The sequence below is a fragment of the Ovis canadensis genome, chromosome 6 (genome assembly GCF_042477335.2).
Source record: "Ovis canadensis isolate MfBH-ARS-UI-01 breed Bighorn chromosome 6, ARS-UI_OviCan_v2, whole genome shotgun sequence".
NCBI lineage: Eukaryota > Metazoa > Chordata > Mammalia > Artiodactyla > Bovidae > Ovis > Ovis canadensis.
In genome coordinates, this window is record NC_091250.1 from 39,383,556 (window position 1) to 39,960,271 (window position 576,716).

At 38.7% G+C, this 576,716-nt stretch overlaps 1 protein-coding gene and 2 long non-coding RNA genes across 6 annotated transcripts; 2 read left to right on the plus strand and 1 right to left on the minus strand.

Annotated features, from left to right (window-relative positions):
* The first annotated feature begins 62,974 nt into the window (after positions 1-62,974).
* PPP3CA (protein phosphatase 3 catalytic subunit alpha) lies at positions 62,975-385,898 on the plus strand. Of its 4 annotated transcripts, XM_069593620.1 has the most exons (15): positions 62,975-63,068; positions 63,526-63,827; positions 232,786-232,986; positions 310,499-310,623; positions 318,748-318,859; positions 321,316-321,461; positions 324,522-324,661; positions 334,107-334,184; positions 336,750-336,844; positions 353,812-353,937; positions 356,815-356,889; positions 375,184-375,268; positions 376,929-377,026; positions 380,088-380,117; positions 383,266-385,898. In XM_069593620.1, the coding sequence occupies exons 2-15, from the start codon at positions 63,770-63,772 to the stop codon at positions 383,460-383,462; spliced, it is 1,566 nt and encodes a 521-aa protein (XP_069449721.1). In that variant the 5' UTR covers positions 62,975-63,068; positions 63,526-63,769; the 3' UTR covers positions 383,463-385,898. The 4 variants fall into 4 exon arrangements, with proteins under 4 accessions (XP_069449721.1, XP_069449722.1, XP_069449723.1 ...); XM_069593621.1 differs by lacking the exon at positions 380,088-380,117; XM_069593622.1 differs by lacking the exon at positions 63,526-63,827.
* On the plus strand, positions 89,755-96,108 carry LOC138442369 (uncharacterized). The gene is made up of 2 exons (XR_011257668.1): positions 89,755-92,603; positions 95,944-96,108. It is a non-coding gene; the product is annotated as an uncharacterized lncRNA (long non-coding RNA).
* A 52,489-nt stretch (positions 385,899-438,387) lies between the features above and the next one.
* LOC138442886 (uncharacterized) lies at positions 438,388-444,607 on the minus strand. Its single transcript, XR_011257923.1, has 4 exons — positions 444,481-444,607; positions 439,909-440,168; positions 439,438-439,607; positions 438,388-438,698 (listed from the first exon to the last, which is right to left on the minus strand). It is a non-coding gene; the product is annotated as an uncharacterized lncRNA (long non-coding RNA).
* Between the last annotated feature and the right edge of the window lie 132,109 nt (positions 444,608-576,716).

The window sequence follows — 576,716 nt, forward strand, 5'->3', positions numbered from 1 at the left end:
GTATCTGAAAACTCAATGAGGAAAGACAAGCATCTAACAGGAAAATAAGAAAAGAATAGGAACCAGAACTCATAAAAAAGAAACTCTAAATTGCTGAAAAATGCAAATATGCTCAATTTCCTTGGAAATAGAAAAATGCAAATTAAAACTACATAGTAACATTTCAATTTCAAAGTAGCACACATAAATGTATAATATTTATCTGAATTTTCAGAATATGTGTGTACATATTACACACTTTATTATTATTATTATACCCATTACAGTTCTCAGAGCAGCAAAAATTATCCAATCATGCAATATATATGCTTTAAGAAACTCACCAATTATTTGTACAATTGTTGCTTGGACCCCTTTAGATATAAGGAACTCTAAGGAAATCCACTCAATCTTTGAATAACTTAGAAAGATGTTTCTTTTCCTCGTTTTGTTGTGATTTATTTGCTTCACTTTGACTTAATATTTATCTCCCCATTGTTTTCCTCACTTATATTTTGTTCTAGACTTAGTCAAATCATTTTTACCTGACACAAAAGACTATAAACTAAAAGAATCCAGTAATAACAAAGGTTAACTTAGGTAGTCAGCTCCTACTAGATGTCACAAGCAGAGGATGGATCATCACTTTTTATGGTATGGTGAAAAGTCATATGTGTTAAGTGACTTCCCAAGACACTCCAATGATTTTGTTTCACATAAGTCAAGCAACAGCCAAAGTTCCTTACACCATTTCTTTGGGAAAACATATCCCTTGAACACATCCTTCCTTCTGTTTGCCTCCTGTAACTACGCTGGCAGCTACAGTGGGATGTTGCCAAAACGGCAGTAGTAGCTTGTTGGGCAGGAACAAGGGGAGCTCTGATGCCCAAAGACCATGATACTTTTTCTAATCAAGGACTTGCCCGATCTTTATACATATGAAAGAGCAGTTACTCTAAGCTTTAGAGCTGTGCTGTCCAATATGGAGCCACTAGCCACATATGGCTATTAAGCAATTGAATTGTGGCCAGTAAAAAGTGAAATATGCTGTATGCATAAAATACATGCTAAACCTCAGACTAAACACACAAAAAAGAGTGCAAAATAGCTCATTAATAATTTTTATAATGATTACACATGAAAAATGGCAATAGTGTGGATAACTGGGCTAAATAAAATATAAAAATTAATTGTATGGTTTTTTTTATTTTTTAATAGAGCCAGTGGAAAATTTTCAATCACACATGTAAACTCAAATTCTATTGGACAGCACAGCCTTAGAGACTAAGGTAAGGCTCAAACCTGATACTTTATAAGATAAATTCTGTTCACAGAAGTGTTTTGTTTGTCCCTTATGATATTATTAAAATTTACACTTCATTGCTACCTTTGAAAAGTCATGTCCATGCTCATAAAACTGAGATTAAAAAAAAAAAAATTAATCTTACTTTTCTTGAAAATCTAGGAGATCCGACATTTTGGAGGCTAGTTTATTACACAGCAACAATTTTTAGGAGTTGGAGAGCTGCTGACCCCTCTTTAGACCAGACTTGCCACTTCACCATAGTCATCCACATTTGCTTCATTCCTTTCAACAACGTTTAGTTATATTACCCGCCTGAGCACTAGATTCTTTTGAGTTTGCAAGCCCTTTCAACGTCAATATCTTAGTATTCAACCTAAAAGTGGGGATGGGATTGTTGCCACGTTTGGAGGATAGAAGAAGTGGCTTTTACTGGTACATTATTCTACTGGCCCAGTTTCTGAATCAAGTGTTGAAAACTAGAAATCTGTATTTGCATGTGTTGAAATCACCTGTGGGAATAACTGTTGCAATGAAATCAGTGGAATGAATGAAGTAGATGAGGGTTCTTATCCACTTGTTGAAATGGAGGATTTTGTTCAAAAGGTGTATGGGGAATCCCACATCCTGAGATCAATAGGGACTAGTGATGCATGCGTAAGCTAGAAAAGAACTCAGTGTTAAGTGGTTTGTTGATTCTTCTTGAAGAGAAACCAAATGGCAGTCACCCAAGCCTTCGAAACAAAACTCAAAGGAAGCTACAAAATCAGAACAAACAAGGAAACCCTAGGGAGGTTGTGCCTGAAATGAGAGAAGCCCTTGTTCCTGTAAGATAATCAGTTTATAATACAGCCACCAGCAGAGACCTAAGACTTCCAAAGATATTGGTATTTACAATTACCTTGTAGCAAGATGGTCTGATAATAGTTCATTACATACTCTGTCCTTCCCAACGTGTCAGTGTGTCTCCCTAATTACCAGTTGGCCTTTTGGAGAGCTGGTTTTCAAAAAAGACACAACTGTACATTGTTTTCTAGCTCAACACTCCTCCTGACAGAATTATTGAGGAAGCATTATGCAAATCTATTGTTTACCAAAGCCATAAAACCATCTGGTCCTAGGGGTTCATTTTTCGTAGCTGACTTCTGGAAAGCAGCATGGGTTTAACTTCCTCTGTTCTTCCTATTCTAGCTGCCAAGCCACTGTTGACAAAACACAGGTGTTTGGAGTTTCTCATTTTTGACTGCGCCTCCCATCCTGATCCTTGCTGTATTTATCTTTGTTCTATTTTCTGTACACGCACCTTATCTTCAGCATTTACACGTCGCGTCAGTTTCCACACAACACGGAGGTTTCTTTTGAAAACCTTCTGAGTATTTCCAAACTTAGTCAAACATTTATATCTCAGAGACACAAAGCACATTTGTAGGAAGTTACGAAAATGACCTTGGAAATCAAACATGAGGGCAGAGACATAACATTCAGATGGCAATGTCTACATGCACAAAGCATGAACCATCATCTGAGGAATTTAGGTTTTCAAAATCAGTCTCTGATCCTACTCATAAGTTTATGCATTTTGAATAACAGGAAATCTAAGACCATTGCCATTAAGCAGGCTTAATAACGGTATTTAACACTCAAGTTCACTATATAAAAGTATAGTCTTTCTTTCCGATTTTCTATGAGACTTTGAGATATTTCTTTTAGAATTTCACTGTTGTTTAACACCACTGTTCGTTCAAATCATAACAGTTCCTGCACCTAGCTAAGGATTCAAACTATATTTCTATCCACAGAATTCCTCCAACATAAAACTATGGAGGCTGAGGCAGATCGTCACATAAAAGCTGCATGATACCTCTTCTTAGTCCCTACATACCCTACATTCAGGCAGCTGTTAATCTGGAGCAGTTGGGGCTGTCCCCTAATCTTGCTGTGTTAACATGAGCAGGAAGCAAAAAAAAAAAAAAAAGTTATCTTGTTCCAGTGATTAGGACAAGTAAGGAGATACTTGCTACAATATTTATTTTCTATGACAGTTAAAATGTTTCCAACACTTAAGAACTTTTAAGACCATTATAAACAATGTTAGATCCACTACATTGTCCAAGCCTAGCAGAACAGGTTGAACCTTCTGTGTGCTCAAAGAGCTGTAAATTGAAGTCAACTAGAGAAGAAATTCCAATGGTATTTTGAGATAACAAGGGATAGATAACTTTTAACATAGGAAGATAAATTACTTGATTATCACTTCTGCTTGGGATCCCCCTGCTAGAACATTCTGGCCAAATGAGCTTAGTTGTTTGAGATTTCCCATGCCTAATATTTCCATAATTTCTATGCCCTGTGCTCCGTACTAAGATTACCGTAAGAACTGCTAGTGAAAGAAGAGGGTATGACAGTGATGCAAAGACAACATGAGCTTTTGGTAAACGTCAGAATCCTGGGAGTTGCCATCAGCTAAAAAAAGAACGAGTGGGAGGAGGATGTGGCTGTTGCTCAAAGACCTATAGTTCTGCTCTTGCAGCCACATCCTGCCTGTGGCTAGGTCAACCCAAGTACCACATCTTACTGCTTTCCTGACTGATAAAACACCACCTGCTACTGAAGAAGGGGTCTCTCTTTGCAATAAACCAATGCCCTTATGAAAGATGAGTAAACATTTAGGGTTACGGGAAACTCGGCCTCTTGAGTATTTACATATACATGTGAAAATGTCTGTGGCCAAGATCTTTTAGTGATAGTAAAAAATAACATGTGATCATAGAAGAGAATTTGGAAAAGTACATAAAGATGCAAAGCAGAAGTAATTCAAAGTCACCTCCTCTGATATACTGAGAATAGCATTTTGATCTGCCAGTATGCATGTTTATGTGAATATACATATATGTGAATGATTTTACTTTTAAGTATATGATATATATTAATATTTACAAAATAGAAATCATGTTATACATAATTCCTATGATCATACTAAATGTGAACAAATTTTATTCTCCTTTTGGTCATTTAATGTTAGGTTTTACAAATTTTTCCATGCTAAATGTTCTTTGAAAACATTTTGAGGGTCTGTTAATGTTCCAGTACATTGGTGATTCTCAAGCCTTTGTATGCATCCAAATTATTCTGAAGGCTTTGTGAAGGCTTGGTCTACCCTAGTTTCCAAGTTAATAGGTGTCAAATAGAGCCAAGAATGTACATTTCTAAGAATTTGCCTGGTGATGCTGGTGGTGCTTGTTTGGCGGTTACACAGTGGTTGATTAGATTATGTAAACATTTCTTATAATTGCATATTTGGACTGTTTGCCATGAATAGTATTAGAATAACAATATGCATACACGACAGTTTCACTGGATAGGTTCCTGTAATGGGAATAACTGGAAAACTTACGAACTTTTGGGGTATCTTCAATATGTATGGCAATTTACACTGTGTGTGAATGTTCTTATTCTACAAATCCTGGTTACTTAGTATATCTATGTTTCCCAAGTATTTAGTGAAAATAACATCTTATTTCAGTTTAGATTTCTTTGCTTACCAGTGAAGTGAAATATTTCATCTTATTTGTAATATCTATTTGAAAGAACTATGAACAAAACTCTATGGCTATTTTTTTCAAGCTGTTGGGGTCTTTTTTCTTATGCATTCTAGCAATCCTTTATATGTTTAGGCTGTGAATCCCTAGTTTGTTCTATTTGACATAGATATTTTCTCACTTGGCTATTTGCTTCTTTCTTGACTGACAGTTTCTGACAGTGATTCATTCTTTCAGTTTTTCTGTAGTGAAGTCATTTTTTTGTGATTTAGGTTGTTACTTAGAAAACAGGAGTCCCAAAGTAAACATTTTCCCCTCTTTCTTATGGCTTCATGCTTAACACTTGCTTCCCTAACCATTCTGGAATTTCTCACCTTTCTCTTCCTTCCTCTCTTCTCTCCTTCCTTCCTCCTTCCCTACCTCGCCCTCCCTCCCTTCCTGTCTCCCTTCTTCCTTTTCACCTTCCTCCTTTCTTCTCTCCTTCCTTCCTTCCCTTCTTTCTTTCTCTATCTCTCGTCCTTCTCTTCCCCTCTCTTCCCTTTCTTTCCCTTCCCCACAACATGAAGTGTAGCCCAAGTAGTTAATTAATTACCCAGCACCATTTATTAAATAACCATTCCTTCTCCTATTACAATGTGATGCACAATCACATTTAAAAGTTAATTTGCAAGCTGGGAGATTAGTTCTCGGTTGGTATTTGTAGGAAATGTGATCTGGTATAAGATATTCTTTTTAGTAAGCACAACAGGAAACACATGTATGACATCAAATGAGAAAACCAGAAATCAAGCCATGGTAAGGCACTGGTAGTTCTAATTTCAACATGTGTCTTGGCTTCAGCTTAGATTCCCAATCAGGCATTTAGAGGGTTTCCTTGTTTTGCTCACTGCCTTAAATGTGATGCTTTCAAAGGGACAAAAAAACATTCCAATGCCTTCAGGAAATACTGAGAGTTCAGTGTGTTTTCCAGTTTGAGGCAAATGGGAACTTTTATTTTAAAATCCCATTGAATCATTGCACAAAACATTTTTGTTGTCTGGGCTTACTTTTTCTTTCATTTAGTCTGCCAAACACTAAGTCTTCTCTCAGTCTATTACTTTTCCCATTCACCCAGAATATATCAGAAATGCATTATATTGTGTAACACAGGTTAAAATACTCTTAGGATTTGCTTTGATAACGGTAATTTTTGTTTACAAATGTGAAAGTCCCTCGTGTGGGCAGCTGTGAACAATTCTTCAATATTACTCTAGCTCTCTCCATCAAAAGTATCTGAATGTAGTGCTAGTTAAAAAAAAAAAAAAGTTGCTACAAAATCCAATCTCTGAAGCAGTGACAATTATTAATCACTTTTCCAGTTACAGTAAAAGTAATTGTCTTTAGAACCACTGAGTCTCAGTTACTACAAGGATAAAACTGAGGGTTCTGTCTGAACTTCACACTGTTTACCAAAGTAATGACCAATTTCCAGATCCTGATGAATGAATGGCAAAGTAATATATTATTTCTCCAACTTGATTTTTCTAGGAACTCCCATCTTACGGATTTTGAAATGGGGAACATTGCTATTAACAAAGACAAAAAAATGCATGTCTAATTCAAAGTCAAATATATTTTTAAAATTCATTTAGCAGTTATAAGTATTCATGAATTTTATTTTTAAATTTTCAATAATTCTGTATATTATTGTAATTCAATAGTTCACTATAAAGGTTTGTGAAGGCTCAGTTTGGGTTTTGTGCAAATTATATCCAGATACTATATGCCATTCCTCTTGTTCAGTTTTTTCCCTTTTTCCCACCTTCATGCTGATACTAACAACACCATGACTGATATATTTTATTTTTCCTTCACCTAGCCACTGTTACTGATATGAATCAAAGGTGGTAAATATACTAACCACGTGCTGCAACTTCCCAATTCTGATCTGATGATAGATATCACTAGTCAACTGCAACATCTTTCTCTTTATATTTGCTATATAGAGTCTTTCACCACTTTTCTAAAAGCAGTGACATAACTAAGCAGTTCAAAGGTCATCCCTGACACTGGCTGTGCAAAGTGACCTTATGACCAACTCCAAGTAGACAAAAGGAAGTAACAATGTCCACAAGGAAGTAACAAAGTCAACAAGGAAAGCAAAATTGATGAGAACAGAAATAAACCTTTCTGCTGTAGCTTACCTGCTGGTGGTCACTGAAATAATAAGGACTGCAGGACCCCTGGTTTCTAGTGTTACAGGAAGAAGCTGTGTGCACAGTTCTCCTGGACTAAGTGACTCGCAAAACAGAGTTCTCCGTTAAGAAAGGCTGTACTGCCACAGATAACTAAACCCTAAAAGGGACCCTTTCTCTATTTATAGGCACAACTTTATCCATATCATTCTATGAATATATCTAAGAAAGGACTGCTGTCGTATCTACTTAGGTATGTATTTATCAGACCCAGCTTCCAAACTGATTTCTCCGAAAACAATGCAATATATCTGATCATCAAAACTGAGTAATAAAATATGAAAAATTAGCACACAAATTCAAAACTATCAAATACATTTGAAACTATAAAATATTTTCTCCCGAAACATTTGAAATAATAAGAAATATTTGATCCATTGCTGAAATGCATAAGGCCACATATTCTCCTGCCACAAAAATAAGTTTGCAACAGAAAGAACATGAGCACGTGGCCTCTGCTCTCACACGGGGTTCCCGGTACTCCTGGCACAGGCATTCCCATGGAACTGGGATGGTGCAGGAACTCAGGATCTTGGAGATTTGAAAGTGTTTTGGCTCACCTCCTTTATTTGGCTGTCTGTATTTTGGTCATCACTAGCATTTTCCCAAGAGCTATATTCAGGTTTATGATATAGCTGAGAGGGTTACATAGAGCTGGATAAAATATTTAGTATGTTCCCAGACACTTTTTAATCAAAATGTAACTGATATTCTCTACATTCCTTTTTTTTCCCCCTCCTCACCCACCTACCAACTGTTACCATCTAGATCACAGTTGGCTGATATTTGGCAAGAGGATTCTACTCCTTCCATCTGGCCTCATCTCAGCCATCACTAACGGATCACGGAATACTTTCCCATCAGCCTCAGAGCCCTTTCAACACAGGACTCTCTGAACAGCCTTTTCAAATAAGCCCCAGTAAGAGATGAAACCAAATGAACTCCCTGAACCAGTCTGAGGTCATGGGGTATAAAGATGTTCTGAACTTGGCAATGTAAACGGAATCAACTGGACACAAAAGAAGAATATCTGAATCTAAGCTAAACCTGTCAAGTTAAGATCTTCAAGAGCGAGAGTTCTAGAATTTACATTTTAAACAATTCACCAGGATGATTATTGTACAGCCAGCACTGTACCCATTCACAGATTAGCATCTGGGTGAGACGGGTAGAGAGGGAAAAAATTAATGGGAAAAATTAATAAAAAATTAATTTATTTAAGATCGCTGAACTTCAGTTTGGTCATCTACAAGAACAGTATCACCATACTTTCTTCAGTGGGCTCTTTGTAAGACAAAATGAAATCATGTGCTTGGATGCACTCAGTGCTCAACATGGGATTGGTGCTCCACACCCGTCCGTTCCCTCTGTTAGCCGACTCACTAGCAATCTGACTTCAAGGGATATTGTCCCGGTGCAATTAACTCCTTAAGCTGCTGTCAAGAAAACAAAAAAACACATATCCCCTTCTCTCAAAGACCTCTGATCTGAGTAGCTCCTGATACTTTTGAAATTACCACTTTTCTTATAGGCAGGAAACCAGGGTTCCATCCCTGTGTTGGGAAGATCCTCTGGAGGAGGAAATGGAAACCTAATCCAATATTCTTGCCTGGAAAATTCCATGGACAGAGGAGCCTGGTGGGCTACAGTCCATGGGGTCACAGTCAGACATGACTGAGCAGCTAACAAACTTTGTAGGTATTTGACACCAGTATGTTTTTTTCCAATAGTTTACATATATACATATTAAAGTAAGTCTTAAAATCTTATTACCTTTTGTCACCTTGACACAGAAATGAAGAAATGACACATATGTCCAATACTGGCTGAACAAGGCCATGAAATCTGAATTGCCTCTAAGACAAGTGGATGAGTACAAATTAACCACACCTCTGAAATAATATTTTAGCAGTTTTCTTCCAGCCAACATCTTCACAAAAAGGCACAACTCACCTGGAAAGAAACAAAGGCATGACTGAATGGGAGATGCACATGTATATTCACTGAGATATGTTTATGATATTCCTAAAATTATGCCAAATTTAATATTTTGCATTTATCACTTGCTCACAAAGCCAACTTTTTCCCTCAAAGATCTTGAAGACTTTGAAGGAGCTGTATACACTGAAATGAAGGAGAGATGGTGTTAGGACAATATGATTTTTAAAAAGATGTGCATTCTACAGTACAATTGGCCATGTCAGAGTTATGTGCTCTCTGTTCATCACTGTAATCTGGGGAGTGGAGGCTGTAGGTGGATGAGGAGCAGGCATGATTGTAAGCAGCATCAAGTTGACATGAACTGATGGAGGGCTGGTTTCCCCAAGAAACAGCAGCCCCAAACAGCACACAATAGATACTCTCAAAACCTAAACCTTCCCTATGAGATCCAGATTTTTTTCTGATCACTTGTTATCAATATTTGCCTGGCTAAAATGCATATTAGTGACAACGAGATACAAGCTTAAGCATCTATTGTTCATTCCTCATATCACATGTTTTGTGAAGAAGAGCTCAATCTAGAAGTCTAATCAAAACCAATAAGAAAAGGATCTCTCAAAAGTATCTAAATGCAAGCTGGCTGGCAAAATTAAATGGGAGATAATCCAATCATTGGAGAAGGCAATGGCACCCCACTCCAGTACTCTTGCCTGGAAAATCCCATGGACGGATGAGCTTGGTGGGCTGCAGTCCATGGTGTCGCAGAGTCGGACACGACGGAGCAACTTCACTTTCACTTTTCACTTTCATGCATTAGAGAAGGAAATGGCAACCCACTCCAGTGTTCTTGCCTGGAGAATCCCAGGGACGGCGGAGCCTGGTGGGCTGCCATCTATGGGGTCGCACAGAGTCAGACACGACTGAAGTGACTTAGCAGCAGCAATCCAATCATTGAAAGACTCCATTTGCTTATCATCAAACAATGCAATTCAGCTCAATATAAAATCTTGTAAGTGCTCCTTAAAATTATATGTACCATGTTGAATATCATTAGTGACTAAGACAATGCAAATCAAAACTACAGCCACACACCCCACACCTACTAAGATGGCTAAAATGTTAAAAGGCAAACAATAAAAAGTGTTGGTGACTTCTGGTTTCCAATCCAGCGATTTAGGAGATTAGAAGTCACCTCTCTCCCCTAACAACAGGTTAAAAACAATGATCAAATGGAAAAATCAGAAGCTCTTCTTACACTCATCAGAGAAGTGAGGACACAGGGCAGAGCCCAAATTGAAGAGACAGACAGGTAGGTACGAGAATCACAATAGTTTGGTAACTCGTCAGTAGAACCCTCCAAAGGGAACCTATGGCAGGTGGGAAAACCTGAACTGTAGTTGATGAACTGCTGAAGGCTCGCTAGACAAGTCTAAGGGTTAAAAAATGCAAGGGACACATAGTGAACCAAGAGTGAACACTAGTGTAAACTACAGACTTTGGGTGAGAACCATACCTCAGTGTAGATGCATCAATTGTAAAAAATGTATCATGCCAGTGGGTAATATTGCCGATAAGGGAAGCCGAGCATTTGTGGGGACAGGGGGCATATAACACCCTCTCCATTTTGCTACAAATCTAAAATGCTCTAAAAAATCTTGCCCAAAAAATTGCTTTCATCTCCGGGAGAACCCAGTCATAGTAGCCGCCTCCACCCCACTTTTTGTGCATTTTATCTCCACAAACCTTACCAGGTCCTCACAGTGAAAATTCCCTGTTGATTCTTCTAGTGGGAAGGGGAAAGTATCATTTTGACACATGCCAGAGCATTCTGTTCTTCCTAACAAGGTCTGCCCTCAGACAGAACTATTCTGCCACAGTCTAATCTGCTGTTAGATCCTAACCTACCTGGGGAAGGGATACCCAAATCTCGCTGGATCTATGTGAGGGGAGAGAAACCTCAACTACAGCTCCCTTGGTCCTTCCATAAGGGAACCAAGTACTCAACTCTAGGCCTCTGTCCCACCATATATGGGTAGGCTGGGGCAAAACTGAGAAGTAATTGTGAAGTTCACAGTCCAGGAACTGAGATAATTATAGGACTACAGAAATGCCCCTCCTCTAACACCTTCAGTTCAGTCGCTCAGTCGTGTCCGATTCTTTGCAACCCCATGAATCACAGCACACCAGGCCTCCCTGTTCATCATCATCTCCCGGAGTTCACTCGGACTCACGTCCATCGAGTCCGTGATGCCATCCAGCCATCTCATCCTCTGTCATCCCCTTCTCCTCCTGCCCCCAATCCCTCCCAGCATCAGAGTCTTTTCCAATGAGTCAACTCTTCGCATGAGGTGGCCAAAGTACTGGAATGTCAGATTTAGCATCATTCCTTCCAAAGAAATCCCAGGGTTGATCTCCTTCAGAATGGACTGGTTGGATCTCCTTGCAGTCCAAGGAACTCTCAAGAGTCTTCTCCAACACCACAGTTCAAAAGCATCAATTCTTTGGCGCTCAGCCTTCTTCACAGTCCAACTCTCACATCCATACATGACTACTGGAAAAACCATAGACTTGACTAGACAGACCTTAGTCAGCAAAGTAATGTCTCTGCTTTTCAATATGCTATCTAGGTTGGTCATAACTTTTCTTCCAAGGAGTAAGCATCTTTTAATTTCATGGCTGCAGTCACCATCTGCAGTGATTTTGGAGCCCCCAAAAATAAAGTCTGACACTGTGTCCACTGTTTCCCCATCTATTTCCCATGAAGTGACGGGACCGGATGCCATGATCTTCATTTTCTGAATGTTGAGCTTTAAGCCAACTTTTTCGCTCTCCACTTTCACTTTCATCAAGAGGCTTTTTAGTTCCTCTTCACTTTCTGCCATAAGGGTGGTGTCATCTGCATATCTGAGGTTATTGATATTTCTCCCGGCAATCTTGATTCCAGCTTGTGTTTCTTCCAGTCCAGCGCTTCTCATGATGTACTCTGCATAGAAGTTAAATAAGCAGGGTGACAATATACAGCCTTGACGTACCCCTTTTCCTATTTGGAACCAGTCTGTTGTTCCATCTCCAGTTCTAACTGTTGCTTCCTGACCTGCATACAGATTTCTCAAGAGGCAAGTTAGGTGGTCTGGTATTCCCATCTTTTTCAGAATTTTCCACAGTTTATTGTGATCCACACAGTCAAAGGCTTTGGCATAGTCAATAAAGTAGAAATAAATATTTTTCTGGAACTCTCTTGCTTTCTCCATGATCCAGCGGATGTTGGCAATTTGATCTCTGGTTCCTTTGCCTTTTCTAAAACCAGCTTGAACATCAGGGAGTTCACAGTTCACTTATTGCTGAAGAATTTTGAGCATTACTTTACTAGCATGTGAGATGAGTGCAATTGTGCAGTAGTTTGAGCATCTTTGGCATTGCCTTTCTTTGGGATTGGAATGAAAACTGACCTTTTCCAGTCCTGTGGCCACTACTGAGTTTTCCAACTTTGCTGGCATATTGAGTGCAGCACTTTCACAGCATCACATTTCAGGATTTGAAATAGCTCAACTGGAATTCCATCACCTCCACTAGCTTTGTTCGTAGTGATGCTTTCTAAGGCCCACTTGACTTCACTTTCCAAGATGTCTGGCTCTAGGTGAGTGATCACATCATCATGATTATCTGGGTCGTGAAGATCTTTTTTGTACAGTTCTTCTATATATTCTTGCCACCTCATCTTAATATCTTCTGCTTCTGTTACACCTACTATCACATTACTAAAGGTGTACTTATCACAGTTCCTTTTACCCAGCATGTCATGTCCATGATAAGCCATCCTCAGTTGCTCACTTGTGTCTGACTGTTTGTGATCCCATGGATTGCACCCAGCAGGTTCCCCTGTCCATGGGGTTTTCCAGGCAAGAACACTGCAGTGGGTTGCCATTTCCTCCTCCAGGGGACCTTCCCCACCCAGGAATCAAATCTCCATCTCTTGAATCACCTGTATTCGGATTCTTTATCTCTGAGCCACCTGAGAAGACCCCTGCTGCTGCTGCTGCTAAATCACTTCAGTCGTGTCCGACTCTATGCGACCCCATAGTCGGCAGCCCACCAGGCTCCCCCATCCCTAGGATTCTCCAGGCAAGAACACTGGAGTGGGTTGCCATTTCCTTCTCCAATGCATGAAAGTGAAGTCGCTCCATCGTGTCTGACTCTTTGTGACCCCATAGACTGCAGCCTACCAGGCTCCTCCGTCCATGAGATTTTCCAGGCAAAAGTACTGGAGTGGGGTGCCATTGCCTTCTCCGGGGAAGATCCCTAGCTATCAGTAAATCTCTACACGGTGTAACAAAATGTCAATAAATACAGTTTGCAAAGACAAAACCAAGAGAGTCATATATGCAAGAATGTTGGGATTATCAAACAAGGAATTTAAAATAACTGATTAGCATGCTAACAGCTCTAACACGAAAAGTAGATAATAAGCAAGAACAAAGGAATACTGTAACCAAGAAATTCTAAGAATCAAAATGAAATTCTAGAAAAAAAATGTTAGAAAAACACCATAGAAGGAATGAAGAGTGCCTTTGAAGGGCTCATTAGTAGATCTGACATAGCTGAGGAAGGAATCTGTAAGCTTGAGAATATGTCAATAGAAACTTCCAAGACTGAAAAGCAAAGAGAAAAAACTACTTTAAAAATGGAACAGAATATTCAACGACTGAGGAACAACTATAAGAAATGTAAAATATGTGTAATGGGAATACCAGAAAGGGAGGGAGGGAAAAGAGAGAGGAAGCAAGGAAGGAAAGCAATATTTGAAGCAACAAGATGAAGAATTTCCTCCAAATTAACTCAAAATCCAAACTGCAGATTCAGGAATCTCAAAAAACACCAAACAGGACAATTGCCAAAAACACAAAATAAAACAAAACTACCTCTAAGTATATCATTGTTAAATTTTGGAAAATCAAAGATAAAAAAGTAATTTTGAAAGAACTAAAGGGGGAAAAAATCTTATTTATAGAAGAGCAAAGTTAATGGTTATATCTTGACTTCTTAGAAATCATGCAAGTAGAAAAAAAATGTATTAAATATTTAAAGTGATGAGAGGAAAAAAACCCACTAACCTAGAATTCTATACCTTGTGAACAGACGTGAAGGAGAAATGAAGACTGACTTTCTCCCATAAACAAAAGATGAGAATACGATGCCAGTATGCCTGCCCTTTAAAAAATTTTAAAAAGTGTTTTTTCAGAGAGAAAGGCAATAATATAAGCAAGAAACTCAGATCTCTATAAAGAATCATAGATCTGCATTCATCAGAGGATAAGTGAAGGTAAAATAAAAACTTTAATTTTCTTATTCTTAATTACAAACAAGTTTGCTCAAAATAATTGCCACAATGTATCTGATTATGCAAAGATCCTTGTGTGAGAATGTATATATGTGTGTGTGTAATTATATATAAGTGAAATGAATGATAGCAGTGATACAAGAAATGGAAGGAAGGATTTAGGAATATGTTGTTATTATAGGGTATTTGCACTAGCTATGAAGAGGTACAGCATTACTTGAAACTAGACTTGGACTAGTTGTAAATGTTTGCTGCAAACTCTAGAGCAATAAAATGGGGGAAAAAAGCATAACTGATACACTAGAAAAGGACAGAAACTGGAATTATAAAGACAGCAATGGAAGACAAAAATAGGAACAAAAGAACAAGGGCTACAAACAGAAAACTGTAACAAAGTATTAATAGATACTAATTCAAATATATCAATAATTACTTTAAAGGTACATAGTCAAATAAACCAAATAAAAGACAGAGATCCTAGAATGGATCAAAAAACAAGACCCAAATATAGGTAGTCTACAGAATCCACTTTAAAATAAAGGTATTATGCCCACAAATTTCATAAACCAGAAGAAATGAACCAATCCTTGAAAGATACAATCTGCCAAAACTCATACAATAAGAAATAAACAATTTGAACTGACCTATGTCAACTAAAGACATTAAATCAATAATTAGTTACCTTCTAAAATATAAAGCATTAGGTCCAGATAGATTCTCTGGTGAATTCTACGAACTTTGAAGGAAAGAAATCATTCCAATTTTATATCAATACTTTCTCCAGTATTAGAAGTATTGGAAAATACTTCCTAACTCATTCTCCCAACAGGAAGTCAACTTTAAATGTAAAGATACATATAGATTAAAAGAAAGAGATGAATAAAGATATGCCCTGCTATTGCTAAACAAAAGAAATTAAAATAACTGTATTAATTTCAGGCAAAGCAGACTTCAGAGTAATGAGAATGTTCAAGAATAGAGAGTGTGTTCAGTTCAGTTCAGTTCAGTCCAACTCTTTGCGTCCCTATGAATTGCAGCACATCAGGCCTCCCTGTCCATCACCAACTCCCGGAATTCACCCAAACTCATGTGCATCAAGTCAGTGATGCCAGCCAGCCATCTCATCCTATGTTGTCCCCTTCTCCTTCTGTCCCCAATCCCTCATCAGGATCTTTTCCAATGAGTCAACTCTTCGCATGAGGTGGCCAAAGTATTGGAAGAAGCACAAGCTGGAATAAGACTGCCGGGACAAATATCAATAACCTCAGATATGCAAATGACACCACCCTTATGGCAGAAAGTGAAGAGGAACTAAAAAGCCTCTTGAAAGTGAAAGAGGAGACTGAAAAAGTTGGCTTAAAGCTCAACATTCCGAGAGGGTGTTACATGATTATAAAGGGGCCAATACTCCAAGAAGACAATAATAATCAGTGTGTATAGACCTTAAAACAAAATGTCAAGATACTTGAAGCAAAAACTGATAGAACTGCAAGGAGCCATTATTATAGTTGGAGATGTCAATTCTATTAGAAATGGATGGATCTGTTTGCAGATGACATGACCCTCTACATAGAAAACCCTAAAGACTCCACCAGAAAATTACTAGAGCTAATCAATGAATATAGTAAAGTTGCAGGATATAAATCAACACACAGAAATCCCTTGCATTTCTATACACTAATAATGAGAAAGTAGAAAAAGAAATTAAGGAAACAATTCCATTCACCATTGCAACGAAGAATAAAATACTTAGGAATATATCTACCTAAAAAAACTAAAGACCTATATATAGAAAACTATAAAACACTGATGAAAGAAATCAAAGAGGACACTAATAGATGGAGAAATATACCATGTTCATGGATCAGAAGAATTAATATAGTGAAAATGAGTATACTACCCAAAGCAATTTACAAATTCAATGCAATCCCTATCAAGCTACCAGCCACATTTTTCACAGAACTAGAACAAATAATTTCAAGATTTGTATGGAAATACAAAAAACCTCAAATAGCCAAAGCAATCTTGAGAAAGAAGAATGGAACTGGAGGAATCAACTTGCCTGACTTCAGGCTCTACTACAAAGCCACAGTCATCAAAACAGTATGGTACTGGCACAAAGACAGACATATAGATCAATGGAACAAAATAGAGAGCCCAGACATATGGACACCTTATCTTTGACAAAGGAGGCAAGAATATACAATGGAGTAAAGACAATCTCTTTAACAAATGGTGCTGGGAAAACTGGTCAACCACTTGTGAAAGAATGAAACTAGATCACTTTCTAACACCGCACACAAAAATAAACTCAAAATGGATTAAAGATCTAAACGTAAGACCAGAAACTATAAAACTCCTAGAGGAGAACATAGGCAAAACACTCTCCGACATAAATCACAGCAGGATCCTCTATGATCCACCTCCCAGAATTCTGGAAATAAAAGCAAAAATAAGCAAATGGGATCTAAATAAAATTAAAAGCTTCTGCACAACAAAGGAAAATATAAGTAAGGTGAAAAGACAGCCTTCTGAATGGGAGAAAATAATAGCAAATGAAGCAACTGACAAACAACTAATCTCAAAAATATACAAGCAACTTCTGCAGCTCAATTCCAGAAAAATAAACGACCCAATCAAAAAATGGGCCAAAGAACTAAATAGACATTTCTCCAAAGAAGACATACGGATGGCTAACAAACACATGAAAAGATGCTCAACATCACTCATTATTAGAGAAATGCAAATCAAAACCACAACGAGGTACCACTTCACACCAGTCAGAATGTCTGCGATCCAAAAATCTGCAAGCAATAAATGCTGGAGAGGGTGTGGAGAAAAGGGAACCCTCCTACACTGTTGGTGGGAATGCAAACTAGTACAGCCGCTATGGAGAACAGTGTGGAGATTCCTTAAAAAATTGCAAATAGAACTACCTTATGACCCAGCAATCCCACAGCTGGGCATACACACCGAGGAAACCAGAATCGAAAGAGACACATGTACCCCAATGTTCATCACGGCACTGTTTATAATAGCCAGGACATGGAAACAACCTAGATGTCCATCAGCAGATGAATGGATAAGAAAGCTGTGGTACATATACACAATGGAGTATTACTCAGCCATTAAAAAGAATACATTTGAATCAGTTCTGATGAGATGGATGAAACTGGAGCCGATTATACAGAGTGAAGCAAGCCAGAAAGAAAAACACCAATACAGTATACTAACACATATATATGGAATTTAGAAAGATGGCAATGATGACCCTGTATGCAAGACAGCAAAAAAGACACAGATGTGTATAGCGGACTTTTGGACTCAGAGGGAGAGGGGGAGGGTGGGATGATTTGGGAGAATGGCATTGAAACATGTATACTATCATGTAAGAATTGAATCACCAGTCTACGTCTGATGCAGGATACAGGATGCTTGGGGCTGGTGCACAGGGATGACCCAGAGAGATGTTGTGGGGAGGGAGGTGGGAGGAGGGGTTCATGTTTGGGAATGCATGTACACCCGTGGTGGATTCATGTCAATGTATGGCAAAACCAATACAGTATTGTAAAGTAAAATAAAGTAAAAATTAAAAATTTTTTTTAAAAAAAGAATGAACAGGGAGGGAGGAGGGCTTGAGGAGGGGGGTTCAGGAAGGGGAACATGTGTATACCTGTGGCAGATTCATGTTGATGTATGGCAAAACCAACACAATATTGTAAAGTAATTAACCTCCAATTAAAATAAATAAATTTATATTTTTTAAAAAAAGAAAAAAAGCAGCAATCAAAAACTGAGAACCTAAACTTTTACTCTAGGATGCTGGAAAAAGAGCAAATTAAATCCAAAGTAAGCAGAAGTAAAGATATAATAAAAATGAAAGCAGAAATCAATCAAATTTAAAGCAGGAAATCAATAGATATAGCCAACAGAACCAAAAACTAATTTTTAACAATATCAATAAAATTGATAAGACTTTAGGCAAGTTAATTAAGAAAAAGAGAAGGAAGACACAAATTACTAGTGTCAGAAATGTAGCTGGGGAACTTAGATCTTCAGCTGAGGAAACTTTTGCATCTTTAGTATCAGATATAAAAGTAGGGAAATCACTACAAGCTTAGTAGACAGAAAGGGATAATAAAAAGTTATTATGAACCACTCTATGCTCTCAAATTCAATAACCTAGAAGAAATAAACCAATCTTTGAAAGATACAGATTAAATCTTTCATACGAGAAAAAGCTCAAACAAGAAAAAATATACAATGTGAATGTCCTATGTCTATTATAGAAATGTCATCAATAATTAATAACTTTCCAAAACAAAGAGCACCAGGCATAGATGGTTTCATGTGTGAATTATCCAAACATTTAAAGATGAAATTATGTCAACTTTCTACAATCTCTTTCAGAGGATAGAAGCAGAGAAAATCCTTCCTAACTTGTGCTATGAGGCCAGGATTGCCTTAGTTCCTTAATAACAAGACAAAGAATACAACCAGTACAATATCTTTCATGAACACAGATGCAAGAATTCTCATCAAAACATCAGCAACTTGAAACTTACTTACATAAAAACTATACACCATAACCAAATGGGGTTTATTCCAAATAAGCAAAGCTGGTTCAACATTCAATTAATGTAGTCCATCCATCTATAGGTTAATGAGGGAAAAAAAAAAAAACAACCACAATCATACCAATAGGTGAAGAAAAGCATTTGGCAAAATCTACTGAAAGAAGCTTACTCCTTGGAAAAAAAGTTATGACCAACCTAGAGAGCATGTTGAAAAGCAGAGACATTACTTTGCCAACAAAGGTCCATCTAATCAAGGCTATGTTTTTCCAGTGGTCATGTATGGATGTGAGAGTTGGACTGCGAAGAAAGCTGAGCACTGAAAAATTGATGGTTTTGAACCGTGGTGTTGGAGAAGACTCTTGAGAGTCCCTTGGACTGCAAGGAGATCCAACCAGTCCATTCTGAAGGAGATCAGCCCTGGGATTTCTTTGGAAGGAATGATGCTAAAGCTGAAACTCCAGTACTTTGGCCACCTCATACAAAGAGTTGACTCATTGGAAAAGACTCTGATGCTGGGAGGGATTGGGGGCAGGAGGAGAAGGGGACGACCAAGGATGAGATTACTGGATGGCATCACGGACTCGATGGATGTGAGTCCGAGTGAACTCCGGAAGTTGGTGACAGACAGGGAGGCCTGGCATGCTGTGACTCATGGGGTCGCAAAGAGTCGGACACGACTGAGCGACTGAACTGAACTGAACATCTATTCATCTCAACATTCAAAAAACTAAGATCATGGCATCCAGTCCCACCACTTCATGGCAGATAGATGCAGAAAAATTGGCAATAGTGACAGATTTTATTTTCTTGGGCTCCAAAATCACTGCAGAGGATGACTGCAGCCATGAAATTAAAAGACACTTGCTCCTTTGAAGAAAAGCTATGAGAAACCTAGACAACATATTAAAAAGCAGAGACATTACTTTGCCAACAATGGTCTGTCTAGTCAAAGTTATGGTTTTTCCAGTGGTCATGTATGGATGTGAGAGATGGAACCATAAAGAAAGCTGAGTGCTGAAGAATTGATGCTTTTGAACTGTGGTGTTGGAGAAGACTCTTGAGAGTCCCTTGGACAGCAAGGAGACCAAACCAGTCAATCCTAAAGGAAATCAGTCCTGAATACTGATTGGAAGACCTGATGCTGAAGCTGAAGCTCTAGTACTTTGGCCACCTGATGCAAAGAACTGACTCACTGGAAAAGACCCTGATGCTGGGAAAGATTGAGGGCAGGAGGAGGGGATGACAGAGGATGAGATGATTGGATGGCATCACTGACTCAACGGACATAAGTCTGAGCATGCTTCGGAAACTGGTGATGGACAGGGAAGCCTGGTGTACTGCAATCCATGGGATCTCAAAGAGTCGGACACAATTGAGTGACTGAACTGAATGTCTCTTCAAGATCAAAATACTCAGCAAACTACAAATAGAGGGGAACTTCATCAATAGCATCTACAAAAACCCACAGTTAATACCAAAGAGGATAAATTACTATGAGTTTTGGGCACTCAACATTGTTTGCTTTTATAATTAATTTGGGAGAAATATTTGATGTTGGGGTTTTTAGAATGGAAAACCTATTAGAAACTGTCACAAAGGAACTAATAAACAACTAAATGAGCTATCTTCTAGCTTAAAGGTAGATCATCAAATTGGGCATCAGTAGAGAGGAACTTTATTGAAGCACTTAAAGTACTCTGAATGCCTTCTCAATCCAACTAGAGAAAGGATTAAAAAAAAAAAAAAAAGCAAAAGAAAGGGCAGGGGCAGGGGAGAAGGCCTCAAACTACCACAGTGAGTATAGTGAATGTACTCTTATCTGATAAGAGTAGGAGTAGTAGTAGCTGGTCAGGTAATCAAAAAAAAAAAAAAAGAAGGTTAAAACAAATAATCATATAAAGTGTATTTAAGTGCTTTTAAGAACTGTGAAGGCTCTCAGATCTTCCAGTCTCCTTACAAGCTAATATGTTTGCCTGCCACAGCTTTATCTATCCACAAAACACCCCAAAATTATGGACAAAACATATGGAAAAAAAATTTAGTGCATTTCTGAGGCTGATGGAAAGGAAAAATATGAATCCATCATTGAGACCAGTGACAGTCTAAAGACATTTTCCAACTCCTGGTGGCATTTGTCCTGTGTAGCTGGTAGGTGAGGTGCCATGCAATTATGTGACTCAGGAACCAATCAAAAGCCCCATTTTCTGAACTAGAGTGGGACATTAGTAGGTTATCATGGGGAGGAGGAGGAGTCATCACCATTGAGTCAAGACTGGGAAACTGAAGCTGAGCCTCAGCCTATGGGTAGGTATTAGGGTTGAAGACTTGGAACCAACCTGAATCTGGGGATTTAATAACCATACACTTTAATTCTATTTTCAGTAAATTCCTATAAACATGGGTCATTTAATCCCACCTTAAGTTTATAAAATTGGTTGAGTTCTTGATATCCTAGAATGTTGTTGTTACTCTAATTAGCACCTTATTTATTTGTAAATTGAAAGTCATCTATACCAGGTTTGAACAAAACAATATATAACTCAAAGATCAGTTCTAGGAATAAGGCATACTTGTTTTTTCCCCTATATACTGAGAAGTTCAAACCTTATTTATTAATTACCAAAGGAAAAGAGAAGCTTTACTTGATACCTTCTCTCAGAAAGGGAGAAAGTTTTTCTATTTATCTCTATGAGCGAACTGAAAAAACATTTTTTTAAGTGACATGCAAAAAGGTCAACAGTATAGGAAGGGTTTTGTGTGTGTGTGTCTTTGGTTTTTCTCTGTTTTGTTTTGCTATCATTGGGTTACACTGTCATTGTGCACTTGGAGAATCTCCTGAATACTTTCACTCTCATCAAGAATGATTATTTTGGATAATTGATAATGGGCAGAATTGAGGCTGTAAATTGGTAGATAAACTAATGATAACTAATCCTGTAAACTGAGGGTAAGGGTATTGAAGGGTCTCATTCTTCTGATGTTTGCTCTTATTATTACCATTATATTTTTATTATCATTAAATTATTACCATTATTAAATGGAGAGGGAAATGGCAACCCACTCCAGTATTCTTCCCTGGAGAGTCCCAGGGACAGAGGAGCCTGGTAGGCTGAAGTCCATGGGGTCGCAAGGAGTCGGACACAATTGAGCAACTAACACAACAATAGTTTCTTGGTTTTGAGCTTTGTGAGAGCTCTTCTGCTTACACTGCAACATGACTGACAAGGTAGAATCCAGCCTGCTTCACATAGCCAGGTTGCCAAGAGTGTCAGAAAAATTCTCTGCCAAATTTGTGGGAACTTTGCACATCGGCTGGATAAATGTGGATCTAACGGAGCAGTCATTCATCACTGCCTTCACATAACTTCTGAAGTACAAAATAATTAATTCACTTAGGATGATCCACTGCATTTGCTGCTGTTGGCTACGTTAGACATTAATTGATCATAAAATGCTTTCAGGATATTACTTACATATCGTTAATTTATTGGTACAGACTATATTACTGGGATTTGAGGAAAGTCTGGGTGTTCATTGGAAGGACTGATGTTAAAGCTGAAACTGCAATACTTTGGCCACCTCACACGAAGAGTTGACTCACTGGAAAAGACTCTGATTCTGGGAGGGATTGGGGGCAGGAGGAGAAGGGAACGACAGAGGATGAGATGGCTGGATGGCATCACCGACTTGATGGACACGAGTCTGAGTGAACTCCGGGAGTTGGTGATGGACAGGGAGGCCTGGCGTGCTGCGATTCATGGGGTTGCAAAGTGTCGGACACGACTGAGCGACTGAACTAAACTGAACTGAAGAATGTCTAGGACTCAGTAAGGAGAGTGCTTACTTTGTTCCTAAAAGGATATAATACGTCGTGGTCAGGCAGGCTACAATCTACTAAAGAGGAATATTTATATAATGCAGGATATAACTTTCGAGAGGGACATCTGTTTGTTTTATTGCTACGTGAACCATACAAGTTAAATATAGCTGGCTGTTTGAACCAGCCAAAAGACAAAAGGTAAGACAAAAGTTCTGCTTGGGTAAGAGATTTATGTATATTGTTCTCTCACACTGCTTTCATTGAAGGCTGTGAGGAAATTCGGCTTAATAATGCATCAAACAGGTACTTTTCTTAAAAACATAAGAATATCAATAGATATTGATTTTAAAGACCTATTTTGGGGAAAACTTAGTAAAAAGCCTTAAAAATTCCAACTAATTCATTTTTTTCAAGGATTTTAAAATTTTTTTATTGAGGCTTTGAATGTGTATCATGTTGAAGACACAAAATTTTATGCAAATAAAAATTAATGCTAAGAATCATCAGCAATATATTGTATGTGTGTGCATGTTTGTGTGTGTGACACAGAGAGCAAGACAGAGACACTAGAGCCATGTGTATGTGTGTTGAGGTATTTTAAATTAGCTTGTCATTTTTAGACCATAAGTGTTTCTGAATAGAAGAAGTAAGTTGGGATCAATTAAACAAAAAACAAAAAAAAAATCCTATTTTATTTTGTGTTAATAAATCTATGTTTTCAGAAATTAAATCAATCTAATACTAAATATATGATCATGAGGACATGCTAAAAGATCAGTATAAAATTTCAGGTAAAACTCTCCTTCTCTGCCTCTTACCTCAGAACTCTTTGGAAGAAAAGCTATGACAAATCTAGACAGCATCTTAAAAAGCAGAAACATCACTTTGCCAGCAAAGGTCCATCTAGTCAAAGCTATGGTTTTTCCAGAGTCATGTACAGATGTGAGAGCTGGACCATAATGAAGGCTGAGCACCCAAGAATTGATGCTTTCGAACTGTGGTGTTGGAGACCCTTCAGACAGCAAGGAGGCCAAACCAGTCCATCCTAAAGGAAATCAACCCTAAATATTCATTGGAAGGACTGATGCTGAAGCTGAAGCTCCAATACTTTGGCCGCAGGATGCAAAGAACTGACTCACTAGAAAAGACCCTGATGCTGGGAACGACTGAAGGCAGGAGGAGAAGGGGGCAACAGAGGATGAGATGGTTGGATGGCATCACCCGACTCAATGGACATGAGTTTGGACAAACTCAGGGAGATAGTTAAGGACAAGGAAGCCTGGCGTGCTGCAGTCCATGGGGTCGCAAAGAGTCAGACACAACTTAGCAACTATTCTCATATTTTCAGCGATTATTGCAGAAATTATTTTACCAATTCTTTCCTACAGAAGACTGATAAAATGATAACTTTGCTTGAAAGAATGACAAGAAGAAAGAAAATCCAGCAACAAGCTCCCCTAAGGAACTCTTCATTTACTGCAGTAGCTCGCCATGTCAAAGATGAATCGGACAGGAAGTCTGACCTCTGACTGACCTCAGAAAAGCCAAAAGAAAGTGAACTAACGCTAACTTGCTATTTCTCTCAAATATCATTAAAACATTACTACCTTTATTTTTCTGAAGGTAAATCTAATAATGATAACTTTGCATTCAGTATATATCCTTTGGGGCTAGTCATAAAGATATTTTCCATTTCTTTTTATAAAAATATTTGACAAAAGGATTTCTTATTTTGGTTAATGTTCCCCTTTCTCAAAGAGCCCTTTCTCAATCACCATAATTTTTTCTCCACCACCTAACTTTTTATTACCCTGAGTGTGGCAGATGTAGTAACATGATGAAAAGTTTAAAGTGAAGACAAAAATAAAGAAAATGAAGAAGAAACAGTTTACTGTTTTATTTTGTGCCAGTCACTCTTTTGAGAGCCTTGAACATCTTTACTCATTAAACTTCATAAAAATTTTGTAATATAGATTCTATTTTTAATCACATTTTAGATATAAGAACACTGAGGACATTGTCCAAGGTCACACAGCATTCCCAAACTGTGGGCTTTCTAAGCTCAGTTCCACCAACATGACTTGCCCCTGCTTCCTGTATTTTGTAAGTATACTTTTCTCTACTCTGTCCACTAGTAGGGCTTCTGGAAAGTTCAGATGTATACCTCTTCCTTCCAAAACTTACTAGAAGAGACTGGACTTTCCAGCTGGCTCAGGGGTAAGGAATCTACCTGCCAATGCAGGAGACGTGGGTTCTATCCCTGGGTGTGGAAGATCCCCTGGATGAGGAAATGGCAACCCACTCCAGTATTCTTGCCTGGAAAATCCCATGGACAGAGGACCCTGGCAGGCTGCAGTCCATGGGGTTGCAAAGAGTGACACAACTGAGCATCTAAGCATGCACTTTATGCAGTGTCAGACTATACAACCTAATCTGGCGTAAGTCTAAAACTTCATATTCTTTTCTCTTTCCTCCTTATTCACTGACCTTTCATGCCAGATCACCTTTCTTAGAATCCTGGATTCAGGATAAGGCCCTCCTTTGTGTCGACTATCAAGATCCCTAATAAAGCCAAGTCTAGTCAGTCTCCCTCAGTGTTGGGCCAAACTCATCAAGGTCACTCCATTTAGCCTGTTTTTCTTGGCATCTCCTAACAAGATCTCACCCTAGATTTCATCAGTGGGTCTTGCAATCAAATGTAGTCTACAGAACAGCAGCAGCAACATTACCTTAGAGCTTCTTAGAAATGTAGATTCTTTAGTCTCACCAGAGACTTATGATTAATTCCCATCCACGCCATGTGCCTTTTGATAAATAGACCCATGTCTCTAATGCAGAGGTTTTTAAACCCCAATGAGCATTAGAATCACTTGAAGATTAAAACACAGATTTCTGGATTCCCACTTGTAGAATGTCTAATTCAGTAGATCTGGGAAAGGGGAATCAAAAATTTATTTTTCAACTAATTCCCAGCTGCTACTGCTGCTGTCTGGTGGACCAGACTTTGAAAACCACTGCTTTAACTCTTCCTGGATTTTCTCCTTTTCTGTATTTAAAACTTTTCTAGAAAATTGTGAGTTCTCCCTACATGGTGTTAGGAAGAACATGGCCCCTGGGTGATTCAGACATAAGAGCTATCGTCTGAGAAGAAGTTGTGGACTAAGGAGAGCCAACATGTATAGGGTGGGAAAGTGGGGGTGGATGTCTGCAATCCTGGCCCTGACCCTGATGTCTAAACCATTGTTTCTTCCATCACAGTAATTTCATAGGATAATTTTACTTCCATATTTAACTGAGTGGTCACAATTACAAACAAGATGAGACAAAATAAAGAGCCTGTTATAGGAGTTTCTAAATGAATAATCATGTAATAAAGGGGACATTTCATTAAGAAATCCAACAACTGGAGGATCATGGTATATAAGCAGAATTAGGGATTGAAAAAGATAAAACAGTGAAGAATAATAAACTGCTTGGGTCTTTACTGGACAAATGTCTAGTGAGCTTCTCACTCCCAAATTATTTTAGAAATTGGTATTTTGAACTTTCTCCATTGTATAAACCTATAGGTTCAGTTCAGTTCAGTCGCTCAGTCCTGTCCAACTCTTTGCGACCCCATGAATCGCAGCATGCCAGGCCTCCCTGTCCATCACCAACTCCCGGAGTTCACTCAGACTCACGTCCATCGAGTCTGTGATGCCATCCAGCCATCTCATCCTCTGTCGTCCCCTTCTCCTCCTGCCCCAAGTCCCTCCCAGCATCAGGATCTTTTCCAATGAGTCAACTCTTTGCGTGAAGTGGCCAAAGTATCGGAGTTTCAGCTATAGCATCAGTCCTTCCAATAGTTGTTCTATACCAAATCACTAAGAAAACATAAAAATAAATATGTGTCAGTTTATCACTGACATATAAAATAGAAAACATTTAAGGTGTGCAACTGTGGAATATTTCCCAGAATGTTCAAGCTTTATACAAGACAGCCTGTAAAAGGAAATGGCAACCCACTCCAGTATTCCTGCCTGGAGAATCCCATAGACAGAGGAGCCTGGCAGGCTACAGTCTATGGGGTCGCAGGAGTCAGACATGACTTAGCGACTAAACCACCATCATCACCATACAAGACAGCTGGCAATTTTCCAACATGATAATCATTTATAACAGGGTTTCAGGGGGAATAACGAAAATGGCCAATTACTAACTCTTTCTTGCATTTCATGTAGCTTGTTAGAATTTAAAATAAAGGATTGGAACATTGAAAACATACAGATATGTGTATATCCAAAAGCTAACATGGCTTCTTCAAGACTGTTAGAACTTGTTTGGAATAACAAGAAAAAGTGGCTTTAAAATCTATTTAGATTTTCAGATATTTTTCTATATCAAACACTATTCAAATGCATTGAGTCACCAACCAATAAGTGCAGATTTTACAATGGACTTGGACAGGAATTACAGGATAAGGATAACTAACTCATCTCTGTAGTCTCCTTTTATACCTTATAGATAATTAAGAGAAAGCAGTCTACCATCAAATCTCCAAGTCTATAAATATAAAGTGTAAGGTCTTTATTGGAGTGAAATTCTAAGCTAAAGGAGATAAACAGTGGAAATCTCTTTTGGTATGAGAGGGCATAATAATGGCAAATGAGTTTCCAGGTGAGAAAACCCAGAAAGAAAGTGGCTTATGGAAGGTTAATCCAGACTTTACTAATTGAATGGTAAAATGGTAAGCTCAAAGCCAGCAACAATCCAGATAAAGGACTAGGAAATTATTATATACCCTTTTCTAGAGACTTCAGTTCACTATGCCATCTCAGGGGGAAGCAAATCAAAAGCTGGTTTCTTAAAAGAAAATAAAATAATAAAATAATTGCCTGGATATTGCACAAAGTCATAAGGACACAACAGAAATGAAACCCAACAACCGGAATCTGAGACCATAAAGTGGGTGGTTTAATGAGATAGGGATGCATGGATAAAATTTTTTAACCTGCAAAAATGATGCACTTGGCATGAGATGGAAATCTTTAAAATGTGAAAAAAGAAAACATATAAAATGAAAGAAAGAGTTATTTTACATAAGAGAGAAATAAATTACTATTGTTTCCTGAGACATAGAACAAGCTAAGAGAAAGTGAAAATATTCTGAAAGCTTTCTGATGACACTGTGGGTAGAGGTTACAATGATGTTCTCACTAAGGAAAGATGGGGAGGGACAGATTTTTACTGACAGGTCCTTAATCTCTGGAGTGAGAAAGGTCATGGATGACCACTACAGGCTCCTGGAGCCTCATGTATGAACAAAAGTCTGTGAAGACCTACAAGACCTTCTAGAACTAAAATTTAAAATAAAAAAGATGTCTTCTTCATCATAGGGGACTGGAATGCAAAAGCAGGAAGCCAAGAGATACCTGGAGTAACAGACAAGTTTGGCTTTGAAGTATAAAATGAAGCAGGGCGAAGGCTAACAAGAGTTTTGCCAAGAGAACGCACTAGTCATAACACACTCTTCCAATCTCACAACAGAAGATTCTACACGTGGACATCACCAGATGGTCAATACTGAAATCAGACTGATTATATTCTTTGCAACCAAAGATGGAGAAGCTCTATACAGTCAGCAAAAACAAGACGGGGAGCTGACTGTGGCTCAGGTGATGAACTCCTTATTGCAAAATTCAGACTTAAATTGAAGAAAGTAGGGAAAAACCACTAGACCACTCAGGTATGATCTAAATCAAATCCCTCACAATTATACAGTGGAAGTACAAATACATTCAAGGGATTAGCACTGATAGATAAAGTATCTGAAGAACTATGGACAGAGGTTTGTAACATTGTACAAGAGGTGGTGATCAAAACCATCCCAAAGAGAAAGAAATGCAAAAAGGCCAAATGTTTGTCTGAGGAGGCATTCCAAATAGCTGAGAAAAGAAATGAAGTGGAGGCATAGGAGAAAAGCAAAGATATATCCATCTGAATGCAGAATTCCAAAGAAAAGCAAAGAAAGATAAGAAAATCTTCCTAAGTGATCAATGTAAAGAAAGAGAGGAAAACAAGAGAATGGGAATGGCTAGAGATGTCTTCAAGAAAATTAAAGATATCAAGGGAACATGTCATGCAGAGATGGGCTCGATAAAGGACAGAAATGGTATGGACCTAACAGAAGCAGAAGATATTAAGAAGAGGTGGCAAGAATACACAGAAGAGCTGTACAAAAGAGATCTTCATGATCAAGACAATCACAATGGTGTGATCACTCACCTATAGCCAGGCCTCCTGGAATGTGAAGTTAAGTGGGCCTTAGAAAGCATCACTACAAACAAAGCTAGTGGAAGTTATGGAATTCCAGTTGAGCTCTTTCAAATTCTGAAAGATGATGCTGTGAAAGTGCTGCACTCAATATGCCAGCAAATTTGGAAAACTCAGCAGTGGCCACAGGACTGGAAAAGGTCAGTATTCATTTCAATCCCAAAGAAAGGCAATGCCAAAGAATGTTCAAACTACTGCACAATTGTACTCATCTCATATGCTAGCAAAGTGATGCTCAAAATTCTCCAAGCTAGGCTTCAACAGTATATGAACCGAGAATTCCAGATGTTCAAGCTGGATTTAGACAAGATAGAGGAACCAGAGATCAAATTGCCAATATCCGCTGAATCAAAGAAAAAGCAAGATAATTTCAGAAAAACATCTACTTCTACTTCATTGACTATGCTAAAGCCTTTGATTGTGTGGATCACAACAAACTATCAAAAATTTTTAGAGATGGGAATATCAGACCACATGACCTGCTTCCTGAGAAATGGTATGCAGGTCAAGAAGCAATAGTTGGAACTGGACATGGAACAATGGACTCAATCCAAATTGGAAAAGGAGTACATCAAGGCTATATGATGTCATTGTGCTTATTTAATTATATGCAGAATACATCATGCAAAATGCCAGATTGGATGAAGCACAAGCTGGAATCAAGACTGCAGGAGAAATATCAATAAACTCAGATATGCAGATGACACCACTCTTATGGGGGAAAGCAAGGAAGAACTAAAGAGCCTCTTGATGAAAGTGAAAGAGGCGAGTGAAAAAGCTGGCTTAAAACTCAACATTCAGAAAACTAAGATCATGGCATCTGGTCCCATCACTTCATGGCAAACAGATGGGGAAACAATGGAAACAATGACAGACTTTTCTTGGGCTCCAAAATCACTGCAGATGGTGACTGCAGCCATGAAATTAAAAGATGTTTGCTCCTTTTAAGAAAGCTATGACAAAGCTAAACAACAGATTAAAAAGCAGAGACATTACTTTGCCAACAAAGGTCCATCTAGTCAAAGGTATGGTTTTTCCAGTGGTTATGTATGGATGTGATAGTTGGACCATAAAGAAAGCTGAGTGCCGAAGAACATATGCTTCTGAACTGTGATGTTGAAGAAGACTCTTCAGAGTCCCTTGGACTGCAAGGAGATCCAACTAGTCAATCCTAAGGGAAATCAGTCTTGACTATTCATTGGAAGGATTGATGCTGAAGCTGAAACTCCAATATTTGGCCACCTGATGCAAATAACTGATTCATTAGAAAAGACCCTGTTGCTGGGAAAGATTGAAGGCACAGGAGAAGGGGACAATGGAGGGTGAGATGGTTGGATGGCATCAACGACTCTATGGACATGAGTTTGAACAAGCTTAAGGAACTGGGGATGGACAGGGAAGCCTGGCGTGCTGCAGTCCATGGGCTTGCAAAGAGTCAGACACGACTGAGTGACAGAACTGCATGATGTACCATGCTAAATATTTTCTTTTTTTGTTGGTCTTATTGTTCTGAAAAGTAGCTCTCTCTCTGGCCTCAGTCCTCCCCTGTCCTTGGGGTGTTTGTGCCTGTGTCCCATCCTGTGTCTCTGCTTCCTGCTCCATGCCTTCCTTCTCTGTTGTCTTCCCACTATGCTTTATTTTCTGTTCTACAGTCTTGCATTCTGGTCCTCTTTCTGTCACTCTATCATTTCTCCTATCCATAGTTTCTTCCGTTACCAGTGTTCTAAACTCTCTTCTCTAGTTTTCTTTAACTCTTGCCCTTGATGTTTTGGAAATTCTCAGGGGGAGAAAAGTTGGGGAAGGCAGACAAGAAGAAGTTTAAAGGTGAGGGCAGAGCTTTGGAAATATATGTGATACCTGTTGAGTCTATAGCCAAAGAACTGTAGGAACACACAGAAAAATGTATTCTATCTCTATTTTCCTCATTCCACACTGTTTCAACTATGCAGCCAATAGTTGGCCATGTCCTTTTGAATTTAACAAGCTAGACAGATACTGAATCAAAGAAGAATACCTACAATGATCTAAAGAAGTTACTAAAACTCTCCTCCCTTTCTGAACTCCATGTCTCTGGGAAACTGGATTTTCTTCATATATTTCAACCAAATATTGCAACACATTGAATGCAGAAACATATGAGAATCCAGCACTTTCACATTAAGCCAGACCTTAAGGAGATATGCAAAAATATAAAACAATGCCTCTGTTCTCATTATTTTTCTGGAAAATATAATTTTCATGAAAATATCTCATGTTAAAATATAATGGATTTATTGCAACTATTCTAACATAAATTAATAAGCAAAAGTTTTAAGTTCTTCATTTTGATCAATAACATAGCATATAATGATAGCCATTACCCAGAAAAATTAAATGTCTGAGGTCCTCAATAATTTTGAACAGTGTAATTTCTTCATAAATTGTATTTTGTTATTTTTAAATAACAAAGCAATAGTTTGTTTAGTATAGTTTGATATACTAAGCCATTTTATTAACTGGGCAATACTTTATATTTTTCAGGTGTGATCATCAACTGGAGAAAAACCTAGACTATGGTTCTGCGCTGAAGAGTTTTGAGGTTAACTTTTCTTTTCAAAAATTTTGTGAATTGATGGCAATAAAAAATAAAAGCCCCCTTGAGGAAAATCCATTAAAGTCCTGGATAAACTTCTTTAACATAAATGTTTGAGTTCGGAAGTAACTAAAGGAAATCTCTACTGTCTTCTAAAGTAGGAGAAATTGAAACCCAGTGTGATAGTCAGGCATTGGCAATTTGGCAGCCCTGGAGGTTTTGCTAGGCTGAGTAATCAAGAGGCTTGGCCTTTAAAGGCCACATGAAGCCCTGGGCACCTGTGAGTTGATAAGTTGGAATGAAGATGACTCATGCAACCACGATCCTTGAAGGACATCATCTACTATGAAAGTGTGAACTTCATTAAAATCTCTCCACTTGAAAATGGACATGACAAAGGCATTTTATGTCATCCTCGGCTCTGGGGAAAAACCAAACCAAAACAGCTCCCCTGAAACACTGTTTGCATAGGCTTGCTTTAATAATTTTAAGGATTTAAAGTCACACAGTTTTCATAGTTTGGAAAATTAATGTAAAAGTATTTCCCCAATTAGCAGATGCAAATTACAATATGTAGAATGGATAAGCAATAGCTCTTATTATATATCACAGGGAACTATATTTGATATTTTATAATAAAGCACAGTGGAAAAGAATACATGCATAACTGAATCACTTTGCTGGACACCAGAAACTAACACAATATTGTAAATCAACTATACTTCAACAAAAAAATTTTTTCCAAAGTGTTTCCTAAAGAGGTAATGGCTAAGACTGGAAGATGTATACCAAAAAATCTACTCTCTAAAGAGAAAATATCAAACCATCCACCCAGGATTCCAATAGATAAGGTCAACTGAACAGGATTTCCCAATTCAAAGTTACAAAATATGAGGAAAAAAAATCCATAAGGAGCCAAAGTCAAAAAAAAAACAAACAAATGGTAGAAATACAGTCTTAAAACCTTCAAGTGAAAGATGTATCAGATATGTCATAAAATCTTGTTTAAAATTAGAGAAGAGATAGAGGAAACTAAACACATGGGAAACAAATAAGATATTACCAGAAAGACCAAGCAGTTTGGAATAATATATGAAGAGAAATGTGAGAAATGAAAAAATGTAATGGGTGATTTAAAAAAAAAAACAACATTAGAGGCAAGAATTAGGTTTAAAAAAAAAAAAAGATTGGAAAGAACCTAATGAAGTTGAGTATACACTGGAGAAATTATTCAGAATATAACACATGAGGAAAAAGAAACAGGGAATGGGAACGAGAAAAAGTTGCCATGAAGCATAAAATGAAAAGAACAGCATAAATCTACATGCATTACAGAAGGAGAAAAAAAAAAGAATGGGGAAAGCCATTGTTCACAGAAAGATAAAGAAGAAAAGAGAGAGAAAAGGCACAAATGAAAAAATACTAAACATTTAAAAGAGACAGAACTACGCATACAGTAGGTTTAATAATCATATATTTTTATGCTGGTATATTGCAAATTCACACAGAATGGACAAATTGCTAGAAAAAAATGTGTGTCGCTAGGGTTGTCTCAAGAAAACATAGACTAGCAGGAAAACAGACCTATTAATATGAAAGCAATTGAAAGAATAGCTAAAAATCTACAAATTAAACACTAGTCACATGATTTTACAGCGGGATTCTCTCAATAATTACATAACAGGAAATCTTTATTCTATGCACTACCCACTTGTATAAGACAAGTCTGGATCTATCCTTAGAATACAAGGTTGCTGGTAAGATTAGATAATCTATACATTTACTCATATGATAACTCTCTGTGATAATAATTGCAGGAAGAAAAATTATATTATCACAACAGATGAAGATCACATATTTTATAAAATTAAATATTTTATATATGACAATAAACAGAAGACTAGGAATAGAAGGAAATTTGCATAACTCAGTAAATAGTATCTATCAAATTTTGCAGCATACAGAATATTTAATGGTGAAAACTGAGAATTTTTTTCAAGATCAAGAGTAAGACAAGAACATCCACTTTTAGTGATGAGTTTTACATTTTTTTCCAGAGATTCTTGTCAATATAATATAAAAATGAAATTCAAAACTAAGTCATACAAACAGATTGAAGTGGAGAAACTAATATTTGCTTCTCGGACATTATGCGTTGGACATTTTAAATGTTAAATGCATATTAAAAAGTCACTAAGATAACAAGAAAGCTTAGCAAAGTTATTTGATAAAAATCAAGACAAAAATGTAATTGCAAGTTTCTGATAATGATGTAATTGCTTGCATTGGACTAACCCTTTTGCTGAAAACAATTATACATTCTGGGAGAAAAGATTTAAACTATCTTTTGAACAGAGATGAAAAACAAAAATTTGGAGTGATCTAAAATTTTGAAGGAAGGAATCTTGCCTGGGACAAGTTAGCATTTAGATGGCTTTTTGCCTGTGGGAACCTCCTAATGGTCTCTAAGGAGCTGCTGTCATGCTGGGTTCAGTTGCTCCGGTCCTGTCAGACTCTCTGCCACTGCAGGACAGTTGTCCACCAGGCTCTTCTGTCCGTGGGATTTCCCAGGCAAGAATACTGGAGCATCTAGAACTAAATCAGAAAAGCAGTAGTCTCATTGATCTACTGTCTCTCCTCGAAGGATCTGTTTTTTCTCAGGTCTCAGGCTACTTGGCTGTCCTAAAACCTCAGCTCCTACCATCAGTTCCGTTCAGTTCAGTTCAGTTGCTCAGTCATGTCCGACTCTTTGTGACCCCATGAATCGCAGCACGCCAGGCCTCTCTGTCCATCACCATCTCCCGGAGTCCACCCAAACCCATGTCCATCGAGTCAGTGATGTCATCCAACCATCTCATCCTCTGTCATCCGCTTCTCCTCCTGGCATCAATCTTTCCCAGCATCAGGGTCTTTTCAAATGAGTCAGCTCTTCGCATCAGGTGGCCAAAGTATTGGAGTTTCAGCTTCAACATCAGTCCCTCCAATGAATACCTAGGACTGATCTTTAAAATGGACTGGTTGGATCTCCTTGCAGTCCAAGGGACTCTCAAGAGTCTTCTCAAACACCAACTGATGCTCAAAAGCATCAGTTCTTTGGTGCTCAGCTTTCTTCATAATCCAACTCTCACATCCATACATGACCACTGGAAAAACTATAGCCTTGACTAGACAGACCTTTGTTGGCAAAGTAATGCCTCTGCTTTTGAATATGCTGTCTAGGTTGGTCATAACTTTCCTTCCAAGGAGTAAGCGTCTTTTAATTTCATGGCTGCAATCACCATCTGCAGTGATTTTGGAGCCCACAAAAATAAAGCCAGTCACTGTTTCCATTGTTTCCCCATCTATTTCCCATGAAGTGATGGGACCGGATGCCATGATCTTAGTTTTCTGAATGTTGAGCTTTAAGCCAACTTTTCACTTTCCTCTTTCACTTCATCAAGAGGCTCTTTAGTTCTTCTTCACTTTCTGCCATAAGGATGGTGTCATCCGCATATCTGAGGTTATTGATATTTCTTCTGTCAATCTTGATTCCAGCTTGTGCTTCATCCAGCTCAGTGTTTCTCATGATGTACTCTGCATAGAAGTTAAATAAGCAGGGTGACAATATACAGCCTTGATGTACTCCTTTTCCTATCTGGAACAAGTCTGTTGTTCCATGTCCAGTTCTAACTGTTGCTTCCTGACCTGCATACAGATTTCTCAGGAGGCAGATCAGGTGGTCTGGTATTCCCATCTCTTGAAGAATTTTCCACAGTTTATTGTGATCCACACAGTCAAAGGCTTTGGCATTAGTCAATAAAGCAGAAATAGATGTTTTTCTGGAACTCTCTTGCTTTTTCCATGATCCAGTGGATGTTGGCAATTTGATCTCTGGTTCCTCTGCCTTTTCTAAAACCAGCTTGAACATCTGGAAGTTCACGGTTCACGTATTGCTGAAGCCTGGCTTGGAGAATTTTGAGCATTACCTTACTAGCGTGTGAGATATGATTTCATTGTACATGCTTACTGTCACTTCAGTCGTGTTTGACTCTTTGGGACCCTATGGACTGAGACCCACCAGTGTTCCACTGAACCACTGCGGATGGTTCCATTAGGGTATTATCATGTTGCTAGGGCAAAAGCACCATTCTTTCCCACTTTCTACACCCTTAGAGCGAAGAAGAACTTCGCCACCCCCAACCCATTCTTTAGCAAAGCCCTGCTCACCTTCCAGCAGTGTCAGCTCCCTCTTAAGGCTAGATTTCAGGTGCTGGCAGACAGATTGCCCACAAATCTATACTTCTAAAATTTAACATCACATCTCTTACATTGTCCTCAGTTACGACATCAAAATGAAGCTTCCTCAGCGCTGCCCTCCGAGCCATGGAGCAGAAGTGGCAGCGCTTGTGTCTGGCCACGTTGGGTCACGGAAACTGCAAGAAGACCTTAGGAAATTTGGGCATGCAGGTCCCCACTTCTGCTCCTTAGGAGCCTCGCCCTCAGCCACGTTAGAGGAGCCTTGTTTAGATGCTGTTAGTTTCAGGGTGTATTTGAATGGTGTTGGCACATTATGTTGCCTAGCCGAGGGGGACTATGAGGGCTTGTTGTTTCCTCTCCTCCCCAACCTGCTCTGCATGGTGCAGCCATCCTGAGCAGAAGCCCATAGTTTCTTTTTAACTTATTTAGGCAGGGTTCATTCAGTTCATTGGTGCATATCAAATTTTACCCATTCTGGATAAAGAAGATGTGAGAGAGAGAGCAATACTCTTTGGCTCAGACAGTATGGTCTGAGTCTGAGCCTTGGCTCCGCCTGCAATGTGGGAGACCTGGGTTGGATCCCTGGGTTGAGAAGATCCCCTGGAGGAGTGCATGGCAACCCACTCCAGTATTCTGGCCTGGAGAATTCCATGAACAGAGGAGCCTGATGGGCTACAGTCCGTGAGGTTGCAAAGAGGAAACAACTGAGCTGCCAAGCACAGCACACACGCAGAAAAATTACATAATGCCATTTGTAGCAAATAGATGGACCTAGAGATCATCGCTTCTAGTAAAGCAAGCCAGACAGCAAAATATAAATACAGTATGATATCATTTTTATGTGGAATCTAAAATATGACACAGATGAACAAAAAACAAAAAACATAAAACAAAAAACAAAAAACAAAAAACAGACTTGTAAATACAGTATGATATCATTTTTATGTGGAATCTAAAATATGACACAGATGAACAAAAAACAAGAAACAGACAAAACAAAAAACAAAAAACAGACAAAACAAAAAACAAAAAACAGACAAAACAAAAAACAGACTTGTAGTTGCCAAGGGAAGGGGGATGAGGGAGGAATAGATGGGGAGTTTGGGATTAACAGATGCAAACTATTATATATAGAACAGATAAATAACAAGCTCCTCCTGTATAGCACTGGGCGATTGTATTCAATAACCTGTGGTAAAGCATACTGGAAAAGAATATAAAAAATACTTATATGTAAAACTGAATCACTTTGCTGTGCAGCAGAAATTAACAACATTAAACTTGATTCTACTTCAGTAAAATAAATTTTTAAAAAATTCTTGTCCATTTTGTGTTTAATAGACATTTGGATTGCTTTATTGACTAATTCAAAATAAAATAGTTAAGAATATCTTTGAAAAAGCCTTCTACTGAGTAAGAACCTACATGTGAAACTGCTGGTCTTCAGGAATATGTAGCTCATAGTGAAGAGATAATGCTAAATTATTTTCCAAATTCCTTATACAAATCCTTTTCCAACTATGTATAATAAATCCAGTTAATTCACAACTTGTGATGACAAGGTTTTATGATACTTTATAAATCTGAATATTCTGGTGAGTATAGAAAAATCTCATAATTACAATTTGAATTTCCCTGATAATTAGTGCAATGAATATTTTCATAAGTGCAATGGCTACTCAATTATTCTAAATTTGTTAAGTGCCAGTTAATGTTTCATCCAGTTTTCATTTGTTCATTTGTCTTTATTTTTCTTACCAGTCGTATATGTTAGCAAATATCTTCACTTTTTTGTGTCACTCTCTTAAAGTTATCTATATATGAACAGCATTTTGATGCAATGCTACTTTTCAACATTTTTTTGTATCTTGTTTTCAAAATGTTTTTCTACATTCAAAATCCTCAAGGGATTTTTCCCCTTCAAGAATGTCTTAGATATTTTTAGTCCTTTGCATTTCTGTGTAAATTTTAGACGCAACTTGTTAAATTATATTTTAAAATATCTTTTGGCATTAGCTGATTTTGAGAATTTTCTTCCCTTTAATTTTCAGGAAGTTTTACTATAATGTTTCCACATGTGATATTCTTTATATTTATCGTGCTCTGCATCTGCTGTGATTCTTAAATATGTGGCTATAGTTGTCTCACCAATTTTGCAAAAGTTTCAGTATTTGTCTATTTAAATATTGATTCTTTCTCAATTTTCTCTCTTCTCCTTAGGAAGCATCAATTGCATCTATGTTATAACTTTTCACTATGTTTCCATATGTCTCTTTTCTGTGTTTTTCCATCTTTTCCCTCATGCTTCAGTTTACTAATCCTCCTTTCATCTGTGCTAATCAGTTTTAAACTCATTTACTGAGGCTTCCCTGATGCCTCAGTATGTAAAGAATCCGCCTGCAATGCAGGAGCCGCAGGAGACACAGGTTCCATCCCTGGGTCAGAAAGATCCTCTGGAGGAGAAAATGGCAACCTACTCCAGTATTCTTGCCTGAAAAATCTCATGTACAGAGAAGCCTGGTGGTCTACGGCCCATAGGGTCACAAAGAGTCAGACATGAGTGAGTATGCAGTATGCATTGAGTCCTCAGATTTGATTATTGTATACTTTACTCCTAAATTTTTCTTAGGTTTCTTTTTGTGAATTTTAACTTTCTATTAAAATTCATCTTGTCTTATATTTTCCTAAATATTTCAATCACAGTTATTTTAAACACCTGTATTTCCCATGTGTTTGTTTCTATTATTGTTATTTTTTATTTTTATTTTTTTTAATTTTTATTTTTACTTTATTTTACTTTACAATACTGTATTGGTTTTGCCATACATTGACATGAATCCACCACGGGTATACATGTGATCCCAAACATGAACCCCCCTCCCACCTCCCTTCCCACAACATCCCTCTGGGTCATCCCCGTGCACCAGCCCCAAGCATGCTGTATCCTGCATCAGACATAGACTGGTGATTAGATTCTTACATGATAGTATATATGTTTCAATGCCATTCTCCCAAATCATCCCACCCTCTCCCTCTCCCTCTGAGTCCAAAAATCCGCTATACACATCTGTGTCTTTTTTGCTGTCTTGTATACAGGGTCATCATTGCCATCTTTCTAAATTCCATATATATGTGTTAGTATACTGTATTGGTGTTTTTCTTTCTGGCTTACTTCACTCTGTATAATCGGCTCCAGTTTCATCCATCTCATCAGAACTGATTCAAATGTATTCTTTTTAACGGCTGAGTAATACTCCATTGTGTATAGGTACCACAGCTTTCTTATCCATTCATCTGCTGATGGACATCTAGGTTGTTTCCATGTCCTGGCTATTATAAACAGTGCTGTGATGAACATTGGGGTACATGATTTTTTTTAATCTGTTGTTTCAGCTCATGGTATAAATTTTATTTTCATACAGTATTTAAGTTGAATATATCATGCTTCTATTTAATGCAGGAAATTTTGTATGAAAATTTCTAGAAATAACAAGCAAAATGATAATATCTTTATAAAGAATTTAATTTGCTTCTATCAGTTAACAAATGAGGGACAGGTTACCTTTATACAGTCTAGGTTTCAAATTGAAGCTGGCCCTCAGTTTTGTAAATTCTGTTCTACTATTATTAGCTATCACTTATAAAGTGTACCCATTCAGTCATCCAGTCAAAAGCCAAAGTTTCTACCAAAGATTCTTCTCCTTGGAGACCTTCACACTCTAATTTTTTTCTTTTTTCCTCTCTCTCCACTTGGTCACTGTGAGACTCCCTAAAGCTTTGCTTAGTTTCTTGACCTTTTGGTCACCTTTCACCCAGTTTACCTGCTTCTGTTATATTCATCTTCCTGGAATCTAGATAGATGTTTAATACTTGGCAAAACAAGTCATGCCAGATGTTGGGCTAATTTCAGTTTCTATCTTCTCTCTTAGATCTGTTAGCCTGTTAGAATTTCATGACTTTCTGATTGCTCCCAGTTTTTAAAGTTTTGTTTTGCCTGACAAACTTATTATACTAATAAGAACCTACACAGCTGTAGGAGAAACTGGGAAACAAAGTTCCAAAGAAAGAAACTGCAGAATCCGAGACAAGTCCCTAACTTGCACCCCTGAAGCCAGCTGCTCCGACCGGCTGAGGAGAGAACAGAAAGGGATGTTAGTGGAGAGGGCTCCGAAAGGGCCAGTCCTTCTGGACCTGGTGTGGAGCTTAGGATCACAACTGGTCATCATGAAGAGCATCTAAGTGTAGTGGAGAAAAGGAAGGACAAGGGGGAAACATGGACAGCCCTGCAAGATGTCAGATCCTTCACTTCTACCTCCCAAATCTCATATAAATTTTGATTTGGCCAACTCTAAGCTGGAACCATCCAGAGAAAGGAATTCTGGGAAACATGGATCTAACATAGGCAAGTTGACATGGTACAAAACTGGCAAAGATACGAAAAAGAAAAAAGTACCCACAGAGAGACCAAATAGCCAGTATACACACTGAAATAACTAAACTTCACATTTACTCAGAAAAATGCCACTTGAAAACACAATGAGATACAGTATCACAAGCATGTCATTGGATAAAATTAAAAGTGTTAAAGAAGATCATATAATCCTGGCAGAGTGTAAATTGGTTCAACCGCATTAAGCTGTTTGGAATATGAAATAAAATTAAAGATCAGCATCCACTGTAACCCATTGATTTTACTACTAGACATATACTAATCACACAAGTACACAGACAGAAGCTTACCAAAATGTTCACAGCAGTATTGGTTTTAACAGAAAAAAAGGAAAATTAAATGTCCCTTAGTGGGATTCTAATAGATAAACATCTATTTGTTCATGTGCCAAAATGACTATCGAGTAGTCAAATTGAAAGAATTAAAACTAAATATATGAACATGAGTGAATCTTAAGAAGTGTTGAAAAAGCAAGCTGCTGAACAATATACAGAATGTAATAGCATTTCTATGTGTTTTTAAATATGCAAAATAATACTAGTACATATATTTATGGAATTCGTACATATATTTATGGATTTCATACATATGCAGTAGAAATATAAAACATTCCAAAGAGCGAGATGGAATTCAGAGGAATGCAATAAAGGAGAGTTCATGAGAGACTTCAATTGTATTTGTAATGATTTATTTCTTGTCCTTGGTGCTGGCTGCATGGATGCTTATTTTATTCCCCCAATGCTTATTTTCTCTCCAAATTTATTTCTTAATCATTGAAAACAGAAACTTGATCTTGCCAAGTATGTTTCATCCCACCTGCCTTTGAAAATTGTCAGTTTTTCTTACCTACTCACTTCACTAGCCAGAGCATCTTCCAAACCTAATTTTCTTGTTTTTTTAAAGTTTTTTCTCTCTCTTTACGTAAAAGTAACTGTAGTGGTTATATATTTTTAAGGCATGGTTAAGGCTGAGCTCTGAGTTTTTAAAATTTGATATTTTAAATCTGTGAGTTTTACTTTATTAAATAAATGTAGATATGTTTGATATATTTTTCTCTCTATAGGTAGTATCTTCTTTTGCAATTGATTTAAAATGGGATGGGGCATTTACTGAAGAGTATTTAGAGAATTTATACTTTTTGTTAAAAAATTGAGAATTCCTTTAACTTTTTATTTTGTAATGTAGTATAGCTGATTAACAATGTTTTGATAGTTTCAGGGGGACAGCATAGGGACTCAGCCATACATATACGTGTATTCATTCTCTTCCAAACTCCCCATATCATGCCAGATAACATTGAACAAAGTATCATGTGCTATACAGTAGGTCCTTGTTTGTTACTGGTTTTAAATATAGCAGTACGTACATGTCAACTCCAAACTCCCTACGAAAAAATTGAGAATATTTGCTCACCAGACTTCTAGGCGGTGAAGGAAGCGCAATCTGGTAGGGCTGCTCCATTGGCTCCATTGGAGAGAGGAGTCTATGACACAGGAGAAACCAACAGGGGCATCCAGGCTTTGGAAGCTAATAGAATAGAAGGGAAGAAACTAAAAGAAGAGGCAATATGGGAGAATGTCACAGACTGTGTGAAACTGTCCTCCATCACAGCCTATCAAACAGTCAACATGTTCATGACATCACAAAATGCTAACTGAGACTGAGATTTTGAGGGAAGAATGAAAGCTCGAATGTTCGCATCCAGGTGGGACACAGCAGAGAACTAGAATAGCACACGTGCATGGCAGCTCGTGTGTGTGTGCTAGTCACTCAGTCGTGTCTGACCCTTTGCGACCCTGTGGATGGTAGCTTGCCAGGCTCCTCTGTCCATGGGATTCTCCAGGCAAGAATACTGGAGTGGTTGCCAGTTCCTTCTCCAGGGGATCTTTCCGACCCAGGGATCAAACCTGGGTCTCACACATTGCAGGCAGATTCTTTACCATCTGCCACCAGAGAAGCCTGTATAGGAGCTTAGAAGCAGAGAACTTTAGAGAAAACACAGCAAATAAACACAAAATTTCAAGAGAGCTTTGAGCAAGTAGACAAGTAGAAAGCAGGCCATGTTTATTCAGTTTTCCAAAGGATAGATGCATCACTATTGATCTCCCTATTACATGAAAAGATATTTAAAACAGACTGGACAGTTCCCATCCCCCTTAATACAGCTGATAAATAAAATTGAGGTATACTGCTTGTTTTCAGAAGAGTTACTTCAGAGCAAACAAATTCAAATAATACATTTAATTGTATATGTTCTGCTTAGGCCTTAGCTGAAGGAAAACTGTAATGTTTTCCCAGAGAAAAATGTGAGTTAAAGACAAAGTCACATGCTAATTTCATTTTTACATCTAAATATGTAATGAGAGTGGCTTATTGCTTTTTGGCAAATAGACATAAGCTTTTGCCTCTCTCTTCAGGAAATGTAGATGTTAATACTGCATAATTCCTAATCAAGGCAAAACTGTGAATAAAATATGCGATACTTGAGAAGATTTTTTAAATTAAACATTTTGTACTTATCACAATTATAATATTTCAACAATATTAAGCATGCATGTCAATAATTTTCATTGAAACTATTTTTTTCTTATTATATTTCTTATGAACTATTTAATCAGTAAATTATCCTACTTTATTTTAAATTTTAAAAGTGCTTATATTATATGTTAGAAAAAGAACTATCCTAGAGAAATAAGATAAGTAAAATTTCTTTGATTAAAAATAGTGAGACCTGTACTATACTAAAATTTTCTTTTACTACTAAGTGACTAAATTTTAGTGATTTTTGGTTTTACATATAATATTTGTTTCTTTTAATTCCTTGCTGATATGAGAACTGTCTCAAATTATATTATGTCTTGATGGTTTTCAATGAGAGGAGAAAGCTGAACCAGAAATTTCTTGGTTTTGAAGATTCTTTTGCTAAGAAATAGAAAAGCTTATCTTCTATCAGAAGTTTCAGGGATGGTAAAAGTTAGAACAAATCTCCTTAGTATTAGAGTGCAAAGCTCTAGAGTCAAAATTGTGATTCAAAATAACTACATGGGTAAAGACAAGCAACCAGGATAGGCAGCACAGCACAGGAGCTTATAATCATTATCTTTTAATAACCAATAATGAAATATAATCTGCAAAAATACTGAGTCGCTGTACTGTATACCTGAAACTAACATAACGCTGTAGCTCAACTACACTCCAACAAAAATTAGAAAACAAAACAGTAAAATACCACTTGGGTGAACTGCTCAACTGCTTTGTGTCTCAATTTCTTCATCTCTAAAAAGAAAATACAACCGTATGTCTCTCCTAGGTCTGTTGGATGGCTGGATGAGATCAAGTGTGTAGAATTCCCAACGTAATGTTGGACATTAACTAAGATTTGCTAATTGCTAGTTCTGCATCATTTAAGATGATACAGGCTAAAAACGGCCATCACAGATGACAAAGTTATAAATATAAATATATATGCATGTAAATATGTAGATACACACAAACATATATATATATATGTGTGTGTATATATATATATCCCTGTTTGTATAAAGATGCAATCTGACCGAATAGAATCAGCAGGGCACAAGGCCCAGGCTGGCCTGCTGACCAGCTACTTTGTGACTTGGTGAATTCAATTTCCACACATCCCACTTTCCCTGTTTATAATTTGGGAGTTTAGACCAGAAAATTTTTATGACTCTTATTCAGTCCTAATAGTTACTGATTCTTTCTTTTTTAATAAGCCAATAGTATCAAACAGGAATATGTGAAGTCCGAGTTTAGAGAAGAGTGACTCTCTAAAGAGAAAAACAAAAAGCTAGAGATTTTCCTGTCAAATTTGCTGAGCAGCAGAAGCTCAACAATAAATTCATATATCGTTTTTATAAAGAACTGTTATGAATGGAATGTTTGTGCTCTCCAAAATCTGATCATTGAAATTCTAAGCCCCAGTATGATGACATTAGAAGGCGGGGCCTTTGGGGGTAATTAGGTCAGGATGGTGGAGCCCTCATGAATGAGATTAGTGCCTTTACAAGATGATTCAGTAGAGCTTTCACCCTCTCTTTGCTCTCTATCACGTGAGGATACAATAAGACAACCACTTACAAACCAGAAAGCAGGCCCTCCCCAGACACTGGATCTGCTAGCACCTTAAACTTGGACTTCCAACCTCCAAAACCGTGAGAAATAAATTGTGGTTTAAGCCAACCAGTCTATAGTTTTCTGTTGGAGCAGCCTGAACTATCACAAAAGTGAATTCTTCTCAAGAGTGGACCTATTTATTCTCTCAGTCATCATCGGGCCTCTAGGTGAGGTGATGAGGAAAGAGGCCCTCATCTGAAGATGGGGAAACTTATTTTCAAGTTGTATATCTTTTATTTATATATTGTCTACTTCTCAGTTGCCCTCTTTTACAAAGAGGAGAATTTTAATATCTTCTTTATAGAATATTACAAAAGTTTAAAGAGTTTAATTATTAACTAAACTGAATTCAATTGATAGAAAATCTAATCAATTTGTCAATTTTTCCTTTTAGTGATGTGTATTAATATTTATTTGTATATTACTCAATATACTATTTATGTGTTATCCAATACATTTTGTGTATCAGTGTGTATCTGCATAGGTAACAGAGAAAAGGAAAGGAAATGGATATTCTAGAGCATATTCACTATCTAAGGCACAATGACAGATGATGAATAAATATTTCAAAAAAATCATCTGAATACCATGGTGATTAGTACTGTTCACATTTTTCAGATTAAGAAGTTGAAACTCATAAATGTTAAGTAGCCTTCCTAAGGTCATATATCTGAAGCTCTATATCCAAAGACATAGCTAGTAAATGTTAGAGTCTGACTTCATATCAGATTGGTCAGCTGCATAGATTGTTTACCCTGGACATGAAACCGTGTGACATGGGAAAGAGCTGAACTTCACTATCTGGCTGTACTGTCTAAAGCCTAAACTTATGCCCTAACTCCATCCCTTGCTACCTGTAGAACTCTGGAGCAAGATACTTAACCATTCTGAGCCTGGATTTCCTTATTTCTAAAATAGAAATCTGGAGATGTTGTTGGTGCTCCCCCCAGATCTGTTTGATCATCCAATCCAGAGCACCCATTCCCCTTCTGCTATCAGTATTGATTCATAATAACCCCCTTCTCCGGAGCTTCCCTGGTGTCTCAGAGGTTAAAGTGTCTGCCCACAATGCAGGAGACCAGGGTTCGATCCCTGGATAGGGAAGATCCCCTGGAGAAGGAAATGGCAACCCACTCCAGTACTCTTGCCTGGAGAATCCCATGGACGGAGGAGCCTGGTAAGCTACACTCTATGGGGTCGCAAAGAGTTGGACACGACTGAGAAAATTCACTTCACTTCACTTCCAGAGAATTGAACCAGAGTAATGGTCAAACAGGAACTTCTGCATGCCCCCAGAGATCTTGACCAATGCCTGATGGATAAAAGGTCAACTTCTGGCAACAATGGGGTACAGATTGTGCTCAGTTTTTCAGTGGGAATAGACTGAGTCTCATGACCTGATGCTCAGTTGAAATGTTCCTTTTGCTTAGTTTTTATTTCCCATCCTGTCCTGCTTCCTTCATGCCCCTTTCTCCTGTGGGCAGTTTTTCAACTTTTAGATGACCTCAGACAAAAATATATACTAAAATAATATAAGAACAAGATGAAATAAATATATAGGAATGATTTTAACTGTCCAGTTCAGTTCAGTCGCTCAGTCGTGTCTGATTCTCTGCAACAACATGAATTGCAGCACGCCAGGCCTCCCTGTCCATCACCAGCTTCCGGAGTCCACCCAAACCCATGTCCATCGAGTCGGTGATGCCACCCAGCCATCTCATCCTCTGTCGTCCCCTTCTCCTCCTGCCCCCAATCCCTCCCAGCATCAGAGTCTTTTCCAATGAGTCAACTCTTCGTGTGAGGTGGCAAAAGTACTGGAGTTTCAGCTTCAGCATCAGTTCAGTTCAGTTGCTCAGTCGTGTCCGACTCTGCAACCCCATGAATCGCAGCATGCCAGGCCTCCCTGTCCATCACATCTCTCGGAGTTCACTCAGACTCACGTCCATCGAGTCCGTGATGCCATCCAGCCATCTCATCCTCGGTCATCCCCTTCTCCTCCTGCCCCCAATCCCTCCCAGCATCAAAGTATTTTCCAATGAGTCAACTCTTCGCATGAGGTGGCCAAAGTACTGGAGCTTCAGCTTTAGCATCATTCCTTCCAAAGAAATCCCAGGGCTGATCTCCTTTAGGATGGACTGGTTGGATCTCCTTGTAGTCCAAGGGACTCTCAAGAGTCTTCTCCAACACCACAGTTCAAAAGCATCAATTTTTTGGTGCTCAGCTTTCTTCACAGTCCAACTCTCACATCCATACATGACCACTGGAAAACCCATAGCCTTGACTAGACGGACCTTTGTTGGCAAAGTAATGTCTCTGCTTTTGAATATGCTATCTAGGTTGGTCATAACTTTCCTTCCAAGGAGTAAGTGTCTTTTAATTTCATGGCTGCAATCACCATCTGCAGTGATTTTGGAGCCCACAAAAATAAAGTCTGACACTGTTTTCTCTGTTTCCCCATCTATTTGCCATGAAGTGATGGGACCGGATGCCATGATCTTCGTTTTCTGAATGGTGAGCTTTAAGCCAACTTTTTCACTCTTCTATTTCACTTTCATCAAGAGGCTTTTTAGTTCCTCTTCACTTTCTGCCATAAGGGTGGTGTCATCTGTATATCTGAGGTGATTGATATTTCTCACGGCAATCTTGATTCCAGCTTGTGCTTCTTCCAGCTCAGTGTTTCTCATGATGTACTCTGCATAGAAGTTAAATAAGCAGGGTGGCAATATACAGCCTTGACGTACTCCTTTTCCTATTTGGAACCAGTCTGTTGTTCCATGTCCAGTTCTAACTGTTGCTTCCTGACCTGCATATAGGTTTCTCAAGAGGCAGGTCAGGTGGTCTGGTACTCCCATGTCTTTCAGAGTTTTCCACAGTTTATTATGAGCCACACACAGTCAAAGGCTTTGGCATAGTCAATAAAGCAGAAGTAGTTGTTTTTCTGGAACTCTTTTGCTTTTTCCATGATCCAGCAGATATTGGCAATTTGATCTCTGGTTCCTCTGCCTTTTCTAAAACTTTAACTGTAGAACACTATAAAAGTTTGATATGAATATTATGCATAATTATAAAACAAGTCAAATACTTTTTATATCTTTCCCTGGAGTATTAAAAACTATCACCATTCAGACCTAGCATGCCTGCATTCTCTCTTCTCTTACACATATCAATACAAAAAATTAGTTTATGCTTTAATTCTTTAGTCTTTTGGGTAATTATTCAAACTGCTGCAATCTTAAGGTCAGGAGGCATTCAAGAATATGAAAAGAAAAGATGGATTTGATCAGTCCCTCTTGGTCATACTGGTTTAGTCCAGGTGAATATATTTTGCTAATCTGGAGGCATTCAGTGCTTTTGTTCAAGTACTGAAATATTTTTTTAATTGTATTTTTAGCTGTTAGCTAAAGTTTTATTTTTAAGGCTTAATACTTAAACATAAGTTCCAACAAATTTTGTATTACATTTTTTGTGTTAAATATTTTTCATCAAGACATTAGGGCAACAAATTAAACATATTTAATTTAGAAGAAAAATAGCTGCCAAAGAATTAATTGGCAAAGCCAGTTCTTAACTGTGAAACCAATAATCTAAATGAGACTTTTCTATTGGGAGAAAAAAACTTGATTTTTTTCAATCACAGTAAACATATAAATATGCATTCCCACTATCATTTAACTTCTGAATTCTAAGACACAGAAGTAATACATGGCTTGGGGGGGATAGAGTACGTTACAGGAGCCTAGCCATCAGTCTTTCCCCTATATAAGGAAGGGCACTTTCCTCTATAATATTTTTCCTGATGCCTTTCTAGCTTTACCATCTTGCAATCTTCCCCATGTCACTTCTCAGATTGTTTCTTTGTTTGGTGTCCCGGAAGCGCCTCGGAATAACACACTGTACTGATTTCAGATGAGTGAGGGGAAGACAGAGGGTCTGTGAAGAGAGATATGGGAAAGAACTGGCTCGTTCCAGGAAATGCTCTAACAGATCAGTTTTAAGAAAGACTTAAGTATGAAAATCGGAGAAGGCAATGGCACCCCACTCCAGTACTCTTGCCTGGAAAATCCCATGGATGGAGGAGCCTAGTAGGCTGCAGTCCATGGAGTGGCGAAGAGTCTGACATGACTGAGCAAATTTACTTTCACTTTTCCCTTTCGTGCATTGGAGAAGGAAATGGCAACCCACTCCAGTGTTCTTGCCTGGAGAATCCCAGGGACGGGGGAGCCTGGTGGGCCGCCGCCTGTGGGGTCGCACAGGGTCAGACATGACTGAAGTGACTTAGCAGCTTAGCAGCAGCAAGTATGAGAATCGACCTCTGAAAATATTCCTACCTGGGTAACCTCTGGAAATCCTCCTTGTATCTCCAGGACTATGCATGTCACCACCCCTGCCTCTTGGTCACCCCACACTTAGCCAGATGACTAGAGACAAGGAAGGCCTGCTGGATTCCTCCAAGGGGGAGTCCATAGCTAAAAAATGTGTTACTCTTTGTTTCCCTTTGTTATTTATTATTCTGTGGTTACAACCCAGCTTCCTACAAATGGGCATGAATTATAGAACACACTGGGGTCTCACGGAGCCCAAGACCCATCGTGAAGGACTTCGGAACGCAGTGGAATCAGGAAATGGAACACTAGACTCTCTTTTCCTTCTTTCATCTCTGCTCTTCTCTGTATGTTTGATTCACATCTCTCTCTCTATCTCTGCTTTTCTGATCTATAAGGTAGAGTAACACGGCTACTGAAAATGCTTTAGTATAATTTTGACCTGTCTTCCAGAGAAAGACTGAATCTGCTTCTCCAAAGAAAGGAAACTTATGGGGGAAGATGGCATCATATACTCAGTCTTGATCAGTCTTGATGGAACTATGCCCCCTTGATTCATGTAAAATCACAGAGTTGAATCAGGTTTGAAATAAGGCTTCTGAATAGATAAAACATTCAGCATACACCCAGTGCCTTCCAAGGTTGGACAGAAGATCTAGCCACGAGCATTTAGGACAATTCCCAGCTCTGAGTTGAGCCAATATAATTCCTGTCTTAGGAATATTTTCATATTAGTCTGCCCATAAAGGGATAAAATGCTATATTCTGAGACTTAAGAACGTTATACAATAGAAGAGACATTATTTGAGGATTGCAAATGGAACAAGAATGAGACCATCTGCCCATGAAATCGTATCATACTTACTCCTAAGAGGGTAAGTCCGTTGGAGGTGGGAGAGAAGACTAATTTGAAGTGATATGAGAAAAGAGGTAATTTTAAAACCTGCTTATCCTCAATGAGATATGTGGCTGTTTGCCTTGCTCTACTCCTCTATCCTAGTGGTTTTCAATCCTGAGTAGCAGACATTTTCAGTGCTTACTCATATTCTTTCCAAACCTTTTCCGTTTTTATACAAAACAGCTGCCTGTGTGTTTTTACCTGCATCTCTGCAAGTCAGAGTGATATCCTCAGACTTCCTTAACCTTTGCCTCAGTGTAGAGAAAGCAGAAAGGGCCTAAGAATTTATATCTCCACCACTGACTACTAAGTAAAATATTCAGCTCTCTGGTCCCTGATGGGGACAGTTTAGAGGTGTGACTTATAAGTGCAGAAGTCACCTGAAGGATTGAGCCGAAGTTGCCATGTGGGTGTTTGCTTAACCTCAGACTGTTGACTCGCTTCCTTCCCTTTCCTGTCACATGCCATACTTCTCTGTGGTTTTAACAACTCACTTTTATTTGAATCTTCATCTACAGGTCTACGTCTGGGGACCCCAATCTTAGATACAGACTGTCCATTAGAATTACCTAGGAAGCTGGCATATTTGGGAGAATAAAATTCTTCATCCAGGCCATGAGTAAGAGAAACAAAGTGAATTTTTACCCTAGAGAATTAAATAAAATATGTTCAGTTCAGTTCAGTCGCTCAGTGGTGTCAAACTCTTTGCGATCCCATGGACTACAGCACGCCAGGCCTCCCTGTCCATCACCAACTCCTGGAGCTTGCTCAAACTCATGTCCATCAAGCCAATATGCCATCCAACCATCTCATCCTCCATCATCCCCTTCTCCTCCTTCCTTCAATCTTCCCCAGCATCAGGGTCTTTTCAAATGAGTCAGTTCTTTGCATCAGGTGGCCAAAGTACTGGAGCATGAGTCCTTCCAATGAGTATTCAGGACTGATTTCCTTTAGGATTTACTTGTTTGATCCCTTTGCAGTCCAAGGGGCTCTCAAGAGTCTTCTCCAACACCACAATTCAGAAGCATCAATTCTTTGGCGCTCAGCTTTCCTTATGGTCCAACTCTCACATCCATACATGACTATTGGAAAAACCATAGCTTTAACTAGATGACCCTTTGTCAGCAAAGTAATGTTTCTGCTTTTTAAGATGCTATCTAGGTTTGTCATAGCTTTTCTTCTAAGGAACAAGTGTCTTTTAATTTCATGGCTGCAATCACCATCTGCAGTGATTCTGGAACCCAAGAAAATAAAGTCTGTCACTGTTTCCACTGTTTCTCCATCTATTTGCTTTTCTACCTTTTAATAAATATATAATGTGTTCCTATGAAACATGTTTATTTGTGTGCATGCACATGTATGAGAAAGAGACATCATCAGAGAGACTGAGAGATACAGATGGATAAAGAGACATTCTTTCTTGTTATTTAAAATAACTTCTGGATTTGAATTAGGAAAAAAAAGTATGTATTGTAGGTATCAGTCAGGATTTGAAGAGAACCATTAGGAGATACATATATATGTATCTTTATCAGTTCAGCTCAGTCACTCAGTTGTGTCCGACTCTTTGCAACCCCATGGACTGCAGCATGCCAGGCCTCCCTGTCCATCACCAACTCCCGGAGTTTATATGTATCTTTACATGTGTGTATATATAAAGAGGTTTGTTTATAAAGGATTGGCTTACACAGTTGTGAGCTGACAACTTTGAAATCTGTAGGGAAAACTGGCTGGTTTGAAACAGGCAGAAGCTGAGCACTGTAGTCATGAAGTAGAATTCTTTCTTCTCCAGGAAACCTGAGCTTTTGCTCGTAAGGCCTTCAACTATCAATAATTGGATGAGGCCCATCCATATTATCAATGGTAATTCCCTTACTTCAAGTCAATCAGTTGTAGATGTTACCATATCCATAAAATACATTCACAGTACAACCTGGCCTGGTGTTTGGTTAACTGGGTATTGTAGCCTAGTTGTGTGGGTGCTAAGTTGCCTCAGTCTTGTCAGACTCTTTGTGACTGTGTAGACCACTCAGTACATGGGATTCTCCAGGCAAGGATAGTGGAGTGGGTTGCCATGCCCTTCTCCAGGGAATCTTTCTGACCAGGGATTGAACCCTGGGTCTCTTTCATCTTCTAGCATTTGCAGGCAGGTTCTTCACCACTAGTGTCACGGAGGAAACCCATGGCCTAGTTAGACTGACACAAAAGAGTACTCATCATACTACAGGACTAATAAAATAAGGAAGAAAAAAAATAGTTTTTTTGTGTGTCAAATTAGCACACAAACATGGCATTCCCAGAAACTGCTTCGCATTTATGCAATAATAAGTTCACATATTATTAAACTGATCATATTCACTTCATACAAAAGGCAGTGACTCAAAAAATAAACTCTATATATGCTCTATATCTATATGTAGATATATTCATATTTCTAAATAAAAATTGGAAAAGCAGTTAATGCCTTTTGTTGCAGCTAAGACACATTCAGAGGACATTTGTTTGTAGTCCGTTCTGTATAATATTAACAACTCTCAGGAATTGCCCAACAGCACCCATCTATAAAACACTAGAGTGTTGATAGTGTTCGCACTACAGTGTTGAGAGCGAGGGAGAAAGGAAGCCTTGGCCTCAGGTATCTAACAAGTTTGCAAGAGCCGTAGTGACAGCAGGATTGCTGAGGAACCGCAGGCCCTAGAGAAGGTGCAGTGAGATCAAAATCAGGCCAAGCGGAGTAAAACCGATCCAGTCAAGGAGAGGCCATGCAGTAGACTAGCAAAGGCTCCAAGGAGAAGCAGATCAGGCCTGCAGCCAGCCACAGGCATGCAGGAGGATCCTGGCATGTAAAGCACAACTAAGATGCACGTTCCAGTTACTGCCTCTCACACGCTAGCAAGGAAACCCCACATGGGTTAGACCAGTTTTTTAGAACTCCTGACTGGTGTTACTGTCCTTCACAAGCATTTGGTCTCCTTTTAATTTTGGACATGTGGCAGGATCACATACCTGTGCCCACCTGGAAATTATGTGTGGCCACATGAGGAGTTCAAGTCACTGAACTGTGAGGGTAGTCATTCGTGAGTGTCACTTCCAGACAGAAGCACTTGTTTACTGGAGCTCAGCTCTCCAGGGCTCTCCTCTCCTGCTGGGTGACTGTGAAATGCTGATATGGGTGCTTCTGCTTGCCTGATTGAAGCTGGCTGGAATGCTGAGCCAGCACACGGGGGAATGACTGCCCTGGAGGGTGGCCTAAGCCTGCAGAGGACTTCAAATTGTGTTAAGTGACTGAGATGGTTCCGTTTACTGCAGCATAGCTTATAACCTGCCTGAATGTGATGTGGAAACAGGCATAGCGCATATTCAATTAAATAGTTACAGACTTACTAGGACTCTCAAGCAGTTACTCTCTGTCTCTCTTATAAACTGTGTTGCTCTTTTGATTTGGGGCACTGAGTATGCTATAGAAACAATGAGGACAGGCAAGGAGGGAATGTATTATAGTCATTTTTTTCAATGAAGAAAAGGAGTGGTCACAATTAGAAGGTGTTACCTTTTGAAAACCCATGGAGGGCATGAAGTAAAAATCTTAGCAGCTCTTTCTGTCGTCTATATGATTCAGTGAGGAGTTTCTGAGTTTGTAAAAATATAAATCTCAAACTAGCTCTAGAAAACAGGATTTGTGGTCAAGATATTGAGGGGTCTCATAAATCCAGAAAAAGTTGTAAACAACCAGGCCTTTGAAAGGACGAAAAGAAAAACAGATTAGGAATCTCTCTGTCTCTGTCTTTGCCTCCTCCCTTCACCCCTGTTGACTCTGACCTATGGTCCTCCGATCTGAATAGTTTTATCTGTTTACCTTCCTTACACATGAATCATTTGCTAGTGGCCAAATCAGTTCCGGCCTGCAAGCCCTTTCATTCAAACAACCACACCCAACTTTCCTCTGAATTTTTAAGTCATATTCTTCCAAGTACCTGTTTAGCCTAGCTTACTTTGTAAATTAGGTTTGGGAAGTTAAGGCCACTGGTCGTTAGATGATCTCTAGTTAGACATTCACTTATCCTAGTTCAATCCTCTGCAATGTCAGCAGTTGAACCTGTGAACTGATGGTCACTTAGCAGGTGCTATGGCTGGGGCATTTTATCCAAAATGGGAGTGGGCAGGGTGGGCACCTGAAAGCACAGCTAGAACAACTTCCCTGAACGTCTATACTTTCGTGGGCTGGACATCAAGGACACCCTGAAAGAGAGAAGGAAACTCTTTTGAGGGACTGCTTCTAAACAACCACCACCCAAATTCTGCCCACTTCCTCTTTGAAAATTGCTAATGTCTGGCCTAACTTATCACCAGGGAATAATTTAGATGTTGCAAACAATGGAACCCTTTGTGTATTTGGAGAAAGAGAAACTGTGAGTAACACAGAGCCCTCCCCTGGATTTACATGAGTAATTATGCTTACAGTGGCGACATGTGAGAGACACATCTCATATGAAAAAGGATCTCCTGAATTCCCATCCCGTTTCCAGCATGAGTCAATTTTTTTACCCTATGAAAGTTGATTTTGTAATTAAAAAAAAAGTCTAAACATGAATTTTAATTTTTTTTTTACAAATGCATTGAAATGCTTCTTTTTCTTTCTTAATTCTATTGAGATATAATTGACATATAACATTGTATAGGTTTAAGGTATACAACATGATTTGATACATGTATATATGGCAAAATGATTACCATTTTAAGATTAGCTAACGACCCAGATAATCATGATGGTGTGATCACTCATCTAGAGCCAGACATCCTGGAATGTGAAGTCAAGTGGGCCTTAGAAAGCATCACTATGAACAAAGCTAGTGGAGGTGATGGAATTCCAGTGGAGCTATTTCAAATCCTGAAAGATGATGCTGTGAAAGTGCTACACACAATATGCCAGCAAATTTGGAAAACTCAGCAGTGGCCACAGGACTGGAAAAGGTCAGTTTTCATTCCAAACCCAAAGAAAGGCAGTGCCAAAGAATGCTCAAACTACCGCACAACTGCACTCATCTCACGTGCTAGAAAAGTAATGCTCAAAATTCTCCAAGCCAGGCTTCATCAATACGTGAACCATGAACTTCCTGATGTTCAAGCTGGTTTTAGAAAAGGCAGAGGAACCAGAGATCAAATTGTCAACCTCCGCTGGATCATGGAAAAAGCAAGAGAGTTCCAGAAAAACATCTATTTCTGCTTTTCTGACTTTGCCAAAGCCTTTGACTGTGTGGATCACAATAAACTGTGGAAAATTCTGAGAGAGATGGGAATACCAGACCACCTAACCTGCCTCTTGAGAAATCTGTATGCAGGCCAGGAAGCAACAGTTAGAACTGGACATGGAACAACAGACTGGTTCCAAATAGGAAAAGGAGTATGTCAAGGCTATATATTGTCACCCTGCTTATTGAACTTCTATGCAGAGTACATCATGAGAAAGGCTGGACTGGAAGAAAAACAAGCTGGAATCAAGATTGCCGGGAGAAATATCAATAACCTCAGATATGCGGATGACACCACCCTTATGGCAGAAAGTGAAGAGGAACTAAAAAGCCTCTCGATGAAAGTGAGAGAGGAGAGTGAAAAAGTTGGCTTAAAGCTCAACATTCAGAAAACAAAGATCATGGCATCTGGTCCCATCACTTCATGGGAAATAGATGGGGAAACAGTGGAAACAGTGGCAGACTTTATTTTTGTGGGCTCCAAAATCACTGCAGATAGTGACTGCAGCCATGAAATTAAAAGATGTTTACTCCTTGGGAGAAAAGTTATGACCAACCTAGATAGCATATTCAAAAGCAGAGACATTACTTTGCCAACTAAGGTCCGTCTAGTCAAGGCTATGGTTTTTCCTGTGGTCATATATGGATGTGAGAGTTGGACTGTGAAGAAGGCTGAGCACCGAAAAATTGATGCTTTTGAACTGTGGTGTTTGAGAAGACTCTTGAGAGTCCCTTGGACTGCAAGGAGATCCAACCAGTCCATTCTGAAGGAGATCAGCCCTGGGATTTCCTTGGAAGGAATGATGCTAAAGCTGAAGCTCCAGTACTTTGGCCACCTCATGCGAAGAGCTGACTCATTGGAAAAGACTCTGATGCTGGGAGGGATTGGGGGCAGGAGGAGAAGGGGACGACAGAGAATGAGATGGCTGGATGGCATCACTGACTCAATGGACATGAGTCTGAGTGAACTTCGGGAGTTGGTGATGGACAGGGAGGCCTGGCGTGCTGTGATTCGTGGGGTCGCAAAGAGTTGGACATGACTGAGTGACTGAACTGAACTGAATACCTCACACAGACACAAATTTTTCCTTTGTGATTAAAACTTTCAAGGACTACTGTTTAAGCAACTTTCGAATCTGTGATATAGTGTTACCAACTATAGTGACTATATTTTACACTACATCCCTAGGGGTTATTTATTTTATAAATAAATGTCTGTACCTTTTTTTTTTTAAAATTAAGTGTCTGTACCTTTTGACTACCTCACTAAATTCTCCCTCCCCAACCTCCTTAAAATACTTATTTCAACTATTTAAAAAATAAGAAAAACTAACTTGGGCTAGCATTGTAAGCCATTCTTTTTACAAACAGCTTTTAAGCACCAGAGATTCAAATGCGAACAAGACATATTTCCTCCTCCTCTCAAAGGTCATAGCATATAGTTGCAGGAAGATAGACAAACACATCATATGCATTACAGATATACACATGTACTGTCAACTAATTATAAACATGAAAAAGGGTCTACGTCTGTATAAAGAGGCAGAGACTGATGAGATGCTCTTTTGGATAGGTATAAAGACTGAATTGTGAAGATCACCAGTGAACTCCCCTTTTGTCAAAACTGACAGTCAGTTCTCAGTTGTCATTTTACTCAAATTTTCAGCATTGTTAACACTTCATGTGCTTGACCTCAGAGACACCACATTTCTCCCCCAGAAGCTACTCCTTTTTGTCAGATTTACAGGTCCCTCCACTTCTGCCAACTAAAATAAAGGACTACTAAGATGACATGTGCGGTAGTTTGAGCATTCTTTGGCATTGCCTTTCTTTGGGATTGGAATGAAAATTGACCTTTTCCAATCCTGTGGCCACTTTTGAGTTTTCCAAATTTGCTGGCATATTGAGTGCAGCACTTTCACAGCATCATCTTTCAGGATTTGAAATAGCTCGTGAGTCTGAGTGAACTCCGGGAGTTGGTGATGGACAGGGAGGCCTGGTGTGCTGCGATTCATGGGGTCACAAAGAGTCAGACACGACTGAGCGACTGAACTGAACTGAACTGAAGATGTCATGACTACCAATTTTATACATCAACAGCCTGACCCTTGCCTCTCAAGTCCAGAGTCATATACGCATTACCTACATGCCATCTCCACATCCATGTCAAATGTTCATCTCAAAGTTAACATATCTAGAACTAGTCTTAGATCTTCTTCATAATATATGCTCTCCATTTCCGATGATTCCTTTCTCAGTAAATGGTAGCTCCATTTTTCCTTTGTTGAGACACCACCCCAAGCTTTGGCGTTCTTTACTCCAAGGAGTCCTTTTGATTTTCCCATACACTCTAGCCAATCCATCAACAAACCTTTTAGCTTTACCTTTAAAATATATTTGGAATTGGATACATTTCACTTCTTCCTTCTCACTAATCCAAACTATCTTATTTCTAGCTTGGATTATGACAATAATTGCATCCAGAGTCAGTTCTTACAAGAGACTGATTGTTTTCTCTAAGCTTGAATCATATCATATCACTTTCCTAATAAAACACTGCTTATTTCACCAGAATAATGTTTAGAATCTTTTCTATGGTCTATGTGGAGAAGGCAATGGCACACCACTCCGGTACTCCTGCCTGGAAAATCCCATGGACAGAGGAGCCTGGTGGGCTACAGTCCACGGGGTCACTAAGAGTCGGACACGACTGAGCGACTTCACTTTCACTTTTCACTTTCATGCATTGGAGACGGAAATGGCAACCCACTCCAGTGTTCTTGCCTGGAGAATCCCAGGGACGGGGGAGCCTGGTGGGCTGCCATCTATGGGGTCGCACAGAGTTGGACATGACTGAAGTGACTTAGCAGCAGCAGCAGCAGCAGTTATGGTCTATGAGGCCTTGTATAATCTGACTCTATAGCACCTCTGTGACCTAATCTTGGACCACTCTCTCTGGTTCATCGTGCTTCAACTACACTGGCCTCCTCTGACAATTCTTTACAAAGGTCAAACAGGCTGTTACATTAGGGCCTTTGCACATGCCATTTCTTTAACACAGAACACTCTTTTTCCAGATAGCTGCATAGATAGCTGTACTTCATTGACTCTCTGTTGAAATATTATCTTCTCAGAGAAGTCTTCCCTAAACGATCTGTCTACAACAGTGAGTACCTCTACTTTGCCAATCACTCCGTTCAGTGCTGTTACCAGTATACATGATTTTTACCACTTAGCTCATCCAACATATTCTGTATGTGTAATTGCTCCTTTTTGTTGTGTGTCTCTCCTCACTGGACTGTAAAGTATATGAACGGTGAGACTTGGTATTTTCATGTCATATTCCCAGTGTCTGATATGTGCAGGTGTTCAATAAATGCCTATTATCTATAGGCTTTCCAATAACCATGAATACTAGCAAAATAAAATACCATTAATCAGAAGTAAATAGAAAGATGGCTGGTCTGACTGAAAGATTCTTTTTTAATAAAATATTTACTTGCAAATTCATGAATTTTCCATCAATAATGGGCAAAACTAACTTTGAGTAAGGTTAAATTTCTGCTGGCTTTGAACAGTAAAATCCATTTCTAATTACTATATTGATTTGGTATATGCAAATGTGCTTTTAGAGGGCTTGACAAAGTTTGTCCTAAATTGATTTACCCGGTCTTCCACAACGTGTTATCTTTAGTTTGATTACTAAGCTGTTTGCAGTAGTTCTTGAAGATGTTCTCAAAGCACTTCAAGTGTAAACTCCAGCTCATTTCAGGTCAAATATTCTGAAATTCTGAGTTTAGAAAAGCCAGAATACATACAGTTCTACAGCATGAATAGTTCTTGGATGTTCAGTATAATAGCGTGCATATAGCTGTTTTAAATGTAAACATGTATGACACGACACCCTTAATCTATTCATAATTTTAAAATTAATAATGAAGCTAAAATTAAAACTAGGAGAAAGGGCTATAAGATTTCTCTCCAATGTGTGTGTATAAATAAATAAATATACATATACATACATTAACAATATATTAACATATATTTCTTATATTAGGAATATTGAAATATTCCTGAGTATGCACTATGGTATTTAACCTGTCATATATTGGATGCCAATATACTTTTTAAGTTCATTCAGCAAAATTTGTTGAGCACTTACTCTGTGACCAGAGTCGGGATATGAAATGATGATACAAATATAAAAATATTTATTAAATGCAAATTAATGATTGCCCATAGTCTTGCCAAATTTTACATAAAACATATCCTCTCTTTATGAACTTAGCACACAATTCCATAAGTTACAGTTTGGTCCCTGACTGAAAAAAAATCCAAAACAAACAAGCATATTTACTCTTGAACATATTAGTTATAACAACTTTCCCAAATGAGTAAAACTAACTTCTGGAAAAAACATGGTTCAATAAAATTTCAAGGGCAATCCAAAAGATACACAATAAGAAGGCTTTTTACTATAAATCTCAAATAAAATCTATTTTGAATATATTTTTGGTAGAGTTTCTATAGTGAATAGGGTAGAACATGTTAAAAGTGAGTGTCAGAGGAATTAGCTTTAAGATAATAAATCTAATTCTCATACAGATTCATGGCTCCATCAGGATTGGCTATATACTCTGCAGGTTCTTCAGCATTTAGCTCCATCAACTCAGGTGAAAATAGGACTGCTGCCGTCAGCTACTCAGAATGAAGTGCGTGCCTCAGATGAATCAAAACCAGAAGCTACTATTCAACTCTTAATGTCAAAATGATAGTACTTTATCAAGAACCAACAGGAAAGTAAAAAATTTCAAAGACGGATATTTTCAAAACAGGATATAAAATGAAATATCTTTACTTTTTTTTTTTCCTTTAAAAAGTTTCTAGATGTAGTAGAACAGTTAATAGCAAGTTAACATTATCCATTTACTATAATTTGTACCAATGGAGGTAAACTGTGACGGAGCATTTGAATGCATAGCTGACTCCAAATTCTCAATATTTTCTTTTCTTCCATATATATTTATATTCATAATTACTTTTGATGAAGTAGCACCGTATACCTAAATGTTTGCATAGAGTATATGTGCAACTCACATATAACAAGACTTTGAGATATTTATAAAAGCCAAAGTTTTATGTTCATGTATCAAAAAGTAAATATATTTTTAGTCTCCTGGTAATTTTGTTATATAACAGATACACAATAATTCTGGGCTTTACTTTTGAACTAACACAGTAACTTTTGTGTGCTAAAGTGATATTTCTAATAAGTGGGTAGCATTGTTCTATGTGGTAGTTTAGGCACTCAGCTCTTTCCATGTGAGGTTACACCCTCTCTAGGACTCTAGAAGTCTCTGAATTCAGCTATAGATGGGAGCCCATAGGCTGGAGAATGCATATCTGCTGCTTAACTGCCTAGTCAAAAAGTGATGAAACACTTCAGCCTACATATTGACCAGAACTAGTCACATGGACCTGCTCAGATGCAAGCAGGTGCAGGTGGGAAAAGGAATCCTTATCTAGTTAGACACTTTGCAGAGAGTATACTAAAAAAGGGGAAATACAATTTTTGGTAGATGGTGAGGTTTTTTTGCCAAGTTTTTCAAATTTTTTCTTCATAGAGGATATTGTTGAATTCAGCATCCAGGCATTGCGGTAACTTCTTGAAAATGTAAATTCCATGTCTAAGGTGAGCTGATGCAAATGGTAATATAATCAAAGACAGACTGGGCAGTCTAACAGGATAAAAAGAAGCATGACAGTAGGAGATAGTACGACATCTAAAAAAATACCTTAGATTTGGCTCTATCGGTAGGCCTGCTATGTGGACATAATTGGTCTCTAGTTAATAAGCTTCTGTCTAGTTTTCCTTGGTGTAGGGTCCAATTTTCACTAGGAAGATGTGTCTGTGTTGCAACAGTATGGAACCAGACACATGCATTAAAGACATCTGATGATAATCAGATGTGTTGTAAAGTGATTATGATTCAGAACATTTTTTCCCACACATATTTCAGCTAGGAGGTGTTCTAGACTTGTAGCGGACTGAAGGGTGTGCCTGAAAGGTGTGCCTTTATTTCCTATCTGCATCATAAAACTATTCTATGGTGCTGACAGTTTAAGCCCCTGAGCTTGGTACTAAGTTTTTTTTTTCCAGGATCTGAAAAGTGAGTCCAAATATCGGTGGGAATTGTATCTCTGCTTGCAGTATGCGGGAAAGAACATTGAGGAGTTAGAAGCAAGCATCCCTGGACATGGTTTCCTGATCTTTCCTCAAGCAGGCCCTCTTCTTCACCTACAGGTCTTGGCATCCTTGCCTTGCTCTGTGCCATCTGGCTAGGGGCCAACTTCCCAAATCTGCCTTAGCAACTAGCTCTGCCTGTGCTCAAGAGGCTGTTTTCAACAACTCCTTCTTGAGGCAATACCCTGTTCTCTCAGAACTCATATTTTCATGGCAGTTCTAGGCTTCATTACCTGCAAGGGCCCTTTTCATTACCTATCACAGTGTCTGGCATATAAAAAGAGCAGGATTCATATTGATTGAATGTATTGTTTGCTTAAATACCGCATAACAATCTTAGAGTTGTGAATTGGGCAGAAGAATTTGGACTTAGTGGCAGTCTCCCTGAGCCAGGGACAAATCCTTTGGCTAAAAAGGCCTCCAGGAGGCTCACCTAACCTCCAACTGTGAGTTTCTATTCCTTGCAGACCATACTGCTGAAGCCACACTCATGTCATCAGCCAATTTTTTAAAACTTCTTTTCGAGTTTGAACGTTAATCCTTGTCCCCGACCTTTGCCGGTCCTCGGTCCTTGGGGCTGAGGTTGGTTGGGGAGATGGGCTGTGGCGAGGTGACCTTCTTGCTGAGGGAAATCTGCTCCTCATTAGCAGTCCAGAAGGGAACATTTGGGTCACAGTCACTCTTTAGCTTCCCATTCTCTCCTTCACACTCCTTCCAACCCGAGGATACCAGAATGGGGACCCGCCTTGGGCTGCAGTGCCCTGCAGGTATTAGGAGCACCAAGTGGGTATCGGATGATGGACTGGAGCTGGGGAGGCGGATGTTGTGTCACCAGTCCCGACCAGTCACTGGGTGTGCAGTGTCAACAGTGAAAAAGGCGACCCTCTCCGTTGTTCTCTTCCCTCCCTTTCCCCGCCTAGGGCTAACCTAGGTAACTCAAGAGTTGGCCGGGGTCGCGTGTCCTCCCGTCCCCATCCTCAGTGGGCAGCCCGCTCCCGTGCCCCGCACTCTCCGCCACGTCCCTGGCCCGAGACGCTCGAAGCGGCCCCTCCACCAAAGCTGTGGATGCAGGAGTGGGAAACATTAATAATCACGACACCCCTTCCCAGCCCCCCACAAAAGCCCCGGTAGCAAAACAGGCAGTACACCCATCACAGCGGAGCCCGTCTCTCCAAGGTAAGTTGTTGGTTCGTCGCCGTTTCGGCGATTCTCTCCGGACAGCTGCGGCAGCGACAGCAGCTGTGAGGCGGCCCCGGAGCTCCTCGCGCTCTTCCTTCCTCCGCCCTTCCTCGGCCGCCTCTCACCCCAACCCCCTTCCCTGCTCTCTTCGCCTCCTCCCTTCTTGCCCTCTCGCGGGCCACGCACGCACACACCCGGAGACACCCTCCGCACTTGGCTACTCACACTGCGGCTTAACCCAAGCCGGCAAGGCACGGTTGCCAAAGCGGCGTGGGGTGTGTGTGCGGGGTCCAGGGAAGAAGGCCAAATGGGGCTGGGAGGGTGCCATGGCAGGGCCTCTCTCCTCCCAGCCGCGACCCCCCGCCCATTCTCCTTCCCTAATCCCGGGCTGCCAGCAACAGTGACACCTGAGCGGGGGACTGGGCGGTGGAGGCAGCAGGCCCGCCGATCTGGCAGCCCAGAGAAAACAGAGCGAGGGGCGGGGACGACGAGGAGGAGCGGGAGGCGGGGCCAGAGAGGAGGGCGCCGCTAGCAGTGAGTGACGCTCACGCTATCCAATGAGCTCCCATAGCTTCAACGTCAGGGGCAGCAGGGGGAGGGCTCCGCGGGGAGGAGGAGGCCGCTCGGGCGCTAGAGGAGGGGGCCGGGAGGAGGAAGGGGAGGAGGCGGAGGCGGGAGCGGTGGCGGCAGCGGCGGCGGCGGCGGCGGCGGCGGCCGAGGCGGTGGTGCCGGCGGAGGGTAGGTTGCGCCGGGGACTGAGTCTGCCGAGCTCCGTGGCTGTGCCTGTATGAGTGAAGGAGCGGCGCGGGGAGGCAGAGGCAGGCGCGGGCGAGCGAGGCGGCGGGACGTCTCCGGCGGCCGCTGATCAGCAGCGGCGCTCGGTGTGGGGAAGCAGCGGCGGCAGCAGCAGCAGCATCGGCGGCCGCCTCTCCGCCGCCGGGGACGCCGAGGCGCGGCTAGTGGCACTGACATCGGCGGCCCTGCCTCTCCTTCCTCGCCCCCGGCCCTCCCCATGTGATCGGTCTTAATCCCAGCAGTGTGCGCGCTTGGGGCTCCATTCCGCGGTGCCCGATCTCCGTGCCAGGGTGGGTGCTCGTGTGTGCGCTTCCCCACCCCATCCCCCTTCCCCCAAGAATAAAAGAAGAACCGAGAGGCGTGCTTAGAAAATAAATAAATAACCACCACACACGCGCAGCCCGGAGCAGAGTCGGCAGGGCTGGCGGCGGCGGAGGAGGAGTGAAGGCGGCGGCGGCGGCGGCGGAGGAGGAGGGACGCGCGGAGAAGGCAGTAACTTTAAAGCCAGCTCAGAGCCCAGAACCTCCAGCCAAGCGGTTTGCAGCGCGGCGGCAGCGGCGGCGTTGAGTGTCTGGCCCGCCGGTCCGGTCGGGGTGTGCAGTAGGACGGACGAGCAGCGCGTCGCTGTCCCCCGGCGGCTGGAGATGTCCGAGCCCAAGGCAATTGATCCCAAGTTGTCGACGACCGACAGGGTGGTGAAAGGTAAGCGGCGCGCTGCGATCGCCTGGGTGCACCGTGTGCCGCAGGCACCCGGGAGGCTCGCCTCCCCTCCCCCCGCCTGGGGTTCTCTCCTCGCTCCAGCCACGGACCTTCTAGGATATTGTGCAAGCCTCAAATCCCCCCTCTCTGGCGCGCCCTTCCCCCACGCTTCCCACCCAGCCCCACTTGGGGCATTTTTATTTACGGGGGCGTCAGTTGGCAAATGGCTGAGCCGAGGGGAGGCGGTGGCGGGGGTGGCGTTGGCGGGAGGGGGCGCCCGGGGGGGTTGGTTGCTGGCAGGGTGTAGCTGCTGTGACAGAAATAGGAAGTGGGTGGCTGCTCGCGGGCTTGCATGGGATCGGGTTTATGGTTTTCGTTTGCAGAGGGAGGGGTGATTTATGGCTTTTAAAAAATTAATATGGCATTTTTATGTGGCCGTGGCTTTCCACCGCCTGCCTCGCCCGGGCAGGGTTCTCTCGGCGCTCTATTGCAGCAATTCCCTCTGCGCCCCCTCCCCCTTCCCCTCCCCCCGAAAAGGGCCTGCACAGGACTCGCGAGAGAGCGGGAGAGCGTGGGGGGAGCCCGGCGCTTCCTTCCGCGCTGGGCGGGAGCGGCCGCACTGAGGGGGCGGCGGAGGGCACGCGCCTGGGGTGCGGGGGGCGTGGGAGGCGGGGGACGACCCGCGAGCCCGGCTGCCGCCGCAGCCGCGGGATTCCCCGCCAGGCCCTGAGAGAGACAGGAAAAGCTGTTCCCCAGCCTCCCTCGCCGCCCCCAGCCTTCCCCCGCCGACCTGTCATTGCTCTCGAATAGCTGCCCTGCCGAAGCACACCTCCCCGGTGCTGGTAACTTCACCCGGCTCGCCCCTTCCGTGCCCCTGGCACCCGCTCCTGAACGGGCTATTTGGTTCCTATCATTGGCTCTTCTCCCCCGCCCCGGGATCACAGACTCCAGGCAGCAATGGCTCTGGGGTTTTTGGAGGAGAGAAGCCGGGATGCCTGGGGTGTGGAAGGGGACAAGTAGTGGTCTCCTCTCTCGCACCCGGGAATCCATCGTCTCCGTTGTACTCGTGGAGTGGGGAAGGGACCATGCTATACATTCTGGAAGGATGAAGCAACAGAGCAGATACACCAGCTTTAAGTAGTATCCCTACTTAATGTAAGCGTCCCTACACTCCTGGGGTCAGGACTGAGCAGAGCAGGGATGGGCATGGGCTACACGCTGAGCGGGCCTCTGAAATTGGAAACAGCTCGGGCTGATATATAGAGAGAGTGTGTGTATGCTTGTGTGTTGTGTGTAGGACAGAGATTGTATCTAATGTGGCTTGAGCAAGCAACTGGAGTGCAAGGCAGTGAAGTCATGTGCACCATGAACACTTAGGTGAAGTAACCCAGCAGTCGAAAAACCATGCATAATGAATGCCTAAGTCCTTCAGAGACTTCAGAAATGTTTATGGCTCCACTCAGGTTTGCTCAGTTTTTTTGTTTTTGTTTTTAAAGTGATGTGTGTGTGTGTGTGTGTTGTCTTGTTTTGGTTCTATTAGAATCATTCCTGCTTCGGTGCAGTATTCATAGACCCATCAAAATAAGTAAGTAGTATCTCTGCCAAAATGACTTGAAATAGGTCTACAGATGCACAACTGTTCTTTCTGCAGGCATGGATTCTCATGTAAACAGTCAATTCAGATTCATTCAGAATTATGTTTTGTGTTAAGGGCCTGTGTTGACATTTAAAAAAAATTAAGACCTTTTGCTGAAATAGCAGAAAATAACAACTATCTCCCTTAAGGTGTGAAGTTTAGGTTTAACTCCAGTCTGTATGTTGAGATTACCTTTTTTCAACACTTGATATAAAGCTTACAATTTATATGGCAGCAGTAAAATGTGTCAGCAATGAGGAAACACTCATATGTGCACACAGAAGATCAGTTCTCTGTTTTAAGTCACCAAATGTGGCTTCTTAATGTAATTGTAAAATTGTCATCAAGTGAAGATTGTGAAAATAATTGTTCATACATTCTGGCTCAGTGTCTTTAATGGTTTATGTGAAAGTGTATTCAACCATTCCATGGTTATTCTGTCTTGCTTTTTTACAGTAATGGATACATATGATCATAAATGGCTTTTCATTATACATACACAGGACCACCCATAATTCAGAAAATTTAGTTTACAGGTTTTTGCAGAACTGAAATGTGGATGAGTATAATAGACTCAAAATAGGAAAAGTTAATTTTGCATATTTTTTTATAGGAATCTTGATGTGAAATTTTGTGAAAATTTTGTTTATTGAAAATGTTTTATTGATGAATCCTGATTTTAAGGTGGAAATACTACTGCTATTCCTCTTATGCTTTCTTATAGACTTTTTACTGTTGGCTTAAGAGGCGTTATTGAAAGTTGGCTTTAACATTTTGTCATACCTATGAGTTTTACAATTAATTGAGATGATAATCTGTTTTGATTATCAGTCTTCTATGACGTGGCATTTCCACATGAATATATATGTATATACTTAGCAAGTAGAAAGTACGTATTTTCAGAATGGAAAGCGGATTACCAAAAGATTTTTCGCAGTTACAAAAATTTGATAAGATACAATTCATGAAGCCATGAAGCCATGACTTTTAATTTTGTTAGACTTTATCTTCGTGATCTGAGATTGACTCATTTTTTTAATGTAGGCAAGGGAAATTTTTGTGTTCCATAAGCATTTTTTCATTTTAAGCAGTATGGATAATATTTACTCTCACATGGGAATAAACTTGGATCATTATTATTGTGGCAGGCCATGGCATTTGTTTACAGTTATCTTCATTACTGTGATCTGGCTTTTATTGTATATTATACTGCTATTTATGAATAAAGCTGTGCTTGTGGTTTTGTTTGTAGTAATGCGATGATGTGACAGCTTTCTTGATTTGTGTTTCCAAAACACAACTTTAGAAAGATAGGTAGGCTGAGTTTTAGTCTCAGTTGTGCAATTTTTCAGATATTCAGCATCTTCTTGAAGGTGTTCACACATACTGGTCAGTTCGTAAACCTAAAGAATGGAAGGGAATGGCAGCATTGGAGAGGGAAAGCATTCATTTAGATAACATCAGAAAGTTACTTCATCTAGCTAAACTGGAGCGGTTTTATTTAGACTGTTCTTGGAATAAAAACAGTGCAAAGTATAAAAATTCAGAGAAAACATCGTGGTAGTGCCATTTGTTGGAAATCAGAATAACTTGATCCATTTACTGTTTGATATTTTAAAAAAGAAAACACTGTATAATTATAAGGCAAAAGACAAAGGGCAATAAGTAGAAGAATAACTGTGTCCCTGTCCCAGTGGTGCTCCATGGGCCTCGTTCCAAATTCTGGCTTCCCTTCATGCCTCTCTGCCTGGTCCTGCCTTTAAATCTTGTTCTGTGGCCCTAACATTCCCTATGGTCTGTGGGACTCTGTCAAACAGGCGGAGGAAATTGACCTGCATGTGTTGAGTCTGCTGTTTTGTTCCATCTCCTGCCCTTTCCTCTCTTCCCATCTTCAGGTATTTTGTAATGGGCCTTTTCTCTTAATCCAAATTACTTGAATGGTAGACATTCCAGATACTGTGGCAAGTTGTTGAGGGGTCAATTCCTGGAAAGCATTTTTGGGGAATTTCTCAAAACCCTTAGATTGGAGACTCTTGTGCTTTCTGCCAGATTGCCTCTGACTCTTGGGAATGCAAACAAACAAACAAACAAAAAAACCCCAAAACTAGAGCTGTCTTTCTGTGTTTTGTCAATTTATATAGTATTTGTGCAGACAAAGTACAGGTAGAGAAGTTCTGGAAAGATATCTAATATCTTATAAGCAAGATGATTGTTGCTAAGTAGAATATTAAGTAAATAGGGATTCATGCCACTAGTGTTTCTAGCTGAGAGAGGCTGCTGTATCAGTGATAACTGTCATGTTTGGTTCTTGGAATATTAAATAATGCCATTTTTTTGCTGTGTGTCAGGAAGAGCTCATTGTGAATTTATTTTACTGATGTTTGTTAAAATCGGTTGAGGTTTTCCATGTATTTGGTTTTCTGTTTGAATTTAGTAAAACTGCATTAATTCAGTGTCACTAATTGAAACTTTGACTAAATTTCCTTGTTTGGTGGCTGGAGTTTACATCAGCACTGGATGTGAAAAAGGGGGCCTGCTGATCTAATTACTACTATAAGCGACATGATTTGGTCATAGATAATAGAGAACAAATTCTTATCAGGACTTAGTGAACAGCATGCAAATTAATGCTGTTAATTACAAATTAGATTGATCTATTCTTTAATCCTTTCAGGATTTCTACTATAAAGTAAATATAACACAAGTGCATTATTTTCAAAACGTTTTGTTGGCTTAAGGCAACAGTTGCAGCCAGGATTCTGGGAAACTCCAGTGACTCTAAAGTACCATCAGTTAGAAGAATTAACATTTAAAAAATAATAGTTTTTTGGAAACTGTCGGAAGAGCCTCAGCTTTAAAGAACAATCTATATTAAGACATCCAGTTAAAATGTGAAAAAAAGCAAACACTTTAGAATTTAGTTTCAGGTTTACTCTAACATTTGTTTATATTAGTTTAGAAATATGTCTTATAAAATCTATTTATTTATGATGTGTGTTTATTTGTCATTTTAGAGATATGAAATATGACTTTGATATAGTGTGCATTTGTAACTTTTATAATTGGCCTCTTATGCTTTTCCTTATCTTTTTTGTGGCAGCCATGTGTAAAGTTGAAACTGATTATGAAACCAAATAAAGAATCCATTTAGAGTGACCTCCTTGGAAAACAGCATTTTTCCAGACCTACTTTCCTTTCAGCAAATCCAGTTAAATTACCATTTTGAAACTTTTAGACACTTGTAGAAATGTAAAAAAAAATGATTCATGATATTGAACTTAGATAAAAACTAGCAAATCATTTTGTTAATTTTTTCAGCAATTTTCTAGAGTCGCATTCTGTTGATGTTTAAGAGGAATTCAGTGAGATTTTTGAGTTCTAGCTTCCTATAATCCCACTGTTATGTGTTATAACGTCACAGGATAGTCCTATATGTAAACAGGCAGCAATTGTACTCATCAGTCACTGGTGAGAACAGAGGATCATGAAATGGGAATACAGAGCTGGGAAGGTTACCCTTGATCCACTCACCTGGGAACTGCAGTTCAGACACTGCTGACACAGAATTACAAATGACAGTGTGTTAATAATGTATTTTCAGGGTCACTCAAGAATAGTCAGAACCATTAATACTGAAATCCATGAATGCCTTGGCTCTGCAGTGGTAGCTCATGTCACATTTTATAGTTGAAGAAATGGAGACAGAAAAGATAGAATGGTTGGTCACAGGTGGGACTAGAATGGAGGTAAGTGTAAACAAATTCTTCCCTTTAGCAAAGAGTCTCTTCTCTCTTGAGCATCTGTTTGGAACTGTCACTTCTTTTAGCAATATCTAGGATGTCACATTTTGTTTCAAAGTTTTCTTTACTGAATTACTGACTGTATATAATAGTTTTATTAGAAGAAGCTTTTGATCTCTATGTTTAGCAGAAATTTAAATTTTGATGATAAATGTTATAATCTGGTTTGATCTTGGCATGAGGTTAACTAAGGAAAACTGTCAAACATTGTTTCCTATTCATGTAAATATGTACTCGGAAACAGAAATAGCATACTTTCCTGTTAAGGAATTTTTTATACTTTTATTTTGTAAAGTGTTATTGTAAGACTCTTTGTCTGAACTACAGATAACAACCCATGTTGTTATTCTGGTTTGAGGATTTAGTTAATTTCTAGAGAGAGCTCAAGTGAAAATAGGAGCCATTGCTTCTTAGGTGTTTTACTACTTTTTAAAAATACAATCAACTGGAAATGATGTATACTGAGACAGAGTTTCGGTTTGTAAACTGTCTTTAATAGTCTTTGCATTTTCAGCATTTTAAACCCATTTTATTTTATATTTCCATCTCCTGTATTCATACAGGCTGTATTTATCGATAAGCTATCAATTATATTTTATGTAAGAAATCAAATAAAAAATTTGATATTCCTCCATGGTGAGGGATTCTGAGTAATCGCTTAAAACAGAGGACTATAAACTTGAGGACTTAGACCTATTAGTTTAGTTCAGTCATTCAGTCCTGTCCGACTTTTTGCAACCCCATGGACTGCAACATGCCAGGCCTCCCTGTCCATCACCAACTCCTGGAGTTTACTCAAACTCATTTCCATTGAGTCAGTGATGCCATCCAACCATCTCATCCTCTGTCGTCCCTTTCTCCTCTGCCTTCAGTCTTTCCCAGCATCAGGGTTTTTTTTCAAATGAGTCAGTTCTTCGCATCAGATGGCCAGAATTTTGGAGCTTCAGCTTCAGCATCAATGAACACCCAGGATTGATCTCCTTTATAATGGACTGGTTGGATCTTCTTGCAGTCCAAGGGACTCTCAGGAGTCTAATCCAACACTGCAGTTCAAGAGCATCAGTTCTTTGGTGCTCAGCTTTGTTTATAGTCCAGCTCTCACATCCATACATGACTACTGGAAAACCACAGCCTTGACTAGACGGACCTTTGTTGGCAAAGTAATGTCTCTGCTTTTGAATATGCTGTCTAGGTTGGTCATAACTTTTCTTCCAAGGAGTAAGCGTCTTTTAATTTCATGGCTGTGGTCACCATCTGCAGTGATTTTGGAGCCCCCCCAAAATAAAGTCTATCACTGTTTCCATTGTTTCCCCACTTATTTGCCATGAAGTGATGGGACCAGATGCCATGATCTTAGTTTTCTGAATGTTGAGCTTTTAGCCCACTTTTTCACTCTCCTCTTTCACTTTCATCAAGAGGCTCTTTAGTTCTTCACTTTCTGCCATAAGGGTGGTGTCATCGGCATATCTGAGGTTATTGGTATTTCTCCTGTCAATCTTGATTCCAGCTTGTGCTTCATCCAGCCCAGTGTTTCTCATAATGTACTCTGTGTAAAAGTTAAATAAGCAGGGTGACAATATACGGCCTTGACGTACTCCTTTCCCTATTTGGAACCAGTCTGTTGTTCTGTGTCCAGTTCTAACTGTTGCTTCCTGACCTGCATACAGATTTCTCAAGAGGCAGACCTATTGCCGAATTTCAAATCCATTTCACAGATGCATTTTCAGGTATTTGAAAAATAGGTATATAAGCTCTGAGGAAGGAGTTATCAGTTGTTTAAATGCTATTTATGGAATTGGATGGATTCCTTTTGAGACCGTTATAGGGAAGATTGGAACCTTGTGTTTTTCTTTTTATTTCTCTAGTCTGTTCTTTTGCCTGACAGCAAAATATAGTCAACTCTGTTTTAAAAGATGGTCTATCTGACTTTCTATGAACATTTATCCCTTGCAGCTGGAAATTCTGCATGTCTCTGCAAAAGAGAAAAATGAGTAGAAATCGAGATTTATGTTAACAGCTGCCTGGAGATTATGACATACTACCTTTCAGCGTTTGTCAATTTCAGATACTTGCTACAGTTGTGAAACCAGAAGAATGATGGTTGATATTCAGAGAGAATGTTTTATTCATATGCAGTTAAATTAAAAACAATTTCTGTCAGTTCCAGGATTCTAAGAGTTAAAGACTTTGGTGACCGTATAGCTCCCAGTTTTCTTTTTGGGAGGAGCAACTGCTTCTGATTTAAATTTTCAGTTGTCTACATGTAGTATTAGGATGTTTTGGAAATTATAGTATGTCAGTGTCTAAACTGTGTCTCCCAAGTTGTTGCATTTACTTGGAAGTTACATAAAATGATTTGTTAAAATATATATTCAAGGTTTTAGTTTGAAAAATATGGTCATTGAACCAATAGTGCCAAGCTCAATGCCTTGCTCTTTATGCATTGAATAAATTCTTGTTGAATGACTTGGGCAATGCAGAATTATCAGGTGCCTCCAGAAGCCGTAAATGGAGACACATTATGTGTTTATATTGAGTTTATTATATCACTTCTGATTCTCTATAAATGGTTCTGCCTGGTTGATTGGAATGCTTCCTTCTCCAGCCACATCAGGGAATGGACTAGGAGAAGGCATTACTAAGGTGACACGGTTAGATTGAGGGCAGTTTTGTTGTTTGGTCATTTGGACTGGCTTTATGCCAGCTGAGTTTAAAAGGCTAAATCCTTTTCAACTTAGCATATTAACTTGAAAGCTTTCTTTCAGTTTCTGCTGTATTTCTCCTTAGCCTGACCGATTTCTGACAAGTGAGAAAAGATACGTTAATCATTCAGTGTTTGATTTATTGGGTGATTTATATGTTTTAATTATTGTCCAGGCATGGTCATGAAGAGAAAAATGACCTGGCAAATTTCATGACAACAAAAACAAAGCAAAGCAAGACATAAAAAATCCAAACCAAAACAAAGCAAAATCCTCTTCCTTTGTTTGCATCTCAATTTATCATTTTCTGTAAAGCTTTTGTAATCCAGTAATGCAGCCCTCTTCAGTATAATTTCCTGCCCTGCTATGGCCCCTGTAGTGTCACTTGCTGCTATCTAGTGGGAAGATATATGGGCTGTGAGATGGTAAAAGGTGGCTAATTCTTCTGACTTCTTATATTCTCCTAAGTGGACTTTATGCCATCCTTTGACGTTTGTATTTAAACATCTTGTGAGCTATACCATTTTATCAAATTAAATTAAAAGCACAGTCTCTTAAAATAATAGAACCTGAGTCAGGGCTTCACGTTTGTGTTACAATTTTTTTTTTTTTTTTGCAAAGGAATTACCTTTCTTTTTATTATTAAACCAGGCATTGTTGGTCTGCTATGTATACTTAAAGCTAATAAAGTACATGCATACCTTCTCTGTGTGGGTCTGACTATTGGCATGATAACAGTTCTCATTATTTAATTCTCATGATTATAGCTTTAGTTCAAATGTTACTTCCTGGGGGACCCACATCTCCTGATACCTTCAGCTGGAGTAGTGAAGGGACTCAGTCCCTTCATGTTCACAGTGGACACCTTGACTAGAGCCTGTTGCTGTGATGGTTAGTTTGTCTGTCTGGCTCTCCTCCCAAGGAAGTGGAGAACCCGGAAGACTGGGGCTTGGTTCCATTTACTTTTGTATCGTTAGCCTACCCTAGATTGTTAAATAAATGAAATGATAGATCAAGGATAAGAGGGATTTAAAATTTTGAATTATAGGGTTCTTTTCTATTTTGAAATTTTTTTTGTGGATCTTAAATCATGGGTGGCTCATAAACGTGAGGAGTTTCTTAATTTGTAAGTGCCAGTCCTGTAGAAGGGTTTTTTTTTCACATGAGTTTTGAAATGCTCTGTTTCATAGTGGGGGTCCTATGATTTCTATGCAGTAACCAGCTTGCAGAAGCTGCAGGCAGTGGTGGCTTACCCAGGGAGTGCTTGGTTTTCAGTGAATCAGTGTCAGTCAAAGGGTGTATAGGTTAGTTTACTCAAAGGCAGGGGAAGATTTTTCATGGGGAAGATTGGGGATGATGCTAGGTTGAGGGATGAACTATTGTGACCGGCATTGGGGAGGCCCAGGGTTCACTTACAGTTGTATTGGTTACTTTAAGAATCATGTAAATCCAGATGAATAAAAGTTAATACATTTTGGAGTCAAAATAGAGATGTGAAATGCGCTGCAGGCCCAGATATGAGATGTCTGTGTAATAATAAGGAAGACTCTTGCAGGCCCGGAGTGCAGGCTCCTTGTGAGTCAGCTCTCCTGACGGCACCTCTGCATGGTGAAGCCTTTGAGAAAAGTGTGGCTTTGGGGTCCATGTCAACAGGGTGGCAGTGTGAGCAGGTGCCTGCTCTCCAAGGGCTCTTGTGGAGGACCACAGATGGATCTGCACTATCCCAGACTTGGTCATATGGCTCCACATTAAGGTGGGCCAGCCAGGGCTTTCCAGGCTTTGGTTTGTGAGCCAGGACTTAATGTGTGATAGAAATACGTTTCCATCAAGGAAACTATAGAGAAACTATAGTTTCCTACATAACAGTCTCATCATCGTCAACCTTTGCCCGTTTGCATTTAGCAGCCAGGAGGGAACCACTCTTGTCTTCACCTCCACATTCTACACGGGTGCTGTCTCACTGCACAGACACTTCTAGAAACAGATGTGAAAAATTTGGAATATGTTAGGGGGGAAAAAAAAAGAGAGATCCCCTCCCAGTGATTAAAGGATTTTAAGTTACGACAGCACCTGGGATTCTTCAGTCTTGAAAAGGCTGAGTGGTGATTTAACTATAGATTTCACATATTAAAAAGTCTCTTTCTACAGTTTCTGCATATAACATCACACTCAGATGTTATCTACCACCACTTTCAAGTGGATTAGAGAAAATGCTCTTCAGAAGCATTGGGGATTCAGGTGATGTTTGTTTTTTTAACCAGTTAAGGACATTTAACACTGGCATGGATTGTGGGGATCTTCTGAATGGAGAGACCACATGATCCTCATTTATTTGAGCGTAAATGAGATCTAAGTCTAAAATTATGGATGTTTGGAGTTAGAAGAAACCTTGGAAATCTAACTCCTTTTTGGCCTGAGCCAGTCCTCTGATTGTGAATGGGGGAGGGGACGGGAGACCTTTTATCTCTCATACTTGCTCAAGTCTGAACCTAACAAAAATGAACAAATCAGACTCAGAATTGGAAGGTGCCCCAGAAATCTGGCTCAGGCCTTCTCCAGTATGGAACCCCTGTCCAGACTCCCTGCGGGATTGTATCCCACTGCCTTGTGAACACATCTAGTGAGAAAGAGCTCCCAGCTTCCCAAGAGTTCCTGCTCTAACTTGGCCCTTTCTGCTCACCAGAGTGTTTCCTGATGTTTGACGTCGGTGTTGGTCGTTCCTAGCTTTGCCCTAGAGAGTTCGATAAAATGAACCTTTTCTGTCTTTTACAGAAGAGTTTATTTGATATTAAAAACAGCTTTCATGTTCTTAAGTCTTCTAGCTTCTTCCCGCATGGCATGGTTTCTGGGCTTTTCCCTATTCCAGTAACTTCTTATGAAACCACGTCAAGTTGTCAGGGCCTCTTGAAACTGGAGAAGTGAGCAAAGATTCATCTTGGCTTACTTCCTCCTGTGGAACCTCCAGCGCCATGGGCTGGGTTGCTTCACTCTTCTTGTCCTCTGTGCCCCCGTGCTAACCTTTGAACTTCTTGGAGCTCAAGTCCTTCACTGAGGGGCCCCAGTCTAGCATCCATCCCACGATGGCCCGTGTCTGGGTGAGGACCACCATGGTCTGAGGGCTCTTACGTCTCTTGCCCTTTCCTACTGAAATTTCCTTCACTCATATCTTTTCTCAGTCCCGCAGTACCCCCAGCGTTAAGCTGTTAAATACTAAATCTGCTCTGAAGTAGGACCTTTCCAGAAAACCTGGCTAGCAGATGCATTTTAACAGTGATTTTCTGGAGGCGTTGCTTGTATTTTGCTTGCTTTTATTTGGGATACAGGCGGGTACTGAAGTCAGCATGATAGCCTGACACCATGGTGGTTTAGTGGGGTAATTGAGGACAGGCCAAGTTCCTTGTTTACTTTTCATATCACACCAGGAAGGCTGCTCAGCACCCCACTTGACCAGAGCCGGAACGTGCGTCTTCTGCCTGCCCTGACTCCTGGCACTCAGTCTTTCAAAGTTGTTGATAAACAGCTCCTAAGGCCATTGAATTTGGCTAACCCAGAGAGTCTGATTGTAATTTGATAACTAGTTTAAGTTTCACTGAGGCCTAAAAGAGGCCAGTGCCTTCCAACTGTGGTGTCACAACACAGGTCTGTGTTACACTCAGCTGTGAGGTATTAGCAGCTACTGATAACCTACAGAAGTTTGCAAATGACATGCTTTGAAACATCTATATATAAACCAGGGTGGATTCAAGTTCAACCTGAAAATGTTACTTTCACTTGCATTCTGATGTGTTTCCTCATGCGGGAGAAGAAGGGATGGAGCTGCAGCTGTCACGGTGGGTATTTGCATAGCTTGCAGTCCTCTTGATCCTGCCGATATGGCTTTAATCACAGTGGAGATCAGACATCCTTGTAAGCTGGGGCAATGTTTGCCTTTGTTTCCATGAACATTTTCGAGCATAGCTTATTGGAACCTGGGTTCACTCATGCTAGTGTTTTGTGCAAGTGAGTGTCATGTCATATGACTCGGTAGGAAAAAAGTCTGAGACTTGAGGTTCAGAGAACAGACCTCTGCTAGACAGATCTGTAGACCGAATAGATCTTGAAACATAGAGGTAGACACTTTTGGAGTGATTTCAAAGTGCCCTATGAAGCTTTCTCTCTTTGAACACCTCCCATGGGCCACACCTGAAATTCCATGATTAATTATTTATTTAGGATAAGATTGGCCTTCTTTGATAGAGGTATCAAAAGCAACTGATCTTTAAAAAATAATTTAGTGAATTGATTTTTTTTTTTTTTTGCCTTTGGGTGACACTGAATCCAGGAAAACTTCTGTATTTCAGGAGGCTTTCTGAAAGTGAACATTCGTTTCTCTTTTTAAATCCATATCTCATGCCGCTCATATCACTCAATTTTCCATACTGCTTCCTTCAAGTATGACTCATTTTAAATCTCCCAGTTGGTAAATAGATTAAATAATGCATTATTGAGTGTAAATTGGCTGTTTTAAAAATATTATTTCCTTCACTTACCAAACAATTCATCTCCTCATCCATCCTTCCATTCTTTCCTTTCAAACATCAGAGTTTTAGTGCCTCCTGGCCCTGTGTTGTGTTCTCAGGGCTTAAAATAAAGTAGACAATCTTGGAAGGTTACTGTCCAGCAATGGGTGTGAAAGCAAGTCGCAATGTAAGTTATAGTCACTTTAATAGCAGAAGATGTGGCATGCTGTGGAGTGCAGAAAAGGGAGTGATTAACTGTCTTCATAGACCGTACTTTCAGTTTTTGGCAAAAATAAATGAAATTAATATTAATTTTCTCTGTGTAGTATAATGGGAACATTGCTAAGATATGGGTTTATTTTAAAATAAAGATAGCATAAAAAGTGCTGAGCATTTAGATCTGGAATTCTGTAGCTATTATAGCTATTATACCTGTGAGCAAAGTATGTGAGAGAATCATGGGCTGTTGAAGGTGGACGTGTCTTTAAAAGTCAACTACTTCAACCATCTTCCAAAAAATAAAAGGACCTTCCTGTTAAATGGTTAACACATCCCCTCCCTCCATTTCCAGTGATGGGGAAGCATAATCAAAATGTGGAAAGAGGTTTATGGTTTGACAGAACCTTCATTTCAATTCTCCTTTCTCCATGTGCCAGCTGTGTGTTCATGGGGAATTTTTGCAATCATCCTGAACCCATTTTTTTCTTACTGAAAAAGTGGAAACAGTAATACTGATTTTGAAGGTGGTAGTGACTGTGAGAGGAATTGTGTTTGAAATGCCTTCCCCACTGCCTGCTTAGAAAGAGCCCTCAGGAGATGTTCGGTATTGTTATTTTATTGTTGGACAGCTCCCTGGAAAGCGCAGTGGTGTTCTTCTAGAAGTAGCCTGTATTAAAGCAAAGACTTCTCGTCTCCTAACCACCGTCAAGTCCATTGTAGGTTGGGGGCCTCTGCCATTCCTCTGAAGCACTTGATGGAGGTCACCGGTGACTGTCCAGTTGCTGGTCTCTGTGATACTTGGCACAATGGGTCAACCTCTTTCTTCCTCAAACATTGTCCTCATTGTCTGTCATGGATTTCCTCCTCTGACTTCTTCATCAGCTCGTCTTTATTGAGTCCTAAGTGTTGATGATCTTTTATCCCTTTAAAAGTTCTTCCAGGCCGTCTTACCCCCTTATACACATAGGATTTACTCTGGCTTCTAGGCTGATGACTAACACATCTGTATTTGCAACCTAGTCTTTTTTCTGGATCTTTCTCTCAAACCTTATATGCAGCAGTTGCTGTGGATGGGTAAGGATGAAAATAAAGTGGGTTATTTGTTCTCCTGTGTTTTTAACCCTGGGTGGTTTGACCACCATCTCTCCAGTTAATTAAATCTATTATTCAGTTCAGATCTTTTAAATACTCTGCCCAGTGCTACTGTATCCTCCCAACATTAGTCTCTTTGCTTTCAAACTTGTCCTCTCTCTGATACTATCACTAGAGTGATCAATTAAAAATGAATATCTGATTCTGCTCTGCATATTTGATTGGTGACCTTTTCTTGACTGAATTGTAAGAACTCTGTATTATGGAATTTGACCCTTATCGCCTGCATATTGAAAATATTTGTAATATAGCATATGCCATATTGTACTGAACTTAAGTCTCTGCAGTTTATTACAGTGTTAATTCTTGGGAACAGGGAGAATATTTTGTATTTATACGTGTATTCTGTGTGTGTGTGTGTCAGTTTTGGTCGGTATAAAGTTGATGGAACTAAACTGAATGACTTAAAACTCCCAGTAAAACCTTCCACGGCTTTCTGTTTGTTCTACTTCGGCACTGACCCCTGTTGCTTATTATCCTGTCCTTCTTTTGTGTAAAGCTATTTTTCGGATTCCCTCAGGCATAGCTGTCTATGTTTCCTCTTGTACTTTGTGCTGAAAGGGTGTCACAAACACTTGCAACACAACTTTCTCTTTAATTGTGAAATCTTCACAGGCAAGAATTTATTCACTTCGTCTCCCTAGGCTTAGCATGATGCCTGGAACATAATTAATCTTTTTTTTTGTTTTTTTTCCTCTCCAGCAAACAAATTGACTGGAAAAGCTATACCTGATCATCACTAAAATGTAACGATGTTAGTGACTTCTTTTTTTTTTTTGCCCCTAATCTCATACTTTTAATTAATGTAGACCAAATTGGGTTACTTTTTCAGGTAGCCTTGACTTATGGAGACCCTGACTTCCTTATCCCTCTTCTCAGGCATTTTCTTGTAAACAGATAAGCCAGGTCTCCTTTACTCTAGATTTTTGTGATTATTTTATACAATTCTAAGCACAAAATTTAAAGTAACACCATAATTTGGTTTAATATTGCTCATCTTGTCTCTGGTTCTAACCTTTTCGATCTTTCATTTAAACACATGAATTATTTTACCTCTTCTTTTTAGTTATTTGCCCAAGTTATGTCCTTAGTAAATTTGCCTGGGCCTCTATCTAATAAGCCTGGCAACCAAATGAATTTTTGGAGCCAGTCAGTTTGGATGATTGAGTTCACAAATTTATTTTAGGTTCTGCATATATAACATGGGAAAAAATCCCACCTGTGTTAATAAGGAAGTTGTGGCTTGTATTAAAAAGAAAAAACAAAAGGGAGATTCTTGTGTAATTGTTGTCCTTGACCTTTTTGTTACCTAATTGATGTATTTTTCTATAACTGTACTTTAGAATGATAAAAACATTTATTTTTCCAATGCCTTTGCCTACTCTGAGACTTATTTTAATTCTTTGTCATTTGAAGGAGGAGTGAATTTCCCTGGGATAATGATTGGAGAGTTGGTGTGTTTATTAATGGCATATGTCTTGTAATATATTATTTCACGTGATTATATTGGAAGAGAACACCTTGTTAACCTGTTAGCTGCTTTGTTTCCCTGTAGAATCTTGCTCAAAGTAGATAAATAATAAAATGAATTTATATACTTTTGAGCTTCCTATTCTGAAGATGTTAGGAATAATATTGTATATGCCCCACATGTGCATTAGCTAGCTCTAGCCTTGTAATCATTCTGAGGCCAGGGGAGCTTCAGTTCTCTTCCAGGGTCATGTAGTGAGTCACAGTGGTTAGAGCAGAGTTTTGGACTCCAGATCCTGGGCTTTTTCCAGGACACTAAGTTGACATGCACTCAAGGACAAATCCATTAGGTGGTATCAATGAATTGATGAAAAGCGAGGCTTTGTTTTTATATAAAATATTGTTTACTGCTGAAAGTCACTTTAGTGGAATATCATTGGCCTTTCCTGTGGGAGAAAAATGTAGCTGTCTTATGGGGCAAAGATACCTGCTTCCTTTTTAGAAATACGCAGCTGATGTTCACAAACAATGGGGATTATTAACCAGGCTTTACTTGGCTATTACTGACCTTATCATGGTGCTGTAAAACAAACTAATCTGAAACATAAAAGAAAAAGTGCTAACTGTGAATTACATAAAGAAGGTATGTTTATTAGACCTTGAGTTTTTTTCTCTAGATTAAAACTATGAAAAAAAAAAGTTTGGTGCTGGTTATTGTATCTACTTGATGGCCCTTGTTGTAGAGTCTTTGCTTCTTTATATTCGTTTTCATATTTTTGTCACTAAAGCAAATAAAGGAAGCCACACATAGCTAAAGTGAAAGCCACTTCAAGGAGACGTCACATGAAACATTTTGAGGAGGGAGTCATGTGGTTTCAGCGTAGCATTTTAGATGCAAATGCGAATTGTTTTGAGATCAGAATTTTTCATTTACTGCTCATTGCCATTCTGTACCATGACGAATGCTCGGGACTAGCCTAGTTACACTTTTAAACTGATCTAATTACTTAAAAGGGTGATGATTCACATTCAGAATTTTAATGCATCTTTGAGACAAGTGATTAGAGACATTTATTTCTTTGTTCATATGATTGCGGAACACATTTCTGATCTAGCCGAATCTGGCTGGACCAGATTCAGCTGTGATAAGTCCTGCAGGTGAAATAGTTCAGGTCATAGGCTCAGCTGGAACCAAAGATGAAGCAGGCTACCTGATGGTCTAAGTGTAAATTCAGGGAGCTCTAATTTCATACTGGGGCCTCTCAGTTTCCCTTGCTTCATGGCTAAGGCCATTGTGTGTGGGAAAGTTTCTTCCCTGCTGGAATCAACTTGGTTTCATATTTTCTTTCCTCTCTTTTTTTCTCCTTGTGACATTTTTATGAACCTTGGACTTCAAATATGACTTTTTTGGGAGTGGTTTTAAGGTGTGAACACATAGAAGAAAAAAATTAAATAACCTTAATTCTTAGAGAGGAGTACAACAAGGATGTTTCATTGACAGTTCTTGTTATATATATGTGTGTGTATATGTGTATAATATACATGTATATATGCACATATATGTGTGTGTGTATATATATATATTTATTTATTTCATGTCCTGAAAAACAATATACATTACCGTTTTCCTGCTGTGTGTGTATATTTTAATCCTTGAGCCAGACTGTGCCTGAAATAAGTTTTACCTTTTAAGGAAATGATACTAAGATATGATTATGCCTACTGTTTATTATTGTACATATAGATAATTTGAATGTTATTAGTATAAGAAAAATATCAGGTAAGTCTCTATCTAGATAGGAATATCTATGTAAAATAACCAGTGAGTGAGTAAGCATTCCATTCATTCCGTATGTGAACAATGTGAAAAATATGGAAGAAATGTGCTTGGTTACTTTAAAAAAAAATGTGGCTTTAACTTGTGTCTTAAGAGTGAAATTGTAAAGTAGAAGATTAATATAGAGTGCTTCTTTTGAGAATTCTCCTGGAAAGTACAGCTTCTGAACTCACTTTACTGTTTTGTTCTTTCTTGAACTGAGGAAGGAGGCCAGCATATTTGCAGTATATTCCAGGCTTTAGAATTTTTTCTTATGGAAGAGAGGCATGATCCTTGGAGTCTCATTTAGTGACAACATTTGATTAGAATTCAGTTGGAATGGACATGAATGAGACTTGGCATAGTATTATTTCTACGTATTCTTTTGAAAATGAAAATGTGCATAAATTGCTTACTATATCTTTATTATTTTAAATAAATTTTCCCTTTCACTCTTATGCTAAACTGTGTATTGTGAAGTTACACACACTTCTTTATAAGTTTTCTAACTATGAGGTTTTGTGAATGATTTGATTTTTTTCTGGAATGATACAATTGTCTCCAGTAATGTATATTTTTACATGTTTCTGTAATTATGTTGCAGTTATGTTAGAGATAATAAAAGTACCACCATCTGTTCCTATTAGAACTTCTGTCCTGTGAAGAGATAGAACGAGGAGTGATATTTTGCTTTTGATTATTTGGCATGTGCTCAAGGTACCCCTTTCCTCCTGAACTGCTGTCCCCAGCTGCTGTCCAGAGATAATTTCTTAAGTGAAGGTAGTGAGTGGGAGAAAAAGCCATGGGACTTCTAGTCAGAGCAGTAGTGAGCAGTTAGATGTGCTACTTGTCTCTAGGTCATCCTTAGTTCATTTATGTCATCTGTAAGAAACCTTTTTATGCGTTTATTTCAGGATACGGCATTCTAGAGAATTCATATGTTCCTCGTTGCTCTTTATGATGGAACTTGGTCCGTAATGTTAAGAAAGAGGTGATATAAAGGATGGTGTCACTTAAGTGGTGGCACTCCATCTTCAGTTGCCATAGACCCCCCTGTTTCTGTTTTAGACACACTTTGCCATTCATTTTGCTCCTCTTTACACTTGGCCCATTTGGATTAAAATTACATTTGTCTCCATGCTGTTTCCTTTAATCCCTGTGGCAAAGCTTAACAGGTGGTTAATGTGGAAAGCTGTTCTGCTGAAGAGTAGTTTTGGGATCAGAGAAGTTAAATAATTTGTTCATGATCACAGAGCTAATGGTGAAGATGAGATTCAAAAGTAGAACACTTAAAAGTTATTTTGAAAAATTTCAAGTATATGTAGAAGTTGAGAGAGGAGGGCATTTAACCCTCAGGTACTTAACTCAGTTAATCGTGGAGATATTCTGACTTCGCTACATTTGCTTTATATACAAATTCTTTTTTTCTTGACTTTTTCTTTGTTGAAGTGTTACAAAGACATCATTTTATCAAATGTCTAATTTTGACTCTGGGGCAAATGTTTTATCTCTATACCAAATGGTCTAAGTATAGGAGAGACTGTCCTAATGTAAACACTGTGAACAAATGAAAGACATGGGTAATCACCATTGCTACTCCTTTGTTAATAAAATGGAGATGAAATGGCTAATACTTATTGAGTACTGCTCCTGGACTAGGAACTGTTCCTTGTACTTTATGCATGTTAACTGGTTTAGTTCACAGTAACCCCATGTTCTAAAATCATTTCATGTGGGTTCAAATTACTTTCTAAAAATGTTTATCTTTATAAAAGTGAAATATTCGACACCACCTTCAACTGTAATATCTTTTCCACTTCTTCTCATTTTTAATACTGATTATAATAATGTATATTGATGGAGGGAAAGAAGGTTGCTGCCCCAAAGTGTTAAGTCCATAGAGCAGCAGGATCAGCATTACCTAGAAGCACTGTAGAAATACAGACCCTCAGGCCATGCCTCAGAACTTTTGAACCAGTCTGCATTGTGAACAGATCCTCAAGTGATCTAAATGCATATTAAACTTGGAGAAGCCCCAGATAGCATGTAAACAGTGCCTCCTGAGCATGGATGTACATATAATCTCCTGGAAAATGTTTAAAGATACCAAAGCCTAGTCTTCCTGCTGACCAGTTAAATTAGATTCTCTAGGTGAGGCCCCAGCCTCAGTTTGGTTTTGCTTCTGTTTTTAAGTCTCCTGGTGATTCTTCACTTTGGCCAGGCTTCAGAATGCCCTGGTTTAATAGGGCTGCAGTATCTTTCCATTCTGTTTCAGCCACTGAACTCTAAAACATTTCATCTCGTAAATCATATATAGAAAATGATGCTATCAATATAAATGAGAATTGAAAATGAAAGGTATTTTTGGTTTATACTCGATCTTTTTCGTGATGGTAATTCATTGATAATTGTATAGAAAATAAGTCCCTTTTATGCAACTGAACTGCCTCACTGTTCTTATCCGTCTTTGGCGCTAGGGAATGAATATATTGCCAAAATTTATTGTTTTTTTTCTCTTTTTTTTTCCCCCATCCTTTCCTTCAGGTGAAGAATTAGACAGAGGGAAGCAGGGATTGTGGAATACCAAATGAATAAAAACTGGGCTAAGAGTCATTAAATAAATTTATGATATTACACTGGATAGGAGTCTGTGTATTTTAATTTGCTCCTGAGTTTGCTGCCTGTACGTGTATATGGATATGTGTTTTTCTTTAATTCAGTGACTTCAATTCCAGACGTGTATTCTGTTCGTTCAACTGCAGTTACTGAGTGCTTAGTAAATGCAGCCAAATGAACAAAGTAGTTGAAGGAAATGTAACAATGCAGAGAACTGCAGCGTTTAGGCACTCCTTACCCTGAAATGCAGATGGAGTGGTTTAGAGTCTGGTTGTTGTTATTGTTTAGTCACCCAGTCGTGTCCAACTCTTCGCACCCCCGTGGACTACAGCATGCCAGGCCTCCCCGTCCCTCACCATCTCCTGGCATTTGCCCAAGTTCATGTCCATTCCGTAGGTGATGCCTCTGATGCCCTCTTCTTCTGCCCTCAATCTTTCTCAGCACCAGGGACTTACCCAATGAGCTGCCTGTTCACATCAGATGACCAAAATACTGGAGCATCTGGAGCCAAACTACCCTCATGAAATCCTAGCTCTGTTGCTTGTTTGCTATGTGACCAGGGGCAAGTTAATTATGCGCCTCAGGTTTTGTTTTTTAAATCTGTAGAACAGGATAATGCTAGCACCTACCTATAGAATTGTTGTGGTGAGTAGATGAATTAATATATGTATAAAACACTTTGAAGTGCTTTGTATTTGCCAATAATATTATGATTATTACATTTTCCATACTCAGAGAAAAGGTGGTTTATATATTATAGTATAGATCCTTCCAGGATATGGTGAAGGATGGGGAGCCTGGCGTGCTACAGTTCATGAGGTCTCAAAGAATCAGACTCGACTTAGCAACTGAATAGCAACGACAGACCCTTACCCTCATGATTTTAGCATTTGAGAGATTCTTCAGACTAAAATGAGATTTTTGTTTGGGGAAATTGAGTCCCTGATTAGATCAGGGACATTGTGTTCAGAAATATATGTATTCTGACTCCATTTATTCCTGGTTATGTTGGGTGAGTGGATTAATCAGTCTAACCTTGACTGAAGGGGGGTGGGGTGGTTAGTAACACTTGTCACATAGATACAATTAACCTTAGTTTGTTGAAGTACTTTATATTCCTTGAATATGAAGTGAGTGAAATTTGCTCAGTCATGTCTGACTCTTTGCAACCCCATGGACTGTACAGTTCATGCAATTCTCTAGGCTAGAAGACTGGAGTGGGTTAGCCTTTCCCTTCTCCAGGGGATCTTCCCAACCCAGGGGTCAAACCCAGGTTTCCTGCATTGCAGATGGATTCTTTACCAGCTGAGCTGTCAGGGAAGCCCTAAGCAGAGGATGAGATTTTTGGATGGCGTCACTGGCTCAATGGACATGAATCACAGCAGATTCTGGGAGACAGTGAAGGTCAGAGGAGCCTGGCAGGCTGCAGCTCATGGGTAGCAAAGAGTCGGATACCACTTAGTGACTGAACAGTACTACCATGGGACCTGAAGGTCATGGTTTAGCCCAGGGCCTTTGTTTTACAGATGACAAAATTGTGGCTGAAATGTGAAGGTTTTAATGCTCTAATTAGAAATGTATATTTTATTTTTACTTATTTTGGATACTTTTCTCATTAATTAAATGTATTTTATATACATAAACACATATATATGTCGTGTGGCAAAAATAATAGGAACACTGAGTATAGATCACTTCTTTATCACAGTGATTGCATGCATTTGGAATAAATATGGCTTCTATTTTCTATGGGCAAGTTTAGGCATGATTTTGTTGGCACAGAAAAAAATCACGACGTGAAGAGAGTGACTATTATTTATTTAACATTTCACCTGAAAGTCAAAATGTGTTCAAAAGAGTTCATTTGACAAGATTCTAGGTCAGAGTATTAAAGGACGAATGAAACAAGAATTCCTTATTCTTAATCAGGCTTGGGGGAAAGTGCCAACCTTCTGCAGGGGAAATGACTATAAATGGTCTTTGCAGTTAAGACACTGTCTGTTGCAACAGCTGCCTTTCTCGTTGGCCTGTTTTTTCCCCCTTTCTTCACAGTACTGCTACTAAAAACACCTTTCTGTTGGCACTTGAACTCTGCCATTTGACTCTTCAACATTCTCATTTCCTGAATGCAGTTAAATTTTCTTGCTCTTATCTTTGCAGTTTTGTGCAGCGTTGGTACCAAGCTTCTCTGCTTTGTTTTCGTGTTGTTCCCATCTTGCGGGTGGGTGGGGGGGTGTTCACTGGTACTCAGTATCCTTGGAAGGGTTCCCTCATTTCATGCCAGATGAAAACAACAAATGAATCCTGCTCCTTCCTTCTTTTATAGTTAGCTTTTTGCAGAACCAAGTTTAGAGTTAGAAAATTGAAAAAAAAATTATACTCTTAACACTGAAGATAGAATGACAGTTATTCTCATTGACGGGACTCTTTGGTCCTTGTTGTTGAAATTTTTAAGTCTTCAGGATGAGGATTGCTTTTCCTTTAGTGATGTAAGTAACCTGTGTGTGCACGTGCTAAGTTACTTCAGTCATGCCAGCTCTTTGGGACCACGTGGACTGAAGCCCTCCAGGCTCCTCTGTCCATGGGATTCTCCAGGCGAGAATGCTAGAGTGGTCTGCCATTCCCTTCTCCAGGGGATCTTCCCAACCCAGGGATCAAACCCGTGTTTCTTACGTCTCCTGCATTGGCAGGCAGGTTTTTAACCACTAGTGTGACCTGGGAAGCCATAGTGATGTAATAGGGCATGCCAAGTCACACCCAAAACTATGCATTTACCTATGAAATGCTGTTGTGTTTGTTTTTTCAAATAAATGTGTATGGTTTCTGAACTATGTCTACTTTTTAAAAAAGTTGTGACTCTAAATCATTTGTCCTGAAGGACTTGTGTGTTTGCTTTTTATTTTAGTTAGGATGTATAAAATATAAATGTGTCTGGACATGCTTACTTCCAGAGCTGCTGTCCTGGAGTTGTTTATAAGCATTATCACTGGTAACATATAAGTGAGAAAATGGAATCACAGTTTGGATCACATAGCTCACTGGAACATGGAGGCACAAGTTATGTCTGTGGTATTGGATAAGAGTCATTTGATAGCAAATAACATTAAAAAGCATCAAAAATAGCTTGTCTTACAACTAGAAGTCCAAGGATAGATTTGGCTTTAAACACACCTGTAAAGAGGTGTAAAGAGGCGTGGGTTTCCTCTTTATGCCTCTGGGATGCTTTCCTCTTAGTTGCTTTAGAATCATGCAGGCTTTTTCCATGTTGGAGCAGGGGTACCTACCAGGAAATCCAGACTTACTTGGTCCTTTCACTAGAGTTCTTAGAGTAGGTCTGACCCAGCATCCGTCAGAACCCATATGATCTCTCTCAAAAGATTCTTCTTGGATCATATGCCCACTTTCGGATCAGTCACTGTGGAGGTCTTATAGGCCAAGCAGTTATTTATAAATTAATTATAGCGTGATTACCAATCAGAAAACTGCCTGTTGAACTCTAAAAGGAGGGGATCGCTGTGATTGTGTTCTGTTTTGGTAAAACTCTTGTAGCTGAAACACTTGTTTTTTTTCTGTCAGAAGTGTATTTGTTTCAAGGAACACATTGAAATATTACCTTTAAAAAATATCCCATTGGCTGTGCTGATCTGTTTCTTAAATATTTTTTTAAGCACCTGTATTATTTTAATATCCATATGTCAGTGAATAATTTAGTTTCAATTGATTACATTTTAGGGTAGCTTGTAGGGAATGCCTCCCTAATGCTAATGTCTGATTTCAAATGTAAACTATTTTAATCACAATTTGGGATGGATTACTTCTAGATTATATATATATATGTATACACACACACACATATACTGGAAGAGTTGTGTGTATAAACTCTTAGTAGTTTTTATAAGATAAAATATTATTTCCTGGTGTTGTTCCTAGATTTAATGATTCTTCATAATTTTTTGGCCTGCTGTTCCTCTATTCACTGACTCCTGTAGAAAATGGGAATTGAGTGGAGGAAATGTGAGATACACACAGAATCTTATATATTCTTCACCATTATTCTAGGGAAGTAGATTTCTCCTTTTGAGAAGAGAAAATTGATATAAAGGGGCTATATTGCACCCAACTCAGTATATTTAATAAATATAATACGATAAAGACTAGTGTACTTAAAAGTTTGGGCTTCCCTTGTGGCTCAGCTGGTAAAGAATCTGACCCCTGGGTTGGGAAGATCTCCTGGAGAAGGGAAAGGCTACCCACTCCAGTATTCTGGCCTGGAGAATTCCATGAACTGTATACTCCATGGGGGTTGCAAACAGTCAGACATGACTGAGCAACTTTCACTTCACTTAGAAGTTTTTACTGGATCTACTTTGCCACAGTTAGTAGGCTATTAATTTTGTATTAACATAAGTTTATTATCTCCTGGATGTTTAAACATATTCAGTAGTTGATACCTTTATAGTTTCATTCTGAACCCTCCTCTTAATATCCCCGAATTAATTCCTAACTCATATGTTTTTCAACTAATTTGAGAGAATTTTTTTCTTTTTTAACCCCATCCTAGTGTTCTTGCCTGGAGAATCCCAGGGACGGGGGAGCCTGGCGGGCTGCCGTCTATGGGGTCCAACAGAGTCGGACACGACTGAAGCGACTTAGCAGCAGCTGAAAGAAACAAAGTGCTATTCCTGTCAATTTTGTATTATCATCTAATCTACTACCACCCATTCAAAATTGATGATTTAATGTTTGAAGGAGTATATTTATTTTGAAGGAACCTGGCTTGTCACGTGAAATTTTCATGTACTCTGGAGTAAGATTCATACAACTTCTAGCTGCTCTAGAAATTTATTGAAACTTAATGAACACTAAACAGATGTTTATGGGTGTGAGTGAACCTTAAATGAGGCATCTCCACTAATTTGTAGCCTTTCCTTGGAGGTATGCCAAACAGCTGAAAATCAGTAGTCAGCTATAATCTTAATCATTTCAAAAATAGCATATCACTAGCTTTTAAAAGTGATCATGCAGTTTGTTCCTCATTCTTTTGTGGGGCCACATATTACTGAAGGAATTTCAGATAACTTTCTCATCTGTTCTTCCTTTTGTAAGCCAGGCAGCTTTTTTCAATCTGAAAAATCTCTTTGAGAGCGAATGCTTTTAAAACCTCAGTAGCTCATAAGAGTGAGTGCCTGCTTTTAAAATAAAAATTTCCCCTTCATTATCATTCTCATTTGCTGCTAAGTTTATTTTTTTGTTTGTTTGTTTAGAAGTTGCTTGTCCAGAAGAAATGAACCTAGCCTACTTTAAGATGCTTGGAAACCTGTGTAGAACAATGTAGGCATATAGAAGATTTGGAAAAAGAATCTCCAAAGTAGTTAGCATTATGCATTTCTTAGAATTTAGGTCGTGCAAGTGGTAGTATGTAGTGGACAGAACTTTGTAGCATCAGAATTCTCTTAAATTTATAGTGCATTTTATGTTCATTTGAAAATAGAGAATGCTGGCTCTATTACATTAGACCCAAGCATAAGGTTTTAGATCCCAACGTTAAGAAACCTCTTCTATCCTTAACTACAACAGAATACTTTAATGGTCTGTTGATAGACACCATCTATCATAGTCTGCTCTTAATATCTCCTGTATATCTTTATGTTACTACTATGTACAGGTCTAGAACAACTATTGCAGTCCTAAAGATATAATTTTAATCAGCCTAATAATTGTAATAAGGCTCCTAGATTAATAGTTTAAGATTGTTTAGGTAAGGGTATGCCTACATCTTATCAATCTGCCCTAAATCTAAACACATTACTAATGAAGCCTACTTACCTACCACTTCCATGATTTCTTTCAAAACTATTTTATTATTCAAGGAAGAATATATAATTCTGTTTCCTTTCATGGTAAAATAATTTTTACTTAAAAAAATACAGTTGAAGTTACCGTTCTAAAGTATGCTGTAAATTTACTTAAAAGGAATAATTTCATAAACAAATGTTAGGATATTTCAGTAGTGAATTTTTTCATACCATTTGTTTAAATATTTCAGAATCCATTACAAAGTAAAAATCCAATATTTATTCTAAAGCATGTGTGTATGCTATATTTTTAGTGAGTAATTTATATCCCAGAATGCTTTGATGTGTTATTTACTACACTGCAGCTATGTTTTAGAAAGTGAGAAATAATAATAGGCAACACTTGTTGAGTGGTTACATGTATCCATGACTGTTTCCGCCTATTTTTCATGTGGCAATTTCCCTAATATTCAGAACAACTTCAAGAGGTAGGTACTCTGATCATCATCATTTTACAGATGAGGAAATTGAGTCACCGAATGAATAACTTACCCAAGATCACACAGTTTGTAAGTGATGTTGGAATCTCAACCCAGTGACTATGATTCCAGAGCCCATTTTTGCTTTTATGCAATATGCCTCCCAAAAGATTATAAGATTGCTGAGACTGTTATCAAGTAGATCATCAGGTTGATCCAAATCTACACATACCCAGTTTCTTAAATAGTCTTCTCTGATTAGAAGAAATGACAAATAATATTGTTTAATTCAGATATTAGACATGACAAGCCATGCCATTATGGCACATATATTTTAATATGACATTATGTTTAATTTTGAGCCTTGTTTTAATCATGATCCTTGGAAATTATCTAAATCTAGAGAATAATGAAATGTACTGAAACAGCAAAATAGAACTATAAAAAGAGTTTGAAGTGGCAGGGGATGCTGAACCTAGCATTTAAGACTGCAGGGCAGTAAAGAAATTCATTTGTGTGTGAACTTTTCACAAATACATGAAATTGAAGGAAAATTTCTACTATCTTGATTGTGGATTGAATTAGTGGAAATTGCATCCTGTTATCAGGGGACAAATTGAAGAGGTTCATCTTTTTGTGTGTGCACGTGGGTATGCATGTACGTGTTGGGAGTGCTGAGATACAAGAGCCCCAGGGTTGTGTTAAGAAATATCACGTGACTTGGTTTTATTTTTCTGAGGGCTGTTTGTCTAGCTTTGTCTAGCTGAATGCAGTCAGATGGGTTATGGAAAATGATTGTGGGGAATTGAGCAGGTGTTTAATAGAGATGAGATGAGAGTGGAGAGTAGGAGTAATGAAACATTGGGGGAAAGTATTTAAAGAGATTTTCAAGGACATTTGCTTTGTTGTGTGTGAAATGACTACCTTCTCTATCCTCCAAGAAAACTTGAAAAAATCAAGTTTTTTGGTTATTGTTTTTGAGATGATGTTTGTGTTTTTCTCAAATGCTTCATCTTATCATGTAAGCGACATCACGGAACAAGAAAATCTACTTACATTCAAGTTACAGGTTTTTAAATACTAATTAACTATGACATATAAGGAAATACTTGGGCCTAGGTTAATTACTGATGCACCTTTCAGATTTGGTTCCTTATCCCCATCTGCATTTTCTCCTGTTATTTGTTCATGACCTTGGGATATTAGAAGTTTTAGAAGATCAGTTCAGTTCAGTTCAGTCGCTCAGTCGTGTCTGCTTCTTTGCGACCCCATGAATCGCAGCATGCCAGGCCTCCCTGTCCGTCACCATCTCCCGGAGTTCACTCAGACTCACGTCCATCGAATCCGTGATGCCATCCAGCCATCTCATCCTGGGTCGTCCCCTTCTCCTCCTGCCCCCAATCCCTCCCAGCATCAGAGTCTTTTCCAGTGAGTCAACTCTTCGCATGAGGTGGCCAAAGTACTGGAGCTTCAGCTTTAGCATCATTCCTTCCAAAGAAATCCCAGGGTTGATCTCCTTCAGAATGGACTGGTTGGATCTCCTTGCAGTGACCACTTAAAGTCTGTGGCACTCCCATTGGTAAAACTTGTCATCTAATCCAGTGCCCTGTATTCTAACCCTGGAAAAAGATCACCATTTATAAAACAAATCTCACTTGATTTTTTTCTCGTTGACTTAGTGGTTCTTTATAATGCAAATGTTGAAAATAAGTTGCAGAAATGTAAAATCACATTTATTCAGTGGATTGCCTATGATGAGATGAATCCAGTGGGGTAATGTATTTTACCTAAGAAATGACATTGGGTCTGTCATTCTCAATTATCTCTGATCTGCTTAAAGATGTTGATAATGTTACCAGTATATCAGAGATTATATGTAACTTTTTATGAGAGTTTCATCTAGTTGCCTTCAAATATCCATTTTAACCTTCCATTTCAGTAATAATAAAACTCTGCTTTTTTATCTCAGCACCTTGCTATCCTATCCAGTCAGAAAAACTACATTTCTTAACTTTCTTTGCAGCCAAGTGTGTGCATGTGACTAGTTCTATTTATTGGGAAAAAGTTGAAGTACTGAGTGTTACTTTGAGACACATCCTTAAAAAGGAAGACTAACACATTTCTTTTCCTGTTCCTTCATTCTGCTTCCTGGAATACAGATGTGATAGCTGTAGCTCTGACAGCCATTTTGGATCATGAGGATAAAAATCACACTCTAAGAGAGTATGGAGTAGTCAGCTAAAAGGAGTATGAGTCTTTGATGATTTTGTGGAATTGTCATACTAAATCTGGATTGCCTACCTTGATTTATTTTCCATGAGATAGAATTAAACTCCTATCTTATTTAAGTCAGTGTTAATTTTGGGTTTGTTGTATGTAGCTGAAGCTAATTCTAGCAGATATAATTCCCTTCAAGTGCAAAAAGACTAGTGAATAGAATCTTTCTTGGATGCTTAATTGACTTTATTCTCATGGACTTATTTCTTCATCCTGAATGAGAAACTGATTCCCATGTGTAAATGTCAGTGAATAATGGGAAGCAGCAAAGAAGAAGAAGAAAAATGTGAACTTGACTTCAGATCCTACTGATTATATGTAAGTTATTTAACCCCATTGAATCTCAGTTTTCTTTTCTGTAAAACTAGGATTGTATTGTCCAAGGTTCTTGTTGAATAAAATATAAATGCTTGACTGAAAGTGTAGCACACAATGGACTCAGAATTTACATTTGTGTCTTCATGTTTTTCCTCTATATTATGGGATCCGAGTCGGGTCAAATGGCATTTCACTCTAATGGTGGAGAGGAAATAAAGCCAGAAAATGGAAAATGTTAAAGCTATTGGCAGAAAAAAAAAATCATGAAACTTCTGCCAGATAGGAGATAGGAGGACCTTTATCAAAGGGCAGTCATAGAAGGGTACAGGCAAAAAGTGATTATAAGAATTCTGTGCAATCTAAAATGAAAATGGGAATTTCAGGACCTAATATTTATGTTTTAAGGCTAGTTTCAGGGCTTTGTACACAGAGAACAGACATTTAGTGATGTAAGTTAAACTTTCTATAAGTAGGACTGTGACGCTTAAATGAGAAATCAAGCACTATTTCTTTCTAATTATTTTTTGAAAAAATATGATTCATTATGCTACTGCAGAACATCTTTTATCAAAGAGGAGAGTAAGTAATGTTTCTTGTAATGAAAGAAGATGGCCATTCAGATAACTCAAAGAACCAGATTGGAGGAATTTTTGATTTTTACTTTAGTCTCCTCTCTCTAGTTCAAATAAAAAATGTAGAAAGTAGGGATTACTTTTATTCTCTTAAAATATATATCATTAGATATTTTTCATTAAATTATTTAAGATGATAAATGGCAAGATAATGCCATTATTTGTAGCTTTCACAACAAGCACCTTAAGGGTTACTATTTTGAAAATTAACTCTTTTGTTAACTTGGTAGGTTACATCTCCTTAATTAAAATATGATGTTAGAAGGCTAACTCCAGAACTTATTCTTTAAAATCAACATATGTTGAAATACCTATAGTAATGTTGCCGGTACAAGTGTTGGATAGTGTGGTGCAAACATATTTTTGCAAATATCTGATTTCCTTCAGTTTCTGGATTGTCTCCCAGTTTTAAATGTAGGGTAGGTGATGAAATCACTGGGCATTAAATGCACTTAAACGTTGCAGATGCATTCGATTTTCTGTTACAATTACTTGCGAGCCTCTGCCTACTCTTTCCTGTTGTACAGTAAGGACTTCATTCTCCTAGAGTTTGTCCCTTAAGGGAAACGCTCCTCAGAATAAAGAGCTTTGGGGACCATTTCCCCCATTGTTCATGTGTTTGTTAATCAGCTGGGATTCACATTTGATTATGCCAACACTCATTTTCACAGACATTTAGAAGTTAAATTTTAAATAATCCAAACAAGGTGTATGTTAAATTTTCTTTTTAAATTTAAAATTCTGTCAATTTATAATATACCAAAAACCCAGGGTAGCCATTTGCGTATAATAAATCATGCCTTCTTCTAGGAATTTTTTAAGTATGTTTAATGAGACTCCTGAGTAGACAGCTGTGCTGTCTAAATTGCCTTATACTCTGAAAGCATTTTAGGTGGAAGTTGCTACCAGCATGGAGTGCTGATCTCTGTACAGACTGCTAAAGAGGGTGGTTCAGCAAGGTAAAGCTGGAATGTTTTCTTGCAACTCAGAGCATTAACTATACAAATTAAGAGAAAACTGTAAAAAAATCTTCATGTCTACCACGTTGGGAGATATCAGCTAGACAAATAAGAACACTAATTTGAACCTTCAAGAAAATGACCCTTCATTTTAGAATAATACATCTTAGAAAAGAAGGTCACTCTTTTCTAAGATGTCAGAACCTCAATGGTATGGCCTAGAGATTAATTTCACATATAGGATTCTGTTAGGACTCAGAATATCCTGGTATATTTGTCTTATATTTTGGTTTACATTTCTAAAGCACTTTTTTATGCTCACTTGTGTTTTGATTGTCTTATAAATTCTGTTTGCAATTTGCCCCTATATCACTAATCTATACACTTTTTTTTTCAAATTATGATTATTTGAAATTTCATCAGAAAATGATCGTATATTTTTTTCAAAGAACCTTTTACTAAAGGAGGAGCTATTTTAACTATTTTGTTTTACACATGATCTTTGAACATTAATAAAGTGAATGGCCAGTCATCCAATCCAACAGCTAAAAATCATTCATGAATGTTCTGTAAGAATGTAAAAATAAGATTCTAAATATTTTATTTCATACATTTGTATTTTCTTAGATAAATTTTTTTCTCCAAGGTTCTTTTAACTATTCACAAAATATTATTTGATAAATTCTGCCTTCTTTGGTATGTCTCTTCACATAGTTAAAACTATGGTTAATGCACTTAGAATAAAAATGAAGTTGAATTTGTTGTAAAGATCCATGTTATATAATTGCAGTATTTTGCTTCACAAAGTAAGTATGCTGCATATATGTATCTTCTTTATCAAGTTTTTAGTTCAAGAGAATATAGTTTAAATCAAAAGTATGTGTAATCGTTACATATTTTTCTCATTCACTTATGATCGTCTTTTTCAACTGCTTATAGATTAGATGAGGTATTGGTGTGAGCCACCCAGAACAGCATTTGACAAAGAGTAATCCATGGACGGAGGAGCCTGGTAGGCTGCAGTCCATGGGGTTGCTAAGAGTTGGACACGACTGAGCGACTTCACTTTCACTTTTTACTTTCATGCATTGGAGAAGGAAATGGTAACCCACTCCAGTGTTCCGGCCTGGAGAATCCCAGGGATGGGGGAGCCTGGTGGGCTGCCGTGTATGGGGTCGCACAGAGTCGGACATGACTGAAGCGACTTAGCTGCAACAGCAGCAGGCATTCATTAAATGTCAACTGTTATTATAATTTTGTTATTTAAATGTATATTATGATATATAGCAGTAGGATGGTAGAGGATTGAGTCTGGAAAACTTATGAATGGATTTTCTGCATTATCTCCATACCTACCTTGAGTGGAAAGAGAGAAATTTAAGAAGAAACAATACATTCACTGGCTAACACAGGGTGTGAATGCACATATTTGTTTAGAACATGAGCCTTGCTAACAGAAAAATGGCAGCATTATTCTGAGAAATGGTACACCAGGATTTAGTGCTGTTTTATGGTATAGTAATGGAGCAAGAGTTGGGGACCAGAACACCTAAGAAATAGCTGCATGGCTTCAGGTAACATAGTCAGTTTTTTAATATTTTCAAATTCCTCATTATATAAATAGGAGTAATACCACTAAACTGATAGAACTGGTTGTAAAGAGCAAATGAAATAACGTGTGTAAAGAATAAGGCACAATACCTTGTCACATACTAGGCTTTTAACAGATTTTAATTCTCTTTCTACTAGGACAGAGAAGAGAAGAATGGCAGGAAGATGCCAGAAGTAGAAAGACAAAATTGAACACGGGGCACTGTGTTTGCATGATTTTTTTAAAAATGTACACTTAATTCCTAGAATTTTAGCTATACTTGAGTTCACTGGCTAATAAATCCTAAAATGATGGATTATCTATTTCACTGCTATGATTTATTTAATGTAAATGAGAATTGACTCTAATTCTTGATCTTTAAATTAGTCTCTTTTTATTAAGCTTAATTTTTGTGTGATTTTATTCTTTGCTTAAATGAAAAGATTTTGATATTTTTCACTGTTCCATTTAGTATTAACTGAATTTTCTGCCCATGCCTTAGGATGATGAATTTCTAGTAATCTGCTATTTCATCTCAAATATATTAATATAAATGTATCTTGCCAAGTAAATCTGTTATTTCTATTTAATATGAAGCAGACCCTTGACTGAGGATCTTATGCATACATACGTTCTATAGAATTTTGTCATGGATTTCATGTATTATTCCATCATATATATTTTTTCTGAATTGAAGTAAATAATATTAATTTATAAAATCAAACAAATTCCTTCTTTCTTTGGAAATGAAGTTTCTGTAATTTACCTGCATTATTATTCTTGCAGGACAAGTATCACTCTCTTTGAAATAATTTGAGAGCTTGTGTGATTACGTTATTCCTGTGAGCCAAGTTAAAATAGAGCTTAATAATCATTATTGTTGGCTACTGAGAATTCATTTTTTTAAATTAAGCCTTATTTTGTAGTATTATGTTAATTGTGAGAAACTTAAAAAACCTTGGCAGTGAAAAACAAAGTAACAAAGTCATGGAAAGCTTTTCTTTGTGAAAGTTTGCTCGACCGTGTCCGACTCTTCGGCACCCCTTGGACTTTATGGTCCATGCAATTCTCCAGGGCAGAATACTGGAGTGTGTCTCCTTTCCCTTCTCCAGGGAATCTTCCCAACCCAGGGATTGAACCCAGGTCTCCCACATTGCAGGCAGATTCTTTACCAGCTGAGCCACAACACTTACACAAATACAATTATTAGTAATACTTCAATTGAAAGAAAATATAATTGATATATTTTAGTTAAACATTAGTAGATATTAGGTAATTTCAAAATTTGTTAAGTTTTTGTAATTGTACTTATTTAAACAAATCTTTACATGTTAATCTTCTCATATTGAACGTGGGATATAGAATTAGAGTGTTTGGGTTTGTTGAATTATTAGGATAAGTTGACAAATACGTTTTCTTTTAAAATAGAGTAGTATGTACCACTTAAAAAGTGGTTTTTCCTTTTAGACTGGTGAGAATATTCTGTAGCGATACTCAGTTGTATTAGGTAGTTGAGATGGGCTCTCGTTTGATTGATTCTGACCACCGCTCATTCTTGTGTAGACTGTAAAGAGAATCAATCAACAGAATAATGTCTTTTCCTATGCGGTATGCCTAGATTTCTATTCAAAAGATACACAACTGGAATTTCCTCATGGCCCAACCTGAGAGATACTGTGTTTTTTCTTTCAACTGCTTTATTTTGTTTTGGCAGGGCCCTGTTTCTTTCTCTGTAATTAGTGTTTCAGACAGTTTTTTCTGAGCCCTAGAGCAGGGTGAAGCTTAAGGGACTGTCAAGTGTATCTGCCCTCACCCCATGCATGTGTAGACACACCAACACACACACACATTTTGCCTTTGGGTTTCAAGTGTTTATATGACACCCACATCACAACAGAACTACTTCAGAGCCTGGCTCTCCCCGCTTCAGAAGGACTGTGTTTCTTCTGTTCTATTATTTATGGATTATTGTCAAGTAGAAAGCTTTGTCATTTGATAATATCCCCAGGAGCAAAGCCCCGTACAATGGGAAGACACAGGAAGTACCAAGGTAACACCTGATGCACAGTATCCTTTTTTTTCCCTTTCTGTTCCCTTCCGTTTATAAATCATAGATGACAAAGGCCTTGCTCTCAAAGTACAGAAAGGGAATGGCAGAGGAAGATGGGGCGGAGAGAGCTCTTTATATACAACCCTGGATTCCCTTTTCTGGGAGTAACTTTTTTTCACTAATATAAATCTCTTCATCTCATTTGTGTATGTATTTATAGTTTCACATCATGGAAAGTATACTTTAAGGATAATCAAGTGTTTTGTAAATATTAAAATAAATTAATTTTTGACTTAAATTTTGTATAAAAAGTCATTGTGAAAAATGTATATGCCAGGTATGGTAATAACAAAAATATGAATATACTGCATATATTGTGCAGTGGTAAAAACACAATTAGGCTTTTGTAGAGTAGTTTCTTGTTTCCAGCCTTAAAGTCTAGGATTACTTTGTCTCTGATATAGTCATCTTGGAAGAAGGTAATTTTAAAATTTCCACTTGCATAGCATGAAGAATTTCAAATGTGAAAAATATATGAAAATCTTGATAAATTGTTTTTAATTTCACATTCTAGGTGAGCTTTTCTATGTGTGATTCTTTAAGAGCTCAAAGAGGACTGCTTGTTACATGTAGACATGAGTCATTACAAGATGTGTTGTTGTTTGGGATACACCCAATAGTTGAAAAGGCTAAAATATGTGTAAGGTGTAATTAGGAAATTCTCTCTTGATTACTCAGTTGCCATTGTGCTTTCTTTATCATTAATTATTTGGGGATAGACAGATTCCGTAGATTCATGGTAAGAATTCGTATTGTGAAATGGCAGTGTGTGTCTTTTGCTGAAAACGGACTTAGCATAGAATGGGAGTCCACATAAAGTTGTTAACAAAAAGTATATCCTTTAAAAAGGCAGTGAATACTTTAGCTATAGCCTCACTGGTTACTTTGGTTTGTGAAAAACCACTGAACATAGTATTTTCTCTGAAGGAAGGCTCCACATACCAAGCACCTAGTGCCCAGCTGTCCACCACAAGATACAACTGGCAGGTTTAGAAATGTGAGAGAAAAGAGAAAATCCCAAGCAAAAAAATGTCACGTAGTTGACCATGTTTTAACCTTTTAAAAACTAGACCAGTTGTAACTACATTTTATCATCAAGAGAGTAACCATTTCTCACATAACTGAGATAAGTCATTTGTTAGGAGAGAACTTTTTTAGGGAGTAAGTTTCTCCATCTGCAGACTTAAGAATTCAGCAAAGGAAGGTTCATTTTGAGCTGAGAAGTCAGCTAACTGTGGTCACCTATCTGGTTTCCTAGGTTTGTGCTGCCAAACTACATTCTCAGAATTGTTTTGCAGTGTTAAAAGCTCCCAAACACTAAAAATATGGCAGTTATTCATCCTCATCTCAGTCTCCTCTCTGTTCAGGTTCTTTGGACCAGGAGAAGTGACGCTGTAACGACAGCGTTGACTGGGGCAAAAGTGTACAGGGTGGAGTTCCAGCCTCAGACATTCTTGTTTTCCATGGCATGTGGGGTCCTTTGTGTAAGGACACGGTCCGAGTCAAGTCTGGTGTTCTTTGATTTCAAATGAAAGGGAAGTGATGTCTTTTAATTCAACTTCAGATTCCTTGAGTGTACACCATGATTTAAGATTAGTGTGTTTTGTTGGGAAACATGATTTGCATTTCAGTAGAGCTGTTATACCTACAGTGCCGCCCTCCAGCGAAAGTACTTCAGAGGAGGAGAGAAGAGGCACTGCATCCACGGAGACCATCAACAGGTGCTTCCTGGAAGAGAAAGCTCTGTCCTTGACTCATATACCTGGTCCAGCTTGGAAACCTTGCAACTCACTGTTTTTGTCTATCTGTGCCATAATTCTCACATAGGCTTCAGCAGTACCTGAACCATGAACTTCCTGATGTTCAAGCTGGATTTAGAAAAGGCAGAGGAACCAGAGATCAAATTGCCAACATCCGCTGGATCATCAAAAAAGCAAGAGAGTTCCAGAAAAACATCTATTTCTGCTTTATTGACTATGCCAAAGCCTTTGACTGTGTGGATCACAATAAACTGTGGAAAATTCTGAAAGAGATGGGAATACCAGACCACCTGACCTGCCTCTTGAGAAATCTGTATGCAGGTCAGGAAGCAACAGTTAGAACTGGAGATGGAACAACAGACTGGTTCCAAATAGGAAAAGGAGTACGTCAAGGCTGTATATTGTCACCCTGCTTATTTAACTTCTATGCAGAGTACATCATCAGAAATGCTGGGCTGGAAGAAGCACAAGCTGGAATCAAGATTGCCAGGAGAAATATCAATAACCTCAGATATGCAGATGACACCACCCTTATGGCAGAAAGTGAAGAGGAACTAAAAAGCCTCTCGATGAAAGTGAAAAAGGAGAGTGCAAAAGTTCTCTTAAAGCTCACCATTCAGAAAACGAAGATCGTGGCATCTGGTCCCATTACTTCATGAGAAATAGATGGGGAAACAGTATCAGACTTTATTTAGGGGGGCTCCAAAATCACTGCAGATGGTGATTGCAGCCATGAAATTAAAAGACGCTTACTCCTTGGAAAGAAAGTTGTGACCAACCTAGATAGCATATTGAAAAGCAGAGACATTACTTTGCCAACAAAGGTCCATCTAGTCAAGGCTATGGGTTTTCCAATAGTCATGTATGGACGTGACAGTTGGACTGTGAAGAAGGCTGAGTGCCAAAGAATTGATGCTTTTGAACTGTGGTGGTGGAGAAGAATCTTGAGAGTCCCTTGGACTGACTGCAAGGAGATCCAACCAGTCCATCCTAAAGGAGATCAGTCCTGGGTGTTCTTTGGAAGGACAGATGTTGAAGCTGAAACTCCAGTACTTTGGCCACCTCATGCGAAGAGTTGACTCATTGGAAAAGACTCTGATGCTGGGAGGGATTGGGGGCAGGAGGAGAAGGGGACGACAGAGGATGAGATGGCTGGATGGCATCACCGACTTGATGGACATGAGTTTGGGTGGACTCCGGGAGTTGGTGATGGACAGGGAGGCCTGGCATGCTGTAATTCATGGGGTCACAAAGAGTCGGACACGACTGAGCGACTGAACTGAACTGAAACCAAATGAAACAGAAGAGAAATGAGAGGACATTTTCACAAAACAAGCAATCTGTATGAAATAAGGAAGTTGGATATGGCCCTTAAGTCAATAATTCTGTAATGCTTGATGTGTCAACTTCAGAATTAGTGTAGGAAAAAAGTGAATGAAATCTGTAGCTTTGCTACTATGAGTATTTTTTACTTTTGGGTCAGAGTTTTTGTCTTCATTTTTTTTTCTGAGAAGTGAGTATGGTAGTGGGTGGTGGTTGTTCAGTTGCTAAGTTGTGTCTGACTCTTTTCGATCCTGTGATCGCATGTCAGCCTTCCCTGTATACAGCCCATATTCCTTTACTTTTTGTGTAGCTCACACATCAGTTATTACTGTTGGTTTCTTACTGGAAATTTTCTTTCACCCTCACTTTGGCTTTACCTCCAAATGCCTTCTTCTGTTGGCTGAAATCTAGCACTGTAATTTGTGGCTTTCCGGAGAGGGAACCTCCATGGTCAGGTGGAGAAAGCAGGCTGCATTCCAAACTGGGAGTGAGTGGTAGATGTTGCAAACAGAGCTCTGATTCTGGAGTGAGTTGAGGCTTGGAGGACCGGGGGGGAGTTGGCTACTAATTCAAGCTTCACCTGAGGCAGTATTTTTGAAACAGAAAAGTACCCTCTCTAATTAGCTCCTACACTATGCAATTAGATTAATGATAGCCAACCAATATAGAAACCTCTTCCACAATAAGCTAACCAAAGGAAAGATCTTCCAAGGACATGACAAAGCACTAATTTTCCTGCGTGAAAGAATTTGTAGCTTTACTCCTTATATTAGTTGTGGCCTGCCTCATCCCCTTATGATGCTAAAGTGCATTCTTCTTTTTGGGAGGCAGAGTTAAAATGTCTTTCTCCTCAATATGTCTCTTTATGGGGGAAAAAAAGTCTTACTTAAGCATACCATCCAAGTAAATCCTGCTCTCAAAACACTGTGTGAAGCTTTGAAATGAACTAGTGTAATTGGTAATAGAGTTCTCAGGTACTGGAAATGGATGTATTTCCATCATTTCAGATACACTGAATACGTGATCATTTTTGTGAATCAGGAAATATTCTTAGAAAACTATTTAGTTGTCAGGCTAGATATATTTCAGTGATAACGTAGTGTATGTTCTTAAAATATTTTTTATACTCTTAGATGCTAGAAGATGATATGTGTAGAAGTTAAAAGCTTTATCATCGATTGTTTCCTAAACTCTTTCCTCAACTCCAAAAAAGCCTTTGACAACTGTTTACTGCTTTTAAAGTAGGAAGACTGTGATGAATGATTTCATTCTGAAATTGCACTCAAATAGAAAGTTTTGATATTACTAATCTTATTTTATCCTATTCAGAGAATATGGTTACCTTTTACTTTTTATATAAAAAAGGGATGATCGTTATTGTTTTCCCTTCGCTCTTGTACTCTGAAAGAAGTGTCGTCTAGGCTTTCTCATCAGTTAGCTTAGCCCTAAATTAAATTGTGGAAACAGGTCATTATGATTCACATTTTAAATATTTGTCAGTTTTCTAGAAAACTTCAATTATGATTAAAAATGACCGTTTAATTTCATTTTAACATCTTTTTCGGAAATATGAAACACATTTCTGTAAATGGGTTTCCATAAACCATGAGTCAAGGGTTCAGACTGTTGTACTTCCCAAGTTATGCAGAAAGTATTCTTTATTTCCTTTGATCACCTCTTAAAAATGTGACTAAAAAGTGGTAGAGGATGACAGTAAGAGTAACACCTTTCATGGTCTCAAATAGTTCCGTTTCAAAGATTTACAGTTCACATGAGCAGAAAAGTTACTAACAAAGCAGTTAAGGTGTTCGAAAACCAAGCAGCTTTTCTCTCCTGGATGTAGTGAAACCTTTTCCAGCCGTTCCAAACCACTGGGATCATTTGCTCTGATTTCAGATAAGCAAAATAAAATAAACAGACTCTTACCCATGTGGGAACTGGTTCTGCAGACTCTTGTTCTGACTCTTCAAAGCCTGAATATCTCCCCAGTATCTTTGAATGAGTCTTATTGTTTATTTATTGTGCTTTTCACAAGTGCTTGTAACTTCATCCTTGTTTTACTAATAGCTTTCTTCTAAAGTGGATTGACATTTCAGTTAGTTTTCAAAGGCCTCAGTGTTTTTCCTTAAATTGGGCCTTACTTGCTGGTGGGCCTGTTTAGACTGTCTCATATAAATTGTAGCATATCAAAATAAGGAGCATTTATTAGAGGTTTGTGAATTTGTTTTGTTATTATTAAAAATGTAGGGTCAAAAATTTTTTTTTCGTTCCAACTCTTTAATTACTCGTGTAGGTAAATTGAATAAATGGATATCAAGTTTAGAACCTATAGAAGTTGTGGATTTTATTTTAAAACCTAGTGGATACAGCAGAAATTAACATAACATTGTAAATCTACCGTATTTCAATAAAAAATAAATGTATTGGATATGTAAAGATAAGTTTTCATTCATTTTTTAAATACAAAACTGTCTAAAATCTTAACATGAAGAATTTAGAAGATTGATCAGTGACTTCCTTATCTGGATGAGCAAGCTTTAAACTCCACACGACATTCTGTGTTTGACTCTTGTTACAATAATTTTAAAAAACAAAAATTAAAACTTTTTCACCTATAGAAAGGAAACCACAGTAGAATGTTGCCTTATCCTAAGAATGAAAATGTACAAATGACAGGGCGGTGCTAGCACAGAAAGGAGCAGCATCAGGCAAAATTCAGAGACGAGTTCTAGTTCACCATGAAAGTTACTAAACGATAAAAATTCAAATAAGTAGAAAGAGCATGGATTATTCAAAAAATCAGATAGCTTAAGGGCTTGTTCAATATCGTACACAAAAATAGATTCTAAATATATTAACAACATAAGATTAAAAGCAATCTAAATAAAAATGTTAAGAGAAAACATAGGAGAATATTAGTAAAGTATCCTGATGAAAGGGGTCTTTGGAAGCTTGCTATAAAACTTTGATGTATAAAGCAAATACTGAAAGATTTGGTTATATAAAAAGTAAAAATTCTCACTTGCAAAAGATACCAGAACAAAGGCAGAAAAAAGTTTGCAGAAAATGTGGTAGAAAATTTATATAATTATGTAAAGGGTTTTAGTTTGTCTCAGTGGTCCTGTCCTTCTAGGAATCCATTGTACAGAAAATACCAATACATATAATACATAAGGATAGAATACAAGGTTTCTGTTGTCAATAACCTATGTGTTGTTAATATGAGTTAATTATATATGTTAATTTATATTGTATATATGATATAAGTTAATTAAAATGTATTTTTATTAATTAAAAAAGCGGTGAAAACTTTTTGAGCCAAATGTAGTACATTCAGGCTATGGAATATTGTGCAGCTTTAAAAATAGATTTGTAGATATCTATACCCTTGGCAAAATGTACATGGTAGTTTTTAAGAGAACAAAATAAATTTCAGATACTTGTGTACATAGATATATGAGTTTGTGTTTTATATCATTTTTATTAATAAACAATTATCCACACAATGCATACATTTTTATAGTTTTATGTGTGGGCATGCGTGCTAAGTTGTTTTAGTTGTGTCTGACTTTGCAACTTGATAGACTGTAGCCTGCCAGACTCCTCTGTCCACGGGCTTCTCCAGGCAAGAGTACTGGAGTGGGTTGCCATCCCCTCCTCCAGGAGATCTTCCCAACCCAGGATCAAACTTGCACCTTTTACATGTCCTGCATTGGCAGGTGGGTTCTTTACCACTAGAGGCACCTGGGAAGCCCCTATTGTTGTGTACGTATAATGAAAATATGGAAATTTCCCTTGGGGTGAGTTAATGTGAGATTGTTGGCAAGCTGGAGGTAAAAGAAATGTGATTACCCATTACATTTGTAATTTTCAAAGTACTGGTAAAGATTTTTTAAATAGAAAATTTGACCATTTAACTTTGAGGAGACGTTAATTTTTAGCACGTCAGAATGAAACATTTCATGAACAAATTATTACTGAATTCAGATGCTAGTAGACTGTACATTCTGCATTGTACTTCTTATTTTGACATAGTCGTGGGGGAGAGTGAAGCCCCTCTTGATTATGAAACATCTCTCTGGTTATTTCTTAATAAAGAGATGAATTTTGAAGTGGGATACAGCTTTGAATGACACAGGCTTTATTTAATGGCCACTCCCAATCGTTAAGTGAGACATAAATTTGTCCCTAAACTTTGCACTTAGTTTATAACTCTGCCTTGGAGCGATTCAGGAGGCACTTACTCCATACTCCTAAAAGACAGGGGCTGAGAGCCAGGGACTTTGGATTTGTCGTGCTAGTCTCTGTCTTGCTGATATTTGGCCAAATTACTCTTCTGACTCTAAGACTCAATTTCTCCTTTTGTCAAAGGGGAATGATAATGTTGAGAATTAACTAGTGAGGACTTTTAGATTATTTGGAGCTCTGTACAAAAGTGTATGATAAGGACTGATTTAGACATGACTTGTGTTAATTATCTTTTTATTGGTGGATGCTATAACGAATTGTCATTACAGATCAAGTGTCATTTATTGCTTTGTGGTAGTATACTGATTTAGAAAAGTTTTGTCCTTACCCCTGGGATTATATAATTCTATTGGAAGACCTTGATGCTGGGGAAAATTGAAGACAGGAGGAGAGGTGGATAACAGAGGATGAGATGGTTGGATGGCATCACTGACTCAATGGACATGAGTTTGAGCAAATTCTGGGAGATAGTACAGGGAAGCCCGGTGTGCTGCAGTCCACGAAGTCACAAAGAGTCACAAAGAGTTGGACATGACCTAGCAACTGAACAGCAAAGATCCTTATAACAATGTAATATTTTAGCAGATCTTCTCATAGTGTTAGAGCCAGAAGGGACCTTGAAGATGAGGCTGCAGATACATTTCAAAGAGCAAACTGAAGTGAATTCCCCGTCCATGGTTACAGAGCTGGGATTTCATTCCAGCAACGTGCTGAGAAGTATTTCTGCCATAAGTGAATTAATAAATCATCTCTTTACTCAATATAGAGCTCTTTCTACAGCGTTTATACATTTTACTTAATATTTCCCTATTTTCATAAATGGAATAAGTATTATTCAGAAATCCAGGGAATCTCTACCAGTGAGATTAATTACTGTTTCAAAGAAAAGGTGTACCGTTGTAGAAGCTGGTAGTTTTGGTTTCATTTTTACTTTTTTTTCTTTCAAATTGAAATTTCTTTAGGATATCCTACAAATTGTATTCAGTGAACCAGTTGCTGCAAAAGACAGATATGAGTAATATTTGCTTGCATGTTTTATTTTAATTAGGAGTTTCTTTTGAGCACAAGTGATTTAAAATACTTACATACATATTATATATATATATATGTATATATATATATATATATATACATTTAAAAAATCATATCTTGTTATTTGGAGTAAGCCCTGTCATTAAGTATGTAAAATAAGTACAAGATAATTTTTAAAATAGGTAAAACACCCTTTAAAAACCTAAGCAAGACTATTTTTCTTAGGAGCATTATTGTTACATTTCTTGGGTGAAGAATGACAAGAGCATTGGGTGATTCATACACTAATTTCACTGGGAATATTTGAGTAGGGAGGGCCTAGTATGTAATAAGCAGTGATGTATATCAATATGATTTTGATAGTAAGTGAATTGAACTTTGTAGTCTCAATAAGTTTTGGACATTCGAAGGCATGGTTGCTTGCTTTATATGTCATCAGTGTGTGTGTGTGTATAGTTATGTAAAGTAAACATTTTATATGAAAATGTGTATATATGTGCATTTGTAGATATAGATGTATATAAGTATGATTACTGTGTTGGTATCTGAGATGGTTCTATTTTTGATGAATAATGGTGACTTCTGTTAAGGACTTTTGAAATTATTTCCTAAATTTGAGTACTTTCAGTGTAATACTATCAAGCCCCCTTTTTTTCTTCTTCTAATTATCTGTGATATTATTGATATGGAGAGAACTCAGCATTGTTCAGAAATACATGATTTTGGGGGGGTGGATTTCCAATGCAGTCTGGAATAACATCTAAGACCTTATACAAAATGTTGTATTATGTGGCATAAAATGATTTAAAATATTAGCTTAGAAGTAATGACAAAAATTGTAACTCAGTTATGCTAAAAAAAAATGGCAATGACTATGTTTTATCACTATGGTAACACAAATGCCTTTTCCCTAGTAGATTGTCATCACAGTTTATGTTTTGATGTGATCTTTGTCCTTTATGTGTCAGGAAAACCTAAGCCAAGATATGTGACTTGGCCAGTCTTAGATCCAAACAGGTTTTCTGACTAAACATGTTTTATAATATTTCTATGATTCATATCTTCTGGATACAAAGTATTTACATGGGTAGTTTGACTTGAAAGCTTGGAATGTGTAATACGTATGTGTACGAACCTTTTTACTTTGTCTCTGTTATATAAAGTTGGTGATATTTTAGCTTATTTGTTCTTGTGATTTAAGTTATTTGTCTCTCTGAAATAGCAGTCAACATGTTAGTCTTATTTGCCTTTTTACTTTCGTTTTCCTCACTCTTCCTTAGTAGACTGTGTTCCTGAAGGGCAAAGACCATTAACTTTATAGGCCAAGTTATAACCATCACAGAGCTGGGATACATATAGATATTGAATAAAAGTTTGTTGAGGAAAGCCTTTTAAAGTAGCTATAGGGATGTGCAGGATACCAGTCTTTGATGATAAAGGGGGGACAGTAGTACAAATGTATCTTTACCTACTAATGCTTCTGATCTGATGAAATCAAGTTGGATACTTTGTAACAGAAATTATAACTCATTTACTCAGTATCATTTATCCATGCTCAGTGTGTGTTTGTTACAAACTTTCTACCCTCCAGCATTTTAGAGACATAGAGGATGAAAACTATAAAATTATTATATGTAACATCTATTAAAAAAAAAAAAAAGATTCCTGCTAGGTGTAGGTATTGACTGCCAGTTATTAGGTGACCTTGAATAAACATTCTTTGCCTAAGTCCAGTTTTAAAGGGAGTGTGAAACTCCGGTGCTGAATGACTTTGAGGTGTACCTTAGGGACACTTGAATCTGACGGGGAACACCTTCCTGTGATGCTGGTGTCGAAGAAGCTATGTGACCTACTGGCTTGTGCTGATTCCAAGACCTCCAAGGATCTTTGGACCTGAGAGGAACCTCTGGAATCATTCTTTGCAATTGGCCTGTCACTGCTGAGAAAACCTGCTGGGGATTTGCACAATTCAGTCTGAGCAGAGCCTGTTCCCTTAAGAGCTGGTCCTCTCATTTCTGATCCTGTTGCTTTGTATCAGCAGTGTGCTCTGGCTCCTGAAGTGGTGGCGATAAAAGTAAAAACAGCTGAACTATTCAAACAAAAGGCACTATAATCAAAACATCACGATAAGGCATGAAAAACCAGTCCCCCCAAAATTACCTTCATGTTTTACTTAAAAATGACTAAAATAGTATGTGTCAGACTTTCAGTACCTGAGATTTAGGAGGGCAGGGGAATCCTCATTGCTCAGACCAGATTTTTGCACAGAACAACAGAGGAAAATGCTTGTGGAAGCTTCTGTTACTACGGATTATGTTCAGAATTTTCTGCTAATAGCTGGCTATGTAGGGGGTGGGGGTGGGGGTGCAGAGTTTGGGGCTACATGTTTGACCCTATCCCAGGGCTGGTCACCCAGTAGATTCTCCTTCCTGGCAACCCAGGTGATTGGTCAGGATACCCTCTCTACAGTCAAGTTACAGGCTTCCTAAAAGACCTTGCGTCAGCTTCAGTCACCTCATATAGATCTGCTGATGTTATCCTGGTGAAGCAGTGACCTGTATTATGAAATTAATTCATGGTATCCATACAGGAATCACTTAGGTCATGGTAAATAAGTGTGATGATATTTTTTCTCCATGCCTTGGGTTCTTTATTGTTGAAATGGAAGTTACTCTTTAACTTGCCATATTGTGGCCACTTTGCTAAAATAGGTAGCATGTATCATTCAGACTAAATCCCATTGCAGCCCTAAAAGACATAGAGAAGAGGAGGGAGGCTCAGGAAACTTTCACTTGCTAGTATCACTGACAGAAGGCAACCACACTTTATTAAAAAGAAAAGATCACAAGAGAAAATGAAGAAAGCAGCAGTATATAAATATTTCCTGCTTTGTCCTTGGCGGCTCACATGGCAAAGAATCTGCCTGCCAGTGCAGAAGACGCAAGAGATGCAGATTTGACCCCTGGGTTGGGAAGGTCCCCCAGAGGAGGGCATGGCAACCCACTGCAGTGTTCTTGCCTAGAGAATCCCAAGGACAGAGGAGCCTGGCGGGCTATAGTCCATCAGGTCCCAAAGAGTCAGACATGACCGAGTGACTAAGCACACGCACAGCCGTGTTTCATTTGCTACTACCTCTAAACCAGAGAGATTTTGATAGGAACTTTATATGTTTCTGGAATGACATTGTGTCCAATTGTGCAGATATTAAAATTTTTCTAAGGAAGTCCTCAGCATTTAAATATATTGTTGTTTCACATGTTTTTATTTAACTTCAAAACCTTTCTACAGCAGCTTGACTGCAGACTGCAGACTTTAGAAGGGATTGTTGAGAAGGACACATTCCATGTCTTAGCAGTGTTTAGCTACAAGTCATTGACTAATTCAGACATGGTTTTAAGTCTCCTAACTTTGGGTATATGACTGTTTATCAGTGGTACATACCTTTGCATAAATGTAAATGTTTGCTCTGTGATAGTAAATAAACTTCAGAAAAGATACCCTTTATTTTTAAAAAAGTTATTGGGAAATAGAAACATAGTAATCTAATTGAAACTCTCAGGAAAATTAAGCCCATGAGTAAAATGCTTAAATAAAATGATATAATCACCAGAATCCATAAGAATAACACTGAGGTTTCATCTTTAACGAGAAAATGTACATATTCTCCTAATTACTTCATGATTATTTTTGAGGAGGTTAACCTAACACGCACACACACATACACAAAAGATAAACTGGTTTATCAGAACCTGGAGTGTAATGAAACTAGCTCATCCATCCTTTTTATTCCTCCTTAGCTTTCTCATAGAGCTATTAAGGAATAGTGAAATAGATGAAGAATAGGCGCTGGGAGACATATGGACCATGTTAGACTCTAGATGAATGATCGACTTTAAAATTTGCATGGGTATGTAATGCCTATGTGTAATCGTAGAAACAAACATACTAGCCAATATGTAATGGTTAACTCCTATCTTCCGCAGAGAATGAGACACAAATAGAATTTAAAGTAACCTAAAGATCACTTTGACATTAATTAAATTTTATCTTAGAAAATTACTTTGACAAGCTTGGTAATTCTTAACAAAGTTTGGAAATTTCTCTCAGGCTACCATGTAAAAACATCTTTAAATTGCATACTTTTATTTTTTTAGGGTTAAATGGTTAGTGTGTCTCTGATCTTGACACATTTTGCTTGAAAAACATAATATTCCTTAAGAAATTTTAAAAAAAAAATCACAGCTTTGCCTGTTTTCGAATCAGTTACAAAGTAAAACTGAGTGAGAAGGAACAATTCTTGAGGCCTTGCAACTGTGGAGAAGTTTGTGTGAAGCTCATGAGATGCTGGGTCTGGTTTATCTGAGTGAACAGATCCCAGTCTCTAGTGTTTGACTTGAATTTGAGTGATTTTCTTTTTACACTTTCCTCTGGGATTTAGAACCAGTTAAGAGGTCTCATGGAAAAAGATGGAAACATCTTTAAATCATTGTGGTTGCTAATGTCTACATAGCAAAAGTTATTTGTAGACTTGCTAATTATCTGGTTAAATTTATTAGTGTTGACAGCAAAAAGCTATAATTTAGACCCCAAAGAGAAAAGTTTGAAGCAGACTAATCATATCAAAAGAATTGCCAAATTTCCTTTTTGTTTTATTCTGTCTAGACATGGTCTTAAATCATGGGATCCACAATGAGGTTTTGAATGAGGGTGTCCAGTTTTTCAAAAGGAAATTTCCAGAAATGTTTAGGAAATGTTATTTAGGCTTCTTTAAGTCTTAGACTATGGGTGTGGGTATGCTCATGTTTGAGGTTTTCCACCTGTGTATGCTTTATGGACAAATTAAAAAATTGATGCTTGTTTTGATAAAACTCATTTGTCTTATTATTCACAGAAGGATTTAAGGAACTAGCAAATGAGTGAATATCCTTTCAGATAAGTACTTCTTTCCCTTAAGTAATTGCCTATTAGTACTAGATGGTACAATGATAAAGAATCTGCCTGCCAGCGCAGGAGACACAAGAGACATGGGTTCGATCCCTGGGTCAGGAAGATCCCCTGGAGTGGGAAATGGCAACCTGCTCCAGTATTCTTGCCTGAAACATTCCATGGACAGCAGAGCCCGGAGAGCTATGTCCATGGGTTGCAAAGAATCAGATGTGACTGAGTGATGAGAACACACACACACACACCATAATTAGATAATTAAATAATTTTAATGTTATTCCCCTACTGGTTCCCAGTGTGGTCAGAATGGGGGTTGTTGGTAATATGTGGAGACATTTTTTGTTGTCATAACTAGGGGTAGGGATCAGGTACTGGTGCTAATGAATCAAGGCCGTGGATGCTGCTAAACATTCTTCAATGGACAGGACAGCCCCCCACAGCAAGGACTTGTCCACCCGCAAATTTCAATCATGCCAAGACTAAGAAAACTTATCCTAGATGGGAAACTCTCTCTCTCTCCTTTGCCATATATAGTTTTTGCATCAGTTTTAATTTTTTCATCATTAACATTCACAAAATATAATTTTAAAATGTAGTGGTATTAGAAACTTAAAATTTAGGCCTTAGTGAAATAAACCATTAAATTAGCTATGTATTGAACATAAAGTTTTCACCTCTAGTTGACATGTACTTAGTATTTAGAAGTACTAAAGTACTCCTGGAAAAAATAATAAACAGATTTTATAAAATTTAGGATGTGTTCTAGGATTAAAGCTGGAAGGGCCTTAATGATCATCTAATTTGGTGATTCCTCATGGAGGTGATATGTTGGTAGGCATCAGTGCTTCAGAATTACTTAATGAAATGAATGCCTTCCTCAAAAAAAGAATACTTAGAATCCCACTCTCATGTGAAGTGAAGTGAAGTTGCTCAGTTGTGTCCAACTCTTTGCGACCCCATGGACTGTAGCCTACCAGGCTCCTCTGTCCATGGGATTTTCCAGGCAAGAGTACTGGAGTGGATTGCCATGTCGAGGACTATAATCCCATTTCCATTCTATTTTCTCTTTGAGAACCGCTGCTCTCTTCTACCCTATTTGACATAAAGGGTCAAAAATGATGGCATCCTCTAGGTAACAGAGTCTTAGTTCAGTGACTGGTGAACTGAAAAAGCAGATTATTCTTCTTTCCCTATTGCTTTAATAGGCTTGCTTTAAAGATGTTGAAATACTATGTATGTTCATTCTCCATAAACATATAGAATGTCTCCTAGACACCTGCCAGGCCCAGTGCTAGCCCCTGAGAACTTGGACATTATCCCCACCCTCACTGAGCAGGAGAGAGACAGAAGAAACAAATAAGCCAAAAGTAGTAAAAGCAAAGCTGTAGGAATATTTAATATTTGGGAACAAAAATATTGAACTGCAAGCAGTCTAGCCATCATTTGGATCATCTGAGACCCAAGGAGTTGAAGTGATTTGCCCAAAGGCACCTGTTTATGTGTCCAGATGGAGGTGAAAGAAGGGCGTGGACCACCCACTCCATGCTAGCGGGCATGCAGGTTGGCAGAGGGCATCGTCTAGGGAATGTCCTGGAGTAGGAGGAGGTGCTGCAAAGAGAAAGGGAGCAGCCACTTCTTCCTTTCTTAAGGGGACACAGCCGTGGCTGTGCAGGTTGGGCTGTCTTGGAGATCTAAAGGATGAAGAAAGAAAGAGTTCCTGAGCTTGCTCATCCCTTGGAGTGGGCTCTGGGCCGTCAGTCACTCTCCAAATTGTCATATGGAAAAGAGGAAGTGTGGGAAGGTGAAAAAATGGGAATTATAATATTGCCTGGAGGGGAGCCAGGAAGTAAGCAAGGAGAAAACTAAAGGCTAGTGGGATTAGAGTGGAGCAAAGACAAGACCAGTTTCTCTGCTGCTTGCACTTTCCTGCCCCAAGCTTCAGAATGCCCTTGCCCACACGCCACATCCCAAGTGTGAGGTTTGTCTCTAGGCTAGCTTCCTGTAGCCTAATGTACCATAGTACCAAACGTTTAGTATTTTGAAATAGTGGATGAGATTTGGGCAGTATGGTTAGGAAATTGATTACTCAAACTTACAAATGATAGCCTATGAATGACCACATAGTTTGGGAAAGGTTTTTAAAAAAAATATTCAAATTTTATAATCTGATACATGAGATCATCATATGGAAAAAAGCTTCAATACAAACACGATTCACTGTTCACCATATGAGGAAAACATTTTGTTTTTCCCCCTTTTGAAACATATCAGCTCTTAAGAATTCATGAAATTTTGTTCAGGAATATGTGTGGCCCACCCCTGCTCTTTGTTCTTTGATTAATTGTTGTTTGCTTTATCATAAGAACTAAAAGCTGTAGTTAGTTCCACTTAGTTCATCATTCTAAAAATCTTTATTTAAATTGAAAACAGCCTGATGAAGGAGTATTGTGGCCGTTGTTGTTGTTGAGTTGCTAAGTCGTGTCTGACTCTTGTGTGACTCCACGGACTCTAGCTCCCTGGGCGCCTCTGTCCATGGGATTCTCCAGGCAAGAATCCTGGAGTGGGTTGCCATGCCTTCCTCCAGGGGATCTTCCTGACCCAGGGGTCAAGCCTGTGTCTCCTGCACCTTGTGCCCTGCAGGCAGAGTCTTTCCCACTGAACCACTGTGGAAGCCCACTGTGGCAGTAGACACTTTCAGATTCATTGCCACAGCGTCGTGATCCCTGTATCTGGTGCTCAGAAGTGAAATTCTCTCAAGTAATTATCTCTGGCTTCTGAGAGTACTCCAGTTATTCCTGTTAGTGAAAGCAAAGCAGGAAGTTACTTTGACCCACAAAGAAGAGGCTGATTTATAGGCCATGTGGAGATGCCATGGGAAGAGGAGCCTCTACTGATATCATTTAGGATGAGCAGCTCTGATAAGCTTTCAGCTGTCAAAACAGATAAGGGAAAATTAGTACTCTGTTTAAAAAAACAATGAAATTTAACTAGGGCTAGAAATAGCATCTATGGTCCTTTTCAAAAGTTTTAGAACAAAACAAACAAATTTAAAGTTAATAAACATTTATGGGAGACATTCTGTGTTATATGGTAGAAAGAAGAATAATGGTTTTATAAAATAATCTTTTTATAAGAAAAATTGGACCCAATTCCTGCCCTCAAGGACCTTAGGACCTTTTAGGGGAGAAAAGATTCTAAGGTCATTGAGGGCAGGAATTGTGTCCATATTTCTTATAAAAAAAGGGATGTTGGGGGCTGTATAGTAGGGGAGTAAATGAGTACCATCAGTGGGCATAGAGGAAGTGAGCGAAGTTGTGGACCATCTGAAACATGCGTTAATTGCCCCAGCCTTCACTCTGTCATTGTCTTCTGAGAATCATTCTGTTCAAGCAGCCACTGGCCTGCATTTGCTTTTACAGCTATTATTGGAGTATTCCCCTTCCTTTTTGAAATGTCCTTAAGAACAAGGACTGGGCTTATTTGTTTTCTTCTTCTCAGTGCCTGCTAAACATTTATTTAACAGCTGAATGAATAATGAGTGGATTAATAGTGAAGCTTTGTGGAACAGGCAAGAAAGTAGCATGTGAATATTCTATGTAGGACTGTTAGAGATTTGAGGCTGGTAGTGGAATGCAGAGGAAATATTTCAAACTCAAACAGGGTCGTACTAGTGAGTGTGATATGTGCTGGGAAGACAATTTGTGTTATACGGTAAATTGGGATGCATGTCAGTATAGAATCATTAGATTGCAAGTAATAGGAAACTCAGCTTAGACTGGATGAAACAACATCATACCAGTGACTCTAACTTTTCCAAATGAGGAGGTGGCCCCTAAGAGTACTCCTTTTAGTGAAAGCGAAGCAAGGAGTTATTTTGCTGTACATAGAAGAGCTGATACAGTCGATTTAGAGGCTCTGATTGCCTGAAGCAACTCCATAGCTCAGTCGAGGGGCACATCTTTGGATGTCAGTTGAACCAGACAATCATGATGTAACCAGGGCGTTCTCTTGCTCTGTTTGGCTCTGCCTTTCTGCCTATGATGGATTATTCTCATGATTGCCAGGTGGCTACAATAGCTTCACATGGAACATGTTCACAGCACCAAATACAGTGGAGCTTGCTTGCTCCAATCTTGTGCATCCGAATGACTCTGATCTTGTTATCTGCACATCTCAAAACCAATCAATCACTATTTCCAGGGAGTCTCCCTGGAATATGGGATATGCTATTTGATTTTTGCCCATCTGGCCCGTTCCATGAGCCAGTATTTATTGAGGGTCTGCATGTTTCCTTTTAGGTGCTGGAGATGGTGTTTAAATCACATCTACAGACCTCCAATACCTTGGGCATTCTGTGTATTCCTTCCTTCTAGTTTTCTTCACAGACACACTACATTCTAATACACTATAGATTTTACAGTCGTCGTGGATTGTCTTTCTCTTCTTGTTGGAATGTGAGCTTCACCAGGGAACAATTTTTACCTGTTTTCACTAGTCTTCCTCCTTTGTACAGCATATATAGGTGCTCAATAAATATTCATTGGCATGAAGGAAAAAGAAACATGCCCTTAGTTTCATGTGGGAGAAGACATATATTAAATAAGTAAATAAAAAAACACCAGTTATAAGTATTGTTAAAAATTAAACATCATGATGGGACAACAAACGCGGGAGGGGTGTTTCACTGGGGTGACCATTCCACCTTGAATGATTGTTAACAGCAGAGGCATGGATCACCAAAAAAATTCTCCCGACTGTACAGAAAGAGGCAGATTGACAGAGAGATGACAAAAGTGATGTTCCTTACAGTGGGGGTCTTATGGCTTTATCAAATCAGTAATACAGCTTATACCCTTTAGAGAAACCACAGTTTCCAAGATTTAGCTGGTTACTTCCTGGCAAGTCTCATAAAGTTTCTTTGACTTTTAACTCTTTGTCACCCATCTCTCTTAAACTGTAGTTTACTCTTTTGTCTTTCTGGCTACAGTGTTGGTGTTATACAGTCTTGGTTATCCACATGTGGGGCACACGTTTCTGATGTCAGGCTTACTCCCTTCCTAAACACTTCCTTGTACTGCATTAGCGACATGATCTTAAGGCATGCAAGGCCATTTTATTGCAGGTCTTAAGCATAGTTAGGAAGGTAATTCTTGTACACACACACTCATCCCAGTGTTTAAAGTTTGGGGATTATCTCCTGTTTTAGGTTATGCAGGAGTGGCTCCCTGAGTATTGATATAATTCTTAGTGATGTTGCTATACTGAGTGTATAACTGGAATTGAGTGATATTTGAATGAGACAGAGTCATATTACAGAAGGCATAGACAGCCTATTATGGGCTCATATTTGAAGATAGGAGGAGATTTAGTATTGTAAAATGAAAAAATTAATCCTACATATATATACACATACTTATATGTACAAGAAGAAATACACTCCAGATTGTTAACAATGAGACTGGAGTTTAGGAATTGAGAGAACATTGATTTTACTTTCGACTTTGGCAAATACATGTTTGGAATTTATCTATGTACATGTATTATTTATTTAATTCTGAAAAGTGAAAAAAGCTAAGAGCATTTAAAAAATTGACTCCCAACTGTCTCAATATTGAAGTAATTATTGGATATTTGTTTCAATTTATCACTCTTGGTATTATAAATGGGGACATTTTGGAAAAGCAATGAGGCATTATAGTTACTAAAAAATTGTTTATAACTTTTGATTCATTAGGAAGAAATTATTCAGCTGAGGAAGGGAGCTATATTACATGAAGTTACTCATTGCAGGTTTAGCTCCAAATGGGAGAAAAAACAATTGGAAACACTCTTAAGTGTCTAAATAGAATCATAGAAATCATGATCATGCCCCCAAATGATGACTCCACGTCAGGCCCATTCTGTAAGAGGGCATTGTAGAAATAAGTAAGCAAGGGAATAAATAGCTTATTAAATTTGTGGAATATTTGGAATTCTTAATGAAATTATAACTGCAAATATGTGGGGCATATGGAAAGTATTATAATTTAATGTTAAATGAGAGTGCAGAATATAAAACTGTAGGGGAACCATGGCTACATCTATGTGACCGGTATGTATTTTGATATATAAAGATGAAGGAAATAGGGAAGTAAACATGTGTATTCTAGATTTGAGCTGGTTTTTGTTGCAGTTGTACTTTATAATTTTTTTTTCTACTGTAGATATATCTTTTTAATAAAGTTAGATTAGCATTAAATGTATAATGGTAGTTTGTAAAACATAGCATTCTCACGTCCTTTTTTTAAAATTAAAACCAGCAAGTTCGAACTTCATGTTTTTTAGTCTTACTGTGCAGACTGTTGTACTGCCCAAGTTATGCAGAAAGTATTCTTTATTTCCTTTGATCACCTCTTAAAAGTGTGACTAAAAAGTACTAGAGGATGATAGAAAGAGTAACACCTTTCGTGGTCTCAAATATTTCCGTTTTCAAAGATTTACAGTTCACATGAGCAGAAAAGTTACGAACAAAGCAGTTAAGCTTTTTGAAAACCAAGGTATTTGTCGTTGACCCTGGCTTTCAGGATTTCCTTCTTGCAGTCAAGTTAGGAGGAAATGCCTCAAATCAAAAAGGGGAAGGAGGGAGGGACACAGGCACTTCATTGTGTGTGGTTGTGATTGTGTGTGTGTTCTAATGGGTTAAAACATCGCCTCTCAGCTCGGATTATTTCTATCCTCAGAACAGCATATGAACATTTTTTTGGGGGGAAAAAAAGCTAAAATGTTTAGACAGCTGCTTCCTTTAGTTTTTTAAACATACAAATATTTTTACTACCTCAGAGACATCATCATGCCTTTGTCACTAACCTGCTTTTGACTCCTGTAAACCCCTTAACTTTATTTCTGCTTTTGGTGGCACTATTTAAATATCAATCTCCTTCTCCTTTCTAAAAAAAGTATTAGCCATGAATTTATTTGACCTAGGGTGTCTAAAAATGAAGTGACATAATGATTAATACCATATTTAGTATCATGTATTGATGTTGAATTGCATTAATTTCACACTTATTTACTTTGTATGGACACCTTTGCAATCTTTTTCTTTTTTTTGGATGAGAGTAACCATTATTTTACCTCAGTCAAGTAAATGGCCTTTGTGTATGAACAGAGACATGTGAAAAAAGTAGACTAATGTCCTTCACCTGTAGCTCTGCAACATTATATAATATACTCATTGGTTTTTCAGTCTGCCACTTGGCCATTTTAGTGCTTTATTCATTTACCTCATTAATGTGGGTAGGAGACGCGAATTCTTGAGCTCCTTCAGATATCGCCTTAAGCTTCTGTTACCTCTTTTGCGTTTTTGGCCATCTGAACTGGCCGCGCAGTGTCCTTTGCTTTCCCTGGATTCCTTCGGCTCCTATTTTTATATCAGATTCTACTTTGGTTGCTGGCATGACTTTCACCTGGCAGGGCAAAGGGCTTTCTCGAAGGTGACTGTCTCCTCAACCTGTCTGACTTCAGTAGTCTAGGCAAGGAGGGGGAAAATAAAGGCACAAGGAGACAGAACAGGGCTGTTGGAACTCTTGTTTTCACTTGCATTTTTTTTTGAGATTGCACAGAACTTAAATTACCACCCATTGATTAGCAAGACAACTTTGAAGTGTGTCTTTGGAAAAATTTACCAAGACATATTTAGGCATTTTCCCCACATTAATTAAAAGAAGTTAGGAGACCTAACTAGCTCTGTTATGTATGCATTTTTTTAATATGCCACGTGATCCATATATCTTGGAAAAGCAAAAAAAGTAATAATTCTGTCCCAGTTTCAATTGAAGCTGGGAACTGTTTGCTTGACTTGGATGTAGAATGTTGGGTCCTTTAAGCAGAGGACCCTGTACACTTGAATAGGAGTGAGTAGAAGATGGATTCTCCAGAGCATCTGAACTTCATCCTCCCACATGGAGGGCTGGACCACATATCCAAGAAAATTAAATTGCTTTTCCACTGTTTTGATCAGAACCTTGTGTTTTCATGATGAGTATTTTCAAAACAAGATCCCTGTCAAATAGAAAAAGTCATCAGTTCTTTCTAAAGACTCCTTTCTATTGCTTTTTGGTGCTTCAGCACTAAATATATACATTAAAAGGAGAGTAGAAAAATGAATGTGACTCTTCAGTTGTGTTTCTCATAGTTAAGCACATATATTTCAATATCTTTAAAAGAATCAAAGCCATAAAGCAGATGACTATTCCAAAAATGTTAAACTTTGCTAGAGAAAGATAAATTAGCTTGGGTATTTCTGCTCGTTGTTATTTGCCTCCTCCCGACTCCCCCTGAAGTAGTTGGGCTTGAGAAATGAAATATAGATTGGAGAATGATCTTTTATTTAATCTTTACACATTAAATGTTTGGTAAATGTAATCTTGAAGTGCTTTTTCCCCTTATTTTATGAGAAAAGATGTATCACTCTTATATACACATGCACCTTTTTCCTCCTATGTACAGCCTAACATTGCTGGAGAAAATATATATGTCTTCCACTAGAAAAAATGTTACCAATGACTTTTTAACAACCTAAACGTTCAAGTCCCAGCTGTTGAAAACTGACCCTGGGCTGCTGCAGCTAAGGCATTCTCTTTCGAGAGGCCAAACCCTGTCACAGGTGACAGCTGACCCACTTACTCAAACCTTGTTAAAGGACCAGGTTCCTTTTGTAGGTCTCCAGACCCTCTCTTGATGGCTTGTCATAACCAGCTGGGGCTGCTGAAGCTGAATGGCTTATACTGAATTTTTATAGCTTTAGTGTAACTAATCAGTATTGGAGGGAGGGTTAAAATAAACCTTGGGCAAAATTCTACAGATAGAGTAGCCTGTAATAGTCTTCAGAGTTCCATTTGAAATGAAGAGAGGGCCTGCCATGCTGTGAGTTTGGTTCAAGAGCCCCTTCAATTGTGTAAGAAAGTTTCTGTTTTTTAATCAGTGGTTTGATTTTTATTAAAATAATCAACTCCGTAATTCCCATTCATAAGACACCATGATTTGTCCTCCTTTTTGGTAACTTATTAATGTAGTAAGTATTTCCAGGTGCAAAACTTTATGACCTGGCTAATTTGTGACCCCACCCCCCCCTCCATGGTGTATGCAGTGTTTCAAAGGAGTCAGGTGTTTGAGTGAAGGCCAAGATAATGGTTGGTATTGGCGATCATTTTCTTTAGGATATACTTATTGGTTTTTGTACGTTTTTCTCTACGGAGCATATGCACTAGCCTTGCAGTTGAGGTGTTGAAGTTCATGCTGTTTTGCTTTTTGGTTTTTCTTGTCCAAGTTACCTGCTAAAACCTTTGCTGAAAGACTGCAAGTTCTTGGCCTGTGCTCCCTCGACTCTTTTTCGATGATTTACACCACCTTTGATTAACGCATGATTCATAGCAGCAGTCACTAAGTGCACGACTTCCCCTTGTTGACTTTGTGGGTCATGTTCTGTGATCTTGGGAGAACGCTTTTCCTGAGATAGAAATGGCCAACGCCCTACACGTTAGAAAACTGTTTGAAACAAGTGTGTGTGTGTACATACATATATATATGTATATATTTTATATACAAGTATTTATGTATGTACACATATATTGCTTGTGTTTGAAAGGGAAGAGAAAATGTAGTAGCATTGGCTAATTTGTTGAAATGTATATCATTGCCTCAGAAAATTTGGAACTTTGGTTTATGTGATGTGATATGATCGGGGGAAACATTTGCTTGTTTATTCTTAAGAAGGAAAAATCATACAGAAAATGAATCTGCAGTGATTTGATACATGCAGGGGTTGTATTTTACTCCATTTCTTTATCAACTGGTCATATAAGATACAAATCAGTATATGGGAAAACATGTAAGCCATTTATCTTTAATGGAAAGGGTGATTGGGAGGTCATACACAATAATTGTTTAAAAACAATCCTTTCTGGAAAAATTAACATTGCATGATTATTGAATTCTGTATTTACCTTAAAGTAACCTGTAAATTCTCTCTGCTGGGTGGATGATAACAGAGTTCACCCACAGTTAGGTGTGAGAAGTGAGCCTGATGGAATGTCAGAATCCTCATCTACTGCCAGTATTCAGATGTGTGATTTGAAGTGTTTTTTGTTGTTGTTGTTGTTATTGTTGTTATAAAGAACACATATGCTTTGTGGAGATGCCAAGAGAACTTGCTTTAGCAAGTTTAAATCTAGTGATGTGTAGGTATGGCATTTTAACACACATATTTTAAATAATGTTCAGTTACTATTTGTTTCAAAGCAACTGAGTAAAAACATCTCCAGCTATCCAGATTTCAGTCTGTACAGATAGCTAATTATGTGGCCAATTTGAACATAAAGTTTCCAGTGCAAAATGAAAATTACAATAAAAATGTATTTGTCTGCTCTCTGATTTGAAAGTACAGAATGTATTCTGGGCCTTTTAGATATTATGACATTGAAAACTATGGTAACCATTGTGAATGTACCTTACAAAATAAATGAAAAAAAAAAAAAGTGAGAGGTGGGGGTGGGGAGCAGGAAGGAACTGGTGTAGTAATACCTTGGTGAGTAAATAAATATTTAAACTTCATGCCTGGTTACTTGTTTAATCATGAGATTTGCAGTTATGTTGTGTATTACTGTTTAGTTGGTTTCTTATTAATCTTGTCTTAACCTATTAAACTAAATTTAAGTGCTTTCAGAAACAAAAGCAAATTACAAGCTTTCTGGGTCTTCGTTTCTTCATGTATGAAAAACAGGAAATCAAATTAGATTTTTGCTAAAGTTTTCCCAAGTTCTTAAATTCCATGAGTCCATGACTCAGGAGAAGTCCAGGAATGATGTGAGTAAACTTAAAAGTTTTGAAGTGACATGAACTCCAAGACGTAGGACCTCTGAGAGTACCCAGAAGTCCTTTAAAAAATTTCCATAAAGTTACCAGTTTGCCGCCTATTCTGCTTTTATGAGTGCACATATAAAATACATAGACACAAAACAAAACAAATTCTGATCCTTAGTGGCTTGAGATAAAAGAAAGTTAATCAGAAGGGTCTGGGGCAGTGTTTTTTAATAGGACTTGCTTTGATGATGAAAACACTCTCTAAATCTGGCCTGTCCAGTATGGTAGCCGGTAGCTATATGTAATCAGTGAGCACTTCAAATGTGGCCAGTTCAGCTAAAGACCTGGATTTAAAATTTTACTTAGTTTTAAGTCATTTAAATTAAAAGTGTTCAGTACTTAAAGGAATCCTGGGAATAACAGCCATCAGTATTAATGAGGGTAGAAAAGAGCCAAGGATGGCCCTAAGGACTCAGTATTGCTTTGGGGTCTTTAGAAGCAGAAGTGATGGACTCTATATAGTTGCTGTTATCATGACTTAGATGCTTCCAGGCTGTGTTTATCAGATCAAAATGACAGCTTTCAGAGAGGGACATTCTGATTGTTTTAGCCTCAGTCTTGTGTGTCTACCCTTGAATCAGTCAGCGTGGGTGAAAAGTCAGGTTGGGTTAAAGAATTACAGTGCAGGTATAGGTCTGCGGATGGCAGTAGCTCGGGGGAAAGGACGTGGCAGCGATCTTGAGAATTGTCTGCCACATTACTTAGATCTTGTTCTCTGCATGCATTGATTTTCTAAATTCAAAATTTTATTAACTCATACTGCACTTGGCTACTTACATTTTTTTAAATTACAAATTATTTCAGTATCTGTTGATAACATTTCCTCAGCTGGGAGACTAATAATTTATAATATTATGTAGAAGGAAGTCATTGAACATTTTCCAGCTAAAGGCCACATTGTGAGTGTATTTGTGCTCTTTTTACAGGTGAGGAGAGGAAGGCTGAGGTCTTATGTTACCTCAAGGCACAAAATGAGATGCTCTGTTAGGGGCCATATACTTTCTTTTATCTGAACCTATGTTGTTGATCAATTCAGTGGTAACACTGGGTATTTGAAAACCATCCCTTTGAAATTCAGGTCTTTTCTGAAAATTTGTTTTTTGGTAAAATCATAATGCTAAAAATGTGTGTGAAATCTGAGTAGTGCAGGTTTTAATCTTCAAGCTTTTTAAAAAATTATTGAAAGCATGAAGAAAAGAGTTGATGGCGATTGTGATATTTGTATCACATAAAATTATAAAAATCACTTCTTACATAATACATTTCAATTGAATAATACTTAGCCTAGGTAAGTCAAAAACAAGTAGAAAGTAAAGACACCTATGATGATAACTGATTGTGTGAACATCAGAATTTGAGTAGCTATTTAAAAGCCCACAATCCGTGTGTTGAGGACTTCCCCGGGAACAGGTTTGTCCTCTCTGTGGACCAGACGTGTTTTTGTTTCGGTTGTGAGCCATGCAGTATCTTAGTTCCCCAACCGTGGATTGAACACGAGTCCCTGGCAGTGGACATTCGGGCGCTTAACTGCTGGACCACTAGGGAAGTGCTAGTGAGGAGAGTGGGAGCCGTGGCTTACTCCCTGCACCTCAGCAGGTTCAGGAAGGGAAACTTGCTGAGGTGCTAAGTCCTTACAGCCCATATGTTAAATCACCCTGGTGGCAATCTGTGGACATCCCTTGGCAAGAAAATTATTTGGGGTTACAAAGTCAACGTGATGCCCATCAGGGTAGAAAAAACCCTGATGCTGGGAAAGACTGAAGGCAGGAGGAGAAGGGGACGACAGAGGCTGGACATGAGTTTGAGCAAGCTTTGGGAGTTGGTGATGGACAGGGAAGCCTGGTATGCTGCAGTCCATGGGGTTACAAAGAGTTGGACACGACCGAGCGACTGAACTAAACTGAACTGATAAAGTCCACAATCAGGTCAGAGAGGAAATCAGAGTCAGTGAGAAGCACCCAGAGCAAGTGTGAGTCAGACACTTACTCCTCATGGGAGGACCATGAGGAGCCCAGAAGTCAATCAGATAGCAGAGGACGTGCTGCATACCCCTCCTCTGGAATAGGTCCCCAGAGGTTTGTCCCGACTTGAAGTAGTCATCTGGGAAGCGCTCTAGACACATAGGTCAGACTTGAGTCCTCCACTGCATTCCAGGGAGGTCAGTCCATCATATCCCTCTCGTCCGAGTCTTTACCATCTTCTGATTTTCACAGATAGGAGAGAAAAACTGTTGTTTTTCTGTCACCACTTAGCTCTGGCTTTGCTGCCACCAGATAGATATGAAGTGGTTACTAGGGCTCGGAAGCACCCCATTTCAAAATAAGTTTTAGCAGTGAAGCCATATTTCAATGATTTTCGTAGTGGGGTTACCTGGACTCACAGAGAATAATTCCAAGGCACTTTTAACTCGTCACTGATGGGAAGATGATGAAAAGTTCTTGTTATCTGGACTAGATCTTCCCAAGAAAAGGTATGTGGTAGAGAACTATCAAAGTTAAATTCAATTTTTGTAGATATGGAAAGACCATGAAGCTGTACTTCTGGGTTAAGATCTTAGTGTGTGTTGAATGCAAATTCTGTTCCTCCTGTTTCCCTTCTTGTGCTTTGTCATTTAGGAACCCAGTGCAGGAAGAAACACCCATGATAACTGGCAAGCTGCCTTTGTTAAGTGTTTTCGCTGATTGAGTAGAAGGTTATTATTTTGTCATATAAAATTGAAACAAAATTTTGGAAGGATGGGAAAAGGAAAAGAAATTTAAATACCAACAGGAGTTTGTTTTCCTGAGTTGGATGTTGTATGTTCTACTCCATTCTCATTATTACATTTGATTCATTTAAACCCAGGTATGCATAGCCCAAATAACTGAAGAATTTCAGAAAGTGTGGCAAGTTTTTCTGACCCACTGCCATTCCTGGCCAAGACAATTTTATTAAAAAACATAAACAAACGGAATCACCCTGTAGCCAGTACACATCAGTTTCACTGTGACAGAAACATGGGGGAAGGGCAGACCCCCATCTTCACTAGATCTCACCCCCTTTTAACTACCTGGGGGAGGCATTGCCCTGGCAAGTTCCTCTCTCTTCTGCAGCATCATTTTCCCTCCTTATGGGATCTTTCCCATTAGCAGAAAAACATGCTATAATTTTTCTGTCTTGAGATAACAAACTCTTTCCTGAGCCAACGTTCTTATCCAGCCACTAGCAGAACCCTTGCCTGTCTAAATGAAATTAATTTGTTCCAATGCCTGCTTCCCTTTGCTCCTTCTGACCAGCAACACTGGCCGTCGTGAGGTTCCTTCACCACAGAAAACACGCTCCCAGCTCAAGGCCTTGGCATTCACTGTTACCTCTGCCGACCCTGTTCTTCTATCAGATACCCAAATGGCTCATCTCCCTAAATCTTTGCTCAAATATCACCACTCTCCACTGAACCACTTTCTCATCTTAATTTTCTCTGCAACGCTTTTTTTTTTTGACATGCTTTATCATTGTCTGTTTTTTAACTTTCATTCCAGTGACTTTTGTCCATTTTATTCACAAATGTATTCCCAGTTCCTACAACAGTGCATGATGAATGTAGGTGCTCAGTTAGTACATGTTGAGTGGCCGACTTCCTGAATGCGCCTCCCGTAATGATGCTACAGTTTAATGCAGTGGCAAGAACGGAAGACTTGAAAGAGCTTCCATCAGTTTCTCCTTGGAGGCTTTGCTGTAGATTTACTTCTCTGGTAGAGACAGCAGCCCCAGTCCTTAAAGGAAAATTTCCATTGTGTTCTTTCTTCTCTGCAGCTGTCTCTGAGTTGATTGCTCACCCTTGCTGCTTCTTGGAATGAGTCTCTCCTCCTCTGAACTTGGCCTTGGCTCTTCCCTCTTGCAGCTTGGCTTCTGTGCACCGAGCTTAGTTCTGCTTCCTGACCTCACAGAGCTTGCCCTTTCTATAGTGAAAAGTCTGTGGTGATGTCATCGGCTCAGCTGGTTTCAATCAAGTTTCAGACCAAGCCCATTTGAGCTGGTAAATGACTCTGCAAGTTAATCTTTTGATGGGCCAGGCTAATTCTGACACAAGACAAGTTATATACAGCACTCACCCTTTAGCAGTTATCACACGAAAGTCACAGGAATGAATGCATTTCTTCACTGCTCCCTAATGGAAATTCTGAATGATTGTCAGCTGTCCACAGAGATGAAGCATGATCAGGTGCCTGATACTGCCGGTCATCTGCTCCCTGCCTCTCTCTGCTCCTACCCCTTCAGTACCTCCTGAAGCATCTTTGTTGCCTTAGTTCATTCTGCTCTCTAAATCCTCAGACCCTTAAATAAACTACTGAAAACTCATTTCCCACTGTATTCTTACTCATCCCTCTGTTGTTCCTGGATCACTTTTTTTTTTTTTTTGATCTTGCTGTCTGTAAAATGAATTGGATGTTTTGTGGCCATGATTTCTTCTTTTTAAAAACTGACTTGAATTCCAGGTGCTCATCTTTACTATGAATCTTGAATTCCCTACAGTAGCTCCTACTGTGACTTTATAACATGTAACAAACTTTTCTTAGTAAGAAGGTGATTGGCTTGAGATTCTTTTATTCAAGAAGGATGTTACACTCCTAATTCTGATGCAAGACATTTTTATGGCACTTTTTAGTTGAGAAAATGCTTTAAGGGGAAACCACTCAGTTTTCAGAAAAAAAAATTTGTAGAAATTTAAAGTCACTCGTTCATAGAATATAGTGTAAGTGAAAACTAGTGGTTGTGAAACTCCTGTAGTTGGAGTTCCGTAAGTTTGACAGCCGGTGGCGTGAAGGGGCTGGGTATTGGCATGGGTGGCTATTTAAAGGGACAGTAGGGAATATGGAAAGTGAATGAGTGTGACTGGGTGCTTTTGACCATGGGGACCACATAATTTATTGTCTAAATCAAAAAAACTTTGAAGGTGAAAGTGCCATGGGCAGATATTAGGACTGCCTTACACAAACCCTACTTCTGACATTGCTAGCACAGGTCAGAGGTAGGGGTAGAAGGTTGACCTTCCATTCTCAGGTCACAGGGAAGCTATGTGGTTTCAGGATTTGCTTTGTAGCAGAGAGACTCCGGAAGCACACAGTTCAGGAGCCCTGAGGTCTGTATGGAGGGGTCTGTTTCTGAGCAGGTGTTATTTCTAAACCACAGCAGACGGGAGATGGAGGGGCTGCCGAGGAGGGCATCACTTTTCTCTCTGGATGTTTCAGTTCAGTTCAGTCGCTCAGTCGTGTCCGACTCTTTGTGACCCCATGAATCGCAGCATGCCAGGCCTCCCTGTCCGTCACCAACTCCCAGAGTTCACCCAAACTCACATCCATCGAGTCGGTGATGCCATCCAGCCATCTCATCCTCTGTCGTTCCCTTCTCCTCCTGCCCCCAATCCCTCCCAGCATCAGAGTCTTTTCCAATGAGTCAGCTCTTCGAATGAGGTGGCCAAAGTACTGGAGTTTCAGCTTCAGCATCATTCCTTCCAAAGAACACCCAGGACTGATCTCCTTTATTTTTATTTTTTATTTTTAAAAATTTTTATTTTTACTTTATTTTACTTTATAATACTGTATTGGTTTTGCCATACATTGACATGAATCCACCACGGGTGTACATGCGTTCCCAAACATGAACCCTCCTCCCACCTCCCTTCGCATGATCTCCTTTAGAATGGACTGGTTGGATCTCCTTACAGTCCAAGGGACTCTCAGGAGTCTTCTCCAACACCACAGTTCAAAAGAATCAATTCTTCGGCGCTCAGCTTTCTTCACAGTCCAACTCTCACATCCATACATGACCACTGGGAAAACCATAACCTTGACTACATGGACCTTTGTTGGCAAAGTAATGTCTCTGCTTTTGAATATGCTATCTAGGTTGGTCATAACTTTCCTTCCAAGGAGTAAGCGTCTTTTAATTGCATGGCTGCAATCACCATCTGCAGTCATTTTGGAGCCCCCCAAAATAAAGTCTGACACTGTTTCCACTGTTTCCCCATCTATTTCAGTGGACCTAATTCTGAAAGCTAGTGAGAGGCAGATTTGGAATAGTGAAGTTATAGTGCAGGGCTGATAAATGACAGGGAGATTAATAAGAAGATAGTTTTTAAATAAAATACATTGAAAGATACTGTCCTTATATGATATATAGTTATAACGTAACTCTAAGTTATAAGCTTATAGTTCTTTTAAAAGTGTATGGACATATATACTATATAAAATAGATAACCGACAAGTAAGTCCTTGTCGGTTATCTATTTTATATAGTCCAACTATATAACCATACAGTTACAGTTATGGCATACAGTTATGACTGTATGGCAGAGGGAACTATACTCAATATTTTGTAATGACCTATAAAAGAAAAGAATCTGAAAAAGAACATACATATTCATCTAAAAACCTGAATCACTGTGCTGTAGCCCTGAAACTAACACAGCGTTATAAATCAACTATACTTCAGTGAAAAACAGTTGTATAGAATGAATAAAGTGAACACAGTGTTAAATTTATACCAAAACACTGAACTTTAAAGTCACAGTTAAAAAAAACTGTACTTAATTTTTTAGCTTTTATTCCTTTCTGTTTGCTGCCATGTAAGAATTGAGACGTGGGTCTGTATTATAAATACGCATTTTTATATATTAGGCAGGCTCAACATTGTGACTAGGGAAAAATATCTGATTTATTTAGGCTTTAAGTTAAGTCAAAGTGGATCTCAGGAGATAGAAGAGGACTTATAAAACTAAAATATGGTCACTATCTTAGAGTTATGACTGATTGCTTCAGTTTTTGTGGAAATTTCTGTTTAAGGAGAACATTGTATATCATTGATATAGAGAGAACTCTCGCCACTCAAACCACTAATCAACAGAAAGTAGAGACCCTGTTTGCAGCCAACTCCTGACTTATAGTAAATACTTAATAAATATCATTGATTGACTTTGACTAAGGATTGTCAGTGGAAAAAGATGAAGCCTGTATACATGTATGATTTAATTTTTGGTGAGCATTTTGCAAGGCTGTGTACATCTCTGTAGAAGTGGTGGCTGACTGTTCTGCCTAATGGGGATTGTGTGCATGTTTAAATTGAATGTGCACCCCACTTGATCCTGCATGTGAAAGAATCTCTGGAGAGACAAGAACCATTAGAAACTCTTACGTACTTAGTTATATAAATATAGGTAACTAATTGCAAATGAAAGAGTTGGCAGGAATTAGGAAATTAGAAAAAAAAAATAACAAAGCAGGCATTAGTTTTCTTAGGGAAAAAACAAACACAGCAACTATGCTTTTCCATTTTTACAAAAATACCAACTCAACTAGAACAAGTTGGAAACTTATGTCCATGTAAAACCCTGCACATGAATGTTTATGGCAGCTTTATTCAAAATTGACAAAACCCGGAAATAAACAAGATGTCCTTCAATAAGTGAAAGTGTAAACAAACTGGGGCAGAGATAAAAAAGAAATGAGCTATAAAACCATGACAGGGAAAAACCTCAAGTCTTTATTGCTGAGTGAAATAAGTGAAATCTGAAAAGGTTACACGCTTTATGATTCCAACTATGTGATTTTCTGGAAAAGGTAGAACTATAGAGCAAGTAAAAGCATCAGTGATACCCAAAGGCTCAGGAAGCGCAGGAGAGCAAGAGTCAACAATAGGTGAGACACAGAGGGTTTTTAGGGCATTTAAACTATTCTTTATAGTTTATAGTGGTGGATACATGACCCGCATTTGTCACAACTCACACAACTGTACAACATGAAAAGTACACTAATTTTAACTGTGGATTTAGGTAATAATAATGTATCAATATTGGACTTCCCTTGTGGCTCTGCTGATAAAGAATCTGCGTGCAATGCAGGAGACCTGGGTTCAATCTCTGGTTTGGGAAGATTCCCCTGGAGAAGGGAAAGGCTACCCATTCCAGTATTCTGGCCTGGAGAATTCCAGGGACTGTACAGTCCATGGGATCACAAAGAGTCGGACACGACTGAGTGACTTTCACTGTTAACTTTCACTTTTCAATATTGGCTCAGTTGTAACAGATGTATCATGCTCACGCAAGATGTTAATAGAAGGGAATACTGTGAGAGGTGGGCTGGAGGGAGGTCTGTAACTTTCCATTCTGTTTCCCTTTAAATCTAAAATTGTTCTAAAAAAACAAAGTCTTTTCATGTGTTCTTAAAAATGGAGAATCCCATTTTCCATTAGGCACAGTGGATATCTAATTAATATGTAGTACATGAAGGTAAGATGGGATGGTGAATTTAATGGATGAGAAAGTACCATACATTTTTTCACAAATTGGTGGTGGGGGGACTTAAAAAAATAGGACTAATGATGAAAAATTAAAATATGTAACTGTGAAAAAATTCAATGAAAAAGATTGAGCTGGCATAAGAGGAATTTAAATTTTGACTGAAGCAATTTTAAAAAGATTGATCTTCAGGGAAAAACAAAATCAGTATTGTTTCCTTTCTGTCAAAGTCAACAACTACGCTTCCAGATGTATGAATTAGGTAGAGAATCAGCCTGCAATGCAGGAGACCCCGGTTTGACTCCTGGGTCAGGAAGATCCGCTGGAGAAGGGATAGGCTACCCTCTCCAGTATTCTTGGGCTTCCCTGGTGGCTCAGCTGGTAAAGAATCTGCGTGTAATATGGGAGATCTGAGTTTGATCCCTGGGTTGGGAAGATCCCCTGTAGAAGGGAACAGCTACTAACTCCAGTATTCTGGCCTGAAGAACTCCAGGGACTATTCCATGGGGTTGCAAAGAGTTGGCCGCCACTGAGAGACTTTCACTTTCATTTTGATGAATCAAATTACTGCTTGAGTAGTTCCTTGTGTTCTAGAGGTTTAAGTTACAAATTTCAGATTGTGGGGGTCCTTCTTTGAAGGTTCTTTTTATTTCCTTTGTTGTTTAATGTGGTAGGTTTCCATAACATTGATACAAAACCTTGGTTAAATGTAAATGCAACCTCTTTACATAAAAAGCTTCCAGCAAAGAAGGTTGAAAGGCAATTAAATAGATAGGGGGACGTGACACACGCGGCTCAGTTGCTTCAGTCATGTCTGACTCTTTGTGACCCTATGGACTGTAGCTCACCAGGCTCCTCTGTACATGGGATTCTGCAAGCAACAATACTGGAGAGGGTTGCCATGCCCTCCTCCAGCGGATCTTCCCTACCCAAGGACTGAAGTTGCCTCTCCTGTGTCTTATGCACTGCAGGTGGACTCTTTACACTGAGACATTGGGGAAGGCCCAGGTGGACTATTACATGCATAATATTTAATAGTTTGGGGTGTTTGGTCTGAAGAAAACATACCAGTTCTTTCGTTAAATTCTGGAAGAATTTTGGAATGAGTTTGGTTTTCAAGTTTTACTTTCAGTAGTTGTTCAGTCACTAAATTGTGGACTACAGCATGCCAGGCTCCTGTGTCTTCCACTACCTCCCAGAGTTTGCTCAAGTTCATGTCATTGAGTTGGTGATGCTATCTAACCATCTCATCCTCTGCCACCCCCTTCTCCTCCTGCCCTCAATCTTTCCCAGCACAGGGTCTTTTCCAGTGAATTGGCCCTTTGCATCAGGTGGCTAAAGTATTGGAGCTTCAGCTTCAGGATAAGTCCTTCCAATGAATATTCAGGATTGGTTTCCTTTCGGATTGACCTGTTTGATCTCCATGCAGTCCAAGGGAATCTCAAGAGTTTTCTCCAGCACCACGACTCAAAAGCATCACTTCTTCAGTGCTCAGCCTTCTTTATCATCCAACTCTCACATCCATATGTGACTATTGGAAAGAACATAGCTTTGACTCTACAGACATGTGTCAGCAGAGTGATGTCTCTGCTTTTTAATATGCTGTCTAGGTTTGTCATCACTTTCCTTCCAAGGAGCAGGCAACAATACTGGAGAGGGGTGCCAGAAGAGTCACTGTCTACAGTGATTTTGGAGCCTAGGAAAGTAAAATCTGTTACTGTTTCCACTTTTTCCCCTTCTATTTGCCATCAAGTGATAGGCTTGGATTCTATGATCTTAATTTTTTTAATGTTGATTTTCAAGCCAGCTTTTTCACTCTCCTCTTTAACCCTCATCAAGGGGCCCTTTAGTTCCTTTTCACTTCCTGCCTAGAGTGGTATCATCTGCATATCTGAGGTTATTGATATTTCTACTGGTAATCTGGATTCTAGCTGGTGATTTATCTAGTCCAGCATATCATATGATGTACTCTCCATAGAAGTTAAATAAGCAAGGTGACAATACACAGCCTTGTTGTACTCCTTTCCCAATTTTAAACCAATCATTTGTTCTGTGTCCGTTTCTAACTGTTGTTTCTTGACCCACATACAAGTTTTTTAGGGGACAGGCAAGGTGATCTGATATTCTCAACTCTTTAAGAACTTTCTATAATTTGTTGTGATCCACGCAGTTAAAGGCTTTAGCATAGCCAGTGAAGCAGAAGTAGATGTTTTTCTGGAACTTCCTTGCTTTTGAAGAGGCAGAGGAACCAGAGATCAAATTGCCAGCATTCCTTGGCTCATGGAGAAAACTTTCAATAATATTAAGTACAAATATCTGGGAAGATGTAGTGCTCTTTTTCTCATGTAAGACTTTTGTTGTAATTGAAAATAATGGTGGAGAATAGCTTTGCAGTAATTCCTCTTTGGGAGAACTTTGTGTTTTCCAGTATTATATCTTCTTGACAGTGGTCTATAGGGATGTGAGTGGTGAAAGGTTGTCATGTATTGACAGCCATCGTTCTTAGGATTTGTCGTGAAAGAAGGTATACCTTCTGTAGGCTGTTATGGAGAGCAAGATGCTGTAGGAGCACAGGGGGCTGCCTACCCTCAGCCCTGAGGAGTCAGGGAAGGTGTCCTACTGGGAAGTGACAGCAAGACCAGAGGGACAGGTGGCATTTAGCTACACGCGGAGGTGCCAAGAGAGGAGTGTGCAAGTGAAGACAGAGTCTGTGCAGAAGTTTAGAGTCAAGCCTGAAGAGAGTTTGAAGAACAGGGAGGTGTTCTTTGTGGCTGGAATATATACCGTTAAGTGAGAGGGTGATGAGGAAATAATGAGGCTAATGAAGAAACAGGATTAGATGAAAGACCTGCAAGCCATGTTATGTAACTAACCTTTGAGGCCATTCATTTTTATTTTTGAAGTTTTGAGCATTTTGTGATTAAGAAATAAAAATGAGATATTGATGATTGATTTTTTTAAAGGCTTTAAATGGTTTTTTCACACATCTTGTTTGCTATAAATTGTCTCATTGCTTAAAATGGCTTGAAATACAATAAATTACCTGTTAGATTTGTAGTAATCTAAATGGAACTTCACTTTAGCTTGATTAAAATGTTTTGTGAAGTGAAACATTGAGTTATATAGACAGGATTTGTGGGAAGGAAAACTTTCTTTAAGGCAAAAAAAAAAAAATCTGAAGGATTTTACTAATATGGAAAATACATCAAGTATCCTTTTTATGTCATCCATGACTTTCATGCCAGAATATAGTAGATAGAAGGAAGGATTAAAAGAAAAAAGAAGAAAGGCATATTTAAACTCTAGAAGAATGTCATTTCTAAAGAAAAAATTGGGAAATCAGAAAGTAATGTTGGTTGAGTATTGCTGCAGAATCAATTATGCCCTAAATTATTGAATAATTCAACAGACCTTTGATCCGATTAGTTGAAATAAAATAATTAAAGATTTTGGAAGTTGTAGAAAAATAGCTGGGATATCCTTCAATACTAATTGAATAAGGACTCCAAAACAGATTGAAACGAGCACATTTTCTCATGTATGGTTCTCCTTTTACTGTTCTATTGAAAGAGTTATTCTGCAGTCTCATTATAGGAAGCTTACCCCCCCACCCCCTTTCAGGTGCTGATTTACTCAAATAAATTTAAATAGCTTTAAGTTATAATAGCCAACTTCCTATTGTTTCTTGGTCCAAGTTGTTTTAAGTTTTCATTACTTTCTTCCCCCCTTTTAGTCTACAGTGTTGATTGGTGCTATCGTTCCTGTGGAGGTGGTAGCATTGTTAGCCATTTTAAAAAAGAATTCTTTCATTCTGCTCCTCATTCATTCTCATCCTAGAGATTTGAAGCTTGTTTCTGAAAAGAGGGGAAATAAAGCTACTTATATGTCTTATAATCTCCTATACTCGAGACTCCATTTCATAAATGTGAGTTGTCTTAGTAAAAAGAGTATTTTTAATTATTTTCTGTATTAAAAATAGAATCTTTGAGTGAAGAAGTTAGGTTTATTAATTCTTTAAGAGTAATAGAAACCCTTGTGCAGATGTTGGGGAGTTACAAAATATAATCTTGATTTAGAAAGTAACACACGCCAGTTTGTATTTTCAGAAGATTAATAATACATACCATGCTAAATCAGTTAAGGACTTATGTTAAAGCTGATGTTGAAGGACTGATGTTGAAGCTGGAACTCCAATACTTTGGCCACCTGATACAAAGAACTGACTTATTTGAAAAGACCTGGATACTGGGAAAGATTGAGGGCAGGAGCGGAAGGGGACGACAGAGGATGAGATGGCTGGATGGCATCACCAACTTAATGGACATGAGTTTGGGTGAACTCTGGGAGTTGGTGATGGACAGGGAGGCCTGGCGTGCTGCAGTCCATGGGGTCGCAAAGAGTCGGACACGAGAGCTACTGAACTGAACTGAAATCAATTAAATCATCAGTTGGAGGATCATAATCATTATTTACAAAATCTACTTAACTGAAGTAAGTATGATCTCAACATCTCCTATTTTAAATGATCTAAAATCAACTTGAAAAATGCTGTTTTGGAGAAGGTCTGAAACCATTTTAGTTTCTTTTTTGCTTCCTTCTCACAGCTGTTAGGTCTTCATTCGTACCTGGGAACAGTTTGCTCATTGTCCACCCTTTCACCTAGCTCCTTTGCCCTAAGGGCATGCTTAAAAGTATTTGGGTTACAAGGTGTTTCTCTATAAATAAAGAACATGTTGTGCTGTCAACAGAGTTGGCCATTAAGCAGATTTGATACAGTCTCCCCATGAGAGTGTTTTTGCTTAACAAATACCTGGCCCTTCATACTCTGCCAGGTAGCATTTCAAGCAGACGGTGTTAACTTACTTTTATGAAGTAGAGGGTGTTATTATCCACACTGTGCAGATAAGGAAACTAAGACACAGAGAATTAAGTGGGGCAATTGGGACTGGAACCCAGATTGTTGAAATGTATAATCTTTGTGTTTTGCCTAAGGCAAGGATCAGTACCAAAGAGAGGTATGCTAATGGTCTGTAGTGTTGAAAACATTTTTCATGAATAAGCTTGTGTTGAATAGGTAAATAAATCTTGACATGATTACCTTATTACCCTATGCTTCTTGTATATTATAGGATGAGGCCATCTCTGTGAAGTACTCAGGCTTTGATGCTTAATAGAACTGGGTTTAAGTCCTCAATATCACTTATTTATAATTCTTAAAATTACTTATGATTCTAGGTAAATGTCTTCAAAGATAAAATGGAGCTAATGATACTTCACAAGTTAGTTATAGTATTAAATGCGGTAATGATGTGACATGCCATGTTTATTAAAGGCATTCACTAATCCTGTGTAGTCTTATTAAATGCTTCATTAGAATGATAGAACTAGTAGCTCGGCAGTGGAGGAGATCAATCTAAAAATAGAACTACAATATTGTCATAGTATTGACTAAGGACAGAGAGTGAAATATCGTCAGGCACGTATCAAGATATCTAACCTAACTTGCAGGTACGAGGAGTATGATGTCAGGGAAGCCTTTTTGAAGCAAATTAGGCTTAACTACTAATAAAGAAAATGTCATTCCTAACTATTGAGTTGATAATTATTATATCATTATTAAGAATGACTAAGATAATAGCAGTATGTTGTGTTAACTTTTTGTTTTTAGAAAGGTAGATTATGTGAATGAGCAACGTTGACATTTGTTTGGCAGAAGCGTTTTTGTTGTGTTTTTTATTGTTGTCATGTGTTTAATTTTTGCCACCACATTTGGGTGCATCTTCTACCCATGTTTGTGCTGTGGCTATGGTGTGTCATTCCGTGGGGAGAAGACTTTTCCACTTTATAAACAGCAGGAAGCTGTCCATTTCCAGTGGTGCTGACTCATGCAGTAACAGGAAGACAAATAATGCCTGAAGATGGGAGGGGAAGGGATAAGAACCCCTTTCCCTCAAAGCAGGGCAAGTTGAAGCCAGAACTAAAAAGCAGTGTATACAATAGATAAGTAACCACAGGTCAGAAGTTTTTGTCCTTATTTATGGCATTTTTTATCTGTGTTTCATTCTTGTTCCATTGGCTTGCCCATGAAAAAACAATTGCCAGTGCTTACTACCTTTTAAATTTATAGTGGCTTTGTCCAATTAAAAGGTGAACAGAGAATATCATCTATACACATAAAATGTTAACTTCAACATCTAGGTGGTGTATGTGGGAAAATAGATAACTGCAACTTACCTGTGGTCATTGGCACCAAGAAATTCTTATTGGTTGAATGAAACAGAATTGTTGAACGGATTTTATGTATACCAGAGAGAACTGTCTAGTTAAATGTATGAATTGTTATGTTTGTCGTGAGTTTATGTTGACTAAATGCTGCTTTTTAATTTTTGAGGTTTAGAAAACACATGGGGTTTTATAAAGAGAAATCAAGAGGACTTGACAAAATGGGTGGGGAGTGCTGATATCTGAAGAAGAACATTTGTGAGAAGTTAGTTCTCTGAGGGCCCTGGAGGAACACATGTATGAAGGGGCAGGTAGATTTGCCAGTGGCTAAAACCAGCTGCCATCACTAATCCTGACAGAATCATCTCTATTTGTGTACCTGTGAAGTCCAGAATTCCTTCTGTTTTTCTTGTCTGGTTTTTAAAATTGAATGCATATTGTGTTTTATAAATTTAACCACAAGACAGTTTTTACAGGGAAGTGTGGCTTCGTTACATGTAAAATGAGTACATTTTATAGTAAATTTGATAGGACCGCAGGTCTTTCCTGTTTTGGAAGCCAGTTTTATAATGTAGGGTTCTAACAAAAAATTATTAAAATAGTTTTTACATGTAGTTTTTGGAACTATTCTTAAAAGTTCATAGAATTGCTACACTTATCTATATAGGAGAAAAAACTTACAAAAAAGGGCTTTTAAACCATGATTTATTTGAATGCAAATGACATTGCTACGGCTAATGAAAAATGGATCTTATCCAGTAGTTAAAGTTGTGATAGGGAATCAGAGACTGGACCAACTAACTTCTAAGTTAAGAAATAAACACTAAATTAAACAAGTGAATAAATTAAAGAAGTTGGACAGGTCCTTTTTGCCAGGATGCTGATGTGCTGTTTCTAAGAGATAAACTTTAGTATGTTCATTTAACTAGATTAAGGTTTACTTGAGAACAGCTTTTGAAACCTCTTTTAACATACTGCATCTCGTATGATTGGCAAGCAATTGCTTTGCATCAGTGAACATGCTTTTAGAAACTTACAGCATTATTCAGTGAGCCTTTCGTTTTATTTCAGAGTTTGAAGGAAACTCAGTTTAAACATTGGAGAAGGCAATGGCACCCCACTCCAGTACTCTTGCCTGGAAAATCCCATGGATGGAAGAGCCTGGTAGGCTACAGTCCATAGGGTCACTCAGAGTCGGACACGACTGAAGCAACTTAGCAGCAGCAGCAGTTTAAACATCCTTACTTAGCATCTGATAGTGGACACCTCTCTATGCCTTGTGATAGAGAAATAAACAGAGATGCACATTTGTCACAACTAACAAACTTTTTACTATTAAAATGCACATTTTTGTATAGGTGCATGTGCACCTGTATGAATGATCTGAGCCCTTCACAGGTCTTAAAACGCTTCTTATTCCGCAGTATCTATTAGGCACTTAGAAAGTTACAGAGTTAAATAATAAAAGTGCTCCTTGTCTTCATAAAATTCAGCTCCTTGTCTTTTCATTTTGACCTTGTATTTTGAAAATTGCTGTCTTTGCACAGTATTCTTTAGAGAATTTGATTGCAAAGTCTAGTGTTCCCTGAAGCACATGAAGTATATTTTCCTTCCTGTCTCACGTATTATGTGCCCTTAACTCCATTTGTCGGACATTTAATGAAATCTTCAGCAGCTAACTCTGCTATGGAGATTACCATGGTAAAATTAAAAAAAAAAATTAGGAAATTTTTTAACAGGTTCTTGGAGAAACCTATGGCCAAGTTACTATAGAGGCTGGCTAAGTAAAGGCCCACCTTCTACTGACATCACATTCCTGGAGTGCTGCCATATTTAGACACTTATCTTACGGATACTTGTATGTTATCGCCCACGATGTTCACGTTTAAGTGCTTCATTATGACAGTGGTGTACTTTCTGTGTTTCCCAGCTGTAAAGCAAAGTGGATTAGCACCGCAGCATGCCTGCCTTCCCAACAATCCAACCTAATGAGTGCTTGTTAATACCAGGAGGTTTGCTGGGTTCTGGAAAGATAGCAGATAAAAAAAGAAAAACGAAAGCTTTAAAAAAAAAAAGACAGTAAAAATGAATATATACAACATTCCCTGTTTGCATGGAACTTGAACTTTTTTCTTTTGATTAGGTTATTTATTCTGTGGGCTGTCCATTGAATGATTATTGAACAGGCTTTCTGTTTACTGCCACTTTTGTGTTTGTTAGGAGAAGGAAAAAGTGAATTTTTATCCCTATCTTCATGGATGCGAATAACAATTTAATACTGTTTATTTGGATTATTGAGTATAACTTAGAAATAGATTTAAAAAGATAGTTTGGTGCCATACTGTGCAAAAGCCTTGAGTAACAAACTAAGAAGACTACTTCATTTACTGGAGAATGTGGAGCTAGTGAAGATTGAAAGCAGAGAGTGACATGATTGCTGCAGGGCTTCTGGAAGATTTTTCTGCCATCAGGGTATAGGGTAAATTGTAAGTAGGGACTGGTCAAGTTTATGTCTGGAAAGATTTATTATAGCATGTTGCAGGCAGTGGATTGATTAAGGTGGATGGGCTAGTTAGAAGGGTTTCACCATATTTTAGGTGCAAGTTAAAAGTGCCCAAAGCAAGGCACTGGCGCTGAGAGGGATATTTGAGACCAATAGAAATATCAACTAAATATTAGACTTTAGCAACTGACTACAGGCATAAGGTGACAGACCTGAATGGTCTTGGATGACCCTAAGTTTCTGACTGGTCAGCAGATAGAGCAGTGGGCATGTGGAAAAACAGGAATGTGAGGTGTAGGAGAACATTTTAAGCAAAGTAGAAATGCCATAACCAGAATACCCAGGTGTGAGGTGGGGGTGGGAAGTGAGGAACTAGCAGGCTGAGGCAGTCTTTATTTTTAAGGCATTCACAGAGGGAAGAGGAGGTATTGTGTTGAGAAGGAACAGGATTAGAGGAAAGGTTCTTTCTTTCCTCCCCTTCCTCCTCCTATGGGGAGACTTGAGAATTTTTGTAGCAAGCAAAAAGGAGTCAATTCATCAGGAGACTGAAAATGTTTAAAGAACTATTCTGCTTAATTGATTAAAAAAAAAATTAGAGTGAGCAGTGAGGCACTTTCAAGAAAATGAGTGGAAGAGTCACCTTGACAAAGAGGAAATATGCTCAAAACTCAGAAAAAGGAGGGGAGAGCGAATTGAGGAAGCAGAGGGATTTGAGGGGGAGTGGATTGTGGCTAATGGTGGCTCTGGAGTGTTACAGCATATAGGCTCCATCTTCTAGGCAGAGGCTTTGAAGGCAGGCTATAGCATTGTGACAAGGTAACACTAAAAATGAAAAATGCTGATTTGCTGGTAGTAAACATAATAAACGAATTTGGTGGCTGCCCTTCGATAATTTTTCTAACAGTTTGCTCCTGAACAAATAATGTTTATGAACTTTGGGAAGCTACTGTTTAGCAGGAAGTCCCATAAGCTGACTCAGTTAAAAGAAACAAGTGCCAAGATTGGGTTCATGAGCATGACATAGAAATCAAATCATGATACTGCCCTTGGCTTTTGTCCCATAGCTGTTTCAGGGAGATGTCTTAAACACACACACACACACACACACCTTGGACTTTTGGTTCATAGATATGTTACCGGTATGTGTGATGTTACACATTAGTATAAATGATAATCTATTAGGATACTGTGGGATTTGAATCTTCCTTCGGTTTTTCCAGGAATGGAGGGGAGATAAGGTTGCAGTTTTATTATTTTTAGCTCATGAACAGCCCGGTGACTGCAGTGTTACTCTGTGTTTTGCTGAGTCTATCTCGCAGCACTCCATAGTGTTGCTGGCATATCTAGGGCACTGCTGTAGATGAAGACAGTTTAATGTGTTTGAGTGGATGGCAGCCTTGTGGTCCCACAGCACTGTGGAGTCAGAGTAAGAATGAGAGGGCAGCGCTCTCCCCTCACAGCTGCTGAAGGCTCACTCGTCAGTATGTACCACCTGAAGGATACAGTCACTAAAATGTGACAGTCTTGCCTTATTTTCTAAGATTTCTTTCATTGATAATTCACTGTGCAGATCTTTTTGCAGACAAGAGACAATGTCTCTTTCTCATTTGCTTTAGTTAAATCTAGACTAACTGATGAGAATTTGTATATATATTTTTCCTCCTCTATATTGATTTAATCCAAAACATTTAGTGTAGCCCTGAAAAGAGGAAATTATTAATTTAAACTGAAAGTGTTAAAAAAAAAAAACTCAGATATTTTTGTGTGGCTTGGGTTTCTCCTACACTGCTGCTGCTAAGTCACTTCAGTCGTGTCTGACTCTGTGCGACCCCATAGACGGCAGCCCACCAGGCTCCTCCATCCCTGGGATTCTCCAGGCAAGAATGCTGGAGTGGGTTGCCATTTCCATCTCCTACACTCACTGTGTTTTTTTCATGCATCTTGTGTGAGATGTATTCAGTTTACAGTGCTTTAGTTCTTCTCCACTAGCTTCTAAATGAAATTAAAGGCATTTTATCTCCCATTCCATCTTATCACTCTTTGTGTTAAAAAATAATTTTTCTTTCTGAGACCGAATCATTCTGCTGTTAGGAGGAGCCACAGTTCCTTGCTTTCCCAGAGCATGCCTCGGTTTTTCCGGTATCCCTGCTTCTGTGCCCTTGTTCATCTCGACTGTCTGTGACTGTCTAAGATATCTATGAACCAAAAGTCCAAGATGTATGTGTGTATTTAAGACATCTCACTGTCCACTCCCACTCCAATTCTCAAGTAGCTTTTTTGAAGAAAAAAAAAATTTGTTGGTTCAATTAATTGCTTAAATAAAAATGGGAGTAAGACTCTAATGATTAACTGGAATTTGATTTTAGATGTCATGTGGATTTAGTTAACTGAAGCCCTAGTATTCAAGGACTTCCCTGGTGGCTCAGACGGTCAAGATTCTGCCTTCAATGTGGGAGACCTGGCTTTAGTCCCTGGGTGGGGAGATCCCCTGGAGAAGGGACTGGCTACCCACTCCAGTATTCTTGAGGCAGTTCAGTATTATTCCTTTGCTTAAAGTCTTTTCATGGTTTCCCTTTACTTAAAGGATAAAGTCCAAGCTCTTTCTGTTTCTGCGTTCCTATTTGCTTATCCCTCCGAACACTGTTGCTTCAGAGTCTTTGAATGTGGGCTTTCATCTGCCTGGAGCACACTTCCCTCCACTTCTTTGCCAGATTGCTAGATTAGATGTCACCTCCTTTAGAAACCAAATCCCCTTAGACCTTCGTCCTCCAGTCTCAGCGTAGCATGGGCTTCAAGTACTTCCATTATTAAGCCTTGTACTTAGGACCCTCAAAGCAGGCGCCACAGCATAGTTTCTGCACTGTGCTTGTTTGATTACTTGTCTTTCCCACTAGATTACGAGCACCTGAAGTACAGGGATGTTGTAATCCCAGGTATGTAACACAAGTCCTAGCAATTCCTAGGTCCTGAATACATATGGATTGAATATTCGAATTTATGAGTAATTCCTACATATTATATATTACATTGACTTAAGAAAACCTTTTCATTTAACAGAGGTGGAATTTTATTCAGCTGTTCAGTGTGCCATTAATTTTATTCTTTATCTAATGTATCTGCTGTGCAGTACATGAATTATCTGGCTTCCCTGATGGCTCAGTGGTAAAAAAAATCCTCCTGCCAACGCAGGAGTCTTGGGTTCAACCCCTCGCTTGGGAAGATCCCCTGGAGACGGAAATGGCACCTCTCTCCAGTGTCCTTGCCTGGGATATCCCATGGACAGAGGAGCCTGGCAGGCTGCAGTATGGAGTCACAGAGTTGGGCATGACTTAGGACTAAACATGAACACCGGCAACACGAATTATCCACTAATGTTTCTTTTTCTATAAGGCATCTGAGCTGTATTTCCTAGAACCCTGTACTCAGTATCTGGGCGTGGAAATCTACATGCATACATATTATTTCATTCCTAGGTAACCAGTGAAGCCCCAGGGCAGAAGCAGATTGGTAAGAAGGTGTTTATCTGACTTCACGTGGTAGTCTGATCAGTAGCCTGGAAAGGCAGCCAGGGGTGGTGATGTGGTACATGGTGTCTCCTGTTCTTATAGCATTTGACTTATCTGAAGGGAAGGGTTAGTTGGTCAGATTCTATAGATGAAAAAAAGACATCAGTAACCAACAGTTATTGAATATTTGCTATGTCTTGTTTGCTTTCAGAATATCTGTTCTCTTACTTTTCTTCTTTGAATGTGTTTGTGTTTGATACAAATTACCCCTAATTTTATTCTTTCATTTGGTTGAACTCAAGTTCAGTTGAAAGACTTCGTTGTGGACCTACTTATTTCTCATCATATTATCTCTGAGTTTGTTGTTGTAAAGCCATTTTCTTTGTTTTATTGCCAACCTTGACTTTTTGTTGTTATTAGGTATTTCTTAGTTATAAGTTTTTAATTTTGTCCTTAAGCTGTGGTTTGCCTTGACTGAGTTAATAACACATGATTTTTAAAGAGAGACATGAGGTAGTGACTCAATTTATAATAGTGAAGCTAATTTTTAACATATATTAGTTAACTATCACATAGCCAGGGCTATATCTGAATTTAATAGCTTTATTGAAAAAGTATATTTACCTTATAATTATATTTGCTTTAAAAGTACATTTGCTATTGCATGTAAACCATAAAAGTGTAGGGATGTATGTATGTAACTATTATTATCATTTTCTTCCTTTTAGTTACTAATGACTATGCATTTTGTCAGTTTAAGGAAAGAAATAAGAGTTTGAGGATTTATGAAAGAAAATACAAGATTTTGCTGCAAAGTACAGTAAATGAAGGGAGGGAATAAGCTTTAAAAACAGTGTGGAATTGTCAGTTTCTATCTCAGGCACTTGGTAAGAAAAGTAGACTTGTTGAAGTATAAAATTATTCTACTTTCACTTCGTATATATGAAGGTAATCCATTCACAGGCAGAGCTGACATGTAAATTCCGCGTTTCCTCCTGTATGCTGTCACAAACACATTTGTAAAAATATAGGTGTTTTTTTTTCTCCTAGGTAGAGCATGCAAATTGTGTCACCATAGGGATACTTATCTATGTCACGTCCCTTGATTTATTCACCTGTATTACAAAATTACGTCTGTCTCTATCTTACAAGCAGTTGACCGATGAAGTTTGTCAGATAGTTGAGTTGTATTCTTTCGGAATCTTGTTAAATAGGTTATGCTTGGTTGGAGGCAGTGTTTGTGTAACTGTTGTTAATCTGCTGTGATTGTAGCCTCTTCTTACTTTTCATTCAGCTTCTCCCTCAAAATGTTGATAAAAACAGAGAGCATGAGTGAGCAAAATCTCACTGTTTATATTTATTCATGTTTCCAAGTGATTCATGTTCGGTTATCCATTCTCTGAATCACTACCATTCATTAAAAAAAAAGGGGGGGAAGAACAACAAGGTCCTACTGTATAGTACAGGGAACTATTGATATATTCAACATCCTGTAATAAGCCATAATGGAAAAGAATATAAAAATAATGTGTGTCTGTATCTATATGTGTGTGTGTAAATAACTGAATTACTTTGCTGTGTAGCAGAAATTAACACATAAGTCAACTGCACTTCAATAAAATAAAAGAGAAAGGTTCAGTCTTCTTTTTGCTTGAGTTCTGTGTTTGCTTGAGAACATTTTCAGGGGTTCTGACCAAATTAGAACAACTCAAGATGAAATCTTGAAGAAAGCAGACACTAAAGCATTACTGCATAGGAGTTGACAGGTGCAGACTACAGAAAAGCAAAGTTCAGGGGAAGGCTTGTGGAAAACAGAAGTAATGTGAATTTTTTTATTCTTCCCTTGAATTATCTTCCTTTTTATCCTCTGGATCAGCAGTGAAGGCTGCCTCCTAGTTCAGAGAGAAGTAAGTAGCCTATGAAGAAATAGAAGTAGTTTGCATTAGTTTCTGACATATAGGATTAATAAGTTTCATATAAAATCTGACTTTTTATAGCTACCTTTTTTTAGTAAGGGCATTATTGCCAGAACCCCACCTTGCCTCCTTCATCTCTTCTTCCCTCCATGTACACATTCAGTTACTTTGTCCACCTGCTTCCTGTAGGTATTTGAGTTGGTTATTCTTTCTTGGGTGATTAAATGGGGTATTTGTTTAATGATTATTTGAATGTGACAAAACCATTGTGAGAAATTGAGAGTTATTGGCCTGCTAGCCTGTGGAGCTGGGCATTTAGAACCTAGATTAACTCTGAGACTGAGTCACAAAGGTTAGCACAATGATTGGATTTTATGTGCATTTGTACACTGTGCATTTTTCTATGTTTTAAATAGTAATTGCTTACTGATTTTGAAAAAGTTATTCATGAATAAAGTTCAAAAGGAAACTTTTTCTTCCTTTCATAGTCCTCAGAAGTCATTTCAGTTTTTGTTTTAAATATTAAAGAAAAAGTCCATTACCATTGACATTAAAAATGCCAAAATTCAAATAGTGAATTGTAATAGCTTCTTATTTATTAGTCAAGTATTGGATCATTTATAAAAAAGAGAGATAAATAGAAATAGTACTTCCCTTACAGGAACTTCTTATGGACAAAAAGAAATGAAAAGAGATTTATGCTCTATTTGATTTATTTAATGTAAATGAAATACTTTAAATGAAAATATATAACATTTCTGCCTATTTGCCTGTTTTGAAGCCTGCACTTATGGGCAGAATTGCTAATTAGTAAGAGAGTCGGTTCTAAATAGGAAAGGAGTACATCAAGGCTGTATATTGTCACCCTGATTGTTTAACTTATATGCAGAGTACGTCATGGGAAACGCTGGGCTGGATGAAGCACAAGCTGGAATCAAGATTGCCAGGAGAAATATCAATAACCTCAGATGATACCACCCTTATGGCAGAAAGTGAAGAACTAAAGAGCCTCTGAAAAAGGAGAGTGAAAAGTTGGTTTAAAGCTCAACATTCAAAAAACTAAGATCATGGCATCCAGTCCCATCACTTCATGGCAAATAGATGGGGAAACAGTGGAAACAGTGGCTGACTTTACTCTTTTGGGCTCCAAAATCACTGCAGGTGGTGACTGCAGCCATGAAATTAAAAGACGCTTACTCCTTGGAAGGAAAGTTATGGCCAACCTAGACAGCATATTAAAAAGCAGAGACATTACTTTGCCGACTAAGGTCCGTCTGGTCAAGGTTATGGTTTTTCCAGTAGTCATGTATGGATGTGAGAGTTGGACTGTGAAGAAGGCTGAGCGCCAAAGACTTGATACTTTTGAACTGTGGTGTTGGCAAAGACTCTCGAGAGTCCCTTGGACTGCAAGGAGATCCAACCAGTCCATTCTAAAGGAGATCAGTCCTGGGTGTTCATTGGAAGGACTGATGTTGAAGCTGAAACTCCAATACTTTGGCCACCTGATGCGAAGAGCTGACTCATTGGAAAAGACCCTGATGCTGGGAAAGATTGAAGGCAGGAGGAGAAGGGGACGACAGAGGATGAGATGGTTAGATGGCATCACCATCTCAATGGACATGAGTTTGGGTAAACTGGAGTTGGTGATGGACAGGGAGGCCTGGCATGCTGCGGTCCATGGGGTCGCAAAGAGTCAGATACAACTGAGTGACTGAATTGAACTCAACTGAAGAGAATCAGTACATTAAGATAATTGTGTGGAAAGATAGCATTGGATGGGGACTCTACCCAGCAATTCTGTTGTGCCATATCAGTTAAAGTCCTCTTTTCTTTATTTTCTGTGTCAGCCCAACTGACCTCACTTAATAATTGGGTCAAGTGAGAAGAGTGATCAAAGATAGTTTGCATAGCATATCTAAATTTCTGCTCCACTTTTTAAAAACCCTTGAATGGTACCTTAATGGACATGCTAAATAGTAAAGCTAATGTGGGTTAGACGATGATGTGGTTAAATGGATTTTTCCCTGTTTGAACAAAGGAATTGATATTTTAATTAATCGATCAGTGTCAGTCTAGAGAAGTACTTCTTGTGGTGAGCAAGGGACTCTGACCTTTGTGTATGTATGTATGTGGGGGTGGGGTCAGGGGGTGTTGGCATGTTGTAATTAATTGTGGGAAAAACAAACAACAATAACACCAGCAAAAACCAAAGTAGAAATGTAAAGTTTCTACAGTGGAAAATACGAAACCATTATTTTAGAAAGCTCCCCTCCTTGACGGTACGAAACACATTAATGTGTGTGTGTGTGTGTGTGTGTGTGTGTGTGTGTGTATGTATGTATACTTGATGCCTATCATACCTATATAAAGGAGATATTAAAAAAGCATGTATTTTTGATTTAATCATTAAATGAGAATTAACATGTATTTTGGAAATACAAGGACAAGAATGGCACTGATGCCTAGACCTTGCTCTTAAAATTCTGATATAATTGATCCGGGATGGAGTCCAGGTATTAGCATTTTGTATAAGCTCCTCAGATAATTTGAATGTACAGTCAGGGCGAAGGGCCACTAATTAAGTCATTTATAAGTCCAAGAGTTTTTAAGATGGACCAAAGATTGCTTATTCCCACATGTTTTGCAATAGCTATTGCTTAGTGATATATACTTGTTCCTGGATTTTTCTTGATAAGATATCAGAGCTGAATAAAATGAAAATATTCCTAAGAATATCCAATGTAAGTCTCCAGCTGAAAATGTATTTTCATAGGTACGAACATACACCCCAGTGCCTGTGTGGTCCTTTGTAAGTACATCGACTGCGTGTGTGCTGTGATTATAGTGGTGTGTTCTCAGCCTGAGTTTCTCCGGTTTCTTGTTTTCCAGCACCACCTCCTCCCCTCAGGGTCCTCTGAGCCCACAGTGCCTAAGGGAGCATACCAGGGCCACTGGGTCAGCCCTGAACGTAAAGGTCAATGCAAATTTTCTTCTCATCTGGCCCACTAGCTATGGGAATAAGGTGGTCATGTGGATAGTTATAGCTAACATCAGCCTGATTTGCATTTTCAAATTACTCCTAGAAGGCATTATGTATAGTTGAAAGTTATGGAGCATGCTATGGTCTTGGAAAATTAAAACCATGAGAGTCAGGAGACCTGCATCATAGTCTCAAAGGCTTTGGACCCCCTAAACATTGTGACTTTTAGCAACTTATTTACCTGCCTTTGCTCCCTTTCTGTAAGAAGAGCAGCTTCAATAAGGCAGTCACTAAAGTTCCTTCTAGCCTTTAAAATGCAGCATGCTACTTTTATTATTAGCTTAAGAAAACATAGGCATTCATGTGTAGCTAAGCACTGTTTTCTCATCATTCAAAAAATAGAAAAAGATCCAGCTAAAATGTTCCCCTCTGGTGAATGATGTTGGTAATGGGGCAGGTTATGCGTGTCTGTGTGGGCCATGGTAATGGGAAACCTCTGTCCCGTCTCAATTTTCCTGTGAACCTAAAACTGCTCTAAAAAAAGAAAATCTTAAAACCAAAAACAAAAATTAATGACTTCAACAATTTATACAGTATCATGGGTGCATGCATGCCAAGTTGCTTCAATCATGTCTGACTCTTTGTGACCCTATGGACTGTAACCCGTCAGGCTCCTCTGTCCAGGGAATTCTCCAGGCAAGAATATTGGAGTGGGTCGCCATGCCCTCCTCCAGGGAATTGTCTCAAACCAGGGATTAAAATTGTGTCTCTTAGATCTCCTGCATTGGCAGGCAGTTTCTTTACCAATGGCACCACCTAGAAAGCCCATATATATACCCTTAATATGATATTAAGGAAATCTTAATATGATATGGAAATGGCAACCCACTCCAATATTCTTGCCTGGAGAATCCAATGGACAGAGGAGCCTGGCAGACTACAGTCCATGGGGTTGCTAGAGTTGGACATGACTTAGGGACTAAACCACCACCACCATAGCCTTAATATGGGGATATTTTGATTGGAATGTGTCTTAGTCTTATGAATTAAGACTACATCAGTCTAATAGCACAGAGAACTCTACTTAATGCACTGTGATGACCTGAATGGGAAGGAAGCCCCAAAGGGAAGGGTATATAAATATATATATGTACAATTGTTTCATTTTGCTGTACAGTAGAAATTAATAGAACATTGTACAGCTAGTAGATCCCGATAAAAGATAATTTAAAAATTAACAAGCCAACAAAACTACACCAGTCTAGAAATTTTTATGATCTGTGAGAGTGAAGGCCATGGGTATACTCTTATTATTATCTTCACTTAAAGTACTTCTATAAAATATAGATAATATTGCCTTTGATTGCCTATTTGTAAAGTGAGTATTAGTTAAATGGGGGATGATCAGTATATTCTTCTTTTTTTGACTAAAGGACAAAGATAATTTAATATAAAAATTGTTATGTTAAAAAATAGCTTTATATTTTACTCTGGCTCATAGTCAATATTCAATTCACTTAATAATTGTTAGAAAAATCTTTCAAAATCATTTTTTTTTGTTGCTGCTATGTGGCAAGGTTAATAATCTCCCTGAATATTTTGTTTAATCCTGTAGAAATATACAAGTAGTTAGAGTGCATTAAATAATTCTGGGGAGAATAAACATTAATACTTGATTCTTTCTTTTGATAGCTTTTTTGGAGGGGTCAGCAACACATATAAAGCTTAAGTGTTTTTAAAATATGATCTTTAGAAGAATGTATGAGAAAATCTGTGATGATTCTATAATTAATTTGGGAATTTGCAGATCTCTTAGTTAACTGACTATTTCTGAACCAATATGTAAATCCCTGGCCAGTACTTTGCAATGAGATCATTGACACTTTTGTAGCAAATGAAATTCTGATTTTTTAGTTAGAATTTGTAAAAGGATAAAGCATGCTTTTTTTCAGAATGTGGTACTGAGAGTAATTACCTTATGAAGTTTGCAAATGCTTTGGAAGAAATGCAGTTGCTTGAGACATGCCTTTAAAAAGTCTGAAACAGTTATAAAAATTGTGCAGTGATAATGTTATATTAAGATACAGTAGCTTGATAAATATTTTTGCCTCTTTTTATGGAATTCCTTATCAATATCCTATCAATATTCTAAGTCAATATCCTTTCAATATGACTGAAAACTGACTTTAAGATTCTTAGTCATTCTTGAAGGAGTTTTTCCCAATATGCTGTAAGGAAACCCTGACTCTGACACTTGCACCTGTTCTGATCTTGGTGAAATAACAAGGCTGCCAGACCTCAAGCTTCCTTACTTCTAAATTGGAGATATTAAGGGTACCTAACTCACAGAATTTCATGAAAATTAATTAAAACAGTATGTATAAACTGTTTAGCTAGACACTGCACTATAGTAAATAGTCACTAAAAGTTGGTGATGATGTTGTTCTCTTGTCTGTTTGCTAAAATCATTTGATGGTTTCTTTTTGAAAGTGATACCTTCAACTTTTTTTTTTTCTTTCTTTTAAGATCTCTTGTATCCTTAGGACAGTGAAAATAATTAAGTGCTTTACTTTAATGGGTCTTCCTTTATAGCTCATTCTAGATAGGAATAATCAGAAAGTAGGTGACAATGTTAATTAGAAACAGAAATTAACATCTTTTATGAGGATAATTTACCTAATGACAGTAATTGAGAAGTGATTCTAAGATTGTCAGAGGGCAATTTATAGAATGATTACTTTAGATGAACAGAGGTAGATAGTTTGGACTTACATTAGGGAAACGTGGAAAGCTACAGTATGTGGCTGGCATTCATGCTTTAGTTAATAATTTGGCTGATCAGAGGCATAGCTAATGGTTGGTGCAGAGCTTGCTTCTATTGATGAAAGACCATGTGAAAGTTTTAATATAAGAGATTATTTAGATGACATATCTATCATTCTAGAAAGATTTTGGGTAGTCTCAAATAGGCCAGGAAAATCTTTACTAGGAAAGTAAAAGATTTCCAGGAAAATGGAATATGCTGTTTTGAGGAATGAGGTTTATTAGGTCATTTACTTTCTTCTCTAGTGGCTCAGTTAGTAAAGAATCTGCCTGCAATGCAGGAGACCCAGGTTCGATTCCTGGGTCTGGAAGATCCCCTGGAGAAGCAACCCACTCCAGTACTCTTGCCTGGAAAATTTCGTGGACAGAGGAGCTGGGTAGCCTGTAGCCCATAGGATCTCAAAGAGTTGGACATGACTGTGCAACTAACTTTTACTTTCTGTATTAGACTTTGAATTCTCTCTCTCTCTGTCTTTCCCTCCTCCTTTGCATTATGAAATACTCTTTTAAGACCAGAAGGGATACCAGCATATTAAGAAAGTTTTAAGCTATAGTATTTCTAATACTGTATATACACACCACAATTTCTTTGTTGTCTCAGAATTATCCAAGGGAAGGTTTAAATTAGAGACAGCATGAAATCCCACGGTACTGAGATCTTTATTAGAATAGCAGCTTTGCATCTTTCTCTTTGCTCTGTCTTCAGGAACCTGTGCAGCTGAAGATGAGTCATTAAGAGAAAGTAGCATCAGTAAACTTGCATTTTTACAGTAATGCTTTCTGAACTGGTCATCTAGCTAAAATTGACTGAGGCTGAAAACAGCTGTTTCTACCTTGAAAGGAAAGAGTAACTAGTATTAAAATTGGTCAGGAAATTTCTTATGCATTGGGCCTTGACAGCTCTTAGTATTTTATTAGCGTATACTTTGAAAACGGGTTGTATAGATTACATAGTAGATCATAAGGACTCCATGATCGGACAGTAGCACATAAACAGCGTTTTCTAATCTCAGAGAAGGGAGCATAGGACTGAGGATGCACATACTTCAATTTGCCAGTGATCTACTGCCCTAGTAAAAAGTCAGCATGTTTTAGGATGGGGTGGCTGTTTTTTCATCCAAGGACTCTAAAATACCTTTCAGAATTTATAAGTTGTTATGAACCTGATTTCAGTGTAGCACTGCGAATAAATCTGGCAATATAATGAAGTGCTTTATAACCCTAAACAGGTTATTTTTATATCACGTTGGATACACTCAGATGAGTTCATTTGTTAAGCTAGTACTCAGATGCTTCATTTTTAGCTCTCATGAAAGAAAATCCTTAGCTAGTATAATGATCCCTCAGCTCGAAGGGCATGGTCTGCACTGTGGGGACTGGCCTATGGGAATGAGGAGGAGGGTTAAAATTACTGGGATTTGTTGATCTTCCTGCTGATTCTGGTCAGAACAGCGTCCATGCTCATTGTGATTGTGTATCTATCAACTGGGAGAGGAGGGAGAAAACCATTAAATGAAGAAGAAAGTGTTCAGCAGTAAGGTTCCTAACAGCTGGGTTCATGGCCCATGTTCTGAGTAGTTTCCAAGATTTAATTTATTGCAAGAACACATGAGAGGAAATGGTTGGCATGTCGGGTGGCGGAGAGGATGATACAGAGAAGAAATGTACTGGTAGTGTTATGTTCTCCAGAGTCAAGAGAAGGAAGTGTTCAGAGTAATAAAAATATTTAAATATAAACTGAAGAAAACCTCGGGTTCCTGTTTTCGGTAGAGGGGGAAACCCAGAGCAGAGATTAAGAGGTATAATCTGCTCTGGAGTCAGCTGACGGCTCAGAAAGCAGGTCTTCTGACTCTGCTGGGTTCTCCCTTTAGCACTGTGAAGTCCTGGGTGAAAATCTCAATTCAGAGTGGTTTATTGGGTTTCCAGAATGAACAGTATGCTTATCTAGTTTGTTCTCAAAGAGGCTTAATTTCCCAGAGATATAATTTCTTTCAAGAAAGGAAACTGAAGAATTCACTGCTAAGCTCAAGAGAAGAGCTGGGCTTTCTGCTTTCTGAGTTTTATCAAAGGAAGGCTCACAGTGACTCTTTGGGGAGAGGAAGGGATAAGAGCACACATGGAAATGAGTGGTGACAGAAATGGTTGAGCCCAACAGTAGGTGAATAACAGAGCAGCGTTCAAAACAATGAACAGCTCCTCAGGGAGAGAGATTATGGTTTTGTGTCAAAATCACACCTTTCTCATCAAAGCAAAGAAGTTTAGATGGTGTGTGCTGTTTCCACCTGGGAAGTTAGTGTCTAAAACACCGACAGATTTGGGGAAACATACAGATTACTTTCTTGTCCGAGAGGAAGATGTCTCTGTGGATGATGCAGCCGCCTCTGACACGTGTTTCTGTTTCTTTTGCTAGGGGCTCATTGGTTCTTCACAAAATTTGGGCAAATTGACTGTAGAGGTATGGATGATAGTTCTTTCACTTCAGTGATAATTCATTTGCATGATTCCTTAAGTATCCTCTACAATAGCCACTTTCTTTGGTGGAGTTTTGTGAAATTGTCTTTTAGCTACTATATTCTGCAGTTTTTTCCCATCACTATAAGAATTTAGTATATGTGCTTCTTGATTACAGTTGGGGTTTTGCTTTTCTAGTTGATTTTGTGTTGTTTTGAATGTTTCACTACTGATGGGATCATGCCTTCTTTTTAAAGAATTATTCATTTATATATCTATCCATTCTTATTATAAATATTTATACCAGTTATACCAAAATATTGAATACCAGTTGCCTGCAAGCAATTACTTATATTTTTCTGACTTTTGATAAGTAGGACATGATATTAATAAATTTGTTTTAAATGCTGTTTTGTTTGTATACATAGTTTTAAAAAGAATTATTTCTGGTTGCTATTGAGAAACAATGATAATACATTCTGGGTTTTCTAGATGGAAGATAGAGGAGAAAAGTTGAAAATGTTTCTGAATACATGCTACATATGAATAATTCATGCTCAGCAATTAAAGTTCTTGGTCTTCCTGGGTGGCTTAGCAGTGGAGGATCTGCCTGCAGTGCAGGGGATGCAGGAAACTCAGGTTCCATCTTGGATCGGGAACATCCCCTGGAGAAGGGAATGGCACCCCACTTCAGTATTCTTGCCTGGAGAATCCCATGGACTCCATGGAGGAGCCTAGAGGAGCCTAGTGACCTGCAGTCCACAGGGTTGCAGAGTCAGACACAACTGAAGCTGCAGAGCACACACACATGCAATTAAAGTTCTTAGACCAAAAGTAAGGAGAAGGCAATGGCAACCCACTCCAGTACTCTTGCCTGGGAGCCTGGTAGGATGCAGCCTATGGGGTCAGACATGACTGAGCGACTTCCCTTTCACTTTTCAGTTTCATTCACTGGAGAAGGAAATGACAACCCACTCCAGCGTTCTTGCCTAGAGAATCCCAGGGACGGGGGAGCCTGGTGGGCCACCGTCTGTGGGGTCGCATAGAGTCAGACACGACTCAACTGACTTAGCAGTAGCAGCAGCAGCAGCGTTAGCAGACCAAAAGTAAATAAGAGGTATGCTTGTGGGTTAAGCATGAATCCTTTTACACAGTCATTAATATTGTCTTTTAGGGTTTATGTAGTATTTTATAGTTTTTGTGGATGAACATAAGGAAAATAAGTAGTACTTCATAGATCCTGCTGTATGCCAGACCCTGTTCCAAGTATTTTACATATATTGACTTATTTAATTATCAGAATGAGCCCATGTAATAAATACTGCTTCTATATCAATCCAGTAGTCCCTGATTTGCACCCTGTAGATGAGGGAGTATAGCCCACAAGCAGTAAATGAAGCAATAAATGTGATTCACAGCAAACTGTTAGCAGATTCTAAATGTCAAATAAAATGGCTGATGGTTTTCTTATTAATCAGCGGACCTAGAGCACTGACTGAATGTCTCCTATGTTCGCCTTCTCTCCAACTTGGGGTGCAGGCAGCTAACCAACCCATTTCTTTAATGTTTTTCCCTTTGGAGCCTTAATATATCTAATTTCTATTAAGCAGCCCTGCACCATGCATTTATACAGGGATAAGAAAGAAGACAGCAAAATTAAAAGAATCAGAAATAAATAATAACATGGAAGTATCTTTGGAACTTGTTAAGATGTGGAAATTGAGTCTCAGAAAAAATAAAGTAATCAGTGGAAGGGCACACAGTGGGGCTCAGATGTGTTCTGAAATCACACGTGTTTAGACTCAAATCCCACCCCTTCCCACTTGAGTGGCCCTGGAAAAATTAATCCTTCATAGCTTCTGTTTTTTCATGTGTTTTTCATAGCAAGGATAAAACTTAGTTTTAATAATACTAAGCAAATTAACATAGTACTTAAAAATATCTAGTTCAGTGCTTTATTTCTTAGTGGTAGTGGTGGGTGGTTTATTGGCTAAGTTGTGTTGAACTCTTGCTCCCTCATGGACTGTAGCCCACCAGGCTCCTCTGTCCATGGGATTTTCTAGGCAAGAATACTGGAGTGGATTGCCATTTTCTTCTTCAGGGGATCTTTCTAACCCAGGAATTGAACCCGGATCTCCTGCATTACAGGCAGATTTTTACCAGATAATGCCTGTTTTCCTTGCTCCACACTATCTCACTCTCCATGGCTTAATCTGCTATCCTAGGACACCCCTAAGACTACCATGCAACTTATGGGGCCAGACAATCCCATTGGCAAGCTTTGCCAGCACACACAGCTGTTTCATAACAGGTCTATTGACTTCTTCCATCATTAAAATTCTGCAGTCATCATATCTCAGTTTAACTTCATCAGACTTCTTAACAACCATTTAAATGGAAATTGCTGTTGTGGATATGGTTTATTTGATATCAATGAATACTAACACTAGTGAACAGGCAGCCTTTACTAGCCAAATATTTGCCTTTGGAGTCAGCCAGCGATTGTGATTAGTCTTCTTTTATAGCACATATGGTTTCACTTCCAGCAGGTGGACATTTGAAATTTCTAGCAATGTTTATGTATCATTATATAATTACCAACCTGTTGTAAATCAGCCAGCCAGTGGTGATTTGCCAGAATGAACAATAGCTGAGATTGTGCATTGCTGACTTTTGCATTGTAACCTGAAAGATAGCATCCTTTTTCCTGGTTGGTATGAAATTCTTCTGACATAAGATAATTTTTAGAAAGTTAACTTGATTAATTCTGACTCTGGTTTGATAGCAAAATAGTCTAGTGTCCATATTGGACTAGAAACAAATCTCCATTAAGAATCCATATGTGTACTTTTGTTAAAATTCTTAATACATGCTTTCAGTAAAAATCTTGACATAACAAGAGTGATGAATAGATCAGAGCCAGGTCCAAGGGCAGAAAGGAATATAAATTGTTAGACATATTAGTAAATCATCAATTATTTTAACCATTCAATGGCCATTGTTTAGACAGAAGAGAGAATAAAATGATTTTATGATTTATTATCCTACTTTTAAAAAAGAAAGAAAAAGGTAAGTAAGAGTAGATTTGAAGGTTATTTTATGATTTTCTTATGAAAAAGTAAGATTAACATAATACCAACAGTGAGTGCAGTAACAAGACAAAGGGCAAGCTAACATACTTATTTGGTATTTGTGCAGTTTTGGACAAAGTATCTAAATACATGTGGCACCATACAGAAGTGTAAGAAATAAAAAGGAGGGCAGGAATAAACAAACCTTTAATTTAAATTTAAAAAATTTTGTTTTTACTTTAGGACGATTAGCATTTAAAGAATAGACTGCTTTTATATTGCCAGATCTCAGTCACTTTTAGTTGATAATAAGACTTACTTTTCTTATTAATTTTCAAATAAAATTGATATTATAAATCTGATACATTTGATAACATATTGAAGAAGTGAGTTTGTCTTAATTTGTTTTCTGTTTCCATTGTTGCCTTTCTCATGTAGGCCTTAGCATTGCATCAGTGCTAGGTTATAGTGAAAAATGTAATAACTGAAAAATGAAAAATATAGTTTTTACTTCAAGCAGCCAGAATAACATGGGAACATTATATTTTTACCTTTAAAAAAATAACAATGATAATAGAGAACTTTATTCTCGTGAAGTAGGAATCAACACAGTTCACTGAGTTGGGGAGGGCAGAGGAAGAGAAAGAAGGACAGGTATCAAATTAGAAATTAAGTGGAAGTGCTGATTCTGATTTCTGTGCCAGAGTGCCGTCTCTTTAAATTGTTGGCATGCCTCTCCCCTCCCTTTTTTGAAAAACAGAGCAAGATGTTCTGCCTCCACGACTTATAGAAATTAGTACAAATACCTGGGATTATTGGTTATTAAATATTGTATAAATGGAAGTTTGAATCAAAGATATAAAGGAAGATGAGGGGGCCCTAATCTTAGGGAGATTAAGTGTTGGAGAAGACTCTTGAGAGTCCCTTGGACTGCAAGGAGATGCAACCAGTCCATACTAGAGGAGATCAGTCCTGGGATTTCTCTGGAAGGAATGATGCTAAAGCTGAAACTCCAGTACTTTGGCTACCTTATGCGAAGAGTTGACTCATTGGAAAAGACTCTGATGCTGGGAGGGATTGGGGGCAGGAGGAGAAGGGAACGACAGAGGATGAGATGGCTGGATGGCATCACCAACTCGATGGACGTGAGTCTGAGTGAACTCCGGTGATGGACAGGGAGGCCTGGCGTGCTGTGAATCATGGGGTCGCAAAGAGTCGGACACGACTGAGCAACCGAACTGAACTGAATCTTAGGGAATGGTCCTCTGAGGGTGGATTTGCGGTGGATTAGAGCAGAGTCAGTGGGGAATAGGGAGAAACAGAATTAGAAGTCATGAGGGATAGACTTTTCCATTCAGCGATTTCAAATTTGTAAAATTTGAGGGTTTCTGGTTCCTCAAAGAAAAAAATCAAAGAAACATATTCCTATATAGCTTTACATGTTGATCCTGGGACTCATGTTTTTTTTTTTTAATTTCCTCCTGCTTTTTATGTTTATGGTATCATGGAGGGAGAATTTCCTCATTCTCAAATGGCTCACTTCCTGCAGTTACGGATAAGGCTCTGTAATCTGCATGATGGAAGATTGAACCTGAGTCTCCTGCATTGGCAGGCAGATTCTTTACCACTGAGCCACCAGGGAAGCCCATGATGGAAGATACAAAGGTGAGCTGGACACAGAATTTGTCTTTAAGCATGGTGTAGTTAGAGACAGAAGCAAGGTAAGGTCATTAAATGTTGAGTGACTAAATGAAAAAGTTTTTGACAGTAACAGTGGCTGTAGGAATGCAATTTGTGAAGGGCAAGACTCAATATTTAACATTCATGCTGCTGGCCATTGGGGTTGTTTCCACATCCTGGTTAATATAAACAGAGCTACAATGAACATTGGGGTGCATGTGTCTTTTTAAATTACGATTTTCTCTGGGTATATGCCCAGTAGCCTGATTGCTGGGTCACGTGGTCAATTATACTTCAAAAACAAATAAAAATAGCAAAAGAGAAAAAAAATTAACACTTAGCCTAACTGAAGGAATGGTTAACTAGTACTTACTGATCTATTAAATTTATTAAATGGGCTTCTGTGGTAGCTTAGAGGATAAAGAATCGGCCTGCAATGAAGGAGACCTGGGTTCGATCCCTGGATTGGAAAGATCCCCTGGAAGAGGACATAGCAACCCACTCCAGTATTTTTGCCTGGAGAACCCCCATAGACAGAGGAGCCTGGTGTGGTGGGCTGCAGTCCATGGGGACACAAAGAGTTGGACATGACTGAGCGACTAAGCACAAATGAAGTTGGTCTTCAAAGTCCATTTAGACAGTGTTCTCTCTGATCATTTCTGTGTGAATCATTGAATATTGTTCCAGTTTTTTAGTGGTGTGAGGGCATGCTTTTTCTTTTAAATACATATTATATTATTTAATCTTTATTTGTAGAGACCTTGCCAAGAGCCATCAACATTAACTATTATAATAATTAATGTTTAGGAGTTGAAGGAAGTTATAGAGCAATCACTAAATGAATGACTCCTGCATTTTAAGAGTTTGAATGCAAGGGAGTTTCAGTGATTCAGGAAGATATGTAAACTAGTATCTCTAGTTCAGTTCAGTTCAGTCGCTCAGTCGTGTCCGACTCTTTGTGACCCCATCAGTCGCAGCACACCAGGCCTCCCTGTCCATCACCAACTCCCGGAGCTCACTCAGACTCATGTCCATCGAGTCCGTGATGCCATCCAGCCATCTCATCCTCTCGTCCCCTTCTCCTCCTGCCCCCAATCCCTCCCAGCATCAGAGTCTTTTCTAATGAGTCAACTCTTTGCATAAGGTGGCCAAAGTACTGGAGTTTCAGCTTTAGCATCATTCCTTCCAAAGAACACCCAGGGTTGATCTCCTTGCAGTCCAAGGGACTCTCAAGAGTCTTCTCCAACACCACAGTTTAAAAGCACCAATTCTTCGGTGCTCAGCCTTCTTCACAGTCCAACTCTCACATCCATACTGGACTCCAACATGACTACTGGAGAAACCATAGCCTTGACCAGGCGGACCTTTGTTGACAAAGTAATGTCTCTGCTTTTGAATATGCTATCTAGGTTGGTTATAACTTTTCTTCCAAGGAGTAAGCGTCTTTTAATTTCATGGCTGTAGTCACTATCTGCAGTGATTTTGGAGCCCCCCCAAATAAAGTCTGACACTGTTTCTACTGTTTCCCGATCTATTTGCCATGAAGTGATGGGACCAGATGCCATGATCTTCGTTTTCTGAATGTTGAACTTTAAACCAACATTTTCACTTTCCTCTTTCACTTTCATCAAGAGGCTTTTTAGTTCCTCTTCGCTTTCTGCCATAAGGGTGGTGTCATCTGCATATCTGAGGTTATTGATATTTCTCCTGGCAATCTTGATTCCAGCTTGTGCTTCTTCTCCAGTCCAGCGTTTCTCATGATATACTCTGCATAGGAGTAAAATAAGCAGGGTGACAATATACAGCCTTGATGTACTCCTTTTCCTATTTGGAACCAGTCTGTTGTTCCATGTCCAGTTGTAACTATTGCTTCCTGACCTGCATACAGATTTCTCAAGAGGCAGGTCAGGTGGTCTGATATCCCCATCTCTTGAAGAATTTTCCAGTTTATTGTGATCCACACAGTCAAAGGCTTTGGCATAGTCAATAAAGCAGAAATAGGTGTTTTTCTGGAACTCTCTTGCTTTTTCCATGATGCAGCAGATGTAGTACAAGTGGCTAAATTGTAAGTCGAAAAACAAACCTTCCTGGGAGTTGGAGGTGATTTAGGTCACACTGAGTATATCAGTTTGGATACATATCTTGACAGGTAGAATTATTTCTTTTTCTAATTTTATCTTACATGAGTATGATTCAACTCTATAACTGAGTTCTGTAGAAATTAAGTGGAATGGTTACAGATTAGAGGGGGATGGAAAAAATGACAACAGCAATAAGATGCCTGTCTATACTTTATCATTTTCTAGAGTATGTTATTTGCGTTTATTCTCACCAAGAAAACTGGAATTGATTTCTTGTTTTCTAAGGTGGATCCAAAGAGAGGGGTGGTATCTTTTCCTTTCTTCTTCTTTTTTTTTTTTTCACATTTACATAGTGATATGATACAAGATGGATTCATTCATTGGAAATAGTCTGAGTATGGGGTGGTGTTAGGTTCTAGAGCTCTTATTTCAATCAGAATGCTATAATAATCTATGAATATATTAATCAGATAATCTGCAAACTTGTAATTTAAAGTCTATGGAGCAAATCAGATTTATTCAATACATATTCATTGAACAAATAAATGAACAGATTGGGACATCGGTGGTTTTTTATTGGTATAAATGATGGTGAAATTAAGAGAAAGCTCTTTTATAATTATACCAGACATTCGGTTTCCTAGAAGATGATGGCCAAGGAGGAATGATGTGCAGAAAAGAGGTGTGAGAGTGCCAGAGAGGCTCCGTATGGTTGCTGGGGTTCAAATAATGATGGTTGTTCATGTGTTTCTGAAAATCTTGGAGTCAGGCTTAAAATGCTGTTTTGGGACACAGATACTCATTTAAATATGACATCATATCTTTGAAATACAGGTATCAGTATATATTTGTATGTGATTTTATAAGCAAGTACTTGTATATGTGCCTTCTAGATTTGGATAGAGAAAATAATTGTTTAGAAATAATAGATTAAATGAATTATTAGAGGCTAAAAACATATTTCTTTAAATTTCCTTTTAGTATAGTGTGTAGAACATGGACCCTACAGGCAGGATGGTGTGTAAGTCCTGTCTGAGTTTGAATCCTGACTCTGCCTCTTTATTCAGCTGATTGGGGGAATTTAATGATCTCTCTGTCTCAGTTTCCTCATCTGTAAAATGGAGATGAATAGTCTTTCTTTTTGTGGTCAGGGGCAGCTTTACAGGTACTCAGCCAGTGCTCAGCTCATGCTCTGGCACTCAGAATTTGGCCCTGTGCTTGTTGAATGCTCCGTGGTCAACATCTTGACATTTTTAGCAGGTTTTCCTTTGGATTTATGTATGTAATGATGTCAGATGGGACAGTGTCTCTTGCACTGGGTGCTTGCAGCCTTGCCTTATGTGTGGTTCTGCCTACTCCTGTCTCCCCACTTCTCTGGAGGTGTTCTGAGATGCCCGTTCTCATGCCCCCTCTGCCTCCCCAGGCCTCCAGTGGGGCCTGGGCCTGGGCTCTGGGGATGTGAGGTCAGCTAATGGTGCACCTGCTGAGTGTCAGGGACAGGAGATGGTCCAAGCACCTGTGAAGATCTCCCTTCACCCTGCAAGCATCTCCTGATAGGTTGAGAAAGACCATGGAAGAAAGGAAAAAAAAAGCTTTTATCCTTCAATTTTAACAAGGGACCCTGTATTTTTATTTTGCATTGAACCCTGCAAATTGTGTAACTGACCTTGAATAGGGTGTTTTTAGGACTGATGTTAAAGCAACTGGAATGATGCCGGTAATACAGTAGACACTACAGAAAGCATTGCTGTTGTTACCTGACATATTCACATATTTGTAAGTGATACTTATATGTGTTATAATGTGTTTATATAACACGATAACTTTATAAAATAGATGATTAATATTATTTCCTAGTACATGTTGTCATGAACAGTCTTTATTGCATCTATATGGAAATAGATCATTTAACTAATATTATTTCCTTGTACATGTTGTCATGAATAATATTTATTGCAACTTGATGGAAATAGATCCTTAAAAAATAATAGATGGCTTCCAATTGGTTTTTAATATATGAAGTCTAGTTAAGTATTGTAGAATTCATTTTTGCATTTTTCAGTACAACTGTAAAAATATCTGTAAGATCAAAGTTATATGCCGATGCAAAGCATATCTTTTGTACTGCATTTAGATGTGAAACCAACATGTTGCAGATTTTCCTTCATTAACATACTTTATACTATCTAGTAGCAGATGAGAAACAAACTCAGCCCTGATATTTATGCTTTGCTGTTTATCTTGTTGTATATCCTCTTGTGGTGTATACAGTCTATTTTCTGTATCCCTGATTTAGCTATTTGGAAATGTGTTACTCTTTTTCTTTCTTGTCCAGAAAATATCTGTGGAATACTACAGAAATGAATGCTTTTGTTTAGGTTTTATTCAATAGAGTGAGATTAAAACAGATTTTATATATCATAGATGAATACTTGCTGTATATATTGCAAATGTTGAGAGCTTAAGGAAGAAGGCTGCTCTTGGCTTCAACAATAGTGTTGTCTTTCTTTAATCTTTAAGTAACATTCTGAACTTGACTAGCTATACAAAGAGCAGATGGTGAAATGGTGCCAAGTTGACATTCACCATCTGCTTCTTACATATATAATTTTGTATGCTAAAAAATGATATAGCAGGGATCTGCTATTTACTGGTTGTTGGTTAGAGAAACTGTACCATTTGGGACAGTCATATTTCAGCTTGAATACCTTCATTACATAATCATAAGCAAAGAAACTTGTCATGATAGAGCTCCATATGTGGTTTTGTCTATTATTTGCATGTATGAAATTTCATTGTTGTTTATGATAAAAACTTGAGATAGGACCAGAAATCATAGAAGGATATATTTGGTGCTTGGTTGAGTTTGACAAATGCCTAGACAGAGTAAACAGTGTCTTTGCCCTAAACTGGTAATAAGCATTCCCTGCCTTCTGGTTTAATTTAAACTGGGATGGAAGGAAAGAAGGCTTTTAGCCAAACAATACTCAGTTCTTACACATAATATACGAAAGGACAATCTGGATTTCCGAGCTAAGCTATCTCAGAGTTGATCAGGAATAAAGCCAGGCCATCCATCCTATTATAGAAAAAGTGTGGATGGATGAAGAGAGCTTAGATTAACCCTTGCGTCCCACTTGCTCAGTCAGGATGGGTTTCCCATCCTTTGGAGGGGGCCCCTTCTCTGTTAGATATCCCAGAGTCCTTTTCTTTCGCTATAAGCCACATGTCTTAGCCAGAGGCAAACTCCAAAGTCAGCTGCAGATAAGAGCCTCATCCCTCCACTGCTTCTCCTCACCTCAATCTTAAGTGTGCGCTTGATGGCAGAGTGAGACTGATGGGAGAGCAATTCTCTGCTAAATTAGAGAGATACATCATTGAGAAGTGCCTCAGAGGAAGAGGAAAGAGACATAAGGAGTTAGGCTTGTGAGCCAGGCTGCTAATGTATAAAGAACAAATTAATAATGACTGTAATTTGCCATGTATTTTCTAGTATCCGTAAAGCAGAATTATACTATACACGGACCTAATATGGAGCCAATATGTAATCTTCAGAGGATCTGAGAATTCCAAACTTCCATGCAGCATTTTCTTTTTTTGTTTAGATGGACGCAGTTAAAAATCATCACCGTGGAGTTATTGATATGAGTAGAGCATTTTTTCACCAGTACCACAGTGGTGTGTCTTAGTTTTCATTGTTATCACTAGCCAGGGAGAAAAAATAATCACATATAAATCAGAAAAAGATGGTGAGAAATAACTATGTTTTGAGTGGATGTTTAAAAGCAGAGACATTACTTTGCCAACAAAGGTCCGTTTAGTCAAGGCTATGGTTTTTCCAGTGGTCATGTATGGATGTGAGAGTTGGACTGTGAAGAAAGCTGAGCGCCTAAGAATTGATGCTTTTGAACTGTGGTGTTGGAGAAGACTCTTGAGAGTCCCTTGAAAAGGAGATCCAACCAGTCCATCCTAAAGGAGATCAGTCCTGAGTGTTCATTGGAAGGACTGATGCTGAAACTGAAACTCCAATACTTTGGCCACCTGATGTGAAGAGCTGCCTCATTGGAAAAGACCCTGATGCTGGGAAAGATTTGAGGGCAGAAGGAGAAGGGGATGACAAAGGATGAGATGGTTGGATGGCATCACCGACTCAATGGACATGAGTTTGAGTAAATTCCTGGAGTTGGTGATGGACAGGGAGGCCTGGTATGCTGCAGTTCATGGGATCGCAGAGTCGGACACAACTGAGCAACTGAACTGAACTGAAGTGAGACCCTATGTTGGTTTTTGCTTTGGGGAATGTTAAATGCCTCTTACAGCTGGCTAAAATTGATGTGTACTGAATCTTTGAACCTCTTGGCAAAGGAAGATGGTATTAGAATTTATTGCAGTGGTAATTTTTATTGTACACCTTTAGTTCATCTGGGACTTGAACATTGCTTTCAATCTTTACGACATTTTTGTTTTATATTATTCAGGAAGAACATTAGACAATTCCTGTGGTTGGCAATTATGGGTCATTTAATAAATGGTCTTTGATTCTAGAGGATAAAATATCAGTGTGAGTGCACGCTTCGTCACCCAGTCATGTCCAACTCTTTGCGACCTCATGGTCTGTAGCCCACCAGGCTCCTCTGTTCCTGGGATTCTCCAGACAGCAATACTGGAGTGTGTTGCCGTCCCCTTCTCCGGGGATCTTCCTGACTCAGTGATCAAACCCAGGTCTGCTGCATCGGCAGGGAGATTCTTTACCATCTGCTCTACTTGGGAAACCCAAAATGTCAGTGTACTGTATTCCAAAGGAATGATCATTGTTGAATCCAGCTAATTTTTGTCCTATGTACCTTATGCAGATGTTTCCTTTTATTAATAGTTTGAGCAACTGGGGACAACATGTCCATTTTCACATAGTAGAAAAATCTCTGGAATTGAGTTTTGTGGTTAGCAAAAATAAAAATGTGTAAGGCCCTTCATTTGTAGCTACTATGGTACTATATTGAAAAATAAATGTGTATGTGTATTTTATTATAATATTGTTATGTATTTTTTTTTTCTGGTGAAAAACCTACTTAAGACTTTTATCCACTCACCCCTTTAATTTTCTTCTTACTACTCCATATTTTTCTCCATATATACATCATTTTATGATACTTTGAGAACTACAAAAATCATTGCTAGTTCTTTTTTGAAAGTTGATGTTAATGCATAAAATGATAAGTAATATGAGAATTTTCTCTTGATTAAGTGGAAATGTAGTTTCTCTTATAAAATTGAAAGTGTTCTCTTATAGACTGTAGTTAAAGATTATTTGAAAGAAAGAACCTTTTTTTTATTAAAACCATTGTATTAAACTAATTGTTCAAGATAAAGGCCACTTGGTAATTACAATTGAGACATTTTGCTGGACTTAAAAATGTTTTATTTCCATTGAGTGTTAAGGTCAGCAGTCCATTGTATTTACAAAGAGCATTACACTCACTCTTAAACCATATTAAAAATTTTACAGTTGGAAAAAATTAACCTAACTCAGGGAAAAAGAGCCAAGGCTAATGAATAGAAAGGAAAAACATTTGTTAAAGTTACTTCAGATTAACAATTATGCTGATTTATTATGTAGATGTCAAATGTACAGTTTCAAATGAGTTTAAACCTATATGGAAAAATATGTATGTTGAGTTTTAAGTAAGTAGCAAGTTAGGCAAAATATCTTGGTGACTTACAGACTTACAAAAAAGTAAGCAATTTAGATTGTATGTAGGTCTTTCTTTAATAAGCCTTGAACTTCACATTTGTTTACCATCTTTTATGTACTGTGGTGATACTCTCTTCAATTTATGTTGTCACTACAACATAAATGCTTATGATTATGTCCTTTTTACAGATGCAGAAACTAAGGCCATGGATGACACAATAATAAGTGTAACATAGCACAGAAAGGGGTGGGCTTGGTTAGTATCCAGGTCTGTTTGACTCTAAATTGTAGGCCTTCTCACTATACCACACTAACTGTGTGACCCTGACCGAGGACTTTATTTATTCAGGGAACAGTTTCTTAATCTATAAAGAGAAGATTTAGAAATTTATATCAGAAATCTCATTGCTCTCAAATTCTGATAACTTAGTTTCATTCCTTGTTTTAATATTTAGACCATAAAGTGTTTACAGAGGTTACATATTATACAATATAGTCAATAAAATATTACCTTGATACCTTACACAGCACTTCAGAATGACAATCTATGTTCATCTGAAGTTGAATTTTAAAAGGTTATTCAGTTTACCTTAGCACTGAGAAAAATTAGAGAAACAGTGAATTGCTATATAATTTATGGAAAATTTTACTAGAAAATTAGTTGGATTTTATTTTGTATTATGTTGTAAACGTATGGAGAAGACACTGAAATGTGAAAAAACTTATTTTACTTTATGATAATTTAGCTCTGTCATATTTAAGCTATGTTTGCTAATATATAAGTAAACAGGGAAAGTTGATAATTTGTCATCTTTGTCCTATTTTAAAAATAAAGCTTAATAAATAAATAATAAACAAACTTTTTAAAAGCCTATCTGTATAAAATGAAGTAAAAGCTAATGTCTACCACAAGTTCTTTGTCATGTTCTTAAAACTACAGTAGTTCTGATAACTTTCAATGAATTTATCTAGATATTGCAAAGTTAACATGTTGTCCTCACAAAATAATAGCTCAACTTCTACATTTACTCTTTTTTTCTGTTTTTCTTTGGTGTTTAATGAGGAATAAATGCAGTAAACAAACAAACAAACAAAATGGAACACTCTCTTTCCTCTTGAAGTGGATGAAAAATTTCTAGCAATCCTATTTCAAAAGGTTTTGTCATACTTTTAAATGAATGATTTAATATAAGGATAAATGATGACATGGACATTATTTTCTATGACATAAAGTAGAATTTTAAAGCTCAAATTTATTTGTCTTATTTTTGCTTACAGTGTATTTAAAGTTATATCAAAGGTAGATACAGGTCTATAAAACAGGAAATTGAAAGCATCTAATTTTATAGTAATGTCTGCATTTTTTAAAAATATATTAACACTCCCTTCCACAAAGCAAGGGCTTCCCCATTGGCTCAGCTGGTAAAGAATTGCCTGCAATGTGGGAGACCTGGGTTTCATCGCTGGGTTGGAAAGATCCTCTGGAAAAGGTAAAGGCTATCTACAGCAATATCCTGGCCTAGAGAATTCCATGGACTATATGGTCCATGGGGTCACAAAGCTGGACACAACTGAGTGACTTTCACTTTCATCACAAAGCAATGATTTGTTTTTTCCTGTTGAGTGTTGCTTAACACCTAAGGGTCACTGACTGATATCTTCAGGATATTTTAATTCACATTGAATTACAGAGTACCTGCTAATGAGGGACAGGCAGAAGAAAATAAGCAGAATTTCACTAATTAGAAGTTTGACAGTTTTGTTAGTATGTAACCGTTGGACAGCCAGATCATCATTAGTGCCTTTGGAAAGAAGAACAGAGATACTTTGAAATGCAAAAAGATAACCCAACACAAATCTTTGTTAAATCAAAAATATTGATTGAATTGATCTTATATGCCAATCAGTCAGCGTTAATGGTTGACAAAACCCTTTCCCCAGAGCAGTTTGATGTGTAGTGGAATTTGATAGGATGTTTACTATTTACTAAAAGTAAATATGATAAATATGTACTTTTAAGCAGTTGAGAGATGAGAATCCATCTTATATGGTGTGACATATGAGACTCTCTCTGAAGAACAGTGTCTCATTGTAAGTCAATAATTGTAATTTCTGCAGCATGTTTTGCATGCTGTAAATGCATCATCTCTAATTATAACCAGAATAATTCAAGGAAGAAATTCTAATGTAGTAACTGAATGCACACTTTCTTCTATCTGGCTGTAAACTCAATTTCTTTTCTCATTGTATTGCCTTCCTGTGACTTCTGCAGTCTGAATTATAAAGTAACAGGATGGGAGAGATAGAAGGAGCCTTCAGTTCGGTTCAGTTCAGTCCCTCAGTTGTGTCTGACTCTTTGCGACCCTATGAACTGCAGCATGCCAGGCCTCCCTGTCCATCACCAACTCCCTGAGCCTACCCAAACTCACGTCCATTAAGTCAGTGATGCCGGGCAACCATCTCATCCTCTGTCGTCCCCTTCTCCTCCTGCCCTCAGTCCTTCCCAGCAGCAGGGTCTTTTCAAATGAGTCAGCTCTTCGCATCAGGTGGACAAAGTATTGGAGCTTTAGCTTCAACATCAGTCCTTCCAATGAACACCCAGGACTGATCTCCCCTAGGATGGACTGGCTGGATCCTTGGCAGCCCAAGGGACTCTCAAGAGTCTTTTCCAGTACCACAGGAGGCTTAAGGGCCATCTATTCAGATCTTCAGTTTTACACCTTTGGAAGGACCAAAGAGGTTCATGAACTTGCCAGTGACGAACAGAGGCTAAAACTTCAGTCTTCTAGTTCCTAGTACTTGTTCTTCCAAAGCCCTTTTCTAATGCCATTCAGGGGCAACTAATCGTATACTCTCTTGGCATGTAGCCTGTATTACTCAACTCTTTTTGATGTTTGTATGTACATGTGTATGTGTGTGTGCTTTCTAAGTGGCTTCAGTCATGTCTGACTCTTTGTGACCCCCATGAACTATACAGTCCGTGGAATTCTCCAGGCCGGAATACTGGCGTGGGTAGCCATTCCCTTCTCCAGAGGATCTTTCCAACCCAGGGATTAAACCCAGGTCTCCCGCATTGCAGGTGATTTCTTTACCAGCTGAGCCACCAGGGAAGCCCAAGAACACTGGAGTGGGTAGCCTATCCCTTCTCCAGGGGATCTGTCCCATCCAGGGATCAAACCAGGTTCTCCTGCATTGCAGGCAGATTCTTTACCAGCTGATCTACCAGGGAAGCCCTAGTTGGTCACAGGTGCTTTTTAATTTAATTTAAAAAAATTTTTTCTTTTGGCAAAATAGGCTTTGGGAAATATAATAGAATGCAGATGTAACCAGTACAGGTTTTAGGATATACTGAATAGTGTTTTAGGAAGTAAGTCTTCTAGAGATAAACTGGGTAAATTTATCCTGATCCAAGGAGGCAGCAGTGACTTTGGAGGAAAAAGGTAAACTCAAGACCTTTTCAAACAAACAAATAAACAAAAACCCCACAGCATGTGGTAGCAAATTAAATAAAGTGATGGTGAAGATTTATAGATACCGAATGTAACTCTTGTCCCTATTAATGAGAAAAGGTGAAAAATCAGAAGCCAGTCCTTAGTGTTCTCTTCGAGGGGATGGCAGTTATCGTGACACCATTACTGAGACTGAGCTTGCAGTGTCCTGGGGCTGGAACCATATGGGAGAAGATGGTGAATTAAACACAAGGGAAGCAAGTGCGGTTGAATGCTGAGACTGGGGCATTGTGGAGCTCAGGGTTGTAAGTAGTCTTGGTCCATCTGTGAGCCTTCTCTTCTGTATAATTAGAATTGCATCTCTTAAAGAGATAGACTCTTTAAAAGCCTTGATGGGAATCCATTTTTAAAAATCCATTCAAACAAGTATAGAGACAGGATTCCCAATCTCATTTTTACTAGATTTCTTTGAAATATATGCAGGCTGATGAGTTGTGATTGTCCAACTTCATGTGTTAGTTGCTCAGTCATGTCCAACTCTTTGCAACCCCATGGTCTGTGGCCCGCCAGGCTCCTCTGTCTGTGGAGTTTTCCAGGCAAGGATACTGGAATGGGTAGCCATTCCCTTTTTCAGGGGATCTTCCTAACCCAAGCTGGGTCTCTTGCATTGCAGGCAAATTCTTGACCGTCTGAGTCACCAGGAAAGCCACAGGTAGAGTCAGTTTCTCTCCCTTTTTTATTTTGTCAGTGTCCTGTGTAAAACTGTGGCCTAGCTTGGAAGTGATTTCAGATAGTTTCCTTTAAAGCTGTTTCTCACAGACGTATTAGGCATGTCTAAACATTTTACCAACAGGTATAGGGTACAGAGTAGACAGTTTTGACTTGGTGTCAGTTTGACTTGAAAGTCCATAGTAACAGCTACTGAAATATTTTAAACTCTTAAAATATAGAAAGTATGTGTCACATAAAATAGCAGGCTCTATTCTCTTGTTTTCCTGTGTGACCTTGGTGTGTCCCTGTAGGTGTGCTGTTGGGTCTCCTCCGTTTGCCTGGGGACAGTGTCCACTTTGCTTGTGCTCATTAACACTGTAGGGAGAAAGTGACTTCTTACTTCCTGTTATTCCATGGACTTGATGAAAGCCAACAGGTTATGTATTCTCAGTAACACCTGACTCTTTTGTATGCTGTTTCTGGATTGTTCAACTTGCAGATGGAAGGTTAATTATATAGCCTCCCTGTTTCACTCATTAACATTTCAAAAATGATTAAGCAAGAAAAATAGGAGATCCTATAGATGTATATAGATTCTAACTTAGTTCCGTGTGGTGTAGAGTAGACTTTGTCTGGTGGAGAATAAAGAAATGCATATTGTTGGAAGTTTACCCTGGTGTGACTTTTTTCCAAAAGATATTTTAAGAAATAAGCTTGTGTACAGGAAGCATGTTTTAAAATAACACTTTGGAACTAAAAATCAGATAGTTTAAAGTCAAAGTGACTAATGTATTCCTCTAATGTTTGCAATGTTACCATTATTTGGAAAGTGTTGTAATCTTGCTGTAGGTGTTGAGAAGCAAACATATTTCTCAGTAAGAGACTGTGATCCAACCATCATGAGACAGAACATTTTTGATCCTATACAAAAGAACAGAAAAGCCTTATCCTGCAAATCAAAATTATTGTCTTCCTTTAAATTCATTTTTTTCCTTTCAAGAATTAAGGGGTTTGAGTGGAAAGTGAATCAGTTATTTATTAATCCAAGATTCAGTGCATGAGAAAAGTGAGGGTCAGAAAGATGAAATAATCAACCAAGACCACACAGGCATGAAGGGAGGGACTGGGATTTGATTCAGGATGTCCAGCTCCTGGCCAAGAATTATTAACCATGCACTTTATTCCCACAGCTGTCTTCTGTGACTGACTGTGCTGTTTCTCAGCCTAGAGTTTCTATGAGTGTTTCAGAGTCGATGGTCTTTTCTATAGTCTTTGAGTAAGAGCATGTGCTGTGTCTCTGCAGATGTGTGTGCTTAGGTGTGTGCACACAGGTGTGTGTGTGTGTATGGTGTAAGGGCATCAGGCTGAGAGTGCCTGAAGCAGCCGGGCAGTGGTGGGACTTGGGCAGTTTTAGAAAAAGGAGCAGAAGGAAAAATCAGAAGATTCTTCTAGTCTGTAGGTTGTGAAGCCTGGGATATAAGAGGAAATGATTGTTTTACGTGTTTTCCAAATTTTTGAACCAGTCTTCATTTAGAACCGCCGTCAACCTTTCTGCTCACTTCAACCCTGTAATATTCCATTGCATGAACTGCTTCTGTTTAGTGGATCATGCAATACTGATTCAATGGCAGAAGGAGTTCTTGTTCAAGGGATCAGAAACAGGTTTCTTTTTTTTTTAATTAATTCATTTTTAATTGAAGGATAATTGCTTTACAATGTTGTGTTGGTTTCTGCCATATATCACCATGAATCAGCCATATGTATACATACGGCTCCTCCCTCTGGAACCTCCCTCCCACCTCCCACCCCTCCAGGTTTTGACAGAGTCCCAGTTTTGAGTTCCCTGAGTCATACAGCAAATTCCCAATGGCTGTCTATTTTACACATGGTAATGTATGTTTCCTCTTGATGAAAGTGCAAGAGGAGAGTGAAAAAGTTGGCTTAAAGCTCAACATTCAGAAAACGAAGATCATGGCATCTGGTCCCATCACTTCATGGGAAATAGATGGGGAAACAGTAGAAACAGTGTCAGACTTTATTTTTTTGGGCTTCAAAATCACTGCAGATGGTGACTGCAGCCATGAAATTAAAAGACGCTTACTCCTTGAAAGAAAAGTTATGACCAACCTAGATAGTATATTCAAAAGCAGAGACATTACTTTGCCAACTAAGGTCCATCTAGTCAAGGCTATGGTTTTTCCTGTGCTCATGTATGGATGTGAGAGTTGGACTGTGAAGAAGGCTGAGCGCCGAAGAATTGATGCTTTTGAACTGTGGTGTTGGAGAAGACTCTTGAGAGTCCCTTGGACTGCAAGGAGATCCAACCAGTCCATTCTGAAGGAGATCAGCCCGGGGATTTCTTTGGAAGGAATAATGCTAAAGCTGAAACTCCAGTACATTGGCCACCTTATACGAAGAGTTGACTCATTGGAAAAGACTCTGATGCTGGGAGGGATTGGGGGCAGGAGGAGAAGGGGACGACAGAGGATGAGATGGTTGGATGGCATCACGGACTCGATGGACTTGAATCTGATTGAACTCCGGGAGTTGGTGATGGACAGGGAGGCCTGGCATGCTGCGATTCATGGGGTCGCAAAGAGTCGGACACGACTGAGTGACTGAACTGAATGTATGTTTCCAAGAACAGATTTCTTAATTTAATTCTGATAATGCCACATATAGGTAGTCTAGAAGTCATGTCAATCCATGATGTGAGAAATGGGTGGAGAATTCAGCTTTACTATTTCTTTTAACTAAACTTACATTTTTCTTACTGAACAGTTTCAAGCACATGGAGTAGTTAAACTTCACTTCTGTTCTGTGACCCTTGTATCTGCCAAATTTCACCATTTTTGTTTCCCTTTAGAAGTTCAGCTTTTTAAATTCAACTAGTAACATACCTGTTTTCAATAGTTTCTTTTTTTTTTTTTTAACAAATGGTAGTTTTCAGGCTCTCTCACATAAGTATGTTTTGTGACTTAATTCAGTTTTTAAAATAATCTGGATTATGTCTTTTAAGTGCTAGTGTGTCCCCATTCAGTGGCTAATGTGATGCTATTTGCAGTCAGTAGTAAATAAATTGTTAGTGAATGAAAGTCTATCTGTAGACATTCGTGTAATTTAGGTGTTTCTACTATGATTCTTTAAGAATGCCTCATACTGAAGAATTTTCGCATCTAAACAAACCTATTTAATATATGCCATTATAGATACGTCTGGGAATTGGGGAAGGAGATATTTTGAAGCAGAGAGGAGTGAAACAAGGAGACCCGTATAATTGACACGATGCCCGTTTGAGTTAGCTCCCGAATAGGAAGGGATTTTGACTATACAATCCAGTTAACAATGATCCTGAACTGAATTTATCTGAAACTACTATCTTGGTCCTATACTGTAATGTTTGTACAGATAATGCTTACCAATTTGCCATTGAGTATCTGTGTTAATAAATTCATTTTAGTTTAAAAGCGTGGTTGGTAGAGCCAGTTTCTTAGATTTGATTTCTTCCATTTGTAGACTCTATGATCTTTGATGAATTATTTAGCCCTGTGTTATCAGGTCATTTTCTTTGTCTGTGAATAGAGGCTTATAGATGAAGTAGATTCTAATAGTAGATTCTACCTCATGGAGCTGTTGTCAAGTTAATATTTCTAAAGTCCTTTGAACAGGGCTCAGCAAATGGTATACACTGAATTCTTATTGGCAATAAACTGTAGAGAACTAGGACATCCCAGAATCTAATGTTAAATATAATGTTGCCTATTGAAGTCATTTGGTGATTTGGTCTTGGGTTTTAGAAATTATTTAAAAATTTTTGTTCTTTCATTTATCAGTTACTTGTTGAGCATTTGCTTTGTACTGTAGATAGTAGCACTGATACTCCTCTGATATCAGTGCTACCTTCTATCTGTTTCATGTTCTTACCTTTATAAAGCCTTTCCAAATGTTAGCTTATATGGCTTTCCTGTGAAAACTATGAGATAGCAACCTAAATGCCAATTGATAGAGGAATAGATAAAGAGCATGTGGTACCTATATATACAATGGAATATTACACAGCCATTAAACAGAATGAAATAATGCCGTTTGCAGCTACGTGGATGGATCTAAAGATTGTTATAATGGGTGAGGTAAGTCAGACAGATAAAGAGAAATATGATATTCCTTATATGTGGAATATAAAAAAAGATGATGCAAATGAACTTATTTACAAAGTGGAAACAGATTTGCAGACTTAGAGAATGAACTTACGGTTCCTGAGGGGAAGGGTAGGGAGAGATGGGGGTAGTTAGGGAGTTTAGGATGGATATGTGCACACTGCTGTATTTAAAATGAATAACCAACAAGGACCTACTGTATAGCAGAAAGGACTCTACTCAATATTATGTAACAACCTAAATGGGAAAAGAATTTGAAAAAGAATAGATGCATTTATATGTATAACTGAATCACCTGAGACTGTCACAAGATTGTTAATCAACTATACGCCAATATAAAATAAAAGTTAAAAAAAAACCCAAACTGTGAGCTAAGAAAAATTATATTGCTAGTTTCTGGATGAAGTAACTTTTCATTGGGATTTAAAGATATCCTTCATTACAGGAAGTACAATTTAGGTAATTTCTTTTCCTTCAACACACCTTTCTCATGTAGGAAAAGCCTTGCTTACTTACATTCCCTTGGAGCCTGCTGTTTGTTGCCTCTGCAGGTTTACAGGTGGATCACTTGGACCTGAAACAACCATCCATGTTGATTTGGGTTCTTCTAAGGCTGGACCATAGTAATTCTATCCTTAGGTTTTTTTTGTTTTTTAACTTGTGGAAAAAAATTTCTGAATATTACCAATATTGCATTTTTAAAACAATAAATTGAACATATTTGATTTATTCACAAAACATTTTAATATTTCTGATGTTTCTGTTTATCCTGTTGTGTCTTTGGCTTAACCAAATCCTGGTTTCCTTTTTAACCTTTTATCATTTTGCATATCTAACTTTCCACCTTTCCACATTTAAATTCAAAGTCCGGGCTGCTTATTTTTCCTTCAACATAGACAGAAATCTGAATAGGATGGGCAAAGTAAAACTGCCCATCAGATATGTAATGGGCCTCTCTAATAGATCTGATTGAGTTGATTACCCGGTGGAATAAAAACCATAAGGCACTTATCACTTAGTCATAAATTTATTCATTGCAAATAACCACATCCCATTAATTTTATGTAATTTGGTAATTCCCAGTAGCTGCTGCCGAAGTATGTATTCCCCCTTGGTTTTGTGTAGTGACATTCTCTGGAGGGAAGAGAACTCTATTATGTATGTAAACTTTAAAGGGCTAAAAGATTTTCAGAGCATTCCCAATTTTAACTATTGCTTTGATCGTACTTCTATTCTCATTCTTAAAAATGCTTTCCTCCACTGTATTTCTAAACCCAAGTACTTGTAGAACTGTAGAGTAACATGACATTTAAACCAGTTGTTCTTGTGTTCCAGGAGCTACCTGAAGAAGTAGTTGCTATGGCCTCCTGTTACCCTAAACCTCTTTGGTCAACTGCCCTAGGTTATAGTCACTTAAGATCTAGCTGATCAGTGTACAGGAAAATCTGCTAGAGCCCACCACCACAGGGGAGCTATATTTTAACTGTTATTATGCTTGAAGAGTGAAGTGTTGGTGTGGCTTGCCGTGCAGAGAGAATCCCCATTGTAACTGATTTCCTAAGGGAAGTGAAATTCGCTCCGCCGTATCTGAATCTCCACATACAGTCCATGGAATTCTCCAGGCCAGAATACTGGAATGGGTAGCCATTCTGTTCTCCAGACAATCTTCCCAACCCAGGGATTGAACCCAGGTCTCCCACATTGCAGGCAGATTCTTAGCCAGCTGAGGCACCAGGAGAGCCCCAGTTGATTCCCTAAAGGAGTGATAATTTTAACAAGTTAGTTTTAGCCTGTGTTGGAATGTCAACTTTTTGTAGTGAGTGTCTATTCCAACAATTTATCTTAATATACAGTCAACAAAAACAAGACAAGGGAGCTGACTGTGGCTCAGATCATGAACTCCTTATTACCAAATTCAGACTCAAATTGAAGAAAGTAGGGAAAACCGCTAGACCATTCAGGTATGACCTAAATCAAATCCCTTATGATTATACAGTGGAAGTGAGAAATAGATTTAAGGGCCTAGATCTGATAGATAGAGTGCCTGATGAACTATGGAATGAGGTTCGTGACACTGCACAGGAGACAGGAATCAAGACCATCCCCATGGAAAAGAAATGCAAAAAAGCAAAATGGCTGTCTGGGGAGGCCTTACAAATAGCTGTGAAAAGAAGAGAGGCGAAAAGCAAAGGAGAAAAGGAAAGATACAAGCATCTGAATGCAGAGTTCCAGAGAATAGCAAGAAGAGATAAGAAAGCCTTCTTCAGCGATCAATGCAAAGAAATACAGGAAAAGAACAGAATGGGAAAGACTAGAGATCTCTTCAAGAAAATTAGAGATACCAAGGGAACATTTCATGCAAAGATGGGCTCCATAAAGGACAGAAATGGTATGGACCTAACAGAAGCAGAAGTTATTAAGAAGAGGTGGCAAGAATACATGGAAGAACTGTACAAAAAAGATCTTCATGACCCAGATAATCATGATGATGTGATCACTAATCTAGAGCCAGACATCTTGGAATGTGAAGTCAAGTGGGCCTTAGAAAGCTTCACTACGAACAAAGCTAGGGGAGATGATGGAATTCCAGTGGAGCTATTTCAAATCCTGAAAGATGATGCTGTGAAAGTACTGCACTCAATATGCCACCACGTTTGGAAAACTCAGCAGTGGCCACAGGACTGGAAAAGGTCAGTTTTCATAACAATTCCAAAGAAAGGCAATGCCAAAGAATGCTCAAACTACCACACAATTGCACTCATCTCACATGCTAGTAAAGTAATGCTCAAAATTCTCCAAGCCAGGCTTCAGCAATATGTGGACCATGAACTTCCAGATGTTCAAGCTGGTTTTAGAAAAGGCAGAGGAACCAGAGGTCAAATTGCCAACATCTGCTGGATCATGGAAAAGCAAGAGAGAGTTCCAGAAAAACATCTATTTCTGCTTTATTGACTATGCCAAAGCCTTTGACCGTGTGGATCACAATAAACTGGAAAATTCTGAAAGAGATGGGAATACCAGACCACCTAACCTGCCTCTTGATAAATCTGTATGCAGGTCAGGAAGCAACAGTTAAAACTGGACATGGAACAACAGATTGGTTCCAAATAGGAAAAGGAGTACGTCAAGGCTATATATTGTCACCCAGCTTATTTAACTTCTATGCAGAGTACATCATGAGAAGCGCTGGACTGGAATAAACACAAGCTGGAATCAAGATTGCCTGGAGAAATATCAATAACCTCAGATATGCAGATGATACCACCCTTATGGCAGAAAGTGAAGAGGAACTAAACAGCCTCTTGATGAAAGTGAAAGAGGAGAGTGAAAAAGTTGGCTTAAAGCTCAACGTTAAGAAAACGAAGATCATGGCATCCGGCCCCATCACTTCATGGAAAATAGATCAGGAAACAGTAGAAACAGTGTCAGAGTTTATTTTGGGGGGCTCCAAACTCACTGCAGATGGTGACTGCAGCCATGAAATTAAAAGATGCTTACTCCTTGGAAGAAAATTTATTACTTTGCCGACTAAGGTCCGTCTAGTCAAGGCTATCGTTTTTCCTGTGGTCATGTATGGATGTGAGAGTTGGACTGTGAAGAAAGCTGAGCACTGAAGAATTGATGCTTTTGAACTGTGATGTTGGAGAAGACTCTTGAGAGTCCCTTGGTCTGCAAGGAGATCCAATCAGTCCATTCTGAAGGAGATTAGCCCTGGGATTTCTTTGGAAGGAATGATGCTCAAGCTGAAGCTCCAGTACTTTGGCCACATTATGCGAAGTGTTTACTCATTGGAAAAGACTCTGATGCTGGGAGGGATTGGGGGCAGGAGGAGAAGGGGACGACAGAGGATGAGATGGCTGGATGGCATCAGTGACTTGATGGACGTGAGTCTGAGTGAACTCTGAGAGTTGGTGATGGACAGGGAGGCCTGGCATGCTGTGAATCATGGGGTTGCAAAGAGTTGGACACGACTGAGCGACTGAACTGAACTGAACTGATCTTAATATATGATTGGAGAAAAATTGGGAAAGCAAAGATGAATCATTAAATGATCATCATTTTCCTCTCTACTCATCAGTTTGTATTTAGCTATTACCCTCGTGATTACTATCTACTTGCTTTTCTCCATTGCTGCTTCTTATTTCCAAACATGATAATTAAATATCCTAACTTTCTCTAGATCCTCTCCTATATCTGGATAGAATTATATTCTCCTGGAATTGCTTTTCTTCTTTCTGTAAAGACAGAATTTTAAATTCTTTTTTTTTCTTCATGGATGTTTGTTTGCTTTAAGTTGGGCTATTGAGATTTTGACATTACTGAGAAAGAGAAAGGGAGTAATCAACAGTGACATTAAAGTCCTTTAATGCTTTCAGGAATGATAGTAAACAAAATGTTTAAATTTTTTTGGAAAGTAGAATTCGGTGAGCCTGTGAATTTTTTAAGAAAATGATCTATTTGCTTCCGACAAGAATGAGATGCTTGTATTTGCATATAGTAAGGCCCAATGGCGGACCGAAGAACTTCCGTTACATCTGTAACCCCTCACCGTTATTGGCAGAAATAATCTTTTGTTTAAAGTTCTGCTTATGAGATTCAATAACTCCTCATAATCTGTTTCCTGACTTTTAGTAAACTTTCTTCGAATAATAGTATTTGTAGGTAGAGGAAGTTAATTTAATTGTTGGTGATAGATGGGTATGTTTCAGTTTTACTAGGGAGTACTAGCAAACGGGAGGATGGTTACGTTAGAGATTTAATCCTAAAAATAATTATGAGTCATCAAAGTGCCAGTAAAGTAATAATTGTGTAAGACATTCAAAACATCTTAGGTCAGAGGAGAATTAAGTCTCAGAAGGCCAGTCGAGGGATAGATGATAGGATTTGAGAATGTAATTCTAGTTTCCGGTGAATAGAGTAGATTCTCTTTTTACATCCATTAAAATTGAAGGGCTTCCCACCAAAAGAAGATTCTAGCCTGTAGTCTGAGATAAATATTTATTTTTGAAGTAGATAAAACTCTAATTTTTGAATCCTAAGTCTTTAAGCTATGTACTTTAAGAGTATAAATAGCCCCAGGAGAGTTAAGTATTTTATATGGAGGAAAGTAAGCTTGAGTAATATTCCCTGACCTCCATATTTAGTATATTTTGCTTATTTTTTTTTATTTGGATACAGTTGATTTTCAGTGTTGTGTTAATTTCTTCCATATAGCAGAGAGAATCAGCCCTACATACACATATATCCACTCTTTTTTAGACTCCATTCCCATATAGGTCATTTCAGAGCACTGACTAGAGTTGGTTGTGCTATAGAGTAGGTTTTTTATTAGTTATCTATTTTATGTTAAGTAGTGTGCATGTACCAATTCAAATCTCCCAATTATTTTTGGTTTTTAAGACTTTTTTTGTTATATATTTAATTTTTGCCATTATATATATGAAATTAGTTATACTAAGCATTTATAAGCTGCTGTTTTAACTTAAAAATATGATTTTAACTTTGTCTTAGCAGAACTGAATTCTTTATTGCTTGAATTAAATCATTTTTGTCTGTAACTAAACATTAGGTCTATTCCTAAGAAGAAAGTAGTTGCGTGTGAAGGTCTTAAAGAAATGAACCGGTCCAAGATGTCTATTTTAACCATACATTATTTTGTCTATAGAAATAAGAATAATTTTCTTAAAATAACCATAGAACTAATGTCATCAGCCTTTTAAAGGATTGGGGACTTGGAGTGAAGGACAAGATATTAAACCAGCTTAGGTAGTAATTTTTTTGTTTGACAACTTAACATGAAGTAAAACAGTGCAATGGAAAGATGACTATGTTTTTAAAGCTTGTTCACATACTTTCTCATCAATTTAACTGTTGGCTTATGCTTTAAAGATGTGTTCTTCTTTCGAAAGAAGGGTAAGTATGGCTCTAGTAGCAAAATCATTCATTTATTCCACAGTATTTGTTGGGCGTTGTTCATATGGCAGGTTGCTGGGGAACAGAGCTTGAAATTTTTGTGCAGGAGGTCTGTTGATGGATCTACACCTGTGGAGGAGTGAGGCGAGTAAGGATGTGAAATAAGGAGAAGCTGAGTCATGATGCAGTTTCGATAGAGGTGTGCGATGAGCCTGTCGAGAGCTGTGGAGCTAGATGGTCCTGCAGAGTTGTCCCATGTGGAGGCGAGGGGGTGGGCGTTTGCAGTCCTGCCTCAACCAGAGAAGTGCAGCCTTGAGTGGTGCAGTTGTAAGCAGTCAACAGCTAGTGCTCTTGGAAGCTGAGGGGGCCGCGGAGAAGAGTAAATCGAGTCTAGAAGGGAGTCCTTGATTGGGAGATCTGGGCGTCTACTACCATTGCTCACCAAGAAGCTCACTTTGATCTGGTCGCTGGGGACACCATGTTGAGCAGAAGCAGAATGATCACTCTTTCCAGAAGTTGAGGTCTATTAAAAAAACTATACAAACAAAAGCAAACTTGTGGTTGTTGACAAACCTAATACATCTTATTATGAAGGACTGTATTAAGAAGCTAAGAATCTGTTATGATGCTATTGATAAAATTTTTATGTATATTGATGGTAGTCAACCTAATCTTTAGGCACACTCATTACTGGTTTGCCTTCTCTCATGTGAGCTTGCTGCTGCTGCTAAGTCACTTCAGTCGTGCCCGACTCTGTGTGACCCCATAAACGGCAGCCCTCTTTTCACTTTCATGCATTGGAGAAGGAAATGGCAACCTACTCCAGTGTTCTTGCCAGGAGAATCCCAGAGATGGGGGAGCAAGCAAGAACACTGGAATGGGTTGCCATTTCCTTCTCCAATGCATGAAAGTGAAAAGTGAAAGTGAAGTCGCTCAGTCATGTCCAACTCTTAGCAACCCCATGGACTGCAGCCCACCAGGCTCCCCCGTCCATGGGATTTTCCAGGCAAGAGTACTAGAATGGGTTGCCATTGCCTTCTCTGCATGTGAGCTTCTCTTGTATTATATTTTTCATGGTATTTTGTGTGGATATTGTTTGACTTCTTAATAACTCAGTCTCCATATTAATACTCAAACCCTCCACTCCCCAGAATGCTGGGTAAATCTAAATCAGATGATTCAGCTGACACATGATAATGCTATATTCATCTACTCACAGGAAAGTGTTATTATATGCATGTTAGATTTTTAATTGGAAAGCCACAGTTGCAGTTGTGATATTTTCTGCTGGGCTTGAAGTTTCCAGGAGGACTTGTATTTTCAAACCAATAGAAGAAGCGTAGCCAATGAAGGATAACTTCTGCTTTTAATAATAGTTATGACTAAAATAATAGCAACTGTGACTTCTAATTATAATGATCTAGTTGCCAAGTGCTTTGTATGGATTATCTTATTTAATTCTTATTAGTCTACTGTTCTAAGAAGTTCACATAGATTATGTGATATAATCATCATAATATCTCTAGGGAATAAGTTCTATTCTTATCCCAACTTTACAGGTGAGAACAGTATAACTATGGTAACTAGAGTCTTTACACAACTAGTAAGCATAACAGTGAAGATTTTTAGTTCTTTTTTAAAAAATTTATTTATATCAATTGGAGGCTAATTATAGTATTGCAGTGGTTTTGCCATACATTGACATGAATCCGCCACAGGTGTACATGTCTTCCCCATCCTGACCCCCCTTCCACCTCCCTCCCCATCCCATCCCTCAGGGTCATCCCAGTGCACCAGCCCTGAGCACCCTGTCTCATGCATCAAACCTGGACTGACGATCTGTTTCACATATGATAATATACATGTTTCAGTGCTATTCTCTCAAATCATCCCACCCTCGCCTTCTCCCACAGAGTCCAAAAGACTGTTCTGTACATCTGCGTCTCTTTTGCTGTCTCGCATATAGGGTCATCATTACCATCTTTCTAAATTCCATATATATGCATTAGTATACTGTATTGGTGTTTTTCTTTCTGACTTCTGGAAGGGTGAAGATTTTTAAAATGGACATCCTGGGTCCAGAGCTTTCTTTAGGGACATATTGATGATGGTTATTTGAAATAATGTGTTGGTAGCAGAAATATCAGGGATGGATGACACAAGAAATGTTCAGCAATTTAGAAGAAAAGAAACAACTTTAAAAAGTGCTTCCTTCTTACAAATATAGAAAACAAGCTAGTGGTTACTAGTGGGAAATGTGAAGAAGTGGAGGCCAAGAGAGGAGCAGGGATTAAGAGATACAAACTACCATGTATCAAATGGGCTTCCCAGGTGGTTCCTGTAGTAAAGAACCCACCTGCCAGTGCAGGAGATGAAAGAGAGGAGGGTTTGACCCCTGGGTCAGCAAGATCCCCTGGAGTAGGAAATGGCAACCCACTCCAGTATCCTTGCCTAGAGAATCCCATGGACAGAGGAGCCTGGCAGGCTACAGTCCACAGGGTCACACCGAGTCGAACATAACTGAAGTGACTTAGCACATGTATAAAATACATAAGCAACAATGATATATTGTCCAAGAACAGGGACATAGAACCATTATCTTATAATAACTTTTAATGGAATATTATCTGTAAAAATACTGAATGACTGTTTCATACACCTGAAACTAATATAGTATTGTAAAGAAACTATAGTTCAGTTGAAAGGCAAGGGTTTGGTCACCATCAGTTTCCATACCTGCTCCCCACTCTTGTTCTCCACATAATGAGAGACACCTTCTGTTGGATCTTAGTAGTCCTCTGCTGAAACCCTTTAATGACTTCCTATCGCACTTGAGTATATGTTCTTTGCTGCTTACTTGTTTAGCCATAAATGGTATCCCCACCTCAACCTCCTTAAACTTTGCTCAAGTCAACAAGGTTTCTTTTGGTGCTTCTAAGTGCTCAGCTCTTTCCCACCTCAGGCTTTTGCTCTTGCTGTTTTCTGTGTCTAGAATGTGTTTCTTTCTGCTTTTCACATGACTGAGTTTTTCTCATCCTTCAGATCTTGACTGACATGTCATTTCCTCCGCAGAGCCTGCCCAGACCATGCTACTGAAAGTCGATTCCCTTTTACTCTCTTTGTATCCCACTTCATTCATTGTTCTTGCTGCCATTTGTGATTATCTGTTCCTTTGGTTGGTTGTTATTCAGGTACTCTACAATACAGATGCTGGGTGCAGGGCTGGTGTCTGTCTTATTCCCTTTGTCTCTTCAGTGCCTGGTAGAGTCTGAGGCAGGAGATAGATGGGTCCCAGGCTGAGCAGCTGGAGTCTGTCCCCTGTGGACAGTTGCTCTATGACAAAGATAATAGCAAGAGCAGAGAGGAGCTGAGCCTGGCCCAGATAAGAGATTAGGAGACCACATATTTCTCATTCTCGAGGTCAAGGCGAACTTCCCCACTACACATGTGCTCCTGGGGGTCAGAAAGGGAGGGGTGCCATCCCCACAGGAGGTGATGTCAACCTACTCATAGGCCTCTCTGCTAGAATCCATCTTGGATAAGAGATGTGTGTGCACACAGGGGAGACCCTGAGATGAGCCATATATGGACTCAGAGCCAAGCAAAGCAAAATGGTTGGCCAGAGGAAACCCAGAAGAAATGCCTTCTATAAGTGATTCAAACTGCCATAGGGCAAGACTCTTTCCCTGAATCCTTCCATGTGTGTCTGTTCACATGTACTCTTCATAAACACTTGTTTTGCTTCTGTCTGTCTCTTTGTGGGATTCATTACTACAAAGCTGGTGGGCTGGGGCCTTGTCCCTGGCCACTGTCCCTGGTGGTCTAGTAACTAGGATCCATCACTGTCACTACAGTGAGCTGACTATATCTATATCTGACTATATGTGTATCTATATACAGTGAGCTTCTATATCTGGCTGGAGAACTGAAATCCTGCTTCAAGCCACTGCAGGCTGAGCCACCCTAGGTCAAGTCCATTTTCTTTCTGTATTGTTTCAATGAATCATCAGCTGTGGCTGTATAGTGGTTTTTAGAGTCAAGCCATGGTGAATTTTTACTTATTGTCCTTTTTGTAGTTCTTTCAAAGTAGAACAAAGATTTAAATTTAAATACAGAAAAATTACCAATTTTATTACAAAACTGTATATCCTACAGAGTGCAAAGGGTACATTGATGTTAAAAGAGTTAATGTTCATTTTAGTTGAGTCTATTACCTTCAGTAACATCAGCGGGGAGGTACCTTTCTACATGTAAAGTTAAACCAATTTTAGACAAGTTAATTGTCAAAAAACAGTTGCAATGCAGGAGACCTGGGTTCCATCCCTGGGATGGGACGATCCCCTGGAGAAGGGACTGGCAACCCACTCTAGTATTCTTGCCTGGAGAATTCCATTGACAGAGGAGCTTGGCTGGCTACAGTCCACGGAGTTGCAAAGAATCAGACATGACTGAGCAATTAATACTTTCTTACTTATTTGGGGGTAAATGTTAATTATATGGGGCTTCCCTTGTGGCTCAGCTGGTAAAGAATCCTCCTGCACGTGGGAGATCCCTGGGTTGGGAAGATCCCCTGGAGAAGGGAAAGGCTACCCACTGCAGTATTCTGGCCTGGAGCATTCCATGAATTGTATAGTCCATGGGGTTGCAAAGAGTTGGACACGACCGAGTGATTTTCACTATGAGAAACTGTTAGCAAAAAAATCTGATTACTTCAACTAGTTGTTAGATAAATTGATTGTTCCAAAAGCAGGATTTCAAAGACCATAATATACTGTGTTAATTAAGCATGTTTACTGAGCAGGCACCATGTGCCCAGGCCCCTTTATAGGTTTCAGAGATTTGGCAGAGAAATAAAAGCAACCCCTATCTTCATGAAGCTTATAGTCTAATGAGGGGATAATGTTTTAATTAACAGTCATCTTCCAATGCACTTGATTTTACATTCATGTCCTTGCCAACTCCAAATAGTCACAAGTGGTGTTAGTGATAAAGAACCCACTTGCCAATGCAGGAGATGTAAGAAACTCATGTTCGATCCCTGAGTTGAAACAATCCCCTGGAGAAGGAAATGACAATCCATTCTAGTATTCTTGCCTGGAGACCCCTATGGACAGAGGAGCCTGGTGTGCTACAGTCCATAGGGTTACAAAGAGTTGGATACAACTTGAAGTTACTTAGCATGCACCAGTATTCTTGCCTGAAAATTCCATGGGCAGAGGAGCTTGGCAGGCCACAGTCCATGGGGTTGCAAAGAGTCAGACATTTCTGAGTACACATGCATGCCTATGCAATCCGTTGAAAATTCTGAAGTGACGTAGATTGAAGCTGACTGATAACGGGGAATGGTTAACCTCAGTACTGTTCTTTGAGCCCCAAATGAGATGTGATAAAAAGCTATTTTAATTTAAATTTTCTTTTAAGGCAATTCAGCCGCCTACACCAAATGAGTTAGATAACTTGTAAAAGGGTTTAGTTTTTAAAATTGCATAAATTATGTAGAACTTGGGTAGTTTAAATTCAGGTATATACTTTAAAAAGTTTTATTATTTTGATTACAACTCACACAATATCTTTCATGCATTAATACTTTATATGTTAAAAAGTTAACTATTCCTGTGATTCATTCACTAGTAATATATGTGTGATTGAAAAGTTTGCTGTAAAGAAAACCTCCTTGCAGTAATTATTTGTAAATAACTCCGTTGAAAGCTTCATGTCTTTTAAGCAGATTAATTCTTTGCTTCTTTCGTAATTTTGGAATAATACTTAGGCTCTGTGAGTTCATGATTAGAAACAAACCAGAGGAGAATTTGGTTTTTAGGCAAAAAGCTATGACTAAATGAAAGATACTTGTTATATTTATCTTTGTATATTTTTTACTTTGTGTCAATTTCTTGCTGCCTTAACTATTAATTACCTTCATACATGTTAAAGTAGATAGACTTTCTATTACTTTTAATATCTTGCCAAGCAATTTAGTACCACTTCATGGTACAAAAGTAAAAATTGATTAATGGGAACTTAACCCAAAGTGTTTAATTAAAAAAAAAAAAAAAACCAAACCTGAAGTTTTCTAGATTAAGATTTCCCAAAGTTTTTATCTGAATTAAATAGCTCATAATTTAGTTCATTTATTTTACTTGACCTTTAAACTCAGACATAAAGTCCAGCTAACTTGGTAGTATAAAGTAAAAAAGTAAACATTAAGACTAAATTCCTTAACTTACAGAATGGATTTTCAAAAGCTTTTTTAGGGCTTGTTTATTTATGTTTTCCTTAAAATCTACAAACAAAACAAGTATTATTCTAAAACATTATAGAAGATAAAAATAATAAAAGCATGCATTTTCTCTCTAAAATGTTTATGATTTACTTTTAGTTCACTGCTATAATAAGAGAAACTGAAGTTCCCAGTTTTCTATGTCAAGTAGGGAGACTTTTCTGGTTTTAGCATCTTAGAAAGACTTGCATTAGGGGAAATATTCTCCTCAATTCCAGGCAAGCCAGGATGGTTGGCTGCTATTGCTGCTAAGTCGCTTTAGTCGTGTCTGACTCTGTGCGACCCCATAGACGGCAGCCCACCAGGCTCTCCCGTCCCTGGGATTCTCCGGGCAAGAACACTGGAGTGGGTTGCCATTTCCTTCCCCAGTGCCTGAAAGTGAAAAGTGAAAGTTTAGTCGCTCAGTTGTGTCCTACTCTTAACGACCCCATGGACTGCAGCCTACCAGGCTCCTCCGTCCATGGGATTTTCCAGGCAAGAGTGCTGGAGTGGGGTGCCATTGCGTTGGCTCCTCTAATGTAAAATCCTTCTTGTTTACTGTTCCATTCATGATTTCCTGATAGCCATTGTTTGTCTGTATATTTAAAAATTCTTTCCAAGTTTTTAAAGATTCATTTATATTCTAGATATAGAGTCTTTAATTATTAAGCATGGCCTTTCCTTTGAAAGTAAGTATATATTAAAAAAAAAAAACGCCTCATTTTTGTAGTTCATGTTGAGTTTGTTTTGGGAGAGGGCAACATGATGTGTGAAAATGACAAATAAATGAATAAATAATAAATTAAGAGATAATGAGTTGGTAAGTAGTGAATTGATTAATGTCATTGTAATGTTTCACATTGATATTGTTGCCTGGAAGTGGAGTATCAGTTTGCATTGAAATCCCTTAAATAAATATGAAGAGAAGAGCCTGATTTTATGTCACTGTTCAGTTTAATGACTTGCACTGTATTTTAGTACACATTAGTAAATGTGTATAGTGTTCTTTATATATTACTGAGGATTTCTTTTCTTCTGTTGAAATGCTAGACTATATCCTATTAAAAATAGAATAACATTGTGAATCAACTCTTAAGTGTGTGTGTGTGTTAGTTGCTCAGTCATATCCAACTCTTTTGCGGCCCTATAGACTGTACGGCAGACTCCTCTGTCCCTGGAATTCTCCAAGCAAGAATACTGGAGTGGGTAGCCATATCCTTCTCCAGAGGATCTTCCTGACCCAGGGATCGAGCCTAGGTCTCCTGCATTGCAGGCAGATTACTTTACCATCTGAGCCACCAGGAAAGCCCAAATCAACTATACTTCAGTTGAAAAAATAGAGTAACATCAATTTTGAAAACTGACATTTTCAGAATAAATGAACCAAAAAAAATAGTATTTTTTTATTTAAGTTCGTGAAATTAATTTAAACTCAAGAGTGTTAGAAAGGAGGATTTATGTAGAAATTGGAAAGCAGTGGGTATTTCTTTCTCTATATAGCTGGTCTATAGTAGGGCCAGAAAGCAGTTGAAAGGAACGCATGTAAGATTCAGCTTGTAAATATTTGGTTTACATGTGGTCAGTCATAAGATAGTGAGACCAGAACTGACTCATATATGAAGGAATTGGAGATGATCAGAAGGTCAAAAGTCTCCCAACAAGAGATTAAACATTTATGGCTACAGCATATGCTCTTGGTTATTTCATTTTGCTTTTAGCATTGTCACTTTGAGTGAAATAGCTGCATTTTTTTTAAAAGAAAAAAAAATGCCCCCTCCCCACTCAGTGGCAAAAATTATAGCTTAAATCCTGGCAGGCTATATATATAAAAAAAAATGTGTGCCATTGGTCCCAGGAGGAACCAAATGGCTCAGTCAGCACAATTCATCATTACTACTGGAAAAAATAACTCAGCATGCCTGCTCTGCTCATGGTGAGTCAGTGGCATCATATTCATATACTGACAGCACTTTTTTCTTTTTAGGAATTACCCTGTCTATCCTGGGCCAAAGCACATGGCAAGAAGATTAAGTTAGGTATCAGAGTTCCAAAGAGCAAAGGCCAGTATCTTTATTTAAAATTAGTAATTCACTCAAAAGTGTTGAAGAAAGTTGACCTTAGGTGCTGAGGTGATGACAGAGGTCAGTCTGATAGGGATCCTAACCTTGAGAAGCTTTTGATCTTATAGAAAATATGAAATATACTAATTTTTTTCATGATGAACAAAATATATAAAGATTTTATTTTATTTTTTCCTTTTGAACTTTTTACTTTCTCTTGGGATATAGTTGATTAATAATCTTGTGATAGTTTCAGGTGAAGAGTGAAGGAACTCAGCCATATATATACATGTATCCACTCCAGTGTTCTTGCCTGGAGAATCCCAGGGACCGGGGAGCCTGGTGGGCTGCCATCTATGCGGTCGCACAGAGTCGGACACAGCTGAAGTGACTTAGCAGCAGCAGCATTCTCCCCCAAACCCTCCTCCCATCCGGGCTGGCACATAATGTTTAGCAGAGTTCCATGTGCTGTACAATAGGTCCTTTTTGGTTATCCATTTTAAATATAGCCGTGTGTACATGACCTTCCTAAACTCCCTAACCGTCCCTTCCCCCTGGCAACCATAATTTCGTTCTCTAAGTCTGTGAGTCCCTTTCTGTTTTGTAAGTTCATATGTATCATTTATTTTTATAATCCACATATAAGGGATGTCGTATGATATTTCTCCTTCTCTGACTGATGAAGTAATTTTTGTAGCATAGTAGGCAGAGTGAGTTACAAGTAATATGAAATGGTAATCTAGGAGGGAATGAGTAGTTCTAGTTGGGAGGTCTTTTATTTTTTCAACAATATGATTACTATTGTGTTTTAGGAGGAATTTTTAACAAGGATATTTAATTGTAGCTCTGCTTGATCTAATAATCCATCAAAAATTGATTGAACACCTAGAATAAATGAGATATTTAAGAGAATAAGAGATAGCTACACACAGTTGAAGTTTTTTTAAGTAAGTTATGGCCCAATGGAGTGAAATACATATATAACTAGTATTGATATTTAAAGCAAGATATGGTAAATCTTATAATCCATGGGTAAAGGATGTCATTTCTTGCTTACAGTGTGTTATTTATATGTGCTTTAAATATCTGTATATATTTTTTGGTCAAAGCCTCTAATACTGGATTTAGTTCAAATTGGAAGATCCTCATCATATTATCTAATAAATAAAGCTAGTCTTCATTTGTCAACCTCATAAGCCAAATCAGACTTAATTTTTGGTAAGAAAAAGGACAACTTCATTTTCAATTTAAGTAAACTGTATGTCCTTCTGAAAGCATCTCATTTCTGTTTGCTAATTCTAAGTTAGATGAATCGATAGGCAAACAGTTCTACCCTGCAGTAGATAAAGGCATGGAGTCCGACTATGAGTTAGTGGACAGTGAACTAAGAGTCTGTCTTTCTCATTTCTTACTTAATTCTTCCAGGACTCTTTCTCCAGACTAGAGCTCTTGAGTTGTTTCCAGTTGCTTGGTGATTTGGATGTTTTAAGCCCTGAGCAATGTATTCTTGTGAGATTTGTAAAGTGGAGAAGAATAATTGTGAAAGAAAGGGGTGGCAGGTGGGGAGCTGGTGGAAAAGAAGAACCAGAGTGTTTTCAAGAAGGTGATTTTAAGAAAGAGGAGATTTGAGAATTGAAGATCTGGAAATTGATTCTTATAAAATTACGCATAGTAGTGTGCACTTTGGGATGACTTTGTATTTTGAAAATGCTTCATAAATGACTCCGTTAAGAAGTGTGAGTAGAATTTTCCTAGATGAGGAAGGTGGAGAGGAGAGTCAGTTTGTGGAAAGGGAGCATTCATATCATACATAGAAAGTCTTGAGAGGAACCTGCTATTTATGAAAAGTAGAGATCCTCATTGTGACTTTAGGATGGAGTTATATTGTGAGAGTGACAGGAAGTAACACTAAAGAGCTGATTTGGTTCAGTTTGTGAAAAACGTTGCATGCTATTAATATCTAATTTAGATTTCACTTATGCAGACAGAAAGGAGACACAATGACTTTTCATCTGAAAAACTCTAGTACGTACAGATAATTCATATGGCAGAGTGAAGGATGGACAGGAAGTTGGGACAAGAGATTGGGGGCAGACAGCCAGCTGAGAGATTTTACCCATCATAAAATGAACACTTTCTCCCTCCACATTCTGTAACTGAGATGCATCTTACCACTGATAGAAGTTTTAAACTAACTGGCAGTATTTTTTTTATTTTTTTGGAGATACGTAAAATAATGATAGAATATTTTAAAGTCAGTGAAAACTATAATTCAGGTCGAGGTCCTAAACGTAGGACCTGAAATTGAGGGTTAAATAGAATTCAAGATCCATTTCCAGAGAAGAAAAATTTGACTGATAGAGTAAATTTGTTCTTTGACTTATGATACGAAGTTTCTTTCTTTCTTTTTTCTTTAAAAGAAGTTTCTAAGGATTGTTAAAATTTAAAGTTTAAGACTTGTCAAGATGAAGGTGAGGGTGAAGTTGCTCAGTCGTGTCCGACTCTTTGCGACCCCGTGGACTGTAACCTACTAGGCTTCTCCGTCCATGGGATTTTCCAGGCAAGAATACTGGAGTGGATTGCCACTTCCTTCTCCAGGGGATCTTCCTGACCCAGGGGTCGAACCCAGGTCTTCCGCATTGGAGGCAGACGCTTTAACCTCTGAGCCACCAGGGATTGTTGAATAAAGTCTTTTATAAAAAACTCAGTATGATTTTTATGGGAGCTGGATTATTTTTTGTGACTGAGAAAAGGTTTAATAGAGATAAAATATATATGTGTATGTATATATGTATACATATATACATATGTGTGTATTCATGCATATATATATGTATATACACACACGTGTATATTAATATAAGACTAGCAACAAATGGTTTCAAATATAAACCCTCTCTACTTTTGAACATCTTTCTTTTTCTCATTCCTTGGGCTTTTTCTTCCATCATTTCCCAGGTCTCCATTTATTTTCTTCTTAATTTCCTTTCTTGTCCTATTTACCTGAAAAAAAAAAACAACTACTGTCACTCCAAAAGCACTGTTTACTTATCTTTCAATTCTGTCCTTTTTTTTCCCCTCCCTTTTCCTGCTGCCCTTTTACCCCTGTTTTGTGGACAGTACTGGGAATAATATATAATACTAAAGGGAGCAATTAGCTGAGCATTTGGCCCAGGGATAAGGTAGAGACTAAGTAGCTTGTGACTAAGTCTTAAGGGCTCAATTTATATTAATGCTGCCTTAAGATTCGCTTTCTTCACCTGACTGCACAGGACCAAACTCCCTAGTTGTTTATTCAAGTCAAGATTTACTTTTGCAGTGAATGAACCGATCCAAATAGGAAACAAAGTTCTTGAAAAGTGCCTGTTAGAAGAGGCGATCACAAGATCACATAGTTTTGCTAGAATGCTTATCACGATATATGATAATACTTGTTAACTGAATCCTGAAGAACAGTCAGTTTCTTAGCACTGAGAAATCTTCAGCTCAAAACCCTTAAAAAGAGGGTTGGCTTCCAAAACTAGTGTAGAAATTCAGGTACTCTTCTTTGGGACTGGATATTGGCCATTCTGTTCAAAGCTGTAAGGCATTGTCTCTCATATGTATTCTTATTGTTTATGTTTAAATAATGTATGTATAATAGTGAGTATAAATTTTAATTGTGAAAATTGTGTTCAGTTCAGTCTGAGGAGGCCTTACCAATATCTGTGAAAAGAAGGGAAGCAAAAAGCAAAGGAGAAAAGGAAAGATATACCCATTTGAATGCAGAGTTCCCAAGAATAGCAAGGAGAGATAAGAAAGCCTTCCTTAGCAATCAATGCAAAGAAATAGAGGAAAACAACAGAATGGGAAAGACTAGAGATCTCTTCAAGAAAATTAGAGACACCAAGGGAACATTTCATGCAAAGATGGGCTCGATAAAGGACAGAAATGGTATGGACCTAACAGAAGCAGAAGATATTAAGAAGAGGTGGCAAGAATACACAGAAGAGCTGTACAAAAGAGATCTTCACGACCTAGATAGCACAGTGGTGTGATCACTAACCTAGAGCCAGACATCCTGGAATGTGAAGTCAAGTGGGCCTTAGGAAGCATCACTACGAACAAAGCTAGTGGAGGTGATGGAATTCCAGTTGAGCGATTTCAAATCCTAAAAATTATGTTACCCTTTTGGTATTATAAGGTGTTGCTTTTCTGTTAATTTCTTAGGTTTTTCTTGAATTATTTTTTGTTTGGCCCCTAAAAAAAGAATTCTGTTTTATACCATTCTGCAGCACATATTTGGAGAGATAGAATTATTTACTGGATTTAGCATGTAATCTGTTTTATACTTCAGCCATTTGCATGCCAGTAAAGTATTATTATAAAAATGGCTTATTATTTCAGTGCTATTAAGTGGAGTAGTAGGAGTTACATGCTGGATATCCCATCAAAAAAAAATTTCCCAGAGAGTCACTCACACCTTAATTGGAAAATCAAAACCAGTATCTTATGGGATAGCACCAACTGCACTTTTGGGCAAGATTATCTTTGTAGTGTTTGTATCTATTTCCAGGTCTTTTCTGATTAAATGGATCTCTTTCATAGTAGTTTATTTGCCATTGCCTATTGTTTCCTGGCAATTAATAAATGAGACTATTATACTATGGATAGATTTCACTTCTGTTAGGATTGCTTGGCCCTGTCCTGATTCTAAAGTTTACATCTTTAATAATTGGCCCTTTGTGAATTTCAGTAAGCACTTCTAATTCACAGAGTGTCTTTTGAAAGAGAGCCCTTTGGCATGAAGAATTCTTGTTTTTAGATATGCATGGAGAAATTTTGTTTTGATATCTCTTGAACCAAGAAGGAGTCGTAAATTCAAACGATTTGAAGAGATACAATTTAAAACAACTTGTTGTGTAGTGTCTTTAATCCAGGGTCTTTAATGTTAAGTGTTACGTTTTTAAGTTCCTGTATCTAAGACTGAAATGCTTTTTATTTAAATTAAATTCTTTTACTTTGTAAAGATTTCTGCTGACATTGTGGATGCTGTCCATTCATAATTTTGAATTCTGATTTAATTCCTGTAAGACTTTCCAAATACTAGCGTTTCACCAATTTTTACTCATTTTGAGATTTTTATCGTTGTGTAGCAGGATCTCTGGAGGTACTGTCTGGGAAGAGTGATCTCATGGTGATTTCAAAGAGAATTTCCTATTTAGGTGATGAGAGAGTTTACATTATGAGAAAGAAACTATGTGTTCTGGCTCCCTTGAAACACAAGTTATTTTAGATATTTATTCTTTGTTTTCTTTATATATGTTTCAGGTTTATAACCTTATAGTTCAACATCTGTAGATACTACGAAATGGTCATTTCAAGTCTAGTTGCCATCCGTCACCACACAGTTAACACCCTTCTCCCTTCCCCTCTGGTAGCAACTAATTTGTTTGCTATATCTGTGAACTTGCTTTTTATTATATATATTTTTTCTGTTTATATTTCACATTTCAGTGAAATCGTGTGGTTTTTATCTTTCTCTATCTGACTTAGCATAATACCATCAAGATCCCTTCATGTTGCCGCAAATGGCAGGGTTTCATTCTTTTTTATGGCTGAATAATATTTCATTGTGTGTATGTACCACATCTTATTTATATATTCATCTAACCATGGTCACTTAGGTTGTTTCCATGTCTTAGCTATTGTAAGTAGTGCTTTAGTGAACATTGCGGTCCATGTATCTTTTTGAATTAGTACATATATTTTTGTTGTTCTTTGGATGAATACCCAGAAGTGGAATAGCTGGGGCATATGGAATTCTATTATTAGTTTTTTCAGTGATCTCTATATTGTTTCCCATAGTGTGTACACCAATGTACAGTCCTGCCAACAGTTCCCCTTTCTACACATCCTCTCCAATATTTATGTCTTGTCTTTTTGGTAATAGTCATTCTAACAGGTGTGAGGCAATATCTCACCATGGTTTTAAATTGTTTTTCCCTGAAAATTAATTACATTGAACATCTTATGTCTGTGGACCATCTGTATGTCTTTGGGGAAAAGAATGTCTATTTGGATCATCTGTCCATTTTTAAATCAGGTTGGTTTTTATTGTTGTTGTTATTGAGTTATATGAGTTCTTTTATATTTTGGATATTAACCCCTTATAGGTTATGTGTTTTGCAAATATCTTGTGTTAAGTTGGTTTCTCTTTCATTTTGATGGTGGTTTCCTTTGCTGTGCAGAAGCTTTTTAGTTGATTGTATTCTCACTTATTTACTTTTGCTTTTCTTTCCACAAAGACATTGCTAACACCAATGTCAGTGAGGTTACCACTGATGTTTTCTTCTAGGGGTTTTATGATTTCAGATCTTACATTCAAGTCTGTAATCCATTTTGTGTATGGTACAAGATAGTGGTCTAGTCTCATTATTTTGCATGTAGCTGTCTTGTTTTCCTAGTGCGGTTTATTGAAGAGTCTGTGCTTTCTGAATTGTATGTTCTTTGCTCCGTTGTTATAGGTTAATTGTCCTTATATGTGTGGATTTAGTTCTGGGTTCTCAATTCTGTTCCACTGATGTGTTTCATATATCTGTCTTTGTGCCAGTACCATACTGTTTTGATTACTATTGCTTTGTAGTATAGTTTTAAATCAGGGATCATGATACCTTCAGGGATCATGATACCTTCAGCTTTGTTCCTCCTTATTAAGATTGTTTTAGATATTTTGTGTGTGTGTGTGGGGGGGTGGTTCTACACAAATTTTGAATTTGTTCTATTTCTGTGAAATGCACCTTTGGCATTTTGAAAAGAATTGCATTGAATCTGTAGATTTCTTCATTTAATGAGGACATTTTAGCAGTATTAATTCTCCCAATCCATGAGCATAGAGTATCTTCCCATTTTCTATTTTCTTCAGTTTCCCTCATCAGTGTTTTATAGTTTTCAATGTAGAGGTATTTCACCTCCTTGGTTAAATTTATTCCTAGTATTTCCTTATTTTTGATTAAATTCTAAATAGGATTGTTTTCTGAATTTTCTTTTCAGAAAAATTTTTATTAGTATATAAAAACACAACAGATTTCTGTATATTGACTTTATAATTGATGACTTTACTGAATTCACTTATTGGTTCTAAGAATTTTTTGGTGGAGTCTTTTTGGGGCTTTCCTGGTGACTCAGATGGTATAGAATCTGCCTGCAGTACAGGAGACCCAGGCTCAATCCCTGGGAAGGGAAGATCCACTGGAGAAGGGAATGGCTACCCACTCTAGTATTCTTGCCTGGAGAATTCAATGGACAGAAGAGCCTGGCAGGCTATGGTCCATGGGGTTGCAAAGACCGGGACACGACTGAATGACTAACACTTTCACTTTTTTAGTTTTTTTTTAATATATATAATATGTCATCTGCAAATAATAACTAGATATGTATAATATATAAAATAGTTTTAATTGTTCCTTTCTAATTTAGATGTCTTTTATTTATTTTTCTTGCTTAATTGCTGTGGTTAGGACTTTCAGTCTTATATTGGCATAAAAGTATGAGAGTGGGTAGTCTTGTCTTAATGAATGGATTACATTAATTGATTATTGAATGTTGAACCATTCTTACATCCCTAGACTAAATCTCACGTGATTGTTGTATATGATCTTTTTAGTGTGTTGTTGAATTTGGTATGCTAATATTTTGTTGAGGATTTTACACTGAATTATGTTCAGCAAAGACATTAACCTGTCATTTTCTCTTTTTTCTGTGGTGTCTTTGTCTGGTTTTGTTATAAGGATAACCATGACTTAAAATATGTTTTAAAGATTTCTCTCTTCTTCAGTGTTGTGCAAGAGTTTTGAGAAGAATAGATATTAAATATTCTTTCAGTATTTTGTGCAATTTATCAGTAAAGCTGTCTGGTCCTGGCCTTCTGTTTGTTGGAATGAGATATTTGTTTTTAAGTCAGGAAAAGGAGCTTCCATTTATTTAAAATTGTTTAGCATATTGAGTTTTATCTGCCATACTTTACCTTATTTGCTTAATAACTGAATAGAGAATCATTTCGGAAAGGCCTGTTAGATGGTGATAGGAATTCTGTTCATTATCTTTGAAGGACCACTACTGAGATTAAAACATGAAGAAAAGTTAGAAGTAAATATTTATTCATTCATTCATTCATTCGCTTAGGTAATTCACGAGATACTTTTGAGTAGCTTTCTATCTGCTAGAGGTACTAAGTATTAAGTGATCTGTAAAGTATTTCTAACAATTATAATGTAGAATGTGAGTCTTAGAATTTGTGTGAAAAAAAATCTTGCTAACATTTTTTCTTCCTCTAAATATGTGTGTTTATTTCAATACAAAAAAAGTTCTAGGTTATAATTACTATTTCCTAATAACTCCCGGTGGCTCAGAGGGTAAAGCGCCTGCATGCAATGCGGGAGACCTGGGTTCGATCCCTGGGTCGGGAAGTTCCCCTGGAGAAGGAAATGGCAACCCACTCCAGTATCCTTGCCTGGAGAATCCCATGGATGGAAGAGCCTGGTGGGCTACAGCCCATGGGTTCACAAAGAGTCAGACACGACTGAGTGAGCTCATTTCACTCACTTCTAGTGCAAGAAGCATGACTGTGCATTTGGAACTTTAGTGATATTCTAAACTGGCAGGTTTATGGAGTTAGAGCCATTTTGATTTTGACAGTTGTTGAAAGGATCTTTACAGATGTTCATTTAGCAAAACTTTTCCCAATATTAGTAGTCTGCCATCTCTGACTTTGGTCATTCTGCTACAGATGTACACTATTTATCTCAAGGAAACCTTTGCAATTAACATGCATGATTATTTCCTACCTATCGTATCAGGATGTCAGGAGTTCTTAAGTTTTTAATTTTGTCACTTCTTTTGGGAAATTCTGCTTAGGTGCTGGATGTCATAACAATTAGAACAGAGAGAGGAAGGAGACCGTGTGTACATGTGTCACTCCAAGGAGCCTGGATTCTCAGAAAGTTCTCAAAAATCTGTTCATTGCTTATATTAAAAACCGTCAGAGCTCAGTTTCCATATCTATATGTGTGTTTTTTTTTTACATGTAGAAAAAATATTGTTATTTTAATGTTAGAATTTCAGTTTCAGGTATTTCAACATCAATATCATGACAGTATTGTATACAGCATACTTTATATCTATAAATATTTTTTATTCAAAGCAGATACATAGTTTGTACTTGTACATCACCATATCTTCTTATTCCCTACACTCACATACAATGTACCTCTTGATGGAGAAAACTGAAAACTTGACTGTCAATGTTTCTGATGTTGTAATTTGCATTTTTATGTAATTTAACACAAAGTACTCACTGTTAAGTCTACATCCATCTGAGATGTTTTAGAGACCAAAAGTCTTTGTTTTCATATTAGTGTTTTATGTATAATTTCCTGTGAGCATTTTGTATATAAAATGCATAAAGGAATACTTATTTTTTTATTTTAAATTCCTCTTAACTGATATAAAATGCATATGTTTAATATTGTTTTAAAAATACACTTAAACACATAATAAAAGTCTTATTTGCTATGCCTTTTACTGATAAAAAACAGTCTGGAACAAATAAATTCTTTGAAATCCAAAGAATTTTGTATTTCAGAGACATCTAAAAGGACATTTGCAAAATTGCCAACATTTTACTTGTAAATTTAAAATTGTCTTTAGGCAACCTAGGCATGTAGAAGGATTTGTAACTAGCTTGCCAGATTTCCAGGCATTTTCATGAGCTTAGTCCGTTTAAGCTCACAAGTAAGAGCTACTATTAAGAATTTATTTATTCAACAAATTATTATTGAGCATTTTTAAAAGCAACAGTCCTTTTTCTAGGCACTGGAGTTATAGTAGTGAGCATATTCAACAATATCATCTTTGTCTTTATGGAGCTTGCATTCTGCTGGGAACATAACAGAAAAGTAAGATACATGATATATCAAATAGTGATTTTATAGAGAAAAGATAAAGTTAGACAGGAAGATGGGGAGTGCTGGGGCTATTCAATTGAAAATAGGGTGGTCAGGAAAGGTCTCGTAGAAATGACCATTTAGGGAAGACCAAAGGAGATCGGGGAGTGACTAAGTGCTTACAGGGGAAATGTGTTCCAACCAGAGCTTATTCTCAATCCCTGAGGCAGTGGCTCGGCTGGAGGTCTGGAAGGCTTGGAGAGTTGGGTTGACTGGTACTCAGTGAATGGAGTTGACTGATACTGAGTGAAGGAAATGGAGAAGGCAATGGCACCCCACTCCAGTACTCTTGCCTGGAAAATCCCATTTATGGAGGAGCCTGGTAGGCTGCAGTCCATGGGATGGGAGAGGAGGAGAGGAAGAGGTCCAAAGAGGTATTGTGTGCAGGAAATGGGGAAATCATATAATACTTTGTGAGGAGTTTGGCCTTACTCCAAAGAAGATGGAAAACCATTTGAAAGCTCTAAGCGTGAAGAGTTAGTGAAAACGTCTTCAGAAACCCTGACTATGCGTTGTGTGGTGAAACCTCTCATTTATAATAACTAGTTCTCCTACGCTTCCCTTTCACATTTCTTCCTTTGTTCTGAACGTTGAATTTAGGAAGACTTCACATTTTGAATATACATACCTCAAATAAGCTGCGGTAGGCTTTTCAGAGTCCAGGTTCAGGTGATGCCTAACACAGAGCAGTGTATCGGTTCAGGCAGAAACCAGACTGCAGCTTTCTCTTCAGGGCTCTGGCCTTGACATTTTGAAATGGAAACACAGAGGCCATAAAACGGAGACTGTAGAAGTCATAGCTTTTAAAGGAGATTTTTAGACTACTATACTTTTCTTGCCCTAGTTAATAGAATAGGACACGCAGAGAGAAGAAGGAGTTAAGTGGCTTGACTAATATTTTCCTGGATTGTAAAAGAGAAGTAGGGGTAGGAGGGAATGAAGGGGGAAAAAAAAAATCTGACCTAAAAAAAAAAAAACAATTTGAGATGCTTGGGAATCCTTGAAAAAATCCAGATGGTGAAGACATAAAATTAGAGTGATCATATGTCCTGTTTATTTCCCAGGAAATCCCAGTTTATGCCTCTTGTTCAGTCTAATTATTAATAGCCCCCCCTTTCATTCCCAGGGGTTGTCCTGATTTCGATAATGAGCTAATGTGGTTATCCAACATAGAGTCCATTACTGTTATGCTTCATTTATATTAATATCATTTATATTATTTGAAATCATTTTAATTTTTGGTGTGTTCATAATTTTAGCTTGATTTGGGCTATTATTAATGTTCATTATTTTAATATTTTGTCTTGTCTTTAACATTTTTTCTCCTGTGGGAATAGCTTTATAGATTTGTGTTTAAAGAGACTGGAGATTTTTCCCTTTCTAAGTAATTCAGAAAAATATGCATTTTTTATTTTAGAAGATGCTTATATTTATTTTACTTAACATTTTTTTTCTATTGAATGAAAGACTATTTTAGAGTCAAAGTTTCGGTAGTGTTGCTGTTAGAGTAATGTTAAATAAATTTATTAAAATTGCAATGTTATATTTATGTATAACATAAATTTATATCTTATATAAACATCACAGTGCAGTGATGTTTCCAATTGAGATACTATATTAGCAAAGTGAATGTGGGCACAGATCTAAAAGCGTTCATTCCAGAAAATTCCCTTAAAAATGGAACCTTTATTTTTGTCTTCAGACTCCTTGCATAAACCAAAGCTCTTCAAAGCTTTTAAATAATACATAAATAGTGGTGGTGGTTTAATTGCTAAATTGTGTCCGACTCTGCAGTCTCATGGACTGTAGCCTGCCGGGCTCCTCTGTCCATGGGATTTTCCAGGCAGGTATACTGGGGTGGTTTGCCATTTTCTTCTCCAGGGGATCTTCCAGACCCAGGGAATGTTTATTATAATGTTGTATATACATAAATATAACATTCCCTGGTAGCTCAGTTGGTAAAGACTCTGCCTGCAGTGTAAGAGACCCGGGTTCGATCCCTGGGTCTGGAAGATCCCCTGGAGAAGGAAATGGCAACCCAATCCAGTATTCTTGCCTTGAAGATTTCATGGACAGAGAAGCCCGGCAGGCTACAGTCCATGAGACTGCGAGAGTCAGACACAACTTAGCAGCTAAACCACCACCATTTTATGTATTATTTAAAAGCATTGAAGAGTTTTGGTATGTGGAAGGAGTCTTAAGATAAAAATAAAGGTTTCATTTTCAATGGAATTTTCTGGAATGAATGCTTTTATATCTGTGCCCACATTCACTTTGCTAATATAGTATCTCAATTGGAAACATCACCACACTGTAAATATTCTTGTAATGTTCTTATAGACATGGCATTGTAGTATCAGAGCAAGAAAACTTAATGGAGAGTCTGGAAACTTGAATTCTAATTTTGTTTTATCTAGTAAGTGGCTTTCTGACTTTGCCAGTATCATCTATCCAGTCTGTGCTTAAGGCTGTCTCTCTGGCCTAAACCAAGTCATAGGCTATTGTGTGGAGCCATGGACCTAATATATTTGAAAGAATTTTATAAATTATCATTTCTATCTGAATCTGAGATTGCATTAGATCTGTAGAAAAAAAGAAAACTCTTTTAAGTGAGATGGTTAAATTTCGTTCCTAAGGAAGTTCTGAACCAGTAAGTTAATTACCTCTTTCCCCTAGGGAATGAATCAGCTAATTATAAAGAGAGAGCCAAGGTCAAATTTAAGCCAATCTTTCCATTAGTCTAGGAGCTACTTAGTTCATCCATTGCATAGTGGGAATTCTGGAGCTAATGTGAACAGTTTGACAGACTTGGGAGTCTAGGCAAACAGACTTTTCATAATGACTTCATTATTTTATTGAAAATAATGTGTATTAATAGACTGTCAGAGATACCCAAATGTCTGTCTTTCACATACAAATACTTTATGGATTATGTGCACCAATGACCTGCACGATTGGCATAGATAATTAAATTTTAACTCTCTGTTTGCAACTAATCCAGCTTAATATCTGTGTTTCAGTGTAGGACGTAGCTTTCACCGGAGATATTGGAGCGAGAATGATTATGTTTAAATAGGCTTAAGCATATTCCTTTTTAATAATGTTCATTCACAGTTTTATTGTTTGATTGAGGAGGTCCAGATTCTGTCCTCCTATAGTTGGCCTATCTTTGACATAAGTGGTATTTTTATGAACTACATTTTCATTAGTACAATGAATCATCCGTTTCTGGATATCTGCCAATAGATCAGTCGTGACCTTGGGATAAAATAACAATTGGGAAAAATAATCAGATTTCCATATGTGATGCCAGGCAATGTAAAGAGTATAAGGTGTGCCCTTTCCCTAGCACACACTTATTCAAACACACAGAAATGAAGGAAAAATGAAGTTAGCCTTTTGTCTGAAATTATTTTTAAGGACTGGAAAAACAATGACTAATGAGAGCAGCTATGGTGTACCATTGTTATTGAAAGTGCTTTTAATGTGTGTTTGGGGTGGGATTGGGGTGGAAAGGTTTAGAAGCTGGGATATCTGATTTAGTGTAGGAATGAGTTCTGGTCATTTACATTTTAATGTTTTTCTCGTTGTTGTTGTTCAATTGCTAAGTCGTGTCTAACTCTTTGTGACCCCATGGACTATAGCACGCCAGGCTCCTTCGCTCTCCTCTATCACCTGGAGTTTGCTCAAATCCTCATATATATTTTTAAAAGTTAAATGGCTCTTTCTCCTACAGTAAAAGAAGAAAATGAAAGAAAAGGAAGAAGGAGAAAAGAGAACAGAAGGAAAACAAGTGAACAGAAGCTTCTGAATAAGCCCTAGGGTTGGTTCTTGACTTATTAATAGCTTAGGTTTGTTTTTTGTTTTACTGGTTCTGGTGGTGGTGATAGTGATGATTGTGAGGAACATGGGTTTACCTTTACCTTTAAATATGAAGTATCGGAATAAATAAATATAGGTTTTAACAGTGAACATTTCAATAGGTTAAGATTCTTTAATTCTTAACAATTCATCCTTAATATATCATTGAACCAAGCAGACACGGCGTCACATAAATGATTGCATGAAAGCACTGACTGAAATTATACTGAACTGAGGAAACCGCAGTAAAAAATGTTAGATATTTTACATATTTTAAAATATAGAACTTTTAATAATTTGCAGTATTATTCTCTCAACTCATGTTCATTTTTACAGAAAGTATTCCAAGGATGTTTCTTTTTTTACCCAGTGTTATCCAGAAAATGCTCCTCTAAACCTAGACCTCTGTTAGATGTAGAGATGGATTTCAGGTACCTGTGCTGAGAATTAAAACTGTCATGAGAATGTAGCCGGATAATGCATAGTTGAAGTACCAGCATTGTTCCTAACTGGTGAGCCCCGTAGTATCAGATGTGCCTTTCATTTTTGTTAATGAAAATACCTAGTAGAATTCCTAGGGTTATGTAACTGTGTGCTTGCTCTAAGGACCAGTGTTACTTCAAATGACTTCTGATATTATATGTATTAACAGGACAATGATTACCAAATAGTCTAAACATTTATCAAACTTGTTATTTTCAGAATTCCCATGTAATATGGGCTCCATAACTTAAATATAGGTTATTTTATGTCTACGAGGGAGAATGAAAAAAATTCAGTAGGGTAAAGAAAGAAAAGAAGAAATTAAGAAAATTTCTCTAAAGAAAACAAGAAGGAATTAAGGATTCATAGGATACCTCCACCTGGTGGGATATCTTTTATTTTTAAATGAGTTTTGATAGTGTTAAGAACACAATCTGAAAGAGAGAGCCTGTGTGAACTTCATATCATCTTGGCTATTGCATAGTGATTAGTACATGTATTTGCTTTCAGAATGAAGTGTGTTTTGTTCCTTAAAGCATTTCGAAAGTTACTAGCTGATAATGTTATATATTATTTTTATACAATAAGTATGTTTGGAGTTGTAAATGTTACTGTACACCACAATGTGTCTATTCTTATGGAATGCAGTCATCCCTAAAGGTTGATACTTAGGAATCCTGAGTATGCCTTACATTTTTTCTTTTCTTTTTCTTTCTATAAACTCATTTTATTTTTTAAATGCATTTTTATTTGGGGGAAAATTGCTTTATAGTGTTGTGTTGGTTTCTGCCGTACAACAGTGCAAATCAGCCATAATTATATGTACATCACCTCCCTCTGGAGCCTCCATCCCCTCATCCCATCCCACCCCTTTTAGTCATCACAGAGCACCAGGCTGAGCTCCCTGTGTTAAATAGCAACTTCAGCCTTACATCTCTCCATGTGCCTGTTGAGGATGTTGGATTTGATTTTTGTATGTGGTTTTTAAAAAAGTAGCCTGCTTTCAATAACTTTTTAAACATTCATGCTTTTTAGCAAAAGAAAAAAAAGCATAGAACTTAGAATTTCAGCTTGCAATTGTTGTGGGTTTTTTAGTTTTGTTTTGTTTTGGTACCTGTGTAGGGATGCTGACTAGAATCTGTTTTAATTCTCAAAATACGATTTTTCCTTGAAATGAACTTTTAAGTGGTATGATCTGGAATATATCAGATCTGATAAAATGAGAAATCTTTCACATTGATGTAAAAAGTTTTACTAAACCTGTTTCTATGAACAAACATTTAGTTCTGTTATACATAGCAACTACAGAGGAAGCTGTGTATTTCATATAATTCCATGTGAGTCCTTTATAAAAGACACTATAGTGTGATTTTTTTTAATGACTTTTGGATAATCCAGTATAGTACCTCACATTTTTTACAATGTACAGTTGGAATCAGTGCTTTCTACCACTTAGCAACTAATGAAAAATATATATGAAACCGTGAATCTATACAAGAAAGTCATTTTGTAGGAGGATTTGGAAGGTTTTTCTCTTATCAAATTGTAATATGGATGATTTTAGCTTAGAATTGTTGAATTCTACTTGATATCATTTTTTATAATAAAATTTCCCTCTTCGCTGAAATTTCTGGTACAAGAGTTGTTTGGAGTGATTTGGAATAGAATACTTGGACTTTCTTATGGTGTAATTTAAACAAGACAATCTGAATAAAACTACAGGAGGAATTTAAGACAAAGATGTCCTTTGGGTTTAGCTAACATTTTGCAGTGCAGTCCTTAAGGTAAAACACTGAGTATATCAAGCTTATTGAAGTGACTAGCATACAGGCCACTATTTAATATGAATGGCTAGTTTAACCTTTGAATGAGTGAGTGTATATGTGAGTTATTGACAGGTAATGCGTAAGGGGCCATTAGATAACAGACATCATGCTCATGTGAATTGGGAAACTGAAGAGGGAAAATTACCAGTGTTTAATTTCATTTGCATGTTGTAAGGGAAGAAAACTGCTTCCATAGTGCCGATTGCAAACAAGTATATTTTTCCTTGAGTATCAGAAAAGCTAGATCTTTTTATTCAAAGCTGTTCATCTTCCAGCTGAAAAAGAACTGTCAGTATTGTCTACTTAAAGATTATATTTTAGACTAATAAAAAAGGGGACTAAAATAGAAGTGTAAATGTTTCTGGTGAAAAAGGGATACGTTAATTTTCTCTCATTGGACTATTATTTTAGCAACAAAAGAAAGAGAAAAAAAGGAAAATAAAAACCGAACTTGCTGTCAAGTAATTGTGAAAAACAAAGCATTGGGTATACACAGTATTATTCAAGTGTATTAGGCTGTTATAAAAATTAGGATACTAAATGATCTGAGTTCCTTTATGATGAAAATATGCATGTGTATTTGCAATCTTCGTGTACAAGTGGCAGTAATACATGTTATCTCCCTAAGTATGTTCATCTGTTTTATATTTAATTGGGAGAAAATTTCTTTCAGTTTTCTGATTATAATGATAACATGGCATGCAAGAAACCAGAGCATGTTAATCAAACCTCATGATTCTAAGTATTTAAGTTCATGGAAAATGATCATTACAGATGTTCAATAACAATCATTTGGCCACATTTTATGTAAAGTTAGTTCCATCCTTAACACTATGAAGTTATGCATTTGTGTATCTCGCTAATGAAGGGAATTTGTAAATCTTCTGATTTCGAGTTTGAATCTCTCATTTCATTTTGCAGCTTAGAAATTACTTTTAGAAAATCATTATGCATCATTATATGAAATATAATTTGTTAACTGGCTTCTTCCAAGATTGTAATGTGTATTGTTATTCATTTTATTCCAGGTGTTGAGTACTTTTAAGTACTAATTTATTTAAAGAAAATAAACCTTCTAAAAATAAAAGTTTTATTCTATGCCATGGATGATTCAGAATAACATCAGTTACTTTCTCATTTGAAGTAACTTATAAATGACATTTCTTTATAGACTCCTATACTGAAATTTCACTAGATGAAAGAGAAATATGTGTTTAACTTAATGATGAGATTTTATTATTACAATTATTTTTTAAGAAGAGATAAATTCTCTTGTCTGTTTTTACCTTCATGTTAGTTTTAAATTTTATTCTTAAGGTTTATTCAGAAGCTAAATATAAATATTATAGCTTTACTTTTAATTATATTTCCACTTATCTGCAATGTTCATTTTGTTATAGACCACTTTTTAAGGAATGAAAATATTTTATTAACATTTCATGCATATATTGTTCATTGCTGGATAGTTTCTTCTATAAGTAGAAAAATATGGATATAAAATATTGATTTCATTAGAGCATATGAGTTGGAGATGTCACAGGTATAACTAATGATCATCATTGAGATAAAATATTAGGTTTTTTTAAAAGGAATTAATGTCAACAAAATCCTGTGTATTTTAACCGCTAATTTTACCTTTAGATTTTCTTTAAGTATCTTATTATGGTTTTAGGTATTTCTGTGCCTTTCTAAATATTAAAGCTGGGCTGTGTACATAAATACTTGTCATTAAGTCACATACATTTGAAATATTTCTTACTGTGGCATTTTTCTCAATTTATTTTCTCTTTTATATTCCATGACTCCACACTATTAATGGATCTTGAAATTATTGCTTAAATGTTATACTTTCCAGATGCAGTGATGAAATATTTCAAAATATGAAAAATATGAGCAGATGATAAAATGTAGCATCTCAGGCTTTAGCAGTGAATCTGAGAACCCCAATCTCACCTTTCCATCTTTCCCCTATTCTTAATCCCTACAGTAAGAATTTAACAATTGATTTGGTAACACCTAGCTCAGTGTCTGATACATAATAGACATGAACAAAAGCTTTTTAAATGCATGAAGAAACTCAGATCTTCAACAGAGTTTCTCAAAGGGACCATATGTTTATTTGTGACATGAATAAGTGTCTGGATATCCAGTAAAAACAGTGGAAGATAAATAGTGGTAGAGAACATTCTTCATTTGGTGTTGATTGCTTATGCCTCATCTGAGACTTTTTAAAAAAGTATGTTTCTGTTCATTTCAGCCCTCAAAACTGGTTACTTTTCCACATCTGGTTAATTCATTAGTTCTCTGTTTCATCTAGGGAGTAGTTGGTTTTGCAGTTTATCCCCACTGCTGAAATATTCTTATTTGTGTCCTTATCTGGATGATGGAAGAACTGTGTTTTCCATTGTTATGTGTGATTTTTTCCTTTGTTTTCTCTAAATGACTTGTTTCTAGAAAGGAATTTAAACTAGGGTAATTATTATTTAATCTTCCTAGTGTTTGTGAAAACAAAATTGACCTTATACAGTGAAGGGCTATGGGAAAACTTGGGTGTAGCAAATATTTTTTTAAAAGTAAAGGGGAAAACAATTCAGCAGTGAAGGCAGGAGAGTATGCTTCAGTTTTCCACATTTTATCTCCAAAAAAAAAGGTCACTCAAAAAAAAAATGCAGTTTTTAAGGGATTTTCCTTAGAGTACTTCCATTATCTGAATAATATTTGATGGCAAAGATCAAACAACTTTGATTCAACTCAGGATATGCTGAGGGTGAAATCTTTTTCTTTTGTGGAAGGCTTCATTCTCCCATGAACACTGAGAAGGAAAACTTGGATACATTCTACGTAACTCCATTTAATAAATTTTCCTTTTCCTCCTCCCTTTTCCCCCCCTCTTTCCTCTTTTATGTAACACCTGTCACTTTCTCCTCTTTTTTCCCCTTTTCCTTCCATTAGTGTTTATTAAGAGTTTATTTCTTGCTGGGCTCTTCTTCAGAACACATAGTTCATCTTCAGACTCCAGAAAGAGATAAGAAGTAGTAGAATGGTGCCTTTTCTTGTCCCACCTCAACAAACAAATCCTTTCTGGAGATATAGACCCTTTCGGCATCACTCATGACCTCTGACCCACTGCCGGGATTAGAAAAAGCAGAGGGTTTTGCTGCTTTGGGTTGGAACAGGATTTCGGTCCTCAGTTTCTGATTCCTCTGAACCCTTTTGTGCAATACACATGCTGCAGTGGAATGCAGCAGCCCCGCCTTATGCTGATTTCTGTTTTTAAATGTGTTCCTTCGAAAAATGTAGCCCTGGGGAATGCCCCTGGGATTTATGATTTTACATTATAGGTGAATACTTGAAACCCCTGTGTGGCTTATTTTTCAAAATGTAAGCCTACTGGTATTGTTCCCTCATTTAATAAACAAGGCAGTTGAGTGATTGAAAAGTGAAGTTATGTAGCCGTTTAGTGGCAGAGACCTGCCTGAATCGGTCTGCAAATCCAGAGACCCTTGCAGCTCAGTTACCATTATACCCTGCTTTTTCCCTCACTCAGCATATAGACAGAATTAGATTTGATCGTCTAAAAATGGAGTATGTTTCTGAAAGTTACTTGGAAAACCTATTTTATTTTATAAATTAGGTAGTTTAGCATGATCTAGTATAGAGAATCGTTACCAGATGTATCTGGGTGTGCATCCAAACTGTACCACTTAATATTAGAATGAACTTGGACCCTGTATTTAACCTCTTTTTCTTAATCTGTCAAATGGGGACAATAAACACTCATATTATGTGGTAATGGTGAAACCAGGTCTCAAATCCAAGGATTCAAAGCTCCTGACACCAGAATAAAGTGCCCCAGGGGAAAATGAAATCCATGTAGAATGTCCGGCCTCAATTTACCCACTAGTGTAGCTCATTTCTTTAACAGATTTTAGCAGCATTTCTCAGAGCTAGCACGATTTAATTATTTATACTCCAAATAGCATCCTTTACTTATATAATTTTGGAGCATTTTCTTTTCACTGATTGTTGAAGGTATCTTATTTATATTTGGGCAACACTTCAGGGAAGTGGTTTTTCAGTAGTTTCACTTTCAAAATGTTTTGTGATGTAGTTTATCATAGATGTATGTGGCGATTTTATTTAATTCTATGAGGTAGGCTCTTACAATAAACAGGACTCTTTGTAGCAAGTGAATAATTCTAGAAAGTTCTGAAGGACTCACTGGTTTTTGGAATGCAGGGCCTCCAATCTGGAGATCGGCTGGTGAAGTACAATATACAGCATTGTGACTGGAAACAGCTAAGAAAATTCAGGATTCAAGAGAGTATAATTTCTCTCATTTGTTGTCACGAATTGTTCCTTAGTATTGGACAGTGCCATTTACTCTGCAGATGGGAGGAAAATAGTTCATAAAATTGAAGTGTATTTGAGGACTGTATTACTGTAGTTTTTCCTTACATGGTACAATGGCTAAATAATGTTCCCAATTGAGAAATCATATATAATGTTAGGCATTTTATTGATGGTGAATATCTTTCCTTTGCATTGCTATGTAGGTCAGCCAAAAACTCACCTCAAAGATCATCTCCATTCTTAGATTTTTCAATGTATTCATTGTTGGCACAAAGGTTCAAGACATAGGGAATTTTCTCTTTTAATTAAGCCAGATAGTTGTTTAATAAAAGAGCCTCTAAATTTGGTGATGCTGTAAGCTGTCATCTACTAAATATGTCATACTTCACTATTTAGGTGCTGCTCTTATTGAGCTTTGGTTAGAAAACTTATATCTTAAACTGATCATGTTATTTTTGTAAATGAATAGATTAGCAGTGCTTTAGAGTGAATCCAGTATATCAGCACTGTGAGGATTTTTTCTGGAGTGAATTGCATTAGCAGTATTAAATTAAGACTTGTAAACATGCTTAAATGAAAACAACTGAGGTTAGTTTTATTTAGCTAAAAGGGACATTAGAGTTAGCATGGTGAACAAGTCCTTGTTTCTGAAACACATAAATGAACTTTCTTTCCCTTTGACTTTTGTTTTTTATTTTACCAAAGGGATGAAAATGCTTGTGCTGTAACAAAGTAAGAAATTATATTTTGCTTACAAGCAACTGAATGGTTAATAGATAATTAAATATAGGAAAAAATATCTGTAGAAAACTTTTGATTCCTTTTCTAATATTAGAAATGAGGAATTCAAAAGAAATTAATACAATGTGTATAAATTAAAGCATTTTGTATTTTGGTAATACCTTTGTTCAGTTACATACAAGTATTCCTTAGAAAGAGAAGTCTATTTTTAGTCTCATATTTTGCTTATTATCTCTGAATAGCTGAAAATTTTTTTCCTTTAACTTCATAGTAATTTACATTTATTCTTAAATTTTCAAAATAATTTTCTCTTTTTGGCTTAAAGGCACATATTGCACATAAATGCAATGTTTGTACATATTATTTATTTGTAAATTATAAATATTATTATTGTAAAGATTACAAATGTAAGTTTTTCTCTGGGCCAAATGACATTTATTCAATGCAAACTTTCTTGAGTGTTTCCAAGAAAAAAAGCTCATGAAAGGACATGAGAGTAAAAAGGTACATAGTTATACTATTACACCAGAGGGATGGAAACACTTGGTTATTGCTATGAGGGTATAGATTGTGTTCTTCCGCTCACATTCTTCTCTTGCATTTTAGCTAAGGAATTATATTAATGTGAACAAAAATGAAGGAAACATCTAGGAGGAAATTTGCCCTTGCTGATTATAGGTATGCACTTAATCATGTGCCAATGAATTGGATTTCTATGTAGTCAGGGATTATCAAAATGAAACTTTCACAGCACAGCTTGTCTCTTTGCATTTGACCCCTGGTTATTTCAGTGCGCTTTCTCAGGTGGTCTTGCTGCCTGGTTGCATCAGTCTCTCTTCTCTAAAGCATGAGCATGTGTGCTGAGTCGCTTCAGTCCTGTCCGACTCTTTATGACCCCGTGGACTGTAGCCCACTAGGCTCCTCTGTCCATGGGATTCTCCAGGCAAGAGAACTGGAATGGGTCGCCATGCCCTCCTCCAGAGAATCTTCCTGACCCAGGGATCGAACCCACAGTTTCTTTTATCTCCTTCATTGGCAAACGGGTTCTTTACCACTAGTGCCACCTGGAAAGTACAGTTACGTCCGTATCTTTTCTGAGTGGCATTATCTGTTGTTTCAATGTTTGATACTTTTCTAAAGTTGAAAATCATAAATAAATAGTTCTTTGTTCCAAATGATCACATTAAGAACAGTCTAATTAAGACAGCTAGGGCTTCCTGGCTGGTTCAATGGTAGAGTCTACCTGCCAGTGCAGGAGATACCAGTTAGATCCCTGATCCTGGAAGACACCACGTGCTGCAGAGCAGCTAAGCCAGAGCACCACAGCTTTTGAGTCTGTGCTCTAGCTAGAGCTGGGTGAAGCTCTTGTGGGCTACAGCTGGTGCTCTGCAACAAGAGATTCTCACACAGTGTAGCTAGAGACAGCCCGAGCAGCAGCAAAGACCCAGCACAGCCACAAATACATGAATGAATAAAATTATAAAAAGATTGGTTTTGAACTGAAAGTATTAGGGATTTGTTTATTCTTGATTTAAGATACCTTATAACATTTAGTATCTTCATCTTATACTGGACTTAAATCATTACTATATGACGGTCATCATTACCATTAAGTAAACACTGTGCATTGTAAGGTAAAGGATATTGACTTTTATTTCATGGTCATACTGTTCACTACGGTGCATATATCCGTAAGCAGACATCAGAAATAAGCAGATTTTATACTTTTTTTTTTAAATTGTTAGATAAATACAGTATATCTTAAAGTTTAAGCTAACATGTTTATGATTTTGATTAAAATTTCTGGCCAGTTTTACTGATATTCTCTATTACTGAATATTCATGTTTGTGTGAACCGACTCACTTTGTCAAAATGGTTAAACTGGTTATTTGGTTATAGTAGGTTTTGACAAAGCATATGTATCAAGAAGATACTTTTATAGAGTTGCAGCATTTCTGATCTCCCTGCTAGATAGTTACCAGACACAATAGTGTGTCCAAATCTGTAAGGAAACCTGTCCTGAATAAACCCTTTTAACCATGTTAAACAGATATTCCAGAGTGTTTTTCTTCTCCAAAAATCCTTTCTTTTACAAAACAGCTATTATCCAAGAACTGTCTTTGGGAAATGATGCTGTTTACTAAAAATCTGATGTTCTTGGAAGGCCCAATAGTTCTTGAACCCCATTTCATATAAGGGATTCTTATGTGACTTGCTCCTCTGAACCTTCCACTAAAGTCTCATTAAACTCATAGTAAGAATTTCATATATGCCCAGTGATGACTTCAGTTCTTGATTAAACGCCCTCTTGGGACCAAACTTGCCAAGATAAGTTTCTTCCTATTAGACCACATATATGATAGAAACCGGAGAAGGCAATGGCAACCCACTCCAGTCCTCTTGCCTGGAGAATCCCATGGGCGGAGGAGCCTGGTACACTGCAGTCCATGGGGTCGCAAAGAGTCGGGCATGACTGAGCGACTTCACTTTCGTTTTTTACTTTCATGCATTGAGAAGAAAATGGCAACCCACTCCAGTATTTTTGCTTGGAGAATTCCAGGGATGCGGGAGCCTGGTGAGCTGCCATCTATAGGGTCAACACAGAGTCGGACACGACTGAAGTGACTTAGCAGCAGTAGCAGCAGCATGATTGAAACACATTATTTTTTTTTTTGAGTTATAAATAAATAAGCCAAGTGTACATTAGAGTTTTCAGGTGACACAACCAAATGCTGATGTATGAAGTAAAGAAAATTCTGTGGGAATTCACTGAAGCACATAATTTTTAAAAAATATTTAAATTTGAGTTTATACTTAACACTAAGTGTGCTACGAAGCACTTTCTCAAATATAGTCTCCTTTAATCCTTTCAACAGGCTCCTGAGTTATATAAATATCTCCATGTTATTATATGTAAGGAAACTGGTTTGACGAGGATGTCTTAAGGATGCATAGCCGTTAAAGCCAGAATGTGAAGATAGGTAATTAGGAACACTTTACGGCATTTAGAGCTTGAATTCTACTCCATATGAATGAAAATTGTCAACGCCAACTGTACTAACTAGTCTCTTTAAGGAGTAAAGATTGGGGAGGCACACCTTTAGCGAAATCAGAAGCTGGACTGAGAGGCAGCCAACAGTCATTCATGGAAAACTTGGATAGAACCCAAGATCAGTGCTATGTGGAAACACAGGAGGCACCTCTTGCCTCGTGAACAACCCATCAAGAACCAAATTACAGCTGAGACCTTGTACCTTTCACAATCTAAATACTTAAGCAATTGTTCCTTGCAGTATTTGGATCTCTGTCAAGTTGGGAACAAATAGATAAGAAGACCAGTTCAGTTCAGTTCAGTCGCTCAGTCGTGTCCAACTCTTTGCGACCCCATGAATCACAGCACGCGAGGCCTCCCTGTCCATCACCATCTCCCGGAGTTCACTCAAACTCACGTACATCGAGTCGGTGATGCCATCCAACCCTCTCATCATCTATCGTCCCCTTTACCTCCTGCCCCCAACCCCTCCCAGCATCAGTCTTCTCCAATGAGTCAACTCTTTGCATGAGGTGGCCAAAGTACTGGAGTTTCAGCTTTAGCATCCTTCCTTCCAAAGAACACCCAGGGCTGATCTCCTTTAGAATGGACTGGTTGGATCTCCTTGCAGTCCAAGAGACTCTCAAGAGCCTTCTCCAACATCACAGTTCAAAACCATCAGTTTTCCAGCGCTCAGCTTTCTTCACACTCCAACTCTCACATTCATACATGACCATTGGAAAAACCATAGCCTTGACTAAATGGACCTTTGTTGGCAAAGTAATGTCTCTGCTTTTGAATATGCTATCTAAATTGGTCATAACTTTCCTTCCAAGGAGTAAACGTCTTTTAATTTCATGGCTGCAGTCACCATCTGCAATGATTTTGGAGCCCCAAAAGATAAAGTCTGACACTGTTTCCACTGTTTCCCCATCTATTATTTCCCATGAAATGATGGGGCCAGATGCCATGATCTTCATTTTCTGAATGCTGAGCTTTAAGCCAACTTTTTCACTCTCCTCCTTCACTTTCATCAAGAGGCTTTTTAGTTCCTCTTCACTTTCTGCCATAAGAGTGGTATCATCTGCATATTCGAGGTTATTGACATTTCTCCCAGCAATCTTGATTCCAGCTTGTGCTTCTTCCAGTCCAGTGTTTCTCATGATGTACTCTGCATATAAGTTAAATAAACAGGGTGACAATATACAGCCTTGACTTACTCCTTTTCCTATCTGGAACCAGTCTGTTGTTCCATGTCCAGTTCTAACTGTTGCTTCCTGACCTGCATACAGGCTTATCAAGAGGCAGGTCAGGTGGTCTGGTATTCCCATCTCTTTCAGAATTTTCCACAGTTTATTGTGATCCACATAGTCAAAGGCTATGGCATAGTCAATAAAGCAGAAATAGATGTCTTTCTGGAACTCTCTTGCTTTTTCCATGATCCAGCGGATGTTGGCATCTTGATCTCTGGTTCCTCTGCCTTTTCTAAAACCAGCTTGAACATCAGGGAGTTCACAGTTCACATATTGCTGAAGCCTGGCTTGGAAAATTTTGAGCATTACTTTACTAGCATGTGAGATGAGTGCAATTGGGTGCGGTAGTTTGAGCATTCTTTGGCATTGCCTATCCTTGGGATTGGAATGAAAACGGACCTTTTCCAGTCCTGTGGCCACTGCTGAGTTTTCCAAATTTGCTGGCATATTGAGTGCAGCACTTTCACAGCATCATCTTTCAGGATTTGAAATAGCTCCACTGGAATTCCATCACCTCCACTAGCTTTGTTCATAGTGATGCTTTCTAAGGACCACTTGACTTCACATTCCAGGATGTCTAGCTCTAGGTGAGTGATCACACCATCGTGATTATATTTGTCTGATATTAAGATGTTCAAGGAGATTACTGCACATTCAGGATGAATGGTATTGGGATTTAGAGAATTATGTTATGAGATGTGAATTGTATATCGGCATATCATTGGACAGTTTTTTTTTTTTTAATGCATATACGTTTTGGATAGGGAATAATGAACTCAAAAGGAAAGAGCATGTTTTGGGGAATCTAGAGAACTAGCAATGACTTCAGGCTTTGCCTTTAATTGTCTTTCGATTATAGTCATGTCTGACTCATTATGACCCCATGGGCTGTTGCCTGACAGGCTCCTCTGTCTATGGAATTTTCCAGGCAAGAATACTGGAATGGGTTGTCATTTCCAACTCTAGGGATCTTCCCGACCCAGTGGTAGAACCCGCTTCTCTTGCACCTCCTCCGTTGGCAAGTGAACTCTTTACCACTAGCACCATCTGGAAAGCTCTGGATTATTGGATGACTCCCATCTTACCTACTGTGCACTGTAGCAAGGGTTAAAAGCACAGCTCTAGAGTTAGGGGTCCTGGTGTGAGCTCTAGTGTCTCTAGTCTATTAACTTTGTGAACTTGTAAAGTCATTTAATTTCTTTGTGCCTTGAGTTCTTGCATATGAAAACTAGATTAATAGTATCCACATCATAGGATTTTTATGAACTTAAGGACATGTAGTGTAAAGTGTTTAGAATGGTGTCTAGGATATAGGAGGTACCATGCATTAGTGATTATTTTATTATTGTTTTAATTGTTATTCTCACTACTACTCTTATTCTCTTTAAGCCTCAGTTTTTTCAACCAGAAAATTAGGGGGTGAAATTCATATACTTAAGATGATACTTTCAGATTTGTGCACATTTACTGAATTTAGCATAAAGCTCTTCTAATGATTTTGTGAGGTACTTTAGAATTATAAAAGTATGAAAATTAATATAAGCTGCAAGTGCTTTCTGTTTTTAGGGCAAAAATAAACACAAAGCAAATGCAAAGTTAAAAAAAAACAACAAAACCCTGTGATTGGCAATTGAAGAACATCTTATTAAGCGTTCATTTCTCAAGGGTACGGAGGTTTTGGTAGATAGTAGGCTTTGCATCTTTTCAAAATTATGACATTTGAATAGGAGTGGTTAGGAAGTTGAATGCTTAAGAAGGTGAGCAAGGCATTTGTTAAGCATCAGGAATACTTAGGAAGTATTTGCTATGCCAGTAATGTTCCAAGCACTTTATAAGTGTTAGTCTATTTAATCCTCAAGAAGCTAAATAACTCACCCGAGATCATACAGTGGTTGGAACTGTGTGTAAACTGAGTTCTTTGGCTTCTGAGTGTGTGCTTTTATTATGTTTTTTGACTGTGCTTTGTGCCATGTGAGATCTTAGTTCCCCGACTAGGAGTCAAACTTGTGTCCCCTGCTTTGGAAACATAGGTCTTAACCACTGGACTCGAAGGGAAGTCTGAGTTTGTGCTTTCAGCTCCTTTGCCTCAGTCTCTGAAAGGCTTCAAGGAAAGTATGAGATTACATGGGATACTTAGAATATATTTTGTATAATTAAATATGGCCAGATCATAGGGTTTGAGGATAAGATGTATTAAGGGGAGATAACTGGTGAGTTAAACAAATTGGCTGATCATTATCTTAATAATCTAGGTAAGAACGTCTTTGGAATTTGATTAGAATGGTTACCATAGTAATGTTGAGGAAGCTATTGTGTTGGAGGAGATCTTAGCCTCTTTGGGTCAGGGGTCCTTTTGAGAATCTATTAAACACTGGATTTTCCTTCCAGAAATGTGTGCAACATTCAACATTGCCATAAAATTTCAAGTTTCACAAACGCTTTAATTTATTTGTTGCTTTACACAGCTTGGTTTTCCTCCCTTATAATTACTGAATATTTTCATAGACATCTACAGTGTATCTTTACATTTGTTTTGTGTTTTTGTGTTCTCTTTCAGTAATCATATTTTTAATATTTCACTTTCTTTAGATACCTGCTCTTTGCATACTAATTTTTACAAAATTCTAATTTTGGCATGTTCTTGACCAACTTTTATCACCTTTGTGTCCTTGCTGTATGAATAAATATAAATAAATAATTGCAATGAAATTCCTGTAATTTTCTTGCTTTGTTGCTTGAATACAAAAGTGTTAGTAGACCTTGTGGCCAGTAGATAGTTTCTGCTGATCCACAACATTCTGTGTTAATTCACAAATAATTTGTTATTTGAATAGGTGTATCTGGGGTGGGAGCATTATTTGCTTTAAAAAAAAAATCAATCCTATTTGCAAAATGCAACTGAAATAACCTCTTGTGTAGAACCAGAGCCAAGATTCTGTCTTTGCTTTTAGAACTCTTGAGCATGGAAACCCTTAGGGTAATTAAGAGAAGAGAGGTAAGGGAGTTCAGAAGAGGCTGGGTGACTGATTATCATTTGTTTTGTTTATCATTTGGTGTGAGAGTAATAATTGGGTCCCCCTAGGCTATGTGGGGAGTGAGAATTGCCAATACCTACAGGAAATTGCTCTAGTAAAATTCACATGCTGTTTAGGATTTTAATGTTTTTAAAAAATACAGTCTCACCTGGCAGTTTCGTGAGCTGAACTCAAATTTCACTTTCATCCTGAGGTGAGGAAAATTAGTTCTTTTCTTTCTTTCTCCTTTTCCTTTAATTTACCCCTAAACTTTTACTCCACTTAGCACTATTAAAGTCTCCATTACAAAAGGAGAAATCATTTCTTTGTGTAAATGTACAAAAATCATGATTTTAACCAGTTAGTTTTGAAGAAGAAAGTTAGAAAACCAACGTTAGAGATTTCTGCATTTTCTCAGACTTCAGGCTTATAAATGAAAGTTGTTTTTAGTTGGTCAGTTTGCATTTATGTGATGGATAAAATCTTTATGACATTTTTCTTTATTCAGTACTTGTGTGTACTCTATATATCATTTAAAAATATATATCTATTCTATAGAGTATTAGCAAATCAAAGACTATTTTGACTTTCCTTATGAAGGACTAACAGAGAAGGCAGTGGCACCCCAATCCAGTGCTCTTGCCTGGAAAATCCCGTGGATGGAGGAGCCTGGAAGGCTGCAGTCCATGGGGTCGTTGAGGGTCGGACATGACTGAGCGACTTCACTTTTACTTTTCACTTTCATGCACTGGAGAAGGAAATGGCAACCCACTCCAGTGTTCTTGCCTGGAGAATCCCAGGGACGGGGCATCCTGGTGGGCTGCCATCTATGGGGTCACACAGAGTTGGACACGACTGAAGTGACTCAGCAGCATGAATGACTAAATGCAGATTTTGGGGAATGAGGACCTTTTATATTCTTAAAAATAATTGACAATACATATATCCCTGCATGTGGGACTTCCCTGATGGCTCAGTGGGTAAAGAATCTGCCTACAATGCAAGAGACACAGGAGACAGGGGTTCGATCACTGGGTTGGGAAGAACTCCTGGAGAAGGAAATGGCAACCCACTCCAGTATTACCTCCTGGAAGATCCTGTGCGTGGACAGAGGAGCCTGGTGGGCTACAGTCCCTGGGGTCACAAAGCTGTACAAGACTTAGCAACAGGGGTAAACCTTCAAGCATGTGCTTTGATTAAGGAAGGAGATATTTTACTGAAAGTGAAATTATCACATAACTGAGACATGGAAAGGACCCTGATGCTGAGAAAGATTGAAGGCAGGAGGAGAAGGGGATGACAGAGGATGAGATAGCTGGATGGCATCAATGACTCCAATGGACATGCATTTGAGTGGACTCTGGGAGTTGGTGATGGACAGGGAGGCCTGGTGTGCTGCAGTCCATGGGGTTGCAAAGAGTTGGACACGACTGAGCAACTGAACTGAACTGAACTGGGACATATCTCTTTTAAACACTTAAATTATTTAAAATTCTATTTAATGAAAGTGTATCAAAATTGTATTATACCTTTTCTCTTCATAATAGTTTATTGTCTGGTAATGTAGAATAAGATATTTATGAAGTGTGGAATGTATATCATTATGAATACCATGGATGTGTCCTGCTAACCTCTACAGCTGTTGTGAAACATAGAACTCTGCATACGAATGCTTAGTCATGCCTGGCACCATCCTTTTCTAGTTAGTATTCTGAGAATGCCTCCATTCCCTTCCTATGGAGTAATGGGCACAGATGTTGTGGCCTTCTCAGCCAAGCTCAAGTTTTGATTACTCAACTTCTGAGTGTGTAATTGCACTGTGGTTGGTGAAGACGATGGGAACCAGAGCAATGAAAAGTGGAGTGTTATCATGTTTCATGGGATCTAAAAAATACACACACAACTCAGTTGTTAGAGTAACATACACTGGTGTACCATTTGATGTGTATGTGTGCGTATGATTACTTTTCATTGGATGTAGCCTGTATCTTAACACTTGTATTAACCTGTGAGTAGTTATACTTTTAATCATGATTATTTCTTGAGCAGGGATATAAGGCAAGCCATGATGTTAATGATGTGGTAATAAAAAAAAAATACTATGCTTCTTAGTAAGTCTTCCAATTGTGAATTCTGCACATGTGACTTTAAGAAAAGCATTAACGGTGCTACTTAAATGATTCACCATCATGCTCAAATGAGTATCTGTAACTTGGATAGTGAAAAAATTTATGAAACTGAAGCTTTTGAGATTTTTTAGGGAACCATGACCCAAAGTCATATATCATGAGAATTGCGTTGCCCAGTTTGTCATTGTATATGTGCTTAGACTAGTTAGATAACCTAGTTTTTAGCTATTCTTGACAGCTGCATTTCACTATAAATTTTTCATTTGTGTCTTCAAGTAAGATTTGAATTCATTCTGACTGGTAGTGATAGCTTGTCAAACAGATACTAAAAAGAGAGGAACAGAAGTCCTGAACCACTTCTGACACTTCGAAATGCTTCGAAATTAGCCTATTAAGTCTCAGATATCTCAAGTTTAACAATGAAAACAGCCTTTTTTACTGACACATACTTCAGTAAATATATATATATATATATATATGATTTTAATGCATTCTTATAAACTAGAAAATGTTCTTTTTAAAGGAAATGTTTGAACGGCTTCCTGAAATTCCAGAGAATAGTGCTTTATGAGCTTAAAAACACCAAAGGACTATTGTACCAATATGATATTGTCTTTATTATTATTGGGTCAGTTTTACATCACAGATAGCAACAGATTTCGTATACGATCCTCACATGTGGTATTAAAACATTCAGTCCTAGGGACTTCCCTGGCAGTCCCGTGGTCAGGACTCTGCACTTTAACTGCCACTGCTGAAGGTGGGGGTTCAGTCCTTCATTGGGGAATCCTGTGAGCTGTGCAATGTGGCCAAAAAGTTTCATAGTGAAATGACTTTAAAAAAATTGAGTACTTCAAACTTTTTGTAGTGATTGTTTTCCTTTCCAGTTTTCTCTGTTGCTCCCTTTTGACCGTGTCTGTGTGTTTTATCTTGGGAATTGTCCTCTAACTCTCACCCCACCATCTGACATTCTTGGTCATTTTCTTGTAATGACAAGAAATCTTGTAATGACTTTTAAAGACACATTTTATAAAGTTTTCAGTTTGAGTTATTTTGGCCATTGATTATCCTTTTTATAATTATGTACATACTTTTAGATATAAACAAAGCCATCTTTTTCTATTTCTTCTTCTTAAACTACAGATCTTCTTCGACTTATGATAGAATAAATCCATCATTTATTTAATAAATCCAATAAATCAATACTAAGTCAAAAATACGGTAAGTTGAAAATTTATTTCGTACATACATCTAATCTACCAAATATCATAGACTAGTCTGCTGCTGCTGCTAAGTCACTTCAGTTGTGTCCGACCCTGTGCAACCCCATAGACGGCAGCCCACCAGGCTCCTCTGTCCTTGGGATTCTCCAGGCAGGAATACTGGAGTGGGTTGCCATTTCCTTTTCCAGTGCACACATGCATGCTAAGTTGCTTCAGTCGTGTCCAGCTCTGTGCGACCCTATGGACAGCAGCCCACCAGGCTCCTCCGTCCACAGGATTCTACAGGCAAGAATGCTGGAGTGGGTTGCCATTTCCTTCTCCTAGCCTAGTCTAGCCTATCTTAAACATGGTCAGAACACTTACTTTAGCCTACATTGGGCAAAATTGTCTAACATAAAGCCTATTTTTATAATAAAACATTGAATATCTCACATAATTTATTGAATACTGTACTGAAAGAGAAAAACAGACTGATTGTTAGAGTATCATTAATGCTTGGCTGATTGGGAGCCTGGGTAAAAGAGAGTATTATACTGCGTATCACTACCTGGGGAAAGATCAAAATTCAAAATTAGAAGTACAGTTTCTACCAAATGCATATCTTTGGTATCGTGGTAAAGTTGAAAAATTAAAATCATATGCTGAACTGCTGTAAATTGGGGACTATCTCTACTTCTAGTGCCACAGAAGTTTTATCCAAATTCTGAGTGAATAAGGAGGGAAAAAAGTCATTTTTGCATTCATTCAAAAACATATTAATTGAATATCTATCAAATGCCAGGGCACTGGACTTACACCTTCAGTGGGACTTGATTGTTATCTTTCTACTTATTCTGATTTTTTTTTGGAATAGTGATGATTGATTCATTAAAGGTTGAAATTTAGTGTTACCTGTAATTTTGCAATTGGCATTATAATCCCTGTAATCTATGTCTTTAGTTATTTGAGAATTTTCTCTATGCACTAAATATGTGCTGCTTAAGAGTGGAAAATCTTTCTTAAGAGTCCTTCTTTATTGAGGAAGGGAATGCAGTCTGTTGCAGCTTTATTATGAAATCAGACATTCTCCATCGGATAGATTAAGAAATGAATGTTTGATTTAAAATAAAAACTGACAAGTACATTTTAAGGATAAATGAAATACATGAAAATGAAGTTTGAGAGGGTACAGTTGTGGGTGGTATTCACTAGAGCATTCCAGGTTTTAATTAGATGTGTGAAGATCATGATTTGGGGAGTACATATTTGAGGTACAGAGCATTGGGACCTCCTGTATGCTTCTGTATTATTCATGTGAGTGGGTGGTTCTTAGAAAAGGCAGACTGGAGAGTGTGGATGAAAGCAGGTCTGGTCCTCAGAGTGAAGCAACCAGTGTAAGCATTACTAGAACACTGGGCGGCCCAGAGGGCCCGATGTTTCACGACTGAGCCCGTGGGGAGTCAGGGGCGCACAGCAAGAAAGCTGGGCAATTAAGGGCAAACCTGGGAATTTAGCTTCTGCCCTTAGCTCTCTGGAGGGTGACTCTGAGGTAAAGTATTTCAATCTTTGCTTCATTGTGGCACACAGATATAAGGCTACGTGCCAAATTCATTAGTTTTTAAACAGTTATGCAAAAATGGTAACATGGTAACATCCTTAAATTGCCACTTAGGATTTATGTCATTTGATATCATTAGGTCATAGGTTTGCCATTTCATCAAGATCTTTCAAAGAAGAGAGAGTCTATTCATTAAAAAAAAAAAAAAAAGTATTCTGATGTCTGTAGACACTTAATAACCACCGGGGATGGGAACCATGGGTGAGCACATGGGCATAGAAAATGTGAGCATATTGACAGCTGAGTAATGAACTTGAAAGAACTGTGTGTGGGCATAGATTGATTTTTTTATATTAACTTACAAGTTTAGGATTGATGATTAAGAGGCACACATTATGTTTTTCAGGTTTGCTATTTTAAATGTGCAGATTTCCAAAGTTTACATTTATTAACAAATGTCTAATCAAGTAGTTCAACTCCAGTTCAAGTTAAATCCTTCCATATATTTCATGTCTTAGGCCATGGAGTTGAGAATTTCTGAATGATAAAGTATGTCTTGGGTTAAATAAAGTTTTAGAATCCCTGGATACTCTTCATTCCTAAGGGATAATTATTGTGTCCATAGGGATATGCTCAGTTGGGAGATAAATTCATCTTGTCTTAAAGTGTCTTGTTTGTGTCTTGATTTTTATCTCCTCCTATAACATATATCTCCAGAGAAAAGAAAATGTTCAAGGCAAAAAATAAATAAGTAAAAAGCCCTCTATGTAAGTGGATCCAAGTGAATGGAATTTAATGCATTGCTGTAAATTTACTAGTCCAGAGATTACTGTAAATACCCTTTGGTGAAAATATTGCTGTAGCCATTTCATCTAGTTCTGAAATTCAGTATAGCTGGGGTACCTACTGATATAAATGATATGGCTCTCTTTATTTAAAATCAAGACCAAACAAAATTAATCAAACAATAAAGATCACATCTTTTAAAGCAATGCATCTTCAATTATATATTAAGACATTTAAAATAAATAATTTAATTTAAATATCTAAACTAAAACATCTAATATTTAATTTAAATTCTTAGTTTAAATAATCAATATCATGTATCAGTACCATTAAGTATAATTTTGTTTTTATCTTGTACATATATAATATAATTTATTATTGGCCTTACCCACAGGTTAATCACAGAACTTGTGCACATACTTTGAAATTTTAACTGAAAAATCATATTTCATTTTAGTTTTAACATAATGCTGAGATATTTTGAAAGTTAAAATAAGACTGTTAAGTAATCTTTCATGTTGAATCATTATTGCATAATTCATTATGTAAGCCACTTGCAATTTTTCTAGTAATTAAATGAGCTAAACAAAATATCACAGCTTCAAAGGAGTTTTATGATAGAACAGCCCAGGACCTCATGTGGAGTGAGCTGTGGACCATGTCTTTGAGTCCTCCTATTCAAGAATGTGTAGTGGCCAGAAAAATAAGAAAAGCTGTATGTGGAAAGGATAGGGAGTGGCTGTATATTAATGGGTATTTTTAAAGGAAAATTATTTTGAAATTCAGACAGTTAAAAGAGCTTCTGATCATTAAGGTACACATTTTCATTAATTACTAATCCCTTGTTGTTGGAAAAATAATTATTTGCATTAATTCATATCTGATCTTTATTAAAGAATTGCATTTAGTACATTTCAGATTTAGGTTCAGAAAGTACTGTGTATAATAATATGTTTTGTAAGTCAGAGAAATAAATTGCTAGTTTTAATAAATATCTCCAGTACCAGAGTGCCCTTTTATTAACATTTCGGGGATCTTACATAAAATACCATTGTGTTGTACATTATATGCATGTAAACATTAAGAGAACCAAGTGAGGTGTTCAGTTTGCTAGTGAAATGATCAGTACATGTACACTGAATGCATTTTAAAGCTCAGGATCTGTGCTAGTATTCAGAGAGGATGGGTGAAGAGGTATCTGCTAAGGATAAATGAGGGAAAAAAAAAAACAAACCAACAATAATTTAATAAATTGAGGTTTTATTTATAAACCTAAGTGAAGAATTTTTTAGCTTAAGTGGGGCTGCATGTCTCTCTTTACAAGATTAATGGTCAACCGTACTTGAGATGGACAAGCATATTTTAATTTGACAACCATTGATATCTATACTGGGCTTCATTGGTGAAGAATCTTCCTTCCAAGCAGGAGAAGCGAGTTTGATCCCTGGATCTGAAAGATCCCCTGGAGAAAGAAATGGCAACCAGCTCCAGTAGTCTTGCCTGGGAAATCCCATATGGACGGAGGAGCCTGACAGACTGCAGTCCATTGGGTCTCAAAGAGTCGGACACAATTTAGCAACCAAACAACCATCATCACCAATATCTATAATGAAAGCCATAGGCTTTCAAAAAACAAGTGATAAATATCCACAGGAGTAGCATAAGTAGGAACCTAGTAAATACCTTTCGACAGTTTTTCTTAAAGGCCAACTGTGGTTAATTTTTAAGCTCTCTTTCCCACACAACATGTTTTTTGCATATAGACATTCTGTGCATGGATAATAAATATGTAATCCCCATACTGTATTTTTAAACCTAGAAGAATGTAGAACAAACCTAATTGCTCAGTGTTAGAACCCAGAGAAAATTTAGTAAAAAATCACTAGTATTTCCTTTTATGTACCCCATCACTCTTGATTGGGCTCCCCTTGTGGCTCAGCTGGTAAAGAATCTGGCTGCAATGCGGGAGACTTGGGTTCAGTCCCTGGGTTGAGAAGATCCCTTGGAGAAGGGAAAGGCTACCCACTTCAGTATTCTGGCCCGGAGAATTCCATGGACTATATAGTCCATGGCGTCTCAAAGCGTCAGACACGACTGAGTGACTTTCACTTCAGTCACTCTGTTTAGAAATAGGATCAGACTCCATGTATTAAATTACTGATGATGGAGCTACTTTTGTATATTGCAGCTGGAATACTGTATCTTACAATTAGCATATTCTGTTTTTTATTACTTAGTTTCAAGACAGAGTCATCTAAAGAATTAGATATTTATTCAGTACTTTAGATAAAAGAAATGTGTGACTATAGATAAGGTTTCTAGGAACACAAGCATAAACTTAAGGTACGTAAAGACCTCCTCACTGCTTATATAATCTCTCATTTTCTTTAAATTTTGCTCTTAGGTTTTGCAGTTTAACACTTTGCCATCTATCTAAAGCAAAAGCTAGTGACTGTACTGCATAGCAAGCTCATTAGAGTCTGGCTCTGCTTGTGTTTGTTTTCCTTCGCTCACTTCTCCCCGACCCTTGTCCCTGCTTAGCGTGGAATACAGTGCGTGCACGTGCTAGGTCGCTTCAGCTGTGTCTGATTCTTTGGGACCCTATGGACTGTAGCCTGCCAGGCTCCCCTGTCCATGGGGTTTTCCAGGTAAGAATACTGGAGTGGGTTTCCATTTCTTCCTCCAGGAGATCTTCCTGACCCAGGGATTGAACCTCTGTCTCCTGCATTGGCAAGTAGGTTCTTTACCACTAGCGTCCTAGCGTCCTAGACTCTTTACCACTGGCATCCTAGTGGTACCCCTAGCTACCGTTGCACCTGGGAAGCCCAATACAGTGCATAGTAGGTGCTTAAAAGACTTGATGGCCAATCGATTGATTGATTGATATGGTTAGATTAGAATAATAGCTTGTGACATATACCAGTGTCCAGGAGGGAATAAATGGAGTACCCGTCTGTGGAGGCCAGGAGAGAGTGTGTTTTAAGTTATGTGTGACGTGTGATCTTCTTAAGCTGTTCTCTTAGCGTGTGCTGACATAAGTATCTCAGACAGGCCTTGTGCAGACAGTAGCCATGTGAAATATGGGACAGAGTTGCTCCTGGACACATTCTTATTACAGAGAGAGACGAAATAGAGGTCTGCACTTGCAGAGAGACATTGTATCTGCTGCTGCTGATTGACATGGTGGAGCATATGTTTAGGTGGGGGAATTAAACTGCCTGGCGTTTTGTTTGTCTTTACTTAGGATATAGATAGGTCAGTGAATCTCCGCCTGGACTTCACATTAATATTCTCGGGCTTCTGTTAAAAACCTGCCACTGTCCTGACCCTACCCGAGACAAGTTAAATCAGAAACTCTAGAGGCTAAGCCTGGCATCATTTATTTTTAAAAGCAATTCCAACATGCAGTCGTTTCTGAGATAGTTTGAAGTTTTGCAGGAACTGAAGTGGAAAGAGGAGAAACAGTGAAGAATATACTTTCCACCACTCACCCTGTTCTCATTTACTTGTTCAGAAGGCTGCATCACTGTTCAACAATAATGGAATATAAACCATTTATACAATTTAAATATTCTAGTAGTGAAATTGGAGAAGGAAATGGCAACCCACTCCAGTATTCTTGCCTAGAGAATCCCGGGGACAGAGGAACCTGGTGGGCTGCCGTCCACGGGGTCGCACAGAGTCAGACACGACTGAAGCGACTTAGCATGCATGCATGCATTGGAGAAGGAAATGGCAACCCACTCCAGTATTCCTGCCTGGAGAATCCTGGGGACAGAGGAACCTGGTGGGCTGCCGTCCAGGGGGTCGCACAGAGTCGGACATGACTGAAGTGACTTAGCATGCATGCGTGCATTGGAGAAGGAAATGGCAACCCACTCCAGTATTCCTGCCTGGAGAATCCCAGGGACAGAGGAACCTGGTGGGCTGCCGTCCGCGGGATCGCACAGAGTTGGACACAACTGAAGTGACTTAGCACCAGCAGCAGTGGTGACATTAAAAAGAGGAAGAGTTTGAAATAATTTTAATAGGACCTATTATGTAGCCCAATAGATCTTATTATTAAAACATGTAATTAGAATAGGAATGTTAAAAGGGATATTTTACAGTCTTTTCCCCCTTGTATCAAGTGTTCTAAATTCAGGGTGTCTTGCAGCTTCATAGCACTGCTTGGTTTGAACTGACTACTCTCCAAGTGTTCGGCCATCATGTAGCCAGTAAATTCTATACTGGACAGAACAGATCTGGAGGGCAAAGTGTTGGACCAGGAGACCTAACTGTAGTGTTGGTTTTGCCACTGACTAATACTGTGACCTTGGACAGTTCGCTGTTCCTCTCTGTTGGACTTCACGTCCTTCGTGTTTACTGTGGGGGGTCAGCAGTTGGTTTAAATTGGGAATTTTCTTATTTTACTCCAAAGAGCCCCACGATTTTGTGAGCACTCTTTAACAGCCATCATAAAGAAGAAGGGAAATAAACAATCTGCTTTAGGCTCTTGTTTCCTTTGGATATCCTTACATTTCTGGGTGTCATTTTGTTTGAGGAAACAAACAAAAACTTTAAAGCCAAACCAAGATTTGAAAAATCACTTGGTTCAATGTTTTCTTATGCCTATGGTTCTCTCTTGTCAGCATTTGTAAGACTAGTCCAGGAAGAGGTCAGGCAGCAGGTATCCTCCTTTTCCTTCCAGTAAAGGGAGGTGTCATCATGACAGTGACTCATGAATACTTCTTGTCAAATTGTAGGAATTCCTTCAGTAGTGGTCACAGTGGCTCAGAGTTGAGAAACAGAAAGTCAGGTACCTGGGTCTACCACAGAGTGATACCGATCACCTGTGGCTATTGAGGCAACATAGTTGTGTAAAACTGACCTCCAGCCCAACTCTCAGGGGACCCTGATCCTGGAGGTGTGGTCCACATAGTCAGCCAGAACCCAGGGCTAAGAATACTCTGGCTGCAGGCTTTTTTGACTTAGAATGAGTTTCTCTACTGGTGAATGCCTAATTGACAAGACCTTCAAGGTTAAAACGTCTGCCTGTAATGCAGGAGACCTGGGTTTCATCCCTGGGTCAGGAAGATGCCCTGGAGAAGGAAATGGCAACCCACTCCAGTATTCTTGCCTGGAGAATCCCATGGACGGAGGAGCCTGGTGGGCTACAGTCCATGGGGTTGCAAAGAGTCGGACATGACTGAGCGACTTCACTTTCACTTTCGCTTTCAATAATTGTTATATAGATGCCAATATTGGATGCATGTGACTTTGGTTCCTAGACTGTTAACCTTCCTCCCTATCAGATAGCAAGGCTTCCCAGTGCAGGAAATGCAGGTTTGAAACCTGGCTTGGGAAGTGGCAACCCACTCCAGTGTTCTTGCCTTTGACAGAGGATGCTGGCAGGCTACAGTCCATGGGGTTGCAAAGAGTTGAGCACGGCTGAGAGCACACACAAACACACGTACTCCATCAGGTAGATGAACACTCTGGAGGCATCAGCTAATAGGAAAGAGACAATATGGTGTGCTATCCATTGGAAATGAGTCGTTGACAGGTTTCCGCAGTCAGTGACATGGGAACACAATCCTAGTCCAGCATGTTGTCTGCATTTAAAGACTTTGTAATTTGTGGCAGGAATCAAGCAAGGACTTAAATGTCCCATATTTTAGCTACTTTGCTTTTATTTGACAACAATAACAAAAAAGACACTGAGTGGGAATTATGAAGTAGGGAAAGCTGAGAAGGTTTCTGGTTATTTTTAGGATGCTACTAAGAAGTCTTTGGTGACACCATATTCTTAACAGGCAATTTTAAGAAAATTGTTTTGGAGTCAACCCAAACATCAACAGTTATTTCAGAATTTTTATTAGCATGTGCAGACTTAAGTCTTCCAATCTTGGCCTGCTCATGTACCATTGAAAGCAGCTTGTGGTCATACTCAAAGGGAAGGAGGGAGGGGATAATCCCATTTTGTTGTATCAAGTGTTGTTCAGTCTCTCAGTCATGTCTGATTCCTTGCAACCCCGTGGACTGCAAAGGCTTCCCTGTCCTTCACCATCTACCAGATCTTGCTCAAACTCATGTCCATTGAGTCATGGTTGAATGATGCCATCCAACCATCTTATTCTCTGTCATCCCCTTCTCCTCCAGCCCTTGGTCTTTCCCAGCATCAGAGTATTTTCCAATGAGTAGGCTCTCCACATCAGATGGCCAAAGTATTGGAAATTCAACTTCAGCATCAGTCCTTCAAATGAATATTCAGGGTTGATTTCATTTAGGATTCGCTGGTTTGATCTCCTTGCTGTCCAAGGGACAAGAATTTTCTTGTCTCAAGAATTTTCTTCAGCACGACAATTCAAAAGCATCAATTCTTTGGCATTCAGCCTTCTTTATGGTCCATCTCTCACATCCATACATGCCTACTGGAAACACTGTAGCTTTGACTATAAGGACCTTTGTCAGCAAAGTGATATCTCTGCTTTTTAATATGCTGTCTAGGTTTGTCATAGCTTTCCTTCCAAGGAGCAAGTGTCTTTTAATTTCATGGCTGCAGTCACTGTCTGCAGTGATTTTGGAGCCCAAAGAAAATACAGTGAGTTAATGGAAGAAATGTTTTCTAAGCACGTTGGACTGATTGGTCCTTGAAGTTTTTGTTCAGTATTTGGCACAGGTCTGTTTGTAGGACGCTCGGTGAGAAGAGAAAGCAAATAAATGTGACCTTTTATGGCTGATATTTTCTTTATGAAGCCAAAAGGTGCACAAATACACAAATATTAGCCCACTCTTAGTTTTGTCCTAGAAAACTTCTCTCTGGCTGACCGCATCTTGGTTCCCTGCAGACCTTGCCATCTGTTTAATTGGTTAAGGAGCCCATCCTATCGGTGTCTCTCTCATTTGGTTGGAAATAGAGACCTCTGATTGGCCTTTTCCCTCTTTTTTCTCACTGCCGTTTATTTGGAACCATTTCCAGTATCTCAATGCAGGTGGCTTTACCTTCGCTAGTTACCTTAGGAATAGCAGTTACTGGCAGATAAGAGATGCAGTGAAAGGTGGGAACATCTGTTATTGCAGTGATCTTGGCCTTGGGAGAGTCTAGCGACTTGGAGAAAGTCTAATTCATGAAGGTCATGCCCTACCTGGGGTGCTCTCCTTTTGCCTCTCACCTTCTTAAATGCTTCAGCTCTTTTTAACCTTTGATCCCTTTAAAATTTAATAAGGCCACTAGTATGTGGTGGTGCTAATGGTAAAGAATCTGCCTGCAAAGCAGAAGACGCAAGAGATAATGGGGTTGATCCCTGGGTCGGGAAGACCCCTGGAGTAGGAAATGGCAAATCACTCCAGTATTCCTGCCTAGAGAATGCCATCGACAGAGGAGCCTGGGGGCCCAGAGTCCACAGGGCTGCAAAGACTCAGACATGACTGAGCAGCTGAATACAAAGCGCAGTGCGTATGTGACAGAGACCCAGTGCCTACCAATAAACCAGCCTCCTTCCCTTCTATGTTCCTATGGTTCTTACCTGACAATTTTGCAGAGTCACTTAAACCTTGACAGTTGTCCTTAGAAACTCTCTAGAGGGGAAAAATAAATAAATAAATAAACTCATGGTCTTACCCCAAGTGTCCTTTTGAAGTTCCCTCATTTCTACCCCTATGATACCTCTGGGGAATTTTGAGTAGCTACCAGGTAAGGTGTTTTCTAATTTCAAACCTAATATAAAGACCCAGGTAAAGAAATGTGGCCACTGAAATGTTTGCACATTTTGTTAGGCAAGAAAAGAAGGGAGGGCAAAGAAACAAAATGAACAAAACACTCCCCAAGTGCCAGAAGTCTAATGACTTCATTTTTTCTTTTTTTTCTCTTCATTTAATTCTTGAACTTTCTTTTATACTATGCTTGATGTTATGCTTTTTTTTTTTTTTTACTCTTTTTTTTATGGTATGTGATTAACAGGTCTTTTATTTGTGGTAGAGAAGCAATTAGAAGCGTACATATGCAGTATTCAGTACACACAATAAAAATTAAATTCAAAACCTGTATAAAACAAAACTCTGGAGAAAAAATCATACAACTTAAGAGATATAGTGGGAAAGCCCTCTGCTCTTTTGATTATAGTTTGTACCCAACAGGACTTACCACACTTACCAAAATAATACAGACATTTTAGTAATGGGTGTATTTAAGGTTATCAATATTGGTTTTTACAGCTCTATGACTAGAAGGTCCTCTGGAGGAGGGCATGACAAACCGCTCCACTATTCTTGCCTGGGGAATCCGCATGGACAGAGGAGCCTGGAGGGCTACAGTCCATGGGGCTGCAAAGAGTCGGACATGACTGAGCAGCTAAGCACAGCACACATAACTATGTAGACATTGTTCACAGCACAGCCATAGCGTACTAGATTTGTGATTCCTTTTCTGTGTGCATTTTGTCTTTTATTTCGCCTTTTGCTTTTGTATTATATACCTGCTCTACTATAAGCTATTCCAAATAATTTTTGAAAATAAAAGTGGTCTTTATATCTCTCAGGATTCATTGGAATTTCTGTTCTAGAAAGAGGTTTACTCATCACTTTTTAATTATGAAGCACTGTCTCAAGAACTTTCTGGGAAGCAGTGTAGTGAAGCTGTTAACACAAGTATTCTGGCATCAGACTGCCAGAGTTTACGCTCAGTGGGTCTACATATAAATCACTAGGTGATTATCTTGGGCAAGATGCTTAAGATTTTTGTCTCAAGTTTCTCCCCCAGAGTAATGTTATAGGGACCAAATAAGGTTATATATAAACACTTGTACTTATGCCTTACTCATCTTACAGCTTTATTGTTGTGTCTGACTTTATTACCCAAACAATGCCTGGCATAAAATAAAACACTCTATAAATGTTAGCTACTACTGTTACTATTTACTTTAGTTATTATAAAAGTCCTCAGATAGATCTAATCCCCAGTTTACAGGTGAGGTTGTTGTTGTTCAGTTGCTAAGTTGTGTCCAGCTTTTTGTGACCCCATGGACTGCAGCACGCCAGGCTTCCCTGTCCTTCACTAACTCCCGGAGCTTGCTCAAAATTCATGTCTACTGAATCGGTATGACTTAACTGAAGCCAAAGGAGGTTATTTAGCTTCCCAGGGTCGTGTAGCTGGTGAGGGCTCTGTGCCAAGGTTTGCACCCGGGTTCATCTGACCAAGAAAGCCCTACACATGCCGCTGCCACTTCATCTTGGTGGCATAGTTCAGTAGATATGCTTGGATTGTTAGGAAAACCAAGCATGCATCCATTAGTACATGTTCATCTCCTGATTTGTCTTCTCTCTTAAGTAGCTGTAATTTCTTTTGGATAACAAATCTGTGCTGTTGGATTGCACACAATGTCTTGGCATAGGTCTACTCTAAATCTTGCTTCTTTGAGAGACACTCTTAGGAGGTAAGTGGCCTACGTTTAATCCATCACATTAAGAGAGGAGCTCCATATGGAGTTCTTATGTATATGGCATAATGTGCATGGCAGGTGAAAGTTAATATGAAACAGTGTTGGTGCTTCTTCCAGATGTTTCTGATAGGTCTGAGTTACCCTGTAAATGAACCCTTGTGTAAAATAAAGAAATAATGAGTTTCCCCCACTGAAGGACTTATTTGCCATTTATTAACCTTTATAATACGATCTCTGATCATGGACCTTCGGATGTCCTGGCACATTGTAGGAATTTAGTGACTATCCTCTGGTTGAGTGAGTGAATGAATGTATTCAGAGATGTGAAGAATGACAGTAGCTGCAAGAGGCTGTCTTACTGTTAAAAAGTCAGGTGCATGGTTGGAAGAGAGTATGTTTGGCTCTAAGTCTGAGCAATAAGTGGGATCTGACATTACATCATGTGGCTTCTCTGGTGGCTCAGACGGAAAAGAATCTGCTGTCAACGTGGAAGACCCAGGTTTGATGCCTGGAGAAGGGAATGGCAACCCACTCCAGTATTCTTGTCTGGAGAATTCTATGGACAGAAAAGCCTGGAGAACTATGCCTCTAACACTTAGGGCTTCTCTGGAGGCTCAGATGGTAAAGAATCTGCCTACAATGCAGAAAACCTGGGTTCAACCTCTGCTCCTAAATGCCAATGTCTCTTTTCAATGTCATACTGTCCTGCTGTTCAAGAGTTTTCTTTCATCCATGCATATACAAGTCCCGATTTTCTGTTTGGTATTCAGTGTGTTTTTGCATTTTTAGTCTCAGATTCTTGCTCTCTCCTTAAACAGTGAGTCCGTCAGTTTACTCAGGGATGTGACTCCCACTGGTTGGAAATCTGGTCTGGCAGGCTGTTCCTCATTCCTCTTATCCCAGTGGAGGAGCCTGCTTTTTAGTGGAGAAACATCTTTACCTGAGTCAAAATTGAACGGATGGATGGATAGTAAGTCTTTTCTTTTGCGTTTCTTCTGCTGTTTCGCCTAACAAACAAATAACTCTTGTTTTTGTTATTCACTCAATCAGTAGCTTTTAGATGAATGAGATAGGTACTGGATGAATAAGAACTATACATTTCCCTTCAGCAGTCATGTTACATCTTGAATTGAGGAAGGCAGTCTTTAGTTCTTGATAGTCCTGGATCATATTTTGATATGAACTTTAAAAATGCTCCAATAGGTGGTGAGTGATAGGGATAGATACTTGGCAGTTATTATTGCATCTTCTGTTGTTGAGTTTCAATTAATGTGATCCTTTGATTTCTTCTCTTTCAGCTGTGCCATTTCCTCCAAGTCACCGGCTTACGGCAAAAGAAGTGTTTGATAACGATGGGAAACCTCGTGTGGATATCTTAAAGGCACATCTCATGAAGGAGGGCAGGCTTGAAGAGACTGTCGCATTGAGAATAATAACAGAAGGGGCTTCAATTCTTCGACAGGAAAAAAACTTGCTGGATATTGATGCTCCAGTCACAGGTAAGGCCTGAGGACAGTCCACTTGGAACCCATCCTTGCTGTTTATAACTTCAAATCAGAAGTCCTAGATACCACTGAGTCTTCAAAGACCTTCATCATCTTGCTGGTTTACCACCAAATCTGTACCTTAGGAACTAAAGATTTTATACATATGTAAAATGTTTTTATTTTCATGTACTAAATAACCATATGATGTGATGCTCTATAGCGTAGTGTTCAGCTTAGAGGTGATGGAGGTGTTCTGAAGTTAAACCTTAGCTAAGTGATATTTTGTCAGTAGAACACTAACTGTCATGAAGAATCCAAGGTATTCATTGGGAAAGATCAGACAAAGCATAGGAATATTTCCACAGTGGTTACGTGACTAAGTTAGTAGCTCGTCTTAGACTAGCATCACTGTCGTCATCACCTGGAAACTTATTAAACATACCATCTCAGCCTCCACCCCAGAACCATACTGCTCTAGATTTTTAGGGTGAACCCTAACAACCCGTTTCATCAAGTCATGTAGGTGACCCTGATGCACATGAAAGTTTGAGAACCACTGAACTTCAGGAAGAAGACCAAATTTCTCTCCTTCCTACAGCATTCTGTGCCTCAAAAATACATCTATTTTTTTAATGTTTTTGTTCTTTTACTCCTTAAGAGCAGATTCATACTTTGCATAAGTGGAACTTCTCTTAGACAATAAAAATTAAATCTTGTCAAAAAGTTTAGTAGGCTATGGAGGGTCGGTTAGTAGAGATTTTTCAGCTGTATTTGGTGAAGTTTGCTAAATTTTCAGGTATTTGTTTTTAGAGAAGCTTAAAAGCAAGTATTTTCTCCTTAATTATTATCATTCTGGCAAAAGGAAAAATTTAAACATAGGATTTTATCCTTTTATAAGTACAAAGGATTTTTGAAATACTTCATATATACTACTGATTGTTTCCTTCTTCCAAACCTTCATATACTTTTAATATTATTGGCTTTGAAATATATTTTTGAAGGTGACTGGTTGGAGCAAGATAAGCTCTCTTGAGTATCAGACTAGACCTTCTTTGATCATAATACCTCTGAATATTCCTATTCCAGAGAAATTGACATATACATTTTGTTTTGGGTTAGCCATAATATTTCTCTTATTTGTAATTCAAAAAAATAATGAATGTGTTTGGGGCCAGGTAGCAGGAGAAACTGACTCCAGTGGTAAGTCAGTGTTGGGCCAGCGGTGAATAAATCAAGCTATATACTTACCTTGTGTGTATGACAATGATCCCCATTTTCCATGTGCTAAAATGCAGTCATGCCTTATTATCTTTGACTTACAGACACTGTGGACATATAAGAACAAAACAAATATGAGTATGCTTTACTTTCTTAGATACTAAAATATGAGAAAAATTTTACATCTAAATAGTAGCATGGAATCCATCAGCAAAGAAGCTACCTTAAAAAACTGACTGTATATTCCACCAATAAATAGTAGCTTTAAATGATCTCTGTATCATTTGGATTATTTGGTTTTGGTAAGAATGAATGGCTTAATATTTTACTATGCTATAATATAATATGATAAATAGTATATGTTATAATATCATTATTTTTTTCTCCATTTGACATGATAATGTGTGATTTCCAATGAAGAATTCATGTTAGACTCACTAATGTGCCAGTAGGTGTTAATGAAGGTGATAATTGTAACTAAAAGAAAACGTGAAATAAGCGTTTAAGTGAAATCGCTCAGTCGTGTCCGACTCTTTGCGACCCCACAGACTGTAACCTATCAGGCTCCTCTGTCCATGGGATTTTCCAGGCAAGAGTACTGGAGTGGAAGGTGGTAATTGTAACTAAAAGAAAACATGTGAAGTAAGCATTTAAGGGAATGTATTTTCTTGGATGCACTCAGCTCATCTATTTGATGAGGCTCTGTCTTAAGAGAACACATAGCATTCTGTAAAGGTTAAATTTGTGATGTTTTGTCCCTGAACCTTTTGGGGGTCTGTTGACTAACTTCCCTCATGCTCAGTAGAGGTTGGGCGTCATTCTTTCTAGAGAGATAGCAGCTGTCACTTTGGCAAATCTCAGAACATACACATGAAGTGACTTTAGAAATCAGGACTCGATGATGTATAACTTTCCCTGGGGGAGAAAAAATACAAAGTCTTTTAAATAGTCACAGAAGTAGCTATGGAGACCTCACAAAATATGTATCACTAGTGAAATATAACCCAAGCAGGAAAACCCCTTTCACTAGAGAAGTGTTTTATTTCTTGATGAAGGCATGATTCTAAGGTAGAAGATTCCATTGCTATGATATCTTTCCCCCTTTTCTATAAAGATATGGAATAAAAGTAGTAGGGGTAATTTATTTTACTATTTCTATTAAAATGGGGGGGGAAAAAACCTTCTTTTGCATATAATTTACCAGAAAGCTAAATTCATAGCTTTGCATTCCCACCCATGAGCTTTCGAGCTGAAACACAGTGGACCGCAAAATAAAATCAGGGTATACTGATTGGAGAAACTTACTGTGCCTTTGTATTTCAAGATACTTCTTAGAATTTATTTGTAACATTTTATGATATATGATTTTATTCTGAGATCTTATTTCATCTGGACAGCTGAACATGCAGCTAAATTTTTATTTTTAGAATGTTTATTATTTGAATAACTGAATCAATAAAGTTATACTTTACTGACACTAGGTTATGCAGCAAAAGGCATAGTTTATCCTTCCAAATCTTCAGGGTAGTGAATTCTTTATATAGTTCAGAATTCCACACATAAGTAAAACGGAGACCTTAAAAAACAATTCAGAGGAGAAAGTAGAAGAGGAGAGGGAGAGAAAAGAAAATATTAGAGTTTATAAATGAGAATCTGTGAAAAAAGATTAAAAGGCAAGAATCAAGGACTTAGCAGAGAAGCAAGGACTTCTAATGTAGGGAGAAAAAGCCTGAAGCCTGACCAGGTGGTGGTTTTCAAGTGGTATTAGAAATAGTCTCTCACGTATGTCAGATTCCTAAAATGTAAGGTGAGTGGTGTGGGTAGGAACTGACCAGTAACTTTCTTGTTTGGAATGCAACTTGAACTGGACCAGGTATGTAACATCACAAAACCAAACAAATGGCAAATATTTTATAGTTATGCACAAAATCCACTCCCCAGCTTCCCCTCTTCTTTTCTTTCCTCTTACTTTTTATTAATAAAAACATTTCACTCTTAGATGTTTAAAGAGGAGTTGTGCTAACATCCATGCATGGTTTGCTCCCACTTAAAGAAAAATCCAGATATTAGTGTCCTGTTAATTTGAAATCTGGACACTATTTCATTCCTTTAGCATTTTTTTTTTTCATGTTTAAATTTACAAAGCTGTCCAACTTCCGTTATTCCCTCCCCTTCAATTGTTTTTAAAGTGGTAAAAAGTTTATGTTCATCTAGGATTTTTTTTCCTTTAAAATTCTGTACTTTTGATTTTGGAGGAAGACCAGGAAACTGCCTAGTCCCAACCTGGCTCCTCCCATGTGTCCCCTGGGGAAGGAGATAAAGCTCTGTGTACCTTACCCTCCTGAAGCATAGATTTAGATAAGCCGAAACCAGGGCCATGGGAGTAGAGATGAGGATTGGTTACGGGTCCCCAGTCAAAGCAAGGGAGGCATGAGTCACATTTTGCTCTTTTCTCTAAACTAACTTACTTGATTGGAATGATGGCTGTTTCAGAGATTTAATTTGAAGTATGTGTTTCTATATTGGAGGCAATTTTGTGAAGAAAAGTATTTTCCTTCTTTTCGAATCTTTCTTTTTTTCTCTTTTAATTGAGTTGAAGTTTTCTGTGTTTCCTTGCAAACATACAAATGGATCATTAAAAACTGGCCAAATATCTGTGTGGCAATTTGTTATGAGCTGAATGTTTCTGTCCCCACAATAATCATATGTTGAAGCCCTAATCCTCTTTGTGGTATTTTTGAAGGTGGCATCTTTGGGAAGTGATTGTGTTTAGATGAGTTCTGGGGGTGGACCCATATGATGGTGTTAGTGCCCTGATGAGACACGCATGAGATGAGAGCCCTCTCTCCTCCATGTGGAGATACAGTAGGAAGGTGGCCATCTGCAAACCAGGAATAGTTAGTTAGTTAAGTCGCTCAGTCGTGTCCGACTCTTTGCGACCCCGTGGACTGTAGCCCACCAAGCTCCTTCATCCATGGGATTCTCCAGGCAAGAATACTGGAGTGGGTTGCCATAACCAGGAATAGAGCCCTTTCTAAACCCTGAATATGCTAGCACCTTGATCTTGGACTGTCTAGCTGTCCAGAACTGTGAGAAATCAGTGTTTGTTGTTTCAGCCACCCAGTCAAAGATATTTTGTAATAGTAGCCAAACTAAGATACAGCCTGTTTGGGAATTCAGTTTACCAAACATTTACCTGGTACAGGTTGTGTGTGTTATACACAGGTGAGTAAGACCTGGTCTCTGCTCTCCCAGTGGTCAGAATATAAGAAAACTGAAGCAGGTATTTGCTGAAATATATGTACATCAAACTACTGATTAAATGAAAGAATATGACCAAGATTTTTTTAAGCAAATTTAGAAATGTGCAACTGGTTAGAGCTAACTTGAAACCAAAAAGTTTTCCTGTCTTCAAAATGGCTAAGGTTTCTCTGATAGAGTCCATTGATTATTATATTATGTCTTTGAGTTATTGAAACTGTTAAATAGCTTGGACCCTATTTGTCCTGAATATAGACTGAGAACTCTTTCCGAAGGTTAGGAACTGTGAATGATGAAACACATGAAGCATACATAGTCCTTGACTAGAAGACTCAAGGGGTCTATCTGGGGAGTTAGGTACATAAATAGATAATTACTGTAAAACCTGTTAAGGATTATAATTAAGGAGCCTATAAACTAGTATAGGAACTCAGAACAAGGACTGCAGGGAAGCCGAAAGTCCTGACAGATGACATGATGTTTGAACTGGAGCATGTGTGAGAAGTGCAATTTTACTATGTGAAAAAACTAGCAAAGTCTGTTCTGAGCAGACACAACAAACAGCATATTAAAGACACTGATATTTTTCATAAAGTGGGAAGGCATGATTGTGGAGGTTTGCTGTGGATAGACAAGGTCTCAGAAGGGTGTGAGGAGTAAGGGTGGGGGATGAAGCTGAAATGGGATGGTCAGGGTCAGATATTAATCTCTTGTGAGCAGCACTGAAACATCTGGTTACTGTTCTTCAGGCGCTGGGGAGTGGAGAGGGTCTTGGAGTAGGGGAGTTACACAGTCAAGTCTGTGGCTAGAATCCTGAATGAGATGAGAAGAGTGAGTGGGGAGGAACTCTTGGGAGAGTTGTTGATCAAGAACCTTTCATCCTTGATCAGGGTGTCCCAGCAATGATTTTGGCAGGCTAGGAGAATTGGATCTGATTTTGATTACAGGGCCTTTCAAAAATGATAGTTCACATTGATCTTAAAATGTTTGATTAACTTGTACCTAATCAGTATCCATTAAAGACGTCTTGACTATGGTACTGTGATTTACTCAGGAATCCAATTTATTACATTTTGCCTTCAAGTTCTCATATTTTCCTGTTTTTCTCTTTGACTTAGCAGAGAACATTTCCCTCATTTATAAAGCAGACGCAGACCAGGAGCTTGGGTCTTTGAAAGAAAATGATTTAGAACTCATTTTCTGCTCTCTGGGCCGAGGGGACCCGCCAGCATCAGCTGGGCAAACTGCTAATCTCTCTGGTCTGTCTGTTTCCTGCAGGGGGGGATTTGTCCCTAGGGCAGCAAAGGATTCCCTCGGTGGCTGTGCCTGCCATTTAGCATGTCAGGCAGTTGCCAGGAGAACCCTCTGGCTTTGTTCCTGGATGTGAGAATGAACCAGTGGCCAAGTTTAAGGTCATGGCATTCCTTCCCTTACAGCAGCTGACGTCAATTAGGAGAATTCCCCGTGCCTTTCCTCTGGGGAGAGTGAAGTAGGGGGTAGGAATCCAGTGTCTTTTGAGAACTAAAAGATCAGTGTTTATTCTCTTTATGCTATCATTTGTCACTATCAACGCAACGTGGCCTTAGTTTATATGAGGATAAAATATTACTTCTGGGGCATTTTGCCCACTTGTGATTTCAGTGGCCAAATCTTTAGGGCCTGCCCTGCAGCCAGAGGCCTATTTTGGTACCCAGCCCACTGCTGGCAGGTCAGCACATTTCAGGCTCAGCCTGCGGCAGCAGCACCTCCGTTTTTTGATGTTTGTGTTCCCCTTAATTTGGGCCCTTGAGTTAAAAAAAATTTTTTTAAGATGATGGTAAAGGGATAAACGGTCACTGCATGAGCGTGTACTTTTCCCTGGTTTGTTTTCCTCCTTTGTTTTGCAAGGTTGGTCTTAGGAAACCCGTCTTACAAATGAGAGAAGGGAGTCTCAGTTTACATCTGAGTTTCTTAAACTTGAACATGGATCAGAATCTCCTGGATGGCTTCATAGAACACAGATTGCTGAGTCTCACCTCCAGACTTTCTGATTTAGTATCTGGAGTTGTTGTTTAGTCACTAAGTTGTGTCATACTTTTGAGACCCCCATGAGCTCTAAGCCTCCAGGCTCCTCTGTCCATGGGATTCTCCAGGCAAGAAAACTGGAGTGGGTTGCCATTCCCTCCTCCAGGGGATCTTCCCAACCCAGGGATTGAACTTGCATCTCTTGCATTGGCAGGCAGATTCTCTACCACTGAGCCTCCTGGGAGGGCCAGTTCTGGATTAGGGCCTGATAGTTTGAATATCTAACAGGTTCCCAGATCATGATAACCTCCTTGATCTGGGACCCCTCTGTGGGAACCACTGATTTAAGTATTGACTTGAAGTCTCATAGTAAGCTGAAGACCTTGTTATGCACAAGCATCTCCCAACATGACTCATGCCAAGCTATTACACTATATTCTGCCTCTATATTAAGTTGAAAAAAATGAAGCAGTTCAGTTCATTTGACTGGAATTTGTCCTTGCTCATGACTGCAGAAAACATATTAATTCTAAGCTTGCTGTTCAAGGTTCTCAAGAAATAGGAAGAATACATTATTTTGACTCAATTATAATTTATTATATTTCAAATTAAAAATTAAAATAACGTAAGGGTCAAGACCAAACAATAGTGCTTAGTATGGTTGGGGCACAGTGTATATATAGTTTTTCCCAGTGAAAAAATTTTGTAGTGCTTATCTTTATAAGCTCTTTGAGAGTTGACTGTAGAAAGTTACTGCTGGGTCTGTTTTTAAACGAAAATGAAGGAAAACTGGAATCAAAAGCATCTATAAATGGATTGTGTGGTAATGAATATAGTATTATTTACCATCTGAGCCACCAGAGTATTATATTAAGAATAGTTGAGCCTTAGGAATTCAGCATTTGTGTGCAGTATACAAGTCAGTAATAATCTGTTAACATCGGTAGACATATAACACCATCCAGAAGAAGAATTTGGTAGTTATTACAATTGCAGCATGATTAAATGTAGAGATACTTTTCTTTAAGACACACTGCACCCTGTTCGTTTTCAGTTTGCCATGAGTCAGTACATTTCACAAATAGTAACCTGTGTAAGTACAGTTTGTTAAGGCAGTGCCTGTAGTTGTTTCCATAGGAAGATAAAAATCCCCAAGCTATTGGGCTTAAAGTCTGACAGTGATCACTTGCAATGATAATACTCTGATGGTTTTGGAGAAGGTTGAAATATATTATTATCAATACTACTGTGACTTTAAGAGAAATAGTGAGTTTTTTAAATATTTTTAAATTTTTTAACTTTTAATTTTATATGGGAGTATATTTGATTAACAATGTTGTGTTTCAGGTGTACAGCAAAGTGATTCAGTGATATATATATACATGCATCTATTCTTTTTCAATTTCTTTTCCCATTTAGGTTGTTACATAATACTGAGCAGAAATCCCTGTGCTATACAATAGGTCCTTGTTGGTTATTCATTTTAAATGTAACAGTGTGTGCATGTCAACACCAAACTCTCTAACTGTCCCTCTTCCCCTCCTTTCCCCTTTGGTATCCATAAGTTTGTTTTCTTAATTCTGTGAATCTGTGAGAAGTAATGTTTCAAACAACACTGAAAGACTTCCAGGGAAGGAAAGAGCAATTTGGATACCTTGAAAGAAAACTAGACATACTTCCCTGTGTCTACAGGAAATGCAGATTATATTCGTGTTTCCAGCTTATCTGACATTCCATTTTCTCGCAGTATCCCTGTTAATTTTAGATTCCAGTGATTTTATTTTCTTGTGATCCAGTAATGTTTACAGGCTATTACTGGACATTCCCACATACTGGCCACAGACTTGTACTGGGCTGTAACAAAGTTTTCTCTGGTCCAGAATGAAATTGTCTTTTTTCATTTTAGTGAGAATGCTTTTTTTATGTACCTGAAACTATGGTGATGATAGGTAGTAATTGTTTTTTATATATTCCATTGGGGTAGGAAGTTAATGAGTTATTTTTTACTATGAGGCTGATATTTGTTAGGTTCTTTTTTTTGCCACTCACTATTATAAGCACTGTACTTTTTAACTCTGAGTTTTCACACAATCCTACGAAGGAAGTGCTGTGATCAGTTCAATTTACAATGAGGAAACTGGATCTCAGTGAACTTGAGTATTGTATCTAAGGTTATTGATCTAGAAAGTCCTAGAACTGGTATTAAAGCCCAGGCAGTTCAATAGTGTCTATTCCTATTTTATTTGGAGTTAGAAATTAATTTTACATGTTCATGAAATGATTAAACTTGGGAGTAACCATATAGTGTGGCATTTAACTAGAGCTGACCCTTGTTTAACTAGGGGTTGAAGGGTGCTGATCCTTTATAGAGTTGAAAATGCGCATATAACTTACAGTTGGCCCCCCATGTACATGAGGTTTTGCACCCACAAAGTCAAGGAACCTCCAGTACTGTACTATTTCCTATTGAAAAAGAAAGAATCCTCAAGGTTCAAACCTGTGTTGTTCAAGGGTCAACAGTATGTTGTACTGAATTTTTCGTTGTTGTTTCAGGCTATTATCCTATTAAATGTTAACATCTGAGACAATGGATTTTATGTTATGGTTCTGTGAATATTCCTCTGTTTCATACTGATTTTAATGTAAATACAGTGCTGATTTGCACATAGTGAATTGTGTGTGTATAATGGAAATGCACAGGAACCTTTTAAGCAGAGTATATGTGTATTTATGCATATGTGGATTTATGCATATGTTTCTGTGTTGTCAGTAACATCATTTAAATAGCAGTTTACTCTGTTCTTTTCTCCTGGCTGAAGTGGAAGATTTTTGCTAAATGAGATACCAGATAAATACATGAACTGGTCATAAGTAGCTTTTTATAGAAGAATCTGTGGTTTAATTAGTGGATTAATATGAGAAAAATATTCAGTTTTGAGACAACTGCTTTACCATTATTTAAAATGACTATCTTCTTATATAAAATGTGTTCTTTAAAATATAAATTAAATATTTTCATGTACACATCTTGCTCATGTTAACACAGATTCCCTGAGAGAAGCCCGTTAGGTAGTTAAGTGCGGGCGTTGCTTTTGTCTTGGGTGTCACGAAGCTTTTCCTTCTACTATGTCAGGCTCTCCACCAGCATCATGGAGTGAGAATCACCTCCTGAAGTCAGAGGTGCAGAATCCACAGACAGTTTTGAGACCTAATTCAGCTGTTGAGTAAGGAAAAAAAGGAAAACTCAAAAAGTCCAGGGTTCATTCCTTGTATTAAAGCCTAGATGGTGTATATAGAATCCGTTGTTGTTGTTAAGCAGCTAAGTAGTGTCCAACTCTTTGCCACCCCATGGACTGTAGCCCACTGGGCTCCTCTGTCCATGGAATTTCTCAGACAAGAATACTAGAGTGGGTTGCCATTTCCTTCTCCAGGGGATCTTCCTGACCCAGGGATCAAACTCGCATCTCCTGCATTGGCAGGTAGGTTCTTTACCACTGAGCCTCCAAGGAAACTGACACACACACACACGTACACACATTGACATATATATATCAATACAAAAATCCAGTCCAAGAATAAATTGCCAACTGTTAACAGCAGTTAACAACTTTATGTTGCTTTTACCGTATGAAAATGACATTTCTAGTTAAAGGTATTTTTTAAAGTAGGATTTTACTGCTTTTGTGATGATAGAAAAAAGCAAGCAACACACCCCACATCCAGGGGATAATCAAGTCTATTTCAGAGGTTTCTATGAAACAATATTGTATTTTAGTATTCTGAATAAGATTTCAGCTCCTGTTATCACATGGTTAGTTTTTGACTCCAGTTCGGTGTATGATATGCTCCTCTGTCATTAATTTCTGTTCATATTTGACATTGTGGTCCAGGTACCAGGCAGTTTCAGACATAGCAGCATTGTTTCATTCTGTTCCTGAAGGTATTTAAGGTTTGGAAACCAAGTTTTTAAGTGTTAAGTTCATGAGAGTCATATATGAAGGTGAAAAGAAAACATTTTTTAATAAGATTTTCCTAATATTTCTCTTAATGCTCTCTGCTCTGAACTGTCTTTCTTATCTTTGCAATAAACAAAGTCCTCTGATAGAGTAAAATTAGGATTCGTGGAAAGAAAGTTTGTAGTAATAATGAAGGAAGCATAAACTTACTAACCAAAATTTTCTTTTTCTCCTACAGCACCATTTGTAATGATTTATTTAAAAAGATATATCAAGATCACCATTTTATTTACAGTGACTTTCTTTTCAGATTTATATGTTTTGCTTGTATTCCAGACTACATTTTTGGGTTGTTTAGATTAGTGTCGGATATTTTAATATTAAAAATATTTGGAATATTTTGGAATTCATGAATTTGATTCCATTTCACAAATGTCATTAACTCCTCATCTCTGAATATGCTATCTGATTTTAGATGCCATCTGGTGGTATGCATTTGATACATCTAGTGGTAATTTGAACCGCCATCAGTCTCATATCCTTTATTGCTCACGAAGGAGAATATTTTTGAAAAGACTTGCAAAGACTTTTGTTTCCACTTCAAACAAAGGATCCTTTTTACCTTGCTTTTCTGTTTTCTCAAAGTAAAATGCATGTTTGCTTTGGTCTTTAGTAACATAATCTGAGTCTTTCCTAAGACAGCATTGACTTTGAAAATGAAGTTCCCATTTTAAGAAACTCAATTTAGGTCAGAGAAATAAGTAGATATATAGCATTGCCCTTAAAATGCTAATTATGTATGTTTTTTATTTCATTTTGAAACGGTAAAATTTGATTGGCTATTTGAATACCATGTGATGAATAGGAGATTATCAGATAATCATCAACAGGAAACAGAAATTGTCCATTGAAAATTCTCTTCCTCATGTTTTAAACATTAAAGACCAACTCCTTCAAAGGTGGACCTTAGCTTAATCTTAAGTACTGCTTTTATCACCTTCTTCAAGAAATAAGCTGGTAATACTTATTAAATATATATCAAAGCCAGGTAGAAATTAGAAAGTAAATTATCTGCATTATTGATATTAAATATCCATTCCACTTAAGAATCTGAATAAAGGAAGTGTTAAAAAGTACATGAGTTTTTTTTTTAAGGTCCTTTCAAAATTATTTGTGGCTGGTTAAATTAGTATAATAAGGTATAGAGACAGTGGGCCAATTTATAGATTCTGTGATCTGTTCAACATTCTCTGATTATACCCAAAATTCTGGTCTAGCCATTTTAATCTGAAGGAAAAAAAAAGAGAAATGGTGTGAAAAGAGGTGAAAAGAAGAGTGATTTCATCTCTGCTGTCCAGATGACCTGCTGAGGTATGTCTCCTAATGAGAGTGCAACGGCAACTTTATTTTCATCCTATGTAGTGTGGTATCCAGGTTAAAAATTGTGGACCGCTAGATTAGCATTCAGGATCTTCAAGTTCCTAGCTGTTTACCACTGGACAAGATATTTCACCTCCATAAACCTCAACTTTCTCATCTTTGAAGAGATGAAGTGTGAGTTCATGCCTGTCACTCAAATAAAGTGAATGCTTACCAGTGCAGCACTTAGCTAGAGTAAGTGCCCAGCAAATAGTAGCTGCTTTGTTATCATGGCTATAACCATTTTTGTCACGGCTATTATTGTTGTTATGCAGCTAATATTGCAACTGTCAGTTCTGTTCTATTGTTCAGTGACTAGGAGCACAGAGAGCCGTTAACTATATCAGTGTGGATGCTATAGCAGACTCTGTATATTACCTTTGATGTATATTACCTTTGACTCTGTATATTACCTTTGTGGATGTAAGTGATTACTGAGAGGGCTGTGGAACGAAAGATGAAACACATAGGTCCTTATGCCTATAACGCTCCACTAATCCTTTGTAAATTGCAAGTGAGTTTTAATTTTAATTAAAGAGAAATACATATTGTTTTTGTGGTCATGCTGTCAGCATATCAATTAGAAATAGACAATGAAAAAATGTTTTAAAATCTTTGTAATATGGGCTAGGATGTCTTTAAAAATTAGAAGTAATTAACCAAAAATGGGAGGATGGCCCTTGCTCAAGAGTCACTTCAAGTTAATAATACTACTATGAATTTGATGGCTTAGAATCATTCAGATGCAAATACATTTTCACTTCAAATTTGGATGATTGAGCTTTTTAAAATATAGGTCCCTGTGCTATACAACAAATCTGGTTGTTTATGTATTTTATATATAGTGGTGTGTATCTGTTAATCCCATATTCCTAATTTATCCTCCCCCCACTTTTCCCCTTTGGTAACCGTAAGTTTTTTTCCCCCTATGTCTCTGAGTCTGCTTCTGTTTTGTAAATATGTTCATTTGTATTATTTTTTTAAATTCCACATAGAAGTGATATTATATAGTATTTGTCTTTGTCTGACTTACTTCACTCACTGTGATAACCCCTAGGCTCATCTATGTTGCTGCAAAATGGCATTTTTCCATTCTTTTATATGACTAAGTAGTAATCCATTGCATATATACATATATGTGTGTATGTATATATTTTATTATAACTACATATATGTGTATGTCTATATATATATATATAGTTTCTTCTTTATTCCTTCATCTGTTGATGGACACTTAGATTGCTTTCATATCTTGACTGTTGTAAATAATGCTTCTTTGAACATTTGGTTGTGTGTATCTTGTCAAATTCATTTTCTTTTTTTCCAGATATGTGTCCAGTTTTGAGATTGCTGAATCCTGTGGTAGCTCTGTTTTTAGTTTTTTAAGGAAATTCCATACTGTTTCCCCACTGTGATTGTACCAATTTACGTTCCCACCAACAGTGTGGGAGGATTCCTTTTTCTCTGCACTCTCTCCAGCATTTATTTTTTGTAGACTTTTTGATGGTGGTCATGGGTGATTGGCTTTTTAAGTAACAGTTTATGGAACTTCCAACAAAATGTCCATCATCTGGATTTTTACATTCCCAAATAATGTCCTACTATAGATTACTCAGTGACATTTAAATCAGAAATATGTGACAGGAATTTCCAGTGATTCCTTCCATCCCCTGACTGGCCACCGTAGTGCCAAAAAATCAGTGATGTGTCCTGTGTATAAGATATGTAAGATGCATTGACATACTAAGATGATTCAAATATTTTTAAAATTGTCATTGATTGGGTTGAGTCTGAGGAATTAGGTTGGGAGGACTAATGGGGACATTTCCATTCATATGATGGCTGTCTAGGCAACCTGAAGTAGCTGGGGAGTTTTATGTTGAGTTTAGTGATGGCTAATAGATAGACAGATGCTCATTACAACAGTAACAGACATGACTCTTTCGAGGATAGACTGGAATAAATTTGGGGTTTGACTCATGATGGGTTGTCCAGCTTAGAGTGGTGGAGGAAAAGAAAAAAGGGATTATAGCAAAATAAGTGTTGTGATTGATCAAAGAATCTGGGAACTGTCAGATGAACCCTTAGGAAAGGGAGCAAAGTACCAAAAGCCTGTTGACCAGGGGCCAATGGGAGTGTGACTATATTTATCAGATTACATTATTTAAGGGTCGGTGATGGTCATGATTTTAATTAAATCTTTTAAAAGTGAAGACAGTGTTTCTTTTGGAGCAGATTTCGATTTTCTGTTGAAGTAAGGCTTAATTCTAAAGCCATGAGGTATTCACTGTGTTCTTGGCAAATAATAAAATGAGTATCTATGGAGAAGGTGAGACTGAAACGGAGCGTGGATGTGTTCAGTTGTGTTCTAGACTTTTACAAGCAGCATCTCCACAGTCATGAGAGTGTTGTCAGGTAAGGTGCTGTCTCCTGGTGAAGAGAACATTGGCTCTAGAATCAAACAGATGTAAGTTTTAATCCTGCTGCTGACAGGTTATTTCACACATCCCTCTCCATTTACTCATCTGTGGAGAGGATTGAAATAATTTCTACCTTACACTGCTGTGAGACAGGAGGCAATGTTCAGAAACTCTTCACACAATTCCTGAGACGTAGTAAGAACTAAGCGAATAAAAATGATCCTTTATTCCCACTGATATTGGTGCTTACGCACTCATACCACTGAGCCTTCTGAAGTACAGGGATGGAAAACTATGTAACTATTTCGTAAGAAAAGAAAAATTGTAAATCTCTCTCTGTAGTGGCTTACACAAAATGAAGATTAGTCATGGGCTTAGGGATTTTGTTATTTTGTCTGCTAAATTTAACAATCGTTTCTTGGTAAGAAATATCAAACACTTGCTGATTTATTCAGCAGTTACTTCATACTTGCCCTTTTGGTGCAAGTTGAAAATCATTAAAGTAATTTATGATCACAGATTCAAAAATACAACTTATAGAATTTATACAGACTCTCTTCTTGTCTTGCTTGGTTTACTGTCTTATCATCTGCATTCTACCTGTCTTCTGACTCAGGTATGAGTTACTTAATATTTGTTTTCATTCCAAGTGGAAGTATAGTTGTTTTAAGGAGGGTCTTCTTGTTATTATTATTCTAAAAGATTATCTTTCTCTGAACGTAACGAAAAAGGGACAATGAAAATAATGATCTTGGTGAAAACAACTGTCTAGCAGCAGAGGGAAAGAGTAAAGGAGTATGGATCAGGAATCCAGAGAAGCAGTGCCAGTTCTGACAATATCTTCCATTCATGGGAAGATTATTCTAGATGATCTCAATGCTCCTTTCAGTTCTGATTCCATAAATGTGTTTCCTACTCAAACTACCCATTACCTGACTTTAGAATGAATACTTTGATGAGATACTTCATTATCCTTATCAGTATTTTCTCCTGCCACCCTTTAAAAACACCTCTGTGTCAAAGTAACTGATAACCCCAATTTTTGTTATTGTGTGAGTTCATTTCTCCCATAGGATGGTTTCCTGAACATTTCAGAGCCACCGGTTCTGAACTAAAATATTTCCTTGCATTCTTCGATAACTAGAATGACCTCTGTCATTAACAGCATAACCCTTTTTGTTATAACTGGAGCTTCCCCACCCTTCCCCACACGTGTTTCCTTCTTTTTTATTTTTTTAATAGAGAAGGGCTGCCTGCTGCTGCTAAGTCACTTGAGTCGTGTCCGACTCTCTGTGACCCCATAGATGGCAGCCCACCAGGTTCCGCCATCCCTGGCATTCTGCAGGCAAGAACACTGGAGTGGGTTGCCATTCCCGTCTCCAATGCATGAAAGTGAAAAGTGAAAGTGAAGTTCCTCAGTCGTGTCCGACCCTCAGCGACCCCATGGACTGTAGCCTACCAGGCTCCTCCATCCATGGAATTTTCCAGGCAGGAGTACTGGAGTAGGGTGTCATTGCCTTCTCCAGAGAAGGGCAGTTTTCCCTAAACATTTTTTCTTTAAGTGCATACTCTTTTTAGTCTTCTAATATAAGTGAATTGACTGCTTTTTATTTTGAATAATTTTATTGTGACTGTAGAAAAAGATGCATCATGAAAAGGGGATGGACTTGTGAATTTTAAGTAAAATATCCTGATATATCACTATAATATAAGAAATATATTTTTGGTTCCTGCCCCAAGTTCCTAAAACTCATAACTTCCTGAATGGTGGGGCAGATAGAAGCATCTTACATAGCACTCCTAAACCCCTTGGAATTTCCTGGGTGATAGGAGTGTCCTTTGTTCTAATGAGGTGACTCTTGGTGGATTCCTGGAGAGTTCCAGGATGTGAGTTGTTCACTAGAAAGACCAAGCCATGAATAGAAGTTTGGAACTTTCAGCCTTATCCCTCATCTTCTGGTTGGGGGAGAGGGGCCGAAGCCTGAGTTAATAATCTATCACGTCTGTGTGATGAAGCCTCCATAAAAATTCCTTACCTACAGAGTTGGGAGAGTGTCTAGATTAGTGAACATGTCTCCATGCTGGGAGGCCAGTGTGCCCCAGCTCCACAGGGAAAGAAGCTTGTGTGCTTGGAATCCTTCCTGACTTAGCCAGATGTAGTTCTTCATCTGGCTGTTCGTCTGTACCCTTTAGAATATCCATTATAAAAAACCAGTAAATAAACATAAATGTTTCCCTGAGTTTTGTGAGTCATTCCAGCAAATTTTTGAACCAGGAACAGGGGTAGGCAGTTGTGGGAACCCTTGACTTTGTAACCAAGGCTGATAAAAGAGTCAGTACCCTGGGGACCTGTTATTTGCAGGTTATTTGGTACCTGAAGGGCTCCACCGACTCCGGGAAGTTACTGTCAGAATTGAATTAAGTTACTGGGCTGGAAGAAGCACAAGCTGGAATCAAGATTGCCGGGAGAAATATCAATAACCTCAGATATGCAGATGACACCACCCTTATGGCAGAAAGTGAAGAGGAACTAAAAAGCCTCTTGATGAAAGTGAAAGAGGAGAGTGAAAAAGTTGGCTTAAAGCTCCACATTCAGAAAACGAAGATCATGGCATCTGGTCCCATCACTTCATGGGAAATAGATGGGGAACAGTGGAAACAGCATCAGACTTTATTTTTTTTCAGCTCTAAAATCACTGCAGATGGTGATTGCAGCCATGAAATTAAAAGACGCTTACTCCTTAGAAGGAAAGTTATGACCAACCTAGATAGCATATTCAAAAGCAGAGACATTACTGTGCCAACAAAGATCCCTCTAGTCAAAGCTATGGTTTTTCCAGTGGTCATGTATGGATGTGAGAGTTGGACTGTGAAGAAAGCTGAGCACCGCAGAATTGATGGTTTTGAACTGTGGTGTTGGAGAAGTCTCTTGAGAGTCCCTTGGACTGCAAGGAGATCCAACCAGTCCATTCTGAAGGAGATCAGCCCTGGGATTTCTTTGGAAGGAATGATGCTAAAGCTGAAATTTTGGCCACCTCATGCAACGAGTTGACTCATTGGAAAAGAGTCTGATGCTGGGAGGGATTGGGGGCAGGAGGAGAAGGGGGCGACAGAGGATGAGATGGCTGGATGGCATCACTGACTCAATGGACATGAGTTTGAGTGAACTCGGAGTTGGTGATGGACAGGGAGTCCTGGCGTGCTGCGATTCATGGGGTTGCAAAGAGTCAGACACGACTGAGTGACTGAACTGAACTGAACAGTACTTTCCATTGATGTCTGAAGAGTTGAAACACTGGTTGGTAGGGGGAAAGAAACCCATACATGGGGCATCAGAAGTGTTATGAATAGAGAAGCAATTTTCCTTTTATCATGCAGATACTGATGTTAGTGAATCTTTGAATTTTTTTTTTCTTGGTATGGTAAGAACCCACCTGCCAATATAGGAGACATAAAAAATGCAGGTTCAATCCCTGGGTTGGGAAGATCCCCTGGAGGAGGCCATGGCAACCCACTCCAGTACTCTTGCCTGGAAAATCCCATAGAGGAGCTTGACAAGCTACAGTCCATAGGGTCGCAAGGAGTCAGACACAACTGAAGCAATTTAGCATGCACTCTCCAGGCAGGGGGAGATTTTGATAATAGTTGTATCTTGGTACTGCTGCTGCTAAGTCGCTTCAGTCGTGTCCAACTCTGTGCGTCCCCATAGATGGCAGCTCACCAGGGTCTCCCATCCCTGGGATTCTCCAGGCAAGAACACTGGAGTGGGTTGCTATTTCCTTCTCCCGTGCATGAAAGTGAAAAGTGAAAAAGTGAAGTCGTTCAGTTGTGTCCGACTCTTCGTGACCCCATGGACTGCAGCCTACCTGGCTCCTCCGTCCATGGGATTTTCCAGGCAAGAGTACTGGAGTGGGGTACTAGTTGTGATTTAATGAACACTTTCATTATTCCTCTAAGGGTTCATGATTTCTAATATAGCTGATCACTGGTCATACCATTCCGTGTTATCAAATTCCTGACTTTTAAAAAATATTTGAATTTTTTTCCCTGTGATTATTGTGTCCTATTACAACAGTCACCTGATTTTATTTGTGAAAGAGACTAGAGACAGCTTCCAGCTATCAGCCTCACAATGAGAACACTGCTTTGGGGCAGGGCTTGGGCATGGCAGTGCCACCCACAGCTGGCTCATGCTGAGTTAGACCCAGAACGCCGGTCCCCACTGCCACGGCCCACTGCCCTTCTGAGTTCTGTCCTCTATTTTCTTCTCAAGAATAACAGAGAATGTGGATGCTTTCACTTCTGCACCAAGTCAGTGTTAATTTTCACAACTTGATTTCTGTTGCCCGTCTTGGATTTTAATGTATATTTATGTACTTTTTTGGTGCACTACAAGTTATTTCCTTAGCAAGAGATTTGAGTGTTTCTCCTCTTCCCTAGCCTGTAGTTGACATAAACTCACTTTTCTCCACTAACCTTTAAATAGAGTAAGCCCTCAATGTCCTTCTCATTTTGCCCTTGATCTGGCTCTTTCTTCTGCTTCTTACATCATACCTGGCAGCAGGGCAGAGGTAATGACCTGCGAGGCGTGATGTTTGTCCATTTCATGACCCTCCCTATTTAACTGCCAGGAAAGTTTCCTTCATTTTCCCCCATAATTACCTTTAAATATCTTCAGACTTGAGAAAGTAGGGTTTTATGGAGACCACAGAATTCTAATGGGAGTCTACCACAGATCTCCATTTTCTGTTTCCTGTGGAAAATGGAATAAAATAGAATGTTTTGAGTTTTTCAAGTATACCAGTCAACCCTATTCATGATATTTATGCGTAAAGAGCAAACAACATTCTGCTCCACTCCTTGCTGAGGTTTCTTCCTGGCCATCACATTTCTCCATTTGAAAACAAGATGTGGGGACTTCCCTGACGGTACAGTGGTTGGGACTTTGCCTTCAAGTGTCAGGGGTGAGGGTTTGATGCCTGGTTGCGGAGCTGGGATCCCACATGCCTCTTGGCAAATAAAAAAGAAGAAAACAGAGGCAATGTTGTAACAGGTTCAATGAAGACTTTAAAAATGGTCCACATCAAAAAGATCTTGTGAAGAAAAAAAAAGAAACAGAAGGTTTTTCATACATCAAAGACCATGAGTTACCAGTTGCTTTTTTCTCATCTAGAACAGATCTAGGTCTACAGATCTTTTGATAGTGTGTTCATATGTAAAATTATCAAAAAATTTTATATGTATGTATCGTGGTTTTAACTTCCTTTGGCCTCCTGAGATACTTCTTTAGCAAACACTCAAATGGAACCGTAAAAAAAGTACTACATCTGGAAGAAACATTAAGGGGGAAAACAGCTCAAGCAGCTGAGTGAAGGGAGTGAGGACTCACTAATCAGCTCAAATAAACTCAGAGAAATCACTTCAACTGACCAGGCCTGTTTTCTCGTCGATAAAAGGAGCCAGACAGCATTGGTACCAGAATGACTCGCTCCCCATATTTCTTTGGTTTCATTCACTTAGTCCTGGTGCTTGCTTTGCCCAGGAGTCTGCCAGGGCCCCTCTCCTGAGTCCCGATTTCAGATATGATCTTGAACGTTCCCTTTCATTTCCCGGAAGTGTCTTTGTTCCGTCACCCCCTGTTGATTTTTGTGGCTTCAAAAACAAGGGTAGTGTCTTTCTAGCTTGTTCTAACAATTCTTTATTTTCTTGCTTTTAGTCTCTGTTTTGGGCCTCCCTGGTGGCTCAGAGGTTAAAGCGTCTGCCTCCCATGCAGGAGACCCGGGTTCCATCCCTGGGTCGGGAAGATCCCCTGGAGGAGGAAATGGTAAACCACTCCAGTATTCTTGCCTGGAGAATCTCTGTTTTAGTATTTGCTTCCAAGGGATTCTCATCTCCTTTTCTTCCATCATTATGGATTTCCTAGATCTTTTTCATGTCTCCTAGGATTTTTCAGGACTTTAAATCTTACCCTGATCCTCTGATTTTCCCCTACCACCCCTGTTTCACAAAGCACTCCCCTTCCCAGTAACATGGTGTCTGATTCAAATCCCAGCTCTGTCACCCTCCAGCTCTGTGACTCTTCAAGTCACTTATACTCTCCGTGATTCAATGTTTCTCTCACAGAATTGTTGTGGGGATTAAGTGAATTGGTATTTGTAAGCTCTTAAAGCACCATCTGGCACATGGTACATAATATGTGATTGCTGGCTGTTCTAATATTACTACCAGCATCCCTCCCCTACCCCCGTCACTGTTATTCTTGGCCAAATGAGGGTCTCATCTTCCTCTGACTTAGGTTGCATATCCTTTTATGTTATTTTGGATCAGGAAGTACACAGAAACTGATGCCTACTGATTTCCCTTAAATACTTCAAATTATGCATAATCTCGTATTTAGGGCTGAACACAAACATTTTATATTTTTCTAGTCCTAGAACTCATTCTCACAATACTTAGGGCTTTCACATGTTGTTGAGAAGAAATGTCATACTTTAAGAAAATGTTTTAGAAAAGATTTAAACCAGACCACAAGAATACATAAATGCAAAGGATTTATTAAATATCTTTTAACAAAATAAATCACATCCAAAGACTTGACCATTTCATGATTTTTTCCCCAACTCCAATTTTGTGATATCTTAATGGAAAAAGTTACCCACCAAGTAGTTTGGTGGTTTTGCTTCCTTGAAAAGAAATCTTTTGGGTCCATATTTTAAAAGAAGTAATATTCAACAACTCATACTAAAGGAGACAATCTAAAGTATTTAGTAGAGCCGTAGAATATCAAAAGAGTTTAAAACCCTAGAGCTCATTGAATTCAGTGATTTCCAAACTGTTTGTTCACAACCAAGGTCTTTTAATGTAATGTTATGTAAAACTTCGTTATTATGCCTAACTCCAAACATAAAACAGAGACTGGTTGTGCCTGTGTTTCATGTTTGTGATGCTTTCCTTCCTTGTGATCAAAGACCATACAGAGAGAGTGGGAAACATCTGGCTAAATTTCCCCTTCTACCTCTGAAGAAACTGAGACGCCATAGAGGTTAGTTTCATTACAAGGATATTCAGCTAGTTAATGGCTGAGCTGGGAGAAGAAGATAGCAGCTGTTTTAACTCCTCTGTGAGCATGATTTCCGTAGTGCATTCCACTTTTGTCCCAGGAAATTATTCCTATCGATATCTGTAATCATTTGGAAAGTCATGTGTTTCACAGCTGGAATTATATGGTTAGATTGATCTAGATTCGAATTCTGGGGCTCCCTATTTTGTTGCTTAACTGCACTGCTTCTTATCTTACGGTTAAGATTTTCCTTTCTGTGAAGCAGGTATGGAAGTAATAATGGCATGTACCTCAGTGGGTTTTCGTAATGCTATTACCTCAATAAGTGCTATCTATTATTAGCATTGATATGGTCATTGTTGATATTATTATATCCCATTAGCTAGTTCTGTTAAATCAGAAATTATTTTGCTTAAAAAATTAAAATTAACTTTAAATTGGATGAAAAAACTCCCTGCCAAACTGTTATTTAAAACTTATGCTCACAGAAGATTTTCATCCTTTATTTATATCTGTGTCTCTATGTATATAAATCCTGACATCACTGCCTTTCCTGGTGCAGAAGAATAAGCCTGTGGATTAAATATAACAACATTGATATTGAGCTGTTAATAAAAATGCAGATCACTAAAGCTGGATATGAGTGTGGAAATCACCTAGAGTTTTATTTTACTGTTGCAAAAAATAGGCCCACTAAAGTTTGGATTTTTTTTCCCTCTGCATACCAGGTTTGCAAAATCTTGTAGTACATCCAAGCACTAGCTTCTCCCTCCTACCACAGGCTAAATAAACACTCTGCCCACCACGAATCTAAATATTACTACTCATAGCAATGTCGTTAGGCTTAAAGGACATTTTCATGTAACTCCTTAGTTCCCCCCGCCCAAAAAAAAAAAAAAGCCACATATATACACACCCACAAAACAACTAGCCAAACAGAAGCTTTGTTCTATTAATTCTTAAAAGCAATTGTCAGTGCCCAGAATCTGTCTTCAACCTCTTAGCCATGTTGTTGCCCTGGTCCTGTGGCTCTGCTCTTACACTAAGAGGTAAAGATGGTGGCATAGAGGAGTCTGAGGAGGATGCAGGCATATGAGGCTCAGTGTGTATGTGGGTTGTCACAGATCTGGGGATGCCGAATTTAAATGCCCAGGTAACAATCTCAGTGCAAGGAAGTCTCATGTGTAGCTATGTAGCGAGTTGATATTTATTAGTCTAAATAGTGGTAAGAAAGCAGTGCTGCAATTTTGTAAACTTTTAAAAAAATAGGATCATTGTAGAATGTGTTAAAGTGATGCCATGGTTTTTAGAAAGAAGGAAAATTTAGAGATTTATGTTTAGCATGTCCTAATCTAAAAATTAAATCTGCCCCCTTTGCATTAGTGAACCAGGTAATTTCATGGGAACACGCAAGTCTATACCTACTAAGGCTCACTGTAGAAGGAGCTACATGGCTCAGAGGGAATCTGAAATAGGGAAGGGGTCAGAGAGTCCCATTCAAGATTTTCAAGGGAAGGGGAAGTGGGAATAACATTTTAGAGACATTTAGTCACAAGGGAACACTGACTAACAGTCTGTCTCAGTCACAATGCTAGGTGCTTGTATACATGTTTTCATATTTAAAGCCTTTAACAGCACTGCAATTCAGTAATAAATTTAGTGCCAATGGGATGCCAAGCACTATTCTAAGTGCTTGGGATATATCCATAAATAAAAAGCAAGATCAGTATATACCTCTCTTTATAGATGAGATGGCTGAAACTCAAAGATCCTAAGCAGCTTGCTTAAAGCCCAAGATAGAAATGTCAGAAAAGAGATTTGAAAACAGGTCTCTGATTCCACAGTCCAGGTTTTGGGTCTGCGGCATGAATTGCTAGGCACACTCATATTGAGTTGCCTACAGAATATGGTTAATGATACCTTTGCTCCCTATGCCATTGGTGCCTTGTGAGAATCAAGAAGTGTTTTGGATTTGATAGGTTTTAGTTTCTTTCTTGTGTCTCCCACTGATCTCTATGAGCACTTTGATAGAGCATTAACCATATGGGCTAAGTCTGTTTACAAGTATGACTCCTCTGGTAGAAAATGCATGTCTGCAATCTGCAAACTTGTCATTTGTTCCTTCAGTCAACCAACAAATATTTATTGAATGCTTCCATGCATCAGGCTAAATATAGGGGTGCCAGCATATACTAGAGATCTGTTTATTTTCACGTGATTCTTACCTCCTAGCAGAGATGGATATTAAATAAATTATACATTGTTTATATTTATAATGCATATTACAGAAGAAAATAGACACACACCTGTCTCTCTTATATCTGTACCTGTTTTCCAAGTAAATTAGAAAATTAATGAATGATAAGGATAAATTCCTCTGCAAAGTGGCAACATAGCACAGAGACTTCAGCATCATCGTCAGGGGTTGGAACTGAGCTCTGCCGCTTACTGAGCTTTGGGACTTGATGCAAGGTTCTCAGCCTCCCATGTAGTTTTGCAAAACAAGAATACTGGTTATTGTAATAGTGGAGTAAAAGAATATCAGAAAACAGTTTATAACACTGCAAGAAATATCATGAGTACAAAAGATTTAACTGTTATGATACTACTATCACAGGCTTCCATGGTGGCTCAGATGGTAAAGAATCAGCCTACATTACGGAAGATCTAGGTTTGATCCCTGGGTTGGGAAGATCTCCTGAAGATGGGAATGGCTACCTACTCTGGTATTCTTTCTGGGCAAATTCCATGGGCAGAGGAGCCTGGAGGTATGGGGTCATGGGATTGCAAAGAGTCAGATGTGACTAAGCAACTAACACTTTAACTTTCATGCTACTATTATGTAATATAATGTTTTAAGAAATTTTCTTTTATCCATAGCCTTCACCTATGCTATTTACCTTCTTCTAAGGGTTTATTAAAAGGAGTTTTCTTAAACTGGAGTATGCCTCAGGACCGACTATAGGGCTTTAAAGAGTACATGTTTCCAGGCTCCATTGTAGAAGATTCTTTTTCAATAACTGTGGGTTCAGTAAGTTAGGGAATCATCAATAACCCTAATTTATACCCCAAGGTAAAAACTGATGACTTTAACAATGACACACAGAGAGGTTACACACATGGCAGAGCAGGAATGTCACCCATTGACAATTATCCCAGGACCTTGTTTTGTGTAATCTGCCCCTGAGTGACTATTAACAGGTACTTGCAAAAATGCAATCAGTAAGCAAACAAATGCATACCTAAGAATTTCTGTAGAGTTTAGATAATTCTTTCAGAATTCCAAAATGATTTATTAATTGACCAAGTGAGTTTACTAGCCTAGAACATGAGCGCTTAAAGAACAGGGCTTGGTATATATTAGGTGCTCAGTAAACATGAATTGAAGTGAATCGAGTGAATTTTGAAAGCCTTCAGATCTTTTGGAAGTGATAAGATGGATGAATTATAACCTGCAGGAATTTTCCAGGGATGGTAGATGAAGCATATTGATTATTCTATTAGGTGTCTGAGTAAAATCCTGATGTAGGTCTATCTAGGAAAGATACAGAGACATGGAGTATATGTACCAAGTGTGAAGCTGATTGGAGCTGGGTGGACAGTGCAAATGTGAAAGTCTCATCTTTTCACCACCTTTCCCCTCACGCCCTTATCCTTTTTTCCCAGCTCTTTGCTCCTTGTCAGCTAGGTAAGTTTTATTAATATTTAATCACTTGAGCTAACATATAAAATGTTTATTGCTTTTGTATTTTAAATCTGACTGATGTTTGTGTTTGTTATGTGGTTAACTGTGACTTGAGAATTATTATGAGTCATTACCTTCTTGAGAATCAGAGGGATTCAAGTCAAACAGCCCAGGTGCTTTGCAGCGTCTTCTGGCTTTTGATTCCTGTGATTTTCAGTAAGAGACAGGATAATTATGTAATTGTGGGGAAAATCATGTCTTGAGATTTTAAATGACTGAAATTCTGGGCGATATATATTTTTTAATGCCACTATTCTTTTGTGATTTCAGTAGATATTCCAGAAAATTTAAATTACTGTCTGTGGGACAAAGTCACTATTGTATCATGTATTATGGTTCCTAATTGTGATGAGGATAATGCAGAGCAGAAACTGCTAGAAAATAAATAGGGGATTTTCCTTGGAAAATTACTGAAATAGGGGCAGTGAGCCAAACAGCTTGGACTTGCCTGATAGTTCACTTCAGCTCAGTTCAGTTGCTTCGTAGTGTCCCAACTCTTTGGGAGCCCGTGGACTGTAGCATGTCAGGCTTCCCTGTCCATCACCAACTCTCGGAGCCTACTCAAACTCATGTCCATCGCGTCGGTGTTGCCATCCAGCCATCTCATCCTCTGTCGTCTCCTTCTCCTCTCATCTTCAATCTTTCCCAGCATCAGGGTCTTTTACAGTGAGTCAGTTCTTCACATCAGGTGGCCAAAGTATTGGCGTTTCAGCTTCAGCATCAGTTCTTCCAATGAATATTCAGGATTGATTTCCTTTAGGATGGACTGGTTGGATTTTGCAGTCCAAGGGATTCTCAAGAGTCTTCTCCAACACCATAGTTCAAAAACATCAATTCTTCGGTGCTCAGCTTTCTTTGTAGTCTAACTCTCACATCCATATATACCACCAGAAAAACCATAGCTTTGACTAGACGGACCTTTGTTGGTAAAGTAATGTGTCTGCTTTTAAATATGCTGTCTAGGTTGGTCATAGTATTTCCTCCAAGGAGCAAGCGTCTTTTAATTTCATGGCTGCAGTCACCATCTGCAGTGATTTTGGAGCCCAGAAAAATAAAGTCAGCCACTATTTCCACTGTTTCCCCATCTATTTGCCATCAAGTGATGGGACTAGATGCCATTATCTTAGTTTTCTGGATGTTGAGTTTTAAGCCAACTTTTTTACTCTCTGCTTTCACTTTCATCAAAAGGCTCTTTAGTTCTTCTTTGCTTTCTACCATAAGGGAGGTATCATCTGCATATCTGAGGTTATTGATATTTCTCCTGACAGTCTTGATTCCAGCTTGTGCTTCATCCAGCCCTGCATTTCCCACGATGTACTCTGCATATAAGTTAAATAAGCAGGGTGACAATATACAGCCTTGAGGTACTCCTTTCCCAATTTGGAATCAGTGTGTAGTTCCATGTCCAGTTCCAACTGTTGCTTCTTGACCTGAATACAGATTTCTTAGGAGGCAGGTCAGGTGGTCTGGTATTCCCATCTCTTTCAGAATTTCCACAATTTATTGTGATCGACACAGTCAAAGGCTTTGGTGTAGTTCAGTACCTCTACTCAAAATATGCTGCTGTGTGGCACTCACTGTAAACTGAGCAGTCTTTTCAGAGTCAACACTGATTCCCCAAACTTAAGAGGATAAAAAAGTCACCAACATGTCTTGAAAAGAGAGCTTTTGAATGATTTTTGAATCAGCATTGCTTAAAGGTGTTTGTCATGGATCGCTTTAAGGTTGCAAAGTCATCCGTCACATACTAGAGGCAACATTAAGAAGGTGTTTACTGCTTCTGGTCATTAGCATTTGCTTGAGCAATCCCTGCCTTCTAGCAGTTTATCATCCAATGCTGCAAACATATTATGTTCACATATAGTAAGGTAAAATTTGTCAAACCCATCCGTAAGCATTTAGTAACTGTCTCCTCTTGCATGACACATCTTTGTAGGCCTGTTTTCAGTTTATAGCCTTCTCTACAGATATTAAGCATATAGGTGCCCTTACTGCGATTGCTTTTTAACTTTAGGGTAAAAGTCAGAGGCTGGTAGATGCTCCCCCGTGCTGCCCACTATGGCTGGCAGCTTTGCACTACCGGTGTCATGACTTGGCAATCTAGGTGACCAGCATCCTCTGCACTGTACAGGGTACAACCCTCATGGTCCTTTGCAGCTACCCCGAGTGTGCTCACCATTCTTTCTTGTCTCCACTTCTTACTGACCATCTTTACTTGGCACTGTGCCAAATACATGTAGAAGGTCCAAGTGATGAATTGCCCCCGGCAGCAGCAGCAGCAGCAGCAGCTTCGTTAGGATTTAGGTCGAATATTCTGTTTCCTAAGTTGCTTACACACTATGATCACACTGGACACTCAGTTTGATCTTCAATGAGCCAGGCAAGCCTGGTGGTTGACTCTTGTCTCTAGGTGTAATTGCTTAGCTGCTTATCTATAGTGCCTTATTGTGATGAATTGCCCTTGTGGAAAAGTGAGTATCTCAATTTCCTGTTTGCAGTAGTTATTAAAGTCTATGAAATAACTTTATCATTTGTTTCATTTAATATGTATTATTGATCGCCCAGCAAATAAGTGTAAACGAGAAGATAGAATTATCAAGAATTAGCTCCTAGAGTTGACCACTGCTTTATCAGGCTGAGATGGTGGCTTTGGCAGATGGATCATGGTATCTGTATAAGCAGACATAATGAATACAAAACTCCTGGAAGTTTAAATGTCAAATAGAATATTTTGAGATTTTACTCTGTCTGCATAGGATGATACAGCTCCTAAAAAAGTTTCCAAAGAATGGTATCTGTGTTTTTAGTAGGTAAGATTCTGTTTTATAGTATTTTAACTCTTTTTTTTTTTTTTTTTTTGCCATGGGCCAATTTTTAGTCCTTCCTGTATTGGACTGCTTGGCAAGTTGATACTCCCTCTATCTTCCAATACATTCTTCACTTGTTTTTCAAGAAATTAAGGGAAAAGCACTCCCGTTTGTCCCTTCGTTTGCCACTAGAGTTTCTTAATCTCCTTCATGGTTCTGTCCCCTCTTAGAGTATCCCAAAGTTTAGCCCTTAGATTGCTTCTCTGCTCTGTCTGCATGTCTTTCCTTTGGTCAGCCTGTCAGTTTTATTGCTTTCCAAACCATCCTCAGTCTGTTGCTTCCTAAATATCTGTGTTTCCAAGCCAGTGTTTTTCTCTAAGTCCAGCCTCATGCTTCTGACTGCTTGTTTACCTCCATTTACCTGTGTAAGAGGCATCTCAAATGTCCCAAACCGCACCCCTTTATAAGCCTGCTTCCTTTATAAGCTTGCTCTTGCAACTGTCCTTTTACTTAGTACACAACAGCTGTGTTCTTAACATCTCTTTTCACATCCGGTATAGAATCTGAAGATTCTTATGGCTCTGTCTTTAAAACACACCCAGAATTTGATCATGACCGGTCCCCTCCTGCTCTGCACTGGCCTGGGCTGTATCGTTGAAGTGGCCAGTGTCTAATGGTTCCCAGCTTCTCCCTAGCTTCACGTTCTCAACGCATCTGCCCATGTTTTCCTGATGGAATATTAGTGGGATTCGACTTCTCCCCTGCTCAGTCCCTCTCCATTGTGAAAGTTAAGAGCCTGGGTGCTTGCCCTCATCTTTCAGGCTTTATGGATTCTGACCTCTCTTCCCTTCTGCCCAGTGTATGGATGCACGCTCAGTTGTGTCTGATTGTTTGTGATTTCATGAACTACAGGCCACCAGGCTCCTCTGTCCATGGAATTTTCTGGACAGGAACACTGGAGCAGGTTGCCATTTCCTACTTCAGGGGATCTTCCTGACCCAGGGTCCAAACCTGTTTCTTGTGTGTCCTACCTCAACAGGTGGATTCTTTACCTCTGGCACTACCTGGGAAGCCCTTGCTGCTCGTATTTCTCTTTAATTACATCTTCAGCTCCCCTCCCCCTCATTCATTCACCTCAGCCATGCTGGCCTCGTATGAGCTCTGTCTTTACTAGAGAACACTTAGTCCGTGCATCCATACAGTCCTCACCTTCTTCATGTCTCTGCTCAGAAGCCACCTCCTCAGTGAGGCCTTCCCTGACTATTCTGTAGAACGTGGCACCTCCTCTCCCCCACACCCACTCACCGCCTCTCAGGTGGTTGCCGTCCTGCACTTCAATCTTCTTTTCCTCCGTTGCATTTACCATGGTACTCTGCACGTGCGCTTAGTCGCTCAGTCGTGTCCAGTGCTTTGTGACCCTTTGGACTGTAGCCCGCCAGGCTCCTCTGTCTATGGGATTCTCCAGGCAAGAATATTGGAGTGGATTGCTGTTTCCTCCTCCAGGGGATCTTCCAGATCCAGGGAACTGAACCTGCCTCTCCTATGTCTCCTGCATTACAGACAGATTCTTTACCTGCTGAGCCACCAGGGAAGCCCGGTACTCTTTGGCTGTTTTATTTTGTTTATTATGTTTCTTTCTCCCTAAAATGTATGAAGGAAAGTAAGAATATTTATTTTTTTTTCCATGACTCTGTTCTCAGTGTCTAGAATAGTATCTGGACTGTATGTGGTGCTTTGTAAATACTTGTTTAGTCAGTGGTGATTTGCATATTTACTAAGCTCCTTTTTGATGCTTTATACTAGAGTTGTCCAGCTGAACAAAATTGACTGGTAACCATATGACTGGGATTTACCCCCAGTGACTTCCTTGTCCCTGAGAATCTGAAAGCAGTTTGCATCTTAAGTTACCTTAACCAAGAGGCCCTGCTGTACTGGCAAGAATCATCATCTCTGTTACCCAGTAGAGACTGTGGCTCCTCAGGCTATTAAAATAATAACCATCCACAGAGCCTAACAAATGATCTCTCCTACATAAATGTGCTTTAGTTTTGTCCCACTTCCTTCAGTTAATGATACTCTAAATAACATATTGAGTTGAAAGCATGGAAGTCTCGAGTTTGACTTCAGGCAAATAATTTTTCACTTCATTTTCTCCTGAATTCAGGTTAAAATGTTCAGTTGCAGGCATAATTAACAAGGAGAGGCAGGAAAAAGTGAGACTGTCCGTGGGTTATTATTTCAGTTTTTAAAATTGTCTTATTGTTCTCTAATGATCTAGCTCTTATTAACGTCAATAGTACAGGGTAAATAAGTCAAGTGAGCGATCTGGCTTCGAGACAGAGTAGCAGTCACTCAAAGGTATTAATGAAGCCTAAGGAAATATAAAATGTAGCACTTGCAAATATGACTTAGGCAATGAGAAGCTGAATTTGGAAAATCTCTTTTTTTTTTCTTTTCTTTTTCGTTTTTTCTTTTTTTTTGCTCTTTCCTGGAGAAAGAATAGAGTCAGGAAAAAAATATCCTTAGGGAGCAAAAGAAATTGGCTGAAATAAACATGGAATGTCTGTATTGCGACTGAATTTCTCATTGAGATTGATGAAAATGTGCTGGGTCGTGTTGGGAAAGCAATTTCAGGTGTTTAAGGATTTTTCCTCTTATTTGGGGATAAAGCAATAGGAGAAAAGGGTTTAATATCAAATTTTATAAAGTTAAGAATTAAACCTGACTGGGTAGAACGGTCAGGCACTACATGGAGGACATTACAGGGCTGATACTGGGTTCATGTCTCTGTTGCCGTCTGAAAGATGGTATGGCAAAGAGTGACACAACAGATATTTAACTGTTTTTATAGGGTAAATTATTTGTTCTGTATTGACATTATTTCATGTGGTTGGAGCCAAAACCTGAAATGTTTGGGAGAAGCACTTCACCCTGATGCAGAGAGGAATATGGAATGAGAAAAGGGGCTGTGACAGTACACCATATGAAGTTCCTGTCTTCTTCAGTCCAGTTCAGTCGCTCAGTCGTGCCGACTCTTTGCGACCCCATGAATCGCAGCACGCCAGGCCTCCCTGTCCATCACCAACTCCTGGAGTTCACTCAAACTTACGTCCATCGAGTCAGTGATGCCATCCAGCCATCTCATCCTCTGTCGTCCTCTTCTCCTCCTGCCCCCTATCCCTCCCAGCATCAAAGTCTTTTCCAATGAGTCAACTTTTTGCATCAGGTGGCCAAAGTATTGGAGTTTCAGCTTTAGCTGAACACCCAGGGCTGATCTCTTTTAGGATGGACTGGTTAGATCTCCTTGCAGTCCAAGGAACTCTCAAGAGTCTTCTCCAACACCACAGTTCAAAAGCATCAATTCTTCGGCACTCAGCTTTCTTCACAGTCCAACTCTCACATCCATGCATGACCCCTGGAAAAGCCATAGCCTTGACTAGACGGACCTTTGTTGGCAAAGTAATATCTCTGCTTTTGAATATGCTATCTAGGTTGGTCATAACTTTTCTTCCAAGGAGTATTAAGCGTCTTTTAATTTCATGGCTGCAATCACCATCTGCAGTGATTTTGGAGCCCACAAAAATAATGTCTGACACTGTTTCCACTGTTTCCCCATCTATTTCCCATGAAGTGATGGGGCCAGATGCCATGATCTTAATTTAGTGGGAGAAGTTGGGATTTTGAGCAGACTTGAAATCAGAGAGGAGGTCATCCAGGAGATCCATGGAAAAGGGACTCTTCTCCAGTGAACAGCTAGAGCACGGCTCTAAGACAGGACCGAGCCTGAGTGCCCATGGAGCAGCGTGGAGGCAAGCATGGCTTCCACAGAGTGAGCGAACTGGAGGCTAGTGTATCTGAGCACTGATTCTCCTGGTACTGTCCTTAGGAATTTGCCACACTAAAGAGATCCTGAGTTACTTTGCTTTTGTTTGATTTGTTTTGGTAAAATGGAAACTTGAGTATGCATTAACCCTGGTTTAAATTATTTAATGTTCTACATATAAACAAACAGCATTTTTATCAGTATTTTCTGAAAGTGAGTTTCAGTGGTAGAGAGAATACTGGCCTGGATGTGGAATGGTAAATACCAATCTTCTGTCATCTACCAGCTCTCACCTGAGGTCATGAGAGAAGTCTGTCCATTTATGATCAGTAGCTGCTGGCTGAGCCTTTGGCCCTGAACCTCAGGGTAGTGCTTGAAGAGCTAGGCTGAGCCACATGGAACTCTTTTCTGGTCCCTTGAAGTGGACCAAAAACAATGTAAGAGCTTCTTGACCTGTTTCCACCCCAAATTCAACCAGAACCTCTACACTGTGACAAACCCATTCAGAGACAAAAATGGAAGAGAATGGGGAAGACAATGTATATTCCCACCCCTAGAGCTGTGCTTCTATAACTCAACCCAGGCCTGTCACAAGTGTGAGGAGTAACAAGAGAGAAGGAAGGCGAATATGAGTGAGAGTGAACCTGCCCCATTCAGCAGGCCCTGTGAGCCCTGGGGAAAGGGTCGGATAAGAAAGGGCTAGAGAGTAGAGACCTGCCCTCTTTAAAGCCTCCACCAGATAATTTTGAGACCACCTAAACTTATACTACATCTTTTTGTGGAATCTCTTTGAAAATTCCTGACTTGACTCATGAACAAATAAACATCTTGAAATTTGACAGATCTAAATCACTGGTTTTTCTTGGGAGAAAGGGTTCAAGATAGAAAATGGAAATACTAGGTATTTCAAATACCTACCAGGTAGAAACAGATTTAAAAACAGTGAATTAAGTACCTACAAAAATGGTTGGAAAAAGAGTATCAGAGTTCTTTGGTTGGTTTTTCTGTTTTTAATTGTCATTGTTTGTTGCACTGCATACTATGAGCAAGTGTCCACGAAACTACTGCTGCCATCCACAAATGAAGGAGAGTCCTGACAAAGCTATAGTTGCTCCTTGTGAATGTGGAGTTGCCAGTCACTAAAAGCTGTTAACCAAAACCCACAGGCAGCAGCCCTGTCAGATGCTGGGGTAAGGTTGACTTCTACATTCCTTCATTTTTGACTGTCACATGAGTACATCTCATTGGCAAAACCTAAGTTATCCAGAACCCCAGCATCACGGAAATCTGGGAAATGTAGTTCTTAAGTTTCTAGCCCTCTCATGCATGGGAGAGTACAGAAGGGATTGTCTTCCCTGGTGGCTCCGATGGTAAAAATATGCCTGCAAATGCAGGAGACCTGGGTTTGATCCCTAGGTCAGGAAGATCCTCTGGAGAAAGGAATGGCAACCCACTCCGGTATTCTTGCCTGGAGAATCCCATGGACAGAGGAGCCTCATGGGCTATAATTCATGGGGTCACAAAGCACTGGACATGACTGAAGTGACTTAGCATACACAAAAAAGATTAGTAATGAGTGCTGACAGACATTAAAATTTTGTCAAGAGCATGCTCATTTTAAAGGAAGAAGTGAAAGCTAAGTGGAAATTCTTAAAGGGAAGAGATGAATCAGATTTGCTACCGAGAAATTTTAATCCCAGGAACAAGATATTGTGAACTGTATGTATATATTTGTGAGCATGCATCTATGCTTTGGAATGCTACTCATTGAGTGGATCAACTAAGAAATTAATTTTTGAGGGTTATGGGGGAAGTCCCATTTACCTTTCTTTCTTTCTTAGCTTGAAGCAACCCATTTATTTATGAAACCATTATGTTGGCGAGCTAGATCCCTAGCACTGGATGTTTGACAAAGACAAGGATCTTGTTGATTTTACTCACTTGTTGTAGCTCTAGTGTTTTCCACCATGCCTGGCCTATAGTTTGCATTCAGATAATTTTTGTTGAATGAATCAAAGTGGGTTTCAAGGATCACTTGCTTCAGAACTACCCAGAGTCCAGTAGAGGGCAGAATCCTTGGGCACCTTGCATGTGGACCTGAAATCCCTGGGATATCAGAACCCACACAGACCTGCACCCAGTGCTGCTTTCACAGGCTGCGTACAGTCTCAGAAGTAATTCACTCTCTTTACTTTGTCAGCAAGAAAATTGAGACTAAATGGTTTGCTCAAGGCCACATGGCTGATGACTGAGCAAATAGTAGGACCTTAATGGTCAGGCCCTGAGAAGTTCATAAGTTTATCTGCTTCCTCTAGTTTCAATATATGGAAAGCAGAGAAATCATCTAGCTTCCAGTTGTTTTGTTTTATGTTGTTTTTTCCCTGGTAGCTAGTTAATTTGGAGTCCATTTCTCATTGTCAGTTCTGTATCACTTCTTCCAGCATTATTTCACACTTTGCATGTAAAAACATGGTAATCCCTAACTGACATTTATAATTAAAATTAATTTTGGAAATGCTTGTCAGTATCTGTGGACTTCTAAGTTTTCCTTATTTCATGGAGTAGAGCTATGGGAAAGAACTCACTCTGCCTAACAGGGAAACTTCTGAAACTCCTTTGATATATTTTTCTCAGACTGTTTTCCCATGTTCCCTGCGGTGACAGCCATTCTCATATGCCATTGTGTCTGCTTTGCAAATACCAGATTCTTAGACTTCCCATTTATGTATTTTCTTCAGTGTTAAACGAATAGACTTTCATTGTTGAGCTCACTGATATATTTCACTTTTTCTTTTTAAAGAAATTTGGACTGTAAAGGTAGACTCTTCCTGCAGAATGCATGTACAGCCAAGTCGGGTACAGACTTGTGCCTGTGAGAAAGAAACCAGCTTGCCTGCTTCAGAGCATCTCCTATTATGGTGTACTGATGAGACACCAGCTTCCCTGTTCTTTTGGGAGCAAATGAGTTTTCTCTTGCATCTTAACTCCATCTGTTCCTTTTCCTAGTTTCTTCAGAAATTTGCCACTGTAGTTGAATCTGTTCAGATTTCTTTACCAAGTATCGCAGGATCCCCATATCTCTCACCTTTATGTGTTAAAAGAGATTTTAGAACTGGGTAACCCAATTGTCCATTGAGCATTTTTCCCTAATGTCTATATTTAAATAATTCTTCAGAATGCCGGTCTTCTAGAGCTAATGAATCCTTTCCCATATGGCAGCAGATAGCTACCATCCCCTTCCCATCTGATAATTGTTCCCATAGCAACACTAAAGCAATCTGTTTTAATTTCATTAGCTACCAAAAGTGTACCCTGAGAAAGTATGTAATATTATGCCATATCATAGCACCTAGTGAAAGCACTCATGGGTGATTGAATTCATTGTGGTGGTACTGTTGGGCAGTTTGTTCAAAAAATCAAGAAATATATTACAATTTCTTTTTGTAAGGGAGAAAAACAAACCCTTGGAATTGGAGTTGTTATTTTGAACTTTGACAAAAATTTAGATTTACTCTTGATGGTAGCAGATCTAAATTTCCAGAATTTATTTTCTCTATATTCCTAAAACCTGTTCCTTTATTATCTATTTAGAAACTTTCACGGACATACATTCTAAAGAACACCTTCATTTATCTAATTTAAAAGAAGCTTTTAAAGAACAAATACATTCTGGATACATAAAAACAGAAATGTCTGCTGATTTATGAAAATCAAAAGTGTACCACCATCTCTCTCTGCAGCGGCACCATGGAAAGGTCTGTGCCACTTGAGAGGGTTGATGTGCCTATTTTAAGCAAACCAATAAAAATCTGTGTTCATAGAAACTAACAAGGAGGATCAGTAATCATCTTGCAAGATATACTTTGCTTCCTAATAATTTACCATTATTAAATTATAGTGAGCTTTTCATTTTTCTCTTTAACATGACTAGACTTCCCCATATTTTATTTACACAGAAATTTGGAGATACTATTTTTGACCTAGTTAATGAGTACTACAGTTTGAAGAGAATAAATATATCATGTTGTCCATCCCCCTGCTTCTTAAGATGTAAGACTTGGGGTAACATCATCTTGTATATCTTAAGCTGGACAATTTTTATTTGGCAACTACACCTCAATAAAACTGGGGGGAAAAAACCTCAAAAGTCAGAAAGCTTGGGACAGAAGGAGTAACTTATCTGCCTAACATTTTAAAGGGAGCCAAATCTTATTTTAAAAATTAGAAGTATTTATCTTTGCCAATGGGCTTTCCATGCAGAAGTGCAGGTACTTCAGAATTTGGTAAGCTACTTAATCACTGCAGTTGCTATGTAGGTTTATGGTTACCATACTGTTAAATTAAATGGCACATAGCAGTTCAAATAGAGTGAAGAATGTGGCAGGCATACACCAATCATACTTTGCTCTTTTTTTTTAATTACTTTTTATTGGCATATAGTTGCTGTATGATGTTGTCATACTTTCCTATTCTACTTTCTGAATTACTTTTTCCTTTGCTACTTTCCAAGGGTAGCTGTTACTTTAGCCTATCTTGATTATTTTATAAAGATGCATGCATGTATTTTTTCTTTTTCTATTGGGCTGTCTTCAATAAGAACCAGACAGACTGTTTGATAGACAGCTACAATTTTTGTAACTCTTAAGAAGATTACTGCCTCTAGCAGTGGCCCCATTTCTGTGTACAGATGGTTTTGATGTATATATTTCAGGTATCTGGAGCAATGCAGAAAAGAGGCAGTCCAGGTTGATACCTATTTTAGAATTAGTCCTACATCCCCCAAAGTATATTTTTGAAAGATTTATTTCTGGAATTATGCAGTCCTGCAGTAAGATGAAATTTTGTTCTGTGACTTTTTACAATAGTGACAGCATCACATAGTGTAGAGATCATTTTAAGTCTGGAGGCATTGTGGGGTTTCCTATTTTACACAATAAAAATACAGATGTCCATTTAGACCATTATTGACCATAACTAAACAAAACTGTCTTTTTATTGACTTTAGAAAGAAAGCCAGTCCTCTGCATGGAAAACAAGCAAACAAACAAAACTTCTGGTTAAAATCCTATCAGAAGACTAGATCTGTTTGGGAGTAGAAGGGTTGGATTACTGTCAAGTCCCTGATCTGTTCCTCTGAGATCACGTGAATCCAGATGAAATCTGCGGCGGCCATTGTTCTTACCCTAGATCAGGAGAGGCAGGTCAGTGGGCAAAAGAGGGAGGAAAACTTGGAGTACCTGCTTAGGTCAGCTTGGTGTCTGCAAGAAAAGGAAAATGTGAAGTGCTCGTCACTCAGGCATGTCCGACTCTGCAACCCCATGGGCTGTAGCCTACCAGGCTCCTCTGTCTATGGAATTCTCCAGGCAAGCGTACTGGAGTGGTAGCCGTTGCCTTCTCTGGGGATATTCCCAACCCAGGAATTGCACCTGTCATTGCAGGCAGATTCCTACCATTTGAGTCATAAAGACTTCCACATCTGGATGCCTGTTTTCCAGTTCTAGCGTTCCCCTCCTCGTGAACACTCTGTGGACCGTGAGCCAGATAGCTAGGACTGGGCCACATTTTGGTGACTGTTGGGCCTGTTGACCTTATGAATGTGAAGCAGTTACCTGAAAGTCTGAGCCTTAGTTTCCTTATCAACATAGGGAGATAGTAATAGTACCGTCCTTAAGCATTTGTGAGGATTAACAAATCCGTAGAGTAAACTAAACCAGATAAGACTGTCCTGGTTTAAATTTCTTAACCATTTCTGTACTTTATTTTTCTCCATTCATAAAATGAAGTATCATGGGCAATGTGAAGATGAAAAGAAACGGACAATACTGGTAAAAATGATTTGGCAAATATTACTGAGCTGTGAATTAACTTTGATTAAAAGGCTTTAACTAACAAATTCTCAGGTGCATCAAACATTAGCATAACAAAGCCTTACTGTGTTTAGCGAACTGCATTGTATTCATGGGGCAGGCAGATTTGGGTGTTTAGTTATTGAGCATTAATGTACCTGGTTCACTTCAGCATAATTTATTGAGCACTTACTCTGGGAAATCATAACTACTCTCACAGCTTGTCCTCAGGCATCTTGCTTAATGATCCTATTGTGCAGCAGCTCCAAAGCCCCAAATATTGATATGAAGAGTAGAGCCCCCCCTTTAAAGCACAGTTGATCTCAGTATCCATTGTGTCTGAACCTCCAGCATTATCTTAAAACTGAAAAAAAATCCCTGTCGTCTTAAGTTTTGCTTTGTAAACCTGCTGCAGAATGTTCCCCCCTTTCTCTCCTACTGGGCTTCTGTTTGTGATCCATCTGAAATAACTATTTGCACATAATAACACACTCTCTGTTCACTGCTGATCTTCCCTGGAGCTGCTGCTACTTCCCCTGGGGAATACAGATGAGGCAGTGTTCCACCAGGAGCTGGCCAGGGGACAGAGGGATAAAGATTCTTTGTCATTGTGACTAATTCTCTCAGTTTGAATTCTCAGCAATTATAGTTTTGTTTTTTGTTTTTTTACCTTCTTGGTTTATATCTAACTTTAATTATTCCATAGGATGTTTGTCACCCTGAAGCTTTTTCTGGAAAACAAAGGTGAAAAATTAACACAGGAAAGGTATTTCACCCCTGGCTTTTCTCTCTCCATTATGATGGATATCAGTATCATTATTTAGATGCACAAAAGTTAATCACTTGTCCCTCTCAGATACTGACTGATAATAGAGCTCTCTGGAAACTAGTCAAGAAAACTGGGAGTTTGGTCCCCATCAGGCACAGTTCAAAATTTAGACTGTGTAGGCTTCCCTTGCAGGTCAGTCAGTAAAGAATCTGCCTGCAGTGCAGAAGACCCGGGTTCGATCCCTGGGCTGGGAAGATCCCCTGGAGAAGGAAATGGCAACCCACTCCAGTATCCTTGCCTGGAAAATCTCATGGACAGAGGAGTCTGGTGGGCTGTAGTCCATGGGGCTGCAAAGAGTTGGACACGACTGAGCGACTAACACTTTCATTCTAAAAGAAGGGACAAAACTCTACAATTTTGATTTGGAAAATCAAGAATGAGAGTGCCCCCGATCTGCATTGTTAAAAGAGCAGAAGAAAAGAGTAGTAGGTAAACTCCACATCCTGTAGGATGTATTTCAGAGAACCCTAAAGTTACCCGATTTGATTCCCTTCCTCCAGACAAAAGTTCGCTTAAGTCAGCCTTTGAGATCTTTATTTAGTGTGCAGACACCTGTCGCGTTTGCTTAGGTGCTCTGCACCCTCCAGGTTTTATTTCTATTCTAGGCGCTAACATGCTCCCTGCCTCCTAGGCCTGAAAACTTGACAGCCCATCTGGATTTCTTTGCTTTCATCTGCCGTCGCTAGTCAGCCAGTATGTCCTGCCATTCCTTTCTGATGTCTTCTTGTTTCCCTTTTCTCCTTAATTTCTGTTGCCTTCCTCCTTACAGGACATCTGGAATGTGGCCAGTACAAAATGCCTGGACATTCCCAAGGAATGAATGTGTCGGACTTTGATAATTCCGTCACCACCCCCATTGCTGTACCGTGGTGTACTTGCGTGCATGCTAAGTCACTTCAGTCGCGTCCTACGCTTTGCCACCCTATGGACCTTAGCCCACCAGGCTCCTCTGTCCATGGCATTCTCCAGGCAAGAATTCCAGAGTGGGTTGCCATGCCCTCCTCCAGGGGATCTTCCTGACCCAGGGATCAAACCTGTGTCTCTTACGTCTCCTGCATTGCAGGCAGATTCCTTACCATCTGAGCCCTCAAGGAAGCTGCTGTAGCTGAAGTTTACCTGGAAGCATTTTGCATAAAGGAACATCCGTCTCCACTTAATGAAACAGACTGAGTATGGGACCCTGCTGCAGCGTAGTGGGGAGATAAATCCCCACTGGGAAGCAGAAATTTCTTGGTAGCTAGTGCTTGCTAGCTAACTCTTGCTTTCAAAATTTGGCCTCATAACTCTGTGCCCTAGAAAAATTAGAAATGAGAACATTTGGAGATCACTTGGGACAAGCTGAAATTATGAATGTTCAATCTCTGATTGCTAAGGGGCTGTGGTATTTCCTGCGTATTTTGCCTGCAGTTCGTCTCTCTCTTCCAATTCTTTTTTTTTTTTAATTTGCTAGATTAATTTTTCTGAAATACCATTTTGCATTCTTCATCTCCTGTTTAAAACCCTGAAGTGACTCACCTAATATTAGTTTTAGAAATCAACTCAAAGGCCTTTGTAGAGATGCCTGTTCCAGGCCTCCCACTGTTTGGCCCGTACCTACTGTGTCTCCTATTTTTCCTTCATAAACCTGCAAATCTACCCAAATTGGGTTGGTTTTTTTTTTTTGGCTCTGGAGTATACATTTGACTATCTCTCCCTTTTTATGAATTATGAATTTTCTTTAAAAATAGCTTTCCAGTCTGATTCCCTCTCTTTAATGTCTGCTGTGTCTGTGTTCAGGCCATCTTAGGACCTGTGTGGTAGAACAGGCCACACTAGTTGAAATGTAGAAGAAGTCTGTGACATAAGTAAGTGTCATTACATCAATTATTAATGTTTATCGATGCAAAAAGTTAATGGAATTACGACTGAGGGTTGACCACACTGAAAAGAACCATTCAATATGCCGTAGTTGGGACCATTCCATAACTGCTTATTTTGATAGTTCTACTTGCTTTAGCAAAGTAGGCGTCATACATTCATAAGAAAAGCTAGTTGAAGCTTAGAGCAGGTACTGGAAGCAGATTGTCTTAAGTACAAAACCTCCTTCTGACTCCTTCTGATTGATATGGGGGCTAGTCTCCATGTCTGTAAATGAGCATAATAGTGGTACCTATCTATCTTGTAGTGTAGTTGCGAGGATAAGAACAGTGCCGAGCACATAAGAGCTTGGTAAATATTAGCTATTGCCATCAGTATTAATAACAGTATGAATATTATTATAGCCATTATCTGATGAATTAGGTGTTTTTTCTTTCAGCATTTACTTCGCCACATTTAATTTTGAGTGAAAAGATATTTCCTGTTTGAGAACAAAGTCTATTTCCAGTTAGGATAAAAATTCACCTAATATACCTTAAAGTAATAATGAGGCATTTAGCACAGAGAAGTGATTCTGTGTTTCCCAAAGTGGGAACTTACAACAAAGGAGTCGTTTAAGCTTAACAATTCCTTATATTAGTCATGTAATTATCCCTTCTCTTGGAAGCCTGGGGCCAAATGGGTTTGTTCCCAAGAGAAAGAAACTCTCTCTCCTGGCTGAACAAAGACTGGAGTATAAAGGCTATCTGCTCTCTGATCCATTGCTACCTCCCTGATCTCAGAATGCCTTTCTCTCCCTTGAAAAAGGAGAGTGGATGAGGCAGCAAGAGCAGGAAGGACCTTTTTATCCTTCTTAAAGCCAGTCTGGAGCTTCCCTGTTGACTGAGCAGTAAAGAATTCCCTTCCAATGCAGAAAACACAGGAGATTCAGGTGCAATCCTTGAATCAGGAAGATCCCCTGGAGGAGGACATGGCAACCTACTCCAGTACTCTTACCTGGAGAATCCCATGGACAGAGGAGCCTGGCAGGTTACAGTCCATGGGGTCTCAAAGACTCAGGCACGACTGAAGCAACTTAGCACACACACACACAAAGCCAGTGTGAGGCCTAAGACACAGGAAGAAAGGCCTATCTGCGCTCTTCAAGCAAAGGGCCCAGGGAGGGTGCTCTGAGTGTGTGAATCTGCTCATTCATCTGCTCTTTTATTATCTTTTCCATTCATCAGCTATTTGATATTAGACATTCAGTGGGAGAGAATAAGAGTTAGTTTTCTGCCTTGAAGTAAGGGACATGTGTTTTTTGGTTGTTGTCTGTGTGCATTTTAATGTAGCAAGTCAATTTAAATATTAAAACATTTCTCCTGGGAATGAAAACCTTTGAAACAGATTTATGTTTGCTAAACTCAATACCAAGAGGAACAAATGTAATACGTGTTTAAAAATCATAAAATCAGAGCATTCAAGCAATTGGAGAATCTCTTGTTGAAATCTCTTGAGATTCTTATTGAGATCTCTTGAAGAAAACCAGAGTTGGACCCATGATGACCAGGTAACTCTGGGACATCAATTCCCAGAAATCTAACCAGTGATTTCGAAGATACAGTCACCCTATATTTCTGTGATAAGATGTTGGAGTTTCAAAATTACTACTAGGCCATATGATTTTTAGATGTGTAGGAAATATTTTTATTGTCCCATAGTATAGCTTTAGAGTATCTTTCCCAGCATTTCACCAGCCTGGGAACAGAACTGTCTCCAAATTCCTGTGCATTATAAGCCACATATGTTGCTTGATTGTTGGCACTCATTTAAGTCTTGATCCTGTTTGTAAATTTTCTGGTCAGACTTATTGCTAGGGTTGCTGAAGTTCATACAGGACTGCAAACAGTGTTTCAGTAATGTGAACTTTTCCTTACTAACTAGTAGGAAAGGACTGTTCACACTTTCTAAAGCACTCTGGCCTCAAAATAATTTGGAGAGATGAACTGTTTCTTCCAAAACTGGGAGGCAAGCAACCCAATTTTTTGTCTTAAAAGTAGTAGCCATGGTCTTTATGTAATAATTTGTATCAAAGAGCAGCAGACAAGGCCATGTATTGTCCAAACTGTTCCAGTATTTTTTAAAAAGTGAGTTGTAGTGATAACTTGGAGAACTGCAGAAAGTGTGCCCTGTGCTTCTGAGACTCTCGCGCTGCTTGTCTTTGTGGACTTAAGCCCATCAGGAGGTCATTGTAAAGGTAAAAAATCCTTTTTGTTAGCTCAGTTACATGTGGGTGATGCTTGGCTCTTCCAAATCAAGGAGAATGCCTAGTTGAGTGCTAATAGGATCCTTAGTTTGGTTTTCTAATTGGAAGCCCTAATTAAGCTCCGACAAGATCTCTTTCTGTTGATGTTTTGACATCTTCTCTGTTGACCTGCCTCTTTGTTCAAGAGATCTTTTAGCAGCTAAACAAACAAATGTGCGGTAATGACTAGAATTTTATATTTCGTGTGCCCAAGGTACAATTCCCTTCTGCCACTAATGTATGATATCTTCAGAAATCTTTTGCTGTATGTGTGCTGTTGACATGAAAGTTATTAAAAAGAAAGAAACATAGTCTTTATTTTATTTCTTGTTCATAGTTAAACTTATGAGGGGATGCTCCTTTATTTGGTACAGTATCACACTTTGTTTAGATTGCATGTTGAGAAGAAGCCTGAGTTCTCTCTTTCCTGTCACGCCTGCCTCATTCAGACCCACGCACAGAGTTCTGCACACACACGTCAGTCCCTGCTCCTACACAAATCCTTCAATAGCTTCCCTTCACCCTTTGGAGAGAATCCAGATTTCTTACAGCCCCACAGGACTTCTTTCTTCTCCGGCTCCTCTGAGCCCTTTTCACTTTACTCTCTATGCCCTAGCTTTTACTGGATACTTGATATTTCATGGAGTTTGTTAAACACCCCCTCTAACCTCTGCTGCTGCTGCTAAGTCACTTCAGTCGTGTCCGACTCTGCAACCCCAAAGACGGCAGCCCACCAGGCTCCCCCATCCCTGGGATTCTCCAGGCAAGAACACTGGAGTGGGTTACCATCTCCTTCTCCACTCCAGTACTCTTGCCTGGAAAATCCCATGAACAGAGGAGCCTGGTAGGCTACAGTCCATGGGGTCATGAAGAGTCGGACATGACTGAAGTGACTTAGCAGTAGCAGTTCCTTCTCCAGTGTATGAAAGTGAAAAGTGAAAGTGAAGCGCTCAGTCATGTCCCACTCTTAGTGACCCCATGGACTACAGCCTACCAGGCTCCTCCGTCCATGGGACTTTCCAGGCAAGAGTACTCGAGTGGGGTGCCATTGCCTTCTCCGCCTTTAACCTCTACAAGTCTTATTTTCCCTTTAAGTCTCATCTTAAATGTCATTCCTGTGGGACATCTTCTCTTATCCTCAGAAACACGCAATCTTCTGACTTCACACTCTTCCTTACTGATGAGAAGAGCGCACTTAAATTTACCCTGCATCAAACTTTCCGTGGCCTGTTGTCTGTGTTCCCTTCTAAACTTTGTTTATTTCTTGCAAGGAAAAGACTGTATTAATTTCTCTTGTTCTCTCTTCACGATGTGTAACACTGTGCTTGCCCCATGGTCACTTACCTTAAATATCTGTTAATTGATTAAGAGAAAAAAGTACATGGATACTTACTATGTGCTAGAGAAACCTGTTTTTCAAATAAAATCAATGCATTTTATTTTCTGCTACATAATCTGTGTTAACAGTTACGACTTTCTAACTTTAAGTGATAAATAGATAGCCTTATAACAGTTTGTGATATTATGAAATATCTTCATCCAAGCACCTACTACATAAGAATATGGTGTTAGACAGTCTGAATTAGCAATTTTTAATGATAACTCATGATATTTTTCATGCTACTAAGAGCATTATAAATGTTATTTACTTCTAAACAATTGTGCTAATAATTCTCAATTGTTCTCTATTTCTCATAAAGACCTCCACTAATACATCTTATTTATATACTATATGTATTTTCCAAGTATTTACTTGCATTTTTATATCTATTTAGTCCTGTTCCATATGTCTGCTTAGTCGCTCAGTAGTGTCTGACTCTTTGCAACCCCACGGACTGTAGCCCCCCAGGTTCCTTTGTCCGTGGGGAATCTCCAGGCAAGAATACCGGAGTGGGTTGCCATGCCCTCCTATTCCTCATTCAAGTTCCTCTATTTTTTGCTTAAATAGCTTATTTAGAATTTAACAATTTCTCTAATATGTGCTCATGGTTTCAAAGATATAAAATTACAGTGTTCTCAATAGAAATATTTTTAAACTGCCAATATCTGAAAATCCACTTTTCCATCCCTTTTAATAATATAATAGGAAACTTCAACAAGAGACATTTTGAAAATGTATCTTTATCTGTAATGCATTGTATTAGCAAAACAAAATTAGAATCATTACTTTGATAGATTTTTTTTTCTTTTTAAAAGTCTAATGCTATTGTGCTTAAAAAAATTGTTTTTTAATTTGGAATTTGATATCCTGAGAGAGTCACCAGCTTTATTACACCTTTTAACAGTGAAATATACAAAGTTTAAATAGTTACAGTGAACCTTTCGGAGAAGGCAACGGCAGCCCACTCCAGTACTCTTGCCTGGAAAATCCCATGGATGGTGGAGCCTGGTAGGCTGCAGTCCATGGAGTTGCTAAGAGTCAGACAAGACTGAGTGACTTCACTTTCACTTTTCACTTTCATGCATTGGAGAAGGAAATGGCAACCCACTCCAGTGTTCTTGCCTGGACAATCCCAGGGACGAGGGAGCCTGGTGGGCTTCTGTCTATGGGGTCACACAGAGTCGGACACGACTGAAGCGACTTAGCAGCATACTTACTTTGATATAGCTATTTAAAAACTATGCATTTAATTTGTGGAGATAGATAATTCAGAAAACATATTCTTTCTTCCTAGCCTTTATTTTTGTCATATATAGCTCAAAGGGAATATTTTTTCCAGTTAAATCTTAAAAACTCTTTAAGACCTGCTTTCTTTTTTAATATCATGATGAGATTTAACTCAGTAATAATACTGCCTATGATGCATCCTAGGGAAAAAAAGTTTCTCTTTCACTTATATTTTGGATGAGGGAGTTCAGATAACATTTTAAGAAGAGATAGTTGTCTGCAATAGGCCCCAAAGCAGAGAAATTACTTGCTTGTGTTTATTTCAGGCAGAAACATAGACCTTAGTAAAATAGGAGAAGACATCAAGTTGTTTACTTGACTAGATTTTGAAAATATCCCTCTGCCCTCACAGTGATGACTAGAGACGTGTCACAACTTGAGCAGATAGTTCATTAAGTTTCAATCTTACAGTTTTTAAATGGATAAATACTAGGTCTTTAATGGCATTGACTTTGATTTAGCCACTGTGGAAAAAACAGCATAATAAATGGTATGCGATCTGAACCCATAAATTGCTTTGTGTGTATATATGTGTGTTTATGTAGGGTATGCGTGAAATGTGGGAGAGTACTGGGGAAAAATGTGGCAGTTGTAACAAATGAATTGAGTGTATTACACTTTTAAAAGAATAGCTCTTGGAAAGAATCCAGATTGGTCCAATTTCAAGTAGCAAAGGTAATAATATCTGTGAATTACCTGTATGCCAACATTCTTGTATTGTATTTCAATGGACTCAGCTTTTTCTTCTCAGTGTAATAGGAACTCTGTGTCTTTTTTTAGTTAGTGGCCTTTGATATTCTCAGATAAAAGGCATCCTTCTGAATTCTTTGATCATACACTGCAGCATGCCAGCAAACTCTCACTCATGGTTATCTTTGAAAAGTACTTGTATTCTTCCAATTCATTTTAAATTATAATAATAATGTGACATTTTTATAGGCTATAAATTAAGCCAGAATTTAATTGCATGCTCTGATGAAGAATTAAGGAAATGGGAAATTATTGGCCAGAAAAACCCTAAACTCTAGATTCAGCAGCATATCAATTTTTGACTATTCACTGCATTTATCTAAAGGAAGAGAATCCCATGGGGATAGCCTCAACTTTGGGAGAAATCTGGGTTCAATCGCAGCTCTGCTACTTAGGAACTCTGACCTGCACCAATTACTTAACCTTTCTCTGCTTTAGTCTCCTAACCTGACTGGTGGGCATAAAAATAGTACCTTTTTCTTAGAAGAATGTTGTCCAAATTAAATAAAATACTCAATGAAAAGCAACAGTGCTTTGCAGATAGTAAATACATTGTAAACTGTGGGCTCTCCTCTGATTTTGATTCCTATACTTCCTAACTATATGTTTGGAATCATGCTACTTAGGTCATCCTTTGTAAACCGAGGGTAACACTGACCTTCAGGATTGCTGTGAGAATTATGAATGATATGAAAATCACCTAGCAGATTGCCTGACATGCAGAAACACGTGCCCACAGGCAGCTCTACTGCAGAGTTCCTACCCAATTTCAGTTACTCTTTGCAGTGATTTTGGATACATCACAGAAAACAGATTTTATGCCCTTAGGAAGTTTGTAGAGTGGTAGTGCCTAAAAGGACTTCCCAGGTGGCTTCGTGGTAAAAAATCTGCTTGCAGTGCAAGAGACGTGGATTCGATCCTTGAGTCAGGAAAATCCTTTGGAGATGGAAATTGCAACCCACTCCAGTATTCTTGCCTGAAGAGTCCCATGGACAGAGAATCCTGGCGGGCTACAATCCATGGGGTCCCAGAAGACATGACTTAGTGACTAAACAGCAAGCGCCTAAAAACACAGGAAATAGATATAGGTAGTTGAGAACATCCCAGCCTTAAACATGAATGAAGAAAAACTTAATGAATTTGAATGCTTCTAAATTTAGGTCCTTGACACTTAGATCTGGACTATGCTGAAATTTACCTTGAAAACATCTGTGAATGAAGTGTTTATCCAACTAAATAAAATGTGAGATAGTTCAAAAGGAGATGATTGACATATTTAACACCATAGCTTGCAAGCAAAGTGCTTTTGTATAGTCATTAAAGCCAGGACCTTCACAGATTTTTTTATAGTTTACAGCAATGTGTGAATTTCAGAGAAGTAGCATGATATTTCTTTTTAAATATTCTATGATTTTTCCACTTATCTACATTGACATTTCTAAAGTATGTATAAATTATACATGTTTTCTGATAACATTTATTGTTAAATTTACAGTTAAGGTAAGAGAAATAGTTAACTAATTCAGAAATTTGAATTCCTTAAATAAGATTTTTTTCTAAGATACTACATATACAGCAGTGTTTTTCAAAATATGTATCACAAGCCATAAGACATGAAAGCAGTTTATTGTTATCAATACAGTATTTTTAAAGTTTAATGCAAAAACCTAGAATAAGAAAGAGCATATCAGAGTTGTCATGCTAAATAAGAAGTATCTATAAAATTGTTATTTATTTGTGTATATGTATATTTATAATGCCTCATGATGTAAATTTTCCAACTTTGGCTTGTGATCAAATAATTTTTGAAAACACTTCCTACAGCACAAAACCTTGTACAGACTTTGCATTGTTCAGAGAAATATATTATAGGCAATACCATGAAAGAGGTTTCCTTAAGCATGATAGTAAACCTCAGAGAAGTAGATTAAAGTGGGCTAAATAGAATATGCATTCTTCTATTCAGTTGGGAACTATTTATTGAACATTTAAATTTCTAGGATCCACAGTCACAGAATTGATAAATATATAGCCTCTGCCCTAAATGGTATCAGAATTTAGTAGATGTTCTAGATATTGAAGTAAATCTATTATGAAACATATGGTAGTGTAAAATAAAAACTATTTGCAAAGGTTAGAGGCTGCCAAGTGAGTAACTCTGGGTATAGTTCAAGAGACATTGATTCTGTTGTATGTGTTAAAAGACAAATATCTTATCTGGCACATAGGTTTAGAGAGGGCATTCTGTACATAGGAATAATGTGGTCCAAGGAGCAGAGCATGTTTCACCTTGGAATGTTTGGAAAACTACTAGAGCTGAAGGCAGATATCAAGAGAGACTAAAGAGTTTGGAAGGGAGACATCTCATACACTACAAATAAGTAGTTCAAACTTCACTGTGTACACACACTCCAAAGCATGTTTTGTAAGGAAAATGTTTGCTCCTATGTGGTGTTACTATTATGTTTTATTTATCTGGACATCACTCTGAAGCTAGCACTGGAGGGAGAAATGTTGAAGGCAGAAAGACTGACTAAAATGTCATCAACGTGGTCCAGACAAGAAGCTAAGTCAAGACAGAGGAAGTAATAGCAGCGGTAAAAAGGATGAGATTTAATTAAATATTTAAGACTCGATATCAAGAAGGAAGTGATTGAGGGGACCTTCCTGGTGGCCCAGTGGTTAAGAATCTGCCTTCCAAGGCAGGGGACAAGGGTTTGAGCCCTGATCAAGGAACTAACATCCCACATGCTTCAGGGCAGCTAAGCCCGTGCACCACAGCTAGAGAGAAGCCCACACATGGCCAGGAAAGATCATTTGTGCCACAGCTAAGACCCAATGCAGCCAAAAATAAATGAAGAATAAAATATTTTTTAAAAAGTAGGAAGTTATGGGTAGAAAGAGAAATCTAGGATGATTTTCAGCTTTCTGGTTTATGTGACTGGATAGATGGTGATGCCACCATCCAAGACTGAATATCTCTGTAGAACAGGTTTCAGTGAGAAGACAGTGGATTCATTGTAGACAGGTTGAATGTATCTTCTGAAAGACCTAAGCAGACTCACCCAGTAAGCTGCTCTGTATGCATTTCTCAAGAGTTCAGTGGAGAGGCCCTGATTAGAGTTGCTACTCCAGAGTTATCATTATGTTGTTGTTGTTTAGTCGTGAAAGTGAAAGTGAAGTTGCTCAGTCCTGTCCGACTCTTTGTGACCCCATAGACTGTAGCCTATCAGGCTCCTCTGTCCATGGGATTTTCCAGGCAATAGTACTGGAGTGGATCACCATTTCCTTCTCCAGGGGATCTTCCCAACCCAGGGCTCGAACCCGGGTCTCCCGCATTGTAGACAGACGCTTTACCATCTGAGCCACCAGGGAAGTCTTAAGTCACGTCCCAACTCTTTTGTGATCCAGCGGACTGCAGCACACTAGCCTCCTCTGTCCATGGAATGGACAACCCACTGGAGTGGGTTGCCATGTCCATCTCCAGAGGATCTTCCCCATCCAGGAGTGGAACCTGTGTCTCCTGCGCTGGCAGGTGGGTCTTTACCACTGAGTCGCCTGGGAAGCCCTGGCATTAGTAGAATGAAAATGAATGCTGGCAGAGAGGTAATGACAAAGCCGGGGGAAGTGCATCCACCTAAGGAACAATGAAAGGAAAAAGGACCACAGGGAAGCCTGAAAAGCTATAGCCAGAAGATTAAGTGGAGAATGACTACCGTCTGAATGTTTGGGTCCCTCACTCCTGGCCCAAATTTCATGAGTTGAAACCTAATCCTCAATGTGATGGTATTTGGAGGTGGAGCTGTTGGGAGGTGCAGGCCTCATGAATGGAATTAGTGTCTTTATAAAAGAGATGTCAGAGAGCCGACTTGCTGCTACTGTTGTGTGAGGAAACAGCAGGAAGATGCAAGGAGCCTATCAGATTTATCCCTCACAAGACACCAAATCTGCCAGTGACTTGAGTCTTCCAGTGCCTTGACGTTGGACTTGCCAGACTCTAGAACTGTGAGAAATAAAGTACTGTTGGATAAGTTAGTCTGATTTTGGTATTCTGTTGTAGCATCCCATGTGAACTAAGACGGAAACCGCAAAGAGGGCATAGTGTTAGTGGAAGCTGAGGAAAAGGGAACTGGAGAATGCCTGCAGGGCTTGAGAGTTAGGAAGTAACTGGTGCTTTCTGTCCATAGAAAGGGAGCAGAGTGGCTGGGACAAAGACATTCCTGATAATAATGTTGAGTGGAGATTGAATAGAGGGCGGAGGAAGAGAAGGCACCCAGGGTCGATCACTGATGCAGGTAGCTTGACTGAGAAGAAAAGCATGTGAGTAGCATGAGATTACAGTCAAGCAAAGAGTTTTTCACCATGGAAGATACTCAGCTGTTTCTAAGTAAAGGGGAAGAAGCCAGTAGAAAAGTCAGAAATATATGTCCTTATTGTTGTAGTCGCTAAGTTGTGTCCTACTCTTTTGTGACCCCATGGACTGGAACCCATCAGGCTCCTCTGTCCATGGGATTTCCCAGGCAAGAATATTGAAGTGGGTTGCTGTTTCCTTCTCCAGGGGTTCTTTTCAACCCGGGGATCAAACCCGTATCTCCTGTGTTAGCAGGCAGATTCTTTTCCACTGATATGAGACAGAGTAAATAACTGATGATAGAGCATGATCCTTGAGAAGCCTCCTGAAGGAGTAGCTGTGAAAGACAAGTGACCAGAGGCAACATAGAAAGGACGGCAAGATCAGCATTGGGGTCAAGACATGCAGCCAAAGGGATCTTGCACAGCCCAGTTCCAGGGGTTTCCGTGCCTCCTCCATCATGTATCATGGCCACCCTGCCTGAAGCTTTTTCTAGTGTAAATTCCCTTATCTGACTGTGTTATAAAAGTTCTTCTTAAAGATGTTTGCCCTTTTTCTGTTGTTTTTTCATCAAAAATCCACAAAAAGTAAACATTAAGAGGGTGTGGAGAAAAGGGGACCCTCCTACACTGTTGGTGGAAATATAAATTGGCACAGCCACTATGGAGAGCAGTGTGGAGGTTCCTTAAAAAGTTAAAAATAGAGTTGCTATATGATCCAGCAATTCTACTCCTGGGCTTATATCCAGAAAAAATGAAAACACTAATTTGCAAAGATACATACATCCCAGTGTTCATAGCAGCACTGTTTACAATAGCCTAGGCATGAAAGTGTCCATTAACAGATGAATGTATAAAGAATATGTAGTATATATGTATTGATACAGTGAACTATTACCCATTCATAAAAAGGAATAAAATAATGCCATTTGCAGCAACATTGTTGGACCTAGAGATTGTCATATTGAGTGAAGTAAGTCAGACAAGGACAAATACCATATGATATCACTTATCTGTGGAATCTAAAAAATGATACAAATGAACTTATCTACAAAAGATAAACGGACTCACAGACATAGCACACAAATCTATGTCTACCAAAGAGTAAAGGGGTGGGGAGGTGTAAATGAGGAGTACACTCTACTGTATATAAAATAGATAAATAACAAGGATTACTGTATAGCGCAGGGAGCTATATTCAATATCTTGTAACAACCTATAATGGAAACAATCTGAAATATATATCTGTTTAACTGAATCAACTTTCTGTCTTCTTGAAACATTGTAAATCAACTGTACTTCAATTCTTTAAAGGTATTTTGCTTAGTTTTTTAAAAGGGGCTAAAAGGAGGGATTGCGAAACTTAAAGGAAGTTATGAATGTACATAGCTCTGTACAGTGCTGGCTCTGTGGTGGACACTCAATGAGTGACAGGTATAATTACCATTATTGCTGTTGTTGTATGTGTTCAAACTATTCTTAGTTTTCTCCTTTCTCATTGTCTTAAATGTTCAGATGACATCACTCTTCCCTTTCATTTCTAATTCACTGACCACCTCCATACTGTAAGTGAAAATCAGCTAGAGAGTAATAGTTATTCTAACTATTTGCTCAAACTCTCTGCAGTGAAATTTATAACAAGTCAAAATTAGGCCCGTACTTCATCAGGTAGATGACGCCTCCCATTTCTGGTATATTTTGCTTCTCTGTTGATTTTGTGATTTGTGTCTTGAATGTAATATCCATTTTATTTACCTTCCCAGATAATTTATAGCTAACTCCAGTAATTTCTATTTTTTGAAATTTTTGGTTCTCCCACCCCTACCCCTACCCCTACCCACCCCCACCATCTAAAATGATTAACATGTATTGCTTGCTCTTTCATATCATCTTCCATTGGCATGCTAACATTTAGTATCATTGTACCACAGTTTATGACATCTATGAGATTATATTTGCTACTTTGTATTATAACTGCAAATCCAGCCTTTGTATCGCTCATCTCCTACATTCCTTTGTTCATTCAAGAACATTTTGAGCAACATATTGAAATACAGCAGTAAACAGAGCCAAGTGTCTGTTCCCTGGGAACTGTTTTCTAGTCAAACCAGTTTAAAGAATATATAACATATAAGGCTGTGACAAGTGCCATGCAGGAAGCTAAAGAAGGAATGTGTCCAGTAGGGAATGCGAGGGGAAGGTGACCCATCAGCAGGATATAAATAAAGAGAAGAGAGGAGCATCTGTTTAGGAAAGAATTCTCCAGGTAGAGCAACAGCAAGTGCAGAGGTCCTGTGGTGGGAGTTGGCTTGCTGTGCTTAGGAAAGCAAGGCCGGGATAGCTGAAGCAGCTTGGTATCCAGGAGAAAGGGAAGCTGAGGTTAGAGGAGCTGGGAGCCCAGAACATTCAGGGCCTTGGCTTTTGTTCAGTTCAGATAGGACGCCACAGGGTTTTCAGCAGAGAAGTAGAATATTGGTCGTAAGACATCTTGAGAGTTTCTGTCCCCACCATGTTTTAGCCTCTTTTCTGAATCATGAACTGCTAATCAAAATTGCTCACTGTTCTATGAAACTGTTGTACTAGGAAACGGTATGCCAAACATAGATAGGTTAAGGTCAAATCCCTGTCTACCCACTTCTGTTCATTTCATGCGAGTAGAATGCTAGAAACGGATGGTATTATTTCTGTTAAATTTAATCACATGTTTTAGGAAATATGTCTGTTAATAGAGAGCCAGACCCATAACTCCAGTGCTCTTGACTCTTAACTGGGACACCCTGGGAATTGCAGACCATCTACATAATAATTCTGGCATCATGTCTTTTTTTGTCCCTAATAAAGTGTTTATGTGCTGGTCACAGGTACATCTTTTACCCAAAGTAACTTTAAAAGAAAAGTCACTTGAATTTTTTTCTTCCCAAATAAAAGCACAAATTAGAGTCCATTTTTCCATGTTATTCTGAACCACATAGTTAATGCATCTTATCCAGAGAAGATTGTGCTGAAAAGGGGAAGAAGAGGGAAAAGAAAGATGTTCCCAGTGTCTAATAGTACATGACTAATGTCCTAAGAACCAGCAAGGAGACTTGTCCCAGCTGCCAACATGTACCTATCATTAACGTGACTGGGTATCTGCGTGGAGCATGGTATTTGTCTGCTCAGATCTATGTCTTGAAAGTATAGTATTTTGCAGATGAGAATATTATCAAGTCGTTAGTACTGAATTCTGCACTTAGCACTCAGCATAGCTATACACTACAATCAAAGTTTGAAAGCTGAACTGCAAAGAAGAAATATAGCACTGAGTTCCACATCACTGAAGATAAATGAACATTCTTATAAGTAATCTCCTTCAGCAAACTGAGATAGAATGTATTGAATAATTATTACCTTTTTTAAAACTGTTATGTAGATAAATAAATGAACAGCTTGAAATAGTGAATTCTTACTTTCATCTTTCACTTCTAGTCAGAAGGCTGTTAGTAAAATATGAAAGTAGTATACAAAATTCATTGGAAAAGCAATGCAGAAGACATTAATTTATAACAAAAGCCTAGGATTATGTAGTAGTGTCATTTTTGCCAGAAGGCTTAAAAATACCGAAAGAGAACATGGAAATTTAAAGACTACAGAATTCATTGTGTTGTCCTATTTATGTTAGTATATCTTTTCAAGTAGTAGGAGTTGAAACAAAGTTTAATTCAAAGCCAGTAGAAAACAGAAATCTCTCAAAGCCTCTTATTTTATTTGTTCAGTATTTATAAGACAAATACAAGCAAAACTCCAAAGCTCTGCTTTGGGTAAGAATCCATTTCACTTTGCATCAGGACTCTATTCAGGTTCACTTCTTTTTGGTTTATACCTAAACCTGTTATACATTTGCCATGTTCTTTGTAGGGTTCAAGCAAAATATTATTGAGCTCCCACAGTGGGCAAATACCAGACATAATATTGGATTCTGTAGAGAACTCAGACAGGCTGTCTTTGTCCTCTAATTGCCTCATCAAATTTGGAATATATGAACATTACTGTACTAGGAGTTTAGAGTCCTAGACTTGACTCTGTCATTAACCAGCCAGGTGACCTTTAGCTAGTCATTTAAACCAAAGAGTTAGTTTCCACTTTTATAAAATACTTATATTTACTGTTCTTTGAAAATGTCTTTCATATGTCAGATTTTCATATCATTTTCCTATCATTCATATTATCATTTCTTTTAATTTTACTTTTATGTCATAATATGAAATTATTAACCATATAAAGTTACATATGTAACCTTATTAGATATACAACCTTATAACTATGTATAAAGTTATATATGTATATATGTATATAACCTTCTGTGTAGCTATATATAAACACGTATGTATTTATTACAAACACAGAATGAGTAGTAGAAAGAACAAGCCTGATAGGCTCAAGACAAGTGAAAATGCAGAGTAGAATGCTTTTGTTATAATAATAGTTACCATTTATATACATTAACTGTATGTCAGATAGGGTCAGGGTGATTAAATATAGTATTATCCAACAAACTAATGAGTAGATATCTCATGTCCCCATTTTAGAGATGAGAACTCTGAAATCCACTGGGGTTTGGTTACTTGTCCGAAAGTTACGAATGTAATGGCAGTAGAGACAAGATTCCAATCGTGTAATCAGTGCTAAAGCTCACATGCTTGACTATAATCCCAACTTCTTCTCAATGCAGTTGACTGGAGGCAAGGCTGGAGAGGAGAGATAGAACCAGATTGTATTGGGAAGCCAGGATATGGTGGTGCCATGATAGGGGATTTGGATTTTGTCATTTAGACAAAAGGCAACCATTGATTATATCTGCCCAGAGAAGTGCCACGGTGAAAGCAATGCTGTTAAGATCTCAACTTGACAGAAGTGGAAATATAATTGCTCATTTATTAATGATCTGTTTTACATAGCACAGAATAATGAAGCCAAAGTCCTTGCTGGTTTGAGTTTTTTATTTTATTTTTTTTCTTTGAGGACTGACAGCTGTGAGTTATAATGAGCTTCCCAAATTTATCCATGCCTCCTCTCAGCCCATGGAGAGTAGTAAATTGCTCTCATTCTCATGACACATTTAGATCAGGAGAAGCAGTAGGGAGAGGGGTGCGGAGCTACATCAAGTAATTAAAACTAATGTGGGATGATGAGCCTCCAAAAAGAAGATCAGCAATGATGAAAAGAAAAAATAGCACCCAGGCAGGCATCTCAGCCAGAGATGGTGTGACTCAGCTCTTCCCCTGGGCTTCTGCCTACCCAGCTCTGGGGAGCCCTAGTCTCTGCTTTGGTTCAGTGGGGAAGGGAGGCTGACATTGAGGTGGTCAGTCCACAAAGGGCTGTGGAGATGACACACCCGGGAGATCACAGACACGTCTGTGTGTCTCACCTCATCTGGCCATGATGCCTTGGAACTGCGAACCATTCCTCAGATCAGGGCCACTCTGCTTTGTGATTCCTTATTTAAGGTGTTCTTCTGGTTGCATTTCAAAGCATGATAGTCACATCTGCACCCCGTCTCACATCTTGCCTTTTTAATTGCTATGGGAAGTTCAAAAAGTAATTTAGCAGTAGTCTGCCCTAGATAATACTAGAAAATCCCTTCTATAATGTGCCTGCCAGCCTCTATTCCATTAAACTTTTATTGAGTCCTTCTTTTATGTAGACACAGGGGTACGTGTTAAGACATAAACTCCCTGACCATTGAGAAAGACTACAGTATAGTAATCAAACAGTACTGTATTTCACCAATTCTAAAATGCAGTCTTTTCATATTCTTACTTCTCTGAAATTTACCTCCCATCTCTCAATCACTAGGCAAACAATAGTCATGATAGAGTTGTCATTACCTGTTCGGGTATGGACTTGGTCAGAACTGTTCATATTGTTTTCTCTGAGTTACTATGTCCATTGTTGGAACCGCATCTGTTGTGTCGAATTGCTGTTTACACTGTCTTCAAAAATGTTAGACTTTGAAACTAAATGCTATCATGTAGAAAGGCACAGAAATAGGACATTGAGGTCCATTAATTGGATGGCATCACCAATTGAATGGACATGAAGCTTCAGTGAACTCCGGGAGATGGTGAGGGACAGGGAGGCCTGGTATGCTGCAATCCATGGGGTCGCAAAGAGTTGGACATGACTTAGCAACTGAATAGCAACAACGAGTAGAGAAGAAAATATTCACTATTGGAGGACTGTCTGCACTTTCCTATTTTCACACAAAGCCAAATCACATGATTTATAAGATCTGAGAAATAAAGTTTACCATAACATGCTGAAGCCCAGTTTTCTTACCAACACTGGAGATGAGGATTGCCCATCACACACCCAGCAAGACAGTCCAGAAACAAAATCCTGGTTTTAATACTGGAGTACTTCATTAGAGACACGGCATTATGAACACTTCTTATAAACATAGATGATGATATTTGGTGAAAAAACATCAATGACTCTGATGTGAAAAAGGTTTCTGATGAGTCAGTCTAAATGGGAGGAAGATTTAGAAATATATTAATCATTATTTCTCTTATGTAGTATGGAACAAAGAGTTTAAGTGACAAGGAAACAGTTTATTCTTTTAATTGTTTCATTTAGTAATACACAAAATACTGGTATTTCTTAGAATCAGTGGTATCTTAAGGTCATTGAAATGTCATAGTATCTGACGATCACAGTGCAATATGCTTTTTAATCTTTGGACAGCCCTGTGAGGTAAGATTTTATTCTTTCCATTTTAGAGATGAGAGTATTGAGGTGACTAGCTCAGCATCTTAGAAAATTAATACAGACGATTCTCAACTCACAATGATGATTTTTTGTTTACAATGAAAGTGATACGTGTTTGGTAGAAACCATACTTCCGCCTTTGAAATTTGGTCTTTTCCTGAGTTATTGATGTTTATGATACTCTTCTCCTGATGCTGGGCAGTGAACCACAGTTCCCAATCAGCCACCTGATCACATGAGTGGACAGTAGATCCAGTAACAACCATTCTGCAGCAATATAGCCATTCTTTTTTTTTCGCTTTCATATAGTAGTCAGTAAATTACATGAGATACTTAGCACTTTTTTGTACAACAGACTTTGTGTTAGATGATCTCCCCAACTGTAGGCTATTGTTAGTGTTCTGAGCACATTAAAGGTAGGTAAGACTAAGCTCTGATGTTTGGCAGATTAGGTGTATTAAATGCATTTTCAGCTGACATTATTTTCAGCTTGTGATGGGTTTATCAGGATGGAACCTGGCAGAAGTTGAGGCGGATTTGAAAAACTAATAGTTGGTTAATGGTAGCTGCCACTTGAGCCAGGGTTTAAGCTCTTTACCCCAAGTAAGTTACCTTAAATGAAGAGAATCATTAATCAAAATGAAGAAAATTAAGGACTTTCCTTGTGGCCCAGTGGTTGAGACTCCTCACTTTCAGTGCAGGGGACATGGGTTTGGTCTTTTGTTGAGGAACTAAGGTCTTACCTGTGGCACAGAGTGGCCAAAAAGAAGAGAATAAAGGCGGGACACAGGGATGTGAAGAATTAGCAATAGCAACTTGGGGACTTCCCTGGCAGTCCAGTGGCTAAGACTCTGCACTTCCATTGCAGGAGGCCCAGGTTTAATCCCTGGTCAGGGTACCAGATCCCACTTGCTACAACTAAGAGTTCACATGCCTTAGCTAAAGATCCTGCATGCCACAACTAAGACCCACATAGCCAAAATTAATTAATTGAAAATTAAATAAAATCTAGTGTTCAAAGTCAGATCTCAGAGGTTTGGTAGGAAATAATAATAAAAAATAGAGTATTTTTAAAAATAACCACTTGTTGCTCCACTCATGGCTTAAATAATTCTAGAGTGGATGAGCACATTATACCACAATACCAGCAACTCCATTCTGAATGGTTTTCTGATTAGAAGTGAATCTTTTCTTTTTTTTTTTAATTGGACAAGTGGATTTCCTTTTAGCTTTTACTCAACCACCTTTATTTTGCCCTCCAAAAAAGAGAAAAAATAAACCAGGTGTCTCATTCATAAAAATACTCATCATGTTGCTATCTGTTTTGCTTCCTGGACCAAGTTACCCCTGTTTCTTATAAAACATGTTTTCAAGGCCCAAAATAAATGTTTATCTATTCCCTTTGGATATTCTATTTTGTTTCTGTGTTTTTTAACATACAAGAGTTCAGAGTGACCTGTTTCATGAGGAGTTTCAGCGCAGACACGACACACATTGATTCTGCAATCAGCTAACACTTCCAGGACCTTTTCAAGATAATGGATATAAACCGAGGCTCCCCTTTTCCTGAGCTTCTTTAAGAAGGATTTTCATGTCATCTCTGAGGGCGCATAGCCCATCTCTTACTAGGAAAAGTTTGTGATATCTGTGTGGGGAAGGTGGTTCACCAGGAAGATTCAGAGGCTTGTGGTGGTGGAGGTCCTGTTGACACAGCAGAGAGGTGGCAGCAGGCGTGAAGAGCTGTCCTCAATAACTCAGGTCCCACAATGAGACTGCCTGGGTTTAAATTTCAGCTCTGCTGCATATTAGCTTGGGCAAATTGCTTAACCTTTCTCCAATCCCTATCTGGAAAATGATGATTAATAATTGAACCTACCTCCTGTGATAATTTGAAGATTAATTGAACTTAAGCATATAAGATACTTTTGACATATTTTAAGGACTTTTCAGGTGGCTCAGTGGTAAAGAATCTGCCTGCCAATGCAGGATTTGATCCCTGGGTCAGGAAGACCCCCTGGAATAGGAAATGGCAGTCCACTCCAGTATTCTTGTCTGGAGAATTCCATGGACAGAGGAGCCTGGAGGGCTAAGTTCATGGGGTCACAAAGAGTCGGACACAACTTAGCAACGGAACAACAACAACCAGATTTTCCCCTTCTTATAAGGACACCAGTCATATTGGACTAGTGCTCACCCTAATGGAGTATGGCATCACATTAAGCTGACATCTGCAAAAACCCTATTTCCAAAGAAAGTCGCATTCCTAGGTACCAAGTGTGAGAACACCAAGATACTTTTGGGGAACACAATTCACCTCATTATATCTAGTAGCAGAGGAGTTCAAAACAGAAAACCTGGGTGTCCCAGGAGCAAGTAGAAGATAGCAATAGGGAGAGGAGTGTGATGGGTGATCTAAGAACAGGTGATGTTTTGAGATTTAAGCAGCGAATAGGTACTAGAGGTTTCAATAAATAAATAATGCAGTCCAAATTAAACCTCTGGGCTAAGATAAGGGAAAATAAGATTTCAGGTCCTCCTGGGGGCAAATTTGGACCCACATCTTAGAGGGCCTGCAGTACTGAACTGGTTGCCAAGAGATTAGCTGTAAACCCAAAGCTAGCACTGAGGTTCCAGGTCACTCATGGAAGTGCCTTTCCGCAAATGTGGAATAAATAACTTCTTGACAACTTGGTGGTGGTAATAGAGTTTTAATAGCTGTCATAAAAGCAACATTGTAGATTTTGATTGCCTGGCCAAATTCCAACCTACACAGTTAGATTTTGTTTATTTAAGATGCTTTCAAAGTCTCCTGGAAGGAGAATGTGTTTGTTTTCTGACTGAGACACTTAACTAAGAATTTACTCTATATAACCATTAGGTATTGTCTGCTCTTGAGAGCTTTACTGGTGGATAAATATGAGTTTGTTAGATCCGTAAAATGTTTAATGATACTGTGAATAAAACGTGCATCATATATAGAGGCTTATTATGATTGTCTGTGTCTGTACCATCATTATTTCCAGAATAACCAGTCTTGATTTTCCAAATAGAAGATTATGTTTGCAAGTAAGAAGCAGTATGGCCGAAATATTAATAAACTCATCTCTTTTTGTGTCTTCGTCAAAAAATCTTTTGTAAATATCATATTAAAGACAACTGTGGAAAGAGAAACATGGAAAATCTACTTAACATAGAATTTTCTAATCCTTACAGGAATTTGAATCAACGAAGATTAGATCATCCCCTAAGTGGAATTTTATATAGTTATTTCGTTTCCAGTTTTCCATGCCTTTCTCACACTTGATCTTTGTATGAAGCCTGCTGCCATCTTCAGAGACATGAGTCATGGTACTTAAGATGTTTTCACCATATTTTAGACATCACAAGATACAGTAGGAGAAGAGGAGAGTCCTGGCATGCACAGTTTTTACATTCTAAGACCTGACCTTTTGCAGCGGTTCATTACATGTTTTAATTTAGCTTATGCACTAGGCTGACAGACCTCTCAGTATCTGATTTCATTTCGGCATTTTCCTTTCATTAAGTATCCTCTCTGTGTTTACCTGTGTATCTGTGTATGTGTGTCTAGTATGTCTGTATATTTTCTATGAAAAATAATCTCTATAAAAAGATAGCCAATCCCTTTGGAAGTAAGAAGTGATGAGGTGATGACTTATAGCCAGAAAGAAGAGCTTTAGGTAAACTGCCATGTTTTTTTAGGGATTTCTATCTATACTATAAATGAATCCATCAAAAGTTCTTTACAGATACTAGTTAAAGTGAATATTAAATCATTTCAATGAATTTTCCAGATCTTGCCAACAAATACTTAAATGAGAACTTAAAACTCTAGCAATAGCAGTAGAATGCCTAGAGAAATGATCTTGGAGTTAAACAAAAGTAGAAGAAATTCAATCTTTTTTTCGTTCGTTCTTTCTTTTTAGCGCACAAACCCTTGTTTGTAGTTGCCTGGAATATTTACCCCATTGTCATTCCTTTTGATGATAGACTTTGCCCGCTCCCATCAATAAGTGGTAAGGGTCACGTGAGCCAAGAATGGCCAGTCAGAGTTCCCTGCACACAGCACTTCATTCAGCAGTGCATAGCGCCAGTTAATCCAGGGCTCAGTTTTGCTGGAAATGGTGGCTCCGCCTCTTAAGTCAGCGTGCTGGCTAGACCCGATTTGGAAGATACTTTGAAGGAATCCTAATTTCAGTAACAGAAATTAATGTTTAGCAGGAAACTGACATGAGAGTGAAAGGACAGCTTTGTTTAAGCCCAGATTCATTTGTGCCTAAAGTCAGTGATTATATTTTATTGTATTTTATGGGAGAGTAATATGCTTAGTAATATTTGTGAACTGCAGAATTTTCCAAAAACTTGGGAGCAGATCTTTCATGTGGCTTAAAGGTTCTGTGGTTCCTGTGCCCTCCCACCTGTGTGCTGACAAGCTTTGAGACTTCATTGTTATCTTCGAAGCTTTGATATAGTCTAATTTTCTGTTTTTTAAGAAATGTAGAAACTCTTTGTTTCAAATACATTGTATTTACAAACTGTGGAAAACAGTGTGCATCAATTAATAATTCAGAAACCTGTGAATGTTTACTTGCTTGAATAATGAATGCCAGTTAATGGACTTTATAAATGATGGAAACTCAAAAGCATGGAAATAAAAACATGCTACTCAACACCAATGTAGTCATTTCTGTATAACTTATATATATGTAATTCCTGTTTTAAATATTTCTGCAGTTATTTTTTTCTGATTCAGTCATGTTGTGGGGGGGAAAAAAAAGATGAATAAGAAAGCAATGTTCCCCTTGCTTACACTTAAAAAAAAATTTTTATTTTGTATTGGGATAGTTTCAGGTGAACATCAAAGGGAATCAGCCATACATATACACGTATCCATTCTACCCCAAACTCCCCTTCTTGCTGTTTGCATCTATATATATAAAGTTGGGACCATCAGCTACTCATTGAGTGTGTGTGCAAAGTCGCTTCAGTTGTGTCTGACTCTTTGCAACTCCACAGGCTGTAGCCCCCCAGGCTCCTCTGTCCATGGGATTCTCCAGGCAAAAATACTGGAGTGGGTTGCATGCCCTCCTCCAGGGGATCTTCCCAACCCAGGGATTGAACCCGAGTCTCTTACGTCTGCTGCACAGGCAGGTGGGTTCTTTGCCACTAGTATCACCTGGAAAGTCCAGCTACTCATTAGCTACCCTTAAATAAAAGGTAAATTTTAATATATGATATCCAGAACTCTTTATCCAGACTGATGATAGTGATACCTTACCTTTGAAATATCATTGTAGTCATTTACTGGGGTGTAGAGGGATGGAGGCAGCTTCAATCAAACGGAGCTAAAAATAGCTATCATAGAGAAAAAGAACTTACCTTTCTTTGAGTTACTAATCTGTATCAATTGCTACATTATCAGATCTCATCTTCCCAACCACAGTGCAAGGTAGCTGCTATTGTCCTTATTCTGCACATTAGGAACCTGAGGCTTAGAGAGGTAGTGTGACTTACCACAGGTAAGGTAGAATATCTCTTGCCCAGATTCCTTCAGTGACTCCTCTAAGATGATGTTCAAACTTCTTGACTTCGATGACAAAAACCTTATTCTCTGAACCTTCATCTTGAAAGCTTCATCTCTTTTCATTCCTTACCTAGACTCCAGGTTTACAGGCCACCTTTCACTTTCTAAAATCTGCCGCAAGTTGTTTCTTCTTCTGTGAGTCCTGTTCCCTCTTCCTGTTCTTACCATTCTGTGTCTAAGTCCTCCTCCTTCTTAAGATTTCAGCTAACATAGCACATCCTCCAGGAAACTTCCCCAAGTCTACTGTGCCCACTGTGTGTTGTTCATAAATTCACTCAGCAGATATTTCATGAGGATCCGCTTTGTACCAGGCTCTGTCCTGGGCACTAGGAATATAACAGGGAACAAAGAAGGAAAAGATCTCTTCCTTTATGGCTTTTATTCTCGTGTTATTATTAATAACCTATTTAGTTCGGTATCCTTCATGAGCTGCATGAGAGCTTTGATTATATCTAAGTTGTTTTGTTGCATTCTTAGGGTCTAACACAATGGAATATTGTTGAAATGTTGCCGGCTTGAATATTTATCAAATCAGGGCACAGATGAATGACTTTACTTATTATGTCATTTATAATGGTTCTAATAGAAGTACGAGGATGTTCTGTTTGCCCTCTTTTATCTTTTCACACTATCACCATTATCATAGCAGACCTCATTGTCTTGTGACTGTATTATTGCAGTGAACCTCTAATTGGAATCAACCTTCTTTCAGTTTTTCTGCACCATTGAATTTTCCACGCATCTGCCAGATTTATCTTCTTATATTACGGAAATTGTTCTCCTTCTTCAAACAACATGCTAAAAATCCAAGTCCCTTCATAATCTCATGATGCCTTTCTACTTGACTTTAACTTCTGCTGTTTCACCTATACCTTTTAATCAATCCAAATTGTTTTGCAATCCACTTAGTCTGGTTGATTTTCACTTTCCTACCTGAAGATCTCTTTCTCTTATTCTCTCATTCTCAACTTATTACAAATGTTATAGCACTTCCTTCACTTCCCTTCAGTTCAGCCAATCTTCATTTCCATAATCTCTGACTTTTTGTAAGACTTCTGTCTATGTCAATAGTATTCATAAACAAGTTTCAAGCAGCATAATCTATCCCATCTCCTGCTTCAGCACACTCACACACACACACACACACACACACACACACACACACGGAGGGAGAGAGTAGGAGAAAGAGAGTGAGAAGGAAAGAAACACTGCTGGAAACTCCAAGAGATAAAAACAATAAAAGTAGAGCGGATTGTAATAGTGACCCCTAAAATTCCTCATGTCCCCTTCAGCTCTGCAGAACACATTTGAAGCCGGTGTGTGACCTCAGCCACCCTGGTCTGTGTGCAGTCTTACTCTTAGCAAGGGAAAGGCTGAAGGTGGTCAGGATGACAGCACAGCTGAGAAGGAAATCACTTACTCCCGAAACAGAAGTAAAGGATCATACATGCTACACCTGCCACAGCACGTTTCAAGTCCAGTGTTTTTGGCTTCTGACCACTTCCCAGGAAACATCTGTAGAACACAGCGAGTACCATATGATTTTTAGCCCCATCTGGTCCCTACTCCTGTGTGTGAGTCTTATATCCTAAGTATATTTTATATTTCTTAAGGGAATTAATTGTATTTATGTTCCTTTAGTATAAGGTTATATTTTTTTATATTTATATAAACTTGTCTTCCTACCAGTGTGAAAGAATAATGATTGTTTTTTAATTCATAATTAACAACCTATCACAAAGAAGGTACTTACTAACTCCCTGCTATTTAGTCCTGAATTAAATATCCTCATTTCTGAAGTTAGCTGTTGTTTAGGATTATAAACACTTTGCCCTATCTGACATGTGAACTCTCAGTATAAAGTATCAAAACACCCTAGGCGAAATCAAGTGTTCTTTTGTAAAATGTAGTTGAATTTGTGATGTGACTAATAACAGACATTTCATATTTTAAAAGATAGCCTTAAGTATTAAGAACCTTAAAGATTTTGTTTAAAATGTGTTAAACAGGTATATAAAAGATGGAAGGAGTTCTGGAAATTTAATGAGATAGATCTATAAGGAAATGAAACCTGAAATTATGTGATTTTATGAAGCAAACTTTTCCCTAGTTAAAATCACCTAGTTTAGTAACTCACCAAACACATTATGAACATGTTCTTCATTTTTTTAATATATATATTTTGTCAAAGGAAAGAAAAAGAGTTGATTGATAATTCTGACTGGTCTTTTAGCCATTCAAATATATAACAAACATTCATCATTTCTAATTGATGAAAATTAAACTAAATTTTAAAGTATGACTACTAATAAACCACAAGTTATGATGAGTTATCAGCAGCTATTTTTTGTTCCAAACACCTGCATTAGTTTGTGGTAATCGCTCAGCTTATATGCCATGTATAACATGTTAGGAAACAGATTTTTGCATAATTTAATTAGATATGTGTTACATGCTGAAGGAACGAGAAATGTGAGGCATAATTCATGCTCAGATTGGAGACAGTCACATGTTTAAAGATACAAAGCAATGCAAAGGCTTTATGGATTCTGTGATTTCCATCAATTTAGGAAATTATAACCTCTCTTTATATTCATAAAGATTAACAAAATTGACAGCTTTTATCTTTGGAATATAATCAACCCTATAAAAGAGGTCTTCAGTATGAGGGAAGATTAGGTCTGACAGAAATGTGAAATAACCTAGTATAAGTTTTCAAAAATTTCAATTGATGCCCTTTTTGAAAATAAATAAAGCAATCTCATCCCCTTTCTTAATGAATTTGAAATTTCAAAATAAAATCATTACTAAAAGTAAATGGAAAGTATTTGTAATTGGCTCTTTATTTTTAGAAAAACTGTATGTGTTCCTCCCTCTGTTAAGAAATTTGACATGATAAACAGGTAATGAAATGATTTGCCCATATGGGAGACCTAAGTGTTAAACCCATATTTCTTGATCATGAGCTCAGAAGTTTCAGGATGGAGACAGAAATACTCTGATGTCAGGAAGACAGTGCTTTTTCATACCATTTGTATATGTGTGCCTCCTCACGTGTACTCTAAATTTCTTGAGACCATTCCTTGCACGCCTTCCATTTCTTCATTGTTCCAGTATAATCAGCACAAATAAAAAGTACTCAGCCTTTAATGTTGCTTATTTAGCATTTTAATACAGCACTTTAAGGAAATGTTTCATGTTTTAATGTTTTATTCATTTTCCCCTAGATAATCTAGAATATTTGCTTAATGAAAGATAAACAAGGAAATGATAAATAGATTAAGGAAAACTAGGTAGAATTAACGGAGAAGGCAATGGCACCCCACTCCAGTACTCTTGCCTGGAAAATCCCATGGACGGAGGAGCCTGGTGGGCTGCAGTTCATGGGGTCGCTAAGAGTCAGACACGACTGAGCGACTTCACTTTCACTTTTCACTTTCATGCACCGGAGAAGGAAATGGCAACCCACTCCAGTGTTCTTGCCTGGAGAATCCCAGGGATGGGGAGCCTGGTGGGCTTCCGTCTATGGGGTCACACAGAGTCGGACACAACTGAAGTGACTTAGCAGCAGGTAGAATTAAGATAGGCTTATTGTCTTTGTCAGAATTACTTTCCCAGAAATGTTTTTTCTTCACTAATTTTCAAATCAATGTGTTCTAACATGTCTGTGTGGCTCATATATTTTTAATGATTGCTGAATTAAGAATTAAAAGTTCCATTTCCAAACATGCCTCAGATAACAAATAAATATGTTTTTACTGACAAAATGGTATAATCAATATAATATAATCAATCCTTCTTTCCATCGGGTCATTATCTGTTAGAAAGAGCACTTACTAGCTTTGTTTACTTACCACTACTGCTGCTGCTAAGTCGCTTCAGTCGTGTCCAACTCTTAGCGACCCCATGGACTGCAGCCTACCAGGCTCCTCCGCCCTTGGGATTTTCCAGGAAAGAGTATTAGAGTGGGGTGCCATTGCCTTCTCCAAGTAGACATAAATAGAACTGACTACTTCAAAATCTGCGATAGGTAAAAACCCTTATATGAATATCCCCACTGCCTAAATTGCCAAATTAGTGATGAAAATATGGACTTTAGAATTAAATATCATTAGTTTGCTTTCCCTGAGTTTTAAAAATATTAAAAACAAGGTAATTTTTTACATTGTCAAAATTTGACAGATATCATAACTCAGAAGATTTTTCTTAACCAAGTTTTCCAGAAACTAAAGAAAAGTAGTTTTAAAAGAATTCCATTTGGTGAAATCCCTTACATTTTCTCTGTTTACTGTGTCACTCTCAGCTTTTAAAACATGACTGCCATTTCACAGCCAAGGAACAGAGTGGTCTTGTAAATGAGCTCTGCTAACAAAAGAACGTGGGACTAACTGGAAACATGGTGCTGTTGCTGGCTGAAAGATGGGTAATATCCCCAAAGCCATTTGGAAATCCTCCCACTCTTAGAAAATGGAAATTGTGGAACATGAGACCTAGTCTATTTGATTTCAGCCTTAACATCTTTCAACATATGACAGCATACATTTGGATAAAAAGTGAAAGAAAAATAGAACAGTTTTTGTGTATGTTTTATTTATGGCCACATTGACTACAGTTGCTCTCCGTCAGTCTGAATCTGGCAGAGATGTTTCTTAGTAGACAACCCTTGTAATAGTGGCCGCATCTACCAATCACCTTGCACCAGTGCATTGCATGTGCTACGACTTGCTGAGCTTTTTTATTCATTTATATTGGTTCATTTAATTGAAAAAAAAACTTACAAAAAAAAAAGGTCTATTATGAATCCTCTTACAGGTGTGGCATTGGAAAAGGAAATGGCAACTCACTCTAGTATTCTTGCCTGGGATATCCCTTGGACAGTAGAGACAATGGAGAGAGCCACAGTCCATGGGATCACAAAAGAGTTGAACATGACTTGGCAACTAAACACCAACAACAGCATGGATGAGGCATCTGAGGCCTCCTACAAATAGTTACACCAGTAGCAGTTTACAGGGGGAAATAGTCAAAAGCTTAAAGAATTGTGGTAAAAAAGAATAGAGTGCAACTGCATAAAATTTGGAAAAGCCCATGCTTTCTTGAGATGATAAAGCTGATTCAGAGAGAGTTAATAAGAAAGTGATTAACAAAAACGTTACAGCTTATTGATTAAGGTTAATCAGGAGAAATATACACACAAAACCGAAACTCATGAACAGCAATTATGAAACAGCCTCACAGACTGTGTTTTCAACCATTACACGCTACTGCTTCTCACCCAGGAAAAAATAACATGTCCAAGAAAAAGCCAGAATTCAAAGTATAATGTGGCCACAGCTCCCAGACAATTTAAAAAAGCAAAAAACCTCCCAGATATACCACTTTGGAAGAACCTGGATGGGAATGCTAAGGCATAGACCTCTACCCCTAGGTCTGGTTACTATGATGGGAGCCCGTATTTCAGGATCCTGGAGGGAGTTCATAGAATCTGAAGCCTGGTATCAGTATTTCAGAGAGTGAAGAGAACAATCTTTCATTTATTAATACATATATAAATATATGTTATCAAGTTTAATTACTTTTGGATGAAATTACATCATCTCACAGATGATCCGGTACCCTTGATTATCTGGTGATAACAATCGAGGGTTTACTGAACTACATAATGTGGATAAATCCACATATCAAATAAGCTATAGTTTTCAGGACTGATCAAACTTGGACACATGAACAGAGTCATGATCAAATTTAATTAAATAACACTAAGTATTGTATATATTACTTATTGTTTCTATTTGCTAGTATCACAGCCATGACGGTGACTTAAAATAATTCAATAATGTTATTATTGATCTGTAACAGGCATGTTGGTAAAATATGAATTATACTGAAATAGAAAAATAGTGATAACAGATGGAACAAAGTCATTCTTATTCAGTAGATTAGGTTATTCCAGTAAATAAAATTTGAAAAAATCACAATAGTGAGAAGACTCATCTTTAAGGTAAAAAAAACCACATGCATTTCAGTAGTCAACTTTTCTGCTGATTAGAATACATGGTGAACATACCATGGTGCTGTGTATGCTTAGTTCTTCTGTAAAACAGTTTAAAAGTATAGACTCTTCTAATTTTTTTCCATCTAATTATCGTTATAACCTGAGGTTGAGAGAATTCATGAAGTATTCATATTTAGTACTGTATTTTTATTTTATTATCTACTGCAGTCTACAGTATATCCCACTCTTGTTTTTTCAGTTGTCCTGTTTCATTTCTCATTAACACTGACTAACAGTATATCTTTGTAAAACAGTATCAAAAATATAAAGAAAATGTTTGAAATTATTGCTGCTAATTTACACTAGGGCTATTATTGTTTTGTATTTAGCTTCATAACTTTATTTTTTTCTTTTAAATCCTTGAACTGTCACTACTTGGTGAATTTTAATTTGACTTAGAGGCTTTTCATTAATGTTTTATACTATCAAGCCCTGATTAAGAATTCATATTTTATGTTTTATAAAGTACCTGATAAATGTGTAACATTTGAAAAATAGTATTCATTATGGTAAAAATATTATTTTGAAGAATACCTCTTTGATGAATTAAAACCATCTTAGTTTTTCTTATTCAGTTTATTTTATAGTTAGTGAAGATTTCTAGATGTATAGTGAATGCCCTAGTGAAACTCACTTTTATCTCAGTAATTGCTTAATTTCAGAAGTTTACACATTCTGCTAATGAACCACACATATTCAGGCTGGCTGGTTTGTATCTGAATTTACCATCCACTAAAGTTACATAAGCCTGGATTGTCAACAGGGGGAAACAGATATGTGCTTGAGGTACCCGCTGTGTTTAGCATCTAACAAAACCTCTAAATGTAAGATCATTCTCTCCAAAACTGCAGATTTTGGAACAGAAAAAGTTGTAGCAGATAGAGGATTCAAAAACCAAACCAGTAAATTCAATAGGATAATCTCCTCATGCTGAGAATTATACATAACGTTAGTTCCTTAACATTAGAAAGGGTATCGTCTTGGAAAAATGTGGCTATTATGGAAAAAATATTGGGTTGGATTAAATGAAGCTGAAAGTAGAGTGGACTTCTAATGGTGAAAATTGTTCAGCAACTCAGTAATGTCTTCTCTAAAAGAAAAATTACAATCTGTTAAGTTTTGCGAGAACTGGAAAAACTTTTAGAAGAAGTTATTCTACTTTATATATCTTCCAAGATGATAAAAGCCAGTATTTTGGAGGAACTAAAAGATCTTTATAGAAAAATAAATAGTGAACCAAGAATTAAAAACACTTGACTTCTAAGTCATAATATTGATGCCATTTTGAAATACCAGTCCATGAAAAATCTATTTTCACCTGTACTGTATTATTTGACTGTTTTTGTTGTTTGTTTTTTAAAACTCCTCTGTCTCTAGACATCCTAATTTCTATAGGCATTCTTTAACATAGAATTCTATGACATTATAAAATTTTTGCTTAGCATCAGTAAAAAGTTGAACTATTGATGTTCCTTGAAGAATTTCCTTAGATATAGACAAGTAAACAGGGCCAGATGTGGATATAGACAAGTAAATAGGGCCAAATGTGGATATAGACAAGTTCAGTCCAGTTCAGTCACTCAGTCGTGTCCGACTCTTTGCAATCCCATGAATCGCAGCACGCCAGGCCTCCCTGTCCATCACCAAGTCCCGGAGTTCACTAAACTCATGTCCATTGAGTCGGTGATGCCATCCAGCCATCTCATCCTCTGTTGTCCCCTTCTCCTCCTGCCCCCAATCCCTCCCAGCATCAGAGTCTTTTCCAATGAGTCAACTCTTCGCATAGGTGGCCAAAGTATTGGAGTTTCAGCTTTAGCATCAGTCCTTCCAAACAACACCTAGGGCTGATCTTCAGAATGGACTGGTTGGATCTCCTTGCAGTCCAAGGGACTCTCAAGAGTCTTCTCCAACACCACAGTTCAGAAGCATCAATTCTTCGGTGCTCAGCCTTCTTCACAGTCCAACTCTCACATCCATACATGACCACAGGAAAAACCATAGCCTTGACTAGACGGACCTTTGTTGGCAAAGTAATGTCTCTGCTTTTGAATATGCTATCTAGGTTGGTCATAACTTTCCTTCCAAGGAGTAAGTGTCTTTTAATTTCATGCTGCAATCACCATCTGCAGTGATTTTGGAGCCCAAAAAAATAAAGTCTGACACTGTTTCCACTGTTTCCCCATCTATTTGCCATGAAGTGATGGGACCAGATGCCATGATCTTCGTTTTCTGAATGTTGAGCTTTAAGCCAACTTTTTCTCTCTCCTCTTTCATTTTCATCAAGAGGCTTTTTAGTTCCTCTTCACTTTCTGCCATAAGGGTGGTGTCATCTGCATATCTGAGGTTATTGATATTTCTCCCGGCAATCTTGATTCCAGCTTGTGCTTCTTCCAGCCCAGCATTTCTCATGATGTACTCTGCGTAGAAGTTAAATAAGCAGGGTGACAATATACAGCCTTGATGTACTCCTTTTCCTATTTGGAACCAGTCATATACAGGGCCAAATGTGTGGATCAGAGCATGAATTCAAGGCTTTTGAAAGTAGTTTTATGACAAAGTATGTATTTTATTTTATCTTACACTTGTTAATGTGTCTCCCACTCAGGATGGAATCTGTAGCAGAGCCTTTACAAACTCTCACTTGTATAGCAAGTATACTGGGACTTCATCATATGTTCAGTATGGTCTACTTTTTACATTTTTCCAAGATAGCAGTTTAGTCGCCAATGTGAATTTAAAAACAATAGAAGTCTTTGAAAAATAGTTAAATTAAAATATGGGTATACTTTCTTGCAGAATCATTAATTTAGGCATGCATTCTTCATTACACATATCACATATGCGTAGTTGTTTTGAGCAACTATCCCTTTTCGACAGAGAGCGGCATTTCTCTTAGTCAAGAGATGCAAAGCATAGGCTTGATCTTCATTTTGGTTATCTTTCCAACTTGTCCTCCATACTCTGAGCTTATTTTCTCAAGAGGCCATTTGCCGTCAATATGCTGGCCATTATCTTCTCTCTTTAGCAGTGTGCCAGTTCTAGGGACTCTTAGACTTGCCCTGTGACTGATTCATTGTCCAGTTTGTAGATCCCAAGAGCTTTCTCAGCTAACTACAAAGAGCCTCTTGTTCCTGCCCCAGCTGTTTATTGCTGTTTCTCTTTAGCACTACTTTGCTGTAATCTACACTGAGAAATGTCTTGAACTTGTTTAATGACTTCCTAACTGGTGCACTAACCACTAATCTCCAAATAATTCCTCCTTTGTGGTGGGTGGCTTTATACACACACACATTTATATTTATGTTTACATGTACACCAACCTCCTAAGTTTGTGATTTCAAAGTGTAATAACTAGCTCTCTAGCAATGATATGAGAAATAAAAGCTATTTCCTTTCCCAAGAAACACAGACAGATTTTTTCTGTACGTTATTTTGTTTCCCCCTTCAAAATTCCGTGCTCTTCTTTAGAAGACTTATGTCAAAAATTATGAGACCACTCATGTGAGGGTCATTTTCAATAAACTTTCATTTACTGTGGCCTAAAAGCAGAGACATGACTTTGCCGACTAAGGTCCATCTAGTCAAGGCTATGGTTTTTCCAGTAGTCATGTATATGTGAGAGTTGGACTGTGAAGAAGGCTGAGCGCTGAAGAATTGATGCCTTTGAACTGTGTTGGAAAAGACTCTTGAGAGTCCCTTGAACTGCAGGGAGATCCAGCCAGTCCATTCTGAAGATCAACCCTGGGATTTCTTTGGAAGGAATGATGCTAAAGCTAAAGCTCCAGTACTTTGGCCACCTCATGTGAAGAGCTGACTCATTGGAAAAGAGTCTGATGCTGGGAGAGACTGGGGGCAGGAGGAGAAGGGGATGACAGAGGATGAGATGGCTGGATGGCATCACTGACTCGATGGACGTGAGTCTGAGTGAACTCCGGGAGTTGGTGATGGACAGGGAGGCCTGGCGTGCTGCGATTCATGGGGTCGCAAAGAGTCGGACACGACTGAGCGACTGAATTGAACTGAACTGGACTGAAGAGTCACCAGGGGATGGAAATAGTATTAAAAGGCAATTACTCCAATTGCCTTGTTTGCTTTGGTATTACTTATTAGTTGGTTATTTAGGCATAATTTATGTATTTTCTAATAGTAGTTGAGAGAAAAATAAGAAAAAAAAAAACATGAGCATCATAAGATGTTAGTCCCTCTTGCACTGTTTGGTTGTACTGAGGATGTTAGAACAGCCACATTCAAAACCACTTCGTCACCTGACTTAGAAAAAGAACCAAGAAGAAGGTAATGACAACCTTCTCAATAACTCGATTCTACTGCTCAGTGTTCCTGGTAGTTCTTACTTGCCCAGTGTAAAAACAAGTGGAGGACTTGTTGCATCTCACAGGAAAAAGAACCATCATGATGTAGCACGTCCGGAATGGATTAGGGTACTAGTGGTCCAGAAAAAAGCTCATGTTTCTTGTCATTACGTGTTAATTAACTATCGTAACTATACATTTCTTATAGAAATATGTTTAAGTCTGGTCATAATCTATTGAAGACATAATATGTATTTTTGAATGTTCATTCAAATGGATGGATAATTTCATAGAGATGAGGAGTGCTTTCATTAGGTGTCCTGTATTCCTATATTTTTGGTGCGTTTTCAATATAGTAGGGCTTTCAAAGCTGGCCCCTAGTCAAGTTCCTGCCTGCCAGCAGTGTTCCATTGGAAATGAGAAGCAAATAATGAGAAGCTGGGGGAATATGGGAAGCAGAAGTATTTGGTGAAGAATGAGCTTGCCTTGAAGGTATAATAGAACTTGTCAAAGCCTGTTTGTTCTAGTAAAAATGAAGTCGCTCAGTCATGTCTGACTCTTTGCGACCCCATGGACTGTAGCCTATCAGGCTCCTCCGTCCATGGGATTTTCCAGGCAAGAGTGCTGGAGTGGAGTGCCATTGCCTTTTCCAGGGGATCCTTCTGACCCAGGGATCGAACCCGGGTCTCCCATATTGCAGACAGGCGCTTTACCATCTGAGCCACCAGGGAAGCCCCCTGTTTGTTCTAGAAGTGCTGTTAAAACCAACGACATTGAAAATGAAAGGACCTGGCCTCATAGGGAGTTACAGGCTGCGAACAACCAAGCACATGGTTTGCCTCATTAGCTAAAATTTGTTGGACTTTATTTCTCTCAATGTTTTAGGTACCCAAGAGGATAGAAGGTGGGGTCTATGGCATTGCATAGACAGAAGGTTACTGGGCTGTACTTTTCACTTAATGTGACATGGTACCCTTCCCTCTGTGTGATGTCCTAACCCCACCCTCCATCCTTTGGGTACTGAAGCATGGATACCTCAGTATGGTGGTCACTCTCTTCTTGATTTTTGAAATCAAAATAGTGAATGTTCCCAAATATTAGGACTTTGGGATGAATTCTTCATGTGAAAGCTGAAATGCACAAGGCCTGAGCAATAGCCACATTCAAATGCATGAATAAGTGTGCTCTTTGTTTAGATTCATCCCTCTGTCCTAGACTCCATCAAGCAATCACTTCAATAGCATCCTTTCAGGTAGTAAGAATTTCTGATCTCACACCAACCTGGGATTAGCATGGAACAAAATTGCCTTTCCAATGTGTGTTTCTCCCACCTGTGCATACTGTGAGGGGAACCACACAAGCATGCAGAATGAGGGCTCAGTCTGCTAAGACAGAGGGTGGAAAGCACTGGTCTCTCATCTTACTGGCTAGATAACTTCCTCTGAAGAGCTTGTTATCAGTCTGCATCTCTTGAGATTCTGATTCAGGACCCAGAAATCTGTAGTTTCAAAAGCTCTACAAGTGTTTCTGGTGTAGAACCAGGTAAAGAAATCACCATAACCTGCATGGAGGTCCCTCATTCTCCCCCAGTCTTGCCACAATACTGTTTTGAAAGCTGTGACTTGAAAGGCTTAAAACAAATACCGTATCAGACAAGTTGAGGACCTTCAGCTTCCCCCAGAGCAAACTCCCACTGTGGTCCATCTCTGTTGGTCTGAGGGGCCCCTCAAAAGCTTGACTTCTGTAATGAATGGGTTTCCAAATTCAGCACAGCACAGGCCCAGTGAAGAATTCTAGGGTAGCACTTTTCTCTACCACTGGATGGTAGGCACCATTCTCCATGTCCGTGTTACAGTGGACAAGAGCTGGCAGCTTCTCACAGGTTATAGTTCTTATACAGCTTACAGTCCAGTGGGAAGAATCAGGGAAGAAACAGACATGCAAATTAATCAGCTAGATTATTCCTGAGAGTAATAAGTACTATGAATAAAGTAAAACAAGTTAATGGAAAGAAGAATGCTTTTGGAAAGAAGTATACTGATGAATAGCTCAGACTTACTGGAAGAAAAAGGGTCAGCCTGTGGGTGTACAAGAAAGAAACGTGGCCTATTTGAGACAGAGAAGACTGGCATCTACTGAATAAGAAAAGCAATAGGATGGTGACCAAATAGATATAAAAATGATTTGGGGAAAAAAAAAAGATACATGGTTTTCACTTAAACTGATCTGGGAAATCCTTCAACCTTAGTCAAAATATCTCAATTATTCAGGTATATTCTATTTGAGCTACTGTTTCCTTTCTTTGGACTTTGAGTGTTTTTTATGATTGTATATGCAAGTTGCTTTTCTTTGCTGAAGATTATCATAAGTGGTCCTTACTATAAAAGCATGGTTTGAATTGCGTGGCTGGTGTAAGGTAGTCAGTGGTAATGTGGCCATCCTACTAGTAACTGAATTTCAGAGTATCTTGTTTCCCACGCCAGCTTTACAGCAATTGCTCCCTGATCTTTTATATCATCAAGCCAAGATCCAGTAATTGTGCTGATCTTGTATTGATATATCATTGAGATTCTCTCTTAGCACAAAGTGACTGTAAGCCAAAAAGAAGAGCTTACTTTCCAGTTTTTATAAAATTGCATTCACAATAATGTAATTCTATACTCCAATGAAAGAAAAGTTGTCCTTAATGTCTACATCATCTAGAGCCCATGTATTTATAAAATTCTGTGATTCTAGTTGCCGGATTATGCTGCAATTGTATGTCAGTAATTCCAAGTTCATGATCCACAACCTGAATTAGTGTCTTGGTATTTGTCATTGACATGACAGTATAAAAAATAATGATCCATGAATTTCCAGCCATGGCCATGAGTTGAAATGGAGGAATGGAAAGGGCAAGAGAGGATAGGAGGGGAGGGAAAAATGAGGAAGATGCTCCAGAATGTTTTTCATTCCTCCTTCCTCCTTTACCCTGAGCACCAAAATCCCATTCTTTCTGGTACCTTGATATTTTTGATACAACTATTTTGAAATGCCACTTTGATCTCACAGTTTTCAAGTTCATACCAGGTTTCAGGAACTCTTCTAATTCCATTACATTATTGATACCTTTAATTCTCACAATAGCCAAGTAAGTCAAAGTACCAATATCATCCCATTTTATACATGAATACACTGAGGCTCAGAGAAGTTGAGTAACATACCCAGAATCTCTCAGGATTGAAGCCTGAGGGTCTTTTGCATGGCAAAAATGAGAATTTATATGGCATTTTTATTCATCCATTGTTTTACAGTATTTTTTTAAATCAGTGAATCCCTTTGATTCATATTTCCTTCTGTCAGCTTTCATCACATAAAGGGATGAAGTTGAAGATATTTCAGCTTGCTTTCGACTACAGCATAGAATGTGTTAAGATAGCAAGCATCCTTTGACCTCTTGATTTCCTATTCACTGATACATTCATTCTGTGAACCTCTTAGCATGAAAGAAATAGCCAAATTATTCATCATTCAAGCATAAAATTGTCTTAAAATATTAAATATATACACATATGTAAACCCTATAAAATGTCAAAGATATTATAACATGATAGTTGACAGCAAAAGCTTTGAATTAGACAAATCTGAATTGAAACTCTGTATCATTCATTTTTAACAGTGATCTTGTCCAGCCACATAACCATAATGGAGATAATATTTATTTTTTAGAGATTTGAAAGTAACAGATGAAACAGTACTGAATAATTGGTTTTTAAACTGAGAGACTACATGGCTTTTAAGAATTTTTGTTTTCAAGAGAAGGTGAGAAAGTTAAGAAATTGCAATTCCCAGTGATTTTTTTTTTTTTTTACTGTTTTATAGGATTTCATTTCAAAATTTGAAAAAAGTTTGACATCTGATACTAGGGTTCATCTTATAAAAATGCTCATTTATGATATCAATTTAAATTTAATTGGTTTTTTTCTTTCTCAATGGTACCTAAAATAATGATGTGTTTTATAATTGATGACATTTTAGAGTCAATTAAATACAATTTTTATAATATGCATCAACTTTTCTTCAGGAGGCAATAACATGTGATAGATATATGTTTAGATACCAGTATATAGGTTATGCCAAATTCTTTGTCTTTGACACATCTGCAAAAGGAAAACCTATTCCATGATATTGTTAGTATTAAATTACAAACTGTGTATAAAACTGTCAGCATAGTGCAGTTTTGTTAAACAATTCTGGTGTAGAATTGTTAAACACACAACAATAATAGCTATTATTATTGTTGTTGTTATTTTTCCATTTAATCTGTGAAGTGATAGAGGCCTGGATGCAAAGCGAGGTTTGCCACAGATTAACTTTGGAAACTCTGTCTTACTTTCCTGTTTTGCAAAAGAATGTTGTGGCTAAGATGGCCTCTGAATTCCTTCTGGCTCTAAAATTTTGTAATTTTATTATCTAATTCAGAATTGGAACATAATATAACCATAAAATGAATTTTCTTTGTTTCTTTCAGTTTGTGGGGACATCCATGGACAATTCTTTGACTTGATGAAACTCTTTGAAGTGGGGGGATCTCCTGCCAACACTCGCTACCTCTTCTTAGGGGACTATGTTGACAGAGGGTACTTCAGTATCGAAGTAAGTCTGCATGATTCCTTTTAGCTGTTCAGTAATGGATTAACACTATTTTAGCAAGATAAAAGTGGTGAATATTATTGTGTTAAATAAATCCCTAGTCTTTAACAATAAACTCTAATACATATACTTTTGGAGATGCTATATATTCCTATTTTTCATTGATTCCTATGTGCTTCTTATTGCATAGAAATGTCAAGGAATTGGCTAATAGTAAGATTTTGCCTTTTGTACTTTTTACAAATTTGCAACTTTGCAAAAATTGCATCATATTTTACATTAGCTAATTCTGTCTCTTCTTGAGAGAACTAATAAAAGTCGATTAAATAAACAGATTTGTGCAGTTATATCTTAGGAGGCACTAAGTTATTTTTGTAAATGGATAATCAAGTGCATGTCTGTCTGTCTGCATTTGTGTGTGAGTGTGTGTGAGTACACTTACAGCTGCTGTTTTGTCTTGTATGGCACCTGTCATCTAACTAGGGTTATTTGTCAAAATCATTTATTAAAACAAAACAGATAACCTTTGAGTAGACATTCATCCTCAGCCTCCCAACTGCTTCTGTTTCAGGTAAGTAGAAGTTACGTTCAAAATAAAGTCAAGGGTCTTGTTTTATTCACACCTTTGCTCTTCTTCCTGGTGCTTAATGTGGTGTTTCATACATAGAAATAACTTATAAATACTTATTAAAAGAAATAATTATAAATAAGAATAAGTTTTAAAGAGCTCATGCTATAGCAGATGACATTATATGTACTCTTGGAAATAATACTTTAAAAAGGAAAACAATTATTCTTAAGTAAAGAGAGAAATCAAATTTACTGAAGACCCACACCAATGTAATACATTCATAGTAATCATTTATAAAAGAAATTCTAGGTTTTAAAATTTTATCATAATATTTTATTATAGGAATATTTAATGTTTAAAAACATCACTCTTAGATGGCTTTTACTTTTAAACTGTTATACTAACTTTTGAAGGGGGTGGTATTCCAATTCAGTTCACCTCCAGTCATTGACCATATGTATGTGTGTCTGTAGTGTGTGTGTGTGTGTGTGTATATATATATACACACACATTGTGTATAGCCATCAATATATTAATCACATTTAAAGATCACATGTTTCTTAATTATTCATGCTGGTAAGGGAGGGAGGGTTGTAGAAGTTCAAAAAAAGGAAATACATTTAGGTAATTCTACCATTTAGTAAGCAAGTTTTATCAAGCACATAAAATGTATATGCACGGTAATTGGGAGAATTTAAAGAAGTATACATCCTTGCTCTCCAGAAGCCTAAATCAATACAGGAAAATATAACTATAAAAAGCTCTATAGAATCAGAAGTCTAAAACAGATAGTCATCCAGGATTTAATTGTTATTTGAACTGGTTATTAAAATCTTGGGATAAAAGGGGTACAGAAGATAATTACCACTGGAATATAGAAATTTGGGAGAATTTTGAGAGATATATGGCTGGGGTAAGAAACAAAGAACAAGTAAGATTTAGCTCAGAGGAAAACTGAAGTGAGAAAAGCACAGAAGAAGAAATTAAGAAACCTTGTAAAACCTCATTCATGGGCTGACTTCACCAACATGGCAGAGAAGTGTGAAGGAGTACAAATTTTTTAAGACCTTTGTATCACTTTAGGGCTAGTATCTGCCAAGAGTAAAGAAAAAAATAATGGTGGTTTTGAACAGAAGTTTATTTCTCTCTCAAGTAAAAACCCATAGATGGGTGGACCATGACTGGTGTGACTCAGCCTGGCCCCAGGGCCCAGGCTGTCTGCCTTATTGATCTGATGAGTGTGACCTCCTTCCAAAGTCAACCTCATGACCCAAGAGGTTGGGCCACACCAGCTTCAGCCCTCATGTTCTCACATTACATGCAGCTTGAAGGAAAAGAAGAAAGAAAGAATATGCCTTCTCATTTGAAGATGTTTTCCAGAAGGGGCATAGTTATTTCCTGTGGGCCAGAGTTTGTTGACTTGGCTAAATGTGATTTCCATGTGTAGACGGATTTGAGAAAGACTGTAGGAGACACGAAACAGCAATGCGAGGTAAAGAGTTTCTGTTCTTCCCTTAAATTAAGGTTATGTGGAATCTAAGTAAATATTTTTAAAAATTATTTTAGTGACTCAAATTGACATTATTCATTTGACATTTCTATGTTCCTATGAAAGGTTCAGAGAATAACTGCAATCGGTGTAATATATACTTCCTTTGAATCTCATCTTCTAAGCAAAGAATGGTGAAGACTCTCCTGTAGGGACTGATTAAATTTATCAGCCACATGATGGAGTGTTGTGTTAGAACTTTTTCTCTTAACGTTACCAGTCTATTTACCTCTCGAAACTTCATAAACTCTCTCTAATTAGAGCTTTTTTAGAACTGTTTCTTTAAAGTAAAGAAGTTGAGAAGCAGTAATCACTAACTGGTTCCTCAGTAGATTTTAATTTTAGTCTACAATTAATCTAGATACTTGAACTATGATAGTTTATGTAATATATATTAGTATCTTCTGTAATTTAAGCAAAGAATAAAAATCTGAAAACAAACGTTGGGGAAATACCAAATGTGGCTATCAGAGGACACTGATAAACTTTAAAACTTCTGAGATGCATGTACCATAGTTCCCATCTTTAAAAACAGCTCTTTAATTAAACTTTAGAAGTCTGAGAGTACAGCCCCAGGGACTTGGCCACATGCACACAAAATGACAAAAATGCGATGGCCTCATAAGTAAAAATGATCCGTTTTGATTAGATTGTGATCTTTGAGGAGTTTGAGGATGGCTCAGTGATATGATCCTATTTAAAACAGAACAGTCATTTATGTAAAATATACTTACTGAAGATACTGTGAGGTTTTTAATTGTGGGTTAAGGAAACTGACATTGTTTGCAAGTTAGAAATGGTATTGTTTGCCTAGTATAAATGATCTCATTTATTCCTCATAGCTCTTCAAGGAGCTTGTGAATGTCTTCCTTTCCAGCCTGCAAAACCAAGGCTCAGAGAGACTTGCACACACAGTGAATGGCAGTGCCAAGATTCAAAGTCTGTGCTCTTTCCAATCCCATGCCTTGGCCATATATTCACTAAACGAGCCATAAAAAAATGTACACGTAAGTGATGCAGACACTTTTACATACTGTTTTATTAATTTACAGGTGTGCAGACATGCACACAGTCCACTCCCTCACCAATGTAATCTAAAGGGCAAACCTGTTGCTTTAAGACAAATCCTAAAATGAGAGCTCAGTTTTCCAGAGTGTAGTATCTCCTAACAGACATCCTGATTCATCTTAATAATTCAGAGTTCCACTGCAAGTCTTCTCCTTCGGCTGTTCTCTGGGCAAAGAAGAGCACTTAAGTTTAATTTTTACCAAATTAGCTTTGAAGAGTAGGTTCAGATTTCATACAGTCTCATCTGGGCAGTATTTACAGGCACTGGGTTATGTGTTCTGGGCAGTACATGAAGATCATTTTGTGAACTCCCTCCTCGCCTCTCCTCCACTCTTCTTCTGCCAGAATTAGAAATTGTCCCCCACAAAGTTAGCCCAAACAAAACAAGCAAGCTTTTGAGTAGTGATAAGAGAGGTAATTTTGCCTGGGGATCATAATTTGTCTCACATCAAATACCATCCTCTTTCTGATGCTGGCATTATGCTGTCTAATCTCTTTGTGTCTGTGTGTGTGTGTGTGTGTGTATGTGCGTACACACATATAAGCTTACATATATAGGTTCATGGCTGAATGTATTTCTATGAGAATGCACGGAAAACTCAGATTTGGAAGAAGAGGCACACACAGCTGTTTCCTTCTATTCACTTCATCAGGTTCCCTTTCTAGCCATTCTGCACTGCAAGACATTGCCTTGAGCCCCTCCCACAGTACTAATAACTAGATCTCAGCCCAGGCCTCAGACTCCTTTAAGTAGGAAGAATTGTATTTACTAGCTGTGAACCCATAGACTAGCATGAACCATGGTACGTCAGGCAGTGTTCCGTGCTTCTGCCTGAGAATAACAAGCAAACAGTGCAGCAGGTGATGTTAGGTGACAGAGTGAAGCCACAGACACGAGGAAGAGATTGTTTGGCTGTCTCCTCGAATCTGATGCTCTTTATAGTGCATTGCGAGTCCCCAGCGCTGCTTCTCCGGGTGCTTTTCAGACCAGGCAAATGATGGCTTTGAGGAGCAGCATTCGACATTTCACAAATCTGGGTCTTTTCCCAGCCGATACACATCCCTCACTTGATCGTCCTGTGACTGAGAGACAGCATTTTTGATTGGAATGTTTCATAGCATGTATAGCTATTTTAGGGAGCTGCTTGATATATATCCGAGGCTGAATATATATATATATATATATATATATATATATATATATATACACACACACACACATATATATGTTTCCTTTCTTGCTTCTTCTTTTACATCCTTCTTGACTCCCCATACAAGTTTTTAAGAGTAAATCACAAAGTAAATCATTGCACTGCTGTAGTCAAGCCAATTAAACTAATGAAGAAAATTATATCCTTAGTGCTGCTTCTCTGAGGAAGATAGATACATAAGAGAAACCTATGCTCTAATCTTTTGTATTTATAAAACCAAGCTAATTTTAAATTATAAAGTGAAAGTGAAGGCTCTCAGTCGTGTCTGACTCTTTGCAACCCTGTGGACTGTAGCCTACCAGGCTCCTCTGTCCTTGGGATTTTCCAGGCAAGAGTACTGGAGTGGGCTGCCATTTCCTTCTCCAGGGGATCTTCCTGGCCCAGGGATCAAACCCTGGTCTCCCGCATTGTAGGCAGACACTTTACCATCTCAGCCACCAGGGAAGTCCAAGTTAAATTGTAAATAACTGTTTAATTACTTAGATGGGAAAAAATAGTCAAAGTGTTGTTGAAAGTGGTTAGTGCAACTGATTTAAATATCACCATTCAAAAAAAGCCAATTGAACTTGCCTCTGTTTCTACCTTACTCAGTAAATCCAATGAAAATTTTATTCATATTAGCCATCTGATACCACATGGACCAAAAAAACAGCTATTTAACTAATTTTTATTTCATTGTTTATTAATTGTGATAATGTTTTACATGGGGTTTCTTTCTTTTTTTTTCTTTTAAAGAATATCAAGTTGTAATTTTAAGCTCTTCAGATCTCCAGAATGTTAGAACTTTAGATGACAAAATAGTTGCGAGCAAGACAGAGTTGTGCTTGGCAGCTCTCTCCCACCAGATGTTGAGGTCGAAGGCTGGCGGGGCTCCACTCTCCAGTCCACCCCTTGCCCTGTCATTTACCGTGCCACTTAGTCCATATTGGCTGTGTTTGTGGTTTTGTTCAGTGTTTGGGAAGATATTTTATTCTTGCCACGGGGGAGAGGGAAATAAAATGTGAAAAGAAGACTCTTATTTTTAGGGTCCTCTGAGCCAAGAATTTGGAAATTGAGTTTTCTTCAGTGTTTTCTTTCCTCCTTCCCTCCTCCTCCCTCCCTTCCTTTTTCTCTCCGTCATCTCTCTTTTTTCTCCCCCATTCTCTCTCTACTCCCTCTCCTTTCTGGTTGTGTTCCTTCTCATTTATAGGAAAGGAGTCACTATTTCCTAAATTTCTACTCCATGCAGGGAGCTTTATGTCCATTACATAATAAGGGATATGAAATGTGTATTGAATCGTTGAAAAGGTAAATAGATAGGATAAGGAAGCCATAGAACCTTTGAGTTTTCAGTTATGAAAGAGCTACAGTAATTAAGACTAGAGGTGATAAAACCATGTGCTGATGTCAAAACATGATCTTTAACAGATGGCAGAAAAAGAGTATGTGGGCTCTAGAATGTGATTCCTTTGGTAGTATCTGAGTGGGGTTAAGTTGCAGTTTAGATTTTTGTTGGAGAGATTATAGCTTTGCTTTAAAATGCATTGTTATAGGTAAAACTAATCTAAAGAGTTAGGAACTGTGGTAACATTTTCCAAAGGATATTGACTGGGGGAGGGGCACAAGGAAGCCATCTGGATGCTGAAATGTAACTGAATCTGGGTGGTGGTTTCATGGGAATATACATATGGAAAAATTCACTGACCAGTACATTTAAGATATATACATTTCACTGCATATAAATTATGCTTTAGTGAAAACAAAAACAAAATCTTTTTAAAAAGTAACTACAATATAGCCAAAGCACATAGTCTCTCCCCCAGTATATGCCTTAAATACAATTTCAACAAGTGAATGTAATTTTTAAAAATTTCACATACCCATTCCTATTCCAAATCAACATCCAATGTTAGCAATCTATTTGGGAAAGATATATGCATATATAATTTATAATTTAATTTATATTTTCAATTTATAATTTTAAATTACACTATTTATACATAATATATAAGCAAAATATACATATGATAACAGTTGTATAAATTTAAAATCAGAATGGCTCTCACATTGACGTTAATAACTGTGTATATCTTCTCTGAAATGTGAGACAAGCTTGATAATATACATTCCTTTTGCTAGAACACTATAAGTGCACCTCTAAACCTGATACATAAGAGAGACTCATTGAAACACCTACTACCCACTGAGATAATAGGGGATTTTTACACTTATCAAAAGATCATAATCCTTCCATTTGGCCATTGGTCAACTTCTCAGAAATAGTAATATCATCTTTCTCATGAACTTTAGGTAATAATTTTAAGCACAAACTAGTCATTGTAAAATTATTTAATGTAATATATATATTTAAAATTTGATGTTAGCTCATCATTTTTGTTTATTCAATTATAATTGCATAGTTGGGGACAGTATCTGGCTTGAACAACTCAATAATGCATATTTTTTTCTTTCTTTAAAACTAGGGCTATGTATTCAAACATTTACTTCCATTGACTTAATAAATAATCATATGGGCTGACAGAAATGATGATTGTTCATAGGCAGCACTACAGATGAATTGCCAGTAGCTTGTCCCTCATTCCTACCATATGTTAGAAAGCTCATTATTAAAGTGTAAATATTGCATTATTTGGGGTTTTAGATTTTAGTAACTAGAATCAGACTTGTCTCAATATTCTTCTGGTTCTTTAGCTTCACTTTCAGAATAAAGTTCATGAGAATTAAAAAGCATACTTGTTTTCAGTGTGATTTTCTCTTCCCTGTGGATTTTTAATGAATGCTATTTGAGGATAATGAAATTGATGTTAATACTTGAGTATCCCAGTTATCTTAATTCACGCTTCTGGAAGTCTGTGTCAAGGGAGGTTGATTCCAAGCCTCATTTTTATACAAACTGCAATATACAACTAATCATTTTGTGAGTTTTAAGATATATGAAAAGTTTCCCCTAGCTGTCAACAGCATGTGTAGTGAGATTCCTTGGCCTTCATTTTGATTACAATTATATATGAAATGAAAAGGTCAAGGCTTTAAATACCAAAAGCACTGAAATAAGAGACAAGATAATGGGAGAGAAGACTAGTGAAGGAGAGAAGAGCATAACAGGAAATAGAGACACAATCCAGGTTAGCCTGAGCTTATCAGTGTCTGCTTCCAAATTTTGTCAGGCCTTTCCTTGCTAATTCTTCCATTTCTATTCAAAATAATTCGCTTTACAAAGAGAAGTGGCTTTATTTTATTTATTAGCTGTTCATCACATTTCTTCTCATACTTTTACACAAGTATATTTTCATTTTTAATATATTTTCATTTTGGTTTTATCCAACAGACTGTATGTAGTCCATTGTTTGTTTGCGTGTATTGTCTAGATCCCCAATGCGATGTTTATATTTTAGTACAGATGAACATTTGGAGAAGGAAATGGCAACCCACTCCAGTATTCCTGCCTGGAGAATCCCATGGACAGAGGAGTCTGGCAGGCTATAGTCCATGGGTGTATGAAAGATTTGGACACAGTTGAGCAGCTGAGCACACATAGATGAATCTGGCTTGGTACCGAAATAATATTTTCTGTTTGATTTTCAATATCTTCCTTAAAAAAGACGTAGTCTTTTGGAGACTTTTGGCCATACTAGCACATTTTGTTAATATCTTCCTGGTATGTGAGCCAAAGTATGTGTAACTATAGTGGAAAATATTCATTTTTATATTATTCTTTTTTTTCTCAGTGTGTGCTGTATTTGTGGGCTTTGAAAATTCTTTACCCCAAAACACTGTTTTTACTTCGTGGAAATCATGAATGTAGACATCTAACAGAGTATTTCACATTTAAACAAGAATGTAAGTATACTTCTGGTTTCTCTTTTAACATCGTGTATGCTAAATAGTCATTTTAATCCATACAGAGTTTTACATTATGATCCATTGCTTAAAAGTAAAAAGCTCAAAAAATGAGTCCATATCATTTCATATTACTTTCTGAGCATGGCGAGTTAAGAGAATTAAGAATTTCTTTTAAAAGTATAAGTTCTTTATAAATGATATAAAATTTGAATTAATATTTGATGTGATTTAGCCTAAGGTTTAGAAAAGGCACAGGAACCAGAGATCAAACTGTCAGCATTCATTGGATCATAGAAAAAGCAAGGGGTTTCCAGAAAATCATCTAAGCCAAAGCTTTTGGCTGTGTGGATCACAACAGACTGTGGAAAATTCTTAAACAGATGGGAATACCAGTTCACCCTACCTGCTTCCTGAGAAATCTGTATGCAGGTCAGGAAGCAACAGTTAGACCTGGACATGGAACAACTGACTGGTTCCAAATTGATAAAAGAATACATCAAGACTGTATATTGTCACCCTGCTTATTTAACTTATATGCAAAGTATATCATGTGAAATGCTGGGCTGCGTGAATCACAAGCTGGAATCAAGATTTCCAGGAGAAATATCAACAATCTCAGATATGAAGATGACACCACCCTTATGGCAGAAAGTGAAGAGGCACTAAAGAGCCTCTTGATAAGGGTGAAAGAGGAAAGCCAAAGAGCTGGCTTAAAACTCAGCCCTCAAAAACTGAAGATAATGGCATCTAGTCCCAGCACTTCATGGCAAATAGAAGGGGAAAAAGTAGAAGCCGTTGAAGATTTTATTTTCTTGGTCTCCAAAACCACTGCAGATGGTAACTGCAGCTATGAAATTGAAAGATGCTTGCTGCTAGAAAGTTGTGACAAACCTAGACAGCAGATTAAAAGATGCTTGTTCCTAGGAAGAAAAACGGAAAAACCTAGACTGCATATTAAAAAGCAGAGACATCACTTGGATGACAAAGGTCCACATGGTAAAAGCTATGTTTTTCTAGTAGTCATGTATAGATATGAGTTGGACCATAAAGAAAGCTGAGTGCTAAAGAATTAATGCTTTTGAACTGTGGTGTTGGAGAAGACCCTTGGGAGTCCCTTGGACAGCAAGGAGATCCAACCAGTCAATCCTAAAGGAAATCAATCCTGAATATTCATTGAAAGGACTGATGCTGAAGCTGAAACTCCAGTACTTTGGCCACCTGATGCAAAGAGCCAACTCAGTGGAAAAGACTCTAATGCTGGGAAAAATTGAAAGCAGGAGGAGAAGGGGGTGACAGAGATGAGATGGTTGGATGGCATCACTGACTCAATGGACATGAGTTTGAGCAAACTCCAGGAGATAATGAAGGACAGGGAATCCTGGCATGCTGCAGTCCATGGGATTGCAAAGAGTTGGAAATGACTTACCAACTTAACAACAACAACAAGCCTAAGCAACAAGCGAGTAAGTTATATTTTAAAGTAGTCAGAATATTGCCGTTCAGGATAATCCTACTTTTTAATCTCAAATCACTCAATAAAATCAAATGGAGGACAGATTCAACCTTGTGCTTCTCTTTCTGGACGCAAAGGATTTACCAGCCTCAAGTAGATTTTACAGAATTAAAGACAACTTCTTCTTACAGAAATAAACTAGGGGTGAGGAGTACCTCATATAAATGTAATTTCCCTCTGTCTTAATTTTCCTCATTGTCTTTGGAAACTTAAATTTCTTTCTGTCATTCATTTAGCCCTATTTCAATGGAACACAAAACTTCTCTAAAAACATTAGTTGTAAGTTAATAAAGGAAAGCAATGTGCAGTGATTTAGAAGCAACATTGGAAACTTTCTTGCTATCTGCTTTTCTATAAGAAAGTTCGGGAGAATCATCCAGTTTTGTATCTTCTTCCATTGATCTCCTAGTTTTTGTGTTCTGTTCTGTATTTAATAGACATTTGTAGATAAATAGGACTTCTCAGGGGGCTCACATGGTAAAGAATCTCCCTGCAATGCAGGCGATCCATGTTCAGTTCCTGGGTCACGAAGATCCCCTGGAGAAGGGAATGGCTACCCACTCTAGTATTCTTGCCTGGAGAATTCCATGGATAAGGGAGCCTGGTAGGCTACAGTCCATGGGGTCACATGGAGTGGACATGACTGAGCAACTAACACTGTAAATAAATAGCAGAAATGTATGTATGCAAAAGTTCTCTCCTCCATTATAGAAAAAACTATTAAAGATGGTCAAATATGGATGAACCACAAAAGTAAAAAGCAGTAGATGTAAACGTTAATATATAACTTTAAAAAGTCTTTAATCATATTTGGAACTTTACATGTGTAGTTATATGCTAATATGATTCCAGCGAGAAAACAAAAAAATTCATTTTTATGAACCAATCCTACTTCTGAAATCATAAGAGTAAGTAATTGGTTTTTTATAATGTTTTAAAGGTAAAATAAAGTATTCAGAACGTGTATATGATGCCTGCATGGATGCCTTTGACTGCCTGCCCCTGGCTGCCCTGATGAACCAGCAGTTCCTGTGTGTACACGGCGGTTTGTCTCCAGAGATAAACACTTTAGATGATATCAGAAAAGTAAGTTCTGTTATTTTCCAGGTCTAGCCATTTTTAGTCCTTCAGTAATAAATACATAACATTAATTTCCCTGCCTTTAACGATAACATTTTGAATTAAAATGATCTAAAGTAGTCGTGGGAGAAGGCAATGGCAACCCACTCCAGTACTCTTGCCTGGAAACTCCCATGGACGGAGGAGACTGGTGGGCTGCAGTCCATGGGGTCGAGAAGAGTCGGACACGACTGAGCGACTTCACTTTCACTTTACACTTTCACGCATTGGAGAAGAAAATGGCAACCCACTCCAGTGTTCTTGCCTGGAGAATCCCAGGGATGGGGGAGCCTGGTGGGCTGCCATGTATGGGGTCGCACAGAGTCGGACACAACTGAAGTGACTTAGCAGTAGCAGCAAACTAGTCGTGAATATCTTCTTTGTATTCATTTTTTATCTAGAAAGAAGGATATATTTATACTTTAAAACCTCAAGGTTCATTTTGCCATGTGAAATGACATTAGAAATGTAAAATATTTGATCATGAAAAAGATATACATATATGCCTTTTTATTTCCTTTTGACTTGTTTCAAACAACCCATTGTATATTCATGATATGTTACAGTTAAAAAACATTGTTTTTGTCTTGGGGAAATATCACAACAGAACTTTTAAAATGTGTCCATATTATTCTTTAAAAAATCTGCTTTTGCAGCTTAAACTTTTAACGTAACAATCTAACAAAGGCGATGATGCTATTCTATTGATTTTATTGAGTGGTGAGGTGACAAGCAGTTCATTTTTTACAAGAGATATTTTTCTACTTAATTTAACACTATCTATTAGCATTGTTTTAGCCAGCAGAAATGATGAGTTAGGTTGAGTGTAGAAATACCTCTTTCGTGAGAAAATGTAGCATAGGATATTTTTATTTAGTGGAAGAGACATCTTTTATTTCTTTGATTATACTCAGTATCCTTTTAAAATGTCATTGCTTTTTAAAGGAAAATGATATTTAGGTAAGTAAAACATTTGAATTCTACCTGAATGCTCTATCATTAAAGTTCAGGTCTTCAAATGTAAAAAATAAGATTGTATTTACTTTCCTGTTAGAAAGGAAATGCATGGGTTTTATTTTTAAATTGAAACCAAAGTACATTAAATAAGCCTGCTCTGTGTGCTTGTGTCCTTTTTTATAAGATGCCATTACGCATCTGCTTCTGGTGTTCTGTAACCACAAAGGATTGGTATTTGCTTTACATTTAAAGTTCTATGGAGACGGAACACTGAAATGTAGTCTTTGAGTTCAAGTACATGAGTTTGTGCATGAATGAAACCAATTTATTCTGCAATCTGATGGACTCGTGAAATCAGTAACTACATTTCTTATCACAAATTATGTAGATTTTTAAAATATCCTTTGCTAACCCTAGGACTTTTTTTCTAGCATGTTTCAGATATTGTGTTCAATTCTCTTATTATCATTATGCTTTAGACTTTGAGGTAGAGTGATTTTTGGTTTGCATTTTCCATATGTCAGCGTTTCTACCACACTTATTTTATTTAATCAGTTTCATAGTTGTTTAACTGTAGATGATATGAATTTTAGAATGCATTCCATAACTTTTCCAGCGTAAGTTCTGTACTCTGGTTGCTTTACCGAAGCCCTAGCTGGGAAGCCGCCTTTGTCAGAAAGTGTCTCCTTTATGGCTCTAGCCCTAATACTAAGTTCTTGTTTCTTAGAAAGAAATTCTGTATTTTTATGGACAAGCATTATTTTTCTTGTATGAATTGTTCCAAAGCATAAATTATTTAAGTCTCTTAAGCAAGTCTAAGTTCGCAATGAATATTTTATGGATCACAAAATGGTTCAAATATAGAGGGTCTTGTCTTATTGAAGGTTTTCATTGGGTGTTGAAAATGTGAAATATATGCTTCGTACTTTTTAGATATTAGTAAAAAAAAAAAACCAACACCACTATGTAGCAAGACCATTATTTACATTACCTTGTATGTCTCAGAAAAAGAATTTCATGGGCTGTCAGACTTATATATTCACCTGTCCCGTGGGTTTTTTTTTTTTAATATTGTAGTATCAAATATGCAGAATTTCAGTTCTTAATGAGTTTTCATAGCTGTGTTATGCTTTTCTTCGAGAGACTCCCTAGTATCTGCTAACTTCACCCCAAATCCTTTCATTGCAGTTAAATCGGGATAAACTATGGGAAAGTGACAATGTTATAAAATTGTTGGTGAAATATCATTTTCAGTTATTATAGTGCTCACAGCTTCTAAATGTACAATTTTAAATTGAAACATGGCTTTGCTCAACGTGTATAGCTAGAAAATTCGAAAATTGATTTCATATGAGGACTTCAGGTAAAGCTAGGAAAATTAGGACTGTGAACTGAAAAATGACCTGCTAAATTGGGGTTTATTTTACTGCTTATTGTTAGGATTGGTATGTAAGGTAACTCTAATCAGCTTGGTTTTAATTAGAAACCTAACCCCTAATGAGTGAATACCCAAAATGTCGTACAGCACGTACTTACTCTCAAAATGAAAGCTGTCTGTTCTCAAAATTATATTGTTAAATACAAACACCATAAGTTGTTCCCTCTCCTGATTTCTAAATCACATTTCAATGGGAGGCAGTAACAAAAATTTTCCCCCAAAATCAAGTAAAATAAAAGCTTCTCAAGAAATGAAACACAGGTAGAACATCAGTTGGTAATAACTAAAACACTTGGCTAGATTAAAAAAAAAATAAGGAGGAGAGAAAGACAAAGAGGAAATCAGGAGGAAGGAAAAACAGAGTGGGAATTAAAGAGGCGAGAGGGAGGTATAAGGTGAAATGAAGGCAGATGATAATTGAGCATCAGGAAGAAGGAGGAAGGAAAATGGAAGAGGTGAGGAGTAGAAGAATGGGGAGGAAAGACCTCAGAACAGGAGAAAGGTTGGGGAGTTCACTCTGCACAGTGACTGGGAAGCAAAGATGGGTTTTGTGAAATGCTGGTTTCTTCTATTTTCTAAGTTCCAACTTTCCAAAGATTAGTATTTTGCTCTCTGTCTTCTATTTTTCTTAGTTAGACCGATTCAAAGAACCACCTGCTTATGGACCTATGTGTGATATCCTGTGGTCAGACCCGCTGGAAGATTTTGGAAATGAGAAGACTCAGGAACATTTCACTCACAACACAGTCAGGGGCTGTTCATACTTCTACAGGTGAGGTCGGAGAGCTCCGCCTCCTGGAGCATGTCGCGTTCGTTAACTGTTGTCATTGATCAGTCCATGCATCCGATTCATTTGTTATGTGTGTAACTTTTCTAGGAAACAAATACAAATGAAGGTTCGCTTTGAAAGCCTGGTTCAAATAGATTCTTAGCCCCTGGAAAATAAAAATATAAATAAATAAATTGATAGATAAATAAATGGATGTGTTGATATAGATGTATAGATACACTATCCGTGAAGAATAGAAAAGGCATAAAAGAGGCAAGCAGTTTCATGATGTCCAAGCAGCTGAAGAAGATAGTAGGGTTTAGCAGAAAGTTGGGTCTGTTTCAAGAACCATAGGGAAGAAAATCCAGCCTTGATTTTTTTTTTCATTCAATTATGTAATCACTTAAAAATGTTTTTACCAGTGTTCATACCTTAAATCAGAAAAACAATTTTAAATTGGTTAACTAAATTATTTTCAAGTTATTCTTAAATTTTCCTAAGTTCATCAGACTTCCTGAATCATTCATTAAAATTAGTAGCAACCCAGTATGTAAGTACCACCGTAAATTTATTTTTAGCACTTGACAAGCCATATTGACAAAACTTTTATAGTAATGTTTCTGTTTGCAAATGTATGGAGATTTCCCCATACCCGTAGCATTTCAGAGCACTTCAGAAAGTAGTCAGCAACTCAGTTGGGATTTTTGCATGTTCTCATGATCTTCCTGATATCTTATTTCACCTCAGTTTTGGCCTACTGCATTTTATTACCCACAGTCTCACTAGGTTCCCTTATCAGATGTACAGTGTGATGTGAAAGTGGCCAGAATGAAAATGCAAAAGAGATTATGGAGAGGTTGAGAATTTAAGTTCTAGAATACAGTGTGGGTTTGTTTTTTTTTTTTTCTCTTAACTGAAAAATCATACCCAGTAGTCATTGAAGTTTACACTCAATTCCTGCCGTGGCAGCTAAGCTAATGATCAGACTGGATGAACTCTGTGAACTGCATCCAACTACATATCTTTCATCTCTTGAGTAGGCAGATAGCATCCTCCTGCATAACACTGATCAGAGTTATTCTGGAATATTTTGTTCCATACATTGTTTTCCTGATGGGGCAAAAAAGTTTCCTTTTGCTTATCTGTTGATGTGATTGAGAAATTGAAGTTTGTGAACGGAAAGTCTTGTTCACTGTAAACCATCATTCAAAGAATAGTCTTTGTTTTAAATATTAAGAGGTCTGTTCTAAGCCTCTTTATCAGAAAATTTGCAGTTCATTTCCAAGTTTTGGAAACTTTGGCTAAGATAAAGGCGTATAGTATTTCCAAAAAGCCTGAAGATTTCTTTTCACTAATTATTTAATTGGGGAGTAATCGTTTATTCAAGACTTCTAACTTTTAGGGAAAAGTTGTTTTGTTGAAATACAACTGTATTTGCCAAGTGTTCAATTTTTCAGATCTAGTGTTAAATCCTTAATTATACCAAGAGTGTTTAAATTACCTACTTGATACCACTGAGTTGCGCTTCAATAATACAATATCAAACAAAATATAGACCTCTTGATTTTGATATTAACACGTATAGTATTAACCGTTCTTTAATTCATAGTGTAACATTCTTCTGTTAGCTGAGTTAGCCGTTCAAATATGTCATCTTCTAAATAAAGTCCTGTGCTGAACTTGTATAGTTATGATATTTTTGTTTCGTGACTGTAGACTTAGATTGTTTCGTGACTGTAGACTTAGATGTGTTTACATCAGAGATAAAGTCCATCAACTAGATAATTAGAGGATTATGTGTGCTTTCACACCTTTGTTCTCAACAAAATGATTGTTAAACTCATCTCATTAGAGATTCTTAAGAGATAGTGATCTTTAGCCATGACAAATGCTGACTGTCAAAATCCACAGCCTGTGTCCTCTGACTAATGGTAAAGCAGTGTGGATTATGTCATATCTGAAGAAGAGAAAAATGGCTCATGCATTCCTCTAGAACTTTTGGATTATTTTTTTCTTTCGTGCCATCTTGAAGGTGTCAAGGCATCTTCTACGGCCAAGGTTTATAAAGCTGGTCTAGAACAGGTACAGAGGGACAAGAAAATTGGTAGAAGAACAATAAAAACAGGTAGAGTTATTGGCAGTTATTACCTGTTTGAGTTATTGGCAGTTACTTTCATCCACAACTCCCAGTTTTATTTCACATGTATCTGTAGTTTGTGTATTTAATTTGCTCTGCCACTCCGTCCATGATTTAATGTATTGTCTGGGCAATGGTTTAAATGAAATGAAGTTCCACGGACAGATGTATCTAGAAGGATTTGCTGATGCTGCTCATGAGTTATAGAAGATAGTGCATGTGACCGAGGAAGGCATCTCCTTTTGCTCCAGTGCTACCGTTACCTGTAGAACCTTAGACCAGAGTTTGCACGCTCAGTGACTGTAATGTTGAAGTAACTGAGATGCTTGAACCAGCCGTGAGTTAGATTGTAAAGATTCGTGAAGATCGTGGCAAATCAGAGGTATTAGAGCAAATGAAACTGTTGGCCAGACTTGGTGCTTTGGGTTGTTGGCCTTGGGTGTGTCCTGTGAGCTTTGTGTTCTAGATTTAGCTTGCTCCAGGAGTAAGTTTAACTAACCAGTCTCACATTCCTCTAAGCACTGAGATTTGGAAAACATCTTGAGGGGCACTTAAAATGTGTTTTTGAAGCTGCAAATGGCAGCTCACTCTAATCACCATTGGTTTCTTAATTGCAGATCAGCAGCCTTTCTTCTGTCCCCAAGCTGCCCCGCTGCTCTTTTGCAATTGGTACTCCTGACAGCCCTTTCCACCTAGACATCCTGTGGCTCCTCCTTTTTCACAGATCCTGCTTGCCCTCCAGCTTATCAGGCAGATCCCTGTCTGTTCCACTGCGTCTCTTTGTCTTCCTCCAGTTCTTGACAGTTTTTCCTTCACACTTTACTCAAGAACCACATCTGTGTCCTTAGCTTCACCGTAAACTATGAACTCTGGTTAGATTACCAGATCTGTGCCTGGTCCATTTATCTCTTTATCTTTCCTGAGCTTGCATTCTCTATTTCTAGTTTTCTGCTGGAATTTTTCATCTTAGATGTTCCTTTGTTACCTTCTCTTGAACTCACCTTGCTTGAAGAGGTTTATTATTTACCTTTCCACTGGGGATTTCTCCTGGTTTTTCTGTTTCTATTAATGGTTTATTTTCCCAGTTATACAGAGTAGCAAATATTTTTTTCTTTTTCTTCTTGCATTGAAATCACCACTAACGAGTCATCATATCTTAATGGCCCTCTCTTTAAAATATAACCAGCATCTAGACCATCCTGCCTTCCCTCCTTCCCACTCTGAGTTCAAGACCATTTTTAGTCTGTTGAAATCATACCTGCTTTCACAGCATCCTTCCCCTCCCCTCACCTCAATTCAGCTCTTCCAGATTCACGGGTGTTCTTTGGAGAATTCATTCACTCGTTCAATTATTTAACAAATATTAGCCGAACACGTACTATATATGCCTTGTGTGAGGTTTTATAGATGCTCAAAGTCCCTGCCTTTGAGGGAATGACAGTCTAGTGTCAGAGGCCGAAAAATAAACTGACAAATAAATTTCAAGGTGAGTAGTTTTGCGATGTTTGGAAGTTATCTCTCTCTTTCACACACACACACACACACACACACACACACACACACCCAAACAAGGATGGATGGTGTTTAAGAGACTCCTCATGGTGGAAATATTGTTAAACTGAGCTTTAAAAGGATGTGTAGGATATATCCAACCAGAATCAGTGGTGAAGGCTCTTGCAGGCAGGGAAAGTGGTGAAAAATATGAGGAAAATAATGCTCTGGGAATTCTAGAAAGATGACTACCCAGATGGTCTCACTGGACCTCCAGTCCCAAATTATAGGTAGCTGCTTTGGTATACACTAAAGCTGGGCTTCATAACTAAGCTATTTGACTCCTGTTTTTATATCAACTAGGAACGCTTACATATGTGTGCCAAAAGACATATACAAGATTGTTCATAGCAGCAGTATTCAATAGCCAAGTAATAGAAACAGCCCAAATGTCTATTTAGTAGAATGAATAATAAATTGTAGAATATTTATACAGCTAAATACAGCAAATGAGAATGAGTTAACCAAAACTGCACAGAACAACATGGATGCATGTCGCAAGTATAATGATGAGCTGAAGAAACCAGATACTAAAGGGGATATACTTGGTGATTTCATTGAAATAGGAATTCAGCATTAGAGCAAGCAGATCTATAACATTAAAAACCAGGATGGTAGTTACCCTTAGTGAGGAGGTAATGGTGCCTCAAAGAAGATGTGAAAAGTTGCTGGGATTCAGGTAATGTTCTTTGTCTCGATACGAATGCTAGTTACAAGGGTGTCCAGTTGTAATTGTCTGATTTGTGCAGTCTTGTGTATCAATTTGTCATCTTCTCATTTGTGCAGTTTTCTGTTAAAATGTTGTACTTCAATAAAAGTTTGCCTTAAATAAAATGTGCTCACTGCTCCTGAGGCACCTGGCAGCCAGGAGCACGTAAGGGCTTAAGCTCTGGTGAAGTTCTGGCAGGAAGAGTTGGAACCCTACCAGACATGATCCTTAGTGGGTAAAATGAAATTAGTTAGAGCACCCTTGGGCAGAGAGAAAACACAGCATGTCCTAGGAAACAATAGTCTTGGCATCATCCAGGCAGCACCAGGACATCCTGGGGCTAATAATCCATTGACAGGTCCCAAGGAGCAGAGAGGGAGCTGGGCAGGGGAGTGAGCCCTCCCTCCTACCGGGCTGAGAGCTACTGAGGCACCAAAGAGGTGAGTGGAGGCTTTCTCTTGGTCCACTGGCGAGGGGTTGCAGGCTGGCTGCCTCTGCTCTGTTGAAGCCAGTGAGGGAGAGAAACCCTTTGCATCTCTCACTTATGTAACCGCCCATGTTGAGGCTACTACAACAATTGCATATGAGCCTCAGTAAGCTGAAAAATTGCTGCTGAGCATTTAGGATATGAAGACAAATAAAAGTGCCTGTCTCTTAAGGCATTCGTTCACTGTTCCTGGAGAGCAGATGTAGAAACATAAATTACACTACGGCATGACAAGTGATATATTAGATTCATATGTTATGGGAACATGGTGGATGCGGCAATTTTGTACACCTCAGGGTGAGGTAGGTTTGAAGGGGAGGTTTCCCAAGTGATAATTTAGCTCAGGCTTGGCGGAAAAGTGGTCCTTCATGAAGAAACAAACAAGCACCGGGGAAAGGATATGCAAAGGCATAGAAGCATAAAATAGCCATTTTAATAATGCTTGCTGGGTGTTAGCATGGTTAAAGCATCTGAAATCTCCAAGATTTATTTCAGGGTCTAAAATATATTTTAACATAACCAGAAACAAAAATAAGAGCATCAGCAGAATGAGTCTAGTCTAGTAAGAGCTGTTTGCTCTGATGCCAAAACAGTTTTTCCTATCATTTCTCAAGATTTTGTCTTTTCTACCTCACCTTTGCTCACGCTCAGTCTCCTTCCTATTCCTCCTTGTGTGTGTGTGTGTGTGTGTAATTCTAGCACCTTACCTGTCTACTAATCCCCGTAAGTCATTGCCTCTGAGATCTAACACAAGTCACAACTGCTAAATGGAACAGCTACTGCTGGAATCCGGAGTTGCTGACTCACCATTCATTCTGTGGTGTATTCTTCCCTCCACACCATGGTGGTGGGGAGACAAATACGAGACATTGCTGAATGTCTACTGCTTCGGGCCAGAACATCTACATATATTGCTACCTCATTTGCTCTTCATCTCAGTTCTATGAAATAAATAACACTCTCTGCCGTTCCCTAGCTCAGTCCTTTCTGTCAAGCTCCCAAGCAGGCACCCAAATACATATAGGGCAGTATTTGAGAAAATGGGGGTTTATATTTTAAATTCCACTCTCATGTTATATTTATACTTCTGTTTACTTTATGGTTAGATATAGTCTTGATAATATGAATTTTGTCTGCAATACTATGTTAATAGTCTCACTATTCCAAGGAAATTTCCACCTTGTTTTCTGCTCTGAGAAGACACAATTTCTAGTGCTTAAGGAATACTCATATTCCAATAGAAAAAAAAAGAAGCATGAAAGAATACAATAACTTCTTCCCCCAAATACAGCTACACATTGTGGTAAATGAATATCACATAGCTGAAAGCATCTCTGACCTTCACCAACCCTTGAAGCAAGTGTTGTTATAAGACCTGCTCAGGACACAGGGTTAGATGAAACCTTTCCAGCAAAATCACTCTTGCGGATAGGTTGTTCCTGAAAATGTGCCCCTGTGGAGGCACATGACAAGGGGGCTGAGATCCAGCCCACCTTCTGCTCAGAGGCTCAGCCACGGCCCCTTTTTGGATTGATCAGCCTGGAGGAAGAGACTCTTTCTTCTTGGTGAGCTCAGAAGCATCACCTTAGTAATGAAAAGAGAAAGAAAGACAAGAAAAAAGATCCAGTACAAGAGAAAGATTTTTTAAAAAAGATTTCCTCAGACCCACATGCTTTGTTTCTTGCTTTATAATGTCTCTATGAAACTTTACTGTTTTATCTTTTATGTAGCTTTTTAATTTAAATTATGTGTTTTTTCTTTTCCTACCTAGTGTATTTTATCTTCAGAACAGAAACCATTCCTTGCACTTACCATGCCACCCTCCTTGTGTCTCATAACAGATGGGAAAAAAAATCACCAAGAAGTCTTTGATAAATTATTCATGAATTAATGATTTTCCAACTGTCTCTGTGTTGTTAATGTGTTCTGAACTGTGCTTTTCCTACCACTCTACGTGTATGTTTTTAAATGCTTTTCAGCTAAACACTTTGTGGTTTATTCTCATTTCTATTTCCATAAAAATATGGTAGAAGGTTTTTATCTCTAATTAAAGAAATTATTTAGAAAAATGTTTGTAATTCTTAGGAAGTTCAAGTATGAGATTGTACATGCTTTTACATTTTGAAATATCTTCTTCAAAATGAGTTTGTTCCAAGTAATAATGCAAGTGTTCCTCACTTAAAGCTATTAACCTAGCGAATTACTGCTATGTTAATTTTATCTTCTTCAGATTTTCATTAAAAATGACATATATTTCCATGGGAGGAAACTCAGATTAAACATGTAAGGTTTAGCATGAGGAAAATATATTAAAATTATATTTTCATAAGACTAGGTAAGTTCTTCCAAAAGGAAAAAAATAGATAAAAAAGAGCAGCCAAGCCATGTGCCCAAAGGAAATAAGTAACAAACCTAGACAGACAACCTTTGTCTTACAGTGGTACAAGGCAATAAAGTGTCTTTCTAAAGAACCATTGTGAGGGCACATGAAATGTAGGTACACTGCTTAAGGAGATAGGGAAGGAGCATTTATTGAGTGCCCTTGGCTGGGCATTTTACAGCTTAATATGTAACACGCAAATGTACTGTATTTTGAAGACCAACCAGTGTCTCTGAAATTAAGGTTTCTTTTCTTGACACACTGGTCTGGAAAGGTGGTATCCTCACCTTCTCCCAAAGTAGAACTGTCTTTGAAGACATATGTTGGTCAACTCATAATCTAGGTACCCTGTGGACATATTTCCATGTAGACACTTGGGGAACCATCTCCTCTAGTTAGTAGGTCATGCTAATGTTCATCAATTAGATGGTTTATTCATTTATTGGAATGACCTGGAACACTGGGAAGTGAAGGCCTCATGGATGTCTCCTCTTTATCTCTCCCTTGCGAATTGCTAGAATATTCTAGAACACACATATATGCACACTCAGACACATGCACACAAATAGGTGTGCACAGGCACAAAGACTGTTTTTGATTTCAGGTCAAAAAACAGAATCCTGTTTATCATTAATATCTCTGCAATGGTATGCCATTTTTTCCCTATTCATCAGAGAATTCTTAGAAAATCTTAGTATAAAAGCTGTTTTCATCTTTTGTTTTATAATAAATTATTTCAGTGACATACATTATTTCCCCAAAGAGCTTTTTTTATAATTGGGAGTTGTTTACTATAGTGTACGTTGTTGTTGAGTCGTTCAGTCGTGTCTGAGACCCCATAGACAGCAGCACACCCCGGCTTCCCTGTCCTTCACCATGTCCCAGAGCTTGCTCAAGTTCATAACCGTGGAGTCAGTGATGCCATCCAACCATCTCGTCCTGTGTCTTCTGAGAAAGGTTCTAGTAGTTTAGATTCTAGTGAATATCTATAATTGTTTATATTTAAACAAGTATCGGTTTGCTATCCCTTGATTTGAATTATCTAAAATGTTTTTCTTTTTATGATATACATTTTCTCATTAAAAATTCTTGGAGCAGAGATAAAGTGACTGCAAAAGATGTTCCATGTTTAATTTATAATTTCAATCTCATTTTTAATTACATTTCCATCTTTGGTTTTGAGACTTTCTTAATAGACAAAATCATCTTTATTGTATATTTAATATTTTTATTGAGTCACAATCAAGAATAAGCCTTAAGATAAAATTCTTTTGGTCATATTTAAAGTACACATTTTTAAATCTTGTGAATTTCATAATTTTGTTTAGATTTTGAATGACATAGTCAGTTAACTTACCCATAAAGATGTTGACAATTTGACTCTCAGAAGGCTTACTCTCGGCCATTCCCTAGCTCAGTCATTTCTGTCCAGCTCCCAAACAGGCACCCAAATACATATAGGGCAGTATTTGAGAAAATGGGGGTTTATATTTTAAATTCTACTCTCATGTTATATTTATACTTCTGTTCACTCTGTGGTTAGATATAGACTTGATAATATTGATTTTGTCTATGAGTGGATACTTTTTCCAATTTATACACCTCCAGCTCTTCAGAAGTATAGCTGTATGGACTTACCTGACGGTCCAAGTGGTTAGGACTCCATACTTCAACTGCTGGCGGCCCGGGTTCGATTGTTGGTCTGGGAACCAAGATCCTGCAAGCCTCCTGGCACAGCCTAAATAAACAAATAAGTAAATAGAAATACAGCTATAGGCAGATGTAAACTACTATATAGTTTACTATATAGAATGGATAAGCAGCAAGGTCTCAGTGTATGGCTTAGGATACTATATTTAATATCCTGTTATAAACCATAATGGAAAAGAAAATTTTAAAGTATATATATATATATATATATATATATATATAATTAAATCACTTTGCTGTACAGCAGAAATTAACACATCAACTGTACTTCAATTTAGAAAAAAAAATGAAAGTTCAGCTATAGGTATTTTTTCTGCCACAGGGGAACACCTGTCCTTAGAACCAAGAAGTCTGTCTCATAAATGTTGCATGTTTGATTACACTTGATCAGATCACATGGATCTGGATGTTATAGGAAGTATGCTCATGATGATTTTATAACAGATGCTTCTCTTTTCTTTCTCTCTCTGGCAGTTACCCGGCTGTATGTGAATTCTTGCAGCACAATAACTTGTTATCTATCCTCCGAGCTCACGAAGCCCAAGATGCAGGGTGAGCAGTCTTGTGGGTTTATGAAAACCATGCATTACTTTGTCATTCCTTCATGTGTTTGGCTGTGGAGGTTCCCTTTGCCAAACTCTCCCGCTGAAGGATTAGATCTAAAAATTGCCTTCTGGTGTCATAGATATGGCGGGATCCAAAGGAGTAAGTGGTTGTGGGTGTACTGTGAAGTCTGCTTTTAAGTGCTCTGCTAGCTGTTTAGGAGCCCCTGGTGGCTCAGACAGAAAAGAGTCTGCCTGCAATGTGGGAGACCTGGGTTTGATTCCTGTGTCGGGAAGGTCCTCTAGAGAAGGAAATGGCAACCCACTCCAGTATTCTTGACTGGAGAATCCCATGGACATGGGAGTCGCAACACGACTGAGAGACTTCACTTTCACTTTATGAACAGGTAGAATTTTCAACTGGCTGTTTTAAGCACAGTGAGGCCACCTCCTCCTATTTCTTTTAGTTCCCGCTCTTACCTTTGTCCTGTAAGTGAGTAAATTACCAGCTACTTTTCAGTCTCCGTCAGCCACGTTGGTCTGAATTGCACATTAGTATTTAACAGAGATTGCATTGTTGTGCCCTTGTTTAAAGAATATCATCCCTGATCCCTGTAAAGTTTTAAAGGGCAAAAACAGAGACTTCAAATGATGGGAAAACTCCTATATTCTAACTCACAAATACATAACATGATTTTGTAATGACTGGTAAATTTTTAAAACGTAAACAGATTGTAAGGACATAGAAAAATATGAGATATGCACTCTGATGGTACATTAAATCTACATTTGGGATGCAGGCATGGGGGAAATAAGCATAATTAACTTTTAAGATTTGAAGTCCAGTACCCTTCCCAACAAGCTTCACTGAAAGGCACTGTTTTGCCTTAAAGGCTTAAACTCATTCCTTCATATTCTAAATTTTCTGAAAAGGAGGAACATTTATTTTTATAACCTGTGTACTGAAATCAGAAATGTAGATGCCAGCATTCTGAAGTAAACCCAAACCCATGAAGGTTCTGAATCAAGGCAGATCCTAAATTTTTTTCAAAATTAGCTTTTCTCAAGCATCAATCAACAAGTATGAAATGATCCGATACTGTGCACTCAGCGCTCTTGTAGCTGGTATTTGCAGTAATCTATTGATATACCCAGCCAATCAAGTCCTCAAATGATCTTTTTCACTTTGGGGGCAATGGGGTCACCATTGTTTTTTGGCTGACTGTCCCAACTGAACATGTTCATAGCATGTTTATCTTAATCCCACAATAGACCTGAAATCCATCTGCTTATTTGAAAATAGGTTAAGTGCATCAGTTAAAATCAACAAATATATTTGTTTAAAATGAGCAGTTGATTGATTCATTAGGAAACATTGAGGTTACTTCATCCAGATTCTTTGTTTTTATTTGTTGTTAAGTAAGCACAGTCAGCCACAATTTATGAAGTCAGAACACTAGGATTGAGAGTGCCACCATCTTTTACGCTCTGATTTTCTGCCAACAAAGCTCAGTTCCATAAGCAGAATAAATACTTTGAGGCCATTCCAAAAGATTTTTAAGAGGATATTGTCTCCTGGGAAAAGTAGTATCAAAATATTTGTAAAATTAGAAATTTTAAGGTGATTATTTATCTATCCAAAGGTACTGTTTGAGGCCCATTTAGAACTCAGTTAAATTAGGCATGATTAGGCTGCCAGAAATTACTGACACAAAATAACCAAAGAATGATAAAATTTTGTTTTGTACTTTAGGAATTTTTCTAAATTGATATTCCTGAAATCTGTCACATAGAAGTCATGAGATACCTTTTCACCTTGATGGAAAAGAACCAAATCTCCTGTATTTTTTTATTATTTGAGGACTAGAGTCTTATTTTTGTCTCAGTAGGAGAAAAACAACTGGATTGTTGATTTATTTCCAAAGATCTTGAAGATGTTTCATTACTGATTGATTAAATGTTTATATGCTGAGATTATAATCTTTGACCTACAGATACCAGAAGAGACTGGCAATAAATAAAATTCTAAAACAGAAGCAATTTCTGCTTGTAAAACCCATATATTTAACCAGATGTTCTTTAAAAAGCAGATCAGCCTAGGCATTATGGATTTATATAGCCATAATAGAATATTATAGATGATAAATAGAATAATCAGCTTGGTAATTAGTGGTAAAGTTTATATATTACTCTGCTTGTTTAGTCTTTTTATGTTAAAAATATTGGCATGGAAAGCATGGTAGGTCAGATATCTATGAGCAAAAACTGTGGCCTCTATCCTATTGAACATATAGAACTGAATTATGATTTTTCGCTAAATTCTGCCCTCCCTGGATCTACTAACCTTAGAAAAGACCTATTTGGAAGTTGTACGTATGACTCTGTGTTTTTATTGTCACCCTGAAACGAATTGAAATCTCTGTGTAACAACAGACTTTAGTGAGAAAATTTTGTTTAATGTTACATAATTGAATTCTCTTTGAATGCTAAAAATTTAATTTTGTATTTCTAAATCTATAATGTGATATATTTTTCATACTTAACCTTGTTTTGACTTGCATTTAATTGTTTTTAGGTACCGCATGTACAGGAAAAGCCAAACAACAGGCTTCCCTTCTCTCATTACAATTTTTTCAGCACCAAATTACTTAGATGTATACAATAACAAAGGTGAGTGTTTTCAAATCCCTCTGTATAGTATGTGCTGTAATTCTTAAGTTCTCTTTTGGTTTGGTTTTAATTAAGCATTTTTAGTCATTCTTTTTCTCCTTACTTTTTCATTTATTGTCTGATACAAATGTGATTATCTTCAGAGTTCCAGGTTCAGTTGGTCAGAAGTGAGGCCCAGGCAGTTACTTTTTAATTGTTCTCTAGGAGACTGTAAAGGTATAGAAGGGTTGATAGCTACTGCTCTGATAGGTATAGGCTTTCAAAGAAAGAACAACTGAAAAGTAATCCAAAATCATGATAGGCATTTAAATAATAACGGTGGGAATGCCGCACGTAAAGGATTGAGAAAAATAAGCAAAAAAGAAACTATAGCTTGAAATCCGAATTCAAATTTCATCTATTGAGACCCTACCACTAATCAGATCTTGTGCTAGGTAAGTATATTACTTTTAAATACTTATTTAAATGTCATTTCTTTTTAAAAATTGAATTAAACTTTAAATATCATTTCCCCCGCAGAGTAAGTCTCTATGGTAATTGCCTTGCCCAAGATCTCTCAGTCAGGTAGTGATGGACCCGAACAGGATGACAGAGGAGCCTGGAGGGCTACAGTCCATGGAATCGCAAGAGTCAGACAGGACTGAACGGCTGAACAACAGCAGAGAGTCAAACACTTAAGTCCATTCAACAAGGAATGATTTTTCCAGAATGGTCAGGGAGGGCCTTGTTTAAGATAAAATACAATCTGAACGTGGAAGAATGGTTAGCATTTGATTAGAAAGAGGAAAAAATAAAGTCAAAGCCACTGTTTTTGCAACTTGTTTCTTTTTCAGCAGCAAACACTTTGTTTTCCAGACAAAATCTCAGTCTTGAAGCCTCTTATGTAAAATCAGTAAGAAGTAGTTCCCTTCGATTGGAAAAGTCTTCTTCATCTTCTACCAAAAATTCCCTTGTGGTACATAGAAGAAATGCAAGAACTTAGTAGGTTGTCTTCATGACCCACTGTGATCGTGTTATTTACCAAAAGTATATAAAATATGAACACTTATGTTTGTATTGTTTTATAGCATTACGCATTTTTTTTCTGTTATATCTAGTGAAAACAGTGCCCACATGAGTAATTTCTTGACAGAGTTTGATTACTAAGTAGCATGTACTATATTCACAAGCTTTATAAAAATTAAAAAAAAAAACAAAACTCAAAACAGGACAAGGGTGGGAAGGAGAGAGAGAGAACTGGGATTTTACTCCATGGAAACAGACCTAGCCTTTATCCATTCATCAGAATGCTAAGCAGTACAGTTTTGCTTGAGACCAATAGCGATTTCTCGAATAAGATATGCATTGCTTCTTTGTCTATGCTTCTGATTTAACAAGGTAGAAACTTAAAAAACCATAGACATCAGGGCATTGCTGTCTTTGAGGTTCTGTGGTTCTTTCGCTTTTGCCTTTAGGGCAGACCACAATCTCTCAGGGAGGGGATAGAAGCATTTCATTTTGGGAACCTTTTCATAAAAGAAAAAAGTCTCCTGAGAGAAAAAGATAAACTGATAGGAAGAAGAAAGATATATTCTTCAGTTTGAGCACAGTTTCAAAAGACCTTTGTGTAAAATCTCTAAAGTACTTTCAAGCTATTATGCTAACACTGTGTACAGTATGTGGGAGTGGGAGTTAGCTATTCACTGCTGAAGGGAGGATTTGAATAAAATAAATGTTAACGAGAATTTTAAAAGGCAGTGCAGTAAAACTGGGCTGCAAGCACCTTCAGAACACAATCAGTGGAAAGAAATAATGGTGAAGAATTTCTGAGTTAACCGTTTGATTCTTAGAAACAGGTGATCATAAAGGCCTCTGGAATTATTACCTCGTAGTTTTGATTTGATTTCTAAAACGCTCGCGAATTTAGGCAGCAGTAATAGCTGTCTGGAAAAATGAAAGAATAAGAAAAAATAAGTTTATTCTGCTGTCTCTTTTTTTGATTGAAGTATAGTTGATTTACAGTGTCATGTTAAAATATACAGCAAAATGATTCCGTTATACGTGTATATTTTTTCCTTTTTCAGATTCTTTGCCCTTATAGGTTATTATAATATACTGAATAGAGTTCCCTGTGCTATACAGTAGGTCCTTGTTGGTTATCCTATATATGGTAGTGTGTATCTGTTAATCCCGTTCTCTTAATTTATCCCTCCCCTCCTGCCCTCTTTGGTAACCATAAGTTTGTTTTCCATCTCTGTGAGTCTCTTCTGTCTAAAAACTGGTAATAATCCTATGATCAGCCTTATGTTTAAATGTCCAATAGTTCTGATTAGTAGTTCACACTTGCCTGCAATTAAAACCAGCTTTCAGAGCTCAGTGAGGACTGTACATGTCCCCTCCCCTCCTCCATTCCATGGCCCACTTCAACCCACTCCACTCTTATCTTTTCCATTCTGCGCTAACACAGGCAAACAGCTCGCCCGTCTTCCTGCTTCGCTTTCCTCATTCTGACAAGCCCTGCTTACTCCTGCAAGATGCCAGGGCCAAAGACGTAGCTCTGAACCACAGCTTTGCCATCAAACAACTAACTCATCTAAATTTATTGACAAATGGTCACATCTCTGTAAAAGGAGAAAAAAATTTCTTTTGTGAATAATAGATGAAATTACTTTGAAACAGAGTGTTGTGCACTATTAAGATATTATCATCACTGAATATTTTATGTTGCTGTAACAATGCCACGTGTGTGGGGGATTTCCCCGTGGCTGGCAGCATACTCCTCTTCAGCTTCATAGTTATGATTTTACTTTATGAGTCAATCTACCTTGGAGACCTATCTCTCTGCTTCCCTCTGTGTGAATCCTTTACTTTAGCCAAATTATTCTGCTCATTGTCTTGAATAACTTTCAGCTTTCCTGTTCACATTTTTTTCCTACCCACTTCTTTCCATATCTATCTAGAATACTTGTCTTGCCCTTCTCTTCCCATCGAAATGGACTAGACCCCCTCCAGTCTTTCTCTTAACGCCTGCAGTAACAATCATTTGCCCTTGTATTTAGTGTTTACTTTTGTTTCTTGTTAGCTTTTCCATGCATTCCTATAAATTCCCAATCATATTATAATTAGTTTGAATCAGCGGCTTTCTGATACACATTATAAAGTCAAATAGCATGCCTTATGCACGGTAACACAGCCAGTATGTGCATTGATCAAAACATTTTCTTTCTGGGAACTAATAGCAAGATAGTGCCCAGAAGTATCCTATCAGTATTGACCCTCGGAGCTTTATCTCTCTTTAAATTACTGCTGTAACCAGTGCTGATATCCTTTCTCAGTTGGAGTTAAACATGCACAGAGCCCTTAGCACCTTTGGATTGTTTTTCTCCTGTGAAGATGTTGCTCTAAGGGAAAAGCAATTTCACAATTATCCAGGTACACTCAACAGAAGAAAAATGCAGCAATGGCATGTAGCTACTTCTCCTCCCCCTCTTTCTCCTCCTCATTCTCTTTCTTCTTTTTCAAACTAATTTTCCACCACATGAAAATGGCTTCAAACTCATCCACATGCAACAAACCTTTATTGAGAATTAACTGTATACCAACTACCATGCCTGGTACTAGGAATATAAAATAAACAACACAGGCATGGTCCTTTCTCTAGTGAAGTTTATAATCTAGTAGTGTGATAGATGTTCAATACAGAATTTCACCAATAATTATGTAAGTATATTTACAAAATCCTACGAAGAAAAGAGTGGTATGCAAGGACAGTGGAAATTAGCTGGTGGAAACCAAAAAAAGCTTAACTAAGAAAGTGACACACTAGCAATCTTAGAGTGAAATCTCTTAGTGTTAAAAAGTACAATGGCAGATGTGAATTCTGCTTTAAACAATTCAGTAGCTGAAAACTATAATAAACCTCTTTTAAAAAGTGTTTTTTAAACCTTTATGTCTCTGGTGATTATACCTGTGCTTCAAAAATATCAAAATTGTAGTAGATTCCCAGGTAGTGCCAGTTCCCTATAGTTCAGATGAGCTTTCATATGGGTAAGTGGCTCGATGGGCGGATATATGCCATGAAAGTGTTAGCCGCTCAGTCCTGTCTGGCTTTTTGTGACCCCATGGACTGTAGCCCACCAGGCTCCTCTATCCATGGAATTCTTCAGGCAAGAGTTACTGGAATGGGTAGCCATTCTCTTCTCCAGGGGATCTTCCTAACCCAGGTATGAAACCTTGGACTCATGCATAGCAGGCTGATTCTTTAGCATCGGTGCCACCAGGGAAGCCCTGGATATATACTATAGACATGTAGACCAGGGGCACACAGCTCAGTTCTGAGAAAAACTGCTGACAGCAAAATGAGGTAGTTAAGTAAGATTTATTAAATAAAATGTATTTTGGATTTGAGAGGAAAATCTAAATAGTTACATAACTAATGTAGTATCAAGATCAAAGATTTAAATGACAACCAGAAAAAAAGTCAATTCAGTGTTAAAGTAGCTGAAGGAAAAGGATGGACAAGAAAAGCATTGTTCACTAGAATTTTGAGAGGATTTTTTTTTTTTTTTGCAAAAGTCTACCCTTTTTGATAGGAAAAAAAAACGTATTATAATGTTTGAAACTTGACAGCTTGATAGAATTGCTTAACGAAAAGTATTGTAGTCTTACCAAAGCTTGCAGTTTCAACATCCTTGAATGTTTTCCAATCAAAAAGTAGACAGGGACTTCAGGAAGACAAGCATTTATAAATTAAAAGATAATGTATACTTGGCAGGAAGATATCATTGTACAAGAGGCTTGAATTGTTAATGTAATGAACCCAGGTAGGCATCTGATTGGCAGGCGTGATTTGAATTCCTGGAGCGAAGGCAGCATATCTGATGCCAACTTGCCTTGCAGTTCTCCCAGCAGGGGCTCTCAGGCCTCAGGGACCCACCAGCATCACATGGTAGCCTTGCCAGGCCTGAGAAGCCTTTCCCCTGCTGCACTACAGTCTTTTCACACTGGGAACTTTTTTCACCATTCAGGAGTAACTTCCACAAGCAGAAATAGCTGGTACCCACCTGGTTTAGGAGTCAAATAAGAACCAGATAGATTCAATCCTTATCCTGAGTGGAAGAGGAAGATGGGCAGGGGCATTTTTGGAAGGCAGTAGAGTCATTGTCCAAACAACCTGAGTAGCACCTTTGCTCTTTCTCTATACCGTGTTTAAAAGCTTAGTTCCCTGCAAAGAGCCACACACACACATTTTATAACAAGGGACCATTTCTGTAGGGTCTGAGGCCTTCCTTAAACATGGGCATGACCTTTAGCCTTGACTAAACATTTGAAAACACTTTGAAGTGTTTGCAACCACAGCCATAACTATGTTCCCTAGTTGCCTTACAAACTGGATAAAATTAATCTAGAGACTTTGTCCAGTGGCAGTAGTTTTCACAGCCTTTACCTTATTCCTTTATTCATCTCAAATCTAAAGGTTTTCTTAATTGGCCTTGAGCAGCTGTTCGGCCAGTTCACTTATTTCAATATAGAAAATGTAAATACATATTCTTGGTAGCATTTTCTTATTCGGTACTTGCTAACAAATGCTAGAGCAAAACAATAAGATACACTCCCACCAAAAATATTCATTTCTTTGTTTATTTGATAAACATATGAGTATTTGCAGAATTACACACCCCAAGAAGATAACTTCTTAATAATGGTTATTAAACCTAGCACAGTCCACCAAGAGATAGTAGGGAATATAAGAGTCTATGAAGGAGCAAAGCAGAAACCATGAAACAACTGTTAGTATTAGCTTCCTTTACTATCAGTATGAGATGGTAAGAAAGAAATTTAGGTAGACATTTAAAGGTCAAGAGAACTTGAAGTTGGAAGATTTTGATCGGTTTTCAGAGAAATCACTTCTCTGAGATAAATGGATGAAACTAACCACAGGAAGATTTCAATAGAATGGCCCCTTTACACTGCCTTATATAACCAAGACTTCAATATGCAGAACTGATCTGTGTTGTGATTTCCTATACCTAAAGCAATAGTAATAACTAATAATACTGAACATATACCATTGCCAGACAGTTATCTACATTTCCATGAATAAATTCATTTAATCTTTCAATGATTCTATGAACTACATTATAATTTTGAGTTCATTGAAGAGAAACTGGGACACAGAGGAGTTACATACTTTTGCCAAGGTTCTTACAAACTGGTCGGGGATTAGCACTGAGACTGAAATTCAGCAGTCTGACTCTAGGGCCCACAAGTTAACCTCCTTCTGTGCTCTTGTGCACCAGCTTTGTTATGTGAAAGCTTTCTGAGCAGTGTTTGCCCTGATCCTCTATTCAGCTTTCAGCTTATTGTGTTTAGGTGACTGACTATTCTTCAATAAGAAAGGAAAAGCTTTTGAAATGAAGAGTCATTTGTTACTACTTTAAAATTGCATGAGTGTTATACATCCAAGTATATACTTTATTAAAAGAATAAAGTTAGAGTATCTCTTATACTATTCTGAAATAAATAATCTCTCCCTTGAAAAGATATCCTCCCCACCCCCACCCCCCCCCCCCACAAAAGCACTCATGCTTTTGCTTTTGTTTGACTCTGCAGTGAAAGTGTCATTGCTGGAGGCCACTTTCTAAATAGATTAGTTTTAGTCCAGTAGTCACCTTGCTTACATTTAAACATTTAATTAATGGGAAGTGAAAGTGAAGGTGTTAGTGTGTCTCACTCTTTGCGACCCCATGGGCTGTAGCCCGCCAGGCTCCTCTGTCCATGTGGTGAAATAGAAAATCAAGATTTAGAATTTAGGAACTACTCTCACTATATATTTTAACTAAATTAAGCTACATATAATCTATATATCTTTGCTCTAATGAATGACCTGGATTTCTTAACCAGCACCACTAAAGGATGGTTCATTTCAGCAGTTTTCAACAAAATAAGTCTAGGCTTCCCTGGTGAAAAATCTGCCTGCAGTATGGGAGACCTGGGTTCGATCCCTGGGTCAGGAAGATCCCTTGGAGAAAGAACTGGCAACCCACTCCAGTATTCTTGCCTGGAGAATCCCATGGTCAGAGGAGCCTGACAGACTACAGTCCATGGGGTCGCAAAGAGTCAGACACAACTGAGCAACTAACACACACATAACAAAGTATGATGTGGCAGTGGGTGAGGTAAGGCTCACTTTCGGCCACCTGACAAGAAGAGCTGACTCACTGGAAAAGACCCTGGAAAGCTGGGAAGTATTGAAGGCAAAAGGAGGAGAGGGCGGCAGAGGATGAGATGGTTAGATAGCATCACCAGTGGACTCACTGGACATGCACTTGAGCAAACTCTGGGAGGAAGTCGTGAAGGACAGGGGAGCCTGGTGTGTTGCAGTTCATGGGGGGGTCACAAAGAGCTGGACGTGACTTAGTGACTGAAAAACAATCCTCACTTTTCACGAAGTTCCGCCCACAGAATCAGTGCTCTGTGAACCCTTATCTGGGGATGCAGACAGGCCCTCCAGCGAAGCTGAGTCCTCGGTCCAGACACACTGTCAGTGCCCTGCTCTCGCTTGCACAGGACCCATTAAGCCTCGCACCTTCAGGGGTTACATTCATTTTCTCACAGATGGTTCCAAGATTCTTAACCTGAACTAAAACCAGCTTCTCTAGAAGTCTAATTGTCAATAAGGCATTTAACAGGAGGACGAACGGGAGCCATATATATGTAACAAAGACATAAGTCAATGGATTATCACTTCCTTTTCATTATCTAGAGATTCTAGACCTTCAAGAGACTCAGTGACTTATTTCCACGAATAAAGTAGATGACAAAAAAATAAAACAGTAGATATCAAGTATATGGGCTTAATATTAACTCAGTTCCAAGGAGTTAATATTAACTAGTTGCCAAGCAACTAGTTGCTTGGAGAAGGAAATGGCAACCTACTCCAGTGTTCTTGGCTGGAGAATCCCAGGGACAGGGGAGCCTCATGGGCTGCCGTCTATGGGGTCGCAAAGAGTCGGACACAACTGAAGCGACTTAGCAGTAGCAGCAGTTGCCAAGCCACCTAGAACCATTGCAAGCTACAGGGTGGAAGAGTGTTCTATAATTGCATGCAGATACAGAAACAGATACAGATAAGATACAGGTACTAGTTTTCAAAGTACATCCCACCAAGGTACACTTAAACCCTTGTTATATATTTGGAGTGGGTATCAACAATAAGAGCAAGGAGAAGGGGGTGACAGAGAATGAGATGGTTGGATGGCATCATCTATTCAATGGACATGAGTTTGAGCAAAATCCGGGAGATAGTGAAGGACAGGGAAGGCTGGTGTGCTGCAGTCCGTGGGGTTGCAAGGAGTCAGACACAACTGAGCAACTGAAAAACAACAATAGTGGACACAGTGTTTCCTGTGTCCATGCCATCTCCTTCAGTAGTTTAAAGCTTCAGCTAAATCTCTCTCATTTAGTCAGGGTTGATTAAGTCATATTTTAGCATTATAGTAGTATAGATTAGAACTTAAAAGAATGTTTTCTGTTCAGACTGATAGGGAAATCAAAACTGCCGATGACTCCTTCTTATTGACGCAGCAAAAAATATTTAACGGTAGCCGTTCAAATTCTCTTGATGAAATTGTAATGGTAGAAATGATTCACAGTGTTTGACTGGACTTGAGCTAATTCCAAGGATCAATTTTTGGCTCAAATTCTCTGGACCCTAATATAATGATGTAACACATGAGGTAAGAATTGTAAAATGGCAAAATTATTAAAAATAGCTAGCCGTTCTCTCCTCCAGGAATTTAAAACTGAGTCGTGGTACTTTACATTTTTCAGGTGCCGAAGACTTTATCCGATTGTATATATTATGAATATTAACATATATGTTATTAACATTTTATTTGATTCTCATACTCTAAATATGACAGAACAGCTCCTAATTATAGGCTTTCCTGGTGGCTCAGGTGGTAAAAAAAATCTGCCTGCAATTCAGGAGACGTGGGTTTGATCCCTGGGTTGGGAAGATCCCCTGGAGAAGGACATGGCAACCCACTCCAGTATTCTTGCCTGGAGAATCCCCATGGACAGAGGAGCCTGGTGGGCGAGAGTCCATGAGGTCACAGAGAGTTGGCCAGGACTCAGCGACTAAGCACGCAGCATGGTGCAACTCAAATAAATAATGAGAAATATTTGCTCACGTTCACATGGTTACTGTGTGATAGAGACAGTATTATTTCTACTCTTATCTAGTTTAGACTCTTACAGTTTTGAAACAGAATTCAGCCTCTGAAGTGGCATATTACTTTTTCCCAAAATTCTTTCAAGCATCCTTCAGACTTCAATTCATATGTGGTTGGTTATATTTTTAATATCCTGACAAGTTACATGTCTTGTGTTTTAAAATTTTTCTCTATTTTTTCTTTCTTCACCTATCTTCCTTCTTTCTTTCCTTCTTCTTTTTTTCAGTCTTGTCCTTTTCTCTCTCTCTCTTCCCTTAAACTTTTACTGCAACCAACACTATTGAATGTTAACCGTGTGCCAGGTATGGTACAAAGCACAATAAAAGAAAACAAAAGAGATCTGTGCCCTCTTCATCCCTTCTATCATTTACCTTCCACTTACTTTACTCAAAATGTTGTGTTTGAATAACACTTGATTCACAATTTACCAGTGCAGTGTTAAGAAGGAAAACGCATCACACACATACAGTCATTCAGTGACACACAGACATAATCATAAGATTGGCTCAGACAGTTTCACAAATACAGCTAGTACAGTCACGTGCCTTTGTGTGAGATAATGTCATCTGCATTTTCTGTAGGAGACTGTGACAAAGCAAAAGAAGGTGTTAGAGGTGCCGTGAAAGAGGCATGTACAGGGTTAAGAGGAAGAATAAGGGTTAGACGCAGGCATAAAAGAGTTACATATACAGAAACACATGTGTACAAAATCATTAGCTCTTAGCTTCAAGATAATTACATATACCTACTATTTGTATCCAGGAATACTAAAATATTTCAAGTTGGTGAAATTCAGTCACTATGTGGAAGTCACTAAGCATTGCCTGTGAGATGTGCTATCTTAAGTATTGAATTGAGTGATTTGAGCATTAAATTTCTCAAAAAACACACACTAAAGATTATTATTATGACAAAATTACCCATAAATTGAAGACTTGAAGTCCATCTTAATAAATGACTTGAATACTTACTTTTACCTGAACTTATGAGCCATAGAGTAAGAGTGAGTTATAAGAACAGCCCTTGCTCACCAAATATAACAACCCTCATGAACTAGTAAATTTCCTTTGACCTAAGTCATGCCTTTTACCTGGGTTACTAATAATAAAAAAGGAATCATTTCAAAACAAAATCCATCAGGCAAGTACAGGACATGGAAAAGGAAAAAAAAAAGGAGAACAAGAGTTAGAAATCAGATTTCTAAATGGAAGGAATCGAGAGATTGTGTTCATGGATGCTATAACATGTAGTGTGATAACTATGCATTTATGTAAATGTACATATATGTCTTGCCAAATTTTTAAATTAAAATTGTCCCCCACCCAAAGATAATCTTTATGGGAAAAAATATATTTGAAAAAGCATACCGACATAATCTTAAAACACCACCAAAGGACATTTTGAGTACATAGTCCTACCTCAAGAATTTTATCCATCAAGCTATCACGCCTCCTGTGATGGTAGGACTTTGCCAAAAGAACACACGGATGCTAGTTTTTCTACTAGGGTGTCTGCGGGTAGGAGAGTTGAAAGGAAAAAACATCCTGGGACTATTATGCCTGGTTTTTTCTTGCTATTTCTGGTTCTGGATGTCTTACAGTGATTCTGAAGTGCCCTCATTTGCTTTCCTCTCATCTTTGTTTCCTTTCTGTCCTTCTATCCTATCTTTTGAAGAGGGCAGTACACGGTCAATTAAAATTAAAGAGATGAAAAATGTTAGCAGAAGGATCAAAAGAATAAACTTCATCATTCTTCTTCTGGTGGGCTCTTCTCTGCTATTGAACAACCCTACTAGTAGTGTTGAGAATGCCTGAGGTATGTTGGGACTATTACAGTTACTAACCTGAAGGCCTTCAGAAAAGGAGCTCTGTGTTTCTCTTGAAATCCTCTTGGACTGCGTTGGGCCCATGATTTGGTGAGCTAGTCAGATGCATCTTGTCAGCAATGTCCTGCTTGTCTTCAGTTGCCCCTTGTGTCCCACTCTTTGAGGCCGCATGGACTGCCGCACTCTCCTGGAGCAAACTCACGCCCACTGAGTCAGTGACGCCATCCAACCATCTCATCCTCTGTTGCCCCCTTCTCCTCCTGCCTTCAATCTTTCCCATCATCATTGTCTTTTCCAGTGAGTCAGCTTTTCACCTCTAGTGGCTAAAGTATTGTAGCCTCAGCTTCAGCATCAGTCCTTCCAATGAATATTCAGGGTTGATTTCCTTTAGGATTGACTACTTTGATCTTGAAGTCCAAGGGACTCTCAAGAGTCTTCTTTATCACCACAGTCAAATATTTAGATAACTTCTCTTAAACTAGAAGCTCTCTTTTGACCTTATGTTTTTGTCATTTACTGCCCTATCATCAGCCTCCCTGGTGATGGCAGTTGTAAAGAAGATGCTGAGAAATGTTACCAAGTTTGTGTGAAATACTAGATTTTGTGTCTCATCAAAATTTCAATTTTCAAGTAAGAGAGACCCGTTTACAGATTTGGATTTGGTCTAGCAAGTTAGTGCATGGTTTGATAGAGAAAAGACTGAATTAAAATCTAGATGCTGTTCCTCAGGTTTCACTATATTAGAGGGCCTTGTTATATCACTAGATATGATAGAGGTCCAGTGCCCCTTCCTATTCCCAAGTGGGAGCAATCTCTTTGTTGCTAATTCTATATCTATCTTCTGCATAAGCAAGATGGGACCAGTTAATTGGATAGCTTTGCTGCCATAATGTTGGTATCAGAAAAAGAACTGGCAGTCAGATCGTCAGATCCAAACACATTAAGACTCTTTGTCTCATACCAGATTTCTTCTGACTGTTCTTCACACCTGCATGTGCATTGGAAGAGCATTTGTTGCCGTGCTTTCTGGTCTGTTCTGAATTATGGTCGGTAACCTAAGGCCCGTATATGTGTCATCTCCTGTCCCCTGGCCTCTAATACAGCTGTTAAAGGACACGAGGTCATGTATAATTGCCAGCGGAATAAAGGAGGCCCTTGATGATAGACTTCATTCTTTTTTTCTCCCTCTATTTCTCAGACAAGATCTCAGGAGTTGGTCTCAAGTGATTCTTGAAGTACAACCATTTGCATTATTTATGTGGCCAGTGGAGATAAATGTCTTTCAAGTACTTCAGAGGAGAGCATCCTGTTAGGGCTCCAGTTGAGCTTCGTAATTCCAGTGACAGAGGCTGGCGGCAGGGGCGGAGGATGTGGGAGGTGGAAGATGAAATGTTAACTGTGAATTTCGTGACTGGATATTTGGGACTGTTCTGGTTCAAATTTTTTTATATATTTTTGTGATATATATATTATGCAAAAAAATCAAAATTCATCAGTTATTAATGTACGATTATTCAAGAAGTGTATTTGCATGAGTATTTTATGTGGCTGAAGAAGAGAATACATACTGCTGTATTTGCATATTTAAATGAAAGCTATTTTTTTAATATATTGAAAATTAAGGGAAAAGGTTCTATTAATGGCTTTTAGAATTACTAAGAACATTCATCAGTCTTTGCATTTATGATGAGATCTTCATTCCAGAAGTCTGTTAACATTATTCAGACCTGAAAGAGGTTGTGTAAATTATCTGGATAAACCCAAGTAGTAAAAAGTGAGGTAACAGACACAGAGACATTAAGTGTTTTGGGGTCTTGTGAGTAATTCATGACAGCATTCATCTTTCAGTCTGGGCGCCTGGGCTTCCAGTCCAATGCTCCCTTTTTGAAAAAAGAAATAAACATGGAGGGAGAATCTGTGTCCAACACTTGGTAGACCTGGCATGATTTATGCAGTTAAGGTGAGAATATTGTGAAATACTGAAAAGATGAGGGACTTCAGATTCAAAACCAAACTGAGGTTTGCTGCTTCTCATGTGTGACCTTGGACAAATAACCTCTCTGCTTATTTTGAAAATGTAAATAAGAACCACTTTTTTGAGAGATATTGTGAAGGTATTTGATTATTAAACACCAAATATAGTGCCTGGTATAGAGCAGATGGGCTCTCCAGGTGGCAGTAGTGATACAGAACCCACCAGCCAGTGCAGGAGACGTAAGAGACACGGGTTCAATCCCTGGGTCAGGAAGATCCCCTGGAGGAGGGCATAGCAACCCACTCCAGTATTCTTGCCTGGAGAATCCCATGGACAGTGAAGCCTGGTGGGCTACAGTCCATGGGGTCACAGTGAGTCAGACACGACTGAAATGACCAAGCCTGAGCACAGGAACACATAGAGCAGATGCTTAGAAAATGTAGCGTGTATTAAATGGTATTATTTCTGTTGCTAATAAACAAAAATAAAATCTGTAAACAGTATCTGCATTATCGGTAGGCACGCAGATAAATTGTGTTGAGCAGTGTCAAATGAATAAATGCTTTGTGTCACCAGCAACAGAACTTGCGCTTTATCTATTGGACAAGCTTTATCCACACTAGTGAACGTGCATCCTATTTCATTTTTCTCAAACGTGTATTTTGGCAAAAAGCTAAAACATCTTTAATTTTGAACATCATATTCAAAGTTAAATTAGTATAATAGCTCGGACTGGAACTCAAATATTGATCACTTAGAAGAGACAGAGGGATGTTAGAAAGAGGATGGATTTGGCGTCAGTAAAAGCTGAGTTTGAATTGGGAGTGAAATCTTCTAGTTCCTTGTTGCATGATCCTGAGACAGTTATTTTACTTCTCAACCGCAGATCCTTAGTCTATAGCATGAGGGCAGTCACATCTGTTTCTCAGATTTGTAATGAGGACTAAATGACTTATTATCGAAAGCCTCCCTTTTCTCCTTGGTACTCTCGGTTATAACACTTACTTATTTCTTCCTGCTGCACCACCCTAAGCTAATAAAAAGTGGGGAAAACTTAGAGAAGAAATTAGTCTTCAAAAAGACAACTTAGAACCTTAAAAGAGTCTTTTGAAGACAGGAAGATCCATTCCTGCTAAGAATATGCAGTATTTAAAAATAGTATAAATACCATTTCCATGAAGCTGGTGCTCAGAGACCAGGTAGCTAAGCTGAAAGGACTTCACCTTTCTCATCTAGCAAAGGCAATGTTGTCATTTGCCATGATTTTTTCATTTTGCATGTTTTTAATACTGTGTGAATGTACCCTTAGGCCAAATGGCATATCAAATCAATGATAGGATAATGAAAGAATGAGTTTACAGAAGTGTATGGAGGATTCAGTATTCTATAGGAAGACAGTAACTCAGTGTTGATTATACCATCTGTAATTTTTGTCCCCAAACCATCTGTGATTCTGTTCTCTGGAATTGGGTTAGTCAGCCTGAAATATGATTCAAAGAAAAAACCTCACTGTTATCAAGTATGATTTTTGTTAAGAGTAAGCTGCTGAAAACATCCACTTATTGTTCAGGTGTAGTATGATGTATGTAGTATGCAAAGCACAGAAAACTATACATTCTTCTCATACTCTGCACTGATCATCCCCACCAAAATTATATTAGTTCTGAGCCACACTTGAACAGTCGCATTGCTGGTGTGACAAACATCCAGAATAGGATGTGCAGGTTGAGGGAAAGGTCAAAGGGATTAGGAGGAATTTTCTTGAAAAAGATGATGGGGGAAATATCGAGATATGTCCTTAGCTTTTGAGCATCTATGCTAAGAAGATAGTGTGTGAAACGTTGTTGTTCATTCACTGAGTCATGTCCGATCCTTTGTAACTCCAAGGACTGCAGCACGCCAGGCTCCTCTGTCCTCCACTATCTCCCAGAGTTTGTTTTAGATTCATGTCCACTGAGTTGGTGATGCTTTCTAACCATCTCATACTCTGTTGCCTCCTTCTCCTGTTGCCCTCAATCTTTCCCAGCATCAGGGTATTGTCCTGTGAATAGGCTTTTTGCATCAGGTGGCCAAAATACCAGAGCTTCAGCTTCAGCATCAGTCCTTCCAATGAATATTCAGGGTTGATTTCGTTTAGGATTGACTGGTTTGATCTCCTTGCAGTCCAAGGGACTCTGAAGAGTCTTCTCCAGTAACACAATTCAAAAGTATCAATTCTTCAGCACTCAAACATAAACACTATTAAGTCTGCTGAAGGGTACTTTTCCTTACAGACATAGGGAGGCATTGGGCATATACATATATACATAGAATACCTGTATTTAAATTAAATAATAAATGCAAATAGAGCTAAGAGTCAAGGGCTTTGGGAATTCAGAGGAAAGACACTCATCAGAAGAAATCAGAAAAGATTTTAAAGAGGCGATAGTGTTTGAGCTGGGCACCAATGTATGGGAAGAATTTGGAAATTCAGAGGTTCTGAGAAAACATTCGAAGTGAAATAAGAATGTAGGGCTATGAAAACAATGTTATGTTAAAGGTATCATCAAGTAAGAAGAAAAGATGTTAGTGCAGACATTGATGCAAAAGCTCAAACCTAGCAAACTTACAGTAATTTTTCAAAAAAGATTTTTAAGGCCTATGTTTATGCATAGGAATCACATGTTATAACTAATCTTTCCCATGTAAAATCAGCCTAAAAATTTAAAAGTAGTAAGATAATTAATTTTTCTATATTTTAAACCCCCAGACAAAGCCATAAAAAACTCATTTGACATCATCTAGGATCTGTTCAGTAATTTCCACTAAGATAATGCTAATCATGGGCTTCCTAAGTGGCTCTATGGTAAAGAATCCACCTGTAATGCAGCAGCCGCAGAAGACGCTGGTTCAAATCCTGGGTCAGGAAGATCCCCTGGAGGAGGGAATGGCAACCCACTCCAGAATTCATGCCTAGAGAATCCCAGGAACAGAGAAGCCTAGCGGGCTATAGTCCATAGCGTGGCAAAGGTTCGGACACAACTGAAGTGACTTAGCACGCACACACCCATGCTAATCGTGCCATCATAGAAAGTCTGTGGTATGAGAGTTTTGTTCTTAATGTTTAAAGACACAGAAGTGTACTTGTTCTGTATTTTCTCAGAAGGGAGGACTAAGATCAGTAAGTAGTAAAGCTTTTGCTTCATTGAAAGTATTCACAGAGACCTGCTCACGCTGTGTCCTGATTGCTATAGATGAAATTCTGAACCTGGTTAGAAGGGAGATCAGCTGTGCTCTTAGCATCTCTTCAGCCATAACATTCCATATGAGTATCAATCCAGCCTACAGACACCAGACAAACCAGAGTAAAGCAAGTAGATTTATTTTCTTATTTGTGGATGGTGCTTCCTTCTCAGAAGTCAAGGGTGGAGTCAGATACCAGCATATTATTTAAGGCAGAATTCAATCCAAACATTTTACTTTATTAAGTCAAGATTGCAGTCTAGTTTAAATTGTTTGTCTAACTGTTGTGAGTTCTACTGGGAAAAAAAAAGTGCGGTTTAAAAGCAGTAGAAATAAATTCTGTTCAGATATTTGAGATTATTAAATTATATTATACTAACTTACCTATGCCACTTTTATTTGTCTCATCAAATATTAAATAAGACTAAAATATTCTTGGCTGTAAAAAAGCTTGATCTAATTCCTGGTGTTTGATTAACTATTTTTTATATATATTTGCCAAATTATAATGAATTTTCATACATAGCATTCATATATTTTGCAGTTACATATCACACTGAGTGAAGATTAAATCTATAACTAGTATAAACATTCATGACAGATGAAGCTATTTGCCTTGATATTTTGGAGCTTAAGTCAATTAGTTGAATTTTCTTGATCAGCTCAAGTCGTGTGTAGAAGCAGAAATACATGCTTGTGAATCTAATTTCCTTCTTTTTGTTTTTTTCAGCTGCAGTATTAAAGTATGAGAACAATGTCATGAATATCAGGCAATTCAACTGTTCTCCTCATCCATACTGGCTTCCAAATTTCATGGATGTTTTCACCTGGTCCCTGCCATTTGTTGGGGAAAAAGGTGTGTTGTGGAATCCTGGGATGTTCTTTTTTTTTTCTTTTTCTTTAGATATATTTAAAACAAATTATTTTACAATGTTGCATTGGTTTATGTTATAACAATGCAAATCAGCCATTATTATACATACATCCCCTCCCTTCCTAGCCTCCCTCCTCTCCCCTCATCCCATCCCTCCAGGTCATCACAGGGCACTAGACGGGGCTGTCTCTGCTACACACCAACTTCTCACCAGCTATCCAGGTGTAAACCTGGTAGTGTATATATGTTGATGTTACATAAAATGATACGAGAAGGAAGGAGAAAACGTGTGGCTCTTTTACCATGAAATATTCAGAAAGAGAAACCCTTTGGTCTAACCAATAAAACTCACAAGCTGCACCATAAGAGCAGTGATTTGAAAGTGTGTCATTGTACATAATTATTAACATGTAATGGATGGAATTAAGGGGGAAATAAAAGAAATGAGAACTATTAGGATAATTTACATAATCTTATTAGAATAATCCAACTAAAAAAAAGTAACAGATTCATAATTTTGACTGGCTTCAAGCTATAATGGCTACCTTCTCTTCTTACCCCTTTGTATTATAATTCAAAAGTTCTATTTTATTTTACAAACTACCAGTCAAAAGGTTGAGATAACCATGCTTTCTTCACATTTCTGATGTTAATAATAATCATTGTATGAAAGTGATTAATGTTTACAATATTTTGAAACACAGCATGTACAATAACAAAAAAAAAAATATAATGATGGCTTGACAGTAAAGAATCCACCTGCAATGTAGGAGACATGGGTTGGATCCCTGGGTTGGGAAGATCCCCTGGAGGAGGAAATGGTGACCCACTCCAGTATTCTTGCCTGAAAAATCCTGTGGACAGAGGAGCCTGCCACCATGGATGGCAAAGAGTTGGACACAACTGAGCAACTGAGTGATGATAAATATTGTGACCATTAGATGAGATTCATATTTTAAAAGTTGTTTATTAGCATGCTCTAGTCTTTCAGAACAATTGGTCTTTTCTTTCTTTCCTTCAGTCTCCCTTTATCTGTTTTTTATGTTTTGACCTAAACTGCAACAAAAATTTTGAGGAAAAGCCTGTACCCACTGAACTTGAGTTTTCCATTCAGGAAACATGATGGTGATAGTCTGGATAATTCCTCAGGCAGTCTTGAGCATCACAGAGAAAGGGAATAGACATTGTAATAAACATAAGAGCTTGCGCTTGTTTTAGAAAAATAATGGCCTCTAGGGGAATTTTAGAGAAAAGCTGTACATTTTTCCAAAATATTTGTATATTTATATTCATACATATATGTAATATATTAATATTAATATATATAATATTTATTTTCCTACAATCCTTGTTTATTTTTTAACTATCCTTTGATGATTAAACCCAAGAAGTTATGAATTGTCATCAAAGAAGTCTTCCCCTTCAACACCAAAACAAGTCAAAAGTAAATTTTAAGAGTCAGTACATTTTAATTTTAATAGATAAATGTTCCCGGTACTCGGAGAAGGCAATGGCAACCCATTCCACTACTCTTGCCTGGAAAATCCCATGGACCGAGGAGCCTGGTGGGCTGCAGTCCATGGGGTTGCTGAGGGTCGTACATGACTGAGTGACTTCACTTTCACTTTTCACTTTCATGCATTGGAGAAAGAAATGGCAACCCACTGCAGTGTTCTTGCCTGGAGAATCCCTGGGACAGGGGAGCCTGGTGGGCTGCCGTCTATGGGGTCGCACAGAGTCGGACACGACTGAAGTGACTTAGCAGCAGTTAGCAGTTCCCGGTACTACTCCATGTCACCACTTCCTTGCACCCATCAGATCACAGATGGACGGAAAAGCACTGAGAATCCTGACAGCTATCCTTGAACACCCTTCATGTGGGTTGTTCCCATTAATTATTCAGATTTTTTGATCTGTGACAAAAGAATATAGTAGTATATATGTGTACATAACTGACTTTTTGATAATGAAACTGAAGCTCTGGGTTAATGTTGGCCCCACTGAAGTTTCACCCTTTAACATATATATTTAATGCTAGAAGAACATTGATTTTAAAAATGAACTCTTGAAGAAATATTGGACAAGCTTCTTTTCACACTCATGATAGAACCCAACCTAACTTTTAAAAGTGTTCAACGCAAATAACATGTAACTTAGTATAAAGTGTTGCAGTACTAATTTCTGTGTATAATGCTTTTATACAACCCTCTTTTAATCTATTTACTCAAGTGAATTTCTAATCAGTCTTATCTAAGCTTCATTTGTAACACCTTTTTGAAAATGAAATTTAATGATATATATATATCAACAGATTAATTTTTTAAATCAATATTCCCAAAGCTATCTCAAATATATTAGTTCATCATTTATCAGTTTTTCTTAAACATAAACCACATTTCTATCACTAAACTGAGTTCTCTGGGGGACTAAAAATTAAAAAGAGATCCAGCATTCACTTGGTCCCTGTGAACCTAATGTTTGTAACCTTGTCTAAATCTAACAGCCTTGCTGTACAAATAAATAAAAATTAAAAAGCATTTTCTCCTTCATGGATGTATACTATATTCACATCCACATTTTTCTTTGGTCCACTGTCTATTGACTGATACCTGGTCAATGTTTCTATTAGATTTCATAGGCATGAGCTAATAATTTTAATAGTATAAAGTCTACATAGAAACACAAAGCCTGATATCTTTTATGATCTGAATTTTATAAAAACTATTATGCAGGAAATTCCATCTTCAATAGAGGTAAGGATATTACTGCCAAGCCTGCTCATTCACAGTGCTAGAGTAATAATTAATATTGCAGGAAATTTTTTAGACTATTTTTTCTTTCTTCCCTTTGTCTCCTCAGTGACTGAGATGCTGGTAAATGTCCTCAACATCTGCTCAGACGATGAACTGGGGTCAGAAGAAGATGGATTTGATGGTAAGAGCCTGGACCTTTGAGCTAATTCAGTTTCCTAGGTAGTTATTGGCATCTTACAGGTAACCCTAAGAGTAAATTTCTAAGATTTAGATTATGTGTAAATAATATACTGTTGAGAATGAACAATGTTATGATATTTTATAGTTGCCTTGAAGAAATATAAGAAACAAAATCCATGAGAGAATTTTCCCATCACCTTGAAAACGTAGTTGAAGCAGTAAAGTACTTTAATAACCATCTCTCAGTATCTCACGTTGCTAAGTCACTTTTTCGGCTCTTTTAGTGAAATTGTTCCTGTCAGTTATTCAAATTTTGATGTCTATGATAAAAGATAACTTACACATTAACATATTGATATTTATGTCAACTTAATATCTGTTCATATCTGTAATAATTAAATACATTATTAGGGTTTTTTATTATTGTTTTTTTAAAATACTATTTGGTATTCGGTTACCTTCAGAGAGTATACTTTTCTATAAAAGACAAAGATTCCTGATGTGGATAGAGAGAAAAATTACTCTGGCTCTTACAAAAGGGCCCTAAAAGGGATGCTAATATACAAAAATGTAGTTGGAAGAGGAAAGTGCAAGAGCAAAGTTCACTTCCATAAATGTTTAATATGTGACTGCTCTGCACAGGGCACTCAGGATTCCACAATGCATTAAAGACTTAAGAAGAAGTTGCAGTCTGATTAGAGAGACTGATGTGTAAACACAAAATATCAATAAAATAAGACGTTATCAAATAAAAGGGGGTGGTAGCAGTGGAAACGAGATATTGTGACAAGTTTAAGTTGATACAATTTTTTACCTTTTAGAACTGTACATGTGTAAAATGAAGCAAGAATGTAGCCTTTTCTGAAAGTTACTGTCTGAACAGCATGATTTAATATTTATTTGAGCTTAATACAAATCACATCTAATTTGTATTAGAATACCTAACTCTTTGCAGAATACCTAACTCTTTAGGCAAAAATAAAATGAAAGTGTCCGTTCACTCCCATACATACAGTCTATATACTTAGGTAAATTTAAAGGGTACAATTATTTCTACCGTCTCAAGGTTTTTCTACTTCCTTTAACTTCTCTTGTCTTCATTACTTATCTCCATGTTACTATTCTTTAGTCATATCACATTGCAAGGGAATGTACAATACAGGGAAGACAAGAATTTTTTTTAAACTTTTACTAGGTTAGAATGAGCTAAAAAAATAGTTTGTAAGAACTTTCTTAAGTAAACATTGATACATTTTAAAATATTCAGAAAACCAGTGGATGTTCTGTGCTTTATCCAGATTCTAGCTGTTTCATATGTTAAAGCCACAGTTTGCCATTGTTAACTTTTCCAAGTATAGTTAGATGGTTATATACCATATATAACTATCTATATATAGTTAGATAGTTATAATACCATCTAAGAGATATTAAATCTTCCTAATGGAAGGTTAGAAAGATATTCTTTTTCCCCCAAGAAAGAATACTAACCTGATGGAATTTAAATCTTAAAAGTCAACAAGCATTTTGTAATAGATACCTTTCACTATGTTTCTGTAATTCCTCAAAAATGAAGATTAAGTAGCATTCATACAGAGGTGTTCCTCTGTTAACAAATCTCTATTTTAGCGAGGTTTATTGACCAATAATTATTAAGTATGTAGCACATGGTATGAAATAAGTAGCCCTGCATATGATTGTAATTATATGTTAATTCACTCATTCAGTAAAAATATATTGAGCACCTACTATGTGCTGCCAGATCCTAAAGCCAAAAGTACCTGCACATTTCAACAGTGCTGGTGTTTCCTGCACAGTTGAGTATCACCAAGACTGCCTCCGTGTTTACTTCACTTTAGTGAGTTCCTTTACCCACTTGCTCAGTCACTTAATGAAAGGATGCATTTTGGAACTTCTCTGCTTTAAAATAATTAGTTCTAATCAATGTGCTGTGCTCATCAGCAGTTGCTTTTAAACCTGTTCATGCCAATGATAGCAGTGCATGTCCTTTCAGGGCACTTGGAAGAATTCTTTTCTTTCTAAGCAGACCCGTGAACTGTTAAACTACCATGTTTGAATCTTAGGTCATTTCTGCAGAGAAACAGCTCCAACTTCTAAATGCTCATATCTCATAAATTTTTTTTGCTGTCTAAGGAAGAAAAAGGAAAACAGAAGTAAAGTTTTCATTAGAAATGTGTTTAACTTAGGGTAGTATACATTTCAGAGTAAATCATCAGAAATGTTCTTTAGTGCTTTATTTACCATGACACAGAAGTTATGGATTTCCTCAGAGCTACTCAGAGAACCACTTGAGAATCTTCCCAGAACTATTTAACTCTTTTGGGGACAGTAGTTTATTGAAAACATATCTTGTAGGTTGTTTTTTTTTTTTTTTTTCTCCTCTCTTTTTGTATGATGTTATTTTCAACCTGAGGATCAGGGTTCCATTCTCCCACCCTGTTCCTCCTTTAGGCAGCCTGCAGTGTCTGTCTCTCTCGGGGCTGGCCCTATGTTCTATCAGGCTTCTGCACTTGTTGTTGGATCCAGAGGTGAAAGCAGGAATCAGAAGACATCAAAGGACTTAATTAAAGCTCTTCCTTAACTTGCTGCTTAGTCTAAAGAGAAAGCATCTCTTGATAAGTCTTTATCAAACCTTTCTCAATATTTTGCTTAGTATCCAACATCAGCTATAAGATCCAGGATAGTAATGGTTCCTTCCCCTGGTGGCTCAGTTTTAATGAATCTGCCTGTTGCAGTGCAAGAGAGCAGGTCTGATTTCTGGGTCGGGAAGATCCCCTGGAGAAGAAAATGGCAACCCACTTCAGTATTCTTGCTTGGGAAACCCCACAGACAGAGGAGCCTGGCGGGCTACAGCCCATGGAGTTGCAGAGTCAGATGTGACTTAGTGACTAAACAACAACAATGGTGCCTTTACAGACCATGCCTCTCAGAGTACCTTATCAGGGGGGGCTTGTTCGTGTTTACAAGTCTGTCACAGATGGGAATTCTCCTCATGCCCTTGAGGAGTGCTAGGTGTGGGGTTCATTTTGCTTCTTTTCCTCTGGGTTCTGTCAGCTCTCCTTCACCAGTTGACAATGAAGGTGGCCACAGCTAACGCTTAGGTGTTAGACATCATTCCAAGTGGTTTATCTGTATTAACTCTTACCCTTTTGACGAGCAAAAACTTATAATTAGCTATGATTTATTTTATGGAAAGTTCCTAGGTGATTTATATTGTCCCTAATCCTCAAGACAAGTTTTTGATATAGGTGCTATGATTATCCCAGTTTTACATACAGAGCTCAGGGCTGTGAGGTGAAAACCTAAGGTCAAAGAGCTAGTGAACTAATGGAGCCTGGATTCATGCCAATGTCTGCCTGTTTCTCAGACTCTTGAACTTTCCACAAGCTATAGTTATAGTGCTTGATTTTTTTTTTTAACAGCATGATGAGTTGTGTTTTTTTTTTGCAAAACAACACTATTAGCGAAACATGATATATTTTAGTTTGTTCTGTTAAATAACCATAAAATAAAGAAATAGATTTTTTTGCACAATCATTTGGCCATGAAAGTCAGAGCAAATAAAATAGTTTTGTTTTACTCCTTTAACCTTAATTCACTCCAAGAAGTTATGTGTTTGATAATGAGAAAAATTTTATTGCATCTGAATAGACAAAAAGTCTCCTGGCTTGCCTAGGCTTCTGCTGGGTAGAAATCATGTCATGAATTTCTGCTCCTCAGCTTCTGCTTTACAAATAAAGGAATTTGATAGCCTGTCTAGAAAAAGATCACTGTTTTAAATTGGTCTGTGGTTCTTTTCTGTTGAAAATAAAATATAAAACTTCTGTTATCTTGTAAAGTTTTGAGGCAGTTCAATGCCAACTGAATGTCTTTTGAGAATCTGGTTTATATGTATTGGGGTCTTTGATTCCTGTTTCCACTTCTGATTTTGGATGAGAAAAGGATAGTCTGGTTTTAATTTGGGTTTGTTATTCCCCAGTATATGTCAGAGAAGAATGAAATCCAAGTAGATATATCTCATTTAGTAGTTAATTCTCATTAATGAGGAAGACTAATTTCAGAGCACGGATTAGTAAGTGATCCCAAAGTGTGTGGAGTGGGAGGCAGAGAAGCTGACAGAAATCTAGCAATCTCCATCACAAAGCTTTCTTTACTGTTCAGTATTATAAGAAGGAGGTCTGGAATAGCATTAAAAGCCTAATGACAGTTTCATGAGTGAGAAATATTTATTTGAAACTTGCTTTTTGTCTAAAATCTTAGACTCTGAGATCACTATCTTATATATATGTATATATACATATATGTAAGCAAGTTATGTTTGAGACTGTGATATGTGATAAGTCTGGCTAAGAGGAAAGAACTGTGGAGGTAAAACTGAAATCCTGTAGAATAAGAAAGAAAAAATAATAAAAACTAATATATTTCAAGCCAAGTATAGTTTCAAGCTGCCCTGGAAAGACTTAGGATTAAATTAGAATTTATGTCTCTGCTTTCATCTAAAGGAGCAAACCACATGGCGGAACTCTGGTCCTTTGTCCACATTTTTGCCTTATCCTAATGTTAACCACAGGCAAGTCACCGAATATGGAATCAGAGCAGTTTTTTGCATGCCTCTATGAAACCATCTAAATTGTATACAAGAAAATTATCTTCCATCATCTGCTTTGGATTATTAGATAATTCTTCAAATCTAATATCACAGGTTCCAGAGTGTCTCCCCACTGCTTTCTGTCTAACTTTAAAAAATTATGCAGAACTTTTTAAAGTGTGAAGTTGGAAATTAGTAGGACTTATGTGACATCTTACTGGTCCTTGAGGAATACGTCTTTAAGGACTCGGGTAAATCATTTCTACCGAAGCTGTATTTGTTTGCGTGATGAGTGTTTGAGATGAATGTCATCTTAAAAACTCCCTTCTGCTTTGTGCATCTGGCAGCACATGTACTGAGAACCATTAGCTTAGAGCTCTTCCTATGGCTGTAATCACTGTCATTTCGGAGCAGCTCATTTCAGCATCTCACATTTCAGGTTCCCAATCTGAAGGGGTTATGTCCTATAATAATTGGCAGTTTGGGAGCAAAAGTATTACATTTAATATGAAAAAATTCAAAGAAATGCTTAGACATACTACCAAACAAAGAACTCTGAGGGCACAGTGGCCATATGATTCTTGTTCTATCAACTCTTAGCATAACCTGCCATCATCTTAAAAGCTATGTTTGAGAAAAAGCAAATACATTTTTCAAGCTTGGAAAAATGCTTGGAGAAAGAACAAAGGATGAGTTGGGTTATAATTTAGAAACTGAATAAAGTATTTCAAGGTTGAGGTGACTAGATTGGAACAATGATAGTCTTAACGATAAAAGGAAGAGGGAGCTATTCCAAAGAGCGGCCAAGGACTTAAAACTATGGACTCAGTGGGCAAAGAAAACAAAGCAGGTTTGGATGGTTCAAACCTTGGTACCTAGGAGGATGAGAACAGTTATGGAAAAACTTCATCCATTTCAGGAGAAAGATGAGTTTAGTGTAGCAATCCCCAACCTTTTTGGCACCAGAAACCTATTTCATGGAAGACAGTTTTTCCACGGGCCAGGGATGTGTGTCGGGGCGGGGGGAGGGGTGTGGTGGGAAGAGGCTGGTTTAAGGATGGTTCAAGCGCATTACGCTTATTGTGCACTTTATTTCCATTGTTATTATATCAGCTCCACCTCAGGGTATCAGGCATTAGATCCCGAAAGTTGGGAACCCCTGGTTTAGTGGTAGACATGAGTTTGAGTAAAAGTGACATGGCTCTGGAAACATCCAGACAGGATTTGGAAATGAAGCCCTGGAAATTGGGAATGAAATTGGAGCAGGTGACTGAGGCTTTGTGTTAAAAGTCACAGTTGAACCTACTAAGAGTCAAATGTGCCTCCAAAGTTACTGATGTGGGAGGAAATATCAGAAAGTTGAGCACTGGTCAGGAAAATTATCCCTTCTTTATGAAGCTGAAGAAAGATAAACAAATGAAATAGAGAAAAGAGTGATGAGGGAAAGACAGTGAGAACCAGGATTGTGGAGCAGTTCAAGCAGCAGCTGTTTAAAAATATTTGCACCAAATGCATAAAAATTACTATGAGATATAAATCTTACCAGAAAACCAGAAAATGAAACATTAGGGTATCATTTGGTCAGATAAAAGATTATTGGAAAGAGGCAAATATCAAAATTTGTTTAATGTTTATAATAGCTAAAAAAGAAAATTGAAATTATTTTCTAAAATGCCAAATACTAAAATAAAACTCAAAGCACCTCGATTTTTATATCATGGTATATTTCTATTTTATTGTCAATAGTATTTTTAAATTTCTATATAAAATATTCATAGAATACCATTTTCTGTATATTCAGTGGTAAATAAACACATGGTCTCTGCCGTCATTGAGCTGAGAGTACAGTACAATAAGAAACCAATTTTAAATAGGTTGCTTTCACAGATGATTTAGGTGGTTGGAGGAAGGAGTGTAAATTGGAATAAAATATGTGATAGTTGGAGGAAATATAAGGACATCTTTCTTGTTCTCTTCTACTTCTGACAAAGAAAAGAAAAACACTTTGTGTATTTTACTGTTTTAAGAAGTATGACCATGTGAGAAATCCATGTAATTTTTCCAAAAACTTACATGTCAAAGATGGATATCAGCTTATCAGTTTTAAGTTCTTATATCTTTTTAAAAATAGCTGAATTTGTATTATATAATTGGAGAAAGGAAAGGAAGACATCTATAAAAAGAAAGACTAGTCAATATTTTGTAAAAGTCTTTGTGATTGCTTGTCATACTTTTGTTAATTACTTTCCAGTTTATTGTTACTTTTTAAAATTAATATTTCAGTGTGTGATTTAGAGGCTAAATCAGTTTGGTCACATAAATGTATCCTTTGTACTTTGTTCCCTTCATAGTACAGGTAATTGCCTTTTTTCATCATGATTATGCTATAAAAAGGAAACAAATTTTATATCCAGTGTATTATTAAAACTGAAACATGTCTAAAAATGTACACAGATATTTACTAGATACTAGGGTATAAATTCCCATCCATATATAGGGCTATTAATATTTGGGGGCCTGGACTACCAAACAAGATGCCTGGGTAGCCATCATATTGTAGCCAGTATCATCAAGTCTGACTTATATGTGATTACAGTAATGAAAATCTTTTTAAGTTGCCAACTTAAAAGGTATAATAACACAGATATTAAAGGTACCTTTTTCTCTTCTTAGTACTACATGATTTTGCACAAATGAGTTTATTAGCTGGCATGATTTTCACATTACAGAAAAGTGCAGACTTTGCAGAATGAACTAAATGTTATATACAGCTCTCTCCCTGTTAATAAGTAAGTGTGTTAGTTGCTCAATCATGTCCAACTCTTTGCAGCCCCATAGACCATAGCTTGCCAGGCTCCTCTGTCCTTGGGATTCTGTAGGCAAGAATACTGGAGTGGGTTGCCATTTCCTTCTCCAGGGGATCTTCCTGACCCAGGCATTGAACCTGGGTCTCCTACATTGCAGGCAGATGCTTTAACCTCTGAGCCACCAGGGAAGTACCATTTTCTTTGTACTAAAGCATTTGTGGGTCCAACCTCTCAATCTGAAGATTGTAGTTAGAATAATTACTAATTGATTGAACAATGGCAGAGTTGTTATAAGTCCAAGGTTTGTAAAACAGTCTCTCTATAATTGTTTGATCTCAAGTGGCATGTTTAAAGGCTATATGAAAAGGTTTAATAAAAGCTCAGAAAATCTAAAGTTTAAAAATATTTTTCTATCAGGGTAGTCTTATTTTTGCTCTCCTAAAAATCAATTTTTCCCCTTCATTTCTACTTTTAGCTTATGAGACGCTATGACATTTCATCCAGTTTTTCTCAGAATTTTAAAGAAACAGAAATCTTGATTTTATTTGGTCGCTCATTTTTGTGGAATGGTTTTTCTTTTCTTTTCTTTTCTTTTTTTTTTCTTTTTTTTTTTTTTTTGACTTAAAACAAAGGCATTAGCATCCTGGCTTCTATTCTTTCCTAGTTAACCAACAACATCTGTGGTCCAGCCTTTAGCCTGGTTGGCACAAAACACAACTGAGGCCCCCAGCTAGGCAATTTGATATTAATGAAGATCATACAATCAGCCTTTTAATTTACAGTGAGAAATGTAACTATTAGAAGAACTGGATTGTCCACCTCTGCACCAGCATTTGCTTCTTAATATAAAGAAAAGACATTTTTGAGTATCATGTATCAAAGATCTGTGCTAAGTGCTTCAGCAGGTAGCATGGTACCTGGCGCTAGTCTAAATGCATTCTTCCAGCATTTGGTATGTATGCCCAGTTAGGTCCTTAATAAATACATTGTTCAACTGTTATATCCTCATTTATATTCAGAACAGTCCTTGATAGGTTAAACATCGAGGCGTTATGAGTGTTTCTTCTATAGACAATACATCTCCATTATTAGCTTGACACTTGTTATTTCAGCTTATTTTGCCTTTATTTCCATTGTCAGCTCATAAAATTGATGCATGTCTGTTATGCTAAAGAATTCAATCCAAAATGGCATCTCACATGCTACTAGTTTCCACCTTGGCAAATATAGATGAACTGAAATGTCCTCTGTAAGGCAGAGGCTGAATATGTGAGAGTATCTCAAAAAATCAACCAAGCTTCCTAATCTACTCTAAAGTCTAATTTTTACCCAAGTTATACTTATGCTTATAGCCAATTTCTGCAGCTATACCAAGGAATCATTGAACAGATGGAACACAGTGTCTCAGAGAACAAAAGTCCGTGGAATCAAATTAACACTTGGAAATGAAAGTAGCTTTTAACTATGTATTTAAGATAACCAAATAATGACAGTTATTTGACATTTAGGAGTAGTCTGTACATTTTTAAGACTTCCTATCCAAAGAATCCAGTTATGTTTGATGACAAGAGAAATTAGAATAAATAGTCTGTGCTGTGCTAGCCTATTTAAAAACCCACTACGCAGGAGAGTCTTTATATTTAAAATATATATATATTTTCAAGGATCCTCTGGTGCTTTCAAAATGATATGTAAGACAGACTAGCCCTATGCCAAATATCACACCATTGTAGGGCCTATTACATGCTGAGATTTTAGTTGAGCTAAAAAGCATGTGGAAGAAATTGAAAATATGTGGTTTGGAGTGGTTTGGAATGAGTAGTCATTATGTCCCAATTTTATCACCTATAGATACGTGATATAGTATTGTTAGAATCAAGATTAGAAAGGTATTCCAAATATTTTAGGTTGTAGTCCTCAAAAAGATCAATTTTTACAGAGATTTTTAAATTTGTTATCGTGAAGGTGTTTTTCTCCAATAGAATAACCTACATAAGCATACACACAGCTGTTATGTGAGGGGCAACACCTCCCATCTCATTGAACTAGGTTTAACTAGCACTGACCCTAAATGGATCAACAATGCAGGATTCTCCAGTTATGGCTGGACAAGGAGATCTTGCAACAGCTATCGCCTGTAGAAATTGGGTGATATAATTCTTGACAGAGCAGTTTTCTCCATGCCAGAGTATTTGAACTACTGGGATTCACCAAAGGGATTTCAAGAGGAGTAAGGGAATCCATTTTTACATCCTCAGCCTACATGTGTCTTCATTTCTAAAGACAATCAGCCTGGGACCTGATCTGAGCTTGCATCAGATGCAAGCTCACTGCAGTCTTTCCTTTCCCACCTCCTCATTCATTCTCAGTTGCTTTTCTCTTATTATAACAGAAAGGCATGGGCCTCCCTAGATAGTCACCGTGAACACTGCCCAGAGTACTAAAACAAAGAGACAATGGAAAAACTCAGTGCCTAGGGGGTCTCCTTAATCAAGGCAGTGTAACTGCCCTTTCATCCTTATCATTGAGGGATAGGTTCAATCAAAGTATATTTCTGTGTTTTTTTGAAATATTCATGAACATTTATCATATACTTGTGCTACTCAGTTCAGTTATGTACTACTAATAATCGTGATTTTGATTACAAAAGAAGTTGTAAGATGTAAGGCCTCGTCTCAGGAAAATTTTAAAAATAAATTTAAAGTTTTAAACATATTTTTTGGAAGAACAGTATAATGTGATAAAATAGTGTATATAATATACTAAAGTAAAATCAGGAAAATTGAAATGGAAATGCAATTTCAAAGAAAAAAGGACCAACATAAGAATTTTTTCTTTGAAAGGATGATGATAGGATGAAATTGCTATGTTATTTATATACCACTGATTTTTTTTTAAAAAGTAGTGTTGTCAGTTCATTTTAAAATGGCAATGTTTACAACATTATATATTCCACTTAATTATTTAAACTTGGAAGTGAGAATAATATTATTTGGGGGATAGTCTTTTGTAGATGCATAAGTAAAAAAAGGTAAAGACTGCATCATTATAGCCAGTGCATCAGAATGGACACAGTTTCTCAGAGCCTATGATACCATCCCTAATTCCCAGGACTCAAGTGCCTGCTGCTACTGCTAGGTCGCTTCAGTCGTGTTCGACTCCATGCGACCCCATAGATGGCAGCCCACCAGGCTCCCCTGTCCCTGGGATTCTCCAGGCAAGAACACTGGAGTGGGTTGCCATTTCCTTCTCCAATGCGTGAAAGTGTAAAGTGAAAGGGAAGTCACTCAGTCGTGTCCGACTCTTTGCGACCCCATGGACTGCAGCCCACCAGGCTCCTCTGTCCATGGGACTTTCCATGCAAGAGTACTGGAGTGGGGTGCCATCGCCTTCTCCACTCAAGTGCCTAGTGGTATGGAAAAATATAGTGAAGTGCTTGTCAAGCTCACCACAGCCAAGGGCAAAACTGAGTAAATGTTTAAGTAATTTCTGTACAACATCACTTTGTTGAATATAGAAGCTCGAGACTTGTTATTGTTAAACTAGGTCAGAGAAAGAAAATACAAGAAAATAAGTTTTAGGCACATGGTTTGGCTCCAAGCCTTATGGGGGCCAATTCAGAAAACATGTTCTCCCATAAAAGATGGTCTATATGCTTATGATTTCATCATCATTTGTCAAGGGCTATAAAGACCAATTATGCAAAGTTTTTAGAGGCTTCTGAAGGCATGCTCTGTCTTTCCATGGTATCCTATTTCTAAAGTGCTGATTTTGGCACTTTTGTCTTAAGTGTACACAACAAAAGATCTTATTATCTCAACACCTTAGGCTTTGTTCCATCAATAACCTTTATTCAAATTTAGTACTTGCCCTATGTGTCGAAAAATAAAACCTGGAGACATGTCTAAACTCTGCTTAAAAGTAATGAATCATAATAAAGTTTTACTTTCCAGTGGCATAGGTTTCTTACAGAGAGGGGCTTTATTGTCCTTTAACAAATTTGAAAAAGTGAGTTTTCTATATTATTGTCTGATTTTGAATTAAAAGATTTAAGATATTTGAAGCCTATCAGCAAGAATATAGTTCTTAAACTATATCTTTCTTCTGAAAAAGTGTGAGATGTTAATATATATATACACACTCCTTTTAATATAATGTATTTCATTTAAAAACATGCTATGGATACACTTGTTAAAAGTCCTTTAAAGAAAGAAGCCTAAATAATAAAAAATTTGAAGCCAGTGTGAAAATGAAGTAGAATTGTCCCAGTACATTCTCCATTAAATATTAAGCACTCAATTTTTTGAAAACAGCTTTTTTACGTTCTAATCATACGAAAATATTCCTATTTTATAAGATATTTAAGTGTAAAACTTTTATGTAGTTCATCATTTTCACTTCTTACAGTTTCAAAAAGGTATCAGAAGCAATTAGATTCTGTTGAATTGGGCTTATACAACAAAATCTTAGCAGTCCAAATTCCCCTTGCAGCTGGTTGGAGAAGAGCGGGGTTGGAGGTCACTGCACTGAGACCTTTTCTTCCTGACCTCCTTTGTTGAGCTCATGCATCCTTCATATAACACAAAGAAAGGGCGGGATAGAGAGACCTCTGTTCTTAAAACTGCTATCTCCCTTTTCTCTCAAAAGCAAGCTTCTTCCAGATAAAATGGTGTGTTTGTTTTTTTTTTTTCCACATTTTATTATGAAATGTTTCAGACATAAAGGAATGTGGAAAGAAGTGTATAGTCCTGCCCCCATCACTTACTTTTTACAATTAACATTTGAGTATATTTGCTTCCTCACACCTCTGTCTCTCTACCCAGCCATCAGTCTGTCTTTTTCTTTCTTTCTTTCTTTCTTTGGAAAAGGGGTGGGTAAGTGCAAAGTATGTTCTCTATACCTGTATGATGAGTATGAAAAGTGAAGTGAAAGTGTTTGTTCCTTAGTCATGTCCAACTCTTTGGAACACCTTGAACACCAGGCTGCTCAGTCCATGGAATTCTTCAGGCAAGAATACTGGAGTGGGTTGCTATGCCCTTCTCCAAGGGATCTTCCTGACCAAGGGACTGAACCCAGGTCTCCTGCATTGCAACTGATTCTTTACCTTCTGAGCCACCGGGGCTTATATCTAAATGTTTTCTTTGTTCCTAGCACTATGCTAAAGCCTTTACAGTTTAGCCCCAGGCATGCCTTGCTTCTCTTCCCACCCTACCCACACCCCAGTGTACCCAAACTCGATGTGTGCTGTCTGGCACATCTCATCTGTCATCTGAATATGACATGGATTCTTGCAGCTTCCACGTGTTTGAAAATTCTCTTCTTTCTATGGAGACTTTTCCCTCCTCCTTAACTCTACTTATCCTTCAGGATCCTTCAACTGTCACCATTTGGGTGAACATTTTTCTCCAGACAATTAACACCTACTTCCAGTGGTAAATGTTTAACAACCCATCACTGCAGAAAGAAAATGGCCCTCGTTTGTAGGACTTGCAGATTTTGTTGGTAAAAATTCTCTTCCCTACCGCTGATTTCAAGCTACCGACAGGAAGTTCGTTATTGAACAGGGAGTTTAAGAAGAGATGCGCTCAGTGCGCTCTCTCCAGCTGACAGCAGCGCTCCCCACTCCACGGCCTCTTCCTCTCTCACCCTTGTCACTGTGTGCTGTTGGTGATCAACTGATCTCCTAAAGCAGAAACCATGCTTCACTCCTATTTCTGTTGCTAGCTGTTAGCTCACGGCAGGCAATAGAATAAAAAAGGATTCACAAGAACACTTAATGAATAAATGATTTGGGTACTAAATTGTATTCTGTAGAGTACCTTCCAGACACTGCTGATTCAGTTAAAACTGAGGAATTACAGTAGTCACTCAATGGATGGATGGGAACAGTGAGCCATAGGGAGCTAGGGTCTGTAATGTGTGGCCGGTAGCCCCTGTGTTAGAACCTGTCTTTGCCCTGGCACTTGACCACTCGTCGCTGTGACGCTGCTGCCATTTTCCAGTTCCCTTCAGAGCCTGTCAGCATTCACTCAGCAGGCCATTTGGCATAGGTACCTTCCAAACTTCATGGGAGTCAGCAGGGCACTGAGTTAAGGTCAGGAAGGACACATGGTAAAAGCGGTAAAAATCTTTAAAGATACCCTTGGTCTGTACATTAACCTTTGAGGAAAATGGAGTGTGCCAGAGTGCCTAGCTTTTGAAAATAGTAGTATAATACCCCAGGCATAAAAGAAGATTAGAACTTAAAAGGTAAAGCAGGAAAGAGGCCAAAAAAAGAAGTGATAATTATTTGAATGGAAACACAAAATGTAATTTTACTTAAAATTGCTAATTGTTTTTAACCTTATGAAAGATTGCCTCTCAGTTTTGGACTTTCGAGTTAAAATAAGTGATTATATTCTTCTCTGAAAAATGTGTTTACAGTAGTTGCCTATTAAAAATTGTTTAATGTACGGGCTTCTTGGGCTTCCGTGCTGGCTCAGATTGATAAAGAATCTGCCTGCAGTGCAAGAGACAGTGATCCGTTGGTTGAGACTCCACGCTCCCAATGCTGGGAGCACAGGTTCAATCCCTGGCTGGGGAACTAAGATCCAGCATGCCATATGTTTAACATAAAAGTATTTTTTGTGCCCTGATTATTCAGTATTCTGAATTTTAAGCTGAGCTACTGTGATACATTTCCACAACCTAAATAGAGTTAAGTTCCAAGAATGTTAAATGTGACATTGTATTTGCATGTCACAGCTAGTAAAAGTCTGAAAAATATACATTTTTCCTTGACCTTTCTATAGAATTATGGACTGTTGAGGGTTTGCAATTGAGCCTAAGTATTTAAATGAGTTTTAATGAGTAACAATACTAAATATGCAGGAACCTTTATATCTGAACTTAGTTCTATCCTGCTGTTGTTCAGCTCCTCTAAGTTTGATTACATATTAATTCAGATATTTTATTTGAATATTTTACATTTTCATGGGTTACAAATGTGTGGGTATTTGTTTTGATTTTGATTATGTGGAAAATAGTGAAGGTAGTTGCCCAGGGTAAAGCTTTGAGATATTCACTTTTAAGGTCTCTTCTTACTGTTCTTTGCTTAAGTTCACTGACTTTTTGAGTAAATACATTTGAATTTTATAAAAGATGTACTAAAACTTCTTACTTACCAGGGTTACTGAGAAATCTAAAGAGAGATAGTATCGTTCATTAAGATGAATTATTTACCATTACCATATGCTGTGAATTACTAGTTGCTGGGAGCACGGCCATGAATACATAAAGTAAGATACCTGCTCTGTACCCTTTATAGTACTCTCCAGGAAGTCCCTAGGTCTGGAAGATAAGGAATCCTAAACTGGCTCTGTCAGAATGTTCTTTTACATTTAAAATTCCACAGTTATTTGAGCATTTTTCTGAGTTCCCTGGCTCATACTGAACTGAAAAGGACAGCTCTACATAATTTGCTTCCCTTCCTTTCCTATTAGTTTCTTTGCTTTCGTTGCTCTGGTTATGGTTTTTACAAGTCCTTTAATGAAAATTTTCTAAGAGATAGCCTTCTTAGATATTTTTCACTTACTTGACTTGACTTTTTCCCCCCTCTCATTCCTCTTAAATGTATCCAATTACACTTCTAGACTACTCTTTGCTGCTTTTCTTGTTGTGCTTCTAAATATAGTCACCAGTTTTGGAGTCTTCCCACATGTTCCATTCCTTGTGTCTGTTGGATTGATTTTATGATCTGGCCATACTGTTTTTGGAGAGGGTCAGACTCTTTCCTCTTACTTAGCACATCATGACTTCTGACAGACTGGATCAGTCAGACTGGGGAATATTAAGCATAGAGTGGTAGTAACACACCAGTTAGTCAGACTGATGCAGGATTTAACTGAACAACTAAAAAAAATATGTAGGAAAACCACTATAAGGCGACTAATTGCTACCCCGCATTTTTTCCCCCTTAACAAATGTCCTTCAGTAGGCTTAAATGTCCTTTAGTAGATCATAAATCATCTAAAATTCAAGCACAGAAACTTTAAACTTTCAAATGGCCTTTTGGACAGGTTTTATATAAAGAAGCACAATTGCACATCATAGATAATAACTAAATATTATTAGAAACTCAGAATAAAGTTTTAGGGAGGGCCAATACCCCATTTTCTCCTCCAGAATTCTAACCAATTAACAGACTTAATTAACAGAACCAGTTATAAATGAGAATCCATGTTTCCACTTGGTTATCAGAAAAACAGGATTGTAGCCTAGTATTGCAGGCTATTCTGCCTGCAAATGAGTGAAATAAGTTTAAATCCATATGGGAGAAAGCCATAAGTTCTAGTTTGAGAGATCAGTATTTTTTAACACCAAGTAAGAATCCCGTTATCTGGATGGACCACAGTAGATTCACCTACTGAAGGATATCTTGCTTGCTTCCATTTTGGCAATTATGAACAAAATTAGTATAGACATCTGTGTATAGGAGTTTGTGTGGACATAAATTTTCAACTCTCTTGGAAAAATACCAAGGAGCAAGAGACAGAACAGGCCTGTGTGCATTTCAAGATCCTGCTAGCATCACTTTTGCTAATGTTGCTTTACCCAAAGCAAGACATGTGGCCACGCCCAGATTGAGAGTAGGGAAGTGATAGGGAAAAATAGATGCAAACCGGTTAGATGTGTTGGGGGATACCTTCTATGGTGTCATTGACACTAGAGAAAAAGAAATAGACAAAAATAGGAGCTGGGTGAGGGCTTTTAAGTCAGAAAAAAGAGGAAACCAGCTCCCAGGTACACAGCTTCTAAGGAATATCCTCAGAAGGGTATGCATTAGCATCACCTCTGACAAATTAACCCACCCAGAAGAAAAAAGTGACCCATTATATTTTTACTTCCTTGGGGTGAATAGAAAATCAGAGGCCTTTTTCTAGCCATTTCCAAATTGTGTAGGTGTTGCTGTGAGTTTTCTTTCTTATAAAAGTGTTAGGTCAGTGATTAATTGTTCAGCCCTTATCAAACAATGAAAAAGGTTTCCAATCCAATTCTTGGAAGTCATAAGAAACAACAAAAATATTTCCTTCCAAGAAAAGGTCATAAAGCTTGTACTTACCATGAATTAAGAGACCAAAATGTATACCAATTATCACCTGTAGACCAGTCTCTGAACAAACTGTGTGACTTAAAGTGTTGAATTACAAACATTTCTGATATTATCTGATATGATCTGCTAAGAATATTTTGTTATATTCCTATTAGTGGCAGTAGAATTAGAAAGAAAATCTGCTTGTATTAACACTTTCTACAAAGTCCCATATGTTTAAAAAGGATATCTTATCCCTTTTGGCTTCCCTAGTGGCTCAGCAGTAAAGAGCCTGCCTGCAATGCAGAAGACACAGGAGATTCAAGTTTGGATCCCTAGGTTGGGAAGATTCCCTGGAGGAGGAAATGGCAACCTACTCCAGTATTCTTGCCTGGGAGATTCCATGGACAGAGGAGCCTGATAGGCTACAGTCTATAGGGTCCCAAACAGTCGGACATGACTAAGTGATTGAGCATGCATGCCATCCCTTTTACTTTGACATATAAAAATCTTAAAAAGAGAACTTTTTTTTTTTCTGTTTTGCACTTCTTCAAACATTACCTTGAAAATTTAAAAGGAAAGAAAATAGAGTCACTAAAGATCATATAGCATTATTCTAAAACTATATAAATAAAAATATTTAAAAAGCAAAAATGTTTATAATAACAATAACCTATGTAGATTGACCTTTTTAAATTTGGAAAATGCAGTCAGTGGTAAAACTTAGACTTATGTGTAACTTTTCTACATAAGTGCTAAAATACAAAATATGTGCCACTCTCTCTCACTAAATCCAGTTCAGTAGGTTTCTGCTTTTTCTTCTAGAATTTGTACAGTAACCAGTAGCTGAAGGAGTATCAAGCGCTAACCAAATGTTTTACGGCCACTGATACTATAGATGTTGTAAATACTATAGATACCCCTAGGGAACATAAGGGGTTAAGAGACTCCCTAGCTTGATCACTTCAAAGGACAGCTTTTGCAAAAGAAGTTTCCTAAAGTAGTCGCCAAGCATGGAGACCGGAAAGGAGTAGAAGATCCTGGTGACTCACTTCCTCTTCGTGCCAGTGCACGTTATCTTTGTACAAACAGAAGAGGACAGGAACCTGCCTCACTGGAAATCTCAAAAGTCGCTCTTTGGCATTTTTGAGAACCTCTAAAGTATCACAGGCAAGCATTTATACCTGGAAGCATAAGCTGTTAAACTTGATTCACAGATAAATCCTTGGTTTAATCACTGAGTCATATCTGACTCTTGCAACCCCATGGACTGTAGCCTGCCAGGCTCCTTTGTCCATGGGATTGCCCAGGCAGGAATACTGGAGTGGGTTGCTGTTTCCTTCTCCAGGGCATTTTCCCAACCCAGGGGTCAACCTGGGTCTCCTGCATTGCAGGCAGATTCTTTACTGACTGAGCCATCAGGAAAGCCCAAGGGGAACAAAAAACAAACCTGATTTGGCTTACAGCAGTATTGGAGAAGGAAATGGCAACCCACTCCAGTATTCTTGCCTCGAGAATCCTGTGGACAGAGGAGCCTGGTGGGCTGCTGTCCATAGGGTCGCATAGAGTCAGACAAGACTGAAGTGACTTAGCATGCATGCATGTGTTGGAGAAGGAAATGGCAACCCACTCCAGTGTTCTTGCCTGGAGAAACCCAGGGACGGAAGAGCCTGGTGGGCTGCCATCTATGGGGTCACACAGAGTTGGACACGACTGAAGCACCTTATCAGTTTGTTATATATGTAAATTAGTCAACTAGTTAGAGTTCAATAAAAAGTCACCTGACTTCTCAACTGTGTTTTTAAAATGCAGGAGCAACGGCTGCGGCCAGGAAGGAGGTGATAAGAAATAAGATCCGCGCCATCGGCAAGATGGCCAGAGTGTTCTCGGTTCTCAGGTGAGATCATGGTCCTCTGCTCTGTTTTGCCTTTGATTATATATCGCTGAATAGTGTCTTAATACTTTAGTCTGGTCATTTAAATATGTTACTAGAAACTATTTTCTTTTCTTAAATTATATTTTAAATGGAATTGTTAGTTCCTCACTATTTTAGTCAAATTGAAATCTAAGTTATTTCTGTAGAGAAAGCCTCTAAGTGGACTGCTTCACATGTTATGCCCTCTGTGTGCTGCAGCACTTTAAAACATTTATTTCACAATAGATTCAACATATTATGAAATAGAACAGCTATTATTATCCTATTTTTCATTTACTCCCTGTAGTAAAAGATGAATCTATCAGGTGCATTTCACTAGATTTCTAGGAAATGAACATGAACCACAAAGCTTGTTTATGAGAATCTATATTATTCTAATAAATCATTGAGAATGAAAAGATTATTTAGAGTTTCATTTCCCATATGTTAGTTATTTTTTACATGGATCATGCATCATGTTATTATTATGCATGGACTTAAGAAAACAAATATTTTCTTAAAAAGGATTAACTACTCTTTACTTAAATTCCATTATCTATTCTTGGATAACGCAAAGTATATTTCTCTTCAAGAGATTACTTTAATCTACAGTTTGATTATATGTGAGGAGTATAAAATCGGTTCACAATTACATTATTAACAAGGGTAAATAGGACCGTCTTGGGGAAAAGTCCATCTCCACATTGTATAATATCATATTCTAATTTTTGCCAGATTTTTTTCCAATTCTTTTTCATGGAGTAGCTACAGTGGCTCTTTTGATTTCTCCTTCTTGCTATTTCTATCTCACTCCTGGTAGAGTCACTAAAGAGTAATTTAGTGATTTGATACCTAAAGCAGGGAGCCGTGAGCAGGATGAAAAGCACCATCATCCTTTCCCAAAGACACCAGATCAAAGTCAGTAATAACTGTGCAGTAGCAGCCAAATCTTGAAAAGTCATGTTAAAGCTGAAAATAGAGCATAGTTGCTCCCTGCGGCCTGATGAATAAGGCCGCCTTTGCTCTAATGCTTTACATTCCTAACTGAACTTGCAGGACCCATTCATTCCTTCTAAACAAATGTAATAAAACTTAAAGCAGCAATTATGTATCTTGAAGAAAAAAAATTAAAGTATAGTAACTAAGAGGATAATCCATAGGTCAGATTTTTTAAATCTCCCTTTTGCTGTCTGGTTTTCTCTCCCAAGTCAAACCAGCCCTACTTATTTTGTTGAGCCTTAGCAGTAAAACTTAAAACAGCTCTTTCCCTGGCTCATTTTTTTTTAAACATATTTATGGTGTCGTGGAAGATACCCAGCAACACTGTTTTGTGAGACCTGATTACAAAATCAGAATTGGTTTCCATATCTTCAGGATTCAGAAGCATGTGAACCCCTGACAGTTTTATAATTTCCAACTTTATCTTAACAGTCATGTCATTTATATAACATGACTTCTATATGAATGTGTGAAAATACAGTGTGTTCTAAGTGAAAAAAGGGGGAAAAAAAACAAAACAGCAAGGGAGCCAAGGAAGAGGTCAGTGTGAGTTCTTATATACATTTTTTCCCTGTAAGTCTGATCTTTTTCTTGAAAGAAAATAAAAGGTAATGTCCCCTCCGCCCCCGTTGTGCCTTTGCAGAGAAGAGAGTGAAAGTGTGCTGACGCTGAAAGGCCTGACGCCCACAGGCATGCTCCCCAGCGGCGTGCTTTCTGGAGGGAAACAAACCCTGCAAAGCGGTAAGCAGGCCCATTGGTGCAACCTGTGCTGGCACCTCGATCTGCTCTGTCATTAGAGCCCTGACCTACTCCTCCATTTAAGCTCAGTCTTGGTCTTCAGTTCTTCTCAGCTGAAAGAAGGGCTGAAACCGCCCCCCATCAGTTTGACCAGTCATGCCCCAAATGGTAGCTCCTTCATTCGCTGGAATGTGGTCCTTACCCCACCCCCATGTCCTCATTTGCACACTAATCACAATTTCAGGCCTCACTGTAAGACAGCTCATTTAGCTCACCTACAGGCCCTATAGGTTTAACCACTTGGAACCAAGCAGTTGCTAAAAACAACTTGTTAATTACATGTTTATTAAATGTGCTGGTTATCTACAGGAGTGATGAAATAAACACATGCACACGTAAAAATACATATGTAAAGTGTAGGATTTAGTGGAGAATGGAAGAAGAGTATAGAAGGATGATCTCGTTTTGAATAGAAGTTGAAGTCAAAGGTGTCTTTCCTCTGACTTACTCACCAAAACTTGAGAGTGATTAGAATCATATTTCATTTTTTAAAAAGGATGAAAACATTTCCTTGAAGATAGCTTTTGTATTAAAATCTATAGTTTTTTGGATAAGTGCTATCCAGTAGAACTTTTTGTGATGGTGGAAATATCTCTATCTGTGCAGGAGCCACCAACAACATATGGCTATTGAGTGTTTGAAATATAACTTGTACAACTGAGAAACTGTATTTTACCTAGCTATCATTACTTTGATTTAAATAGCCGTATGTGGTTAGTGGCTACTGTATTAGACAGCCCAGTCAATATGCTCTTTTACTTTTGTTACTTTTGTTATCTATTTTTACCAATATTCTCATTAATTAAAGTACCATTTCAGCATACTATATGGAAATTTTGCTTTTAGATTAGACCCTAACAGAAAAAAATGAAAACAAAAATACGCTCTAAGGTTTTAAAACAGTCTCAGCCTCTTGCTTATTTTCCTGTATCTTTCCCTGAATCTTTTTTTTGTTGTGTGTGTGATTTCTTTTCTATTCCTGTCCCTCAGTCTGGAAGATCCTGGTATTCCTATGGTTATGTTATTTAGATACAGCTCTTTTACATAGAGAGTGATGCCCAGCTTCATGGATACGGTACTGCTAAACGGTCACCTCCTAGCAGCATCACTAAAATTTTCTTTATTTTCATGTGAATTTATTCCAACATCAATATATTTGAGTTTCCACCAAAAGAAAAAAATTTCTAAATGAGAGTAGGAAAATATCACAGTAAATAAATAAATAAATCCCCTATTTAATTTATAGCTAAAAAAATTATTTTAGTAACTTTGAAGGAAAAAATGAAAAAATTTCCCACCAAAGTAAACATGCTCTAAGAACACTGGCATATTTATTTATCATATGCATAATCATTTATATGCACGAAATGCACAACTACCTAATTAACTAAAATCTGCATAGTTTCTGAGAAGCACAGTTTTACAGTACAGCAAGTGTATTATCAGAAACTATGGATCACAGTTGCTTTATAAGAATACACTTAATAATGGACAGTACACATGTCTAATATGTGTTGGTGCTGGTGCAACTCCAGATTTCTTTGCTTTACTTTTAAATTTAAGTGACTTGAGTTCTTACAATTCTGTTTTGTTTTCAGATTTTCACCTGTATTTTAACCTGGAATTTTTAGTTGTTCTGTTGTTTTATTTTAGATCCATTTGTTTGCCATTTGGTGTTGTATTTACACACACACAAGCACATACCCACAGCAGACATAAGGTTTTACAACCTTGTTAGTCCTGAGAATTTGAAAAGTCAGTGTATATTTTAAACAATGTACACTAATACAGTTTCAAAATTTATTGTCTGACTCACTTAAATTTGTCTAAGAGGGGGAAACTACTAAAAGTTTTACTGTTTGGTTTTTCTCCATAGTGGTAACCATCATACATTTTTATCATAAGGAATTTAGAATGCACTGTAAGTAAATTATAGTGCACATTTAGCAGTTGCTCTAGTCTTAAAACCTTAAATTAGAAGGAACATGCAAATTAAAGTCAAGGGGTAGGATTTTAATATTAAACATTTTGGAATTACAGAAAAGTTTTGCATTTTAGTGCTTAATTAGGGAAATATCCCCTAACCTTGATAACATAGAAAAACTCATGCACCTGTATAGCAAGAATATAGACCCTAAGCTTATTATAAAAATTGCTGATAAAGCAATGGGCTTTTAAAGTTTTGCCTCTGAAATATGCTGAGGTTTCAGTATTTAGACTAACTTTTCTTTAAAATGCTAATAGAATTATTGCTGCTACTGGCATGTTACCACTTGATAGTGACATTTCAAGAGTTTTGTTTCTAAAAATAATATTCCAGTGAGGAAAGCTAATTGTAAACTGGGTTACCTGGCAGAAGACATCCAGACTATCCCAGCCCCTTCCTCTTCCTTTTTCCTTTCTCCCTCACACTTGGAACATGCTCAGTGTTTGTCTTTAGAGTCACAATGTGTCATCAACTCGGAGGCAGCTCTTAATTTGCATGCCCCCTGCTTTTCCATTCCACTAGGAAATTGTGCTATTTAATATTAAATAGTGTGAATTATTCCACTGACATTATGGCAGTGCTTCAAGTTTTGCTATTTGGGGGGACATTTTAAAACTGTAAATCACCAGTCATAGCAGTGGATTTTTTCATACTTCACGTGAGTCAGATGCACATTTTCGATTGACCTAGTCCCTTGTAGATTCAATCTAAGTCAAAGAAACCTTTCCTGAGTGTTTTCCTAAAGGGTTAATCATGTGGTCATTTATTTAGTGAGCAAAATCCAAAGCGGTTCACTCAGATATGTGTATCCAGCTCATTAAAAAAAAACTTATCATTTTCGTGTGTTTTTTTCTTTCTTTCTTTTTAGCATTTCTGTTTTGTTGTCTGTGCCAGAATCCAGCACTTACAGGAACACTAATCACCTTAGCTCCCTTGATCGTCACTGATTTGTTCTTAGAGTTAAAAATCCTCTGCTCATTTTTCTCATTCATTTTGCACCCCCTTTCTTCTCTTCAGCTACTGTTGAGGCTATTGAGGCTGATGAAGGTAAATTGGCCAGTCCCCTTTCTGTTGTACTTGCAACAGATAAGGGCTCTGCTGGGTGTATTCATTTCTTTCTTTCTTTCTTTTTTTTTTCTTTTTTCCTTTTTTTTTTTTTTTTTTTTGCTGTAGCTTGTAAAGAGTGTGTGGGTGTTGGGCTAACAGTTGTGGCTCAGTATTAACCAAAATGTTCTTGCTTTAAAGGGGAAAATGTCCTTTCCTGGTTTGTTTGTTTGTTTTTTTCCCTTAAAGCTATGTTTGACTTTGTATATAATGATCCTAGTATAATCACAGAAAACAAAGGATAACAGATCTTGAACATGTGGGGTGGGGGTTATGGCAGCCGTTTTGACAAACAATGGATAGAACAATATTCTTTGAGCTGAACCATGTCCCTCCCTCAAACCACTTTCAGTCAGCACTGAAAAGGAGAGGATAAAAATAGCCTTATGAAATCTAGTCTTCAGAAATTTCTAGCAAAAAACAAAAGTTCACTTGAATAGTGCTTTGTTGTAGTTTAACGTTAATTTTTGTCTCTAAAATATATCCCAACAAGAGACACGCTGTATTCAACATAAACAGTTCTGCTAGTCTTATGAAATTTTAACCTACTGGTATTTGTAGGACAGCTGGCACCACCAAGATATTTTAAAGAGTTCAGAAGTATCTAGTGGCTGTGGAAGTGACCGGTAACAAGCATAGTGAATATTGTCGTCACTCAGCTGGTTCCTGTCCACTGAGTGTCTGCTTTGCACCATGCACTGTGCTGCGAGCCTCAGGAAGATCGAGATTCGTACATCACTGACTGTCCCAGCCCTGCTCCGTGACGACAGAGTGGACCTCTCGCAGTTTCTTCTGTGCTCTTTAAATGTCAAGTTATGAGAGAACTGCTTATCCAATAGTTTTTAATATGATACATACCATATCCCCTGAAAATTTAAAAAAGAATAATTTGAAGTTCCCCTTTAAAACAAAATTCTTCAGTTGTATTTTGTTCTTGCAAGATAATGTTTCATTGTTCCCAAAATTGTGTGATATGTTCCTTTGATATGATGTAAAATGTGCCACTTCAGACTCTCTCATTTGTATGTGATTTGGATACAGTAGGGGAAATGATAGCACTGTAAGAGAAAATACAACTGTTTCCTAAATAGCAGTGAATAAACTGCTATTTATGTGGGAATTCTCTATTCCTCTTGGCAAATTCTAATCTGCAGTGTGCATTCTCGTTGATAGTTTGGCTGTTTTCTGTGGTTTCTGTGACTCTGTGTTGTGTTAAGTATACTACCAATGTAAATTGCTAATACCCATTGTCTGACCAGCAACTACAGCAGAGCACACATTCTTCCAGACCAGGGTAGACAGAATGATTACAAATGGAGCCCTATTCCAGACATAGCCCTTGTTCTCGCTAGATTTTGAAATTCTATGCTCCTACTCTATTGGCTTTTCAAACCTTACACAATCTAAAAAAGAGATTGCACTCTTACCATTTCAATTCATAAAGTCGCATCATCAATTATGATGACTAACTTTTTATATTTATTCATTATGATGAAATGATATTCACAGTAGTTCAGCAAAACAGTAGATACTGCTTTTGTCCCTGAAAATCACTGAGTTCATTTTCAGGGTGGGTGCTCATTAGACAGCTCTGTCATTTTTGTGATTTCTGACTGAATTAGAGAAGAATTAAAAAGCTTTGCTTTGGGCCTTGGTCTTTCCCCATTTCCCCATCTTCTTCCTCTCATAGTTGACTAATCACCATGATGCTAACCTTTAAAATGCAGAGGGGGACGAACTGTTTCTCATCGTTTAACGAGTTTGGAAGCAACTGTGTCTATCTTTTAAGAATCTCATCCATACTAATGAAAAGCACTGTACATTTGTGTGGGAGTGGCTAGCAAAGTTTCGGCTTGAAACTGCTTTCCTTTTTTTCTCAAATAGGGTAGGAAGGATAAAGGTTCAATGAAATTGTCCTTCATCAGCCATGGAGATGCAGCCCAATTCAACACTGGTGATTGGCCCTTCAGTGTCTGGCTTGCGTTTTCACAGGGAGTAAAGCAATCTGGTGTTCCCCATTTATGTATGGTTCCCCATTTATGTACTTTATTTTCAGCTCACTGGTTGGTGCACCTATTGAAGAAAACCTTAAGTCTCTTGTGCAAATGCTTTATCTATCTCTGGAGCATAGTAGGATAACTGGAAAAAAAAAATCAAATATCAGTGCTCCCCTTTTGAAAATTCCATGTTTTCATTGGATAAGGCCCAAACCATTCCCATTCATTTTTGCTTAAAGTTGCATAAAGTGTTTTCCCTTTGTTATTTGTGAACCATCATTTAACATCTACATTGATCTACTAAGAAAAGAATTTTTCTTTAATTTATGCAGTAGACCAGATGAACATTAGTTTGGCCTGTTTGCTGCTGAAGGAAACACCAAATTTTTCTGCTTAGTGATCTGATCTTGATTTTTCTCAATTTCTTTTACCTTGTCATCCACTCCACATATTTCCTGAGTGGAGAAGCAGGTGTTTAGAATTTCATTTTTTTTTTCATGCCACCATTAAATTGTTTGCCAAGAAAATCTCTCTGAGATGCTGAGATGGCATGGAAATGCCCGAAGTTCATTCCTTTGGTAGCTCCTTTTAGTTTCTGCTCTAAGCTCTTTACTAGATTTTTAGATTTAGCTGCTTCAGTGGGTCTACTGAATTTGCCATTACTAGCACACTGGAATAGTAAAAGTAGGGCCATGTCCTGCCTCTCTAGGTTAGGGCATTTAATACGGTAATCGTGCTAAGGATGTGGCCAGTGGATGCTGGGCCTAGAGACCTATTACTGGTAGCAACCTGCCTTTTTATATACTACTTCGTGGATCTAACCATTCATGAAGACAAGAAAAACCTTTACATCTTACTAACTTGAAGAGGACATTTTGGTTGGCAAGAGACATTGGCTGTTACCAAACCTCTTGGTTATCTTCGGGTATGGTAAGGAGTCTGTCGTGTTGTGTTCAGGTCCCGTCACTTTGTTCTCTACTAAAGGATTCCCTCTCTCACTGCGAAATTTCTAACATCACCTGATGCAACAGCTGTGCCCTTTGTGTTCCTCTAGCTAACCCCGATTTTTCTTTTCTTAATGATTTTCCATTTAGCTATCAAAGGATTTTCACCACAACATAAGATCACTAGCTTCGAGGAGGCCAAGGGCTTAGACCGAATTAACGAGAGGATGCCGCCTCGCAGAGATGCCATGCCCTCTGACGCCAACCTTAACTCCATCAACAAGGCTCTCGCCTCAGAGACTAACGGCACGGACAGCAATGGCAGTAATAGCAGCAATATCCAGTGACCACTTCCTGTTCACCTTTTTTTTTTTTTTTTTTTTGAGCTGCAGGGCATGATGGGGATGGCTGCGTATCAGCAGTTGGATATTCTTGCCTCTGATGGTAGCTTATTTGCTCTGGGGCCAGGAGTTGGATTCAGTTTACACTATCATTAAAAGAGGGAGAGAGAATTATAAACTATATTTTGGTGGGGGTGGTGATTAAACACCTCTTTTGGGTATGCCTTTTAAAAAATGCTTATAGGGAAAAAAAATTTAAAAAGAAAGCTAATGCTAGTATATACTGCAATGTTAGGGGAATGTACATGTTTTCCTACTGCATTGGGGGACTTCTAGATAGGTTAACGAGAGGTCTTTTATTATGTTACTGGACACGAAAACTTTGTCTAATTTCTTACTCTATTGTACGTTTACAGTTGCAGCACTAAAAATGGATGACATCAACCATTTTTAACAAAATGATGTACAAACTAAATAAGGACTATTTATTGATAATGTTTTGCTACTCTTGTCAGACAATGGCTATAAAATGAATTAGGCAGTCTTAAAAAAAAAAAAAAAACAGAAAAAGAAAAAAAAAGAATGTTGCAAATTTGTTAAAATGCCAAAAAGGACAGTTTAATTTTGTACAGATTATGCTTACCTCAGGTTTCTTTAGTGTGCTTTGAATGCCTTTCTTTCCATATAACACGTATTACTTTAGCAATGAATATCTTTCCTTTTCTTTTCTTTAAGTTTTAAAAAACTGGAATAATTACTTCTATCTTTTTTTTTTTTGCTGTTTATATTTAGGGGTTTTTGTTGATAAATCAAGTCTTGGTTGTGGCTTGCTGAATTAAATATTTATGAGTGGTGCATTTTTAAGTATAGTAAACAAGACACCATATTAAGTACAGTGATAAAGCATCTATATTCTGTAAAAAAAAAAAAATCTGCCTATGCATGTTTTTTAAGAAACAAAATGGCTGTATCGGCCTGTATGAGACTGTAATGCGCTTAGTGGTCTGACATATACTGGAAATGTATGTATACTGGCGTACTTTATATTCTCTAAAATGCTTCATGCCTTTGAAATTTTGTAATCAAAAAAAAGCTTTGAAAAAATCTAAAGGGGAGAGTATTCTTAAAAGTTTTTAACATAAGCTTGTCAGTGCACATATAGATGGTTAGCATGTTTAGCAAACCTTGTGAAATTTAAATAAGTTTGTAGTTACATGTGGAACTCTAAATGCATGGTAACTGTTAATGTCATAACGGTTTAGTTATTTTGTTCTGTTCTGTCATGTGCCACAAAATATGTACTTTTTTCACTTTTTTCCCTTTGTATATCAGTTACGGGTTACAACTGGTTCATTCTGAAAACAACCACCACCACAAAAAGTCCATTCATATTTTTTAAAAATTGTATAAGTGCCCAAGTAATTCACTACAGCCTAAAGCCTTGCCTTTGTAATTTGACTTCTGAGATGTTGGCAATCAAAGCATGCACTTGTAACAATGAAAAAGAAAAAAGCATTTTATATTACTACTCAATAAAATGTGCATGAACTTAAAGAACTCTCCTCCTTTCCCTGAGTCTGCTGAAAGGACTGACATGCACAACCACCATGCTGTCTCTAGGTGCTGGGCCCACCGCAGGCATCACAGACGACTCTAACTGGCTTGTCTGAGAGCCTCATGCCCTCAGTGTGGTGCCTGCTTCCGCTGTAAGGATCTTGGTGGCTCTGTGTGTCAAATCAGACACGAGAAAACTATTGAAAGAGCAAATGCTGTCTTCTGGCTCCCTTGAAGATGGGAGCCAGTTAAGAACCAGAACATTCCTTTTTATTGAAAAAAAAAATTGTTATCAGGTTGTTTCAGTTGTATTGGATGCCCTGTCTGCTAAATCAAAAAGAACTCAGCTACTAAGTGCGTTTTCACCGCAGAAGAGAATTGCATTTGTATCAATCGTGAAATTTGTATCCCGGCGCTTCAGCTAATATCTAATCACCTGAAGATTTAAGATACACCAAATATTAGTTTGTTTCTAACATTGTTTATTTTCAGTGCACTTTGTTTTATGTAATAAAGTATGCCTGTTATATTAAATAATAAGAATATGGCAATTAGTGATATAGTGTACCAAAACAAAGGTGTTCTAGATATATTCTCTGACAAAGACTATCCCAAGTTTATTTTGATGAATTCAAGGCTTTTTCCCCCTGTGGGTATCTTTCCATCCTTTAAAAAAATTACACCCAAGGAAAATATTTAGATGTGATATTTATTAGAATGATATGAAAAAATGGTAATTCTGATACCAAGGTGTTTATTTTCTTTCTTATAACTGCAGAGAAAATATCCCAACCAAAAAAAAAAAAAATCTTTTCTTTGGATTCCTTTCTTTTACAAATTGTGCTGAGGCAACTATGGCATAGAAATAAACATTTGACATTAAAATAAGTGGTTGATGTGAGTATTGCCTGGTCTTTCTGCTCAGTAGTTAGGAAAGTTATAGCGTATATTTTTGCATAATAATTCAGTCTATCAGAGAAATCAATGTAGAATTTAAGTTATTTCTCTAAAAGAGATAACATGCCTGATCATCAGTTATTAGCTCTATCTCCTTCGCCTTTGGGGAAACTGTTGGTTTCTTAAGTTGCTTATTCCAGTGACTCTTTGGCTAAACACACACATATAGCCTTCTGTCTTCTGCCCTTCTTCACCCTCCCCCAAGGTGACTTACATCTCATGGGGTTCAAACCCAGTACAGAATTTTTATCTAGCTTTTCAAGGATTAAGAGCTAGATTTGACTGACCCTAGGTCAGCAGGTTTTCTTACCTAAAATATCTTCTACTTATAGTCTTTTAAAAGGCTTCCCTGATAGTTCAGTTGGTAAAGAGTCCACCTGTAAGGCAGGAGACCCCAGGTTGATTCCTAGGTAGGGAAGATCTGCTGGAGAAGGGTAGGCTACCAACTCCAGTTTTCTTGGGCTTCCCTTGTGGCTCAGCTGGTAAAGAATCTGCCTGCGATGTGGGAGATCTGGGTTCGGTCACTGGGTTGGGAAGATCCCCTGGAGAAGGGAAAGGCTACCCACTGCAGTATTCTGGCCTGGAAAAATCCATGGACTGTATAGCCCATGGGGTCACAAAGAGTCAGAGTGAGCAACTTTCACTTCTTCTTTCACTTCACTGTCATAGTCTTTTAAAATATTTTTTGAAGAAAACAAAGGAAAATCTTCAGACACTAAGCTTGTATGAGGAGCAGTCACGCAGGGAGGAGCCTCTCCGGGTGTCGACTGTGGGGTTCCCAAGGACAGCATGTCAGAGGGGAAGCATCTTGTGCGAACAGTCCAGAGAGTGTCGTGCTGATGCTGAATCCTCCAGAAGGATCTTGCCCCGGTACATTTCTTCCCTTCTCTCCCCTACCGCATTTGTGTGAAATTATAAACCTGAGGATACATCCATCTTTCTGCCTAGAAACTAGGGCCCCAGCTTGAAGCCAGCGCCACAGGAGGGACTGTACCATGGGGATGACTTGAATGTCTCACACTTGTCCTTGACTAGGTCAATATCTCGCATGTACTGGATCCCTCTTGTCATACTCCGCTGAGAAGCAGGGACCTTGAAGCTTGTCCTGCCTGCCTACATTTATTTCAAGACCGGAAGCCCCTTGAGCTGGGAAAATCTTTGATACCCAGACTAACGTTTGTCCTCTTCCTATTGTAGGTAGCCTTTGGCTTTATTCATGCCACAGAAAACAGCCTCTGCTATGTTCCTCTGATTGTTCTAGGCTAGTATTTTTTCCACGCACACAAATGCCTGGCAATTTTGTTATTTAGTCGCTAAGTCGTGTCCAACTTTTTGCAGCCCCATGGACTACTTTCCCAAGCAAAAACACTGGAGTGGGTTGCCACTCCCTTTTCCAGGGAATCTTCCCAACCCAGGGATTGAGCCCACGTCTCCTGCATTGGCAGGTGGATTCTGTAGCACTGAGCCACCAGGGAAACCCGACAATCTTGACAGCCTATCAATTTTCATTACAATGTTAAATGCTAGCATTCTGTCTGACTAAACCAGTAAGACAGTCTGGCTTAAGGCTGAGCTGCTTTATAATGCCATTTTTACTTGCTGTTTCATCTTTATTCCTTTTATATAAATTTTGAGGTAATGCCAACCACAGAAAACCCTGGTGAGGTCCTTTCATGATAAATTTATTTTTTTATAAGTATATACCTAGTAATGGGAGGCAAAAGTCAAAAGTGAAAGTCAGTCATGTCCAACTCTGTGACACATGAACTGTAGCTAGGCGCAGGCTTCGCTATCCAAGGAATTCTCCAGGCAAGAATGCTGGAGTGGGTTGCCATTTCTCTCTCCAATGCGAGAAAAGAAGTGGCCAAAAAAATGGTTGTATTCCTGGTGATGGCATTTTCAAGAGGCAATACTGGCAAATTGGAATCGTGGAAAAACAGGGACCCAGCAAGGAAGAGGGGCTATTTTAACGAACAATTAAAGAAGCTTTTAAGAGAAAGAGACATAATAGCCTTAACATTGAGTTGATTATTCCAAAAGACCTTGCTTAAATCAGAATGATGCCTACTGACCATAGATGTTGCTAGTGAATGAGGCAGCTTAACCAGAGAGTAAACTTTAGAAGAAAGTGGAGGCCTCCCCTTCACTGGAAGGATTAAAACCTAGGTAGACTCAACTCAGTGCCACAAGTATCTTCTGAACGATGCTTCATGGAAAGAGCCGTGCTAGATACAGCAGAAGGCGCTCTCTTCAGAGAGAATATTGAAGCTATGTTCCAACAGGAAGGGTCCAGTTCCATCCAATTATCCAGTCTCTGGGGAACACAGAACTTTGGTTTGCAGACTGTTCTTGGAACCTTGTGTTTACAGGAATGTTATGGGGCTGAGCTTTCTGCATCAGCCAAAACAGCCTGTTAATCTGTTTTGTATGTTGTGTTCTATATAAGATGTCCACTGAGAAGAGTCTCCACTAGATTAGAAAGCTCAAAGACTATTATATAAGGTTAGCACAAAGAAAAGTTGACTTAAACTTCAGTTTTAAGACGTTCTTATCAAGTTATATTCTGAAATCAGTTTCCATTAAGTGCAAGGGACATGTAGGTTTCTTCCCAAACAGTTCCACATTACCAACAGCGCAAAGTCCAATATCTTCAAGGCGGCACGTGAGGCTGTTCACAATCTGACTCTTCCTGTTCTACCCCCACTTGACCCAACCGGAACTTGAGCTTCAGCCATGCCAGACATTTAACAGTATTCAGAAAACACCAGGTTTCCTTAAGCCTCTAGGTCTTTATTTATACATCTTCTTTCTATGTGGAATGACCTCTCCATTATGGATGTCAAATTTACCTTAATACTTGGACCAGACATTTCCTCCTCTCTTAAATGCGTAGTGTCCTGTACTGCCTCTATTTTAGCATTTAATACACTGTTTAATTGTTCATTGTCTTTGTCTGACACTTCAGCAAGAATTGTTGCTTATCTTTGTTTTCCCAGCATGTAACAGTGCCTGGCATAATATTTCTTGGAAGAATAGCAGGGAGGGAAAGAGAATGAAAATGTTTTCAGCGTGATCTCAAGATACGGGTTATCCCAGAGTCCAAGTAGCAAACCCTTATAAAGGACAGTGAAGAAACTTACCCTACCTCAGTTTTCCCACTCTTTCTCATAAGTCTCTCCTTGGACCTGAAGGTCTGGAGTGGAATCTATATTTTAATGAGCATCACTAAAATTCTTATGATCAGACAAGATTGAGAAACCATGTCCTACTTTATTTCTGCAGAAACTTTAAAGTTCAGTCCTCTCTAATTCAACAGAGTATCTGGCATGGACAAATATTTTACTGTTCACAATTGCAATAGCCTCCCAGGTGGTGCTTGTGGTAAAGAACCTGCCTGCCAATGCAGGAGACATAAAAGATGTGGGTTCACTCCCTGGGCTGGGAAGATCCCCTGGAGAAGGAAATGGCAGCACACTCCAGTATTCTTACCTGGAGTATCCCATGGACAGAGGAGCTTGGCAGGGCACAGTCCATAGAGTTGCAAAAAGTTGGACACAAATGAAGCAACTTAGCATGCATACATTGCTACTGCACAGAATGAATTTAACTTTTGCTTACAGTTTAATGAATATTAACTTAGACAAAAATATGGAAACAAAGTATTTATGTTAACCTCAACATCCACTACTAGACAGGTTATGGGGAGGATGTGGTGGCCTTTTCAAGTTTATAACACTTAGCAAAAAACAGAGACAAGGTGGTAACTCCGGATACTCTTCTGTGAAGAATCAGTGAAAAAACCTCATGTGTCTCAAAGTGAAGGAAATGCTTTCATATTGAAATGACTGTTTCCTCCGCATCACTCCTCCTATAACAATCACACTCACTATCACCACCAGCTGGTTTATCTTTAAGAATCTCATAGTGTACCTAAAGTTTTACTATGAGAAAGTCATTCCTTTGACTTCAACAATACTTTCTCCAAAAGTCCTTTATTAAAAGATTTACAGTAGAGAAGAACACGACAAGCCACTGTCAGCTGCTAACACCTAAGAGAGAATTAACTTACCCCAGTTCTGACAGGACTGACCAAAGACTAATATAGATAGGTGTTTTTATAGAAAGGGTCAGGCTGCAACTGGAGCCTGGCATGTCACTTGGATAAGCAGGCAGGAACTCTGCCTCTCAGAGAAAAGGACTCCGATATGATCAACCCATCCATTTATTGTGTAGCTGTTTGTGCTAGGCAAGTGTGAGCAGAGAGGAACATGCAATGAACCTCAAGTCACAATCTCTCCTCTCGCAAGATACAATAGCAGTGAAAAGAAATCAGTACTTTGTGTGACACATGTTCGCTTCTGTGCTGTATACTCTATATGAGTGCCAGCCTGGAGTCAGAACTGAGTTGGAATTTTTATAGCTCTGCTACTTACCAGTTACCTGTGTGACCTTGATAAACTTCCTAAGCTTCTTCAAACCTCACTGTTTTCTTGGTAAAATGAAGGCAATAAGAGTAATTCATTCATAAACTTTCCTTGATTAAAAAGCATAGTGCAAATAAAGTACTTGCATGGTAACTGGCACAAAATAACCACTCAAACTTTAGCTGTGGATGTGGTATTTAGCAGCATACTGAGTCGTATGGGTCCTTTAAAATAAATATTCTATAGATGAAGATTGTGTGTATGTGTGTCTGTATGAGCGCACTTTCAGGTATATGTGAGTGTGGTGGGAGCTGGGAAGGTGTATGTAGTCAGAAAACCCTTCTAGAAGAAATGGTATTTGGTTGGGACTTTTACTATGAGGGTGGGTTGGTAGGTGAGGGATGATCAGGGAGGGGATCAGAAGACTTTCCAACCTGGAAGAAAAAGTAAGAGCAAATAAGAAGCTCCAGAAAAATAGTGTTATGTCGACCACTATGGTTAGAGTTTCCCTGGTGGCTCAGATGGCAAAGAATCTGCCTGCAATACAGGAGACCCGAGTTCTATTCCTGGGTCTGGAAGACCCCCTGGAGAAGGGAATGGCTATCCACTCCAGCATTCTCGCCTGGAGAATTCCATGGATAGAGGAGCCTGGCAGGCTACAATCCATGGGGTCTCAAAGACTCTGACATGACTGAGTGGCTAAGCACACACGCAACCTCTATAGTTGAAGCGTAAGAGTGGGGGTCACAGAAGGAGAATGATAGGTCAAAGGGGAACCAAGCCAGCTATTTGTATCAGGAGGTTTTTCAGTTACAAGTGACCAAATACCTGATTAACTGTGCTCAAATCGTTAAGACATTTACAGTCTGTGACATGGACAGAGGGGACTGCATGGCTCCAGGGTTAGTTTGGTGGCTCAGTATTATCAAGGACCTAGGCTCTTTCCATGCTGCTTCTCACACTTTCTCTTGGCTTCTGTCTTCACAGCTGCAAAAGACTATCACATATATGAATTGGATGGCAGACATCAACACAACATTGTAAAGTGATTATCCTTCAATTAAGAATAAGTTAAAAATAAACCTAGAATCCTGAAAATGTTAAAAAGTTGATTCTCATGAAATAGTTTCAATTAATTAAAAGTAAACATTGATAAGCTATAAAAAAAATTCTATTTGCAGCTCCTAGTGTTACTTCCTTTCACCACGAAAATAAATTGAAAATAAAGCAAAGTTTATACTATTTCTTAATTTATTTCTTACCATGGTCATGTAAATACTCCCCTGGCAGGGTCATGGTAAATCTAGAAGAAGCAAACAAAAGCATGATATCTAAGAGAGCTTTGTGGGCTGAGGTGAATCTTTGCATGGAGGAACCTGATAAGAATTAGACAAAATTTAACAAAATAGTTTAAGACTGGTAGATGCAAGAAAGGAAGAGTTACTAAGTGAATTTTGAAGAGTTAGCAATAAGTAATTAGGATAAAAATTATTTTGTCTCTTTAACTTCTTTCCAATGGTTTATCTATTTAAAAAACTTGTTTAGTTGAAGTATAGCTGACTTACACTGTTTTGCTAATTTCTGCTGTACAGCAAAGTGATTTAGTTATACATAATATACATTTTTTCATATTCTTTTCCATTATGGCTTATCACCAGGTATTGCATATAGTTCCCTGTGCTATACACTAGGGCCTTGCTGTTTATCCACTGTACGTATAATAGTTTGCATCCATGATTACAAACTAACAAGCTTTTGAATAGAATAAAGCCCAGAAATAGACACACACAAATGGTCAATTGAGAAATGTGAAAAGCAGTTCAATGGAGAAAGGATAACTTTGTCAGCAAGCAATACTGGAACAACAAGTTTCAATAACGAAAAGGAAAAAAAAAAACAGTGAATTCAACTTCATATCTTATACAAAAATTAACTCAAAATGGATCATAGACTCAAATTTTAAAACACAAAGCATAAAATCTTTAGATGAAAGCGTAGGAGAATACTTCTGTGACTTTGGATTAGGCAAAGATTTCACATGTATGATAACAAAAACACAAGTTATATAAGAAAAACATTAATAAATTGAACTGCATAATACTTAGAAGTGTTTTTGCTCTGTAAATGGGCATTGCTAAGAAAATAAGGACAAAAAATAGTCTGGGAAAAATGTATTCAAATTACATCTCTATCAAGTGACGTATATATAAAAAGTACATACAAATTTTTCCTAATAAAGCAACAACAAACATACTAACCAATAAACATATGAAAAGATGCTCAATATTATTAGTCACTGAGAAATATAAAATTACAGTGAGAAAGCACTATACATCTATGTGAAATGGCAAAACACATACACAGAGCAAAATTTTTAAATTACAGTATAAAGTGCTTGCAAGGATGGAGAGCAACTGGAACTCCTGTACATTGCCGGTGGAAATCCAAACTGATACAGCCACTCGGAAAACAGTTTCTTATAAAGTTAAACAGTTTTAGATAAAGTTAACATATGCCCCAACAATCCCACTCCTAGGTATTTATTTTAGAGAACATTACTATTCACACAAAACTCCATACACAGATGTTTATAGCAGCATCATACATAAGCACCCAAATTATACAACCCAAATGTCCTTCAACAGATAAATGGATAAACAAACTGTGGTACATCCAGTTCAATGAAATGAAAGCAAAAGGGTTTGTTAGTCGCTCAGTCATGTGCGACTCTGTGATCCCATGTACTGTAGCTCACCAGGCTCCTCTGGCCGAAGCATTTTCCAGGCAAGAATACTAAAGTGGTTAGCCATTCTCTTCTCCAGAAGATCTTCCCCATGTAGGGATCGAACCCATGTCTCCTTCATTGCAGGCAGATTCTTCTATGACTTAGCCACTAGGGTGGGAGCCCCAATGGAACACTGCTGCTGCTGCTGCTGCTGCTGCTGCTGCTGCTGCTAAGTTGCTTCAGTCGTGTCCAACTCTGTGCGACCCCATAGACGGCAGCTCCTCTATCCCTGGCATTCTCCAGGCAAGAACACTGGAGTGGGTTGCCATTTCCTTCTCCAATGCATGAAAGTGAAAAGTCAAAGTGAAGTCACTCAGTCGTGTCCTACTCTTAGCGACCCCAAGGACTGCAGGCTACCAGGCTCCTCCGTCCATGGGATTATCCAGGCAAGAGTACTGGAGGGGGGTGCCATTGCCTTCTCCCCAGTGGAATACTACTTAACAGCAAAAGGAAACAAACTATTTGTTATGGGGTAGAATTATGTACCCCTCAAAATATATATTGACATTTCCATCCTCAATACCTGAGAATGTGACCCTATTTGGGAATAGAATTGTTGCAGATGTAATTGATTAAGATGAAGTCAAATTGAAATAGGATGGACCTTTAATCCAATATGATTGGTGACTGTATAACAGGATAGCCATGTAAAGACAGAGAAACACAAGGAGAATGCCACATGACAACCACGGCAGAGATGGCAGTAATAAAGCTGCAAGCCAGAAACACTAAAGATGATTGACAAGCTACCAGAAACTAGGAAGGAATGAGGAAGAATTCCCCTACAAGTTTCGGAGGGAGAAAGGCCCTGTTGATGCCTTGATTTCAGACTTCTAGCCTAGAGAACTGGAAGGCCATAGATTTCTATTGTTTTAAATCAATATGTTTTGCTGCAGCCCCAAGACATGAATACACTACTGATACACACAATAACATAATGAATTAAAATGCATTTTGCTAAATGGAGGGACCATCAAGAATCATGTAGGGTCTGAGGTCTTACTCAATTTACAAGCTAACAATCTGTCATTTTCATAGTTGGAGACAGAAAACAGGAATCAGAGACAAAGGACTTCATTTCTCACAGTGCAGCAGCTAGCATGAGTTTCATGTTGGAAAATGTTCCTCTGGCCCCTAACCCATGGGCAAAATGCAAGACAAATGTAGGTTTAATCAAAAACAGTGGATTTTTGTCATAGTTGAGGAATGACACCTTAGAAAACCCCAATCTTATAAAGGGGGCTCCAAGTAATCCTGCTCAACTTTTGCTTATAAAGAGACCTAATCCTGAAAATAGTGGTCTGAAATAAATCTTCCCCCTGCCTCTGTCTTACCAAACAAACTTGAAATTATCATAACAGAGTCTCACAAAGGTAGTCAGGAATAAATTTTGTCACAAGACCCATGGAAAAGCAAGGGAGAATTGAGCCTCAACAGAATCCAGTCTATAAAGATTGCATGCTGTATGATCCCATATCCCATTCATATGACATTCTGGAAAAGGCAAAACTGTTGTGACAAGTTACAGATAGGTCAATGGTTAGGGTGGGGGTTAAGGTCTAGTCAGGACAAGGGAATTCTCTGGTGTGATGGAACTTCTGTTTGACTTCATTGTGATGTGCTTCTGTGAATGAATACATGTATTACAAGTCAGAACTGTACACAAAAACAGAAGCTATTAATAATTTTATTGTATGGGAATTAAAATATTTTAAAATTAATAGTATATTATTCATCTTTTTTATTGACATGGATGAAGTTGACATGTAACATTGTATTCATTTTAGGTATAAAGCAAAATAATTTGGTATGTGCCTGTATCACAAAATAATCACCACAATAAGTTTAATGTACATCCATTATCACACAGTCTTTTTTATAAATAAGGTTTTAAGATGAATAAGTTCTGAAAATCTAATATATAATATGATGACTGCTGCTGCTGCTAAGTCACTTCAGTTGTGTCCGACTCTGTGCGACCCCATAGATGGCAGCCCACCAGGCTCCCCCATCCCTGGGATTCTCCAGGCAAGAACACTGGAGTGGGTTGCCATCTCCTTCTCCAATGCATGAAAGTGAAAAGTGAAAGTGAAATCACTCAGTCGTGCCCGACTCTTAGCGACCCCATGGACTGCAGCCTACGAGGCTCCTCCATCCATGGGATTTTCCAGGCAAGAGTACTGGAGTGGGCTGCCATTGCCTTCTAGAGTTACATAACTATAATACAGTGTTGTACAATATAATGCACTATGAGTATAGAACTTAAATGTTCTCACACACACGCAAAAGTAATCATGTGAAAGGTGCGTGTATGCTCTGTCACTCAGTCGTGGCCAACTCTTTGTGAACCCATGGACTGTAGCCCACCAGGCTCCTCTGTCCACAGGATTTTCCAGGCAAGAATACTGGAATAGGTTGCCATTTCCTTCTCCAATGCGAGGGGAAGTTAATTAACTAGATGGGGGAACCCTTTCACAATATATATGCATATCAATTCATTATGATGTACACTTTGAATCTATTGTAATGTTACTATCAACTATATCTCAATAAAGCTTAAGAAAAGAAAAAGCAGTGCAAACCTGTTATTTAAAACTTTGGAGGCTAAGAGTTGAAGAGAGTTCTCTCTAAGAAGCAGGGCTTCTTTTGAGGGCTGGAAGATACAGTATGGCAATGCTGCTTACCACCAGATGACACCACCCTATGGCTGAAAGCAAAGAGGAACTAGAGTCTCTTGATGAAAGTGAAAGAGGAGAGTGAAAAAGTTGGCTTAAAAAGCAGCATTCAAAAACTAAGATCATGGCATCCAGTCCTATCACTTCATGGCAAATAGATGGGGAAACAATGGAAACACTGAGAGACTTTATTTTCTTGGGCTCCAAAATCACTGCAGATGGTGACTGCAACCATGAAATTAAAAGATACTTGCTCCTTGGAAGAAAAGCTATAACCAACCTAGACAGCATATTAAAAAGCTGAGACATTAGTTTGCCAACAAAGGTCCATTTAGTCAATGCTATGGTTTTTCCGGTAGTCATGTATGGATGTGAGAGTTGAACTATAAAGAAAGCTGAGCATCAAAGAATTGATGCTTTTGAACTGCAGTGCTAGAGAAGACTCTTGAGAATCCCTTGGACTGCAAGGAGATCCAACCAGTCCATCCTAAAGGAAATCAGTCCTGAATATTCATTGGAAGGACTAATATTGAAGCTGAAACTCCAATACTTTGGCCACCTGATGTGAAGAACCAGTTCATTGGAAAAGACCTTGATGCTGGCAAAGATGAAAGCAGGAGAAGGGGATGGTAGAGGATGAGATGGTTAGATGGCATCACCCACTCAATGGACATGAGTTTGAGCAAGCTCCAGGAGCTGGTGATGGACAGTGAAGCCTGGTGTGCTGCAGTCCATGGGGTTGCAAAGAGTCTGGCACAACTGAGCAACTGAACTGAATTTTGCTTATGTGGAAAGCCTTTTAGCAGTACTTGAATGTTTAAAACCCTGCACATGTTTTAATTGGATTTTTAACTTTTTAAAATGTTTCTATTTATTTACTCACCTGGGCCAAGTCTTAGTTTCCACACCCAGGAATGTCAGTCTTCATTCTAGCATGTCACCTGTTTGTTAAGGCAAATGGAATCTAGTTCCTGGACCAAGGATCAAACCAGGCCCCTGCATTGGAAGCGCAGAGTCTTAGTCACTGGACCACCAGAGAAGTCTCTAATTGAATATTTTAACAAGAAAATCCAGAAGCCAAAAATCACCAAACAATCCTTTTATCCTTCCCCCAAACATTGTTAAGTCATAGTGATATTTGTCTAGAAAGCTCCAAATTCTATCAATGTAAATATTATTTTTAAGAAAGAACTGTGATGGATAACTTCAGCCACCTATAGATGGATTTAATTTTCTTATACAAAGAAAAAGGGAGGTTTAAAGCAATTAAATTCTTTATTTGTGTTATATTTCATGTTTCTGCTTTTAAAAAATTAATGAAAATCCAACACTAATAAACAAACACGCTTGTTATGAAAAGAGGGCATTGGGTCTGAAAGAGTTACGAATCACTGTTCTAGCCGTTCCTTCTATTTCAAGTCCACTAATCATTTCTGAAATGCTGCTTCCATTTAAGGGATCAGTGGTCAGAGGCAACCTGGTATGAACCGTTTACACAAGCCTAGGAAAGTTCATGTACACAAGTCCACAGGAAACACACACAATAAAGTCTTTGAGAATTAGAAGACAAACATTACCCTTTTAATGTCTGCTTCTGACATTTGCTCAATTTAAGAGGAGCAAGTCTTCAGGGGAAATGGCTCTCCAATTGTGCCAACTTTCAATTACTCTCAAGCAACCAATTACATGATCTGTTTCCTTAAAAGATAAAGTTTGACATGACCTCCTTGGCTGAATCAGAACACCAGACTTTCTTGCCAATATGTAGGCATTTTTCATTTTAGAAATGAAATGAAATGCTATATTACACCTGACCTCTTTTCCCATCACAAACCAGGCCATCTGCGCTGAAACTCTTTCCATTCCCCCTTGGTTTTAATTTCTTTTCCAATATTCTTTTTCTCTTGTAAGGAACATTTCTACTTCAAACCTTCTCAGACCCTATCCTAAGGCAAAACTGATGCTTTGGGGAACTTGTTAGAAGGTAGTTAATTAATTTCATACCAAATGTTTTTGACCTCCTATTACACCAAGGCTTTATGCAAGGAGTGGATATTGAGTGCAAATTAAGCCACTTAGGTCAAAAGAAACAGTAGCTTAAAAAAAATGATGGAATGTTGCTGTGTTTAATTTAGCACATAAGTCTGACTTCTCACCTATCACTTGTTTTACATCCACAGTGATTAATTTCCTCAAGTTTGCTGACTCTCAAAAGAAGGAATAGAAAACAAAAATTTTCTACTGCATTTAGAAAGTCACTGAAAATACCGAGTTAATTTTTCTTGCTCCAGGCAGCATAATGGTAAAGAATCTGCCTGCCAATACAGGAGATTCAGGTTTGATCCCTGGGTTTGGAAGATCCCCTGGAGGAGGGCATGGCAACCCGCTCCAATATCCTTTCCTGGAGAATATGGACAGAGGAGTCCAGGGATCGCAGAGTCGGATGCAACCGAATTCATGTGCACCCTCCTAGCTGCTCCTTCCAAATCAAACATTTTCATGGTCTTTTGGGTTCTCTGTTGAGGTCACCTTCCTTGAGTTGCTCTGAGTTCATCCTTCCTTTTCTGTTTCATGATCATATTCAACAGTAACGCAGAAGCTGGATTCTTGACTGACATTTATGCCATTCTAAGAGGGGTTAGTGTTATCTTTTAAAATTATGAATAAAAATGAATTTTCTTTTGCTTCATTTTATCTAATTTAATTTTTTAGCCAGGGATTTCTTTGCTCAAGTGATTATGCTGGGTTCTGGGGGTAAAATGGTAGATGAAATAGACATCACCCTCGCTCCTGTGGGCATTTGGTGAAACAAGCAGAGTTAAATCCAGTTGCCTTTAGTAAGTTAGGCATTAACTATACCAAAGGAGTGAATGATGTTTTAATTTAGGTTTCTGAAAGCAGGGTGAGAGACAAAGCTTAGGATGCTGGTAGTTTATCCCAGGAAGCAGGAATGAGGGAACAGAGATGAGCCGGAAAGACTGCTGACGTGGGTCAGGCTCACTTGATGTGCACAATGCCTCCTTGAAAGCTGAGACATGGGAATGTTAATCCACCCAGTCCCGTGGAGGGTTGTTCCCTGGAAACATGAACGCTCCCAGGCTCTTGCTCCATGTTTTCATGTTGGCATGGCCTGTTTCATGTTGTTTTCCTGTCCTGCCTTGTTCAAGAAGGATACAGGTCAGAATGCAGGAAGACGTCTGTTTGCTTGGGGACTGACACTAAGGTGAGTCGCCGAGCAGAGAGGACTGTCTACCGCGGCTGCAGGGAACAGAAGGGCAGGGCTGCGGGGCTGTGACAGAGGCCCCAGGCATCAACTCCTAGTGACATTCTAAGACTGCCTTTCCTGATGCTGAACAAAAGCTTCAGGATTCAAGGCTTCTAGAAAAAAAATATCAGAAGACACTAAATCTGCTCAGCTGTTCTTATGAAATTGGACTGGGGAGGAGTTCCAGCCCCCACATATTTTCTCTCCATTAGTCATTTCCAACTGGGGAAATACCCTGACAACATCCAGTTTAAATATTTTGGTCCTTATGGACCCTTTGGTCCTTTTCTCCCTGTCTTAACCCCACATTCCCAAGGCCGTATGTTGTTTGAAGAAGAGTTGACAATATGCTAAAGGAAACACATGAAGTTACAGATGGAAGCAAACAGATTGATCGCATAGACCTTGCCAAAGGAACAAACAGGGACTATTTTTATCTACAAGAGTTATGCTCTCATTTGTATTTGAATAGTGTGTTCTAACTTATCCCAGCACAATTTAATGCTGTTTTCCCCTGAATAATGGCGATGAGGTTACTTTCATCCCTCCACACTTCACCTTAGATATTTTTTGGTCAGTAGCAAGAATTTGCAGAATTAATAAGTGGTATAGATGAGGGCAATAGTCCATGCTTTGGAGGCCACGTTCATAGGCATTTGATATATTATTCTTTTTTGTACATGCCAGTATGATTAAAATAAGTCCACAATTACATTTGCAACTTACTTTCTGTGGAAAAACTTTAAGGATTGGAAATTAAGGTGAAGGCTATTTTGGAGTATATTGTATTATTTTTATGACTTCTCCATAATTTTAAGACACTTTTTCAAAATTAAATTTTAACAGATATTGCATGATATATAACTACATAAGAAATATGTGACTGATGAAATAAGGGTAGAAATATAAACAAATGAGATTAAGAAATATGACTGCTCAAAAGAGAGAAACAGATTTTTGCTATACAACCTTACAGATTTCTTTTTATGACCTACAAAAAGGAAATGGATTAATTATTCAATCAGTCAATTAAAACAGACACAGAGCTGAGACAAATAGGAGAATCCACAGATAAGGACATTAAAATAATTATTATGATGGTATTCCAAATAGAGTGAGTTTAGCACTTGCATATCCCTGAGGGTGAGTGCCTTCCTAAAATTGTGTCCCAGACATGTCTTATGTCTCACCCTAGTCCTGGTCCTAATTCCAGATGTCCAAAATTAAACCAAGACTTAGAAGATGCTAAAAAAAAAAGAAGAAGACTGAAAGCTCTGCAAATGGAAACTACAATGTATAAGATGAAAAAAATACACTGAATACTGAATAAAATTAATGAGAGATTACACACCATAGAAGAAAATATTAGTTACCCTGAAATCATAATAATAGAAATTAGCCAAAATAAAATAATTTGAAAAAGAAAAATGGAAAGAAAAGCTGTGAGCTGTGGGTTAACTCTAGAGGATTAATATATACTTAGTTCAGTTCAGTTCAGTCGCTCAGTCATTTCTGACTCTTTGAGACCCCACGAACTGCAGCACACCAGGCCTTCCTGTCTATCACCAGCTGCCAGAGTTTACTCAAACTCATGTCTGTTGAGTCGGTGATGCTATTCAACCATCTCATCCTCTGTCATCCCCTTCTCCTCATGCCTTCAATCTTTCCCAGCATCAGGGTCTTTTCAAATGAGTCAATTCTTCCCATCAGGTGGCCAAAGTATTGGAATTTCAGCTTCAACATCAGTCTTTCCAATGAACACCCAGGACTGATCTCCTTTAGGATGGACTGGTTGAATCTCCTTGCAGTCCAAGGGACTCTCAGGAGTCTTCTCCAACACCACAGTTCAAAAGCATCAGTTCTTCAGCACTCAGCTTTCTTCACAGTCCAATTCTCACATTCATACATGACTACTGGAAAAACCATGGCCTTGACTAGATGGACCTTTGTTGGCAAAGTAGTGTCTCTGCTTTTGAATATGCTATCTAGGTTGGTCATAACTTTCCTTCCAAGGAGTAAGTGTCTTTTAATTTCATGGCTGCAGTCACCATCTGCAGTGATTTTGGAGCCCAAGAAAATAAAGTCTGCCACTGTTTCCACTGTTTCCCCATCTATTGCCCATGAACTGATGGGACCGGATGCCATGATCTTAGCTTTCTGAATGTTGAGCTTTAAGCCAACTTTTTCACTCTCCTCTTTCACTTTCATCAAGAGGCTCTTTAGTTCTTCTTCACTTTCTGCCATGAGGGTGGTGTCATCTGCATATCTGAGGTTATTAATGCACAGTTAGAGTCCACATAGGAAAAGGAAAGAGGAGTGAAGGAAAGTAAAAATAAATGAAAAATAATGATTCAAAAATTCCCAATTTGATGGAAATTATAAACCTGTTCATGCAAGAAGCTGGGCTCCCCCAGTGGCTTGGTGGGTAAAGAACCCACCTGCCAATGCAGGAAATGTGGTTTTGATCTCTGGGTTGGGAAGATCCCCTGGAGGAGGGCATGGCAACTCACTCCAGTATTCTTGCCTGGAGAATCCCATGGACAAGCAGATTACAGTCCACAGAGTCACAGAGTCAAAGACTACTGAAGTGATTGAGCACACAGGCATGTATGCAAGAAGCTTAATCCATAGCACAAAAATCATAATTAAAAGGACATTAGGATGTATCATAATCAAATTGCTCGTAACCAGTTATAAGGAGAAAAATCTCAAAAGCAGCCACATTACACGTAGAAAAATACTGTAACAGATGCCTCATAGGAATCACTACAGATAAGAGGACAGTGGAATAATGCTTTTAAAGTACTGAAATTTAAAAAAAGGAAGAAAACTGCATCCCTAGAATCTATACTCAGCAAACATAAGCTTCAGAAAGGAAGGCAGAAAAAAATAATTTCCCAAACATACAGAGACTGGAAGAATCTATCACATACAGGCCCACACTCCAAGAAATCGTAAAGGAAGTCCTTCAGGCGGAAGGAAAATGATACCAGATGAAAATCTGGATCAACATAAAGGAATGAAGAGCCTTAGAAACAGTTATCAAGAATTAGGAAGGGTTTGAGCTTTTACTGTGTTTGCAAGTTAATAAGTTAGACTTCCACAGTTTCATGGCTGCTGGCAGAAGATACAAGATTCCTCAGAGACAAAGAATTTTATTGCTCATAATACAGCAAGCTGCATCATTCTATGTTTATGGGGAGAAGATTCGGTATCGATAAGATGCCAATTATCCCCATATTACTACATACAGATTCAACGCAATTCCACTCAAACTTCTGCTGACTCTCTATAGATATTGAAAAACTGATTCATATGAAATTCATATGGAAATGCAAAGTACCTAGAAGAGCTAAAACAGTTCTGAAGAGGAAGAACAAAATGGGAGTATTAACACCACCTGATTTCAAGACTCATATAGCTACAGAAATCAAAATGATGAAACAGAAGAGAGAGTACTCAAATAGATCCACACATACATGGCTATATGAACAACTGTTTTTCTCAATGTAATTCAGTGGTAAAAAATATTTTCACAGATTATCCTAGTATAATGGTTACTATAATAAGTGAACTTGACCCATACCTTGAAACGCACATACACACACACACTTAAAATAGACTGTAGACTTAAATGTATACCTAAAACTTTAAAATTTATTTCTTTGATAAGATACCAAAAAGAATGATTCATAAAAGAACAATTTGATTAAATGGACTTCATAAAAATGAAAAGCTTCTACTCTTTGTAAGATATTATTAGGTGTGAAAGACATGCTACAGATTGTGAAAAAACATTTGCAAATCATATTTGGACTTATACCAAGATGCCAAATCTTGGACTTATACCAAGAATACATAAAAATCTGTAAAAACTTAATGATTAAAAATGTCCAAAACTTTTTAAAAAGAGGGCAAAAGATTTAAATTGTCTATTTACCAGTAAAAGATATAAAGATGGCAAATGAAAGGAAAGAGGCTCAACATCACAAATATTTAAAGAAATGTAAACTAAAACCACAAGATACCACTATACATCCACTAGAATGGCAAAAAATAAAAAGATTGTTAAAACCAAGTTATGACCAAGATGTTGAAGAATTAGAATTCTCATACATAGTTGGCGGGAATGTAAATAGTACAATTATCATGGAAAAGTTTGGCAATGTTACTTAAAATGTTCTTCCTGTCATATCATCCAGCCTAGGTATTTGCCCCGGGGGTAGGGGGAAACATATGTCCACACAAAGACTAGTACATGCACATTCAGAGTTGTGTTTGTAATAGCCAAATCCCTGAAACTACCCAAATTTCTATTTATGGGCCTATAGAAGGCAATGGCACCCCACTCCAGTACTCTTGCCTGGAAAATCCCATGGACGGAGGAGCCTGGTAGGCTGCAGTCCATGGGGTCGCTAGGAGTCAGACACGACTGAGCAACTGCACTTTCACTTTTCACTTTCATGCATTGGAGAAGGAAATAGCAACCCACTCCAGTGTTCGTGCCTGGAGAATCCCAGGGACGGGGAAGCCTGGTGGGCTGCCATCTGTGGGGTTGCACAGAGTCAGACAAGACTGAAGCGACTCAGCAGCAGCAGCAGATAAACAGTGGCATGTCCATACCGTGGAATCCTGATGTCTTAGTTAGGGCTGCTGTACGAGAATACCATAGACTGGGGGGTCGGGGGTGGGGCTTTAACAAATATTTATTTTACACAGATCTGGAGGCTGCTAGTACACCCACATAGCTGTGATCTTGTCAAAGATACAATCCCTGGTTTTCAAACACCATCTTCTCACTGTATCTTCTCTGGGTGGAGAGAGAGGGCTGGGTTTCTTCCTCTTCTTATAAGGCTGCTAATCCCATCATGAAGGCTCCTCTATCATGGTGCAGTTACCTCCCAAATGCCTCACTTCCAAATACCATCACAGTCATATTAGAACTTCAATATGTGAATTGGTAGGGGAGACACAAACGTTTAGTCCATAGCAGTTAGTCATCATTCAAACAGAATGAACTATGGACACACGCTACAACATAGATAAATATTAAAGTAATTATTCTAAATGAAAGAGGCTAGACGAAAGAATATATTCTGTATGGTTTCATTCCAATCACATACTAGGTCATGTTTGTGGACATAGGGAGTGTCAGGGATGATCATCAAAGTGAGGTTACTAAGGGGTATAAGGGACTTTGAGGCATGCTGAATATGCTTATTATTTTGATAAGGATGATGGTGTCAGTGGTATCAATACAAACATATGTTATATGATATATGAAAGTTGTTCAGTCATATCTGATTCTTTGCGACCCCATGAACTAGTCCATGGAATTCTCCAGGCCAGAATACTGGAGTGGGTAGCCTTTCCCTTCTCCAGGGGATCTTCCCAACCCAGGGATCAAACACAGGTCCCCTGCATTGTAGGCAGATTCTTTAGCAGCTGAGCCACAGATGGTATATTTAAAATATGAGCAGTTTATTTTATGTTAGTTACACTTCAATAAATCTGGTTTGGTTTTGTTTTTTAAGGCTACTGATTATTGTCGTTGTTCAGCCACTAAGTCAGATCTGACTCTTTACAACCTTCATGGAATGTAGCAAGCCAGGCTCCTCAGTCCTCTACTATCACCTGGAGTTTGCTCAGATTCATGTCCATTGAGTTGGTGATGCTATCTAACCATCTCATCCTCTGTCTTCCCCTTCTCTTTCTGCCTTTACTCTTTCCCAGTATCAGGGTCTTTTCCAATGAGTTGGCTCTTTGCATCAGGTGGCCAAAGTATTGGAGCTTCAGCTTCAGCATCAGTCCTTCCAGTGAATATTCAGGGTTGATTTCCTTTAGGATTGACTGACTTGATCTCCTTGCAGTTCAAGGGAATCTCAAGAGTCTGCCCCAGCACCACAGCTTGAAAGCATGAATTCTTATACTACTACTATTGATCCATAATACTAATTTTTGTCTAGTAAGATTCCTCCATTACTCTCTTAACAGAACCACTGGAGTCTGCTGGCTTTTCCTCATCCATGTGTTCAGTCCAGTTCAGTCACTCAGTCATGTCCAGCTCTTTGTGACCCCATGAATCGCAGCATGCCAGGCCTCCCTGTCCATCACCAACTCCCGGAGTTCACTCAAACTCATGTGCATCGAGTCGGTGGTGCTATCCAGCCATCTCATCCTGTGTCATCCCCTTCTCCTCCTGCCCCCAATCCCTCCCAGCATCAGGGTCTTTTCCAATGAGTCAACTCTTCGCATGAGGTGGCAAAGTATTAGAGTTTCAGCTTCAGCATAGGTCCTTCCAGTGAACACCCAGGACTGATCTCCTTTAGGATGGACTGGTTGGCGTAGCACTCATCAATCTAAAGGTGAAGGTGACACTTTATTATTTTCTTTTGCACATACTTGATTACTACTAAAATTTACTTTGTTCCAAATATTTAAAAGAACACTATTGCTGTTTTCAAGTACAGAATAGAATTCGTCTAAGTGCTTTAGTTATAAAATTTTGGGGCAGAGTGATTCCCAAGAGATCTTTCATTCTGAATTACTTGGCAATTATTTGTATAAGTTAGAAAAAAACAAAAGGAGACTGAAAATGAGTTGGGTCAATGTATAAACGTATTAAGTTGTGTAGGTTTTTTTAAACCATGGTGAAAATGCATCTGTGTGTTAAAAGAACCTTGCCTAGTAGAAGAGGGAAAACACAGACAAAATGATCATTTCCTAAGCTCTCCTCTAGTCCAGCTGATCCCCCAAATCTCACTCTTATTTTGTATTTGACCAACGGAAAATGCAACACTCCATTCATGTGCCCAGGGTTCTTCCTTCTCCACTCCCCTTTGTTGCTTTCATAATGGTATAAAATATTTTTGAAAACCACTGAAGAAATAATATAATCTTTGTAACTAGTGCAACTGGGCCATGGCAAGGAACCGGTTGGAAAACTTCACTCTCCTCATGAGTTGTACCAATCATACCTGGCAGAGGGCATTACCACCCACTCAGCTCCCCTGGAGAGTCTCAAATGCAGTCTGCAGAGAAGCAATTTGGGGTCTAGAAGCAAAGAAAGCTTTCCTCCTGTGAGGACTATCTGTGAATGTTGGGGTTTAGTATCTGGAACTCAATAGAAATGGCTCTGAACCTCAGAGTGTTTGAAGCATGCCCCATGAGGACACCTCAAGGCCAGTTAGGGAATATGGTGTGGATCAGCCTGGGAGCTAAGTTAAGGAAAGTGAGGTGAAAAGGGAAACAGAAGTTCTACTTTTGAGTAATTGGTACTCATCACCCTTCTCTCTCATTTGCCTTGTTTTCCCCAGAATACATTTTATAACATATATACATTTCAATTACATACAAATACATAGGGGATAGTATCTAAAGGTAGCGCTCACCCATCTTAAACAACATCTAGCTGTTCTTCATGAAACTTGAGCTTCTCAAAATACAATGAGCTTAAGAGTCAACCTGCACATTCAAATGTATTTTTTTAAATATTCATGCTTTGGTCTGAGATTTTCCATTTCTAATAAACTCCTAGAAGATATAGATTCAGTGGCCGGTGAATTACTGTTGAAATAGTTGAGTTCTATACCCCTAGCTACCTTTATCCTCACCCGCTCATTCAATCTGAGGCTTCCCAGATGGCTCAGTGAGTAAAGAATCACCTGCAGTGCAGGAGACACAGAAGACCTGGGTTTGATCCCTGAGTCAGAAAGATCCCCTGGAGTAGGAAATGGCAGCCCATTCCAGTATTCTTGCCTGGAAAATTCCGTGGACAGAAGAGCATGGTGGGCTACATTCCAAAGGGTTGAAAAGAGTAGGACACGACTGAGTGATTAGGCACAGACTTGTACTGAAACAAACTCCAGATATGTCATTTCATCCATAAATGTTTCAGCAAGTATCCCTAAAATAGGAGTTCATTTTGAAAACATAGCCGTGATGACATTATTTTACGTGCTAAGTTGCTTCAGTTGCATCCGACTCTGCGATTCTATGGACTGTAGCCCTCCAGGCTCCTCTGTCCATGGGATTCTCCAGGCAAGAATACAGGAGTGGGTTGCCATGCCTTTCTGCAGGGGATCTTCCCTAGCCAGGGATCAAACTCTTGTCTCCATGTCTTCTACACTGGCAGGGATGTTACCACTAGCACCACCTGGAAAGCCTTTATTCTACTTTAAAATTTAACAGTTGCTCAATAACTTTAAACGTTTAGTCATTGTTCAAATTTCCTTGATTGTCAACTTGAAGATGTTTTATTATTTTCCCTCACAGTTTGTTGGACTCAAGATTGAAGTAAATTTCATACATTGCAATGACTGCTTTTTCATAAGTCTCTGCATATATATATATTCTTTCTCTCTGTCCCCTTTCCTATCTTTTTATATTTCTTTGCAATTTTTTGAAGAAATTGCAGATGTGTCCTGCAGTTTTCAATAGTATTAATTTTCCCAATTGCACAGCTTTCATTAACTTATTCCTTTTTTCCTTGTATTTCTTTTAAATGGTAATTAGCTATAGAGGTTTATTTTGGGGGTAGAGCAGTCAGGAGTGAGAACGGCAAGATTATTTCATGGATGGTGTTTTGCAGATAAGCAAAGATCTGATTCTCTTCCATTTGGTCATGTTAGCAGATATTATTGTTCTTTGCTAAGATTCATGCATTAATTAGATTTGTAAATTGTGATAATCTGTCATTCTTTTATCATTTATCTTCTGGCATAGATTTAGAAAAAGAAGCCTTCCCTATCAACCCTGTTTCCCCTGACATTTTGTATAGAAAAGATGAGATAAATACTTGATCCTTTCCCCTTCTCTACCAGTTTTTAAATTAGAAGTTTGATTACCTCATATGTGACCAGTGAAATTATATGTGTATGGAGAGGGGGATGATACCTTTATGAACACATAGATTTAATTATATTTGATCCATTTCAGCCCATTGTACTAATTCTTCTCAAAATGTTTTCCCTTTGTCAGTCATAGCCTCCTCAAATTGACTTCCATGTAGTACTTTGCTGGTAAAGAGGCTCTCAAGGAAAGGGGGGGAAAAAGGTTGTAATATGTAACATTTGCCAGTTTCCTTGGTGTAAATTCTCCCTACATGGCTGATCTCAAACAACTAACACTTTAACAACAGAGTCAGAAAATTCTGGATATTTAACAATCAGTTCTAATGAGCCTACATGTCCAGGTTCTAAGCCATCCTTTTGCCTGAGACCTGTTAGTACAATCATTGAAGCTTTTGAGTGCTTCTTTGCTGTCCTATATGACACGATATTCCAGGCTTATCAGTACTTTTCCTGCTGTAGGCCTGTAATACTGAAGCCCTGTTTTACTTCAGTGAGATTTTGAGAATATGGGCAATATGGGAGCACATTGATTTGGGATAAGCTCTTTCCAGACCTATTCAATGTGTGTGGTTGGGAAAGTTGCTTCTTTTCCAAAGATAACCTATTTGTAAGTTTCTGCTGGTAATTTTCATTTAAATTCAGGATTACACTGTTTTCACTTAGCTTTATCTTCCATCTGTTTCTTTTTTCTCCCACACAGAAAATCCTGGTTCCCAATGAACCCATGTAATTACTTGTTTGATTTATCCCACAATTCATGTGCAAAAAATCTTAGAACAAAAATACCAATACTATCTCCAACAATGTGGTTACTGAAAATATTTTAAGATTTATTATTTTGTTTCACGTAATTCTTTTTGTCTTATGACATATTTTGTTAGGAACTTACAATCAATTTATTCTGTTGTGAAGTTGATTGAAATAACTCCTTCCATGCAGTTATGCTATTAACTTGAAAAATGCTTAATTTTGTTTGTTTTAATATTGCTTTTGATTTTTAGACCAAAATTTTGTTTATAATTATGCAAAAATTCAAAAGTCAAATTTACAAACTATATTCAAAGAAATCTATGACTTATACTTGATCCTTCACCCCGTTTCCTCCCTTCCCTTACAAGTGATTTTTTTTTTTTGGTTTTATCTTTCCATTTATTCATTCCCAATATTCATTTCTTTCTTATGTAAACTACATTATGTTCCATGGTAAATCAACTTTTTTCCGCGGAAGTAATAGAAAATATTTTTGTAGGTAAACGTATATTGGAGTAGAAACTTGTGTGATCATGGCATTTTTAATGATCAAATCTAGAACATTCCAAACCTTTCCAGTTTGCAGCATCCCACATAGTATGTGACCCTCCTGGATGTCTGGGTGTCAGTTCATTCTCTCTGTCTGAGAGCACATGGTCCATCACTGTACGGTTTTCTCCTTGGAGCTGGTGGGGATCCTTTCTACCAGTCTAATAGCATTTTTGATGCTTTTGAACTGTGGTGTTGGAGAAGACTTTTGAGAGTTCCTTGGACTGTAAGGAGATCCAACCAGTCTATTTTGAAGGAGATCAGCCCTGGGATTTCATTGGAAGGAATGATGCTTAAGCTGAAACTCCAGTAATTTGGCCACCTCATGCGAAGAGTCGACTCATTGGAGAAGACTCTGATGCTGGGAGGGGTTGGGGGCAGGAGGAGAGGCGGACGACAGAGGATGAGATGGCTGGATGGCATCACAGACTCAATGGACATGAGTCTGAGTGAACTCTGAGAGTTGGTGATGGACAGGGAGGCCTGATGTGCTGCAATTCATGGGGTCGCAAAGAGTCAGACAGGACTGAGTGACGGAACTGAACTGAACTGAATAGCATTTTCACAACCTACCTTCATTGAGCCAGGTACATAAATGAGGAGGAAAAAGAAAATGAGGAAGCTGCTAGCCAGTCCTGTCCCTGAAGATCATTTGGCTTTATTTTGATCCACATTTAGGTAAAAGATAAAAGGAAGAGCAACTCGACCTCCTTACCCAAGACAGACTGAGATGTCTTAGGAGCTTTCTCTGCTGCCTGCCATGTAAAAGGCTACCACAAAATGAGAGGGAGTTGGGGTGAGTAGGAGTTGCTATTAAAAAAGAATTTCCTCACTGTATTCAAGAGGAACAAATAGTCTAAATGGCTGTCACATAAATATCCGGAGACAGAACATCACATTCTAAACAAAGACTAATTATGAAGAAAAGTTGCTTATGGCCTAGCACTGTGGTTCAGACTGAATGCTTTTTAATTCCTTTGAGGATCCATTAGCTCCTCTCTTCAGAGGAATCATGGGGATTAATCTCTAAAATCAACACAGAAAGTGAAAACAAAGTAATGAAATAGTTACCATTGTAACCCCCTAAATCAACCAATACAGAGTTTATGGAGTTCTATGCACACAGCCCTATGCAGTGATTTCTTTGCAAATGCAGGATTTGAACAAAGGGAGAAACCAAAGGAAGAGCTGTGTGCAGATGTCTGGGCATTCAATCCATTTTGTTTTGAAGTTACCCATCAAATCTCTAGGAGTTAATAACAGATGAAAAGAAAACTCTAAACCTGTCTTGCTTGTGGGTTTATACCTTTCTGCTTAAATAAATGAGCCTTAAATATCAAGGCACATATTCCAATGGCACAAAGAGGTAGGCAGAAGCTAGTTATTACAAAGTCTGTTTTGATTGGTTGGTGCTCATGTATGGTTGTTGTATTTGTTAAATACATGGGGATAAGAATCGAATGAGATGTAAGAGTTGGAGCTTACCAGGTAAGGCACACTGGACATTTCAAGTTTTAGGTCACAAGAAATGATGTTTATATGCTCTAGTATTATTTTTCCTGATAAAATATCTTTGCATATCTTTGTCATCTTCTTGTTAATATTATGACCCAAACTGTGTACCAAATGGGAAAAATGTGACTAAGTCAAATTAACCGAGCTGGCACTGCCAATAAAGCCCTAGGAGCTTGTTTAGCTAATTAAGATCAAAGGTTCTGAGGCTTGTTCATAACGGACAGTTTTGGAGACAAGCCTGCCTCTTGCTGCAACTTCCTGTTAAAAGTCTGGATGTTTGTGCTTTGGGAAGCCATGGTAGTTTCTGAGTTGGAAAGTTACTTAAATCCTCACGCAACCAAGAGGCAGAGTTAGTGGCTTACAAGTGGTGGAAAAATAAAACTGGCTGAGAAGAGTTTGGGGATGTTTTTAATGCTTTTGGATCTTTTGCCACAATATGCTTTTAGTTATTTGATCACCAAATGTGCCCCCCTCCAAAATCTGCTTTTTTTTTTTTCCCACTGAAGTATTTGCATAAAGTATGTGACTCGACCAACTATTTGAAGAGTGTGCAGTATAAAAAGAGCACAAAATAATGAACTGCATACACACTGACCAAGGGATTGGCAAGGCCGTTTGTCACACCCCAGGGTTTAATATTGGTTCAAACAAAAGCCTTTGGTGAGTCATGGAACTGAGGAATCCATTTGGAGAAACTTGTGAAAACTTGAGAATGGAGGACAATAACCCAGTGATAACTCACTTCAGACCATATGAAGCAGTAGCCACAGTGCCAAACACATCCTGTCCTGGTGCCATCACACTGCCTGAGTGACCGCTCTCTCATGAGCACTCACATCTCCTGGGGGCTGTCGCCTTTTACCACCGCCTCTCTCCCAAATCACGCAGCCAATCAAAGTGTTTCTCTCAACCCCACAGCACTCATCCCAAGGTGAACTATCATACGTTTATTTCATTTCCTTACCTCTTTGTCCTCCTTCTGAATAGATCCTTGGAAATGGCCCAGTTGGCTCCTGCATAGGGTTTGAAGCAGGAGCTGGGTGTCAGTCAGAATTGTTTTAAGCCCCAGCTTAAATCTTGCGATTTATAAGATAGGTGCCGTTGGACAATTACATTCTATAAGCCTCATTTTTTAAATCTGTAAACTGGAGGTAATCATAATACTAACCTAACAGAATGGTTCTAAGCATGAAATGAGACTTCATTCAAGTCATTTAATATAACGCTGAACCCATAAGAAGTACTCTCCAAAGGTTAACTGTCTATAGCTTTTTAACGTTAAGAAGGAGGTTGAAATTTAAAGTTGAAATTCAAAGAGGTGCCTTATCTCTAATTAGATGCCCCATCTCTCTGATTACTTTGGAATCGGTTTAGTATTAGAGTGAACTATATGTAATTGCTGGTATCTAACAGGTTTTAACCTATAGAAATGACAGCTTTATATCAGCTGTCAGCTGATATAAATGACAGCTTTATGATTTAACATCATCATATCCAAAGAATTAGTGGAGACAAATATTAACTTAATGATTAAGAATTTTACAAGATGCTGATTCTGTGCCAAACATTTACTACACTAACCCATATTCTCTCAATTTTCTTCTCTGTCTTGAGATCTAGGTGATTACTGAAAGCTGCCTGCATTAGAATACAAGTTCTTTAAAAATGAATCTTGTGCCTTGCTGTATTTGCTCCTGAAAAAGATGGCCTCCTGGACTGTAGCCCACCAGGCTCCTCTATCCATAGAATGCTCCAGGCAAGAATACAGGAGTGGGTTGCCATTCCTTTCTCTAGGAGGGCTTCCCAACCCAGGGATAGAACCTGGGTCTCCTGCATTGTAGGCAAATTCTTTACTTTCTGAGCCACCAGGGAAGCCATCTAATATTAAAAAGCTCAATATCATAAAAAATGTAAAAATTCTTTCAAAAGAATCATTAGGAGAATTCCAAAAGGGACAGAGAAAAGAGAAAGGAAAAATATTGCTCTGTAATGGTTTTTTGTACCTCAAGCTTGGTCTTTATATATCCCTGTGGCTTTCTTAAGCAAAAACGATCAAGTCACTACCTATGTTGGAAAATAAACTTGATTTTCAACATACTGTTCAAAGAAGCCTATTTTCTAAAACTCTTTCCATTGGAAAGAGAGGGAAAAAAGTGAGTTGGGTCTTGCACACTAGCATCAGAAGGCAAGAGCTTTGGAATCCACACCAAGCATCCCATTTAGAGACTTCGGGCAAGAATCACAAAGCAATTGTACTTGTGGCAAAAGCCAAAGGGAAAGTCAGTTGTTTCTTCTTCTTTTGCCAATTCCAGTGGCAGGCCCTGGCCTGCAGATCTCGGGATTTTAAAATGTCTTTCCAGCAAAGAATTACTTTCATGTTTGTATCCTTGTTGCTTATTGGATCTCTTCTCACAACGTCCTTCTTGTGCCGTGTCCAGGAGCCCTTTTTTGTCTGGAAGAGTTCTGAATCTCCTCTTAATGGAAACCAAAGCCTCAGTTGGCACTTATCTAAATGTCCTTCCTGCCTCATGCATTGTGGAGCATACCTTGCTAAAATGCATTAAAAAGCAAAATACAATTGAGTAAAGGCCATGAAATCAAACTGCTTATGAGCCTACAAGTTCTGGATCAAATCCTTGAGAATACCATTTTGAAATCTTTCAACAAGGAAGTTATCAAAATTCCATTTTTAAATCTTTCATCACGGAAATTATCAAAACAACGGAGAGTAAACCACCCTAAGTGCCACCAGTGTCCTGATGGAGCTGTGACCCCTTAACCTTCAAGATGTCTTCCTTCTCCACTCACTTTATTACCTCCTAAAATTTGGAACTCTATGTGGTTTTTGTAAGCTTTCTAGAAGCAGGAAAAAGAGCCTGAAAGACCAAATCCATGCTTGGTATAGAGGAACATCTGTTCTCATTCAACAGACACTGTAGATCCAAAGACCCAGGAAACACAATTCCTGTCTGGAAGGATTTCCATATCTAGTTCACAAGGAAAAGAGAGATTTCCAGAACCAGGATGAAGGCATGCTTATGCTGCCATGGGAAAACTAAAGGAGGTTATTATGGGGCTACAGGAGAAGATCAGTTACCTATGCCCTACCAGAGCAGCAGGGGAAAGAAAGAACAAAATAGCATATCTTCCCCCTAAGTAAAAGCATGTGCAAAAGCATAATCGGTGGTTGTTTTGGTTGGGACTGCTATGTCACAAATCCCGTAGGGGAGTACCTTATAGAGGAAACTTATGTCCCACAGTTCTGGAGGCTAGAAGTCTCAGACAAGGGTGCCAGCAGGGTTGGAGTCTGGTGAGAACCCTCACGCAGTTTGCAGACTGCTGACATCTTGATGTGTCCCTACTTGACACAAAGAGATCTGGTGATCCCTCTGGGGTCTCTTTTATAATGTACTAAACCCATCCACGAGGACTCTGCCCTTCCTCATGACATAATCACCTCCCAAAGGCTGACCTCCTAAAAACCATCATATTGGGAGTTAGGATTTCAACATATGAATTTGGGGGAAGACAGAGGCAAACATTCAGTCTATAACAGTGGTATAATGCACAGGTTCTCAAACTTGTAATGGCAGGAAAAAATATTATTGATGCTTGAGTTTCATTCTTACAGACTTCACTGGTATGGTATTCTATCAATATCTGGGCACTGGGATTTTTAGAAGCTCCCTGTGTCATTAGAATGTGCTGCTCATGATGAGAACCACTGTCACTGATTACCTTCTGTCTGGACTATAAAGTTGTGGTGATGAATAGCGATAAAACTTATAAAGGGCTTCCCAGGAGATGCAGTGGTAAATAATCCACCTGCAATGCAGGGGCCACAGGAGACATGGGTTGGATCCCTGGGTTGTGAAGATCCCCTGGAGGAGGGCATGGAAACCCACTTCAGGATTCTTGCCTGGAGAATCCCATGGACAGAGGAGCCTGGCAGGCTACAGTCCATAGAGTTGCAAAGAGTCAGACACGACCGAAGCGAGAGAGCACACGACCGAAGCGAGAGAGCACACACGCAGGGCTTATAAAATAGATGGAGTTCACTGTATCAAGCTCAGATTTCAAACAAAGGTAACAGAGTGGTCCTCAACAATTCTGGGCAGGTGAATGGCAAGATTGAATTTGTATACTAGAAGAACTTAGGTGGCTGTTGAGTAGATTATGGATGCAACATTGTGCATGTATGTGGGGGTGGGGGTGGGGGGAGGCAATGATCCTGGGGAAAGGAAATAGATTTCTTAGAGGGAGCCTGTGGCTGGGAATCAGGAAGGAAATGAGGAGAGCACCAAGGTGGTGTCACAGCTCCATAAATATTATGGGTGGATTGAGCAGTGACAGGTGATGAGCACAGGAGTTCTCACTTGGGTAATTACATCCATACATCCATATTTTCCAGGGCTTCACTATAAAGGAAAGGCCTTTTTTGATTTACCTGGATGATGCTTCTCTTCATTTTGCTTGTGGAAGACAGTCCTCAGGGAACCACAGCTAAGCTCACAGCTAATCGGGGTAGTAAGCATCTTTAAATAAAGAAAATGAGGTAATTCGATGGGCCTTTCTTTCCTTCCTTTCTTTTTTGCAAGCCAAGGCACATTTCTTTGCTTTTACTACTCTTGCTCTTCTGAAAAACCTGCAGCAATTTTTAAAAGGTCATTTGCCTGAGTTCTCTGAGATTCTCTTACTTTCTTGCTGAAACTATTATACTATCAACTGTGGTGCCGATTCACCATCCCAAGAAGATAACCCCCTAATTTTCCTTCGCCTGGAGGTGAGTTCTCTTTTCCCACAGAAGAAATTATTTCTTCTGGTACAGTCCTTAAACAGCTGAAGAGTTTGCAAGTACCCTATCAGATGAAGTATGGCCAGCAGAGATGTAGTCATGGCTTCTGGCTAATTGGCTGGGCGAGCTCTGGCTTATGTAACGGTTACCTCTGGCAGTTGGTCTCCACACCCCATTTTGGCAGCAGCGCTGTGTTATTTTTAATGGTAACCATTTGGCCGGCATTCAGCCAATCAGCTTGTTCATTTTGCTGGCTGCAATTAGAGTTACTGTTTCTTTCACCTTGTTGCCAGCCAGACCTGGTTCTGTAAATGTGTCACCAGGGATTTCAATGGAGCCGTACTCTGCATCAGTCCCTTAAATCCATTATTTCAGTTCAAGGAGTCATTTTATCTTGAGGCCCCATGGTAGAGCTGACCTTAATCCCAGGTGTCAGGTGGACCTGTGGAGAGGGAGTTAGATGTCCCACATTGTGAAGACACTTTACAGTTTGGAAAGAGGATTTGAGGATTGTCAGCAGGGAGGAAGGCACCTGGGCTTCTGGGGTTGGGATTCATTAGAAGCTGCCTTATATCCTCATGCCACTCATCACCTGGTCATAGGGAGCTACTGTAAAAGAGGTGCTCAGACAGAGTGTGGAAAGGGGAAAGGAGAGTCGATTTTCTGGAATTCAGTGTCTCTTCTTTACCTGCATCACCCCTGCCAGTACTGACTGTGGACAATGAGTAGAGCATCCTTACTTACCTTTAGCAGACCCTGGAGTTTTCTTTAAAATGCACTTTATATTGAAGGGCAAAACGCTAGGCATGTTATGTAAGAAGTACACTTATAAAAGGAGCTTCCCTGGTGGCTTACTGGTAAAGAATCTGCCTGCAATGTAGGGAACATGGGTTCAATTCCTGAATGGGGAAGATCTCTTGGAGAAGGGATTGGCTAACACTCCAGTAATCTTGTCTGGAGAACTCCATGGACAGAGGAGCCTGGTAGATTACAATCCATGTGGTTGCAAATGAGTCAGACGTGACTGAGTGACTAAATAACAATAACAACAACACTTATAAAAATCACAAGCACCAGGGAATTCCCTGGCAGTCTAGCAGTTAGGACTCTGTGCTTCCACTGCAGGGGACACGGGTTCAATCCCTGATTGGGAAGCTAAGATCCCGCAAGCAGACTGGCAAGGCGAAAATGAAAAAGACATAAAAACAAAACAAAACACGAATACTCTTCTCCCTAGAAAGAAAATTAAGCCTTCCTTCATCTTAATTTCTCTGTGAAATTGAGAGAAAGGCAATGGGGAGAGCTCTTAAGAGAAGTGTGAAAAGAGGAACTCACCAAGGAGAGTCAGGCATGTCTGCTCCTGGCCTACCCTCATTTCCCTAAGTAAGTTTATTGCTGAGGGAAATGTTTGGGGAAGAAAAAGAATATACATACATATATATATATATACATATATATATGTATATATATAAACACACATGCTCAGTCATGTTAACTCTATGACCCCATGAATGGTAGCCTGCTAGATTCCAATGTCCATGGAATCTTTCCAGCAAGAATACTGGAGTGGCTTTCCACTTCCTTTTCCAGGAGATCGTCTGGATCCAGGGATCGAAACTGCTTCTCTTGCATGTCCTGCACTGGCAGGCTGAATCTTTACCACTCTGTCACCTGGGAAGCCTCTGTGTGTGTGTGTGTATAATTTACTACAGATAATTTGGGCCACATAAACAGAACAGTGTCAAGAATAAATTTTGAATGAATATATTTTGAAGTATTTTTGATCCCAATTAATGATAAGCAGTATCTGTTCATCTCCAGAATGATGTTTTTTTTGAATGTATTCTTACTATTCTGATGACATCACTTTAACTTTTTCAGTTGGACAATGAGGAACTATGTATAACCTGCTAGTCTCCATTTTAACAGGGAGAATCCAGATATTCTTCGTATGTCATCAGAAGTGATTTTGGGCATTGGGAAGAAAGAATAATGAAAGGGCCCTGGAGCCCAGCAAAAGGAGATCTATTAGTTACCTCAACTCTCCTCTATCTTTAACCTCACCTAGACCAGGCTAAGGGACTAGTCAACAGGACCACTCAAATTACTTGTGCATTGATCCAAATCCTGCTGAAGTAGTCCACACTCCCAAGTGAGAATCAAAAAAAAGGAATCTAGCCAGCATCAGCCTAAATGGGTATTTTTTTTCTGGCACGCATATGCAGGCAAAGGAAGCTGAAATTATAAAACTAAATAATTCATGAGCATGCCTGATGCTTCCTCTAGAAGCAATGATTACATTATTATCCAGATTTTAACCCATTAAAGTGCGTCTAGAAGAAGGCAATGGCACCCCACTCCAGTACTCTTGCCTGGAAAATTCCATGGATGGAGGAGCGTGGTAGGCTGCAGTCCATGGGGTCGCTGAGAGTTGGACATGACTCAGTGACTTCACTTTCACTTTTCACTTTCATGCATTGCAGAAGGAAATGGCAACCCACTCCAGTGTTCTTGCCTGGAGAATCCCAGGGACGGGGGAGCCTGGTGGGCTGCTGTCTATGGGGTCGCACAGAGTAGGGCACGACTGAAGCGACTTAGCAGCAGCAGCAGCAGCAGCAGCAGCAGCAAAGTGCGTCTCAAGACATAGATTGGCTAGGGAAATCGCAAAGGAAAATCAAATGCAGTATGAAAACCAAAGAACTAAGGAAACATGATGCGGAACTGTTTCATAATGCTGAGTTTTCTTTGGCTTCTAGAAAAAACTAATTAGTGACTCCACACCAAGTTTTCTGCTTGGTGAATTACCGCAAAATGAAGATACAAGGGCATGACATCAGATAAATATATAAATATAGCTTTTCCAGACCCTCAGAAATTTGAGTTAGAGGTCCCAAACCTGCAATAAAGGAAGAATATGAAATTAAAGGTAAACACATTTGGAAAGAAAGAAATAAAACTGTCATTTTTCATTCTGATACTATTGAGTATGTAGAAGAAAGTCCAAGATTATCTATAAGTATTAAGATTATTAAGCAAATTTAGCAAAATTACAGAATAAAAATCAATATGCACAAATCAATTATATTTTTATATATAAGTAGAAAACAATTAAAGAATGACATTTTAGAAAAAATGTTATTTGTAGTAGCATAAAGAATTAAATATCTGAAGTGGTAGTTTTCAAGGAATGATGCAAAGAGCCCCGAGATCCTAAAATCTAAAATTCCATTCAGATGACCCTCTTTTACCCATTCCTTCATGAGTGAATGGTGGAGTTTTCCAGACATGCTTGATGTCTGACGATATACCAAATGGAATGCAAAAGTAGATCTTCAAATCCAGCTGTTGTCTACCATACAAAGTTTTGAAGAGATTTAAAGCTTTAAAGGAACTTACAAAAGTATAAAACAATGCCAGTATTTTTTTTTTGCCTGATTAGACTATCAGTTAATAAGACATGCATGTTAAACATTTCCACAGAGTTGTAAATGTGTATATTTCTATACAAAAAACTTGTATATATAATTTTGATAGATTCCTGCTTTAAACTTTAGATTTACTTTATATATTTTAATTTAGAATTGCATTATTTTATGGTGAAGTTATTCCCGGGTAGCTCAGATGGTAAATTGTCTGCTTACAATGTGGGAAACCCGAGTTCGATCCCTGGGTCGGGAAGACCCTTTGGAGAAGGAAATGGCAACCCAGTCCAGTACTCTTGCCTGGAAAATCCCATGGACGAAGGAGCCTGATAGGCTACAGTCTATGGCATCGCAAAGAGTCGAACACAACTGAGTGACTTCAATTTCACTTTCACCTTCACTTTCATAGTGGAGTGAATATTTTATCATTATGAAATATCCTTTACTTTTGTTACAGCTTTTTGCCTTCAAGGGTACTTCATCTGGTGTTTGTAGTTATAACTGGTTACATTTTGTTAATGGGTTTTTGGACACCTTTTTTAATCCTTTTGCCCTCAGTATTTCTGTGTCCTAATACAGAAATGTTTCATTAATAATGTAAATTTTGATTTTATTTTTTACCACCAGTTTGATAACTTTTACTTTAAATTTGAATGCTTAGTGCCTTTATGCTTAATGTAATTATTGATGTATTTGTATTTACTCCATAACCTTACTATTTTTAAATTTTTTAAATGTTTTCAATATTCCTTTACCTCTCATTTCTTATTTCTTTTGGTCAGTTTTTTTTTTTTTTAATTTCACTTTTTCCCTCTACATTATTTCATTGCTACTTCAGATATTACAGCATTTACCTGTTTGAAATGTATTTTGTCTTTGTTTTTGAATATTTTTTTAGACATGAAATTCTAGGTTGGCAGTTATTTTCTTTCAGCATCTTGAAGAATATTCTATTATATTCTGGCTTCTACAGTTTCTATGGAGAAGTCAGCTCTCAGTCATATTTTTGTTTACTATGAATGTAATGAACCTTTGTTTTCTTATTGTTCTGAAGCTTTTTTTCTTTATCTTGGATCTAAGCAGCTTTATTTTGATTGCTCTCAATACCATTTTATCTGTATTTGTTAAGCTTAGGATTCAGAACTTTTTGAATCTGTAGTTTAATGTACCTTATCATTTTGGGGGAATTTTCAGGATTATTTCTTCAACTGTTACTTCTGCCCTGTTCTGTCCTTCTCATTCTGAGACTCTAACTACACATGTTTCACCATGTCCTGTGTGTTTATTATCATCATTTCTGTATTTGTTACCAATTTTTCTGTTTTATTTGTGAACTTTTTTTACTAACACAATTTAAAATTTACTAATCTTCTTCTCAGTTTTGTCTAATATATTATCTAAACTAGACACTGAACACTTTATCTCAGTTATTTTCTTTTATAGTTCTTAAATTTTTATTTGATTTTTACTGACTCAGGTTCTTTTTATCTGAAAAAGTTCTAATATATCAATCATAGTAAAAGTTTATGTTTGGTAAAGCAAATGTCTATATCACATATGGATCTATTTTAATTATCTGTTTTCAGTTTTGATCAATTGGTTCTGTGTGCATGGCAACCTTTTATGAACTGCTAGATATTATGTATAAACAGTTGGAAAGACTTTCCCTTCAAAAAGTTTAATTTTGCTTTTGACAGGTAGTTGATAAGAGGTGTGTGCGTGTGTGCAGGCTAGATCTCTTCAGTTCTGTCCTACTTTTTGATACCCTGTGGACTGTACAGCTTGCAGGCTCCTCTGTCCATGGGGTTCTCCAGATAAGAATCCTGGAGTGGGTTGCTATGCCCTCCTCTGGGGATCTTCCTGAACCAGGGATCTAACTCTCGTCTCCTGGGGCTCCAGCTTGCAGGCACATTCTTTACTGATGAGCCACTGGGGAAACCCTTGATAAGGGTATTATTTTGTCAGTCAGTCTGGGATTAAACTGAATAAAGATAAATTTTATTCTATAGGCTTTTAGATAGATCCTATATTCTATAGGATTTATTACTAGTTCATCTTCACTTTTATTGCATAGTCTTTTAGGAGTCCCAGTAGAAAATTTATGATGTTTACTAGTTCTGCTTCTTCTTGGTAGGTCTTGAACTCTTTGTTTCTCTAGTATTTATAAGAGTGTCATTCACTTTGTTTAGCTCCTCTATCTCTTTTTGTTTGGCTTCTGAGATTTTGGGCTCCAGTCTACTTATACCTGGCAAATGTATCTAGAGGGAAATTAACCAGAATACTTGACTCACTTTGATGCATTTTCTTTTCCTCTGGGACCTTGATCACCTCAAGTCCTGGCTGCTTTGATAGCTCTTAATGCTTTCAAATGAATATTTTCTTTTTTTGTTTTTTTTTTTTTTTACATCTAGCTTTTCTTACTTTTTATGTGAATTTGTTTTGATGCTGGCTAATCTTTTTAATTGGAGGTAAAGTCCCCAGAGGGCACCATTTTTTTTTTTTCTCCCAACCTGTATATCTATTCAGTTACTAAGTTTTGAAATTTACATATCTCTTAAATCTCCCCTTTCCTTTCCATTCTGAGTGCCAAAACTTTTAGTTCAGGCCCTAATCTTTTACTACTGGATTACTACCAAAGGCCAGTTAGTAAATATCTCTATCTCAATCTTTGTTTTCACTCTCCCTAAACTATGAATCACAACTCTGCATAATTAAACCTATCCTGAAATTTTATATCACTTATAAAATAATAATACAAGCTATATACATGTACAGGCATTGTAACAATTTTGGAGAAGGAAATGGCAACCCACTCCAGTGTTCTTGCCTGGAAAATCCCAGGGACGGCGGAGCCTGGTGGGCTGCCGTCTATGGGGTCACACAGAGTCGGACATGACTGAAGCGACTTAGCAGCAGCAGCAGCAGTACACAATTAAAAATTATAATACTTCTGCGATGGACAGAAAATTAAAACTGAGTGAAATGATTGTACAAATAGGAGATAAACCAGTATGCTCCTAGAGGTTGGTTCAGGATTTTAAGGTCTACCAAAGTGCCTTGTGGAACTTTGATGCTGATGAGTAAAACTCAATCTCTGGAGAAAAAAACCTCCTTAGTCTTTCTCAGTTATTTTTCAGTCACAATATATGTGAATATATGAAAAAGTGAGGAAGAAAGGTGAGTACTTTGGTGAAGCAGAGCATAGGCTATATACTTAGAACCTCTGACTCATAGGTACACCAGCTCTGGACCTGCCAGTTCATTAGCTGCAAATAAGAAATACAAAACAATTACTACAAATCAATTCTAAGTATTTACTCTGAGTTTACGGATAGCATCCTTAGCACATCCAGATTTCCAGACTGTCTATCTTCACATTTTACTGCTCCCCAGATTGCAGCCATGAAATTAAAAGAAGCTTACTCCTTGGAAGGAAAGTTATGACCAACCTAGACAGCATACTGAAAAGCAGACATTACTTTGCCAACAAAGGTCCGTCTAGTCAAGGCTATGGTTTTTCCAGTAGTCATGTATGGATGTGAGAGTTGGACTGTGAAGAAAGCTGAGTGCCGAAGAATTGATGCTTTTGAACTGTGGTGTTGGAGAAGACTCTTGAGAGTCCCTTGGACTACAAGGAGATCCAACCAGTCCATTCTAAAGGAGATCAGCCCTGGGTGTTCTTTGGAAGGACTGATGCTAAAGCTGAAACTCCAGTACTTTGGCCACCTCATGTGAAGGTTTGAGTCATTGGAAAAGACTCATGCTGGGAGGGATTGGGGGCAGGAGGAGAAGGGGATGACACAGGATGAGATGGCTGGATGGCATCACTGACTCGATGGATGTGAGTTTGAGTGAACTCCGGGAGTTGGTGATGGACAGGGAGGCCTGCTGCTGCTGCTGCTGCTGCTGCTGCTGCTGCTAAGTTGCTTCAGTCATGTCTGACTCTGTGCAACCCCAGAGATGGCAGCCCACCAGGCTCCTCCATCCCTTGGATTCTCCAGGCAAGAACACTGGTGTGCTGCAATTCATGGGGTCACAAAGAGTCGGACACGACTGAGCTACTGAACTGAACTGAACTGAATATGTATCTTATACACTGCTTCACCAAAATACTTGCCTTTCTTCCTCACTTTTTCATATACTCACATACATTGTGACTTTTGTCAGGAGTATATTTCTCTCGGGAAAGTCCCTAGTTACCATTTTGAATCTGCTCAAGTACTGCCTCTTCTAGGAAGACTTCCTGAACCATCTATACCTCACATTATTACTACTTTTTAAATAATTTTCACAGCAGCTCTATTGGGACATTTACCTCTTTGTAATTATTTGTTTATTTCTGTCTTCTTGGTAAGAACGTGTTCTTTTCAAAGGCAGGGTTTTTAAATCGTTTCTTTGTGAGCCCATGGCCAACATCGTGCTTAGATCGTAAGAAAAATTCAGTCACTATTAGCTAAATGAGTTGGGTTTTCAAAATTATTAAATTCAATGGCTCAGCAACAGTGAATTTCTTTATCTGGGCGAGATATCTGGCAAAAAAATTGGTATTCAGGTATAGTGAAATTGAAAGTGTTAGTCGCTCAGTAATGTCCAACTCTTTGCGATCGCATGCCCACCAGGCATCACTGTCCATGGAATTTTCCAGGCAAGAATACTGAAGTGGGTTGCCAGTCCCTTCTCCAGGAGATCCTCCCAACCTGGGCATCGAAACCTGGTCTCCTGCATTGCAGGCAGAGTCCGTACCATCTGAACCACCAAGGAAGCGAACTATAGAATAGGTATTCAGGTGAAATTTGTTCAGTTGATGGATTATATTAACTACTGAGTAAAAATTTACCTGAAATGGGCTTCCCAGGTGGCGCCAGTAGTAAAGAATCTGCCTGCCAATGCAGGAGATGCAAGAGGAGACGAGTTCGATCCCTGGGTCAGAAAGATCTCCTAGAGGAGGAAATGGCGACCCACTCTAGTATTCTTGCCTGTAAAATTCTATAAACAGTGGAGTCTGGAGGGTTACAGTCCCTGGGGTCACAGAGAGTCAGACATGACTGAGCATGCACATGAAGATATAGGTTTTTTTGTTTGTTTGTTTTGTTTTTTAATAAACAACTTCTAAAGAATAACTCAAATTTGGAAGAAAGGGTTTAGAGACTTGAAGTTGGAGGAAATCATTTCAGAATTATTTATCTGGAATTTAAACCTAAATTCTTCTTTGTATTACAGTATTAATTAAGAATGAAATCACTGGTGTATAGATAACTGGAGGAAACTCAGTTTGCTATAAAGCCATAAGAAAACTATGTTGAAGTCCAAATACACAATTTGTTTAAATTTTTGACTGATGAGCCATAAAAACTATATTCTGAAAATGTTTAAAATTAAAGAGCACCCTGTCTACTTCATACAGTTCCTAAACTCTGTGAAACCTTCACACTGTGCAGGCAAAGCTCAGTTGCTGCGGGGCTATATACGGACACTTAATCCCTAGGGATTTAAAGGAGCAAGCTCGGCTCAGTCAATGAAAAAAATCACTGGCAGAACTTCTGGGACATATTTTTATGCACATAAAAATTAGCTTCCAAGATATGTAATTGTAGATTCTCATTACAAAATCTCTGGGTCAAATTGTATTTTACCAGAAGGTGCTGTAAGAAATTTTAAAACTCAGTCAGATGAAAGGATTGCCTTTTCTGTTAACAAAGCTTACAGTGGTTTCTTTTCAGGTACTGAAATCAGGACAGTTGGCTGCTTTGCGTTCTATTAGAACTCTGCGTGTTCAAGAAAGTTAGTACATATATGTTAGCTTGATTGGACCCCACTCACACTCTCAACTTGACTTTCTGTGCGACACTAATTTCTGAGTTCCTAGCATTTTTTATTGTTTCCACAACTGACATAGGAAAAGGGGAAACTTAGCAAGTTTGGATTACATTAAGAAATTTTGACATATAGTTGGTTATATATTCTGCAAATATCTGTTTAGGCACAACTAGTTTAAAATATAAGGTTTGAAAAATCTTTTCGACATTAGTTATATATAATATTTTTTATATGTATATTATTATATATAGCTTGGTCCATATCAGCACTCAAATCCTGTTTAATTCATAATATGACTGAAAGTTTACACAGTCATATTTATGAAAGATAGTACACAAAATATAATCACTGCTTTAGTAATTAAACAAATTTAAAATAATATTAAAATTTAATTCATTTTTATTATTAAAATAGATACTTGAGAAAAATAAAAAGCAATAGCAGTAATGCAATATTTGTGGGAATTTATTAAGGAACTTCTAGAACTGTTATAGTTATTTATATTTTGGGAGTATCAATTCTTTACTATTTCCAATTTTGTGGGAAAATTATTGGGTCTTTTTCTTTTTCTTGGTTGAGATCTAATTCTGCCTCATGTTTACCAGCCAAGGTTAAGTTGATATTTGGCTCCCTAATGGGAAAGAAATAAAAGGAAAAATTAGTAATTTTTCCAAAAGTCGCCAGCATATGAGTATAGATTTTGAAAAAAGATTACTGAAGGATTGTCAGGGAATGTTTAACAGGAGGATTCCTACGTGCTGTTTCTCATAAATCCTCTGTTCCTTATCAGTTTCTGGCAACAGAAATGAGTGGAACAGCACACCGCTCCCAGGACTGAGGTCATAGGATGGGACGTGTATGAATCTCCTTCAGTAAACATTCTCCTTATGACAAAACTGCTTAGTCTCGATCCTCTTTCTTGAGATATGGATTGCCTCCTGACCTTATGACCATTGTTAATTCCTTGTTTCCTTGGTAACAGTTGCTGTACATTTGGTTTTCTGATCTTTATCGTTGTCAAAAGAAATTCCTTGTACAACAGCCTATATATACTCACAGAAAGTTCATTAAAGCACTTTTGCTCCATCAGAGCTTCGGTCACCGTGTCTTTCTTTCTTTCTTTCTCTCTCTCTCTTTATCAGTTTCTTATCTTCGACTCTGGACCACCAGGTTCCGGTCTATTAAAGGACCACAACAAAGGATAACTAAAAGAGAGAATGTATATAGATAGAGCCAAGAGTCCAGAAAGTGCAAAATCTTACCAGAAAAGGAGACAGACTAGAAGGAGCTCTTCATGTGAACATTTCATGCTTATAATTCAGAAAGTCCATAGTCGTCTATATAAAATTCTCTTTATTCGTTTCAAAGAGATTATCTATGTTTTAGTCAACTCTTGGAAAACCTTGCTTTCAAATATATAGCCCTTACCTTCTTTTCCCAAGAAATGGGAATATTGATAATATTCAATTGATTATTCAATTGAATACTCAATATTCATTGATAATAAATGTCTTTATTGATGTTGCTTATATTTTTTCCTTCTTCGTTGACACTGTAAGATTTTGTCTACTTGTTACACAAGAGAAAATGTTTGAAACTACTTCCCCTAGTCAGGACTGTTTTTTAAATTAAAGATGTAAAACTTTAGTAGCTCAAAATTAATTATTAACTTGAATCAGGCCCTCCAAAAAGGGCCCTCTAAAAGACAAAATCAGGAATGGAACAACTTTCCAGCTCCTCTGATGTAGGGATATCATATCATGTCAATGATGTATATCCATAGAGACAGGGGTAGGGGTGGGCAAAGTTGACTCTCTCTTACAGATAAGAGTGTATATGGTCACGTGGTTGGAGCCAAGAGAGAGCACCCAGCAGTATGAAACACAAGTGGAAACTAGCTAACGGCTAGGATTATGGATTTGAGTTGGGATATTGTCAGGGATTGCTTATTTCTGAAGTTCTACATCAAGGACTTATTCGGCCATTTCTGCTGAGCATTCTAAGGGTTCATCTCTCACACCTCCTACCTACCTGTCCCTGTTCTTGAATCTTTTTCTTTTTCATGTACTTGGCTGAGTCAGGTCTTAGTTGCATCTTGCGGGATGGATCTTTCACTGTGGCTTGAGGGCTCAGTAGTTGTTGTCCTCGGGCTTAGATGCTTAGCTGGTATGTGGGATCTCAGTTTCTTGACCAGGGATCGAACCTGCATTGAAAAGTGGATTCTCAACCACTGGACCACCAGGGAAGTTCCCAATTCTTTTGAATCTTGATTAGAATTCTTTTTCTGCTGCAGTTGTCTGCAGTAGCGTGTAAAAATAGAGTATGGATGATGGGGTTTCACACCACAAACACATTTTCCTATGTTAGGAGGTAAAGGAAGGTGCTGACATTCCTCCTTTTCTGCCAGCAGCTCTGGGAAGTGGCAGTTTCAATGTCCATGTGATCTTGATGTGAGAACCTTCCAGGACTCATATAAATGTTACATAAAATCCATTCTTCTAAATGATCTCAACCAGTACCCTCTTGACTCCCTTATTTGCTTTGATTTGAATACAGGATTATTAAACACACCCATATTCAAATAGAAATCTTTGCATGAAAATGTATTTCAAGCCAACAATAAAGAAGTTTTGAATGGCCAAACCACTTGGAATTATTGATAGTATATTCCTTTTCCCGGCATAGATAGCAGATACTTGGCTATATGTCTTATATACATGCTTCCATTTTTGTGTACCCTTTTTTTCTCTGCTGCTGGCAAAAAACTCAAAATATTGCTTTGGAGTTGTTCTTTTGATTCCGTACCCAGCGAATTTATTCCGGAGAATAAATTTGGCTACTTTCAAGCTGTGAGAATATGGAATGCATAAATTTTCCTGCTACAAAATACGTTTCTGGTGTATTTATGTAACACAAAACAGATGCATCTACAAAGTTTACACATAGAAACACAGATTACTGATGGAAAAGAGTCAGGTCTGGCTTGGAGAAGATTTTGGTATTTTTACCCTTCAAACATTTCCAGTGTTTAAAATTGGTATAAGTGAGGGACTTGGATCCAATGGTTGGGTTTTGGGTAGATTCCTGTAAAATGGCACAAGATGAGCATCTGACTACAGGCCATGTCACGTTCAGGTCTACAATCGTAGGTGCAGCCATGTTTATTTTTAAATTGAATTGGACAAAAGTCAAAGATTTCTTCTGTAAGATTTTCTGAATAATGGTAGCATGGTCTAATTTGAAATTACATCAAGCTTAAAAGTTAAATTTTTCTGGCAGTTGATCAAATCAACAATATGGTAATTTGAATTGGTTGCTAAAGTGGAAATTAACTTTAAAAAAAGGTTTCTGGAGTCTAGCATTTATTAAGCAGGCCACAGTTTCTCTCTTTGGTGCAGAGAAATGTGATCTGAGTGTTGGCTCATGTGTTGAGGTATCCAGGTGGTTGAGCAGTTTCCTTAGAATAGGTATATGACTGCTATAATATTTTTACCCATTTGCCTTCTTAGAGGAGGGAAGTCTAGCGAACACATGGGAAGGAGAGGAGGGACTGGTGGATGCTTTGGCTTTAGCAATATCAGGTAGTAATTATCAATATGAATAATGGTTGTTGTTAAGGTTAATAAAGGCTTCTCCAGTGGCTCAGCAGCAAAGAATCCGCCTGCAATGCAGGAGTGCTGAGACGCATTCAATTCTGGGTCTGGAAGATTCCTTGAAGGAGGGCATGGCAGCCCACTCCAGTATTCTTGCCTGGAGAATCCCATGGGCAGAGGAGACTGGCGGGCTATAGTCCTTGCGGTCTCCGAAGAGTCAGATATGGCTGACAGTTCAACACGCAAGGTTAAAAAAGTACGTCAAATTGTGGGTGATTCTTTGGCTTTAGTTTTCCAAATTTTCCATGCTACAGTTGTCAGTTCATAATATACTGATTTGTCATAAAACTGACTCGTACTGTTTAAAAAAACATGCTTATAAAAGTGATTTAATTTTTCAAATAGAGATTAAATTTAAGCTATTTGTGAGACAGTTTTCAAAAGAACTACTAATAGAAGTCATTAGTTCTATTAAACTTAGAAATCTTTCAAAAATATAAATAAAATATAAAGTATATCAGATACTTACTCCCCAAAAGCTTTGTCCTGTTTTCAATAAATAGTCTATTGTGTTCTTATAACTCCAGGGATTATACACTTAAGATTGATCTGGTCTCATTCTTTCATTCAGTAGATATTTGTTGCACATTACTTTGTGGCAGGTAATCATTATTGCCCAAGGGTTTATATATATATTTTTGGTGTCCTCTTTAAATTAATAGGATTGAAAATACTAACCTTTTTTTAAAATTAAAATTTCATTTTTTTCTATTCAAAATCTGATAAATTAAAGCAAGAATTTTTAAGTTTTTAATATTTTAAATTTAATTTCCACATTTAAAATATTTAGTTCTTTTAACAATTTCAATTATATGACTAAAACTTACAAAGTCCTTGAGAAGTTGTTTATTAAAATTCTAATATTGTAGACTCATAGTGTATCATAAGTTGCAGTAAAATATTTTTATACTATTCACTTTAAAATCACAAACATAAATTAGAATCCCTTGGACAACAAGGAGATCAAACCAGTCAATCCTAAAGGAAATCAGTCCTGAATATTCATTGGAAGGACTCATAATGAAGCTGAAGTCCCAGTATTTTGGCTACCTGATGCGAAGAGCTGACTCAATAGAAAAGACCCTGGTGCTGGGAAAGATTATATGATGGGAAAGACTGAAGGCAGGAGGAGATGGGGATGACAGAGGATGAGATAGTTGGATGGTATCACTGACCCAAAGGACATGAGTTTGAGCAAGCTCTGGGAGATGGTGACGGACAGGCAAGACTGGCATGCTACAGTCCATGGGGTCGCAAAGAGTCAAACACTTATTGCACAAAACAATAACAACAACAACAATTTTAAGTTGTACTCATAATTTCTAATATGCCAAATTATCTGAAATGTGACAAATGTATGAAATAAAAAAATATATGAAGGTTATTTGTTAGTTTAATGCAAAACTATTAATTCTATGGATATACTTTCTCATTTCTAACCTTAAAAAAATTCTCAATTGTCCCAAGGTTAAAGACATTTTTACTCACTAATTAGATGATTTTTCCTTTCCCCAAGCAATTTGTTATTCATCCCAAGCAAACTGGTGTTACCTTTTGAAAGGGCAAAGAATTTGCCTAGGAAATGAGACCTGTAGCAGCTGACATTCAGGGTGATTTTTCTCATGATCACAAGAGACAAACCCAAGCCCTCCAAATGGTGGATTGGATTTGGCAGTGGGCACCTATAATAAATATAAAGTTTTTGGTTTGAGCAGCTAGGTGGAGAAAGGTGCCATTTATAGAACTAAGAAATATGAGAGGAAAAAAACCACATAGATTTCAGAGAGAATAATCTAAAACTGTGTTTTAAACTTCCTGGGTTTGTGGGGCTAGTGGACACTGAAATGGATTTGTTAAAAGGATGAAGGTAAGTCCTTGGGGAAAAGGGCTGAACTGGAAGTTTGGGTCTGGACATCACAGGAGTATAGATGTTCTTTGAGTCAATGGAGCTGAAGGAAAGAATAATAGGAAGAGAAAATAAAATCCAGAAGACTGAATGGGTAAGATTTAGGGCTCAGGGAAGAGAGGAAGAGCTAGGAAAGAACTCTGAGCAGGAATAATGATGCAGCAAGAAAAAAATAAACAGTGAGCAATAACACAGAGTCAAGAGAAGAGCATGCTTCAAGGAGGAAGAATTTCAAGAAGAAAACTGAGGAGAAAAGAAGTCACAGAAATGAAAACCATATTTAAGCGATTAGAATAAAAGCAACTGTAGGTAGGAAGATCTGCAGTAGGCTTAAAGACATTAATCGTACAAACTGAAAGTGAAAAACCCACAAAGATACAACAGTAATCTCAGAAAAAGAAATAGATGTAGATGATAAAGGGGGACAGAAGATAGAGAATAGAGGACCTCAGCACATATGGAATAACAGCAAAAATGCCTAAAATATGAATAATGCAGGCATTTCCTGAAATAAAGAACAACTTGAATCAGAGGTGACTGAGGTAAATTGATACAGAGCTGGTAATGAAAATTTAAACCCTAGTCAAATTATTGAAATTATTGAAATAAGAACTGTGGAGAAAAAAATAACAGATAGAGTTGCTGTAAAGATTAATACATGCAAGGCGTGAAGATTTGTGCCTGAAATATAATAAGCACTTGATAAAAGTTGCTACAGCTTTGGGTTTTCCTCCTTCTCTTCCTACGTCTATGTGTTTTATTCCTGTTACCCTGATTATATCTGCCTCTGTTCCACCACTGAATGTTGGTATTGTTTCGGACTGGTCTTAGGCCCTCTGTCTTCTCAGTGGCTTCTTCTTCTATTCTACACACACATTTTCAATTATGCTCTGTTCACTCAGTTCAGTTGCTCAGGCGTGCACGACTCTTTGTGATTCTATAGGCTGCAGCACACCAAGCTTTCCTGTACCATCACCAACTCCCGGATCGTGCTCAAACACATGTCCGACTCTGTTCACTTTTGACTCCCAAAGTTGCATCTCTATTTGAATGGCACAAAGCACCTTAACCTCAAATGTCCACGATTCGTCTCATGCTCTCCTCCCCTTCAGAGATTCCTCTGCTATCTGTTCAGGAAGTTTGATCCTCTTCCAGTATCGCTGATCTGCAGGAGCACCTCTGCTTCCCAGGTAACGGGTCAGACGCTTAGGAGTCATCCTTAACTTCTCCCTCTACGTAAGCCAGTGACTGTATCCACTTCTGCCCTCACAGTAGGTTCCTCACCAAATAGCATTTTAAATATATAAGCCAGATTATGAAGTTCTTCTGAAAGAGTCTTCCTATGCTTTCCAGCTGCACACAGTAAAGGAGTCTATGTTCTCTGCTATTTCTCGGGCCTCATTTCCAGTGCCCTGCCCTCTTCCTCACTCCATAGCAGCTAGAGTGATATCTTTCCTTTTCCTGGCATATCCCAGCAGGCTCTGATTTCAGGTAACTAGCTGATTCTTTTGCTTGGAAAGCTCTGTGCATAGCCACCTGTCAGGGCTCAGCTCAATTGTTACCTTATTGTCTGGTCGCTTTTTCTTCCTCTTGTTCTTTATTGTTCTTCCAAATACGTCACTACCACCTGAAGTTTCATGTGCATTATCTGTTTTCTGTCCTTTCATTTCCTAAGGCAGCTATACTTATTTTAATCACTTGCTGTTGCCACAGGGCCCTTGCAACATGATGTTTGCACTACTTGAAATAGTTTTTTCAATCTCTTTTTTATACCCATTCCCTGCCATTTTACCTATTTAATTTCTTTAACCACTTTCATTTTGGCTTGGATGTCACTTTATCAGAGCTGCTTTGCTTGACTCATAAATCTTGTCATAACTATTTCTCTATGACTTTCTAAAAACATTTTTCCCTCACATTTATAGAACTCATCTATATCTATTACTATACACTGAATTATATATCTGATTATTTGACCATCACCCTGCTATGTCAAAGCCTTTGACTGTATGGATCACAACAAACTGTGGAAAATTCTTAAAGAGATGGGAATACCAGACCACCTTACCTGCCTCCTGAGGAATCTGTATGCAGGTCAGGAAGCAACAGTTAGAACTGGACATGGAACAACAGACTGGTTCCAAATCGGGAAAGGAGTACATCAAGGCTGTATATTGTCACCCTACTTATTTAACTCCTATGCAGATTACATCATGAGAAACGCTGGGCTACAAGAAGCACAAGCTGGAATCAAGATTGCTGGGAGAAATATCAATAACATCAGATATGCAGATGACACCACCCTTATGGCAGAAAGTGAAGAAGAACTAAAGTGTCTCTTGATGAAATGAAAGATGAGAGTGAAAAAGTTGGCTTAAAGCTCAACATTCAGAAAACGAAGATCATGGCATCTGGTCCCATCACTTCATGGCAAATAGATGGGGAAACAATGAAAACAGTGACAGACTTTATTTTGGGGGGCTCTAAAATCACTGCAGATGGTGAGTGCAGCCATGAAATTAAAAAACACTTGCTCTTTGGAAGAAAAGTTTATGACCAACCTAGACAGCATATTAAAAAGCAGAGACATTACTTTACCAACAAAGGTCCATCTAGTCAAATCTTTGTTTTTTCCAGTAGCCTTGTATGAATATGAGAGTTGGACTATAATGAAAGCTGAGCACTAAATAATTGGTGTTTTTGAACTGGCCACCTCATGCAAAGAGTTGACTCATTGGAAAAGACTCTGATGCTGGGAATGATTGAGGGCAGGAGGAGAAGGGGACGACAGAGGATGAGATGGCTGGATGGCATCACTGACTCGATGGACGTGAGTTTGAGTGAACTCCAGGATTTGGTGATGGACAGGGAGGCCTGATGTGCTGCAATTCATGGGGTTGCAAAGAGTCGGGTACGACTGAGTGACTGAACTGAACTGAACTGAACTGAACTGATGGAGAAGACTCTTGAGAGTCCCTTAGACAGCAAGGATTTCCAACCAGTCCATCCTAAAGGAAATCAGTCCTGAATATTCATTGGAAGGGCTGATGCTGAAGCTGAAACTCCAATACTTGGCCACTTGATGCGAGGAATTGACTCCTTTGAAAAGCCCCTGATGCTGGCAATGATTGAAGGCAGGAGGAGAAGGGGATGACAGAGGATGAAGTGGTTGGATGGCATCATTGACTCAATGGACATCAGTTTGAGTAAGCCCCAGGAGTTGGTGATGCACAGGGAAGCCCGGAATGCTGCAGTCCGTGGGGTCACAAAGAGCTGGACATGACTGAGCAACTGAACTGAACTGAACTGCTAGTTTTTGCTCAACATTATATGTCTAGCTCATAACACACATTTCAAGAACTCAAAATATTTGACAAATGAATAGATGAGCTTTCGACCATTGTAGGCTTCCCTGATAGTTCAGTTGGTAATGAATCTGCCTGCAATGCAGGAGACCCTGGTTCAACTCCTGGGTTGGGAATAATTCATTGGGTCACAAAGAGTCAGACACGACAGAGCAACTTTCACTTTCTTTCACTTTGGACCATTGTAATAATCTTTTTTGTTTATTGACTTTCTATCCCATCAATATGTTACTTTGCAATAATTAACTGTCTCCAACTTCTCTTTCTTCAGTCTCCTTTACACACTATTTCCAATGAAATCCTCTTAGTTCAGTTCAGTTTAGTTCAGTTGCTCAGTTGTGTCCGACTCTTTGCGACCCCATGAATCGCAGCACGCCAGGCCTCCGGGTCCATCACCAACTCCCAGAGTTCACTCAAACTCACATCCATTGAGTCACTGAGGCCATCCAGCCATCTCATCCTCTGTCATCCCCTTCTCCTCCTGCCCCCAATCTCTCCCAGCATCAGAGTCTTTTCCAATGAGTCAACTCTTCGCATGGGGTGGCCAAAGTACTGGAGTTTCAGCTTTAGCATCATTCCTTCCAAAGAAATCCCCGGGTTGATCTCCTTCAGAATGGACTGGTTGGATCTCCTTGTAGTCCAAGGGACTCTCAAGAGTCTTCTCCAACACCACAGTTCAAAAGCATCAATTCTTCGGCACTCAGCTTTCTTCACAGTCCAACTCTCACATCCATACATGACCACAGGAAAAACCATGGCCTTGACTAGATGGACCTTAGTCAGCAAAGTAATGTCTCTGCTTTTGAATATACTATCTAGGGTGGTCATAACTTTTCTCTTAAAGCTACTGCAAATCACATCCCATGGATGGCTTTTCATTACTTTGGTAAGAAAATTAGAACTTCTCATTTTTGAAACCCTCCCTCCCTTAATTTGTGGTGTTACCTTCTTAGTATGGATAGCTTAAGATCAAATGTAAATTGTATTAATAAAAAATTTGTTTCATTATACAGGTGACAAACATCTGCCTAAAACAAAAAAAAGTGAGGTTGCAAGGGGATGCTACAGCTTGTGTTATTTAGGAAAGACACTCAGGATTGGAATTGTTTATATTGTGTCATTTCTTAGAACATATTATTACTAATGAAATACATAGCATAGGTATTGCAGACAGTCACAGTTAGTTGAGCATCCTTACTTTGTTGGAATGTGATGTTTTTTGAGAACCTTTCTCCTATTTCGATTCTTGGTTTCATGATAGCCTATGGTTAAGGAAACTATTCTTTTCTCATTCTATGAATTTAACTTATTTTCCTTTGTTTTGTAGTTTAGTTTTTGGTTTTCTAAATTTGAACTCGATGGATCTCACTTTGGAATGACCTGATAACCTGCACATATTTTAACTGAATCATCCTAAGAAACAGAAAGCAAGCCGTTTTTGTCTGCTGAAGTCAGCGGGAGACAGTGCCTCTTGCTGCAGGGTCATCTGATGGTAACAAATTTGAAAATGGTTTGCACTATTTAAAAGTTGTCACTTATTTGAAATAAAATAAACATTAAAAATGTTACATATCATAAAGATATGTTATGATTTATATGATATATGATGTATATCATACTCCTTTATATTTTTAGAAGGCTACATGGGCTGCCTGGTGGTATAGTGGTTAAGAGTATGCCTTGCATTGCAAGGGACACGGGTTCAGTCCCTGGTCTGGAAGATTCCACATGCCATGGGGCAACAAAGCCCATGGGCCACAACTACTGAGCAAGTGCTTTGGAGTCCACGAGCCATAACTACTGAGTCCACAAGTGGCAACTACTGAAGCCTGCGTGCCAAGAGCCTGCGCTCTGCAGCAAGAGAAGCCACTACAATGACTACAGTGAGGAGCCTGCACATCACAACTAGAGAGCAGCCCCCACTTGCCGCAGTCAGAGAAAGCCCACGTGCAGCAGTGAAGACCCACCCCAACCCCAAACAAAACAAAACACCAAAAACTGCAATGTATGAAACGTTAATACATGAAAGTTATTTAAAGATATCTCTTAAAGTATGTACAGCAGGCTCTATTTTAATGTTTTGTAGGTAAAGACACTGAAGCTCAGAGAACTCAACAGGTAGCAGAGTGAAATGCTGGCCCCGTTTTGTCCTGAGTTGGTTTGGTTTGTACCACAATAGCTCTTAACAAAGCGTAACTTTACAAATAGTACTTTCAATTCAGACTTCTTTTGTCACTCGGAAGGACTCTGATATAAGCACTGGAAATGTAAAAATACAAGGTTTTCCAAATATTACCTAATTTTTACTTCATCTCTCTTTGGTTTCTGAAGTGGTGAAGCAATACTGCACAAAATCCAGGGTTGTTGGCTTGGCTTGGGTCTACTCACAAGACATTTACTACAAAGAGGATTCACAGAACTGATGACTTACTTAACCTTCCTCTTGTCTCAATGGCACTTTTCTTGCTCTGTTGGGCCAGTGCAGATTTGGGCTGAAAACAGGGCTTGGTGAGTAAGGTCTGAGATGCCATTCAACCCGAACCCACTCTCTCTCCTAGTGCTATTGTACAGGATAAGCCCAACTCAGGAATACTGAGCCTGCCTTTGGCAGCATCAAAGGGGAGGAAGGGCACCTATTATTAGGCTAGGTTGCTTTCTGAGACCCAGGTGTCATTAGATCCCGAAGAGTCAGTCAAGAGTAGACAGTATTTTCTTCATCCTATATAACACTGAAAAAGTGCTGGCATTGTCTCATCCATGGAGTCATATGAACTAGAAATTACCCAAGCCCATTTCTAGGTCTCTTCAAGGATGTTAAAGAAATTGCTTGGGTGAGTTCCCTGGTGGCCTAGTGGTTAGGATTCCAGGCTTTTACTGCTGTGGTCCTGGTTTAATCCCTGGCCAGGGAACCAAGATCCTGGCCATAAAACAAAACAAAACAACAAAAAGGGAAGTTGCTTGGAAGTCACCTGGCTAATATAATAATGCTACTATTTTCTGGATGACTATGGGACTAACAGATAGCCAACTGATTATGCATTCTGAGCCTCGCCCAGTTGATTATGGAAATTCTGGCCCAGGATCCCAGTATAGGTCTAAATGGTAGTAACATCTGAATGAAACAGTTCATGAGAAACCTGTTCATGAGAACAGAGGAGCTTCTGAGGAAAATTCATTCTGAGGGGAACAAAATCTTAGGCAAGAGCTTGGAACTATTTAAAAAAAAATTAGAAAGAACTTATCTTTGGACGGTGGTGGTGATCTGAGTTTGATTTGCTGGGTATCAGCTGAAACTATCTTGGGCTAGCCCCTGGAAAAATGTCTGATTCCCAGGCAAAAATAGAGTGATAAATAAAATTAAAAGAATATTCTGCTAAGAACCTTATAAATTTGGGATGGTGGTTCATGCAATTTAAAGATGGGTCTCTTGTGATAAAACATGATATGCAAGAGACAAGACATTGGGCCCCCCACATGCTTTAATACCCAGTGGTGCTACTGGTAAAGAATCTGCCTGCCAATGCAAAAGACACAGGAGACACAGGTTCAATCCCTGGGTCAGGTAGTTTCCCTGGAGTAGGAAATGGCACCCCACTCCAGTATTCTTGTCTGCAGAATCCCATGGACAGAGGAGCCTGGCAGGCTGCAGTCCATGGGGTCGCAGAGAGTTGAACACAACTGACCTACCGAGCATATACATATACATAAGCTAAGATTGTATGCAGTCTGAAGATTGCTGTGGTTCTTTCACATCTCTGAGTCAACGCATGCACAATTAAGTGCTTAACGAGCCTATCTGGATGGAGATAGGAAGTTAATAGGGAGAAGCAGCCGTGCTTTTCTGCTTAGCAAATGTCCTGGTCAATTAGTTTGAAGCTGCCTTTGCTAGGTATAAATACAGCTCTCTCATCCCAGGAACCTGAAGCTGATTCTCACTCTCAAGCGGTCAGTTTATGCTTCTAATACAGACATATTAAATACAAGTTGTGTGTGTCTTTCTTGCCAAATATGGAACCATGGGAAACATGGCTGATCCATCATCAAACTGTTTCCAGAGCCCAAATGTAATCTAAGTGATCTCCTCAACTCAGTGCTCCAGGAAGTGACTAGGAGCTAATTCGCAACCCTGTTCTAATATATTTTGGAACAAAAATATGATAAGCTCCTGCCATCTGGGAACATAAGGTTCTTTGTTGGAAAGAGAAGTTATGTCCCAAGTCAAGCTCTATTTAGGCAGATGATCTGTTTAAGGTAGTTGCTGTCTACAAATGGGGATTTCTTGCAGGAGGAAGAGTCTTTCCAGAGCCCAAGGCCCCATTTAAAATAACTTGTGCAGATTATATTTTGAAGCACTTAAGGCACTGCAAGTTTCTTTCAGCCTGTAGTTGCTAAATAGATATATTTTGTTTTAACACAGAGCCACCCCTGGTGGCTCAGAGGTAAAGAATCTGCCTGCCAATGCAGGGGGTGTGGGTTCACTCCCTGGGTTGAGAAGATCCCCTGGAGAAGGAAATGGCAACCCACTCCAGTATTCCTGCCTGGAAAATCCCATAGGCAGAGGAGCCTGGCAGGCTACAGTCCATGAGGTCATGAAGGAGTTGCACATAACTCAGTAACTTAACAACAGCAACACCGGTCAGCACACCATTGGTTTTCAAAAAAGATTTAATCACAGGAATTCAGAATAACAAACACTGTGTCAAATATAGCAGAGGTACAAATAGGGGACTTTTCTGCTCCAGCCTTCTTAGAAGAGGTTCCATTGCAGGTCTAACGTGTGCGTGTATCTCAGAATGCAACCAGATGAAAAGTGGGTCCCTGTTCATTGAGAGGCATATAAACTTATCGAAGTGGATGACTTCAAAAGAGTGACATTATTTTAATACTCTTTTTAGTGTGAAGCATTGCTTTTCTTGGTTCATTCAAAAAGACCATAAACCACAAGGCTCTGTGGTGACCTAAAAATGGGAAGGAAATCCAAAAAAGAGGGGATATATATGTACGTATACTGATTCATTTTGTTGCACAGCAGAAACTAACACAACATTGTTTTGCTTCCCTTGTGGCTCAGCTGGTAAAGTAATTATACTCCAATAAAAATTAATTGAAAAAAAGGTTACAACAAGTACCTGGTCAGGACAAGCTCATCTGTCCATTAGTTATTGAAAAGGATAGGTAGAAAATTCTGTTATTAGCAGCAGGACCATCTTTGGATCGCACACAACAAATGGGAAGAAAGAGCAGGCAGCCAAGAGATAGACAGAAATAACAGTTGAGGTGCTTTCTTGGGGAGGCAATCTCCCAGTCAAGTGAGACAGTGTGTGAAGAGTATGGTATTGGGCTGTAGACTTGTGGCACATTGACCAAAGTGGTAAGGGATAGAGGTTCCAAAATGGGTGCATATTGAAAAGAAAAAAAGGTTTTATTACATTTTTTGATACTCAGGTAAGCTGGTTCCCCTGGCAATTAAAGCTCTCCTCACTTAGACATGCAGTCTACAGTAAATATAGATTACTTTTGGATTGACATACCAAGGTTTGACACTCTTAATTGAAAATTCCACTTATATATATGCTGGACAATGTGGATGGAACTACATATAGCAGAGACATGATACATGCAGCAGTGCAGAGGGACTGAACACCAGAGACGGTATTTAAGAATGTGCAACTGAAATCAGATGCCCCTGGCACTTACTAATGGAGTACATACGTGCGTGCTGAGTCACTTCACTGTGTCCCACTCTCTGCAACCCCACGGACTCCAGGCTCCTCTGTCCACTGGATTTCCCAGGCAAGAATACTGGAGTGGGTTGCCATTTCCTTCTCCAGGGGATCTTCCCAATGCAGGGATCGAACATGCGGTTCCTGCAATGGCAGGCGGATTCTTTACCACTGAGCTACTGGGGAAGCCCCATAGTAACAGAGTGACATTAAACATAGAAAACCTTGCTAAGCTTCAGTTTCCTCTTCAATAAAATGGGGACACTAGCAACAGCAGCAATAATAACAAACAGTTTACAATACTGTTGTGAGGATGAGACAGTTTACGTCTCCTAGATTGGGTTGCCAGATATAATACAGAACACTCAGTTAAATTTGCATTTCAGATAAACAACAAATTATTCTTTTTATAAGTATACGCATGAAATGTTTGGGATGTACTTACATGAAACATTTATTGGTTGCTTATCTGTAGTTTTGTTTGCTAAATCTGAGACCCCTGGTCTTAGAGGATGAGTGGGCACAGGGGCTTCCGCTCCTAGCACTGCCGGTGCAGGATGACTCAGGTGCGACCCCTGCAGATAGCGCCCAGGCCAGCGGGTGAGTTCTCTTCATGGGCCCTTCAAGATTTTAATAACCTCGGTAGCCGATAGGAATCCAAAAGCAGAGTGAAAGAGTAGAAAAATGGTGGATTCTGTCTGATACCTAAAAATGTTTATGACAGACTGATTAGACATTTGCTGGGGACTCCAAAGATTGAGAGATGGGGAAGGGAATGGAGATTTCACAACTGACTCAGGAGCTGAGGATAAGAAAAGTGCTGTTTATAAAATTTTTTAAAAATCTCCAGACACAATACTGTAGCCTGGAGAAACACAGCTACAGAGAAAATAGGTTTCCTCTGTGTGGTTTCATGGACAAATGAACCCTAACTCCAAAGAACACGGCAAAATAGGAGTGCTGGGTGAATATTTATGACCGAAGTGCAAAGCAGCCCTGAGCTTTCAACATGATTTAAAATGGCTCATCCATTCTTTCTCCCAGTGAAGAGGTAAGATTTAATAATTAGTCTGTAGGCTGCTATTTTCCCTGGTGCTGTCCTTGTGGAAAGCGGTCAGCGACATGACTCCCTCCTGGGTAATGTTTGAATTTAATTACATTCAGAATGCATCAATTCATTAACCTTGTTTACTTCGAGATACTAAATTGATGCACTCATTCAAATGGGCGGTTTCACATACTCATCTTAGGCCACTTACTTGCAAAAGAAAAACATCATCTTTAGCAAACAATTACTGTTGAAAAGGCAACACCTAGGAAGTGAAGCTTTAGAACAGAACCATCAAAGACTCCATTAGCAGCCCATCCTGGAAGAACCTGAAGGCCTGGCTGACACATTTTGAGCAAGAGGACCAACTGTACCTATCATCAATCTATGTGGGCCACACTGCCAGCCTATGCCAACTCACGCTCTCAGTACGGCCCCTGTGAAAACTGTAATTTTTCCCGGTGAGCAACAGATGACCAGCTCGATAGATTTCAAACATGGGGGAGGGGGCAACAAAGCTTTTTTTTTTTTTTTCCAAAATTCTCAACAGAAAAAAATTGCATCCACACTAGGTCTCTTTTTCTGTATTTTTCCCATTGCTCTAGAAAAACCTTAAAGTGTGCAAAACCTCTAATTCCATGCTTTCATGACCCCAATCACTTCAGGGAAGTTTTTCCAAACCATGTCCCTTTCCATCCTTCTTTCTGTAAGAGCCTGCCTTGTAACTGGCTTCCATGACAGAGCAGTATTTCTTGAGCATCTGAACCTTGTGGCTTCTTGCTGCCCTAAATCCACTGACTCCAGACCTCTGGGGTTTCTTAAGAAAAGTGAGCCCCTCATGTTCTTCTGGATAGCTTAATTTCAAATTGACTTTTGTCCCAACACTTTGGTTATTCCAGGAGTTTTCAAGGGCACCAAAAAACCCTTCACCTGTGAAATGAAATCTTCACAGCTGACTAAGAGGAAGGGATGGCAGGAGGCATGTGTCAAGACACACAGAATACATCCAGCCCACAGTGTTCCTTCCCCAACGTTTCCCTGAACTTTCTCTGCTGCTCTTTCTTCCTCCCAAATGACACCTTCTGCAGTTCATCGCATGAGCTACTGAGACTCTGCAAACATGTGCAGGGAAAGAAAGGGACTGTATATTTCTTCACTCTCCCCCATCTGCCATGACGAAGACATTGGGCACAAAGTTGGGACTGGAGGCCTGAGTTTTCTTTTCCTAAACCTCCCTGGCCTAGAGCAGAGGCGGTCTATACCTGACATCTGTGCTGTATTCTAGTCGTATCTGCATTCCTATACTTGTGATATGATTTTCCCACTGAGATGCTTCGGAATTCTGCCCACAGCACTAGACATCCATGTAGTTAGAGTTTTCCTGTGAGATGAAACTGGTTGTAAGAGTAGAATAGTATCCCTGTTATGGAAAAATCACTCCAGTCGGCTGAGTCTCCATTTTCAAGTCCAATCACAATGGAAATAACAACACTGTACAATCATAATAATAATAGTAATAATAATGCTAGCCTTATGCTAGATGCATTCCACACATCTCTCGAGTCCTCACTATAGTCCTGCTGACATTTACAAAGAGGAACATGAGGCCCATGAAGGATGAACAGTGTGGTCAAGGGCATAATACTAGGGATGAGCAGAGCTGGATTTACACTCAGGAACATTTGGGTCCAAATCTAGTGCTCTTTCTTCCAAACTATTCTGTCATTCCAAATTCTACAGAATGTTTTTAGGAAAACTTTGCATCTCAATTTGCAAAAGAGAGGTTATCTTTATTCCCTGTCCATATAAAGAACCACAAGTTTGGTTAAAGCCTCAGTCAAGTATCTTTTCAATCCCCAGGCTGAATTAAGGCTTCCTGCTTTGAGTTAATGGGCTTCCCTGGTGGCTCAGATGGTAAAGAATCTGCCTGCAATGCAAGAGATCAGAGTTCAATCCCTGGGTTGGGAAGATCCCCTAGAGAAGGGAATGGCAACCCACTCCAGTATTCTTGCTTGGAGAATCCCAATAACAGAGGAGCCTGGTGGGCAACAGCCCAAGGGGTTATAAAGAGTCAGACACGACTGAAAGACTAACACTCACTCACTTTGAGTTAATAGTATAAAGAATTACTCTCTGTAACTTATAGTTTTGTTTCTGAGTCCTAATCCCTTACCACTTTATTCACAGAGCACTCAGCTGACTCTGCTCTTTGAATCTGTTTCCGATGAAGGAGGCTGATGTTGCAGTTTTCATTTGAATGAGGAAATAAAGCCAGGCTTTTTGTCATTGATTTGTCTCAAGGTATGTGAAAGCTGGACACTGATGGGACTAGGGAACAGACTGTGGGCTACTGCTTTGATAGTTGTCTCCTCTGATGTCCATTCCTCTGAGCAGGTTTTCAAAGCTGAGACGTGATACTGCAAAACATCATGGGCATAAATACTTGTACTATTGAAAGGAATATGTTCCAACAATTTGCTTGTTGCTGAAGACGGAGATATAAAAGATTGCCTCTTAAGTCTCAGTTTCTTCATGTATAAAGCAGTTTTGAACTTTTAAAAACTGTAGGTCTTTTTTATAAAAATAAAATCTTGTGCAGAAACTCCAAAATGTAAACTGATAAAAATGGAAATGCTGTGGTTGAAAAATAGGGTTGGGATGAGAACCAGAAGCCTCGCCTGGGAATCTCTGCTGGTCCACCTCCTTCATTGCCTCTGGGGCACCTGCTTAAAAAGTTCTGCAAGACACAGCATGACAACAACTGGATGAAACTTTCTTGAATATCCTCTCCAGCTCTGACATTCAAGGACCCTGAATCTCCCTCCCTACCATATTTCTGCTACATCAGTTTCATGAAAGGAGGTTATTGCCTCCTTGTCAGTGAGAAACAGACTATAGATCTGCATCTCTTCCAGCGCATTCATGTGATGGTCCTACCATCCAGGAATGGCTGATGACAGCTTCTTCCCCACCCCCATCCACTGTACCAGAGAGCTCAGGGCCTGGCTTGTCTTGCTGCCTCTATTTCCCTAGGCACTGCTGTTGCTGACTTGCTCTAAGACACTTCCACTGAACCACTCTCTTCTTTCTTCTCATCAAGTATGAAAGCCAGGGCACTGCATGTCATTAGACAATTTCCAGGAAATATTTAAGCACAATCTAGTCTTGATGGTTTGGGGAAGAAAGAAAGTGTTATACATTCACTTCCTGGTAGAGATGGAAACCCCAGCTCAAAGCAAGCTATGATGATGACTTGAAGGTCTGGTGTTGGGTTCAGAGTACAACTGCCTCCCAGTGGTCCTCCAGGCAGATCACAGATCACCACCAACAGAAGGATGAGAGTTCTAATGTGAAAATACACTCAATGCAGCCTTGTCCCATGTGGATGAGCACCTATCTGCTGGGACTTAGACACCACTAGAAATGGGCTGAGCATCCTCTGAGCAAGTGTATTTTGGGATCGTCATTGTATCTCAGCTTTACCAAGTTGTAAGCTGTCTGAAATAGAGGAAATAAAATTCCTCTGAGAATTAATTTCTTTTTCTGAAGTGGAAAACACTTCCCTTGCAAGATTCTGTGAGAATTAAATGACACAGCATGCTAAATTTCCCATCAAGTGCATAGCACATATTTGGAGCTCAATTAAATGGTAGCTCTTTTTCCTTGAATAGGAGAGACACAGCTACAGACAGAGGACAAACTTTATAAATACATCCTGCTGTCAAAAGCAGAAAGATAATTTCACTAGTTCTTAGTAGGGAAAGTATCATGATTAATTTTCCCTCTTTTCAGACAAATATTCACTAACACTAAGGATATTATGCTATTTTAGTACAAAAATCAATGCGATCCTAAAAACTGTAAAACAGCCAATGATGTAATTCCCCCCAAAGTGTATCATATTTAATTATCTTCTCAGAAAAAAGAAAGAAAGAAATAGAGGCTTGACAAGCACAAAGGATCACATACCTTAAATACTGTCATGCGATGGAGTTCAATCCATAAATTATTTTTCTTTTCCTTTAGATAAATCTTCAACTAAAAATTACCAGGAGAATGCTGGGGATATTTCTTGGCTTGGATACCATGTTGTGGCAACTTCCTTTCTTTTCAAAAGGTCTTTCAATTTGCTTAAGTTGTTTTCTTGGCAAGTTTATCATAAGGAGGAGTCAGTGGGGGTGGAATGCTATTTGGGGATAATCTTTCAGAAAAATGATCCAAAACAGTCCACATGGATGAGCCAAATAAAAGAGCATTTGAAAGGTAAGAAGCAAAAGGGGTCAGTTTCGCCATTTCTATTCCAAGTACTGAGAACTGATTGACAAAAGCCAGAACAGACAAATTACTCGTTTCCCATGTTGATTATCAGCTGAAATTTGATCTGTAATATTGCTTCCAGGATCATAACAAACAAATGATTAGAGACACACTATCTAGACAGGGAAGTTTTACAGAAAGAGTGTTTACAAATGTGAACTCAAATACCCCATTTCAGAAAAATGTAACATACAGGCAGATGTATATAGGCTCCAGGAATATTGTGTGTGTAAGTCTCTTCTCTGTGGCTAATTTGGACTGTACGCACATGCAGAGCTATGTTTAAGCAAAACCAGTTACCATGGTGACACAGAACCACTTCTAAATGCAGGATGTGATATCTAATTCTGTTTGTGTGTTAACTATTTAGCTGGAAAATGGGGGTCTTAGAAGGCACAGAGAGACTGATCAAAAGTCTCTTTCTAGGCTTCTTTATTTTCACCCTACCTCTGTCCTGATCAGTCTCTTCTCTCTTTAGACCAAATGTTAATTTTTCTCCAGGACCTGATTAAGTAGATGAATATTGCTTTTTTTCTGACTCTGACTGTAGTGAAAGTGAAGTCACTCAGTCGTGTCCGACTCTTTGTGACCCCATGGACTGCAGCCCACCAGGCTCCTCTGTCCATGGGATTCTCCAGGCAAGAGTACTGGAGTGGGTTGCCATTTCATCTTCAAAAATAATACAGAAAAGCCAGCTATTTATTCTATTAGGATAGGACAAAATTTCAACATGCTAAACAAGTAAATTCATTTTTAGAAAATTTCCTTGTTAGTTCTCATTAGAAGTGGCATTTTCAAAATAAATCCCTAATATTAGAGCTTGTTGATCCCTGTAATTTTAGTCTTTTTCCTCCCACACCCAGTCACGAGTTTTTCATTTTAGAGTCATGCTCTCCGGGTGAAGTATGGAGAGGCTGGTTCATAGAAAAAAAATGGAGCACAAATACATGCCAAAATGAACAGGAATTGTACATTTCAATTCATTAAAAGTTATTTCTTTTATTTGCCACACACTGCAGTGTGCAGGATCTTAATTCCCTGACCAGGGATTGAACCCATGCCCACAGCAGAGGAAGCACTGGGTCTTAACCACTGGACAGCCAGGGAAGTCCCTAGAAGTATTGTAAAAAACTAAATATCTGATAATAGCTTTTTCAATAGTTATAAGAACAGATGATAATAAGCTGCTCTTTCTGTGATTTTGGTGGCTGGGCACTTGTTTGTTGGGTCATCATCAGGAGCATTTTCAGATGAAACAGGAAGGAGGACTGAAGGGGGCTAGCAAGAGCCTGACTACAACTGAATCTTGTTTATCCTTGGTCTAATAAGCAGCAATCACATGGGTCATGAATTAAACACATAATCGCCAGCCAAGCTTCCTATATAGTTTTTTACAATCAAATCTATTGGCTGAGTTTACGCCTTTTCCTTTTTCTCGTATTGCAGTAGGTGCCCTAATAAATTAGGCTTCCAAAAAGCAGGTACTGGGTAAACAGAATAACTGAACATTCTACTTCATCAGTGGACAAACTAAAAAATTATGGCCAGAAAGCCCAAGGAAGAGCAGTTGCCTGTGACTTCTGTGTGATGAATTTTGTTTCCACCAGTTGAATCAAAGGTCTGTTTATGGAAACGCTCTTCTTAGTACTATAGTAAGTTACAAAACCCAACCAAACCACTATGTGGGGACTTCCCAGTGATTAAGATTCTGTGCTTCTTCTACAGGGGGCATGGGTTCCACCCCTGGATGGAGAACTAAGATTCTACATGCCACCTGGCACTGCCAAACAAACAAGCAAGCAAACACACTCTATCTGGCCTTCTATGAACTTTCAATCTAGTGTAGAAATAGGCATATACAGTCTTGTAGCTAGGTACTAAATGTTGATCTTTGTGACTTTAAGGTCAAAATCCTTGGGAGATCACTTATGTAAAATGAGTAATTTGTTCACTATCTAGCTGGAGGTCTTCTCATTTTGAAAGATCTCAAGCTGTCCAAACTAGATGGTAGTAGAAAGTACAAATTCTAGTGCTGTGTCAGTATCCAACTAGAGACTGTTGGATATGGGAAGTATATTTTATGTGATCTCCTTTTTCTCTTTGTATAAGTAATCATGAAAAAAATTTATTTTACGTTTGCACAGCTAAATGTTCATTTCCAAGAAAATGGAACAATTGCTTTTGTGATAAGATTTCAGAACAATTTCACTCCAGATTTGGGGGTGGCTCTAAATGGTAGATGTATTCTCCTCAGAAACTTAAACTGACATTAGGGCCTCTTTCTCCTGCTCAGGGCTAGTAAATGTATAAGCAAGGTACCATAGGCATGTGGGAGAGAAAGAGAGAGAGAGAGGGAGAGGGAGAGAAAGAGCACATGCATATGGTGGGGGCAGTCTGTTCATTTTGCTGTGAATGGCATTCATTCTTTTTTATGGATGAGTAATATTTCACTGTATATCTCAATATATACCATATCTTCTTTATCCATTTATCTGTCAATGGATGTTTAGTCTTTTTCTGTATTATATCTCACCAAAGACCACTCCATTTTAATAAAACACAGAGCAGGAAGAAAGAGGGAAGACAAAAAGAAAGGGAGGAAAAACACTTGCTAAGTGCCATCCAGAACTTTCGGCTCCTGTAACACATTTGTATATCTAAAAAATATGACCATATATAGATTACTCCATATTTTCTACATATTTAAAATTTAATACTACATTATGGATGTATTTACAAGTCAGGTATCTTTAATGATGCATAAAATTCAATCATTTGAAGGTGTCATTTATTTAACAAATCTATTTTTGAACATGTAATGTCATTCCCGTTTTTAGTGTCATAAGCAATGTTACTAAAAAAAACCTTTGTGTGCATATTATACATACTAGAATGAGTATTTCTGTAGGATAAACTTCAAGAAATAGAATTGTTTCCTCAAGGTCACACGGAATTTTAAATTGTTATCCATATTGCCAAGGTGTTATATTGCCTTATCTAGTCCCTCAATAGAAATGCAGTTACTCAGATACCGCCCAATTCCTACTGAATTAGAAACTCTAGGGGTGGGGTCTAGCAATTAGCATTAAAAAAAACCCCTCCAGGGTGTCCTAAAAGGGTGAGTGGTACAGCTAAAGTGTGAACCTAGCAGCCCAGCACAAGGACTAACCGGCTTGCCTGGGCGTCTGCGGCCGCCATTATGGCGCGTGCACCGCAGCACCCACATCCGCTCCAGTTGAGGCAAAGCAGCCGAGGCAGCGGCGGCCCCGGAAATAAATGGGAGCAATGGGGGCCGGCAAGCCAGAGGAGAGAGATTCGTGTGGGGAAAAATTTTAACAGGTAAAAAAGCCCTCCAGGTGATTCAGGTGCACGGAAAATTTGAGAACTACTACTCCACGCCTACAGGACACTGTTGTCTGCATCCATTGGGAGGATGGGGACAAAGACCACCTTCTTAAAAATCTGGACCCAAAATGTCACACACGAATGATTTCCTTTGCATTTTGTTGTCTAGAAGTCAGTAACATGGTCATCGAGTCTTTTCCGTAGAAGTTTTAAGTGCAAATTCACGTATTATTTAGAATTGTGTTTTGGGGGTGAGGTGTTGCTGTGGTGGAAGTTTCTGGAATAAGACTGGGTTGTAGAAGAGCTGTTGTGCTTTGTGGTGGCCCTGATATGATTTAATAGATACTGGCAAGACTTTTGGGTAGACAAAACTTTCCGTGTATTTAATGATCTCTAGTCGGGGAGTATATTCTGTTTGAATAAGATTGTTTAAAGCAGCCAGTGAGAAATACGACTCCACCATGAAGAATAATTAACTAAAAAATAACGGAGCAGGAAGAGAAACGCAGCAGCTACTCAGAACACCTTGGCCAGATGTTATTTTTTTGGAGGGGCGGAAGAGGATTTTTTTGGAGGGGGTGGGACGAAGGAGAAACAGATTAAACTTGAGCATGTGTCAGCCTCATGTAGCGTGCTTGTTGAAGACAGAGATGACCTCCCCTCGAGTTTCTGATTCAATGAATGTGGGTGAGGTGGCAGGATTTGCATTTCTAACAACTCCCGGGATGCTAATATCACTGCTCAGGGACCACACTTAGAGCGTCACTGATTAGGGACTGGGAAAAAAGTCTTTCAGATAAAACCTGGATTTGGGGAACATCTTTCTTGCCCTGGGGCTTTTTTTGTTAGGTGTTCCCCTGAAGTGCAGGCCAGTTATTGGTTTTTTTTTCTCTTTGTTTTCCTGGCCAAGTTAGGTGTGTGCTCTTTGCTTGAGGGCTGGAGAGTAGATGTTGGCTGCTCTCCAAAGGGAAAAAAACCCAACTTTGCATCTTTAGGGAGTGTTTGTTAATCCTCCTCATACCAGCAGTTCTTCCTGTAGGGAAACTAAGGAGCTAAAGGTGTAATTCATTTAATTAATTAGACAAATATCTTTTTCACTCACATAAGTATTCTGTTACTGTTTTTTCCATTCTCGCCCTACCCACCATTTTTGAACATTGTCAAATATAAACAAAGAGATGCACATATAGATGTACAGACACACACACACACACACACACGCACAATTCCTTTTATCTTCAGAAAGAGTTTGGGGTTCCTGTTACTGCTAAGACATCAGCCTTCACTATGGTCAGGTACATGCAGTAGGAAATTATCTTGCTTAATTTAGTTGTCTCCTATAGGAGACCTTGCCTAATAAGTATTGTTTTTCCTGCAGTTTAGAGTAATTTCACAAATTCATTGAATCCCATTATTCTTGCTGCCTTCTGGTCTTTAATTCTGTTGATGCTGAATTAAAATTCTGTGTTAGCTGCAGCCCCACTCGTTGCAAACTACAGGACCTTTGTATTTTCTTTGTGTGTTGCTGTTATTATGATATTAATTATAATATACACTCTCAACTGAATGTCAGCAGTGTCCCAGGAATTGTACTGAGCAAAGATTTTGACAAGGTTCTTGCCTAGGGGTTATGTAAAAGTCATTCAAGTAGAATTAAATTAACACATGACTTGGTTTATTGTGGCTGAACCTGAATATTGATGGATTTTTTTGGATGTGAACTGAGTTTGTGGGAGAGACAAAGAAATGAACTACAGATTTTAGGGTCTGTTTTTTTTTTTAAAGAGTTCATGATTTCAACTAAGAACTCAGTGGCTCTGTGGAAGACAATCCTTATTTTTCATCTTATTTCTTGATGTTGAAATAGTAGGATTTGTGGACTCAGTGAGCGGTAGCGAAATGCTGATGATGTTTCCTGTTTTAATCACCTCTTTTTCAAGTCCAACTACATGTTTTTGCTCCAGCTACTTAGCGTTAGTCTTCGTTCTGTCTTTGTGTTAAAGGTGGATGAGCTCTTTGTTTCATGTTGGAAAGGTTTGAAAATTCGTCTGTTATCCTGATGTCACTTTCCCCACCTTGTTTAAAATTTTTAAGTGAAAGTTTATCAGACCTATGAGTAAAATGCAAAAGGTGCACTAATTGTAAATATATGGATTGATTTATTTTTATTATGTATACACGAGTATAGTCGCACCCAGCTATTCCCATACCATGAAAGTTTCTCATTTTCTTATCACTGTTTCCCCCAAAAGGAATTGATTTTTGGATTTCTAATATCTTGGATTAGTTTTACATGCTCTTGAATTTCAGGTGTATAGTATCATAGAGTGTGTATTTTTTGTCTGTGTCTAGTTTCTTTGCACACAGAAATGTCTGGGAGAGTGTATAGTTGCATGTCTGGGATTATGATCTCTTTATTGCTGTTTAGTATTTCATTTTATTGTCACAGACAATTTGTTTTCTGTTGTTTTATTATTGGACACGTGGGTTGTTTCCAGTGTGAGCCATTATGGCTAAAGTTGCTGTCAACAGTTTTGTACATTTCTTGGTTATCACGTTACTAATTATTCTTGAGCCATGGAATAGGCATATGGTTAGCTCTAATTTATAATTCCAGTATTCCAAATTGTCAGACACGTGTATGCTTCTCTGTTCTTGTCTCGTCACAACAATGACTTGGAGCAATGCACATTAAAGCCCTCAGCGTGTCACAGCTCTTGGGCCTTGAACAAACTGTGTCATAGCTCTTAAATCAGAGTTACAGCTCTATTTTATTTAGAGCTTCTTCATCCTCGAAGAAGAGAAGAGAGTGGAGGAGCACGCCAGTGTGCATGTGTATGTGTTGGGGGGGCAGGCGTAGAGAGAGAGAGAGAAAGAGCGTATCATAGGCATGCGGGAGAGAAAGAGACAGAGGGAGAGGGAGAGAAAGAGCGCATGCACACGGTGGGGGTGGGGGGGGGAGAGAGAGAGAAAGAGTGTGCGCACGTGGGAGAGAGAGTGAGAGAGTGCTTGGCTCCTCCTTTTATATGTTTTCTTCCCCCTGGGCCTGCCCTATGCAAATTAGGCTCAGCCAGGAGTGCTGTTCTACCTGAAGTCCTCACTCTGGTCCTCGGACCTTGCTTTGACCTTCCTTTATTCTATTTTTGTGGGCTTTTCCCTTCCTTGTCTTTTAGCCACTGCCATTTTGGACTCCTTTTCCCTATTCTAACTACCTAACATTCCCCGCTCAAGAGATGGGAGGCCCAAATCTTTGGAAATAGGGGTGTCGAGGTCTTTCTGACTACTTTCTGCTGATTTGGGATGGCAAGGGGTATTGGGCCTCCCCCTCTTGCTAGTCCCAAGCCTCAGAGTCCTTATAGCAGGGTCCATCTAAGGGTGAGTGATATTTTCCGTGGTCGGCTGTAGTTTTGTATCTTTGTTGAAGTGGCACTGCATGTTGTAGCTTGTTGACCTGGTGGCAGAGGCTTAGCCTCAATGGTCTCAAAATCGGAGACTACCGCATATCTGGCTGTTTTCCATCTAAGACAAAGCTTCTTCCATCAGTGTACCAGATTTCCTCAAGATTGGTCAGAGGATCTTCTAACAATCCCCCTTGGGGTTTTGTCCAGTGGTCCAAGGTTTCTAGACAAGAGTGAAAGGGGAGAGAGCCCTCGGGGGTAGGCAGGAGGGTGGCTGGGTTAGGAACCTCACAAGGGGATATAGTGAGGCCTGAATTTTCCATCAGCATTACTTGATATCTGAGGATTCTTTGATCAGACATCCATAAATGGCCTGTCCCATTTAGGAGTTGTTTTACTTGGTGGCTGGTAAAATAGTTTGTCTCCAAAGGAGAGTTTTAAAGCATCATCTATCATGATTGCAATAGCTGCAAGATTTAGAAGGCAGAGGGGCCAGCCTCAGGTGGCTGGATCGAGTCTCTTGGATGAGTAAGCTACAGGCTGGGGCTCAGATCCCAACCTTTGAGTTAACACTCCTAAGGCTATTCCCTCTCTTTCATGGACATAAAGTTGAAATGCTTTTTCTGGGTCAGGCAACCTCAAGGCAGGTGCCTGAGTTAAGGCCTGTTTTAGTGTAGCCTCTGCTTTCTTTTGAGGAGTTCCCCACATCAGTGAGATTGAATCATTGCATTCCTTTAAGCTCTAATATAAGGGCTGGGCAATTAGACCATAGTTGGGTATCCAGATTCTATAATACCCAGTTAGCCCCAGGAAAGCTTACAATTGTTTTTGAGTCATGGGGGAGGGCAACTGGAAGATTCCTTGTACCCGATAAGAGGACAGCCTCCTAGACCCATGTGTAATCTGAACTCAGGTAAGTGACCTTTGTCTCGATCATCTGTGCCTTAGCACGGGAGACTATATCCCCTTTCTGCCAAAAAGTTTAGAACCTGAATTGCATGTTGGGCATTTTCCTTATCTGGAGAGCAGATTAGTAGGTCATCTACATATTGTAATATTTTCCCATTAGGTCTCAAGTCCAGATCTAGGAGATCCCATCTAAGGGCCTGTCCAAACAGGTGGGGGCTGTCTCTGAACCCCTGAGGTAATACTGTCCAAGTCATCGGTTGGCGTTTTTCTCCTGGGGCCTGCCACTCAAAGGCAAAAAGATATTGGGATTCTTTAGCCAGTGGTATGCAAAAAAATGCATCTTTGAGATCCAAGACTGTGAACCACTTGGCACTGGGTGGGATTTCTCCCAAGATTACATAGGGATTGGATACTGTGGGATGGAGGGGGACTACAGCTTCAGTTATGATCTGGAGACCTTGAACCATTCACCAGGTTCTGTCCTTTTTCTTTGCTGAGAGGATTGGGGTGTTCCATGGTGAAAGGCCGTAGTCCCTCCCGAGCCTCTCTTTTGAGAGGGTATTGTTTCTGGTTAGGAAACCGAGTGGGATCTCGGAAGACAATGATGACCAGTTCAGCTTGGTGGGCTCGTCCAGGAATCCCCTGGTCTCATACCTGGGGGTTAATTTTACCTTCCCATAGTTTTTGGTTCCTCTCTATTGAAGGTGTAATGGGTTCTTCAGTAGTAACCATGAGCTGTAGAGCTCTAGGGGCTGAAAAACTTCCCATCACAAGGGTGGTCCCCAGTTTACTGAGTATATCTCTTCCCAATAAGGGAGTAGGACACTCAGGTACCACCAGAAACTGGTGGGAAAATATTTGTCCATCCCAGCAACAAAGAAGTACTTGGGTGAATCTTTTAGTAGTTGCTTCTTCTGTAGCACCCAAAATGGTACAGGTTTGGGAGGAGAAGGCTCCGGAGTAGGAGATCAAGACAGAGTAGGTAGCTGCTGAGTCAACCAAGAAATTCTTGGACCTACCTGCCACATCCAGTTGCACCCTTGGCTCCAGCCCCGTGATGGTTATCTGTGACAGGCGGGCTGGCTGGAGTGGGCTGCTTCAGTCTTGTTGAACCATCATGAGGGAAGGCCTGGTGCTTGACCTTGAGGCTCTTGGGTCCCGAGATCAGAGTGCCACCCAGTGTCCCAATTGATGACATTTGTGGCAAGCTGTTTTAGGAGACTTGTCATGGTTTGGACACTCTTTGGCCCAATGCCCTGCCTGTCTACAGATTAGGCATTTGCATGCCTTGTCCTTAATCGGGATGTGCCATAGGACTTCTCTGGAGGGCAGCCAACATCTGGGCATGCCTTGTCTCTTTCCTTCCCTCCCTCTCCTGGGCCTTGGCCTCCTTCTCCTGTTCTCTGTTATAAAAGGTATTGGTGGCTGTCTGGATCATCTCATCTAAACAGCTGTAGCTGTTGTAACTTAATTCTGATATCTGATGTACATTGGGACAGGAATTTGCCCTTCAAAATCACCTATCCCTCATAAGAGTCTAAGTCCAGATTGGTAAACATTTGGAGGGCCTCTTTTAGCCTTTCCAGAAAGACAATGGGGTTCTCATTGGGCTCCTGAGTTATTGCTGAGACCTGGGCATAGTCCCACAAGTAATAGGCCTTCTATTTCCATGAGTGGACTTTCTTAGGGGTGAGTCTTTCTGAAGCTTATCTTACCCAGAACTGTTGCAACTCGAGAGCCAAGCGTCCCCGGGTCAGGGTGCAGATTCTCAGGCAGGCTGAGGCGTGACAGCCTCCTAGAGATCGAATCCCCAGGCAGGTCGAGGCATGACGGCCTCCCGAGAATTGGGTCCCTGGGCAGGTCGAGGCATGACGACTTCCTGGGACCCCTGGGACTGGTGGATCCCCAAGCAGGTTGAGGCGTGACAACTTTTCGAGGACCAGATCCCTAGGCAGGTCAAGGCGTGATGACCTCCTGGGACCCCTGGACTGGAGTTTGGGCATCCCTAAGGTCTCCAGCGTGACCAGTGCTGGGTAGAATTAAGGGGCTTGTAATCTTAACTCATTGCTAGTTTGCCCACCGCAGATGGGAATAGATATCATGATGTAAACTCATCCTACCTAGTACTGTTGCAATCTGAGAGCCAGGCGTCCTGGGGTCAGGGTGCAGATCCCCAGGCAGGCTGAGGTGTGACAGCTTCCTAGGGATTGAATCCCCGGGCAGGTCGAGGCATGACGGCTTCCAGAGAATTGGGTCCCTGGGCAGGTCGAGGCGTGACGACCTCCTGGGACCTCTGGGACTGGCAGATCCCCGAGCAGGTTGAGGCATGATAACCTTTCGAGAATTAGATCCCTAGGCAGGCCAAGGCATAGTGACCTCCTGGGACCCCCAGACTGGAGTTGGGCATCCCCAAGATCTCCAGCGTGACCAGCGATGGGTAGGATTAAGGGGTTGTAACTCATTGCTAGTTTGTTCACTGTAGCTGGGAATAGATATCATGATGTAAAACAATCCAAGCCTGTGCCCTGAGACTGGGAAACAGTGAAACAGTCATAAGCCTTGTCCTCTTACTCTAAGGGACTGTAAGTCACTGATTTCTTCCCCTAGTCCTCCTTAAGAGCAGGTTAGGGTATCTCCCCTGGTAAGTATTTCACTGTCATAGACTCACTTTAGGTAATAACAGAAGTAGTGACAAAGGAGTGAGTTATCTGACCCTGTTAGGGGGTATTAAAGTATTTCAATTATAGGCTGGGTGGAGCAGCATTGCCTACAAGGAAGCAGGGTCCTGATTGTAGGAGTTAGTAACTGGCTTAAGAACCAATTTGTTTAGAGGCAACAGACCAAATCTTCCATAAAAGAGGAGTGGAGATTTGATCCAGGGTTATGTTTATAACTTTAGGAGAAGGGTGGTAGGTGTTTGAGCCCAAACAGCCCACAGGGCTAACTCCCAAAGTGGCAAACATTATCCCTGGAAGCCCAATTGCCTTTGAAGGGATGCCAACTGATGGACTTCTGGCAGGCACTGTGTGCCTGTCACCCACCCTAGCGGGTTCACTGGGAGATGCTGACGTTGCACATGTTATAGGAAACATGGAAGGTGAAGGGCTGAATATTTAGAAGGGCTGGATATTATACAGTATTTCCCTCCCAAAGGCCAGCTGTTTTCTGGTTGTCCCTCCAGAAGATTGTACAGGTGACATTGTGGGCCCAGATGGGGCTGAGGAAAGGAGCATGAGATAGGAGGGAAGGAGGCAGAGCACAACCTTTGAAAGAATGACGTAGCACAAGGGCATAACGTAAACCAATTAAAATTAATTGAGTCCAAGATGACAAGTTAAATTCAAGTAAACCTTAATCCCCAATATGTAAGCCAAAGACATACCCAGAGGTGGCAGGACAGCTCTAAGTCACTGTAAAAAGATGGAGGAGTGGGTGGTTCCCCAATGGTTGGGATGATCCTCCCACTCATTAGCATATGAATTCACCTAGCCAGGCTGCATTCCATGGCCCCAGCCCTTGCCCTGGTCGCAATGGTTCACACCCTGAAGCATGGCTTCTCTCTGATCCTAACAAATCCACCTCTTACTTTTTGGCCTGGCTCGAGTCCTGGGATGGAGCTGAAGGACAGGAAGAAAAAAGAGTGGGGAAAACGTGCCAAGGAATACTCTTCATCAGTTTAGTTCTGTCGCTCAGGCATGTCCGAGTCTGCAAACCCATGAATCCCAGCACACGAAGCCTCCCTGTCCATCACCAACTCCGGGAATTCACTCAAACTCATGTCCATCGAGTCGGTGATGCCATCCAGCCATCTCATCCTCTATTGTCCCCTTCTCCTCCTGCTCCCAATCCCTCCCAGCATCAGGGTGTTTTCCAATGAGTCAGTTCTTCCAATGAGGTGGCCAAAGTACTGGAGTTTCAGCTTTAGCATCAGTCCTTCGAATGAACACCCAGGACTGATCTCCTTCAGAATGGACTGGTTGGATCTCTTTGCAGTCCAAGGGACTCTCAAGAGTCTTCTCCAACACCACACTTCAAAACCATCAATTCTTCAGCACTCAGCTTTCTTCACAGTCCAACTCTCACATCCATACATGACCACTGGAAAAACCATAGCCTTGACTAGATGGACCTTAGTTGGCAAAGTAATGTCTCTGCTTTTGAATATGCTATCTAGGTTGATCATAACTTTTCTTCCAAGGAGTAAGCGTCTTTTAATTTCATGACTGCAGTCACCATCTGCAGTGATTTTGGAGCCCACAAAAATAAAGTCTGACACTGTTTCCACTGTTTCTCCATCTATTTCTCATGAAGTGATGGGACCAGATGCCATGATCTTCGTTTTCTAAATGTTGAGCTTTAAGCCAACTTTTTCACTCTCCTCTTTCACTTTCATCAAGAGGATTTTAGTTCCTCTTCACTTTCTGCCATAAAGGTGGTACCATCTGCATATCTGAGGTTATTGATATTTCTCCTGGTAATCTTGATTCCAGCTTGTCCTTCTTCCAGCCCAGCGTTTCTCATGATGTACTCTGCATAGAAGTTAAATAAGCAGGGTGACAATATACAGCCTTGACGTACTCCTTTTCCTATTTGGAACCAGTCTGTGGTTCCATGTCCAGTTCTAACTGTTGCTTCCTGACCTGCATACAGATTTCTCAAGAGGCAGGTTAGGTGGTCTGGTATTCCCATCTCTTTCAGAATTTTCCACACTTTATTGTGATCCACACGGTCAAAGGCTTTGGCATAGTCAATAAAGCAGAAATAGATGTTTTTCTGGAACTCCCTTGCTTTTTCCATGATCTAGCGGATGTTGGCAATTTGATCTCTGGTTCCTCTGCCTTTTCTAAAACCAGCTTGAACATCAGGAAGTTCACAGTTCATGTATTGCTGAAGCCTGGCTTGGAGAATTTTGAGCGTTACTTTACTAGCGTGTGAGATAAGTGCAATTGTGCTGTAGTTTGAGCATTCTTGGGCATTGCCTTTCTTTGGGATTGGAATGAAAGCGGACCTTTTCCAGTCGTGTGGCCACTGCTGAGTTTTCCAAATTTGCTGACATATTGAGTGCAGCACTTTCACAGCAGCATCTTTCAGGATTTGAAAGAGCTCTACCGGAATTCCATCATCTCCACTAGCTTTGTTCATAGTGATGCTTTCTAAGGCCCACTTGACTTCACATTCCAGGATGTCTGGCTCTAGATGAGTGATCACACCATCGTGATTATCCAGGTTGTGAAGATCCTTTTTGTACAGTTCTTCTGTGTATTCTTGCCATCTCTTCTTAATATCTCTGCTTCTGTTAGATCCATACCATTTCTGTCCTTTACCGAGCCCATCTTTGCATGGAATATTCCCTTGGTATCTCTAATTTTCTTGAAGAGATCTCTAGTCTTTCCCATTCTGTTCTTTTCCTCTATTTCTTCGTACTGATCGCTGAAGAAGGCTTTCTTATCTCTTCTTGCTATTCTTTGGAATTCTGCATTCAGATGCTTGTATCTTTCCTTTTCTCCTTGGCTTTTTGCTTCTCTTTTTTTCACAGCTATTTGTAAGGCTTCCCCAGACAAGCCATTTTGCTTTTTTTGCATTTCTTTTCCATGGGGATGGTCTTGATCCTTGTCTCCTGTACAATGTCATGAACCTCATTCCATAGTTCATCAGGCACTCTATCTATCAGATCTAGGCCCTTAAATCTATTTCTCACTTCCACTGTATAATCATAAGGGATTTGATTTAGGTCATACCTGAATGTACAATGTCACAAACCTCTGTCCATAGTTGATCAGGCACTCTGTCTATCAGATCTAGTCCCTTAAATCTATTTCTCACTTCCACTGTATAATCATGAGGGATTGATTTAGGTCATACCTGAATGGGCTAGTGGTTCTCCCTACTTTATCACAGTAATCCAAGCCTATGCCCCAACCAGTAACGCTGAAGAAGCTGAAGTTGAACGGTTCTATGAAGACCTATAAGACCTTTTAGGACTAACACCCAAAAAAGATATCCTTTTCATTATAGGCAACTGGCATGCAAAAGTAGGAAGTCAAGAAACACCTCAGGTAACAGGCAAATTTGGCCTTGGAATATGGAATGAAGCAGGGCAAAGGCTAATAGAGTTTTGCCAAGAGAATGCACTGGTCCTAGCAAACACCCTCTTCCAACAACACAAGAGAAGACTCTATACATGGACATCACCAGATGGTCAACAACAAAATCATATTGATTATATTCTTTGCAGCCAAAGATGGAGAAGCTCTATACAGTCAGCAAAAACAAGACTGGGAGCTGACTGTGGCTCAGATCATGAACTCCTTATTGCCAAATTCAGACTTAAATTGAAGAAAGTAGGGAAAACCACTTGACCATTTGGGTATGACCTAAATCCCTTTCATAGCCTGCCATAAAATCTGCTAAATTCCTGACCTGTGCTCACAGTTTTGATTGGCCTGATTCTTGGCACAGAGAAGAGTAAGAACAGAAGAACCCCCACTGGCTTGGGTAACAGCTACTGGGGCCCAGCAGATAGTGCCTTTGGAACATACCGAAGTGTAGCCTCTCCAAATTCCCTCAACTGCGCCCACTGCTGCCTGCCTGTTTGAGGGTGGTTCAAGGAAACAAGAAATGAGAGATTGTAAAGGAATTAAGACTTTGTTAGGCATGTTTCTCCAGCCATAGGAGCTAGGACCTCCTACTTTGACCGGAGGTCTTCTGGAATCTGAGACTGAGCTGTGTGAGCTTTCTGCTGAGTTCGCTTTTCACTGTCCCGGTTTCCAGCAGGATGAGACTTTCCCTGTGCTGGGTTTTCTTCATGTTCTGCTTCTACCACGGGAGCTTTCGCTGAGTTGGGCTCCTGCTCTGCTTGGCCTCTTCTGCGCGGAGGTTGTTTCAGCCAGGTTAAACCCGAGTCAGGGCACCATAGATGTTAGGCGAATGTACGCTTCTCGATTCTTGTCTCATCACAACAATGATTTGGAGCAACAGACATTAAAGCCCTCGGCTTGTCACAGCTCTCAGATCTTGAACAAACCGTGTCATAGCTCTTAGACAAATCAGTGTTACAGTTCTATTTTATTTAGAAGATAGCAGGAGAATCCATCCTGGAAGAAAAGAAGAGAGTGGAGGAGTGTGCCATTGTGCACTTGTGTGCACAAAGGTGGGGGGTAGGGGTAGAGAGAGAGAGAGAAAGAGCATATCTAATGCACATGGGAGAGAAAGAGAGAGAGGCAGAGGGAGAGAAAGAGTGCACACACGTGGTATGGAGGGTGGTGGGGGAGAGAAAGAGACTACGCACACAGGAGAGAGAGGGAGAGGGAGAGAAAGAGCGCACACGCGGTGGGGAAGGGGAGAGAGAGAAAGAGTGTGTGCACACGGGAGAGAGAGAGAGCAAGAGAGCACTTGGCTCCTCCTTTTACATGTTTTCTTCCCCCTGGGCCTGCTCTATGCAAATTGGGCTCAGCCAGAAGTGCTATTCTACCTGAAGTCCTCACTCTGGTCCTCGGACATTTCTTTGACCTTCCTTTGTTCTATTTTTGTGGGCTTTTCCCTTCCTTTTCTTTTAGCCACCTCCATTTTGGACTCCTTTTCCCTATTCTAACTACCCAACAAAACGATTATACAACTTAAACTCTTGTTCATTAGCATTTTTCAAGTAATTTTATTTGGAAAAATGTGTCTTTGCACCAAAATGGAAAAGTTGAAGTTAAAAACCTTTTTTTTTCTTCCTGTTTTAATTCTTTTAGGAAAAGGCTATTGCTTATTCTTCAGAGGTTCATTAAGATTTTTCCTACTTACCTTTTTATCTGGGTCTTAGAGTATGGGCTAACTTTTCCAGAGACATTACAGTCTCATTTTTTAAAGAGTGGTGTTTGAAAATCAAGATTTCTGTGTAGGCTTAGAGACAAACAGAAGATTTGACAGAAGGTAATCACATCTCAGTTCAGGTACCCTGCAGTTTCTTTGTTCAGCTCTTCTGACAACTACTTTTGATCAACAAATAATGAATAGGAAAGAGCAATAGAACAATAAATAAAGGAGCAATTGAATGCTCTGAGGTGGCTTTCAAAACATCCTTAATAATTGCCAGAATGACTCCTGTGGTTAAGCTCAAATACTGAGGCCAGAGAAGAAAGAAAATGCAGATAGAAGGAGAAAACTGCTACAGTAGTATGTGATATAGATGAGGTCCAATGAAGTAGTGTAATATAATTAATAAATACCAAGACATTTCAATGAAGGAAAAGTAATTTTCAGTTCAGTTCAGTTCAGTTCAGTCACTCAGTCGTGTCCGACTCTTTACGATCCCATGAATCACAGCACGCCAGGCCTCCCTATCCATCACAACTCCCTGAGTTCACTCAGACTCACGTCCATCAAGTCGGTGATGCCATCCAGCCATCTCATCCTCTGTCATCCCCTTCTCCTCCTGCCCCCAATCCCTCCCAGCATCAGAGTCTTTTCCAATGAGTCAACTCTTCGCATGAGGTGGCCAAAGTACTGGAGTTTCAGCTTTAGCATCATTCCTTCCAAAGAAATCCCAGGTTGAATCGCCAGTCTATGTCCGACGCAGGATACAGCATGCTTGGGGCTGGTGCACGGGGATGACCCAGAGGGATGTTATGGGGAGGGCAGTGGGAGGGGGGGTTCATGTTTGGGAATGCATGTACACCCGTGGTGGATTCAAGTCAATGTATGGCAAAACCAATACAGTATTGTAAAGTAAAATAAAGTAAAAATAAAAATTAAAAAAAAAAAAAAAACAACGAAATCCCAGGGCTGACCTCCTTCAGAATGGACTGGTTGGATCTCCTTGCAGTCCAAGGGACTCTCAAGAGTCTTCTCCAACACCACAGTTCAAAAGTATCAATTCTTCAGTGCTCAGCCTTCTTCACAGTCCAACTCTCACATCCATGCATGACCACTGGAAAAACCATAGCCTTGACTAGACGGACCTTAGTCGGCAAAGTAATGTCTCTGCTTTTGAATATGATATCTAGGTTGGTCATAACTTTTCTTCCAAGGAGTAAGCGTCTTTTAATTTCATGGCTGCAGTCACCATCTGCAGTGATTTTGGAGCCCACAAAAAAAAAGTCTGACACTGTGTTCACTGTTTCCCCATCTATTTGCCATGAAGTGGACATGGAACAACAGACTGGTTCCAAATAGGAAAAGGAGTATGTCAAGGCTGTATATTGTCACCCTGCTTAGTTAACGTATATGCAGAGTACATCATGAGAAACGCTGGCTGGAAGAAACACAAGCTGAAATCAAGATTGCTGGGAGAACTATCAATAACCTCAGATATGCAGATGACACCACCCTTATGGCAGAATGTGAAGAGGAACTAAAAAGCCTCTTGATGAAAGTAAAAGAGGAAAGTGAAAACGTTGGCTTAAAGCTCAACATTCAGAAAACGAAGATCATGGCATCCGGTTCCATCACTTCATGGGAAATAGATGGAGAAACAGTGGAAACAGTGGCAGACTTTATTTTTGGGGGTGCCAAAATCACTGCAGATGGTGATTGCAGCCATGAAATTAAAAGATGCTTACTCCTTGGAAGAAAGGTTATGACCAACCTAGATAGCATATTCAAAAGCAGAGACATTACTTTGCTGACTAAGGTCCGTCTAGTCAAGGCTATAGTTTTTCCAGTAGTCATGTATGGGTGTGAGAGTTGGACTGTGAAGAAGGCTGAGCACTGAAGAATTGATGCTTTTGAACTGTGGTGTTGGAGAAGACTCTTGAGAGTCCCTTGGACTGCAAGGAGATCCAACCAGTCCATTCTGAAGAAGATCAGCCCTGGGATTTCTTTGGAAGGAATGATGCTAAAGCTACTTTGGCCACCTCATGCGAAGAGTTGACTCATTGGAAAAGACTCTGATGCTGGGAGGGATTGGGGGCAGGAGGAGAAGGGGACGACTGAGGATGAGATGGCTGGATGGCATCACGGACTCAATGGACGCGAGTCTGAGTGAACTCCCAGAGTTGGTGATGGACAGGGAGGCCTGGCGTGCTGCAATTCATGGGGTCACAAAGAGTCAGACATGACTGAGTGACTGAACTGAACGGAACTGAGCTGATGAGACTGGATGCCATGATCTTTGTTTTCTGAATGTTGAGCTTTAAGCCAACTTTTTCACTCTCCTCTTTCACTTTCGTCAAGAGGCTTTTTAGCTCCTCTTCACTTTCTGCCATAAGGGTGATGTCATCTGCATATCTGAGGTTATTGATATTTCTCCCGGCAATCTTGATTCCAGCTTGTGTTTCTTCCAGCCAGCGTTTCTCATGATGTACTCTGCATATACGTTAAATAAGCAGGGTGACAATATACAGCCTTGACATACTCCTTTTACTATTTGGAACCAGTCTGTTGTTCCATGTCCAGTTCTAACTGTTACTTCCTGGCCTGCATACCGATTTCTCAAGAGGCGGGTCAGGTGGTCTGGTATTCCCATCTCTTGAAGAATTTTCCACAGTTGATTGTGATCCACACAGTCAAAGGCTTTGGCATAGTCAATAAAGCAGAAATAGATGTTTTTTTTTTTTTTCTGGAGCTCTCTTGCTTTTTCCATGATCCAGTGGATGTTGGCAATTTGATCTCTGGTTCTTCTGCATTTTCTAAAACCAGCATGAACATCTGGAAGTTCACAGTTCACGTATTGCTGAAGCCTGGCTTGGAGACTTTTGAGCATTACTTTACTAGTGTGTGAGATGAGTGCTATTGTGTGGTCGCTTGAGCATGCTTTGGCATTGCCTTTCTTTGGGATTGGAATGAAAACTGACCTTTTCCAGTTGTGTGGCCACTGCTGAGTTTACCAAATTTGCTGGCATATTGAGTGCAGCACTTTCACAGCATCATCTTTCAGGGTTTGAACTAGCTCCACTGGAATTCCATCATGTCCACTAGCTTTGTTTGTAGTGATGCTGTCTAAGGACCACTTGACTTCACATTCCAGGATGTCTGCCTCTAGGTGAGTGATCACACCATCGTGATTATCTTGGTCGTGAAGATCTTTTTTGTACAGTTCTTCTGTGTATTCTTGCCACGTCTTCTTAATAAAATACCAAATATCTTTGACTTCCACTGACTTCCTTTTTGAAAGTTCAGTAACGACAAAGAATCAAAACAGAAAGAGGGAGTAAGCCTTTCTTCTGCCTGAAGTTCTGGTTGCCAGAAGCTACAATTCCACATGTCTAGAAATCTCTTGTCTAGAAGCTACATGCTGAATTAGCTGGCCTTGAAGGGCAGCGTCTCTAACAAGCTGAATAGACTTTGAGAATCTGATCAGCATTCTTGAAGTCAGTGAACACAGAGCCAGTGCTAGAACCCTGTCCAGTTACTTTTTCCAAATCTTCAGGTGAACAGTGGTGCATAGAAAGAAGGAAAAAGCATGGTTATTTTCTCTCTGGGCAAGGATTGTTTTTCCATTCTGTGAATTGAAATTATTTGGGACACTGAGACCTATCTATTTAATCTTTGTGAAGATGAAAACAGCAGCAGTACCATACTGCTGGCTTTTCTTGTCTTCCAACCCATCCATATTATTCAGGCTAAAGCACTGTTGGATAGATGGACTATGTCCTGCAGGTTAGAGGAAAACATAGTAACAATTCAGTTGAAGGCCAGATTGGTAGAGAAACAAGTTTCAGGGGTACGTCTGTGTGTTGAAAACTTTCTACCTTGAGAAAGACTTTAGCTCTAAAGCCCATTGGTGTTTTAGGAACATGGCAGCTAATTTAACCCAACAGTTTTTTGGGAAAATGTAGATGAGTGAACTCTTAGTTGAATAAATAAACACAGACTCATCCTTAATGAATGTACAACCACATAGATTTGTCACAATAAATTGCCATGTTTTTGTTTTTTTTCTATTTAGTCTTCTGTGTACCCCTGAGTTATGCCAATATCAGAGACCTCTGTATTACCAAAAGTTACTTTTAACTGGTGTCATAGGAATCTGAAAGAATCGCCCTGATCCTCTCTAATGTAGTTCCCCAAAGTACAAGGATGGGTTGATTCACAATGTTTTCATATCATTCCAGTTCTTCCACTGTTTGCTCCAGTTGTGCCCACATCATAGCAGGGTCCATGTCATGAAACAAGTCAAAAGCAGTCTCGAGGAACCAGATCCCTTCTGCCAGATTGTCTCCTTCAGTTTGTTTTCTGGCACTGTTTCTTCTAACTCTTCTTCCTTATTTTCTGGCACTGGTTGAAAGCAGTCATCTCCAGCAAGACGTCTTCTGTTAATTCCTCTGATTTGGTGTCGATTAGCTCTTGAATTTCTTGACCCGTATTTTGAAACTCTTCTCACCACCCCCACCTTTGTTGTCATATCCACAGTCCCATGATTTCTTTGATTGGCACTGTTGTCAACCCTGTGAACTTGTGCACAGCCAGACACAGTTTTCTCAAGCAGGAATGTATTGTTTTAGGCTGCTGGCTGTCATGGCAGTGATGGCATTTTGAATGGTGTGATCCTTCCAGACTTTCCTGATGTTCTTTCTATCAGGATTCTCTTCCATAGTGTTGATGTGAGTACTAAGTCACTTCAGTCCTGTCTGACTCTTTGTGACCCTATGGTCACTCTTTGTGTCCCTGCCAGGCTCCTCTGTCCATGGGATTCTCCAGGCAATGATACTGGAGTGCATTGCCATTTCCTCCTCCAGGGGATCTTCCCAACCCAGAGATCAAACCCGCATCTTTTACGTCTCCTACATTGGCAGGCAGTAGGCATTCCCACTAGTGCCCCCTAGGAAGCCTAAAGTTTTGACAGTCCTCTCCATAAAGTGCTGTGTGTAATGAGCCTTAAAGTCCCGATCTAGAGGCTAAATTTGAAATATTGGTTTTGGGGCCAAGTTGACCACTATGTGGGCTTCCCTGATAGCTGAGTTGATAAAGAATCTGCTTGCAATGCAGGCAACCCCGGTTTGATTCCTGGTTTGGAAAGATTCACTGCAGAAGGGATAGGCTACCCGCTCCAGTATTCTTGGTCTTCCCTGGTGGCTCAGCTGGTAAAGATTCCACCTGCAATGCAGGAGACCTGGGTTCAACCCCTGGGTTGGGAATATCCCCTGGAGAAGGAAAAAGCTACTCACTTCAGTATTCTGGCCTGGAGAATTCCATGACTCTGTAGTGCATGGGGTCACAGATTCAGACATGACTGAGTGACTTTCACTTTCACTTTTACCATTTTGATGCCTTCAGTGATGTTGAATTTAGAGAGTTCTGGATAAGCAGGGGCATTGTCCAATATCAAAAGAACTTTAAAAGGCAGTCCCTTATTAGCAGGGTACTTCCTGACTTCAGGGAGAATGCACTGATAGAACCAGTCCTGAAAAGGTTTCTCACTGTCCAAGTCTTGGTGTACAGCTAAAGACAGGCAGCTGATGTTTATCTTTTCCCTTCAAGTCTTGGGAGTTAACAGCTTATAGATGAGGGCAGTCCTGATCATAAAACTAACTGCAGTTACACAAAACTTAGAGTTCGCTTATCCCTTACTGCCTTAAATTCTGGTGCTTGCTTTTTGTCTTCCTTACTAATAAATGCCCTTTGTGACATTTTTTCCCCTCCAGAATTACAACACTTTTGTTTGCAACAAAAATTGTTCTGGCAGATATTCTTTCTTCTCAGTGATTTTCTTAATGGCATCTGGGAACTCTTGGTCAGCAGAAACCACTTCTCCTATTATCTTATTTTTTTCTAAAAAAAATCCAAAGCACTTTCTAAAGTTATCAAACCATCCTTTACTGGCTTTAAATGCTTCAGCTTTAGATCTTTCATAATCTTTTTGCTTTAAGTTGTCATACAATGACTGCATCATTTCTTGAATCATATTAGAGTCTATAGGTATGCCTTTGTTATAGCAACACTGCATCTACATGAAAGTTGCATTTTCAATACAAGACGGAAAGATATTTTGCAGAAAGTTGAAGGTTTCACACATGCTGGTGTAACTGCAGTTTTGGCTTCACAAATTTCCTTTTCTTTTTTCTCAGTGATCCTTATGCAGTATTTATTTATCCTGAAATGGTGGGCACTCACACGTGCAGACCTCAAACTATGGTGTATTTCAAACAGTTCAATTTTTTCTTGTAATATGGTAACTTTTCCTTGCTTCTTGGAAGCACTTTCGGGATCACTGGTGGCACTTTTCTTGGGTCTCATGATGTTATTCAGGGTTTACAATATAGTGTTATATACAATGAAAAATATGTGAGAATCAAGAGTAATCACTTTCTATTGCAATATGTACTTTACTGGAGAGATGAACTATGCACACGGAGATGATTAGAATCACATTACAGTACTTTGGAGCAACACATAATAGCAACTACCACACAATTACACTTATTTCACACACTAGCAAAGTAATGATCAAAATTCTCCAAGCTAGGCTTCTATAGTACATGAAGTGAGAACTCCCAGATGTTCAAGCCAGATTTAGAAAAGGCAGAGGAACCAGAGACCAAATTACCAACATCCGCTGGATCAGAGAATAAGCAAGATAATTCCAGAAAAAAATATCAGTTCAGTTCAATTAAGTTCAGTCACTCTGTCGTGTCCAACTCTTTGCAATCCCATGGACTGCAGCACTCCAGAGTTCCCTGTCCACCACCAACTCTTGGAGCTTGCTCAAACTCGTGTCCATCGATTTTGTGAAGAACGTCTACTTCTGCTTCAATGACTATGCTAAAGTCTTTGTCTGTGTGGATCACAACAAACTGTGGAAAATTCTTAAAGAGATAGGAATACCAGACCACCTTACCTGCCTCCTGAGAAACCTGTATGCAGGTCAAGAAGCAACCGTTAGAACCGGACATGCAACAATGAACTGGTTCCATTTGGGAAAGGAGTACGTCAAGGCTGTATATTATCATCCTGCTTACTTAACTTCTATGCAGAGGACATCATGCAAAATGCTGGACTGGATGAAACACAAGCTGGAATCAAGAATGCTAAGAGAAATATCAATAACCTCAGATACGCAGATGATACCACCCTTATGGCAGAAAGTGAAGAACTAAATAGCCTGTTGGTGAAAGTCAAAGACGAGAGTGAAAAAGCTGGCTTAAATGAATAAATAAATGAAGATCATAGCATCCATTCCCATCACTTCATGGGAAATAAATGGGGAAACAGTGGAAACAGTAACAGACTTAATTTTGGGGGGCTCCAAAATCACTGCAGATGGTGCCTGCAGCCATGAAGTTAAAAGATGCTTGCTCCTTGGAAGAAAAGCTATGACAAACCTAGACAACATATTCAAAAGCAGAGACATTATTTTGCTGACAAAGGTCCATCTAGTCAAAGCTATGGTTTTTCTATTAGTCATGTACGGATGATGTGAGAGTTGGGCTATAAAGAAGACTGAGTGCCAATGAATTGATGCTTTTGAACTGGAACTGTGGTGTTGGAGAAGACACTTGAGAGACGATGAAACCAGTCAATCCTAAAGGGAATCAACCTGAATATTCATTTGAAGGACTGATGCTGAAGCTGAAGCTCCAATACTTTGGCCACCTGATGTGAAGAGCCAACTCATTAGAAAAGAGCCTGATGCTGGGAAAGATTGAAGGCAAGAGAAGAAGGGGGCTACAGAGGATGAGATTATTGGATGGCATCACGGACTCAGTGGACATGAGTTTGAGCAAGCTCTGGGAGATGGTGAAAGATAGGGAAGTCTGGTGTGCTGCAGTCCATGGGGTTGCAAAGACTTACACACTGAGTGACTGAACAACAAAATAGTAACAACAGTTGGTGGCTATGGAGTTATTACAGTAGTATAGTATAGGCTACGGTTAAGATGTAATACCAAATCTTTACATCTGTTTACATTTCTCTCCATTGCAAATTGTGACATGTATAGTCTATGTTTGTGTGCAGAGATTTGACAAATGTTAACTTTTTATAGCAGATTTGTATATCTTTTCTAGTAGTAAATAATAAAATAGACTAGTATCTACATACATTTTACAGTTTTATGATATACCTCTTTCTTTTGGATATTTCTAAGACATGCTGTTCATGAGGTTTTTCAAATCATCACATCTCCCCCAAATATTCAATATATTTATTAAAAAAACCCCACGTGTAAGGACCTATACCATGTCATTCAAGGGTCATCTATAGTTAAGTTTGGGGGGTGTCAAAAGTTATATGCAAATTTTCAACTGTGCAGTGTTGTGTCTCTAACTACTGTATTGTTCAATGGTCAGCTGTATCGCATATTATGCTACTAATTAAGTCATAGTTCTAAATTTCCTTTAGGGATTCTCAACTATTACTTTAAGTTCCTATGAAAGCTTGTTCTATTTATAAGACTATTATAGACTGGATATTTGTACCTGTCTCAGCCCCCATCCAGAGAAGGAAATGGCAACCCACTCCAGTACTCTTGCCTGGACAATCCCATGGACGGAGGATCCTGGTAGGCGACAGTCCATGGGTTCGTGCAGAGTTGGACATGACTGACTTCACTTTCACTTTTCACTTTCATGCATTGGAGAAGGAAATGGCAACCCACTCCAGTGTTCTTGCCTGGAGAATCCCAGGGATGGGGGAGCCTGGTGGGCTGCTGTCTATGGGGTCGCAGAGTCGGACACGACTGAAGTGACTTAGCAGAAGCAGCAGCAGCCCCCCTCATATTCATAGTCCTTGAATCCCTAATTCCCAGTGTGGCACTTGGAGACAGAGCCTTTAAAGAAATAATTAGGGTTAAGTGAGGTCATAAAGGTGGGGCCCTGGTCCAACAAGATTAGTGTCTTTTTTTTTTTTTTTTTGGTGGTATCACATGGCTTGAGGGATTTTAGTTCCCCTAACCGGCGTTTGAACCTGTGCCTGGCAGTGAAAGTGCTGAGTCTCAACCACTGCCAGGGAATTCCCAAATTAGTGTCCTTTTTAAAAGAGACAGCAGAGACCTCATGCTCTTCCTCTTTCTGCAGGAATGGATGAAACAAAGGCCAGTGTTTCACATAACTGAACGGTGCCTGCTTACAAGCCAAGGGCAGAAGCCTCAGAATAAAAGTTATATTGCCATCTCCTTGCCTCCAGAACTGTAAGAAGGTAAATTTCTGTTGTTTTAGCCATTTGGCCTGTTGTCTTCTGTTATGGCAACCTGAGCAAACTCAGACAGGTCCCATGGTTTATTTCTAAGCATCAGACTTGCGTTAGCTGAATAGTGAACTTCTGAACTAACTTTTGTTATTTAGGATGTTAATTTGACTGTTAATTTGTTAATTAGGATTAGTTAATAACCATATATCAAAGCCTAACACCTTTCCTTCTCAGCAAAGCTCTGCCCATGGGGACTCAATTTCATGCCCCAGGCTTCTCTGTAAGTTGCTCCTTGGTATATCCAGTGCCCCACGTGTTATTATTCTGTAGAAGCTCTGACTATCCTAGGTTGGGTGTTCTGACATTGTTGTCTTTCTGCTTCACTTAGTTGTGCTGTGAGCTTTGGTTTGCTTAAGCTAAGATTGAGACGACAGAATCCTTGCTCCCACAGGTGTTTTCCACCTTTCTTCTCATTTTCTTCCAAATCATAAATGAGGGCTCAATGGGAGTTTGTATAGTAAAGTAGAAAAAGTCAAAGTATGGCTTCAAAGAGCACTGGGAAGTCTCCTGGGGTGGGTTCCCAAAGTCTAGCCTGCCGTTGGCCAAGAAGAATTCAGTGTAATGAATATAGCCAGCACTATGCAATGAGTGACTACCATGTGGATCCTTCGGCTGAACAGGCAACCCTGAGATGCAGTTTGCATGGGAACCTCAGTGTGCTGAAATGGAGAAAAGCTGCCAGTGATCCATAAATTGTAAGACAGCAAGTCATGAGTGGTAGATTCTGGGGACAAGAAGGCTGTGGCATAGGCTGTGCTCCATGGAAGTGTGAATAAGCTGCTTGAGCTCAGTACTTATCAGGGCATCTGATCATCAGTAAAGGGAGCAACACATTGGAGCAAGCTTAGGAGAACCAAGAGCCTTGGCTTTGTTAGTGATTTAGCTCTGTCATAGGTGATGGGTCACCGATAGGTCAACAAGACCCTGTCCATGGTCCTGAGAATCATGGTCTAAACTCAAAGACCTCTGTAGGTAATCACGAGGGGAAATCCATGCTGATCACAGTGGCTTAAGCTGCTCAGGCTGCTATAACAAGTCGCTATAGATGGAGTGGCTTAAATAGCAAACATTTATTTCTAACAGTTCTGAAGGCAGAGAAGTCCAGAGATCAAGTAGCAGGCAAACCCTGTATTTGGTGAGGACTGGGTGTTTCTTTCTGTGTCCTCCCATAGGAGATGCAGAGGGAGAGGGAGAGAAAGCTTATTTGTTCCTCTTCATATCAGAGCACTAATCTCATCATGAGGGTTCCACCTTCCTAATCTGCGGAGGGTGATTTTCTGCGTCAACTTGACTGAGTTAAGGGATGTCTAGACAACTGGTAATGATCATGTCTGGCCCTGTTGGTGAGGATGTTTCTGGAGGAGATTATTGTTTAAATTGGCAGAATGAGTAAAGAAGATAACCATCACCAGTGTGGGTGGGCACCATCCAGTCCATTGAGGGCTGAATAGAAAAGAAGGACAGAAGAAGGGCAGTTTCACTCTCTACCTGAGCTGTGACATCCCTCTTTTATTCTCAGACACTGATACTTCTGAATCTCGGGCCTTTGAACTCAGACTGAATTATACCTCTGGCTCACATGATCCCCTAGACAACTTCATGGCCTCCCCAAATTGCATGAGCCAATTCTTACAATAAGTCTCTCTCCCTCTTTGTAAATTAATAAACTTATTTTCTCTCTTCCTTTAGAGAACTCTAATACATGACCCGGTTATCTCCCAAAAGTCACATCTCCTATTGCCATCCCATTGGGGGTTACGATTTCTACGTGTGACTTTTGAATGGATATAAACACTTACTCCATAATAGCGCATAGGCTTGCCCAGAATAGCCTTTCTGAGGAAGCAGAAAGAACTGGCAGTGAAGCCACCCAGGTGCACTTTTGGAGCTCTTATATGCAGGTGGCTTAGAGCAGCATGGCCCCAGGTTGCTACCCAGGAGAAGGATAGAAATGAGAAATAGTTGGATGAAATATTTTGACCTCCAAATAAATAAAGTGCCAGTGCCAGAGATTTTGTATAAAGTACTGTAGCAGGCAAGGCACTCATCTCCTGTTGGCTGAGCTCCCGCAGTGCTGGCCTGGTTCTTCCCAGGCCACCTAGGAAAGAATGACAGCCTCTAGAAATGCATCCATATTTCTGTACCTTCCTTGTGCTTTTCCCCTGGAAGGGCCATATATGCCCTCTCTCACTGCTTGCTATGTCTCTTTATTACATCTGTGACATGATCTGAAACTGAAAGTGGGCTTAGGTATGTTGGCATCATTAGATCTTTAGCGATTCCAACCCACCTTTATAGTTCTCTTCCCATGCTTTGCTGGCAAATCACATCTCCTCCCACCCTCAGAATTCTGTTCAATCTGCTTTATCTCCATGGAACCTTTCCAGGTGGACTCTATCCTGCTTAACACCTATCAATCATTTCACTGTCTTCTCAGCACTTGTGTTTAAATATTGCTTGTTTATGTTCCTAACTGTACTCTTGCTTTTATTTTCCCTTTGCTGAATTCTTATGAATTTTGTGGATGTTTGCCTTTTCTCCTTTAGCAATAGGAACAACAGTGATAATAAGGGCAACATGGTTATTTGTTTATTGAGATCTAACTATGTGACTGTTCTGTGTTACACATTTAGAAACAGATATTATTTTGTGGAAATCTCATGATAATCTTCTGAATTAGATATTACATTTTTTCTTTCTTGTCATTTTGATAATACCATTTTGACAGGTGTGAAGTGATATTACAGTTTTGCTTTGCATATCCCTGATGATTAGTGATGCTGAGCATCTTTTCATGTGCCCCTTGGCCATCTGTACGCTTCTTTGGAAATACTCAGGTTCCATGCCCATTTTTCAATTGTTTTTTTTTTTTAATATTAAGGTCTTTATATGTTTTTGGAATTAACCACTTATTTGATATCTGAAGGAAGGATATCTTCATTCTTTCAGCATGTTGCCTTTTCATTTTGTGGATTTTTTCCTTTGCTATGCAAAACTTTTTAGTTTTGATATAGTTCTGTTCATAGTCACATTTATTGGATCTTTCTGAATTTTACCAGAAAAAGTCAATGAAACTCTACAGCTAAGTCTTATATTAATTCCTCAAAAATTCTTAAAGAGCTTTTCAACCAAATATTGAAGGGATTGTAGTTGTCCAGTTATGCCATCAGAATATCAACCAAGATTGTACATGAATAGGTACAATCATTGTACTTACATCATTACTGATACGCAACTAACAGCAGAAGATACCATTGCTTCTTAAGATTCATCCCTATTTTAGAAGTGCTAAAAAATGGAAACTATGTCTTTTAGTGCAAATGAAATATAGGAGTATTAATTCAGTTCACATATCTCAGTGGATTAAAAGGGAATATCAAAAAATTTTAATGACAAAAGTTATGTTTGTGAGACAACACTGTTACCTATTACAGAAAACTCACTGAATGTGTTTTATGAGTTGTAGTCCAGGTTTTGCCATTAAATCACTTATGACATTTTTATTTTACCTATCTGAATTTCAGTGTCATTGTTTGAAGAGTAAGAGCATTGACTTAAATGAAATCTAGAGGTTTTCCAACACAAATAGCCAAGGCATCTGAAAGCAATGAGATCGAAGTTTGAAATCATTAACGCATACCTTTCCAAGAGAAAAATCCCTTGGACTACAACTCTGGCCTGGAAGTTTGAGTTTGTCTGATGAAATCTGGAATAAGCCATGTGTGGCAGAGGCTGGGCTCCTGGGAGATTATAGTATGCAGTTCTTAGCCATCAGAGGAGAAGTTGTCCATATGCGAACTTTCTTGGTGGAGGTGGAGGGGATGAAGAAATAATCAAGAAAATTAACTTGAGAGCTTGTTTGTATGGAGGGAGTAGACTCTTGGAGATCTCAGTCCCCCCGCCGTTAATATTGATAAAAAAACAAAAGCATTCTGTTGGAAGAAAATTAGACTGCAAAATGGTTAATCCTCCCCAAATGGAAATCTGGTAAAGCATTTATGTGTGGAGCTTGAAATAAACAGAGGAGAGCCAAGTGACTCAGTCAATTTAGAAAAGATCGCATTTTAATTAAACAGTGAGAGAGAGAGAAAAGTGGCAAAATGTTATCCTTCTTTACAAAGATATCTAGAACTACTATAAACATGATAGGAAAGTAACATTATTTGCTTTTTTATGCTGCAGTCAAACCATGCAATACAAACATAAGTGTATTTCCTTTTCATTATCATCACCTTTTTGCCCCTTTCCTTGGTAGTTAGTCCTCAAAATTCAAGCACCATTTCTTAAATTAAGTAAATTACACGCTAAGAAAGGTGACTTTAGAAAAATGAAGTGCGGGTGCTAAGAGGATTTAATGTTTTGTTCACTTTTACTTTCACATTAAACAAACAAATGAGTGCTGTGTTTGGGTGGAACTGTGTTTTGGGGAAGAACACCTTAGTGTGATTGAGAATTATATACTGGGACCATCTTGTTCAAACCCCCATATTAGGGATTTGTAATTGTACATAATCTACTTCATCAAATCTAAGGAAAAAAGTAGATCTGAAAAGATATTATAGTCTTTGTGAAACCTTAAAGTTTTTAAAAAATATATTTGATTGAGCTCCCTAAATTTCAGTCTTCTAGGTGAGAATGGTTAATTACTGTATTTTGTTACATGCAGAATCAGAAAGCTTAATGCTTAGAACCTTGAGCAACTTAATAAGAAGGAAGCAATGGAAAGAACATGGATTGCAAATTTAGACAAAACCAGGTTCAGTTTCTGTATCAGTCGCAATCCTTTCCCTCTTCTTCCTTTGACTCATTTGTGGTTCTCACTTAAGTTTTAAATGTCTCTGCTTTCAGACTATTGAAGAGGTGCCATTTATAATATATTTACTAGAAGAGTTCTGAAAAACAAGCCATTAGTCAGCTACTTTGATACGGTTCTCTTAATCAAAGATTTATTGGGACAGTTTAGAAATAGTCAGATAAATGTTCTGTCTACCTGGGAGATGGAGGCATAAGCAGCTCTCTGTGGAAGATTTATGCTGAATTGCTGTATGCCATCTTGCATTTGATTAACTTTTATCAACCGGAACAAAAAACCCTTTCCCAATGCATCATTTATATGAGCTTTATAAATGAACCGTCTTTCTGTTGCCAGCATAATTCACCATGATACAGCCATTTTAAAAAAAGCCTCTAAGGAATAAGCAATTAACACCAAAGATGTTTGTGTGAAATTTTTGCCACAACTGTATTTTGAAAAACCTTTTGAGGGTACTACTTTGTAATCTGGAGCTATAAAATATTTATATGAAGTTTTATGTGTTCCCAAGAATAGGTAGGACAAGTCAATGGTCCCACCCCACAACCCTCTTGATGCCACAAATTGGTTTTTCTTAGAGCAAAGCAAGTCAAAGATTTAATAAAACACTTAGCTTATGAGATATGCAGTGAGTCCCCTGGGATCCAGAAGACAGTAAACAAGTCTGCTTTGCCATTTGCACAGAGTATATTTCCTCAACCTGTGATTTCAAGCCAATATGACGGTGGCATTTGTAAATCTCAATGACGAAACTTAGGTAAGTTGTCGCGAGCGCTCAGTCATGACACTCCGCATCGATTTTTAGTTCCATCAAGAAAGATGCTCTTTAAGAAATTAAAAGGTCATTTCTGGTGAATGTAAAAAAAAAATGTTAGGTCTCTCAGAAACACAAATATGTATCAACCCTTGCTGTCATTTTGCTTCATTAGTTATATCTTCTTAATGAAAAATTACTGACATAGACATTTCTTTTGTAGTAAAAAAAAAAAATGTAAAAGGACAATTAAGGTGAGGAACTTTTGAAAATACTCAACGTAGAGATAGTTTCCAAAACAGTTTTGATTGTCCCCAAATGATTGATTGGTACCTTCAGTCTCCTTGACATCTCTGTGACCACAGATTCTTTTCAAATGTATGTGTAATAGAAAATTTGGTGTAAGATTTCTTCGTCTTGCTCCTGCAGATCAACTGTCTGGGTTTTCTCTTGTCTATTCAGTGCCCCAAGAGGCCGCCTGTTTGAACTCCTTTACCCTGGGTTTGGCCAGTAGAAACACTGACAAGATTGAAGGCTGAGAGGGAAAGAAGTTGAGTATGTGTTCTCCTGATCTCTGACAGGAAGTGGCTCTGTTCCTCCACAGCCACAGATGCTGTTGTGTGGCTTTTCTTTTATGGCTATCACTCTTGCTGCAGAACTTTGGTGTTTATTTCTGTTTCTTTTTTCATTTTTGCTTGTCTTTAGCCTCATAACCCTAAGGGTGCTATGGATTTCCACAATTGCAGTCACCACATCCTGTTGGTTTCCTTATCCTTGTCTTGTTCAGTCACTAAGTTGTGTCTGACTCTGTGACCCCATGGACTGTAGCACACCAGGCTTGCTGTCCTTCGTCATCTCCAGGAGTTTGCTCAAACTCATGTCCATTGAGTCAGTGATTCCATCCAACCATCTCATTCTGTTACCCCCTTCTCCTCCTGCTCTCAATCTTTCCCAGCATCAGGGTCTTTTCCAATGAGTCAACTCTTGGCATCAAATGGCCAAAGTATTGGAGCTTCAGCATCAGTCCTTCCAATGAATATTCAGGGTTGATTTCCTTTCAGATTGACTGGTCTGATATCTTTGCTCTTCAGAGGACTCTTGAGAGTCTTCTTCAGCATCAATTCTTTGGTGCTCAGCCTTCTTTATGGTCCAACTCTCACATCTCTACGTGACTACTGACAAAACCATAGCTTTGTCTACATAGACCTTTTTTGGCACAGTGATGCCTCTGCTTTTTAATACACTGTCTAGGTTTGTCATAGCTTTTCTTCCAAGGAGTAAATGTCTTTTAATTTCATGGCTGTGGTCATATCTGCAGTGATTTTGGACTGCAAGAAAATAAAATCTGTTTCCACTATTTCACTGTTTTGACTTTTTCCCCATCTCTCTGCCATGAAGTGATGGGACTGGATGCCATGATCTTAGTTTTTTGAATGTTGAGTTAAGCCAGCTTTTCCACTGTCCTCTTTCACTCTCATCAAAAGATCTTTAGTTCCTCTTCACTTTCTGCCAATAGAGTAGTATTATCTACATATCTGATGGTATTGATATTTCTCCCAGAAATCTTAATTCTAGCATATGATCCATCCAGCCTGGCATTTTGCATGATGTCCTCTATATGTAAGTTAAATTATATAATAAATAAATACATAAGATATAACCTTGTCAATATGGAATATGTAGGGTTGAAGTGAAGTGTTAGTTGTTCAGTCGTGTCTGACTGTTTGCAACCCCATCGACTGTAGCCTGCCAGGCTCCTCTATCCATGAAATCCTCCAGGCAAGAAAACTGAAGTGGGTAGCTATTCCTTCCCCAGGGTATCTTCCCAACCCAGGGATCAAACCCAGGTGTCCCACATTGCAGGCAGATTTTTTTTTTACTGTCTGAGCTACCAGGGAAGCCCAAAAACAAGTGTTAGTCACTCAATCCTGTCTGACTCTTTGTGACCCCATGGACTGTAGCTCGTCACTCTCCTCTGTCCATAGAATTTTCCAAACAAGAACCTTGTCTACATGCCTGAAAATATCCTCTTTATTAGGCTATCTGTAATCAAACTCTTTTAGTCTGTCTGCTTCCTGTTGGGACCCTGAGTGTGTGCTCGGCATCTTACCCAGGCAGATGTGTGGTGCTGTGGTATATAGCACAAATATAACTAGAGTGAAAGAAGTGTTTCTGTAGAGTGAGAAATCACTCACATTGGAAATTAACAACAGGATTCCTTCCCAGCTCTGGCAATAACAGCTGTGTTACTTTGGTCATTTAACTTTCATGAGTTTTACTTTCTTTCTATGTGAAATATGATATTAGACTAGTTAGTTCAATTTTCAGGTAACTGAATTTGAATAGAGATGTTAAAAATGGATTAAAAAAATCTAACTCAATGGAAAGGTGGGATTATTACACCCTTTACGGTGTTTAGTTTGAACCTTAATTACATGGACACTAAACACTTGATGAAGAATATTATTCTGAGCTTTCACATTTGCTGACCTGTCCTAGTTCATGCTTACATGTTGTTACTTAGAGTTTGAAGTCTGGAAAAAAGTAAGCTCTTAGTTTTTCACCTGCTTAACCCTTGTGGGCTTTGCTGGTGGCTCAGACAGTAAAGAATCTGCCTGCAATGAAGGAGACCTGAGTTCAATTCCTGGGTCAGGAAGATCCCCTGAAGAGGGGAATGGCAACCTGCTCCAGTTTTCTTGCCTGGAGAATTTCATGGACAGAGGCGCCATGAAGTCACAGAGTTGGAGATAACTGAGCAACTGGGCATACACGCACAACCCTGGTGGACTTTTATATGAGAAGTTTGATTGAGAAAAGTGGAATTAAGTTGCATTTCTTCAGAACTGAAAATATGTGTACAGAAAAGATGGCAAGGATAGAATAACAGAGACTTGATCTACCCTTACTCCAGATACAACTAAGAAATTCAGTAAGATTTACTAAAGAGCAATTTTATAGGCTCTGGACATCAGCAACAAAAGGATAGTGATTGCTGAGTGACAGAAACAAGGGAAGCACTTTTTTTTTTCACCCAACTAGTTTGAATGACTTTCTGGGTCACAGCACAGCAAGCAGACTTCAGGCAGAGCCGCCCAGTCTCCCTAAGTTGGGAGATAGAACTTGACACCATGGAGACCAAAAATATCTAGAATTTGCAGGAATACCAGAAAAAAAAAGCTACTCAGAAAGATAACTCTGGAGATTTGTTTTAGTAATGAGATAAAATTAACCAAAATTTTGTTAGTTTACAGTATCCCATAGATACTACTGAACTTTGTTCTGGGATGCTGTTAAGTTACTTGGAAATAGCCTATTCCTGTCAAGTTTTGCTTTTAAACTGTCTTAGGCAAAGCTTTAAAGGAAGACTCTGAAGGACGAAACTGGTTGATACATTTGTAGCTTAACTGCATCCCAGAATGAAGCTCAAGGATATCTATAGAAATACAAATATATCAACTACCCCAAAAAGTAAAATTAGTAATGTGTTATCTAATAAAAATTTTCCAGATACACGAAAAAGCAGGCAAATACAACTCATAATGTAGAGAAAAGTTACCCAGTAGTAATTGACCCAGAAATGACACAGTTGATGGAATTAGTAGAAAAAAAAATTAAAAGTGGTAATATGACTGTATTGTGTATGTTCAAGAAGCTAGGAGAAAGATTAAATAAAGAAATGGAAAATATAAAACATTCCCTAATCAAATATTAGAGATGAAAACTTCAGATAGATAAAACTATGGCTGAGTTGAAAAATATAGTTGATTCCTGTTATTTTGGTAGTTAGAATCTATAAAAGTTGTTATGAACACTGAATTCATGAATACTGAACAATTGCTCCCAGGAGAAACATAGGATTAGGTTCCTGTGAGCCTCTGGTCATAAAATTTTCATCAGTGATTATGATATAATCTTACTCTATATGTGTTTCTGTTTAAAGACACCCTTCCTTCTTGACTCATGCTCAGTTCTGTCCGACTCTATGTGAGCCTACAGACTGTAGCCCACCAGGCTTCTCTATCCATGGAATTTTTCAGGCAAGAATACTGAAATGGGTTGCCATTTCCCACTCCAGAGGATCTTTCTGACCCAGGGATCTCTTGTGTCTCCCGCATTGGCAGGAGGATTCTTTACCAACTGCACCACCTGGGAAGCCCAAAGACACCCTATTTAATATCAACTGTTGATCCATTGGCATTGAACTGAAGGCCAACAGCACCATATTTCATGACTGAACAAAATTAATCTAGCATATATTTTCATTGTAAATAATGTCACGACCTTTTTGTGCTTAGATATGCCAGAGAGCAGTTCAGTACTATGCTTGGGGGCCTTTTTGAGCAGTGAAATCACCAACACAAAGTGCAAAAATGCAAAAAAAATACAACACTAAATATACTGAAAAAAGGACACACATTTACTATATGAGAGCTGAAATAAGAAGACAGAGTGTTTCCTCATTTGACCTCAGCTGGGAATATATGTATCAGGAAACAGATTTTTTTTTTTTTTTGCTGCTATGCACATGTCCAAGTGTGTGTTGATTTTGAGGTTACAAGTATATATTAGTAAGTAGGTGAGTTTTCAAATACAGAATCCACTAATAATGAGGACTGACTGTATCCTGATGGCAATAATGGTAGATTAGGCATTACTATAGATTAGGCATTCAGTTCAGTTCAGTTCAGTTGCTCAGTCGTGTCTGACTCTTTGTGACACCATGAATCGCAGCACGCCAGGCCTCCCTATCCATCATCAACTCCTGGAGTTCACTCAGATTCACGTCCATCGAGTCAGTGATGCCATCCAGCCATCTCATCCTCTGTCGTCCCCTTCTCCTGCCCCCAATCCCTCCCAGCATCAGAGTCTTTTCCAATGAGTCAACTCTTCCCATGAGGTGGCCAAAGTACTGGAGTTTCAGCTTTCGCATCATTCCTTCCAAAGAAATCCCAGGGCTGATCTCCTTCAGAATGGACTGGTTGGATCTCCTTGCATTAGGCATTAAAAAGCAGAGACATCATTTTGTCAACAAAGGTCTGTATAGTCAAAGCTATGGTTTTTCCAGTTGTCATGTACAGATGTGAGAGTTGAACCATAAAGAAGGCTGAGCATTGAAGAACTGAGTTTTTGAATTGTGGTCCTGGAGAAGACACTTGAGAGTTCCTTGGACAGCAAGGAGATCAAACTAGTTAATCCTAAATCAGCCCTGAATATTATTGGAAGGACTGATGCTAAAGTTGAAGCTCCAGCACGCTGGCCACCTGAAGTGAAGAGCTGACTCATTGGAAAAGACCCTGATGCTGGGAAAAATTGAGGGCAGGAGGAGAAGGGAGCAACAGAATGAGACAGTTGGATGGCAGCACTGACTCAATGAACATGAGTCTGAGCCAACTCTGGGAGATAGTGAAGGACAGGCAAGCCTGGCATGCTGCAGTCCTTGGCGTTGCAAAGATTTGGACAGAACCTAGCAACTGAACAACAACCACAAGGCATTACTGGGAAAAGATTAGTTAAATTGAAGAAATAGAAACCATCCAAAATAAAGCACTAAAAAAATAAGATGAACAACTTCAAGTAGAATAATGACCATATAATTGGAATTCCTAATGGTGGGAAGCAGAAAAAGTATTTGAGAAAATATTGGCCGCAAGTGTCCATATTTGATGAAAACTGTAAGCCTACTAGTACATGAAGCTAAAAAAACAAAGGCACAAAACTACACATACTCACCCCCCCCAAATATCCCCAAATTAGAAAAGAAGTATGTATAAAAGTCAGCAAGACACATCATAATCAAATTGCTCAAAAATAATGATAAAGACAAAAATCTTAAAAGCAGTCAGAGGAGTAGGGGATTGGATTTAACTGTTAATATGTTTAGGAAGAAAAACAAGCATCATAGCAGATTTCTCATCAGAAACAATTCAAATCAAAGAAGATTGTGAAGTAAGATCTTTGAAGTAATTAGAGAAAAGAACTGCTAACCTAGAATTCTGTACCCGGGGGGAATCTCCCTTAAAAATTAACTTTAAATAAAAACATTTTAGATATAAAAATGCTGAATGACTTCACAGTGTGTTAATAGTAAAGCAGACTTCAGAGAAAATGATATAAGCAGTGATAAGGAAGCTCATTTCATACCAACAAAGGGGTCAATTTATAAAGAAGACCTAAATATTTTATGTGTTTATGTGCCTAATAGAAGTTTTTTAAATCCATTAAGTATAATTTAGTGGAATGCTAAATAAAAATAATAGACATATGCCAATAATAATTGGAGATTTCTACACCCTGTCCCAATAATTGATAGAGTAAGTAGAGATAAAATCAGAGAGGATATAGGAGGCTTGAATAACACTGTCAACCTACTTAACTTAATTGACATCTACAGAACACTCAACTCAACAGTGACAGAATATGCATTCCTTTTTAAGTGTTCAGGGAATATTTACCAAGATAGATCATATTTGGACCATAAAACAAATCTCAGAAAAGTTTCCCGGCCATGTGTTTTGGTGTCCCCTTTTCCTGAACATCTCTTGCATTCCAATAGGACTTCTGTTTTTCTTAAAACCCATCTAATAAAGATGAGGGCTTCCCTGGTGGCTCAGTGGTAAAGAATCCGCTTGCCAGTGCATGAGACGTGGATTTGATCCGTGGGTCAGGAAGATCCCTTGGAGAAGGGAATGGCTACCCACTCCAGTATTCTTGCCTGTGAAATCCCATGGATAGAGGAGCCAGGTGGGCAACAGTCCATGAGGTCGCAAAAGCGTTGGATATGACTCAGTGACTAAACAAATGCAAATAAATAAAAGCACAGCAGATGCACTGCCAGACTGCCATCCTTGCCCAAAGAAAATAGGCCCTACTCTCTTCTCACCAAGGAAACAGACTCCAAAGTCATTGATATTTCTCAAACCAGCAGGGAAGCTTTCCTGTTGGAGGTAAGATTTCCATTCTTTATGCCTGTGGGAAAAATGCAGCCATATTTCCAGATATTGACACCTACTAGTCAAGAACACGAACATCCAGAAATGGAACATGAGGCAGAGCCCTCCATGGAAAGAATAGTCAGAAGTCATCTCAGTTTATGAACTTCAAACCTTCCTCAGTAAAAATGTTTAAGCTTTTAACTTGTATTATATGTATATTTTTATATCATGTATAAGCACTAACTTATACATTATAAAATGTGTTAAAATGTATTTCAAATATAAAGATAAAGATTAATTTAAAATAATTAATTTTATTAATGGTGCCCAAAGCAATATTTTGAAAGTAGTGTGAGTGAATATCCTTCACTATTAAAAAATAATCTCAATTTAACCCATTGTGATGGATGAAAGTGATTATTTGCTTCAGTTTATTTAAAATTCATTGACATAAATATTACTTTATTTTAATAATTATTCAAATTACTTTCATATCTAAAAATGTTACTGGTGAAAAAATCCATAAGTGCAAAAGGAAGGAATGCATATTGGCTGTGCTTACTAAATCAGTGGCTTCCACTCAAAATGTTGTATGTTTTGGTGAAACTTTGTTGTTTCAAAAAATTCTTGCAGTAAATTTCCATCTCCCAGATGTAAATCAGTTGTTCTTCCTAGTTAATTGGAAAAGGTGTTTCATTTACTTTTTTTTTTTTTTTTAACAAAAGTGTTCGAAATCTTTCAAAATTTCATTTGGAGGGTTCTGTTAACAAATTTTTAAAGAATGTAGATGGGTTTTTCATGTGACTGTTTTCAGCAAAAGAAATAATGAGGGAAATAATTTAAAATATCCACTTCAGATTTTCTCTTTGTAGCTCAGTTTTCCTCCATAGAACAATCACTTTTACATTCATTGTGAAGATGAATGAAAACTGCCCATAAAGGGCACTTTACACAGGTTTGTTTTCGATTACTTGCATTGTGTCCCAAAAGGGAAGCAAACTTGGAACCCTTTTTCCCCTTTTTAGACACAAAAAAATCTCTAAGTTATACTAAATATCTTTGACTCTGTGTGTTTTGTCACATGATATAAAGCAAACCTCTCTGTGAAACTAAGGATTTTTGCAATCATTACACATCTTATTACACCTATTGTAAAGATACTTTTTAATTTAAAGGTGTCATTGAAAGAGGAAAAACTTACCTGATGAATGAGCCTGTGGCATGTTGTACATGTTGGGCTTCATTTCTTTGTTGCAGTAGCTTGCTCATGAATGATGTGGTGACTGAGTCACACATGTTTAGCTATTTCTGCGACCTTCTTCCAGAGTTCTTTTTAGAATCCCAGAGTGGCCACTGTTTCAGGGGTTAGTTTATACAGTATTCTTTGTCTTGTAAATTATGATGAGAGAAAAATAAATTGCTTACAATTGAGAAAATATCTTTTGCAGCACCTCTGTCCTTTAATGGCTTACGAATTGTAGTTTTATGTGTATTTTGTCACTGGAAGAGCATCTAGCGAGTACCATACGCCTAGAATGGTAGAAACATCAGTAGTTGGACCCAACTATCTAACAACTGTTTAACTGGTTCTAATACTTGTTTTTTTAAGGTCTTTGCTTTTCTCTGTATCTTTGAACAGCATTTGCTAACAGTGGAATGAATGTTGATATATCATTATGTTGATTTATTTACATCTTTTTGGTCATTTCTGCCACAGCACAATATGGAGATTTTCATGCTTTGATAATCAGCATTAGACACCAAAAAGACGTGCTTAAGATTTATCATATGGCTAATGGACATTTAAAATTATTAGCTTGAGTATTGCATTGCTAAAAAATTGTAGAGATATGCTTCACATCAGGGAAATTTGTACTATTAGCATCCTCTTCAATCTACTGTTTCTTTGCAAGAATCTTTTTAAAACGTTCCTCTACTGTGTGAGGATCTTGCTGTTGTTTGTTTGCTCAGTCGTGTCTGACTCTTTGTGAACCCATGGACTCCAGGCTCCTCTGTCCATGGGATTTCCCAAGCAAGAATACTGGAGTGGGTTCCCATTTCCTTCTCCAGAGAATCTTCCAGGATCAGGGACAGAACCTGTGTCTCCTGCATTGGCAGGCAGATTCTTTACCAGTGAGCCACCAGGTAAGCCTGTGTGAGGGTTAAGTGAAAGTGAAGTCACTTAGTCATGTCTGACTCTTTGCAACCCCATGGACTGTAACCTACCAGGGTCCTCAGTCCATGGAATTTTCCAGGCAAGAGTCCTGGAGTGGGTTGCCATTTCCTTCTCCAGGGGATCTTCCCAACCCAGGGATCGAACCTGGGTCTCCCACATTGCAGGCAGATGCTTTACCGTCTGAGCCACCAGGGAAGCCAAAAAGGGCAGTATCTGTAAATATGTTTGTCTGAGCACTCACTACCTTACAGCAGAGAGCATAATAGTCATGCACATCCTCTAACACTGCTTCTTCTCCAGATGTCCTCTGGGCAGAGTGAGGGGCCTGTGCCATCAGTAACATATGCACAACACCTTATTTTAGAAATAAAACTAAGTACAAGTATCTCCCCTATTTTGAAATTTTGCTTTACTCTACTTAGCTTTCATGAAACACCCACATTAGTACCTGCGTTAGTAACTGAAAGAAATCCAAGAGAATTTCAGTTTTAAGATAAGAGGCAAAAAGTGAAAAGAGCACTCAGCTTTGGTTTTGTTGGAGATTTTATAGAGGTACTGCACACCCTAAACAGTGTTAGTACCACCAAGCTCCTTCCCCAGGAAGTACACTCAGCATCTCAAACTGCCATAATTTAGAACAATGTCTTTGAGCATCTGTGCTGCTGCTGCTGCTAAGTCACTTCAAGTGTTCAAGTCGTGTCTGACTCTGTGCGACCCCATAGACGGCAGCCCACCAGGCTCCCCCGTCCCTGGGATTCTCCAGGCAAAAACACTGGAGTGGGTTGCCATTTCCTTCTCCAATGCATGAAAGTGAAAATTGAAAGGGAAGTCACTCAGTTGTGTCCGACACTTAGCATGGACTGCAGCCTCCCAGGCTCCTCCATCCATGGGATTTTCCAGGCAAGAGTACTGGAGTGGGGTGCCACTGCCTTCTCCAAGCATCTGTGCTTTATCTCAATTAATTCTGTGCATCTTGTAGCAAGATGTGTTCTAAGGCAATTGCTTATTTGCTTTATGACAGTTTGACTCACATAGGTTTCATAAGAATGCTCTGTTTTCAGATATTGGGGAAAACATGTTTGAATAAAAGTCCTAATATTTTATTTCTGTACTTCCGGCATCATTTTGTGTACCACATCGGTTTTGCATTCATCACTTTTGAGACCATTTTTACATGAATCTGTGTGTAAGACCAGAGTAAAGAGCCAGGATTTCTGGCTTTTGAAATGAATGATTGCAGCTTAAATGTTAAAGCACAGAGAAATGTTGCACTCTTGACAAGTAAGAAAAATGTTGAGATAATGAAGAACGATTTGTGTAACTGTAGTAAACAATGGATTATAAAAATTTCTAGAAGCTGCCTGATTTTCACTTATCTTCATTGATTTATTTCTGAGATAACTGAATTAAAACTTTAGGGAAAGAGGATTTAGGAGAAGTTGGGGTAATTGATGAGCTGTTTATTTATTACCTGTACTGGGAAAAATTATTTATTTAAAGAATATTTACACCCAATAATTAAAAAGTAGTATTGCTTTAAAATGTCAAGCTACCCCCTTTAAAAGAATATTAACATTGTTTTGATAAGAGTCTAATAAAGGATACAATAATAATGGAATGGGTTGTGGGGAGAACCAATCTCCCATTTTACTTCTGCTGAAAAATTGAGGTCTTTGAATAACTTTATCAAATACATTATTCAGCTTCTTCTCACTGACTACAGTTTGTATGCCAGAAGGTCAATATAATTTTAAAATGTTGGACATGTACAAAATATATCATGAAATGGCAGAATCTGCATATGAAGATAGACCTCATGTTTCAACTGCTTGTCACTGAATCAGTTTGATTTGGTTAGTATTAAGTGGTATTGTTTTAAAATAGAAGCTTAAAGCAAAAATTTAGAAAGCCAGTTTGGTGGCCCTCCTTCAGTTCAGTTTAGTTCAGTCGCTCAGTCGTCAAGTCCGACTCTTTGCATCCCCATGAATCGCAGCACGCCAGGGCTCCCTGTCCATCACCAACCCCCAGAGTTCACTCAAACTCACGTCCATCGAGTCGGTGATGCCATCCAGCCATCTCATCCTCTGTCATATCCCCTTCTCTTCCTGCCCCCAATCCCTCCCAGCATCAGAGTCTTTTCCAATGAGTCAACTCTTCGCATCAGGTGGCCAGAGTACTGGAGTTTCAACTTTAGCATCATTCCTTCCAAAGAACACCCAGGACTGATCTCCTTTAGGATGGACTGGTTGGATCTCCTTGCAGTCCAAGGGACTCCCAAGAGTCTTCTCCAACACCACAGTTCAAAAGCATCAATTCTTCGGCACTCAGCTTTCTTCACAGTCCAACTCTCACATCCATACATGACTACTGGAAAAACCATAGCCTTGACTAGATGGACCTTAGTCGGCAAAGTAATGTCTCTGCTTTTGAATATGCTATCTAGGTTGGTCATAACTTTCCTTCCAAAGAGTAAGCGTCTCTTAATTTCATGGCTACAATCACCATCTACAGTGATTTTGGAGCCCAGAAAAATAAAGCCCGACACTGTTTCCACTGTTTCCCCATCTATTTCCCATGAAGTGACAGGACCGGATGCCATGATCTTCATTTTCTGAATGTTGAGCTTTAAGCCAACTTTTTCACTCTCCTCTTTCACTTTCATCAAGAGGCTTTTTAGTTCCTCTTCACTTTCTGCCATAAGGGTGGTGTCATCTGCATATCTGAGGCTATTGATATCTCCCTGCAATCTTGATTCCAGCATGTGCTTCTTCCAGTCCAGCATTTCTCATGATGTACTCTGCATATAAGTTCAATAAACAGGGTGACAATATACAGCCTTAATGTACTCCTTTTCCTATTTGGAACCAGTCTGTTGTTCCATGTCCAGTTCTAACTGTTGCTTCCTGACCTGCATATAGGTTTCTCAAGAGGCAGGTCAGGTGGTCTGGTATTCCCATCTCTTGAAGAATTTTCCAGTTGATTGTGATCCACACAGTCAAAGGCTTTGGCATAGTCAGTGAAGCAGAAATAAATGTTTTTCTGGAACTCTGTTGCTTTTTCGATGATTCAGTGGATGTTGGCAATTTGATCTCTGGTTCCTCTGCATTTTCTAAAACCAGCTTGAACATCTGGAAGTTCATGGTTCACGTACTGCTGAAGCCTGGCTTGCAAAATTTTGAGCATTATTTTGCTCGCGTGTGAGATGAGTGCAATTGTGCGGTAGTTTGAGCTTTTTTTGGCATTGCCTTTCTTTGGGATTGGGATGAAAACGGACCTTTTCCAGTCGTGTGGCCACTGCTGAGTTTTCCAAATTTGCTGGCACATTGAGTGCAGCACTTTCACAGCATCATCTTTCAGGATTTGAACTAGCTCAACTGGAATTCCATCACCTCCACTAGCTTTGTTCGTAGTGATGCCTTCTAAGGCCTACTTGACTTCACATTCCAGGATGTCTGGCTCTAGGTGAGTGGGGTCAGATGACCCAAGGCAGCTACATACCGTTGTTCTCCATTGGGAGGTTAACTTGTGAACTAGGACACTGTGGCAGGATAGAGATCAGAAATTCATATTCTAGCATCATTGCGTTCCTGAGACTAAATTAGCATGCTTTCAAAGAGTAAAGAATAGTGTTTTTGTTTTTTTTTTTTAAGAAGAAGATAGTTTTGTCTGAAATACTGTGACAGACAAGTTCTCTTTCTCTTCCTATGTTGGACTTTTCTAACACCAGTGTAATTGCTAGCAATGCCATTTCCTCCTTGTGCATCACTACTCATGCTATCCTTTACTAGGTTTACAGTTTCACCACAGTGAATCTAAATGTGGATTAAAAACAAAATTCTGCTTGGGACTTGGTCAGCGAGTCAATCTTCCAATCTAAAAAAGCTTATCTTTTTGAACATTGTTTATCTCCCATCTTCTTTATTACTTTCTCTAGAATGCTGGTTGTAAGTTGGAACTTCTTTTTTGATTCTCCTTGTCTACTTTTTTTAAGATTTTTTTTGATGTCACCATTTTTACATATTGAATTGCTACAATATTGCTTCAGTTTTATGTTTTGTTTTTTTTTGGCCACAAAGCATGTGGGATCTTAGCTCCCCAACCAGGCATTGAACCCACACCCTTTGCACTGGAAGGCAAAGTATTAACTACTGGACCACTGGGGAAGTCCCTTTGTCTATTAGCTTCTTTTTAATGGTTTCTATCTCTTTACCATTCTGTGCTGCATTCAGAATAATTTCATTCAAAATAATTTCTACCAATCTGTCTTCCAGTTCACTAATTTTTACTGTGTCTAGTAAGCTATTTAGCCTAAATTTGAACTGTTCTTAATTTTGATTTCTGTTTTTTTTCCCCAAGAATTTCCTTTTAGTTCTCTTAAATAAATCTGTTATTTTCCATATTATCTCATTCTTATCAAAGATCTCTATTATTGTTATCGCCTTGACCACTTTCAACATACTTATTTTAAGATCTCTTCCTTACTTTTCTATTATTTGTTGTTTCTCTTTGGAGTTCTCCAGTGTATTGCATCTGTGAGTATACTTTGTGGCAATTTGTTTCTTCACTTTTTTTTGGTAAGTGCAATTTGTGAATTTGTCTTTTAATAAATCGTTCCTGTGGAAGACCTTCAAGATGAAGATAGTGAAGTGGGATCAAGTGAAGATACTTCTGTGGGATTGTTTTCTGGTTGACTCTGCCTGTACTCTCAGAATTTTGGCAGTACTAAATCAGTTTTGTGTTAATTTCTCAAATTGGAATTTCCCAGCTTTACACATTGAAGATTTGGGTTCATAGTTCCCCGTTCACTTTTCCAACCCGTTGTCTGTATTAGTTGGCTTCTATGCCATATCCTTTAGCCAGATGTGTGGCTCTAATACCCACGTGGAGACAAGGAGAAAAGTAGTGCTCACTTATTTCTCTGGTTTTGAGTTCTTTATTTCTATCATGTAAAATTTTCTTAAATTTGAACATAACTGTATTTTAAAATGTTTAATTATAATTTATCTAGTATTTTTAAGTAATATGAATGGAAAAGTCCTACATTCGCTAAATCTATTATGTAAATTATACATTCAGACTTATTTTGTATTGTATTATTTTATATTTGTATTTTAAAATTTGCTGGAGGAAGGAAGCCTTAAAAATCAATGGAAATACTTTGTATAGGGTGATATCTAGGGGGATTCTTAGGTAACTGGATGCATGTATTAAATGAAATTCTCCCTCCTTAAATCTTCCTGTCATGGATGAGAAGTGAAAGCAAGGTTTTTGAGAATAATCACCTGTAGATGAGCCTCAGCCACTCTGGCTCTGGCCCATTGTTGACCACATTTTTTTTCACTTTTGTTTTTTGTTTGTTTAGTTGGCTGTTGTGCATGCTGGAAAAATATGCAAGTGAAATGTGCTCCTGTAAGTCAACACGTTGCAGTGGTGAATAGTTGGATTAAAATAGTTGAAGGAGACTCAAAATTAGTGTAGGAGTCTGACCCACAAAGCTCTAAGATGTGAATGCTTTTCTGGACCACCCACATTCCTGATTCAAAACTGAAGGATTGTCCACTACTTCTGGGAACGTTACTGACGCCCTTGAACCGTTTGATAGCCCTCTCTGGAAACTGCCTCACTGCACAGAGCCACTTTGTTGGTGGTGTTCAGTCACTAAGTCGTGTCCGACCCTGCGACCCTGTGGACAACAGCGTCCCAGGATCCTCTGTCCTCCACTGTCTCCCGGAGTTTGCTCCAACTCGTTTCCATCGAGTCGGTGATGCCATCTCATCCTCTGTCACCCTCTTCTCCTTCTGCTCTCAATCTTTCTCAGGATCAAGGTCATTTCCAATGAGTCGGCTCTTCACAACAGGTTTCCAAGGTAGTGCACTTCCAGTGCCTTGTCGATATGCAAGTTCAAAGTCTTGTTGTCTGGGGTCTTGTTGTGACTGCATCAATGCCCAACTCTCTTGACCTTCCTTCCTGTCTACTGATCATGTTGATCTTGAGAACACTGCCTAATAACCTTCTGGGCACTAACCTTCACTTTGTAATCAGCCTCCTGAGGGACCCAACCTGTGGGAATGAGACCCACCACCTATTTTTGAGTCCTAAGTAGTAAAGTGAAAAGAGCACTGAACTTAGGTTTTGTTTTAAGACCCTAGGTTTAAATTTCAGTTTTGCCATGAATTGATGGCATGATCTTTGGTAATTTATTTCATATTTCTGACTTTTCATTTCCTCATTGATAAAATGTTGCTCAGTTGCGTGTGATTCTTTGCGATTCCATGGACTGGAGCTTACTAGGCTCTTCTGTCCATGGATTTTTCCAGACAAGAGTACTGGATTGGGTTGCCATTTCCTTCTCCAGGGGATCTTCCCAACCCAGGGTTCAAACCCGGGTCTTCGACAGTGCACACGGACGCTTTACCCTCTGAGCTACCAAGGAAGGCCTAAAATGGGAGTGACTATATAAACGTGAAGCCACTATAAGAATAAATATGATAAATTTCCTGCACCATCTTGTAGAGACATTCTGTCACATTTGATAGGCATGGAGGGAAAAGGAAAGCCTGGGCAGACGATTAGGAACACTGGTGGATGAAAAGGCAACATGTTCCCCCCATGGTGTTGGTAGTCAGATGATTCCTTTGTATAGCATTTGAACAATATTATCTATTTAGTAAAGGCCAGAAATGTATCTTTTCCCTTTTCTATTTATAATTTAGCAAAGTGGCTTGAAAACAGTAGCTGCTCAGTGAATGTTTCTTATATAATGAATTGCATTCTCCCTACAGAAGTCAAAGAATTTCATAGAGAGACACAGAAACCTGCATAATCCACTCCCCCCCCACCCCCCCCAAAGAGAATCTAAATCCTTAAACTTGTTCTGGAAAATAAGATATGAATACATTTTATTAATAGTTTATACAGTTCATGATCGCATGATAAATGATGCTATTAGAAAATGTGTTAATAGAAAAGTATTCAAGAAACATAATTCCATTACCTTTCAAAACTTCTGGATAGGATCTGAATAAATACTATGGTATCTTATGATATCTGATTTTATGTATGTGTGTGTGTGTGTGTGTGTGTGTGTGTGTGTGTGTGTAGGTGGCCGTCATTTCCTGAAGAGACATACTCATTTTATAATATCTTACTTTCTTCTCAAACAGAATGTAGATAATGATTTTTGTTGGTGAGATCCTAGTTCTTTGGGAAGAAACGTAGTAGAATGGTGAGAACTCAAGGACCTGAGTTTTGTTCCTCTGACTTATGAATCACAATATCGTGAACAGGATGTCTAACCCCTACAGCCTCACTTCCTTTACCTATATAAAAGAGAGCGTGCCTCACAGAATTGTGATAAAATTAAATGAGTTTATGCATGTGAACCACTTAGCAGAAAGTTAATAAATTCCTCAGAGCCAGATGATTGAGTCATTGGCAGCATTTACAGAATAAGTCATTCTTCCAGAGAAGTGTCTTTGGTTCCACTGACAACCACAAAGTAATTTTTCAGAAATGTTCCACTAGGACTTATCTTTGCATCTGTCCTGCACAGTCTTCCAGCCACCACTCCCAAATTATGGTCTTTAAACCAAGCCCAGTGACATTATATTCCTGTGTTGTAATCACTCAGCCTCTGATTGGTGGAAGGGTCTTCTCCCCACCTCAGTCCTGAAGTGGTCTACTGACTCATGTTTCTAGAGTTGACTCTAAACAAATTTAGTAAAACAAAGTTCAACAGAAATAATGACCATTCATTTATAACTCAGTATATACTAGCCACATGGTTTTCTTCAATATTTCTCAGTAACATTATGATACAGGTTTTTAAAATCCAGTTTTACTTACGATCCTGTGGTTGAGTGAGTTTGAGTTAGAAACCCAGTGTCACATTAACTGTTCAGATCAAAATCAACTGTTTCCTCTCATTTGTGACCTCCTTCTTTCTGATGGTGTATACAATACTTGTGCCTCTGTGTTCTCATTTTTAGATGAATATAAAGGCCCAACCACTAGCTTTACAGGCTATTGTGGAAGTCAATATAGATGGAAACCCATTATAGGAAATATGGTAGAAGCTCTTCAGCCTAAAATCTATTAGTGCAAAGAGAGGAGAGAAATGATTTCTAAATGCCCATTTAACATATTTGTTGACAATGCATATGGTTAATAACAGATTTGAGAAATGCGTTAACTCTCCTGTTCAAAATTGACATCTTATTCTAAGCACTTTGATAGAAAAAGTTAAGTTAATAATTGCTGGCCAATTTGCTGGCTCTTTAATAGGCTCATATAACCTCAAGAAAGGGCGAGTTCCTTGTCAAAAACAGTAAATTCACTTTACTCCAAGTAATAATGGAACTGAATGTGCTCATTTAAATTGATACCAAGTGCAGGGAGCCTGGTTATTTTCCTTGTTTGAAAAGAGTGAGGCTCTGCTCAGTACTGTGAAGCGAATGTGGTGCAACGTGAAGCAGAAGGCTGTCATCTCAACTGCTGTTTATGAGCTCTGTGTTTTCAATAGCCAAATAAACTCTGAATCTTACTTTCCCAACTAGCTTTTCATTAAAGCCATTACACACTATTTTTACTGTATTTTCCTGAGCCACATGAGGCTCTTGTTTACCTGTGTGGAACACAAAGAAGAGCAAGAGAAATGAATACTGTGCAATAATCAGGATTTCTGAGAGAGGCACAGTGTTCTACTACAGTCCCAGGGCCTGTTTGGCTAGAGAATCGACCAAGTCATGAGAGGCTAGGATTAGGATGCGCTATACTATCCGAGGCAGCCTGCCAAGGAAATAATCAGAGTTTAGACCAAAATCTCTTAGGCAGAGCTGAGAAACTAATCCCAGTGAGACCAATTACAGACACCAGATTAAAATTGCCAGAGGTGGGATCAAACCCAGATGATGGAGCCAAGAGTTGAGGGTCAAATGGGGATGCCCTGAGTTTAAGGATAGATCAGATATGTGAGGTCCAGGGAAGTTTTCAAGAATACCCTTGGAACATTCATACATATCTACACGACTCAGTCTGTGCCTGGCATATATGTCAGTCTGACTGACAGGAAATCAGAATGCATGTATTGTTCATTCTCCCCTAGAATAACTGTGTGCAAGCAGCTGCTTGTAAGATGTAGCTGAAAAAGCATGTGGTCTGAAGTGTTATCTTTCTTTTGAGAATCTTCCCAGCACAACATAGTAACTCATCCTTTCCCCCAGGATCTTACTGCATAGGGTTAGATATGGCATGGTTCCTCAAAAAGCATCCCCCAAAGGATTCAAATACATCTTTAGGTTAATAAGTAAAGCCCCTTGAAATAGGTTTAGTACAAAAGATACATATATTTAAAATATATAACTTAAAAGCATTGCATTACAATATACAATTTGTATACTTAACACCAAAGATTAATTTCTAATGGTAGGTCACTGGAGAGGGTCTGGAAGTATTGACTGATTGCAGTACACCTTCTAAATTCCTAATCTGTTTCTGATACTGTTATTGTAGTTGTTAGGAAGACTGAAACTCAAGTGACTTTTGTCCTGTCGGTCTACCGCACATTTATTCTACTCTAATATATTGTCAAGGTTAACTATTTGAACCTGGAAAGCAGCCTGGCAGAGAGAAGATATTGATAACATAAACCATGAATGTAAAATGAAAATTTCTTGAACTCTGGGAGATAGTGAAGGACAGGGACGCCTGTTGTGCTGCAGTCCATGGGGTTGCAGAGTTGGACACAACTTAGCAACTGAACAACAACAACAAAAATAAACTTTGAGCGGCCACTCTGAAGAAAAGCAGGCTGAAGGGTAGTTCTTGAGCTTCATGATAATTTAAATTTGTGAAGGAATGGTTAATTATTATAATTTATTATATTTTGTATCTGTGGCCATTAATTAGCAATAATGCTTCCTTGAACACCGAGTTTTTTTTTTTTTTTAATTCCTTTCTGTTCATCTGTAAGCATTGACTCATTGGTACTCTAGGCTACAAGACTAAAAAAATCAACAAGATACTTGTTAGTGATGACTGTCAGTAGTCGGGGTTTTTTTCTTTTTTCCTGTTTGGTTGTTTTCTCTTTTATCCTGTTTGGATTTCTCCAGTTCTTTTCAGTTGGCAAACATTACCATTCTAACAAGATGAAAAGTAACTATTATAAAAATATTTGACATTTTTTGCAACATGGATGAACTCGAAGGGAATTACTGTTTAAGTGAAATGTTAAACAGAGAATGACATATACTGTATGATACCACCTATATGTGGAATCTAAAAAATATAACAACCTAGTGAATATGACAGAAAAGAAGCATGCTTACAGATATGGAGAATAAACTAGGGGTTTCAGTGGGGAGAGAGGTGGGAGGGGCAATATTGGGATGGGGAAGTGGGAGACACAAACTATTAGGTGTAAGACAGGCTCAAGGATGTTTTGTACAAAGTGGGGGATATAGTTAATATTTTGTAATAACTCAAAATGAAAAGTAACTTAAAACAGTATACAAATAATTTTTAAAAAAATGAAAAATGAATTGGTGAACTGTGAAAAAACACAGATTAAAAGATAAAAATGATAGAAATTAAGAAATATTTTGCAAGGGAAATGAGAAATAATTTACGGAAGATAGATTAAAGTATTGGAAAATCTTTCTTAGGCTATGATAACAACCTCAAAATCTCAGTGGATTAATATTAAGAAGTTGTTTTTTTCTCATCTAAGGAAGACCTTGTAACTATTTGGTATCACTATTACGCACATGTATCAGTTTAGTATTTCAGCTTGCTTTGCTCTTGCAGCATCTTCATATTAACAGCTGTGTCCAAACTTGCCAAGATAGAGGAAAATCAGAGGATTATATTTTAACTAATCTACCTGTAAATGTACATATCACTTCTATTAATATTTTGTTGGCTGAAGAAGGGAGATAAGGAAATACAGTCCCCACAGGGGCCCTAGAAAGAGAGGAAAACTGGGGATATGAAGAGGCATTCATTTCTACCACACAAAGCTCATCACCAAATGTTAGGCTCATTGTCATTGCTGCATGCCAAAGACACCCAGTCTTTCCCAAAGGTGACTCCAAAATACCATTGACCTGAAAATTCCAGATCTTTCGGTGCTACGTGATTGTTTCTCCATTAGGCGTGATGTGCGTAGTCTTTATATCATGTCCAGATGTGGCAGCTCTTGGTCTGCTCCATACAGACTTACAGTGGTGAAACAGGGACAGTAATTATGATGAGCATGTTCATTCTGAAAGAGGAAGAGTGAGGGAAAGGGACCAACAGAAATTCCTGGGCTGTAGTAACGTTTAATGTATCCTGAGAACACGTTTCAGCAGCCCCCTATCCTGAGGACTTAGTTCTGCTTCTAGGAAGGCTTCCTTAATCCATCCTTATTTTTTTTTATCATCCACGGCTGTGCCCTCTGAGAGCTTCTTTACCTTTCGTGGCCATATCTCTAAGTCCAGCAAGAATTATTGCAGAATCTTGTACTTCACTTTTACATATTTCACTTCCTGGGCAAGTCTCATGTGTGCTCCCAAATTCAAGTGCTTGAAGATGTGTAGTCTTTTCCTTTGTCTGAAAGAAAATTGGAAATATAAGTGAAAAGTACTCATATTCTACCATAGATGATTCTGTCTTTTATTAAAGAGAATTTTTATTTACTTCTGCAGCTTGCATGGGTGCAAGCAACCTGGGGTTATTTCTGAAACAGATTTTCTGGGCTATGCAGATGAGGTGATAATTGAGCTGCAGTCTTTTTGAAGGTTGGTTAATTAATTCTAGTTTACCCTTAATCCTCAGATACAACTCTTTGGTTTCCTAAGCCAATATAGGGGATGTTTTCCAGGTGGGTCTTTGACTTCAGTTTTTATCTCCCTCACCATTTGAGCTGTTGAAAGGACTTCTCAGCTATCTCTCCAGAACTGGCAAGTGCCACGTGTGCAGAAGTAGCCCAAATGTTACTCCTTATCTCTGGAGTTCATATTTCTACCACATCGTGCTCTAGAAAATTTTCCATATTTTGCTAGTTTCCTAAGGCTTTCAAGCCAATGATTTTTATATTTTTTCCCCAGTTTTCTTGTTATTCTTAATCAGAGATTGCAAGAAACAGAAACCACTTAGATCAACTCTTTCCACTCCTCCCCACCTCCATTTTTCCTATTTGATTAATGAGTCATTGTTTGGATGCCTTGCTGTTGGGAGTGCAGCTTCCCAGGTGGCACTGGTGGTGAAGAACCTGCCTGTCAGTGAAGGAGATATAAGAGGTGTGGGTCCAATCCCTGGGTCAGGAAGATCCCCTGGAGGAGGGCATGGCCACCCACTCCCATACTGTTGCCTGGAGAATCCCATGGAGAAAAGCCTGGCAGGCTACATCCCTAGGGTCGCAAGGAGTGCACATGACTGAAGCTCTGGCATGGCTGCTGGAGTGAGTAAACAGCTTTTAAATTTGTTTTCAGGGATATTAAATGACGGTTATAATGCATACTATGTTAGAATACGGCTGTGATTCCTTAGGCACTATAATTTGAATATAGGTAGCTGTCACCTCGGAGAAGGCAATGGCACCCCACTCCAGTACTCTTGCCTGGAAAATCCCATGGACGGAGGATCCTGGTAGGCTGCAGTCCATGGGGTCGCTAAGAGTTGGGCACGACTGAGCGACTTCACTTTCACTTTTCACTTTCATGCATTGGAGAAGGAAATGGCAACACACTCCAGTGTTCTTGCCTGGAGAATCCCAGGGACAGTGGGCCCCTGTCTGTGGGGTCGCACAAAGTCGGACACGACTGAAGCGACTTAGCAGCAGCAGCAACAGCTGTCACCTAGTAGATATGATGATCTTTAACATAGTTTAAGGCCATGACTAATCTCTCTTCTTACATTAGGCTGTGAGAACCGAGCAGATGTGGACATGGGGCAGGGAGACAGCACTGGGAAAGTCACACAAAATGAGAACATCTAAGTAGGGAATAAGGAAAGAATCTCAAGGTAAGTCTGGGCTTTGAATTTTATGTAGGATTAGGGTTGAGATCAAGGAGCTACCTAGGAGAAGAATGTCTTCCACTCCTAAGGTTGAAGATAGGATCTCTCTGTCTTTGGGCAACCAAAGCTGGAAAGTGAATTGTCCAAATAAACTTGGCCTTCTTAACAATTTTCTCCTTAAAAATTAGTCTGTTGAAAATATTCCATAGGAGCACGTCTCTCTTGTTGCCTCATCTTGCAGATTATGTTGCATATTGTTTTTTTTTTTCCCTTTCTTATTTTCTTCCTGCTCTCTTGAACATGAGGCTTCATATGTGTATTTGAAGGCCGGGTCTCACACAGGACTTGGACCTTGGCTACCCACTGTGCCATACTAACCTGCCCCACTTGTCACTGTGTCTAGTACTGGCCCCAGGAACCTGAGTTTGAGATGGGTCCCTCTTACCCCATGTGTGTCCCAGAAGGAATATCAGATGTAATTTACATCTCATCCATCAGAGCCTAAGCCAGTTAGAAGACAAGGAAATCTAGAAAATAATACAGAGCAACATGGCAGTGCAGGCTGTGAAATTAATGTGAAAAAGAGGCTCAAGATTCAGCTGAGAGGAAGTGCTTGATGTCACACCAAAGGCTGGCAGGCCAGGCCTAGGGCCATCATCTTACTCTTTGGTATAGTAGACTCTACTTTTTTCAGCCATGCCAGAGGGAGAAGGCATGCTTTATAACAAATTAGAAGTTATAGAATTGAGAGTCCTAGCCAAAGGGTTGCCAGATAAAAATAGGGGTATCTGGTAAAATAGAGTAGGAAACGGCAACCTACTCCAGTATTCTTGCCCGGAAAATTCAATGGACAGAGGATCCTAGAGAATACAGTCCATGGATTGAAAAATTATCCGAAACTTTTAAAAGCTGGAGAGTCAGACAGACACAGCTGAGCGCATGCGCGCACGCACACACACACACACACACACACACACACACACACACACACACGCACACATCTGATAAAATTTGAATTTCAGATAAGCAGTTATTTAGTATAAGTATGTACTAGGTAATAGAGGTGCTATACTTATAGTAAAAAAAAAAATCACAGTTTATCTGCAATTCAAATTAAAGTGGGCATTTTGTAGTTTTATTTGCTACACCTGGCAGCCTCTCTCAGCCTTGAGGAAAAGCTGCTGGACTAGATGAACTCAATAATGTGAACATTTGAGAGGCATTTTTAAGATTACAGAGATTATATGCTGCTCAAAAAATGGAAGAATTTCAATTTGACTGGAACTCAGTTTGAGCAAGAGGAAGCATAATAAAAAGAAATGTCAGGATGAGAAGGGCCAAATCTTATTATACTTCCATCCATACTAAAAGTTGTGATCACTCAAAAATATACATTGTTAAGTGTTGAATTAAGAGTTAAAGGGAGGCAAGTAGCATTCAACAATAAACAGAAATGACAGAATAAGGATGAAAGAAATGACTGAAAAAGAATGAATAAGGATTGATGACTTATCAATACAGTCTTGGTTGTTTAAGTGTGATTTAAAATTATGAATCCTCGTGTGTTTAAACTGAAATGGCCTAGTTGCTATGCCAACATTATAATACTTTTATTATCTCACTTTTCAGGACATTGTTTAGAATATGACTACATTATTTGGAATTATGATTGCCGGGAATATCAAGATGCTGCCTATAGTTGGTCAGTGCAAGGCTCATTCATAGAAAACACAAAATTATAATTTGAGGTAGCTAAATAAATGTGCATTATGGTGAAAGATATCATAAACATAAATGGCTATTATTAAAGTACCTCTGAGATATGATTATCCAAAATTTTTAAAAGCTGGAGAATAAAACATTTCTATAGATTTGATAAAAAGTTCCTAAACACTGTATTTTACTCTGGAGCTGCTCGGGCATCTGTTCAGCTTCTTGCCAGCTGCTCGCTATGGCCTGTGCCTGTCTCAGAGCACGTTTTCATCAAGCTTTGCATAAGGCAAGTTGTGTTCCAAGCGTTTTTCAAATTTAGTAAAAGTGAACCATATGTAGAGGCCAAATTCTTTCTTTCCACATTAAAGTATATTATTTTAATGAAAATGTTTCTTAAACATACTCAGACATGAATGAATATATTAAAAACAGTACACAAGTTAAAAACAAACTTTTAAAATATATAATTTTCAAATTAGAGGCAGTGATTTAATGTGGTAGATTGTATTGTTTGATGACACTGCTATAGCTCTGCTTGGACGATAACATGGTGAAGATGCTAAATCCTTTAAACTGGATGTTACTCTGCTATGGGAGGTATGCTCACTCATTTTCTCATCCAGTTTTCTCTTTTCAAATCACTTCAAAGTTTCTGTTTCTTTAGAGCATTTTAATTACCATTTATATAAAAAATTACTCAGCCCAAAGATAATTAAAATCATTCAGTTCCTTAAATAGCTTCTCAATTAAATGCATAAACTGAAAGCATTTTTTATGCACAACACAGGTGAAAATGTAACCTGTGTTTTGCATCTTTGGGGGCTCCTACAGTAGAAAGCAGTTGCTCCCTGAAACACTTCATTTTCCGCTGTTGACTCCAAACCCTCAGAAACTTGCTTCAACATTCAGCCCACCTGATTTTTCTGTCTTTATCTCCAAGCTCATTGTGATGTAGGTTAACTTCACTTTTTGTTTTATATTATTATATTATATTACCAAGCTCCTTTACTTAAAGGAGAACTCAGCAAGTGCTAAAGGAGGGAAGGAAGGAGGGGTAAAATGGGGAATATTCAGGTATTAGTACTTTTTACTTCTGTTGAACACATTTCCTGAGTTTTAAGCCTGCCTTTCCGTTTGGTCAAGTATTCAAATTCATTGTATCCAGTGAACTCATCATATTTCCATAGATCTGTGCAGATTCTCAATGCCTTGAGAGCCTCAAACAGGAGATGTGAGAAGCAGCCCCCAAGTTGTCTGCACTCTGCTCCTGACTCCAATTTTATTTCTGCCTCTAAGGAACAGTTGGGGTTCACCAGACTGATGGAAGATACCAAGGGCTATCGAAGTTGGACTTCCAACAAACCAACATTAATAAGAGGAATGGAAAGCTGATATGAGGTGAAGACAATGATAGTTTCTTGCATAGCAGGAAATGGATGTGTATCCCAAGTCTCCGCTTTTAACAGCATTCCTTTCCGTTGTCTAATCACTGGCGTTCCTGAGGGTCATTCTGCATAAGTGACAATCACAGCTTTCCTTTCCAAATCAACTGGAGTGTCTTACTTTGTTTCTGAATGCAGTTTGCTTAACTTTTCTTTTTTGTGTGTTGAGCCTTTGGAGACTCTCTTTTTCCTCCCTGCGGCTGCTGCTAAGTCGCTTCAGTTGTGTCCGACTCAGTGCGACCCCATAGACGGCAGCTCACCAGGCTCTCCCGTCCCTGGGATTCTCCAGGCAAGAACACCGGAGTGGGTTGCCATTTCCTTCTGCAATGCATGAAAGTGAAAAGTGAAAGTGAAGTCACTCAGCCTATCCAACTCCTAGCGACCCCAAGGACTGCAGCCCACCAGGCGCCTCCGTTCATGGGACTCTCCAGGCAAGAGTACTGGAGTGGGGTGCCATTACCTTCTCCCTTTTTCCTCCCTAAATATACTCAATTCAAGAAAGGACAACTTTTCCCAGTCCTCAAACCCCATGGGCTGCTCTGGGAAAGCTCCAGCTTCCCTTACTCATACCTTGAATGTGAAGTTGCTCAGTTGTGCCTGACTCTTCGTGACCGCATGGATAGTAGCCTGCACCAAGCTCCTCCGTCCATGGGATTTTCAAGGCAAGAGTACTGGAGTGGGTTGCCATTTCCTTCTCCAGGGAATCTTCCCAACCCAGGGATTGAAGCCAGGTCTCTCACAGACACTTTACGGTCTCAGCCACCAGGGTGGTCCACCATTGAGATATTAGCTCTGTTCAGAGATCCCTGGCCTCTGATTCTGGCTTGCCTTGATTAGGTAATTCTGTATGCAGACCTAATAGGCTCCAAAGTAAACCCACCATTTACCTCTTCCAAATCTCTGGTGTCATTATTCCATATCTAATTTTAATCTTGGTTAATAGTGTTAACACATACTTAATCCAACAAATTGGAGACTTTGATCTTTTCCTTTTCTTTCCCTAATAGTTGAAAATTAAAGCCATTTTCCTGCTTACTGTTAAATAAATCTCCTTAAAAAAGTTGCCTACACTCATCTCTATTTATTATTATTTTATTTAAGTATAGTTACAATATTGTTTAGTTTCAGGTGTACAGCATAGTGATTCCTTTTTTTTTTTTTTTAGATTAGGCTCCATTTAAAGTTGTTATACAATGCTGGGCATATTCCCTGTGCTGTGCAATATATCCTTGTAGCTTTTATTTTATACATTGTAGTTTACGCCTATTAAACTGCTCCCCATATCTTATCTCTCTCACTTTCCCTCTCCCCGCTGATAACCATGAGTTTGTTCTCTCTATTTGTGGGTCTGTTTCTCTTTTGTTCTATTCATTTGTTTGTTTTATTTTTTAGAGTCTACATATAAGAGATAATATGCTGTTTTAGTCTCCTTCTGTCTGGCCATAATACCCTCTAGATTTATCCATGACATTGCAATTGGCAGAATTTAATTCTTTTTTATGGTGGAGTAATATTCCATATATTCCACATATGTAATATTCCACGTATGAGTAACCTTCCACATATGAGTAATATATGTATGTATGTATACCACATCATATTGTTTTTTCTTTCTCTCAGTGGAAGATAACATTTATTAGTCACTTATATTTTAGCATTAATGGTACTATCAAATCTTTACCTGATAAAAGATTAAAAAATAATTTTATTGGAGTATAGTTGATGTAAAATGCTGTGTTACTTTTTGCTGTATAGCAAAGTGAATCAGTTATACATATACACACACACACACACACACACATATCCCTCATAGCTCAGCTGGTAAAGAATCTGCCTGCAATGCAGGAGACCCTGGTTTGATTCCTGAGTTAGGAAGATCTGCTGGAGAAGGGATAGACTACCCACTCCAATATTCTTGGGCTTCCCTGGTGGCTCAGCTGGTAAAGAGTCTGCCTGCAATGCAGAAGACCTGGATTGGATCCCTGGGTTAAGAAGATCCCCTGCAGAAGGGAACGGCTACCCACTCAGTATTCTGGCCTGGAGAGTTCCAAGGACTGTATAGTCCATGGAGTTGCAAAGAGTCCACAGTCCATGGAGTCGCAAAGAGTCAGACATGACTGAGTAACCTTCATTACCTATATATATATAGGTTACTATAGAGTATTGAGTAGAGTTGCTGTGATATACAGTAGGTCCTTATTATATATCTTATATATAGTAGTGTATATATACCATATCTTCTCTGTTTATCTGTTGATGGGCATTTAGTTTGCTTCCATGTCTTCACTATTGTAAATAATACTGCTGTAAACATTGGGGTGATGTAACTTTTCAAATTAGAGCTTTCATTTTTTTTCAGATACATACCCAAGAGTGGAATTACTTATTCCACTGAATATAAGTAACTCTATTTTTAGTTTTTTGAAGAATGGAATACTAAATATAGGTAATCCTACTTTTAGTTTTCTGAAGAATCTCCAACCTGTTTCCCATAGTGGCTATACCAATTACATTCCCACCAGCACTGTACTAGCATTTCCTTTTCCACACATCCTTGCTAACACTTATTATTTATGGTTTTTTTGATGATAGCTATTCTGAGAGGTGTTAGGTGATATCTCATTGTTTTTCTTTTTCTAATTCCTTTAGATGATAGAATAGGGTTTTTGAGATTTTTCTTATTCCTTAAGGTAGGTCTCTTTTGCAATGAACTTCCTTCTGAGATCTAAATACTTTTGCTGTATCCCATTGAAATTGGAACGCTGTGTTTTTATTTTCATTTCTCTCAAAATATCTTGATTTCTTCATTGGCCCATTAATGTTATTCTTTTTAGTGTCCATGTTTGTTTTCCCCATTTTTCTTCTTGCGATTTATTTCTGGTTTCATACCATTGTGATCAGAAGAAAGTCTTGATATAGTTTCTGTCCTCTTAAATTTGTTGAGATTTGTTTTGTTTCCTAGTAGTGATCTATCCTAGAGAATGTTTCATGTATGTTTGATAAGAATGTGCATTCTGCTGTTTTGGTTAAGATATTCTTTAGATGTCTGTTAATTCTAACTGATCTAATGTGTCATTTAAGACTCTGTTTCCTTATTGATTTTCTGTATGGGTGATCTGTCTATTGATGTCAGTGGAGTGTTAAAGTTCCCTCCTATTATTGTTTTATTGTCAATTTCTCCCTTTATGTCTGTAATATTTGCTTTATATATTTATGTGCTTATTAGGAGCATATGTATTGAGTGTTGTATCCTCTTCTGGTATTGATCCCTTCATCATTATGTAACACCTTTCTTTGTCTTTCATTTTTGCCTGTTTTAAAATTTATTTTGTCTGATATGAGCATAACCTAGCTTTCTTGTCACTTGCATTTGCATGAAATATTTTTCCAGCTTTTCACTTTTAGTCTGTGTGTGTCTTTAGCTCTGAAGTCTCTTGTAAGCATTATGTGGATGGGTCTTATTTTTTATCCAATCAGACAGCCTATGCCTTTTGATCAGAGCAATCAGTCCATTGACAATTAACTTGATTATTGAAAGATTTATACTTATTTTTTTATTACTTGTTTTCTGGTTTTAAAGTCTGGCAGCCCAGGAAACCTACTCTAAAGTTCATTCTTGGTTGACACACAACTTGCCAGAAAAGTTTCTATGTGACTGATTTGTTATTTTTGTGAACTAACCCTGGGATTTCTTTGGAAAGAATGATGCTAAAGCTGAAACTCCAGTACTTTGGCCACCTCACGAGAAGAGCTGACTCATTGGAAAAGACTCTGATGCTGGGAGGGATTGGGGGCAGGAGGAGAAGGGGACGACAGAGGATGAGATGGCTGGATGGCATCACTGACTCAATGGACATGTGTCTGAGTGAACTCTGGGAGATGGTGATGAACAGGGAGACCTGGCGTGCTGCGATTCATGGGGTTGCAAAGAGACGGACACAACTGAGCAACTGAACTGAACTGAACTGAAGACTGCATGGCTAAAGCTAAGCCCTCTGCTATTCATATTTTCCCATTATAGTTTTCCTCTATGTTCTGCCATCACATGAACTTAACCCATTTAGAAAGAAAGCTGTGTTCTTGTGTGACAAAAATATTATGCTTTCAGCTGTCTCTGAGAGGATTAAATCACTGACTGAAACAGATGTTGTTTAAATCATTTTTATGCATAATATTTTCCTCTAATGGCCTCCTGAAAATAAGGTGTAGACAGTTCATGGTGATAGCTTTAGATGACAGTTTACTTTTAAACCCAATGGATTATGCTTAAATAACTTAATGAAATATTTAATGCACAGCTGCAAATTCTTCCTCCTATGATACAAACTTGGTGACGGAGGGTTAATCTGGACAGAAGATGACATCAGGTATTAGCTAATTTCAAAGGTAGTTTCAAGAAAGAATTAGATTCTAGAAGGAGAGTGTTAGGTTAGGATTGATAAATTTGACAAATGGTATATATCCACATTTAGCTGCAAAATGCTGCAGAGAGTAATTTAAAAACCTAGATAACTAAAAAGATATATCTATTGATGCTTCAGAATATTCATATTATTAAGATGACAAATTTCCCCCATTTTAGCTATAGATTCAATGTATTACTAATGAAAAGCAGGCTTTTATGTATAACAAGCTGATTCTAATACATGAAAATGCATAGGATTAAGAGTATTTAAAACAACTTTATCAAAGAAAAAAATTGGAGTTCTTATACCACATAATTTAAAGGCTTATTATAAAGCTACAATAAACAGGATAGTGTAATACTAGCATTAAGGAGAGGGTAAAGTAAACCAATGGAATACAGTCCAGAAATAGACCCACGCATATATCATTAATTGATTTTTGCCAGACTGCTAGGAAGAGAAAAGATAATGTTTTCTACAAGTGTTGGAACAATTAGATAGTCGTTTGGAAAAATGAAGCTTATTCTTTTCCTCATGATATAAAAACAATAACTTGAAATGGTTTATAGAGTTTAGTGTAAGAGCTAAAAATATAAAACTATTAGGAGAAAATGTTCATGACCTTTGGTTTGGCAAAGATTTCTTAAGTACAACATACAAACCAAGAAGTATATAAAGTAAAAATTAAATAATTGAACTTCATTGAAATTAAGAACGTTTGCTCTTCAAAAGACACCCTAAAGAAAAAGAAAAACAGAGACACAGATTGATAGCAAATACTTACAAAATATGCATATGATGAAGAATTTGAATCTTTAATATTAAAAACTCTTACAACTCAATAATAAGTTTAAAAAGCTCAATAAAATGGGCAAAAAGATTTGAACCCACACTTCACCACAGAGGATATACAGATGTTCAGATAAGTACATGAAAAGTTCTTTTTCATCATTATTCATTGTTGCTATTGTTCAGTCGATAAGCTGTGTTTAACTCTTTGTGACCCCATGGATCATGACACGTCAGGCTCCCTTGTCCTTCACTATCCCCTGTAGTGAAGAGATAGACTGAGAAGACATGCTCAGATTCATGTCAGTGGAATTGGTGATGCCATCTAACCATCTCATCCTCTGCCACCCCCTTCTTTTGCCTTCAGTCTTTCCCAGCATCAGGGTCTTTTCCAATAAGTCAGCTCTTTGCATCAGGTGGCCAAAGTATTGGAGCTGCAGCTTCAGCATTAGTCCTTCCAATGAATATTCAGGATGATTTCCTTTAGGACTGGCTGCTTTGGTCTCCTTTCATTCTAAGGGACTTTGAAGAGTCCTCCACCATCACAATTCAGAAGCCTCAATTCTCTGGTGCTCAGCCTTCTTTATGGTCCATGTCTCACATTCATACATGACTACCAGAGAACCCAGAGCTTTAACTTAATGGACCTTTGCCAACAAAGTGATGTCTCTGCTTTTTAATACACTGTCTGGGTTTGTCATAGGTTTTCTGATAAGGGGCAAGCATCTTTTAATTTCATGACTGAAGTCACAGTCTGCAGTGGTTATGGAGCCCCAGAAAATAAAATCTGTCATTGTTTCCATTTTTCTCCATCTATTTGCCTGAAGTTATGTGACAGGAAGCTATGATCTTAGTTTTTTGAATGTTGAGTTTTAAGCCAGCCTTTTAACTCTCCTCTTTCATTCTCATCAATAGGCTCTTTAGTTCCTCTTCACTTTCTGCCGTTAGAGTGGTATCGTCTGCATATCTGAGGTTGTTGATATTTCTCCTGGCGATCTTGTTTCTAGCTTGTGATTCATTGCCCTGGCGCTTCACCTGATGTACTCTGCATGTAAGTTAAATAAACAGGATGACAGTATACAGCCTGGTCATACTACTTTCCCTATTTGGAATCAGTCTGTTGTTCCATGTAGGATTCTTACTGTTGCTTCTTGACCCACATACAGGTTTCTCAGGAGAGAGATAATGTGGTCTATTATTCCCATCTCTTTATGAATTTTCCAGTTTGTTGTGATCCACAGTCAGAGGCTTTAGTGTAGTCAAGCAAGCAGAAGTAGATGTTTTTCTGGAATTCTCTTACTTTCTCTGTGATCCAACAAATGTTGGAAATTTGATCTCTGGTTCCTCTACCTTTTCTAAATCCAGCTTGAACATCTGGAAGTTCTCGGTTCATGTACTGCTGAAGCCTAGCTTGAAGGATTTTGAGCATAACCTTACTAGCTTGTGAAATGAGTTCAATTCATGGTGGTTTGTGTATTCTTTGGCACAGCTCTTCTTTGTGATTATAATGAAAACTGACCTTTTCCAGTCCTGTGGCCACTGCTGAGTTTTCTGGATTTGCTGACATGTTGAGTGCAGCACTTTAAGAGCATCATCTTTCAGGATTTGAAATAGCTCAGCTGGAATACCATCGCCTTCACTAGCCTTGTTCATAGTAATGCTTCTTAAGGCCCACTTGGCTTCAGACTCTAGGATATCAGGCTTTAAGTGAGTGACCATACCATCATGATTATCTGTGTTATTAAGACCTTTTTTGTATAGTTCTTCTGTGTATTCTTGTCACCTCTTTTTAATCTCTTCTGCTTCTGTTAGGCCCTTATCATTTTTGCCCTTTATTGTGCCCATCCTTTCATGAAATATTCCCTTGATATCTTCAATTTTCTTGGAGGTATTACAAGTCTTTCCCATTCTATTGTTTTCCTCTGCTTCTTTGCACCGTTCATTTAAGAAAGGCTTCTTTAAAGGCCTCAAAGGCCACTCTTCCCCAGTAGCACAGTGGACACCTTCTAACCTGGGGACCTCATCTTCTGGTATCGACTTTCTGCTTTATCATACTCATATCATACTTTATCATACTTGCCATATCATATGCTTTTTCAAGCTTTATCATACTTTATTGGATTCTCATGGCAAGAATACTGGAGTGGTTTGCCATTCCCCCCTCCAGTGGACTACTTTTTGTCAGAACTGTCCACTATGACCTGTCCCTCTCGGGTGGCCTTGCATGACATGGCTCATGGCTTCATTGAGTTATGCAAACCCCTTTGCCATGACAAGGCTATGATCATCAAGGGGCATTATTCATTAGGGAAATTCAAATAAAAACACAATAAAATATTTATCACTATGCCCCCATTGGACTGGGTAAAAATAAAAAGGTGACCACACTTTTATGAGGATGTGAAGCAACTGGAACCTACAAACATTGTTTGTGGTAAAAGAAAATGGGAAAATGACTTCCAAGGAGTTTGGCAATTCTGTAAAAAAAAGCAGGCATAGCCTTCTCATATGATCCAGTCATTCTAATCCTATCCAAGAGATGTGAAAGCATATGTTCACAAAAAGACATGTACATGAATATTTATAGCAGTTGTGTTTATAATAACCAAAGTGGAAACAATCCAAGTGACCACCAACAAGTTAATGCCAATTAGTTGTGGTATAGCCATATAATGAAATATTACTCAACAATATAAATAAATCAAATATTTATGCATTCAACAGCATGGATGAATCTAAAGTAATTAAGATGAGTAAAAGACTCTGAACAAAAGAAAATATATACCTATGATTCCACTTATATAAAATTCCAGAAGGTTCAAGTAAATATTAATGACAGAGAATAAATTAGTTGTTGCCTGTCTATGGCATGAAGAAAGCATGGGGAGGAAGGATTATAGGCCTGCTCTAGGAAACCCTTGCAGAATGGGCATGCTTTTTATGTTGATTTGGTGACGGTTTCATAGTCATCTACACATGTCAAAGCTCACCAAATTGTAAGAGAGTGCAAGATGGTGGCATAGGAAGATCCTGAACTCATTCTTCCTCCTGATTCAACACATCTACAACTATATGTGGAATAATTCCCTCAGAAAAGAGACATGAAAACTGGATGAACAGAGCTTCTACAACAAAGGTTAAAAGGACAGTATTGAGATACAGGTGAGGCAGAGGGATGATCTTGCCAAAGGAAAACACACACACAATACCTACCTGTGATATTCTACATCAGGGGGGATCACAAAGGTACCAGTCTTTTCCCTGAGGAACAAGAGGTTTGAGTTGTGCATCCCAAACCCTAGATCCTGCACAGGAGAGATGAACCTCCAAACACCTGACTTTGAAAACCAATGGGAACTACGTCCAGGAAAACTATAGAACTAGAGGGAGTGGAAAACTCTCTCTCAATGCATCTGTAGTCAAACTCACTCAACCCCAAAACCAGTGCAAAAACACTAGATTGAAAAGTACTTGGACCACAGGTGAAGCGGGCCCGTTTATCAACTTTGAAGCATCAGCTAGAGACGCAAAACCCATCTGGGGTGCTAGCCAGGTACAGAGACACTGGCAAGAGCCGCTTTTGCAGTTTTAGGCTGCCTTGCTAATTCAGGTGCTGGCAGGCAGCATTTTAAAATACTCTTTCTAACCTGTTACTGCAAGTGGGTGTACCCTGCTGAGAGCTTGCCCACCCCTGACTTTGGCTGGCCCCCACAGCCATCTAAGCAATGACCCCGCGCACCAGTGTGGCCGCGGTGGAGGGTAGACATGGAAGCTAGTCTGAGGGCAAGCTCCATCCACTAGCATGCTGCAACTTTAGCCATGGCCCCATCACAACAGGAGGGAATATTATCCAGCCTTAGAAAAGGAAGAAATCTTTCTATTTACAACATGAATGGACCTTGAATATATTATAGTAAATGAAATAAGTCAGCTGGAGAAAGAAAAATACTCTATGATTTCACTCATATGTGGAACCTACAAAAATAAAACAAATGAACAAACAAAATAAAACTAACTCATAGATACAGAGGTCAGATTAGTGGTTGCCAGAGGGAAGGGGGTTGGAGGTGAGGCAAATAGATGAAGGGGATCAACTGTGTAGTGATCGATGGTAACTGGACCTGTGATGGTTATCATTTTGTATTTATATAGATGTGGAATAATAATGCTGTACACCTGAAACTTATGTAATAAAAACAACCTATCAAATTGTGTACTTTGAATAATGCAAAATACTTAATGTTGATTATACCTTAGTAAGGAGAAGGCAACGGCACCCCACTCCAGTACTCTTGCCTGGAGAATCCCATGGACGGAGGAGCCTGGTAGGCTGCAGCCCATGGGGTCGCTAAGAGTTGGACATGACTGAGCGACTTCACTTTCACTTTTCACTTTCCTGCATTGGAGAAGGAAAAGGCAACCCACTCCAGTGTTCTTGCCTGGAGAATCCCAGGGACGGGGGAGCCTGGTGGGCTGCTGTCTCTGGGGTTGCACAGAGTCGCACACGACTGAAGTGACTTAGCAGTAGTAGCATACCTTAGTAAAGGTGTAAAACAAACCTGTTTAAAAGAAATTTTTCCTCTTGGAAATAAGATCAAGTGACTAAAAAGGACTAATAAAATTTCACTGGAAATGTTATGCAAATTCAGTATTTAATAGAAAGCTGAGCACTGAAGAATTGATGCTTTTGAACTGTGATGTTGGAGAAAATTCTTGAGTCCCTTGGACTACAAGGAAATCCAACCAGTCCATCCTAAAGGAGATCAGTTCTGGGTGTTCATTGGAAGGACTGATGCTAAAGCTGAAACTCCAATACTTTGGCCACCTCATGAGAAGAGTTGACTCATTGGAAAAGACCCTGATGCTGGGAGGGATTGGGGGCAGGAGGAGAAGGGGACGACAGAGGATGAGATGGCTGGATGGCATCACCAACTCGATGGACATGAGTTTGGGTAAACTCCAGGAGTTGGTGATGGACAGGGAGGCCTGGCATGCTGCGATTCATGGGGTCGCAAAGAGTCGGACATGACTGAACGACTGAACGACTGAACTGAACTGATAGTATCAATATTTTGTATTTTGTTTTTCATAATATAAGTTTTTCTCCAAGTCATGTAGAAACCCCCACCCCCTCCCCGTTTTCCCCAGTGTTCTGTGCAAATAACGCAATTGTGTGTGTGTGTGTGTCAAATGAACACATTTAGGAAGCACACGGGAAAATGAGTTACTATTAAGTGTTAGCAACTGAAAGATTTGTCTTCCTCTGCTTTTTTAAGTGCTTTATTATATTAAAGATCTACAGTGAACATGGATTTCTAACAGTTCTGCTTCACTCTAGACCTCTCTACTTCAAACCCTAGAACCACAAGCATATCCTGAGGGAAGGGGATAGGGTGAACTTCTGAGGAATAGAAGTAAACTTTGAATTTAATAGATTGTGAGTTAAAAGGAATGTGTTTGTCTTTTAATAACTAAAATGAGACCTTCCAGAAAAATGAGATTTTGAGTCAAACTGAGATGCCAATTAGGAAACTGGGTACCCAGTAGGAAACGAGGTACCTTTGAACATGGAAGGTACCAATTATTGGATCAAAAGAATGCTTTTCATGTTTATGCCCCAGCAATTTGAGACTCCATAGTAAACGAGTCATATAGATTTAAAGTGTTTTGCAAATTTCATTCAAAATTGGTTTGGATACTCACCCTATACACCTACTTTCAAACATTTCAATAGTATGAATCAAAACAAATAGGCAGCCTATGAGTATCCAGGTTTAACTTCATGCTTATCCCCTTCTTCTTATCCACAAACTTCTATACAAAATAAAAATTCAGGCTTGCCCCTAAGGTTTGTGCAGTAATATATAACAAATTTTGCCTCCCATTTTGAGGCATGATTCCAGGACCGAATAATTCTGTACATAGCCAAGGTGAATGTCATACAATGATAATACAAAAAATATATATTTTCACGTATTTGGAGGGGAGATCAGAAAATGTATTAGTCATGATCTGAACGCATGTAAGAATTAAAGATTTTAAAATTTAAAAATAAAAAAAATAAATAAATTTGCAAAAGACAAAAAAAAAAAAAAAGAAAATGTATTAGTCATGATCCATCCTTGAAAATGTATTTTAAAAACTGCTCTATCAGACCAAACCATGTATTAAGGTTAACATTTCCAGAGTTATGAAATCATAAAAGAGACTGCTGATGAGTGAAAATGCAATTGAATACAAGGTTAAATTCTAAATAATTATAATAAATTTAAATATTTTAAATAAAGGAAATATATGTAAAAATTAAATATTTAATTTTGGATTAAATTTGGGTTGGATTTTAAACTCTAAATCAGTGTTTTTCAAATTACATTCTGCAAGAAACTAGTCTTGAGATGTTTTGTGAGGAAGGCTTACATAATGGTTACGTAATTTTTAGAGAAGCTATCTCTCTAGTCTCTCAGATATTCCTGCTGCATATTAAAGGCTTCAGAAAGGTTGCCTCAAAGCAACAGGTTCAACTTTGTGTTAAGATTATTTTCCACATTTATTTGACCTTAGAAAACTTTCTTGAAAAACCCTACATGTTAGGAGATCCTGTCCGAAAAATACACATTTTATCAAACAATAGGAGGATTACATTAGGGAAGGATTACCATGCTTAACTACTCATTTGTTTTGGGATAATCGAAAGTTTTCATTTAGCTCTCAACTTTGATATTAAGTAGGTATATGTGTGAAATAGGCAAATATTTATATACCCTGCCTCAACAGTGTGGGGATGGTGATGGATTCATTCATTCATTTTTAGTTAATACTCTGACTTCCATAAATTCTGTTAGTTGTAATTTCATTAATTTTCTCTTTAGATCTCCCCAGTCCAGTTTATCCAAGAAACAAGACATTTACTCATGCCAGTTTTTTGATTGTTTGTTTTAATTAGAAACTATTTTAAAATTGGAATATAGTTGATTTACAATATCAGGTTTATTTCAGGTGTACAGCAAAGTGATTCAGTTAAACATATATAATTTTATATATTCTTTTTTCATATTTTTCCATCATGGTTTATTACATAATATTGGGTAGCATTCCCTATGCTATGCAGTAGGTCCTTGTTGATTATGTATTTTATATATAGTAGTATATATATATATGTTAATCCCAAACTCCTAATTTATCCACCCCCTCATCTTTCCCCTTTGGTAACCATACGTTTTTCTATGTCTGTGAGTCTGTCTCTGTTTTGTAAATAAGTATAATTTTTTAGATTCCACATATAAGTGGTATCATACAATATTTGTGTTTGTCTCATACTACTACAGTGAGTTGAGGGTAGGAGATTCAGCCTACTTCAATACACAGAACACAAGCTGGGAGTTATCCTGTAGTAATCACACTGCTGCCCTCACTTCTGCGTCCTGTACAGATGAGGTTTGACAGATGATGTTATTTGTCTGCTGGCTCTGGTGTGTCCTTGCTTGTTCACATCCCTTCATATAGTCGGCGGGGTTTCTAGATTTCACACCGTGCTATTGTGAATTGAAATCACTGATATGGAAGCTGTAGAGCTTTCAGCTTGAAGTCCGCTGAACTCTAGACCATAAGCTCAGTCTCACTGTGGTCAAGGTCATATTACTGTAGGTAGCTCTGGCTACCTTAGTGCAAATTGATGGGTTTCCTTTGTTCTAAACTTTGAGCAGGAATTGGGGGACTTTTAATCTCATATAAGGCCATGAGCTTCTTACACATAATGACCACTCACTCCTTGGAACTTCTTACCACAGAGTGTTTAGCACATAACTCAGTTAACAAAAAGCCCTGCGTGTCTCTACTGCAGGTCAGGAAGCCTGTTTGTGTCATATTTATGTAACCAAAGTTGATTTCTCATGTTACTCTTCACAAAGTTTCAATTGGATTTTTTTTGGTTCTAAATTCTTATTAAAAAAAAACTCATTTCTTTGCTTGCAAAAATAATTTTAATGTCTACAGGGAAATGCTGATAGTTTCCTATGCTAGCAGAATTGTGAATATGAAATATAATACATGGTCTTCCCAGGTGGCTCAGTGGTAAAGAACCCACATGCCAATGTAGGTGACAGAATTTTGATTTCTGGGTTGGGAAGATCCCCTGGAGAAGGAAATGGCAACCCATTCTAGTATTCCTGCCTAGGAAATCCAATGGACAAAGGAGCCTGGTGAGCTATAGTCTCAGCAGTCTCAAAGAGTCAGACATGACTTAGAGACTAAACAACAATAAAATACGTATGTGCAATAAAAATAAATAGTACATGTGTGTGCTCATGTGTGTATGACATGTATATCAGGAGTTTAGTCACTGTCTCACTTGAGAAGAAATCTAGGGGTAGACCAGTGGGGGTTGTTGCTCTTGCTCAAAATGCCATCAGAGTTCCGGGCACTTTTCATTTGTCTGCTGTTCTTAGCCGAGGAAGTGTCTGTCATCATTGCATCATATGGTCATGTGAAAGCTGTTCCACTCCAGTCTTTTCACCTGGAAAATCCCACGGACAGAAGAGTATGGAGGACTATAGACCGTGGGGTCGCAAAGAGTTGAACACAACTGAAGTGACTTAACACACAGAGCTATTCCAAGATGAGAATACAAAGGAAAGTCCTAGTGGTGAGAAAGGCCTTTTAAAAGTCCTTCTTTATATGGAGGGGAAGGCTTTCCTAGAAGTTCCTATGGATTCTCTCCTGCTGGAGAGCACACATCCTTAGGGTTCATTGATTAGAAACGTTTTACATGGTTATCTCTTATGTCATGTTACCCCTCTAAAACTATGTCACATTGCCACCACAGAACTGTCACAAGACTGTTCCAGAAATGTTTCTATGGCCATTCATGAACCGTGTCGCATGGCCACCCAGGACTGCGTCCTGTGGCCACCAGAGGCCTGTGCCACATCGCTACCCGAGCACCATACCCGCATGGTTATCCCAGGATGGTGTCACTTCACCATCCAAGAGCTTCTCACTTGGCCACTCTGGGTATGTCCCATCACCACATTGCCACCCCAGGACTATGTTACAGGGCCACCCTAAAGCTAAGTCACATCACTATGTCTAGTAGCTAGGAAGACTGGTGACTGACATTCTAGGTTCTTGTGGGAGGCAGACTGTCCTAGCAAAGGAGAACAGAGGAGAAAACTGGGAACCATTGGGTAGACAACCAATCCAATTTTGTGTTACTAATTGCGTGTGTGTGTGTGTGTGTGTGTGTGGGTGTGTGGGTGTGTGCGAGAGAGAGATGTTAAAAGCAAAAGATAGGGAGAGACTGAGTTATCTTGAGATTCAGGAAATGTATCATCCCAGATTGGGTTGAATTATGGAATGTGCAAAAGCGAATCATTATTATGGGGAGGGAAGAATGAATTTGCTGAAACAGATGAGAGAGGCAGTTAATGGAGGAAGGCGGCAACCAGGTGCTGTGAGCTGTTTTCCATGTTCCAGTTGCTGTGCTTAGTTGGGCTTCTGGCACCTTCAGAAAAGTTCCCTCGCTTATTCCCACCCCAGTGTAAAGCCCCAGGAGTTCACTCCAGGGCCGAGGCTTCTTTCTTTCCATCAGGGTAGCATGGAGATTCAGTTTACCCAGCAGAGAACATAGCCAGCGGCAGTGACGTGGGCTCACCCAGCTTGCGTGGCTCCCATTGCTCATGCACAGTGACACAGATGCTGCTGCTATTTTTTTTTTTTTTCTCTTGGGTGAGGGCCAGAATCTTAGCACAAAAGTCAAGGAAGGTTATCCACATTCCGTACTGTCCTTCCAGTGGGGCGGGAGCTGAGAAGCCCGGTTTGTTATCAGAGCAGCATTTCCCATGAGCTTCAAAGGCAGCGCTTGGAACATAGCATCTTGCTGGCCTGACGCTGGCAATCACCTTCCCGAAAAAAAAAAAAAAATCTTAATCTTAGTCACTAATCCTGTCCATTTCTTGTGATGCTTCCTAAATGTGACCTGACTGGTATTTTGACATATTGTTATTTTTTTAAATTAAAATTTCAATTCATTTCCCTCTTTACTGAAATTTTATGTACACAAAACCTTAGGGGTTATTTGTTACTGAAATTGTCTAGTAATTGTGAGAAAAAAACTCAGCTACATAAAAATGTCAACACATGATCAGAAGGCTACTGAGAAGGAATATATATATATATTTCCTTTCTGTTGTCTTTAGTTCAGGGTAACATTGAGAGGCCATAGAGCCCTCTCTCCAGAGGTAGATGGTTATGGGGTAGTTTTCAAGGAGGATTTGGAGGGTAAGGTGTTGCCTATAGCCTCCTGACATCCAGAGCTTTTGTAAGGCAGCTGAGCACAGCATTTGAGAAAATTACAGAGCCGAGTTCCTGCGAGGAGCCTTCCTCCCTCCCACAGTCTAATTCCAGGCTACGGCGCCCACCGTGTTCTCCTTCGTTTCTCTTCAATGACAACCTGACTCTCAAAAGTGTCACTAATAAGCCGGTTTCCAATTAGCTGTGGAGGTTTTTCAGGGATCTTGGCAATGTTCCCGTAGCTTCTGGAGGCTGTTGCTGCCTACAAATGGAGGATCATTGCTGTTTGCACGATTCAAAGGTGAGAGCTACTGGGAAGGCAATACTCCGGTTTCATTATTCCTTTTTTAGCAGGAGAACAGAATACATTGTTTTTAATGCCCAAATATGTCATTTGAGGGAAAAATATGTAAGTCCTTCTGCCTGAGCCAGCTTTCTGCCACTTATTTGTGCAAGTGCATGCGTACAACCAACAGCCCACGGTGTTCTCACAGACGAGTCCTCAGAAAATCCTACACAGCAATTTAGAGACTGCAGGGTATTATAAAGGAAGCCCAACTTGAGGGTTTGCACTGAATCTCTAAATGAGGCAGCAACGGGATCTGCCATTAAGCTGTTGATGAAATAGGGACAGTCGGTCGACCTTGCGTGTGACATGGGCTCCAAATGGGAAGGTTAACTCCACTGGTGCCGTGACAGGCAGCCCCAGTCTTCCAGTCTTCAGCCACTTTGCTGGTAGACAGTGAATCACTGCTTTGCAACTGTGTTCAGTACGTGCTTAGGACAAATAGGAATAATGCCTTTTCGTCATCTTTGGAAGACAGTAGTGCATGGCTGTTTTTTCACCTATGGCCTCTAAATATAGAATTGAATCTCATTTATCCTCCAAGAACAGCTCAGGCATCACAGTCGTTAGTGCTTGTTGTAGACCCTTCTCTAGGAGCCTGCCTCTCAGGCTGTTAGAAGCTGTATAAGGCAAATGTTAGTTTCCACTTCACAGATGATTTAAGTTTACTTGGCCAGTCATGGGTAGAGCACAGCTTACACAAGTCTAGTTAACTGTAAATCCCATGCTCTTGTTATTATATCATCTGTCGTCAGCCAGGGATTGAACCTACAGAGACCTTGGATAGGGTAGGTGAGCGTTGAGTCACTTCAGTTGTGTCTGACTCTTTGTAATTCTAGGGACTGTAGCCCACCAGGCTCCTCCGTCCATGGGATTCTCCAGGCAAGAATAGTGAAGTGAATTGCCTTGCCCTCCTCCAGGCCATCTTCCTAACCCAAGGATTGAACCTGCATCTCTTACGTCTACCTGCATTGGCAGGCAGGTTTTTTACCACTAGCTCCACCTGGGAAGCCCAAGAGAATAGGTAGTAAAGGAAAAAAGAAGGAGATTTCAGCCACTAATTAAGATCTTTGGTGCTTTGCACACCAACTTTTGGGAATGGTACACCAACAATGTTAAGAGTGAAATATTTCTAGTCTAATTGAGTGACATGAGAAAAATTTAAGTAGAAACACATAATTTCTTAGCAAGGGTCTATTTACATGTTCCTGTCACTTACTGAATACTTGGCATGCAACAAGCATTGCTTTAAGGGCCTTGAATACATTATTCGTAACAAGTGTTTAGTAAATCTGTGTTCAGTGCTGCTGTCTTTGCCTATGGCCACTCACACATAAATGGAAGAAATGGGCTGTGTCCCCTTCATGTGGTTGTTGTTCAGCCGCTCAGTCATGTCTGACTCTTTGCGACCCCATGGACTTCGGCCAGGCCTCCCTGTCCATCACCAACTCCCAGAGCTTGCTCAAACCCATGTCCATTGAGTCAGTGATGCCATCCAACCTTCTCATCCTCTGTCGTCCCCTTCTCCTCCTGCCTTCAGTCTTTCCCAGCATCAGGGTCTTTTCCAATGAGTTGGCTCTTCACCTCAGGTGGCCAAAGTATTGGAGCTTCAGCTTCAGCATTAGTCCTTCCAGTGAATATTCAGGGTTGATTTCCTGCATGTGGAGCTTTTCTTAAATAACACTTAGCACATTTAATCATTCGGGTGAAGTCTACGATGTTCAGAGTGAAAGTTCCATGAGGGTAGTGGCCCTTTGATTCTCCTCTGAATGCTCAGGGACTTGCAGTCTTGTAGAAGCATCATGGAGAGAGAATGAATAGATATTTGTGAATGACTGACTTACCTATTACCCGGTACTAACACATACACATGGCAAGGTGTGTGTGTGTGCGTGTGTGCTGATAGATTCCAATAGGGCCATTGTCCCATTTATCCAGGAGTAGCTTCAGGGAAAGAGACATGTGATAGGAGGGTGGAAGGGGAATCTTCTTTCTTGTCCACTAGTTTCATCTTGGGAATAGAGAACAGAAGTCGGTCTACCTCTTAAAATAGGAATAGCTTTGCCTTGTTCTAGTGCTTCTTGCCAATGATGGAAAACAAAATCAGTTATTGAACAAGAAAAAAAAATTAAATCGTGGCTTTCCCTTTTCTTGCAGGTTTACATACTTCTACCTCAAGTTTCTCTTTCAAGACGTGCCACCTCAAGCTTACTTTCCTCTTCCTATGAAACAGCATGTTATAGAAATACAGCCTAAATTAGCAAATAAAGGAGAAAAAAAAGGAAAGTAGGCTTTTGACCCTGCTTTTCTTCATCTCTACTCCCTGCAGTGTTCAGGGCTGGGGGAAGGAAAGCCATTGGAGATAAGCCAGGGTTAGAGAGGACAAAAGAATTACCTCTCATATAGGAAGGTCAACACAGCAAAAAACCTGTTGTGTTTGAATCCAAAAATTTGAATATGCGTCAATAATACAGCAAAACAGATATGGCCTTTATGATACCATTACTCATATGGGAGTAGAATTTCTTTGATTCATTTAAAAAATATTTAAGCTTCTCATCTGATTATCAACTAAATATTGATAACTGAAGCAGTGAATTATCTTTCATCGCAGTTAGTGAGGCATATGTTACACTCCTGTCTCCTATTGGTTGTTTTCAGCACTGTTTTTCATTTTATTGTCTTACTAAGCATTATGACAAATTATACATAATTATATTAGACTGAGTAATTGAGGAAAATTGCCAAATCTCCTCCAGACAAGTGATTTCAACATTGATAAGATGCTCATATTTTCATTTGGGATGCAGGTGGTGTACTGGATGATCATAATATTCCCATACACCATTATGGGGAAGTCAAGAGTTTATTAATATGTTAGGAAACATCCAGGATTCATGCAATTCATTTTCTCTAAGGAAAAGTATATTTTCTAAGTTTTATGAATTCTTATGCCATCTGTGTGAGGATCCTGTAGACAAAGATTTCTGTGTTTGCAAATGGGGTAGTTGAAGCACTGAGTGATTAGGGTATGGTTTTACTAAAAACATAATAAATTTCTCCATGCAACTTAGGATTTATATTGTCATCTTGCTCACTTGTGTCAAATCTCATTGCCTTAGAAACAGGAACAGGTGTGAAGGATGTTCACATTTAATTGGCTGCATCATTTGCCAGAGGAAGTGAATTATCAATTCCCAACAAGGTGTAGTAGAACCAGGAGGCTGCATGCACGTCTTTCTATTGAGTGTCCATCCCTCAGTGTTCTCCCTCCACCTGGGATTCAAAAAAGTCTCCCTCCTGGGACTTCTTTGGAAGCTGGATGTTGGAGGGGGTGTTTCTTGGCCCTCTCTTTTCCTTCTTCCTTTCCTCCTGTAAATGGAAAAAAATAAGTCAGGCAGAAGGAATTTCTCTTGTTAGGTTTAACTTCTCTTTTGCTGGAGTGTTGCCTATTGAAGCTTGTTTTTAATCTTCATTTCAGTTCAGTCTCACAGTCATGTCTGACTCTTTGCGACCCCATGAATCGCAGCACGCCAGGCCTCTCTGTCCATAAACCAACTCCCGGAGTTCACTCAGACTCGCGTCCATCGAGTCAGTGATGCCATCCAGCCATCTCATCCTTTGTCGTCGCCTTCTCCTCCTGCCCCCAATCCCTCCCAGCATCAGGGTCTTTTCCCATGAGTCAACTCTTAGTGTGAGGTGGCAAAGTGTTTTTAATCTTAATCGATGATAAATTGTTATCAAAATGTAAAAACCACTCAATCTTCATATAATAAGGTTGATGCCTTAGATTAGTATGTACTTAGAATATGTAATTTTATTCAGTTATTGCCTCTGAGAGGGTTCTATTCTATTGGTACATTCAGTGAGACTCTGAATTAATGTTGGTTTCTGGGGAACCTCATCAGGCACCCAAAATGTCACTTTGTTGCCATTCATTTGATAGCCTGACAGCCAGTTTTCAAGCCAATTTAAATAGATTGAATGAAATCTTAAAGGTTACTTTATGAGTTTTTCACCTGCCCACCAAATTCAGAATTAATCTTGTAGTTCAAAAAGAGAACCAGTTTAGTGAGTTGATCACAAATCTTTATTTAGGAATCCTTGAAACTATTTATGAAACTCACACTATTGTAAAAGTGATAGTGATTTATTTCTGTACTCTATATTAAGTCTGTTCTATTTGAGATTAGAATTTATTTCGGTTAGTTATATTATTCAGAAAACATTGCTTCTTAACATTTAAAAAAATAAATTGTAACAAATTTTCCCAATTTGGACCTTTCCTCTCAAATTTTATAGCATCTAAATTTAAGGTTCACTTTTTTCTGTTCCTTTTATTGTACAAAATCATAGAAATATAATTTAAAAAATACCAATAATTTGGAAAATATTAGCTATCTCCCTCATCTTCAAATACCCCAGCCAAGTTGCTATTAATATCACCTGCATTTTTCCTGTTTTCATCATATTTCCTCATTAGAGGTTTTAGTCACTCTTCATTTTCCTTCACTTATAATTTCAATCTTAAACTCTTTCCCCTTGTGTAATGTATTTACAATTTCTATTTCTCTTTATGTACCTGTTTCTCACTCAGTTCTACAACTCCTGCCTCATATACCTCCCCCCACCACTGGTTTGCTTATTTTACTTGTTCATTTTGTCACCACTGTCTTGCCTCCCAACTGGAAAACAGTTACAGATCAAATGATGCTGTGGAAAGCTTAACTTCTGCCTCTCATTTTTCCCTACCATAGGGTTAGCTTTAAGTGATGATTTTTAAATATTTGCCTACTTCATTTAAAATTGCAATTCTCGAACCCAAGTGTTAAAACCCGATGGTGTGATGTGATAAGTTGTGATTGGATTAGTGAGTTATTTGAGATGATTGATTTACCACAAGTTGTGCATGATTTACTTCTTTTTTCTTTAAGGGATTTTTAAATGATTGTCTAGTAATGTCATTGCTATATGTTGCTGTTCAGTTGCTTAGTCATGTCTAACTCTTTGTGACCCCATGGACTGTAGCATGCCAGGCTTCCCTGTCCTTCACCATTTCCTGGAACTTGCTCAAACTCATTTCCAGTGCATTCCAATTTCATTTTGGAATAGCACTGAATCCTGGGTACATTGAAGAGAAAGAGCCTCTCCCCTGTTCTCTGCCTTTGTCTGTCCTTTGAAAAAACAACAGTGGTGACCATCTGTCCCATTACACATTGTGAAATAAAAGAAATCACCATTTCCCTCATTTTTACCTGCATATATTACATTTCATCCTCAATTTATTGATGCCATTATTGTCCATTTCCTTAAAGTCTCCACCAGTAGGTATGTAAGGATCAGTGTATGCTGTGGACCTCGTTAGGATTTTTTGATTTTCTGTACCAAAGGCAAACTCATTCAAGACTGTCTGGTCTCAGAGGATTGAAGGATGGAGACCCAGTCTTCAGAAAGATCTCCACACCCCTGAAAGCCAGGTGCCTGGATCCATTACTCTGACATTTTGTAGTAGCAGCTTGTTGAAAGGTCTGGGTTGGTGCCAATATTTCTTGGACTCAGAAACCTTGTTTTGGTTCATACCGTTGTTTTTGCTCTAGCACATCCTCAAGTAGCTTCTTAGGAAAAAGTGTATGTAAGTTAAAATATTTGAGTTCTTGCATGTCTAAAAATGTCCTTTTTCTTCCCTTCCATGGAGAAAGAAGTGCTGTTAGCTGGCCGCAGACCTGCTGCTAATAGTGATGCTTCCTATTCAAATGGACGATTTCACAGAACACCAACATTAGACAGGTTGACTCTGTGACCACGATGGAGCGAATAAAACACAGGATCACTCTGGAAAAGTGTCTGTGCACAGACAGCAATGAGAACACAGAGCGAATTTTAATAATGTCCAGCATCCCCTCTCCTAGCTAGCATGAGTGATTGCTGTTTCTGTACTCCTTAATATTTAGACCTACCTGCTCCATGTCTGTGGAGTCCTAGATAAAAATTATTAAGATACCTTTTCATAGGCTCCTTCCCACCACCGGACAGCACCTCAATCAAAGCAAACGCCACTTCCTGGCATTCTTTCCAAAATTACTAAGCACAAGCCTAAATCTTATAATAAGTACTGCCTTAGCACTTGCTTACAGATATCCATACCTCCCCATGGGGTGAAACATTTACTGCAGCCAGAATCAATGCATTCAATCTTATATTCAACTATAGGGATATTTCTGTTTTCTTTTTTTTTTTAATTGAATATTGACAGCTTATTTCTAATTTAGCTGGATATGCAATTTTAGGTTAAAATATCTCATTGTCACAGAACTTTGGAAGTATTATTGTCTACTAGCCTTAGTCTTTCTGATGAGGAGTCTGTTGCCAGACTAGATTTTGTTTCTTTGTAAAATGTATATTTAGGTCCTTTGAAAGCTTTAGGGGAAAGGATAACATTAGGTAATACATGCCGAGCACTCATCATGTTTCAGACCTTAAACAATGTATTCTTCATGCCTTAGTTTATTTAATCCTCACAAAAGCCAAATGAGAGAGCTGCTACCTGAGGTTAATATAAATGAAGCAACTGGCTCAAGGTCACAAGGCTAGTTAGTGGCAGAGCTGGACTTCAGCCCAGATCTGTCCTACCCTTAATCCCTGAGGCTGCACAATTATGCTAATGACACTTGAGGATTGTCTCATGAGCATTCTGGCATAAAGCTTTACTTAGTGAAAAAGTTGAAACTACTGATTAAAATCAGGATTTGAGATTACATATGGCTTTCATTGGCAGGCAGCTCTCAATTTACAAATGGGCTTGGGTTTTAAAATTTCCTCATTCTTAGCTGAATGTAATTCAACCTTGGGGATAAGAAAGTCAGCAGCAAGTCCAAAGAGAATAGAATACGATGAACTTCTCTCTGCCCGCTCCCCCCACCCCCCAAATGCTGGAATCATTTTGAAACATTGGCATTTCCCGACCAACATGCTAGACCACAAGAGAAATTTGCATTGTAAAACCTAGAAATTTCATTTAGAATGAGCTAAGAACCTCTGTGTTATTTATTTATTTATTTTGTGGCATTTGAAATGCAAATAGGTGGTTACAAATGAGAATGTAAACTGATCCAAAAAAATGTTTACAATTACAATACAAGAGGTCTATGTGAGGGAGGGTGGAGTATGAAAATGGCTGCCAGACTAGGTCTTTGATGATGAAATCTCTACATGTGACATTCCCATCAGAGTTTCCAAGCTAGCATTCAGATCATGCTATGGCTGAACAACTACTCAACTCTCTTCAAAATCATAGCAACCTCAGCATATCTCTTTCCTCATTCCATGTTTCCTGTGTGACCTCTAGTTTTCTATGCTTTCATGAAAAAGAAGAGCAAGTGACCAGAGCCAGTTTTTTATGACACCATGTTGATGCAATTTTTAGCAAGAAGTCTCCCATTGCATCTAGCATTTAAACATGTAATGACTTCCCAGTTGTGGTAAATAGTGCTATACTCGGCTTTACCATGGTCAAGCAGAAAAGTCATAGGGTTTGGAATATGAATCTTGGCACAAGGAACATGGGACTACTCACTCATTGGCTAAGAGCACAGCATCTCTTAGTGATTCCTCTAGAAATTGTAGAGCAATTACAACCTCTGGGATTTCTTTGGAAGGAATGATGCTAAAGCTGAAGCTCCAGTGCTTAGGCCACCTCACACGAAGAGTTGACTCATTGGAAAAGACTCCGATGCTGGGAGGGATTGGGGGCAGGAGGAGAAGGGGACGACTGAGGATGACATGGCTGGATGGCATCACGGACTCGATGGACGTGAGTCTGAGTGAACTGTGGGAGATGGTGATGGACAGGGAGGCCTGGCGTGCTGCGATTCATGGGGTCGCAGAGTCGGACACGACTGAGCGACTGAACTGAACTACAACCTCTCATTCTCTCCCATCTCTAAGGGGCTTTTAAAAATGAAATGATAACTCTTGTTGGTCTCTGGAGTGGGATAACTGTTGTAGAAAATGGTGTGTGTATGTCTAGAAAGAGATGTTTCCAGGGCATCTGTTCCCATTTCCCAGTAGGATGGTAGCTTGAGGATGTTGTGAGCCAGAGGAGGCAGAGGTGGAGGTCAGAATGAAGGTATCTTTCTGAACATTGATTTGCTCTGTTCCCTAGTGATGGTGAAAGATCAGTTTCAGTGATAATAAAGCTAGCAGTTTCTGTTAATCCTCAACTGAGTGCACACACTAGTTAGTAAAGCAAAGTTACAAACTCCTGTAACCATTATAGGCAGGTCAACTGACCCTCTTTTATATAACACACACTTTAGTAGGAGTATAAAGTTCTCGAAGAAGTCAAGGAAGATGAAGCCAACAGCCTGAATCCCACACTATTCTGTTCTGTAGGTGGAAAACTCAGGAATATTTCTTCCCCCAGGAATTAAAAAAGAATTGTCATTATCACTTCTACTGAATCCCTCAGGTCTCTGCTCTTGCAAGTTTTTTTTTTTTTACTCTCCTTCAGGCATCTTGAGATTCAGAGGAGAGAAAACAGGATTTCCTTGAGAGCCAAATCTCTGGATGTTTCTAATGTGCTATAGCTCAGTTTTACTAACAATTTCTGATTCAATATGATTAGAGCTGAGTCATATTTAGATCCAGTGGCCCAGTCACTCCCTCCAGCAGTTTGATGGTGCTGCAGAGGGAAAGAAGTGAAGGGAAGTAATTGGAGTGAGTTGTAGGAAGAGGAGAGTTCTGTTTAGTTTCCTCTGACAAAAATGCTGATATGCCAAAAAGAAAAAAACACATCACACACAGAGCTGCATGTCCTACTATAGATTAAACTTCAGATTTTTGCTAATATCATCTGCTTCTCTTAACCAAAATCAAACAATAAAGACCAAAACAAAAATGACAGAATGTCAAACCCTCTATCTCTCAAAGAATATATAAATCTTTTTGCAAATTAAACAGTAATTATTATTGATCTGAATAGAGTTATACAGGCTAAACCTTAGCCCTGAGATTAATTTCTTTTCTGATAATAGTCAAGGTGAAGAAATGGTTCATCATCTGCTGTATATCAAGATTCAATTCAGTCTCTCAGTCCTGTCTGATTCTTTGTGATCCCGTGGACTGCAGCAGGCCAGGCTTCCCTGTCAATCACCAACTCCCAGAGCCTGCTCAAACTCATGTCATTGTGTCAGTGATGCCATCCAACCATCTCATTCTCTGTCGTGCCCTTCTCCTTCTGCCTTCCATCTTTCACAGCATCAGGGTCTTTTCCAATGAGTCAGTTCTTCGCATCAGGTGGCCAAAGTATTAGAGTTTCAGCTTCAGCATCAGTCCTTCCAATGAATATTCAGGACTGATTTCCTTTAGGATGGACTGGTTGGATCTCATTTCAGTCCATGGGACTCTCAAGTCTTATCTAACACCATAGTTCAAAAGCATCAATTCTTCAGTGCTCACCCTTCTTTATGGTCCAGCTCTCACATCCATACATGACTACTGGAAAAACCAAAGCTTTGACTAGACTCAACTTAGTCCATAAAGCAATGTCTCTGCTTTTTAATATGCTGTCTAGGTTGGTCATAGCTTTTCTCCCAAGGAGCAAGCATCTTTTAATTTCATGGCAGCAGTAACCATCTGCAGTGATCTTGGAGACCAAGAAAATAAAGTCTGTCACTGTTTCCATTGTTTCCCCATCTATTTCCCATGAAGTGATAGGACTGGATGCCATGATTTTAGTTTTCTGAATGTTGAGTTTTAAGCCAACTTTTTCACTCTCCTCTTTCACTTTCATCAAGAGGCTCTCTAGTTCTTCTTCACTTTCTGCCATAAGGGTGGTGTCATCTGCATATCTGAGGTTATTGATATTTCTCCCTGCATTCTTGATTTCAGCTTGTGCTTCATCCCGCCTAGCATTTCACATGATGTACTCTGCTTATGATTTAAATAAGCAGGGTGACAATATACAGCCTTGATGTGCTCATTTCCCAATTTGTTGTTCCATGTCCAGTTCTAATTGTTGCTTCTTGACCTGCATACAGATTTCTCAGAAGGCAGATAAGGTGGTTTGGTATTCCTATCACTTTAAGAACTTTCCACAGTTTGTTGTGGTCCACACAGTCAAAGACTTTGACATAGTCAATAAAGCAGAAGTAGATGTTTTTCTGGAACTCTCTTGCTTTTTCAGTGATCTGGAGGATGTTGGCAATTTGATCCTGGTTCCTCTGCCTTTTCTAAATCCAGCTTAAACATCTAGAAGTTCATGGCTTCTGTTGAAGCCTTGCTTGGAGAATTTTGAGCATTACTTTACTAGTATGTGAGATGAGTGCAATTGTGTGGTAGTTTGAACATTCTTTGGCATTGCCTTTCTTTGGGATTGGAATGAAAACTGACTTTTTACAGTCATGTGGCCACTGCTGAGTTTTCCAAATTTGCTGGCATATTGAGTGCAGCACTTCCACAGCATCATCTTTCAGGATTTGAAACAGCTCAACTGGAATTCCATCACCTCCACTAGGTTTGTTCGTAGTGTTGCTTCCTAAGACCTACTTGATTTCACATTCCAGGATGTCTGGCTTTAGGTGAGTGATCACACCACTGTAGTTATCTGGGTCATGAAGATTTTTTTTGTATAGTTCTTCTGTGTATTCTTGCCACCTCCTCTTAATATCTTCTGCTTCTGTTAGGTCCATACCGTTTCTGTCCTTTATTGTGCCCATCATTGCATGAAATGTTCCATTGATTACTCTAATTTTCTTGACGAGATCTCTAGTCTTCCCCATTCTTTGGTTTTCCTCTATTTCTTTGCACGGATCACTGAGGAAGGCCTTCTTATCTCTCCTTGCTATTTTTTGGAACTCTGCATCCAAATCAGTATATCTTTCCTTTTTTCCTTCGCCTTTAGCTTCTCTTCTTTTCTCAGCTATTTGTAAGTAATATCAAGATTACTGCTAGTGAAAAATGGTAATTTTTGATTCAACCAAGGGTCTGTGGTTATTCACAAATTCCTTGAAAAGCTTCTTCTCCTAATGTGTCAGTGGTCTTTGGTTTCGAGAATAAGATGCCCTTGGTAATCTTGCCTTCACTGTCTTTATATAATTTACCTTTTAAGTGTAGTTGATTTGTTCAAGAATCTACTACTGGTAGAGTAGCAAGGTGTCCTATATCAGGTACAGGAAAATCAGGGTTTAACTGATCATTTCTTGTTGTTTGGTTGCGGTCAACTGTTTGTGACCCCGTGCACTGCAGCAAGACAGGCTTCCTTGTCCTTTACCATCTCCTGGAGTTTCCTCAAACTCATGTCTATTTAGTCAATGATGCCATCCAACCATCTCATCGTCTTTTGCCCTCTTCTCCTCCTGCTCTCAGTTTTTCCCAGCATCAGGGTCTTTGCCATTGAGTTGGCTCTTCGTGTCAGGTGACCAAAGTATTAGAGCTTCAGCTTCAGCATCAGTCCTTCCAATGAATATTTATGATTTATTTCCTGTAGCATTGACTGGTTTGATCTCCTTGCTTTCCAAGGCAGTCTGAAGAGTCTTCTCCAGCACCACAGTTCGAAAGCATCAGTTCTTTGGCGCTCAGCCTACTTTATGGTTCAACTCTCACATCTGTATCTGAGCACTGGAAACACCACAGCTTTGACTGAACGGACCTTTGTCAGAAAAATGTTGTCTCTGCCTTTTAATATGCTCCCTAGGTTTGGCATAGCTTTTCTTTCAAGGAGCAAATATCTTTTAATTTCATGGCTGCAGTCACCATCTTCAATGATTTTGGAGCCCAACAAAATAAAGCCTGTTGCTGTTTCCATTTTCCCCCATCTATTTGTAATGAAGTGATGGAACCAGATGCTGTGATCTTAGTTTTTTCAGTGTCAAGTTTTCAGCTAGCTTTTTCACTGTCCCCGTTTACCTTCATCAAGTCTCTCATTAGTTCCTCTTCCCTTTCTATCCTATGGTGTCATCTGTGTATCTGAGGTTACTGATACTTCCGACAGTCTTGATTCCAACTTGAGCTTCATCCAGCCCGGCATTTCACATTTTGTCCTCTGCATGTAAGTTAAATAAGCAGGGTGACAATGTGTAGCCTTAAAGTTTAAATTCAAGCTTTACCACCAAATAGCTATCTGACCATGATCTTAGACCTTGTATCTTCAGAAAAGGAATATTAATAATATGTATTTCACTGAGTTGTTGGGAAACTTTACAGAGGGTATATAAAATGGTCAAACTTTGTATAACATGGAATAAGTGCCAAATAAATGATGTTAGGTTTACCCCTTATCAGGGTAAGTGAGATTTGGATACAATACAGATAATAGTTAAGAGCCTACTTAGGGCTTAAGTTAATTCCAATTTTATTAACTCTTAGCTATGTCAAAATCTGCAGCAGAACCTTAATGAATGTGGATAATTAACTTCAGAGTTTCTGGAAAGTGGATCATTTTCTTCTAAGACCTACCTTCATGAGTTTCTTAGACTTGAGGTTTAAAACGAGACCTAACCTCCATACTAAAAGCTTAAGTTGTTATTTCTGAAGAGAAGATCTTTCTTTATTGCAAAGAGTCAAGTTCTCCCAAGCTCTTCTCATATTTAAAATGTGTTTTGACTTTCTGTCAGTTGCTAAAACAATAACAATTGTCACATATGACAAAAGAATTAAAGAAGACTTTGTGAACTCTCTCTGATTTGAAAACCCTTGACAATGGTTCTAGCTGATAGTAGCAGTTTTCAGAGTGGACCACCACAATACCTCAGTGACTATAGACAACCTTCTTGATGTTTGATTTTCTTCCCAGTAACTCAAGGATTTAACAGAAAGGTTAAATCTTTCACAGATTTTCTAGCTGCCATTCCTGCAGATAGCCTGGGGTGACTTTGTGATTAGAAAGAAGGTATTTGAAGGCCTGACAACATGGACTGTTGGATCCATGAATCTTCTTGAATCTTTCAATGTCTCCTTATCAGAAAGTGTCCATATTTTCAACCTTACATACCATATCAACCCCTTTAAATACCCCTTGTTTATCATCTTTACTATAAAATGTTATTCCAGTCTGCCAGCAAATCCCTGGTAGTGTGCTTCCACAAAGCCCAGAGGATTCAGGCATGAGAAATATGTAAAATTACTGGTAACATTATTCTCTACAAATCATTAGAACTCTGAGGTCTTGCCTCAGTGGTTAGAATTCACTGAAGCTGGACAAGATGAAAGTACATTTGCAAAAAACAAAAAAAACTGCTAAACATCACTGCAGAATGTCTTTTCTCTTTTATAGATGCTGTTGGAATCTAAGCATTTCAATAAGAGTGCCTTCTTGCTACTGGGTGAAACCTGTAAGAGAAAATTGGATTTCATTGAAGTATGAGGTGTTCCAAACACTCATTGCCTCAATCTACTTGAAAAACAGCTCCCTCACCACTCAGAGATATATTAATATCCATCCCCTGTCAGTTCTTTGGGTTGCAACTAAGCCAAGAATGAAATTCACTGGAAGTTGTAAGTAACAGAAGATCTTTGTCATAAAAGCCAGAAAATTATTGTGGAGAAAAGTTACATTTCATCAGCATTTTTCAAAGATTGTTTCTTTTTGTGTTTTTTTTCCTGTAAAGAGAAAAGAATTTCATTTCTAGACTGTGATAACTTTTCTACTGGCCTGGCCTAAGTTGAAACATGGAGTTGAGCGAAAACATTTGCAAAAAGCTTGGAACCTTTTACCTGGGGAAATAATATCCAAATGATCTGAGGTTTAGGAATGTCATATAATAACAGATTATGATTTTATGGCTTTAGGGGTTTACACTGCTTTTTCATACTTCAGGTAATGACACCTTTCAAAATATGTCCATAATCCTGATGTTTACATTTTCTTGAGTAAATGTTTTCCAACTATAAGCTGCTCTTTTTTTCCACATCCTCAATTGCCCCTGACATTTGTATAGCATTTTCTTGCTTTCTTTGGTTATCATCTTCTGCATTTTATTTGCACTTCATGAGCCCAAAGGTAGAGTGGTAGAGAGAAAATGAATAAGAACTTACAGAGTCCTTAGCGATATTAATGTTATCGATTTAAATATATGAGGATCAGCGAAGCCTGTCTTCTTGAAAAACTGATCCTGTTGCTCATCTGATTCTGCATTAAGGCAGTCTTCAGTTCAGTTCAGTTCATTTGCTCAGTTGTGTCTGACTCTTTGAGACCCCATGGACTGCAGCACACCAGGCTTCCCTGTCCATCACCAACTCCTGGAGCATGTTCAAACTCATGTCCATTGAGTTGGTGATGCCATCCAACCGTCTCATCCTCTGTCATCCCCTTCTTCTCCTGCCTTCAATCTTTCCCAGCATCAGGGTCTTTTCCAATGAGTCAGTTCTTTGCATCAGGTGGCCAAAATGGAACTTCAGCTTTAGCATCAGTCCTTCCAATGAATATTCAGGATGGATTTCCTTTAGGATTGATTGGTTTGATCTTGCAGTGCAAGGGACTTGACTCTCAAGAGTCTTCTCCAACACCACAGTTCAAAAGCATCAGCACTCAGAAATTATGGTCTAACTCTCACATCCATAAATGACTACTGCAAAAACCATAGCTTTGATTGGACGGACCTTTGCTGGCAAAGTTAGGTCTCTGCTTTTTAATATGCTGTCTAGGTTGGTTATAGCTTTTCTTCCAAGGAGCAAGCGTCTTTTAATTTCATGGCAGCAGTCACCATCTGCAGTGATTTCAGAGCCCAAGGAAATAGTCTGTCACTGTTTCCATTGTTTCCCCACCTGTTTGCCATGAAGTGATGGAACTGGATGCCATGATGTTTGTTTTTTGAATATTGAGTTTTAAGCCAGCTTTTTCACTCTCCTCTTTCAATTTCATCAAGAGGCTCTTTAGTGCCTCTTCACTTTCTGCCATATGGGTGGTGTCATCTGCATATCTGAGGTTATTGATATTTCTCCTGGCAATCTTGATTCCAGCTTGTGCTTCATCCAGCCTGGCATTTTTCATGATGTACTCTGCATATAAGTTCAATAAGCAGGGTGACAATATACAGCCTTGATGTACTCCTTTCCCAATTTGGAACCAGTCTGTTGTTCCATGTCCGGTTCTAACTGTTGCTTCTTGACCTGCATACAGATTTCTCAGGAGGCAGGTAAGGTGATCTGGTTTTCCCACCTGTTTAAGAATTTGTTTTGATGTGACCCACACAGTCAGAGGCTTTGGCATAGTCTATAAAACAGAACTAGATGTTTTTTTCTTGAATTCTCTTACTTTTTGTATGATCCAACAGATGATGGCAAGTTTAGCTAATACTAAAATTGTTTCTTTAGAAATAATTGAGGTGAATGGATTCATGGCTACTATTTAGTGTTATAAGTTAACACTCACTAAGCCTCAGGCTATTCCTGATGAGTACTGAGGAAGGAAGCCATCTGGAATGCAGTTCTAAGAAACTGGATGTGAGCGTGAGTGAGTGTGTGTACATGGGGAAACACTCACATGCAGAATTGCCTAGAAGTGTACTTATTCAGTCAAAACCAAGTAACATAATCCAGTTCCTGTCTTGAATCAAAGAAAGATGACATTCTCCTTCATTTTCTGAAGGAAAGAATGAACATCTCCCCAACCTCTCCCAAAAGAGAGATTGAATGCTTTGCATATGATTTTAGCAAACCAATAACAACACAACATTTAAACTTTCCAAATTTTATTGGACAGATTAAGTGTTGTATTGGAGAAGCGGTTTTTAAAATATACCTAGAAAACAAAAATGCCTTTTTAGTGACTATTAATGTTTTTTTAGTCGCTATTAAGATCTGCTGAAATAGCATATTTTATGCTGTTTAAGTACTTATTATTTTTCAGCCTTGCTTAGCCTTGTCAATTTTGCTTTTCCAAACTGGAGAACTCAAGGTCATTTTACGTTCTACTAAATCTTGTTGATTCTTCATAAGATTTTTTACATGTATTCTTTCCCTTTCTACTCTATTACTATTATCTAGGTTTTTTATTCTTCCACCCATGACCTTCTAATATCTTCCCTTCTGACCTCATGACTCTGATCCTTTTCCTAATCTATCTTCTGAAATAGTGGCCAATTGCATCTTCCTGAAAGACTTATAAGGCTCTTGGCAAACAAAGCAACCATTAAGTCTTTTCATTGATTTCTCATGCTTGGAGGATAAAGTCCAGACTTCTCTTTTGGGCGTGAATTTGCTTACTGATTCCCCAACTTGTCTAGAACATCAAAATTTGTACATTTTTACCTACCTGTTACTTTTCCTCTAGCTTCATCAAAAGGTTATCAGGATGTTCTCAGAGTCTGTTCAGTTAGAAAAATATTTTAATTGATGTATAGTTGATTTATGTGTTAGTTATATTAGTGTTAATGTTACGTTATTTTCTGATGTACAGCAAAGTGTTTCAGTTATACACATTATATTATTTTTCATAATATTTTCCATTATAGCATATTATAAAATATTGGGTATAGTTCCCTGGAGTACAAAGTAGGTCCTTGTTGGTTATCTATTTTGTATATAGTAATGTGTATCTGTTAATCCAAAACTCCTCGTTTATTTCCCCCACTACCACTTTCCCCTTTGGTAACCACTGTTTGTTTTCTATGAATGTGAGTCTATTTCTATTTTGTAAGTAAATTCATTTGTATCATTCTTTTAGATTCCACATATAAGTAATATCATATGATATTTGTCTTTTCTGTCTGGCTTACTTCACTTAATACGATAATTTCTAGGTCCTTCTATGTTGCTGCAATTGGCATGATTTCATTCTTGTTTATGACTGACTACTATTCCACTGCATAGACTCACCACATCTTCTCTATCCATTCATCTGTCATGGGACACTTTGGTTGCTACCACGTCTTGGCTATTGTAAATAGTGCCGCTATGAGCATAGGGGTGTGTGTATCTTTTACGGTTATAATTTTTTTCCAGCTATATGCCCAGGAGTGAGATTGCTGGATTTTTTAGTCTTTTAAGGAAGTTCTGTACTATTTTCCATAGTGGCTATACCAATTTACATGCCCACCAACAGTGCAGAAGTGTTCTCAGAGCTTGTTTCTAGAGCAGGTCCAATGATAAGGCTGCTGCTCCTGCTGCTGCTGCTGAGTCGCTTCAATCGTGTCCGACTCTGTGCAACCCCATAGACGGCAGCCCACCAGGCTCCCCCGTCCCTGGGATTCTCCAGGCAAGAACACTGGAGTGGGTTGATGTTTCCTTCTCCAATGCATGAAAGTGAAAAGCGAAAGTAAAGTCGCTCAGTCGTGTCTGACTCTTAGTGACCCCATGGACTGCAGCCCACCATGCTCCTCTGTCCATGGGATTTTCCAGGCAAGAGTACTGGAGTGGATTGCCATTGCCTTCTCCGTGATAGGGCTATAGAGCCATTACTGATAGCATAGATAGGAAATGAACTTTTAAAAAACATTAAGTGAAGTAATAAAATTTCTTGTACTGGGAAGGCTAAAGTTGTGATCTACTTGGGGGAGAAATGAAGATGGCGACTAAGTATTCACCTGCAGAATTAATACAGTGACTTATCAGATAGAGGAAATGCAGAGCAAAGTTTGTGGGCTGCATGAGTTTGCCAGGGCTGCCTTAACCAAGTGCCACAAACTGAGTGACTTAAACCATGGAAATATATTGTTTCACAGTTCTGTAAGCTAGAAGTCCAATATCAAGATGTCAGCAGGATGGGTTCCTTCTGAAAGCTATGAGGGAAGGATGAGTTCCAGGTCTGCAACTGGCTTGTAAATGGCTATCTTCTCTTTATATCTCTTTACATTTTCTCTTCTCTATGCATGCCTGTCTCTCTGACTAAATTTTCACTTTTTAAGGATACTCCTCATTTTAGACTGGAGCCCAACCTAATGATCTCATTTTAACTAGATCACCTTGGTGATTCAGTCTCCAAAATAGGTCACATTCTGTGATATTCTGGGCGGATATATCATAAATTAAAATAGATAGATAAAGGGTTGTTTTGCTTGCTCTAAATAATTTTTTTGGTCATTTTAACTTACTATCTTCTGTGTTGCTTTATGACATCAACCATAGTTGCAAATGGCAATAATCTTAGATTTTTCCTGCTACTGGAAATTTAACCCACAGCTGACTTTATCATACTTTGCTTTTTTTTTTTTTTTGCTAGTAATTGAAATAGTCCAAGCCCTGGAGAGAAGACATGGAGGTGGAGATGGAGTGCCTCCTCCTAGTAATACTTCCAAGGCCAGGATGAGTAGGAGTTTTGGCCATTCTTGTAGCCACAAACAGCTGTGAAGTAAGAAAGGGGTATGAGTTTGTGTAATGGAGGATTACAGGGCACAGGAAATGGACCAGGAAGGGGGTCCACCCTTGGTCAAGCATGAACAACACTTTTTACTGCTCTGAGGAACAGAAATATCATTCTTGTTCTTGATTTTCTTTCCATGGACACACAAAGTAGAAACAGGGAGAAGCTGAAAACATACTGAATCAGGTTGTAGGCATCTGGCACAGAGTGGATTAAAAACAGGATGAAATATTCAGAGGCTGTGCCAACCCTCCAGAAATTGTGTAATTTTAAAAATAGTAATAATAAAATATATCCACATTGTGGTAAGTGTTATGTGATACTACTTTGAAAACACAACTTGGTGCAGGCATCAGAGGGAGAGGTGTATGAGTTTTTTTTTTTTTTTAAACTGGTATATAACAATAACCACAAAATTAGTGGCTCAAAATAATATCTGTTTATTATCTCACACTTTCTGTAGGTCAGAAATTTTGTCACTACATAGATGGAGGTCCTCTGGTCAGGCTCTCACTACAGTGAAATCAAGGTGTCTACAGGGCTATGTTCTCATTTGGAGGTCAGGGTCTGTTTCAAACTAATCCAGGTTGTTGGCTGAATTCAGTTCCTGTGTTTGTAGGACTAAGGTTCCTCCTTCTTGCTAGTTTTTGACCAAGGTTGCTCTCAGTTTCTAAGAGTTGCCCTTAGGTCCTAGTCATGTTACCTTCACAAAACATAATAGCTTACATTTTCAAAATCAGTAGGCGAATCTCTGTAGCCTCTTCTCACTGAGTCTTGGTATAATGTGGCACGATCATGGGAGTGACTAGCCATCTTGTTCACAGGTTCTGTTCAGACATCAGGGGAGGGGATTATTATGTAGGATATGTATACAAGGTAGTAGAAATATTTGGGGCCATCGTAAAATTCTGTTTATGAAAAAATATTGAAATTTCATTAAAAGGTCAGATTAGTAAAACAGCATGATGTGTTTTTTCAAAACTCCCTCGAAACCAAAAATATTTCTTTGTGTATAGTAGTAGTAGTAGTTAAGTCGCTAAGTCGTATCCGACTCTTGCAACCCCTGTGGTCTGTAGCCTGCCAGGCTCTTCTGTCAGCATTATAAATTCTCAGTTATTGTGGGAGGTGAGGACTGAGATTTGCTCATGGCAAGGGTAAGTGAAGAGCAGTTGTAATTGTCGTAATTAAAATTCCCTTCCCTGTTCTAACGTTCATCCTCCTTTGCATCTCCCATTCAAGGTCTGACCCTGAATTTTGCTGGTAATGAATTTCTCTAAAAGCTTAATTTTAATAAACAACTTGGCTGAAGTATGGAGCAAGGCATGATGTAAGAAGCCTCCTGAAGGCTCCTTCTATACAGATGTGGCCACAGAACTGTTTTCAGAGCACCTTTTGCCTCATCTCTGCTGGTGCATGCTTCTAGGTTGTCTTGAGATTGTATTCTTTCTGTCCAAGTAAATAGCCAGGGCAGTCTCATATGTGAATATGAAACAAGATAGATTCTCCCCCCGTTTCCCAGGACTAGTTGTAGTTAGATGTGTCCAATTGGCAAGGTACGTGGCTGTGTTCTGGAGCTTTATCCCCTGGTGTAACTACCCTCAGTACCACTCTGCTGAGTAGTGGTAAGCTATATCTAAGCCTGTCACTGTGGTTTCTCTGAAGTCTACCTTGGAAGATATAGGAGAAGCAGCTATATCATCTTGAGTTTGTCACTTGTAAGGACAGGTGAATAGTTTCCACCTCTCACCTCGTGTGCGATTGCCTCTGCTCCATTCTCCCCCAGGTTAGCTCACCAGGTAGGTGTTGCCAGCTTAGGCGTCAGGAGGGTTTATTTTCCTCAGTGCTGGCTCCAACCCCGTGTTCCTGGCCTGTCAGTTTCATGTTTCCTGCCCGATGAAAGGTGTGGTCCTAGCACTTCTCAGCCTCCAGGGGTCAGGCTCCGCTTTCCAAAGTGTGTGAATGCTTCACCTCCCAAGAAGCCCACCTCTTTAAGTTATATCAGATGAAGACATAGGGGCTTATGTCTGCCAAGAATATTGTAAGCTCCTTCTTTAAATGAGGTCATATGCCCAATTTTGTGGTGACAGGACATCATTATTGGGCCAATAAGACTCTATTTAAGTATAACTTCATTGTCTGAGAATAGCCGATGATTTCCTATTAAATGCAAAAAGGTTTAAGATTACACATATTTTTAAAAATTCAGGTATTGTGTTGCCAGTCAGCGTTAATGTTCATTATACTAGGGATAATTTAGGTTGAAAAGATTAGTGACAATGTAAATATAAAATATCTCAACCATTGTATGTGCTAATGTAGATTAGCTTGAATTTCTTCTTTTAGAAATATATCTAGCTTTCTACTTTCTCTTACATATATGAGACACATATGTACTATATGTGTCTGTCTGTCTATCATTGTCACTGTTTCAGTTACCTGTTGATGCATAACACCGACAACATTTACTTTGCTCAAGGATCTGCTGTTTGGACAGGGGCTTGGTGGGGATCGTTAGTTTCTGTCTCACTGGGTATCAGCTGAGTGTCTCAAAGGCTGGGGGTTGGGATCAGTGGAAGTTCTTTTCCCCTGCATTTCAGGTGCCCAGATTGGGAAGCTTCAAACAACTGGAGGCAGGCCTCCTAGGGTATCTATCTGCACATGGTCTTTTCATGTGGTTTTTTAAAAAAATTAATTAATTTATTTTAATTGGAGACCAATTACTGTACAATATTGTCGTGGTTTTTGCCATACATCGACATGAATCAGCCACAGGTATACATGTATGGAACCCCCCTTCCACCTCTCTTCCCACCCCATCCGTCTGGGTTGTCCCAGAGCACACTGCTTCATGCATTGAGCATGCACTGGTCATCTATTTTACATATGGTAATATACGTGTTTCAGTGCTGTTCTCCCAAATCATCCCACCCTCACCTTCTCCCACAGAGCCCAAAAGTCTGTTCTTTACATCTGTGTCTCTTTTACTGTCTTACACATGGGGTCGTTGTTACTGTCTTCCTAAATTCCACATATATATGTGTTAATGTTTTTCTAGCGTGATTACTTCGGGGTAGCTGCCCATCTTACTCGTCTCCTTGGTCTACCAGGGGCATGTTTCCAGAAGGACAGAGAGGGAGAGAGGATGAGAAAGAGAGCAGGCTTCAGGAGGAGGCTGCATAACCCTTCACTGTCTAGCCTCGCCAGCAGACAGCATCACTTCTGCCACATTCTGTTTGTTGAGTCTGTCGTTAAGGGCTTATTCAGGTTCAGAGGTGGGGAAGTAGGCTTCACATCTCCATGGGAGAGTGGCAAGCATCTAGAAGGGCAAATGGGGCTGGAAATATTGCTGTGACCATGTTTGAGAGGTACAATCTGCCATAATCTCATTACTGAATGTAGTAGGTGTGGAAACAGAAATCTGAGGGAGTGGATTAGAGGTGAGGACTGGAATTGCTGTCACAAGCTGAGAAGTGGTGCTGGTGTTGTGTATTAGTGAAAGTGTGCTGACTTTAGAGTCTAAAGAACTAAGTTTGAAGCGCAGTTCCGTGACACCCTGCATGTGAGGCTGTCAGCAAGTTACCAAACCTCTATGAGCATCGGGTTGCCCATCTGTGAGCATATATTGCTTCCTCCCCAGCATTGTTCAAAGATGAAATAAAGTAATGTACATATGAAAATGCATACTACAGTAAAAAGTGCTATTAAATGTTAGTGTAACCCTACAGGTAGCATCTATAAAAGTGTTAGTGTAACCCAAATAGGAGACATTTGGCTTCTGTATTCCTCTGGGATGTGAGGGTCATCCTTCTCTGAAATGATTTTAAAAACCACCTTGAGCTCTGTGCAGAAAAGAGTTAACACAGCAAACCCAAGACTGCTGTCCTTAGAAAAGCCTGCTTATGAGGATGGCCCCTGCCTGGCATCTGGGAACTTGGATGCTGCTGAGTCCTGTGAGCCCTTCTGGCCAAACTTGAACCTAGGGATGGCATTGGATACCCTGACATAGGTTCCTAGCCTGCAGTTGGTGAGAATTCAGTTCTCAGGGGACAGCTTTTTCTCCTAGTTGCTGCTTGCTCCAGGTTCCACTTTCCTCTAGAGATGTGTTCTCCTTCCTATATTTCTGCGTCTTTCTGCTTAGACTGTCTTTCCTGCCCACCCCCGCCCGCCCCCTGCCAAGGAAACTCAACTGTAAGATGGAGCTCTGTGCTCTGCTGATTATTTCTGTATAGCACCCACTATCAGAAGCCAATGGGTGGAACAGACCATTTCTAAAGGTTGCAGACAGTCGAGGAGGATTACTGTGCACACCGGCACAAGACTTCACATGTAACATAAGACCCACATCTTAAGAATCCTTCAGCCAACATCACCTCTAGAAGATTTTCTCTGACCATTGTGTCCTCCACAGACATTACTTGGCATCTCCCCCTTTTCTCCTCATTGTGGTCTCTCCATCTGTTCTTTGGCCTTCAGCAATGCCCCAGTTATGTCTGGTCTCTTCATTAAGTATGCCCAGCACTTGAGTTTCCTCTGTGTGTGTTAGTACTGCAGAGCTGCAGGACCACATACTAGTGCGTGACCAAGGAGCCAACCAAGATGGGTTTCTCTAAGCAATGACAGTTGAGGTAAGAGTTTTCAGTGTTTCTGTTATCACTGATTTATGATTTAAATGTTGGTATTATATATCTACTAATTTTTTCAGAGACATAAACACTTATTTGGTCAAAGTAATTAATATCTGACTGTTTCATAGCCACGTAGTTTTTCCTGCCTTTAGCTGTAACTTGAGGTCACTTAAGGGGGCTGCAGAATTCAACCAATGAAAAAATAGAATGAATTCTACAATATTTTCCTTTTTTGCAAGAAACTTTGATGAACAGAAACATTTTCTCTAGTTTGCTCTTGTTTTCTATGTCAGTATTTTGGATGTCATAATGAATATTTCTGATCCACCTTTGGCCAGATTACACAGTGCCCCTCTATCCTACATTCTGGGGTCTCCATTTGCTGATTTCCTTATTCTACTCATTTCTTCATTCTGCCGTTTGTAGTGCAGCATAAAAGGAGAACTGATACTTACTGAGCATCTATCATGTACTAGGTGCTACTGCAGGCACTGTGCCTTTGGGTTTGTGTCACTTCATTTAATTTTCAAAACAGCCTGGGAGAAATAGGCATCGCCCCAACGTTGACTTCAGTTTCACTTTTCACTTTCATGCATTGGAGAAGGAAATGGCAACCCACTCCAGTGTTCTTGCCTGGGGAATCCCAGGGATGGGGGAGCCTGGTGGGCTGCCATCTATGGGGTCTCACAGAGTCGGACACGACTGAAGCGACTTAGCAGCAGCAGCAGCAGCGCAGCAGCAGCAACGTTGTATATATATGGAAACCAAGACGGAGAAGTTAATCAACTCGATCATCACTGCATAACCTGTTAGAGCGGTGCAGAGGGACTTGAAATTCAGATCTTCAGTTCTAGGGCACCTGCTCTTTCCACCGATATGTGCTGAGTGGGAAGGACACAGAAGTGTGCTAAATAGTTTTATTTTTTATTTGAAAACTGATGAAGTATGAGGATATTTTATTCATGAGATAGCTTCATCTACAAATCTGAACAGCTCTTTTTCTCCTTAAAAGTTATCTTTGCGCAAGTTTTCATAAGATGTTAAATCTCCATTTGGGGTTTTATTTCCTGTGTGAAAAAGTTAAGTTTCATGTATTAACATACCCTTTTCCTCCACTGCACTTAACATTCTGTTGGGCCAATTAACTCATCAGGATGTGACTTGCTGTGTATAATGTTGGCGCTGTCTTTACCATGGATGTCACCGGTGTGCTGAGCCTTCTTACAGAAGTGCTGAATTTGGCTCAGGTATTTTTAGCTTATCTTCTAGTTGTTTTTTTTTTTTTAAAAACAATATACTGTGGTAAGGTGAGAACACCAATTTGCAGCTCAGCACTGAGGAGACAGACCTGATGGCAACGAGCCTTTTGAACACAATAAACGCGATGTTCCCCCTTTGCGTGTGTAAATATTCTTGAGCTCTGCTTTGGGAGGGGGTTGCCAAGCAGAACAAACCATCTTACCTTCTGCTAAGGTTCTTTCCCTTGGCTTTAACCAAGCTGAAGCCTAAGTAGAAAGGAGAAGCTCAGACCTTGCTTTCATGAGAGTGTTCTGCTTCCTGACTTTGGAGGTCAAAAAATTAATTACACCTGTTGTATTGTCTGCTGCCTAAGCCACAGAATTGTTAAGACAAAGGAGCTCCTGGCATATCTGAAGGGCCGCAAGTCAGGCAGAGGCCAGGCCCTGTGTGGACAGGGAGGAGGGCAGGGATGGTGCTGAAAAAGACCCTCACTCACAGGCCATATTGTTTGGCTTATAGGTCAGCTCCCTTCATTTGAAAGAATGTGAGAATCAGCCCCATTGATTTTCATTGCAGTGACCTTACTAGGGACTTTGAGAACTTAGATAGAGAGAACTGGGAGAATTTCATGATGGACTTTCAGTTTAGAAGGCCAATATTTATACCTTATTTTGTTATATTCTTGGCAAGTCTCTTAGCTTCATTGATTTAGTCTCCACAACGAAGTGCGGTTGTCTCAACGGCTATTGATACTGAGACTCTGCACTTGAAAGCACCTTGTTATCTGCATGTGCCCTGCAAGTGTTTATTGTTAACATAAGTGCTATTTTTCTACTGTACGGCTTTTGTGCCACCAAGTCTAGCCGTGCTTGCCCTAATTCTTTAGAGCCCTGATAGTGAGACCTTTCCTTGAGCCTTCTGAGTAAACAGTTGCCACCATGAGCATGCACTTTGAGAATATTCCCTGGCCTCTGGCCAGTCTCATGTCTGATCCTCAATTAGAGGTGTGAGAGCTCCATGGAGAATTTATAAGACCATTACCAGCCTCATTAGAGGCTCCAAACATCCGAGTCACTGGTTCAGTACCCCATAGAGAGAGAAGTAAAGCTGACAACAGATTTCAGATATCAGTGAGGGGTTCTTGAGGCAAAATTGTTTTCCTGATATGTTGGCCTTGTCTGAAACCATCTGATGACGGCTGTAGGAAATTCCCAGGGCCCGTGAATCAGCAGATTCATGCACTGGCTTCTGAAAACAGCCCAGCTGAGGTATTTCTAGCTTTCAGATTTGTCTCCTTCTAGCATTTACTGTTTGGCATAATTTGGTAGGCAGCTGAAAAGGAACCACTCTTTGGCTCTCAAGTGAAGCTTGATGCCAGTGTAGTATAATGAATGAAAGTGTGGGCTTTACGGTTCCACTGGCCTAGAATTCCAGTCCCTAGTTATATGCTCTGTGAGCTTAGGTAGACTAAGTAAATCAGTTAAGATGAGATTAGCTGCTGTAATGAATACATGCCAGAAATGAAGCATAATAGAAATGTATTTCTTACTTACATAAAATCCAAAATGGTTCTTCTTGATCAGCTGGTGGCTTTTCTCTAAGAGGCGGTACACAAGCCAGGATCCTTCCCTCTTGTAGATCCTCCATCTTTAACATGCAGTTTTCAAGGTTGCCACAAAGGAAGAAAGAGCAGAGGGATGGAACAAGGTGGGGCTAGTGGACCAAGCCTGAAAGTAGCATAACCCTGGCCTCACACGTTCCACTCTACTCAGTTACAAGGCCACGTCTAGGCTGTTTACCCAATCTGCAGCTATGTGCCAGGAAAAGAGGAAACAGATTTGTGAGAAAGGAAGATGAAAATAGTAACTGCCTCAAAACAGTTGTCAGGATTCTTCATGACCATGTATGAGAAGGTGCCATGTAGTTAATGCTCAATTAATATATTATTAGTATTATGATGACCTTGGTTCCAACTAAAATTTTTATATAATAATTTTTAATACTAGGAGTGTAGATTCAAACCTTCATCATTTTCCAGTTGCCATGAGTGAATATTAACATTTCATGGATAGTAATTCTGAAATGATAAGAGAATCTCAATTTTATTAGACATGCCATATGCCAGATAATGTATTAACATTTATCTTCAGTTTCTCATTTAATCTTGTAAAAACTCTCTGAAGTCAGTATAATGTTATTATCCTCATTCACAAGAAGGTAAAGGTCAGAGATACTAAGGGACTTACCAGAACCACTCAGCTAGTGAGTAGTAGAATCAGAGATCAGTACCCACTTACTAAATGCTAGGCTGGATGGCCTCCCCGTGAATGTAAGGTCATGGGCTCATTTTCTGGCTGGATTATCTCAAGTCAGTGATGCTTGAAGATAATCATAATTATTTGGAAATATTTCTAACATCTATTTGGATTCAAGGTGGAAAGCAGAAATAGAGCTTTGTTTGTAGGAATCTACAAACACCAATAACATGGACAGAAACACACTACTGAGAATACAACTTCATACAAAAGCATCACATATAAGTGTGATAGATTACTTTTTTCGTAAACAAATCAACATCTTCTCCTCCCATATCCTAACTTTCCCCACCCCACCCCCATTTACTCCTTTCATTTGACCTAATTCCAGCAGAGTTGGTTCCATTTAATTGCCTCAGCTCAGGAATGAGGGCAGGCAGGGTAGATACCGGAAATAGGTTCCTAGTGTGTCAGGTTCTTCTATTCCAAAAACATTTAAGCCCTTAATGGACCTAAGTGAGGATAGATAAAATGACTGGGACAAACAGTGGGAGGAGGGTAGGGTCCAAGGCTAAGGAAGGCTAGGAAAATAATCGCTGGGGTTTGTGAAGAGGAGACAGATGAACAGGTGATGAGTGTAGAGGAGTGGATAGTTCCCAAGGAACAGAACCCTGGGTTCTGTTTAGCAGAAAGATTTCCAAGGAGGCAATTAGAGAGTGGGAAAATTGAGGCAGACAAGGCCACAGACAGCCTCACAAAGATTTCTTCTGTCTTAAGCTTGGTATAGAAATAACATACTGGAGTACTTCTAACTCTGACATAAAGATACCGTGGAGATCTGGTTAGAATGCAGACTCTGATGCAGTAGGTATGAAGTGGAGTCAGAAATTCTGCATTTCCACTAAATACCCAGGTGATACCAAAGCTGCATGCTTAGAATAACCATGGCATAGAGAGTGGCTGGACCTGAAAGGGCCACGTGGGCAGAACTGAGCACCTGGGGGTTGTGTGTGAATGGAATCATCCTCTGCAGATGTGAAGCATCATCAAAGCAAATCCAATAAATCCAACAGTAGTTCAAATTATCTTCACCTTTGGTCCACACTTTCCTTTGTCAATAATCTACCCCTTGAATAGTGACATCTAAGAAAGGTCAAGCCCATTAGAATCTGAAACCTTTCCTCCACCCACATCTGACTTATCCCCCATGAACATCCCTGGGACATCCTCCAATGACCATCTTGAATTCAAGCAAAGGTGCAAACCCAGAGAAGTGATGGTGATGGGAAAGGCTCCTGCACTCACACTTGTGCACCAGTCTCTAAACCATAGTAGTTAATGTTCAGAACTAACAGCGACAACAACAGAGCCTTGGCTCTGGAGCTCAACACACCAAGATTTGCATTATGGCCTTACCAGCTTGCTAGTTGGGAAATACCTTTTCCCTGAAGTTTATTATTTTTTGGGAGGGGCAGGGTGGTTTGCTAAAATGAGACTTTTTGGGGGAAATAAATAAGAGAATATTAGGTTTTTAAATGTTGGTGTTAGTGAAAACTGAGTCAAGTGGGTCAGAGAGGGAATGAGTTGGATGATCCCTAAGGTCCTCTTAAAATAGTTCAGTAGGGGCTTTTTTTTTTTAAACAGCATTTCATCTCTGTGCAAATTATAGTCAGGCAGTTTTTAGTTCCCAAAACGTAGAGTTCCTTTCCTGCCTGATGATGTTGGATGTTTGGCATAAGAGCCTTAAAGGGGGCCGATTGTAAACCTTCTTTCTCCATCATTGATCCATTAGTTACTTATCCTACCTCTGCCTTTAGGCCACTTATCTGTAAAAGAAGTTTGCTTTTAATTTTGTTCTGTAGTTCAAAGCCAAGGCTATTTCCCTTAGTTACCTTGCTCTCAAAGGAAGTAATTTCTTACTATCAAGATCTCTTATGATTCAGATTCAAACAAATCAGATTTAGACAGAATTGCCAGTAAATAGTGTTTCTGGAATCTCTGGGACATTCCTTGCTCCTGCTCCATCTGTTTCTGGTCATGCTGTACTTTACACCAGAGATTCTGCCACATTTGCTTTAGTGAAGGTTAATTTTGCCACATATACACAATCAATGGCATTTTAAAGGAAACATTTCCCATTTACTTCCGTGATTAGGTTAAAAGGGTGACTGTAAGATTGGAGTTGGGCTTCCCAACTCCAGTGGCTCAGTGGTGAAGAATCTGCCTGCCATTGCAGCATATACTACAGAGGAGGACTCAATCCCTAGGTTGAGAAGAGCCTCTGGTGTAGGAAATGACAACTCATTCCAGTGTTCTTGGCCTGGGAAATCCCATGGACAGAGGAGTCTGGCAGGCAACAGTTCATGGGGTCGCAGAGTCACACATGACTGAACACGCCTTCATGCCCAAGACTGGAGCAGCAGTAAAGATGCCTCCAAAGGAGAGACCAATGACCCAGTAGTTCTGAAAAGTACAAGGACTCCCTTTCTAAGGAAGCATAAGGTACTTGCAGCAACACATTAGTGACTAGAAACATTGAACTTTCCATGCTATACTAGGAATGGAAATGCTCTGAACATTTCCTTTTATGACAACGTCAGTGGGCATACCAACAATTACCACTGATCGGTTGCTGCAGCAGCGATTGGTAATAAGCAAATTTGTTTGACACAAAAGATGAGTTCAAATGGGACTAAGAGATGATGAAGTTTAATGGAAAAAGGACGGATGTGCTAATAAGGAGCTTTCTTACAGTGATCAAGAATTTAGAGTGATTGAACCCCTTGCTGGCTTTTAGGCAGAGAAACAATATTATTATAATATATTTAAGGAATGTTGTTTCTGTGGTAGTGTGCTCTATAGATTGATAAAGGTAGAGATATCAGATAGGTTTTGGTGGTAGACCAAAATACAAAGTGATCATAATTTTTACAAGATGTGTTTTATTTTTTTATTTTTTAAATTTTAAAATCTTTAATTCTTACATGCATTCCCAAACATGAACCCCCTCCCACCTCCCTCCCCATAACATCTCTCTGGGTCATCCCCATGCACCAGCCCCAAGCATGCTGTATCCTGCGTCAGACATAGACTGGCGATTCAATTCTTACATGATAGTATACATGTTAGAATGCCATTCTCCCAAATCATCCCACCCTCTTCCTCTCCCTCTGAGTCCAAAAGTCCGTTATACACATCTGTGTCTTTTTTCCTGTCTTGCATACAGGGTCGTCATTGCCATCTTCCGAAATTCCATATATATGTGTTAGTATACTGTATTGGTGTTTTTCTTTCTGGCTTACTTCACTCTGTATAATTGGCTCCAGTTTCATCCATCTCATCAGAACTGATTCCAATGAATTCTTTTAAATGGCTAAGTAATACTCCATTGTGTATATGTACCACAGCTTTCTTATCCATTCATCTGCTGATGGACATCTAGGTTGTTTCCATGTCCTGGCTATTATAAACAGTGCTGCGATGAACATTGGGGTACATGTGTCTCTTTCCATTCTGGTTTCCTTGGTGTGTATGCCCAGCAGTGGGATTGCTGGGTCATAAGGGAGTTCTATTTGCAATTTTTTAAGGAATCTCCACACTGTTCTCCATAGTGGCTGTACTAGTTTGCATTCCCACCAACAGTGTAAGAGAGTTCCCTTTTCTCCACACCCTCTCCAGCATTTATTGCTTGCAGATTTTTGGATCGCAGCCATTCTGACTGGTGTGAAGTGGTACCTCATTGTGGTTTTTATTTGCATTTCTCTAATAATGAGTGATGTTGAGCATCTTTTCATGTGTTTGTTAGCCATCCGTATGTCTTCTTTGGAGAAATGTCTATTTAGTTCTTTGGCCCATTTTTTGATTGGGTCGTTTATTTTTCTGGAATTGAGCTGCAGAAGTTGCTTGTATATTTTTGAGATTCGTTGTTTGTCAGTTGCTTCATTTGCTATTATTTTCTCCCATTCAGAAGGCTGTCTTTTCACCTTACTTATATTTTCCTTTGTTGTGCAGAAGCTTTTAATTTTAATTAGATCCCATTTGTTTATTTTTGCTTTTATTTCCAGAATTCTGGGAGGTGGATCATAGAGGATCCTGCTGTGATTTATGTCTGAGAGTGTTTTGCCTATGTTCTCCTCTAGGAGTTTTATAGTTTCTGATCTTACATTTAGATCTTTAATCCATTTTGAGTTTATTTTTGTGTGCGGTGTTAGAAAGTGATCTAGTTTCATTCTTTTACAAGTGGTTGACCAGTTTTCCCAGCACCACTTGTTAAAGAGATTGTCTTTACTCCATTGTATATTCTTGCCTCCTTTGTCAAAGATAAGGTGTCCATATGTGTGTGGATTTATCTCTGGGCTTTCTATTTTGTTCCATTGATCTATATGTCTGTCTTTGTGCCAGTACCATACTGTCTTGATGACTGTGGCTTTGTAGTAGAGCCTGAAGTCAGGCAAGTTGATTCCTCCAGTTCCATTCTTCTTTCTCAAGATTGCTTTGGCTATTCGAGGTGTTTTGTATTTCCATACAAATCTTGAAATTATTTGTTCTAGTTCTGGGAAAAATGTGGCTGGTAGCTTGATGGGATTGCATTGAATTTGTAAATTGCTTTGGGTAGTATACTCATTTTCACTATATTGATTCTTCTGATCCATGAACATGGTATATTTCTCCATCTATTAGTGTCCTCTTTGATTTCTTTCATCAGTGGTTTATAGTTTTCTATATATAGGTCTTTAGTTTCTTTAGGTAGATATATTCCTAGGTATTTTATTCTTTTCGTTGCAATGGTGAATGGAATTGTTTCCTTAATTTCTTTTTCTGCTTTCTCATTATTCGTGTATAGGAATGCAAGGGATTTCTGTGTGTTGATTTTATATCCTGCAACTTTACTATATTCATTGATTAGCTCTAGTAATTTTCTGGTGGAGTCTTTAGGGTTTTCCATGTAGAGGATCATGTCATCTGCAAACAGTGAGAGTTTTACTTCTTCTTTTCCAATTTGGATTCCTTTTATTTCTTTTTCTGCTCTGATTGCTGTGGCCAAAACTTCCAGAACTATGTTGAATAGTAGCGGTGAAAGTGGACACCCTTGTCTTGTTCCTGACTTTAGGGGATATGCTTTCAATTTTTCACCATGGAGGATAATGTTTGCTGTGGGTTTGTCATATATAGCTTTTATTACGTTGAGGTATGTTCCTTCTATTCCTGCTTTCTGGAGAGTTTTTATCATAAATGGATGTTGAATTTTGTCAAAGGCCTTCTCTGCATCTATTGAGATAATCATATGATTTTTATTTTTCAATTTGTTAATGTGGTGAATTACATTGATTGATTTGCGGATATTGAAGAATCCTTGCATCCCTGGGATAAAGCCCACTTGGTCATGGTGTATGATCTTTTTAATGTGTTGTTGGATTCTGATTGCTAGAATTTTGTTGAGAATTTTTGCATCTATGTTCATCAGCGATATTGGCCTGTAGTTTTCTTTTTTCTGTGACATCTTTGTCAGGTTTTGGTATTAGGGTGATGGTGGCCTCATAGAATGAGTTTGGAAGTTTCCCTTCCTCTGCAATTTTCTGGAAGAGTTTGAGGAGGATAGGTGTTAGCTCTTCTCAAAATTTTTGGTAGAATTCAGCTGTGAAGCCGTCTGGACCTGGACTTTTGTTTGCTGGAAGATTTCTGATTACAGTTTCAATTTCCGTGCTTGTGATGGGTTGTTAAGATTTTCTATTTCTTCCTGGTTCAGTTTTGGAAAATTGTACTTTTCTAAGAATTTGTCCATTTCTTCCACGTTGTCCATTTTATTGGCATACAACTGCTGATAGTAGTCTCTTATGATCCTTTGTATTTCTGTGTTGTCTGTTGTGCTCTCTCCATTTTCATTTCTAATTTTATTGATTTGATTTTTCTCTCTTTGCTTCTTGATGAGTCTGGCTAATGGTTTGTCAATTTTATTTATCCTTTCAAAGAGCCAGCTTTTGGCTTTGTTGATTTTTGCTATGATCTCTTTTGTTTCTTTTGCATTTATTTCTGCCCTAATTTTTAAGATTTCTTTCCTTCTCCTAACTCTGGGGTTCTCCAATTCTTCCTTTTCTAGTTGCTTTAGGTGTAGAGTTAGGTTATTTATTTGACTTTTTTCTTGTTTCTGGAGGTATGCCTGTATTGCTATGAACTTTCTTCTTAGCACTGCTTTTATAGTGTCCCACAGGTTTTGGGTTGTTGTGCTTTCATTTTCATTCGTTTCTATGCATATTTTGATTTCTTTTTGGATTTCTTCTGTGATTTGTTGGTTATTCAGAAGTGTGCTGTTCAACCTCCATATGTTGGAATTTTTAATAGTTTTTCTCCTGTAATTGAGATCTAATCTTAATGCATTATGGTCAGAAAAGATGCTTGGAATGATTTTGATTTTTTTGAATTTATCAAGTTTAGATTTATGGCCCAGGATGTGATCTATCCTGGAGAAGGTTCCATGAGCATTTGAAAAAAAGGTGAAATTCATTGTTTTGGGGTGAAATGTCCTATAGATATCAATTAGGTCTAACTGATCTAATGTATCATTTAAAGTTTGCATTTCTTTGTTGAATTTCTGTTTAGTTGATCTGTCCATAGGTGTGAGTGGGGTATTAAAGTCTCCCACTATTATTGTGTTATTGTTAATTTTCCCTTTCATACTTGTTAGCATTTGTCTTACATATTGCGGTGCTCCTATGTTGGGTGCATATATATTTATAATTGTTATATCTTCTTCTTGGATTGTTCCTTTGATCATTATGTAGTGGCCTTCTTTGTCTCTTTTCACAGCCTTTGTTTTAAAGTCTATTTTATCGGATATGAGTATTGCCACTCCTGCTTTCTTTTGGTCTCTATTTGCGTGGAATATCTTTTTCCAGCCCTTCACTTTCAGTCTGTATGTGTCCCTTGTTTTGAGGTGGGTCTCTTGTAAGCAGCATATAGAGGGGTCTTGTTTTTGTATCCATTCAGCCAGTCTTTGTCTTTTGGTTGGGGCGTTCAACCCATTTACGTTTAAGGTAATTATTGATACGTATGATCCCGTTACCATTTACTTTATTGTTTTGGGTTCGGGTTTATACACCCTTTTTGTGTTTCCTGTATAGAGAATATCTTTTAGAATTTGTTGGAGAGCTGGTTTGGTGGTGCTGAATTCTCTCAGCTTTTGCTTGTCTGTAAAGCTTTTGATTTCTCCTTTGTATTTGAATGAGATCCTTGCTGGGTACAGTAATCTGGGCTGTAGGCTATTGTCTTTCATAACTTTAAGTATGTCTTGCCATTCCCTCCTGGCCTGAAGAGTTTCTATTGAAAGATCAGCTGTTATCCTTATGGGAATCCCCTTGTGTGTTATTTGTTGTTTTTCCCTTGCTGCTTTTAATATTTGTTCTTTGTGTTTGATCTTTGTTAATTTGATTAATATGTGTTGTGGGGTGTTTCGCCTTGGGTTTATCCTATTTGGAACTCTCTGTGTTTCTTGGACTTGGGTGATTGTTTCCTTCCCCATTTTAGGGAAGTTTTCAACTATTATCTCCTCAAGGATTTTCTCATGATCCTTCTTTCTGTCTTCTTCTTCTGGGACTCCTATAATTCGAATGTTGGAGCGTTTCATATTGTCCTGGAGTCCTCTGAGATTGTCCTCGTTTCTTTTAATTCGTTTTTCTTGTTTCCTCTTTGATTCATTTATTTCTACCATTCTATCTTCTATTTCACTAATCCTAACTTCTGCCTCTGTTATTCTACTATTTGTTGCCTCCAGAGTGTTTCTGATCTCATTTATTGCATTATTCATTATATTTTGACTCTTTTTTATTTCTTCTAGGTCCTTGTTAAACCTTTCTTGCATCTTCTCAATCCTTGTCTCTAGGCTGTTTATCTGTGATTCCATTTTGATTTCAAGATTTTGGATCATTTTCACTATCAATATTCGGAATTCCTTCTCAGGTAGATTCCCTACTTCTTCCTCTTTGGTTTGGTTTCGTGGGCAACTCTCCTGTTCCTTTACCTGCTGAGTATTCCTCTGTCTCTTCATCTTGGTTATATTGCTGCGTTTGGGGTGGCCTTTTTATATTCTGGTAATTTGTGGAGTTCTCTTTATTATGGAGCTTCCTCACTTTGGGTGGGGTTCTATCAGTGGCTTGTCAAGGTTTCCTGTTTAGGGAGGCTTGTGTTGGAGTTTTGGTGGGTGGAGCTGGGTTTCTTCTCTCTGGAGTGCAGTGGAGTGACCCGTAATGGGTTATGAGACATCAAAGGTTTTGGGATAATTTTGAGCTGCCTGTATATTGAAGCTCAGTGGAGTGTTCCTGTGTTGCTGGAGAATTTGCGTGGTATGTCTTGTTTTGGAACTTGTTGGCCCTTGGGTGGAGCTTGGTTTCGGTGTAGGTATGAAGGCATTTGATGAGCTCCTATTGCTTAATGTTCCCTGAATTCAAGAGTTCTCTAATGTTTTCAGGCTTTGGATTTAAGCCTCCTGCTTCTGGTTTTCAGTTTTATTTTTACAGTAGCCTCTAGACTTCTCCATCTATACAGCACTGATGATAAAACGTCTAGGTTAAAGATGAAAAGTTTCTCCACATTGAGGGATACTCAGAGAGGTTCACTGAGTTACAAGGAGAAGAGAAGATGGAGGGGGTAGTTAGAGGTAACTGGAATGAGATGCGGTGAGATCAAAAGAGGAGAGAGCAAGCTAGCCATGAGTCACTTCCTTATGTGCTCTCTATAGTCTGGACCGCTCAGAGGTATTTACAGAGTTATACGGGGCAGAGGAGAGGGAGGAAGTAGACAGAGGTGGCCAGGAGGATAAGAGAGAGGAATGAGTAGGAGAGAGACAAATCCTGCCAGTAACCAGTTCCTTAGGTGTTCTCCACCGTCTGGAACACACAGAGATTCACAGAGTTGGATAGAGAAGAGATGGGGGAGAAAAGAGACAGAGGCCACCTGGTGGAGAAAAAGGAGAGTCCAGAGGAGGAGAGAGTGATCAAGCCAGTAATCTTGCTCTCAGGTAAACTTGGGTAGTGAAGTTTGGGTTTTTAAATGTACAAAATTGACAACAAAAACCTAAGAGCAAAGATTAAAAATCTAGAGTAGAGGTTGGATTTTCAAAGATACAATATTAAAGAAAAGCAGAAGGAAAAAGGGAGAAAGAAAAAAAAAGAATTATTAAAAAACAAACAAACAAACAAAAAAACAAACCAAAAAAAAAACACACCAACAACCATCCAAAGACTATATATGGTGTTTGCCTTAAAAAAAAAAGTCTTTTTTTTTTAAAAAATAGTAATAATAGGTTATAGAAATAAAAATTGGAGGAGAAGTAGAAGACTTAACAATTAAAAAAAAGTTTGGAAAAAAAAGAGAAAAACAAAAAACAAAAAAGCAAAAAAAAAAAAGGAATGATATTAAAAATAGTAAAAAATATTTCTGGCCCTTCTCTGATGTTATGGGCCGTGTGGGATCACTTCCAAGGTGGTTCCCTCTGTTTAACTTCTTCTGTTTGCTGGTTTTTTAGGCTCACTAGTTCAGTCGCGCTATGGGGAGGGGGGATGCTGCAAACAAATAGCACCGTCGTGTGCACCCAGTATCTCAGCCCCGCTTGACCTGTCCTTTCTCGAGGCGCACAAACCACTCCAGCTCTACGATGCTCAGCCGGGAACCGTCTGGGGCCGGCCCTAGGCTGCGTGCACTTCCCCGGTCCAAGCCGCTCAGGTTCGGCGCTCAGGCAGCCCTCAGAGGCACAAATGCGTCTGGGACTGCGCTTTGTGCCCTTCCCAGGTCCGAGTAGCTCAGGAGTTTGGCGAGCACGATCGCCGCGGCTTGTCACCTTTTCTGCCGCTGCTGCTCAGCTTTCTGGGTGGACCGCTGGCACACCCCGTGAGGCAGATTGTGACTGTCCAGCACCCCCAGAAGTCTTAGCAAAGGAGCCTGCTTGCAGTTAGGTAAGTAAAGTCTCTCCGGGTCTGCAATTGCCCCTTTCCAGTCCTTATGGCTCTGGCTGCCTGTCCCCGGCGGGGGATGGTCTGCAGCCGGCTTTTTCCGTTCCGTCCTTTGTGCTCGGTCCTGGCGGTGTCTTATGTTCGAGCTTTTCGCGTGGTAGCTATCCCACAGTCTGGTTTGCTAGCCCAAGTTAGATCGTTCTGGTTGCGCGTGGGGCGTACCTGCCCGATTCTTACAAAGCCCTGCAGCCCGCGCCTCCCGCGCATCCCTGCCCTGCCCCCACTTCCCAATGGCAGATGCAGGCGTCTGTGCTGCTTTTCCGCTGGGGGAGTTACTGGTGGGCTTGTAATCTCTTGGTTTTAATTATTTATCTATTTTTCTTTCCTGTTATGTTGCCCTCTGTGTTTCCAAGGCTCGCCACAGACTCGGCAGGGAGAGTGTTTGGAACCCTCTCTTCTTCAAATTCCCTTCCCTGGATGGGCTTCCCTTCCCGGGACGGAGCTCCCTCCCCACCTCCTTTGTCTCCTTTCTCGTCTTTTATATTTTTTCCTACCTGTTTTTGAAGACAATGGTCTGCTTTTCTGGTTGCCTGATGTCCTCTGCCAGCCTACAGAAGTTGTTTTGTGGAGTTTGCTCGGCGTTGAAATGTTCTTTTGAGGAATTTGTGAGGGAGAAAGTGGTCTTCCCGTCCTATTCCTCCGCCATCTTTCCCTCCCTCCCACAAGATGTGTTTTAGGAAAAAAAAAAAAAAAAAACACCTACCAAAATATTCCTTGGAATGGATATTAAATGTGGAAAGTAGAAAAGGTAATATCAGCACTTTGTCATTTAAAAAATAATATAGAAAATATATTCTTTAGTGAGCATTTAATGGGTAAGAAAAGGGCCATTTGACCAGTTATGGATAATAAAACTGGTATGAGCTAAAGGTAGAATCTGGCTCACTTAAAGGATTTGTTTGCACAGCACAGTTCAGTTCAGTTCAGTTGCTCAGTTGTGTCTGACTCTTTGCAACCCCATGGACTGCAGCACGCCAGGCCTCCCTGTCCATTACCAACTCCTAGAGCTTACTCTACCTCATATCCATCGAGTTGATAATGCCATCCAACCATCTCATATCTGGCATCCCCTTTTCCTCCTGCCCTCAATCTTTCCCAGCATCAGGGTCTTTTCAAATGAGTCAGTTCTTTGCATCAGTGGCCAAAGTATTGGAGTTTCAGATTTCCTTGAAGCATCCATCAGTCCTTCCAATGAACACTCAGGAATGATTTCCTTTAGGATGGACTGGTTGGATCTCATTTCAGTCCAAGGGACTCTCAAGAGTCTTCTCCAACACCACAGTTCAAAAGCATCAGTTCTTTGGCACTTAGCTTTCACTATAGTCCAACTCTCACATACATACATGACTATTGGAAAAACCATAGCTTTGACTAGATGGAACTTTGTTGACAAAGTACTGTCTCTGCTTTTCAATATGCTGTCTAGGTTGGTCATAGCTTTTCTTCCAAAGAGCAAGCAACTTTTAATTTCATGGCTGCAGTGATTTTGGAGCCCAAGAAAGTAAAGTCTGTCATTGTTGCCATTGTTTTCCCATCTATCTGCCATCAAGTGATGGGACTGTATGCCAAGATCTTAGTTTTTTAAATGTTGAGTTTTAAGCCAGCTTTTTCACTCTCCTCTTTCACTTTCATCAAGAGGCTCTTTAGTTCTTTGCACATATCTGAGGTTATTGATATTTCTCCCAGCATTCTTGATTCCAGCTTGTGCTTCATCCAGCCCAACATTTCACATGATGTTCTCTGCATAGAAGTTAAATAATCAGGTTGACAATATGCAGTCATACTCCTTTCCCAATCTGGAACCAGTCTGGTGTTCCCTGTCAGGATCTAACGGTTGCTTCTTGACCTGCATACAGATATATCAGGAGGCAGGTAAGGTGGTCTGGTATTTCCATCTCTTTAAGAATTTTCTACAACTTGTTGTGATCCACACAGTCAAAGGCTCTGGCTTAGTCAAAAAAGCAGAAGTAGATGTTTTTCTGGGATTCTCTAGGTTTATCTATGATCCATGGATGTTGGGAATTTGATCTCTGGTTCCTCTGCCTTTTCTAAATCCATCTTGAACATCTGGAAATTCTTGGTTCACATACTGTTGAAGCCTTCCTTGAAGAATTTTGAGCATTATTTTGTTAGCATGTGAGATGAGTTGCAATTGTGTGGTAGTGTGAACATTCTTTGGCATTGCCTTTCTTTGGGATTGGAATGAAAACTGAACTTTTCCAGCCCTGTGGCCACTGCTGAGTTTTCCAAATTTGCTGGCATATTGAGTACAACACTTTCACAGCATCATCTTTTAAGATTTGAGATAGCTCAACTGGAATTCCATTAGTAATGCTTCCTAAGGCCCACTTGACTTCCCATTCCAGGATGTCTGGCTCTAGGTGAGTGATTGCACCATCGTGATTATCTGGGTCATGACGATCTTTTGTGTATAGTTCTTCTGTGTATTCTTGCCACCTCTTTTTAATATCTTCTGCTTCTGTTAAGTCCATTTCATTTCTGTCGTTTATCGAGCCCATCTTTGCATGAAATGTTCCCTTGGTATCTCTAATTTTCTTGAAGAGATCTGTCATCTTTCCCATTCTATTGTTTTCCTCTATTTCTTTGCACTGGTCACTGAGGAAGGCTTTCTTATCTCTCCTTGCTATTCTCTGAAACTCTGCATTCAAATGGGTATATCTAGTTCCTTGCCCAGGGATTGAACTTGGGCCTTTTGCATTGGGAACAGAGTCTTAGCCACTGGACCACCAGGGAAGTTTTGCATAGCTCAGTATTTAGTTGTTTTCAATGACAGAACTCAATTCACTAATCTGTTGTCTTATGTATAGTCACAAAATATAGCAGTTTACCTACCTGGACTGCATATACATTTGAATTTGTGACCTCTATATTACACCTTTTTTGAGATCCTCTTTCTCTAGTTTTATAGTGCTGTGCTTCTACATCATAGCAAAACTGCAAAAATTGCCATTGCCTTTCATCTTGTAGCAGCATGGTTACACAGCTCCCACACATAGATCCTGAAATTATGCAAACTTTTGGAAGTAGAAGAAAAAATAATGTTTCTCTATCAGTGTGTGGGCTACAGACAGAACATTAAGGTTCTCTTAAAATGCAAGCCATAAGGAAGATGCAGAAAGCGATGAATCTTTGCTCACGAGGTCTTAGTCAAGAGCAACCTTTAATCTACCCTAGTAAACAGAGGGACAGAAAGAAGGTAAAATCAGAGAAGAAGATTTGGTGTGGTTTTAGCGAGGAAGGAGTCACATAAATAACTATGGCTTGGAGGCCTCTCGGGCAAACTGAGTAAGAGGCCAGAGGATAAACCTAATGTCTAGGAGAGGGCCAGGACAAATCACAATTTTTCTCTCAGCTTGGCTTAAATTTTCAATTTTATGGTCCAGTCTTGTGCAGTTGAAGTGATGGACAGGAAAAGTGCTGATGGCTTATAAAATCAGGAAGGTTAAATGACACTTAGCTGGATTGAGGAAAGATACAGAGAGACCAACATGAACACGAGGTTGGCTCAAAATGTTTCAGGCCAGTCAAGGGAGCCATAATAACATTTTCTCTTAGGACAAAATGTAGATATCATTTTAAAAAGGATTACTTTGTTAAAATACACCTTCACTAGAAGGAATCTTGCATACTAATATATCCATCCTTGGGGCTTCCCCGGTGGCTCAGGAGTAAAGAATTCACCTGCAGTGCAGGAGACCCAGGTTTGATTCCTGGGTCAGGAAGATCCCCTGGAGGAGAGCATGGCAACCCACTCCAATATTCCTGCATGGAGAATCCCATGGACAGAGAAGCCTGGCCGGCTACAGTCCATAGATTCACAAAGAGTTGGACACAACTGAAGTGACTTAGCATGCACACACAAATATATATCCTCATAGGAGAGCACTTAATTTTGTTTCCAAGAAAGCAAGTATAAAAGCTACTATTCGTTTGCTTGCTTGTTTTTTAGATAAAACCTAATGCAGGTTTAAGTAGACTTATAGTGTTCAGGTATACCCACTGTCCCCCTCTGTGCCACAATACCAGCTAGCCCGTGGGATTTTAATTCCCGTTATTTTAACTGTTGTTTTTGTTCTCAAGAGTACAAGGTAAAGCTGAATTTCATAACATTTTCTCCATCTGCCCTGAGGCTGCACAACTTCAGAAATCTGGGTTGGTACACTAAAACCTTGTGTTCAAAAGAGTATAATTATTTTGTACCAAGGCAGTAAGATGGGAGTATACAATGTAATCAAAATTCTTTCAAAGTACCTATTTAGATACTCAACTTTCTAATACTTTGAATGCTTAAGTGTTATAGCCTCAGTGTTGCCTCAGGATCAAGGAAATTTTATGGAGAGCTAAATTATAGCTTTCTTTCTAGGATGGCAAACACATGATTTAGTCAAGAAGAAAGGGGTACATTGGAGACCTTTCATTTGAAGATGATTTTAAATGATAGTATCTTAATTTGTGGATGTAGTCGTATATTCTTATTTTGAAATACAATAAACACATATTGAATATTTGCAATGCATCCAATACCATGATTAGTGCTTTTGCATGTATGGAGTAATTATTCTCTCTGTAGCCCTCTGGCTAGAGAGCATTAGCGTTGTTCTAACTTTCAAGATGAAAAACACTGATGCTTAAAGGAATTTGCCACAGTTAACAAGTGGCAAAGTGAGAATTTAAACTACAACTCTAACTTTTATTCTATGACATACAGATAAATCATTGTTCAAAATGCCTGTATTTCCGGAGAATATAGCAATTTCCTGTTGAACAATTTGAATGCACTGGATTTCCAACAACTTTGCTACTTTCTCTAGTTGTACATGCTCTGAATGTGTGTATGTGTTTGTATATGTAGCTGATTTGGGGGATAAACTACTTTGTGAAACTAAATTCTCAGTTTGGGGAAACATTTGCTTAATTGTCATCTACCCCTGATTCACTGGTGGCTCAGACTGTAAAGAATCTTCCTACAATTCTGGTGGCCCAAATTTGATCCTGTGTTGGGACAATCTCCTGGAGAAGGGAATGGCTACACACTCCAATATTCTTGTCTGGGAAATTCCATGGACAGAGGAACCTGGCAGACTACAGTCCATGGGGTCGCAAAAGAGTTGGACACAACTTAGCTACTAAGTAAGAATCCCTGATTTAAATGTGGCAGTTAAATAAATGAAATATTTTCTGAATTCAGGTAAGATCTTTCCTATTGTTTCCGGATGTAATATAGGTGATGTTTCCCTTGTGCATCGACTGTTATAAAGTATTCTGACTAGTTTACTTAAATCAGCTTTTCCCAACTTTGAATGCTGTCAGATAAGTGTTTATAAAAGCCCTATTGCTATAATTTTCCTTCTTACTTAAAAAATTGAGTGGTTAAAAAAGTATTCTCATGTGCGACTTCCTAGTTTCTTCCATTTATCCTGCCTGTTGAAAGGACTTTTGTCTTTGCTTGTTTAGTGCCTTCTTATTCATCCTCTTAGGGAAGGGGTTTTCAAATCAGATTTCAGGAGATTATCTAACGAGGGTGCTAAAAACTCCATCTTTCTTTTCACTAACCACGAAATAAAATTAAACATCTTCAATTATGAATTTAAGTGGCAACAAATGAGGGTAATGTTAGTGACATCGGAAGCTTTTCCACAATAGAAATACATTTACATATGTAAGTACATATTTATATATACACAGGTATTATATACATTTATATATGTATTTAATTGTAGATATCTCAAAATGTTGTTTACACTGATCACTATTTTTAATTCTAGCAGCTGTTAATTTTATCATCAGATCTTGTTATTTAATGTATAGATAAAAGACATATATGTTGTTGTTTAAACACTAAAGCATGTCCAAAACTTTTGTAACCCCATGGACTGTAGCCCACCAGGCTCCTCTGTCCATGGGATTTCCCAGGCAGGAACACTGGAGTGGGCTGCCATTCCTTTTTCCAGGAGATCTTCCTGACCCAGAGATTGAACCCATATCTCCTGCCTTGGCAGGCAGATTCTTTTCTCTGAGCCACCAGGGAAACCTGTATGCCAAGTCACTTCAGTTGTGTCCTACTTTGTGCAACCCTGTGGACTGTGGCCCACCAGGCTCCTCTATTCATGGGGTTCTCCAGGCAAGAATACTGGTGTGGGTTGCCATGCCCTCCTCCAGGCGATCTTCCCGACCCCACGGATCAACCTTGCATCTCTTGTGTCTCCTGCATGGGCAGGTGGGTTCTTTACCACTAGCACCACCTGTGAAGCCCAAAAGACATATACTACGACACGATTATTTAATATCATGTTTTACTCACTAGGTTTCAGTCTGTTCGGTTTTCTTTGTAGTCTAGTGTATTCTGTTTTAGGCATTTAGAAGCATTGTTGTGAGAGAGGTCCACAGGCTTCACTTGACTGCCCACCAGTTGATGGCACACATAATATTATAAGCCCCTGCTGTAACGAGAGTCCAGTCTTTCCTGGGGGACTTCAGGATTGCATAAAAGAGAAATGATGGATTGATAGAGGAGGGACAAAGAAAAATGGGAAACGGTAGAGGGAGAAAGAAAAGTAAGGAAGTGGGAGGGGGGACTAGGAAAGTGGGAGGGAAGAAAATGGCAAGTGGTTTTTGATTTGGTGAAGAAACAGAAGGTGAAAGACTAGGGATAGGGAGAGACTATGGCGTTACGGCAGCCCGCTCCAGCACTCTTGCCTGGAGAATCCCATGGGCAGAGGAGCCTGGTGGGCTACAGTCCACGGGGTCACAAAGAGTTGGACACGGGTTAGCAGCTAGGCACAGCAAGCATGGAAGTTAAGACAGGAAGGAGAAAAGAAAGAGGATTTTTGAAAAGTGTTGTTTTCATTACAAATAGCATCCTCGTTCATATTACAAAGTACCAGAAATACGATTGCTTTGTTTGCTGCTTTTTCTCTTTCGACTTCTCCCTGTCTTTCCCATTGCCCCTCCCTCCTTCCTTCCTTCCTCTTCTCCTCTTTGACTCTATCCTGAACTGGGTTATGAGGGCACTGAGGTTTATACCTTCAGTGGAGCGCCAGTGAAATTCTTCAGGAAAACTTCAAATGAATTAGCCTGGACTAAAATGCCCTGGAATTGTGTCAACCTTTCAAATGTATACCCGTTCAGTTCCCAGCTTCAGTCCTGTATTTGAACCAAGTCATACGTTTACTGTCCCTTGACCATTCCCAAGCATCTCTTACAAATATGCCTCTGCTATTTCTAGATTCTCTGCCTGAATTCTCTCCTTTCAACCCTTTCCCCATTTTTACCAATGACATAGGCCCAACTCTTCTACACCCACAAAACCTTCTGTAACAACTACACTATCAGCAAACTGACTCTACTGCTAACTCACTTCAGTCGTGTCCAACTCTGTGTGACCCCATAAACGGCAGCCCACCAGGCTCCCCCGTCCCTGGGATTCCCCAGGCAAGAACACTAGAGTGGGTTGCCATTTCCTTCTCCAATGCATGAAAGTGAAAAGTGAAAGTGGAGTCATGTCCCACTCTTAGCAACCCCATGGACTGCAGCCTACCAGGCTCCTTCACCCATGGGATTTACCAGGCAAGAGTACTGGAGTGGGGTGCCATTGCCTTCTCTGAAACTGACTCTGGAAAATACAAAATGTAATAAATATTTTAGGTGTTGCATACTTAATCAAGTCTCTGTTCAGTTCAGTTTAGTTGCTCAGTCATGTCCAACTCTTTGCGACCCCATGAATCACAGCACGCAGGCCTCCCTGTGCAACACCAACTCCCGGAGTTCACTAGGACACATGTCCACAGATGCCATCCAGCCATCTCATCCTCTGCCGTGCCCTTCTCTTCCTGCCCCCAATCCCTCCCAGCATCAGAGTCTTTTCCAATGAGTCAACTCTTCGCATGAGGTGGCCAAAGTACTGGAGTTTCAGCTTTAGCATCATTCCTTCCAAAGAAATCCCAGGACTGATGTCCTTCAGAATGGACTGGTTGGATCTCCTTGCAGTTCAAGGGACTCTCAAGAGTCTTCTCCAACACCACAGTTCAAAAGCATCAATTCTTCGGTGCTCAGCCTTCTTCACAGTCCAACTCTCACATCCATACATGACCACAGGAAAAACCATAGCCTTGACTAGACGGACCTTAGTTGGCAAAGTAATGTCTCTGCTTTTCAACATACTATCTAGGTTGGTCACAACTTTTCTTCCAAGGAGTAAGTGTCTTTTAATTTCATGGCTGCAGTCACCATCAGCAGTGATTTTGGAGCCCCCCAAAATAAAGTCTGACACTGTTTCTACTGTCTCCCCATCTATTTCCAGATGGGACCAGATGCCATGATCTTCGTTTTCTGAACTTTTTCACTCTCCTCTCTCCCTTTCATCAAGAGTCTTTTTAGTTCCTTTTCACTTTCTGCCATAAGGGTGGTGTCATCTGCATATCTGAGGTTATTGATATTTCTCCCGGCAATCTTGATTCCAGCTTGTCCTTCTTCCAGCCCAGCGTTTCTCATGATGTACTCTGCATAGAAGTTAAATAAGCAGGGTGACAATATACAGCCTTGACGTACTCCTTTTCCTATTTGGAACCAGTCTGTGGTTCCATGTCCAGTTCTAACTGTTGCTTCCTGACCTGCATACAGATTTCTCAAGAGGCAGGTTAGGTGGTCTGGTATTCCCATCTCTTTCAGAATTTTCCACACTTTATTGTGATCCACACAGTCAAAGGCTTTGTCATAGTCAATAAAGCAGAAATAGATATTTTTCTGGAACTCTCTTGCTTTTTCCATGATCCAGCGGATGTTGGCAATTTTATCTCTGGTTCCTCTGCATTTTCTAAAACGAGCTTGAACATCAGGAATTTCATGGTTCACATATTGGTGAAGCCTGGCTTGGAGAATTTTGAGCATTACTTTACTAGCATGTGAGATGAGTGCAATTGTGTGGTCGTTTGAGCATTTTGGCAGTGCCTTTCTTTGGGATTGGAATGAAAAAAACTGACCTTTTCCAGTCCTGTGGCCACTGCTGAGTTTTCCAAATTTGCTGGCATATTAAGTGCAGCACATTCACAGCATCATCTTTCGGGGTTTGAACTAGCTCAATTGGAATTCCATCACCTCCACTAGCTTTGTTCGTAGTGATGCTTTCTAAGGCCCACTTGACTTCACATTCCAGGATATCTGGCTCTAGATGAGTAATCACACCATTGTGATTATCTGGGTCGTGAAGATCTTTTTTGTACAGTTCTTCTGTGTATTCTTGCCATGGCTCAGTTCTGCTCATCTAACAGAAAAGAGACCATAAAAATATATAAATGGATGAATGTGGCTATATTCTAATAAAATTTTATTTACAAAACAGGTGGTTGGCTAGATTTGGCCCATGGGTGGTAGTTTTTTGACCCCTGCTCCAAAACATTGCAACTCTTCTTTTATCTGAATTCTACTAACAGCTATTTTTCATTACCACTTATTTAGTTCTATTTATAGCCTTACAGTGCTAATTATATTTTCTACTATAAGTTTCTTCAGAGAGAAATCTGAAACTGTGGACCCTATTTTTGAAGAAATATATGAAGAAATAATTGCAAGTCAGTGAAATAAAATGTGCTAGATCAACACATTTTGAATAAGTATTTCTAGTCCATTATGTCTGTAAATAATACAGCTTCAATCATGTATAATTGTCAATTTAGACTAACCAATCCCCATATTGTCAAGAAACATTCAGAACTTTTCAAAAACACTGATATTGTTGACTTGCATTACAGAGAAAAATTAATAATATTTTTTCCTACCATGAAATTTTTTCCAACTTTTTGTATCTGATTCTAAAAACATTAAATTTACATTATCTGTTTCACTGATAAGTTTTAGTGAATTTTACTAAATGGTTTATTATTATATTTGTCATAAATGCTGTTACTTCTCAAAAAGATGGAATTTGGAATTAAAAAAAGCCTAGATAAAGCCTAGATTTGAGACCCAGCTCCATCCACTAGCTCTGTGACATCAGGTAAATCATTTAATATGTACGATCTCTATTTTACTTTTTCATAATGACAGGATAACACATGTATTCACTGCCCTAAAATGAACAGTGAATGTGTAAGTCCTTTGTAATGGGTGAAATAATGTAACTCTCACTTACTGTTGTTAAAAATGCTAGTTTTGCTTTAAGGATTTTTTCCTTCAATGTATTAAGAAAAAAAGAAAGAACTGCTTCTCGAATAGCGTTTAGGGCAGTGGCAGTCTATTGATTTGGTATTCTGGGAGCACTTTGGTCTGGACTTTCCAGGTGGTGCTAGTGGTAAAGAACCTTCCATGCCAGTGCAGTAGACATAAGAGATGTTGGTTCGATCCCTGGGTAGGGGAGATCCCCTGGGGAGGGGCACGACTACCCACTCCAGTATTCTTGCCTGGAGAATCCCATGGACAGAGGAGGCTGGAGGGCTTTGGTTCATAGGGTTACAAAGAGTTGGACATGACTTAAGCAACTGAGCATGCATGTCAGGCACAGCACTTGGTCCATAGCCTAAGTAAAAAGAACTTGTTGGAGGTAAATGAAAAAAATCAAGGTCAAATCAGGAACTCTATCCCTCAAGGTTTAAATTGATTCAAGAAAGTGTGAGAAATTCAGTCCATTGACTATGAAAGTACCTAAGTGGGTCTAGATTAAATGGAGTAGATGGGAAACAACACTAGAAATGCAGAAAAGACATATCCTAGTGTTTGGTAGATAACTTGACTTGATTCTGGAGAATCATTTTGAGAGCAATCAGAAAAATTGAAAACAGGGCTCAACTCTGCCAGGAATAAAGGATGGGGATGAGCCACAGCTGGAAAAAAACTTAAATACTGGAACTAGGCTTTTCCAGGACATCACATTTTCTGAGGAAGAGGACAAGCTTGGATGGGCAGGACCTGCTGAGGAGCCTATCAGTTGGCAGGGGTAGAACATGTCTACACGTTGATAGAGTTGGTGTAATACAGTGGAAAGAGCAGAGTTCTGGAGCTAGGCAATTTGAATCTCAGATTTGTTCCTTTGCTGACTCTGTGAGGTCAGTTTTCCAAAAATCTCATGCTCTTCATCTTGTAGATATTGTGAAGAAAGTAGGTAATGCAGGGCCTGGCATGTAGAATGCATTAAATAAATGTTAGTTCTTTTTAAGACAGTCTGAGTCTGTGTTTAAGACAGTAAAATTTGTTTCCAATTAACTTTCTGCTTTCATGAAGTTTTCTCAGAATTTGCAGGACTGATATACAATGTTTGAGCAGGTTTTAGGTGACCCATTAAATATTAAGGGTAGTTTGAAGAAATACAGTGGGATAAAGAACCTCTAGATTTTAAAGAATTTTTTTTTTTTTTTTTTTTAGTTTCTGTTCTTAACTGTAGTTTGAGAAAGACTGATTTCCTGGTTTTAGATAAGTATGTGCATGTGTGCCTAGACACTCAGTCTGAGGAACCCCATGGACTGTAGCCTGCCAGGCTTCTCTGTCCGTGGAATTCTCCAGCTAAGTGTACTGCAGTGGGTTGCCATTTCCTCCTTCGAGGATCTTCCCCACCCAGGGACTGAACTTGTGTCTCTTGCATTCTTTACCACTGCCACCTGGGAAGCCCCGTAGATAAGGAAACCTATTTAAAAATGTGTTAATTTATGTATATCGACTGCAATCACTTCCTGGATTCAATGTAAATTGAAAATTTGAAAGACTAGTTTGAGTGTCCTTGTTATACAACAATTTTACATCTGTTAACTTAGAATTACATACATAGATTTCCATTTTTCATTTCTGTCTCCTAGACACTAATTATAAACAGACTTATTAGGAATGACTTCTATATTCATTTCCTACAGTTTTGAAGTTTATTTCCTGCTTTGTGGCATTCTGTTACGGTCTATGAACTTAATTATTAAGTTAAAATTATTAGATTATTTTCTTAAAAGCATCTCTGTGTTTTTTAAAACTTTTTTTTAATTTAGTATTTTAGCACTTTGAAGTAAATATATTGTTCAATGTATAACAAGTTATGTAAGTGGAAATGTTATAAAGTATTTTAATAGAATATATTATTACTGTGTATTAATTAGACCTTGGGTTGTTTTAGTTGAAGACAGTAACTTTTGCTGCTTTCAACAGAATGGGAGTTCAGTTCAGTTCAGATCATTCACTCAGTCGTGTCCGACTCTTTGTGACCCCATGAATTGCAGCACGCCAGGCCTCCCTGTCCATCACCAACTCCCGGAGTTCACTCAGACTTACGTCCATCGAGTCCGTGATGCCATCCAGCCATCTCATCCTCTGTCGTCCCCTTCTCCTCCTGCCCCCAATCCCTCCCAGCATCAGAGTCTTTTCCAATGAGTCAGCTCTTCGCATGAGGTGGCCAAAGTACTGGAGTTTCAGCTTTCGCATCATTCCTTCCAAAGAAATCCCCGGGTTGATCTCCTTCAGAATGGACTGGTTGGATCTCATTGCAGTCCAAGGGACTCTTAAGAGTCTTCTCCAACACCACACTTCAAAAGCATCAATTCTTCGGCGCTCAGCTTTCTTCACAGTCCAACTCTCACATCCATACAAGACCACTGGAAAAACCATAGCCTTGACTAGATGGACCTTTGTTGGCAATGTCTCTGCTTTTCAATATGCTATCTAGGTTGGTCATAACTTTTCTTCCAGGGAGTAAGCCTCTCCACAGGTACTTCTAATTGATGGAACTTTAGGCACATGTCTGCACCCCAAAGGAAAATAAAAAGTATTTTTTCTTGAAATTTTAACCCAAGAGTGTAAGATTCAAAATATAGGAACCTATCAAATGTGGAGAGATATTCAGAGTTTTACAAGAGCCCTGAATGACAAGTGCTCTGCTCGGTCTTCTCAATAGCAGGGGAGAAAACTGTCATAAAAGTCTATTTGAAAGCAGAGAAAAAAACTCTTATTCATATAGTTTTCTTTCCATTTTTAGGACTCATGTAAATATACTTTATGTAAACATTTCCAAAATTGAATTTCTCCTTCTTGCCTGCTCCCCATCCATCCACTGCTGCTCATCATTCTTTCTTAGCTCAGTAAATGGCATCGTTATTCATTGAGTCAGCCTTGCTTTCTTTCTCTTTCATCACTCTTCCCTCCAATCACAAAGTCTTACCAATTCAGATTTTGAAACAGGTATCAACTATATCCACGTTGGTCCGTCTAAACTGTTGCAACATTAGGCCCAGTTAGCGTTATCTCTTTCACAGACTGTTTGCAGGAGTGTCTTAAGTTCTTTCTCCTCTTCCCCTTTTTTTATTTATTAAGATCATCCCCTTGCCAAAGGAAGTGACTGTCTTAGCAATATGCTTACATGGTACCCATATTTTTCCATACATAACTTTTCCAATTATACTTTTGTACATTTATAGTTTCATAATTATTTTCATAAATTATAAAATATGTCTTTTCCACTGAACTGGAAGCTTCCAGAAAGCAGGGACTGCGATTTTCATTGATATTTTTATGTATAATATAAATATAGTTTTAAAAGTGTAAGAATGAAGTTAACATTACATACTAACTTTGGAAGATTAAATTTTGCAAAGGTTTTTCTGCACAGCTTTAAAGGTCCTGAAGAATCTGTGTTGCTGTTGTTTAGTCATTAAGTCATATTTGACTCTTTTGCAACCCCATGGACTGTAGCCTGCTAGGATCCTCTGCAGAATTTCCCAGACAAGAATACTGAAATGGGTTGCCATTTTCGTCTCCAGGGGGTCTTCCCAGCCCAGGAATCAAACCCAAGTCTCCTGGCAGGTGAAGTCTTTACTCCTGATCCACCAGGGAAGCTCTTAAAGAGAATCTACTCAATCCTTAATGCTTTACTCAATGCTCAAAGCTTAAGTAAGCTCAATGCTTAATCTTTTGAAGAAAGGACACTATTTTTAATATCAATATCAAGAAAGAGACCAGGAAGAAAATTATTCATCCTAGATGGACCAGCACATGACTTTTGTTCATGAATGGGCCTCCATGACTACCCAAACCAGAGTTACCTACAATGGAAATTTTATTCTTTTTTTATGTATTTCTCCACTGTGCCGCTAATATGTGGGTTTTGTAAAAGAGATGCTCAATTTCTGTTTATCAGTGATATTTGTACATGATTCTTCCTTTTCCAGTCCCAAGCAAATGCCTTATGCAGTGGCTATGAATTGCTGTACTGCACCAACTCTCCCCAGCACAACTAATGTAAGGAAACAAAGAAAAGTTGTGCTTGTCCTCATCAGTACACTCATGCAAACTAAGTTCTCCCCTTCCTTGCTTGTGCCTTCACTCTCCCTATACCCGCCATTTTGTATTTATGAGGAATGAAAGCATGACCCAGCCTATTTCTTTGAAATTTGTTATTTTGACTGCTAGGCACCTGCTTCCTGCAGCTCCTTTTGTGTAGAGAGCAGTAAGCCTTCCTTCCATTCGCTTTAAGATGCTTGAAGAATCATGTCAGTAGGATGTAATTAAAAAAGACAAGAGCAGCAGGGAAAATGCCAGGCAATTTACTAACAGACACAGGGAAAAAACAAGGTTGAGACAAATAAGTTTATATCAGAAGGAATTCTGATTACCACCATGGTTATTATTGGTATTTAACATTTATTGAGCACCAATATAAAATTACACACTGTGCAGAACACAGAATTAGACCCCTTTCTAGCCAGGTAGCAATAATTAAAGAGCTGTGAGATTCTTCTTTTTATTTTTATTTATTTTTTAATAATTTTATTTTTTGGCTTCATTGCATGGTATGTGAGATCTTAGTTCCCCGACCAGGGATTGAACCCACTGCCCCCTACACTGGAAGCATGTTGTCTTTAACCACTGGGCCACCAAGGAAGTCCCAGCACTGTGACATTCTTCTAAAACTGCTGGTCTTAGAGCATACTCTCCTGCGAGGAGGATTGGAAGCTTGTGATCCTATGCACATCTTGGAACTTTTATAGGGGAAATAAATGAGGTAATCAACTAAAAATGACAATTGTTTACAGTGAGAACTCCAGAAGAATTTGTTATACAGAGGGGGAAAGCAAGCGTAATCATTCACAACAGCATTGGGTACCCAAGAGAAGCTCCTGGCTTCCTGGAGAATGTGGCTTTTCCATGTATGAAACTGAATTCTTTAGGTTGTGCTTTATTCTTACCAAGTCCTTGCAGAAAATACTATTTTAGTTTTTCTTGAGAAAATGTTGTTCAAAGAACTTGAATAATATTATCAAATGCAAATATTTAACCCTAGGCAAGCCAGATAATAGCCCAAGTCCTTTGACTTGGCAGAAGATTATTATTTTTTAATCTCTGTAGATCTTATACCTGAAAGAGTACCTGGTAAATAACAGGTGCTGATAAGATGAGTTAAGGAGTAGTGAGCAAAAGCAATGAAAACATATTTAAATAACCAAACTGTCAAAACAACTGGGTTCTAAATTTTCCATACAAAAAGCTCTTTAGAAGAAAAAAAGCCTTTAGTCAACCATACCAAACTGTGGTCGAGCCATAAATCGTAACCGATACAGGCTGTGGCAGCGATGTGACACGTTAGAGCCAAGAAATTGTCTTTTTATGGCAAATAGTAAACTGTTACACTTGCTATTAGCCCAGCGTCTGTTAAAGTCTAGTTAATCTCTATTTATTTGTTGATTTTCAGGTCTGAGCTGATTCTTATAAGTGCATTTTCAGATAAAACTTACTCTCTTTAAGTCCTAAAACTATTTTGGATGGATATCTTTCCGAAATATGTATACATCACTGTTCTTTCCGAAGCAGAACAGATTCTATTCAGTTTTAATCTGCACATTCTTGGAGTAATGTTGGAAAATTGGAGCAGATTTAGAAAATAACTTTCCGCAAACTTCACAGCCCAGGACACAGATCCTGAACTTGTTGCTTTCCCAGCTTGCAACTCTGAGACATTCGAGAATTCCAAATTCCAATCTGGTGTTCCAGGTGGTTTTAAAGGATATTAGTTTAGGTAGGAAGATAAAATAGATTTTATTTAATTGATGGTTTTCTTAAAAAACCCGATTTATATGTTTTAAATAATTTGGACTCGACTCTGTTCATATTCCTGTCTCATGGTCAGCAAACGATGGGCTAGACCTGTACCAAATTTGTCCACATGAGCCATCCTCAAAGAAAACAGAGAAAACAGAGCGTGAGTGTTCATCCATGTCACTATAAGTAAACTCCTTTCCCACGACACCTTCTAATGAATCAAAAGTGACTGAGAGAAACCTGGGCTTTCATCCAGCACAAGCCGTTTTTACTCTGGGCATATCTGAATCTAAATGGAACTCTTGAATGCTATCATTTCTCTAATTCTATGGAGTTTGTTCTGTTGGCTATTGACTGCATGACCTTTGGACAGCAAACATTAAGAAAGGCAAGCCTTGGAAAAAACAATTTATCAGGGTGAAATCCATGCTACCGTAAATCATGAAGATTTCTCTGAGAGTATTTGCCAGTTTTTTTTTTTTTTTTTTGAGGATAAACTGGGATAATCAGTGCTTGCTATTCACATAACAACAGGATAAAGTGACTGTTTTTTCTCTCCTATGTATAAAAAATGAACAGAAAGCTCTGATTATACAAGATAATTATGTAGATGGATCTGAATGCCTGTAGTGGCGTTAATGACACGATTTAACCTGAACTTCACCACCTCCATTTTCTTTCTGCACTCACTGGAGCACTCACTAATAGTCAAATGTAAATGTCAGCAAATTGCTTCTTCTTGATGTCTTGGCTAACTGATATCTGCTTTTAAACTGTCCTCAAGACTCAAATGCAAGCCACACAATCTACAATTTCAAGCAGAATCCCCTCCCCAGAAGGAGGCCTGACTTCTCAGTTTTTTCCCCTGAAGCTGGGTCATCACCTGTCCTTCCACTTTTGCAGTTTGAAAACTTGCAAAACCAAGTCCTGTTCCCGTGTTACTTCCTTTTACTTACAAAAAACACTTTCTTCATTATTTGCCAGTGATGTAATGTGAAGAAATAGAAAATATACTGCTTTGAATACAGTTTGGTGGAGATCAAACATTTTCTAATGAACTGTAAACACTTTGAAGGGGTATTGGAAGAACAATTTTCACAGCAAATGGAAATGTGTGAAAATTGTTTTTACTGCATTAGTGTCCGCTGCTCCAGTATTTTGAATACTTGCCAACTGTGTGAATAATTAGTGTGGTTTAACAACTAGATATGTCCATTTGGTTGTGTGTGTGAGAAATAAATTTATTCTGTGTGGCTTATTTCATCTAATATTCTTACATATACTAAACATAGTCCAACCAACTGAAATGTTGCTATGTGATCCTAGATTCATAGGATCTTACATTAAGCTTAGCTTTCCAATCCATAACTAATTAGTAGCTGTGACAGCTTACACAAAAGCCTGCTTTAAAGCAGAGAAGTCTAGGTGGTAAACCTGAAATAAAAGTCAATTTAATAAAGAAACTGCGTTTGATAACATTAGGACATGCATGGGGATCTTGTTGTTCTTGCTTTGGCAAATGCGGAGGTAATGTTCAGACTCACAGCTATAAATTACTGCAAAATAATTTAAAAGTCCCAAAGGTTGCTGCTGACTCTCCCATTGTTGGGAGAATTCACTTACGAACTCTTTAGTCTTCCTTCAGTTTAACTAGATTGAGCACCCCTTCAGGGAAACTAGAAGACATACTCACCCTTAGTCAATTCTTGAAAAAGTCAGTTGAACATAGTAATAATAATAATAAAACCCTGAGTGATTTCATGGCACTGGGGACCATGTCCTGATCATGTGCACCGTCAGTTGGGTTTCCACTCAGCCACGAGCTTCAAGATGAGGGATACTGTTTCAGTATCAGCCACTTAACTTTAATCAAGACACTTCAGAAAGCAAAAGTGATCTCACATTATTTACAACTCTATGGTTGTAAATAAATTTTAAGAAAATATTAAGTGAATGTGGTATAAGGATGGAACTTGAAAAGGATGATTGTGGGTCATCAGAAGCAACATGCTCTGAGTTAGAGATTGATGTGAGATTCAAAGATCAGTGTTCTGTATTAGATATAATAGTGTTATGTGTTGGCATTGGGCAGAATTCTGCTTTGATTCTGGCTTTGCTCACTGCTAGTTGGCTAACTTTTGGCTGTTATTTAACATCTCTGCACCTTGGTGTCCTCAGTATGCACAATAAAATTTAATAATACCAAGATGGAAATACCAGACCACCTGACCTGCCTCTTGAGAAACCTGTATGCAGGTTAGGAAGCAACAGTTAGAACTGGACATGGAACAACAAACTGGTTCCAAATAGGAAAAGGAGTACATCAAGATGGTATATTGTCACCCTGCTTATTTAACTTACATGCAGAGTACATCATGAGAAATGCTGGGCTGGAGGAAGCACAAGCTGGAATCAAGATTGTCAGGAGAAATATCAATAACCTCAGATATGCAAATGACACCACCCTTATGGCAGAAAGTGAAGAAGAACTAAAGAGCCTCTTGATGAAAATGAAAGAGGAGAGTGAAAAAGTTGGCTTTAAGCTCAATATTCAGAAGACTAAAATCATGGCATCCAGTCCCATCACTTCATGGCAAATAGATGGGGAAACAGTGGAAACAGTGGCTGACTTTATTTTTCTGAGCTCCCAAATCACTGCAGATGGTGATTGCAGCCATGAAATTGCAAGATGCTTACTCCTTGGAAGGAAAGTTATGACCAACCTAGACAGCATATTAAAAAGCAGAGACATTACTTTGTCAGCAAAGGTCCATCTTGTCAATGCTATGGTTTTTCCAGTGGTCATGTATGGATGTGAGAGTTGGACTGTGAAGAAAGCTGAGAACTGAAGAATTGATGCTTTTGAAGTGTGGTGTTGGAGAAGACTCTTGAGAGTCCCTTGGACTACAAGGAGATCCAACCAGTCCATCCTAAAGGAGAACAGTTTTGGGTGTTCATTGGAGGGACTGATGTTGAAGCTGAAACTCCAATACTTAGGCTACCTCATGCGAAGAGCTGACTCATTTGAAAAGACTCTGATGCTGGGAAAGATTGAGGGCAGGAGGAGAAGGGGACGACAGAGGATGAGATGGCTGGATGGCATCACCGACTCGATGGACATGGGTTTGGGTGGACTCTGGGAGTTGGTGATGGACAGGGAGGCCTGACGTGCTGCGGTTCATGGGGTCACAAAGAGTCAGACATGACTGAGTGACTGAACTGAACTGACCGAACCAGGGAGATTCATTGTTAGTATTACAGGGAATAAGGTTCAGTACCTAGAATAGACTAGATTCTCAGCAAGCCAAAATTATGTTTTCCCATTAATATTAACATAAAGTTAAGAAAATAAGTCCTTGCCAAATTTGAACCAATTCTCCCAAAGGGGCTTCCTAGGTGATGCTAGTGGTAAAGAATCCACCTGCCAATGCAGGAGACACAAAGGACACGAGTTTGACCCCTGGTTCAAGACGATCCCCTGGAGTAGGAAACTGCAACCCATCACAGTTTTCTTGTTTGGAAAATTCAATGGACTGAGGAGCCTGGTGGGCTACAGTCCATGGGGTCACAAAGAGGCAAACACGACATTGTGACTGAGCACACATTCTCTCTAAATGCGAAGATGGCTGTTTCAATGGACACAATGTAAGGAATATCTTTTATATCTCTGGTGGGAACATCATATCTCAAAGTTTAGACCATTACAGGTAGGCTTATGGGAGAGCAATCCATTCGGGAAATTTAGTTTAGTCAAAAAGTCATTTCTATGAACAAATTTAATCTTTTATGTTTTTAATCATCTCTATAGACCAGGAACATGTTGAGTATTTATTATGTTAATGGATATGTTTTGCTTATTCTGGGAATCTGAGTCAGTTTCAGTAAACAGCGAAATTTTATAAATCATGAAAATACTAAAATATAGATAGATTGGAGCTCCAGTGTGTAACCTTTAATAACAATCTAGGCAACTGCCTGCAAACCAAGCTTGAAATCCTGTTGGAGATCAGGGGACATGGACTCTGACTGTCATTTCCCTTGTAACTCAGCTGAAAGCATTATTTCTGGTTCTCACAAGCATAGTACACCACATGACTTTTGCTGGAAGTGTATTTCATAGTATCTTTCATGTTCATCTTTTTTCCTCCAGTGTTTATGTATCTCCCATGTCTTTCCCCTTCAGAATTTTCCCTATTCTTAAATAGCCTATACTTTTCCTTCCTTTTAATTCATCAACTTTCTCCTCCATTATCGTCTATGAAAGATCATGTCATCATGTTGTCAGCAAATCCTTAAAGTTGGGGTTTGAGATTTATGATTCCATCATAATACTCTGTTTTATCCAGCAATAGTCCATTACACTGAAATCTAGAAGGAAAACTGTTAGCCAGTATTCATATCCTAACCCTTCACAGGGAGAAGGCAATGGCAATCCACTCCAGTACTCTTGCCTGGAGAATCCCATGGATGGAGGAGCCTAGTGGGCTGCAGTCCATGGGGTCGCAGAGTCGGTTACAACTGAAGTGACTTAGCAGCAGCAGCAGCAGCAGCAGCAGCAACCCTTCACAGTATTATTCACCTTTGGTATCTCAGTGTGTCATAGATACACAGTGAAGATTGGATGACACAACCAAAACTTTCTTGCCAGTCCTCTCTCAAGAAATTGATTTAAAAAAAAAAAAAGGACATAAAAAATGAAAGCATTACTTTAGTGAGACACAAAATATCTACTTGATATTTATTTTCATGCAACATGTTCATAAATATATTTCTAGAAAAGGCAAAACTTGAGGGCATTATAGATCCTCTAGACTCTTTTCTGATGAATACTCATCTTCTCTTTAATTTAGGTTGATTGTTAGAATTATTAGCACAAGAAGTAGAGACTTCCCTGTGATTGCACAGAACAAGTCAGAAGATGTTAGGAATTAAGGACTCTTGATGTTTTGTTTCTTGCACTAATTAGTAAGCACATATCCTCTCTATTAGCTGTACAAAAGGCATATCTGGTGTCAGTAAGTAAACCATATGTTTATCAGGCAGGAAGTGTGCAGCACAGTTTCTTTCCTTCTACTGTCAGGAGCACAGTGCTTAAGAGTACAATTTTGGAACAGAAAAGATTCAGAATGCCATGAGGCTGTTGCAGCTACACCAGGCTTGGAGCACTGGAGGTTGAAGAGAGGAAACCGCTGTGGTGAAAAGAGCTTCCTAAACAGTACAGGCTGATATTTCATCCCCCTGCCTATTGGCACATCCTGTGGAAATAAGGATCAAGCTGAACATGCAAATAACTTCAAAATGCGTATAGTATTATGATTAACTGTATAGTGCTGTCACCTATTTCCCACTCAACTCATCTTTTTTGGTGAAAATAAAATACTGTGTGGCAGTGAGGCTGCTTGAGAAGCCAATGATTACAGGGTACATTAACAATAATACCCCAGTTAGAGGCTGGTGGTTTGTTAGCACAGGGAACACCCTCAGCTTTGCTTTGAGCTATTAATTAACCAACCGGTCATTAACTGCTGCTAACAATTGATTTAGAAGGAATTATTGCTTAAATAGCAGGAGGTATTTAAGAGGAAAATAAATTAAAGCAAAAAACTGCTGGATCCTCAGGAAAAAAATAGGAGTTCTTGAAATACAGAGAATAGCTGCAAGGACTCTGTAATTATCAAGTGATAAACAATCATTGGGAAGCACATTCCTTTATTTTATTTTTTTCCAGAAATAGTGACAGTGTCTTGTAATCAAGGACACCACTGCCTTTACTAATTGAATGATCTAAAAAGGAATGATATTGTCAGAAGCATAACTGAAGTAGTGAATTGTTATTTTAATGAGTTACCAAAACATTTACACAGATCAGAACTATACTGTCTTGGCAATGTATTGCGGACATTGAGTTTGCAAACAAAATTTAAAAATAAACAAAATGACAATGTATCTATTGTCCATGAGCTGAGTCACAGGATGAGCTTACTGCATGACTCCAGGGGCAGCGTTTTCTCCTATGTCTGTCCTTGGGTTAGTTTATTTTAAAGACAATGGCCTCTCCTGATGATTCTCCCCTTATTACCTTAAGAATCAAGTTTATGGAGGTTATTGGTTTTGGTGTAAAGAAACAATAAGAAAAGGGGCTTCCAAGGTAGGACTAGTGGTAAAGAACCCTGTTAATGTGGCAGACATAAGAGATGGCAGATTCGATCTGTGGATTGGGAAGATTCCCTGGAGGAGGGCATGGCAATCCACTCCAGCATTCTTTTTTAAAAAAATTAATTTATTTATTTTAATCAGAAGCTAATTACTTTACAATATTGTGGTGGTTTTTACCATACGTTGACATGAATCAGCCACAGGTGTACATGTGTCCCCCCATCCCAAACCCCCCCACCTACCTCACTTCCCATCCCATCCCTCTGGGTTGTCCCAATGCACCAGCTTTGAGTGACCTGTTTCATGCATTGAACTTAGACCGGTGATCTATTTTACATGTAGTAATATGCATGTTTCAGTGCTGTTCTCTCAAATCATCCCACCCTTGCCTTCTCCCACAGAGTCCAAAAGTCTGTTTTTATATCTGTGTCTCTATTGCTGCCTTGCATATAGAGTCATCATTACCATCTTTCTAAATTCCATATACTGTATTGGTGTTTTTCTTTCTGACTTACTTCCCTCTATATAATAGGCTCCGGTTTCATCCACCTCATTACAACTGACTCAGATGTATTCTTTTTAATAGCTGTGTAATATTCCATTGTGTGTATATACCACAACTTTCTTATCCATTCATCTGCCAATGGACATCTAGGTTGCTTCCATGTCCTAGCTATTGTAAACAGTGCTGTGATGAACATTGGGGTACACGTGTCTCTTTCAATTCTGATTTACTTGGTGTGTATGCCCAGCAATGGGATTGCTGGGTCATATGGCTATTCTATTTCCAGTGTTTTAAGGAATCTCCACACTGTTCTCCATAGTGGCTGTACTCGTTTGCATTCCTACCAACAGTGTAAGAGGGTCCCCTTTTCCCTGCACCCTCTCCAGCATTTATTGTTTGTAGACTTTTTGATAGCAGCCATTCTGACTGGCATGAGATGGTACCTCATTGTGGTTTTGATTTACATTTCTCTGATAATGAGTGATGTTGAGCATCTTTTCATGTATTTGTTAGCCATCTATATGTCTTCTTTGGAGAGACGTCTGTTTAGTTCTTTGGCCCATTTTTTTGACTGGGTTGTTTATTTTTCTGGTATTGAGCTGCATGAGCTGCTTGTATATTTTTGAGATTAATTCTTTGTCAGTTGCTTTGCTTGCTATTATTTTCTCCTGTTCTGAAGGCTGTCTTTTTACCTTGCTTATAATTTCCTTCATTGTTCAAAAGCTTTTAAGTTTAATTAGGTCCCTTTTGTTTATTTTTGCTTTTCTTTCTTTCACTCAGGGAGGTGGGTCGTAGAGGGTCTTGCTGTGATTTATGTCAGAGAGTGTTCTGCCTATGTTTTCCTCTAGGAGTTTTATAGTTTCTCGTCTTATGTTTAGATCTTTAATCCATTTTGAGTTTATTTTTGTGTATGGTGTTAGAAAGTGTTCTTTCTAGTTTCATTCTTTTACAAGTGGTTGACCAGTTTTCCCAGCACCACTTGTTAAAGAGATGATCTTTTGACCATTGTATATTTTTGCCTCCTTCATCAAAGATAAGGTGTCTATAGGTGCATGGATTCATCTCTGGGCATTCTGTTTTGTTCTACTGATCTATATTTCTGTCTTTGTGCCAGTATCATAATGTCTTAATACTGTAGCTTTGTAGTATAGTCTGAAGTCAGGCAGGTTGATTCTTCCAGTTCTATTCTTCTTTCTCAAGATTGCTTTGGCTATTTGAGGTTTTTTGTGTTTCCATATAAATTGTGAAATTATTTGTTCTGGTTCTGTGAAAAATACCATTGGTAGCTTGATAGGGATTGCATTGAACCTATAGATTGCTTTGGGTAGTATACTCATTTTCACTATATTGATTCTTCTGATCCAGGAACATGGTATATTT

Coding starts and splice junctions, on each gene's coding strand:
- PPP3CA (XM_069593620.1), top strand. CDS start 63,770: ATGTCCGAGCCCAAGGCAATTGATCCCAAGTTGTCGACGACCGACAGG. Junction 336,845..353,811: donor AGATGTATACAATAACAAAG/GTGAGTGTTTTC, acceptor TGTTTTTTTCAG/CTGCAGTATTAAAGTATGAG. Junction 375,269..376,928: donor AGAGTGTTCTCGGTTCTCAG/GTGAGATCATGG, acceptor GTGCCTTTGCAG/AGAAGAGAGTGAAAGTGTGC.